The sequence below is a fragment of the Ranitomeya variabilis genome, chromosome 8 (assembly GCF_051348905.1).
Source record: "Ranitomeya variabilis isolate aRanVar5 chromosome 8, aRanVar5.hap1, whole genome shotgun sequence".
NCBI classification, from domain to species: Eukaryota; Metazoa; Chordata; class Amphibia; order Anura; family Dendrobatidae; genus Ranitomeya; species Ranitomeya variabilis.
Genome location: NC_135239.1, coordinates 119,334,257 through 119,910,972, shown reverse-complemented (window position 1 = coordinate 119,910,972; position 576,716 = coordinate 119,334,257). Strand labels below are relative to the sequence as shown.

The 576,716-nt window shown below is 46.2% G+C and overlaps 2 protein-coding genes across 4 annotated transcripts; one reads left to right on the top strand and one right to left on the bottom strand.

The window, feature by feature from the left end:
• Nucleotides 1-251,331: 251,331 nt before the first annotated feature.
• Nucleotides 251,332-496,018, top strand: TXN2 (thioredoxin 2). Of its 3 annotated transcripts, none has more exons than XM_077278013.1 (4): nt 251,332-251,565; nt 312,584-312,852; nt 425,453-425,576; nt 495,671-496,018. In XM_077278013.1, the coding sequence occupies exons 1-4, from the start codon at nt 251,347-251,349 to the stop codon at nt 495,785-495,787; spliced, it is 729 nt and encodes a 242-aa protein (XP_077134128.1). In that variant the 5' UTR covers nt 251,332-251,346; the 3' UTR covers nt 495,788-496,018. The 3 variants fall into 3 exon arrangements, with proteins under 3 accessions (XP_077134128.1, XP_077134130.1, XP_077134129.1); XM_077278015.1 differs by lacking the exon at nt 251,332-251,565 and adding an exon at nt 305,992-306,014; XM_077278014.1 differs by lacking the exon at nt 251,332-251,565 and adding an exon at nt 312,076-312,240.
• LOC143788366 (uncharacterized) lies at nt 341,880-450,524 on the bottom strand. The gene is made up of 2 exons (XM_077278012.1): nt 450,415-450,524; nt 341,880-343,914 (listed from the first exon to the last, which is right to left on the bottom strand). The coding sequence occupies exon 2, from the start codon at nt 343,904-343,906 to the stop codon at nt 342,968-342,970; it is 939 nt and encodes a 312-aa protein (XP_077134127.1). The 5' UTR covers nt 343,907-343,914; nt 450,415-450,524; the 3' UTR covers nt 341,880-342,967.
• Nucleotides 496,019-576,716: the final 80,698 nt, after the last annotated feature.

Sequence of the window (576,716 nt, the reverse complement as noted above, 5' to 3'; positions counted from 1 at the left end):
CAACACCTTGTGGCAGAGGGTGTTGTGGGGGAAGATACAGTAGGGTCTCTGTCAGGGGTGGGATCCTGACAGAGGCTTGGCAACAAGAGCGAACGTAACGGGACCGTGCCTGCTCCGGGTAGCGGCGGTGCCCAAGAAAGGACTAGAAGCGAGATAGATTGTGCTGAGTGATAAACGAGATCACGCAAAGGAGAAATACCAGTAGGAGTCATGCTGTAAGACCGGAGCAACATCCTACTGAGGCGCACTACCGGTGGCCGGAACGCCGAGGGAGTAGAATAACATTCAGCTTCAAGCAATACTCCAAACAGCGGCAGGACAGTCAGTTTAAGGCGGGCTGTCTAACACATATCACCTATGCAGTCTTGGGGGGCAACTTGTGGAGAGGGGCGACTCTAGGGTCCCGGAAGAGCTCCGAGCCTACCCGTCAAACGGGTGCCGTCCCAACCAGAACATCAGGGAGGGACGGAGGATTAGAAGAACATCATTTAATCGAGTTGTGAGGGAACTTAAGAAACAGACACAATGGTTGTGGGGACTTTCCGTAAGCACAGCAGGGAAGGACCACAACACATAGCGCTAGAAGGAAGGCACCGATTTCCACCTGTGAGGAGAACTCTGGAGGTGCCATCGGACCGGCCGGACTTGCGCAGCCTGGTGAACCGTATTCTGGACTGCGGACTCAGAGATCTTCAGTAAAGAGGTAAAGAGACTGCAACCTGGTGTCCTCGTTATTTACTGCACCGCACCACCATCATCCACACCTGTTATTCACTGTGCGCCCCACGGCAGGGTCACGGACCGGGGCCTAGCCGCCGTGACAACCCCAGAGCAGAGACTCAGAGGCCCGGTACCGGGTACCCCTCGGCCCTGCGGCGGTGGGGGCGCTACAACTGCAAGGCCTGCCCCAAATTTAGAAGCACCACAATATCCCTTTGAAGAGCCTTACAGGATGGCCACCTGAAAGCATTGTTCCCATTAGGAATTATTTGTACTCCCATACTGTTTGCCCATGAAGTGAATGCATCCCAATATCCCTTTGAAGAGGCGTACAGGATGGTCACCTGAAAGCAATGTTTCCATTAGGAAGCTGGTACTCCCATATTGTTTGCCTATGCAGTGAATGCAAGGCCTGCCCCAAATTTAGAAGCACCCCAATAACCCTTTCAACAGACGTCCAGGATGGCCACCTAAAAGTATTGTTCCCATTATTCAAAATTTGGTATTCCAAAACTGTTTGCTTATGCATTGCGTGCAAGGCCTGCCCTGCACGAAATTTAGATGCACCCCAATACTCCTTTGAAGCCGCATATAGGATGGTCACCTGAAAACAATGTTCCCATTATTAGTAATTTGGTACTCCCATACTGTTTGCCTATGCATTGAATGCAAGGCCTGCCCTGCCCCAAAGTTACATGCACCACAATAACCCTTTGAACCGATGTACTGGATGGTCACCTGAAAACATTGTTCCCATTATTAGTAATTTGGTACTCCCATACTGTTTAGCTATGCAGTGAAGTGTTGAGCCTGAAGAACCTGCATTGGAGAATGTCTGTGTTGAGGATAAAGACCCGGTATTGGAGCATTGCAGTGTTGAGGCTAAACACTCGGCAGTGGAGCATTTCAGTGTTGAGTCAGTAGAACCTGCATTGGAGAATTGCAGTGTTGATGATGAAGACCCGGTAGTGGAGAATGTCAGTGTTGAGGCTGGAAAACCTGCAGTGGAGAATTGCAGTGTTGAGGCTGAAGAACCTGCATTGGTGAATTGCTGTGGTGAGCCTGAAGAACCTGCAATGGACAATTGCTGTGTTGATGTTGGAAAACTGCACAGGAGAATTGCAGTGTTGAGGATGAAGAAACTGCAGTGGAGAATTGCAGTGTTGAGGATGAAGAAACTGCAGTGGAGAATTGCAGTGTTGAGGATGAAGAAACTGCAGTGGAGAATTGCAGTGTTGAGGCTGAAGAACCTGCATTGGTGAATTGCTGTGGTGAGCCTGAAGAACCTGCAGTGGACAATTGCTGTGTTGATGTTGGAAAACCTGCAGTGGAGAATTGCAGTGGTGAGGATGAAGAAACTGCAGTGGAGAATTGCAGTGTTGAGAATGAAGAAATTGCAGTGGAGAATTGCAATGTTGAGGCTGAAGAAACTGCAGTGGAGAATGGAGAATTGCAGTGTTGAGGATGAAGAAACTGCAGTGGAGAATTGCAGTGTTGAGGCTGAAGAACCTGCATTGGTGAATTGCTGTGGTGAGCCTGAAGAACCTGCAGTGGACAATTGCTGTGATGAGCCTGAAGAAACTGTAGTGGACAATTGCAGTGTTGAGGCTGAAGAAATTGCAGTGGACAATTGCAGTGTTGAGGATGAAGAAACTGCAGTGGAGAATTGCAGTGTTGAGGCTGAAGAACCTGCATTGGTGAATTGCTGTTGTGAGCCTGAAGAACCTGCAGTGGACAATTGCAGTGTTGAGGCTGAAGAAACTGCAGTGGAGAATTGCAGTATTGAGGCTGAAGAAACTGCAGTGGAGAATTGCAATGTTGAGGCTGAAGAAACTGCAGTGGAGAATGGAGAATTGCAGTGTTGAGGCTGAAGAAATTGCAGTGGACAATTGCTGTGTTGATGTTGGAAAACCTGCAGTGGAGAATTGCATTGTTGAGGCTGAAGAAACTGCAGTGGAGAATTGCAGTGTTGAGGCTGAAGAAACTGCAGTGGAGAATTGCAGTGTTGAGGCTGAAGAAACTGCAGTGGAGAATTGCAGTGTTGAGGCTGAAGAAACTGCAGTGGAGAATTGCCGTGTTAATGTTGGAAAACATGCAGTGGAGAATTGCAGTGTTGAGGATGCAGAAACTGCAGTGGAGAATTGCAGTGTTGAGGATGAAGAAACTGCAGTGGATAATTGCAGTGTTGAGGATGAAGAAACTGCAGTGGAGAATTGCAGTGTGGAGGCTGAAGAACCTGCATTGGTGAATTGCTGTAATGAGCCTGAAGAAACTGCAGTGGAGAATTGCAGTGTTGAGGCTGAAGAAACTGCAGTGGAGAATTGCAGTGTTGAGGCTGAAGAAACTGCAGTGGAGAATTGCGATGTTGATGTTGGAAAACCTGCAGTGGAGAATTTCAGTGTTGAGGATGAAGAAACTGCAGTGGAGAATTGCAGTATTGAGGATGAAGAAACTGCAGTGGAGAATTGCAGTGTTGAGGATGAAGAAACTGCAGTGGAGAATTGCAGTGTTGAGGATGAAGAAACTGCAGTGGAGAATTGCAGTGTGGAGGCTGAAGAACCTGCATTGGTGAATTGCTGTGGTGAGCCTGAAGAACCTGCAGTGGACAATTGCAGTGTTGAGGCTTAAGAAACCGCAGTGGAGTATTGTGGTGTTGAGGCTGAACTCCCAGCAGTGGAGAATTGCAGTGGTGAGCCTGAAGAATCAGCACTGGAGAATTGCAGTGTTGAGTATGGAGACCGGGCAATGGAGCATTACAGTGTTGAGGCTGAAGACCAGGCAGTGGAGCAGTGTTGAGCTCGAAGAACCTGCATGGTAGCATTGCAGTTTTGAGACTGAACACCCGGCAGTGTAGCATTTCAGTGTTGAGCCTGAAGAACCAGCAGTGGAAAATTGCAGTGTTGAGGATGAGGAACTGGCAGTGGAGAATTGCATTGTCTAATCTGACCAACCAACAAAGTTCACATTATTAGGAAGTGGGTCTCCCATGCTGTTTGCCTATGCAGTGACTGCAATTCCTGCCTCAAATTTGGATGCACCCCAATACCCCTTGGAAGAGATGTGAAGGAGGGCCTCCTAAAAATCTGTTCCATTACAAAGGAGCGAGTCTCCTAATACTTGTAATGCCCATGCAGTAAGTGTATGGGCTGACAAACATTTCCCCCTGGGGGGTATACAGCAACATACTGTCAAAAAATTTTGTTTAGGGGCATCATAAACACCCTTAAAAACAATAACGTGGGTGTTGCATCAAAGACCACGGCACCCTGGTGATCTAGTGGTGGTGGATGATAAGGAAAATTAGGAGGACAACAGCAAAAAGGCCAAATCAGGAAGCGTATGCCCATGTGTAGGTGTGAAGAGATGCATGGGAATAGACCTCCCCAAATAAAGACACTGGATTTGAGTTTGTTATGCTGCTATCATTCGGTGGTGTTGAGAAGTCTAGCCCAATCCAGTCCTTGTTCATTTTTATGAGTCAGCCTGTCAGCATTTTCAGTTGATAGACGGGTGTGCTTGTCAGTTTTAATACCACCAGCAGCACTAAATACTCGCTCTGACAAAACGCTAGCGGCAGGGCAGGTCAGGACCTCCAAGGCGAAGAGAGCCAGTTTATGCCACGTGTCCAGCTTGGATACCCAATAATTATAAGGCATAGAGGAATCACGGAGGATGTTGGTATGGTCAGCAAGGTACTCCCTCAGCCTCTTTCAAAACTTTGCACTCCTTGTGAGAGTACCCCACGCCTCAGGGACTGTGCGATGGGAGGGTCTGAGAAAAGTCTCCCAGAACTTTGCCAGTGTTCCCCTGCCTCTGCTGGATTGGAGTTGTCTCTCTCCCCTGTACTCCTTGGTAGTCCAATGAACTGTGACCTCTGCAGCCAGCATTTTCAGATGGGAACTTTAATAATTCTGCAACAAGGGCCCTCTAGTACACCTGTCTGCCTCTGGAATAAGAGATAGAAAGTTCTCCTTGCAGCATGGGTCTAGAAGTGTCACCAACCAGTAATGAGTGTCACCCAAAAGTTTGAGAAACCAAGGGTCACGGGAAAGGCAGCGTAACAAACTCAGCCATGCATGCCAGACAGCTAACAGGCAAGACTTCTTTGTCCTCACCAAGAGGACGACTGACCATGTTCTCCTCCTCCCTGTCCTCAGGCCATCCACGCTGAACAGATGTTATGACAGTTGTGCATGTAGTATCGTCTATAGCGCATGAAACTAGCTCCTTTTCTTCCTCCTCCTCCTCATTGTCAATCCATGTTGGGATGAGATGAGGCTGGGCTGTGTGTAATCAACCTAATTGGTTCCTTGGTCCATCTCATCATGCTCCGCCTGCAATGCATCCTCTTTGATTGTGAGCAGAGAGCGTTTCAAAACACAGAGAAGTGGGATGGTGACACTAATTATGGCGTCATCGCTGCTCACCATCTTGGTGAAGTCCTCAAGGTTTTGGAGGATGGTACATAAGTCTGACATCCATGTCCACGCCTGAGGTCTTATGTGTGGAGTCTGAACTGAAGACCGACAGCCTTGTTGATGCTTGTAGTCAACAACTGCCCTCTTCTTCTCACAAATCCTTTCCAACATCTGCAGTATGGAGTTCCAACGCGTGGGGATATCACACAACAGTCGGTGAGCTGGAAACTGCAAATGCTGCTGAAGCATGGCAAGGGCAGCTGAAGCTGTAGCTGACTTTCTAAAACTGGCACACAGGCGGCGTACTTTCACAAGCAGATCTGGCAGTTCTGGGTAGCTTTTGAGAAACCATTGAACAACGAGGTTAAGCACATTGGCCAGTCATGGTACATGTGTGAGCTCGCCTCGCCTCAGAGCTGCCACCAGGTTCCGGCCATTGTCACACACGACCATGCCTGGCTCTTTCAAAGCTGGGGGATAGATTCTGAACAAAATGATACTTGAAAAGGGTCCATAGTAAATAGAAAATTGTACAGCTTTATTGATTAAAATACAAATAACTTAGGAGTAAAGGGAATTGTGTCACAGATCTAACATGCATAGTAGTACACTGCAAAAGTGTGGGCTCACAAGGAAATAGAAGGCATGGAATTGAGGAACCAATCTCCCTCACTGAAGGCACACAGTGTTCAAACGTTCATATAACTAATACCAGTGGGGATTTTCTACTATCTCACCTCTCCTGCGCCCTATAAAGGTGCCATAGTTCACATGCATAAAATCATCTAATCAAATCGACCACAAGTGTAGTCAAAAAGGTATAACCATTTACCCGTTATAGCTCTCCTAGCCCGCAGTACGGCGGGTTAGATATAAAAGATGACAAAAAAACGACTGGCACATCCAAACTAGTATGAATAGGTGCATACCAGGATACAGTTAGGTCCATATATATTTGGACAGAGACAACATTTTTCTAATTTTGGTTATAGACATTACCACGATGAATTTTAAACAAAACAATTCAGATGCAGTTGAAGTTCAGACTTTCAGCTTTCATTTGAGGGAATCCACATTAAAATTGGATGAAGGGTTTAGGAGTTTCAGCTCCTTAACATGTGCCACCCTGTTTTTAAAGGGACCAAAAGTAATTGGACAGATTCAATAATTTTAAATAAAATGTTCATTTTCAGTACTTGGTTGAAAACCCTTTGTTGGCAATGACTGCCTGAAGTCTTGAACTCATGTACATCACCAGACGCTGTGTTTCCTCCTTTTTGATGCTCGGCCAGGTCTTCACTGCGGTGGTTTTCAGTTGCTGTTTGTTTGTGGGCCTTTCTGTCTGAAGTTTAGTCTTTAACAAGTGAAATGCATGCTCAATTGGGTTGAGATCAGGTGACTGACTTGGCCATTTGAGAATATTCCACATCATTGCTTTAATAAACTCCTGGGTTGCTTTGGCTTTTTGTTTTGGGTCATTGTCCATCTGTAGTATGAAACGACGACCAATCAGTTTGGCTGCATTTGGCTGGATCTGAGCACACAGTATGGCGGCTCTGAATACCTCAGAATTCATTCTTCTGTCCTGTGTCACGTCATCAATAAACACTAGTGACCCAGTGCCACTGGCAGCCATGCATGCCCAAGCCATCACACTGCCTCCGCCATGTTTTACAGATGATGTGGTATGCTTTGGATCATGAGCTGTACCACGCCTTCGCCATACTTTTCTCTTTCCATCATTCTGGTAGAGGTTGATCTTGGTTACATCTGTCCAAAGAATGTTCTTCCAGAACTGTGCTGGCTTGTTTAGATGTTTTGTAGCAAAGTCCAGTCTAGCCTTTTTATTATTGATGCTTATGAGTGGCTTGCACCATGGAGTGAACCCTCTGCATTTATTTTCATGTAGTCTTCTCTTTATGGTAGATTTGGATATTGATACGCCGACCTCCAGGAGAGTGTTGGTCACTTGGTTGGCTGTTGTGAAGGGGTTTCTCTTCACCATGGAGATTATTCTGCGATCATCCACCACTGTTGTCTTCCTTGTGCTCCCAGGTCTGTTTGCATTGATGAGTTCACCAGTGCTTTGTTTCTTTCTCCGGATGTACCAAACTGTATATTTTGCCGCTCCTAATATTGTAGCAATTTCTCTGATGTTTTTTTTCTGTTTTCGCAGCTTAACGATGGCTTGTTTCACCTGCATGGAGAGCTCCTTTGACCGCATGTTTACTTCACAGCAAAACCTTCCAAATGCAAGCACCACACTTCAAATCAACTCCAGGCCTTTTATCTGCTTAATTGAGAATGACATAACAAAGGGATTGCCCACACCTGTCCATGAAAGAGCCTTGGAGTCAATTGTCCAATTACTTTTGGTCCCTTTAAAAACAGGGTGGCACATGTAAAGGAGCTGAAACTCCTAAACCCTTCATCCAATTTTAATGTGGATACCCTCAAATGAAAGCTGAAAGTTTGAACTTCAACTGCATCTGAATTGTTTTGTTTAAAATTCATTGTGGTACAGTCTATAACCAAAATTAGAAAAAAGTTGTCTCTGTCCAAATATATATGGACCTAACTGTATGTTAGATCTGTGACACAATCCCCTTTACACATAAATTATTTATATTTTAATCAATAAATCTGTACAATTTTCTATTTACTATGGACCCTAGTATCATTTTGTTCTGAATCTATCCCTATGCAAGTATAAAGATAGGGTGTTATTAGTCCTAGTTTTTGCACACATGGCCCTGACTACTGATCAGGATTTATAAGCTTAACGTGGTGTTGTCATATAAAATTTCTTTATTCTTTCATAGCTGGCCACAACTCTTCAGCATTGTGCGGCTTGTTGATTGTAAGCTCTCACGAGCAGGGTCGTCTTATTGTGCTTTAATTATTGTATTGTTAACGTTGTTACTTATGACTGTTGAAACTATTAAGCTGTAAAGCGCTGCGGAATATGTTGGTGCTATATAAATAAAGATTATTATTATTATTGTCACCTGAGCATATTAGCTTCAGCACAACCTGCTGCCGCTTGGCTGAGGCAGTGCTGCAGTGCTTCCAGCTTGTGAGTGATGTGGTCATTTCGGAGATGGAAACTGAGGAAGAGGAGGAGGTGCAGGAGCTGTAGACTGTAGAGACAACCCTGATTTGACGTAAGGCCCACAATCCTCGGCGTCGGAGGGATGTGTTCCATCCCAAGATCCGACTGGGTCCTGGCTTTCACTACTGTGGGTACGGAAAGTATTCAGACCCCTTTAAATTTTTCACTCTTTGTTTCATTGCAGCCATTTGGTAAATTCAACAAAGTTCTTTTTTTCATTAATGTACACTCTGCACCCAATCTTGACTGAAAAAAACTGAAATGTAGTAATTTTTTGCAAATTTATTAAAATAGAAAAAACTGAAATATCACATGCTCATAAGTATTCAGACTCTTTGATCAGTATTGAGTAGAACCACCCTTTTGAGCTAGCACAGCCATGAGTCTTCTTGGGAATGATGCAACAAGTTTTTCACACCTGGATTTGGATTTTCACCATTCTTCCTCGCATAGCCTCTCCAGTTCCGTCAGGTTGGATGGTGAACGTTGGTGGACAGTCATTTTCAGGTCTCACCAGAGATGCTCAATTGGGTTTAGGTCAGGGCTCTGGCTGGGCCAGTCAAGAATGGTCACAGAGTTGTTCTGACGCCTCTCCTTTGTTATTTTAGCTGTGTGCTTAGGGTCATTGTCTTGTTGGAAGGTGAACTTTCGGCCGAGTCTGTTGTTCAAAGCACTCTGGAAGAGGTTTTCATGCAGGATATCTCTGTACTCGGCCGCATTCAGGTTTCCTTCAATGGCAACCAGTCTTCCTGTCCCTGCAGCTGAAAAACACCCCATAGCATGATGCTGCCACCACCATGTTTCACATTGGGATTGTATTAGGCAGGTGATAAGCAGTGCCTTGTTTGCTCTTTACATACCGCTTAGAATTATCACCAAAAACTTCTATCTTCGTCTCATCAGACCAGAGAATCTTATTTCTCAGTCTGGGAGTCCTTTATGTGTTTTTTAGCAAATTCTATGTGGGCTTTCATATGTCTTGCACTGAAGAGAGGCTTCCGTTGGGCCACTCTGCCATAAAGGCCCGACTGGTGGAGGGCTGCAGTGATAATTGACTTTGTGGAACTTTATCCCATCCCCCTACTGCATCTGTGGAGCTCAGACACAGTGATCTTGGGGTTCTTCTTTACCTCTCTCACCAAGACGGTTCTCACACGATTGCTCAGATTGGCTGGACGGCCAGGTCTAGGAAGACTTCTGGTGGTCCCAAACTTCTTCCATTTAAGGATTATGGAGGGCACTGTGCTCTTAGGAACCTTGAGTACTGCAGAAATTCTTTTGTAACCTTGACCAGATCTGTGCCTTGCCATAATTCTGTCTGAGCTCCTTGGCCAGTTCCTTTGACGTCATGATTCTCATTTGGTCTGACATGCACTGTGAGCTGTGAGGTTTTATATAGACAGGTGTGTGCCTTTCCAAATCAAGTTCTGTCACAAGGAAATGGACAGCATGTGACTTAAATATGAGTGTCTGAGCAAAGGGTCTGAATACTTATTACCATGTGATGTTTGTTATTCTTTTTTAATAAATTTGCAAAAATTTCTACATTTCGTTTTTTTTTTCAGATAAGATATGGTGCAGAGTGTATATTAATGAGAAAAAAATTTAACTTTTTTGAAATTCCCAAAAGGCTGCAATGAAACAAAGTGAAAAATGTAAAGAGGTCTGAATACTTTCCGTACCCACTGTATGTTAACCCATTGTGCTGTCAGTGAGATGTACCATCCCTGCCCAGAAGCACTTGTCCACGTGTCTGTGGTTAGGTGGACTTTCCCCGTAAGAACATTGAGGGCACAGCTAATGTTGTGGGACAGGTGCTTGTGTATTGTGGGGACGGCACACCAGGAGAAATAGTGGCGGCTGGGGACCGAGTACGTTTGGAAGGCTGCCACCATCAGGTTGCAGAAAGCTTCCATCTCCATGAGCCTAAAAGGAAACATGTGTGAATTTAGTAGTATGGCCTGAGGGGCGTTGGCAGCGTATTTCCGCTTGCATTCCAAGAACTGGGGTATGGACAACTGAACGCTGTGCTGGTACAAGGACGTGGACGATGATGGTGCTAGCTGAGTGTGTGCAACTACAGGTGCAGGGCAGTAGGCATCTTCGCATGCACCATGGACAAGGGATTGGCTTGCACGCACAACAGTGGAAGAAGCAGTGGTGTCACCTGCAGACACTATTCATGGACCCTGGGGTTTGGCCCACAAAGTCAGGTGCTTTGCTGCCATGTGCCTGATCATGCTGGTGGTGGTCAGGCTGGTAGTTTTGCTACCCCTTCTGATGCGGGCATGGCAGGTGGTGCAAGTGGCCTGTTTGGGGTTGTCGGCAGAGTCTTTAAAAAACACTGCCAACTTCTGTGGTGTTGGTGTTACGGGGAATGGTTGCCCATCTTCTGTTTGCGGTCACCACACTGCTTCTACCTGCCTGTTGGGCTGCTATGCCTCCCTCCCTCTATGTGCTGCTTACCTCACTCTGCATGTCCTCCTTGCAAGTTGGGTCAGTTGCTATATCATCCACCATCTCGTCTTCCACTTCCACACCCTGTCCTCCTGACTTTCTGGCAATTGTGTCTCATCATCATCCACCTCTTGTGACACGTTCCCACCGTCACCTTTGTGTAACCGTGGCTGCTCAAATATTTGGGCATCGCTGCATGCGATCTCCTCTTGCCATGCTTCAAGTGAACTAGGAGAGAGGCCCGAATCTCTAAATGGAAAAGTGAACAAGTCTCTAAGTGTGGATCAATTGTCTCCGGGGACTCGGTATGGTGGGAGGAAGGAGGATCAGAGTAAGGAATATGCATTCCAAACTAACAGCTTCTCAGACTTGACCTTGTGGAAGACAGGGTGGTGGTGGCAAAGTGACTGGAAGCATTATCCGCTATCCAACCAACAACCTTTTGACACTGCTCTGGTTTCAGTAGTGGTGTGCTGCTGCGGTCCCCTAGTAATTGGGACAGGAACGTTGAGCGAGAAGATGTGGGTGTTTGTTGTGGCCCAATTTCAGCTTGCCCATGGCCTCGGCCTCTGCATGCACAATTACGTCCACTTCCCCGTCCCTTGCCATGCACCTTGCCCATTTTAAATGGAGTTTGCACTCCACGTTTAGTACAAATGGCTGAATTTAGAGCAAACTTATATGTGATCCGTGCGCGGGAAAACCACTGTTTAAAATATCTGGCCTGTAGCTAACAACACAGCAAAAACAGATCAATGGAGGCCTCAAATGCCATAATTTTAAGCCCACTGCATGTGGGCGGAGATTCCCAACCTTAAAATATCTGGCCTGTATTTTTTCTTTACAGCAAAAGTGTCAATAACTAGGCTAATGCACAGCAAAAACAGTTCAATGAGGCCTTAATTGCCACAAGTTTTAGACCACTGTGTTAGGCTTGGCAGATTGCACTAAATTAAATTAAACTATATAGTGCAATCACAACCTGGGGTCCACCATGCAGAGATGAATAACTGCTGCTAGTGTGAATAATGATGGATAAAAAACTAGCAAACGTTCCTCCTTAGACACACTGAGTTAACTTCCCACAGTGTGAATGGAACACTGAAAACCAAGGGTGCACAGGGTGAAGAGTACCTACTCAGCTAGCCACCGAGAGGTACAGGGACAATAAGTATCAGCTCAGCTAACCACCGAGGGGTACATGAAAGTTAGTACCAGCTCAGCTAACCACCGAGGGGTACAGGGAAAGTTACTACCAGCTCTGCTAACCACCGAGGAGTGCAGGGAAGGTAAGCACCAGCTCAGCTAACCACCATGGGGTACAGAGACAATAGGAAGTGTGCAATACCCTGTTAGAATCACTGCAAAAGAACACGTGGGTTGAACTTGCTCTGTGTTGCAATACCCTGTTAACCCCACAGGGAAGTATAGCATACACGGGACAGAAACAGATAGCAAATACAGTTAGCCAGCACACGCAGCAAACCTCCTCTCCCGAGGAGCCAGAATTCTAAAGGCCCCGTCTCACATAGCGAGATCGCTAGCGAGATCGCTGCTGAGTCACAAGTTTTGTGACGCAACAGCGACCTCCATAGCGATCTCGCTATGTGTGACACGTACCAGCGATCAGGCCCCTGCTGCGAGATCGCTGGTCGTGTCGGAATGGCCTGGACCTTTTTTTGGTCGTTGAGGCCCCGCTGACATTGCTGAATCGGTGTGTGTGACACCGATCCAGCGATGTCTTCACTGGTAACCAGGGTAAACATCGGGTTACTAAGCGCAGGGCCGCGCTTAGTAACCCGATGTTTACCCTGGTTACCAGCGTAAATGTAAAAAAAAACAAACAGTACATACTCGCCTTCTGATGTCCGTCAGGTCCCTTGCCGTCTGCTTCCTGCTCTCACTGACTCCCGGCCGTACAGTGAGAAGTGAGAGCACAGCAGTGACGTCACCGCTGCGCTCTGCTCTCAGTGTACGGCGGCTCAGTCAGAGCAGGAAGCAGACGGCAAGGGACCTGGACACCGAAAGGCGAGTATGTAGTGTTTGTTTTTTTTGGTAACCAGGGTAAACATCGGGTTACTAAGCGCGGCCCTGCGCTTAGTAACCCGATGTTTACCCTGGTTACCCGGGTGCTGCAGGGGTACTTCGGCATCGTTGAAGACAGTTTCAACGATGCCGAAGTCGTTCCCCTGATCGTTGGTCGCTGGGGAGAGCTGTCTGTGTGACAGCTCCCCAGCGACCACACAGCGACTTACCAACGATCACGGCCAGGTCATATCGCTGGTCGTGATCGTTGGTAAATCGCTTAGTGAGACGGGGCCTTAATGGCTTAATGCCAGCCCTGAACTCACACAATCTCCTCTCCAGACGTGCCAGAATTCTAATGGCACAGGGACAGCCCTGAACACATGCTGACATCAATCACTGACATTCCTCTGGTAGCAGTTACAGTGCTATCCACACAAAATGCACAGACAGCACAATAGTATATCCACCCACACATACACGAAACACAAGTGACACTAGCACACCAACATGTTTTGTTGAAAGCCCTTTATGCTCCAGGCTCTACCCCAAACACTCATGCCCAGTCTGACGGAGTGTTGCCCGTGGGCCAATCCAGAGCTGCCACATCTCCAGAGCAGAAAGCATCCGAGCACCAATAACAAGGCGCCACATCACGGACATGCTCAGTAAGGTGATTTCTGGACTTAGACTCCAGGAGTGGGACTGCTTATGTATACCACTGGCTACCATAGACTTTAGCTGGAGAACCAGCAGTAACCACACGTATAACAGGAGCGTGAGCAAGATGCTGGGACCATTGTCTGCACTAAGTAGCAGACCCAGCAGCTGGACCTTGAATGGGAGACTGGAGCAACAAATAGTGCCTGTGATACATCCCACCAGGCAGGGAAGTCCTGGCCTCTAACACACTGATTTTTGAGGCGTGTGATGGAGATACTCAATATTAAAATATCTGGCCTGTATTTTTTTCCAGCAAACTTTTGTCAATAACTAGGCTAAGACACAGCAAAAAAAAAATTCAATGGAGCCCTCAAATGGCACAATTTTGAGCACACAGATATGTGAGGTGTGTGACGGAGATACCCCACTTTAAAATATCTGGCCTGTATTTGTTTTTGGTTTTTTTTGCAGCAAAATGGTGTCAAAAACTAAGCTAAGACACAGCAAAAATAATTCAATGGAAGACTGAAATGGCACAATTTTGAGCTCAATGATATGCTATCTGTGTGGTGGACAAAGCACAGTGTAAAATATCTGCCTTGTAGGTAAATATTTTTTTTTCAGCAAACTGGTGTCAAGAACTTGTATAAGACACTCCAACAAAAATTTACAGAACCACAAAAATGGCAGAAGTTTCTGCACACTCAGATGTGATCGCTGTGAAGGCCAAACCCGTTTAATATAGCTGGATCTTCACACTGTACTATGGAAAGAATCTGGATGTTTTCTGCAGTGCCATGCAAATGGAGAGAAAAAAACGTGGGCTCTGGATTGCTTTTGAATAAAATAATCAGGATTAAGATGCAAAAAAAATTATTCATGGCCACTGACACCTGGGGCTATGTATATACGGTAAATATCAACCCAAAACAACTGTTAAGCTTATTTAACTCTCTCCTCCGCCCACCACTGCCACCTCCTACTCCCCTCATCTCCGAGGATTTTGCCACCTACTTCAAAAACAAGATCGACCAAACAAGGCACACCTTTACTGTTCCACCACACCAACCACTCCATATACCAGACCTCTGCCCTTCCCTAATAACCTTCTTCTCTGACATCACTGAAGAAGAGCTTACTCACCTCCTTTCCAAATCACACCTCACCACCTGTGCACTTGACCCCATCTCTTCCCACCTGCTCCCCAACCTCACTAACATGCTCATTCCAGCCCTAAACCATCTCTTCAACCTATTGCTATCTTTTGGCACCTTCCACTCTGCCTTCAAACATGCCACCATCACACCCATCCTCAAAAAAACTAACCTTGACCCAACTGCTATGCCCAGCTATCGCCCCATAACACTGCTCCCGCTTGCTTCAAAACTCCTTGAGCAGTGTGTCCATGCTCAACTTTCCTCCCTCCTCTCATCTAACGCTCTCCTTGACAACCTCCAATCTGGCTTCTGCCCCCACCACTCCACCGAAACTGTCCTGACCAAAATTACTAATGATTTTCAGCCAAAGCTAACAGACAGCTCTCCATCCTCCTCCTTCTCAACCTGTCCTCTGCCTTCGACACAGTTGACCACTGCCTACTGCTACAGATTCTTTCTTCCCTTGGCATAAAAGACCTTGCCCTGTCCTAGATTGCCTCATACCTTTCGGACCACACATTTAGCGTTTCCCACTCCCACACTACCTCCTCATCCCGCCCTCTCTCTGTTGGAGTCCCTCAAGGCTCTGTCCTAGGGCCACTACTTTTTCCATCTATGCCCTTGGCCTAGGACAACTCAAAGTCCCATGGCTTCCAGTACCACCTGTATTCGGACGACACTCAGATCTGGCCCATATGTCACCTCTCTGCTGTCCAGAATCCCGGAGTGTCTGTCAGCCATACACTCCTTCACCTCTCGCTTCCTAAAACTCAATGTAGACAAAACCGAACTCATCATCTTTCCCCCATCTCCCCATCTCGCGTATCCCCCCTTCCTGATTCATCTATTATGTTAAACGGCTTCACTTTCTCTCCTGCACCTGAAATCCGCTGCCTTGGGGCAACTCTCAACTCTGCCCTGCCTTTCAAACCACATGTCCAAACTCTTGCCACGTCCTGCACGGTATCCGAGCTTCCCCACAGCACATGCCTAGCAGGTGAGCTGGTTTCATTTTTTTTTCTTTCTTTTGCTTGATCAGTTTTTGAAACCGTGCACACCAAAAGCTAGATTTAATATATATATATATATATATATATATATATATATATATATATATATATATATATATATATATATATATATATTTTTTTTTATTTTTTATTTTTTTTTTTTTTGAATCATCAAGCTTTGTGGCATTTGTGATTGTGGTTTTTTCATTGGAGTAAATTATTGAATATGAATGAAAGTCCAGAAAGAGCTCGGAAAGCCGCTCAATTATTTTCACTGGATCAATCTTCCACAGCTGATGGGTCTGAATTGGATCTTTTTCAGTTCGGATATGGTCAAAATGGAAAAACTTATGATCAGTGAAATGAAAATTTGGTGGGATTTTACAACATTAGACAACTACGTACGCAAAGATATGATCCCTAGGGGATTGCGTTTAAAGAAAATTCCCACTACCATATATTCACAAGATTTTGTAAAAGAATGGAATTTACTTTTAAGTAATTGCTCTATTCAACTTATGCAACTAATTATGAAATATTAATATTACAAACCACTGCGCTAAAACTAAGGCTGAAATATCAATATACTTACTTCTATTATGGCTGTTTGTGTGTTGTATGTGAATCCTTATGGGTAAAGGGTTGCACCTGGTTACAGCGATTTTATCCTCATATGAGGTTTTATAGGCTGCACCTGGAGTGTTCCTATATGGGGTTAAGTTTTTCTCGGTGTGATAAACCAAATGCTGAAAGGTAGAATATGCAAAAAATCAGTATAATATTTGGACCGTATAAATGTATTATCATAAGTATTGGTGAAATACACTTACTCTTTTTATAAGACTATTTAGGCTGCATCCAGAGTGTTCCTATATGTGATTGAGCATTTCTCTTTCCACGGTGTGACAAATTGAATGCTAATAAATAGAGTAAAAATGTCAGCAGTACCTTAAATCAATTGGGTTATTACTAACCACAACAATTGCGGCAGTATCAATAAGAATCAGCCGGCACTCACCACATCCTGCTTAGAAAAAACCACATGCGGTGAAGATGGCAAGGTAATCCTCTGAAAGCAGTGCTGTTTGTATTGCTTAAATTAGCTCAGCGGATTGTGGTGCGGTCTGTGCCTGAGGCCGAGGTTCCTGGACGGTAACGTCCCAGTGAGTGGCAAGAAGGTACGAGCGCCTAGCGTGCCCCGGCCGGAAGCAACGCTGAGGACGCGGTGCCGAGATGGGGGCGGAGGTAGTGTGACGTCACAGAAAGCAGGCTCTACCCCAAATACTCATGCCCAGTCGGACGGGGTGTTGCCCTTGGGCCAATCCAGAGCTGCCACATCCTCATAGCAGAAAGCATCCGAGCACCAATAACAAGGCGCCACATTACGGACATGCTCAGTAAGGTGATTTCTGGACTTAGACTCTAGGAGTGGGACTGCTTATGTATACCACTGGCTACCATAGACTTTAGCTGGAGAACCAGCAGTAACCACACGTATAACAGGAGCGTGAGCAAGATGCTGGGATCATTTTCTGCACTAAGTAGCAGACCCAGCAGCTGGACCTTGAATGGGAGACTGGAGCAACAATTTTAATTTTGACTCTTAATCTGCTAATCTTAGCTAGTAGGTTTATAGTGTATGCTCCTTTGAATATCTTATTAAAGATATACTACCATTGTAATTGAATCATTATCAGTAATTAGCTTATTTAGAGCGCACATCATCTTGAGCCAGCGGCAACACATATTAGCGCTACATTGTGGTCTGCATTCCAATTCACCTTATAGGGCAGGCGGCTGTAGACAATCACAACTTGGCAGCCTCAGCCCCATTCACTGATTGCTGATTAACAACTAATGGTTCCTGCATGTGACTAATCAGTGGAGTAATCATTAGACTATTTAAGGGATGGGCTTTCACACTTGAGACATAGCCCTGACGAAGAGGGGAGTTACCCCTCGAAACTAGTTGGCAGCTTGTCTCTCTCGGGCACCCGTCCCTGCTTTCTGTGATATCACACTAGCTCCGCCCCATCTCGGCACCGCGTCCTCAGCGTTGCTTCCGGCCGGGGCACGCTAGGCGCTGGTACCTTCTTGCCACTCACTGGGACGTTACCGTCCAGGAACCTCGGCCTCAGGCACAGACCGCACCACAATCCGCTGAGCTAATTTAAGCAATACAAACAGCACTGCTTTCAGAGGATTACCTCGCCATCTTCACCGCATGTGGTTTTTTCTAAGCAGAATGTGGTGAGTGCCGGCTGATTCTTATTGATACTGCCGCAATTGTTGTGGTTAGTAATAACCCAATTGATTTAAGGTACTGCTGACATTTTTACTCTATTTATTTATTAGCATTCAATTTGTCACACCGTGGAAAGAGAAATGCTCAATCACATATAGGAACACTCCGGATGCAGCCTATATAGTCTTATAAAAAGAGTAAGTGTATTTCACCAATACTTATGATAATACATTTATACGGTCCAAATATTATACTGATTTTTTGCATATTCTACCTTTCAGCATTTGGTTTATCACACTGAGAAAAACTTAACCCCATATAGGAACACTCCAGGTGCAGCCTATAAAACCTCATATGAGGATAAAATCGCTGTAACCAGGTGCAACCCTTTACCCATAAGGATTCTCATACAACACACAAACAGCCATAATAGAAGTAAGTATATTGATATTTCAGCCTTAGTTTTAGCGCAGTGGTTTGTAATATTATTATTTAGGTGTTAATTTTTCTAACAGAGTCCTGCACAGAACCTGTTTTAACCACGTGCAGCTTCCAAGGCCCCCACCTTATCTTTTCAGGTGATTAAGCGCCAGTGTATATACATTTTTTTTCTCCTTTTTAATTATGAAATATGAAGACATTAAGCTGAAAAATATTCAGTCAGAAATTAATGACATCAAAATCAGCTTGGAACAAAAAAATGTTGCTAAATATAACGAGGAATTAAAAAGTTTAAACAAACTCTCTCTAAATTAGAAGATGATATTATGGTTCGTAAGAAAAATAAATTCCAAAGAGATTTGGGAGATTATCAAACGCATCAGGTGTATGAATGGGGCAGGTGGCAGAAATTTAATAGAAATCCTCGCCCAATCCTCAAACGCACCAATTCCTCTGATACATCTGAGCGCCGAGTTTCTTTCAGCTCTTCTGACGTGGACTCTATGGACAATGGTGTGAATGAAGTCTGCGCTGATGTCAATACAAATCAGAGTATGGATTAGAGCAATACTTATTATTGCAGACCTAGAAGACATACTTCAAAAAACGCAAGAGGCGCGGGGGCCGCAAGCACCGCAGGAAATTCTCGAATGGCTACCCGCAACAGAAAATAACATCACTTTTTCAAGGTGATTATTCTAATGTTTTTAATATGTCTAGTTTTGACCTTACAGTAGAGCAATTGCAAGTTCTCTCTCTGGGACTTAAATATGCACCAGATCAACTTTTTGATTTATTTCACACATTATTGGACATAAACAGATTCATTCGTAATCTCACAGTTAACAGACATTTTTTGGAACGTGAATCTACTATTACTGAAGATGTTTCTGTTGTTCAGAATGAATATTATGATCTCAAATTTAATGAACAATGTGCATTGAAAAATGTAAATGATCTAAACACACCTAATGTGTCCATTGATAAAGATGTAAATCAGGCTAAACAATTTCATACAAAAAATTCTTTATTCTACCCAATTCAATCTAGAGTTGATTGTATAGATAAATTTCAAGCTGTTATGGAACGTGAATTGAAATCCTTGGATATATCTGTTCAAGAAAAAATCTATAATGGAAATCTGAATCTGAAGCAGCGAAAAGCTCTCCAAGAATTAAAAAATAAGAAGGAGATTACCATAAAAAAGCAGACAAGGGTGGCCTAATTGTTGTTATGGATACTTCTATGTATAAGGAACAAATGAATCGTTTATTGGATGATAGTACAACATACAAAAAATTGTCTTCGGATCCTACAGCTTTCTTCAAAAAATAACTATTTTGCTTAGTGGATGAAGGTGTAGCCTTAGGTATATTAAATAAATCGCAAATGCAGTATTTGAAAGTTGATTACCCTGTAATACCCACTATGTATGGGTTACCTAAAGTTCATAAGGGTATTACACCTCCTCCAATGCGCCCCATTATATCTGGGATGGGCTCCCTTGTTGAACATCTGAGTCAATGGGTAGATTCGCTGTTGCAGCCTTTGGTTGTAAGAGTCCCAGGATTTCTTAGAGACTCAAAAGATGTTTTGCAGCAATTATCCAATGTTACATGGAATGAAAATTTTTGTTGGATGGGCTGTGACGTCATTTCTCTTTATACATGCATTCCGCAAAGTGTCATTATCTCAGCATTGGAATTTCACTTGCATAAATATAGTGATTACACTGATGACTTATGCAATTATATCATGCATGCTGTATTTTTCTTGATGACTCACAACTATTTTTCCTTTGACCAACAGTTTTTTCTTCAATGTAAAGGAGTCTCTATGGGAGGTAAACATTCGCCGTCCGTAGCTAATTTGGTGATGTCATACTGGGAGGAGCTGTTTTTGTACTCCAATGATAATCCGTTTTTGTTGGACATTTTCTGGTATGGTAGATACATCAACGATTTACTCCTTATTTGGAGTGGTGATGTATCTGCCATGCCAGAATTTCTAAATTATCTCAATTCCAATGAATTTAATCTTCGCTTCACCTATAAGGCTGATTCTCATGTGATTTCGTTTCTGGACTTGAATTTACGTGGTATTGTGGGTAATGCTATTGTTACCTCTACATATTGTAAACCATTATTCTCATGGTCCTATATTTAACAATGGCTAAGGTCACTTCGACAAGAGATATGAACACATTTTCAAATGGTGGGTGCCACAAGAAAAAATGAAGTGAGAGATAGAGTACTAATAAAATCAATAAATTTATTCAGAACATGTTCTAAAAGTGTGTAACACAAGGTATAAAATTAGACAGAAAAACGGGGGAACGGAAACCTCCAAATACCAGGGGAGGCAACCACAGCACTATGGCACAACAAGAGAGAAAAAGCTAAATTATCATACCATAGGGCTGTATTATAACTCAAAAATCATAAAGCTTATGAGGTCTAGGCACCGAAAAAGGTGTGCAGCGCACGGAAATATATATCAAATGATAATATGTTTAGGAAAAAAGTGCATATGATAGTCGAACAGCTATACCCAACGTATTAGCAGCACTGTGCTATAAAATACTTGGGGAGTGAAAGATATCACTATGTGTGCTGGAAGGATATATCAATTAGGCAGATCTTGATTCCTAAGTGGGGTAAAATTACCTGTAAATATGGAAGTCAGGAGTCCGTGCGCCTGGGTCAGAGTGATGTGGAGGCCCCCCCTGCGCCCAACAAGCGCCGTTTCGCAATTAGCTTCTTTCAAATGGGGCGTGGATAGGTTAGGGGGATGTCAGTGGTGTTTTTATGGTATCTCCTTAAGGAGGGGGTGGTCCGTGTGATTCTTGTTAGCGCGCGTCAGCAGGGCCAGCCCCCCTTTTTGCCAAGGGGACTTCCGGACCGGCGCACCATGACACGCAGTGGAATGCACTGCGGTCATGTGAGTCGGCGCCTCCGGAAGTCAGAGGGGGCGTTCCGAACCTGCGCGCGCGCAGTAGATCAACGGACCAGGGACCGGGATACCAAGGTGCATGCGCAGTAAGAGACGGGTTGCTCATAGATGATAGGGGGCTGGGCAGGATTAACGCTGAGTGGGGAGTGTTTATGTGTAAAGCTGTAACCATGGAGATGGAATCTCTGGACCTAGGGTAAGACAAGGAATAGGATAAATACAGTGGCGATGGTCTTTGGCCAGGGGGATTGGGATGATGTGATCACAGGGAAGAGGTATGATTACCAGTGTGGGTGCTGGGGGAAAGATGTGTGAACACAGGGAAGCTGCATAAGGCAGCGGTATGATATCGCATGCAGGAGCAGGCGGAATAAATACTTGTCAGTGAACTTAAAACTGGGTACACCAGGTATAGGATTTAGGTGTGCGCAATGGGAATATGTGTATGGTGCCAAAGGGAATGTGTGGACATTGACTAAGGTCCATATAGGGTAGGTGGTGCGGTAACATGAGAGGGAGAAAAAGTATAGGTGTCCCATGTGGTGGACACATTATGAGAGTATAGGTGTCCCATGTGGTGGACACATATGTGTCAAGGGGAGGGGGTTTGATAAGAGCCCTGTAGGATCATGTTTAGGGCACTACGGGCCATTTTAAGGGGGGGGGAGAAGGAAGGAAGGGTGGTTTGTGCCGCATGGATGATATAGATGTGACAGTAAGTGTGATAACAGCATATAGTATCGTAATAAATGGCGGGAGCGGTTTTAATGCCGCTTAAAATATGTTATAAATATATAATGGGTAAAATAGACATAAATAACAGTAGTGATGTCACGCTTATGACATGATATAGGCTGTTATAGTGCCGCTTAAAAGCATGTAAAAAAAAGAAAATAAAAGAAGTTAAATATATGTGTAAATAAGAATATATATATAAGGAGATGATAAAAACACACTTGTTGAGTGATACCAAAGTTTGGGGATGTGAAAGAAAAACACATATACTGTTATACTTGGATGTAGCTATATATCCCACTGTAATCTCCCATGAGGCCATGCTCCCCCCATTACTGTTGAGTAGAGTCCTAAGAATATACATCGCAAAAAAGTCCATAGAAAAAGGAAGATGTTGTCTTCCATGCAGGAACCAGATGATAGGCGAGGTCCATTCTATGGAGAGGGGAGACCAGTGGAAGGAGAGGGCGTAAATATATCCAGCCTATGGAGGAACACACTGTCCGGGCCATCAGACATGGAGGCAATGCCATCATAGAGCACATGTCACCGGTATGGAACATCAATGGTATATGAATCTATAATGAATGAAAATGAGTTAATAAAAGCATGTGTAACAATAAAAACAGGAAATGGTACAAAGTTATTTAAAAAAAAAACCTTAAAAACAATCCATAGGAAAAAACAGTTACAAGAAAGAAATGAAACCAAAGTTCTCATTAAGGCCATGAGGGGTGACCGTATCCAGGCGATATATCCACTTGCTTTCTAATTGCGCCAGAGATTTAGCCAGGTCCCCCCCACGTGTGCCTATGTTAATTTGATCAATTGCTTTGAAGAGGAAGTTTTTGGGATTACAGTCGTGATGGGTTTTGAAGTGCCGGGGTATTTGTTGTGAATTCCGTTCTCGGGCTCCCTCCTGTGGTCATGAGTGGTATTGTGTGAGTTCTGTTCTTGGGCTCCCTCCGGTGGCCTTTAGCGCTTACTGTGGGTCTGTAGCTGGAATCCAGCTGCCTCGTTTTCTGCTAGTCTGGCCTCTATTTAACTCCACCTGGACCTTCACTTTTTGCCTGCTGTCGTTGTATTCAGTACTGGTTCTGATCTCTCTGGACTTTCCTTGTGACCTGTCTCCTCCTGAGAAGATAAGTCTTGCTAGTTCATGTTTGCTCATTATTTCCCTGAAAATGTTTCTCTGTATATGATGAGTTCTGTCCAGCTTGCTTATATGTAATTTTCTCGCTTGCTGGAAGTTCTGGGGTGCAGAGTTGCGCCCCTCACATCGTGAGTCGGTGTGGGGGTTCTTGTAATCTCTGCGTGGATTATTTTTGATAGCATTTTATACTGACCGCACAGATCCCTTGCTATCTTCTGACTATTTAGTGTTAGCGGGCCTCATTTGTTAAAAACCTGTTTTCATTTCTACGTTTGTGTTTTCCCCTTAACTCACCGTTATTATTTGTGGGGGGCTGTCTAAACTTTGGGGTGATTTCTCTGAGGCAAGTGAGGCTTTGCTTTCTCTCTAGGGATAGCTAGTTTCTCAGGCTGTGAAGAGGCATCTAGGATTTTAGGTAACGCTCCACGGCTGCCTATAGTGTGTATTGATAGGATCAGGTTTGCGGTCAGTATAGCTCCCACATCCCCAGAGCTTGTCCTAAGGATTTCTGTTACTTAGCAGGTCAGTTTGCGATCCTTGCCACCAGGATCATAACAGCACAGCAGGCCAGTAAAAGAGTTAATGCATCGCAAAAGAGGGATAAGAGAGATACTGAGTTCATTTTTTTTTCCTCTGCAGTGTGTCTAGCCTCTCTCCTCCCCTTAATCTCTGGGTGGTTCAGAATTCAGCTGCAGACATGGACATTCAGAGTCTGTCCTCTAGTCTGGATCATCTCACTGCAAGGGTACAAGGTATTCAGGATTATGTAGTTCACAGTCCTATGTCAGAGCCTAAAATACCAATTCCTGAGTTATTCTCTGGAGATAGATCTAGGTTTTTGAATTTCAAAAATAATTGCAAATTATTCCTTTCTCTGAGACCTCGTTCCTCTGGTGACCCTGTTCAGCAAGTTAAAATTATTATTTCTTTGTTACGTGGTGACCCTCAAGATTGGGCATTCTCTCTGCCGCCAGGAGATCCTGCATTACTAAATGTGGATGCGTTTTTTCTGGCGCTTGGATTGCTTTATGAGGAACCTAATCTAATAGACCAGGCAGAAAAGGTTTTGCTGGCTCTCTTCAGGGTCTGGATGAAGCAGAGGTTTACTGTCAGATGTTTAGGAAATGGTCTGTGCTCACTCAGTGGAATGAGTGTGCCCTGGCAGCAATTTTCAGAAAAGGTCTTTCTGAAGCCGTTAAGGATGTTATGGTGGGGTTCCCCACGCCTGCGGGTCTGAATGAGTCAATGTCGTTGGCCATTCAGATTGATCGGCGTTTGCGGGAGCGCAAACCTGTGCACCATCTGGCAGTATTTTCTGAGCAGAAGCCCGAGTCTATGCAATGTGACAGGATTCTGACCAGAATTGAACGGCAGAATCACAGACGTCAGAATGGGTTGTGCTTTTACTGTGGTGATTCTACTCATGTTATCTCTGATTGTTCTAAGCGCACAAATAAGTTCGCTAAATTTGTCACCATTGGTACTGTACAGCCCAAATTCATTTTGTCTGTTACTTTGATTTGCTCCCTGTCATCCTACCCAGTTATGGCTTTTGTGGATTCAGGTGCTGCCCTGAATTTGATGGATTTGTCATTTGCCAGGCGCTGTGGTTTTATCTTGGAGCCTTTGCAATTTCCTATTCCACTAAAGGGAATTGATGCTACGCCATTGGCCAAGAATAAGCCTCAGTACAGGACTCAAGTGACCATGTGCATGACTCCTGCACATCAGGAGGTGATTCGTTTTCTTGTGTTACATAATTTGCATGACGTTATCGTGTTGGGTCTGCCATGGCTGCAGGCTCATAATCCAGTCCTGGATTGGAAAGCAATGTCTGTGTCAAGTTGGGGTTGCCAGGGAATTCATGGCGATGCTCCTTTGGTGTCAATTGCTGCTTCTACTCCTTCTGAAGTCCCTGAATTTCTGTCGGACTACCAGGATGTATTTGATGAGCCCAAATCCAGTGCCCTACCTCCTCATACGGATTGTGATTGTGCTATAAATTTGATTCCTGGTAGTAAGTTCCCTAAGGGACGACTTTTCAATTTATCTGTACCAGAGCATACCGCTATGCGGAGTTATATAAAGGAGTCTCTGGAGAAGGGGCATATCCACCCGTCCTCGTCCCCTTTGGGTGCGGGGTTCTTTTTTGTGGCCAAGAAGGATGGTTCTCTGAGACCTTGTATAGATTATCGCCTTCTAAATAACATCACGGTCAAATTTCAGTATCCTTTGCCATTGCTGTCTGATCTGTTTGCTCGGATTAAGGGGGCTAGTTGGTTCACCAAGATAGATCTTCGAGGAGCTTATAATCTTGTGCGTATAAAACAGGGCGATGAATGGAAAACGGCATTTAATACGCCCGAAGGCCATTTTGAGTACTTGGTGATGCCTTTTGGGCTCTCTAATGCCCCTTCCGTGTTTCAGTCCTTCATGCACGACATCTTCCGAGAGTATCTGGATAGATTTATGATTGTGTACCTGGATGATATTTTGGTATTTTCTGACGATTGGGAATCCCATGTGAAGCAGGTCAGGATGGTATTTCAGGTCCTGCGTGCCAATGCCTTATTTGTGAAGGGCTCTAAATGTCTCTTCGGAGTCCAGAAAGTTTCCTTTTTGGGCTTTATTTTTTCTCCTTCCACTATTGAGATAGATCCAGTTAAGGTCCAGGCTATTTATGACTGGACTCAACCTACATCAGTGAAGAGTCTTCAGAAGTTCTTGGGCTTTGCTAATTTTTACCGTCGCTTCATCACTAATTTCTCTAGTGTGGTTAAGCCTTTGACGGATTTGACCAAGAAGGGTTCTGATGTGACAAATTGGTCTCCTGCGGCCGTGGAGGCCTTTCAGGAGCTGAAACGTCGGTTTTCTTCGGCTCCTGTCTTGCGTCAGCCGGATGTCTCTCTTCCCTTCCAGGTCGAGGTTGATGCCTCTGAGATAGGAGCAGGGGCTGTCTTGTCGCAGAAAAACTCTGATGGCTCTATGATGAGGCCATGTGCTTTCTTTTCAAGAAAGTTTTTGCCTGCCGAGCGGAATTATGATGTTGGTAATCGGGAGTTGTTGGCAATGAAGTGGGCATTTGAGGAGTGGCGACATTGGCTTGAGGGGGCCAAACATCGTGTGGTGGTCTTGACGGATCGCAAGAATTTGACTTATCTCGAGTCTGCCAAACGGTTAAATCCTAGACAGGCTCGATGGTCGCTGTTTTTCTCCCGTTTCAATTTCGTGGTTTCATACCTTCTGGGTTCGAAGAACGTGAAGGCTGATGCCCTTTCTAGGAGTTTTGTGCCTGACTCTCCGGGAGTTTCTGAACCGGCTGGTATCCTCAGGGGGTGATTCTGTCTGCCATCTCCTCTGATTTGCGGCGGGTGCTGCAGGAATTTCAGGCCAATAAACCTGACCGTTGTCCACCGGAGAGACTGTTTGTCCCGGATAGATGGACCAGTAGAGTTATTTCCGAGGTTCATTCTTCGGTGTTGGCGGGTCACCCTGGAATTTTTGGTACCAGGGATTTGATGGCTAGGTCCTTTTGGTGGCCGTCTGTTATGACCCCAATGGCGAGGGTCTCAGAGATATCAGCAAGTCTGCGAAGTACAAAAATCCAGCTCATAGGGCAGTGGTAACTGGGTTGACCATATATCTACTCCTAACGCCAACACTAGAAGTAGCCGGGGAACATGCCTACGTTGGTCGCTAGATGTCTCGCGCCAGCCGGAGAGCTAACTACCCCTAGAAGAGGGAAACAAAGACCTCTCTTGCCTCCAGAGAAAAGACCCCAAAGGTGGAAAGAAGCCCCCCACAAATAATAACGGTGAGGTAAGAGGAAATGACAAACACAGAGATGAACTAGGTATAGCAAAGAGAGGCCCACTTACTAATAGCAGAATGTAGTAAGATAACTTATATGGTCAACAAAAACCCTATCAAAAATCCACACTGGAGATTCAAGAACCCCCGAACCGTCTAACGGCCGGGGGGAGAACACCAGCCACCCTAGAGCTTCCAGCAAGGTCAGGATACAGATTATATACAAGCTGGACAAAAATGCAAACAAAAACAAATAGCAAAAAGCAAAAAAGCAGACTTAGCTTAATCACGCAGGAACCAGGATCAGAAGACAAGAACACTACAGATTAGCTCTGATATCAACGTTGCCAGGCATAGAACTGAAGGTCCAGGGAGCTTATATAGCAACGCCCCTGACCTAACGACCCAGGTGAGCATACAAGGAATGAAAGACATACCTAGAATAAAATCACTAGTAGCCACTAGAGGGAGCCAAAAGGTAAATTCACAACAGTACCCCCCCCTTAGTGAGGGGTCACCGAACCCTCACCAAGACCACCAGGGCGATCAGGATGAGCGGCGTGAAAGGCACGAACTAAATCGGCCGCATGCACATCAGAGGCGACCACCCAGGAATTATCCTCCTGACCATAGCCCTTCCACTTGACCAGGTACTGAAGCCTCCGCCTGGAGAGACGAGAATCTAAGATCTTCTCCACTACGTACTCCAACTCGCCTTCAACCAACACCGGAGCAGGAGGCTCAGCAGAAGGGACCACAGGCACAACGTACCGCCGCAACAAGGACCTATGAAATACGTTGTGAATGGCAAACGACACCGGAAGATCCAGGCGAAAGGATACAGGATTAAGGATCTCCAATATCCTGTAAGGACCAATGAATCGAGGCTTAAATTTGGGAGAGGAGACCTTCATAGGAACAAATCGAGAAGACAGCCATACCAAATCCCCAACGCGAAGTCGGGGACCCACACCGCGGCTGCGGTTGGCGAAACGCTGAGCCTTCTCCTGTGACAACTTCAAGTTGTCCACCACATGATTCCAGATCCGCTGCAACCTATCCACCACAGAATCCACCCCAGGACAGTCAGAAGGCTCCACATGCCCCGAGGAAAAACGAGGATGGAAACCAGAGTTGCAGAAAAATGGTGAAACCAAGGTGGCAGAACTAGCCCGATTATTAAGGGCAAATTCAGCCAACGGCAAGAAGGTCACCCAATCATCCTGATCAGAAGAGACAAAACACATCAAATACGCCTCCAGAGTCTGATTAGTTCGTTCTGTCTGTCCGTTAGTCTGTGGATGAAAAGCGGACGAAAACGACAAATCAATGCCCATCCTACCACAAAAGGATCGCCAGAACCTGGAAACAAACTGGGATCCTCTGTCCGACACAATATTCTCAGGAATGCCGTGCAAACGAACCACGTTCTGGAAGAACACAGGAACCAGATCAGAAGAGGAAGGCAGCTTAGGTAGAGGAACCAGATGGACCATCTTGGAGAAACGATCACATATCACCCAGATGACAGACATGCCCTGAGACACCGGAAGATCCGAAATGAAATCCATAGAGATGTGTGTCCAAGGTCTCTTCGGGACAGGCAAGGGCAAGAGCAACCCGCTGGCACGAGAACAGCAAGGCTTAGCTCGAGCACAAGTACCACAGGACTGCACAAATGACCGCACATCCCTTGACAAGGAAGGCCACCAAAAGGACCTGGCCACCAGATCTCTGGTGCCAAAAATTCCCGGGTGCCCTGCCAACACCGAGGAATGAACCTCGGAAATGACTCTGCTGGTCCATTTAGCAGGCACAAACAATCTGTCAGGTGGACAAGAGTCAGGCCTACCAGCCTGAAATCTCTGCAACACACGTCGCAGATCTGGAGAAATAGCTGACAAGATAACTCCTTCCTTAAGAATACCCACAGGTTCAGCGACTCCATGAGCATCAGGCACAAAGCTCCTAGACAGAGCATCTGCCTTCACATTCTTAGAACCTGGTAAATACGAGACCACAAAGTCAAAACGGGAGAAAAACAATGACCAGCGGGCCTGTCTAGGATTCAGGCGTTTAGCAGACTCGAGGTACATCAGATTTTTGTGATCAGTCAAGACCACCACACGATGCTTAGCACCCTCGAGCCAATGACGCCACTCCTCAAATGCCCACTTCATGGCCAACAACTCCCGATTGCCCACGTCATAATTTCGCTCTGCCGGCGAAAACTTCCTAGAGAAAAAGGCACAAGGTCTCATAGTAGAGCAACCAGGGCCTCTTTGCGACAAAACGGCCCCTGCCCCAATCTCCGAAGCATCCACCTCAACTTGAAAGGGAAGTGAGATGTCAGGCTGGCACAAAACAGGCGCCGAAGTAAACCGGCGTTTCAACTCCTGGAAAGCCTCCACGGCAGCAGGAGCCCAGTTAGCCACATCAGAGCCTTTCTTGGTCATATCCGTCAACGGTTTAACAACGCTAGAAAAATTAGCGATAAAACGACAGTAGAAGTTAGCAAAACCCAAGAACTTCTGAAGAATCTTAACTGACGAGGGTTGAGTCCAATCATGAATAGCTCGGACCTTGACTGGGTCCATCTCCACAGCAGAAGGGGAAAAAATGAACCCTAAAAAGGGATCCTTCTGTACACCAAAGAGACACTTTGAGCCTTTAACAAACAAAGAATTTTCACGCAAAATCTTGAAAACCATCCTGACCTGCTCCACATGCGAGTCCCAATCATCAGAAAAAAACAGAATATCATCCAGATAAACGATCAAAAATTTATCCAGATACTTCCGGAAAATGTCATGCATAAAGGACTGAAAAACTGAAGGTGCATTAGAGAGCCCAAATGGCATCACCAAGTACTCAAAATGACCTTCGGGCGTATTGAATGCGGTTTTCCATTCATCTCCTTGCCTAATGCGCACAAGGTTGTACGCACCACGAAGGTCTATCTTGGTGAACCACTTGGCACCTTTAATCCGGGCAAACAAGTCTGACAACAGCGGCAAAGGATACTGAAATTTGACAGTGATCTTATTTAAAAGCCGATAGTCAATACAAGGCCTCAAAGATCCGTCCTTTTTGGCCACAAAAAAGAATCCCGCACCAAGAGGGGAAGAAGAAGGACGGATATGCCCCTTCTCCAGAGACTCCTTGATATATGAACGCATTGCGGTATGTTCAGGTACCGACAGATTAAACAGTCTTCCCTTAGGAAACTTACTGCCTGGAATCAAATCTATTGCACAGTCACATTCCCGATGAGGAGGCAATGCACTTGACCTAGACTCGCTGAAGACATCCTGATAATCAGACAAATACGCCGGAACTTCCGAAGGCGTAGAAGTAGCAATAGACACGGGCAGGGAATCACCATGAATTCCATGACAGCCCCAACTTGACACTGACATTGCCTTCCAGTCCAAGACTGGATTATGGGTCTGTAACCATGGCAAACCCAAAACAACCAAATCATGCATCTTATGCAGAACAAGAAAACGTATCACCTCCCGATGTTCAGGAGTCATGCACATGGTAACCTGTGTCCAAAACTGCGGTTTATTTTCTGCCAATGGCGTAGCATCAATACCCCTAAGAGGGATAGGATTTTCTAATGGCTCAAGAACAAAACCGCAGCGCTTGGCAAATGACAGATCCATAAGACTCAGGGCAGCACCTGAATCTACAAACGCCATGACAGGATACGATGACAGTGAGCAAATCAAAGTTACAGATAGAATAAACTTAGGTTGCAAATTACCAATGGAGACAGGACTAACAACCTTAGTAAGACGCTTAGAGCATGCTGAGATAACATGTGTAGAATCACCACAGTAAAAACACAAGCCATTCTGGCGTCTATGAATTTTCGCTCATTTCTAGTCAGGATTCTATCACATTGCATTAAATCAGGTGCCTGTTCAGATAACACCATGAGGGAATTTGCGGTTTTGCGCTCCCGCAACCGCCGGTCAATTTGAATAGCCAGGGCCATGGAATCATTTAGACCTATGGGAATGGGAAAACCCACCATCACATTCTTAATGGCTTCAGAAAGGCCATTTCTAAAATTTGCAGCCAATGCACACTCGTTCCACTGGGTCAGCACGGACCATTTCCGAAATTTTTGGCAATACACTTCAGCCTCGTCCTGACCCTGAGACAAAGCCAGCAAGGCTTTTTCTGCCTGAATCTCAAGATTGGGTTCCTCATAAAGCAAACCGAGCGCCAGAAAAAACGCATCAATATCAGCCAATGCCGGATCTCCTGGTGCCAACGAGAAAGCCCAATCCTGAGGGTCGCCCCGTAAAAAAGAAATGACAATTTTCACTTGCTGAGCGGAGTCTCCAGAGGAACAGGGTCTCAGGGACAAAAATAATTTACAATTATTCCTGAAATTTCTAAACTTAAATCGATCCCCGGAAAACAGTTCAGGAATCGGTATCTTAGGTTCTGACATAGGATTTCTGGTAACATAATCTTGTATGCCCTGCACACGAGCAGCAAGCTGGTCCACACTTGTAATCAAGGTCTGGACATTCATGTCTGCAGCAATCACAAGCCACTCTGAGGTAAAGGGGAAAAGAAAGAAAAAAAAAAAAAAAAAAAATGAGAGAGAAAAAAAACAACTCAGAACTTTCTTTCTTATAATCCCGCTTCTGCAATGCATTTAACATTTAATACGGGCCTGGCAAACTGTTATGACCCCAATGGCGAGGGTCTCAGAGATATCAGCAAGTCTGCGAAGTACAAAAATCCAGCTCATAGGGCAGTGGTAACTGGGTTGACCATATATCTACTCCTAACGCCAACACTAGAAGTAGCCGGGGAACATGCCTACGTTGGTCGCTAGATGTCTCGCGCCAGCCGGAGAGCTAACTACCCCTAGAAGAGGGAAACAAAGACCTCTCTTGCCTCCAGAGAAAAGACCCCAAAGGTGGAAAGAAGCCCCCCACAAATAATAACGGTGAGGTAAGAGGAAATGACAAACACAGAGATGAACTAGGTATAGCAAAGAGAGGCCCACTTACTAATAGCAGAATGTAGTAAGATAACTTATATGGTCAACAAAAACCCTATCAAAAATCCACACTGGAGATTCAAGAACCCCCGAACCGTCTAACGGCCGGGGGGAGAACACCAGCCACCCTAGAGCTTCCAGCAAGGTCAGGATACAGATTATATACAAGCTGGACAAAAATGCAAACAAAAACAAATAGCAAAAAGCAAAAAAGCAGACTTAGCTTAATCACGCAGGAACCAGGATCAGAAGACAAGAGCACTACAGATTAGCTCTGATATCAACGTTGCCAGGCATAGAACTGAAGGTCCAGGGAGCTTATATAGCAACGCCCCTGACCTAACGACCCAGGTGAGCATACAAGGAATGAAAGACATACCTAGAATAAAATCACTAGTAGCCACTAGAGGGAGCCAAAAGGTAAATTCACAACAGCCGTCCTTGTCACGGGATGTGCGTTCCTTTGTGCAGTCCTGTGGGATTTGTGCTCGGGCCAAGCCTTGCTGTTCTCGTGCCAGTGGTTTGCTTTTGCCTTTGCCTGTCCCAAAGAGGCCTTGGATGCATATTTCCATGGATTTTATTTCGGATCTTCCAGTCTCTCAGAGGATGTCTGTCATCTGGGTGGTTTGTGATCGTTTTTCTAAAATGGTCCATTTGGTGCCCTTGCCTAAGCTGCCTTCCTCCTCCGATTTGGTGCCGCTGTTTTTTCAGAATGTGGTTCGTTTGCATGGGATTCCGGAGAACATTGTGTCTGACAGAGGATCCCAGTTTGTGTCCAGATTTTGGCGGTCCTTTTGTGCTAAGATGGGCATTGATTTGTCGTTTTCGTCGGCCTTCCATCCTCAGACGAATGGCCAAACTGAACGAACTAATCAGACCTTGGAAACTTATCTGAGATGTTTTGTTTCGGCTGATCAGGATGATTGGGTGACCTTTTTGCCATTGGCTGAGTTCGCCCTCAATAATCGGGCTAGTTCTGCTACTTTGGTTTCACCTTTTTTTTGCAATTCTGGTTTTCATCCTCGTTTTTCCTCAGGTCAGGTTGAGCCTTCGGACTGTCCTGGGGTGGATTCTGTGGTGGATAGGTTGCAACAGATTTGGAACCATGTACTGAACAATTTGACGTTGTCTGTTATGACCCCAATGGCGAGGGTCTCAGAGATATCAGCAAGTCTGCGAAGTACAAAAATCCAGCTCATAGGGCAGTGGTAACTGGGTTGACCATATATCTACTCCTAACGCCAACACTAGAAGTAGCCGGGGAACATGCCTACGTTGGTCGCTAGATGTCTCGCGCCAGCCGGAGAGCTAACTACCCCTAGAAGAGGAAAACAAAGACCTCTCTTGCCTCCAGAGAAAAGACCCCAAAAGTAGGATACAAGCCCCCCACAAATAATAACAGTGAGGTAAGAGGAAATGACAAACACAGAGATGAACTAGGTTTAGCAAAGAGAGGCCCACTTACTAATAGCAGAATGTAGTAAGATAACTTATATGGTCAACAAAAACCCTATCAAAAATCCACGCTGGAGATTCAAGAACCCCCGAACCGTCTAACGGCCCGGGGGGAGAACACCAGCCACCCTAGAGCTTCCAGCAAGGTCAGGAAACAGATTATATACAAGCTGGACAAAAATGCAAAACAAAAACAAATAGCAAAAAGCAAGAAAGTAGACTTAGCTTAATCAAGCAGGAACCAGGATCAGCAGACCAGAGCACTACAGATTAGCTCTGATATCAACGTTGCCAGGCATTGAACTGAAGGTCCAGGGAGCTTATATAGCGACACCCCTGACCTAACGACCCAAGTGAGCATACAAGGGATGAATGACATACCCAGAGTCAAATCACTAGTAGCCACTAGAGGGAGCCAAAAGGTAAATTCACAACAGTACCCCCCCTTAGTGAGGGGTCACCGAACCCTCACCAAGACCACCAGGGCGATCAGGATGAGCGGCGTGAAAGGCACGAACTAAATCGGCCGCATGCACATCAGAGGCGACCACCCAGGAATTATCCTCCTGACCATAGCCCTTCCACTTGACCAGGTACTGAAGCCTCCGCCTGGAGAGACGAGAATCTAAGATCTTCTCCACCACGTACTCCAACTCGCCCTCCACCAACACCGGAGCAGGAGGCTCAGCAGAAGGAACCACAGGCACAACGTACCGCCGTAACAAGGACCTATGAAATACGTTGTGAATGGCAAACGACACCGGAAGATCCAGGCGAAAGGATACAGGATTAATGATTTCCAATATCTTGTAAGGACCAATGAAGCGAGGCTTAAATTTGGGAGAGGAGACCTTCATAGGAACAAATCGAGAAGACAGCCATACCAAATCCCCAACGCGAAGTCGGGGACCCACACCGCGGCGGCGGTTGGCAAAACGCTGAGCCTTCTCCTGTGACAACTTCAAGTTGTCCACCACATGAGTCCAGATCTGCTGCAACCTATCCACCATGGAATCCACCCCAGGACAGTCAGAAGGCTCCACATGTCCCGAGGAAAAACGAGGATGGAAACCAGAGTTGCAGAAAAATGGCGAAACCAAGGTGGCGGAACTAGCCCGATTATTAAGGGCAAATTCAGCCAACGGCAAGAAGGTCACCCAATCATCCTGATCAGAAGAGACAAAACACCTCAAATAAGCCTCCAGAGTCTGATTAGTACGCTCCGTTTGTCCGTTAGTCTGGGGATGGAAAGCGGACGAAAACGACAAATCAATGCCCATCCTTCCACAAAAGGATCGCCAGAACCTGGAAACAAACTGGGATCCTCTGTCCGACACAATATTCTCAGGAATGCCGTGCAAACGAACCACGTTCTGGAAGAACACAGGAACCAGATCAGAAGAGGAAGGCAGCTTAGGCAAAGGAACCAAATGGACCATCTTGGAGAAACGATCACATATCACCCAGATGACAGACATGCCCTGAGACACCGGAAGATCAGAAATGAAATCCATAGAGATGTGTGTCCAAGGTCTCTTCGGGACAGGCAAGGGCAAGAGCAACCCGCTGGCACGAGAACAGCAAGGTTTAGCTCGAGCACAAGTTCCACAGGACTGCACAAATGACCGCACATCCCTTGACAAGGAAGGCCACCAAAAGGACCTGGCCACCAGATCTCTGGTGCCAAAAATTCCCGGGTGCCCTGCCAACACTGAGGAATGAACCTCGGAAATGACTCTGCTGGTCCATTTAGCAGGCACAAACAATCTGTCGGGTGGACAAGAGTCAGGCCTACCAGCTTGAAATCTCTGTAACACACGTCGCAGATCTGGAGAAATAGCTGACACGATAATTCCTTCCTTAAGAATACCCCCAGGTTCAGCGACTCCAGGAGCATCAGGCACAAAGCTCCTAGACAGAGCATCGGCCTTCACATTCTTAGAACCTGGTAAATACGAGACCACAAAGTCAAAACGGGAGAAAAACAATGACCAGCGGGCCTGTCTACGATTCAGGCGTTTAGCAGACTCGAGATACATCAGATTTTTGTGATCAGTCAAGACCACCACACGATGCTTAGCACCCTCGAGCCAATGACGCCACTCCTCAAATGCCCACTTCATGGCCAACAACTCCCGATTGCCCACATCATAATTTCGCTCTGCCGGCGAAAACTTCCTAGAGAAAAAGGCACAAGGTCTCATAGTGGAGCAACCAGGGCCTCTCTGCGACAAAACGGCCCCTGCCCCAATCTCTGAAGCATCCACCTCAACCTGAAAGGGAAGTGAGACGTCAGGCTGGCACAAAACAGGCGCCGAAGTAAACCGGCGTTTCAACTCCTGGAAAGCCTCCACGGCAGCAGGAGCCCAGTTAGTTACATCAGAGCCTTTCTTGGTCATATCCGTCAGCGGTTTAACAACGCTAGAAAAATTTGCGATAAAACGACGGTAGAAGTTAGCAAAACCCAAGAACTTCTGAAGACTCTTGACGAGGGTTGAGTCCAATCATGAATAGCTCGGACCTTGACTGGGTCCATCTCCACAGCAGAAGGGGAAAAAATGAACCCCAAAAAGGGGACCCTCTGTACACCAAAAAGACACTTTGAGCCTTTTACAAACAAAGAATTTTCACGCAAAATCTCAAAAACCATCCTGACCTGCTCCACATGCGAGTCCCAATCATCAGAAAAAACCAGAATATCATCCAGATAAACAATCAAAAATTTATCCAGATACTTCCGGAAAATGTCATGCATGAAGGACTGAAAAACTGAAGGTGCATTAGAGAGCCCAAATGGCATCACCAAGTACTCAAAATGACCTTCGGGCGTATTGAATGCGGTTTTCCATTCATCGCCTTGCCTAATGCGCACAAGGTTGTACGCACCACGAAGGTCTATCTTGGTAAACCACTTGGCACCTTTAATCCAGGCAAACAAATCTGACAACAGCGGCAAAGGATACTGAAATTTGACAGTGATCTTATTTAAAAGCCGATAGTCAATACAAGGCCTCAAAGATCCGTCCTTTTTGGCCACAAAAAAGAATCCCGCACCAAGAGGGGAAGAAGAAGGACGGATATGCCCCTTCTCAAGAGACTCCTTGATATATGAACGCATTGCGGTATGTTCAGGTACCGACAAATTAAACAGTCTCCCCTTAGGAAACTTACTGCCAGGAATCAAATCTATTGCACAGTCACATTCTCTATGAGGAGGCAGTGCACTGGACTTAGACTCGCTGAAGACATCCTGATAATCAGACAAATACGCCGGAACTTCCGAAGGCGTAGAAGAAGCAATAGACAAGGGCAGGGAATCTCCATGAATTCCATGGCAGCCCCAACTTGACACTGACATTGCCTTCCAGTCCAAGACTGGATTATGGGTCTGTAACCATGGCAAACCCAAAACAACCAAATCATGCATTTTATGCAGAACCAGAAAACGTATCACCTCCCGATGTTCGGGAGTCATGCACATGGTAACCTGTGTCCAAAACTGCGGTTTATTTTTTGCCAAAGGCGTAGCATCAATACCCCTAAGAGGGATAGGATTTTCTAATGGCTCCAGAACAAAACCGCAGCGCTTGGCAAATGACAGATCCATAAGACTCAGGGCAGCACCTGAGTCTACAAACGCCATGACAGGATACGATGACAGTGAGCAAATCAAAGTTACAGATAGAATAAATTTAGGCTGCAAATTACCAATGGCGACAGGACTAACAACCTTAGTAAGACGTTTAGAGCATGCTGAGATAACATGTGTAGAATCACCACAGTAGTAACACAAGCCATTCTGGCGTCTATGAATTGTCCGCTCATTTCTAGTCAGGATTCTATCACATTGCATTAAATCAGGCGTTTGTTCAGACAGCACCATAGGTGAATTTGCAGTTTTTCTATCACATTGCATTAAATCAGGCATTTGTTCAGACAGCACCATAGGTGAATTTGCGGTTTTACGCTCCCGCAACCGCCGGTCAATTTGAATTGCCAGGGCCATGGAATCATTCAGACCTGTGGGAATGGGAAAACCCACCATCACATTCTTAATGGCTTCAGAAAGGCCATTTCTAAAATTTGCAGCCAATGCACACTCGTTCCACTGAGTCAGCACGGACCATTTTCAAAATTTTTGGCAATACACTTCAGCCTCGTCCTGGCCCTGAGACATAGCCAGCAAGGCTTTTTCTGCCTGAATCTCAAGATTGGGTTCCTCATAAAGCAAACCGAGCGCCAGAAAAAACGCATCAATATCAGCCAATGCCGGATCTCCTGGCGCCAGCGAGAAAGCCCAATCCTGAGGGTCGCCCCGTAAAAAAGAAATAACAATTTTCACTTGCTGAGCGGAGTCTCCAGAGGAACAGGGTCTCAGGGACAAAAACAATTTACAATTATTCCTGAAATTTCTAAACTTAAATCGGTCTCCGGAAAACAATTCAGGAATCGGTATCTTAGGTTCTGACATAGGATTTCTGATAACATAATCTTGTATGCCCTGCACACGAGCAGCAAGCTGGTCCACACTTGTAATCAAGGTCTGGACATTCATGTCTGCAGCAATCACAAGCCACTCTGAGGTAAAGGGGAAAAGAAAAAAAAAAAAAAAAAAACTGAGAGAGAAAAAAAAAAAAACTCAGAACTTTCTTTCTTATAATCCCGCTTCTGCAATGCATTTAACATTTAATGGCCTGGCAAACTGTTATGACCCCAATGGCGAGGGTCTCAGAGATATCAGCAAGTCTGCGAAGTACAAAAATCCAGCTCATAGGGCAGTGGTAACTGGGTTGACCATATATCTACTCCTAACGCCAACACTAGAAGTAGCCGGGGAACATGCCTACGTTGGTCGCTAGATGTCTCGCGCCAGCCGGAGAGCTAACTACCCCTAGAAGAGGAAAACAAAGACCTCTCTTGCCTCCAGAGAAAAGACCCCAAAAGTAGGATACAAGCCCCCCACAAATAATAACAGTGAGGTAAGAGGAAATGACAAACACAGAGATGAACTAGGTTTAGCAAAGAGAGGCCCACTTACTAATAGCAGAATGTAGTAAGATAACTTATATGGTCAACAAAAACCCTATCAAAAATCCACGCTGGAGATTCAAGAACCCCCGAACCGTCTAACGGCCCGGGGGGAGAACACCAGCCACCCTAGAGCTTCCAGCAAGGTCAGGAAACAGATTATATACAAGCTGGACAAAAATGCAAAACAAAAACAAATAGCAAAAAGCAAGAAAGTAGACTTAGCTTAATCAAGCAGGAACCAGGATCAGCAGACCAGAGCACTACAGATTAGCTCTGATATCAACGTTGCCAGGCATTGAACTGAAGGTCCAGGGAGCTTATATAGCGACACCCCTGACCTAACGACCCAGGTGAGCATACAAGGGATGAATGACATACCCAGAGTCAAATCACTAGTAGCCACTAGAGGGAGCCAAAAGGTAAATTCACAACAGTTGTCACAGGAGAAGGCTCAGCGCTTTGCCAACCACCATCGCTGTGTGGGTCCCCGACTTCGTGTGGGGGATTTGGTATGGCTGTCTTCTCGTTTCGTTCCTATGAAGGTTTCCTCTCCTAAGTTCAAGCCTCGTTTCATCGGTCCTTATAAGATTTTAGAAATCATTAACCCTGTGTCATTTCGTTTGGACCTCCCAGCATCGTTTGCCATTCATAATGTGTTCCATAGGTCATTATTGCGGAGGTATGTGGTGCCTGTGGTTCCTTCTGTTGATCCTCCTGCTCCGGTGTTGGTCGAGGGAGAATTGGAGTATGTGGTGGAGAAGATCTTGGATTCTCGTATTTCGAGACGGAAGCTTCAGTACTTGGTTAAGTGGAAGGGCTATGGTCAGGAGGATAATTCCTGGGTTGTCGCCTCTGATGTCCATGCGGCCGATTTGGTTTGTGCCTTTCATCTGGCTCGTCCGGATCGGCCTGGGGGCTCTGGTGAGGGTTCGGTGACCCCTCCTCAAGGGGGGGGGTACTGTTGTGAATTCCGTTCTCGGGCTCCCTCCTGTGGTCATGAGTGGTATTGTGTGAGTTCTGTTCTTGGGCTCCCTCCGGTGGCCTTTAGCGCTTACTGCGGGTCTGTAGCTGGAATCCAGCTGCCTCGTTTTCTGCTAGTCTGGCCTCTATTTAACTCCACCTGGACCTTCACTTTTTGCCTGCTGTCGTTGTATTCAGTACTGGTTCTGATCTCTCTGGACTTTCCTTGTGACCTGTCTCCTCCTGAGAAGCTAAGTCTTGCTAGTTCATGTTTGCTCATTATTTCCTTGAAAATGTTTCTCTGTATATGATGAGTTCTGTCCAGCTTGCTTATATGTAATTTTCTCGCTTGCTGGAAGTTCTGGGGTGCAGAGTTGCGCCCCTCACATCGTGAGTCGGTGTGGGGGTTCTTGTAATCTCTGCGTGGATTATTTTTGATAGCATTTTATACTGACCGCACAGATCCCTTGCTATCTTCTGACTATTTAGTGTTAGCGGGCCTCATTTGCTAAAAACCTGTTTTCATTTCTACGTTTGTGTTTTCCCCTTAACTCACCGTTATTATTTGTGGGGGGCTGTCTAAACTTTGGGGTGATTTCTCTGAGGCAAGTGAGGCTTTGCTTTCTCTCTAGGGATAGCTAGTTTCTCAGGCTGTGAAGAGGCGTCTAGGATTTTAGGCAACGCTCCACGGCTGCCTATAGTGTGTATTGATAGGATCAGGTTTGCGGTCAGTATAGCTTCCACATCCCCAGAGCTTGTCCTAAGGATTTCTGTTACTTAGCAGGTCAGTTTGCGATCCTTGCCACCAGGATCATAACAGGTATTGTTTTTAAGAGAGACATATCTGTGATGGTTTTGGCTTTTTCGATATCACGGATGTGCTCCCGAACCCGGATTTTCATCTCTCGTGTGGTCAATCCGATATATATTAATTTACAAGAGCATGTGGCGTGATAGATTACCCCCTGAGAAAAGCAAGTGAGATGTTTTCTTATTTCGAAGTTTTTAGAGCCATCAAAATTGCTGAAGGAGGATGCCTTTCTCATATTGAGACATGCTTTGCATCCTCCACAGGGGAAAAAAACATTTTTAAAGGACTGGGTTTGGGATATGGTGGTTGACTCGTAGTGGCTATGTACTAGTAGGTCCCTTAAGTTGCGGCTCCTCTTGGCTACCATGGAAGGGGAAGGGGGAAGAATTTTCCGTAATATTGGATCCGTCAAAAGGATATTCCAATGTTTTTGGAGGGCTGATTTTATGTCTTTCCAATGGTTGTTGTATGTGGAAATGTACCTGACCTGATTGCTATTGTCTTTTGATGTTTTTTGGAGGAATACAGGAGTTGGTCCCTAGGGGTGTTTTTTGCTCTCCTATAGCCATTTTTAATGCTCCGTTTACTGTATCCACGATTTAAGAATCTTTCAGTGAGGTCAGCAGCCTGATCCTCAAAATTGGTGGTTTCAGAGCATATTCTTTTGGCTCTAAGGAATTGGCCAACTGGTATACTTTTTATGTTAGCCGGTGGGTGGGAAGAGGTGGCGTGTAGTAGGGAATTTGTGGCTGTTGGTTTTCTATATAGGTTGGTGTTAATTAAGCCCTCCATTGAGACTTTAATGTTAATGTCTAAAAAATCTAGTTCTTTTCCATATTTGTACGTTAACAAAATGTTGGATTTATTGTTATTGAGCTTAGCCATTAGTGTGTGGAGATCTTCTACAGTTCCCTCCCAAACAAACCATACATCGTCGATGTATCTGATCCAGTCTTGTACTCCCTGCATTTCGGGAATGGTATCACTCTGGAAGATTTCCCTTTCCCATGCACCGAGAAAAAGGTTAGCATATGAGGGGGCACATGAGGCCCCCATGGCTGTACCCTGTGTCTGTAAGTAAATATTTTTATTAAAAATGAAGATGTTATGCGTAAGGACAAATTCCAACAGGGTCAGGATTAGTTTAGTTAAGTGGGGGTCCAAATTACTAGTTTGCAAGTACCATGCTACTGCCTTAAGGCCGTCCTCGTGTCTGATGGAGGTGTACAAGGCCTCTACGTCAGCGGTGACCATGAGCATATGATTTTCCAAACAGAGGTTATTTAATTTTTGAAGGGCCGATGTTGTGTCCTGAATATAGGAAGGCAGGGTAATGACTAAAGGTTTTAAATAAAAATCGATAAAGTCCGAGATAATTTCGCATAGACTACCATTGCCCGAGATGATGGGTCTTCCAGGCGGGTCCAGTGGGTCTTTGTGTAGTTTAGGGATTAAGTACAGAGTGGCTAGTTTTGGCCGAAGTTTTTGGATAAATTCCACCATTTTCTTGGTCACAATGCCTTTTTCAAATGCTTTTTCTATTATGTCCAATAAATCCATCTGATATTTAGGAAGGGGATTAAAGCACAATTTTTTGTAGCAGTGGGGGGCATTTAGTAACTTGTGTGCTTGTTTTTCGTACATATTGGTTGGCCAAATTACTAAATTGCCCCCCTTATCTGCGGGTTTGAATACTACATCATTAAGGGATTGTAGGTGGATCAGAGCAAGTTTCTCCTCTTTTTTCAGGTTACAGGTCCAGAGGGGTTTTTGAGTGAGGGGTTCAATTTCCGTGGTGAGGATTTTAGTGAACACCTCTATGGCAGGGCATGTGTTTATGGGAGGGAATTTTTTTTTATAGCTGGACTCTCAGTCCCCTTGGGATTATTTGCTTATCCATGTAACTTTCTAAAGTCGCTCTGTTCCACCAAAGTTTTGTTTTTTTGTATAAAGCATTCCTGTATGATTTGATCAAATCTTTATTAGGTGTAACTGTTTCACCAGTGGTATTGGAGGCCCCCTGTCTAAATATATTGGATGCCTTATTTAGCCAGGTTTTTTCCCTGGCTTTAAAGTCCATTTTAAAGGGCGGACGGACAATCTGTTTGTAGAATACAGAAAAAGCGATTATTCTCATGGTCCTATATTTAACAATGGCTAAGGTCACTTTGACAAGAGATATGAACACATTTTCAAATGGTGGGTGCCACAAGAAAAAATGAAGTGAGAGATAGAGTACTAATAAAATCAATAAATTTATTCAGAACATGTTCTAAAAGTGTGTAACACAAGGTATAAAATTAGACAGAAAAACGGGGGAACGGAAACCTCCAAATACCAGGGGAGGCAACCACAGCACTATGGCACAACAAGAGAGAAAAAGCTAAATTAACATACCATAGGGCTGTATTATAACTCAAAAATCATAAAGCTTATGAGGTCTAGGCACCGAAAAAGGTGTGCAGCGCACGGAAATATATATCAAATGATAATATGTTTAGGAAAAAAGTGCATATGATAGTCGAACAGCTATACCCAACGTATTAGCAGCACTGGGCTATAAAATACTTGGGGAGTGAAAGATATCACTATGTATGCTGGAAGGATATATCAATTAGGCAGATCTTGATTCCTAAGTGGGGTAAAGTTACCTGTAAATATGGAAGTCAGGAGTCCGTGCGCCTGGGTCAGAGTGATGTGGAGGCCCCCCCTGCGCCCAACAAGCGCCGTTTCGCAATTAGCTTCTTCTAAATGGGGCGTGGATAGGTTAGGGGGATGTCAGTGGTGTTTTTATGGTATCTCCTTAAGGAGGGGGTGGTCCGTGTGATTCTTGTTAGCGCGCGTCAGCAGGGCCGGCCCCCCTTTTTGCCAAGGGGACTTCCGGACCGGCGCACCATGATACGCAGTGGAACGCACTGCGGTCATGTGAGTCGGCGCCTCCGGAAGTCAGAGGGGGCGTTCCGAACCTGCGTGCGCGCAGTAGATCAACGGACCAGGGACCGGGATACCAAGGTGCATGCGCAGTAAGAGACGGGTTGCTCATAGATGATAGGGGGCTGGGCGGGATTAACGCTGAGTGGGGAGTGTTTATGTGTAAAGCCGTAACCATGGAGATGGAATCTCTGGACCTAGGGTAGGACAAGGAATAGGATAAATACAGTGGCGATGGTCTTTGGCCAGGGGGACTGGGATGATGTGATCACAGGGAAGAGGTATGATTACCAGTGTGGGTGCTGGGGGAAAGATGTGTGAACACGGGGAAGCTGCATAAGGCAGCGGTATGATATCGCATGCAGGAGCAGGCGGAATAAATACTTGTCAGTGAACTTAAAACTGGGTACACCAGGTATAGGATTTAGGTGTGCGCAATGGGAATATGTGTATGGTGCCAAAAGGGAATGTGTGGACATTGACTAAGGTCCATATAGGGTAGGTGGTGCGGTAACATGTGAGGGAGAAAAAGTATAGGTGTCCCATGTGGTGGACACATTATGAGAGTATAGGTGTCCCATGTGGTGGACACATATGTGTCAAGGGGAGGGGAGGGGGTTTGATAAGAGCCCTGTAGGATCATGTTTAGGGCACTACGGGCCCTACTGGTCCGTTGATCTACTGCACGCGCGCAGGTTCGGAACGCCCCCTCTGACTTCCGGAGGCGCCGACTCACATGACCGCAGTGCGTTCCACTGCGTGTCATGGTGCGCCGGTCCGGAAGTCCCCTTGGCAAAAAGGGGGGCCGGCCCTGCTGACGCGCGCTAACAAGAATCACACGGACCACCCCCTCCTTAAGGAGATACCATAAAAACACCACTGACATCCCCCTAACCTATCCACGCCCCATTTGGAAGAAGCTAATTGCGAAACGGCGCTTGTTGGGCGCAGGGGGGCCTCCACATCACTCTGACCCAGGCGCACGGACTCCTGACTTCCATATTTACAGGTAACTTTACCCCACTTAGGAATCAAGATCTGCCTAATTGATATATCCTTCCAGCACACATAGTGATATCTTTCACTCCCCAAGTATTTTATAGCACAGTGCTGCTAATACGTTGGGTATAGCTGTTCGACTATCATATGCACTTTTTTCCTAAACATATTATCATTTGATATATATTTCCGTGCGCTGCACACCTTTTTCGGTGCCTAGACCTCATAAGCTTTATGATTTTTGAGTTATAATACAGCCCTATGGTATGTTAATTTAGCTTTTTCTCTCTTGTTGTGCCATAGTGCTGTGGTTGCCTCCCCTGGTATTTGGAGGTTTCCGTTCCCCCATTTTTCTGTCTAATTTTATACCTTGTGTTACACACTTTTAGAACATGTTCTGAATAAATTTATTGATTTTATTAGTACTCTATCTCGCACTTCATTTTTTCTTGTGGCACCCACCATTTGAAAATGTGTTCATATCTTTTGTCGAAGTGACCTTAGCCATTGTTAAATATAGGGCCATGAGAATAATCGCTTTTTCTGTATTCTACAAACAGATTGTCCGTCCGCCCTTTAAAATGGACTTTAAAGCCAGGGAAAAAACCTGGCTAAATAAGGCATCCAATATATTTAGACAGGGGGCCTCCAATACCACTGGTGAAACAGTTACACCTAATAAAGATTTGATCAAATCATACAGGAATGCTTTATACAAAAAAACAAGACTCTGGTGGAACAGAAGCGACTTTAGAAAATTACATGGATAAGCAAATAATCCCAAGGGGACTGAGAGTCCAGCTATATCCTTCTTTTGAACTTGAGGATGATGTCCTCATCAAGAGATGGACCTCAGCTGCCACCACCTGCTCTCTGGACTTCATCCAGATCATTATTGATAAGAACACCATGTCCCTACAGTCAATTGACTCCCAGATAGAAGATTACGAAAAACAACTCGTTAAAGACGTCCCAGTTGACAATCTGGATCAAATTATGACCGAAATTAACAAGGAGGTGGATAGATGGGAAAATGAGATCTGTCAGAGTAAAATCAAGAAGTTCCAGAGAGACACTAACGAATATGACACCAACAAAATTTACCGATGGCAAATCAAGAGATAAAAACCCCCTGGTAGGTGTAAAGGAAATGACCGGAGCAAAACAAAAACTGCCCATGAGAGGAGTCCTTCCGTGAGTTCAGCTATATCAAGCTCGGATAATACCTCCTTTAGTGAGGGAGAAAATACAGCTGGTGAAACCTCACAAAGATTACCGGACATCTTTACCAGGTCCAAAGCTCTCCGCACACAGGGGGACCAATTGAAGGTAATTAACCTGTCCAAACATATATTATCCAGGGCGGAAGTGAGCCTTCTGGAGAGAGGTCTAACGTTCTCACCCACCTGTCGGTTGGACACCTTCACTGCAGTGAAGGACCTACACCTCTTCTCCAGGAAGCTCATCCTCAAGAAATTACACTTCAAAAATGACACAAATGACACCTTTTCCACAGTGGAAGAAAGGGAAACGCTAAGGAATCTGGAGGAGCTTCTGGAGGAAAATACACCACCACATGTAAGTAACTTTCCACACAAATTGTTCAGTAAATAAAATAAATTCCCTCCCATAAACACATGCCCTGCCATAGAGGTGTTCACTAAAATCCTCACCACGGAAATTGAAGCCCTGGCTCAAAAACCCCTCTGGACCTCTAACCTGAAAAAAGAGGAGAAACTTGCTCTGATCCACCTACAATCCCTTAATGATGTAGTATTCAAACCCGCAGATAAGGGGGGCAATTTAGTCATTTGGCCAACCAATATGTACGAAAAACAAGTACACAAGTTACTAAATGCCCCCCCACAGCTACAAAAAATTGTGCTTTAATCCCCTTCCTAAATATCAGATGGATTTATTGGACATAATAGAAAAAGCATTTGAAAAAGGCATTGTGACCAAGAAAATGGTGGAATTTATCCAAAAACTTCGGCCAAAACTAGCCACTCTGTACTTAATCCCTAAACTACACAAAGACCCACTGGACCCGCCCGGAAGACCCATCATCTCGGGCAATGGTAGTCTATGCGAAATTATCTCGGACTTTTTATTTAAAACCTTTAGTCATTACCCTGCCTTCCTATATTCAGGACACAACATCGGCCCTTCAAAAATTAAACAACCTCTGTTTGGAAAATCATATGCTCATGGTCACCGCTGACGTAGAGGCCTTGTACACCTCCATCAGACATGAGGACGGCCTTAAGGCAGTAGCATGGTACTTGCAAACTAGTAATTTGGACCCCGACTTAACTAAACTAATCCTGACCCTGTTGGAATTTGTCCTTACGCATAACATCTTCATTTTTAATAAAAATATTTACTTACAGACACAGGGTACAGCCATGGGGGCCTCATGTGCCCCCTCATATGCTAACCTTTTTCTCGGTGCATGGGAAAGGGAAATCTTCCAGAGTGATACCATTCCCGAAATGCAGGGAGTACAAGACTGGATCAGATACATCGACGATGTATGGTTTGTTTGGGAGGGAACTGTAAAAGATCTCCACACACTAATGGCTAAGCTCAATAACAATAAATCCAACATTTTGTTAACATACAAATATGGAAAAGAACTAGATTTTTTAGACATTAACATTAAAGTCTCAATGGAGGGCTTAATTAACACCAACCTATATAGAAAACCAACAGCCACAAATTCCCTACTACACGCCACCTCTTCCCACCCACCGACTACCATAAAAAGTATACCAGTTGGCCAATTCCTTAGAGCCAAAAGAATATGCTCTGAAACCTCCAATTTTGAGGATCAGGCTGCTGACCTCACTAAAAGATTCTTAAATTGTGGATACAGTAAACGGAGCATTAAAAATGGCTATAGGAGAGCAAAAACACCCCTAGGGACCCACTCCTGTATTCCTCCAAAAAACATCAAGACAATAGCAATCAGGTCAGGTACATTTCCACATACAACAACCATTGGAAAGACATAAAATCAGCCCTCCAAAAACATTGGAATATCCTTTTGACGGATCCAATATTACGGAAAATTCTTCCCCCTTCCCCTTCCATGGTAGCCAAGAGGAGCCGCAACTTAAGGGACCTACTAGTACATAGCCACTATGAGTCAACCACCATATCCCAAACCCAGTCCTTTAAAATGGTTTTTTCCCTTGTGGAGGATGCAAAGCATGTCTCAATATGAGAAAGGCATCCTCCTTCAGCAATTTTGATGGCTCTAAAAACTTTGAAATAAGAAAACATCTCACTTGCTCTTCTCAGGGGGTAATCTATCACGCCACCACATGCTCTTGTAGACTAATATATATCGGATTGACCACACGAGAGATGAAAATCCGGGTTCGGGAGCACATCCGTGATATCGAAAAAGCCAAAACCATCACAGATATGTCTCTCTTAAAAACAATACCCTGGCACTTCAAAACCCATCACGACTGTAATCCCAAAAACTTCCTCTTGAAAGCAATTGATCAAATTAACCTAGGCACACGTGGGGGGGACCTGGCTAAATCTCTGGCGCAATTAGAAAGCAAGTGGATATATCGCCTGGATACAGTCACCCCTCATGGCCATAATGAGAACTTTGGTTTCATTTCTTTCTTGTAACTGTTTTTTCCTATGGATTGTTTTTAAGGTGTTTTTTTTTTAAATAACTTTGTACCATTTCCTGTTTTTATTGTTACACATGCTTTTATTAACTCATTTTCATTCATTATAGATTCATATACCATTGATGTTCCATACCGGTGACATGTGCTCTATGACGGCATTGCCTCCATGTCTGATGGCCCGGACAGTGTGTTCCTCCATAGGCTGGATATATTTACGCCCTCTCCTTCCACTGGTCTCCCCTCTCCATGGAATGGACCTCGCCTATCATCTGGTTCCTGCATGGAAGACAACATCTTCCTTTTTCTATGGACTTTTTCGCGATGTATATTCTTAGGACTCTACTCAACAGTAATGGGGGGAGCATGGCCTCATGGGAGATTACAGTGGGATATATAGCTACATCCAAGTATAACAGTATATGTGTTTTTCTTTCACATCCCCAAACTTTGGTATCACTCAACAAGTGTGTTTTTATCATCTCCTTATATATATATTCTTATTTACACATATATTTAACTTCTTTTATTTTCTTTTTTTTACATGCTTTTAAGCGGCACTATAACAGCCTATATCATGTCATAAGCATGACATCACTACTGTTATTTATGTCTATTTTACCCATTATATATTTATAACATATTTTAAGCGGCATTAAAACCGCTCCCGCCATTTATTACGATACTATATGCTGTTATCACACTTACTGTCACATCTATATCATCCATGCGGCACAAACCACCCTTCCTTCCTTCTCCCCCCCCCCCCTTAAAATGGCCCATAGTGCCCTAAACATGATCCTACAGGGCTCTTATCAAACCCCCTCCCCTCCCCTTGACACATATGTGTCCACCACATGGGACACCTATACTCTCATAATGTGTCCACCACATGGGACACCTATACTTTTTCTCCCCCACATGTTACCGCACCACCTACCCTATATGGACCTTAGTCAATGTCCACACATTCCCTTTGGCACCATACACATATTCCCATTGCGCACATCTAAATCCCATACCTGGTGTACCCAGTTTTAAGTTCACTGACAAGTATTTATTCCGCCTGCGCCTGCATGCGATATCATATTTATGAGATAAGAAAAAAGTACATGCAGAACAAAGGTTGGAACTCCACAAATTGATTCTTATCAAAATATATCAAATTTTATTTATACACAAAAAAATGCAACACACAATTAAAAACATCTAAAAAGTAACTCTGCAAGATAGAGAACTCCAATCTTCCATACTATAATATATATGTGAACTGGCCATGAATTATTATTTGCACCAAATACAAAAATACAAATGCTGCATATGCTGATAGCAAAAGGAAAATTCACAGATGAACTAAACCCAATTAGGGAGGCGCTGTTTTGGATTTAAAAGTGAAACACTCTATGTAAATACATATTGGGTAAAGAGAGCCTGAATGGATTGAAAGAAAGCCTTCTACTTGTGCTAAACCCTGTCAATAATGAATATGGTCAGGATACATGGTGATATGAATACATTGCTTAGATCAACCTGATAATTTACCCATAGAGATGCTCATACATGAATCAAGTCACCCGACAGGTACAGCACACAATTGGCACAGATAGACGATCAGCAATGGCTCAATACTTTACCCTAACCGGTCCACTACAGTCACCCCCTGGTCCTTATAGCAGCGGTGCAGCCAGTGTATGGAAGAGCGCAAGACCCACGCGTTCCGACACGCACACCGTGTCTTTCTCAAGGTGAGTGCATTTCATGTGTGCAGTGATGTCTATTTGAACTATCTTAATTTGTTTTACCTGAACGGCAGGTGTGAGAGCACTTTGTATTTTTGTGGCGTCCATGCTGGCGGCCGCAGCCCGGAAATGCGTCATTGGGGGTCATGCTGTGACATGGCGCCTGCGCAGTTGTCCCTTTCTTTATGCGCTTGCGCCTACTAATACCGACGACCCATATCCACATGCGGCTGCGCATTGCTGAGCTGTATTATGTCGCGCAGAAAGCAGCGCTTGCGCAATGAAGACACACATAATTGTGTTGTCTTACATAGACGTAAGGTACGCATATGACAATGATATTTATAGATTAATTTCTTTGTGCGCTTGCGTCCAGCACTGCGAATTCCCCTTATTTATATGTGCTTATATTCTAATAAGGATATACCAAGTGGTACTCACTTCAGTACCTACGTATCAGGGATGCGGTTTCATGATACCTTTTTGTACCTCTATAGAAAGCATGTTAAGTTGCATATATGGTCTAAATAGTAAAGTCTCAATCCCATGCCTATATACACCCTCAGAGTCACTGTATACTCTTACATTGGGGTACCTGGACCAAATCCAGTACAGTCAGGCTCTAAGTTTTAATTACAGGACCATAACCACATTTTGTCACCGAGAACCTTGGGACATATAAAGGAAAAGTAATTTCCATATATTAGGCTACCTATTGTCAGCAAAAATGGCCTCCATACGCCCATAATAAGAACCTTTTATCAAAATATTTGGTTTTCCTGCATACACAAAAGGCCCTGTGCATTTATATTGTATGATCATGGTAGTCCCCCATGTTGTATAAAGGAGAACACCTATATAAAAAAAAAAAAAAAAAAAAAAAAAGGTATCATGAAACCGCATCCCTGATACGTAGGTACTGAAGTGAGTACCACTTGGTATATCCTTATTAGAATATAAGCACATATAAATAAGGGGAATTCGCAGTGCTGGACGCAAGCGCACAAAGAAATTAATCTATAAATATCATTGTCATATGCGTACCTTACGTCTATGTAAGACAACACAATTATGTGTGTCTTCATTGCGCAAGCGCTGCTTTCTGCGCGACATAATACAGCTCAGCAATGCGCAGCCGCATGTGGATATGGGTCGTCGGTATTAGTAGGCGCAAGCGCATAAAGAAAGGGACAACTGCGCAGGCGCCATGTCACAGCATGACCCCCAATGACGCATTTCCGGGCTGCGGCCGCCAGCATGGACGCCACAAAAATACAAAGTGCTCTCACACCTGCCGTTCAGGTAAAACAAATTAAGATAGTTCAAATAGACATCACTGCACACATGAAATGCACTCACCTTGAGAAAGACACGGTGTGCGTGTCGGAACGCGTGGGTCTTGCGCTCTTCCATACACTGGCTGCACCGCTGCTATAAGGACCAGGGGGTGACTGTAGTGGACCGGTTAGGGTAAAGTATTGAGCCATTGCTGATCGTCTATCTGTGCCAATTGTGTGCTGTACCTGTCGGGTGACTTGATTCATGTATGAGCATCTCTATGGGTAAATTATCAGGTTGATCTAAGCAATGTATTCATATCACCATGTATCCTGACCATATTCATTATTGACAGGGTTTAGCACAAGTAGAAGGCTTTCTTTCAATCCATTCAGGCTCTCTTTACCCAATATGTATTTACATAGAGTGTTTCACTTTTAAATCCAAAACAGCGCCTCCCTAATTGGGTTTAGTTCATCTGTGAATTTTCCTTTTGCTATCAGCATATGCAGCATTTGTATTTTTGTATTTGGTGCAAATAATAATTCATGGCCAGTTCACATATATATTATAGTATGGAAGATTGGAGTTCTCTATCTTGCAGAGTTACTTTTTAGATGTTTTTAATTGTGTGTTGCATTTTTTTGTGTGTATAAATAAAATTTGATATATTTTGATAAGAATCAATTTGTGGAGTTCCAACCTTTGTTCTGCATGTACTTTTTTCTTATCTCATAAATAGTATATATACTACATGCATGGTAGTGAACCCGGAATATTCAATAGTATCTGGATGGTGCCCACTTAAAGCTTTTTCTTTAGTACATGCTGTTTTTTGATTCCTTGTTTAAGGGTCATTTCTCTTAGTGGAGGCACATTGGATAATTATACATAATGGATTTAAAAGCCAGAGAGGCAGCCTGGCAGGATCAAATGAGAGATATTTTTGGGACAGTGGATGGTGCGGCAGCTGCAAGCAGCAGCATGGGGGATGGGGAATTTCAAAATTTAACCTTGGAATTAACCAATTTGCATAAAAAATTAACCAAAACATGGTGGAATATGACAAGTCTGATTGAATATAAAAAACTAGAATTAGTACCACGGGGCCTTAGAGTTCAAATATTCCCGGCTTGGGAGGTAGATCAGGAGTTCAGGGCCACCTGGGAAGGAGGTCTACAGAGATGCTCATACATCATCATAGACATGCTGATAGATCAGGACAAATTGGTATTGACAAAAATAAAAGAAGATATAAAAAAGAGAGAACTAGAACTTGAGGCCTTTGACAGTAAAACTCAAATAGATCCCTTTAAGGTCCGACTAAAAGAAACAATTGACAAATATGAAAAGGACATCATTAGAGGGAAAAAAATTAAGTTCCAGCGAGACAAACTTGACAAAGAGAGACAGAGGATGTATAGATGGACACATCAAGGCAATGGGAGAACCTTTACCAAACCAATGGACAAAGGGGCGGGACCAAGCAAAATTGGAACAGGACCCAGCCTTAGTAGTGATTTTTTATCAACAGACACGAGCGATCGAGAAAGCAGCATAGAAGGGGGCGAAGAAAACCAAAACACTCGCATAAAAAGAAATCGAAATCTGAGACAGTGGTCCCCGAGTTCGAAACGCATCACGCGCTTCAACAACAGGAAACGATTCTAGATACATACCACTCTAGGGCCAACATGGGTAATGACGCAAATGAATTTCGTATCATTAATCTTTCAACATACCAGTTATCGCCAATAGAAACCAAATTACTCACAAAGGGTTTGTCCTTCTCACCCATGAGTGGGTTGGACAAATTCGAATTAACTAAGGACCTCTATTTATTTTGTCGCCAACTGACGTTCAAAATGTTATATCATCAACCATCATTAATAGATGATCTACCGGACCTAGATAGACAGACCTTTAGGGATTTGTTGGATCTACTAACTGAAAACGATGGTGATCAGGGGAGAAGACGGTTTGGTGGCAGATTACCATCCCAAGCAACTCCCAAATTTTCCATGTTTCCAGCTATACAGATCTTCTTTGAAACAACATGTAATGATATTAAAAAACTCCACACAGATAAACATGGCCAAAACAACCTCACGAGGGAAGAAAGAAGGGCTTTATCGGCTTTGAAAAAGAATGACTCAATAGAAATTAAAGAATCGGACAAGGGAGGCAATATCGTACTATGGCCCAAAGAAATGTATCAACAGGAAGCAAAACGTCAATTGGACAATGTCTCACACTATCAAAAATTGCCAACAGATCCAACATCAATTTTCAAAAATCAGTTAGACAAATTAGTTACTAGGGCCTTCACCCAGGGCATTATAAATAAAAAGGAACGAGACTATCTAACAACAGATCATCCAATTGTCCCGACGCTTTACCTGGTGCCAAAAGTTCACAAGTCCACTGTTAGGCCACCAGGTAGACCCATAATCTCGGGGATGGGGGGGCTTTACGAGAAACCTTGTTCATATGTGGATTATTTTTTACAGCCGTTGGTGAAATCCCTAGACTCCTATGTGCGAGATTCCTCACACCTCATAGAAATTTGTGAGACCCTGGAAATTCCGAAGGACGCAATTCTAGCAACTCTAGATGTGGAAGCCCTATATACGAATATTGGACACGACCTGGGTATGATAACAACATCTTATTTCCTAAATAAACAATCTACAGGGGATAGGGCCCATGACACATTTGTCCTGGAATTACTTAAATTCGTATTGGAAAAGAACTACTTCGTGTTCGATAGGAGTTTCTACAAACAAATCTCAGGCACAGCTATGGGGGCAAAATGTGCGCCCTCATACGCTAACCTATTTATGGGGTGGTGGGAGGAGACACATGTAAAAAAACTCGAGGATTTCTCCACGCATGTGGTCAAATGGTTAAGATACATTGACGACATTGTCATAGTGTGGTCAGGCACTCCTGAAAGATTACGAAACTTCATTGAGGGACTTAATAACAATGACTGGAATATTAGGTTAACATCTTATTTTTCTACCATCTCGGTTGAATTTCTAGATTTGAAATTGATGATCGACCACAACCGGATTACGACCACACTGTTCCGAAAGCGGACAGCCACCAATAACCTTCTACATTTTGAAAGTTTCCATCCAAAGCACCTGAAAAGAGGCATTCCCAGAGGACAATTCCTCAGACTCAGAAGGAACTGCACCCGTACAGAAGACTTCTATAAAGAGTCTCGTGACCTGACCAACAGGTTCCGCGAACGGGGATACCCTGGGAGAGTTATTTCAGGAGCGTTTGAGTTCTCTAGGGAGAAAACGAGAGAAGAAGCCCTACAACCCCGGGTAAGATCCGACTCCAACACTATTAACTTAATCACCAAGTTTAACAACCAGTGGGGTGATATATACCGTATTCTAAACGCCAATTGGGGTATTCTAAGGAGTGAGCCCAAAATAAGATCCTTAATTGGGGAACGACCCAAAGTGATAGCAAGAAGGGCTAAAAATTTAAAAGATCATTTGTCGAATAGCCACTATAGACGCCCCACCACAAAATTAAGGACGGGTCATGTAAACAAAGGATCTTATCCTTGTGGGGGATGTTCTATTTGTCCAAAAATGATTGCTGACAGGGGAATTATGGTAAAACATTTGTCAACGCAGATACAATCTAAAGCGTACTTTAATTGCCGTTCACGCAATGTGGTTTACGCGCTGATCTGTGGGTGTGACAAAATCTACGTCGGACAAACAACGCAGGAGATACGACGTAGAACTCAACAACATTTGTCCAATATAGCCACAGCCAAATCGGACAAATCAAAAGGGAAGCAGATCACTTCAGTAGCATCACACTTTTTAGAGACCCATGCAGGCCTGGGAGCCTCCCTTAGGGTTATGGGCCTAGAGGGAGTAAGTACAAACATAAAGGGGGGGTAGTGTTGTAGATGAACTCATGCGCCGAGAAGCAAGATGGATATATGAGTTGGGCAGTCTTGCCCCAGTGGGTCTTAACGAGGAGTTGTTATACTCAGGCTTCTACAAAAAGAAATAACCTGAGTGACACCTCCTAGTTAACTATGTCAAATAAACCTCATTCGTTGACCAATTTCTCCTTGCCCCCTTTCTCTGTGGGTACATACCAGTTGAGTGTATGTTATACATTGTTTTTTTTACCTAGTGCACATGTGCGTGGGTCTCTCTCTCTACCATTTTTTGTATGTGCTTTACCATTCTAGGGGTGATCAAGGAAATGATCTCTATGCAACGTGAAGTCAAGACCTCTGAAGGGCTGGAAGCCATCAACACAAGCTCTTAATATACCCCACAGTGGACGTCAAATCCCGGTTCTTTGTTCCTTTTTTTTTTTTTTTTTTTTTTTATATAGGTGTTCTCCTTTATACAACATGGGGGACTACCATGATCATACAATATAAATGCACAGGGCCTTTTGTGTATGCAGGAAAACCAAATATTTTGATAAAAGGTTCTTATTATGGGCGTATGGAGGCCATTTTTGCTGACAATAGGTAGCCTAATATATGGAAATTACTTTTCCTTTATATGTCCCAAGGTTCTCGGTGACAAAATGTGGTTATGGTCCTGTAATTAAAACTTAGAGCCTGACTGTACTGGATTTGGTCCAGGTACCCCAATGTAAGAGTATACAGTGACTCTGAGGGTGTATATAGGCATGGGATTGAGACTTTACTATTTAGACCATATATGCAACTTAACATGCTTTCTATAGAGGTACAAAAAGGTATCATGAAACCGCATCCCTGATACGTAGGTACTGAAGTGAGTACCACTTGGTATATCCTTATTAGAATATAAGCACATATAAATAAGGGGAATTCGCAGTGCTGGACGCAAGCGCACAAAGAAATTAATCTATAAATATCATTGTCATATGCGTACCTTACGTCTATGTAAGACAACACAATTATGTGTGTCTTCATTGCGCAAGCGCTGCTTTCTGCGCGACATAATACAGCTCAGCAATGCGCAGCCGCATGTGGATATGGGTCGTCGGTATTAGTAGGCGCAAGCGCATAAAGAAAGGGACAACTGCGCAGGCGCCATGTCACAGCATGACCCCCAATGACGCATTTCCGGGCTGCGGCCGCCAGCATGGACGCCACAAAAATACAAAGTGCTCTCACACCTGCCGTTCAGGTAAAACAAATTAAGATAGTTCAAATAGACATCACTGCACACATGAAATGCACTCACCTTGAGAAAGACACGGTGTGCGTGTCGGAACGCGTGGGTCTTGCGCTCTTCCATACACTGGCTGCACCGCTGCTATAAGGACCAGGGGGTGACTGTAGTGGACCGGTTAGGGTAAAGTATTGAGCCATTGCTGATCGTCTATCTGTGCCAATTGTGTGCTGTACCTGTCGGGTGACTTGATTCATGTATGAGCATCTCTATGGGTAAATTATCAGGTTGATCTAAGCAATGTATTCATATCACCATGTATCCTGACCATATTCATTATTGACAGGGTTTAGCACAAGTAGAAGGCTTTCTTTCAATCCATTCAGGCTCTCTTTACCCAATATGTATTTACATAGAGTGTTTCACTTTTAAATCCAAAACAGCGCCTCCCTAATTGGGTTTAGTTCATCTGTGAATTTTCCTTTTGCTATCAGCATATGCAGCATTTGTATTTTTGTATTTGGTGCAAATAATAATTCATGGCCAGTTCACATATATATTATAGTATGGAAGATTGGAGTTCTCTATCTTGCAGAGTTACTTTTTAGATGTTTTTAATTGTGTGTTGCATTTTTTTGTGTGTATAAATAAAATTTGATATATTTTGATAAGAATCAATTTGTGGAGTTCCAACCTTTGTTCTGCATGTACTTTTTTCTTATCTCATAAATAGTATATATACTACATGCATGGTAGTGAACCCGGAATATTCAATAGTATCTGGATGGTGCCCACTTAAAGCTTTTTCTTTAGTACATGCTGTTTTTTGATTCCTTGTTTAAGGGTCATTTCTCTTAGTGGAGGCACATTGGATAATTATACATAATGGATTTAAAAGCCAGAGAGGCAGCCTGGCAGGATCAAATGAGAGATATTTTTGGGACAGTGGATGGTGCGGCAGCTGCAAGCAGCAGCATGGGGGATGGGGAATTTCAAAATTTAACCTTGGAATTAACCAATTTGCATACAAAATTAACCAAAACATGGTGGAATATGACAAGTCTGATTGAATATAAAAAACTAGAATTAGTACCACGGGGCCTTAGAGTTCAAATATTCCCGGCTTGGGAGGTAGATCAGGAGTTCAGGGCCACCTGGGAAGGAGGTCTACAGAGATGCTCATACATCATCATAGACATGCTGATAGATCAGGACAAATTGGTATTGACAAAAATAAAAGAAGATATAAAAAAGAGAGAACTAGAACTTGAGGCCTTTGACAGTAAAACTCAAATAGATCCCTTTAAGGTCCGACTAAAAGAAACAATTGACAAATATGAAAAGGACATCATTAGAGGGAAAAAAATTAAGTTCCAGCGAGACAAACTTGACAAAGAGAGACAGAGGATGTATAGATGGACACATCAAGGCAATGGGAGAACCTTTACCAAACCAATGGACAAAGGGGCGGGACCAAGCAAAATTGGAACAGGACCCAGCCTTAGTAGTGATTTTTTATCAACAGACACGAGCGATCGAGAAAGCAGCATAGAAGGGGGCGAAGAAAACCAAAACACTCGCATAAAAAGAAATCGAAATCTGAGACAGTGGTCCCCGAGTTCGAAACGCATCACGCGCTTCAACAACAGGAAACGATTCTAGATACATACCACTCTAGGGCCAACATGGGTAATGACGCAAATGAATTTCGTATCATTAATCTTTCAACATACCAGTTATCGCCAATAGAAACCAAATTACTCACAAAGGGTTTGTCCTTCTCACCCATGAGTGGGTTGGACAAATTCGAATTAACTAAGGACCTCTATTTATTTTGTCGCCAACTGACATTCAAAATGTTATATCATCAACCATCATTAATAGATGATCTACCGGACCTAGATAGACAGACCTTTAGGGATTTGTTGGATCTACTAACTGAAAACGATGGTGATCAGGGGAGAAGACGGTTTGGTGGCAGATTACCATCCCAAGCAACTCCCAAATTTTCCATGTTTCCAGCTATACAGATCTTCTTTGAAACAACATGTAATGATATTAAAAAACTCCACACAGATAAACATGGCCAAAACAACCTCACGAGGGAAGAAAGAAGGGCTTTATCGGCTTTGAAAAAGAATGACTCAATAGAAATTAAAGAATCGGACAAGGGAGGCAATATCGTACTATGGCCCAAAGAAATGTATCAACAGGAAGCAAAACGTCAATTGGACAATGTCTCACACTATCAAAAATTGCCAACAGATCCAACATCAATTTTCAAAAATCAGTTAGACAAATTAGTTACTAGGGCCTTCACCCAGGGCATTATAAATAAAAAGGAACGAGACTATCTAACAACAGATCATCCAATTGTCCCGACGCTTTACCTGGTGCCAAAAGTTCACAAGTCCACTGTTAGGCCACCAGGTAGACCCATAATCTCGGGGATGGGGGGGCTTTACGAGAAACCTTGTTCATATGTGGATTATTTTTTACAGCCGTTGGTGAAATCCCTAGACTCCTATGTGCGAGATTCCTCACACCTCATAGAAATTTGTGAGACCCTGGAAATTCCGAAGGACGCAATTCTAGCAACTCTAGATGTGGAAGCCCTATATACGAATATTGGACACAACCTGGGTATGATAACAACATCTTATTTCCTAAATAAACAATCTACAGGGGATAGGGCCCATTACACATTTGTCCTGGAATTACTTAAATTCGTATTGGAAAAGAACTACTTCGTGTTCGATAGGAGTTTCTACAAACAAATCTCAGGCACAGCTATGGGGGCAAAATGTGCGCCCTCATACGCTAACCTATTTATGGGGTGGTGGGAGGAGACACATGTAAAAAAACTCGAGGATTTCTCCACGCATGTGGTCAAATGGTTAAGATACATTGACGACATTGTCATAGTGTGGTCAGGCACTCCTGAAAGATTACGAAACTTCATTGAGGGACTTAATAACAATGACTGGAATATTAGGTTAACATCTTATTTTTCTACCATCTCGGTTGAATTTCTAGATTTGAAATTGATGATCGACCACAACCGGATTACGACCACACTGTTCCGAAAGCGGACAGCCACCAATAACCTTCTACATTTTGAAAGTTTCCATCCAAAGCACCTGAAAAGAGGCATTCCCAGAGGACAATTCCTCAGACTCAGAAGGAACTGCACCCGTACAGAAGACTTCTATAAAGAGTCTCGTGACCTGACCAACAGGTTCCGCGAACGGGGATACCCTGGGAGAGTTATTTCAGGAGCGTTTGAGTTCTCTAGGGAGAAAACGAGAGAAGAAGCCCTACAACCCCGGGTAAGATCCGACTCCAACACTATTAACTTAATCACCAAGTTTAACAACCAGTGGGGTGATATATACCGTATTCTAAACGCCAATTGGGGTATTCTAAGGAGTGAGCCCAAAATAAGATCCTTAATTGGGGAACGACCCAAAGTGATAGCAAGAAGGGCTAAAAATTTAAAAGATCATTTGTCGAATAGCCACTATAGACGCCCCACCACAAAATTAAGGACGGGTCATGTAAACAAAGGATCTTATCCTTGTGGGGGATGTTCTATTTGTCCAAAAATGATTGCTGACAGGGGAATTATGGTAAAACATTTGTCAACGCAGATACAATCTAAAGCGTACTTTAATTGCCGTTCACGCAATGTGGTTTACGCGCTGATCTGTGGGTGTGACAAAATCTACGTCGGACAAACAACGCAGGAGATACGACGTAGAACTCAACAACATTTGTCCAATATAGCCACAGCCAAATCGGACAAATCAAAAGGGAAGCAGATCACTTCAGTAGCATCACACTTTTTAGAGACCCATGCAGGCCTGGGAGCCTCCCTTAGGGTTATGGGCCTAGAGGGAGTAAGTACAAACATAAAGGGGGGGTAGTGTTGTAGATGAACTCATGCGCCGAGAAGCAAGATGGATATATGAGTTGGGCAGTCTTGCCCCAGTGGGTCTTAACGAGGAGTTGTTATACTCAGGCTTCTACAAAAAGAAATAACCTGAGTGACACCTCCTAGTTAACTATGTCAAATAAACCTCATTCGTTGACCAATTTCTCCTTGCCCCCTTTCTCTGTGGGTACATACCAGTTGAGTGTATGTTATACATTGTTTTTTTTACCTAGTGCACATGTGCGTGGGTCTCTCTCTCTACCATTTTTTGTATGTGCTTTACCATTCTAGGGGTGATCAAGGAAATGATCTCTATGCAACGTGAAGTCAAGACCTCTGAAGGGCTGGAAGCCATCAACACAAGCTCTTAATATACCCCACAGTGGACGTCAAATCCCGGTTCTTTGTTCCTTTTTTTTTTTTTTTTTTTTTTTTTTTATATAGGTGTTCTCCTTTATACAACATGGGGGACTACCATGATCATACAATATAAATGCACAGGGCCTTTTGTGTATGCAGGAAAACCAAATATTTTGATAAAAGGTTCTTATTATGGGCGTATGGAGGCCATTTTTGCTGACAATAGGTAGCCTAATATATGGAAATTACTTTTCCTTTATATGTCCCAAGGTTCTCGGTGACAAAATGTGGTTATGGTCCTGTAATTAAAACTTAGAGCCTGACTGTACTGGATTTGGTCCAGGTACCCCAATGTAAGAGTATACAGTGACTCTGAGGGTGTATATAGGCATGGGATTGAGACTTTACTATTTAGACCATATATGCAACTTAACATGCTTTCTATAGAGGTACAAAAAGGTATCATGAAACCGCATCCCTGATACGTAGGTACTGAAGTGAGTACCACTTGGTATATCCTTATTAGAATATAAGCACATATAAATAAGGGGAATTCGCAGTGCTGGACGCAAGCGCACAAAGAAATTAATCTATAAATATCATTGTCATATGCGTACCTTACGTCTATGTAAGACAACACAATTATGTGTGTCTTCATTGCGCAAGCGCTGCTTTCTGCGCGACATAATACAGCTCAGCAATGCGCAGCCGCATGTGGATATGGGTCGTCGGTATTAGTAGGCGCAAGCGCATAAAGAAAGGGACAACTGCGCAGGCGCCATGTCACAGCATGACCCCCAATGACGCATTTCCGGGCTGCGGCCGCCAGCATGGACGCCACAAAAATACAAAGTGCTCTCACACCTGCCGTTCAGGTAAAACAAATTAAGATAGTTCAAATAGACATCACTGCACACATGAAATGCACTCACCTTGAGAAAGACACGGTGTGCGTGTCGGAACGCGTGGGTCTTGCGCTCTTCCATACACTGGCTGCACCGCTGCTATAAGGACCAGGGGGTGACTGTAGTGGACCGGTTAGGGTGAAGTATTGAGCCATTGCTGATCGTCTATCTGTGCCAATTGTGTGCTGTACCTGTCGGGTGACTTGATTCATGTATGAGCATCTCTATGGGTAAATTATCAGGTTGATCTAAGCAATGTATTCATATCACCATGTATCCTGACCATATTCATTATTGACAGGGTTTAGCACAAGTAGAAGGCTTTCTTTCAATCCATTCAGGCTCTCTTTACCCAATATGTATTTACATAGAGTGTTTCACTTTTAAATCCAAAACAGCGCCTCCCTAATTGGGTTTAGTTCATCTGTGAATTTTCCTTTTGCTATCAGCATATGCAGCATTTGTATTTTTGTATTTGGTGCAAATAATAATTCATGGCCAGTTCACATATATATTATAGTATGGAAGATTGGAGTTCTCTATCTTGCAGAGTTACTTTTTAGATGTTTTTAATTGTGTGTTGCATTTTTTTGTGTGTATAAATAAAATTTGATATATTTTGATAAGAATCAATTTGTGGAGTTCCAACCTTTGTTCTGCATGTACTTTTTTCTTATCTCATAAATAGTATATATACTACATGCATGGTAGTGAACCCGGAATATTCAATAGTATCTGGATGGTGCCCACTTAAAGCTTTTTCTTTAGTACATGCATGCGATATCATACCGCTGCCTTATGCAGCTTCCCCATGTTCACACATCTTTCCCCCAGCACCCACACTGGTAATCATACCTCTTCCCTGTGATCACATCATCCCAATCCCCCTGGCCAAAGACCATCGCCACTGTATTTATCCTATTCCTTGTCCTACCCTAGGTCCAGAGATTCCATCTCCATGGTTACGGCTTTACACATAAACACTCCCCACTCAGCGTTAATCCCGCCCAGCCCCCTATCATCTATGAGCAACCCGTCTCTTACTGCGCATGCACCTTGGTATCCCGGTCCCTGGTCCGTTGATCTACTGCGCGCGCGCAGGTTCGGAACGCTCCCTCTGACTTCCGGAGGCACCGACTCACATGACCGCAGTGCGTTCCACTGCGTGTCATGGTGCGCCGGTCCGGAAGTCCCCTTTGCAAAAAGGGGGGCCGGCCCTGCTGACGCGCGCTAACAAGAATCACACGGACCACCCCCTCCTTAAGGAGATACCATAAAAACACCACTGACATCCCCCTAACCTATCCACGCCCCATTTGGAAGAAGCTAATTGCGAAACGGCGCTTGTTGGGCGCAGGGGGGGCCTCCACATCACTCTGACCCAGGCGCACGGACTCCTGACTTCCATATTTACAGGTAACTTTACCCCACTTAGGAATCAAGATCTGCCTAATTGATATATCCTTCCAGCACACATAGTGATATCTTTCACTCCCCAAGTATTTTATAGCACAGTGCTGCTAATACGTTGGGTATAGCTGTTCGACTATCATATGCACTTTTTTCCTAAACATATTATCATTTGATATATATTTCCGTGCGCTGCACACCTTTTTCGGTGCGTAGACCTCATAAGCTTTATGATTTTTGAGTTATAATACAGCCCTATGGTATGTTAATTTAGCTTTTTCTCTCTTGTTGTGCCATAGTGCTGTGGTTGCCTCCCCTGGTATTTGGAGGTTTCCGTTCCCACGTTTTTCTGTCTAATTTTATACCTTGTGTTATACACTTTTAGAACATGTTCTGAATAAATGTATTGATTTTATTAGTACTCTATCTCTCACTTCATTTTTTCTTGTGGCACCCACCATTTGATATTGTAAACCATTGTCAGGCAATAGCATCTTAGTATGTCATCCGAGACATACTATTAAATCCATACCGGTTGGTGAACTAGCCAGGATTACCAGAAATTGTAACAACGCTGATATTCTTAACCCCTTAACGACCGCCGATACGCCTTTTAACGGCGGCCGCTAAGGGTACTTAAACCACAGCGCCGTTAATTAACGGCGCTGTGGAAAAAGTGAATAGCGCCCCCCAGAGTCGGATTTTCTCTGGGGTCTCGGTTGCCGAGGGTAGCCGAGACCCCAGAGAACGTGATTCGGGGGTTTTTTACCGACCCCCGAGTTGCGATCGCCGGTAATTAACCGTTTACCTGCGATCGCAAAAAAAAACAAAAAACGCGATCTCCCTTTTAATTTCTCTGTCCTCCAATGTGATCGCACATCAGAGGACAGAGAAATGGAGCCCCCGATTGGCCCCCCGATACTCACCTGTCTTCTCCGCTGCTCCTCGTGGCTCCCGATGGGCGCCGCCATCTTCTTCCGGCAAAAAAATGGCGGGCGCATGCGCAGTGCGCCCGCCGGCTGGCACCCGGGAGATCTTTGGGGTCTCGGCTGCCGGGGGTAGCCGAGACCCCAAAGAACATGATCAGGGTTGGTTTTTACCGACCCCTGTTTTGCGATCGTCGGTAATTAACTGTTTACCGGCGACAGCAAAAAAAAAAAAAAAAGCGATGTGTAATTCTCGGTCCTCTGATGTGATCGCACATCAGAGGACAGAGAAATAGGGGGATTCGGGGACCCTATCATACTTACCGGTGTCCCTGGGTCCTCCAGTGTCTTCTTCTGGCCGCCTGTTGTGAATTTGGATTCTGGGCTCCCCCGGTGGCTACTGGTGGAATTGAACTGGTGTCTTCATTTTCTCTGTTCACCTGTTCCCATCAAGATGTGGGAGTCGCTATATAACCTTGCTGCTCTGTTAGTTGCTTGCCGGTCAACAATGTTATCAGAAGCCTCTCTGTGCTTGTTCCTGCTCCTAGACAACTACTAGATAAGTTGGACTCTTGTCCATGTTTGTTTTTGCATTTTGTTCCAGTTCACAGCTGTAGTTTCGTTACTGTGTCTGGAAAGCTCTTGTGAACAGGAATTGCCACTCTGGTGTTATGAGTTAATGCCAGAGTTTTAAAGTAATTTCTGGATGGTGTTTTTGATAGGGTTTTCAGCTGACCATGAAAGTGTCCTTTCTGTCTTCTGCTATGTAGTAAGTGGACCTCAAATTTGCTAAACCTATTTTCATACTACGTTTGTTATTTCATCTCAACTCACCGCCAATACATGTGGGGGGCCTCTGTCTCCTTTCGGGGTATTTCTCTAGAGGTGAGCTAGGACTAATATTTTCCTCTGCTAGCTTTATTTAGTCCTCCGGCTGGTGCTGGGCATCTAGAATCAACGTAGGCATGCTACCCGGCCACTGCTAGTTGTGCGTTAGGTTTAGTTCATGGTCAGCTCAGTTCCCATCTTCCAAGAGCTAGTTCCTATATATGCTTATGCTATGTTCTCTTGCCATTGAGATCATGACAGTTTGACCGGCCCGCAAAGTGTTAATTGTTTGGGCTGAAGCAGGAGAAAAAGAAGTGTTGAAGGGAAATTTTTTTTTTTCCCCTCAGAGTTTTGCTGCCTAGCTTTTAATTGCTGTCTAGCTGCTTCTTACCTCCTCTTAACCCTTGAATGGCTCTGTGTCCACCTGTTTGTAATGGATCTTCAGAGTGTAACTGCAGGTTTGAATAATCTCGCCACGAAGGTACAAAATTTGCAAGATTTTGTTTGTCATGCACCTGTATCTGAGCCGAGAATTCCTTTGCCGGAATTTTTCTCGGGGAATAGATCCGGGTTTCAGAATTTTCGAAATAATTGCAAATTATTTTTGTCTCTGAAATCTCGCTCTGCCGGAGACCCTGCACAGCAGGTCAGGATTGTGATTTCCTTGCTCCGGGGCGACCCTCAAGACTGGGCTTTTTCATTGACACCAGGGGATCCTGCGTTGCTCAATGTGGATGCGTTTTTTCTGGCCTTGGGGTTGCTTTATGACGAACCTCATTTGGAGCTTCAGGCAGAAAAAACTTTGATGTCCCTATCTCAGGGGCAAGATGAAGCGGAAATTTACTGCCAAAGATTCCGTAAATGGTCTGTGCTTACTCAGTGGAATGAGTGCGCCCTGGCGGCGACTTTCAGAGAGGGTCTCTCTGATGCCATTAAGGATGTTATGGTGGGGTTCCCTGTGCCTGCGGGTCTGAATGAGTCCATGACAATGGCTATTCAGATCGATAGGCATTTGCGGGAGCGCAAACCAGTGCACCATCTGGCGGTGTCCACTGAGAAGTCGCCAGAGAGTATGCAGTGTGATAGAATTCTGTCCCGAAGCGAGCGGCAGAATTTTAGACGGAAAAATGGGTTGTGTTTCTATTGTGGTGATTCTACTCATGTTATATCAGCATGCTCTAAGCGCACTAAAAAGCTTGGTAAATCTGTTTCCATTTGCACCTTACCGTCTAAATTTATTCTATCTGTGACCCTGATTTGCTCTTTGTCATCTATTACCACGGACGCCTATGTCGACTCTGGCGCCGCTTTGAGTCTTATGGATTGGTCCTTTGCCAAACGCTGTGGGTATGATTTAGAGCCTTTGGAGACTCCTATTCCTCTGAAGGGGATTGACTCCACCCCATTGGCTAATAATAAACCACAATACTGGACACAAGTAACTATGCGTATTAATCCGGATCACCAGGAGATTATTCGCTTTCTGGTGCTGTATAATCTACATGATGATTTGGTGCTAGGATTGCCTTGGCGGCAATCTCACAACCCAGTCCTCGACTGGAGAGCTATGTCTGTGTTGAGCTGGGGATGTAAGGGGGCTCATGGGGATGTACCTGTGGTTTCCATTTCATCATCCATTCCCTCTGAAATTCCTGAGTTCCTGTCTGACTATCGTGACGTCTTTGAAGAATCCAAGCTTGGTTCGTTACCTCCGCACCGAGAGTGCGATTGTGCCATAGATTTAATCCCGGGTAGTAAATACCCAAAGGGTCGTTTATTTAATCTGTCTGTGCCTGAACATGCTGCTATGCGAGAATATATAAAGGAGTCCTTGGAAAAGGGACATATTCGTCCATCGTCATCTCCCTTAGGAGCCGGTTTTTTCTTTGTGTCAAAAAAAGACGGCTCTTTGAGACCATGTATTGATTATCGGCTTTTGAATAAAATCACTGTTAAATATCAATACCCATTGCCGTTGCTGACTGATTTGTTTGCTCGCATAAAGGGGGCCAAGTGGTTCTCTAAGATTGACCTTCGTGGGGCGTATAATTTGGTGCGAATCAGGCAGGGGGATGAGTGGAAAACCGCATTTAATACGCCCGAGGGCCACTTTGAGTATTTAGTGATGCCTTTTGGTCTTTCTAATGCTCCGTCAGTTTTCCAGTCCTTTATGCATGATATTTTTCGCGATTATTTGGATAAATTTATGATTGTGTATCTGGATGATATTCTGATTTTTTCGGATGACTGGGACTCTCATGTCCAGCAAGTCAGGAGGGTTTTTCAGGTTTTGCGGTCTAATTCTTTGTGTGTGAAGGGTTCTAAGTGTGTTTTTGGGGTACAGAGGATTTCCTTTTTGGGATATATTTTTTCCCCCTCTTCCATTGAAATGGATCCTGTCAAGGTTCAAGCTATTTGTGATTGGACGCAGCCCTCTTCTCTTAAGAGTCTTCAGAAATTTTTGGGCTTTGCTAACTTTTATCGTCGATTTATTGCTGGTTTTTCGGATATTGCTAAGCCATTGACCGATTTGACTAAGAAGGGTGCTGATGTTGCTGATTGGTCCCCTGATGCTGTGGAGGCCTTTCGGGAGCTTAAGCGCCGTTTTTCCTCTGCCCCTGTGTTGCGTCAGCCTGATGTTGCTCTACCTTTTCAGGTTGAGGTCGACGCTTCTGAGATCGGAGCTGGGGCAGTGTTGTCGCAGAAAAGTTCTGACTGCTCCGTGATGAGGCCTTGTGCCTTCTTTTCCCGTAAATTTTCGCCCGCTGAGCGGAATTATGATGTTGGGAATCGGGAGCTTTTGGCCATGAAGTGGGCTTTTGAGGAGTGGCGCCATTGGCTTGAGGGGGCCAGACATCAGGTGGTGGTATTGACTGACCACAAAAATTTGATTTATCTTGAGACCGCCAGGCGCCTGAATCCTAGACAGGCGCGCTGGTCATTATTTTTCTCTCGGTTTAATTTTGTGGTGTCATACCTACCGGGTTCTAAGAATGTTAAGGCGGATGCCCTTTCTAGGAGTTTTGAGCCTGACTCGCCTGGTAACTCTGAGCCCACAGGTATCCTTAAGGATGGAGTGGTATTGTCAGCCGTTTCTCCAGACCTGCGGCGGGCCTTGCAGGAGTTTCAGGCGGATAGACCTGATCGTTGCCCACCTGATAAACTGTTTGTTCCTGATGATTGGACCAGTAGAGTCATCTCTGAGGTTCATTCTTCTGCGTTGGCAGGTCATCCTGGCATTTTTGGTACCAGGGATTTGGTGGCAAGGTCCTTCTGGTGGCCTTCCCTGTCACGAGATGTGCGAGGCTTTGTGCAGTCTTGTGACGTTTGTGCTCGGGCCAAGCCTTGTTGTTCTCGGGCTAGTGGATTATTGTTGCCCTTGCCTATTCCTAAGAGGCCTTGGACGCACATCTCGATGGATTTTATTTCAGATCTGCCTGTTTCTCAGAAGATGTCTGTCATCTGGGTGGTGTGTGACCGTTTTTCTAAGATGGTCCATTTGGTTCCTCTGCCCAAGTTACCTTCTTCTTCCGAGTTGGTTCCTCTGTTTTTTCAAAATGTTGTTCGTTTGCATGGTATTCCTGAGAATATCGTTTCTGACAGAGGGACCCAATTCGTGTCTAGATTTTGGCGGGCATTCTGTGCTAGGATGGGCATAGATTTATCTTTTTCGTCCGCTTTCCATCCTCAGACGAATGGCCAGACCGAGCGGATTAATCAGACCCTGGAGACATATCTGAGGTGTTTTGTGTCTGCTGACCAGGATGATTGGGTTGCTTTTTTGCCATTGGCGGAGTTCGCTCTCAATAATCGGGCCAGCTCTGCCACTTTGGTGTCCCCGTTTTTCTGTAATTCGGGGTTTCATCCTCGATTTTCCTCTGGTCAGGTGGAATCTTCGGATTGTCCTGGAGTGGATGCTGTGGTGGAGAGATTGCATCAGATCTGGGGGCAGGTGGTGGACAATTTGAGGTTGTCCCAGGAGAAGACTCAGCTTTTTGCCAACCGCCACCGTCGTGTTGGTCCTCGGCTTTCTGTTGGGGATTTGGTGTGGTTGTCTTCTCGTTTTGTCCCTATGAGGGTCTCTTCTCCTAAGTTTAAGCCTCGGTTTATCGGCCCGTATAAGATATTGGAGATTCTTAACCCTGTTTCCTTCCGTTTGGACCTCCCTGCATCCTTTTCTATTCATAACGTTTTTCATCGGTCATTATTGCGCAGGTATGAGGTACCGGTTGTGCCTTCCGTTGAGCCTCCTGCTCCGGTGTTGGTTGAGGGTGAGTTGGAGTACGTTGTGGAGAAAATCTTGGACTCTCGTGTTTCCAGACGGAGACTCCAGTATCTGGTCAAGTGGAAGGGATACGGCCAGGAGGATAATTCTTGGGTGAATGCATCTGATGTTCATGCCTCCGATCTGGTTCGTGCCTTTCATAGGGCCCATCCTGATCGCCCTGGTGGTTCTGGTGAGGGTTCGGTGCCCCCTCCTTGAGGGGGGGGTACTGTTGTGAATTTGGATTCTGGGCTCCCCCGGTGGCTACTGGTGGAATTGAACTGGTGTCTTCATTTTCTCTGTTCACCTGTTCCCATCAAGATGTGGGAGTCGCTATATAACCTTGCTGCTCTGTTAGTTGCTTGCCGGTCAACAATGTTATCAGAAGCCTCTCTGTGCTTGTTCCTGCTCCTAGACAACTACTAGATAAGTTGGACTCTTGTCCATGTTTGTTTTTGCATTTTGTTCCAGTTCACAGCTGTAGTTTCGTTACTGTGTCTGGAAAGCTCTTGTGAACAGGAATTGCCACTCTGGTGTTATGAGTTAATGCCAGAGTTTTAAAGTAATTTCTGGATGGTGTTTTTGATAGGGTTTTCAGCTGACCATGAAAGTGTCCTTTCTGTCTTCTGCTATGTAGTAAGTGGACCTCAAATTTGCTAAACCTATTTTCATACTACGTTTGTTATTTCATCTCAACTCACCGCCAATACATGTGGGGGGCCTCTGTCTCCTTTCGGGGTATTTCTCTAGAGGTGAGCTAGGACTAATATTTTCCTCTGCTAGCTTTATTTAGTCCTCCGGCTGGTGCTGGGCATCTAGAATCAACGTAGGCATGCTACCCGGCCACTGCTAGTTGTGCGTTAGGTTTAGTTCATGGTCAGCTCAGTTCCCATCTTCCAAGAGCTAGTTCCTATATATGCTTATGCTATGTTCTCTTGCCATTGAGATCATGACAGCCGCCGGCTTCTTCCTTCGGTAAGAAAATGGCGGGTGCATGCGAAGGGGGGCCCGCCATGATCTGCCGGCTGGCAGCTAGAGGAGTTGGGGCTAAATTTAGGGTTAGGGTTAGGGCTAGGGTTAGGGTTGGGGCTAAATTTAGGGTTAGGGCTGGGGCTAAATTTAGGGTTAGGGCTGTGGCTAAATTTAGGGTTAGGGCTAGGGTTAGGGTTGGGGCTAAATTTAGGGCTAGGGTTAGGGTTGGGGCTAAAGTTAGGGCTAGAGTTAGAGTTGGGGCTAAATTTAGGGTTAGGGTTGGGGCTAAAGTTAGGACTAGGGTTGCAGCTAAAGTTAGGGTTAGAGTTGGGATTAGGGTTTGGATTAGGGTTGGCATTAGGGTTACGTTTGGGATTAGGGTTAGGTTTGGGATTAGGGTTAAGGTTAGGGTTGGGATTAGGGATGTATTGGGATTAGGGTTAGGTTTGAGGTTAGGGTTGAGATTAGGATTAGGGGTGTGTTGGATTTAGGGTTCTGATTAGGGTTATGGTTGTTTTGGGGTTAGGGTTGCGATTATCCTTAGGGTTGTGATTAGGATTATGGATCGGGTTGGCATTAGGGTTAGGCCTCTTTCACACTTCAGTCTTTTGGCATCAGTCTGAAACCGCCATTTTCATCAAATAGCGGTCCGCCTTTTTTTTGGGGCGGATCCGCTATTTTCCCATAGACATGCATTAGGCTGGTTTCACATTTGCGTTTTTTGCCGCTGCGTTTTAGCGCAAAAAAAGCATGCGTTTTTTTTCCTATATTTAACATTAAAAACGCATGCGTTTTTTTGTATGCGTTTTGTCGCGTTTTAACGATGCATGCGTCATTTCTATGCTTGCGTTTTGTTGCAGAAATGCAACATGTAGTAATTTCTAGAGGCTTTTTTTGCCGCAAAAAAGGCATGCTTTTTTTGCGGCAAAAAAACGTATTGCTGTCTATGTAAACGCATGCGTTTTTAAGCACATGCGTTTGGTTGCTTTTTAAATGCATGCGTTTCAATAGAAAAAAACAAGAATACACACTGATAAGCCACCCCCCACCATCAAGGTGATAAAGGGATCCAAACCCTAACCCTACCCCTAACCCTAACCCTAGGGATCCTAACCCTAACCCTAACGATCCTAACACTAACCCTAACCCTAGGGATCCTAACCCTAACCCCAACCCTAGCTATTTCTATTTATAGTGGGTTTTCTAGATGATTTTGATGATTGGCAGCTGTCACACACTTCTCAGCATGCGTTTCAAAAACACAAATGCAGGAAAAAACGCATGTAAACGCGTCAAAATGCCGAGTTTTTTTTACCGCATGAGAAAACCCATGCGTCTAAAAAACGCAGCGTTTGCACGCGTTTACATGCGTTTTTTTCACCATCTGCGTTTGCGTTTTAAACGCTGCATTTTTAAACGCAAATGTGAAACTAGCAGCGACGGATTGTGGCGGATGGCCGTCCGTTCCATCCGCCATGCGACGGATCCGTCGAGATTCGGCGGACGTCATCTAGACATTGATGGCCATTGTAAAGTTTTTTTGTCTGCGCAGAAATGGCGGTTCGCGACGGATCCGTCGCGTCCGTCATTCCATAGAATGGCCGCCTATGGGCGACGGATCCGTCGTTACCGTCATTTCGGCGGATCCATCGCCCCAATCCTCTTTTTCAATTGCGCATGCTCCAAAAAGTAGATACTTTTCCCAGACAACCCCCAAGTAACGGATCCGTCAAAAAAACGAATCTGTTAGAACCGTTTTCTCAACAATTGTGACGGATCCGTCGATCCGTCACTATGTCGGAGCTGACTGACGCCAAACAACTGAAGTGTGAAAGAAGCCTTAGGGGTGTGTTGGGGTTAGGGTTGGAGATAGATTTGGGGGGGTTCCACTGTTTAGGTACATCAGGGGGTCTCTAAATGCCACAGCCAATTTTGAGCTCAAAAAGTCAAATGGTGCTCCCTCCCTTCCGAGCTCTGCCGTGCAACCAAACAGTGGTTTACCCCCACATATGGGGCATCAGCGTACTCGGGATAAATTGGACAACAACTTTTGGGGTCCAATTTCTCCTGTTACCCTTGTGAAAATAAAAACTTGGGGGCTAAAAAATCTTTTTTGTGGAAAAAAAAAATATTTTTTATTTTCACAACTCTGCATTATAAGCGTCTGAGAAGCACTTGGACATTCAAAGTTCTCACCACACATCTAGATAAGTTCCTTGGGGGCTCTAGTTTCCAAAATAAGGTCACTTGGTGGGGGGTTTCTACTGTTTAGGTACATCAGGGTCTCTGCAAACGCAACATAACACCCGCAGACCATTCTATCAAAGTCTGCATTCCAAAACGGCATTCCTTCCCTTCCGAGCTCTGCCATGCGCTCAAACAGTGGTCCCCCCCACACATGGGGTATCAGTGTACTCAGGACAAATTGGACAACAACTTTTGGGGTCCAATTTCTCCTGTTACCCTTGTGAAAATAAAAATTTGGGGGCTTAAAAATCTTTTTTGTGGAAAAAAAATTTTATTTTTATTTTCACGACTCTGCTTTATAAACTTCTGTGAAGCACTTGGGCATTCAAAGTTCTCACCACACTTCTAGATAAGTTCCTTGGGGGGTCTAGTTTCCAAAATGGGGTCACTTGTGTGGGGTTTCTACTGTTTAGGTACATCAGGGGCTCTGCAAACGCAACATAACGCCCGCAGACCATTCTATCAAAGTCTGCATTCCAAAACGGCGCTCCTTCCCTTCCGAGCTCTGCCATGCGCCCAAACAGTGGTTTACCCCAACATATGGGGGTATCAGCCTACTCAGCATAAATTGCACTATAAATTTTGGGGTTCAATTTCTCCTGTTACCCTTGAGAAAATAAAAAATTGCAGGCTAAAAAATCATTTTTGAGGAAAAAAAAAGGATTTTTTATTTTCACGGCTCTACTTTATAAATTTCTGTGAAGCACTTGGGGGTTTAAAGTGCTCACCACACATCTAGATAAGTTTCATAAGTGGTCTAGTTTCCAAAATGGGGTCACTTGTGGGGGGTTTCTACTGTTTAGGCACATCAGGGGCTCTCCAAACGCGACATGGTGTCCGATCTCAATTCCAGCCAATTCTACATTGAAAAAGTAAAACGGCACTCCTTCTCTTCCAAGCTCTGCGGTGCGCCCAAACAGTGGTTTACCCTCACATATGGGGTATTGACGTACTCAGGAGAAATTGCGCAACAACTTTTGTGGTCTAATTTCTCCTGTTCCCTTTGTAAAAATAAAAATTTGGGGGCTAAAATATCATTTTTGTAGAAAAAATGTGATTCTTTATTTTCACGGCTCTACGCTATAAACTTCCGTGAAGCACCTGGGGGTTTAAAGTGCTCACCACACATCTAGATAAGTTCCTTAAGGGGTCTAGTTTCCAAAATGGGGTCACTTGTGGGGGGATTCCACTGTTTAGGCACATCAGGGGCTCTCCAAACGTGACATGGCATCCGATCTCAATTCCAGCCAATTCTACATCGAAAAAGTAAAACGGCACTCCTTCTCTTCCAAGCTCTGCAGTGCGCCCAAACAGTGGTTTACCCCCACATATGGGGTATCGATGTACTCAGGAGAAATTGCACAACAACATTTGTGGTCTAATTTCTCCTGTTACCTGTTACCGCTGCCACTGCCCGCCGCACTCTCACCGCTCCCGCTGCCCGCCGCACTCCTGTCTCTGACTCCGGGTGTCCCCGCTCTGCCTCCTCGGCTGGGGCTTCCGTTCCTGCTGCTGCGCGCTCCCGTCGCTCGGGCACTCGCTTCTCTCCTACAGCGGCGCACGCCCGGCATTCCACTTCCGGGTCCAGCCTTGCCAGCGGCCCCCCTGCACTTCCGGTATCTTCGGTCTCTGGGGGAGTGCAGGGGTTGCGCAGGCGCCCTAGTTTCTCTAACAAGTGCAGGCGCGTTGTGCGTAATCCACTTCCTGGTTTCTAAAGGTCAGTAATTTCTCCACCAATCCCGTCTCTGCCTCTGCTATAAGAGGCAGTCTCTCCTGATTGTCATAGCATTGTCTGTGCGTCTGGACCTTCCGTTCAGTGCTCTGTACTCCGTACCGCCCGTTCTGTGCTTAGCATTTCCCATCTCCGTTCTTTGTTATTCATATTCCTTTGGTTATACCTCTTGTGCTTGCTTGTGTTTGCTTACTTTGTCTTTTGTTATTTTTCCACAGTCCCTTTCCATTCCAGTCTCTTGCCTCCAGTTTGTCCCCGTTTTTCCGGTTTTCCTTCTGTTCTCCTCCTGTGAGCCGTCCCTCTCGGTACTTCACCGTGGGTAAGTGACCTCTGGGCCTGTCCCTGACGGTCCCTGTATAGGGGTCGGTTCCATCTAGGTCCGCTCGCCCAGGGGTAGGTCTTCCCACGTTCCAGAGGGTCCACTCTCTTCCAACCTTGACCGTTATAGTACAATCAGGCCATGGACCCCACTAGTATACCCTTTTCGGCTCAGAAGGAGCTGGCCCATTTGCGCGATAATCAGCAGCGCATAATGGCGTTCATGAAGACCATGGAGTCACGCTTAACTTCTTTGCAAGCAGCAGATCCTGTGAATGCTGCTCAGTTGGCGACTCTTCAGCAGGAGTTGTCCCAACAGCGTGATACTCAGACCCGCATGCTGAGTTACATGGCATCTATAGATGATCGCCTGTTTAGTCTTCAGTCGGTACCTGCCACCTCCGCCTCGGCATCTTCTCTAGATTCCACTCCTATTCCCTCCTCTCATCCTCCTCCTCGTTTGGGTAAACCCCCCCGGTATAGTGGAGATCCTAAACTCTACAGGGGGTTTCTAAACCAATGTCGGCTCCATTTTGAACTTCTGCCCCAGCAGTACCCTACTGATCGTGCTAGAGTTGCTTTTATTGTGTCTCATTTGGAGGGGGAGGCTCTGGCTTGGATCAATCCCTTGTGGGAGCGTGATGACCCCGTAGTGTCTCACTTAGAGGAATTCCTAGAGACCTTTCGCAAGGTCTTCGATGAGCCAGGACGTTTAGCTTCCACGACGGAGTCTCTTTTTTGTTTACGTCAAGGTTCCCTCTCTGTCGGACAGTATGCCATCCGCTTCTGTACTCTGGCTTCGGAACTGGGATGCAATAACGAGGCTCTTATAGGCGCTTTCTGGCGGGGCCTGTCTAGCCGAATTAAGGACGAGCTCGCCGGACGTGACACACCAACCACTCTAGAGGATCTTATCCCGCTCGCTACCCGCATAGATCTTCGCTTCCAAGAACATTCTCGTGAGTCGGCTAGAGAGAGGAGACCTAATTACTCTTCCCCTTCCTCCCGTCAGTCCAGCAGTCCTCGAGTTCCTGTCTCAACCTCTACTACCTTCGCTTCATCTGAACCTATGCAAATAGATCGAGTAAAGATGGCAGAACAACGCCGAAAGGAGAGACATACTCAGGGTCTCTGTTTCTATTGTGGTAGTGCCGCCCATTTGCTACGTAGCTGTCCAGAGAGACCGGAAAACTCCGCCTAGGACAGGTAAGAAAGGCCTTCCTAGGTGTTCCTACTCCCTCTCAACCTTTAACTCTTTCTGTTTTACTCATTTCTAACCAGGGTCGTGCCTCCGAGGTTGCGTATGTGGATTGGGGGGCGGCAGGTAATTTTACCAGCCTTGAAGCGACTCGGAGGCTTCGCATTCCAGTCTTCTCTTTGGACTCTCCTCGTTTAATTGCTTCTGTGGATGGGAGGCCCTTACAAGAAACAATTTCTTCGGTTACAGAAGAGGTGGAGTAACAAATCGGGGCTCTTCATCATGAAAAGATCGCTTTCTACGTTCTGCCTAACCTCTCTCACGCCATACTGCTCGGACTCCCTTGGCTTCGTGTTCATGAGCCTATCCTTAATTGGCGTACCGGAGATGTGCAGCGATGGGGTGCCACTTGTCATGCACAGTGTCTTCAGTCTGTTCGTCCAGTTACCTCTCCACAATCCATCTGTGTCCCTGAAGGATTACCTCTTCCTTACTGGTCTTATGCGGACGTTTTTAACAAGCAAGAGGCTGAGAGCCTTCCTCCACACCAGCCCTATGATTGCCCAATTGATCTCATGCCCGGTTGTTCTCCGCCTAGAGGAAGAATCTACCCTTTGTCGGCAGCAGAAACCCAGTCCATGACTGAATACATTAAGGAGAATCTGGCCAGAGGTTTAATCCGGAAATCTAACTCCCCCGCAGGAGCGGGATTTTTCTTCGTAAAGAAAAAGGACGGTTCTTTACGTCCTTGTATCGACTATCGAGGGTTGAACAACATCACTGTTAAAAACAGGTACCCTCTGCCTCTCATTCCAGAACTCTTCTACCGTCTTCATGGTGCTCGTATCTTTACGAAACTTGACTTGCGGGGAGCTTATAACTTGGTTCGTATCCGCTCGGGTGACGAATGGAAAACAGCATTTAACACTCGGGACGGCCACTACGAGTATTTGGTCATGCCTTTCGGCCTTTGTAATGCCCCCGCAGTTTTTCAAGAATTCGTCAACGATGTATTCCGAGATCTTCTCTACTCATGTGTAGTGGTATATTTGGATGACATCCTTGTTTTTTCCCCCGATCTTCCGTCTCATCGAAGAAGTGTTCGCCAAGTCCTGCAACGTCTGAGAGAGAACCACTTGTATGCCAAGTATGAGAAATGTCTATTCGAACAGACTTCCCTGCCGTTCCTCGGGTACGTCATCTCGGACTCCGGCCTGAAGATGGATCCTGAAAAGGTAACAGCTATTCTTAATTGGCCACGTCCTTGTGGAGTAAAAGCCATCCAACGATTTATTGGGTTTGCCAATTATTATAGGCAATTCATTCCGCATTTCTCATCTGTGATCCAGCCTCTTTCTGTTCTCACCCGTAAGAGTTCCTACCCAAAAGCCTGGACCTTGGATGCTGAGAATTCCTTTGAGTCTCTAAAGAAGTCCTTCTCCTCTGCACCAGTCTTGCATCACCCTGAATTTAATAAACCCTTCATTCTGGAAGTAGATGCTTCTTCTACGGGTGCCGGAGCGGTGCTCTCGCAGAAAACTTCTGAAGGTCGAGTGGTGCCCTGTGGCTTCTATTCTAAAGCCTTTTCGAACTCCGAACGAAATTATACTATTGGAGATCGTGAGTTGTTGGCCATTAAAATGGCTTTGGAGGAATGGAGGTATTTGTTGGAGGGTTCTGTGCATCCATTCGTAATCTACTCTGATCATAAGAATCTTGCGTATCTTCAAACTGCACAAAGACTTAATCCTCGACAAGCCAGATGGTCTCTCTTCTTTGCCCGCTTCGAGTTTGAGTTACGTTTTCGACCCGGCAACAAGAATGTCAAGGCAGATGCATTGTCCAGGTCTTTTCAGCCTTCCGATACTGTGGAACAACCGGCATACATCATTGATCCCTCTAAGGGTACCGTCACACAGTGCCATTTTCATAGCTACGACGGCACGATTCATGACGTTCTAGCGATATCGTTACGATATCGTTGTGTCTGACACGCTACTGCGATCCGGAACCCCGCTGAGAATCGTACGTCGTAGCAGATCGTTTGAAACTTTCTTTTGTCGTCTAGTGTCCCGCTGTGGCGGCATGATTGCATCGTGTGACACAGGTTGTATACGATGTGCGCACAGTAACCAACGACTTCTACATCGCAAATACGTCATGAAATTATCGCTCCAGCGCCGTGTATTGCAACGTGTGACCGCAGTCTACGACGCTGGAGCGATAATCATATGACGCTGCAACGTCACGAATCGTGCCGTCGTAGCGATGAAAATGGCACTGTGTGACGGTACCCTGAAGTCCTAACGGTGGCGCCACTGCAAGTGATTCTTCCTCCGCCTGGTAAAACCCTCGTCTCTGATAACGACAAAGTGAGAGTATTGTCCTGAGGTCATTCTTCAAAAGTGGCTGGACATGCAGGATCAAAGAAGACCTTCCTCCTCATCTCTCGCTATTATTGGTGGCCTACGTTACGTCAGGACGTCAACGAGTTTGTCACATCTTGCCCTTCCTGTGCTAGGAACAAGGTACCCAGACACTTACCGTTTAGCAATCTCCTTCCTCTTCCGGTTCCGTCGGCACCTTGGCAGCATATTGCCATGGATTTCGTTACTGATTTACCAAGTTCCTCCGGATGTACAGTTATCCTTGTCGTAGTAGATCGGTTCTCCAAAATGGCTCACTTTGTTTCGTTATCTGGGCTACCTTCTGCTCCTCAGCTAGCGAAGATATTCATCCAGAACATTTTCAGACTCCACGGTTTCCCTCTTCACATCGTGTCTGACAGGGGGACTCAGTTTACTTCCCGCTTCTGGAGAGCTTTGTGCAAACTTCTTGGGGTGTCTCTGGACTTTTCTTCCGCCTATCACCCACAAACTAACGGTCAAGCTGAGCGAACCAACCAGACTTTAGCTGCCTATCTGCGACACTTCACTAATGATCATCATGACGACTGGGTCGATTTGCTTCCGTGGGCCGAGTTTGCTTTCAATAACCACTCCAGTGAAGCATCAGCGAAGACTCCTTTCTTTGTGGTTTCCGGACAGCATCCTAGTCTTCCTCTTCCAGTCTCTTCTGTCTCTGGGGTTCCAGCCACAGACTCTTTAGCTCGCAACTTTTCCACGATCTGGAATGAGGTTAAGAACTCGCTTGTTAAAGCTTCCTTAAGGATGAAAAGACTGGCCGACAAGAGGCGTTTGGATTCCCCTCCTTTCATGCCTGGTGATAAAGTTTGGCTTTCTTCAAGATACATAAGGCTCAAGATTCCGTCCTACAAGCTTGGTCCACGCTACGTCGGTCCATTTGAGATTCTGCGTTGGGTCAACGACGTCGCTTACAAGCTGAGATTGCCTGCCTCGCTCCGTATTCCCAATACCTTCCATGTTTCTCTACTTAAACCAGTGGTCTTTAACCGCTTCCATCCTTCCTCTGGTTTCTCTTCACAACCTGTTTGCACCGACAATGTTTTCGAGGTGAAGGATATTTTAGCTGTTAAAAAGATTCGTAAAAGAGACTTTTTCTTGGTTGACTGGAAGGGTTTTGGTCCTGAGGAGAGATCTTGGGAGCCTAAGGAGAACATTGACACTCCTCGTATTCTTAACAAATTTTTTGCCAGTTTACGCAGGGGGAATTGTAAGGAAGGGGGTACTGTTACCGCTGTCACTGCCCGCCGCACTCTCACCGCTCCCGCTGCCCGCCGCACTCCTGTCTCTGACTCCGGGTGTCCCCTGTTATGATCCTAGTGGCAAGGATCGCAGGTCGGACTAGCTAAGTAACTGAACAGACTACTAGCTCTGGGGAAGTGGTAACTAGATTGACCGCAACCTGATCCTATCCGCAAACAACTATAGGCAGCCGTGGAACGTTACCTAAAAAATCCTAGACGTCTCGTCACGGCCTGAGAAACTGACTATTCCTGGAGGGAAAGTAAGTCCTCACTTGCCTCAGTGGAAGACCCCAAAGATATAGAATAGCCCCCCACAAATATTAACGGTGAGTTAAGGGGAAAGCACAAACGCAGAGATGAAATCAGATTTAGCAAATGAGGCCCGCTAATACTAGATAGCAGAAAATAGGAAGGAAACTGTGCGGTCAATAAAAAACCCTATTCAAAATATCCACGCAGAGATTGCTCGAGCCCCCGCACCAACTAACGGTGCAGGGGAAGCAACTCCGTACCCCAGAGCTTACCAGCAAAAAGAAATCACATGTTAGCAAGCTAGACTAGACTCATACACAGAAATCACATTGCAGGCAGATGAGCAAAAAATATTCAAACAGAACTTAGCTTATCCTGAAGAGGCAGAAAACGAGATAATCAGGAGTAATCAGAATAGCACTGAATACATTGACAGCCGGCAACAAGTGGAAGTGACGCAGAGCTAAATAGGAGCCTCCCTGGTGAATAACGAGGCAGCTGATCCAGCAGACCCGCAGGATAATAAACCAAACCACCAGGGGGAGCCAAACAACCAAAGTCACACAATACCATCTGTGACCACAAGAGGGAGCCTGAAAACGGAGTTCACAACAGTACCCCCCCCCCTTGAGGAGGGGTCACCGAACCCTCATCAAAACCCCCAGGGCGATCAGGGTGAGCCACATGGAAGGCACGAACCAAATCGGCCGCATGAACATCAGAGGCGACAACCCAGGAATTATCTGAAATACTGAAGCCTCCGTCTAGAAATACGAGAATCCAAGATCTTCTCCACCACGTATTCCAATTCTCCCTCAACCAGCACAGGGGCAGGAGGCTCAACCGAAGGAACCACAGGCACCACATACCTCCGCAACAACGACCGATGGAACACATTATGAATAGCAAACGATGCCGGGAGGTCCAAACAAAATGACACAGGGTTAAGGACTTCCAAAATCTTATAAGGACCGATAAACCGAGGCTTAAACTTAGGAGAAGAGACCTTCATAGGAACAAAGCGAGAAGACAACCACACCAAATCCCCAACGCGAAGTCGGGGACCCACACAGCGACGGCGGTTGGCAAAGCGCTGAGCCTTCTCTTGTGACAGCTTCAAATTGTCCACCACATGATTCCAAATCTGATGCAACCTATCCACCACAACATCCACTCCAGGACAGTCAGAAGACTCCACCTGACCCGTGGAAAAACGAGGATGAAACCCTGAATTACAAAAAAAAGGCGAAACCAAAGTAGCAGAACTAGCCCGATTATTAAGGGCAAACTCGGCCAATGGCAAAAAAGTCACCCAGTCGTCCTGATCAGCAGAAACAAAACATCTTAAATAGGTTTCCAAAGTCTGATTAGTGTGCTCGGTTTGGCCATTCGTCTGAGGATGGAAGGCCAACGAAAAAGACAAATTAATGCCCATCTTAGCACAAAAGGTCCGCCAAAATCTAGACACAAACTGGGATCCTCTGTCGGAAACAATATTTTCAGGGATCCCGTGCAAACGAACCACATTTTGAAAAAACAGAGGAACCAACTCGGAGGAGGAAGGCAACTTAGGCAAGGGCACCAAATGGACCATTTTAGAAAAACGATCACACACCACCCAAATGACCGACATTCTCTGAGAGACAGGGAGATCTGAAATAAAATCCATGGAAATGTGCGTCCAAGGCCTCTTCGGGACAGGCAAAGGCAACAACAAGCCACTGGCACGAGAACAGCAAGGCTTAGCCTGAGCACAAATTCCACTAGACTGCACAAAGGAACGCACATCCCGCGACAAGGAAGGCCACCAGAAGGACCTAGCCACCAAATCTCTGGTACCAAAAATCCCAGGATGGCCTGCCAACACCGAAGAATGAACCTCGGAAATAACTCTGCTGGTCCATCTATCTGGGACAAACAGTCTCTCCGGTGGACAACGGTCAGGTCTATCCGCCTGAAACTCCTGCAGCACTCGTCGCAAATCTGGGGAGATGGCAGACAAAATCACCCCTTCTCTGAGGATACCAGCTGGCTCTGAATCACCAGGGGGAGCCAAACAACCAAAGTCACACAATACCATCTGTGACCACAAGAGGGAGCCTGAAAACGGAGTTCACAACAGTACCCCCCCTTGAGGAGGGGTCACCGAACCCTCATCAAAACCCCCAGGGCGATCAGGGTGAGCCACATGGAAGGCACGAACCAAATCGGCCGCATGAACATCAGAGGCGACAACCCAGGAATTATCCTCCTGACCATAGCCTTTCCACTTAACCAAATACTGAAGCCTCCATCTAGAAATACGAGAATCCAAGATCTTCTCCACCACGTATTCCAATTCTCCCTCAACCAGCACAGGGGCAGGAGGCTCAACCGAAGGAACCACAGGCACCACATACCTCCGCAACAACGACCGATGGAACACATTATGAATAGCAAACGATGCCGGGAGGTCCAAACGAAATGACACAGGGTTAAGGACTTCCAAAATCTTATAAGGACCGATAAACCGAGGCTTAAACTTAGGAGAGGAGACCTTCATAGGAACAAAGCGAGAAGACAACCACACCAAATCCATCAGACTCAGGGCAGCACCTGAATCCACAAAAGCCATAACCGGGTAAGATGACAGAGAACAAATCAGGGTAACAGACAAAATAAACTTAGGCTGTAAAGTACCGATGGTGACAGATTTATCAATCTTTTTTGTGCGCTTAGAGCATGCTGAGATAACATGAGCTGAGTCACCACAGTAAAAGCACAACCCATTTTGCCGTCTATAATTTTGCCGTTCACTTCTGGTCAGAATTCTATCACATTGCATAGACTCAGGTGTCTGTTCAGAAGACACCGCCAAATGGTGCGCAGGTTTGCGCTCCCGCAAACGCCGATCAATCTGAATGGCCAGAGTCATTGACTTATTCAGACCTGCAGGCGTAGGGAACCCCACCATGACATTCTTAATGGCTTCAGAAAGACCTTTTCTGAAATTTGCAGCCAGGGCACACTCATTCCATTGAGTAAGCACCGACCATTTCCGAAATTTCTGGCAGTACACCTCTGCATCATCTTGCCCCTGAGAGAGGGCCAACAACGCTTTTTCAGCCTGGTTCTCAAGATTAGGTTCCTCATAGAGCAATCCAAGGGCCAGAAAAAATGCATCCACACTGAGCAACGCAGGATCCCCTGGAGCCAATGCGAAAGCCCAATCTTGAGGATCGCCACGCAAGAAAGAAATAATAATCTTAACTTGCTGAACAGAATCCCCAGAGGAACGAGGTTTCAAAGAAAGAAACAACTTGCAATTGTTCTTAAAATTCAGGAACCTAGATCTATCTCCAGAAAACAACTCCGGAATAGGTATTCTAGGCTCTGACATAGGACTGTGCACAACAAAATCCTGAATACTTTGTACCCTTGCAGCAAGATGATCTACACTGGAGGCTAAACTCTGGATATCCATATCAGCAGCTGAACTCAGAGCCACACCAAGATTAAGAGGAGGAGAGAAGCCAGACACACAGCAGCTAGACACACGGCAGCAAAAAAAAGAAAAAAAAATATCTCCAAGCTTCTTTTCTCCTGCTTCTGCCATGCAATTAACACTTTATAGGCCGGCTGTACTGTTATGATCCTAGTGGCAAGGATCGCAGGTCGGACTAGCTAAGTAACTGAACAGACTACTAGCTCTGGGGAAGTGGTAACTAGATTGACCGCAACCTGATCCTATCCGCAAACAACTATAGGCAGCCGTGGAACGTTACCTAAAAAATCCTAGACATCTCATCACGGCCTGAGAAACTGACTATTCCTGGAGGGAAAGTAAGACCTCACTTGCCTCAGTGGAAGACCCCAAAGATATAGAATAGCCCCCCACAAATATTAACGGTGAGTTAAGGGGAAAGCACAAACGCAGAGATGAAATCAGATTTAGCAAATGAGGCCCGCTAATACTAGATAGCAGAAAATAGGAAGGAAACTGTGCGGTCAATAAAAAACCCTATTCAAAATATCCACGCAGAGATTGCTCGAGCCCCCGCACCAACTAACGGTGCGGGGGAAGCCACTCCGTACCCCAGAGCTTACCAGCAAAAAGAAATCACATGTTAGCAAGCTGGACTAGACTCATCATACACAGAAATCACATTGCAGGCAGATGAGCAAAAAATATTCAAACAGAACTTAGCTTATCCTGAAGAGGCAGAAAACGAGATAATCAGGAGTAATCAGAATAGCACTGAATACATTGACAGCCGGCAACAAGTGGAAGTGACGCAGAGCTAAATAGGAGCCTCCCTGGTGAATAACGAGGCAGCTGATCCAGCAGACCCGCAGGATAATAAACCAAGCCACCAGGGGGAGCCAAACAACCAAAGTCACACAATACCATCTGTGACCACAAGAGGGAGCCTGAAAACGGAGTTCACAACAGTCCCCGCTCTGCCTCCTCGGCTGGGGCTTCCGTTCCTGCTGCTGCGCGATCCGGCCCCTCAGGCACTCGCTTCTCTCCTACAGCGGCGCACGCCCGGCATTCCACTTCCGGGTCCAGCCTTGCCAGCGGTCCCCCTGCACTTCCGGTATCTTCGGTCTCTGGGGGAGTGCAGGGGTTGCGCAGGCGCCCTAGTTTCTCTAACAAGTGCAGGCGCGTTGTGCGTAATCCACTTCCTGGTTTCTAAAGGTCAGTAATTTCTCCACCAATCCCGTCTCTGCCTCTGCTATAAGAGGCAGTCTCTCCTGCGTTTGGGTGCCTGATTGTCATAGCATTGTCTGTGCGTCTGGCCCTTCCGTCCAGTGCTCTGTACTCTGTACCGCCCGTTCTGTGCTTAGCATTTCCCATCTCCGTTCTTTGTTATTCATATTCCTTTGGTTATACCTCTTGTGCTTGCTTGTGTTTGCTTACTTTGTCTTTTGTTATTTTTCCACAGTCCCTTTCCGTTCCAGTCTCTTGCCTCCAGTTTGTCCCCGCTTTTCCGGTTTTCCTTCTGTTCTCCTCCTGTGAGCCGTCCCTCTCGGTACTTCACCGTGGGTAAGTGACCTCTGGGCCTGTCCCTGACGGTCCCTGTATAGGGGTCGGTTCCATCTAGGTCCGCTCGCCCAGGGGTAGGTCTTCCCACGGTCCAGAGGGTCCACTCTCTTCCAACCTTGACCGTTATATTACCCTTGTGAAAATAAACATTTTGGGGCTAAAATATCATTTTTGTAGAAAAAATGTGATTTTTTATTTTCACGGCTCAACGCTATAAACTTCCGTGAAGCACCTGGGGGTTTAAAGTGCTCACCACACATCTAGATAAGTTCCTTAAGGGGTCTAGTTTCCAAAATGGGGTCACTTGTGGGGGGATTCCACTGTTTAGGCACATCAGGGGCTCTCCAAACGCGACATGGCGTCCGATCTCAATTCCAGCCAATTCTACATTGAAAAAGTAAAACGGCCCCCCTTCTCTTCCAAGCTCTGCAGTGCGCCCAAACAGTGGTTTACCCCCACATATGGGGTATCGATGTACTCAGGAGAAATTGCACAACAACTTTTGTGGTCTAATTTCTCCTGTTACCCTTGTGAAAATAAAAATTTGGGGACAAAAAGATGATTTTTGTAGAAAAAATGCGATTTTTTTATTTTCACGGCTCTACATTATAAACTTATGAGAAGCACCTGGGGGTTTAAAGTGCTCACCATACATCTATTTAAGTTCCTTAAGGGGTCTAGTTTCCAAAATTGGGTCACTTGTGGGGGGATTCCACTGTTTAGGCACATCAGGGGCTCTCCAAACGCGACATGGCGTCCGATCTCAATTCCAGCCAATTCTGCTTTGAAAAAGTCAAACGGCGCTCCTTCTCTTCCAAGCTCTGCGGTGCGCCCAAACAGTGGTTTACCCCCACATATGGGGTATCGGCGTATTCAGGAGAAATTGCACAACAAAATTTATGGTTAAATTTCTGTTTTTACACTGTTGAAAATTTAAAAAAATGGTTCTGAAGTAAAATGTTTGCAAAAAAAAGTTAAATGTTCATTTTTGCCTTCCACATTTTTTCAGTTCCTGTGAAGCACGTAAAGGGTTAATAAACTTCTTGAATGTGGTTTTGAGTACCTTGAGGGGTGCAGTTTTTAGAATGCTGTCACACTTGGTTATTTCCTATCATATAGATCCCTCAAAACAGGGCCGGACTGGGACCAAAAAGCAGCCCTGGCACAAAAAAAATTCACCAGCCCACATACAATGAATTACATAAACTTCATATATGATGTACACCGCACACATGCTGGACAACACAACCTCATTATATACACATCAAATAGTCACACAGACACACACATACATGTACACAGCACACATGGTGGACAACACAGGCTCATTACATACACATCATATAGTCATACAGACACACACATCATACATGTACACAGCACACATGGTGGACAACACAGACTCATTACATACACATCATATAGTCACACACATCATACATGTACACAGCACACATGGTGGACAACACGGGCTCATTATGTACACATTACTCATTATTACACACACACGCATGTATTACACACAGACACACAAGTATTACACACACGCAAACACTACAGATACCATACACATTACACACACACTACAGATACCGCACACACATTACACACACTAGATACCGCACACACATTACACACACACTACAGATACCGCACACACATTGCACACACTAGTTACCGTACACACATTACACACACACTACAGAAACCGCACACACAAGTATTTCACTACAGATACCGCACATACATTACACACACTACAGATACCGCACACACTATAGATAACGCACACACATTACACACACTAGATACCGCACACACATTACACACACACACTACAGATACCGCACACACATTACACACACTAGTTACCGTACACACATTACACACACACTACAGAAACCGCACACACAAGTATTTCACTACAGATACCGCACATACATTACACACACTACAGATACCACACACACTACAGATAACGCACACACATTACACACACACACACACACACACTACAGATACCGCACACACAAGTATTACACTACAGATACTGCACACTTTACACACACACACTACAGATACTGCACACACAAGTATTACACTACAGATACCGCACACACATTACACTCACACACACACTACAGATACCACACACACTACAGATACCGCACACACATTACACACTAACACACTACAGATAACTCACACACATTACACACACACACACTAGATACTGCACACACACACTACAGATACCATACACACACTACAGATACCGCACACACATTACACACTAACACACTAACACACTACAGATAACTCACACACATTACACACACTATAGATACCGCACACATTACACACACACACTACAGATACTGCACACATTATACACACACACTACAGATACTGCACACACAAGTATTACACTACAGATACCGCACACACATTACACACTCTCACACACACTAGATACCGCACACACACTACAGATACCACACACTACAGATACCGCACACACATTACACACTAACACACTACAGATAACTCACACACATTACACACACTACAGATACCGCACACATTACACACACACACTACAGATACTGCACACACAAGCATTACACTACAGATACCGCACACACACTACAGATACCATACACTCATGTTTTACACACTCACAGACTACACACACACACACACTTCTGTGGTGCAGAGCAGGCTGATGTCCACGCGCAGCTCTTCAGGTTCTCCTGCTCACAGCAGCTCTGTCCCGGCACCTCCCCCGGTCTCTCCTCTGCCGGGAATGAAAGCAGAGAGATCAGAGCAGGAGATAATGTCACCGCGCTGACTGTGCATGCTTCCAGTGAGAGCTAGAGAAGCAGTTTCGCAGGCAGTTATTACCTTTCAGCTCGCATGCTGCTGTTCTCTGCCACTGTTCTCTGACGCTGGTACTTGCCACTCAGGCAGCATGCGCCGATCGAGCGGCCCACTACACGCATCGGCCCTTCTGGCATTTGCCCGAAGTGCCCGATGCTCAGTCCGGCCCTGCCTCAAAATGACTTCAAATGTGATGTGGTCCCTAAAAAAAAATAGTGTTGTAAAAATGAGAAATTGCTGGTCAAATTTAACTCTTATCACTCCCTAACAAAAAAATTTTGTTTCCAAAATTGTGCTGATGTAAAGTAGACATGTGGGAAATTTTATTTATTAACTATTTTTTGTGACATATCTCTCTGATTTAAGGGCATAAAAATACAAAGTTTGAAAATTGCAAAATTTTACATTTTTTTGCCATATTTCTGTTTTTTTTCATAAATAATCGCAAGTAATATCGAAGAAATGTTACCACTAACATGAAGTACAATATGTCACAAAAAAACAGTCTCAGAATCAGCAGGATCCGTTGAAGCGTTCCAGAGTTATAACCTCCTAAAGTGACAGTGGTCAGAATTGTAAAAATTGGCTCGGTCATTAAGTACCAAATTGGCTCTGTCACTAAGGGGTTAAACAAGAAATTGATTCATGTTGTGATAGACTTGAAAAGAGGGGTTACTCTAAGTGGTCTTTTGATAGAGCAAGAAGCACTGTAAAGTGTAAAAAGCGAAGCGATATGTTTCTGTCCAGGGACGCAATAAATGGTAATGAAAATCGAAAAATATTTTGTTCCATCAAATATAGTCCCCAATTTAGTAGTATCAAGTTTCTTATATTAAAAAACATCCCAATTCTATATGAAGATGAGACTTTATCTACTATATTGGCGTCAGGCTGTCAAGTGGTCGCAAAAAAAGCTACCACTTTATCTGACATTCTTTCTCCAAGCTTCTTTAATCCTGGCAATACTTCTCGTATCTGGTTGCATCATACTGGCTTCTATCATTGTGGAGCTGCCAAATGCCGAACATGTGCGCATTCTGTTATCGCACATTCCTTTTATGACAGTAGCAATAGACAAGAATTTAAAATACAAAAAAGTAAAAATATAGTATATATGATTACATGTATCAATGCAATCTGAGTTACATAGGATGCACTACTCATATGCTTAAAACTCGAATTTCAGAACATATCACTGATATTCTTCTTGCTACTAATAGCATTCGCTCCATGTAATACGCCTCTAAGCATTTTGTTACCTGTCATCAGGGGAAAACGGACTTTCTTCAGATCATTGGCATTGAAAGACTTGCGATGTCAGCCAGAGGAGGAGACTTCAAAAGACGTTTAATGACGCGTGAAGCTTATTGGATGTTCTGTCTGAACACTTGCCATCCTGCGGGCTTAAATGCTCGCAAAGAAATTATGTTTCACTATTAGTTTTTTGTTTGTTTTTTTTCTCGGGGGTTTTTTTTTTTTGTGTGTGTGTATTTTTATGGGAGTTTTTGTTTTATGTTATATGCTTTCAGCATTTTGCTATTTGTCATTAGTGGAACATGGACTGTCTTTGGATTACTAGCATTGAGAGATTTGTGATATTGGCTATAGGAGGAGACTTCAAAAAAATGATTAATAATGCATGAAGTTTACTGAATTTTCTGTCTTAATACCTGCTATCCTGCGGGCTTAAATGCTCGCAAAGAAATTATGTTTTACTATTTGGTTATCACTTTTGTATATTTTTATCTGTCTCTTGTGTATTTGTATTTTGTATATTATGTTTTTCTTATCTTTTTTTTTGTGGACTTATATATACAGTTATATGAAAAAGTTTGGGCACCCCTATTAATCTTAAGCTTAATGTTTTATAAAAATTGTTTTTTTTTGCGACAGCTATTTCAGTTTCATATCTATAATATAACGCTGGGAGCGTCACTCTGTCCGAAGCCTCTATAGACTGCGCAAGCGCCGGCGCAGTCTGGACCGCACAGAGCGACGCTCCCAGGAGATCGCGGTATGCGTAAGCGCTGAACGCACACCGCGATCTCCACCGGACAAGCAGGGACGAGCCAGGAGGCGGAGGGTGAGTATACTTACCTGACCCGTTCCACCGACGCGCTTCCGGGCCGTGACTGTCCCCCTGCTCCCGGAATCGGCGCCTGCGCAGTCCGCGCTTTCCGGCGCCATTTTCTTGAAGACACATTGCAGTGTCTTCAAGAAAATGGCGCCGGAAAGCGCGGACTGCGCAGGCGCCGACTCCGGGAGCAGGACCAAGAAAATGGCCGCACCCAGCACAGCCGCCGCGCCCAGCACAGCCACGCACAGCCGCCCACAGCAACGCACAGCCGACCATAGCCGCCCACAGCCACGCACAGGCGCCCACAGCCACGCACAGCCGCCCGCCGCACCCAGCACAGCCGCCGCACCCAGCACAGCTGCCCACAGCCATGCACAGCCACCCATAGCCACGCACAGCCGCCGCACCCAGCACAGCCGACCACAGCCACGCACAGCCGCCGCACCCAGCACAGCTGCCCACAGCCACGCACAGCCACCCATAGCCACGCACAGCCGCCGCACCCAGCACAGCCGACCACAGCCACGCACAGCCGCCCGCCGCACCCAGCACAGCCGCCGCACCCAGCACAGCTGCCCACAGCCACGCACAGCCACCCATAGCCACGCACAGCCGCCGCACCCAGCACAGCCGACCACAGCCACGCACAGCCGCCGCACCCAGCACAGCTGCCCACAGCCACGCACAGCCACCCATAGCCACGCACAGCCGCCGCACCCAGCACAGCCGACCACAGCCACGCACAGCCGCCGCACCCAGCACAGCCGCCCACAGCCACGCACAGCCGCCCACAGCCACGCACAGCCGCCGCACCCAGCACAGCCACCCACAGCCGCCGCACCCAGCACATCCGCCGCACCCAGCACATCCGCCGCACCCAGCACAGCCATGCACAGCCACGCACAGCCACGCACAGCCGCCTACAGCCACGCACAGCCGCCGCACCCAGCACAGCCTCCCACAGCTGTCCACAGCCACGCACAGCCGCCCACAGCCACGGACAGCCGCCGCACCCAGCACAGCCGCCGCACCCAGCACAGCCGCCCACAGCCACGCACAGCCGCCCACAGCCACGCACAGCCGCCGCACCCAGCACAGCCACGCACAGCCGCCCACAGCCGCCGCACCCAGCACAGCCGCCCACAGCCACGCACAACCGCTGCACCCAGCACAGCCACCCACAGCCACCGCACCCAGCACAGCCGCCGCACCCAGCACATCCGCCGCACCCAGCACAGCCGCCGCACCCAGCACAGCCACGCACAGCCGCCACAGCCACGCACAGCCGCCACAGCCACGCACAGCCTCCGCACCCAGCACAGCCGCCCACAGCCACGCATAGCCGCCTACAGCCACGGACAGCCGCCGCACCCAGCACAGCCACCGCACCCAGCACAGCCGCCGCACCCAGCACAGCCGCCCACAGCCACGCACAGCCGCCGCACCCAGCACAGCCACGCACAGCCTCCCACAGCCACGCACAGCCGCCTACAGCCACGCACAGCCGCTGCACCCAGCACAGCCGTCCACAGCTGCCGCACCCAGCACAGCCGCCCGCACCCAGCACAGCCACGTCACATACAGCCGCCCACACTCAGCACAGCCACATACAGCCGCCCGCACTCAGCACAGCCGCCCGCACTCAGCACAGCCGCCCGCACTCAGCACAGCCGCCTGCACTCAGCACAGCCGTCCGCACTGATGGGGGCGCAGGATGGAGCAGCACGTGATAGGATGGGGGCGCAGGATGGGAGCACATGACAGGATGGGGATGAGGATGGAGCAGCACATGACACGGTGGAGTGGCACATGACAGGATGGGGGCGCAGGATGGAGCAGCACATGACACGGTGGAGCAGCACATGACAGGATGGGGGCGCAGGATGGAGCAGCACATGACACGGTGGAGCAGCACATGACAGGATGGGGATGCAGGATGGAGCAGCACATGACACGGTGGAGCAGCACATGACAGGATTGGGGCGCAGGATGGAGCAGCACATGACACGGTGGAGCAGCACATGACAGGATGGGGGCGCAGGATGGAGCAGCATATGACAGGATGGGAGCAGCACATACCAGGATGGAGACCATATTCCAATATAAATGCTCGCCACCCGGGCGTAGAACGGGTTCAATAGCTAGTATCTAATAACTGTTAGACACAGTAATGTTTCTGCCTTGAAATGAGGTTTATTGTACTAACAGAAAATGTGCAATCTGCATTCAAACAAAATTTGACAGGTGCATAAGTATGGGCACCTCACTAGAAAAGTGACATTAATATTTAGTAGATCCTCCTTTTGCAAAAATAACAGCCTCTAGTCGCTTCCTGTAGCTTTTAATGAGTTCCTGGATCCTGGATGAAGGTATTTTTGACCATTCCTCTTTACAAAACAATTCCAGTTCAGTTAAGTTTGATGGTCGCCGAGCACGGACAGCCCTCTTCAAATAATCCCACAGATGTTCAATGATATTCAGGTCTGGGGACTGGGATGGCCATTCCAGAACAGTGTAATTGTTCCTCTGCATGAATGCCTGAGTAGATTTGGAGCGGTGTTTTGGATCATTGTCTTGCTGAAAGATCCATCCCCTGCGTAACTTCAACTTTGTCACTGATTCATGAACATTATTGTCAAGAATCTGCTGATACTGAGAGGAATCCATGCATCCCTCAACTTTAACAAGATTCCTGGTGCCGGCATTGGCCACACAGCCCCAAAGCATGATGGAACCTCCACCAAATTTTACTGTGGGTAGCAAGTGTTTTTCTTGGAATGCTGTGTTTTTTTGCCGCCATACATAACGCCTTTTTGTATGACCAAACAACTCAATCTTGGTTTCATCCATCCACAGGACCTTCTTCCAAAAAGAAATTGGCTTCTCCAAATGTGCTTTTGCATACCTCAGGCGACTCTGTTTGTGGCGTGCTTGCAGAAACGGCTTCTTTCGCATCACTCTCTGTTGTGAATTCTGTTCTCGAACTCCCTCCAGTGGTTATGAATGGTACTTCGGTGAGTTCTGTCCATGGACTCCCTCTGGTGGCTGTGAGTGGAGCTGCTGGCTCTGAGGTTCTTTCCTCAGCTGACCTCGTTTAGTTCTAGGCTGCTGCTCTATTTAACTCCACTTAGATCATTACTTGATGCCAGCTGTCAATGTTCTAGTACTGTGTTGTGAATTTGGATTCTGGGCTCCCCCGGTGGCTACTGGTGGAATTGAACTTGTGACATCATCTTCCCTGTTCACCTGTTCTGATTAGATCTGGGTGTCGCTATATAACCTGGCTTCTCTGTTAGATGCTTGCCGGTCAACAATGTTATCAGAAGCCTCTCTGTGCTTGTTCCTGCTCCCAGACATCTACTAGATAAGTTGGACATTCGTCCATGTTTTGTTTTTGTATTTTGGTTCCAGTTCACAGCTGCAGTTTCGTTACTGTGTCTGGAAAGCTCTTGTTGATCAGGAATTGCCACTCTGGTATTATGAGTTAATGCCAGAGTCCTAAAGTAATTTCTGGATGTGTTTTGTTAGGGTTTTCTACTGACCATGAAAGTATGCTTTCTGTCTTCTGCTATCTAGAAAGCGGACCTCAAATTTGCTAAAACTATTTTCCTGCTGCGTTTGTTGTTTCATCTCATATCACCGCCAATATATGTGGGGGGCTTCTGTCTCCTTTTTGGGCATTTCTCTAGAGGTGAGTCAGGTCTTATATTTCCCTCTGCTAGCATTATTTAGTTCTCCGGCCGGCGCTGGGCATATAGGGATAAAAAGTAGGACATGCTACCTGGCTACTTCTAGATGATGCGGTAGGTTTAGTTCATGGTCAGTACAGTTACATCTTCCAAGAGCTTGTTCCTATTGAGGCTTATGCTAGTTCTCTGGCCATGGAGATCATGATAGTTTGACCGGCCCACTAAAGGGTTAAAATCCTTGGCTGAGAAAGGAGAGAAATAAGAAGTCTGCTGAAATTTTTTTTTTTTTTTTTTTTTTTTTTTTTTTCTCTAGTAGTTAGTGTGCTCTTAATTGGATCACTTGCCAGTCTGTCTATGCTGCAGTCTTTCTTTTTTTTCTCTCTCCTTCTAATCTTTGAATGGCTCTATGTTCACCTGTCTATAATGGATCTACAGAGTGTAACTGCAGGTTTGAATAATCTCGCCACGAAAGTACAAAGTTTGCAAGATTTTGTTGTTCATGCTCCGGTATCAGAGCCGAGAATTCCTTTGCCGGAATTCTTCTCAGGGAATAGATCTAGCTTTCAGAATTTTAGAAATAATTGTAAGTTATTTTTGTCCCTGAAATCTCGTTCTGCTGGAGACCCTGCACAGCAGGTTGGGATTGTGATTTCCTTGCTCCGCGGCGACCCTCAAGATTGGGCTTTTGCATTGGCACCAGGGGATCCTGCGTTGCGCAATGTGGATGCGTTTTTTCTGGCCTTGGGCTTGCTTTATGAGGAACCTCATTTGGAACTTCAGGCAGAAAAAACTTTGATGTCCCTATCGCAGGGGCAAGATGAAGCTGAAATTTACTGCCAAAGATTCCGTAAATGGTCTGTGCTTACTCAGTGGAATGAGTGTGCCTTGGCGGCTACTTTCAGAGAGGGTCTTTCTGATGCCATTAAGGATGTTATGGTGGGGTTCCCTGTGCCTGCAAGTCTGAATGAGTCCATGACAATGGCCATTCAGATCGATAGGCGTCTGCGGGAGCGCAAACCAGTGCACCATCTGGCGGTGTCCACTGAGAAGACGCCAGAAAACATGCAGTGTGATAGAATTCTGTCCAGAAGCGAGCGGCAGAATTTTAGACGGAAAAATGGGTTGTGTTTCTATTGTGGGGATTCTACTCATGTTATATCAGCATGCTCTAAGCGTACTAAAAAGCTTGATAAATCCGTTCCCATTGGCACTTTACAGTCTAAATTTATTTTGTCTGTGACCCTGATTTGCTCTTTGTCATCTATTACTACGGACGCCTATATCGACTCTGGCGCCGCTTTGAGTCTTATGGATTGGTCCTTTGCCAATCGTTGTGGGTATGATTTAGAGCCTTTGGAGACTCTTATTCCTCTGAAGGGGATTGACTCCACCCCATTGGCTAATAATAAACCACAATACTGGACACAAGTGACTATGTGTATTAATCCGGATCACCAGGAGACTATTCGTTTTCTGGTGCTGTATAATCTACATGATGATTTGGTGCTAGGATTGCCATGGCTGCAGTCTCACAACCCAGTCCTTGACTGGAGAGCTATGTCTGTGTTGAGCTGGGGATGTAAGGGGACTCATGGGGACGTACCTTTGGTGTCCATTTCATCATCTATTCCCTCTGAAATCCCTGAGTTCCTGTCTGATTATCGTGACGTTTTTGAAGAACCCAAGCTGGGTTCGCTACCTCCGCACCGTGAGTGCGATTGTGCTATAGATTTAATTCCGGGTAGTAAATACCCAAAGGGTCGTTTATTTAATCTGTCTGTGCCTGAACATACTGCTATGCGAGAATATATAAAGGAGTCCTTGGAAAAGGGACATATTCGTCCATCGTCATCTCCCTTAGGAGCCGGTTTTTTCTTTGTGTCAAAAAAAAGACGGCTCTTTGAGACCATGTATTGATTATCGGCTTTTGAATAAAATCACGGTTAAATATCAATACCCATTGCCGTTGCTGACTGATTTGTTTGCTCGCATAAAGGGGGCCAAGTGGTTCTCTAAGATTGATCTCCGTGGGGCGTATAATTTGGTGCGGATCAGGCAGGGGGATGAGTGGAAAACCGCATTTAATACGCCCGAGGGCCACTTTGAGTATTTGGTGATGCCTTTTGGTCTTTCTAATGCCCCTTCAGTCTTCCAGTCCTTTATGCATGATATTTTCCGCGATTTTTTGGATAAATTTATGATAGTGTATCTGGATGATATTCTGATTTTTTCGGATGATTGGGACTCTCATGTCCAGCAAGTTAAGAGGGTTTTTCAGGTTTTGCGGTCTAATTCTCTGTGTGTCAAGGGTTCTAAGTGCGTTTTTGGGGTTCAGAGAATTTCCTTTTTGGGATATATTTTTTCTCCCTCTTCCATTGAGATGGATCCTGTCAAGGTTCAAGCTATTTGTGATTGGACGCAGCCCTCTTCTCTTAAAAGTCTTCAGAAATTTTTGGGCTTTGCCAACTTTTATCGTCGATTTATTTCTGGTTTTTCGGATGTCGTTAAGCCATTGACCGATTTGACTAGACAGGGTGCTGATGTTGCTAATTGGTCCCCTGATGCTGTGGAGGCCTTTCAGGAGCTTAAGCGCCGTTTTTCTTCTGCCCCTGTGTTGCGTCAGCCTGATGTGACTCTTCCTTTTCAGGTTGAGGTCGACGCTTCTGAGATCGGGGCTGGGGCAGTGTTGTCGCAGAAAAGTTCTGACTGCGCCGTGATGAGGCCTTGTGCCTTCTTTTCCCGTAAATTTTCGCCCGCTGAGCGGAATTATGATGTTGGGAATCGGGAGCTTTTGGCCATGAAGTGGGCGTTTGAGGAGTGGCGCCATTGGCTCGAGGGGGCCAGACATCAGGTGGTGGTATTGACTGACCACAAAAATTTGATCTATCTTGAGACCGCCAGGCGCCTGAATCCTAGACAGGCGCGCTGGTCATTATTTTTCTCTCGGTTTAATTTTGTGGTATCGTACCTACCGGGTTCTAAGAATGTTAAGGCGGATGCCCTTTCTAGGAGTTTTGAGCCTGATTCACCCGGCAACTCTGACCCCACAGGTATTCTTAAGGAGGGAGTTATCTTGTCAGCCGTTTCTCCAGACCTGCGGCGGGCCTTGCAGGAGTTTCAGGCGGATAGACCGGATCGTTGTCCGCCTGATAGGTTGTTTGTTCCTGATGATTGGACCAGTAGAGTCATCTCTGAGGTACATTCTTCTGCATTGGCAGGTCATCCTGGAATTTTTGGTACCAGGGATTTGGTGGCAAGATCCTTCTGGTGGCCTTCCCTGTCACGAGATGTGCGAGGCTTTGTGCAGTCTTGTGACGTTTGTGCTCGGGCCAAGCCTTGTTGTTCTCGGGCTAGTGGATTATTGTTGCCCTTGCCTATTCCTAAGAGGCCTTGGACACACATCTCGATGGATTTTATTTCAGATCTGCCTGTTTCTCAGAAGATGTCTGTCATCTGGGTGGTGTGTGACCGTTTTTCTAAGATGGTCCATTTGGTTCCCCTGCCCAAATTGCCTTCTTCTTCCGAGTTGGTGCCCCTGTTTTTTCAAAATGTTGTTCGTTTGCATGGTATTCCTGAGAATATCGTTTCTGACAGAGGAACCCAATTTGTGTCTAGATTTTGGCGGGCATTCTGTGCTAGGATGGGCATAGATTTGTCTTTTTCGTCTGCTTTTCACCCTCAGACTAATGGCCAGACCGAGCGGACTAATCAGACCCTGGAGACATATCTGAGGTGTTTTGTGTCTGCTGACCAGGATGATTGGGTTGCTTTTTTGCCATTGGCGGAGTTCGCCCTCAATAATCGGGCCAGCTCTGCCACTTTGGTGTCCCCGTTTTTCTGTAATTCGGGGTTCCACCCTCGATTTTCCTCCGGTCAGATGGAATCCTCGGATTGTCCTGGAGTGGATGCGGTGGTGGAGAGATTGCATCATATCTGGGGGCAGGTGATGGACAATTTAAAGTTGTCCCAGGAGAAGACTCAGCTTTTTGCCAACCGTCACCGTCGTGTTGGTCCTCGGCTTTGTGTTGGAGATTTGGTGTGGTTGTCTTCTCGTTTTGTCCCTATGAGGGTCTCATCTCCTAAGTTTAAGCCTCGGTTCATCGGTCCGTATAAAATATTGGAGATTCTTAACCCTGTTTCCTTCCGTTTGGACCTCCCTGCATCCTTTTCTATTCATAACGTTTTTCATCGGTCGTTATTGCGCAGGTATGAGGCACCGGTTGTGCCTTCCGTTGAGCCTCCTGCTCCGGTGTTGGTTGAGGGTGAGTTGGAGTACGTTGTGGAAAAAATCCTAGACTCCCGTGTTTCCAGACGGAGACTCCAGTATCTGGTCAAGTGGAAGGGATACGGCCAGGAGGATAATTCTTGGGTCACTGCATCTGATGTTCATGCCTCTGATCTGGTTCGTGCCTTTCATAGGGCCCATCCTGATCGCCCTGGTGGTTCTGGTGAGGGTTCGGTGCCCCCTCCTTGAGGGGGGGTACTGTTGTGAATTTGGATTCTGGGCTCCCCCGGTGGCTACTGGTGGAATTGAACTTGTGACATCATCTTCCCTGTTCACCTGTTCTGATTAGATCTGGGTGTCGCTATATAACCTGGCTTCTCTGTTAGATGCTTGCCGGTCAACAATGTTATCAGAAGCCTCTCTGTGCTTGTTCCTGCTCCCAGACATCTACTAGATAAGTTGGACATTCGTCCATGTTTTGTTTTTGTATTTTGGTTCCAGTTCACAGCTGCAGTTTCGTTACTGTGTCTGGAAAGCTCTTGTTGATCAGGAATTGCCACTCTGGTATTATGAGTTAATGCCAGAGTCCTAAAGTAATTTCTGGATGTGTTTTGTTAGGGTTTTCTACTGACCATGAAAGTATGCTTTCTGTCTTCTGCTATCTAGAAAGCGGACCTCAAATTTGCTAAAACTATTTTCCTGCTGCGTTTGTTGTTTCATCTCATATCACCGCCAATATATGTGGGGGGCTTCTGTCTCCTTTTTGGGCATTTCTCTAGAGGTGAGTCAGGTCTTATATTTCCCTCTGCTAGCATTATTTAGTTCTCCGGCCGGCGCTGGGCATATAGGGATAAAAAGTAGGACATGCTACCTGGCTACTTCTAGATGATGCGGTAGGTTTAGTTCATGGTCAGTACAGTTACATCTTCCAAGAGCTTGTTCCTATTGAGGCTTATGCTAGTTCTCTGGCCATGGAGATCATGATAGTACTGGTTCAGTTCTCTCTTGGATCTCTCAGATGACCTGTCTACTCCAGCAAAAGCTAAGTCCCTGCTAGCGTATTTGTTTACCACTGTTTTTCTTGTCCAGCTTGCTATCATGATTTGGCCCGGCTAGCTGGAAGCTCTGGGATGCAGAGTGGCACCTCCACGCCGTGAGTCGGTGTGGGGGTCTCTTTTGCACACTCTGCGTGGTTTTTTGGTAGTTTTTTATGCTGACCGCACAGATACCTTTTCTATCCTCAGTCTGTTTAGTTAAAGTCTGGCCTCCTTTGCTGAAACCTATTTCATTCCTGTGTTTGTAACTTCCATCTTAACTCACAGTCAATATTTGTGTGGGGCTGCTTATTTCTTTGGGGAATTTCTCTGAGGTAAGTTAGGCTTTATTTTCTATCTTTAGGGGTAGTTAGTTCTTAGGCTGTGAAGAGGCGTCTAGGCAGAGTCAGGTACGCTCCACGGCTATTTCTAGTTGTTTGTGATAGGATTAGGGGTTGCGGTCAGCAGAGCTCCCACTTCCCAGAGCTTGTCCTGTATTACTAGTTTGCTCATCAGGTCATTCCTAGTGCTCCTAACCACCAGGTCATCATAACAACTCTCCCATACAGCTTCTCCTTGTGCAAAGTGCATTGTATAGTTGACCAATGCACAGTGACACCATCTGCAGCAAGTTGATGCTGCAGCTCTCTGGAGGTGGTCTGAGGATTGTCCTTGACTGATCTCACCATTCTTCTTCTCTGCCTTTCTGATGTTTTTCTTGGCCTGCCACTTCTGGCCTTAACAAGGACTGTACCTGTGTTCTTCCATTTCCTTACTATGTTCCTCACAGTGGAAATTGACAGGTTAAATCTCTTAGACAGCTTTTTGTATCCCTCCCCTGAACAACTATGTTGAATAATCTTTGTTTTCAGATCATTTGACAGTTGTTTTGAGGAGCCCATGATGCCACTCTTCAGAGGAGATTCAAACAGGAGAACAACTTGCAAGTGGCCACTTTAAGTAGCTTTTCCCATGCATGAAGTGCTTTAGTAAGTCAGTAAAAAGTAGGTAGGAGTATTTAAAACAAGAAAATGATAAGGGTGCCAATACTTATGCACCTGTCAAATTTTGTTTGAATGCAGATTGCACATTTTCTGTTAGTACAATAAACCTCATTTCAAGGCAGAAACATTACTGTGTCCAACAGTTATTAGATATATGAAACTTAAATAGCTGTTGCAAAAAAAACAATTTTTATAAAACATTAAGCTTAAGATTAATAGGGGTGCCCAAACTTTTTCATATAACTGTATGTGTCAAATGTGAGTCCCAATCATTCTGATTGGTTACGGCTGGTATTTAATCCTGCTGTGATGCATATGGAGCAGCTTTGAAAAAGAACACACTGTTCGAAACGCGTAGCCTGCTGCTACTCACTCTCTTGTTCACCACGTTTTTTGGACTTAGCATTTTACTCTCAATAAATTGGATTATTTTTGGAAGCTGGATTTTTTTTTTGTTTTGCTCTTGCCACCTCCTGTCGCCTATTAATATAAATATTACCAGAATCTGTCCCTTCCTCAGCCCACAATCTACTAAAACTCTTGTGCATGCCCTCATCATCTCCCGCCTCGATTACTGCAACACCCTCCTATGTGGCCTCCCCGCTAACTCTCTTGCACCACTCCAGTCTGTCCCCAACTCTGCTGCCCGGCCAATCCACCTCTCTCCTCGCTACTCCCCTGCTTCTCCCCTCTGCAAATCCCTCCACTGGCTCCCAATAACCCAACGAATCCAGTTCAAACTACTAACACTGATCTACAAAGCCATCCACAACCTGTCCCCTCCCTATATCTCTGAACTAATCTCCCAATATCTTCCCTCAAGTAATCTTTGATCCTCCCAAGACCTCCTACTCTCCTCCACACTTATTCGTTCCTCACACAACCGCCTCCAAGATTTCTCCCGAATATTCCCCATTCTCTGGATTTCCATGCCTCAACACATCCGATTATCCACCACCCTCGGATCCTTCAAACGGAACCTGAAAACCCATCTCTTCAGGAAAGCCTGCAATAACCATTCTGCCACCTTACCACCACCCAAGCTGCTGCCTCACCAACACCTGAGCTGCCGCCTCCCCACCACCCGAGCTGCCGCCTCACCACCACCCAAGCTGCCGCCTCACCACCACCCGAGCTGCCGTGTCACCACCAGCAGAGCTGCCGCCTCACCACCAGCAGAGCTGCCGCACCCCCGACCTTCTCTCTGTTCCCCATTATCCCGTAGAATGTAAGTCCACAAGGATAGGGCCTTCTCCCCTCTGTACCAGTCTGTCATTGTAAATTTGTGTAGTGTAAACGATATCTATAACTCTGTACATAACCCCTTTCTCATGTACAGCACCATGGAATTAATGGTGCTATATAAATAAATAATAATAATAATAATAATAATAGTAATAAATATCTGTAATAGGCAACAACAGCAGACAGTAATGTAATGGACCCTCTTGCTGTATGCAATGAAGTATGCCTGCCTGCCTAACACTGATATCTACATACCCACATACACTGCCTGCATGCCTAGCACTTACATCTACATATACACATACACTGCCAGCCTGCCTAGCACTGTTATAAATATAGCCACATACACTGCCTGCCTACCTAGAACTGATATCTAGATACCCTGTAATTAGTCCTTAGAAGGACTGTTGGTTTAGCTGGATTTGTGTATTCAATAAAGGTATACCCACACTAACTTATACACCACTAATTCTGTCCCTATCTCTGCAGCACCTCTCCCTACACTGCCTAGGTCCAGAGCTGAGTGGGACGAGCAGGGCAGCGCCAGGTCTGACATAGACCTGATGACGCTGTGCGGCCAGCCAATCACTGTAATGCCACAACCAACATGGCTGCGGCATTACAATGCGTGGCAGACAATCCCTGCATGTTGATTGGTGCTCTAAAGAGTAGTAAACATGCAGGGCGGTGACCCTAACTCCCAACAACCCTGGAAATGCTCGCCGCATCATTACTGCACACTGAGCATTACCGAGCATGCTCGCTCATCACTAGTCAGGATGCTGCTGGGACCTTACTTCATTCTGCCCCTGATCCAAGCTTAAACATTTTTGGGCATTGGTGCAGATGATTTCCTCCTCTTGACTCTGTGAACAGCTCTTCAAACTCACCCATCTGTTTCCCTACAGTCAGTTGGGCGGTTGGAGCGTTGTGACGCGAGGGGAAACAAAAGTAATTGGGGTGCCACCTCTGTGGACTATACTGGGTGACATGTTGAGGTGGAGGAAGAGGAGAGGCCACTAAAAGCTGCTCTTGCCATCCACTCGAGAACATGCTCTTTCTGGGCCTTATCAACAAGGCATACCACTGTGTGTCTGCCAAAGAAAAGTAGTGGAGTAGCCTGTCCAGTAACAGAAGCTGTCAGTTGTTTATGTATAGGATGTGACATTGTTGGTTCACTAGTATTTTCACAAAATTTACCACCTACCCCATGTACACCTTGAACACCAAACCTAATCCTCCTTCCACCACGACCTCACTTTTTCCCAGTCATGTTGCTCAGATAGTGTGGTATGAACACAGTATTTGATTTTTTACTCTGCACCAGCTTTGCAAACAGCTGAATTTCAGTGGCACTAAATGACAAGGTGAAATATGGCATGCTGAATCGCGTTAGTCACAAAAGAAAGAAATGTTTGAGTGTGGATTAGGCCTGCATGACAAAGATATAAACCAACCAATTTCAAAATGAAATCTCTCCGACTGTATGATGTTGGTAACAGAAGAAAGAATTGTTTGAGTGTGGATAAGGCCTCTACGAAAATTAAGATATGCTCCAAACTATTTCAAGGTGAGATCTCCCCTACTGTATGACGTTAGTAACGGAAGAATTGTTTGAGTGAGGATGAAGCTTATATGACAAAGAAGATATGCTTCAAACAATTTTAAAATGAGATCTCCGGTTCTGTATGACCTTACTAACAGAAGAATTTTTTTTTGTGTTGATGAGGCATGAATGAGTATTACAATAATCAGCTTCAAGCAATACTCTAAACAGCGGCAGGACAGTCAGTTTAAGGCGGGCTGTCTAACACATATCACCTATGAAGTCTTGGGAGGCAATTGCGGGAGAGGGGCGTCTCTAGGGTCCCGGAAGAACTCCAGGCCTACCCGACAAACGGGTGCCATTCTAACTGTAACATCAGGAAGGGACGGAAGATTAGAAGAACATCATTTAATCGAGTTGTGAGGGAACTTAAGAAACAGACACAACGGTTGTGGGGTACTTTCCGTAAGCATAGCAGGGAAGGACTACAACACATAGCGCTAAGAAGGAAGGCACCGATTTCCACCTGTGAAGTGAACTCTGGAGGTGCCATTGGACCGGCCGGACTTGCGCAGCCTGGTGAACCATATTCTGGACTGAGGACTCAGAGATCTCCAGTAAAGAGGTAAAGAGACTGCAACCTGGTGTCCTCGTTATTGACCGCGACCTGCACCCCACAACTGCACCACCAACATCCACACCTAGTATTGACTGTGCGCCCCACGGCAGGGTCACGGACCGGGGCCTAGCCACCGTGACAACCCTAGGAGCAGAGACTCAGAGGCCCGGTACCGGGTACCCCTCGGCCCTGCGGCGGTGGGGGCGCAACAACTTGGCGTCACGAACAGGATCTACTTAAGCCTGAAGAATCAGGTCATGTGTGCCTTGGGACTGTGATTTGACGTGCTTGGACTGTACTTTATTGAGAGACTGTGTGCTGTGTCGTTTGCCGCCAAAAGTTTCCGCCAAAATCAGCCGCCATTGCAGCGCTGGAGAGAGAAGGGGCGTGAAGTAGGCGTAGACAAGCTGGAGAGCGCGAACGGCAATGGCCGCCCAGTCTAAGTACTTCTGTGTCCTGAGGACGTGCCCGTCAACAGCTGAGGTCCGCCTCCTGATCCTGGTTGGAGGGTGGAGACCATGGGGACGGGGCCGCCCACGAAAGAGACCGCGGGAAGAAGACATTGGAGAAAAGGCAAAAATGGCGACACCAGGAGCACCACGCGGGGCTGACCCGGTCCGGCCTGAGGCTGCGCAACATGACATAGCCCCCGAAACGCCACCGCTGCGGGATCTGACCCTCGCAGGGTCACCGATGAGCCGACCCCCTTTGCCGCTATCTGAGGAATGTGTGGCTGCAGCCGAGGCCCGACAGCTAGCCCGCAGGCTGGAGGCTGATGCCCGCGTGCTCACTCGGCTAGGCCAGCCCACGGAGATCCGTTTATCCCCAGTGTCCCCTGCTCCTTCCCACCTGGCCATGGCTGAAGGTATGCTACAGACGCCGGGCCTGAAGATCATGCCGGACGCCGAACATCTACGGCATCTGATGGCAGCATGGCGGAGCCGGCCCCAGCCTGCAGAGCAGGTTGATTTAATTAGCACCCCGGAGATCCCGCCATCACACTGGGGTGTAGTGGTGGCCTTTAACCCTCAGTATGGAAGAGGAGTGATCCAGGAGATCGGGGAGCCGCTGCAGGTCCGCGTAGACCGGGAGGAGGTGGAGCCCTGCAGCGGGAGGTTCGCTCGTGATCTGGAGCCCGGTGATGCCGTAACCTACACGAGGTGGAGGAGGGACGCTGGCGAGACGGGCTGGGTCGCCCGAGGCGTCCAGCGGTGCATCGCCCTCCAGGCTGCTGCCGAAACACCGGCAGAAGGTGATCCCATGGGGAAAGCAGCAGAGCCCGGCCCCGCGGAACCTCGAGAAGCCCGACCTCGCCGTGCCCCGGAGGAACGTGTACGCTTGCCAACGAGAAGGGCCTCCCGGCGAGGGATTTTATCGCTGCTGGGACCGGAACCGCTTCCTGGCTCACCAGTGCGATCCGTTGGCCTGGTGATGCCAGACCGGAGACCACCACAGTAAGATTCTACTGTACTTTCTTATTTGTAAAATAGTTACTGTTTTATTGCCTTTTATGATTGCTGCTAAAACCCGTTCAGGGTAAACTTTTAAGGGGATCCTTCCATGGACCTGGGATCCCTATTGTTTTTGGTTATTTTCTATTTTTTCTACGTTACTTCAAAAACTGTGAAATCATGAACAGTGCATGATCCGAACTTTTTGTATATAGTTTGCACCTTATTAAAGGCGCTCCCTACTGGTTTTACTTTAAAAAGGACTCTTTGTGAAGATACCGCACTGGAACCTTTGCTGAGTATGGACTGGTAGCTTGAGAAGATGTGCTACCTCATGGAGACTTGGTCCCCTCTTAAAGGGGATGTTCATTTGTTACGCTTAAACTGTCATATTGCTTTAAGATAAATAGCAATAATGTCAATGAGAGAAAAAGTGATGATAATGTTTATATGAGAAAAGTTATATGTGTTTAATTAGTTAAATGTGAAGGAATACTGATGATGTGCTCTGAGAAAAGAAAAAAGGTGAAAGATAGAAGAAGGATGCAGTGGGCCCGTAGAGATAGATGGGGTGTCCAGCATGCAAGAAAGGAAGAAAGATAATGAGAAGGCTTAATGTTCCATAGAAAATGTTTTGATAATGCTGATAGAAAGTTAGGATAGAAGGTAAACCCTGAGTCCTCATAGGAGTCATGTAGAGATGGCTCAGTGCTCTTAAACTGAAAGTAATGTTATGTTCTATACTGTGTATAGTAGTTGAAAAGGCAGTAGGCCCTGGCTGAACGGGGCGGTCCTGTAACAGAAAGGAGAGGCAGTAGGTCTGGTGCCGATAGGACAGGCGGTCCTGCAGATTTAAAGAAGGAGAATGAGAAAGTTAAAATGCCTTATAATGTGATTATAGGAAGGTCTTTAGTGGATTAAGAGTGTATGTCCTTAAAGGCAAAGTTAAATTATTGTTCAACAATTTTGCACTTAGTAGAATACCCGGTTGGGTAACAGGAGTTATTTATAACCTGTAATTTATAATGTTAACCATGTTTGTAACGTTCAAGTGTCCTCACCTCCCATAAAGGGAAGCTCTGTTCAAATATGCTTATTGTTATTGCACTCAACAAAATTGTATGTCTTTTTGCTAACTTGTATTGTTGTTTTCTTCCCAGTCCCGGAGTACTGTGTTTAACCAGGGGGGAGTGCAGCGCCCCAGAGTCCTGGTCGTTGCAGTACTGTGGCTCCGCCACTATGGGGAGCTACGGTGCGTCCGATGGCACTGAAGTACATTTCACAGCTGGGCCTCCGGGGGGAGCTAAGGGTGCTATTCATTAGGCCACTCCCCACCATAGTGGGTAAACTGGGGGTCTGGCAGGAAGTTAGATCAGAAAGCTGACTGGATTGGACGAAGCAACACCTAGTGGCAGAGGGTGTTGTGGAGGAAGAGACAGTAGGGTCTCTGTCAGGGGTGGGATCCTGACAGAGGCTTGGCATTGAAAAGAACGTAACAGGTCCGCGCCAGCTCCGGGAAGCGGCGGGACCCAAGAAAGGACTAGAAGCGAGATAGATTGTGCTGAGTGAGAAACGAGATCAAGCAATAGGAGAATACCAGTAGGGGTCGTGCTGTAAGACCGGAGCAACATCCTACTGAGGCGCACTACCGGTGGCCGGAACGCCGTGGGAGTATTACAATAATCAGCTACAAGCAATACTCTAAACAGCGGCAGGACAGTCAGTTTAAGGCGGGCTGTCTAACACATATCACCTATGAAGTCTTGGGAGGCAATTGCGGGAGAGGGGCGTCTCTAGGGTCCCGGAAGAACTCCAGGCCTACCCGACAAACGGGTGCCGTTCTAACTGTAACATCAGGAAGGGACGGAAGATTAGAAGAACATCATTTAATCGAGTTGTGAGGGAACTTAAGAAACAGACACAACGGTTGTGGGGTACTTTCCGTAAGCATAGCAGGGAAGGACTACAACACATAGCGCTAAGAAGGAAGGCACCGATTTCCACCTGTGAAGTGAACTCTGGAGGTGCCATTGGACCGGCCGGACTTGCGCAGCCTGGTGAACCATATTCTGGACTGAGGACTCAGAGATCTCCAGTAAAGAGGTAAAGAGACTGCAACCTGGTGTCCTCGTTATTGACCGCGACCTGCACCCCACAACTGCACCACCAACATCCACACCTAGCATTGACTGTGCGCCCCACGGCAGGGTCACGGACCGGGGCCTAGCCACCGTGACAACCCTAGGAGCAGAGACTCAGAGGCCCGGTACCGGGTACCCCTCGGCCCTGCGGCGGTGGGGGCGCTACATTAGTAACCGAAGAAAATTTTTTGGCCTGTTGATGAGGCCTGTATAATCTAGAAGATATTCTCCAAACAATTTCAAACTCGAATCTAGTCTGCTGATGTTATGATCCTAGTGGCAAGGATCGCAAGTAGGACTAGCTAAGTAACTAAACCGACTACACACTCTGGGGAAGTGGTAACTGAATTGACCGCAACCTGAACCTATCCGCAAACAACTATAGGCAGCCGTGGAACGTACCTGAAAATCCTAGACGTCTCTTCACGGCCTGAGAAACTGACTATTCCTAGAGGGAAACGAAAGTCCTCACTTGCCTCAGTGAAATGACCCCAAAGATATAGAATAGCCCCCCACAAATATTAACGGTGAGTCAAGGGGAAAGCACAAACGCAGAGATGAAATTAGATTTAGCAAATGAGGCCCGCTAACACTAGAAAGCAGAAAATAGGAAGGGAGCTGTGCGGTCAATTAAAAACCCTATTCAAAAAATATCCACGCAGAGATCGCTCGAGCCCCCGCACCAACTAACGGTGCAGGGAAAGCAACTCTGTACCCCAGAGCAAACCAGCAGAAGAAATCACATGTTAGCAAGCTGGACTAAACTCACCATACACAGAAATCATATTGCAGACTGATGAGCAAAAAATAATTAAACAGAACTTAGCTTCTCCTGAAGAGACAGAAACCGAAGATAATCAGGAGTAATCAGAATAGCACTGAGTACATTGACAGCATCATTTATCCGGGCCTCCTGATAATCCAGTTGGTGAAACGCGTTGAGGCGTGAGGCATGGGTCCTCAAGAACATCATCCATTTATGATGAGTATCATATGACTTTAACTGACACTGTTCTTTGGTATCATACTCTGGGTGTGCAGTTTTATCCATACTGCATTATAACCTTTAAACCATCCTACCTCCACTTATAATAAGTGATGTGCCCCCCCCCTTTTTCTGCATATATCAATTAAGCCTTGTGGCTAGATTATGGCGGTGTGGTATTGCTCCGTTTATTATATCTAAGTTATTATTTGGAATTTATATTTACCGGTATTTTATCATATGTATGGGCTCCACCACCACTAGTCACATCTAGAGGTTTTTAGGGCTATTGCTAGGGAGAGCCGTCGTCGAGTGGGGGCGCCACTTCCGCTGCACAGTAGGGCGCCAACCCCCACAGGTAGGTAGGTGGTCACAGAACAGGTGTCAGTATTAGTCTAGGTTGTTTTGTCTGCACTGTTTGTCAGCACTTTAAGGTACGGCATCACTTTTCCTCACATGGTTTTTAACACGTTCCATCAAGCAAATTACCATGCTCATTTAGTACTTTCCTGCCGCGTGAGACTGGGGTTTCAGCTGTATCACCTATTCCAGTGGTTTAAGTAGGAGCTCCAGGACCAGTCGTCGAGGAGCGGGGGCGCCTCTCTCGTTATCTGATTAGGGTGCCAACCTCCACTGTATAGGCAGGGTAAGTCAGTGATTACAGCGTGAGGGTCAGTTACAGTGTGCACGGTTGTGTGTATTATTTGTTGTATGGTTAAAGGTTTTAATATATGCTTAATAAAAATTTAAGATTTTATCCAGTATCATTCTAGTGCCATAAGGTTCTTGCTAGTTCTTTATTTATTTTTTTGACCTTTTTTGTTCATTTAAGTTTTTTGAGTTTACATTGACAGCCGGCAACAAGTGGAAGTGAAACAGAGCTAAATAGGAAACTCCCAAGTGAATAACGAGGCAGCTGATCAGCCACAGACCCGCAGGATAACAAACAAAGCTACCAGGGGGAGCCCAAAACAAAAGTCACACAATACCATCCGTGACCACAAGAGGGAGCCTGAAAACAGAGTTCACAACAGTACCCCCCCCTTGAGGAGGGGGTCACCGAACCCTCATCAAAACCCCCAGGGCGATCAGGGTGAGCCACATGGAAGGCACGAACCAAATCGGCCGCATGAACATCAGAGGCGACAACCCAGGAATTATCCTCCTGACCATAGCCCTTCCATTTAACCAAATACTGAAGCCTCCGTCTAGAAATACGAGAATCCAAGATCTTCTCCACCACGTATTCCAATTCTCCCTCAACCAGCACAGGGGCAGGAGGCTCAACCGGAGGACCCACAGGCACCACATTCCTCCGCAACAACGACCGATGAAACACATTATGAATAGCAAACGATGCTGGGAGGTCCAAACTAAATGACACAGGGTTAAGGACTTCCAAAATCTTATAAGGACCGATAAACCGAGGCTTGAACTTAGGAGAGGAGACCTTCATAGGAACAAAGCGAGAAGACAACCACACCAAGTCCCCAACGCGAAGTCGGGGACCCACACAGCGACGGCGGTTGGCAAAGAGCTGAGCCTTCTCTTGTGACAGCTTCAAATTGTCCACAACATGATTCCAAATCTGATGCAACCTATCCACCACAACATCCACTCCAGGACAGTCAGAAGACTCCACCTGACCCGAGGAAAAACGAGGATGAAACCCCGAATTACAAAAAAAAGGAGAAACCAAAGTAGCAGAACTAGCCCGATTATTAAGGGCAAACTTGGCCAATGGCAAAAAAGTCACCCAGTCGTCCTGATCAGCAGAAACAAAACATCTCAAATAGGTTTCCAAGGTCTGATTAGTTCGTTCTGTTTGGCCATTCGTCTGAGGATGGAAGGCCGACGAAAAAGACAAATCAATGCCCATCTTAGCGCAAAAGATCCGCCAAAATCTAGACACAAACTGGGATCCTCTGTCAGAAACAATATTTTCAGGGATCCCATGCAAACGAACCACATTTTGAAAAAACAGCGGAACCAACTCGGAGGAGGAAGGCAACTTAGGCAAGGGCACCAAATGGAACATCTTAGAAAAACGATCACACACCACCCAGATGACAGACATTCTCTGAGAGACAGGGAGATCCGAAATAAAATCCATGGAAATGTGCGTCCAAGGCCTCTTCGGGACAGGCAAAGGTAACAGCAGACCACTGGCACGAGAACAGCAAGGCTTAGCCCGAGCACAAATTCCACAAGACTGCACAAAGGAACGCACATCCCGCGACAAGGAAGGCCACCAAAAGGACCTGGCCACCAAATCTCTGGTACCAAATATTCTAGGATGGCCCGCCAACACCGAAGAATGAACCTCGGAAATAACTCTGCTGGTCCATCTATCAGGGACAAACAGTCTCTCCGGTGGACAACGGTCAGGTCTATCCGCCTGAAACTCCTGCAGCACTCGTCGCAAATCTGGGGAGATGGCAGACAAAATCACCCCTTCTCTGAGAATACCAGCCGGCTCTGAATCTCCAGGAGAGTCAGGCACAAAACTCCTAGAAAGAGCATCAGCCTTTACATTCTTTGAACCAGGCAGGTACGAGACCACGAAATCAAAACGAGAGAAAAACAACGACCAACGAGCCTGTTTAGGATTCAGCCGCTTGGCCGACTCGAGATAAATCAGATTCTTGTGATCAGTCAAGACCACCACACGATGCTTAGCTCCCTCGAGCCAATGTCGCCACTCCTCAAATGCCCACTTCATAGCCAACAACTCCCGATTACCGACATCATAATTCCGCTCGGCAGGCGAAAACTTTCTTGAAAAGAAGGCACATGGCTTCATCACAGAGCCATCGGCACTTCTCTGCGACAAAACAGCCCCCACTCCAATCTCGGAAGCATCAACCTCGACCTGGAAAGGAAGAGAGACATCTGGCTGACACAAGACCGGAGCCGAAGAAAACCGGCGCTTCAGCTCCCGAAAGGCCTCCACAGCCGCAGGAGACCAGTTAGTAACATCAGAACCTTTCTTGGTCAAATCCATCAAAGGCTTAACAACACCAGAAAAATTAGCGATGAAGCGACGGTAAAAATTAGCAAAACCCAAGAACTTCTAAAGACTCTTAACAGACGTAGGCTGCGTCCAGTCATGAATAGCCTGAACCTTGACTGGGTCCATCTCAATAGTAGAAGGAGAAAAAATGAAACCCAAAAAAGAAACCTTCTGGACTCCAAAAAGACATTTTGAGCCCTTCACAAATAAAGCATTGGCACGCAGGACCTGAAACACCATCCTGACCTGCTTAACATGGGACTCCCAATCATCAGAAAAAAACAGAATATCATCCAGATACATAATCATAAATTTATCCAGATATTCGCGGAAGATGTCGTGCATAAAAGACTGAAAGACAGAAGGAGCGTTAGAAAGTCCAAAAGGCAGCACCAAGTACTCAAAATGGCCTTCGGGCGTATTAAATGCAGTTTTCCATTCATCACCCTGCTTAATACGCACAAGGTTATACGCACCACGAAGATCTATCTTGGTGAACCAACTAGACCCCTTAATGCGAGCAAACAGATCAGATAACAATGGCAAAGGATACTGAAATTTGACCGTGATTTTATTTAGAAGGCGATAATCAATACAAGGTCTCAGAGAACCATCCTTCTTAGCCACAAAAAAGAACCCCGCACCAAGAGGGGAGGAGGAGGGGTGAATAAGTCCTTTCTCCAAAGACTCCTTTATATAACTCCGCATGGCAGCATGCTCCGGCACTGACAAATTGAAAAGTCGTCCCTTAGGAAACTACCAGGAATCAAATTTATAGCACAATCACAATCCCTATGAGGAGGTAGAGAACTGAGTTTAGGCTCATCAAATACATCCTGGTAGTCTGACAAAAACGCAGGGACTTCAGAAGGAGTGGATGAAGCAATTGACACCACAGGAGCGTCACCATGAATTCCCTGACAACCCCAACTTGACACAGACATTGCTTTCCAATCCAGGGCTGGATTATGAGTCTGCAACCATGGCAGACCCAACACGACGACATCATGCAAATTATGCAGCACAAGAAAGCGAATCACCTCCTGATGAACAGGAGTCATGCACATGGTCACTTGTGTCCAGTACTGAGGTTTATTCGTAGCCAATGGCGTAGCATCAATTCCCCTTAATGGAATAGGGAATTTTAAAGGCTCCAAAACAAAACCACAGCGCCTGGCAAATGACAAGTCCATCAGACTCAGGGCAGCACCTGAATCTACAAAAGCCATAACCGGGTAAGATTACAAGGAACAAATCAGGGTAACAGACAAAATGAACTTAGGCTGTAAAGTACCAATGGTGACAGATTTATCAACCTTTTTTTTTCGCTTAGAGCATGCTGAGATAACATGAGCTGAGTCACCACAGTAGAAGCACAACCCATTTTGCCGTCTATAATTTTGCCGTTCACTTCTGGTCAGAATTCTATCACATTGCATAGACTCAGGTGTCTGTTCAGAAGACACCGCCAAATAGTGCGCAGGTTTGCGCTCCCGCAAACGCCGATCAATCTGAATGGCCAGAGTCATTGACTCATTCAGACCTGCAGGCGTAGGGAACCCCACCATGACATTTTTAATGGCCTCAGAAAGACCTTTTCTGAAATTTGCAGCCAGGGCACACTCATTCCACTGAGTAAGCACTGACCATTTCCGAAATTTCTGGCAGTACACCTCTGCTTCATCTTGCCCCTGAGAGAGGGCCAACAACGCTTTTTCAGCCTGGTTCTCAAGATTAGGTTCCTTATAGAGCAATCCAAGGGCCAGAAAAAACGCATCAACACTGAGCAATGCCAGATCCCCTGGCGCCAATGCGAAGGCCCAATCTTAAGGGTCACCACGCAAGAAAGAAATTATAATTTTAACTTGTTGAACGGAATCACCAGAGGAATGAGGTTTCAAAGAAAGAAACAATTTACAATTGTTCTTAAAATTCAGGAACCTAGATCTATCTCCAGAAAACAACTAACTCCGGAATAGGTATTCTAGGCTCTGACATAGGACTGTGAACAACAAAATCCTGAATACTTTGTACCCTTGCAGCAAGATGATCTACACTGGAGGCCAAACTCTGAATATCCATATCAGCAGCTGAGTTCAGAGCCACACCAAAATTAAGAGGAGGAGAGAAGCTAGACACACAGCAGCTAGACACACGGCAAAAAAAAAAAAAAAAAAAAAAAATTCTCAAGGCTTCTTTTCTCCTGCTTCTGCCATGCAATTAACACTTTACTGGCCGACTGTACTGTTATGATCCTAGTGGCAAGGATCGCAAGTAGGACTAGCTAAGTAACTAAACCGACTACACACTCTGGGGAAGTGGTAACTGAATTGACCGCAACCTGAACCTATCCGCAAACAACTATAGGCAGCCGTGGAACGTACCTGAAAATCCTAGACGTCTCTTCACGGCCTGAGAAACTGACTATTCCTAGAGGGAAACGAAAGTCCTCACTTGCCTCAGTGAAATGACCCCAAAGATATAGAATAGCCCCCCACAAATATTAACGGTGAGTCAAGGGGAAAGCACAAACGCAGAGATGAAATTAGATTTAGCAAATGAGACCCACTAACACTAGAAAGCAGAAAATAGGAAGGGAGCTGTGCGGTCAATTAAAAACCCTATTCAAAAAATATCCACGCAGAGATCGCTCGAGCCCCCGCACCAACTAACGGTGCGGGGAAAGCAACTCTGTACCCCAGAGCAAACCAGCAGAAGAAATCACATGTTAGCAAGCTGGACTAAACTCATCATACACAGAAATCATATTGCAGACTGATGAGCAAAAAATAATTAAACAGAACTTAGCTTCTCCTGAAGAGACAGAAACCGAAGATAATCAGGACTAATCAGAATAGCACTGAGTACATTGACAGCCGGCAACAAGTGGAAGTGGAACAGAGCTAAATAGGAAACTCCCAAGTGAATAACGAGGCAGCTGATCAGCCACAAACCCGCAGGATAACAAACAAAGCCACCAGGGGGAGCCCAAAACAAAAGTCACACAATACCATCCGTGACCACAAGAGGGAGCCCGAAAACAGAGTTCACAACAGTTGTATCTTGTTAGTAAAAAAAAATTATTTTTTTTAATGTCCAACAGCTCTGCACACACAACAATTTCACCGCCACAAAACTACAACGTGGGATATGGTGGGCTGTATTACGTTTAGCAACAGAATTTTTTTCTGCTAATGTGCATGAGCTCTGCAGACAGCTTCATTTTACTGCCACAACATGGGATATGGCGGGTTGTATGACTTTTAGCAACCAAAAAAAATATTTTTTTAATCTGCAATTCTACATGTTCTATGCAGACAGTTCAATTTCACCACCACTAAATGACATGCTGAATGATGATAGCAACTGCCAAAATTTTTTTTTACTGTACAACAACTCTACCCATGGAACCATTTCACCGCCACAAAATTACAACATGGAATATGGTAGGCTGTATCATGTTTAGCAACAGATTTTTTTTTAAATCTGCATGAGCTATGCAGACAGTTGGATATATCACCGCCACTAAATATCATGTTGAAATATGGCATGCTGAATCACGGTAGCAACTGCCCAAAAAAAATTTTCATGACGAACAGCTCAAATCACAGAACAATATCACTATACCACTAAATGACAAGGTGACATATGCCTTGCTGTATCACATTTAGCAAGTGAAAAAATAAGATTTAGAATGGTCTACTCTGCTGGAAGGTCAATTTCACAACCACACAGGACACTAGCTATCTAAATTACCTGCCGTGGGTAAAATGCATGCAGAATTCGCATGCGTTTTCCTGCAAAACACAAGCGTTTTGCAAGTGTTTTTAGCTTGCAGAATGCTTGCGCTTTTCCAAGAGATTTGAAGCATTGCATGGAAAAGTGATTGACAGGTTGGTCACACTTGTCAAGTATAGTGCTTGACAAGTGTGACCAACTTTTTACTATTGATGCTGACTATGCAGGTCTCATCTCCTCCAGACCATGGGTACCATCCGCACATGAAGCGCTCACTTTACACATGGTGGGCATAGCCACATGCATAAAGTGAGCTTTTCAATGCAATCCTATGGCGGTGGAATTGCCGCGATTATGCAGAAATAATGAACATGCTGTGGATTTTACTGCTATGCGATTCCGCAGCGGGAAAATCCACAGCATGGGCACAGCAACTGCGGAATCCCATAGGATTGCATGGGAATGCGTTTTTTAAGCATTTTTTAAGTGTTTCCGCTGCGGCAAAAACGAGACGGAAATGCATTAAAAACGCAACTTGGGCACACAGCCTAAGAAACAACCGCCTAGCTAACTAGCTAAAATCTATTAGCAAACAGTCCCAGGTTCAGAAGCTTCCTCTCTGCACTGTTACAGTGTCAAAATGGCGCTAAAACAAGATGTCCGCTCTTTATATGGAGAGGGACATGTTATTTCAGCAGCCAATGACACAAGTCGTTGTGTCAAGAAATTGTGGATTTTTCCTATCCCCTGATTGGCTAGCTGCAATGTGCACATAAAAAGTTGGAAGAAAAAAAAAAGTTTACAAGCACAATGCTCCTCTGAGCTTTCCCCACCTCCTGTCCTCATCAAACACGTGCTCCACGCTCATCATACACCACCATTATCAAAGCCAAAGTGCTCAAAATACTTTAGTGGCAAGGAAAATATTTTCTCACACTTTTTACCAAATGTTTCTGATTTGATAAAATTTTGCTTGTGTTTCCGATCACAAATCCGAATGTGCCGATTTTATGTTTGGCGATCGTTTGTTGGACAAATTCACTCATCACTAATGATGTTCCCCCACAGCCCACCCTGGAGCATAAGCATATCATTAACTCCAATGTATCACTGTAATCAGTATAACGGCGCCGACCTGACACTGTCTGTAGGTTACTGTGCACAATCCTGCTGACAGGTTTCCTTTAATCTTCAGCTCCACTAGTGTGTAGCACTTACCACCAATGTTCTTTGCGCTACTGCATGCCGACAAGTAATGTTAGCAGCGTGATCACACAAACTGATCATGCTGCTGAAGTCGCTCTGACATGGCGGTAAGAGCTTTAATTGTACTTGCCCCATCCTCAGATAAAATTGTGATAGAAAAGATGATGGTGATGGACCTGGGTCCTTAAGAGGCAAAGATATTGTAAAAGCTGAGAATCTCATAATTTTTTAAGACGAAGACAAATCCTATAGTTCTTTGAAGTCCAGGCCTGTTATGAGTCATCTGACATATAGACACATAGCCAGCTAAAAGTGCATTCTAATACAACTGTGCACTGATATGAGATATCATTTTTTACTTATTATATGGTACACTGCTCAAAAAAATAGAGGGAACACCAAGGGTATGTGCACACGTTGCAGATTTGCCTGTTGTTTTGTTACGGTTCAAAGAATTGTGATGAAGAAATAAATGCTCACGCGAAACTAAACTAAATAAACTAAAATGAATTTACTTAATAAAAGATAATAAATATAAACAATGACTAAAGATAGCACATAATCAATAGTCATACATTACATTGAAATGGTAGGAGTCAATCAGCCATCTCTCTCAGTGTCCTCTCTCTTTCATCTGTGTCCATCGGTGTGCCTCTCTCTCTGTTGCATGTCTCTCTTTAATATCTTATACTGTCCAATGTATTTCAGTAAAAAAATTTGATGGTCATTCGAATACCAGGAAGAAACTGTCAGGGAGAGACTAGGTGAGCGAGAGCTAATAACCCGGGCTCCTGCAATTTCCCTAAGACTAGGGAAATCCTGACTGACCCTCTACCTGAAGTTTACACTGATGGTGTGCATGTTCAGGCCTCGAACCTCACCCTAACTCCTGAGCTCAGCCCTAGGCTGAAACCTCTACCCACCACCCAGTGAAGAGGTAATACTTAAATACCCACAGTTAGCACAGACAAGGATAAAGGAAAATATACACCACGCCGCAGACACTCAGGAATACACTATAAATGTGCAGGGCAAAATAAACAGAAATATAGGAAGGAGTAAATAAGACGAAGGAACATACACCACCAGCAACGAATCTCCAACCACCAGCTCTCCACTCCAGACCGAGATAACAACGCAAGACAGAAGCTATAATCGGCGATGCCCAATGATCAGGAGAACTATTTAAAGGCCATGGAAATGGCCCAGCTTCCAATCCGAGGACCAGGTAAATTAACCCCGGAACAGCTAGACAAAATCTAGCAGACGCCAATGAGTAAATAGTGGTCAAAAGTGGAATTACCGCTGTCTGTCGGACGACCTGGTCTGAACAGCATCCGACATGACAGTACCCCGCCTTCTACGAGGGACTCCAGGGCCCTCACGGCTTATAGGACCCGGCTTGTCCGGATGACGGCGGTGAAACAACCTGACCAGCCGGTCAGCATGAACGTCCGAGGCTGGTACCCAGGACCTCTCCTCAGTCCCATAACCACGCCAGTGTACCAAGTACTGTAAAGTGCGACGCACTACACGAGAGTCAACCACCTTGGAGACTTCAAACTCCAAATTACCATCCACCAAGACTGGAGGTGGCATAGGCGCCACATCCACAGAACCCACCACCTTCTTTAGAAGAGACCTGTGGAACACGTTGTGTATCTTATACACCGTAGGGAGCTCCAATCGGTACGCAACTGGGTTAATGACGGCGGTGACCCTAAATGGACCAATAAACCGTGGACCCAATTTAAGGGACGGTATCTTGAGTCTTATGTTTTTTGTGGATAACCACACCCAGTCATCCACACTCAGGTCCGGACCTGGCACACTCCTACTGTCAGCCACACGTTTGTACCTAGCACCCACACTCAACAGGCGCTGTTTAACTCTCCTCCAGACTGATGACAATTGTGTTCCTAACTGGTCCTCCTCCGGAACGCCGGAAGAGCCCCTCTGACTCAAGGTACAAAATTGAGGATGTAGCCCGTAAACACAAAAAAACGGAGACTCCCCAGAAGACTCCTGGCGGTGATTATTGATGGCAAACTCAGCCAAAGGAAGAAAGGTAGACCACTCCTCCTGGTTATCAGAGACAAAGCAGCGTAAGTACTGTTCCAAATTTTGGTTCATACGCTCAGTCTGACCATTTGACTGAGGATGAAACGCCGACGAATGAGACAACTTGATCCCCAGCCGTGAGCAAAACGCTCTCCAAAATTTTGCCACAAACTGAGACCTCCTATCAGACACGATGTCAGACGGAACCCCATGAAGTCTGACCACCTCCTGCACAAATACCTGAGCCAGAGTCTTAGCGTTAGGCAACGCAGGCAAAGACACAAAGTGCAACATTTTAGAAAAACGATCAACAATCACCAAGATGACCATGTTCCAGCTGATGAGGGCAAATCAGTGAAGAAATCCATGGAGATCTCCGTCCATGGCTTACTAGGTACCTCAAGAGGAAGTAGTGTGCCAACAGGACGGGAGCGGGGCGTCTTAGCCCTAGCGCACGTGGTACAAGCTGACACGTATGAGACCACGTCCTGTCGGATCTTGGGCCACCAAAACCGACTTGACACCAACTCCAAGGTACCTCTAACCCCTGGGTGACCAGCCAGGATGGCATCATGATGCTCCGCCAAAACCTTTAGGCGTAGATGAAGCGGAACAAAAGACTTGTTGACGGGAAGCTCAGATGGTACCTCCTCCTGAGCCTCGGTAATCTCAGCCTCAACCTCGGTAGTGAGAGCCGAAACCACAACACCCTTTTGGAGGATGGGTACTGGATCCTCCCGAGGTTCTCCCTGTTGTGAATTCTGCTCTTGGGCTCCCTCCGGTGGTTATAAGTGGTAGCGCTGCTGTCTTTGGATCGCTGCATTCATCAGGTGTGTCCACTTATTGCAATTCAGACTGGGCTATTTAGTCTTGCTTCACCCTTTAGTCAGTGCCAGTTGTCCATTGTTCCTGGAGGATTCACATCCCTGCCTGGTCTCTCATGCTTTGCTGTTCATTTCAACAAAGATAAGTTCTGGCCTTGTTTTTTGCAGTCCACATGCTGTGGGCCTTATTGTTCAGTTCTTTTCCATGTTTTGTCTTGTCCAGCTTGGTCTGTATAAGGATTTGTTCAGCCAAGATGGTATCTCTGGAGATGCAGATATACCCTCCATATCTTTAGTTAGATGTGGAGATTTTGTATTTTCTGTGGTGGATATTTTCTAGTGTTTTAAAACTGACCACATAGTACTCTATCTTATCCTTTCTATTTAGCTAGAGCGGACTCCTTTGCTAAATCCTGATTTCAGTCTGCGTATGTTATTTCCCTCTCCTCTCACAGTCAATATTTGTGGGGGGCTGTCTATCCTTTGGGGATTTTCTCTGAGGCAAGATAGTTTTCCCTTTTCTATCTCTAGGGGTATTTAGTCCTCCGGCTGTGTCGAGATGTCTAGGGAGTGTTAGGTACATTCCTCGGCTACTTCTAGTTGCGGTGTGAAGTTCAGGGTCTGCGGTCAGTACAGGTACCACCTTCTCCAGAGTACGTCTGATGGTGCTCCTAGGCCACCAGATCATAACATCTCCCCCCGGAAAACACCTGGACAGAGCATCCGCCTTAGTGTTTTTAGACCCCGGTCTGTAAGTGACCACAAAATTGAACCGCGTGAAAAACAATGCCCAGCGAGCCTGCCTGGGGGACAGACGCTTGGCTGACTCCAAATACAGCAGATTCTTATGATCGGTAATAACAGTTACCTGATGGACCGACCCCTCCAAGAAGTGTCGCCATTCCTCAAAGGCCAACTTAATTGCCAACAACTCCCTGTTGCCGATATCGTAGTTATGTTCGGCGGACGACAGTTTCTTGGAGAAATAGGCGCACGGACGTAAACCACTCAAAGATGAGCCTTGAGATAGTACCACCCCCACACCAACCTCAGACGCATCGACTTCCACAACAAATGGTTTAGATACGTCTGGCTGCACAAGAATGGGGGCTGAAACAAAACTGTTCTTAAGAAATTCAAATGCGCGCACAGCAGCCTCAGGCCAAACAGAGAAATTGGTACCCTTTTTAGTCATGTCAGTTAGCGGTTTAGCAATGATGGAAAAATCCTTGATAAATTTCCTATAGTAGTTAGAAAACCCAAGGAACCGCTGAAGTGCTTTCAGGTTATCAGGACGTTCCCAATGCAGCACCGCCTGCACCTTAGCGGCGTCCATTTTAAAACCAGAAGCAGACACAATATAACCCAAGAAAGGCAACTCTTGAACAGAAAATACACATTTCTCAAGTTTAGCATACAGCTTATTCTCTCTGAGAAGCTGTAACACCTGCCTGACATGATCTAAATGAGCCTCACGGTCGCAAGAATATATGAGAATGTCATCTAGGTACACGATAACGACTTTCCCCAAAACATGTGAGAACACATCATTGATGAAATGTTGGAACACTGCAGGTGCGTTAGTCAACCCAAACGGCATCACCAAATTTTCAAAATGACCCTCAGGGGTATTAAAAGCCGTCTTCCACTCATTACCTTGACGGACTCTTATGAGGTTGTACGCCCCCCTGAGGTCAATCTTGGTGAACCACTTAGCACCTGCCACCTGGTTGAACAAATCTGGTATGAGAGGCATAGGGTATGGATCACGAACCGTAATCTGGTTCAACTCCCTGAAATCCAAACACGGGCGTAATCCGCCATCTTTCTTCTTCACAAAGAAGAACCCTGCTGCCACCGGTGAGGATGACGGCCTGATGTGCCCTTTGCTCAAGCTTTATGCAATGTAATCTTTTAACGCTTGTCTCTCCGGACCGGAGATGTTAAACATCCTTGCTTTAGGTAACTTGGCCCCTGGTTTAAACCTGATAGAACAGTCATAAGGACGATGTGGCGGCAACTCTGAACAACCCTTCTCAGAGAACACATCTGTTGTGAACTCTGTTTTTGGGCTCCCTCTTGTGGTCACAAGTGGTACTGTGTGAGTGCTGTCTTTGGGCTCCCTCTGGTGGCTCTTTGTGTCATTCTGCAGGTCTGAGGCTGGTTCAGCTGTCTCGTTATCTGTTGCTGGTTTCCTATTTAGCTCACCTGGACGTTCAGTGGTTGCCTGCTGTCGATGTATTCAGTGCTATTTTGATCTCTCCTGAATCCCTTCGTTATCAGTCTCGCCAAGAGAAGCTAAGTTTCTGTTTTGTTATTTTTTGCTCATCAGTGTTCAATATGTTTCTTGGTTATTTATTTGTCCTTGTCCAGCTTGCTAATATGTGATTTCCTTGCTTGCTGGTAGCTCTAGGGGGCTGAGTTTCTCCCCTCACACCGTTAGTTGGTGTGGGGGTTCTTGTATTCTCAGCGTGGATATTTTGTATAGGGTTTTTTACTGACCGCATAGTTCCCTGCCTGTCTTCTGCTATCTAGTATTAGTGGGCCTCATTTGCTGAATCTGTTTTCATTTCTACGTTTTGTATTTTCCCCTTACCTCACCGTTATTATTTGTTGGGGGCTTCCTATATCTTTGGGGTCATTTCTCTGAGGCAAGTGAGGTCTTACTTTCTCTATAGGGGTAGCAAGTTTCTCAGGCTGCGTCGAGACGTCTAGGAATTTAGGCACGTTCACCGGCTACCTTTAGTGTGTTTGTTAGGATCAGGTTTTGCGGTCAGTCCAGTTACCACCTCCCTAGAGCTCGTTCTATGTTCAGTAACTTAGCTAGTTAATTCTGTGATCCTCAGCCACTAAGGATCATAACAGTACAGCAGGCCAGAAAAGTGTTTAATGCATCGCAGAAGTGGGATAAGAGAAGTCCTGAGTACATTTTTTTTTTTCCTCTCCCTTTGCTGCAGTCTGTCCAGCTTCTCTCATCCCCTTAATCTCTGGGTGGCTTTGAGTTCAGCTGCAGACATGGATATTCAGAGTCTGACTTCTAGTGTGGATCATCTTGCTGCAAGGGTGCAAAGCATTCAGGATTTTGTTGTTCACAGTCCTATGTCTGAGCCAAAAGTACCTATTCCTGAGTTGTTTTCTGGAGATAGATCCAGGTTTCTGAATTTTAAGAATAATTGTAAATTATTTCTTTCTTTGAGACCTCGTTCCTCTGGTGATTCCGCTCAGCAAGTTAGAATTGTTATCTCCCTGTTACGTGGCGACCCTCAAGATTGGGCTTTCTCCCTGGCGCCAGGAGATCCTGCATTGCTGAATGTGGATGCATTTTTTCTGGCGCTTGGATTGCTTTATGAGGAACCTAATCTTGAGAACCAGGCAGAAAAGGCCTTGCTGGCTCTCTCTCAGGGCCAGGATGAAGCTGAGGTGTATTGTCAAAAATTTCGGAAATGGTCAGTGCTTACTCAATGGAATGAGTGTGCTGTCATGATTCCCCAATGGCATGGGAACATCAGAAACACAAAAATAACAGACTAGCTCTCGGGTGATGGAAACTCAAGCTGACCGTGACCTAAATCTACCACACAACTAACAGTAGCCAGGAAGCATTCCTACGGCTGCCTAGATGCCATGCGCCAGCCGGAGAACTAACTATGCCTGGAAGAGGAAGGAACAGACCTGGCTTACCTCTAGAGAAATTCCCCAAAGATGATAGTGGCCCCCACGTATATTAACGGTGAGTTCTGAGGAAAAGACATACACAGTATGAAGGTAGATTTAGCAAAGCGAGGTCCACTTACTAGATAGAGGAAGGATACAAAAGAGGACTTCACGGTCAGCTGAAAAACCCTTTCAAAAAACCCATCCTGAAATTACTTTAAGACTCCTGTGTCAACTCATGACACAGGAGTGGCAATTTCAGTCCACAAGAGCTTCCAGTAACAGGAAATGACAAAACTGTAAACTGGACAAGAAAAACAAAATAATAAGGACAAGAGTCCACTTAGCTGATCAGCAGACTAGTAGCAGGAACATGCAACTGAAAGACTCAGGTTACAATGATGACCGGCAAGGAAGTGACTGGAGAGCAAGGCTAAATAGGGAACTCCCAAAACTGATGGAAGCAGGTGAGCTGAGGCAGAAAAGCACACAGAAGTCTCCAGTACCACCAGCCACCACCAGGGGAGACAAAAAGCGGATCACAACAGTACCCCCCCCCTTAAGGAGGGGGCACCGAACCCTCACAAGAACCGCCAGGGCGACCTGGATGAGCCCTATGAAAGGCACGAACCAAATCCGAGGCATGAACATCAGAGGCAGCTACCCAAGAATTATCTTCCTGACCATAGCCCTTCCATTTAACCAGGTACTGGAGTCTCCGCCTGGAAATACGGGAGTCCAAGATCTTCTCTATAACGTACTCCAATTCACCCTCAACCAGCACAGGAGCAGGAGGCCCAGCAGAAGGAACCACCGGCACCTCGTATCTCCGCAACAACGACCGATGGAACACATTATGGATAGCGAAAGATGCCGGAAGGTCCAAACGAAAGGAAACAGGGTTAATAATCTCCAAAATCCTATAGGGACCGATGAACTGAGGCTTAAATTTAGGAGAAGAAACCCTCATATGGACAAAACGGGAAGACAACCACACCAAGTCCCCAACACGAAGGCAAGGACCAACCCGACGCTGGCGGTTAGCAAACCGCTGAGTCCTCTCCTGGGACAAATTCAAATTGTCCACCACTTGTTCCCAAATCCGATACAACCGATCCACCACAACATCTACTCCAGGACAATCCGAAGACTCCACCTGACCAGAAGAAAAACGGGGATGAAACCCCGAATTGCAAAAGAAGGGGGAAACCAAAGTGGCAGAACTGGCCCGGTTATTAAGAGCAAACTCCGCCAACGGCAAAAAGGCAACCCAATCATCCTGATCCGCAGACACAAAACACCTCAAATACGTCTCCAAAGTTTGATTAGTTTGCTCCGTCTGGCCATTAGTCTGAGGATGGAAGGCAGACGAAAAAGACAAATCAATGCCCAACCTGGCACAGAATGCCTGCCAAAATCTAGAAACGAACTGGGTACCCCTATCAGAAACGATATTTTCAGGAATACCATGCAAGCGAACCACATTTTGAAAAAACAAAGGAACCAACTCAGACGAGGAAGGCAACTTCGGCAATGGCACCAAATGAACCATCTTAGAAAAACGGTCACACACCACCCAGATAACAGACATCCTCTGAGAGACAGGAAGATCAGAAATAAAGTCCATCGAGATGTGCGTCCAAGGCCTCTTCGGGATAGGCAAGGGCAACAACAACCCGCTAGCCCTAGAACAAGGCTTGGCCCGAGCACACACATCACAAGACTGCACAAAAACACGCACATCACGAGACAGAGATGGCCACCAGAAGGATCTAGCCACCAAATCCCTGGTACCAAAAATTCCAGGTTGACCAGCCAGCGTAGAAGAATGAACCTCCGAGATGACTCTACTGGTCCAATCATCAGGAACAAACAGTCTACCAGGTGGACAGCGATCAGGTCTATCCGCCTGAAACTCCTGCAAAGCACGTCGCAGATCTGGGGAAATAGCGGATAATATCACCCCATCTTTAAGGATACCTGTAGGTTCCGAATCACCAGGGGAATCAGGCTCAAAACTCCTAGAAAGGGCATCCGCCTTCACATTCTTAGAACCTGGTAGATATGAGACCACAAAATTAAACCGAGAGAAAAACAACGACCAGCGCGCCTGTCTAGGATTCAGGCGCCTGGCAGACTCAAGATAAATCAGATTCTTGTGATCAGTCAAAACCACCACCTGATGTCTAGCACCCTCAAGCCAATGACGCCACTCCTCAAATGCCCACTTCATGGCCAAAAGCTCCCGATTACCGACATCATAATTTCTTTCGGCGGCAGAAAATTTTCGAGAAAAGAACGCACAAGGTCTCATCACTGAGCAATCGGAACTTTTCTGCGACAAAACCGCCCCCGCTCCGATCTCGGAAGCATCGACCTCAACCTGAAAGGGGAGAGAGACATCGGGCTGGCGCAACACAGGGGCAGACGAAAAGCGGCGCTTAAGTTCCCGAAAGGCCTCCACAGCGGCAGAGGACCAATTGGCAACATCAGCACCCTTCTTAGTCAAATCCGTAAGAGGCTTAGCAACACCAGAAAAACCAGTTATAAATCGACGATAAAAATTAGCAAAGCCCAAGAACTTCTGAAGACCTTTTAGAGAAGTAGGCTGCGTCCAGTCACAAATAGCCCGAACCTTGACAGGGTCCATCTCAACAGAAGAAGGGGAAAAAATGTACCCCAAAAAGGAAATCTTTTGAACCCCAAAAACACACTTAGAACCCTTTACACACAGAGAATTCTCCCGCAAGACCTGAAAAACCCTCCTGACCTGCTGAACATGAGACTCCCAGTCCTCAGAAAAAATCTAAATATCGTCCAAATACACAATCATAAACTTATCCAGATATTCACGGAAAATATCATGCATAAAGGACTGAAAAACTGAAGGCGCATTAGAAAGGCCGAAAGGCATTACTAAATACTCAAAGTGGCCCTCAGGCGTATTAAATGCGGTTTTCCACTCATCCCCTTGCTTAATTCGCACCAAATTATACGCCCCACGGAGATCAATCTTGGAGAACCACTTAGCCCCCCTTATGCGAGCAAACAAATCAGTAAGCAGCGGCAACGGATACTGATATTTGACAGTAATTTTATTCAGGAGTCGATAATCAATACAAGGCCTCAGCGAGCCATCCTTTTTAGAGACAAAGAAAAACCCAGCTCCTAAAGGTGATGAAGAAGGATGAATATGTCCCTTTTCCAGGGACTCCTTAACATATTCTCGCATGGCAGCATGCTCAGGTACAGATAGGTTAAACAAACGACCCTTTGGAAATTTACTGCCTGGAATCAGATCTATGGCACAATCACACTCTCTGTGGGGAGGGAGAGAACCAATTTTAGGCTCTTCAAAAATATCCCCAAAATCCGACAAAAATGCAGGAATCTCAGAGGGAATAGATGACGAGATAGGAACCAAAGGTATGTCCCCATGAGCCCCCCGACATCCCCAGCTTAACACAGACATAGTTTTCCAGTCCAGTACTGGGTTATGAGATTGTAACCATGGTAATCCAAGCACTAAAACATCATGTAAATTATACAACACGAGGAAGCGAATCATCTCCTGATGGTCTGGAGTCATACGCATAGTCACTTGCGTCCAGAACTGTGGTCTATTACAAGCCAGAGGTGTAGAATCAATACCCTTCAGAGGTATAGGAACTTCCAGAGGCTCCAAATCAAACCCACAGCGCCTGGCGAAGGACCAATCCATGAGACTCAGAGCGGCGCCAGAGTCCACATAGGCATCCACGGTAATAACAGATAATGAACAAATCAGAGTTACAGACAGAAGAAATTTAGACTGTAAAGTGCCAATAGAAACAGATTTGTCAACCTTCCTAGTACGTTTAGAGCATGCTGATATAACATGCGCGGAATCACCACAGTAGAAGCACAAGCCATTTTTGCGCCTATAATTCTGCCGCTCGCTTCTTGACAGAATTCAGTCACATTGCATTTTCTCTGGCGTCCCTTCAGAAGATACCGCCAAATGGTGCACGGGTTTGCGCTCCCGCAAACGCCGATCAATCTGAATCGCCATTGTCATGGACTCATTCAGACCTGTGGGCGTAGGAAACCCCACCATGACATCCTTAATGGCATCAGAAAGGCCCTCTCTGAAATTTGCCGCCAGGGCACACTCATTCCACTGAGTAAGCACAGACCATTTACGAAATTTTTGGCAGTATATCTCAGCTTCATCTTGCCCTTGAGACAGGGCTATTAAAGCTTTTTCAGCTTGAATCTCCAAATTAGGTTCCTCATACAGCAACCCTAAAGCCAGAAAAAACGCATCCACATTGAGCAACGCAGGATCCCCTGGTGTCAATGAAAATGCCCAATTTTGAGGGTCACCTCGCAGTAACGAAATCACAATTTTAACCTGCTGAACAGGATCTCCAGAGGAGTGAGGTCTGAGAGAAAGGAATAATTTACAATTACATTTGAAATTCAGAAATCGAGATCTATCTCCGGAAAATACCTCGGGTGTAGGAATCTTAGGTTCAGAAATAGGAGTACGTATAACATAATCTTGTAAATTCTGAACCTTCGTAGCAAGATTATTTAAACCTGCAGCCAAACTCTGAGGGTCCATCCTTAAACCGGAGAGATCAGAGCCATTCAAGGATTAGAAGGAGAGAAAGGCAAGGCTGTAAATAGAGCAGAAATACAACTGAGCCAACTAAGTAGCAAACATGAGAGGAAAAAAAAAAAAAAAAAAAATCTACAGACTTCTTTTACTCTCCTTTCTTCTGCCAATTACTTAAACAGTGGCCGGTCATACTGTCATGATTCCCCAATGGCATGGGAACATCAGAAACACAAAAATAACAGACTAGCTCTCGGGTGATGGAAACTCAAGCTGACCGTGACCTAAATCTACCACACAACTAACAGTAGCCAGGAAGCATTCCTACGGCTGCCTAGATGCCATGCGCCAGCCGGAGAACTAACTACGCCTGGAAGAGGAAGGAACAGACCTGGCTTACCTCTAGAGAAATTCCCCAAAGATGATAGTGGCCCCCACGTATATTACCGGGGAGTTCTGAGGAAAAGACATACACAGTATGAAGGTAGATTTAGCAAAGCGAGGTCCACTTACTAGATAGAGGAAGGATACAAAAGAGGACTTCACGGTCAGCTGAAAAACCCTTTCAAAAAACCCATCCTGAAATTACTTTAAGACTCCTGTGTCAACTCATGACACAGGAGTGGCAATTTCAGTCCACAAGAGCTTCCAGTAACAGGAAATGACAAAACTGTAAACTGGACAAGAAAAACAAAATAATAAGGACAAGAGTCCACTTAGCTGATCAGCAGACTAGTAGCAGGAACATGCAACTGAAAGACTCAGGTTACAATGATGACCGGCAAGGAAGTGACTGGAGAGCAAGGCTAAATAGGGAACTCCCAAAACTGATGGAAGCAGGTGAGCTGAGGCAGAAAAGCACACAGAAGTCTCCAGTACCACCAGCCACCACCAGGGGAGACAAAAAGCGGATCACAACAGTGTGCCCTGGCTGCAAAGTTCAGAGAAGGTCTTTCTGAAGCCATTAAGAATGTTATGGTGGGGTTCCCCACACCTGCAAGTCTGAATGACTCAATGGCTTTGGCCATTCAGATTGATCGGCGTTTGCGGGAGCGCAAATCTGCGCACCATCTGGCGGTGTTTTCTGAACAGAGACCTGAGTCTATGCAATGTGACCGAATTCTGACCAGAATTAAGCGGCAAGATCATAGACGTCAAAATGGGTTGTGCTTTTACTGTGGTGATTCAACTCATGTTATCTCAGCATGCTCTAAGCGCGTAAAAAAAATTGCTAAATCTGTCACCATTGGTACTATACAGCCTAAATTCATTTTGTCTGTTACTTTAATTTGTTCTTTGTCTTCCTATTCGGTTATGGCTTTTGTGGATTCAGGTGCTGCCCTGAACCTGATGTATTTGTCGTTTGCCAGGCGCTGTGGTTTGGTCCTGGAGCCTTTGGAATTCCCTATTCCACTGAGGGGAATTGATGCTACACCATTGGCTGAGAATAAGCCTCAGTATTGGACTCAAGTGACCATGTGCATGACTCCTGTACATCAGGAGGTGATTCGCTTTCTTGTGCTGCATAATTTGCATGATGTTGTCATTTTGGGTCTGCCATGGCTGCAGGCTCATAATCCAGTTTTGGATTGGAAAGCTATGTCTGTTTCAAGTTGGGGTTGCCAGGGGATTCATGGCGATGCTCCTTTGGTGTCAATTGCTTCTTCCACTCCTTCTGAGGTCCCTGAGTTTTTGTCGGACTACCAGGATGTATTTGATGAGCCCAGATCCGGTGCCCTGCCTCCTCACAGGGATTGTGATTGTGCTATAAATTTGATTCCTGGTAGTAAGTTCCGTAAGGGACGACTTTTTAATTTGTCTGTGTGAAGAGCAGAACAAAAATGGTTACCTCAATGAACCATTTTAAAAAGAATTTGTGATAAATATTGACCTGTCCATTCAAAGACATTTTAGCTATAGTATGAAATCCTGTTTTTCTTGTCTATGGAATTGCCTTTGTACTGTTTGCTGTGAAACTGCCACTGTATTGTTTTGTTTGTGAAACTGCCGCCCACGAAACTGTTTTTTTCTTCTTTCTTTGTTTAAACAAGCAAAACTTGTATAACCACTGAAACTAACTTAACCATTGAAACTACCTGTACAAACTATATAAAGAGGGGATAGCAGCTTGAAGGAAAGCGTGCTTCAGAAGGCTTCCCAGTGATACACTATACGAGAGGTGTCTTGTGTATTATTTCTGGTGACTCCCCACTTCCAAAGGCTGCTCCGACTGAGTGATGATCTTGACATTTCCTGGCGCCTGAACAGGGACCCGAGGTCTGTGTATTCCTTCAAGAACACCGGCAGAATACGAACAAAAAGAGAATCTGGGATAATGGACGGCAGATGAACAAAAACCTGGCCAGGTAAGAGACACTGTTAGATCTCTTATCTGCCCTGCACTGTCCGTAAGATTTTCTGTGTTGTGTTCTTTAGCGGGTAGTTCTAGTAGAGGAGGATACCTATAGCTCGGGTTCTTGAACTATTTAGGAATTGATCACCTCACGGAGTACAGCATTGAATGAGAGTGAATGTGAATGGAAGGTGTGTGGAAGTTGGGAATAGCCCTATAAGCCGCCCAGGGTGTTGAAACAGAAGAAGTGACTGACCCACTGGGCCACGTGGTTGCGTCCTTTCGGGGAGACCTCTGAGCCTATGTTCAATCTCTGACCCTGTCTTTGACGAAAACCTGGTGACGGATAAGTGTATGATAGTATGAGCCCAGGAAAGATAAATTAGCCTGGGACAAGTTTGATCTTCTGTATGATAGTATGAGCCCAGGACAGATAAATTAGCCTGGGACAAGATACGTCTGTCTGGTTGCATTTATGTTGTTTGCTATAGGTGTAGGAATCAGGATTTTCTTATATTAGCACGGTACGCAGAAGCCGTTAAACATCCTAGCTCCTTAGGAAGAAGGTAACGAGGTATTCTCATACCCAAACGCCACCTAGGGCAAGAAAAAAAAAGACATCCTAGCTCCTTAGGAAGAAGGTAACGAGGTATTCTCATACCCAAACGCCACCTAGGGCAAAGAAGCTCAGGATAAGAAAATGGGGAATAAGCAAACAAAGTAGGAACCAGAAGAATTAGATATCTATACTATCATAAAGGAGAGAAGTGTTAAAGATGCCACTAAGGGGCTGAGAAAGATTTTTTTTTAGTAGATTCACTGGTTTTTGTGTTGTGTTTAGTTAATTTGTAATTTCTGTTTGGAAAGATTGATTTGTTTATTTTTGTTTACTTCTGTGAAAATAGTTGGAAATAATTAACATGGAAATAGTCAGCAAGTTTATTGAAAAGTATGCCTCTGCTCAGTTTAATACTTGTGCAGATGATGCATTGACACATCAGTTTAATGACCTAATGAAACAATGTGAAGGGCAGAGTGAGAACAAGAGTAAATTGTCGAAAAAGAAAGCAAAGAAAGAGAAGTTAGCAAATGTTTTGTGTATGTTGTTGAAAATGAAAGGAATTGCAGAGCAAAAGGAATTGCATTGGTATTCAGAGAAAGCTCAATTTAGAGGTGAGGTGGACAAAATTGAACAGTTAGTCAGTATGGCTATTGCTAGTGCTGAAGATCCTAGTTGTGAATGTGAAAATCTAAGGGATGAGGTAGACAATATGAATTACCGAAATTGTGAGTTAAAAGATAAGCTCGAGGATTATAAGGAAAGATGTAAACTTAGGGAACAGCAAATTGCTTTGCTAGAAGAAAAAGAAGCGAAGTATAATGATGTTATGACAATACTTAGAAATCAGTTGCATGATGCTAATGTAAAACTGGAACTAAAAGAACATGATACTATGTCTTTGAACTCACAGAAAAGTACTAAAGTGAATAGTCATTGCTGTAATCAAATGTGCAAATCTAATGACCAGGAAGAAAGAGACTGGAAAAGGGGGGAGGAGCAGCCTGTCTGCACTGCTGATAGCCCTGAAGGCAACCCAAATCAGAATTCCTCTCTCTTTACTCCTGAGTCAGGTAGATTAAGACAATTGAGGGAGAATTCGCTTATAAACAGCAGCAATCAAGTAAATTGCACAACACTCACCATACAAGAGAAAACAAACCTATGCCAGATATTAGGGAAATTTGACACAAGCGCATCAGCCATTAGTCTCTCCAATAGGTTAGAAGCTGTAGTGACACAATACAATCTAGGTAATAGGGCTGCATGTGCATTACTTCGGGTATGGCTCCCATCCCAACTCTGTAAAAAGTTGCAGCCTCCTGTAGGATATCACAAAGGATTGTCTGCAGATCTTGAATACAATTGGGGAAATGCTAGTGACAGAATAAAGGAATTAAAGAGAGTCATAGGAGGACGAGATACAAGAGGTACTAATGCCTTAGAAAATGCAAAACTAAACAGGAAAAACAGGTTTTTTACAGAAGGAGATGGTGCCTTACAAACGATAGAATCAGGTACGCAATTTGTAGATCACTTAATGGTTTTCATGAGGGAGAGACAGAGGCAGAGAGGAACAACGGGAGTGGTGGCTCAGAAATCTGGACAATCAGTAGACGAATATTATGTAAGTGTAGAAAATAATTTCAGAGATGAAGGCATGGATCTAACCGCTTCAGGAATGATGAGGTTAGTTACAAAAACCTTTATAGATGGATTGTCTCCAAAAGTGAAGGAAAAGCTTAAGGCTGCAACCCCTGATTGGAGAACCTTGGAAGACCCACACCTGGCTAGACAGAAAGCTGTAGGGATAGAAATGGACTTAAGAGAAAATTCTAAGCCAGTAAGAATTGCACAGGCTAATACTGGCTCTGCTAATCAAAAGTTTACTTGTCATTACTGTAAGAAGCCAGGACATTTCCAAAGGGAATGTAGGAAGAGAAAAGCAGATATAGATTCAGGAACCTTTGTACCCAAAAAGTAGGATAAATAAACCAGCGCCTGATCAAACAGACAGCTCAGAATGACTGAAGGTTATGCAGGTCTCTCTTCCTTCTAGAAGACCAATAATACAAATTGAGGTTGAGGGTAAAAATGTACCTTTTCTGATAGATACGGGAGCAACATCCTCCATTTTAAATCAGGATTTTTTACTATATCCTGACAATATATCCTCAAAGGTTACACATGCAGAAGGGTATGATGGTAAAAATTCAATTCAGGCGTTGCCTTTTTTTTTTTTTTACAAAACCTTTAAATGTGAGCTTTGGCCCTAAAACCTTTGTATCCAAATTTTTATTTGCTAAAGGTGCCCAACATTTCCTTTGCCAGGGTTCAGACTCTTAATCTTGCGTCTTTGCTCCCTTTTAGAGTCTGAGGGGGGTACCATACCTGAGGAAAGGAAACTGCACTTTCCAACTCCTTTGACCCATCAGAATCAATGCATGATTGTGTACAATTAATGGAACAAGAGACTCAGGGCTTATGTAATGTACGTGACAAGCCACTCTGTAATGCTACATTTGAACTTTTCATAGATGGCAGTAGATATGCAGATATGAATGGACAATTTCATACAGGTTATGCGGTAGTAACTCAGCATGAAGTGCTGAAAGCAGAACCTCTCCCTGCTAATCAGTCTGCACAAGAAGCAGAACTTACGGCATTAGTTGAAGCTCTAGAAATAGCCAAAGATCAGACAGCAAACATATACACTGATTCTAGATATGCACATGGCATTATTTTCTATTTTGGCGTAATATGGAGAGCCAGAGGTTATATGACTGCTTCAGGCCAACCTGTTAAACATGCCTCCCTCATTAGACAGATTCTAGAGGCAGCACAAGAAACTAAAGAAATAGCGGTGATAAAGGTAGCTGCACATGTGAGACTCGATACCGAGGAAGCCAGGGGTAACGATAAAGCCGACAAGGCAGCAAAACAGGCAGCACGTAAACCCTTACATCATGCCCACACACTAGATAGCTCTGAAGATGATGAGGAGAGATTGAAGGAAGCTCAGAAACAGGTAGACGACGAAGAACGAGGGCAGTGGCAGAAAAAAGGGGCAGAAGATCAGCAAGGATTATGGAAAAAAGGAACTCTGTTGTGTTTACCCAGAGCCTGGTACCCCGCAGTGGCAAGTGACCTCCACCTACCTACGCATGTGTCGGCAAATGGTATGACGCTCAAGGTAAAAGAAAGGTGGTTGGCTCCAGGCTTTGGTAATTTCGCTCGGAACATGTGTGCTGCATGCGCTATATGCCTGGCACACAATCCAGGTCAGACCATTAGAACCCCAACCAAGCATCATGTAAGACCACTGTATCCCTTTCAAAGACTCCAGATCGACTACATCCAACTTCCTAGGTACAATGGATACGAATATGTGCTTGTGTGTGTGGACATGTTCTCAGGGTGGCCAGAGGCTTATCCAGTTCGTAAAGCCTCAGCAAAAACTACTGCCATTAAAATAGCACATGAACTGATACCCCGTTACGGCATGCCTGAGGTGATCGAGTCAGATAGGGGTACCCATTTTACTAGAGAAATATTCCAGAATGTTATGAAAATGTTGCAAATTTGGGTTGTTATTTTCCACAACAACTGATGTTGAATACTGAGACTTTAACTGCTTATGTACAAGAATTACAAAAACGTTTAACTAAAGTGCATTCGCAAGTTTTTGCTTCCCTTCCAGATCCAGAAAATCTCGAAGGAGGCCACAAGTTGGAACCTGGTGATCAAATCTACGTGAAAAGACACACCAGAAAGACTCTGGAACCGAGATTTGACGGACCTTTCCAAGTCCTGTTAACAACTCCAACAGCAGTCAAGCTTGAAGGAAAGGCATCATGGATACATGCAAGCCATTGCAAAAAAGCAGTATAAGACTCATGATATTGATGTTAATAATGTTAACCTCAACGGAATGCCTGTATGTGGGAATCCCGCAGCCGGGTACTGTAGCCCCTTGGGACAAAAACCCTCTTGGTGTATGCTTCAGAATGTATCTAGTTTTGTGGATTTGGCTCACAGATTGGTATTGCAGCACTCAGCTTTGTGGGATCTGCCTGAGGGTACATTTTGGATATGCGGAGAAGGAGCATATAAATGGCTTCCCGTAGGTATAAAGGGTACTTGTACATTAGGACGTCTAACCCCGGCTACTTTCATAATTTCAAATAAACAAGTGAATATGCAAGCCGTGCCCAAGCACACACTGTATAAAAGAGCTGCAGATAACTCACCACGTCCCTCGGGGAGACCACATATAGTACAAATGGGAATTCCCAACAAAATTGCTAGTACCATTTTTATTTATCCTATGTTAACACAGATGTGGGATAAATTAGTTAGAGCCACGGATTATCTAGATGACCAGATTTGGGATATATTGGACATATTAAATACTAGTATAGCTGTACAGAATCAGCTTATAATAGTCACTAACCAACATACCCTGGTATTGGATTACCTAACTGCCTCACAAGGGGGTATGTGTCAAATCATCGGACCCACCTGCTGTCATTATATAGACCCGAATAGTACTATGAATATGAGATTTAAATTAGAAGATGTACAACGACTCAGGGATCAGTATGACAAAGACAATGACCAAAATAAGGATAGCTGGTGGTCAGATACCTTTTCTTTTCTTAACCCGGCCAATTGGTTCAGAGGGATCGGTGGGTGGGTTACCGGGATTATGCAAAGCCTAATACATACAGTTATGGTTATTGTAATTATATATGTATTATTCAAGGTTGTACTCAAGGGTATCTCGGTATGCACAAATAAATTTTGTGTAATGGATGCGAGAATATAAAGTTTTTTTGTTGTAATATCACAAAAAGAATGACTAAAATGATCGTCTATATGACAAGGTTTTGAATGGAATATGTCAAAGGGGGGATTGTGAAGAGCAGAACAAAAATGGTTACCTCAATGAACCATTTTAAAAAGAATTTGTGATAAATATTGACCTGTCCATTCAAAGACATTTTAGCTATAGTATGAAATCCTGTTTTTCTTGTCTATGGAATTGCCTTTGTACTGTTTGCTTGTGAAACTGCCACTGTATTGTTTTGTTTGCTGTGAAACTGCCACTGTATTGTTTTGTTTGTGAAACTGCCGCCCACGAAACTGTTTTTTTCTTCTTTCTTTGTTTAAACAAGCAAAACTTGTATAACCACTGAAACTAAGGGTACTGTCACACTGTGAAATTTCCATCGCTGCGACGGCACGATTCGTGACGTCGCAGCGTCGTATGAATATCGCTCCAGCGTCGTAGACTGCGGTCACACTTTGCAATCACGGCGCTGGAGCGATGCCGAGGTTCGCTGGTAACCAGGGTAAACATCGGGTAACTAAGCGCAGGGCCGCGCTTAGTAACCCGATGTTTACCGTGGTTACCAGCGTAAAAGTAAAAAAAAACAAACCGTACATGCTCACCATCTGATGTCCGTCCGGTCCCTTGCAGTCTGCTTCCTGCTCTGACAGTGCCGGCCATACACTGAGAGCAGAGCGCAGCGCTGACGTCACCGCTGTGATCTGCTCTCACTTTCCGGCCGGTGCTCACAGTCAGAGAGGGAAGCAGACTGCAAGGGACCTGACGGACATCAGATGGTGAGTATGTACGTTTTTTTTTTTTTTACTTTTACGCTGGTAACCACGGTAAACATCGGGTTACTAAGCGCGGCCCTGCGCTTAGTTACCCGATGTTTACCCTGGTTACCAGCGAACGCATCGCTGGATCGCTGTCACACACAACGATCCAGCGATGACAGCGGGAGATCCAGCGACGAAAGAAAGTTCCAAACGATCTGCTATGACGTACGATTCTCAGCAGGGTCCCTGATCGCTGCTGCATGTCAGACACCGATATCGTAACGATATCGCTAGAACGTCACGAATCGTACCGTCGTAGCGATCGAAATTTCACAGTGTGACAGTACCCTAACTTAACCATTGAAACTACCTGTACAAACTATATAAAGAGGGGATAGCAGCTTGAAGGAAGGCGTGCTTCAGAAGGCTTCCCAGTGATACACTATACGAGAGGTGTCTTGTGTATTATTTCTGGTGACTCCCCACTTCCAAAGGCTGCTCCGACTGAGTGATGATCTTGACATCTGTACCAGAACATGCCGCGATGCGGAGTTATATAAAGGAGTCTTTAGAGAAGGGACATATTCGCCCGTCCTCCTCCCCTCTTGGTGCAGGATTCTTTTTTGTGGCCAAGAAGGATGGTTCTCTGAAACCTTGTGCTTTCTTTTCAAGAAAGTTTTCGCCTGCCGAGCGGAATTATGATGTTGGTAATCGGGAGTTGTTGGCTATGAAGTGGGCATTTGAGGAGTGGCGACATTGGCTTGAGGGAGCTAAGCATCGTGTGGTGGTCTTGACTGATCACAAAAATCTGATTTATCTCGAGTCTGCGAAGCGGCTGAATCCTAGACAGGCTCGTTGGTCGTTGTTTTTCTCCCGTTTCGATTTCGTGGTCTCGTACCTGCCTGGTTCGAAGAACGTGAAGGCTGATGCTCTTTCTAGGAGTTTTGTGCCTGACTCTCCGGGAGTTTCAGAGCCGGCTGGTATCCTCAGAGAGGGAGTGATTTTGTCTGCCATTTCCCCAGATTTGCGACGAGTGCTGCAGAAATTTCAGGCGGATAGACCTGACCGTTGCCCACCAGAGAGACTGTTTGTCCCAGATAGATGGACCAGCAGAGTTTTTTCCGAGGTTCATTCTTCGGTGTTGGCAGGCCATCCTGGGATTTTTGGTACCAGAGATTTGGTGGCTAGGTCCTTCTGGTGGCCTTCCTTGTCGCGGGATGTGCGTTCCTTTGTGCAGTCCTGTGGGATTTGTGCTCGGGCTAAGCCTTGCTGTACTCGTGCCAGCGGTTTGCTTTTGCCTTTGCCTGTCCCGAAGAGGCCTTGGACGCACATTTCCATGGATTTTATTTCGGATCTTCCAGTCTCTCAGAGAATGTCTGTCATCTGGGTGGTGTGTGATCGTTTTTCCAAAATGGTCCATTTGGTGCCCTTGCCTAAGTTGCCTTCCTCCTCCGATTTGGTTCCTCTATTTTTTCAGAATGTGGTTCGCTTGCATGGCATCCCTGAAAATATTGTGTCTGACAGAGGATCCCAGTTTGTGTCCAGATTTTGGCGGATTTTTTGTGCTAAGATGGGCATTGATTTGTCTTTTTCATCGGCCTTCCATCCTCAGACGAATGGCCAAACCGAGCGAACTAATCAGACCTTGGAAACTTATTTAAGATGTTTTGTTTCTGCTGATCAGGATGATTGGGTGACTTTTTTCCCATTGGCCAAGTTTGCCCTTAATAATCGGGCTAGCTCTGCTACTTTGGTTTCGCCTTTTTTCTGCAATTCTGGTTTTCATCCTCGTTTCTCCTCGGGTCAGGTCGAGCCTACTGACTGTCCTGGGGTGGATTCTGTGGTGGATAGGTTGCAGCAGATTTGGAACCATGTGGTGGACAATTTGAAGTTGTCACAGGAGAAGGCTCAGCGCTTTGCCAACCGCTGTCGCGGTGTGGGTCCACGACTTCGTGTTGGGGATTTGGTATGGCTGTCTTCTCGGTATGTTCCTATGAAGGTCTCCTCTCCTAAAATCAAGCCTCGCTTCATTGGTCCTTATAAGATTTTGGAAATCCTTAACCCGGTGTCATTTTGTTTGGACCTCCCAGCGTCGTTTGCCATTCATAACGTGTTCCATAGGTCTTTGTTGCGGAGGTATGTGGTGCCTGTGGTTCCTTCTGTTGAGCCCCCTGCCCCGGTGCTGGTTGAGGGCGAATTGGAGTACGTGGTGGAGAAAATCTTGGATTCTCGTGTTTCTAGACGGAGGCTTCAGTATTTGGTTAAGTGGAAGGGCTATGGTCAGGAGGATAATTCCTGGGTTGTCGCCTCTGATGTTCATGCGGCCGATTTGGTTCGTGCCTTCCATGTGGCTCATCCTGATCGCCCTGGGGGTTTTGATGAGGGTTCGGTGACCCCTCCTCAAGGGGGGTACTGTTGTGAACTCTGTTTTTGGGCTCCCTCTTGTGGTCACAAGTGGTACTGTGTGAGTGCTGTCTTTGGGCTCCCTCTGGTGGCTCTTTGTGTCATTCTGCAGGTCTGAGGCTGGTTCAGCTGTCTCGTTATCTGTTGCTGGTTTCCTATTTAGCTCACCTGGACGTTCAGTGGTTGCCTGCTGTCGATGTATTCAGTGCTATTTTGATCTCTCCTGAATCCCTTCGTTATCAGTCTCGCCAAGAGAAGCTAAGTTTCTGTTTTGTTATTTTTTGCTCATCAGTGTTCAATATGTTTCTTGGTTATTTATTTGTCCTTGTCCAGCTTGCTAATATGTGATTTCCTTGCTTGCTGGTAGCTCTAGGGGGCTGAGTTTCTCCCCTCACACCGTTAGTTGGTGTGGGGGTTCTTGTATTCTCAGCGTGGATATTTTGTATAGGGTTTTTTACTGACCGCACAGTTCCCTGCCTGTCTTCTGCTATCTAGTATTAGTGGGCCTCATTTGCTGAATCTGTTTTCATTTCTACGTTTTGTATTTTCCCCTTACCTCACCGTTATTATTTGTTGGGGGCTTCCTATATCTTTGGGGTCATTTCTCTGAGGCAAGTGAGGTCTTACTTTCTCTATAGGGGTAGCAAGTTTCTCAGGCTGCATCGAGACGTCCAGGAATTTAGGCACGTTCACCGGCTACCTTTAGTGTGTTTGTTAGGATCAGGTTTTGCGGTCAGTCCAGTTACCACCTCCCTAGAGCTCGTTCTATGTTCAGTAACTTAGCTAGTTCATTCTTTGATCCTCAGCCACTAAGGATCATAACACACATCCACAAAATCCTGAAGTGACTCCGGAACGCTTGAAGTCACTGCACCCACACATGTGGCCAGGCAATTCTCCTGGCAGAACTCGCTCCACCGAATTATGTCCTGAGTTTTCCAGTCAATTACCGGGTTGTGCATAGACAACCAAGGAAAACCCAAAACCACCTGATCAGACTCCTGAGCACCTTACATGTAACCTGCTCAGAATGTAGAACTCCAATGTGGAGTTTCACCTCAGCCACAAATTCAGTGATCTCCCCCTGAGAGAGAGGAGCAGCATTGATGGTGACCATGCGGATAGGATGAGACAGTTTTTCAATCCTAAAACCTGCTGTGCGCGCAAACCCCTCATCAATGAGATTTGTGGCTGAACCACTATCCACAAAAACAGTAATTGGCAGCTCACTGCCAGCAACAAAAACCTTAGCAGGGAGCATGCAGTGAGAAACCACCATGGAGGATATACATAAGCTCAGACTGGTCTCCTCCACACCCTCTGAGCTCAGAAGTTTTCCGCCGTTGCCTTTTTCTTAGGCAGCAGAGGACAGATGTTAGTAAAATGACCAGTTTTACCACAGTAAAAACAGGCTCCCTGCTTACTGAGCTCAGGGGCTCGATGCTTGACATGTGACACCCCTGTGATTTGCATAGGCTCCGTGTGCTCACCTGCAGCAACCTCACGTGAACCTAAACCCTCTCCCATAGGCGGTGTCTCATGCTCCCCCTGATGCAAACGGCGATCAATGCGGACAACCAGACTCATAGCGGAATCTAGAGAAGTAGGAGTCTCGTACATCAGAAGGGCTTTTTTAACCCTTCCAGAAATCCCATGTATAAACTGACTCCGCAATGCTGCATCATTCCATTGGGTATCGATTGCCCAGCGACGAAATTCAGAACAGTAATCCTCTGCAACTCACTCCCCCTGGCGAATAGAGCGTATCTTAGATTCTGCCAGAGCCATTCTGTCAGGTTCATCGTAGATTTTCCCAAGAGAAGAGAAAAAACTCTCCACAGAGACAAATGCCGCAGAATCAGATGGCAAAGAAAACGCCCATGCTTGGGGATCCCCACTTAACAATGACAACACCAGGCCCACACGCTGAGCCTCATTACCCGAAGATATCGGGCGCATACGGAAATATAGTTTGCAAGTTTCACGAAAAGAAACAAATTTACTGCGTTCCCCAGCAAATTTTTCAGGCAACGGAAATTTAGGCTCAGTAACTCTTCCTGTCGCTCCAGCTTGCACATTGGACACTGCTAGTCCCTGTTGCTGCACTGCCCCCCTCAACTCAATGACCTGTAGGGACAGCGCCTCCAACTGGCGGGTTATGGAAGTCATGGTATCCATGACAAAACAAAAAAAAAAAAGAAACCCCTATTTTTTTTTTCTTTGTTGTTGTTGGGCCGATTATAATGTCAGGGAGAGACAAGGTGAGCGAAAGCTAATAACCCGAGCTCCTGCAATTTCCCTAAGACTAGGGAAATCCTGACTGACCCTCTACCTGAAGTTTACACTGATGGTGTGCATGTTCAGGCCTCGAACCTCACCCTAACTCCTGAGCTCAGCCCTAGGCTGAAACCTCCACCCACCACCCAGTGAAGAGGTAATACTTAAATACCCACAGTTAGCACAGACAAGGATAAAGGAAAATATACACCACGCTGCAGACACTCAGGAATATACTATAAATGTGCAGGGCAAAATAAACACAAATATAGGAAGGAGTAAATAAGACGAAGGAATATACACCACCAGCAACGAATCTCCAACGACCAGCTCTCCACTCCAGACCGAGATAACAACGCAAGACAGAAGCTATATTCGGCGACGCCCAATGATCAGGAGACCTATTTAAAGGCCATGGAAATGGCCCAGCTTCCAATCCGAGGACCAGGTAAATTAACCCCGGAACAGCTAGACAAAATCTAGCAGACGCCAATGAGTAAATAGTGGTCAAAAGCGGAATTACCGCTGTCTGTTGGACGACCTGGTCTGAACAGCGTCCGACATGACAGAAACCTCCTTAAACCAGTCAGTTACTGACAAGTAGCTGGTCAGTTACTAACAACAAATACTGGTCAGTTACTAACAACAAATACATTTACTAATAACAACTAACTGGTCAGTTACTAAACAACAAATGACCGTCTGGTAGATGGGTCATCAGGTTTGGCATTTAAACTTCAATTACCTTATGCAAACTCCATACATTAACCCCTTCATGACATTGGAATTTTCCGTTTTTCTGTGTTCGTTTTTCGCTCCCCTCCTTCCCAGAGCCATAACTTTTTTACTTTTCCGTCAATATGGCCATGTGCGGTTTTATTTTTTGCTAAACAAGTTGTACTTTTGAACAACATCATTGGTTATAGCATTTCGTGTACTAGAAAACAGGAAAGAAATTCCAAGTGAAGTGAAATTTAAAAAAAAGTGCAATCCCACACTTGTTTTTTGTTTGGCTTTTTTGCTAGGTTCACTAAATGCTAAAACGGACCAGCCATTATGATTCTCAGGTCATGTCTAGGTTATGTTTTATCTAACTGGTGAAAAAAAATTCCAAACTTTGCTAAAAAAAAAAAAACATTGTGCAATTTTCCGATACCCGTAGCGTCTCCATTTTTTGTGATCTGGGGTCAGGTGAGGGCTTATTTCTTGCTTGCCGAGCTGGAATTTTTAATGATACCATTTTGGTGCAGATACATTCTTTTGATCGCCCGTTATTGCATTTTAATGCAATGTCACGGCGACCAAAAACATGTAATGCTGGCTTTTCTAATTTTTTTCTCGCTACACCGTTTAGCAATCAGGTTAATGCATTTTTTTATTGATAGATCGGGTGATTCTGAACATGGCAATACCAAATATGTGTAGGTTTTTTTTTTTATTGATTTATTTTGAATGGGGCGAAACTTTTATTATAACTTTTATTATATATTTATTTATTTTAATAATTTATTTATTATATATTTATTTATTATATATTTATTATTTATTATAACTTTTATTATATATTTATTTATTTTAATAATTTATTTATTATATATTTATTATTTATTATTTTATTATATTTTATTATATTTTTTTCACATTTTTTTTAACTCCATAGGAGGCTAGAAGCTGGCACAACTCGATCGCCTCTGCTACATAGCAGCGATCATCAGATCGCTGCTATGTAGCTGAATTGCAGGTGTGCTATGAGCGCTGACCACAGGGTGGCACTCACAGCAGGCCGGCATCAGTAACCATAGAGGTCTCAAGGACCTCTATGGTTACCATTCTGATGCATTGCTGACCCCGGATCATGTGACGGGGGTTAGCGATGTGCTCATTTCCGGCCGGATGGCCGGAAGCGCCGGTTAAATGCCGCTGTCAGCGTTTGACAGCGGCATTTAACTAGTTAATAGCGGCGGGTGAATCGCGATTTCACCCGCCGCTATTGCGGGCACATGTCAGCTGTTCAAAACAGCTGACATGTCCCGGCTTTGATACGGGCTCAACGCCGGAGCCCTGCATCAAAGAGGGGGATCTGACCTCGGACGTACTATCCCGACCGAGGTCAGAAAGGGGTTAAGGATATACTGAATATTATAACTGATTGAAACCATATCAATATACACTGTGTTCCAAATTATTATGCACAAAGAGTTTAGGAGTGATAAGGTTAGAATTTTTTTGTTTGTCATTTAAACTCATTGATGGTGATGTGTCAGGGCTCTTTATATCACTGAAAGCAATTGCAGATTCCTATGCAACTTAGTTTGGCAGGTGTGTCCAAATAAAGGCAAGACTACTTAAGAAGGCTGTTCCACATTATTAAGCAACCAACATTTTTTGCCAAAATGGGAAAGAAAAAGGATGTGTCGGCTGCTGAGAAGCAACAAATTGTGGAGTATTTAGGTCAAGGCATGCCTACAATCAACATTGCAAAGACACTTCATCGTGATCATCGCACAATCAAGAAGTTTGTAGCTGATTCCCAGCACACACGTGTGCGTGCTGATAAGGAAAAATTGAGGACTCTTTCCAACAGGCAATTGCGTAAGGTTAAAGGAGCAGCTGCAAAAAGGCCTTGTCATTAGTGTTGAGCATTCCGATACCGCAAGTATCGGGTATCGGCCGATACTTAGCGGTATCGGAATTCCGATACCGAGATCCGATACTTGCCGCGTATCGGATACCGGAATCGGAAGTTCCCAGGATTCAAACTGCACAACTTTGTACGAAATCAGCCAATGAGACTGATTCCAAGTGTGGGCACATCCTGTTCAGCATGGAGGGCCTGAAACTACTGGCAAGGCTGTGATTGGCTGCTGAAATGATGTCATGATGCAGTTTAAAAGTCGCTGGCGCCATTTTGCGCTCACTCTGCTGTGAATTCAGTTAGTGACAGGACGCTGTTTGCTGACTGAGGGCCAGTTTAGAGATAGCGATTTGCTTCTTTGTGCTTTTCCAAGGCTAATTTAGCAACCACTGTGTTCACCTACTAATCACCTTGCTTTTGCCTTGTAGCGCTGTTTTCACAGCGATCTGCAAGGTCTGTGTGTGTGTGTGTGTGTGAGTGCAGCCCACTCTCTAGTCTGAGTGCAGCCACATAGGCCATCCATAGCTGGTTGTATTCAGTTCAGGGAGGGTGGTTCATTGCCTCATACTGTTCTTTTTTTTTTTTTTCCAAGTAGTGTAGTCTGCTGCTAATTTTTTCAAAAAATTCCTATTAGTGTCTTTCCACCCGTCTCCAGCTAACTTGTGGAAAAACACTACATAGGATAACGTATAGGAGGGTTTTTGGGCCTTGCAGCGCCGTTTACGGCTGTCTGCACGGTCTCCGTGTGACAGCAGCTCGCCCTGTAGTCTGTGAGCAGCCATAGCCTGGTTGTCTCCAGCTCAGGGTTCTTCACTGCGTCATACCGTAAAATCAATTTTCCTTTTGTTTTAAGTAGTGTAGTCTGCTGCTAATTTTTTCAAAAAATTCCCATTAGTGTCTTTCCACCCGTCTCCAGCTAACTTGTGGAAAAACACTACATAGGATAATGTAGAGGAGGGTTTTTGGGCCTTGCAGCGCCGTTTACGGCTGTCTGCACGGTCTCCGTGTGACTGCAGCTCGCCCTGTAGTCTGTGAGCAGCCATAGCCTGGTTGTCTCCAGCTCAGGGTTCTTCACTGCGTCATACCGTAAAATCAATTTTCCTTTTGTTTTAGGTAGTGTAGTCAGCTGCTAATTTTTTCAAAAAATTCCTATTAGTGTCTTTCCACCCGTCTCCAGCTAACTTGTGGAAAAACACTACATAGGATAACATAGAGGAGGGTTTTTGGGCCTTGCAGCGCCGTTTACGGCTGTCTGCACGGTCTCCGTGTGACTGCAGCTCTCTCTGTTGTCAGTTCAGTCCCCAAAAAATAAATAAATAATAAAGTTCACCAAACACACCAGTGACACCACTTAACATTTGTATAGGCCACATTAGCTCATATTAAAGTCTAGTCCACACTTTAGAAAATTAGTGTTTCTTATACCTGTTAGGAGTTGTTCAGGAATAAGCACACAAAGCCGTTAGTACTTTTCTGCTTATCTTTATCAGTCAAACAAGATGAAGAAGGCAGTGAGTAAGGCACGTGGGCGTGGGCGCGGAGCAGGGAGAGGACGTGGGGATTCTGTGCCTGCTGCGGGCACCGGTGAATCATCAGCACCCACTTTCACCAGGGAACAGTCATTCATGCGCAGCTTTGTCGCAGAGCGCCGTACACCGCTGCTGCGTGAAGACCAAATTGAAGCCGTTGTCGGATGGATGGCAGCTAATGCATCAACTTCAATTAGTGCCACATCCTCTCAGACACAGAGCACTGGAGAGCAGCCATCTGTCTCTTCACCACCTGCCAAATTGCCCAGGCAGACAGAGAGCCCAGGACAGGAGCCGTCTCTACTTCTGTTCTCTGAATCTGTTGGCTTGGAAACAGGGGGCCAGCCAAGCAGCATTGGAGAAATGGAAGAAGAGGCAGGGTGCAGTGATGCCCAACAGCTTTTTCTCTCTTCCTCTGAAGAGGTGGGTGGGCCAGTGCTTCCGGTCACCACATCGCAGGCCGCATCCGCTGATGATGACACTCAGGTGCCACTTTCTGGTGCGTGCTCTGCTGCTGAGACTACCCAGGAGGAGCAGTTGGGGGCAGAGGGTAGTGTAGATGATGAGGTCCTTGACCCATCTTGGCGTGAGGGACAGGAAAGTGGTGGGAGCAGCTCTGAGGAAGAGATTCCCCGTACGGCCCAAAGAGGGAGAGGGAGGGGGAAGACTGCGGATCCTGCAGCCTCCGCTTTGGCACCCGTTAGGAGCATGTCTCTTCCAAAAGCCAAAAAGGGCGCTCCCAAGACTTGCAGTGCCTGGTCCTTTTTTGACACAGTTGCAGATGACATTTGCTATGTCAAATGCAAGGTGTGTCATCACAAAGTAAAAAGAGGTCGAAATGTCAGCAACCTCAATACCTCCAACATGTGGAAACATGTGCACAACAGGCACGCGGCGGAGTTAGAAAAACACACTGAAGAGCTAGGCCAAACAACAGCGGCAGCTACCACCTCTTCAGCTCGTGTTGCCTCTTCCTCCAGCTCACACGCAGCTGGTTCGGCTTCCTCCCAGGATCGCCGTGGAAGAACCTCTGGCCCTGTTGTCCAGAGACCCGCTGTAATTCCACCCGCAGCACCACGTTCCCAGTCATCCACACACTCCCAGCCCAGTGTACAGCCATCGGTAGTACAGGCATGGGAGAAAAGGCGGCCTTTCTCGTCAAACCACCCACGAGCACAGGCTCTGACTGCAGGCATTGCCAAACTTCTTTCACTGGAAATGCTGTCATTCAGGCTGGTGGAGACTGACAGCTTCCGTGACTTGATGTCATTGGCAGTCCCACAGTACAATGTGCCCAGCTGCTTTTATTTCAGCAGGCAAGCCGTCCCTGCCCTGCACAAGCATGTGGAGGGACACATAAAACACGCGCTACTGAACGCCGTCAGTAGCAAGGTCCACCTCACCACCGATGCGTGGACCAGTCAACATGGACAGGGGCGATACCTTTCCCTCACTGCCCATTGGGTTAATGTCGTTGAGCCGGGTACAGATCGTGCGAGTGGCGCAGGACGTGTCCTGCCCACTCCAAGGATTGCAGGAATCCATTCTGTACGCATTGACTCCTCCTCTTACACCAGTTCCTCAGAATCATCGCTGCAGGAGCCGTCACAGTCCACCTCCACATGGACCCGTGATGAACGTTTACCTGTTACGACCGACATGAGCACAGCCGTGGCCAAACGTCAACAGGCCGTCTTGAAATTAATTTCTTTGGGGAATCGAAGCCACACAGCGCAGGAGCTCTGGAATGCCATCAAGCAGGAGAGCGATGTGTGGTTTGTGCCAGCGAATCTCCAGCCAGGCATGGTAGTGTGTGATAATGGCCGAAATCTGGTGGCAGCTCTGGGCCTCGGCAACCTCACTCACATCCCATGTCTGGCACATGTGCTCAATTTGGTCGTGCAGAGTTTTTTGAGGGACTATCCGGATCTTGATGCACTGCTGCACAAGGTCCGCCTAGAGTGTGCTCACTTGCGGCGTTCCAGCACGGCAAAAGCGCGCATTGCGACTCTGCAGCGCCGACACCGCCTGCCGGAACATCGCATCATATGTGACCTACCTACCAGGTGGAATTCCACGTTACATATGTTGGAGCGGTTGTGTGAGCAGCAGCAAGCTGTAATGGAGTACCAGCTGCTTCAGGCACAAAGAAGTCGCACTCAGCGCCCTTCAGACTTCACAACCACAGAGTGGGCCACTATGAATGACGTCTGCCAGGTTTTGCGTCCCTTCGATTATTCCACGCGGATGGCGAGTGCAGATGATGCACTAGTCAGCATGACTGTCCCCCTTATCTGCCTGCTTGAAAAATCACTGCAAGCGCTAAGGGATGATGTTGTGGAAGAGGTGGAGGATGAGGATTTACCATTTCCATCATCTTCTGGACAGTCAGCGCCACGTGGTTCCTCACAAACGCGTAGGCAGGGGACAGTTTGTGAGGAGGATGAGGAGGAGTCAATGGAGGAGGAAGACATCCGTCCAGAGAAGGGAGTTACACAATTGTCCAGTACTCAGTGTGTACAGCGAGGGTGGGGTGATGACGAGCGGGCAGAGATCACGCCTCCAGCAGGGGACAGCGTTTCTTGGGCAGTTGGCAGTCTGCAGCACATGGTGGATTACATGCTGCAGTGCCTGAGAAACGACCGCCGCATCGCCCACATTCTCAACATGTCTGAATATTGGGTGTTCACCCTCCTCGATCCTCGCTACCGGGACAACGTAGAAAGCCTCATCACACCGTTGAACCGGGAGCGAAAAATGCGGGAGTACCAAGACACACTGGTGAATTCCATCATCTTCTCCATTCCAAGTGAGAGAAGTGCTGCTAGTGCATTACAAAGCAGCTCAGTGCGTCCAGGCAGTGGTGGAGGCTCTGCACAAAGAGGGAGCAGAAGCAGTGCCTCTGCCCAAGGCAAGAGCAGTATGGCCCAACTGTGGCACAGTTTTCTGTGCCCGCCACAAAAGTCAACACCATCACAGACGGCTCCAGTCAGCAGGAGGCAACGGTTCCGTCAGATGGTGACAGACTACATGTCTTGCCCTCTTGCTGTACTCCCAGACGGCTCTTCCCCTTTCAAGTTTTGGGTCTCAAAGCTGGATACATGGCCAGAGCTAAGCCAGTATGCATTGGAGGTGCTGGCTTGCCCTGCGGCTAGTGTATTATCGGAACGCGTCTTTAGTGCTGCAGGTGGTGTACTAACTGACCGTCGCATGCGACTATCCTCCGATAACGTTGACTGGCTTACTTTCCTGAAAATGAACAAGGCATGGATCTCGCAGGAATTTGCCACTCCTCTTCCTGATTAAATAATTAGGTGACTGTCTACGTTATCCAGGTCTCCTGTTGTGTTCATCTTTCTACCACCTGAACTTAAATTCCTGGGCTACAACACCGCCAGTTGAGGCTCAGAAGTGCCGTCTGCACAGTCAAAACATACGACCCAGTGTTATTGGGTTTCAGTAACGTCAGCTGATCCCCAGCTGTGTAGCCGGCAATGTGTCCTGCGACCGCCACGCTGACACAACAACTGAAATGTAAGGGACCCTGTCCCCCCCCCCAAGGCGTTTGTTACTGAAAGAGCCACCTTGTGCAGCAGTAATGCTGCACAAGGAAAAGGTAGCTATTTTTGTTTAGCTCCTTGCACACGCAGAACTTAACACTTATAAAATGTGTCCACTGATACCGTAAAACCGTCCCGGAGGTGGGACTTTCCTTCGTAATATGACGCAGCACAGCAGTCATTCCTACCCCCTTGGCGCCGTGCCCTGGCTCCTCAGCGTTGTTTGAATCTGTCCCGGAGCCTGCGCTGTTATGTTATCCCTTGGCCAGGCACACTTAGCGCTGCCCATCTTCTGACATCAATTGGTGTCAGGCTGGCTGCGCCTGTGCGTCCGCGCTGGCCGAGAGCCCGCCTCGCATTGTCTTCTGATTTCATCCCACTGGGGGCCTGAGATCCATGGACATGCGCAGTGCATATCTGAACCTCCGCCTCTCACTCATCTCCCTACGCCTTCTTCAGACTGTGCGCCGTCAGCTGACTCCTAATAGCATGCCACGGCCGTGACGCCGCACATTCTGAAGAAGCCGTAGGGAGGGGAGTGAGAGGCGAGGATATGCACTGCGCATGGCCACGGATCCCAGGCCCGCGGTGGGATTACATTAGACGACACTGCGAGGCGGGATCTCGGCCAGCGCGGCCGCACAGGCGCAGCCAGCCTGACACCAAATGATGTCAGAAGATGGGCAGCGCTAAGTGTGCCTGGCCAAGGGATAACATAACAGCGCAGGCTCCGGGACAGATTCAAACAACGCTGAGGAGCCGGGGCACGGCGCCAAGGGGGTAGGAATGACGGCTGTGCTGCGTCATATTACGAAGGAAAGTCCCACCTCCGGGACGGTCTCACGGTTTCAGGGGACACATTTTATAAGTGTTTAGTTCTGTGTTTGCAAGGAGCATAATGAAAAGAGCCACCTTTTCCTTTTGCATCTTTTGTGCTGCACAAGCTGGCTCTTTCAGCTACAAACGCCTTGGGGGGGGGTTAAAGGTTCCCTTTCGACTTTCTCCAATCAGGCTTCGGCCTACATTGTGTTCCTCTGCTTCTCCTGCTGTCCCTGGGCTCCAACACCGCTAGTTGTTGCCTGGTAGTGCTGTACGCACAGTCCCAACAGTCCCTCCTCTGTTATTGGGGTTCAGTAACGTCAGCTGTTCCCCTGCTGTGTGTGTGGCAATCCCTCCTATCTCCTCCACCTCCTCCTCCTCCTGTCCCTTGGCTCCAACACCGCTAGTTGTTGCCTGGTAGTGCTGTACGCACAGTCCCAACAGTCCCTCCTCTGTTATTGGGGTTCAGTAAAGTCAGCTGTTCCCCAGCTGTGTGTGTGGCAATCCCTCCTATCTCCTCCACCACCTCCTCCTCCTCCTCCTGTCCCTGGGCTCCAACACCGCTAGTTGTTGCCTGGTAGTGCTATACGCACAGTCAACAGTCCCTCCTCTGTTATTGGGGTTCAGTAACGTCAGCTGTTCCCCTGCTGTGTGTGTGGCAATCCCTCCTATCTCCTCCACCTCCTCCTCCTCCTGTCCCTGGGCTCCAACACCGCTAGTTGTTGCCTGGTAGTGCTGTACGCACAGTCCCAACAGTCCCTCCTCTGTTATTGGGGTTCAGTAACGTCAGCTGTTCCCCTGCTGTGTGTGTGGCAATCCCTCCTATCTCCTCCACCTCCTCCTCCTCCTGTCCCTGGGCTCCAACACCGCTAGTTGTTGCCTGGTAGTGCTGTACGCACAGTCAACATTCCCTCCTCTGTTATTGGGGTTCAGTAAAGTCAGCTGTTCCCCAGCTGTGTGTGTGGCAATCCCTCCTATCTCCTCCACCACCTCCTCCTCCTCCTCCTGTCCCTGGGCTCCAACACCGCTAGTTGTTGCCTGGTAGTGCTATACGCAGAGTCAACAGTCCCTCCTCTGTTATTGGGGTTCAGTAACGTCAGCTGTTCCCCTGCTGTGTGTGTGGCAATCCCTCCTATCTCCTCCACCTCCTCCTCCTCCTGTCCCTGGGCTCCAACACCGCTAGTTGTTGCCTGGTAGTGCTGTACGCACAGTCCCAACAGTCCCTCCTCTGTTATTGGGGTTCAGTAACGTCAGCTGTTCCCCTGCTGTGTGTGTGGCAATCCCTCCTATCTCCTCCACCTCCTCCTCCTCCTGTCCCTGGGCTCCAACACCGCTAGTTGTTGCCTGGTAGTGCTGTACGCACAGTCCCAACAGTCCCTCCTCTGTTATTGGGGTTCAGTAACGTCAGCTGTTCCCCTGCTGTGTGTGTGGCAATCCCTCCTATCTCCTCCACCTCCTCCTCCTCCTGTCCCTGGGCTCCAACACCGCTAGTTGTTGCCTGGTAGTGCTGTACGCACAGTCCCAACAGTCCCTCCTCTGTTATTGGGGTTCAGTAAAGTCAGCTGTTCCCCAGCTGTGTGTGTGGCAATCCCTCCTATCTCCTCCACCACCTCCTCCTCCTCCTCCTGTCCCTGGGCTCCAACACCGCTAGTTGTTGCCTGGTAGTGCTATACGCACAGTCAACAGTCCCTCCTCTGTTATTGGGGTTCAGTAACGTCAGCTGTTCCCCTGCTGTGTGTGTGGCAATCCCTCCTATCTCCTCCACTTCCTCCTCCTCCTCCTGTCCCTGGGCTCCAACACCGCTAGTTGTTGCCTGGTAGTGCTGTACGCACAGTCCCAACAGTCCCTCCTCTGTTATTGGGGTTCAGTAACGTCAGCTGTTCCCCTGCTGTGTGTGTGGCAATCCCTCCTATCTCCTCCACCTCCTCCTCCTGTCCCTGGGCTCCAACACCGCTAGTTGTTGCCTGGTAGTGCTGTACGCACAGTCAACAGTCCCTCCTCTGTTATTGGGGTTCAGTAAAGTCAGCTGTTCCCCAGCTGTGTGTGTGGCAATCCCTCCTATCTCCTCCACCACCTCCTCCTCCTCCTCCTGTCCCTGGGCTCCAACACCGCTAGTTGTTGCCTGGTAGTGCTATACGCACAGTCAACAGTCCCTCCTCTGTTATTGGGGTTCAGTAACGTCAGCTGTTCCCCTGCTGTGTGTGTGGCAATCCCTCCTATCTCCTCCACCTCCTCCTCCTGTCCCTGGGCTCCAACACCACTAGTTGTTGCCTGGTAGTGCTGTACGCACAGTCCCAACAGTCCCTCCTCTGTTATTGGGGTTCAGTAACGTCAGCTGTTCCCCTGCTGTGTGTGTGGCAATCCCTCCTATCTCCTCCACCTCCTCCTCCTCCTGTCCCTGGGCTCCAACACCGCTAGTTGTTGCCTGGTAGTGCTGTACGCACAGTCCCAACAGTCCCTCCTCTGTTATTGGGGTTCAGTAACGTCAGCTGTTCCCCTGCTGTGTGTGTGGCAATCCCTCCTATCTCCTCCACCTCCTCCTCCTGTCCCTGGGCTCCAACACTGCTAGTTGTTGCCTGGTAGTGCTGTACGCACAGTCAACAGTCCCTCCTCTGTTATTGGGGTTCAGTAAAGTCAGCTGTTCCCCAGCTGTGTGTGTGGCAATCCTTCCTATCTCCTCCACCACCTCCTCCTCCTCCTGTCCCTGGGCTCCAACACCGCTAGTTGTTGCCTGGTAGTGCTATACGCACAGTCAACAGTCCCTCCTCTGTTATTGGGGTTCAGTAACGTCAGCTGTTCCCCTGCTGTGTGTGTGGCAATCCCTCCTATCTCCTCCACCTCCTCCTCCTGCTGTCCCTGGGCTCCAACACCGCTAGTTGTTGCCTGGTAGTGCTGTACGCACAGTCCCAACAGTCCCTCCTCTGTTATTGGGGTTCAGTAACGTCAGCTGTTCCCCAGCTGTGTGTGTGGCAATCCCTCCTATCTCCTCCACCTCCTCCTCCTCCTCCTGTCCCTGGGCTCCAACACCGCTAGTTGTTGCCTGGTAGTGCTGTACGCACAGTCAACAGTCCCTCCTCTGTTATTGGGGTTCAGTAAAGTCAGCTGTTCCCCAGCTGTGTGTGGCAATCCCTCCTATCTCCTCCACCACCTCCTCCTCCTCCTGTCCCTGGGCTCCAACACCGCTAGTTGTTGCCTGGTAGTGCTATACGCACAGTCAACAGTCCCTCCTCTGTTATTGGGGTTCAGTAACGTCAGCTGTTCCCCTGCTGTGTGTGTGGCAATCCCTCCTATCTCCTCCACTTCCTCCTCCTCCTCCTGTCCCTGGGCTCCAACACCTATTTGCTGTCCAGAAGTGCTGTCCGCACAGAGCCAAACACCTCGCCAATGTGTTAGTGGGGTTCAGCACCGCCAGCTGTTCCCCTGCTGTGTATACGGCAATGTGTACTGCGACCGCCACGCAGGCACAACAAGTTAAATTTAAGGGAACCTGTCCCCACCCCCCCCCCCAGGCGTTTGTTACTGAAGGAGCCACCTTGTGCAGCAGTAATGATGCAAAGGGAAAAAGTGCCTCTTTTCGTGGTGCTCCTTGCACATGCTGAACCTAACACTTATGAAATGTGTCCCCTCCTACCGTGATACCGTCCGGTTGGTGGAACTTTCCTTTGTGATGTGACGCAGCACAGCCGTCATTCCTACCCCCTTGGCGCCGTGCGCCGCCTCCTCAGCGTTGTTTGAATCAGTCCCGGAGCCTGCGCTGTTAGGTTAGCCCTTGGCCATGCACACATTTTGCGCTGCCCGTCTTCTGACATCATTTGGTGTCAGGCTGGCTGAGCCTGTGCGGCCGCGCTGGACGAGATCCCGCCTCGTAGTGTCTTCTGATTTAATCCCACTGGGGGCCTGAGATCCATGGACATGCGCAGTGCATATCTGAACCTCCACCTCTCACTCATCTCCCTACGGCTTCTTCAGACTGTGCGGTGTCAGCTGATCCCTAATAGCATGCCACGGCCGTGACACCGCACAGTCTGAAGAAGCCGTAGGGAGGGGAGTGAGAGGTGAGGATATGCACTGCGCATGGCCACGGATCCCAGGCCCGCGGTGGGATTACATTAGACGACACTGCGAGGCGGGATCTCGGCCAGCGCGGCCGCACAGGCGCAGCCAGTCTGACACCAAATGATGTCAGAAGACGGGCAGCGCAAAATGTGTGCATGGCCAAGGGCTAACCTAACAGCGCAGGCTCCGGGACTGATTCAAACAACGCTGAGGAGGCGGCGCACGGTGCCAAGGGGGTAAGAATGACGGCTGTGCTGGGTCACATCACAAAGGAAAGTTCCACCAACCGGACGGTATCACGGTAGGAGGGGACACTTTTCATAAGTGTTAGGTTCAGCATGTGCAAGGACCATAATTAAAAGAGCTAAGTTTACCTTTTCCAGCATTAGTGCTGTACACGATGGCTCTTTCAGCTACAAACGCCTGGGGGGGGGGGGGTTAAAGGTTCCCTTTCAACTTGCTCCAGTGCAGGCTTCGGCCTACACTCTGCTCCCTCTCCTCCTCCTGCTGACCCTGGGCTCTAACACCGCCAGTTGGGGCCCAGATGTGCTAGCTGCACAGAGAAAAACACCAGCCAAAGTGTCAGTGGGGTTCAGCACCGCCAGCTGTTCCCCTGCTGTGCAGCCAGCAACGTGTCCTGCAACAGCCACGCAGACACAAGAACTGAAATTGAAGGAAACCTGTCCCCCCTCCCCCAGGTGTTTCTACGTTTTCCAGCCACCTTGTACAACAGTAATGCTGCATGTGTGCAAGGTGGCTCAGAAACTTATTCTCCTTGCCCATGTTGAACTGAACACGTCTAAAATGAGTCCTCTGCGACCATTAAAAGGTCCCTCAGGTGTGATTTTCCTTTGTATTGACACGCAACAAGCTCCTTGGTAGCGCTGCCCGTCTTCTGGCATCATTGTTTGGCTGCCTGTGCCTCTGCGGCCGCCTTGCCCCACACAACGCCCCTCGGTGTCTTATTTATTTGGACTGCGAGGGTGTGATTGATGGGCATGAACGGTGCATTTCTTCGCCTGTCCCTCATCTCCTTCCGCCTTCTTCGGACTGTGCGTCTTCATGGCCGTGGCATGCGATAAGGGATCAGCTGACGCCGCATAGTCTGAAGCGGGTGTAAGAACCCAAGCGAGAGGCGAACATATGTACTGCGCCAGGCCATGAATCCCAGCCCCGCAGTGTTTTAACAATGTTAAGACACTGCGGGGCTGGGATTCATGGTCATCGCAAACCGCAACGGCCGACATTACATGATGTCAGAGGATGGGCAGCGCTAACAGCGCAAGGCCAAGGGATAACACGACAGCGCAGACTCCTGTGCAACAAATAACGATGCTCAGGAGGCCGCGCCAAGCACCAAGGTGGCATTTTTGCCAGCTGTACTGCGTCTCTTTACGAAGGGAACTCACACCTCAAAATCAGTTTGACTGTGTAAGGGCCTAAATGTTATACGTGTTCCTTTCAGCGTGTGCAAGGAGAAAAATTAAAAGAGCAACCTTTGACTTGTGCAGCACTACTGCTGCATAAGCTGTGGCTCTTCTAGTTTGGAACACCTGAGGGGGGGTTTAAGGTTACCTTTGAAATTGGTTCAATTAGGCTTCGGCCTACACTCCGCTCCCTCTCCTCCTCCTGCTGACCCTGGGCTCTAACACCGCCAGTTGGGGCCCAGATGTGCTAGCTGCACAGAGGAAAACACCAGCCAAAGTGTCAGTGGGGTTCAGCAACGCCAGCTGTTCCCCTGCTGTGCAGCCGGCAACGTGTCCTGCAACAGCCACGCAGGCACAACAGACCCAAAGCTGCCGCCAGTGCAAGCTTCGGCCTACACTCCGCTCCCTCTCCTCCTCCTGCTGACCCTGGGCTCTAACACCACCAGTTGGGGCCCAGATGTGCTAGCTGCACAGAGAAAAACACCAGCCAATGTGTCAGTGGGGTTCAGCACCGCCAGCTGTTCCCCTGCTGTGTAGCCGGCAACGTGTCCTGCAACAGCCACGCAGACACAAGAACTGAAATTGAAGGGAACCTGTCCCCCCTCCCCCAGGCGTTTGTATGTTTTCCAGCCACCTTGTACGGCAGTAATGCTGGATGTGTGCAAGGTGGCTCATAAACTTTTTCTCCTCGCACATGTGGAACTGAAAACACGTCTAAAATGTGTCCTCTGTGTGACCATTTAACCGTCCCAGAGGTGTGACTTTCCTTTGTAATGACACGCAACAAGCTCCTTGGTAGCGCTGCCCGTCTTCTGGCATCATTGTTTGGCTGCCTGCGCCTCTGCGGCCGCCTTGCCCCACACAACGCCCCTCGGTGTCTTATTTATTTGGACTGCGAGGGTGTGATTGATGGGCATGAACGGTGCATTTCTTCGCCTGTCCCTCATCTCCTTCTGCCTTCTTCGGACTGTGCGTCTTCATGGCCGTGGCATGCGATAAGGGATCAGCTGACGCCGCATAGTCTGAAGCGGGTGTAAGAACCCAAGCGAGAGGCGAACATATGTACTGCGCCAGGCCATGAATCCCAGCCCCGCAGTGTTTTAACAATGTTAAGACACTGCGGGGCTGGGATTCATGGTCATCGCAAACCGCAACGGCCGACATGAAATGATGTCAGAAGATGGGCAGCGCTAACAGCGCAAGGCCAAGGGATAACACGACAGCGCAGACTCCTGTACAGCAAATAACAACGCTCAGGAGGCTGCGCCCAGCACCAAGGTGGGATTCTTGAAATCTGTGCTGCGTCTCATTACCAAGGGAACTCTCGCCTCCAACACAGTTTGACTGTATAAAGGGCTAAATGTTATACGTGTTTCATTCAGCGTGTGCAAGGAGAAAAATTAAAAGAGCAACCTTTGACTTGTGCAGCACTACTGCTGCATAAGCTGTGGCTCTTCTAGTTTGGAACACCTGAAGGGGGGTTAAAGGTTACCTTTGAAATTGGTTCAATTAGGCTTCGGCCTACACTCCGCTCCCTCTCCTCCTCCTGCTGACCCTGGGCTCTAACACCGCCAGTTGGGGCCCAGATGTGCTGGCTGCACAGAGCCAAACACCTCGCCAATGTGTCAGTGGGGTTCAGCACCGCCAGCTGTTCCCCTGCTGTGTAGCCGGCAACGTGTCCTGCAACAGCCACGCAGACACAACAGACCCAAAGCTGCCGCCAGTGCAGGCTTCGGCCTACACTCGGCTCCCTCTCCTCCTCCTGCTGACCCTTTGCTCCAACACTGCTAGTTGGGGCTCTAGGAAGACAAGCTTGAATAGGTCCCCATCCTGGTTCCAGCACCGTCAGCTGGTTCCGGGCAGAGCCTTTGGCTTAGGTGCCTCCTTCTGGGTATCCGAGTTCCACCAACGTCAGGTGGTCCTTGGTAGTGCTTTCAGGCACGGGTACCTCCTGCTTAGTAACCGGGTTCTAGTACCGTCAGCTGGTCCTCGGTAGTTCCATTGGCTCTTGGACCTTCGGCTACCCATCCGGGTTCCAGCACCGTCAGCTGGTTCTCGGCAGTGTCTTTTGCTCTTGTACCTTCTGCTCCCCATCCTGGTTCCAGTACCATCAGCTGGTTCCGGGCAGAGCCTTTGGCTTAGGTGCCTCCCTCTGGGTATCCGAGTTCCACTAACGTCAGGTGGTACTTGGTAGTGCTTTCAGGCACGGGTACCTCCTGCTTAGTAACTGGGTTCCAGTAACGTCAGCTGGTCCTCGGTAGTTCCATTGGCTCTTGGACCTTCGGCTACCCATCCGGGTTCCAGCACCGTCAGCTGGTTCTCGGCAGTGTCTTTTGCTCTTGTACCTTCTGCTCCCCATCCTGGTTCCAGTACCGTCAGCTGGTTCCAGGCAGAGCCTTTGGCTTAGGTGCCTCCCTCTGGGTATCCGAGTTCCACCAACGTCAGGTGGTCCTTGGTAGTGCTTTCAGGCACGGGTACCTCCTGCTTAGTAACCGGGTTCCAGTAACGTCAGCTGGTCCTCGGTAGTTCCATTGGCTCTTGGACCTTCAGGTAGCCATCCGAGTTCCAGTTCCATCAGCTGTTTCTTGGCATTTTCTCAGCCTTCTTGTACCTTCTGCTACATTTCCAAGTTCAAGAGACTAAAGACAATGACCCGGAAGACCACCCCTAAGATGACGACGACACCAGAGACGACAACCACCGTGATGACGACGACCCTGGAGACGATGACCCTGAAGACCACCCCGATGACGACGACCCCAGAGACGACGACCCTGGAGACGAGGACGACCTGGAAGACCAAGAAGCAGAAGAACAAGAGGCTGCAGAACAAAGAGCAGAAGAACATTAAGCATAAGACTAAATATCAGAGCAAAAGATATTATCTAAATTATAAGCAGAAGAAGACCAAGCAGTGTATGGGGGTGAGTCCGTTCCTCCTCGTGGTGCCCCTGGATAAAGCCTGATGCTGCAGGCCAAACTGAACGCGGACAAATGTAACTCTTTTGTGACAGGCAGAACGGAAGGTGTAATCTTCAAACTTTTATAGATAACAACTACGGGAATGCCTGTCACAAATAAGAATATGATGAAGAAGTTGAATATGAAGAAGATAATAGTTAAATAAAAAGAATATGAACAATGTAACAAAAAAAATAATAGGTAGAAGATGAAGAAGAACATGAATAAGGTTAGTTGATGTCAAAGAAGCTGATGATGAGGATAATGAAGAAGAAAGTGTGGGAGAAGTAAAAAAGAAGGTGAAGGGCGTGGAAGTAGTGAAACATCAATATCTGACAAAATAAATTAAAAATTAACATAGTCAAAATCTTTCTAACGCCGAACGTCATAAAAAAAAATAAAAATCCTGCTATTCTATTTGATTGGGCTAAACCTCTGTGCCTTTAATGTCTCCGCCACCTCCCCCAATACATCCTACATTATTCTTAGTTGTTTTCCTTCATGTAGAATTAACCTACAAGGAAAGAAAGGGTTTATTTTAATTCCGATATTTTCGTCCCATTGACTTGCATTGGGATCGGGTATCGGTATCGGATTAGATCAGATACTTTGACGGTATCGGCCGATACTTTCCGAGGCCGATACTTTCCGATATCGGAAGGTATCGCTCAACACTACTTGTCATAGCAGCAGACAAGTTTTTGAAGCTGCTGGTGCCTCCAACGTCCCCAGACCAACAAGATGCAGAGTCCTTCAGAGGTTTGCAGCTGTGCGTAAGTTATCCTGTCGACCACCTCTATCCACTGCACACAAGCAGAAATGGCTCCAGTGGGCAAACGATACATGAAGACTGACTTCCAAACTGTTTTGTTCACCGATGAGTGTCATGCAACGCTCGATGGTCCAGATGGATGGAGTGGAGGATGGCTGGTCGATGGACACCCCATGAAAACACGGCTAAGGCGCCAACAAGGAGGAGGTGGAGTAATGTTTTGGGCTGGAATCATGGAGAGAGAGATTGTCGGCCCCTTTATGATCCCTGAAGGGGTAAAGATGAACTCCATAATCTATGTGGAGTTTCTAAAACAATACTTCCTGCCATGGTTCAAGAGGAAGAACCGTGCTTTCCGCAGCAAGATCATTTTCATGCATGATAATGCACCGTCTCATGCTGCAAAAAACACATCTGCATCTCTGGCTGCTATGGGCATAAAAGAGGACAAACTTATGGTGTGGCCACCATCTTCCCCTGATAACCCCATTGAGAACCTCTGGAGCATCATCAAAAGGAGTGTCTATGATGGCGGGAGGCAGTTCACATCTAAGCATCAGCTCTGGGAGGGTATTCTGTCCACATGCAAAACAATTGAAGCAGAAACCATCCAAAAACTGACAAATTCAATGGGCGAGAGAGTTCAGAAGCTTCTTTCGAACAAGGGGTCCTATGTGCAAATGTAGCATCACCTAGAATAAAGTTTTCACTTGAAAACTGTTTGCTTTCATTTTGTAATAAGCTGATAATGCTTATAACTTCACAACTGACCATTTTTTTGTTCAAAATAAAAAAAAAAGATTGAAAACTCTGCTGTGCATAATAATTTGGAACATGCATTTTGAGTGTTTATTTTTTTTTAAAAGATACTGTTTTCATAGGCAGTTTGTTCCAAAACATTGCAATTATACTAGAATAGTAGATGACTGGAAAATAACAATGACTGCAATTCAGATAGGTAATTTAGAGAAAATATGAGGAAATATTATTTGCATAATAATTTGGAACACAGTGTATATCAATAATTAGTATTAATTGGAGTGTTTGAAACCATTAAAGGTAACTTACTACACATTCCAACCCTGGTTTCAACCACTTTAATTAATACTACCATTAAACTATTCAAATTTTTAAAACCATTTTACATTGTTCCCTATATGTTTATTTGTTTGCTAACAATAGAAAACCACTTTGGTACAAAAAAACTATGGACATAAAAATCAAAAACAAAACAATGGACCAAAAAGTACTGGAATAATGAAATGTCTTTGCAGAAATCTTCTTTTCTTCTTTACACCACAAATCTAGATTGGTCTACGTTGCAAGGAAAGCATGGGAATTATTGTGCCCTCATCGTCTTGCCTAAAGGCCAAGATGACTTCACTGCTTTCCCCTGGTTGGCCAAAGGACAGACTCATAAACATAATCTGTCCCTGCCCTTATGACATTAACCCCTCGTTTCTTCAAAGCAACGGGTGAGGGGGTGCAGGTGTCCATGGCTGAGTCCAGGGCCGGCGTCAGCACCCGGCGTACCCGGGCAACTGCCGGGGCCCTGAACAAATGGGGGGCCCACTGGTGGCCAGGACACCAGGGAGCCCTGGCTGCTCCCCCAGCAGCTTCGGCACTACTTGAGCTCAGCCGTCACTTAAACAAACATGGTCGCGCACAGTGCACTCTGCAGCTGTAGTAATAACGCGGCCGGGCAGACACACAAGCAAAGTTAAAGGCACAGTGCCGGCCCTACCGCATCATTTAGTAGCAGACACAGCTGCAGAGTGCACTGTGTGCGGCTATGTCTGACTGCCATTAAACAGCGTGCCCTCCATAGCCATGCCAGAGGAGCCTGATGAGCGACAAGCCAGGGGAAGGTAAGTGAGGCTTGTGTCTGTCTGTGTATGTATGTATGATGTGCATATCTGTGTGTATATCAAAGTGTATGACTGTATATATTTATGTATTTTTTTCTTCAAATATATGTATGTACATATCTGTTATGATCCGGTGACCTAGGAGCCGCATGAGACTTTCTCAGGAGAAGGTGGAACCTGTACTGACCGCAAACCCTAAACTGACACCACAACTAGAAGTAGCCGTGGGGTGTACCTAACACATCCTAGACACCTCGACACAGCCGGAGGACTAAATACCCCTATAGATGGAAATGGGAATTCTATCTTGCCTCAGAGCAGACCCCCAAAGGATAGGCAGCCCCCCACAAATATTGACTGTGAGTATAAGAGGAAAGACAAACGCAGGCAGAAATCAGGATTTAGCAAAAGAGGCCACGCTAGCTAAATAGGAAAGGATAGGACAGAATACTAAGCGGTCAGTATTAAAACCCTAAAAATATCCACAGCAGATAATACAAAAATTCCACCATCTAACTAAAGACATGGAATGTATCTCTGCATCTCCTGAGAATCCAACTAGACTGAAAATATCCAAACACAGTCTAAGCTGGACAAGGAAAAACAATGAATAGCACTGAATTATAAAGCACACCGCATGTGTGCTGAAGAAACAAAACCAAACACTTATCTTGGCTGATTTGGCAGCAGGGCAGGAGGAACCAGACAGAGATGCATAACCTCCAAGAACAATGGACAACTGGCAAGGGCTAATGAATCTTGCAGACCTAAATAGCCCAGTCAGAGCTGCAATCAGCAGGAACACCTGCCCAGGATTGCAACCCAGGAACAACTGCATTACCATCAGCAACCACCGGGGGGAACCCAAGAGCAGAATTCACAACACATATCTGCGTATTGTGTGTGTGCATGTCTGCGTATTGTATGTGTATATATGCGTATTTTACTGTATGTGTGTGCTGTGCATGTCTCCGTATTGTGCGTGTGTGCATGTCTGCATACTGTGTGTGCATGTCTGCGTACTGTGTGTGTGCATGTCTGCGTACTGTGTGTGTGTATGTCTGCGTACTGTGTGTGTGCATGTCTGCGTACTGTGTGTGTGCATGTCTGCGTACTGTGTGCGTGCATGTCTGCGTACTGTGTGCGTGCGCATGTCTGCGTACTGTGTGTGCGCATGTCTGCTTATTGTATGTTTGTGCATGTCTGCGTACTGTATGTTTGTGCATGTCTGCGTACTGTATGTGTGTGCATGTCTGCGTACTGTATGTGTGTGCATGTCTGCTTATTGTATGTTTGTGCATGTCTGCGTACTGTATGCAGATCTGCCTATGTAAAGGATGAGGGGGAAGGCTAGGCCCTGTGCAGCATATCTATATTTCTCCTCCGTATCTGTGCATCATGTATCGTGGTATGTGGGCCCACTGAGACTCTTTTGCCCGGGGCCCACAAAAACCTGGAGCCGGCCCTGGCTGAGTCCTTTCATCTTCTATCGCTGCAGCTGGTCAGGGCCTCAATTTATACGCCATTTACATTCAGGCTTCTAAGGTAAGTTCTCCCCTCGCTTGTCATCAGCTGGCGGTTCTGAGGTTCACCCTAGTCACGGCTTAGCAGCATCTGGGCTCGGTCTCAGCACTCAATTGGACATTGGCACAGATACAGCCTGCACTATTGGAAAGAAATTCAACGTCACACTTGAAAAAATTCAGTCCAAAGCAACAATCCAAGATGTATTAACTTGGACCGTGATAAATCAATCCAAAAGTTCTGGTCCTGGTGGCTTGTTTCTCGACCCCTTCATCAAACAAAAATACCTGGTCCAATTAAATATGCCCAAAACAACCTTTGAAATTTTCTATGGTAGCAAACATATTTCCAATCTAAATCATAAATATATACTATATAAAACATAAGTATCATATATAAATCATATATGTCTGGACTTATACATTGAAATATATCGTACCATCAGTTATCAAACATAGTTATTAAATGCACCAAATTCATATCAAAGTTGCATAATAATGATCATAATTATTTCTAGTACAATAATGTCAATAAGAGTAACAAAACTATGTTAATAATCAAAATCAGTAATTAAATGTTTCCACATTTTTCAAGAAAAAACATAACCCAAACCAATATGCTTTTGACCCAATTTTAACAAATTAATTATTTACATCAATAACAAGCACATTGCATCCGCACACTGTCCCTGACTTCAGCAATGCATTCATTCAGTATACAGTGGTTTCTTATTTAAATATAAACAAAGAAAATCACACTTTGGGTGACCCACACATTTATATTGCATGCTAATTCTGTACTGACGTGTAGATGCAAATCAAAAAACAAAGATTGATAGTTCACTAAAATCATTTCTTTTTAATGTATACATTTTTTCAAAACCCAATATGCACAGTAATTCCCAAAATATAAAAACATTTTTAAAAGCACCATGGGATCAATACAAATACTAGCAATTCCTATGCCCTCATGACTGTTCAAGATTATCGTATCGGCTCCAAAATCCCATAACCTGAGAATCCATGCTAATAAATTCTCTCCTGCTTGCTGTCTGTATCTGGTGGCTAATTCTGTTAGTTCCCCTGCTGTATCATTTCTAGTTTCCTCTGTCATGGCAGATTCTGCGCCAACAGCTGGATCTCCTGCATCCGTATTATCTCCCTTACGCTGAGTGACTTCTCTCCTGGTCTTTGTTACTACAATAGGTGTGGCATGCAATTCTACCTCATTTTCTAAGTCATCACATTCTAACAAATTTGACCATTTCTCATGTGCAATAATGGTTCTAACATGTGCAGTATGGCTATCTGACACTGACTGCTGTCTCCTCCTGCGCTTATTCTTATTCATATTTTTTATCATATATTCTTCAAAACTCTTTTGCATTTTGTCATGCTGTTTCACTTGATTGCAAGCTGATCCTTTGCTCTATAGCTGTATGCAGCTCTAAACGCAAGTGATCAATCTCCTCCTGCAAACTTTTCAGTGCCTGGACACAGACCCATCCAGTGGCTGCTGCTGTTTTTTGCTCTTTTGCATCATACTTGAGAGATCAAATTTTGCAGCCACATCCTGGGGATTTGGTAAACGCTGTCCCGCCATATATTTATTGCATTCCTTTGCCATTGGGGTCCACGGTCATGACAACACCCATTCTGGCAAGGATCTAACAATCTCAATTGCTTTCCTATTCTTATCAAACTTATTCAATTTTGCAAACATTTTTATTCAAGACACAAATCCCACTTGCTGACACCACTTGTTTTGTTACGGTTCAAAGAATTGTGATGAATAAATAAATGCTCACACGAATATTGAATAAACTAAAATGAATTTTCTTAATAAAAGATAATAAATATAAACAATCACTAAAAATAGCACATAATCAATAGTCATACATTACATTGAAATGGTAGGAGTCAATCAGCCATCTCTCTCAGTGTCCTCTCTCTTCCATCTGTGTGCCTCTCTCCCTGTTGCATGTCTCTCTTTTATATCTTATACTGTCCAATGTATTTCAGTAAAAAACTTTGATGGTCATTGGAATGCCAGGAAGAAAGCTCCTTAAACCAGTCAGTTACTGACAACAAGTAGCTGGTCAGTTACTAACAACTAATACTGGTCAGTTACAACAAATACATTTACTAATAACAACTAACTGGTCAGTTACTAAACAACAAATGACCTTCTGCTAGACGGGTCATCTGGTTTGACATTTAAACTTCAATGACCTTATGCAAACTCCATACATTAAGGATGTACTGAATATTATAACGGATTGAAACCATATCAATATATATCAATAATTAATATTAATTAATTGGAGTGTTTGAAACCATTAAAGGTAACTTACTACACACCTGTGGAATTTTCTGTGCAGATTCTTCCCTTTCGCCAGAAAAACGCAGGTGCGGATTTGCTGCATTTTTGCTGCGTTTTTTGCTGCTTTTTTTGTGAGTTTTTATGCAGATTTGTCTGCGTTTTTGTAACCTAAATAAAGCTAACATACTTAAAAAAAAAAAAAAAATGTGATGTAATTTCTTCTCTAACCTCTTGATTTGCATACTCCATTATAATAATAATAATAATAATTCTTATTTATATAGCGCCAACATATTCCGCAGCGCTTTACAAATTATAGAGGGGACTTGTACAGACAATAGACATAACAGCATAACAGAAATCACAGTTCAAAACAGATGCCAGGAGGAATGAGGGCCCTGCTCGCAAGCTTACAAACTATGAGGTAAAGGGGAGACATGAGAGGTGGATGTAACAATTGCTTTAGTTATTTGGACCAGCCATAGTGTAAGGCTCGAGTGTTCAAGTAAAGCTGCATGAACCAGTTGACTGCCTAAGTATGTAGCAGTACAGACACAGAGTGCTATTAACTCAATAAAGTGTATGCGAACATGATGCGAGGAACTTGATTATGGTTTAAGTTTTTCTTTCATTTTTTTTTTATTTATAGGCCACACAGGGATAGTTAGGTTAATGCATTGAGGCGGTAGGCCAATCTGAATAAATTAGTTTTTAGGGCACGCTTAAAACTGTGGGGATTGGGGATTAATCATATTAACCTAGGTAGTGCATTCCAAAGAATCGGCGCAACACGTGTAAAGTCTTGGAGACGGGAGTGGAAGGTTCTGATTATTGAGGATGCTAACCTGAGGTCATTAGCGGAGCAGAGGGCATGGGTAGGGTGGTAGACTGAGACCAGAGAGGAGATGTAGGATGGTGCTGAGCCATGGAGTGCTTTGTGGATGAGGGTAGTAGTTTTGTACTGGATTCTGGAGTGGATGGATAGCCAGTGTAATGACTGGCACAAGGTAGAGGCATCGGTGTAACGGTTGGTGAGGAATATGATCCTGGCTGCAGCATTCAGGACAGATTGGAGCGGGGAGAGTTTGGTAAGAGGGAGGCCGAATAGTAGAGAGTTACAATAGTCCAGACGAGAATGAATAAGTGAAACAGTAAGAGTTTTTGCAGAGTCGAAAGTAAGAAAAGGGTGAATTCTAGAAATGTTTTTGAGATGCAGATAAGAAGAGCGAGCCAGTGATCGGATGTGGGGGGTGAATGAAAGCTCGGAATCAAGGATGACCCAAAGGCAGCGGGCATGTTGCTTTGGAGTAATGGTGAAACCGCACACGGAGATGGCAATGTCAGGCAAAGGTAGGTTAGTAGAGAGAGAGAGAACATGAGGAGTTCAGTTTTTGACAGGTTCAGTTTCAGATAGAGGGAGGACATGATGTTAGAGACAGCGGTAAGACAATCACTGGTGTTTTCTAAAAAGGTCAGCGTGATAACAGGAGAAGAGGTGTATAATTGGGTGTCGTCAGCATAGAGATGGTACTGGAAACCAACTTTACTGATTGTCCAATAGGGGCAGTATACAAAGAGAAGAGGAGGGGGCCTAGGACTGATCCTTCAGGAACCCCAACAGTAAGGGGAAGATGAGAGGAGGAGGAACCAGAAAAACATACAGTGAAGGATCGGTCAGAGAGATAGGAGGAGAACCAGGAGAGAACAGTGTCCTTGAGGCCGATGGAGCGGAGCATAGTGAGGAGGAGCTGATGATCCACAGTATCGAATGCTGCGGAGAGATCCAAGAGAATTAGCATGGAGTAGTGACCATTAGATTTATCTGTTAGTAGGTCATTAGAGACTTTAGTGAGGGCAGTTTCAGTAGAGTGTAAAGAGCGGAAGCCAGACTGAAGAGGGTCGAGAAGAGAGTTATCTGAGAGATAGCGGGTAAGACGGGAGTGGACCAGGCGTTTGAGGAGTTTAGAAATGAAGGGAAGATTAGAGACAGGTCTATAATTAGCGGCACAGTTTTGGTCGAGGGAGGGTTTTTTAAGTAATGGATGTATGATGGCATGCTTAAATGAGGAGGGAAAAATACCAGAAGTGAGAGAAAGGTTGAATATTTTTGTTAGGTGAGAGGTGACAGCCGGGGAGAGGGACTGGAGGAGATGTGACGGAATGGGGTCACTGGTGCAAGTGGTCGGGCGAGAAGATGCAAGGAGCCTGCTTACTTCTTCTGTAACTGGTTCAAAGTCAGAGAGTGAACTAGATGCAGTTGGGGAGGACAGTGCATGGTATGAAGAGATTGGGAGATGATTTACTGTCGAATGTGGTCAATTTTTTCTTTGAAGTAATTGGCCAGGTCGTCAGCGCGGAGATCAGTGGTTGGGGCCTGCTCTCTTGGGTTGAGTAGGGACTGGAAAGTGTCAAAGAGACGTTTAGGGTTATTTGACAGTGAGGTGATGGGGGTGTTGAAATAGGTTTGTTTGGAGAGGTGAAGGGTAGAGTTGTATGTTTTTAGCATGAACTTATAATGGATGAAATCTTCGGGTAGATTAGATTTTCTCCACAGACGTTCGGCGCACCTGGAGCACCTCTGCAGGAAACGTGTTTGCAGCGTGTGCCACGGTTGTCGCCGTCTGTGCTGAGTTGTTCTATGTATAGGAGGTGCAGCTTCATCCAGAGCACTTTGCAGGGTTTCATTGTAATGCTTCAGAGCAGAATCAGGACATAAGATGGAGAAGATTGCGGCCAATGAGGACTGCAAGTTCTTCATAGGTTTCTGGGTGTTAATGGCCTGTATGTTTCTATAAGTGTGGAAAGTGGGGGTGACCTGAGTGGGATGGTAGTTCTTGATAGAGAATGAAAGAAGGTTGTGGTCAGAGAGTGGGAGCGGGGAGTTTGTGAAATTGTCCACTGAGCAAATCCGGGAGAAGACCAAGTCAAGGGAGTTTCCATCTTCATGCGTTGGAGAGTTAGTATGCTGCGAGAGGCCAAAAGAGGAGGTTAGAGATAAAAGGTGAGAAGCAGATGGGGAGAGGGGAGAAGCAATGGGGATGTTGAAATCACCCATGATAAGGGCGAGGGTGTCACAGGAGAGAAAGTGTGGAAGGCAGGTGGCAAAGTGATCCAGGAACTGATGATAGGGGCCTGGAGGACGATACACCACCGCCACTCGCATGGAGAAGGGGACGTAGAGTCTGATAGCATGGACCTCAAAGGAAGGGAATACAAGTGAGGGTACTTGGGGGATAACTTGGCAGGTACATTTAGGTGAAAGGAGCAGACCGACGCCTCCACCTGCTCTGTTGTCTGATCTTGGGGTATGAGAAAAGTGTAGTCCACCATATGAAAGAGCAGCATTTCCATCGAAGAATACTGTTTACACAGATAGATACAGTGCCTTGAGAAAGCATTCGGCTCCCTGGAACTTTTCAACCTTTTCTCACATTTCATGCTTCAAACATAAAGATACCAAATGTAAATTTTTGGTGAAGAATCAACAACAAGTGGAACACAATTGTGAAGTTGAATGAAATTTATTGGTTATTTTAAATTGTAAATGTTTTTCTGTGCTTTCACATGAACTAGATTCACACACATGTGTTGCTGTGTTCTTTTTTGTCTATACACTGTGTGCAGAATTATTAGGAAAGTTGTATTTTGATCACATGATACTTTTTATACATGTTGTCCTACTCCAAGCTGTTCAGGCTTGAGCGCCAACTACCAATTAAGTAAAGCAGGTGATGTGCATCTCTGTAATGAGGAGGTGTGTTGTCTAATGACATCAAAACCCTATATAAGGTGTGCTTAATTATTAGGCAACTTCCTTTCCTTTGGCAAAATGGGTCAGAAGAGAGATTTGGCGGGCTCTGAAAAGTCCAAAATTGTGAGATGTCTTGCAGAGAAATGCAGAAGTGTTGAAATTGCCAAACTTTTGAAGTGTGATCACCAAACAATCAAGCGTTTCATGGCAAATAGCCAACAGGGTCGCAATAAGCGTGTTGGGCAAAAAAGGTGCAAAATAACTGCCCATGAATTGAGGAAAATCAAGCGTGAAGCTGCAAAGATGCCATTTGCCACCAGTTTTGCCGTATTTCAGAGCTGCAATGTTACTGGAGTAACAACAAGCACAAGGTGTGCGATACTCAGAGACATGGCCAAAGTAAGGAAGGCTCAAAAATGACCACCTTTGAACAGGAAACATAAGATAAAACGTCAAGACTGGGTCAAGAAATATCTTTAGACTGACTTTACAAAGGTTTTATAGACTGATGAAATGAGAGTGACTCTTGATGGGCCAGATGGATGGGCCAGAGGCTGGGTCAGTAAAGGGCAGAGAGCTCCACTCCGACTCAGACGCCAGCAAGGTGGAGGTGGGGTACTGTATGTGCTAGTATCATCAAAGATGAACTTGTGGGACCTTTTCGGGTTGAGTATGGAGTGAAGCTCACCTCCCAGAACTACTGCCAGTTTCTGGAAGACAACTTCTTCAAGCAGTGGTACAGGAAGAAGTTGGAATCGTTCAAGAAAAACATGATTTTCATGCAGGAGAATGCTCAATCACATGCCTCCAACTACTCCACAGCATGGCTGGCCAGTAAAGTTCTCAAAGAAGAAAAAATAATGACATGGCCCCTTTGTTCACCTGATCTGAACCCATATAGAACCTGTGGTCCCTCATAAAATGTGAGATCTACAGGGAGGGAAAACAGTACACCTCTCAGAACAGTGTCTGGAAGGCTGTGGTGGCTGCTGCATGTAATGTTGATCGTAAACAGATCAAGCAACTGACAGAATCTATGGATGGAAGGCTGTTGAGTGTCATCATAAAGAAAGGTGGCTATATTGGTCACTAATTTTTTGGGGTTTTGTTTTTGCATGTCAGAAATGTTTATTTCTAAATTGTGTGCAGTTATATTGGTTTACCTGGTGAAAATAAACAAGTAAGATGGGAATATATTTGGTTTTTAATAAGTTGCCTAATAATTCTGCACAGTAATAGTTACCTGCACAAACAGATATCCTCCTAATATAGCCAAATCTAAAAAAAAAACACTCCAACTTCCAAAAATAATAAGCTTTCATATTTATGAGTCTTTTGGGTTGATTGAGAACATAGTTGTTGATCAATAATAAAAACAATCCTCTAAAATACAACTTGCCTAATAATTCTGCACACAGTGTATAATGCAGTTTTGCAGCGTGCACGTGTTCACATTAGGAGTGCTGTTTTTTTTTTTTTGTCTAGATAGATGGAAAGATAGATGATTGATAATAGATAGATAGATAGATAGATAGATAGATAGATAGATAGATAGATACAGTGCTGTTGTGAATTTTGATTCTGGGCTCCCCCGGTGGCCGCTTGTGGAATTGGACTTGTCATCCTCTTTCCTGTTTCACCTGGTTCCATCAGTAGTGGGTGTCGCTATTTAAGCTCATTTCTCTGGTGGTTTCTTGCCGGTCAACAATGTTATCTGATGCCTCTCAGTGCTTGTTCCTGCTTCTAGACCACTACTAGATAAGTTGGACTTTTGTCCATGTTTTGTTTTGCCTATTTGTTCCAGTTCACAGCTGAAGTTTTGTTACTGTGTCTGGAAAGCTCTCGTTGATCAGGGATTGCTACTCTGGCGTTATGAGTTAATGCCAGAGTTTAAGGTAATCTCTGGATGGTGTTTTGTTAGTGTTTTTCTGCTGACCATGAAAGTATACTATCTGTCTTCTGCTATCTAGTAAGCGGACCTCAAATTTGCTAAGACTATTTTCCTGCTGCGTTTGTTGTTTCATCTGAACTCACCGTCATTATATGTGGGGGGCTACTGTCTTCTTTGGAATATTTCTCTAGAGGTGAGCCAGGTCTTATATTTCCCTCTGCTAGCTATTTAGGTCTTAGGCCAGAGCTGGGCATCTAGCGATAAATAGGAAATGCTACCTGGCTATTTCTAGTTGCGCGGCAGGCTTAGTTCATGGTCAGTTTAGTTCCATCTTCCGAGAGCTTGTCCCTCTATAGGCTTGCTATGATCTCTGCCTGCAGAGATCATGACAGTTTGACCGGCCAGTAAAGTGTTAAAGACCCAGGTTGAGAAAGGAGAGTTATAAGAAGTCTGCTGGAATTTTTTTTTTTTTTTTTTCCTCCAGTCTGCCTTGCTGCAGTCTTTTTTCTCTCTCTCCTCCTAATCTCTGTATGGCTCTGTGTGCACCTGACAATCATGGATCTCCAGAGTGTAACTGCGGGTTTGAATAATCTCATCACGAAAGTACAAAATTTACAAGATTTTGTGGTACATGCTCCGGTATCTGAGCCGAGAATTCCTTTGCCGGAGTTCTTCACAGGGAATAGAGCTAGCTTCCAGAATTTCCGAAATAATTGTAAGCTTTATTTGTCCCTGAAGTCTCGTTCAGCTGGAGACCCTGCTCAGCAGGTTAGGATTGTGATTTCCTTGCTCAGGGGTGACCCTCAAGATTGGGCCTTCTCATTGCCAGCAGGGGATCCTGCGTTACGCGATGTGGATGCGTTTTTTCTGGCCTTGGGCTTGCTTTATGAGGAACCTCATTTGGAACTTCAGGCAGAAAAAACTTTGATGGCACTATCTCAGGGGCAAGACGAAGCTGAAGTTTTCTGCCAAAAATTCCGTAAATGGTCTGTGCTTACTCAGTGGAATGAGTGCGCCTTGGCGGCAACTTTCAGAGAAGGTCTCTCTGATGCCGTTAAGGATGTTATGGTGGGGTTCCCTGTGCCTGCAGGTCTGAATGAGTCCATGACAATGGCTATTCAGATTGATAGGCGTCTGCGGGAGCGCAAACCGGTGCACCATCTGGCGGTGTCTATGGAAAAGACGCCAGAAAGTATGCAGTGTGATAGAATTCTGTCCAGGAGCGAGCGACAGAATTTTAGACGGAAGAATGGATTGTGTTTCTACTGTGGGGATTCTACTCATGTTATATCAGCATGCTCTAGGCGTACAAAGAAGCTTGATAAGTCTGTTTCCATTGGCACCATTCAGTCTAAGTTTATTTTGTCTGTAACCCTGATTTGCTCTTTGTCATCCATTGCCACGGACGCCTATGTTGACTCTGGCGCCGCTCTGAGTCTTATGGATTGGTCCTTTGCCAATCGTTGTGGTTTTGATTTAGAGCCTTTGGAGACTCTTATTCCTCTGAAGGGGATTGACTCCACCCCATTGGCTAATAATAAACCACAATACTGGACACACGTAACCATGCGTATCAATCCGGATCACCAGGAGATTATTCGTTTCCTGGTGCTGTATAATTTACATGACGATTTGGTACTGGGATTGCCATGGTTGCAGTCTCACAACCCAGTCTTGGACTGGAGAGCAATGTCTGTGTTGAGCTGGGGATGTAAGGGTATTCATGGGGACTTACCTTTGGTTTCTATTTCGTCGTCCATTCCCTCTGAAGTCCCTGAGTTCCTCTCTGATTATCAAGACGTCTTTGACGAACCCAAGCTTGGGTCGTTACCTCCGCACCGTGAGTGCGATTGTGCCATAGATTTGATACCGGGTTGTAAATATCCAAAGGGTCGTTTGTTTAATCTGTCTGTGCCGGAACATGCTGCTATGCGGGAATATATAAAGGAGTCTTTGGAAAAGGGACATATTCGTCCATCTTCTTCTCCCTTGGGAGCTGGGTTTTTCTTTGTCTCAAAAAAAGACGGCTCTTTGAGACCATGTATTGATTATCGGCTTCTGAATAAGATCACTGTTAAGTATCAATACCCATTGCCATTGCTTACTGATTTGTTTGCTCGTATAGAGGGTGCTAAGTGGTTCTCTAAAATTGATCTTCGTGGGGCGTATAATTTGGTGCGGATCAGGCAGGGGGATGAGTGGAAGACCGCATTTAATACGCCCGAGGGCCACTTTGAGTATTTGGTCATGCCTTTTGGTCTTTCTAATGCCCCTTCAGTTTTCCAGTCTTTTATGCATGATATTTTCCGCGATTTTCTGGATAAATTTATGATAATATATCTGGATGATATTCTGATTTTTTCTGATGACTGGGACTCTCATGTCCAGCAGGTCAGGAGAGTTTTTCAGGTTCTGCGGTCTAATTCTTTATGTGTGAAGGGGTCTAAGTGCGTTTTTGGGGTCCAGAAAATTTCCTTTTTGGGGTATATTTTTTCTCCCTCTTCCATTGAGATGGATCCCGTCAAGGTGCAAGCTATTTGTGACTGGACTCAGCCCTCCTCTCTTAAGGGTCTTCAGAGATTTTTGGGCTTTGCCAACTTTTACCGCCGATTTATTGCTGGTTTTTCGGATGTCGTTAAACCACTGACTGATTTGACCAGACAAGGCGCTGATGTTGCTAATTGGTCCCCTCATGCTGTAGAGGCCTTTCAGGAGCTTAAGCGCCGTTTTGCCTCTGCCCCTGTGTTGCGTCAGCCTGATGTGAATCTGCCTTTTCAGGTTGAGGTTGACGCTTCGGAGATCGGAGCTGGGGCAGTGTTGTCGCAGAAAGGTTCCGACTGCTCCGTCATTAGGCCTTGTGCCTTCTTTTCTCGCAAATTTTCGCCCGCAGAGCGGAATTATGATGTTGGGAATCGGGAGCTTTTGGCCATGAAGTGGGCGTTTGAGGAGTGGCGCCATTGGCTCGAGGGGGCTAGGCATCAGGTGGTGGTATTGACTGACCACAAAAATTTGATTTATCTTGAGACTGCCAGACGCCTGAATCCTAGACAGGCGCGCTGGTCTTTATTTTTTTCTCGCTTTAATTTTGTGGTGTCATACCTACCGGGTTCTAAGAATGTTAAGGCAGATGCCCTTTCTAGGAGTTTTGACCCGGACTCTCCTGGTAATTCTGAACCCACAGGTATCCTTAGGGAGGGAGTAATTTTGTCGGCCGTTTCTCCTGATCTGCGGCGGTCCTTGCAAGAGTTTCAGGCGGATAGACCGGATCGTTGTCCGCCTGATAGACTGTTTGTTCCGGATGATTGGACCAGCAGAGTCATCTCTGAGGTACATTCTTCTGCATTGACAGGTCATCCCGGAATTTTTGGTACCAGGGATTTGGTGGCAAGATCCTTCTGGTGGCCTTCCCTGTCACGAGATGTGCGAGTCTTTGTGCAGTCATGTGACGTTTGTGCTCGGGCCAAGTCTTGTAGTTCTCGGGCTAGCGGACTGCTGTTGCCCTTGCCTATTCCTAAGAGGCCTTGGACACACATCTCGATGGATTTTATTTCAGATCTGCCTGTTTCCCAGAAGATGTCTGTCATCTGGGTGGTCTGTGACCGTTTCTCTAAAATGGTCCATTTGGTTCCTCTGCCCAAGTTGCCTTCTTCTTCTGAGTTGGTTCCTCTGTTTTTTCAGAATGTTGTCCGATTGCACGGTATTCCTGAGAATATTGTTTCTGACAGAGGTACTCAATTTGTGTCTAGATTTTGGCGGGCATTCTGTGCTAGGATGGGCATAGATTTGTCTTTTTCATCTGCTTTTCACCCTCAGACTAATGGCCAGACCGAGCGGACTAATCAGACCCTTGAGACATATCTGAGGTGTTTTGTCTCTGCTGACCAGGATGATTGGGTTGCTTTTTTGCCATTGGCAGAGTTCGCCCTCAATAATCGGGCCAGCTCTTCCACCTTGGTGTCCCCGTTTTTCTGTAATTCGGGGTTTCACCCTCGATTTTCCTCCGGTCAGGTGGAATCCTCGGATTGTCCTGGAGTGGATGCGGTGGTGGAGAGATTGCATCACATCTGGGGGCAGGTTATGGACAATTTGAAGTTGTCCCAGGAGAAGACTCAGCGTTTTGCCAACCGTCATCGTCGTGTTGGTTCTCGGCTTTGTGTTGGAGATTTGGTGTGGTTGTCTTCTCGTTTTGTCCCTATGAGGGTCTCTTCTCCTAAGTTTAAACCTCGGTTCATCGGCCCTTATAGAATATTGGAGATTCTTAATCCTGTTTCTTTCCGTTTGGACCTCCCTGCGTCCTTTTCCATTCATAACGTTTTTCATCGGTCGTTATTGCGCAGGTATGAGGTACCTGTTGTACCTTCAGTTGAGCCTCCTGCTCCGGTGTTGGTTGAGGGTGAGTTGGAGTACGTTGTGGAGAAAATTTTGGACTCTCGTGTTTCCAGACGGAGACTCCAGTATCTGGTCAACTGGAAGGGTTACGGCCAGGAGGATAATTCTTGGGTCAATGCATCTGATGTTCATGCTTCTGATCTTGTTCGTGCCTTCCATAGGGCTCATCCTGGTCGCCCTGGTGGATCTGGTGAGGGTTCGGTGCCCCCTCCTTGAGGGGGGGTACTGTTGTGAATTTTGATTCTGGGCTCCCCCGGTGGCCGCTTGTGGAATTGGACTTGTCATCCTCTTTCCTGTTTCACCTGGTTCCATCAGTAGTGGGTGTCGCTATTTAAGCTCATTTCTCTGGTGGTTTCTTGCCGGTCAACAATGTTATCTGATGCCTCTCAGTGCTTGTTCCTGCTTCTAGACCACTACTAGATAAGTTGGACTTTTGTCCATGTTTTGTTTTGCCTATTTGTTCCAGTTCACAGCTGAAGTTTTGTTACTGTGTCTGGAAAGCTCTCGTTGATCAGGGATTGCTACTCTGGCGTTATGAGTTAATGCCAGAGTTTAAGGTAATCTCTGGATGGTGTTTTGTTAGTGTTTTTCTGCTGACCATGAAAGTATACTATCTGTCTTCTGCTATCTAGTAAGCGGACCTCAAATTTGCTAAGACTATTTTCCTGCTGCGTTTGTTGTTTCATCTGAACTCACCGTCATTATATGTGGGGGGCTACTGTCTTCTTTGGAATATTTCTCTAGAGGTGAGCCAGGTCTTATATTTCCCTCTGCTAGCTATTTAGGTCTTAGGCCAGAGCTGGGCATCTAGCGATAAATAGGAAATGCTACCTGGCTATTTCTAGTTGCGCGGCAGGCTTAGTTCATGGTCAGTTTAGTTCCATCTTCCGAGAGCTTGTCCCTCTATAGGCTTGCTATGATCTCTGCCTGCAGAGATCATGACACAGTGCCTTGCGAAAGTATTCGGCCCCCTGGAATTTTTCAACCTTTTCCCAAATATCATGCTTCAAACATAAAGATACCAAATGTAAATTTTTGGTGAAGAATCAATAACAAGTTAAACACAATTGTGAAGTTGAATGAAATTTATTGCTTATTTTAAATTTTTGTGGAAATTCAAAAACTGAAAAGTGGGGCGTGCAATATTATTTGGCCCCTTTACTTTCAGTGCAGCAAACTTACTGCAGAAGTTAATTGTGGATCTCTGAATGATCCAATGTTGTCCTAAATGCCTAATGAATGATAAATATAATCCACCTGTGTGTAATCAAGTCTTCGTACAAATGCACCTGCTCTGTGATAGTCTCAGGGTTCTGTTTGAAGCACAGCTAGCATCATGAAGACCAAGGAACACAACAGGCGGGTTCGTGATACTGTTGTGGAGAAGTTTAAAGCTGGATTTGGATACAAAATGATTTCCAAAACTTTAAACATCCCAAGGAGCACTGTGCAAGTGATCATATTGAAATGGAAGGAGTATCATACCACTGCAAATCTACCAAGACCCAACCGTCCCGCTAAACTTTCATCTCAAACAAGGAGAAGACTGATCAGAGATGCAGCCAAGAGGCCCATGATCACTCTGGATGAACTTCAGAGATCTACAGCTGAGGTGGGACAGTCTGTCCATAGGACAACAATCAGTCATACTCTGCACAAATCTGGCCTTTATGGAAGAGTGGCAAGAAGAAAACCATTTCACAAAGATATCCAGAAAAAGTGTAATTTAAAGTTTGCCACAAGCCACCTGGGAGTCACAACAAACATGTGGAAGAAGGTGCTCTGGTCAGATGAAACCAAAATCGAACTTTTTGTCAACAATGCCAAACAATATGTTTGGCGTAAAGGCAATACAGCTCATCACCCTGAACACACCACCCCCACTGTCAAACGTGGTGGCAGCATCATGGTTTGGGCCTGCTTTTCTTCAGCAGGGACAGGGAGGATGGTTAAAATTGATGGGAAGATGGCTGGAGCCAAATACAGGACCATTCTTGAAGAAAACCTGTTGGAGTCTGCAACAGACCTGAGACTGGGACGGAGATTTGTCTTCCAACAAGACATTGATCCCAAACATAAAGCAAAATCTACAATGGAATGGTTCCCAAATAAAAGTATCCAGGTGTTAGAATGGCCAAGTCAAAGTCCAGACCTCAATCCAATCGAGAATCTGTGGAAAAAGCTGAAAACTGCTGTTCACAAACGATCTCCATCAAACCTCACTGAGTTCGAGCTGTTTGCCAAGGAAGAATGGGCAAGAATTTCAGTCTCTTGATGTACAAAACTGATAGGGACATACCCCAAGCGACTTGCAGCTGTAATTCCAGCAAAAGGTGGCGCAACAAAGTATTAAGTTAAAGGGGTCGAATAATATTGCACGCCCCACTTTTCAGTTTTTGAATTTCCACAAAAAATTTTAAATAACCAATATATTTCGTTCAACTTCACAATTGTGTTCCACTTGTTGTTGATTCTTCACCAAAAATTTACATTTGGTATCTTTATGATTGAAGCATGATATGCGGGAAAAGGTTGAAAATGTCCAGGGGTCCGAATTCTTTCGCAAGGCACTGTAGATAATAGATAGATAACAGATAGATAGATAATAGCTAGTTAGATAGCTAGATAATAGATAGATAGATAATAGGTAAATACCAAGACCAAGCCCAATGTTTAAAAATTTACATTTGGTATCTTTATGATTGAAGCATGATATGCGGGAAAAGGTTGAAAATTTCCAGGGATCCGAATTCTTTCGCAAGGCACTGTAGATAATAGATAGATAACAGATAGATAGATAATAACTAGATAGATAGATAGATAGATAGATAATAGATAAATACCAAGCCCAATGTTTAGTAGTAAACATAATAAAATGGTACATAGAGAGTTAAATAAAGACACACACACACAAAATCAGCATTAGGCCAGGGTCATACTTGCGAGAAACTCGCACAAGTCTTGCACCTCAATACCCGGCACTGCATGGCATTCGTGACCGGAGCGTTCAGCTGCATAGAAATACATGCAGCCACACACTACGTTCCCAAGTGCCGGCGGCTTTGCCTGGTATTGAGGTGCGAGACTCGTGCAAGTTTATTGCAAGTGTGACCCCGGCCTTAAACGCAGTATCTGTTTAATTTTAAAAAAATGGAAAAAAATTGCATGGGCTCCCGCGCAATTTTCAAGTCCAGAGTGGGAAAGCCAGCGACTGGGGGCCGATATTTTTAGGTTAATGGGTTAATACCCATGGAACTTCCCAGGCTATGAATCTCAGCCCGCAGCTGTATATTTAGCCTTTACTGGCAATTAAAATAGGGGGATCCCCCCCAAAAATGACGTGGTGTCCCCCTATAATTTGTAGCCAGAAAGGCTATGCAGACAGCTGCTGACTGACATTCATAGCCTAGGAAGGGACCATGAATATTGCCCCCCCCTGCTACAAATACCAGCTCCGAGCTGCCCCAGAAATGGCGCATGTGTAAGATGCGCCAATTCCGGCACTTAGCCTCTCTCTTCCCACTGCCCTGTAGAGGTGGCATATGGGGTAATAAGGGGTTAATGTCACCTTTGTATTGTAAGGTGACATCAAGCCAGGTTAGTAATGGAGAGGCATCAATAAGACACCTATCCATTACTAATCCTATAGTAGTGAAAGAGTTAAAAAAAAAGACACAACCAGAAAAAAGTATTTTAATATTCTTAATTTCACCATACTTACAACCACGCCTAATTCCCCGAAGCCATCGATTGGCTGCAAAAAAGAAAAAATAATAAACCTTACAGTATACTTCCTGTCTGACATAGTCCAATTAATAACGAGTGTCCCACAACGATCCCCCCTATAGAACAGTGACATCAGGAGATGTGACCGCTCTATAGGCCTTCAGTGACACACTGACAGGAGATAATGGCTCCTGCAGTGTTATCACTCAGGGTTCAATGAGTTCATTGCTCTCACTTTACGGCACTGCTGCGTGAGAATTTTCCCACGAAATTGTGCTGCAAGTGACTGTATGAACTATACTGTACTCACAGCAGTGAAGGGATACAGTGTGGAAGGATACCTTCCATCATTGTATCGCCGGGCCCCTGGAGAGCGGTCGCAAATGCTGATGTGACAGCTCTCCACGGGAGATCATCGTGGGACACTTGTTATTACATGGATTACTGTGATCAGGGAGTATATTGTTGGTTTATTATTTTTATATTTTTTACAGGTGATCGATGGCTTCGGGGACTAGGTGATTGGTGAGTATGTACTCTATCTTGTATGTTGCATGTTGTATGTACTATATGTCTATATGTATGTACTGTATGTCTATATGTATGTACTGTATGTGTGCGTATGTGTTTCTTTTTTTTTACACTTGAACACAGTAGCTGGATGATGGGACTATACTGTCCCATCATCCGGCTACCTGTCACTGTAGAAGGCATAGCCGGATGGGACTAGTAGTCCCATCGGACGATGCCTGCCTACATACAGACACACACACAGCCCCACACACACACACACAGCCTGGCACACACTCACACAGACACACACAGCCCCGCAGACCCCCGCACAGCCCCGCAATCCCCACACAGCCCCCTCGATCCCTGCACAGCCTCGCGATCCCCCACACAGACACACACAGTCCCGCAGACACACACAAACACCCGCAAACAGACATGCACATCTTCTCCGCCCACACACATAGTCTCCGCCCACACACTCTTCCCCCTCCCAACGTGCAAAGTTTCTCACACCCAACTCCGCAGCAAAACCGCAGATCCTGCGGTTTTGCTGCAGATTTGACTGAATCAATGGAAGTCAATGGGTGCAGAAACGCTGCAGATCCACAAAAAGAATTGACATGGACCTTTTTTGAATCTGCTGCATTTTCAGTGCGGAATTTTCTGCACCATTAGCACAGCATTTTTTCCCCCATTGATTTACATTGTACTGTAAATCACTTGCGGATCTGCAGCATTTCTGAGCGGAAAAAACGCTGCGGATCCACAGGAAATCCTCAATGTGTGCACATAGCCTTACACAACAGAATATAACTCCAAGTAAATCAAACTTCTGTGAAATCAAACTGTCCACTTAGGAAGCAACACTGTTTGACAATCAATTTCACATGCTGTTGTGCAAATGGAATAGACAACAGATGGAAATTATTGGCAATTATCAAGACACACTCAATAACAGAGTGGTTCTGTAGGTGAGGACCACAGACCACATCTCAGTACCAATGCTTTCTGGCTGTTGTTTTGGTCACTTTTGAATGTTAGTTGTGCTTTCACACTTGTGGTAGCATGAGACGGACTCTACAACCCACACAAGTGACTCAGGTAGTGCAGCTCACCCAGGAAGGCACATCAATGCAAGCTGTGCAAGAAGCTTTGCTGTGTCTGTCTGCATAGTGTCCAGAGGCTGGAGGCGCTACCAGGAGATAGGCCAGTACACCAGGAGATGTGGAGGGGCCGTAGGAGGGCAACAACCCAGCAGCAGGACCGCTACCTCAGCCTTTGTGCAAGGAGGAACAGGAGGAGAACTGCCAGAGCCCTGCAAAATGACCTCCAGCAGGCCACAAATGTGCATGTGTCTGCACAAGCAGTTAGAAACCGACTCCATGAGGATGGTCTGAGAGCCCAATGTCCACAGATGGGAATTGTGCTCACAGCCCAACACCGTGCAGGACGCTTGGCAGAACACCAGAATTTGCAAATTCGCCACTGGCACCCTGTGTTCTTCACAGATGAAAGCAGGTTCACACTGAGCACATGTGACAGACGTGACAGAGTCTGGAGACGCTGTGGAGATTGATCTGCTGCCTGTAACATCCTTCAGCATGACCGGTTTGGCAGTGGGTCAGTAATGGTGTGGGGTGGCATTTCTCTGGAGGGCCGCACAGCCCTCCATGTGCTTGTCAGAGGTAGCCTGACTGCCATTAGTGTTGTGAATTCTGTTTTTGGGCTCCCTCTGGTGGTTACTGGTGGTACTGGTTGACTGGTGTCTTGTTTCTTCCTGTGCACCTGTTTCCATTAGGAAATTGGGAGTCTCCTATTTAGTCTGGCTTCCCAGTCATTGTAGTGCCGGCAATCAATGTTATCAGAGCACCTTGTTGCTTGCTTCCTGCTCCAAGTCTGCAAGTCAGCTAAGTTGAACCTTTGGCTTTTTTGTGTTTGTTTTGTCCAGCGTGCATTTACATATCTTGTGCGGCTGGAAGCTCTAGTGATCTGGAATTGCTACTCCGGTGTCATGAGTTGACAACGGAGTTAAGGTAATTCCAGGATGGCTGTTTAGGGTTTTGAGGTGACCGCGAAGTCCTCTTTTGTATATTCCGCTATCTAGTCAGAGGGCCTCACTTTGCTGAATCTATATTCATACTGCGTTTGTGTTTTCCTCTTACCTAACCATTATTATATGTGGGGGGCTACTATAACGTTTGGGGTTTCCCTGGAGGCAAGTCAGGTCTGTGTATTCCTCTATTAGGGGTAGTTAGTTCTCCGGCTGGCGCGAGGTGTCTAGAGACAACGTAGGCACACCCCCTGGCTACTTTTAGTTGCGTGTTAGGTTCAGAATCGCGGTTACCTAAGATACCATCCTTCCTAGAGCTTGTCCGTTTTTTGCCTAAGTCCCTGCCATTGGGAATCATGACAGTATTGCCGGCCTAATGTATTAAGAGTATTGGCTGAAGAAAGAGAGAAAAAAAAAGAAGTTTCTGACACTTTTTTTTTTTTTACTCAGAAGTTCTGTCTAGCCATAATTGCAGTCTGCTGTTTTTTTTTTTTTTTCTCTCCTCTTAACCCCTGAATGGCTCAGATCTCTGCTGTTGAAAAATGGATATCCAGAGTTTAGCTTCAAACCTAAATGCTCTCGCTTCTAAGGTTCAAAATATCCAAGACTATGTTATGCATGCTCCTGTGTCTGAACCCAAGATCCCTATACCCGAGTTCTTTTCTGGAGATAGATCTCGTTTTTTGAATTTTAAGCACAATTGTAAATTGTACCTTTCTCTGAGATCTCGCTCCGCTGGAGATTCCGCTCAGCAGGTTAAAATTGTTATTTCCTTGTTGCTGGGTGACCCCCAGAATTGGGCATTTGCATTGGCACCAGGGGATCCTGCGCTGCTCAGTGTGGATGCGTTTTTTCTGGCACTGGGGTTGCTCTATGAGGAACCTAATTTGGAGATTCAGGCTGAAAAGGCCTTGATAGCCCTCTCTCAAGGGCATGATGAAGCTGAAATATATTGTCAAAAATTTCGAAAATGGTCTGTGCTTACTCAGTGGAATGAGTGCGCCCTGGCGGCGAATTTCAGAGAAGGTCTCTCTGACGCCGTTAAAGATGTCATGGTGGGGTTTCCTATGCCCACAGGTCTGAATGAATCCATGACTATGGCTATTCAGATTGATCGGCGTTTACGGGAGCGCAAACCTGTGCACCATTTGGCGGTGTCTTCTGAGCAGGCACCAGAGATTATGCAATGTGATAGAATTCTGTCCAGAGGTGAACGGCAGAATTATAGGTGCAAAAATGGGTTGTGCTTCTACTGTGGTGATTCTGCTCATGTTATATCAGCATGCTCTAAACGCACAAAAAAGGTTGATAAGTCTTTTCCAATTGGCACCTTACAATCTAAGTTTATTTTGTCTGTAACCTTGATTTGTTCATTGTCATCTATCACTGTGGATGCCTATGTGGATTCTGGTGCTTCCTTGAGTCTTATGGATTGGTCCTTTGCCAGACGCTGTGGGTTTAGCCTAGAGCCTTTGGAAGTTCCTATCCCTCTGAAGGGTATAGACTCCACACCTTTGGCTAGGAATAAACCACAATTCTGGACACAAGTGACTATGTGTATGACTCCTGACCATCGGGAGGTGATTCGCTTCCTTGTGTTGCATAACTTGCATGATGTCTTAGTGCTTGGATTGCCATGGTTGCAAACTCATAATCCAGTCCTCGACTGGAAAACAATGTCTGTGTTAAGCTGGGGATGTCGGGGGGTTCATGGGGAAGTACCTTTGGTTTCCATTGCTTCATCTACTCCCTCTGAAATTCCGGCATTTTTGTCTGATTTTTGTGATGTTTTTGAGGAGCCTAAACTTGGTTCTCTTCCCCCTCACCGAGATTGTGATTGCGCTATAGAATTGGTTCCTGGCAGCAAGTTTCCCAAGGGTCGTTTGTTCAATCTGTCTGTGCCTGAGCATGCTGCTATGCGAGAGTATATTAAGGAGTCCTTGGAAAAGGGACATATCCGTCCATCCTCATCCCCTTTAGGAGCAGGTTTTTTTTTCGTGGGTAAAAAAGATGGCTCCCTGAGGCCCTGTATTGATTATCGCTTGTTGAATAAGATTACAGTCAAATATCAGTATCCTTTGCCACTATTGACTGATTTATTTGCTCGTATTAAAGGGGCAAAGTGGTTCTCTAAAGTTGATCTTCGGGGTGCGTATAATTTGGTGCGGATTAAGCAGGGAGATGAGTGGAAAACTGCATTTAATACGCCCGAGGGCCATTTTGAGTATTTGGTAATGCCTTTTGGTCTTTCTAATGCTCCTTCTGTCTTTCAGTCCTTTATGCACATATTTTCCGTAAATACCTGGATACATTTATGATTGTGTATCTGGATGATATTTTGATTTTTTCGGATGACTGGGAGTCGCATGTTCAACAGGTTAGGAAGGTTTTTCAGGTTTTGCGGTCCAATTCTTTGTTTGTAAAGGGTTCAAAGTGCATTTTTGGGGTTCAGAAGATCTCCTTTTTGGGGTATATTTTTTCCCCTTCTTCTGTTGAGATGGATCCTGTCAAGGTTCGGGCTATTTGTGATTGGACGCAGCCTACTTCCCTGAAGAGTCTTCAGAAGTTCTTGGGCTTTGCTAATTTCTATCGTCGATTTATAACTGGGTTTTCAAGTGTGGCTAGACCTCTGACTGATTTGACTAAGAAGGGTGCTGATGTTGCCAATTGGTCCTCTGCGGCTGTGGAGGCCTTTCGGGAGCTTAAGCGCCGCTTTTCTTCTGCCCCTGTGTTGCGTCAGCCTGATGTTTCGCTCCCTTTTCAGGTTGAGGTTGATGCTTCCGAGATTGGAGCAGGGGCGGTTTTGTCGCAGAAAGGTCCCGATTGCTCAGTGATGAGACCATGTGCATTCTTCTCTCGAAAGTTTTCGCCCGCCGAGCGAAATTATGATGTCGGTAATCGGGAGCTTTTGGCTATGAAGTGGGCATTTGAGGAGTGGCGTCATTGGCTTGAGGGTGCTAGACATCAGGTGGTGGTCTTGACTGATCACAAGAATCTGATTTACCTTGAGTCTGCCAGGCGTCTGAATCCTAGACAGGCGCGCTGGTCTTTGTTTTTCTCCCGGTTTAATTTTGTGGTTTCATATTTGCCGGGCTCGAAAAATGTGAAGGCAGATGCGCTTTCTAGGAGTTTTGAGCCTGACTCCTCTGGTGATTCTGAGCCTACGGGTATCCTTAAGGATGGAGTGATTTTGTCTGCTGTCTCCCCAGACTTGCGGCGTGCTTTGCAGGAGTTTCAGACTGATAGGCCTGATCGTTGTCCGCCTGGGAGATTGTTCGTTCCAGATGAATGGACCAGTAGAGTCATCTCAGAGGTTCATTCTTCTGTGTTGGCAGGCCACCCTGGAATTTTTGGTACCAGAGATTTGGTGGCCAGATCCTTCTGGTGGCCTTCCTTGTCTCGGGATGTGCGTACCTTTGTGCAGTCTTGTGATGTTTGTGCTCGGGCCAAGCCTTGCTGTTCTCGGGCTAGTGGATTATTGTTGTCCTTGCCTATTCCGAAGAGGCCGTGGACGCACATCTCTATGGACTTTATCTCGGATCTCCCGGTTTCTCAGAAAATGTCTGTCATTTGGGTGGTGTGTGACCGTTTTTCTAAGATGGTTCATTTGGTACCCTTGCCCAAATTGCCTTCTTCATCGGAGTTGGTTCCTTTGTTTTTTCAGAATGTGGTTCGTTTACATGGTATCCCGGAGAAAATCGTTTCTGACAGGGGATCTCAATTTGTGTCCAGGTTCTGGCGAGCGTTCTGTGCCAGGATGGGCATTGATTTGTCTTTTTCGTCTGCGTTCCATCCCCAGACTAATGGCCAGACGGAGCGAACTAATCAGACCTTGGAGACTTATTTGAGGTGTTTTGTGTCTGCTGATCAGGATGATTGGGTCGCCTTTTTGCCGTTGGCAGAGTTTGCCCTCAATAATCGGACCAGTTCTAACACTCTGGTTTCTCCTTTCTTTTGCAATTCAGGGTTTCACCCTCGTTTTTCATCTGGCCAGGTGGAATCTTCGGATTGTCCTGGAGTGGACACTGTGGTGGATAGACTGCACCAGATTTGGAGTCATGTGGTGGACAATTTGAAGCTGTCTCAGGAGAAGACTCAGCAGTTTGCTAATCGTCATCGTCGTGTGGGTCATCATCTCCGTGTTGGGGACTTGGTGTGGTTGTCTTCTCGTTTTGTCCCTATGAAGGTCTCCTCTCCTAAGTTTAAGCCTCGGTTTATAGGTCCTTATAAGATTTTGGAGATTCTTAATCCTGTATCTTTTCGTTTGGATCTACCAGCATCTTTCACCATTCATAATGTCTTCCATCGGTCGTTGTTGCGGAGGTACGAGGTACCGGTTGTTCCTTCTGTTGAGCCTCCTGCTCCTGTGCTGGTGGAGGGTGAATTGGAGTATGTTGTGGAGAAGATTTTGGACTCTCGCATTTCCAGACGGAGACTTCAGTATTTGGTTAAATGGAAGGGATACGGTCAGGAGGATAATTCTTGGGTGACTGCCTCTGATGTTCATGCTTCTGATTTGGTTCGCGCCTTTCATAGGGCGCATCCAGATCGCCCTGGTGGTTCTCATGAGGGTTCGGTGCCCCCTCCTTAAGGGGGGGGGTACTGTTGTGAATTCTGTTTTTGGGCTCCCTCTGGTGGTTACTGGTGGTACTGGTTGACTGGTGTCTTGTTTCTTCCTGTGCACCTGTTTCCATTAGGAAATTGGGAGTCTCCTATTTAGTCTGGCTTCCCAGTCATTGTAGTGCCGGCAATCAATGTTATCAGAGCACCTTGTTGCTTGCTTCCTGCTCCAAGTCTGCAAGTCAGCTAAGTTGAACCTTTGGCTTTTTTGTGTTTGTTTTGTCCAGCGTGCATTTACATATCTTGTGCGGCTGGAAGCTCTAGTGATCTGGAATTGCTACTCCGGTGTCATGAGTTGACAACGGAGTTAAGGTAATTCCAGGATGGCTGTTTAGGGTTTTGAGGTGACCGCGAAGTCCTCTTTTGTATATTCCGCTATCTAGTCAGAGGGCCTCGCTTTGCTGAATCTATATTCATACTGCGTTTGTGTTTTCCTCTTACCTAACCGTTATTATATGTGGGGGGCTACTATAACCTTTGGGGTTTCCCTGGAGGCAAGTCAGGTCTGTGTATTCCTCTATTAGGGGTAGTTAGTTCTCCGGCTGGCGCGAGGTGTCTAGAGACAACGTAGGCACACCCCCTGGCTACTTTTAGTTGCGTGTTAGGTTCAGTATCGCGGTTACCTAAGATACCATCCTTCCTAGAGCTTGTCCGTTTTTTGCCTAAGTCCCTGCAATTGGGAATCATGACACATTAGGTACCGAGATGAGATCGTCAGACCCCTTGTGAGACCATATGCTGGCGCGGTTGGCGCTGTGTTCCTCCTAATGCAGGACAATGCCAGACCTCATGTGGCTGGAGTGTGTCAGCAGTTCCTGCAAGATGAAGGCATTGAAGCTATGGACTGGTGTGCCTGTTCCCCAGATCTGAATCCAATTGAACACATCTGGGGCATCATGTTTCGCACCATCCACCAACGTCACGCTGCACCACAGACTGTCCAGGAGTTGGTGGATGCTTTAGTCCAGGTCTGTGAGGAGATCCCTCAGGAGACCATCCGCCGCCTCATCAGGACCATGCCCAGGCATTGTAGGGAGGTCATACAGGCACGTAAAGGCCACACACTACTGAGCATCATTTCCTTGTCTTGAGGCATTTCCACTGAAGTTGGATCAGCCTGTAACTTCATTTTCCACTTTGATTTTGAGCATCATTCCAACTCCAGAACTCCGTGGGATATTAGTTGTGATTTAGGTTGATAATTTTTAGGTTTTATTGTTCTCAACACATTTCAATATGTAATGAATGAAGATTTACAACTGGAATATTTAATTCAGTGATATCTAGGATGTGGGATTTTAGTGTTCCCTTTATTTTTTTGAGCAGTGTATATGTCATTCTATCATGTTATATTGAATTGCTGTTTGTTAGGGGTCGAGTTCCCGCCGCTGCACAGGGGGAATTTCGAGCCATGTCTGCTGCCGTCTCCCATTCTGCATCAGCCACAGTGGAGCCTGCTCAGCGGAGACGTCGGTCCCAGCGTCTCGCTCAGCCTGATACTGTGCAAAGACTCACGGTGTGGAGGTGCAACTCTGCACCCCCAGAGCTTCCAGCTAGCAAGGAAATATCATGAAAGCAAGCTGGACTAGAATTTAGCAGTACTAAGAAACATATTCAGGAAACAGCAACAACAAATGAACTAGTAGGAACTTAGCTTCTGCTGAAGTAGACAGGTCATCAGAGAAGTCCAAGAGAGATCTGAACCAATACTGAGACATTGACAGCTGGCATGAAGTAACGATCTGAGTGGAGTTAAATAGGGAAGCCAGCATAGCAATAAACGAGGGCAGCTGAGGAAGCCAACCTCAAGGACCAGCAATTCCCCTCAAAGCCACAGTACCATTCATGACCACAGGAGGGAGTCCGAGAACGGAATTCACAACAGTACCCCCCCTTGAGGAGGGCTCACCGAACCCTCACCAGGGCCCCCAGGCCGATCAGGATGGGCCAAATGAAAGGCACGAACCAAATCGGCAGCATGGACATCGGAGGCAACAACCCAGGAATTATCCTCCTGACCATAGCCCTTCCACTTAACCAGGTACTGAAGCTTCCATCTTGAAATACGAGAATCTAAAATCTTCTCCACCACATACTCCAACTCCCCCTCGACCAACACCGGAGCAGGCGGATCAACGGAGGGAACCATAGGCGCCACATATCTCCGCAACAACGACCTATGGAACACATTATGGATGGCAAAAGAAGCTGGAAGGACCAAACGAAATGACACAGGATTGAGAATTTCAGAAATCTTATAAGGACCATAGGAACAAAACGAGAAGATAACCAAACCAAATCCCCAACACGAAGTCGGGAACAAACACAGCGACGGCGGTTAGCGAAATGTTGAGCCTTCTCTTGGGACAACGTCAAATTGTCCACTACGTGAGTCCAAATTTGCAGCAACCTGTCCACCACAGAATCCACCCCAGGACAGTCAGAAGGCTCAACCTGCCCCGAAGAAAAACGAGGATGAAAACCAGAATTGCAAAAAAAAGGCGAAACCAAAGTAGCCGAGCTAGCCCGATTATTAAGGGCGAACTCAGCCAATGGCAAGAAGGTCACCCAATCATCCTGATCAGCAGAAACAAAGCATCTCAGATAGGTTTCCAAAGTCTGATTGGTTCGTTCGGTTTGGCCATTTGTCTGAGGATGGAAAGCCGAAGAAAAAGACAAATCAATGTCCATCTTAGCACAAAAGGACCGCCAAAACCTAGAGACAAACTGGGAACCTCTGTCAGACACAATGTTCTCCGGAATGCCATGCAAATGAACCACATGCTGAAAAAATAGTGGAACCAAATCCGAAGAGGAAGGCAATTTAGGCAAGGGTACCAAACGGACCATCTTAGAAAAGCGATCACAAACCACCCAGATGACAGACATCCTTTGAGAGACAGGAAGATCTGAAATAAAATCCATGGAAACATGCGTCCAGGGCCTTTTCAGGACCGGCAAGGGCAAAAGTAACCCACTGGCACGAGAACAGCAGGGCTTGGTCCGAGCACAAGTCCCACAGGACTGCACAAAAGAACGCACATCCCCTGACAAGGAAGGCCACCAAAAGGACCTAGCCACCAAATCTCTGGTACCAAAAATCCCAGGATGACCAGCCAACACCGAACAGTGAACCTCAGAAATAACTCTGCTGGTTTATCTATCAGGGACAAACAGTCTCTCCGCAGGACAACGGTCAGGTCTATCAGCCTGAAACTCCTGCAGCACCCGCCGCAAATCAGGGGAGATGGCAGACAGAATTACCCCCTCTTTGAGAATACCAGCCGGCTCAGGGACTCCCGGAGAATCAGGCACAAAACTCCTAGAAAGGGCATCAGCCTTCACATTCTTAGAACCAGGAAGGTATGAGACCACAAAATCGAACCGGTAGAAAAACAGCGACCATCGAGCCTGTCTAGGATTCAACCGCTTGGCAGACTCGAGATAAGTCAGATTCTTGTGATCCGTCAAGACCACCACGCGGTGCTTGGCTCCCTCGAGCCAATGTCGCCACTCCTCGAATGCCCACTTCATAGCCAGCAACTCCCGATTGCCAACATCATAATTACGCTCAGCAGGCGAAAACTTTCTTGAAAAGAAAGCACATGGCTTCATCACAGAGCCATCAGAACTTCTTTGAGACAGAACAGCCCCTGCTCCAATCTCAGAAGCAACCACCTCGACCTGAAAAGGGAGCGAAACATCTGGCTGACGCAGCACAGGGGCCGAAGAAAAACGACGTTTCAGCTCCTGAAAAGCCTCTACGGCCGCAGAGGACCAATTCACCACATCAGCACCTTTCTTTGTCAAATCAGTCAAAGGTTTAACCACACTAGAAAAATTAGCGATGAAGCGATGGTAAAAATTAGCAAAGCCCAGGAATTTCTGAAGGCTCTTCACAGATGTAGGCTGAGTCCAATCATGGATGGCCTGGACTTTAACAGGGTCCATCTCGATAGTAGAAGGGGAAAAAATGAAGCCCAAAAAGGAAACCTTCTGAACTCCGAAGAGACATTTAGACCCCTTCACAAACAAGGAATTAGCACGAAGGACCTGGAACACCGTTCTGACCTGCTTCACATGAGACTCCCAATCATCCGAAAAGACCAAAATATCATCCAAATATACAATCATGAATCTATCCAGATATTTTCGGAAGATGTCAGGCATAAAGGATTGAAACACAGATGGAGCATTAGAAAGCCCGAATGGCATCACCAGATACTCGAAATGACCCTCGGGCGTATTAAATGCTGTTTTCCATTCATCGCCCTGTTTAATACGCACAAGATTATACGCCCCTCGAAGATCAATCTTGGTGAACCAACTAGCCCCCCTAATCCGAGCAAACAAATCAGACAGCAGAGGCAAAGGGTACTGAAATTTGACCATGATTTTATTAAGAAGGCAGTAATCTATACAGGGTCTCAGAGAACCGTCCTTCTTGGCCACAAAAAAGAACCCTGCTCCCAACAGCGACGAAGACGGGCGAATATGCCCTTTCTCCAAGCACTCCTTTATATAACTCCGCATAGCGACGTGTTCTGGCACAGATAAATTGAAAAGCCGGCCCTTAGGAAACTTACTACCAGGAATCAAATTAATAGCACAATCACAATCCCGATGAGGAGGTAGCGCACTGGATTTGGGCTCATCAAAAATCATCTCGGTAATCCGACAAAAACTCAGGGACTTCAGGAGAAGTGGAAGAAGAAATTGACATCAACGGAACATCGCCATGTACCCCTTGACAATCCCAACTAGACACAGACATTGATTCATTCAGACCAGCAGGCCTAGGGAACCCCACCATGACATCCTTAAGGGCTTCAGAAAGACCCTTTCTAAAAATCGCTGCCCGGGCACACTCATTCCACTGAGTAAGCACAGACCATTTTCTGAACTTCTGGCAATATACCTCCGCTTCATCCTGACCCTGACACAAAGCCAGCAAGATTTTCTCTGCCTGATCCACCGAATTCGGTTCGTCATAAAGCAATCCTAGCGCCAGAAAAAACGCATCTACATTAAGCAATGCAGGATCTCCTGGCACAAGGGAGAATGCCCAGTCTTGAGGGTCGCCACGTAATAAAGAAATAATAATTTTTACTTGCTGAATGGGGTCACCAGAGGAGCGGAGTTTCAAAGCAAGAAACAGTCTACAATTATTTTTGAAATTCAGAAACTTAGATCTATCCCCAGAAAACAAATCAGGAATTGGGATTCTAGGTTCTAACATCGGATTCTGAACTACATAATCTTGAATGCTTTGCACCCTTGCAGCGAGTTGATCCACACAAGAGGACAGACCTTGAATGTCCATATCTACACCTGAGTCCTGAACCACCCAGAGGTTAAAGGGAAAAGAGAAACAAAACACACTGCAAAGAAAAAAAAATGGGTTCAGAACTTCTCTTATCCCTCTTTTGAGATGCATTAACACTTTGCGGGCCAGCTGTACTGTTATGGACCTGGTGGTTAGGAGCACCCGGAATGACCTGATGGTTAAACTGGAAATATGGACAAGCTCTGGGAAGTGGGAACTCTGCTGACCGCAAACCCTACTCCTATCACACACACTAGAAATAGCCGTGGAGCGTACCTAACTCTCCCTAGACGCCTCTTCACAGCCTAAGAGCTAACTACCCCTAAAGATAGAAATATAAGCCTTACCTTGCCTCAGAGAAATTCCCCAAAGGAAAAGGCAGCCCCCACATATATTAACTGTGAGTTAAGAGGAAGGTCACAAACACAGGAATGAAACAGGTTTTAGCAAAGGAGGCCAGTCTTCATTAAATAGTCAGAGGATAGAAAAGGGAACTATGCGGTCAGCACAAAAAACTACAAAAACCACGCAGAGTGTGCAAAAAGACCTCCGCACCGACTCACGGTGTGGAGGTGCAACTCTGCACCCCCAGAGCTTCCAGCTAGCAAGGAAATATCATGAAAGCAAGCTGGACTAGAATTTAGCAGTACTAAGAAACATATTCAGGAAACAGCAACAACAAATGAACTAGTAGGAACTTAGCTTCTGCTGAAGTAGACAGGTCATCAGAGAAGTCCAAGAGAGATCTGAACCAATACTGAGACATTGACAGCTGGCATGAAGTAACGATCTGAGTGGAGTTAAATAGGGAAGCCAGAATAGCAATAAACGAGGGCAGCTGAGGAAGCCAACCTCAAGGACCAGCAATTCCCCTCAAAGCCACAGTACCATTCATGACCACAGGAGGGAGTCCGAGAACGGAATTCACAACAGTAGCCCATAAACACAAAAAATCGGAGACTCCCCAGACGACTCCTGGCGGTGATTATTGATGGCAAACTCAGCCAAAGGAAGGAACGTTGACCACTCCTCCTGGTTATCAGAGACAAAGCAGTGTAAGTACTGTTCCAAATTTTGGTTCATACGCTCAGTCTGACCATTTGACTGAAGATGAAACGCCGAAGAATGAGACAACTTGATCCCCAGCCATGAGCAAAATCCTTTCCAAAATTTTGCCACAAACTGAGTACCCCTATCAGACACGATGTCAGACGGAACCCCATGAAGTCTGACCACCTCCTGCACAAATACCTGAGCCAAAGTCTTAGCGTTAGGCAATGAAGGCAAAGACACAAAGTGCAACATTTTTGAAAACCGATCAACAATCACCAAGATGACCGTGTTCCCAGCTGAGGAGGGCAAATCAGTGATGAAATCCATGGAGATTTCCGTCCATGGCTTACTAAGTACCTCAAGAGGAAGTAGTGTGCCAACAGGACGGGAGCGGGGCGTCTTAGCCCTAGCACACATGGTACAAGCTGACACGTATGATACCACGTCCTGTCAGATCTTGGGCCACCAAAACCGACGTGACACCAACTCCAAGGTACCTCTAATCCCTGGGTGGCCAGCCAGGACAGCATCATGATGCTCTGCCAAAAAATTTAAGCAGAGATGAAGCGGTACAAAAGATTTGTTGATGGGAAGCTCAGATGGTACCTCCTCCTGAGCCTCGGCAATCTCAGCCTCAACCTCGGTAGTGAGAGCCAAAACCACAACACCCTTTTGGAGGATAGGTACTGGATCCTCCCGAGGTTCTCCCCCCGAAAAACACCTGGACAGAGCATCCGCCTTAGTGTTTTTAGACCCCGGTCTGTAAGTGACAACAAAGTTGAACCGCGTGAAAAACAATGCCCAGCGAGCCTGCCTGGGAGACAGACGCTTGGCAGACTCCAAATAAAGCAAATTCTTATGGTCTGAAATAACAGTAACCTGATGAACCGACCCCTCCAAGAATTCCTCAAAGGCCAACTTGATTGCCAACAACTCCCTGTTGCCGATATCGTAGTTACGTTCGGCGGGTGACAATTTCTTGGAAAAATAGGCGCATGGACGCAAATCACTCAAAGATGAGCCTTGTGATAGTACCGCCCCCACACCAACCTCAGACGCATCGACTTCCACAACAAAAGGTTTTGATACGTCTGGCTGCACAAGAATGGGGGCTGAAACAAAACTGTTCTTAAGAAATTCAAATGCGCGCACTGCAGCCTCAGGCCAAACGGAGAAATTGGTACCCTTTTTAGTCATGTCAGTTAGCGGTTTAGCAATGATGGAAAAATCCTTGATAAATTTCCTATAGTAGTTAGAAAACCCAAGGAACCGCTGAAGTGCTTTCAGGTTATCAGGCCGTTCCCAATGCTGCACCGCTTGCACCTTAGCGCCGTCCATTTTAAAACCAGAAGCAGACACAATATAACCCAAGAAAGGCAACTCTTGAACAGAAAATACACATTTCTCAAGTTTAGCATACAGCTAATTCTCTCTGAGAAGCTGTAACACCTGCCTGACATGATCTAAATGAGTATCACGGTCGCAAGAATATATGAGAATGTCATCTAGGTACACGATAACGAATTTCCCCAAAACATGCGAGAACACATCATTAATGAAATGTTGGTACACTGCAGGTGCGTTAGTCAACCCAAATGGCATCACCAAATTTTCAAAATGACCCTCAGGGGTATTAAAAGCTGTCTTCCACTCATCACCTTGACGGACTCTTATGAGGTTGTACGCCCTCCTGAGGTCAAGCTTAGTAAACCATTTAGCACCTGCCACCTGATTGAACAAATCCGGTATCAATGGCATAGGGTATGGATCACGAACCGTAATCTGGTTCAACTCCCTGAAATCCAGACACGGACGTAATCCGCCATCTTTCTTCTTCACGAAGAAGAACCCTGCTGCCACAGGCGAGGATGAAGGCCTGATGTGCCCTTTGCTCAAACTTTCAGCAATGTAATCCTTTAACGCTTGTCTCTCCGGACCGGAGATGTTAAACATCCTTGCTTTAGGCAATTTGGCCCCTGGTTTAAACCTGATAGTACAGTCATAGGGACGATGTGGTAGCAACTCTGAGCAACCCTTCTCAGAGAACACATCCACAAAATCCAGAAGTGACTCCGGAACGCTTGAAGTCACAGCAGACACACATGTGGCCAGGCAATTCTCCTGGCAGAACTCGCTCCACTGAATTATGTCCTGAGTTTCCCAGTCAATAACCGGGTTGTGCTGTTGTGAAATTGGATTTTGGGCTCCCCCGGTGGCCACTGGTGGAATTGAACTTGTGTGCATCATCCCCTCTGTTCACCTGTTCCCATCAGGATGTGGGAGTCGCTATTTAACCTTGCTCCTCTGTCACTTCCATGCCGGTCAACATTGTAATCAGAAGCCTTTCTGTGCATGTTCCTGCTTCTAGACAACTCCCAGCTAAGTCGGACTTTGTCCTTGTTTGTTTTTTGCATTTTGTTCCAGTTCACAGCTGCAGTTTCGTTTCTGTGTCTGGAAAGCTCTTGTGATCTGAAATTGCCACTCTGATGTTATGAGTTAATACTAGAGTCTTAAAGTAATTTCAGGATGGTGTTTTGATAGGGTTTTCAGCTGACCATGAAAGTACCCTTTCTGTCTTCCTGCTATCTAGTAAGCGGACCTCGATTTTGCTAAACCTATTTTCATACTACGTTTGTCATTTTCATCTACAATCACCGCCAATATATGTGGGGGCCTCTGTCTGCCTTTCGGGGAAATTTCTCTAGAGGTGAGCCAGGACTGTATTTTCCTCTGCCAGGATTAGTTAGTCCTCCGGCTGGCGCTGAGCGTCTAGGGATAAAACGTAGGCACGCTACCCGGCTACTGTTAGTTGTGCGGCAGGTTTAGTTCATGGTCAGTTTAAGTTTCCATCCTTCCAAGAGCTAGTTCTTATGTATGCTGGGCTATGTTCTCTTGCCATTGAGAACCATAACAGTTTGACCGGCCCACAAAGGGTTAAATTAATTGGCAGAGAAAGGAGAGAAAAGAGAAGTCTGCTGAAAAATTTTTTTTTTTTTCCTTCAGTTCTGAGTGTGCTTTCAATTGAATCACTTGCAAGTCTGCCTATATTGCAGCCTTTCTCTCTCTCTCTCTCCTTCTAATCCTGGAATGGCTCTGTGTTCACCTGTTTAAAATGGATATTCAGAGTTTAGCTGCAGGTTTGAATAATCTCACCACGAAAGTTCAAAATTTACAAGATTTTGTTGTTCATGTTCCTATATCTGAACCTAGAATTCCTTTGCCTGAATTTTTCTCGGGGAATAGATCTTGCTTTCAAAATTTCAAAAATAATTGCAAGTTGTTTTTGTCCCTGAAATCTCGCTCTGCTGGAGATCCTGCACAGCAGGTCAGGATTGTGATTTCCTTGCTCCGGGGCGACCCTCAAGATTGGGCTTTTGCATTGGCTCCAGGGGATCCTGCGTTGCTCAATGTGGATGCGTTTTTTCTGGCCTTGGGGTTGCTTTATGAGGAACCTCATTTAGAGCTTCAGGCGGAAAAAGCCTTGATGTCCCTATCTCAGGGGCAAGATGAAGTTGAAATATACTGCCAAAAATTCCGTAAATGGTCTGTGCTTACTCAGTGGAATGAGTGCGCCCTGGCGGCGAATTTCAGAGAGGGTCTCTCTGATGCCATTAAGGATGCTATGGTGGGGTTCCCTGTGCCTACGGGTCTGAATGAGTCCATGACAATGGCTATCCAGATCGATAGACGTCTGCGGGAGCGCAAACCTGTGCACCATTTGGCGGTGTCTACTGAGAAGACGCCAGAGAATATGCAATGTGATAGAATTCTGTCCAGAAGCGAGCGGCAGAATTTTAGACGAAAAAATGGGTTGTGCTTTTATTGTGGTGATTCAACTCATGTTATATCAGCATGCTCTAAGCGTACTAAGAAGCTTGATAAGTCAGTTTCAATTGGCACTTTTCAGTCTAAGTTTATTCTATCTGTGACCCTGATTTGTTCTTTATCATCTATTACCGCGGACGCCTATGTCGACTCTGGCGCCGCTTTGAGTCTTATGGATTGGTCCTTTGCCAAACGCTGTGGGTATGAGTTAGAGCCTCTTGAAACTCCTATACCTCTGAAGGGGATTGACTCCACCCCATTGGCTAGTAATAAACCACAATACTGGACACAAGTAACTATGCGAATTAATCCGGATCATCAGGAGATTATTCGCTTTCTTGTGCTGTATAATCTACATGATGTGTTGGTGCTTGGATTGCCATGGCTGCAATCTCATAACCCAGTCCTCGACTGGAAAGCTATGTCTGTGTTAAGCTGGGGATGTAAGGGGATGCATGGGGACGTACCTTTGGTTTCCATTTCATCATCTATTCCCTCTGAGATTCCTGAATTCTTGTCTGACTATCGTGACGTTTTTGAAGAACCTAAGCTTGGTTCATTACCTCCGCACCGGGAGTGCGATTGTGCCATAGATTTGATTCCGGGTAGTAAATACCCTAAGGGTCGTTTATTTAATCTGTCTGTGCCTGAACATGCTGCTATGCGAGAATATATAAAGGAGTCCTTGGAAAAGGGACATATTCGTCCTTCGTCATCTCCCTTAGGAGCCGGTTTTTTCTTTGTGTCTAAGAAAGATGGCTCTTTGAGGCCGTGTATTGATTATCGGCTTTTGAATAAAATCACGGTTAAAGATCAATATCCGTTGCCACTGCTGACTGATTTGTTTGCTCGCATAAAGGGGGCCAAGTGGTTCTCTAAGATAGATCTCCGTGGGGCGTATAATTTGGTGCGAATTAAGCAGGGGGATGAGTGGAAAACCGCATTTAATACGCCCCAGGCCACTTTGAGTATTTGGTGATGCCTTTTGGCCTTTCAAATGCCCCTTCAGTCTTTCAGTCCTTTATGCATGACATTTTTCGTGATTATTTGGATAAATTTATGATTGTGTATCTGGATGATATTCTGATTTTTTCGGATGACTGGGACTCTCATGTCCAGCAGGTCAGGAGGGTTTTTCAGGTTTTGCGGTCTAATTCCTTGTGTGTGAAGGGTTCTAAGTGCGTTTTCGGGGTTCAAAAGATTTCCTTCTTGGGATACATTTTTTCCCCCTCTTCCATCGAGATGGATCCTGTCAAGGTTCAGGCTATTTGTGATTGGACGCAACCCTCTTCTCTTAAGAGTCTTCAGAAATTTTTGGGCTTTGCTAACTTTTATCGTCGATTTATTGCTGGTTTTTCTGATGTTGTTAAACCATTGACTGATTTGACTAAGAAGGGTGCTGATGTTGCTGATTGGTCCCCTGCTGCTGTGGAGGCCTTTCGGGAGCTTAAGCGCCGCTTTTCTTCCGCCCCTGTGTTGCGTCAGCCTGATGTTGCTCTTCCTTTTCAGGTTGAGGTCGACGCTTCTGAAATCGGAGCTGGGGCGGTTTTGTCGCAGAGAAGTTCCGACTGCTCCGTGATGAAGCCTTGTGCTTTTTTTTCTCGTAAATTTTCGCCCGCCGAGCGGAATTATGATATTGGGAATCGGGAGCTTTTGGCCATGAAGTGGGCTTTTGAGGAGTGGCGTCATTGGCTTGAGGGGGCTAGACATCAGGTGGTGGTATTGACCGACCACAAAAATTTAATTTATCTTGAGTCCGCCAGACGCCTGAATCCTAGACAGGCGCGCTGGTCGTTGTTTTTCTCTCGGTTTAATTTTGTGGTGTCATACCTACCGGGTTCTAAGAATGTTAAGGCGGATGCCCTTTCTAGGAGTTTTGAGCCTGACTCCCCTGGTAATTCTGAACCTACAGGTATCCTTAAGGATGGAGTGATATTGTCTGCCGTTTCTCCAGACCTGCGGCGGGCCTTGCAGGAGTTTCAGGCGGATAGACCTGATCGTTGCCCACCTGGTAGACTGTTTGTTCCTGATGATTGGACCAGTAAAGTCATTTCTGAGGTTCATTCTTCTGTGTTGGCAGGTCATCCTGGAATCTTTGGTACCAGGGATTTGGTGGCAAGGTCCTTCTGGTGGCCTTCCCTGTCACGAGATGTACGAGGCTTTGTGCAGTCTTGTGACGTTTGTGCTCGGGCCTAGCCTTGTTGTTCTCGGGCTAGTGGATTGTTGTTGCCCTTGCCTATCCCGAAGAGGCCTTGGACGCACATCTCGATGGATTTTATTTCGGATCTTCCTGTTTCTCAGAAGATGTCTGTCATCTGGGTGGTGTGTGACCGTTTCTCTAAGATGGTCCATTTGGTTCCCCTGCCTAAGTTGCCTTCTTCTTCCGAGTTGGTTCCTCTGTTTTTTCAAAATGTGGTTCGTTTGCATGGTATTCCGGAGAATATCGTTTCTGACAGAGGAACCCAATTCGTGTCTAGATTTTGGCGGGCATTCTGTGCTAGGATGGGCATAGATTTGTCTTTCTCGTCTGCTTTCCATCCTCAGACTAATGGCCAGACCGAGCGGACGAATCAGACTTTGGAGACATATTTGAGGTGTTTTGTGTCTGCAGATCAGGATGATTGGGTTGCTTTTTTGCCTTTAGCGGAGTTTGCCCTCAATAATCGGGCCAGCTCTGCCACCTTGGTGTCTCCTTTTTTCTGTAATTCGGGGTTTCATCCTCGATTTTCCTCCGGTCAGGTGGAATCTTCGGATTGTCCTGGAGTGGATGCTGTGGTGGAGAGGTTGCATCAGATTTGGGGGCAGGTAGTGGACAATTTGAAGTTGTCCCAGGAGAAGACTCAGCTTTTTGCCAACCGCCGGCGTCGGGTTGGTCCTCGGCTTTGTGTCGGGGACTTGGTGTGGTTGTCTTCTCGTTTTGTCCCTATGAGGGTTTCTTCTCCTAAGTTTAAGCCTCGGTTCATCGGCCCGTACAAGATATTGGAGATTCTTAACCCTGTGTCCTTCCGTTTGGACCTCCCTGCATCTTTTTCTATTCATAATGTTTTTCATCGGTCATTATTGCGCAGGTATGAGGTACCGGTTGTGCCTTCCGTTGAGCCTCCTGCTCCGGTGTTGGTTGAGGGCGAGTTGGAGTACGTTGTGGAAAAAATCTTGGACTCCCGTGTTTCCAGACGGAAACTTCAGTATCTGGTCAAGTGGAAGGGATACGGTCAGGAGGATAATTCTTGGGTGACTGCCTCTGATGTTCATGCCTCCGATCTGGTCCGTGCCTTTCATAGGGCTCATCCTGATCGCCCTGGTGGTTCTGGTGAGGGTTCGGTGCCCCCTCCTTGAGGGGGGGGTACTGTTGTGAAATTGGATTTTGGGCTCCCCCGGTGGCCACTGGTGGAATTGAACTTGTGTGCATCATCCCCTCTGTTCACCTGTTCCCATCAGGATGTGGGAGTCGCTATTTAACCTTGCTCCTCTGTCACTTCCATGCCGGTCAACATTGTAATCAGAAGCCTTTCTGTGCATGTTCCTGCTTCTAGACAACTCCCAGCTAAGTCGGACTTTGTCCTTGTTTGTTTTTTGCATTTTGTTCCAGTTCACAGCTGCAGTTTCGTTTCTGTGTCTGGAAAGCTCTTGTGATCTGAAATTGCCACTCTGATGTTATGAGTTAATACTAGAGTCTTAAAGTAATTTCAGGATGGTGTTTTGATAGGGTTTTCAGCTGACCATGAAAGTACCCTTTCTGTCTTCCTGCTATCTAGTAAGCGGACCTCGATTTTGCTAAACCTATTTTCATACTACGTTTGTCATTTTCATCTACAATCACCGCCAATATATGTGGGGGCCTCTGTCTGCCTTTCGGGGAAATTTCTCTGGAGGTGAGCCAGGACTGTATTTTCCTCTGCCAGGATTAGTTAGTCCTCCGGCTGGCGCTGAGCGTCTAGGGATAAAACGTAGGCACGCTACCCGGCTACTGTTAGTTGTGCGGCAGGTTTAGTTCATGGTCAGTTTAAGTTTCCATCCTTCCAAGAGCTAGTTCTTATGTATGCTGGGCTATGTTCTCTTGCCATTGAGAACCATAACATTGTGCATAGACAACCATGGAAAACCCAAAACCACCTGAGCAGGAAGATTCCTGAGCACCTTACATGTAACCTGCTCAGAATGTAGAACCCCAATGTGGAGTTTCACCTCAGCCACAAACTCAGTAATCTCCCCCTGTGAGAGAGGAGCAGCATTGATGGTGACCACGCGGATAGGATGAGGCAGTTTTTCAATCCTAAAACCTGCTGTGTGCGCAAACTCCTCATCAATGAGATTTGTGGCAGAACCACTATCCACAAAAACAGTAATTGGCAGCTCACTGCCAGTGATAATATCCTTAGCAGGGAGCATGCATTGAGAAACCACCATGGAGGATATACATAAGCTCAGATTGGCCTCCTCCACACCCTTTGAGCTTAGAAGCTTTCCGCCATTGCGTTTTTCTTAGACAGCAGAGGACAGATGTTAACAAAATGACCAGTTTTACCGCAGTAAAAACAGGCTCCCTCCTTCCTGAGCTCAAGGGCTCGATGCTTCACATGTGACACCCCTGCGATTTGCATAGGCTCCGTGGGCTCACCTGCAGCAACCTCACGTGAACCTAAACCCTCTCCCATAGGCGGTGTCTCATGCTCCCCCTGACGCAAACGGCGATCAATGCGGACAACCAGACTCATAGCGGAATCTAGAGAAGCAGGAGTCTCGTACATCAGAAGGCCTTTTTTAACCCTTCCAGAAACCCCATGAATAAACTGACTCCGCAGCGCTGGATCATTCCACTGTGTATCGACCGCCCAGTGGCGAAATTCAGAACAGTAATCCTCTGCAACTCGCTCCCCCTGTCGAATAGTGCGTATCTTAGATTCTGCTAGAGCCATTCTGTCAGGCTCATCGTAAATGTTTCCAAGAAAGGAAAAAAAACTCTCCACAGAGTCAAATGCCGCAGAATCAGATGGCAAAGAAAACGCCCATGCTTGGGGATCTCCGCTTAACAATGACAACACCAGGCCCACACGCTGAGCCTCATTACCCGAGGAGATCGGGCGCATACGGAAATATAGTTTGCAAGCTTCACGAAAAGAAACAAATTTAATGCGTTCCCCAGCAAATTTTTCAGGCAAAGGAAACTTAGGCTCAGCAACTCTACCTGTCGCTCCAGCTTGCACATTACATACTGCTAGTCCCTGTTGCTGCACTGCCCCCCTCAACTCAGTGACCTGTAGGGACAGCGCCTCCAACTGGCGGGTTATGGAAGTCATGGGATCCATGACAAAACAAAAAAAAAGGAAACCCCCCCTTTTTTTTTTTTTTTTAAGGCCGATAATGTCACGGGAAGCCTAGGTGGGCAAGAGCTAATAACCCGGGCCCCTGAAATTTCCCTCAGACTAGGGAAATCCTGACTGACCCTCTACCTAGAGTTTACACTGATGGTATGCATGTCTAGGCCTCCACCCTCTCCCTGTCTCCTGTTTCAACCCTAGGCTGAAACCAACACCCAGTGAAGAGATCATACACCAATACCCACAGTTAGCACAGACAAGGATAACGGAAAATATACACCATGCCGCAGTCACTCAGGAATACACTATAAATGCACAGGGCAAAATAAATACAAATATAGGAAGGAGTAAATAAGACAAAGGGAAATACACCACCAGATACGATACTCCAACTCCTAGCTCACCACTCCAGACCAAGATAACCAAGCACTAGACAGAAGCTATAATCGGCGACGCCCAATGTTCAGAAGAACTATTTAAAGGCAGTGGGCATGGCCCAGCTTCCAATCCGAGCACCAGCTTAATTAACCCCGGACAGCTAGATAAAATCTAGCCGACGCCACTGAGCACCTAGTGGACAAAAGCGGAATTACCGCTGTCTGTCGAACGCCCTGGTATCAACAGCGTCCGACATGACAGATGCAGCCTGTGGGCTGATGCATTAGGGACATATATCTCACATGAAACCTATTATATATACAAATAACTGCATAAAATATTCTGGGTGCTGGGGGGTTCTGTAACAACAAGTCTATGGGCAAAAAACGCATCCTGCGTGCACATTTGCAGGATCTGTTTTTTGCTCATAACGACGGACTGCGACGGGTTCAAAAAAACGATAGTGTGAAAGTAGCCTAACAGGGCACAGCGTTTTCATATCTTTGCGATTCTGTAAAGTTCGCTTATACAGCCATATAGTGCCGCCAATTACTTTGCAGCAGATATCTCTGCACGGTGGACCCCGGGCTGTGAATGCACCTTGTTGTTTCCGTCCTATACTCGGTGTGTTCCGCTAGCCCTAACAGTATACTAGCGCCAGGGTCTGGCTAAGTAATGGCGGACAAACAGTGATTGCAGGGGTGCATCCAGCAGCTGGAGGGCAGGTTGGCGACTCTCGAGCGTGCAATCTTAGTTGTGGATGTAGCCGCAATAGATGTTCAGGCTGCTAGCACGGCTGCAGCAACTTTGTCCACTGCCACCTCTGTTCCGACTTTATCCCATCTCCCGCTGCCAGAGAAATTCTCTGGTGACAGTAAAACCTGTAGGGGTTTCGTGAGCCAGAGCGGTATTTACCTCAAGATTCTGGCTGCACGTTTTAATACAGAGCGGGCAAGGGTGGGATTTATAATCTCCCTTCTATCGGACAGGGCGTTGGAGTGGGCTACGCCGCTGTGGGAGCGCGACGATCATGGGATGCAGAGTGCTTCTCGGTTCTTGAGCACTTTGAAGTAGGTCTTTTTAGGACCTCGAGTCACCCATTATACGGCGCTCCAACTGCTGGCATTGACTCAGGGGTCGTCCATGGTCAGCCATTTTGCTGTCCGTTTCCGGACTCTAGCCTCTGAGCTGGAGTGGCCGGATAAAGCTCTCATCCCGGTGTCTTGGAGGGGGCTGGCTGACCATGTGAAGGACGCTTTGGCCACTATGGAGATTCCCACCACACTGGAGGAGCTCATAGCTATATCAACTCGCATTGACCTTCGTTTTCACGAGCGAAGGTTGGAGCAAGCCCAGTGTAGGCAATAGTTTCAGCTGGCTCCCACCTTCGCCAAACTTCTGGAATCTCAGGTCCAGGTGCCCAAGTCACATGAAGCCATAGACGTGTCACGAGCATGATCCAAGTCCGGGTCCACTCGTGCACTTAAAGGGACTCTGTCACCCCCTCCAGCCATTATAAACTAAAAGAGCCACCTTGTGCAGCAGTAATGCTGCATTCTGACAAGGTGGCTCTTTTAGTTATTGGTGCAGTCAAAGCAGAAATAAAACGTTTTATAATTTCGCAAAAAATACCTGTCTTTAGCCCTGGAGGCAGGCCTTAACCCCCCTGCTGCACACGCCACACTGCCGTCACTCAAGGCTTCTTCGGCGCTGGGAGCCGCCCCCTCCGCGCTGTTTTCAAATCAAATCCGGTGCCTGCGCTGTTTTGTACTGCCTGGGGCAGGCGCTGTGAACGCTGCCCGTCTGACCTCAGATGCAGTCTCGCAGACTGCGCCTGTGCGGCCACCCAGCTTGTGAATCCCAGCCCCTCACTGTGTATAATGCATAACACACTGCGGGGCTGGGATTCACAAGCTGGGTGGCCGCACAGGCGCAGTCTGCGAGACTGCATCTGAGGTCAGACGGGCAGTGTTCACTGCGCATGCCCCAGGCAGAACAAAACAGCGCAGGCGCCGGATTTGATTTGAAAACAGCGCGGAGGGGGCGGCGCCCGGCGCCGAGGAAGCCTTGAGTGATGGCAGTGTGGCGTGTGCAGCAGGGGGGTTAAGACCTGCCTCCAGGGCTAAAAACAGATATTTTTGCCAAATTATAAAACGCTTTATTTCTGCTTTGACTGCACCAATAACTAAAAGAGCCACCTTGTCAGAATGCAGCATTACTGCTGCACAAGGTGGCTCTTTTAGTTTATAACGGCTGGAGGGGGTGACCGAGTCCCTTTAAGGTCTGCTATATTTGCCGGCATTAAGGACATCTTGCCTCCAGGTGTTTTCAGTGGTCCAGGGAACGTCGGCGTCTAGTGGTAGTTGGAGGAGGTACACTAGACACGGAGACCTTTTCCTCTAAATTGTCCTTCAAGGGTACAATTACCATAGGCCCATCCACTCTTATGGTAGAGCTTTGCGTGGACTCCGGGGCGGAAGGCATCTTCATGTCTTCTGCTTTCGCCCAGCGAAACGCAATACTCCTGGTGATGCTCGCCAAACCTGTGACCGTTCGAGTGGTAAATAGGTCGACATTACCCTCACAGATTACACACCAAACCATTCCATTCACTCTCTCCATGTCTCCATTTCATCAGGAGATTATTTCCCTACTTTTCATTCCCCAGGGAATTGATGAGGTCCTGTTGGGGATACCATGGTTACGCTACCAATCTCCTCATATATAGTAGTCCTCAGGGAGAATTCTGGGATGGACTAAATCCTGTGAGGGTAGATGTCAGAGGGAGTGCGTTCAGGTTGCTGCAACTGAGGTACCCGCAGATCTTTCCTCTCTTCCCAAGCACTATTGGTCCTATGCGGACGTGTTCTCCTAAAGGGCTGCAGAGACCCTTCCGCCTATGATTGTCCTATTGACCTCTTGCCTGGTGCAGAGCCTCCCCAGGGTCGAGTCTATCCGTAATCTCTTCCGGAGACGGAGGCAATGTCCCAGTATATCCGAGGGAATCTGGCAAGAGGATTCATTAGGAAGTCAGTGTCACCTGCAGGAGCTGGGTTCTTCTTCGTACAGAAGAAGAGTGGAGAACTGCGTCCATGCATAGACTACAGGGGTCTTAAAACCATCACCGTTAAGAATAAGTACACTCTACCCCTGATATCTGAGCTTTTTGATAGGCTACGGGTAGCAAGGGTATTTGCTAAATTAGATCTGCGGGGTGCTTACAACCTGATTCGCATCCGTGAGGGGGACGAATGGAAGACAACTTTTAACACCAGGGATGGGCACTATGAATATCTGGTGATGCCCTTCGGGCTCTGTAATGCCCTAGCCATTTTCCAAGACTTTGTGTCACACTCGCGCCCCGACTGGTTGGCGCGGGCGTGTGGGGGTGTGGCCCCACTGGACCACAGACCAAACTTCCCTGAAAGGGGCGTAACTAAGTAGCTTCCTAGGTGTTCGCTGGAGCCTCTGATGGTGAGGTCAGACTTGTGCAATAGGAAGCTACCAGGTACCACTCCAGGGTGGTGTCTGGCTGTGGCTGATGATCCCACCGGGGTACGGAACATAAACAGGCAAGCGGGCACGGCTGGCACTCTGGCAGACAGGCAGGCACGGCTGGGACACAGGCAGGCAGATGGGTACAACAGATACACTGGCAAACAGGCGGTCATGGCTGGCTCTCTGGTAGGCAGGCAGGTACACTGGAAGTAGCGGTAGGGACCGGTCTGCAGGCAGGTATGTAGAACAGGTAAGAACCTGTTCAGACACGAGGACTTAAGAATAGGTAAAGACAGCAAGAGCGGATGCAGAGCGAAAGCACAGGAGCTAGAGCCAAGAACAGAAACGCAGGAGGCGGAGCCAAGAGCAGGAGGCAGAGCCAAGAACAAAAACGGAGGAGGTGGAGCCAAGAGCTGGAGGCGGAGCCAAGAGCAGAAACGCAGGAGGCGGAGCCAAGAGCTGGAGACGGAGCCAAGCGCAGAACCACAGGAGGCGGAGCCAAGAGCTGGAGGCGGAGCCAAGTGCAGAAATGCAGGAGGTGGAGCCAAGAGCTGGAGGCGGAGCCAAGTGCAGAAATGCAGGAGGCAGAGCCAAGAGCTGGAGGCGGAGCCAAGTGCAGAAATGCAGGAGGCGGAGCCAAGAGTGGGAGAAGTAGAACCGCAAGGAGCGGAGCCAGGTAGAACCGCAAGGAGTGGAGCCAGGTACAACCGCAAGGGGCGGAGCCACAGAGCGAGAGCTGAGCGGAGCCGCAGGGCAGGGCCAAAGAGTGCTGAGCAAAGTCAGAGTACAGAGCAAAGTGCAGAGCAAAGCTACAGAGAGCAGAGCTGAGAGCAAAGACACAGAGTGTGGAGCTGAGAGCAGAGCAAAGTCAGAGTGCAGAGCAAGACACAGAGTGCAGAGCCGAGAGCAAAACCACAGAGTGCAGAGCAAGGTCACAGAATGCAGAGCAAGGAGCAAAGCAAGGTTGCAGAGAGCGGAGCCGAAAGCAGAGCAAAGCAAGACACAGAGGGCAGAGCAGGGCAAAGCAAGACACAGAGTATGCACAGCAGAAAAAGCAAACCAAGGCAGGGATATAAACGGACACAGGAACGGGACTAGACTAAGACAGAGTCAGGAATGAGACAAGACACAAAGACATGGACACAAGCCAGGGTACGATGCCCATCTGGGTGGCAGACATAGGCCAGGGTACAAAGCCCTGCTGGGTGGCTACACAAGGACATAGACCAGGGTACTAAGCCCCTCTGGGTGGCTACACAGGACACAGAGTAAGCGAGACAGGGCCTGGCACCTCAGCAGCTAAGAACTGACTGAGGGAGTAAGTTGTACAGGCCCCCACCAATGGATGGGGATGTCTTAAATACAGGAAGCCTCATGGCGATTGGCCAGGGACACCTTAGCAAGGTGCACACAGTCTCTATAAGAAACAGGAGTTGCCGGCGCCGCCCCCCTATGCACACAGACAGAGCATGCACAGAGCAAACAGCAGACATGAGGCACAAAGCATGGAGCTGGCAGCAGAGAGAAGTCACAACAAGGCCCAGAGAAGTAAGTGAGTTTGAGTGTAATGCAGGTGGGGGATGGGAGGCCATGCAGTGATGCCAGCAGAGTTGTTACACTTTGTGAATGATATCTTCCGGGATATGCTATCCACCTCAGTCGTAGTCGATCTGGGTGATATTCTCATCTACTCTCCAGATGTAGACTGCCACCGGAGAGATGTTTGCAAAGTCTTCGACCTCCTATGGGCTAACTCCCTCTATGCCAAGTTGGAGAAGTGTGTGTTTGAGCAGGAGTCCTTGCCTTTCCTTGGCTATATCATCTCCACCCAGGAATTGGCTATGGATCTTGCCAAGCTACAGGCTGTGATGGACTGGCAAGAACACCATTGTCTCAAAGCGGTGCAGCGCTTTATGGGGTTCATTAATTACTATCGCCAGTTCATTCCCCACTTCTCAACTTTGGTAGCTCCTTTGGTTGCCCTCACCAATAAGGGAGCAAATCCCAAGTTGTGGTTGGAGGAGGTCTCCAAGGCCTTTCTCTCGATTAAGTCACACTTCGCTAGCGCTCCCATCCTACATTGCCCCGATGTAGATAAGCCATTTATTATGGAGGTGGATGCCTCATCCGTTGGTGCTGGAGCAGCTCTCTTCCAAAAGGATGCTCAGGGTCGGAAGCATCCTTGCTTCTTCTTCTCCAAGACATTTTCATCAGCGGAGAAGAATTATTCCATCAGGGACAGGGAGTTGCTAACCATGAAGTTGGCTTTCTCGGAGTGGAGACACATCCTGGAAGGAACTCGTTTTTCCTTCCAAGTGTTCACAGACCAGAAGAACTTGGTGTATTTACAGACAGCCGAGTGGCTAAATTCTCGCCAGGCTAGATGGTCCCTATTCTTCTCCCGGTTTCATTTCACCCTCCATTTTCTTTCCGGGGAGAACATTCGTGCCGACACTCTCTCTTGCTCTGTAGTGTCATCAGAGGAGGAGGAGCCTCGGCTTATTGTCCCTTCAGAGAGCCTAAGAACTGTAGCTCCGGTTTCGCTAGAGTCTGTGCCCCCCGGCAAGACTTTCGTTCCATCTAATTTGTGACCGGAGGTTTTCTCTTGGGCTCATTCGTCCAGGGTGGGTGGACATTTTGGGACCAAGAGGACATCTGAGCTCTTGGCGAGGATGTACTGGTGGCCGCATATGGCCCGTGATGTCGGGGACTATATTCGGGCGTGTGTCGCCTGCGCCAAGAACCGGTCTCCTCGGCAACGGCCTGCTGGGCTACTTTACCCCCTGCCGGTGGCAGACAGGCCCTGGGAGATGGTCGGGATGGACTTTGTGGTAGCCTTACCCAAGTCTCCTAGCTGTCCAGTTATCTGGGTAGTCACCGACCATTTTGCTAAGATGGTGCACTTGGTTCCGCTTCCGCGGTTACCTCCTGCACGGGCTTTAGCGGCGTTGTTCGTCAAACATGTTTTCCATCTACATGGCATGCCTGACAAAATTGTCAGTGACCGGGGTCCCCAGTTTGCGTCTCGGTTCTGGAGAGATCTCTGTTGTTTACTCAGCATTGAGCTGAATCTCTCTTCTGCTTATCATCCCGAGACGAATGGGTTGGTAGAGAGGGCCAACCAGACTCTGGTCACATACTTGTGACATTTTGTCTCCGCCAGGCATGATGACTGGGCATCTGGGCGGAATTTGCCTTGAACAATGCCGTAGCCGACTCTACCAGGCAGACTCCATTTCTCCTTTATTACGGCCAGCATCTGCGTGTTCCTGTGCCCATGCCCGTGTCATCCACCGATTCTAGGGTGGCAGACTGGACGGTGGAGGCACGTGACATTTGGGACCGCACACAGGATGCTATCCGGGCCTCCAAGGAGGGAATGAGGGTTTCTGCTGATGCCCTCCGGCGCCCCGCTCCAACCTTTGCTCCTGGCGACTTAATGTGGTTCTCCGCCCGTAACATCAGGCTGCGAGTTGAGTCCACTAAGTTTGCGCCTCGCTACATAGGCCTTTTCAAGGTTCTGGAACAGGTCAACCCTGTGGTCTACCGTTTGGCTATTCCTCCACGCCTTGGTATCATCGACACCTTTCACGTTTCCCTCTTAAAGCCTATTTGTCTCGGTTTTCCGAGTCATCTGCTGGGACATCGGGTTTGTCCACAGATGAGTTTGAGGTGAACTCTATCGTGAGGTGCAAGTTGGTACGTGGCAAGAAATATTATCTGGTGGATGCCCACGGGAGGACCTCTCTTTGGAGGTCGGGGGGTCACACGCTCAGGTCCTGTAGCAGCTCCAGTTGGACCACTAGGAAGGTCCTTGTCTGCTGCAGCTATATAAGGTTCTGTATTAATAAACTAGAAAGAGCATAATGCCCCAAGAACACAAGAACAACAAATATACAACATGATCAATGTAATATATAAACTAGAAATTTTATTAACATGATACAAAAAGACTAAAAACAACACGGTTATGTGAGGATATGGTGTATGACTACTGAGAACACCAGCAAAGGGATACACACATATACAAAAGTACAGGGGTACAATCATGGAGCCATATGGCATGAAAAATGCAAGTAGAACGAGCAGTATTGTGCAAAAACAGGAAATGTAGCATAAGGTAAGGGGGGGATACTAATCTATGGTCAATGACCAAAGTCCTCAATGCAGAGGAAGTACCACAGCAGCCTATACTCATCCCTATTGCAACTGCCCGATAAAAAAGTGACAATGTAACTAAGCCATAAGCCCCAGACTGAGCTTACCCATATGTGCGATGTCCTATATGCGGTGTCCACAGGAAAAGCCCCGACGCACGTTTCGCGATATGTCGCTTCCTCGGGAGGCTATGTAAGTGTGGCGAACTGAAAAGTGTTTTATATCATTACGACAGCTGCTGCTGGTTATCGTTAGTGAAGGTGGCGCATGCGGGTAGACAACCTCGGCAACACCGCGCTCCTTCCGGCTATCCCAGCGACGCCCAGAGAGGGGAAATATCCCCATGACGTCAAAAGATCTGGCCGTTGCTGTTAAAGGATGCCGTCCGGAGGTGCGGCTTAGCCAAGGGTCTATCACGCATGCGCACCACTAGCGGCCATTTTAGAAAAATCAAATACAACCTCCTTACAAGAGGTGGAAAAGGAGATTGGTTCCTTACAAGAATCTTTATGTAGCACTTTGTCAATGACTGCTCAGAACAAACTTAATGATGAACTGGAGGGGGACTTTCAAAGGTGGGAGAAAGACATTGTTGCATCAAAGACTAAGAAATATCAGAGGGATGTAACGGACTATAAAAATAATTATGTGTATAGGTGGAGGAAAAAGCAGCCCACCCAAGTGAAGCCTCCAATTCATCATAATTCATTCTCGTCTGCATCCTCCATGGATGAGGAACAAGCTTGTAGCAGTCAAACTAACAATATGTTTACCGAAAGGTTGGGATTGGGGAAGGTTGGGAACCGCAAAGGAAAAAGTAAACGCAGAGTTACCCCACCCCAGTCTGTGGAGAAAAAAATCGAAATCCACTAACCACCTAGAGGTAATCAATTTGTCAAATCACGTGCTATCTAAGGATCAGCTTAATGTTCTGGGTTTAGGATTGACTTTTGTTCCCACTAATAAATTTAACTACTTCACAGCTATGAAAGACACACAGCTGTTCCTGAGGAAGGTTCTCCTGCGCAAATTACACTCTAAACCCCTGGATGCCTTCAGACCTGATACTACATTGGAGCATGAGGCATTGGCCGCTTTGGAGGAACTTGCAGGAGAGTCGGATCCACCAGCTACAGATACCTTTCCTGCCTCTGTCGTGCGTAGATGTACCACGTTCCCTCCCTTCTCACTTTGTCCCCAGATTGACATTTTTAATAAATTGGTGCTGGAGGATTTAAAAAAAATTCCAAGTGATAAGAGGGGTAACAATTTAACCTCTGCACAATGTAGGGCCTTGAAAGAACTGAGGTCTATGCAGGATATTGTTATAAAACCAGCAAATAAGGGGGGGAACGTGGTCATCTGGCCGACGGTGAAGTATGAAAGGGAAGCCTTTTGTCAGCTGAGGGATCGCGAATCATATATATCCCTGACATGCAACCCATTACCTGGATTTTCGAGTATTTTATTTGAGATTTTGGATCGGGCCCTGACGCGAGGCATTATATCAAAAAAGGTGTTTGAGGGCCTCCTTGTGGAACATCCGGTGGTCCCTACCTTCTACCTGTTGCCTAAGGTCCACAAGGATCTGGTGGAACCCCCGGGGTGTCCGATTGTCTCTGGCATAGGAGGGTTATGTGACCCTGTGTGCAAGTTCATTGAATTTTATCTGCATCCCTTAGTTGAGTCGCTCCCCTCCTATGTCAGGGATACTACGGACGTCCTGAGGAGACTAGATGGCCTCACCTTGGAGCCGGACATGATTTTCGCAACAGTTGACATAGAGTCCCTCTACTCCAGCATTAAACATGATGATGGGTTGGAGGCGGTTGAGTTCTTTTTGAGTATGAGTAACCTTGACCCCCTGATGCGGGCCCTGGTCCTGGAGCTTTTACATTTCATTCTAACACACAATTTTTTCTTATTCAAAGATCGTTATTTTCTACAAAACCGCATGCGCCGCCTCCCATGTGCAGTGCTGGTACCGTTTTATTGATGATGTGTTATTGATCTGGCAGGGTCCCGAGCCGGCTCTCCTTGATTTCATCCATGAGCTGAATCAAAATAGCCGTAACATCCGGCTTACCCATCGAATAGCCACCAATAACATAGATTTTTTGGATATTAAAATAATGAGGTGTGAAGATGGGGTTATACAGACTGATGTATTCCGCAAGGAAACATCGGTCAATGCTCTTTTGCATTCTAGCTCAGCTCACACTAGGTCAACAATACGAGCTATACCAGTGGGCCAGTTTCTTCGAATGAAGAGGGTCTGCTCTGCGGATGGGATCTTTGAGCGTCAGGCTCGGGACCTTGCCGATCCGTTCCGGGACCGGGGCTACAGCAGGAGGGTCATTAAAAAGGGTTACTTACGTGCCAGGAGCTCTCCCAGAGACCAGTTGCTCTGCAGACCTCCCAGATCTACCCCTGCTGGGAGAGATCAGCCGTTGAGGTTTATCTCCACTTTCAACAACAGATGGGATGACATTCGGGAGGTCTTGCAGAGACACTGGTCCATATTGAAAACTGAGCCCACCCTAAATAACATCCTACCTGACCGCCCCCTTCTCACAGCAAGAAGGGGGAAGAGTCTTAAAGATCAGCTGGTGAGGAGCCACTATGTCCCTGCACCCACTAGAATTTTTGGCCAGGACCACAGAGACGGGGGTGCTTTCCATGCGGCTCCTGTAAGGCCTGTAGGAATATCATTAGAACCACTTCTTTTTCTGCGGCGGGGGGAGGTAGGGACTACCAGATCACAAGTTATATATCATGTAGCACCACTCATGTGGTGTATTACGCCACTTGTGCGTGCAATTTAATCTATGTAGGCCTCACATCTCGTAAGCTTCGTGTCAGGGTCCGAGAATATGTCAGGGACATTTTGGCAGCTAGGGACGTAGAAGATGTCTCGGAACTTAGAACTATTCCGAGACATTTTAACATTTATAATGATTGCAACCCTGATACATTTAAGGTACGGGGTATTGATCGGGTTCACTCGGGTAACAGGGGTGGTGACCTCAAACGTACGCTAGCACAAGTCGAGTGCCGCTGGATAGTGCTACTGGGGACTATGACCCCAAACGGCCTAAATGAGAAATTATCTTTTGTCCCTTTCTTATAGACGCGTAGTGGGTAGAAAATCATTGTTCCTCTGTTTCAATTATTTTAATTTGTGTTTTTAATCATTATTCTTCTTTTTCCTTGTTTGGTTCTAGTGTTTATACTTTTTCCACATTTATCTGCTGGTGATGCCACTCATAACCATCTCCATTTGGAAGAGGCTGCTTGCCTGCTGGGAGACTTCATGGACTATACATCAGAGGGAAAATGGCAGTATCCGTCGCTTCTCCAGCATTTGCAAAATAGGATGTATATATTTACGATGCATACATTGGGTCTTTATGACAAATATATCATGATGAGTTGTATGTTAACTGTTCATGATTCACCATGTTTAATGGTAGTGATTGATTTCAGCTAAATTCTATATTGTAGCCCCTTTTATGTCCATTTGTAGTCATACTTACCTGCATTCCCTGCTTGCCAGCACCTCTTCCCTTTTCTAAAATGGCCGCTAGTGGTGCACATGCGTGATAGACCCTTGGCTAAGCCGCACCTCCGGACGGCATCCTTTAACAGCGACGCCCAGATCTTTTGATGTCATGGGGATATTTCTCCTCTCTGGGCGTCGCTGGGATAGCCGGAAGGAGTGCGGTGTTGCCGAGGTTGTCTACCCGCATGCGCCGCCTTCACTAATGATAACCAGCAGCAGCTGTCGTAATGATATAAAACACTTTTCAGTTCGCCACACTTACATAGCCTCCCGAGGAAGTGACATATCGCGAAACGTGCGTCGGGGCTTTTCCTGTGGACACCGCATATAGGACATCGCACATATGGGTAAGCTCAGTCTGGGACTTATGGCTTAGTTACATTGTCACTTTTTTATCGGGCAGTTGCAATAGGGACGAGTATAGGCTGCTGTGGTACTTCCTCTGCATTGAGGACTTTGGTCATTGACCATAGATTAGTATCCCCCCCTTACCTTATACTACATTTCCTGTTTTTGCACAATACTGCTCGTTCTACTTGCATTTTTCATGCCATATGGCTCCATGATTGTACCCCTGTACTTTTGTATATGTGTGTATCCCTTTGCTGGTGTTCTCAGTAGTCATACACCATATCCTCACATAACCGTGTTGTTTTTAGTCTTTTTGTATCATGTTAATAACATTTCTAGTTTATATATTACATTGATCATGTTGTATATTTGTTGTTCTTGGGGCATTATGCTCTTTCTAGTTTATTAATACATATCCATTTGGGAGTTCTGCCCCTCCCCCTTTCCCTAGTGGAGTGCAATGGGCACGTCCTGTACGAGGGATCTTACTATAAAAGAGTACATCCGCAAGATTGGTATTTATTTTGGTATAGCTATATAAGGTTCGCATGGCCGCACGGCCATGCGCTAGTATCAACCTATGTTATGAGCTTTGCTACTTGGTGGTCATGTCTGCATGTGGTCAGGGTTGGCTGAAATAAGCCCTTAGAATACCGGCACCTCTGGTGAGGAGTTTTGTATGCTTGGATTCAGGGCCCAGCTGAAATAAGCCCCTAGAATACCGGCACCTCCAGTGAGTTGTTTGTGTGTTATGCTGTCTGCATGACCACTCTTTGCTTTGCTCAGTTGGGTAGCTGTGATCCTCTGTGAGGTTAACAGGGCACAGCGTTTTCATATCTTTGCGATATTGTGAAGTTAACAGAGTTCGCTTATACCGCCATATAGCGTCGCCAATTACTTTACAGCAGATATCTCTGCACGGTGGACCCCGGGCTGCGAACGCACCTTGTTGTTTCCTTCCTATATTCGGTGCGTTCCGCTAGCCATAACACTGTTAATATCTCTATCATGTATACATGTGCATGCACATCCCTTCCCCCCTTTTTCTTTCAACCTTTTCTTCCATTTTTCCTGATCCTGCCTTTTTATTCATCATGTTCTCTATTGTTTGTGTATAAATAAAGCAATTATCTTATATGCATTTGATTGATTTTTGCCTAATTTTTACAAACAATTCTTATGGATTTATTGCTCAAACCTGGCCTGGATAGCTGTCCACAATGCTTGAGCTGTGTGATTGCGATCTCCAAGGCATATTAATCGAATCGTTTGAAAGTGATTGTTCTGGAGAAGGAGCGAGAGAGACAGCATTGCATCATGCGTCAGCGGCGACTGTGTTTTTGGATTCACCCAATAATAGCACAGAGAATGACGCGTGGGTTTTTTCTGCTTTATACATGGAGTTAAGAGGAAACCCCGAGAAGTTTTTCAGATACATGCGGATGAAAGCGGATAACTTCGACTTGTTGGTGAAGTGGATTGGACACCTCATCGCAAGAAGCAACACATATTGCCGCTTCTCCATTTCACCGGCGGAGTGTCTGGTGGTGACTCTTAGGCTGCTTTCACACTAGCGTCGGTACGGGGCCGTCGCGCTGCGTCGGCCCAACGTACCGATGCATACTGTGCAAAAAATGCCTGACGTGGGCGGCGGAAGCAGTCTTACGACGCTTCCGCTGTCCCACTGCAAGGTCCGGGGAGGAGGGGGTGGAGTTTCGGCCGCGCATGCGCGGTCGAAAATGGCGGTCTCGACGCACAAAAAAAGTTACATGTAACTTTTTTTGTGGCGGCGGTGCGCCAAAACACGACGCAACCGTCGCACGACGTGTGGCACTGCGTCGCAATGCGTCGCTAATAAAAGTCTATGGAGAAAAAACGCATCCTGCAGACAACTTTGCAGGATGTGTTTTTTATCCACAACGACGCATTGCGACGTGCAGTGCACGACGCTAGTGTGAAAGTAGCCTTAGGTAAGTCATTTTTATTTTATCTCCTACTGGTAAAGCACACTTATAACTGTAATGTTGTTGCTGGTAGTGTTTAATAATTATTTTTATTGTATCTCCAACTGTTAAAGCTGACTTATAACTGTAATGTTATTGCGTCATCTCTATGGAAACATATTCCAATTTCCACCACAAGACCGCTGCCTGAAACCTCGGGGCCGCCAATGCCTTTTGTATGTGTTGGCGATGAAGCCTTTCAACTCTCAGAACACCTGCTGAAGCCTTACTCAAGTAGTGGATTGATGTCAACTAAAAGAATTTTTAACTACCAACTTACACAACACGGAGAATGGTGGAGTGCACTTTTGTGATTCTAACAGCAAAATGGCGAGTTCTGTTAACCGCAATCACCCTGAAGACTGACACTGTTGACAAGGTGGTTAAAGCTTATGTGGTCCTTCACAATTTTGTTTTATGCAAGTAACAGATTTCCATTAATGACAACTTAGAAGAAACCACCTTGACTGATTATCACAACATTACTTATAGAAGTTCTGTGTCTGTTTCCAGAATGAGGGACAAATTTGCTGAATACTTCATTTCACCTCAAAGAAGAGTAGACTGGCAGGGTGAGAGAGTGTGAAAAATTTGTCTTGGACCTTATTACCCAACGTATTTGACCTTTTTTAACCTAAGTATTGTACCTGGTTGGGATTTACCCAAGGTTTTGTTTTTTTTACAACCAAACAGGTACAATACATTGGGTAAAACATGGAAAAAAACTTTGGCTGTATTGTACCTGGTTGGGATTTACCCAAAGTTTTTTCCATGTTTTACCCAATGTATTGTACCTGTTTGGTTGTATTGTACCTGGCTTGGATTTACCCAAAGTTTTTTCCATGTTTTACCCAATGTTTTGTACCTGTTTGGTTCTATTGTACCTGGTTGGGATTTACCCCAAGTTTTTTTTTCCATGTTTTACCCAATGTATTGTACCTGTTTGGGTAAATCCCAACCAGGTACAATACAACCAAACAGGTACAATACATTGGGTAAAACATGGAAAAAACTTTGGGTAAATCCCAACCAGGTACAATACAACCAAAGTTTTTTTTCCATGTTTTACCCAATGTATTGTACCTGTTTGGTTGTATTGTACCTGGTTGGGATTTACCCAAAAGTTTTTTCCATGTTTTACCCAATGTATTGTACCTGTTTAGTTGTATTGTACCTGGTTGGGATTTACCCCCCAATTTTTTTTTACATGTTTTACCCAATGTATTGTACCTGTTTGGTTGTATTGTACCTTTTTAACACAATGTATTGTTCCTGGTTGGGTTTTACCCAAAGTATTGTACCTTCTTTTACCCAAAGTATTTAACCTTATAATGTAATAAATGAAAGACAAAAATTTTAAACCAAAAAAACTGTTTTATTTACAAATTAACAAAAGTTTCATAAATTAAAAAAGTGTGGGGTGGAGATAATACTGGAGGGGCTGTCAGATTTGGACACTTCGACAGTGGGAGTCTGGAGAGAGGAATGTGTTGGTGGTGGTGACGGATCAGTAGGTAAAGGTGAAGGGGTGGAGAAAGAAAGAGAACGTGTGGACATAAAACCGGGAGTAGAGATGGGAATTTGGAAGTTTTGAGGGGTGGAGTAGAGGGATTGGGAGGCAGAAGAGGTGGTGGGTGGAGAAGAGGGTTGTGTTAGGGGCATGATGGGTGTAGAAGGAGACTGGTGGTAGTGGCCAGGGAGTACTTGTTGAGCAGGGAGTGGAGGCGCAGGTGATGTGGTTGTGAACTGGAACGGGGCAGAATGCTGGTACGGGGAAGGATGCTGGTACAGGGAAGGATGCTGGTATTGTATAGGAGGGGGAGGAGGGACAGTGGCTGGAGGGGGGCAGGTGCGGGAGGAACTACCGGGGCGGGTGGAGGGGCTTGGGAGATAACATGTGCTAGAGGAAACTGGCACGATTGCATTACATGCATCTGCTGATCAGGAGATAGCTTGTCCATGCACTTGAGTACTGACTGTAAAAAGGTGTGGTTTGGAGATTTACTTGCATCTGAATGCATCCTATCCAGTCGTGTGTGCAACTCAAGAAAACTGTTGCTGAGCAAATTAAATCCTGCAGTCATTTGCTCAGACAACAGTTTCAGACAGTTCTGGAAGGCTGCATTCAGATGCAAGAACTGAAGCGCATAGCTGTTTTCCTGACCCCTCTAGCGCTGCCACCCAGAACCCACAGGTGTTGTAGAGGTGGCAGCAGTGTCAGGGGTGGGGTAAAGGAAAAGCTATATGCTCACCAGCAGCTTCATGTAACGCAGTCGGCCACAATGCTCCAGCGCTGGTGGATGGGACCGAGGGATTAGATGTTAGGGAAGTCTGGGAAGGTGCAGAGGGGTCAGATCTGTCGATGTGTCCCTCGGTGGCGGACTCCTGAGGGATCACTTCAGAAGGGTTCAAGTCTGCAGGCTCCCGAGTACTGCAAACGGTGCTGTGGAAAAAAGAAAAAAAAAGGAATTAATATATTGATATTGCTTGGCCCTGGCTGAAACCCAAAAAAAGTGTTAGACATGTAAACATTTTTTATTAAATGGGGTTGGTAATATTTACCTTCTGCTCACCATCGTCGACCGGAGGAACGACAGGGCCCTTGCATACTTGTACTTGCTCCTGTGTCCTCCCGATCCACTCGGGGCCTGCATCTCTTTGTTGAATTCCTTCTTGAAGCGATCCCTGATTGACCGCCACCGCTTGACAACTCTTTCGCCTGTAAAGTGAAAGCACAAATTGGTTACTATACAATACATTACATAATATAAGCAATGTAATCACCCAGAAGATCTACTCTGAATGTCTCTGACTAAATATCAAACAATTAACAGCAAAGTCAGCCCTTTAAATCCTAGTAAAACTTAGCATTTATTAATACACCTAAAAATAAAAACATAATTCAAAATTGTATACATAAAGTGCTCATAATTAACAGTGCACTAGATAAAAAATGGCACAATCTCACCCAAACTGTTAGCTGGCCCTCAGATACTGCTCCATATACCAAGCGACCAGATGATGGGGAGAAAGGACATCAAGACCAAATAAACAACATAGGGGGGGGGGGAAGTGGGGAACACGGGGGCCTCTTTTACCCTGTCGTGCCCTCTGCAGTCAACTCCCGCCCTTACAAGGGCAGTACCCAAGTGTGAGCCTATTTTTCAGTGCCCCTGGTCAGATATAGCCTCCCTGAACAAAAGTGTGTATCTTCCCTACGCGTTTCCCCACCTGTTTGGGGGGTTCATCAGGGGAAGTTTAACCGGGCTAAAGAAAACCGAACGAAGTCACCTGCAGTGGCAGGGTATGACCTCTCTGTATGCCGAGATACTGTGTATAAGAAAAAATGGTCATTTTGGTCATTGACCATTTTTTCTTATACACAGTATCTCGGCATACAGAGAGGTCATACCCTGCCACTGCAGGTGACTTCATTCGGTTTTCTTTAGCCCGGTTAAACTTTCCCTGATGAACCCCCCAAACAGGTGGGGAAACGCGTAGGGAAGATACACACTTTTGTTCAGGGAGGCTATATCTGACCAGGGGCACTGAAAAATAGGCTCACACTTGGGTACTGCCCTTGTAAGGGCGGGAGTTGACTGCAGAGGGCACGACAGGGTAAAAGAGGCCCCCGTGTTCCCCACTTCCCCCCCCTATGTTGTTTATTTGGTCTTGATGTCCTTTCTCCCCATCATCTGGTCGCTTGGTATATGGAGCAGTATCTGAGGGCCAGCTAACAGTTTGGGTGAGATTGTGCCATTTTTTATCTAGTGCACTGTTAATTATGAGCACTTTATGTATACAATTTTGAATTATGTTTTTATTTTTAGGTGTATTAATAAATGCTAAGTTTTACTAGGATTTAAAGGGCTGACTTTGCTGTTAATTGTACAATACATTACATCCAGCAACATAACTGAACTGTGAATACTTACGCGCTTGATTCTGGGCCCGAACATCGAGGTCCTACCAGTTGTCCACAAGTTGTTGGCATACTTGCTCCCAGAGGCAACGGGTAACACCCAGATCTGCTTGATGGTGGTCCCCCATATTCCACAGCGGCTCCCGTTCTCGGATTAGATCAATGAGGAGGTTGATATCTAGCCCGGCCTTCTCACTGTCCGAGCTAGAAGCACGCTGTGAAGCCTGTTAAAAAAGACAAAAAACAAAGACATTAGACTCAAAAAAACAGAAAGTGGAAATAAAAAAAAAAAAGATACTTACTCGATGGCAACCACCCTGACGCTCACGCCGATGACCCTGGGAGGCGCTTTGAGGACCTCTAGATTGAGCCGCAGAATCAGAAGACTAAAAGTAAAAAAAAAAATAATAATGTGCTTGGATGTAGGCTATGTGTTGTGCATACGGTGATGTCTGTAATAATCTGCTTTTGTGTTGTGTATACTGTAATGCGTGTGATGTGGTTTTGCGATGCATGTAAACTTACCACACCCCTTACGTCTCCTTCTGGAATCACCTCTTCTGCAGCTTCCTGTTATACAAAAATGATATATTAATTATATATATATATATATATATATATATATATATATATATATACCGTATATACTCAAGTATAAGCCGAGATTTTCAGCCCATTTTTTGGGGATGAAAGTCCCCCTCTCGGCTTATACTCGAGTCATACCCAGGGGTCGGCAGGGGAGGGGGAGCGGGGGCTGTCTAATTATACTCTGGCACGGTCCCTGCATCCCGGCGCCCCAGCTTCTTCCTGCACTGAGCGGTCAAATGGTACCGCTCATTACAGTAATGAATATGTGGCTCCACCTCCCATGGGGTGGAGCCGCATATTCATTACTGTAATGAGCAGTAACGGTGACCGCTCAGTATAGTTAGAAGCTGCAGCGCCGGGGAAGCAGGGAGTGCACAGTGCCAGGAGCAGGTGAGTATAATGGGGAGCGCTGCGCGATATTCACCTGCTCCCCGTTCCAGCCGCCACTCCGTCTTCAGCGTCTTCTGCAGTGACGCTCAGGTCAGAGGGCGCAATGACGTGGTTAGTGCGCACCCCCTGCCTGAACGTCAGTGCAGAAGATGCTGAAGATGGAGCGGCGCCGGAACCAAGTCAGGTGAATATTGAAAGTGCCGGGGGCCTGAGCGACGGAGAGGTATGTGATTTATTTTTTTTATCGCAGCAACAGCAAATGGGGCAAGTGTCTGTATGGAGTATCTTATGGGGCCATAACTTTTGTGCAGCATTATATGGGGCAAGTGTCTATATGGGGCCATAATCAACGTTTGTGCAGCACTATATGGGGCAAGTGCCTGTATGGGGCCATAATCAACATTTGTGCAGCACTATATGGGGCAAGTGTCTGTATGGGGCCATAATCAACATTTGTGCAGCGATACAGGTCCTTCTCAAAAAATTAGCATATAGTGTTAAATTTCATTATTTACCATAATGTAATGATTACAATTAAACTTTCATATATTATAGATTCATTATCCACCAACTGAAATTTGTCAGGTCTTTTATTGTTTTAATACTGATGATTTTGGCCTACAACTCCTGATAACCCAAAAAACCTGTCTCAATAAATTAGCATATCAAGAAAAGGTTCTCTAAACGACCTATTACCCTAATCTTCTGAATCAACTAATTAACTCTAAACACATGCAAAAGATACCTGAGGCTTTTAAAAACTCCCTGCCTGGTTCATTACTCAAAACCCCCATCATGGGTAAGACTAGCGACCTGACAGATGTCAAGAAGGCCATCATTGACACCCTCAAGCAAGAGGGTAAGACCCAGAAAGAAATTTCTCAACAAATAGGCTGTTCCCAGAGTGCTGTATCAAGGCACCTCAATGGTATGTCTGTTGGAAGGCAAAAATGTGGCAGAAAACGCTGTACAACGAGAAGAGGTGACCGGACCCTGAGGAAGATTGTGGAGAAGGACCGATTCCAGACCTTGGGGAACCTGAGGAAGCAGTGGACTGAGTCTGGTGTGGAAACATCCAGAGCCACCGTGCACAGGCGTGTGCAGGAAATGGGCTACAGGTGCCGCATTCCCCAGGTAAAGCCACTTTTGAACCATAAACAGCGGCAGAAGCGCCTGACCTGGGCTACAGAGAAGCAGCACTGGACTGTTGCTAAGTGGTCCCAAGTACTTTTTTCTGATGAAAGCAAATTTTGCATGTCATTCGGAAATCAAGGTACCAGAGTCTGGAGGAAGACTGGGGAGAAGGAAATGCCAAAATGCCTGAAGTCCAGTGTCAAGTACCCACAGTCAGTGATGGTGTGGGGTGCTGTCATGGTTCCCAATGGCAAGGGAAAGTCAGAGAACATAAATAACAAAACAGCTCTTGGGTGATGGAATCTCGAGCTGACCATGAGCTAAACCTATCACACAACTAACAGTGGCCGGGTGACGTACCTACGTTTTATCCCTAGACGCCCAGCGCCAGCCGGAGGACTAACTAACCCTAATAGAGGAAAAGACAGACCTGGCTTACCTCTAGGGAAATTCCCCCAAAAAGGAGACAGAAGCCCCCCACATATATTGACGGTGAGTTCAGAGGAAAAGACATACGTAGTATGAAGGTAGGTTCAGCAAAGCGAGGTCCGCTTACTAGATAGCAAGAAGATACAATAGGGAACTTCACGGTCAGCTGAAAACCCTATTAAAATACCATCCCGAAATTACTTTAAGACTCATGTGTCAACTCATGACACCGGAGTGGCAATTTCGGCCCACAAGAGCTTCCAGCTACAGAAAAATAACATAACTGTGAACTGGAACAAAAATGCAAAACAAACTTAGGACTAAGAGTCCAACTTAGCTGATAGTAGTCTAGAAGCAGGAACATGCAACAGAAAGGCTCTGGTTACATTGATGGCCGGCACTAGAATAACTGAGCAGCAAGGCTAAATAGGACACTCCCATATCCTGATGGAAACAGGTGAACAGAGAAAGTGAAGCCCTGTATCTCCTCCCAAAAATACACAAGAACATCTCCTCACCGCCTGGCAGACCAATTATTTCTGGCAGGGGCAACTTCCTAGAACATGTCAACAAATGGATTGATTTTCACCTCCAACCCTTGGTCTCGGGTCTCCCGTCCTTCCTGAGGGACACTGGTGATTTGTTGCGCAGGGTCGATGGGTTGTGTTTGGAGGGTGATTCTCTCCTAGTTTCAGCAGATGTTGAGTCCCTCTATACAAATATTAAACATCACGATGGTATTGCGGCCGTACGGTTTTTCTTGGGTACTTCGTCCTTACCCTTGGATATGAGGGACCTTCTGCTGGAACTACTGGAGTTCACCCTCACACACAATTTTTTTGTGTTTAAGGGGTCCTTCTACCTTCAGCTTCGGGGGACCGCCATGGGCGCGGCCTTTGCGCCGGCCTATGCCGGTCTCTTCCTGGGGTTGTGGGAGAGGGACCTCTTCCTGGCGGATGAACAGGGGTTGATGGACCGTGTCCCTTTCTGGACACGGTACATCGACGATATCTTCTTCATCTGGCAGGGCACACCCATCGACCTTGGGCAACTTATTACAAGTTTGAATCGCAATGACCTGAACATACACCTTACGTTCTGTCATAGTAGTGTGTCCTTGGATTTCTTGGACGTCACTATTAGGAGAGACCAATATGGTGTCCTTCAAACTGACATCTTTAGAAAAGAGACATCCACTAATACGTTGTTGTATGCCTCGTCTGGACATCCCAGACATATGATCCGTTCGGTGCCGGTGGGTCAGTTCCTCCGACTACGTCGGATCTGCTCCACCGATGCGGATTTTGAATTGAGGGCGGAGGAATTGAGACAACGGTTTTTAATGCGCGGATATAGTCGTAGGGTAGTTAAGACTGCCTACCATCGAGCTAAACATTCTTTGAGGAACGATTTGCTATACAGAACGAATCAGGGCAGGAAGTCTAAGACGGATGACCAAGTGAGGTTTGTTACGACATTTAACTCGCAGTCCAATAGGGTTCGCAATATTTTGGAACGGGCGTGGCCGATTCTCAAGGTGGACCCTACTTTAAAGAAAATTTTACCATCTAGACCCTCTATGTCATTTAGGCGAGCTAAAAACTTGAGGGACCACCTTGTCTCCAGCCATTACCCTGAGCGCCCACTTCCCACCTTTTTGGATAGATTTGAGATGAGGGGTGGATGTGTTCCGTGTGGCAGGTGTGTCGCCTGTCCCAACATTGATCGTTGCGATAATTTTTCCAACTCCGACGGTACTAGGCGTTTTGAGATCCGCCGGCGTATTACATGTACCACGAGGTATGTGATTTATTACGCCACGTGCCCCTGCGGCCTTATATATGTTGGATTAACAACACGCCAACTTAAGGTACGCACGAGGGAGCACGTGTTGGGTATTCAGGCGGCAGCTGGCCACACGAACACCTCCACCCTCAAGACGATACCACGACACTTCAAAAATCTACACAATTGTGATAGTACCTTGTTGAGGGTACGTGGTATCGATTCTCTGAAGATCAACATCAGAGGTGGAGGTTTGTCTGGGAGACTCGCTAGGCTGGAGACAAGGTGGATTTGGACATTGAATACGGTCCACCCGTTCGGTCTTAATGAATGCCTGTCTTTTGCCCCATTTTTGGGGTCCCCCGGGTGATGTGCACCGCTAAGTGCGGATTCCACTATGAGCTTGGTTTGTATTGTTTTTAACTGTGTTTTTTCTTCTATTTATATTTCAGTGACAATGTTTCATCTTTTGTATATGCTACATAACCTGTGGGAAAAGGAGCGGCCCAAGTGATGTCCCTGTCGGTGTCCTATGCGTTTAGGAATCTGCCGTTGTGGCTTTGGACTTTCTTTCTATATGTTGCCCAATTCTCCAATAAATATTTATATTGGCATTTTGTCATGTTTGTGTATCTGTTTTTTATTTTTTATTTTTTATTCATTATTGTTTATTTTCTATGTAGTTTTTTTTTTTTTATTTTTTTTATTTTTTATTTTTTATTATTTTTCATTTGTTTCATTATATCATTGATTCCTGGCATTGTAATCACCTTACATTATTATTATTATGTTACGTTATTTGTGTGGTTGCATGTCATTAGGATTTACATATGTGTATGTTATAAGTTTCTTTAATTGTGTCTTTATTATTTTTCTTGTTTTTCTTCTGTTTATATTGTTTTATCATTAATGCCAATATTGTGTCTGATACACACTGACTGCGGGGCACTGTTGTCCGTAATTTCTGGCCTTATGACATACTGTTTGTATATTTTTCTATGTGCTCCGGTGTCCGTGGCCACGGCGGCGCTTCTGTACAGGTGATTACATCATAACTGTATATGTACACAATTCTTCATCTTCACCTACTGTGTAATAATGCTGGACATAGTCAGGGCTCCTTGCCCAATACTAATATGGCTGCCGGTGTGTGCTGCTCGGTACGGTGCTGCCCCGCCTCTCCCTGGCTCCGCCTGCTGTCTGACGTCCTGGTCACGTGGGGCCCCATGTGATCCGGCGTCGGCTGCGGATCACGGCGCCCGTGGAGGGGCGGTGCTCCCCCTGTCAGCTGGCATACACTTCCGGTTTGGCGCTGTATTTATCTGCGCCCGCGGCCCCTCTCCTACACCCCCTGAGGAAGGAAGTTCCCACTTCCGAAACGCGCGTTGGGGCGAGCGGGGGAGTGAGCGTGTACGTCCCTGTGCCACTAGGTATGTGATTATGGACGCTGCTATTTTGCATCTATGCTTTGCTTATTAATGGTCTTAACCTGATGTTGTCTCCTGGGGCGGTCACATGCTCTCTCACCGCTGCTTCTGGTGTAGTTTGTCACTTTTTAGCCATGTCTCAGCCATTTATCTTTTGTATTTATCAATAAATATGTTCTTTTTGCAATATATCTTAGTCTCTGGACTCATTACACTGATTTGTGTTGTGGTGCTTCTCTAGTTAGACGTCAGTGTGTCCTTATACGTCCTGTTATTTGCTATGGGGTGTATACATATATACATCTATAGTACTACATGTTAATACGATGTATTCCCCTGGCTATATGTGTTTTTCTATTTATTATTCCGCTTACTAGATAGCAAGAAGATACAATAGGGAACTTCACGGTCAGCTGAAAACCCTATTAAAATACCATCCCGAAATTACTTTAAGACTCATGTGTCAACTCATGACACCGGAGTGGCAATTTCGGCCCACAAGAGCTTCCAGCTACAGAAAAATAACATAACTGTGAACTGGAACAAAAATGCAAAACAAACTTAGGACTAAGAGTCCAACTTAGCTGATAGTAGTCTAGAAGCAGGAACATGCAACAGAAAGGCTCTGGTTACATTGATGGCCGGCACTAGAATAACTGAGCAGCAAGGCTAAATAGGACACTCCCATATCCTGATGGAAACAGGTGAACAGAGAAAGTGAAGCACACAAGTCCAGTACCACCAGTGACCACCGGGGGAGCCCAAAAACCAAATTCACAACAGGGTGCCATGTCAGCTGCTGGTGTTGGTCCACTGTGTTTCATCAAGGGCAGGGTCAATGCAGCTAGCTATCAGGAGATTTTGGAGCACTTCATGCTTCCATCGGCTGAAATGCTTTATGGAGATGAAGATTTCATTTTTCAGCACGACCTGGCATCTGCTCACAGTGCCAAAACCACTGGTAAATGGTTTACTGACCATGGTATTACTGTGCTCAATTGGCCTGCCAACTCTCCTGACCTGAACCCCATAGAGAATCTGTGGGATATTGTGAAGAGAAAGTTGAGAGACGCAAGACCCAACACTCTGGATGAGCTTAAGGCCGCTATTGAAGCATCCTGGGCCTCCATAACATCTCAGCAGTGTCACAGGCTGATTGCCTCCATGCCACGCCGCATTGAAGCAGTCATTTCTGCCAAAGGATTCCCGACCAAGTATTGAGTGCATAACTGAACATTATTATTTGATGGTTTTTTTGTTTGTTATTAAAAAACACTTTTATTTGATTGGACGGGTGAAATATGCTAATTTATTGAGACAGGTTTTTTGGGTTATCAGGAGTTGTATGCCAAAATCATCAGTATTAAAACAATAAAAGACCTGACAAATTTCAGTTGGTGGATAATGAATCTATAATATATGAAAGTTTAATTGTAATCATTACATTATGGTAAATAATGAAATTTAACACTATATGCTAATTTTTTGAGAAGGACCTGTATATGGGGCAAGTGTCTGTATGGGGCCATAACCAACATTTGTGCAGTACTATATGGGGCAGATATCTTTATGGAGCATCTTATGGGGCCATAATTAACGTTTGTGGAGCATTATATGGGACAAGTGTCTGTATGAAGCATCTTATGGGGCCATAATCAATGTTTGGGCAGCATTATATGGGGCAAATATCTTTATGGAGCATCTTATGGGGCCATAATTAACGTTTGTGGAGCATTAGATGGGCAAGTGTCTGTATGGAGTATCTTATGGGGCCATAATGTTTGTGCAGCACTATATGGGGAAAATATCTTTATGGAGCATCTTATGGGGCCATAATTAACGCTTGTGGAGCATTAGATGGGGCAAGTGTCTGTATGGAGTATCTTATGGGGCCATAATGTTTGTGCAGCACTATATGGGGAAAATATCTTTATGGAGCATCTTATGGGGCCATAATTAACGTTTGTGGAGCATTATATGGGGCAAGTGTCTGTATGGAGCATGTTATGGGGCCATAATCAAGGTTTGTGCAGCACTATATGGGGCAAATATCTTTATGGAGCATCTTATGGGGCCATAATTAACGTTTGTGGAGCATTAGATGGGGCAAGTGTCTGTATGGAGTATCTTATGGGGCCATAACGTTTGTGCAGCACTATATGGGGCAAATATCTTTATGGAGCATCTTATGGGGCCATAATTAACGTTTGTGGAGCATTATGTGGGGCAAGTGTCTGTATGGAGTATCTTATGGGGCCATAACGTTTGGGCAGCACTATATGGGGCAAATATCTTTATGGAGCATCTTATGGGGCCATAATTAACGTTTGTGGAGCATTATGTGGGGCAAGTGTCTGTATGGAGTATCTTATGGGGCCATAACGTTTGTGCAGCACTATATGGGGCAAATATCTTTATGGAGCATCTTATGGGGCCATAATTAACGCTTGTGGAGCATTATATGGGGCAAGTGTCTGTATGGAGCATGTTATGGGGCCATAATCAAGGTTTGTGCAGCACTATATGGGGCAAATATCTTTATGGAGCATCTTATGGGGCCATAATCAACATTTGTGCAGCATTATACTGGGCAAATGTGTCTATGGAGCATCTTATGGGGCCATTATTAACCTTTATGCAGGATTATATGGGGCACATTTTAATATGGAGCATCTTATGGGGCCATCATGAACTGTGTGGAGCATTATATGGGACTCCTGATTCAATTTGGATATTCAAAAACACTTAACCTACTGATGTCTCAATTAATTTTACTTTTATTGGTATCTATTTTTACTTTTGACATTTACCGGTAGCTGCTGCATTTCCCACCCTAGGCTTATACTCGAGTCATTAAGTTTTCCCAGTTTTTTGTGGCAAAATTAGGGGGGTCGGCTTATACTCAGGTCGGCTTATACTCGAGTATATACGGTATATATATATATATATATATATATTTATATATATATATATATATATATATATATATATTTATATATTACGTGAACATCGCCCCCACAAAAAAAAAAGTTAACAAATACAAAGAATAAGAAAATACATTTATTTACCTCACAGCGCTGACGACGCGGGGGAGGGCTCCTAGATGAAGACATGGCTTCATACGGCTGGCTGTGGCTTGAGCTGGCTGCGGCTGTAGCTGTCTGCTGTCTGGCTGCTGGCTGTGGCTGGCTGTGGCTCTAGCTGGCTGTGGCTGGCTGCTGGCTGGAACTGTGGCTGTAGCTGGCTGGCTGTGGCTGGAGCTGGCTGTGGCTGGAGCTGGCTGCTGGTTGTCTTGGAGCAGGTTCAGCTCTGGCTCTGGTGGCAGGTTCAGCTCTGGCTCTGGTGGCAGGTTCAGCTCTTCAGGCAGGTGTTCTCTATCGTCTTGCTGGCTGGTAAATGGATGAGTGAAGGCCTACTTGGCTGGCTTTATATGTTTTTCCTAATTGGGGGCTGGCCAATTGTATCGAAGCGTGCTCAGATAAAAAAATGAAATCTGGCATCGGATCCGTCTTTTGCCAGATGTGGCGCCCATAGGCTGCCATTGTAGCAAAAATCCGGAAGCGCCGGATCCGGCGCTGACTGGTTTTTCGCCGCAGACAAAAAATGTAACTTTGTACATTTTTTCCAGATGCGGGAAAACCTCTTTTCGCCGGATCCGGTGAAAGACAGACGAAACGTGAGGCCATCCGGCGCAATCTGGCACTAATACAAGTCTATGAGAAAAAACGGATCTGGCGACAGCTTTCGCCGGATCCGTTTTTTTCAAAAATAGCCGGATTTAGCCTGACGGCTAAAACCTGATGTGTGAAAGGGGCCTAAGAGAGATTACAAACAAATTGTCTGGACAGTTTAAATCTCACATGATTACTAAGTAATTTCTAAGTTATTTCTTTTATAACTTAGCCATCTAATGCATAAACAGTTCATCCATATCTTCAGCTTGCCCAGGTGGCCTATAGTAAACTCCTACAATGGTGTCATTTCCGTTGTTCTCTCCTTGCATTCTTAGAACTCCCAGTCTCTGGAGCTTCAATCTCTGTGAAGATATATGCTTTTCTAACACAATGCAAAACCTCCTCCCGGTTTATTAAGTCTGCTTCTTGCAAATAAGTTATATCCTTCCAGTCTTGTATTCGAATCATGTGTATTGTCTCACCAAGTTTCAGTGATGCCAATGACATCATATTTCTTTTCCTGCATTAGTAGCTCCAATTCTCTTTGTATGTTGCCCATACTATGTGCAATTGTATACAAACATCTTAGGTTTTTAGCGGTTTCTCTGTCATGACTCTGTTGCCGGGTGTCCTGGGACCAGAGGCTCCAACCGTGTTCCTAATACTAGGTGGCGCCCTAGCTCCCGGATTACTTCTGATGGTGAAGATGTCGGAGCAACGTACCTTGCCTTAGCTCCTGAATCCGCACTCAGTCTGTACCCTTCCCCAACCCTGGGATCAGATGTGTAGTAGTATACCATAGTACACCAACTATACTAACAAGGTAGTACGACAGCCCCCAGCTGTCTTCTTAACCTTGGCTGGTTATAAAAAAAAGGGAGATCCCATGTGTTTTTTTTTTTAATTCTTTATTTTTTTTTATAAATAATTAATGAAAAAAAGGATTGCAGACTTGAATTTCAGTGCTATAAAATGGTGGTAGTAAAGGGTAGGGGGCTGCAAAAAGGAAGAAAATAGGGGTAAGAGCAGGACATTTGCCCTGCAAACAAATGTGGATAGGGAAATTACTTAATATAACAGGGACTAAAGACTAAAGATAAAAAAACAGGACCATGAGGCAGAGATCCAAGTGGAGGAGGAGATGGACGTGGTGGTCTAGATGGAAGAGTTGAAGGGGAAGTCAGCCAACACTATATTTTTTTTAAGGCATATGTCTTAAAATAACAGACAATAAAAAAATAAACAAAAATTAAAAAATAGAAACAGTCAGAGGTCCACATGAAGGAGGAAGTGGTGTAGGTGGAAGAGGGGAAGGGGGCCAACACTATTTTTTTTAGGCAAATGACTTAAAATAACAGTGAGTAAAACAAATAAAAAAAAATAGAACTAGGAGGCAGAGGTCCAAGTGGAGGAGGAGGTTGATATAGCAGTGTAGGTGGAAGAGATGAAGGAGGAGGCATGCAACACTGTTTTATTGTTTTTTTGTTTTGTTTTGTTTAAATTAAAACTAAAGTGAAACAAATGTCAAATAGAGTGTAACTATGGTTGTGTGCGGCTGGTATAGCTGTCTAGTCAGCCAAAGGTGTGGACAAGTCCAAGGTGAACCCTGCCTGATTCATTTTAATGAATGTTAGCTTCCCTACATTGGCTGTGGACAGGCGGATGCAGAGATGTCACCAAGAAATTCAGGGCCTCATACTGGCAAAACTTTCAGGCCCCCTTGAGACTCCTCCCATGCTCAATCCCAGCTCCGTCTCCACCCCTCGAATATTCCACAGTTCCACCACCCACTCTTGGAAAAACTCCACTTCTGCACCAGGTCCTCATCAATCACACATGATCAGTTTTCATCAAACACCATATTACACACCTAGCCATCAGCTTTTGTTTTGGCTAAAAGATATTTTTTAAGCCGCCACCACGACAAGGTAGACTCTTTTGGCTGGGCCCTACTCTGCTCTAACCTACTAAACATTTGTTAAAATATCCTGTACTCTTTTTAGGTATAATTGTATTTATGTTTCTTTAATGTGTCACATACATACATACATACATACCATGTCACATACATTTTTTAAAATGAACAATAATACCACAAACAAGGGACAAATACCATCACACCATGGCCAGACCACATATTACCATCACAGAGTGACAGAATACTACCACATACAAGGAACAAACACTGCCACACCATGGCCGGACCACATTTTACCACCACATACAGTTGTGCTGAAAAGTTTATATACCCCGGCAGAATTTTTGATTTCTTGGCATTTTTTCAGAGCGCATGAATGATAACACCAAAACTTTTTCTCCACTCATAGTTAGTGGTTGGGTAAAGCCATTTATTGTCAAACTACTGTGTTTTCTCTTTTTAAATCATAATGACAACCCAAAACATCCAAATGTTCCTGATCAAAGGTTCACATACCCTGGTGATTTTGACGAGTTGACACAAATGGGTTTGAATGTCTACTAAAGGTAACATCCTCACCTGTGACCTGTTTGCTTGTAATCAGTGTGTGTTCATAAAAGCTGAGTGAGGTTCTGGGATCCAGACAGACTCTTGCATCTTTCATCCAGCCACTGATGTTTCTGGATTGTGAGTCATGGGGAAAGCAAAAGAATTGTCACTGGATCTAAGGGAAAAGGTAGTTGAACTGTGTAAACCAGGAAAAGGATACAAAAAGATACCCAAGGAATTGATAATGCAAGTCAGCGTTGTTCAAACTGTGATTAACAGCATTATATTATTCTTTAGATATGCCCCCCTCTTTCCTTTTGATATACATTTCTTTTTACCTTTTTAGCAAATGTTTAAGTTCTGTGTACATCCATCCTGGTCTCTTTAAGTGCTTCCAATTCTTCCTTCTTTTTGGGATTGTTATTAGTGATGAGCGAGCATTCTCAGATATTGTGTTATCCGAGTGCTTGAGTAATATGTTCAAGTCCCGGCAGCTGCATGTTTTGCAGCTGGTAGACAGCCACAATACATGTGGGGACTACATAACAGATAATCCCCACATGTGTTGCAGCTGCGAAACATGCAGCCGTGGGGACTTCACTATATTACTCGAGCACACCCAAGATACTCGGATAATAACACCAGAGCTTGCTTGGATAACACGATATCCGAGCACACTCATTAATAATTGTTACTGATTGAGCAGTGAGAATTTTATTTAGCAAAATCTCTCATCCTTCTTGGACATTTCTGTCCTTTAGAACATCTAGCCATTGGACCTTTCTTACCCTCTTTCTAAGTCCACAAAAATTTGCCTTATCACAAAAAATGTATAGGGTGCACCTACATTCATAGACAAATAAATATTTGTAGAGTAAAGATGGGGTGCAATACCTTGTATGGGAGGGAAACCATTATTCAAGGAGAAAACAGACCAAACAAATAATGGTATGCACACCCAAACAACATGAAAACAAATTATTTTTATTAGAAAACTAGGACATACAAAATGTGTATTAAAACCAATAAAAAAACATGAACAACTCATGAACAATGAATCACACCCCCGAGCCAAAGACATGTAAGGCAATAGAGGACAAAATTCCACTGCTGAGTTAACAAGTCAGACAAAGCAGGTATATAAACACATGCGATTGGAACTGTAAGATTACCACATGCTAAAGTACCAAAATACAGTAGATACACAAGCAAAAGGCTGCAAAAAAGCATGCTGATGAGCTTGATGAAGGGGTAAGTGGCCCGTATTGAGCAGTGCAGTTGAAATAATAAACGGACCACATCCACACCTATTACCCATAGAGGTAAAAAAAATGACATTGTCAAGATTGAAAAATGAATAGAATTGTCCTTAAATATAGCTATCTGACCAGCTCTGGAGAAATCATGTGGCAGCCAAAATGAGCAATAATGTCCACATGGAGCAGGGGCGTGGGGAAAGAGTGGGGTGTGGAATATCCTGAAGAAGGGGTCACTGAGGTCCTGAAACGTGTTGAATAAACCACCATTACTACCTCATCAAGTTTTGAAAATGTATTGCTGCGGCAGCGCAGAAAATATCCACACACCTCCTATACATTGCATTATATGGCCGGTTACCGTCCCGTGGATCTGCAGCAGCCGACATTTTGACCGTGTGTCTCTCATCATCGGGTGAGCAGTTTTTTTAAGTACAGTATATCGTCCTTAATCTGTGAGATAAGATCCTATTGCACTTTTTCTCCTTCTTGAAATACTAAACCCTCTTAGACAGATGTTTGAGTTTAGATTTTTCTAGAATGGTTTGAGGGTGCCTTGTCATATTGACAGAGCTCCTGAGGTGACAGAACACTCCCATAAGTTACCGCAGTTTACAAACTACACCTCTCAATGAATTCATCTAGGGGTGCAGTGATCATATTGACACTACGGGTGTGCCACGGAACTTTATACCATTGGGCAGTAAAGAAAGAATATTATATTCCATACTATATTTTTGTTAACAGATGACGTACCCGAGTGCAAACTTGTTTTGATGGATTGAGTTGAAGTTTTTATTGAGTACATTTACATAACATTTTGTATCACATTTATCCTGTGCTGTACGCTGACCATATACATCGGGGTTTCCATCTAAATTTCCCAATGATGTGATGTGATTCAGATGATAAGCCAGATGGGTCCATTCACTCAGTCTGGCCTCTGTTCAGCGGTGTACTTCTTTTCGGATGTGCACAAAACTGTGGCCGCACTTTTTGTGTGCACATAGGAAATTGGACACCACCAGATCACAGGTCAGATGGCATCCACAGTGCCTCCACCTGCCTCATTATAGGAAATCTTCCGCCGGGGATTCTGTCTGAATCAAGTATTCCAGATATTTACATGGAACCCCGATGTAAGCGTTCATTAAAGAGCATGAGCCAAGCTTACTGACTCTGTGTGCTGATCATGGGCGGCTACCAGGCACTGATTCTGTGTGCTGCCCATGAGAGGCTGCCAGGCACTGATTCTGTGTGCTGCCCAAGGGCAGCTGCCAGGCACTGATTCTGTGTGCTAGCCATGAAAGGCTGCCAGGCACTAACTCTGTGTGCTGCCTGTGGGAGGCTACCAGGCACTAATTCTGTGTGCTGCCCATGAGAGGCTGCCAGGCACTGATTCTGTGTGCTGCCCGTGGCAGGCTGTCAGGAACTGATTCTGTGTGCTGCCCATGAGAGGCTGCCAGACACTGATTCTGTGTGCTGCCCGTGGGAGGCTGTCAGGCACTGATTCTGTGTGCTGCCCGTGGTAGGCTGCCAGGCACTGATTCTGTGTGCTGTCCATGAGAAGCTGCCAGGTACTGATTCTGTGTGCTGCCCATAGGCAGCTGCCAGGCACCGATTCTGTGTGCTAGTCATGAAAGGCTGCCAGGCACTAATTTTGTGTGCTGCCCGTGGGAGGCTACCAGGCTCTAATTCTGTGTGCTGCCCATGAGAGGCTGCCAGGCACTGATTCTGTGTGCTGCCCATTGGAGGCTGCCAGGCACTGATTCTGTGTGCTAGCCATGAGAGGCTGCCAGGCACTAATTCTGTTTGCTGCCCATGGGAGGCTGCCAGGCACTGATCCTGTGTGCTGCCCTTGGGAGGTTGCCAGACAGATTGTGTGCTGCCCATTGGAGGCTGCTAGGCACTGATTCTGTGTGCTGCCCGTGGGCGGCTGCCAGGTACCAAAGCTCAGCTGCTATTCTCTTCAGTAAGACCTGGAAGTAGAGGCCAGGTGAGTATCTAAACATAAAACCAGAAAGGGAGAGTATAACTTTATTTTTCAAACCACTTTCTACACTTTGCAAAACACATCTTCCTGAAAGACAACCTGTAAAGAAACCGCAGCAGGTAACGCACACTGCCCTTATCTAAGTTACCGGGCCCCCCAGGGAGGAGTCTGTCCCTTATTCAAGTACTGGGCCCCCAGGGAGAAGTCTGTCCCTTATCCAAGTACTGGGGCCCCCAGGGAGGAATCCGTCCCTTATCCAAGTACTGGGCCCCCCTGTCATGTCGGACGCTGTTCAGACCAGGTCGTCCGACAGACAGCGGTAATTCCGCTTTTGACTACTATTTACTCATTGGAGTTTGCTAGATTTTGTCTAGCTGTTCCGGGTTTAATTTACCTGATCCTCGGATTGGAAGCTGGGCCATTTGCATGGCCTTTAAATAGTTCTCCTGATCATTGGCCGTCGCCGATTATAGCTTCTGTCTTGCGTTGTTATCTCGGTCTGGTGTGGAGAGCTGGTGGTTGGAGATTCGTTGCTGGTGGTGTATATTCCTTCGTCTTATTTACTCCTTCCTATATTTGTGTTTATTTTGCCCTGCACATTTATAGTGTATTCCTGAGTGCCTGCGGCGTGGTGTATATTTTCCTCTATCCTTGTCGGTGCTAACTGTGGGTATTTAGGTATTACCTCTTCACTGGGTGGTGGGTGGAGGTTTCAGCCTAGGGCTGAGCTCAGGAGACAGGGTGAGCTTCGAGGCCTGGACATGCACACCTTCAGTGTAAACTTCAGGTAGAGGGTCAGTCAGGATTCCCCTAGTCTTAGGGAAATTGCAGGAGCCCGGGTTATTAGCTCTCGCTCACCTAGTCTCTCCCTGACACCCCCAGGGAAGAGTCTGTCACTTATCCAAGAACTGGGCCCTCCCAGGGAGGAGTCTGTCCTTTATCCAAGTACTGGGCCCCCCAGGAGGAGTCTGTCCCTTATCCAAATACTGGGCCCCCCAGGGAGGAGTCTGTTCCTTAGGGTACCGTCACACAGTGCAATTTTGATCGCTACAACGGCACGATTCGTGACGTTCCAGCGATGCATTTACGATATCGCTGTGTCTGACACGCTACTGCGATCCGGATCCCCGCTGAGAATCGTACGTCGTAGCAGATCGTTTGAAACTTTCTTTCGTCGTCTAGTGTCCCGCTGTGGCGGCATGTTTGCATTGTGTGACACAGGTTGTATACGATGTGCGCACAGTAACCAACGGCTTCTACATCGCAAATACGTCATGAAATTATCGCTCCAGCGCTGTGTATTGCAACGTGTGACCGCAGTATACGACGCTGGAGCGATACTTATACGACGCTGCAACGTCACGAATCGTGCCGTCGTAGCGATGAAAATGGCACTGTGTGACGGTACCCTTATCCAAGTACAGGGCCCGCAAGGAGAAGTCTGTCCCTTATCAAAGTACTGGGCCCCTAGGAAGGAGTCCGTCCCTTATCCAAAGTACTGGGCCCCCCAGGGAGGAGTCTGTCCCTTATCCAAGTATGGAGGCCCCCAGGGAGGAATCCGACCCTTATCCAAGTACTGGGCCCCCCCAGGGAGGAGTCTGTCCCTTATCCAAGTACTGGGCCCCCCAGTGAGGAGTCTATCCCTTATCCAAGTACTGGGCCCCCCCAGGGAGGAGTCTGTCCCTTATCCAAATATTGGGCCCCCCAGGGAGGAGTCTATCCCTTATACAAGTACTGGGCCCCCCAGGGAGGAGTCTGTACCTTATCCAAATACTGGGCACCCCAGGGAGGAGTTTGTCCCTTATCCAAGCACTGGGTCAACCAGGGAGGAGTCTGTTCTTTATCGTAGCACTGGTCCCCCCAGGGAGGAGTCTGTCTCTTATCCAAGTACTGGGCCCCCCAGGGAGGAGTCTGCCCCTTATCCAAGTACTGGGCCCCCCAGGGAGGATCTGTCCCTTATCCAAGCACTGGGTCAACCAGGGAGGAATCCTTCCCTTATCCAAGTACTGGCCCCCCCAGGGAGAAGTCTGTATCTTATCCAAGTACTGGTCCCCCCCAGGGAGGAGTCTGTCCCTTATCCAAGTACTGGGCCCCCAGGGAGGAGTCTGTCCCTTATCCAAGTACTGGGCCCCCCCAGGGAGGATCTGTCTCTTTTTCAAGCACTGGGCCCCATAGGGAGGATCTGTCCCTTATCCAAGCACTGGGCCCCCCAGGGAGGATCTGTCCATTATCCAAGCACTGGGCCCCCCAGGGAGGAGTCTGTCCCTTATCAAAGTACTGAGCCCCCGAGGGAGGAGTCTGTCCCTTATCAAAGTACTGAGCCCCCGAGGGAGGAGTCTGTCTCTTATCCAAGTACTGGGCCCCCCAGGGAGAAGTCTGTCCCTTATCCAAGTACTGGCCCCCCCCAGGGAGGATCTGTCTCTTATCCAAGCAATGGGCCCCACAGGGAGGATCTGTCCCTTATCCAAATACTGGGGCCCCCAGGGAGGAGTCTGTCCCTTATCCAAGCACTGGGCCTCCCAGGGAGGGGTCTGTCCCTTATCCAAGCACTGAGCCCCCAGGGAGGAGTCTGTCCCTTATCCAAGCACAGGGCCCCCCAGGGAAGAGTCTGTCCCTCATCCAAGTACTGTCTAGGCCCCCCAGGGAGGAGTCTGTCCCTTATCCAAGTATTGAGCCCCCCAGGGAGGATCTGTCCCTTATCCAAGAACTGAGCCCCCCCAGGGAGGATCTGTCCCTTATCCAAGCACTGGGCCCCCCACGGAGGAGTCTGTCCCTTATCCAAGTAATGGGCCCCCCAGGGAGGAGTCTGTCCCTTATCCAAGTACTGAGCCCCCCAGGGAGGATCTGTCCCTTAGCCATGCACTGGGCCCCCCAGGGAGAGTCTGTCACTTATCCAAGCACTGCCCCAACCCAGCCACCCCCCATGGAGAAGTCTGTCCAGCCTCGGTCTTGCAGAAAGTCACTGCTATAAGCTCCTTGTTACATAGTATCGCTACATCCACCACTGTCCCTTATCTAAGCCCTTGGCTCCCCAGGGAGAAGTCTGTCCCTTATCCAAAAACTGGGCTCCCCAGGGAGTTGTCTGTCCCTTATCCAAGTACTGGCTCCCCCAGGGAGGAATCCTTCCCTTATCCAAGTACTGGGCTCCCCAGGGAGGAGTCTGTGCCTTATTCAAGTACTGGGGCCCCCAGGGAGCAGTCTGTCCCTTATCCAAGTACTGGGCCCCCCAGGGAGGAGTTGCAGCGCCCCAGAGTTCTGGTCGTTGCAGTAATGTCATTCTTCCACCAGGGGGAGTGATATTACGTCTGAAGGCAATAAAGGAGATCTCTTTACCAGGTATCACACACCACACAACACACTTCACAGTCCAGGCCGCCAGGGGGAGCTACGCTCCTATCTATTAGGGCACTCCTCACAAATAGGTAAAACTGGTGGTCTGGACAGAAAGTTAGGGAGAAGTGAGTTGGGCTTCACCCAGTGAGATGCTATCTGGGCTCCGCTCAGGTAGTGGGTCCCTGACAGGGGTGGGATCCTGTCAGAGGCCTAGACAGAAGGACACGGAGCTGCGCCTGCTCCACGTGCGGCAGCATCCTAAGAAAGGACACGAAAGAGAATTGTATTGCGGAGGGTGAGAAACGAACTCATAGCACAAGGAGAGGAAACAAAAGGAGTTCTGCCCTGCAAAAGGCTGCCTCCTTTCTGAGGCGCAGTAATCCGGTAGCCGGAACACCGAGGAAGTAATGATCTCTACGCTTTACTTCAGAGACCGGCAGGACAGTTAATTCCACATTAGCTGCCCAACCTATTACCCAGGAGGCACGGTGGTAACTTGTCGGGGCTGGGGCATGCTAGAGTCCCTGTAAAAAGCCTCAGGCCATCAGTCATACAGGTTTGTCCTATCCTATCCATCAAGGGGACAGAGAGAAAGAGACATTACATCTACAATAGTTGTGAGGACCTTACCGAGAAGCTCAGCAGGGAGGTACTACAACACCTACTGATTTCCACCTGGATAAGAGGACTCTGGATTTGCCTTCAGACCGGCTGGACTCTGCCTGCCCTGTGGTCTGTACCCTGGACTGTGGATGCTGAAGCCTTCAGTAAAAGGTAAAGAGACTGCAACCTTGTGTCCTCGTTCTTCACTGCACCTCACACCATCCATCGTCTACACTCTGGGAAGCCCTGGGGATACACTTCCCCTGTGGGAAGGTACACCATCTAGCTGCCATAACATCACCCCAGCGGACCCCTCACAGCAGCGTCAGTCACCCTGACCGAATACCACAGGTGGCATCACGAACCACCCCTTTAAAGACCTTTCCCCAAACCATAAAAACTCTTCCTTTTATGGACGCCCCTCAAAGGGCCACGGACCGGGTCAGGCCACCGTGACATCCCCCAAACCGAAGGACCCGGTACTGAGTACCCCACTGCCCTTACGTGGGGGCGATCCAGAGTCTGTCCCTTATTCAAGCACTGGGCCCCCCAAGGGAAGAGTCTGTCCCTTATCCAAGCACTGGGCCCCCCAGGGAGGAGTCCGTCCTGTCATGATCTCAATGGCAAGAGAACATAGCATCAGCATATATAGGAACTAGCTCTTGGAAGATGGGAACTGAGCTGACCATGAACTAAACCTAACACACAACTAGCAGTGGCCGGGTAGCATGCCTACGTTGATTCTAGATGCCCAGCACCAGCCGGAGGACTAAATAATGCTAGCAGAGGAAAATAAGTCCTAGCTCACCTCTAGAGAAATACCCTGAAAGGAGACAGAGGCCCCCCACATGTATTGGCGGTGAATTAAGATGAAATAACAAAACGTAGTATGAAAATAGGTTTAGCAAATTTGAGGTCCACTTACTACATAGCAGAAGACAGAAAGAACACTTTCATGGTCAGCTAAAAACCCTATCAAAACACCATCCAGAAATTACTTTAAAACTCTGGCATTAACTCATAACACCAGAGTGGCAATTCCTGTTCACAAGAGCTTTCCAGACACAGTAACGAAACTACAGCTGTGAACTGGAACAAAAATGCAAAAACAAACATGGACAAAAGTCCAACTTATCTAGTAGTTGTCTAGGAGCAGGAACAAGCACAGAGAGGCTTCTGATAACATTGTTGACCGGCAAGCAACTAACAAAGCAGCAAGGTTATATAGCGACTCCCACATCTTGATGGGAACAGGTGAACAGAGAAGATGAAGACACCAGTTCAATTCCACCAGTAGCCACCGGGGGAGCCCAGAATCCAAATTCACAACACCGTCCCTTATCCAAGCACTGGGCCAACCAGGGAGGATTCCTTCCCTTATCCAAGCACTGGGCCAACCAGGCAGGATCTGTCCCTTATCCAAGTACTGGGCCTCTCAGGGAGAAGTCTGTCCCTTATCCAAGCACTGATCCCCCGAGGGAGGAGTCTGTCCCTTATCCAAGCACTGGGCCCCCCAGGGAGGAGTCTGTCCCTTATCCAAGCACTGGGCCCCCCAGGGAGGAATCTGTCCCTTATCCAAGCACTGGGCCTCCCAGGGAGGATCTGTCCCTTATCCAAGTACTGAGCCCCCCAGGGAGGATCTGTCCCTTAGCCAAGCACTGGGCCCCCCAGGGAGGATCTGTCCCTTATCCAAGCACTGGGCCCCCCCATGGAGAAGTCTGTCCCTTATCCAAGTACTGGGCCCCCCAGGGAGGATCTGTCCTTTATCCAAGTACTAGCCCCTCCAGGGAGGGGTCTGTCCCTTATCCAAGTGAGCCCCCGAGGGAGGATCTTTCCCTTATCCAATTACTGGGCACCTCAGGGAGTAGTCTGTCCCTTATCCAAGAACTGGGCCCCCCTGGGAGGATTCCTTCCCTTATCCAAGTACTGGGTCCCCCAGGGAGGAGTCTGTCCCTTATCCAAGTACTGGGCCCCCCACGGAGGATCTGTCCCTTATCCAAGCACTGGGCCTCCCTGGGAGGATATGTCCCTTATCCAAGTACTGGGCCAACCGGGCAGGATCTGTCCCTTATCCAAGTACTGGGCCCCCCAGGGAGGAGTCTGTCCCTTATCCAAGCACTGAGCCACCAAGGGAGGAGTCTGTCCCTTATCCAAGCACTGGGCCCCCCAGGGAGGAGTCTGTCCCTTATCCAAGCACTGGGCCCCCCAGGGAGGAATCTGTCCCTTATCCAAGCACTGGGCCTCCCAGGGAGGATCTGTCCCTTATCCAAGTACTGAGCACCCCAGGGAGGATCTGTCCCTTAGCTGTTGTGAATTCTGCTCTTGGGCTCCCTCCGGTGGTTATAAGTGGTAGCGCTGCTGTCCGTCCTTCACAGCAGTCATCAGGTGTATCCACTTTGGACTGGGCTATTTAGTCTGGCTTCGCCCTTTAGTCAGTGCCAGTTGTTCATTGTTTCTGGAGGATTCACATCCCTTCCTGGTCTCTCCTGCTTGCTGTTCATTTCAACCAAGATAAGTTCTGCTTGTTTTTGCTGCCCACATGTTGTGGGCCTTATTGTTCAGTGCATTTCATGTTTTTTCTTGTCCAGCTTAATCTGTGTAAGGATTTATGCAGCCAAGCTGGAATCTCTGGAGAGGCAGATATACCCTCCATGTCTTTAGTTAGATGTGGAGTTTTGTATTTTCTGTGGTGGATATTTTCTAGTATTTTAATACTGACCGCATAGTTCTCTGTCCTATCCTTCCTATTTAGCTAGATTGGCCTCCTTTGCTAAATCCTGTTTTCAGTCTGCGTATGTTTTTTCCTCTCCTCTCACAGTCAATATTTGTGGGGGGCTGTCTATCCTTTGGGGATTTTCTCTGAGGCAAGATAGTTTTCCCTTTTCTATCTATAGGGTTAATTAGTCCTCCGGCTGTGTCGAGGTGTCTAGGACTGGTAGGTACATCCCACGGCTACTTCTAGTTGCGGTGTTAAGTTCAGGGTCTGCGGTCAGTACAGATACCACCTTCCCAGAGTACGTCTCATGCTGCTCCTAGGCCACCAGATCATAACACTTAGCCAAGCACTGGGCCCCCCAGGGAGGATCTGTCCCTTATCCAAGCACTGGGCCCCCTCATGGGGAAGTCTGTCCCTTATCCAAGTACTGGGCCCCCCAGGGAGGATCTGTCCTTTATCCAAGTACTAGCCCCTCCAGGGATGGGTCTGTCCCTTATCCAAGTAATGAGCCCCCGAGGGAGGATCTTTCCCTTATCCAAGTACTGGGCCCCTCAGGGAGTAGTCTGTCCCTTATCCAAGAACTGGGCCCCCCCTTTGAGGAGTGTGTCCCTTATCCAAGCACTGGGCCCCCCCAGGGAGGCGTCTGTTCCTTATCCAAGTACTCGGCCCCCCAGGGAGGATCTGTCCCTTATCCAAGTACTGGGCCCCTAGGGAGGAGTCCGTTCCTTATCTAATTTCTGGGCCCCCCAGGGAGGAGTCTGCCCCTTATCAAAGTACTGGGCCTCAAGGGAGGTATCTGTCCCTTATCCAAGTACTGGGCCCCCCAGGGAGGAGTCTGTCCCTTATCCAAGTACTGAGCCCCCCCAGGGAGGGGTCTGTCCCTTATCCAAGCACTGGGACCCTCAGGGAGGAGTCTGTCCCTTATCCAAGTAGTGGGCCCCCCAGGGAGGAGTCTGTCCCTTATCCAAACACTGGGCCCCCCAGGGAGGAGTCTGTCCCTTATGGAAGCACTGGGCCTCCCAGGGAGGGGTCTGTCCCTTATCCAAGTACTGAGCCCCCAGGGAGGAGTCTGTCCCTTATCAAGTACTGGGCCCCACCAGGGAGGAGTCTGTCCCTTATCCAAGCACTGGGCCCCCCAGGGAAGAGTCTGTCCCTTATCCAAGTACTGTCTGGGCCCCCCAGGGAGGAGTCTGTCCCTTATCCAAGTACTGAGCCCCCCAGGGAGGATCTGTCCCTTACCCAAGCACTGGGCCCCCCACGTAGGAGTCTGTCCCTTATCCAAGTAATGGGCCCCCCAGGGAGGAGTCTGTCCCTTATCCAAGTACTGAGCCCCCCAGGGAGGATCTGTCCCTTTTCCAAGTACTGAGCCCCCCAGGGAGAATCTGTCCCTTATCCAAGCACTGCCCCAACCCAGCCACCCCCCATGGAGAGGTCTGTCCAGCCCCGGTCCTGCAGAAAGTCACTGCTATAAGCTCCTTGTTACATAGTATCGCTACATCCACCATTGCTGCTTGTTCTGGGTCGCATCCTAAGTTCCTGCAGGGCACACGCGGGCTAATGCACCTTTTATACAGTCACGCTAAAATGACGTCACGTGAGTCTAGTGTCACGTGGCTGGACGTCATCAAGGTCCTTGTCTTCTAGAAAGCGACGGCTCTCAAGGTGAGTGGGACTGAGTGTTTGGTCCGCAGTGCTGGCTGATACAGCTGTGTGCAGGACTAGAGGCTGTGGTGCGGTCGGGCGGCAGCGCTCCGACATTGCTCCCGCTTTGTGCACCGAGGGTCCCTCATTACAGTGTGCTCATGTCAGACTCCTGCAACTCGAGCTGTTGGCCAGTGGCTGCATGTGTGGTGGCGCCCGGCACAGTAAAGAGCCCCTCTCTCTGTGCAGGAGTTAGGAGACGGCCCCCCTCCGTGCGGGAATAAGGGTATGTGTCCACGGTCAGTAAACGCTGCTTGTCTGACGCTGCGCAGAGCTGCAGCGTCAAACACGCAGCGTCCAGATGTTCCAGCATAGTGGAGGGGATTATTTGAAATCCTGTGTCCACTATGCGTGGAAACACGCACGCGTCGGCCCTGCGACTCCGGACATGCTGCGCGTCTTTTCAGATCGCAGCATGTCCGTGTTACCTGCGGCGACGCAAGTAATATCACAGGGCGCTATGCAAGGGTGCGATGATCCCGGATGTGTACAGTTAACACATCCGGCATCATCGCGTCCCACAAAGGGGGCGGGGCTTAGCGCCGAGCGGCTTCACCGCTCCGGCGATACCGCCGGCCATCCTGAACGTGGACACATACCCTAAGGGTATGTGTCCACGATCAGGAAATGCTGCGTGTTTGACGCTGCGTGGGGCCGCAGCGTCAAACACGCAGCGTCCAGATGTTCCAGCATAGTGGAGGGGATTTTATGAAATCCCGTCTCCACTATGCGTGGTAACACGCATCCGTCAGCCCTGTGACTCCGGACATGCTGCGCGTCTTTTAAGATCGCAGCATGCCCGTCTCTCCAGACCGCAGCATGTCTTATCTTGCAGAGGCGCAATAAATATCACCTGTACAATGTATTGGGTGTGGTGATTCCGCACAGTTCAGTGATCACATGCGGAATCACTTGCGTTCAATAGCCGGCAGTGTCCCCTGTCCAACGCACTGCCGATTACTGACCGTGTGGACATACTCGTATGGGTGAAATTTATCTTGCAGAGACTGAGCGTCTCCGCAAGATAAATAGTCATGCTACGGTCTGTAAAGAAGCGCCGCATGTCCGTCTCCACGGGTGAGCCGCGGGCGTTTCTGGATGCATTTTGGACATGGGATTTTTTGATATCCCATCAACTCTGATGTAACATCTGACCACTGCGAAAGTAAGGGTACGTGTCCACGATCAGGATGGCCGGCGGTATCGTCGGAGCGGCAAACCCGCTCGGCGCTAAGCCCCGCCCCCTTCTGGGACGCGATGATGCCGGATGTGTTCATTGCACACATCCGGGATCATCGCACCCCACACATAGGGCCCTGTGTTATTCCTTGCGGCGGCGCAGCGTCGCCGCAAGGAACACGGACATGCTGCGATCTTAAAAGACGCGCAGCATGTCCGGAGTCGCAGGGCCGACGGATGCGTGTTTCCACGCATAGTGGACACGGGATTTCAAAAAATCCCCTCCACTATGCTGGAACATCTGGACGCTGCGTGTTTGATGCTGCGGCCCCACGCAGCGTCAAACACGCAGCGTTTCCTGAACGTGGACACGTACCCTAATAATCTTTATTTTTATGTAGCGCTAACATATTCCACAGCGCTTTACAGTTTGCCACATTATCATCGCTGTCCTCTATGGGGCTTAATCTAAATTCCCTATCAGTATGTCTTTGGAATGTGGGAGGAAACCGGAGGAAACCCACGCAAACACGGGGAGAACATACAAACTCTTTGCAGATGTTGTCCTTGGTAAGATTTGAACCCAGGACTCCAGCACTGCAAGGCTGCACTGCTAACCACTGAGCCACCGTGCTACCCTACAGTGTCCAACCTGCAGCGTTTACTGACCGTGTATACATACCCTTAGTAGACGGCCCCCTGTCTGCGGTGCTTGTTACTTTTCCATACAACCGTTATAAGAGCTATAACTTGTCTGCTCTTTTCCCTTTGGCCGTTCTATGAGGCTGATTGCAGGGAGCCTGACCGCAAGCTCCCCCATAGGTTCTGTGCACACAGATATTTCTGCAGCAAAAACCAGTGTCGGCAGGAAAAACATTGTGAACTGTGTATGTTTTGTCTTTTGAAGATGTATTTTTTTGCGTTTTTCCTATATTTAAATGGTTGAAAAATTCTGAGAGAAGTGATGTGCTGCATATTTGAAGAAACAGTTTCTAATCTGCAGGGAAACAATGTGTAGCATGTGCAGGAGATTGCAGAAATCTGGTTCACTGTGCTGTGACTGTAATGCTATTTTTTCTGTGTCAAAAACCAGGGCTGTGGAATCAGTAAGGCCGGCGTCACACTAGCGAGTTTTACGGACGTAAGAGCGCAGAAAATACGTCCGTAAAACTCGCCAAACAAACGGCACAATTATTCTCAATGGGGCTGCTCCTATCAGCCGTATATTACGGTTCAGTATTATACAGCTTTCTACGGCCGTACAAAATCGCAGCATGCTGCGTTTGTCAGCGTATTGCGCAAATAATACGCCAATGAAAGTCTATGGGGGCGAGAAAAATACAGATTCCACACGGACCTGCAGTGTGACTTGCGAGAAATACGCAGCGGTGTTAGTGAAAAGTCGGTAATTCAATTGTCGGCTTTTCATTTCTCCTGCCTAAACCCGATATGATATGAGACATGGTTTACATACAGTAAACCATCTCATATCCCCTTTTTTTTTGCATATTCCACACTACTAATGTTAGTAGTGTGTATGTGCAAAATGTGGGCGCTGTAGCTGCTAAAATGAAGGGTTAAATGGCGGAAAAAATTGGCGTGGGCTCCTGCGCAATTTTCTCCGCCAGAATGGTAAAGCCAGTGACTGACGGCAGATATTAATAGCCAGGAGAGGGTCCATGGTTATTGCCCCCCCCCCCCCCCACGGCTAAAAACATCTGCCCCCAGCCACCCCAGAAAAGGCACATCTGGAAGATGCGCCTATTCTGGCACTTGGCCACTCTCGGTGGGTAGCGGTGGGATATGGGGTAATGAAGGGTTAATGCCACCTTGCTATTGTAAGGTGACATTAAGCCAGATTAATAATGGAGAGGCGTCAATTATGACACCTATCCATTATTAATCCAATTGTCTGAAAGGGTTAAAAAGCACACACACACACGTTATTAAAAAGTATTTTAATGAAATAAACAAACAGGTTGTTTTAGTATTTTATTGCTCTCTCAATCCATCCGGAACACCCTCGCTTGGCAAAATAATAAACCAACAATATACATACTTTCAGATGGTCTGTCACGTCCCACGAGGTAATCCATCTGAAGGGGTTAACTCAATTTACAGGCAGGAGCTGCGCTAAAACACTCGCTGGTGTCTGTAATCCCCGTGTGATGAAAGGAAAACTGGGAGATCTGTACTTACATTGAGTTGCGGTGAGGCGCCCTCTGGTGGATGTTCTCATGAACTGGAGCCTTGGAAAAGTTCCCATGCTCGAGTTCATATGAGTTCATCCACCAGAGGGCGCCTCACCGCAACTCAATGTAAGTACAGATCTCCCAGTTTTCCTTTCATCACCCGGGGATTACAGACACGAGCGAGTGCTTTAGCGCAGCTCCTGCATGTAGATTGAGTTAACCCCTTCAGATGGATTACCTCGTGGGACGTGACAGACCATCTGAAGGTATGTATATTGTTGGTTTATTATTTTGCCAAGCGAGGGTGTTCCGGATGGATTGAGAGAGCAATAAAATACTAAAACAACCTGTTTGTTTATTTCATTAAAATACTTTTTAATAACGTGTGTGTGTGTTTTAACCCTTTCAGACAATTGGATTAATAATGGATAGGTGTCATAATTGACGCCTCTCCATTATTAATCTGGCTTAATGTCACCTTGCAATAGCAAGGTGGCATTAACCCTTCATTACCCCATATCCCACCACTACACGGGAGTGGGAAGAGAGTGGCCAAGTGCCAGAATAGGCGCATCTTCCAGATGTGCCTTTTCTGGGGTGGCTGGGGGCAGATGTTTTTAGCCATGGGGGGGCCAATAACCATGGACCCTCTCCTGGCTATTAATATCTGCCGTCAGTCACTGGCTTTACCATTCTGGCGGAGAAAATTGCGCGGGAGCCCACGCCAATTTTTTCCGCCATTTAACCCTTTATTTTAGCAGCTACAGCGCCCAAATTTTGCACATACACACTACTAACATTAGTAGTGTGGAATATGCAAAAAAAGGGGGATATGAGATGGTTTACTGTATGTAAACCATGTCTCATATCCTGTCGGGTTTGTGAAGGAGAAATGAAAAGCCGGCAATTGAATTACCGGCTTTTCACAGATATCGCGCTGAATTAAATCTAAATGCAGAATATATATATATATATGTGTCTCAATGACACACATATATATATATATATATATATATATATATATATATATATATATATATATATATATATATATATATACACTCTATATATGTTTTACCGAACAGTTGAGCACATAAATCCATTAGATGTCGGTTTTGCAAGCCTGCGAGAAAATATCGCAGTACGGATGCCATACGGATTACATACGGAGGATGCCATGCGCAAAATACGCTGACACACCCTGCCTACGGATGACATACGGACCACTATTTTGAGAACATTTCTCCGTATTACGGCCGTAAAAAACGGACCGTATTGTCTTACGCTGAGTGTGACGCCGGCCTAAGCCAAACCTCCGACTCCAGACTCAGACTTCCTCATACATGGTCATGTTTAACCCCTTCACGCCGCAGTCCATTTTCGTTTTTGCCTTGTTTTTTGCTCCCCTGCTTCCCAGAGCTATAACTTTTCTATTTTTCCGCCAATATGGCCATGTGAGGACTTTTTTTTTACCATGTTCATCAAATTCTAAAACTAGGCCCCTTTCACACTTCAGGTTTTTGCCATCAGGCACAATCCTGCGAATTTTGAAAAAAACGGATCCAGCAAAACATGCCGCCGGATCCATTTTTTTCTCATAGACTTGTATTAACGCCAGATTACGACGGATGGCCTCACGTTTCATCCGTTTTTTGCCGGATCCGTCAAAGTATTTTTCCGGCGGCCAGAAAAAACTTACATAGGAACGTTTTATCTCGCCGGCGAAAAAAAACACAGCGACGGATCAGGCAAAAAACGGATGAAACGTGAGGTGAAATGATGGAATCCGGCAACCGATTCCGTTTTTTTTTTAAAGAAATAATGCATTTTCCATTTTGGTCTCTCTCTTCCTTCCCCTCCCCTTCTCTCTCTCCTCATCCCCCCTCTCTCCCTCCCCCCTCCCCTTTCTCTCTCCCCCCTTTCTCTCTCCCACCTTTCTCTCTCCCCCCTCCCCTTCTCCCTCCTCCCTCTCCCTCTCCCCTCAACAGGAAGTCCAAACTCTATCCCAGTCGGATCCAGCGAAAAAAAAACCGGATCTGTTGCATCAGTTTTTCACAATTTGCAACGGATCCGTTTTTTAAAAAAATCGTCGGATTGTGCCTGACTGCTAAAAACTGATGTGTGAAAGGGGCCTAACCTGCCATTGTGATTCTCCACGTCATTACATGTTCGTAGATACTAAAAATGTATAGGTTGTTTTTTAATTAAACGGAACCAGTCAGCAGGATTGTGCACAGTAACCTACAGACAGTGTCAGGTCGGTGCAGTTATACTGATTAAAATGATACCTTGGTTGATGAAATCCGTCTTGTGGTTGTGCTTATTAGCAGTTTTGTGTTAGGTTAGCTTCACACTAGCATTTGGCGGGGCTGCGGACGAAAGCCTTCTTCCTCCGTGAAGCCCCGTCCACTGCCGTGCCTCTTCCTTCAGCTCCGCCTGTGTCTGCATGCGTCCTGCGTACCCTATCTTTAACATTGGGTACGCAGGCCATGCGGATGCCTCCACATGCGTCGTTTTGAAGCTGCGCCGACTGCAACAAAATCCAACATGTTGCTTTTGACGCAGGTCAGTGCAGCGTCAGGGTATGCGCACACGTTGCGGATTTTACCGCGGATCCGCAGTTTTTGACGCTGCGGATCTGCAGCAGTTTCCCATGCGGTTTACAGTACCATGTAAACCTATGTAAAACCCAATCCGCTGTGCCCATGCTGCGGAAAAAAACGCGCTGAAACGCAGCATTGTTTTTTCCGCAGCATGCCAATTCTTTGTGCGGATCTGCAGCGTTTCTGCACCCATTGACTTGCATTGAGTCGGGCACATCCACAGCAAAACCGCAGGTGTAAAAAAGATCTGCAGTTTAGCTGCGGATGAAACGCTGCAGATCGGAAGGAGGGAGTGTGTGGGCGGTGACTGTGTGCATGTCTGTGTGTGCTGGCGGAGTCTGAGCTCTCAGTGGGTCTGCGGGGGTCTGTGCGGGGCTGCCGGGGATCTGTGCGGGGCTGTGCAGGGGGGGGTCTTTGGGGGGGTGTGTGTGTGTGTGTGCATGCAGGCAGCGTCCGATGGGACCACAAGTCCCATCGGGCTATGCCTGCTACAGTGACAGTGATTGACACATTAGCCAATGATGGGACAGTAGTAGTCCCATCATCCGGCTAATGTGTTGAATGTAAAAAAACAACCAAAAAAACCCACAGTACATACAACATATAACAAGTACATGCAACATATGACGTACTGTACATACAACATACAATAGTACATACAACATATGACCTACAGTAAATATAACATACTATATACAACATATGACATACAGAACATGCAACAGTACATACATAACATACAACAGTACATCTAACATATGACATACAACAGTACATACAGAACATACAACATATGACATACAGTACATACAATATATGACATACAGTACATACAACAGTACATGCAACAGTACATACAGAACATACAACAGTACATACATAACATACAACAGTACATAAAACAGTACATACAACATGACATACAGTACATACAACATATGACACAGTACATACAATAGAACATACAACATATAACATACAGTACATACAACAGTACAACTACATACAACATACAACAGTACATACAACATGACATACACTACATATAACTACATACAACAGTATATACAACAGTACATACGACATACAGTACATACATATAGTAGATTAGGGAGACAAAGCGCATATAGGGTCTTATCCTCAGATTAACCCCTTCATGACCAAGCCTATTTTGACCTTAATGACCTGGCCGTTTTTTGCAATTCTGACCAGTGTCCCTTTATGAGGTAATAACTCAGGAAAGATTCAACGGATCCTAGCGGTTCTGAGATTGTTTTTTCGTGACATATTGGGCTTCATGTTAGTGGTAAATTTAGGTCGATAATTTCTGAGTTTATTTGTGAAAAAAACGGAAATTTGGCGAAAATTTTGAAAATGTTGCAATTTTCACATTTTGAGTTTTTATTCTGTTAAACCAGAGAGTTATGTGACACAATATAGTTATTAAATAACATTTCCCACATGTCTACTTTACATCAGCACAATTTTGGAAACAACATTTTTTTTTGCTAGGAAGTTATAAGGGTTAAAATTTGACCAGTGATTTCTCATTTTTACAACAAAAGTTACAAAACCATTTTTTTTAGGGACCACCTCACATTTGAAGTCAGTTTGAGGGTTCTATATGGCTGAAAATACCCAAAAGTGACACCATTCTAAAAACTGCACCCCTCAAGGTGCTCAAAACCACATTCAAGAAGTTTATTAACCTTTCAGGTGTTTCACAGCAGCAGAAGCAACATGGAAGGAAAAAATGAACATTTAACTTTTTAGTCACAAAAATGATCTTTTAGCAACATTTTTTTTATTTTCCCAAGGGTAAAAGGAGAAACTGGACCACGAACGCTGTTGTACAATTTGTCCTGAGTACGCTGATACCTCATATGTGGGGGTAAACCACTGTTTGGGCGCACGGCAGGGCTCGGAAGGGAAGGAGCGCCATTTGACTTTTTGAATGAAAAATTGGCTCCAATCTTTAGCAGACACCATGTCACGTTTGGAGAAGCCCCCGTGTGCCTAAACATTGGAGCTCCCCCACAAGTGACCCCATTTTGGAAACTAGACCCCCCATGGAACTTATCTAGAAGCATAGTGAGCACTTTAAACCCCCAGGTGCTTCACAAATTGATCCATAAAGATGAAAGTACTTTTTTTTCACAAAAAAATTATTTTAGCCTCAATTTTTTCATTTTCACATGGGCAACAGGAAAAAATGGATCCTAAAATTTGTTGGGCAATTTCTCCTGAGTACGCCGATACCTCATATGTGGGGGTAAACCACTGTTTGGGTGCACGGCAAGGCTCGGAAGGGAAGGCGCGCCATTTGACTTTTTGAATGGAAAATTAGCTCCAATCGTTAGCGGACACCATGTCGCATTTGGAGAGCCCCCGTGTGCCTAAACATTGGAGCTCCCCCACAAGTGACCCCATTTTGGAAACTAGACCTCCCAAGGAACTAATCTAGATGTGTGGTGAGCAGTTTGAACCCCCAAATGCTTCACTGAAGTTTATAACGCAGAGCCATGAAAATAAAAAATAATTTTTCTTTTCTCAAAAATGATATTTTAGCCCACAATTTTTTATTTTCCCAAGGGTAACAGGAGAAATTGGACCCCAAAAGTTGTTGTCCAGTTTCTCCTGAGTACGCTGATACCCCATATGTGGGGGTAAACCACTGTTTGGGCACATGCCGGGGCTCGGAAGGGAAGTAGTGACGTTTTGGAATGCAGACTTTGATGGAATGGTCTGCGGGCATCATGTTACGTTTGCAAAGCCCCTGATGTGCCTAAACAGTAGAAACCCCCCACAAGTGACCCCATTCTGGAAACTAGACCCCCCCAAGGAACTTATCTAAATGTGTGGTGAGCACTTTGAACCCCCAAGTGCTTCACAGAAGTTTATAACGCAGAGCCGTGAAAATAAAAAATCATTTTTCTTTCCTCAAAAATGATGTTTTAGCAAGCAATTTTTTATTTTCACAAGGGTAACAGGAGAAATAGGACCCCAATAGTTGTTGCCCAGTTTGTCCTGAGTACACTGATACCCCATATGTGGGGGTAAACCACTGTTTGGGCACAAGTCGGGGCTCAGAAGGGAAGTAGTGACGTTTTGAAATGCAGACTTTGATGGAGTGGTCTGCGGGCGTCACATTCCATTTGCAGAGCCCGTGATGTGCCTAAACAGTAGAAACCCCCCACAAGTGACCCCATTCTGGAAACTAGACCCCCCCAAGGAACTTATCTAAATGTGTGGTGAGCACTTTGAACCCCCAAGTGCTTCACAGAAGTTTATAACGCAGAGCCGTGAAAATAAAAAATTTTTCATTCCTCTAAAATTATGTTTTAGCAAGCAATTTTTTTTTTTCGCAAGGGTAAAAGGAGAAATTAGACCCCAATAATTGTTGCCCAGTTTGTCCTGAGAATGCTGGTACCCCATATGTGGGGGTAAACCACTGTTTGGGCGCACGTCGGGGCACGGAAGGGAGGGAGCACCATTTGACTTTTTGAACGCAAGATTGGCTGGAATCAATGGTGGCGCCATGTTGCGTTTGGAGACTCCTGATGTGCCTAAACAGTGGAAACCCCTCAATTCTAACCCCAACACTAACCCCAACACTAACCCCAACACACCCCAATCCCAACTCTAGATATAACCCTAACCTCAACACACCCCTAACCACAACCCTAACCCAACACACCCCTAACCCTAATCCCAACCCTAACCCTAATCCCAACCCTAACCACAACCCTAACCCCAACACACCCCTAACCCTAACCACAAGCCTAATCTTAACCCTATTTCCAACCCTAGCCCTAATTCCAACCCTAACTCTAATTCCAACCCTAACCCTAAGGCTATGTGCCCACATTGCGGATTCGTGTGAGATTTTTCCGCACCATTTTTGAAAAATCCGCAGGTAAAAGGCACTGCGTTTTACCTGCGCATTTACCGCGGATTTCCAGTGTTTTTTGTGCGGATTTCACCTGCGGATTCCTATTGAGGAGCAGGTGTAAAACGGAATCCGCACAAAGAATTGACATGCTGCGGAAAATACAACACAGCGTTTCCACACGGTATTTTCCGCACCATGGGCATAGCAGATTTGGTTTTCAGTAGGTTTATATGGTACTGTAAACCTGATGGAAAACTGCTACGAATCAGCAGGGGCCAATCCGCTGCGGATCCACAGCCAAATCCGCATCATGTGTGCACATAGTCTAATCTAACCCTAACTCTAGTTCTAACCCTAATTCTAACCCTAGCCCTAACCCTAACCCTAGCCCTAGTGGGGGGGAAGAAAAAAAAAATATATTTTCTTTATTTTTATTATTGTCCCTACCTATGGGGGTGATAAAGGGGGGGTTAATTTACTATTTTTTTATTTTGATCACTGTGATAAAACCTATCACAGTGATCAAAATGTACCTGGAACGAATCTGCCAGCCGGCAGATTCGGCGGGCGCACTGCGCATGCGCCCGCCATTTTGGAAGATGGCGGCGCCCATGATGCAGACGGACGGACACCGCGAGGCTCGGTAAGTATGAGGGGGGGGAGATTGGAGCACGGGGGGGGGGATCGGAGCAAGGGGGGAGCGGACAGGAGGACGGGGGAGTGAACAGGAGGACGGAGGGGAGCGGACCAAAGTACGGGGCAGAAAGGAGGACTGGGGAGGCGATCGGGGGGGGGGGGGGGGGAGCAGATTAGGTTTTCCAGCCATGGCCGATGATATTGCAGCATCGGCCATGGCTGGATTGTAATATTTCACCATTTTCATAGGTTAATACAGCAATGTGTAGTCTTTATCAGGTAGGTCATCTATTTGGTCAGGCAGGGCATCCACAACATCATTCTGGCTTGGGTGTCATCTTCTGGTAGGGGAGCTTTCTTGCAATGCGATGAGTGGATCCAAGTGGGTCTTCCCTCCAGTTTCACAGAGTTTGGTGTCATCAGCAGCACTTGAACAGGACCATCAAATCTGGGATCGAGTGGTGTTCTCCTTACAAACTTTTTCACCAACACCCAGTCTCCTGGCTTCAAGGAGTGCGTACCGGACACTGAATCTGGATCTGGCAATGAAGAAAAAAACTCGAGAATGGATGTTAGCAAGTTTCTTGGTGAGTTCAATTTACATAAGCAGACAAAGTATCATATTGCATAATCAGCTGCTGAGGGAAAGGATACCCCTAACCTGGGACTAGACCCAAACAAAATTTCATATGGTGACAGCTTTTCTGGGCCTCTGGAAGTATGCCTTACACTAAGTAGCGTGATTGGGAGTGTGTAGGCCTAAGTCTGACCCTACTGCTGACTAGATCTCTCGTGTGAGATTTGCTATGAATGCGGGTCCCCTGGTCACTCTCTATCACTTCTGGGACCCCATAGCTGCATATCTCGTCTCTAAGAGTAGCTTCTTTGCAGTAGTCTTTGCTGACTGGTTCCTCACTGGGAAAGCTTCTGGCCATCCTGAGAACACGTCCACGACCACAAGGGCATATTCGAATCCTCCACTTGGCGGCATTTGGATGTGGTCTTATCTGGATCCTCTGGAAGGGGTACAGTGGTCTGGCAAGATGATGTGTGGGAACTTTCTCCATTCTTCCAGGGTTGCATTTGCCACAGGTCAGACAGCTGTTTATGAACTTGGCTGTTAGGGTGGAGATTTCTGTAGCGAACCAGTAAGCACCAATCGGATCATTCATCGGTGTCTTTAATCTGTGTGTGGGGCCATGTGCCCACTGGACCACCATAGGGTAAATGCTTCGGGGTAAACAGGGTTTGTAGTCCATTGAGTATACCCTTCCTTCTTCATGTGTTGCTCACTTCTGCATCCAGCATTCCTTCTTGTCCTTTGGGGCTTGCTCTTGCAGCTTTTTTGAGCAGATCCCAGGATGTCATCTTGTCAGGTTTCCTGTCTTCAGCCGCCCTGTAGTAGCCGTCCGGCTCTACGACCTCTTCCACTTTTCCATATTGTCTTCCTTTGACTGCTTCTTTGGCTGCCATGTACGCCATGTTGTTGCCTCGTGCTTCTACTGTGTTTAGTTTTCCATGCACTTTGACTTTTAGTACTGCCACCACTTTTGGAAGTTGAAGTGTGTTCAGCAGGTCCTTATTGGCTCCATGATGCTTCACGGTTGTTCCGCTTGCTGTGATGAAGTCCCTTGCAGCCCAGATGGGTCCGAAGTCGTGTGCTATGCCATGCGAGTACCTTGAATCGGTATACATTTTCTGTCTTGTCTCCCGCCATCTGGTAGGCCTTCATCAGCGCTATCAGTTCTGCTTCCTGGGCTGACAGACTGGGCGGCAGACTTCTGGACCACAGGATCTCTTGATTGCTGGTCACTGCACATCCCGTGTGGAATCTTCCTTCATCATCTGCAAATCGGGTGCCATCCACATAGAGGATCAACTCTGGGTTGGTCAGTGGCTCTTCTGCCACCTTGGGTAGTCCTTCTGTTTCCTGTTGCATGATGCTGAAGCAATCATGGTCATCCGTCCGGAGCAAATTCAGATCCCTGCAGAAGGTATCATGCAGATTTTGATCAGACTTTTTATCTGACGGTCCATATCTGTATCCCCCCTTGGGAGTGGGAGTAGAGTGGACGGGTTGAGGACTGTGTATCTGGAGATGGTGACATTGTCGGGCAGGAGTAGAGAGCACTGGAGGCCAAGATGCCTGGCGGTGGAGAGATGTTTTAGCTGGGTTTGGTTGAGGATTGCTGAGATGTCATGCAGAGCCAGGATTTCCAATGGTTTTTCCACTGATGTCAGTAGTCCTGTCCAGGAGGGCGTGTGCTGCAACTGCTGCTCTCAAGCGGGAGGAAGAGGCTCCCCTTGCAACTGGATCCAGGCGAGCTGAAAAGTAGTCCAAAAGTCTCTGCTTTCCCCCCTGCAGCTGCGTCAGGACTCCAGTAGCAAGGCCTTCTTTTCTCATCAAGTAGAGACGGAATGGCTTCTCGTAGTCAGATAGGCCTAGTGCTGGCGCTGAGACTACAGAGCCTTTTAACTTCTTGAACGAACTGAAGGCCACATCTGTCTGGAGGAACAAGGTCACGCTGACATTCACACAGAGGCTGCATTAGGACGGAAGCATCAGGGATCCAGGCTCTGCAATACGAAACTAGACCAAGGAAGGCCTGTAGCACCTTTTGAGTTGTTGGAGGAACCATCTTCACTTCTCCGCTGTGGTCTTCCGGTCATCTGTCAGGTGTTTCGTCTGGTGAGCAATACAGTGTCTCTGGAACGTAACTCGCTTCAGACACCAATGGACTTTGTTCTTTGAGATCTTGCAGTGCTGCTCGGCCAGGTAGAGTAGGAGATACAAGGAATGAACTTTACACGTGTCAAAGTCAATTGCACGAAGGAGTAGATTTTCCACGTATTGTAGCAGGGTTACTTCTGCATGTTCTGCGACCCAGTTGGTGAGGACTGTGGACATTGCTTTGGTGAACTGTGAAGGGCTGTTCTGGGCCCACTGTGGCATCACTGTCCATGTGTGGTGTCCCCCCTGGTGCATTAAGGCAAACAGGAACTGGTCATCCGGGTGAAGGGGAACACTGAAGAAAACATTAGCCAGGTCAGTCACTGTGAACACTTTTGCTGTGGCAGGCACATTTGAGAGCAGAGTGTGCGGATTCGGCACAATTGGAGTTTCAAACACCATGACGTCATTCACAGCTCTCAGGTCATGTAATATTCTGGACTTTGCTGGCTCTCCTTTTACAGTATTTTTCTTGACCGGGAAAAGTGGGGTATTGCAAGGCGATGTGCAAGGAACAATGATTCCTATTTCCAGGTAGACCTTCAGTTGGTAAGAGGCAGCTTGACTCTAGGCCTGGCATGGGCCTTAGGAGGGTACGGGGTACATGGCTTGAGTGACACCCGTACTGGGGCAACTTGAGGTTCTCACACGTCCTGGGGTCCCTTAGACCATAGACTTTCTGGTACTACGTCCAGTACCTCCTTGAGTAGGCCTCATCAGTTGCTTAATGTTCTTGTAGGGCCGCCAGCATGACTCTTCTTGGGTCAGGGATGAAGAAAGTGTCACGGACCCATTTTCCTGGAACACTGTGGTTGCCTTCAGCTTCAGCAGTAGATTCGCTCCCAGCAGGTTGAGTGGAAGGTCCTTGACACCACAAACTGGGACAGGATAGAGTGTCCTGGCTGAGTGCACACGCTCAGTGACTTTGCAAGCTGAGAATGTCTGACTTGACCATCAATGCCCATGTGAGGCACAGAGGATTCTGATAGGCAGGTGGGATCAGTGAGTTCCACAGGTCTCATCACACTTGCACCGGTGTGCAGAAGTAAAGATCTGACAACGCCATCCACTTTAAGGGTAATTTGAGGTATTGGTCTTGCAGATGAAGTTTTACATGTCAGGAGCGTAGTGTCTTGCGGACCTGGCTTGCTTGCCTCTGTCCTATGGATGGGGTACTTCACTGCTTTCTGCACTTCTTCCTTGACCTGTTTCTCTGGACCAACTCTTGGGTTGCATGGCTCCAGTCTCTTCGGGGGCGTGGGTGCTTTGCACTGGTTCTGGTAATGGCCAAACTTGCCACAGATGTAACACTTGACACTTCTTCTGTCTTTGTAGGGTGGTTGTGCTTCCAGGTCAGTGGTCATCATGAGAGGGGCTGTCTTCTGCACACCTGGTTGGGACTCAATCCCTTTGGCTACTGTGGACAACGGTATGATGGGTACTGTAGCGGGAGCGGGGTCCGGCCTGCTGATTGAAGCTGCGGTGGTAAGATGGGGCCTGCAGGTGCATTCGTGGCGAGGCCGGGGGGTGCCATGAAACCGGCGGCTGCATCCAACCCAAGGTCTTGGGGCATTACAGGGGCTGCGGCTGTATCTGCCATCACTTCTTACCCCTGGTCTGACATAGCTTCTCCCCTTTGCTAACCTTATTGAGGTTGGTGTCTCCTCTCTGGAGTCTGCAGCGGTTCTTCCGGTGTGTTGATCGGCACTTTGCAGTGTCTTCACCTCTGGCTCCCCTTCTGGCGTTCTCAGCAGGACGGCACCCATTTCCTTCTTCGCGCTCTTTGTGGTGCTATAATGGCGGCAGTTTTGGTGACAATCGGCAATAAACAGTCTCCTAGGCGCACATAAACCATTTTGCTGGGTCAGTCCACTGCTATTGACCTGTTTTCAGGCCTAGCCCCTATCAGTGGTTTCCTGATTGGCTGTCTCAGTCCATGCACAAAGGCCTGTACCAACATTTGCCTGTGTATCTGGTCATGAATGGTGAAGCCCAAGTCTTGGAATACTTGCATTACTCTGCCATGAAACTTCTTTACAGACGCTGTCTTTTCTTGGCTCATGTCCCGTAAGCCGAGGGCTTATCCCGCCAATCTGCCTTCGGCCCACTCTCTGAGCTGTTCAATTAGCTGTGGCACTGACTCCCAAGCGTGTGCATCTAATTCTGCTGGAAGTTGGAATTGTTCCTTCATGATTGGCCAGAGTGCATCGCCTGCTTCTATTTCCATTTATGGCCCAGAGATCATTCCAGGTGGCTGCATATGTTCGCTGGTTCTGCTACATTTTTCGGTAAAATGGCATGGGATGCATCCCTGGGTCTGGAAAATTGTCACCTGACTTGGGGTGGAGTGCACATAGTGTAATGGTGGTGCCTCTATCTGCCCCTGCATTCTTGGTGCCTGTGGGTTTCTTTTCCTAGTACTGGACAGCATGTATGATGTTCCCTCTTCATCTTCATCAGAGGAATAGTTGTGATAGCATGTACTGGGGTCTTACACTGGCTGATATTGGACTTAGAAGTTGCCTTTCTTTTTCTTTGTGTGTGGATGTCTCCCCCCTTGCTGAAGCTGTGATGGATTAGGCTTATAGTTTCATGTTGGTGTGAATGTAGGCAGCTCTGACCGGTGCTGAAGTTGTACATTATCAGCAGATTGTAGATGATCAGTACTCCCCCCTCTGCACCCAGGGCTGAGCTGTCTGCTGCCTGATATGTCTGGGGTTTGCTTACTGCATTGTGTGTAGTGAGATTTTCACCTTCTTTCCCCGATATCACAACTGGCAATGGCTGGACTGTGCCAGGGACATGGAAGGGGAACCTTGTGCTGTAAGCACCACATTGTTTGAATTGGGCGTTGGCCCAGCCGGCAACGAAGAGGAAGAAAGAGGAAGAAGAAGGAGGAGGGGTTGATGAGTGAGAAAAAAAGGAATAGAAGGAGGGGAGAGAGAAATGTGGAGATGAGTGAAGAAGGAGGAAAGAGGTGTGAAGAAGGAGAATGAGGAGATAGAGGGAGACAGAAAGGTGTGGTGAAGAGAAACGGGGAGAATCAGGGTGTGCGAAGGAGGTAGAGAGGGAGAGAGAGAGTGAGGAAAAGAGGGAGGAGAGATGGGTGTGGAGAAGGAAGAGAAGGAGGAGATAGGTGTGGTGGGGGAAGAGAGAGAGAGAGAGAGAGAGAGAGAGAGGGTGAGGAGAAGAGGGAGGAGAAGATGGAAGGTGTGGAGGAGAGAGGGAGAGAGAAGAGAAAAGTGTGGAGAGAGAGGAGAGGAAAGGAGAGTGAGAGAGAAGAATGAGGAGAGAAAGAGTGACAGAGAAAAAGGAGGATAGAGAAGAACGAGAACAATAGAGTGGAGCAATTATGCCTTCTCCCTGTAGGGAGGGACGGGGTGCACCACATACTGTGCAAAAATAACTACCTATACCATGGATTCTGCTAAAAGCAGACTGCGCAGATCCAATATTTCCCGTCTTATACACTAAAAAAAAAACACTTCCTGGTTTGCTCACATAACTCTCTGTACCACCTAAACGATGTAAGCTCTGCTGCTACTTCATACCATGTATTAGCATTCAGCAATCTAACATCAGCTAACTTCCCTTAATTTCCTTTCTACGTCATGCCACTCCGCAGCTTGAAGTCTGCCATTCTTATGAATTTCACATACTTAACACCTTCGTATTCTGCCACTATCTGGGGGGCTGTTTTCTCATCAGGAAATAAAAAGACTTTCCTGTTGCTTGGCCACCTTATTCCCCATGGCAAAAGCAAAAAATGGAAAACACACAAAAAGGAAAAAATAAAAGAAAACACTGAAAAAAAAACAAAAAACAAATCTTCTAAAAATGAGTTATATAAAACTCCAAAAAAAAACCCCCAAAATGATCAAACACTCAAAATTTTGATACAAAAGAAAAAACTTTGGAAAACTTAAAAAAAACTTTAAAAAATATATAAAAAAAACAAAGACTTTCAAGAGAGTAAAAAAAAACTATATATATACAGGTCCTTCTCAAAAAATTAGCATATAGTGTTAAATTTCATTATTTACCATAATGTAATGATTACAATTAAACTTTCATATATTATAGATTCATTATCCACCAACTGAAATTTGTCAGGTCTTTTATTGTTTTAATACTGATGATTTTGGCATACAACTCCTGATAACCCCAAAAACCTGTCTCAATAAATTAGCATATCAAGAAAAGGTTCTCTAAATGACCTATTACCCTAATCTTCTGAATCAACTAATTAACTCTAAACACATGCAAAAGATACCTGAGGCTTTTAAAAACTCCCTGCCTGGTTCATTACTCAAAACCCCCATCATGGGTAAGACTAGCGACCTGACAGATGTCAAGAAGGCCATCATTGACACCCTCAAGCAAGAGGGTAAGACCCAGAAAGAAATTTCTCAACAAATAGGCTGTTCCCAGAGTGCTGTATCAAGGCACCTCAATGGTAAGTCTGTTGGAAGGAAACAATGTGGCAGAAAACGCTGTACAACGAGAAGAGGTGACCGGACCCTGAGGAAGATTGTGGAGAAGGACCGATTCCAGACCTTGGGGAACCTGAGGAAGCAGTGGACTGAGTCTGGTGTGGAAACATCCAGAGCCACCGTGCACAGGCGTGTGCAGGAAATGGGCTACAGGTGCCGCATTCCCCAGGTAAAGCCACTTTTGAACCATAAACAGCGGCAGAAGCGCCTGACCTGGGCTACAGAGAAGCAGCACTGGACTGTTGCTAAGTGGTCCCAAGTACTTTTTTCTGATGAAAGCAAATTTTGCATGTCATTCGGAAATCAAGGTGCCAGAGTCTGGAGGAAGACTGGGGAGAAGGAAATGCCAAAATGCCTGAAGTCCAGTGTCAAGTACCCACAGTCAGTGATGGTGTGGGGTGCCATGTCAGCTGCTGGTGTTGGTCCACTGTGTTTCATCAAGGGCAGGGTCAATGCAGCTAGCTATCAGGAGATTTTGGAGCACTTCATGCTTCCATCGGCTGAAATGCTTTATGGAGATGAAGATTTCATTTTTCAGCACGACCTGGCACCTGCTCACAGTGCCAAAACCACTGGTAAATGGTTTACTGACCATGGTATTACTGTGCTCAATTGGCCTGCCAACTCTCCTGACCTGAACCCCATAGAGAATCTGTGGGATATTGTGAAGAGAAAGTTGAGAGACGCAAGACCCAACACTCTGGATGAGCTTAAGGCCGCTATTGAAGCATCCTGGGCCTCCATAACATCTCAGCAGTGTCACAGGCTGATTGCCTCCATGCCACGCCGCATTGAAGCAGTCATTTCTGCCAAAGGATTCCCGACCAAGTATTGAGTGCATAACTGAACATTATTATTTGATGGTTTTTTTGTTTGTTATTAAAAAACACTTTTATTTGATTGGACGGGTGAAATATGCTAATTTATTGAGACAGGTTTTTTGGGTTATCAGGAGTTGTATGCCAAAATCATCAGTATTAAAACAATAAAAGACCTGACAAATTTCAGTTGGTGGATAATGAATCTATAATATATGAAAGTTTAATTGTAATCATTACATTATGGTAAATAATGAAATTTAACACTATATGCTAATTTTTTGAGAAGGACCTGTATATATATTTCTTCTCCCCTCTCTCTGCGCTCAACGCAGTTAGAGACACACACACTTCCCCTTTTCTTATGCTATTGTATCCAATGTCACTAAAGTCACGTATCTGAAAACACGTATGTCGCATCAAAAATGATAGATACAATTTGTTTCACTTCTTCACAAATAGCTACACATAGCTAGCATTGCAGAAACAGCCAGAAAAAAAAAACAGATGTGACAGTGTGATTTACAATGCATCTCTGCTACAGCAGCTGGAAGAGAGGAAGTTCATAAGAGAGAGAGAGAAAATAAAAAAAAACTTTCTTTACAATTGTATGCGCTTAAAGCAGCAATACATGAATTGAACCAAACAAAAACAGATACAGATAGACAATCCGGGAGATGCCCCTTTAAATTCTGTGACACGTGCAGGTTGCGCTGGGAACAGACTACTGCCAATCGCACTGGGCACACCTGTGCCCGGGCCGCCTGAGTGAGAAGCACAACAAGCGGGAAATCTACTACCCCGGTCCGGTCGTCCTGACTGGATCGCCGGCACTACGGGAATCTGCAGTAGCCCTCTAAGTTATCACTACCCGTGCCTGGAACATGGGACTACCTGCCCCAGGACTACCTGTCCTTCCTATGCACGGGAATCCTGCAATAACTTATCGAGCGATTTGACCTCCTGCGGTCTGTTACCCAACTGTTATGAACTGGTGGCCTAGGAGCAGCATCAGACATACTCTGGAGAAGGTGGTACCTGTACTGAGCGCAGACCCTGAACTTAACACCGCAACTAGAAGTAGCCGTGGAATGTACCTAACACTCAATAGACATCTCGACACAGCGGGAGGACTAAATACCCCTAGAGATAAAAAAGGGAAAACTATCTTGCCTCAGAGAAAATCCCCAAAGGATAGACAGCCCCCCACAAATATTGACTGTGAGAGGAGAGGGAAATAACATACGCAGACTGAAATCAGGATTTAGCAAAGGAGGCCGCTCTAGCTAAATAGGAAGGACAGGACAGAGTACTATGCGGTCAGTATTAAAACACTAGAAAATATCCACCACAGAAAATACAAAATCTCCACATCTAACTAAAGATATGGAGGGTATATCTGCATCTCCAGAGATACCAGCTTGGCTGAACAAATCCTTATACAGACCAAGCTGGACAAGACAAACCTGGAAAAGAACTGAATAAGGCCCACAGCATGTGGACTGCAAAAACAAGGCCAGAACTTATCTTTGTTGAAATGAACAGCAAAGCAGGAGAGACCAGGAAGGGATGTGAATCCTCCAGGAACCATGGACAACTGGCACTGACTAAAGGGTCAAGCAAGACTAAATAGCCCAGTCAGGATTGCAATAAGTGCACACACCTGATGACTGCAGCGATCCAAAGACAGCAGTGCTACCACTTATAACCACCGGAGGGAGCCCAAGAGCAGAATTCACAACACCCAGCCACCACAAACAAAAGTCACTTTTCCTTCCTTCTCCCGGATCTTACACAAACACAGAACACATACACGGCACACAGCAGACACCTTGACTAAAATCCCAGGGTTTTGGATTCAGGCTTCGGACTTTTTACACTACCTGGGAAATGCGGTGGTGACCACACCTGACCGGCAAGAGGCATAGACCCGGACTGGGCACAGGGGACTTTCAGGTAAGATGATAACATTTTCTTACCTTACTTATGGAGCTGCGCAGTCTCCATCCCGTGAACCAAGGCCGTGGCCAACACCACAGTCTCTCCGGTCAGCAGGATCCCGTGCGTTTCGTCCCTTGCCCCACTTTGGGCGCCATTTGTTATGGAAATTTGGGTTGGATAAATTTATCCCTGTGTGTGCTGCGGCCGCTCCCAATTAGACTGAGTATTTCGAGCGCTCATCAAAAATGAGACTGCACAACATTATTGTGTCAATAACATTCCATCAATACTGATACTTTATTGTACATACATAGTTTTTATGATAGCATATAGAAAGGAGTGGTTAGGGGTTGTTAGGGGTGGTTGTTAGTTAATTACCATATTGTCTAGCTCCTCTGTCATTGATGCATAATTAAGTTACCTATTTGAGGTATGAAGTGACACGTTAAGAAGCAATAATAAAAAAGAAAACTTTATTGACATATAGTTTTAAAAGATTTACAATTTTTTAATAAAAAGACAGGATGATCCTCTGTCATTGGTTATCTAAACATATATGGAATATTGTGCTTAATGCTCATATGACTGCTGATTAAGCAACTAAAATGTAGCTCTGCAACAAGGACAAAGTTGAAACATCTGATCAGCACTTAATACATCTGGCGTTGTTCCGCTTTTGGGATGGAAAACCCCATACAATCTGTCTGGCTTATATCAGTTCATGTCAGCCATTTTAAACCATTGATTATAATGTATATATTAGCTGTGAGTATATGAGTATATATGATTATAGAGGAGTATACATGCAAGTGAGATGTACATGATGTATATATTTCTATCACACAGGGACGCGATTAGCGTTACATTAGCAAGGTGACATTAACCCCTTATTACCCCATATCCCACTGCTACAGGGGAGTGGGAAGAGAGGAGCTAAGTGCTGGAATTGGTGCATCTTACAGATACGCCATTTCTGGGGCGGCTGGGGGCTGGTATTTGTAGTCGGGGGGGTGGCAAATATCCATGGCCCCTCTCTAGGCTATGAATATCAGTCTGCAGCTGTCTGCATAGCCTCTCTGGCTATAAAATATAGGGGGACCTCACGTCATTATTTTGGGGGGGTCCCCCTATTTTAATTGCCAGTAAAGGCTACGCAGACAGCTGCGGTCTGATATTCATAGCCTGGGAAGGGGCCATGGGTATTACCCCCTTCCCAGGCTACAAATATCGGCCATCGGCTTTCCCCCTCTGGCGCAGAAAATTGCGCGGGAGCCCACAACATTTTTTTTTCGTTTTTTTTTTTTTTTTAAATTAAACATGTTACATAGTTACATAGTTATTGAGGTTGAAGGAAGACTTTAAGTCCATCTAGTTCAACCCATAGCCTAACCTAACATGCCCTAACATGTTGATCCAGAGGAAGGCAAAAAAAACCCATGTGGCAAAGAGTAACTCCACCATGGGGAAAAAAATTCCTTCCCGACTCCACATACGGCAATCAGACTAGTTCCCTGGATCAACGCCTTATCAAGGAATCTAGTGTATATACCCTGTAATATTATACTTTTCCAGAAAGGTATCCAGTCCCCTCTTAAATTTAATTAATGAATCACTCATTACAACATCATACGGCAGAGAGTTCCATAGTCTCACTGCTCTTACAGTAAAGAATCCGCGTCTGTTATTATGCCTAAACCTTCTTTCCTCCAGACGTAGAGGATGCCCCCTTGTCCCTGTCTCAGGTCTATGATTAAAAAGATCATCAGAAAGGTCTTTGTACTGTCCCCTCATATATTTATACATTAACATAAGATCACCCCTTAGTCTTCGTTTTTCCAAACTAAATAGCCCCAAGTGTAATAACCTATCTTGGTATTGCAGACCCCCAAGTCCTCTAATAACCTTGGTCGCTCTTCTCTGCACCCGCTCTAGTTCAGCTATGTCTTTCTTATACACCGGAGACCAGAACTGTGCACAGTATTCTAAGTGTGGTCAAACTAGTGACTTGTATAGAGGTAAAATTATGTTCTCCTCATGAGCATCAATGCCTCTTTTAATACATCCCATTATTTTATTTGCCTTTGTAGCAGCTGCCTGACACTGGCCACTGAATATGAATCTGTCATCCACCCATACACCCAGGTCTTTTTCATTGATGGTTTTGCCCAGAGTTTTAGAATTAAGCACATAGTTATACATCTTATTACTTCTACCCAAGTGCATGACCTTACATTTATCCCCATTAAAGCTCATTTGCCATTTATCAGCCCAAGCTTCTAGTTTACATAAATCATCCTGTAATATAAAATTGTCCTCCCCTGTATTGATTACCCTACAGAGTTTAGTGTCATCTGCAAATATTGAAATTCTACTCTGAATGCCCCCTACAAGGTCATTAATAAATATGTTAAAAAGAAGAGGGCCCAATACTGACCCCTGTGGTACCCCACTGCTAACCGCGACCCAGTCCGAGTGTGCTCCATTAATAACCACCCTTTGTTTCCTATCCCTGAGCCAGCTCTCAACCCACTTACACATATTTTCCCCTATCCCCATTACTCTCATTTTATGTAACAACCTTTTGTGTGGCACCGTATCAAAAGCTTTGGAAAAGTCCATATACACTACGTCCACTGGGTTCCCTTGGTCCAGTCCGGAACTTACCTCTTCATAGAAGCTGATCAAATTAGTCTGACATGAGCGGTCCCTAGTAAACCCGTGCTGATACTGGGTCATGAGGTTATTCCTCTTCAGATACTCCAGTATAGCATCCCTTAGAATGCCCTCCAGGATTTTACCCACAGTAGAGGTTAAACTTACTGGCCTATAATTACCGAGTTCAGTTTTTGCCCCTTTTTTGAATATTGGCACCACATTTGCTATACGCCAGTCCTGTGGTACAGACCCTGTTATTATGGACTCTTTAAAGATTAAAAATAATGGTCTATCAATGACTGTACTTAGTTCCTGCAGTACTCGGGGGTGTATCCCATCCGGGCCCGGAGATTTGTCAATTTTAGTGATTTTTAGACGCCGCTGTACTTCCTGCTGGGTTAAGCAGGTGACATTTAATGGGGAATTTTTATCACTAGTCATATTGGCTGCCATGGGATTTTCTTTTGTAAATACTGATGAAAAAAAGTCATTTAGCAGATTGGCTTTTTCCTCATCCTCATCCACCATTTCACCCAGACTATTTTTAAGGGGGCCAACACTGTCATTTTTTAGTTTCTTACTATTTATGTAGTTAAAGAATATTTTGGGGTTATTTTTGCTCTCTCTAGCAATGAGTCTCTCTGTCTCAATCTTTGCTGCCTTGATTTGCTTTTTACAGAATTTATTTAATTTTCTGTATTTATTTAATGCCTCATCACTACCTACTTCCTTTAATTCTCTAAATGCTTTCTTTTTGTTCCTTATTGCGCCCCTAACAGCTCTATTTAGCCATATTGGTTTCCTCCTATTTCTAGTATGTTTATTCCCATACGGTATATACTGTGCACAGGTCCTATCCAGGATGCTAATAAACGTCTCCCATTTTCTTTGTGTATTTTTGTGTCTCAGGATATCGTCCCAGTTAATTGCACCAAGATCCTCTCTCATCCGTTGGAAATTTGCCCTCCTGAAGTTTAGTGTCCTTGTCACCCCCCTACTACCCATCTTATTAAAGGTTACATGAAAACTTATTATTTTATGATCACTATTCCCCAAGTGACCCCCAACCCTTATATTTGATATGCGGTCTGGCCTGTTGGTTAATATTAGATCTAGCAGTGCCCCCCTCCTTGTTGGGTCCTGAACCAGCTGTGAAAGGTAATTGTCTCTCATAGTTGTCAAAAACCGATTACCTTTGCTGGAACTGCAGGTTTCTGTTCCCCAATCTATTTCAGGGTAGTTGAAGTCCCCCATAATAATGACTTCTCCTTGAGTCGCAGCTTCATCTATTTGCTTTACGAGGATATTCTCCATTGCTTCCATTATTTTTGGAGATTTATAACAAACCCCTATCAGTAATTTATTATTTTTTCCCCCTCCCCTTATCTCCACCCACAGGGACTCCACATTTTCATTAAATTCACCTATATTATCACGCAGGATGGGTTTTAAGGAAGATTTTACATATAGACACACCCCTCCCCCTCGCTTATCTGTACGGTCATTTCTGAACAGGCTATAGCCCTGCAAGTTAACAGCCCAGTCATGGCTCTCATCCAGCCACGTCTCAGATATCCCCACCATGTCATAATTATGCTCCAACAACATTAGTTCTAATTCGTCCATTTTGTTGGCGAGGCTTCTGGCATTAGTATACATGCACTTGATGTTACTCTCTGTACCTCTATTCTTTCTTAAATTAATAACTGTTCTAACCCCACCCCCCATGCCACCGCCACCCCCAACTTCCTTATTTGTGCCCAGCACTCTATCTGCACTATCTTCCCCTCCTATAAAATGAATACCCTCCCCCCCAATCCCTAGTTTAAACACTCCTCCAACCTTCTAACCATTTTCTCCCCCAGCACAGCTGCCCCTTCCCCATTGAGGTGCAGCCCGTCCCTAGCGTAGAGCCTGTAGCCCACTGAGAAGTCGGCCCAGTTCTGCAGGAACCCAAACCCATCCTTCCTACACCAATTCTTGAGCCACTTATTAACCTCCCTAATCTCCCGTTGCCTCTCTGGCGTGGCACGTGGTACAGGCAGTATTTCGGAAAATACCACGTTGGAGGTCCTTGCTTTCAGCTTGCAGCCTAATTCCCTGAAATCATCTTTAAGGACCTTCCACCTACCTCTAACTTTGTCATTTGTGCCAATGTGCACCATGACTGCTGGGTCCTCACCAGCCCCTCCCAGTAATCTGTCCACCCGATCAGCGATGTGTCGGACTCGAGCGCCAGGTAGGCAGCACACCGTCCGACGATCCCTGTCTTTGTGACAGATTGCCCTATCTGTTCCCCTAATTATTGAGTCCCCCACTACCAGCACCTGTCTGGCCTGCCCTGCTCTCCTATTTCCCTCCTTACTGGAGCAGTCACTCCTCCGGCTTTCAGAGGAAAGCTCTTCATTAATCAACATCGGCCTTGCTATTATCCCCCTGACGAAAAATAGGCAAAAATTTAAATACCGTGAAGGGGCAGTGGGCTTCATACAGTCTGATCAGAATGTTAAACTGAAAACCTCATGTTCAGTATTTAAATTTTTGCCTAGCGGCTTTAGATCAACGTATGATTTTGGGATGTGCCGTTCATGCTCTTTTTTTTCTTTTTGCACAAAGCATGTACTTGTCTTTTTTTTGGACCAGCACTCCTCCCATTTGGCTCAGGTGATTTTAATTAGCAGGAGACTGCAAAGTTAGGGGTCTAGCCCATTTTGGCTCTCACTGAAGAGCTGGAGGAAGGTGAGTTTAAATGCTCCTTTTCATTTTAGTGCTGGTGCTGTGTGGCGGCCATTGTTGCTGTGGCTTTGTGCTGGTGGGGCGGCGCGGTCTGGAGTCATGGGGGCTCAGTCTCGCAGCATGGGTGCTGTGGGGCAACAGGCCGTCCGCCCTGCTGGTGCCGCACGGCTCCGCTCCGTTAGGGCGTTAGGACCCACTACGAGGTTTGCCGTGAAGGGGCAGTGGGCTTCATACAGTCTGATCAGAATGTTAAACTGAAAAATTCATGTTCAGTATTTAAATTTTTGCCTAGCGGCTTTAGATCAACGTATGATTTTGGGATGTGCGGTTCATGCTCTTTTTTTTTTTTTTTTTGCACAAAGCTATCTATCTATCTATCTATCTATCCATCCCATTCCTTCCATCTATCTATCAATTATATAGAAGGAATGAGATGGATAGATAGATGATAGATATAATAGAAGGAATGAGATAGATGATAGATAGAAGGAATGAGCTAGATCGATGACAGATCTATAGATAGATAGATCCATACATAGATCGGTAGATATTATCTATCTATAGATCTATCTCTCATCTATCTATCTAAGGAATGAGATAGATAGATGATAGATATAATAGATAGAAGGAATGAGCTAGATAGATAGATAATATCTATCACTCTGTCATCTATCTATAGATCTATGTATAGGTCTATCCTTGGATCTATCTGTAATCTATCTTTCTGTCTATCTATCTCATTCCTTGTATCTATAGATCTATCTATATTTCTATCTATCTGTGTGTAATGGAGTGTGGGTTGGACAAATGTAAAAGAGGAGGTTGGACAAGAAATGACATCACAATTTTTTTTTTTTTTTGCTCAAGAATACATCTTTATTTAGCTTTCAAAAATGCATCAGAAAACACACCGCAAAAGTGCAAAAAACGCATCAAAAACGCACCTGCTTTTTCTGCTAAGAGCTGCGGATTTAGTGCAGAAAAATCCGCAGGCAAATCTGCAACATGTGCACATACTCTTAAGACGACGTATGCGGAGGCATCCGCATACATCCGTATGGCCTGCGTACCCAGTGTTAAAGATAGGGTACGCAGGACGAATGCAGGCGTAGGCGGAGCTGAAGGAAGTGGCGTGGCAGTGGGTGGGCTTAACAGAGGAAGAAGGCTTTCGTCCGCAGCCCCGCCGAACACTAGTGTGAAACTTTCCTTAGAGATTCTCGAGCCCAGGGCAGGGTTGGGGTATGTGATTCTCTGATTATATATTCACTAGCTATTGAACCCGTTCTATGCCCGGGTGGCGAGCATTTATATTGGTATATAGTCTCCATCCTGGTATGTGCTGCTTCCATCCTGTGTCCTAACTTTATCATGTGCTGCTACCATCTTGCACCTCCATCCTGTCATATGCTGCTCTTATCCTGCGCTCATTTTCTGTCATGTGCAGCCCCTATCCTGTGCTCTTATCCTGTTTTGTGCGTCTGCATGTTGTCATTCTGTTATGTGATGCTCACATTGTCATGTGCTGCTTTGATTCCTGTCATGTGCCGCTCCCATCCTGCACCCCCGTTTTGTGAAGTAGTGCTGTCATCCTGCTCCCATATTTTGTAATGTGCTGCTGCCATCCTACGTCCCCATCCTGCCATGTGCTGCTCCCACCCTGCGCCCCCGTTTTAATCAGTGATGGCAACAGACACTGTGGTGGTATTGAGTCGAAAGTGGCTGCCTTGCTCCACAGACCTGTGTTATATATTCTTTAGAAAGTTACTTGGTAGCTTTGCTGACGTATTGTATAGGGTAGATATTCGTACACATGCTCCTGATATCTAATGAAATCATTAAAGGGACTCTGTGACGTGAATTTGGCGGGCTTTGTAAATGCCCTGTGTCCGGTCCGATGGGCGGTGTTTCCTCCTCTTTCATTCACCCCTTCCTTTCATGCTGGCCGCAATATTTTCTTGAATTTCAGTAGGTTTCCTCCGTAGTTCACGCGTGCGCAATGCAATCTTGCCTTGTGCACGCGCAGTATGCTTTGCCCAACTGCGGGCAAAGCCGAAAAGCATTAGTGCGCATGCGCTGCCGCACTATGTCCCGGAACACAGCAAAATACTTCCGGGACATAGTGCGGTGGCGCATGCGCACTAATGCTTTTCGGCTTTGCCCGCAGTTGGGCAAAGCATACTGCGCGTGTGCAAGGCAAGATTGCCTTGCACACGCGTGAACTACGGAGGAAACCTACTGAAATTCAAGAAAATATTGCAGCCAGCGGGAAAGGAAAGGGTGAATGAAAGAATAGGAAACACCGCCCATCGGACCGGACACAGGGCATTTCCAAAGCCTGCCAAATTCAGGTGACCGAGTCCCTTTAATGTGGGCGGAAATGCCACGACATCATGAGAGGGCGGGCTTGTGACGCAGTAATCGGCGCCTGCGCAGTCCGCGCTGCAGTGTCTCTTCAGATGTTTGTAAGTAACGTCATGAGGACGGGATCGTGTCCACCGTGTCCCCACGGCCCCTGATTCCAGCCCATAAATGTCTCCCTGCTCCCTGAATCGGCGCCTGCGCAGTCCACGCTTTCCGGCGCCATTTTCTTGAAGACACACTGCAGTATCCAAGAAAATGGCGCCAGAAAGCGCGGACTGCCCAGGCGCCAATTCTGGGAGCAGGGGGACATTCATGCTCTGGAATCAAGGGGCCTAAGTAAGTAATTGCTGTGGCATGAACTGCACAATGTCATGAGGGAGGGATTGTGTCCACCGTGTCCCCACGCCCCCTGATTCCGGCTCATAAATGTCCCCCTGCTCCCGGAATCGGCGCATGCGCAGTTCGCGCTTTCCGGCGCTATTTTCTTGAAGACACACTGTAGTATGTATTCAAGAAAATGGCGCCGGAAAGCGCGGACTGCGCAGGCGCCGATTCCGGAAGCAGGGGGACATTTATGCGCCGGAATCAGGGGGCATAAGTAATTGCTGTGGCATGACCTGCTGCAACGTCATGAAGGCGGGATCGTGTCCACCGTGTCCCCACGCCCCCTGATTCCGGGAGCAGGGGGACATTTATGGGCCGGAATCAGGGGGCGTGGGTACACTATAGTGGTGGAAACTAAGTGATATGGCCGGGATTGTGACACAGATTTCGGCGCCAGCACAGTCTGCGCTTTCCGGCGCCATTTTTTCTTGAATATGGACTCTGTCTATAATCTAACGCTAGGAGCGTCGCGCTTGCGCAGTCTATAAAGGCTTCGGACAGAGTGACGCTCCTACCGTTATATTATAGATAATGCAGACTGCTGACAGCTCACTGCTCCATCACTGACCTGCCCCCTAGCTTGCATAATGAATACCAGCACATACTGGGGGAAAAAAAAAAAACGCTTCTGCAGGCAGGTGCTGGCTATGACACCTGCGCTGCAGCATAATCGCATGTTTACTGTGCACTTTATCCCTTTTGCTTATTTAATTGAGTGAGGGAAAAAAATCAATTTGAAAATGGCGCCCACCACGCCTGCGCATTAGCATCTATCTGTGTGTATAGATCCGATAGCTGCTAGCGCAGGCGCCGGCCGCGACATCTTGGAGGAGGACATTTTTTTTCTTCTATAGACACCGATCCTTCTACTGAGCAGGTGCCATTTTCAAATTGATTGTTTTCTTTTTTTCTCAGTTTACTCTCAAAATAATTTTGTCCTATTAAAAAATGTGTAATGTAATTCCTGCAAGAATAGGGAATCATGTATTATTTTGGATAGAAATAAATCAAACTTTGCATAAGTCAATGGTACAGATGATGACAAATAAAAAGTTTTTAATATTTTATTAGATAGCTTTACTCAAAACTTTTAATCTCGATTGTTTCTCAGGGTACAGCTCAGTAAATGTTTCACATCATGATGCTTCACAGTCTATGAAGAGGGGAGGAGGGAGGGAGCAAGTTTGTGCTCAATCGTACCCCAGAAAGAAGCTGACTGCTAGCAGAGCTAATGATGAGCATCAATTAACCTTCCAAACATAAGCTCAGAGGAAAAGCAAACTAAAACATGAAGCATATAGAGAAAACACACAATGGACTATTGATTTATGCACAGTTTATTGAAAGTTTAGGTATGTGTCATAGCAAATATAAAAAATCATTGATGTCCCTTGTATCCTCCCCTCCCATATTTTCTTTCCTATACCATTTGTCATAAGGAAACAGGAGCTAACACTCCAAGCTCCCTTTATGTAAAATGGCAGGGCACAAGGAGATGTAAAGCAGCTTAATTAACATGCAAGGAGTCCTTTTATGCCAAAGTTGACTGAGGAGGATGTATATTGTCCCTTGACAGAGAGACAGGAAAAGTCTTATTAGGTTTTGAGTGTATTAAGGCTTCTTTTAGGCTGTGTGCACACGTTCCGGATTTTTCACATTTTTTTCGCGTTTTTTCGCTATAAAAACGCGTTAAAAACACTTACATTAAGCATCCTATTAAAAGAATGCAATCCGCATTTTGTATGCACATGCTGCATTTTTTTCCTGAGCGGAAACACATTCCGGAAAAAAACGCAGCATGTTCATTAATTTGCGGAATTGTGGAGATTCCACACACATAGGAATGCATTGATCCGCTTACTTCCCTCATGGGGCTATGCCCACCATGCATGAAGTAATCAGATAATGTGCAGATGGTACCCAGGGTGGAGGAGAGGAGACTCTCCTCCACGGACTGGGCACCATATAATTGTTTAAAAAAAAAAAAGAAATAAAATAAAAAATAGTGATATACTCACCTTCTGATGGCCCCCGGAGTCCTCCCGCCTCTCAGCTTTGCACGCGGCGCCTTCCGTTCCCTGGGATGCTGTGTGCGAAGGACCTGCGATGACGTCACGTGACCGTGACGTCATCCCAGGTCCTTCGCACACAGCATCCATGGGAACAGAAGCCGCCGCATGCACCGCTGAGGAGATCGGGACGCCGGAAGGTGAGAATAACCATTTGTTTTTGTTTTTTTATTATTTTTAACATTAGATCTTTTTACCATTGATGCTGCATAGGCAGCATCAATAGTAAAAAGTTGGTCACACTTGTCAAACACTATGCTTGGCAAGTGTGACCAACCTGTCAATCAGTTTTCCAAACGATGCTACAGATCGCTTGGAAAATGCTAACATTCTGCAAGCTAATTACGCTTGCAAAACGCTAGTGTTTAGCGGGAATACGCATGCCAATTCCGCATGCGATATACCCGCGACAGGAGTTGCGGAATTGCCACGGAAATTTCCGTGGCAATTCTGCAACGTGTGCACTTAGCCTTACACTAGCCGTGTTTTCTGCGGGCCATATTGCCGTAATTTTCACGGTCTGCTGCAAAAACGGGCAGCAAAAATCTTGTGGATTGACGGTTTTCTGGTTTTGAATAGTAGGAAAAAAGTAGGGGGAAAAAAAATCGGCGTTCCCAAATACGATCTATACGGTGCACAAAATCAAGCTTCTGTTTTTGCGGCCCCATTGATTTTCAATGGGGGCCGTGTCCGTTAGCTGTGAGAAATATCGAGCAGGCTCGACATTTTTTCACAGCCGTATGGCGCTCCGACGAATTTTTGTGGCCCGTTTTTGCGGCCCCATAGAAATCTATTGGGGCTGCAAAAATGGGCCGCAAAAACACAGCAAGTGTCAAAGAAGCCTAAGGCCGGGATCACACATACGTCAGATACGGCCGAGTCTCGCAGGTGAAATCCCTCCTCTGGCGCCGGCACTCCGGAGCGGAGCGTGCGCCACACACCAATACATGGAGCTGCACGCTCTGCTCCCAAGTGCCGGCGCCAGAGGAGGGATTTCACCTGCGAGACTCAGTCGTATCACGCGTATGTGTGATCCCGGCCTTAGGCTTCTTTTACACTTGCTGTGTTTTTGCGGCCTAAATAGGGATCTCACACCCTTTACAGATAGCCATGGTCACTGCAGTTACAATAAGTCGGTTAAGACAGAATGTTTCCGTAAGAAAACGTAGAATATTGGAATTTCAATATACATCCGATATTAATGAGACATACATTGTCAGCATCGGGGTTAGAGAAGCGAACAGATATATTTTCTCATGATTATAACCCCCACCAAAGGGCCCAAAGCCATAGGGCCATATAACCGCCAGCAGCTAGGCCATGTTTGGTCTCTAAGCGTAGAAAAAAAATCCCATTACAAAAGATGACATAAGTCTCAAACTTCTGCTATCGCACTATGAGGAGTTATTGCATATGTTGGGATTTCCTAAAATCATGAAGAACTGAGACCAGCCCACAACCTTGCCCAGGGTCTAATAAAAGCTCAAGCTCAATTATGATCTGCGATCGTGCAGAGAGATACATATCGTGTGTGCAGGGATTAGAGATGAGCGAATTTGCTCGGGTTCCCACTTATTCGGCAAACTACATCGCTTACCGAATAAGCTGCAGAGGGAACCCGGCTTCCTGGATCGCTCCGGCTGATCAGCTGTTTGGCTCTGCAGCTGCATGTGTCTCAGCTGTATGACAGTCACAACACATGCATGGAAAGCCCAACAAACAGGATCTTCATGCATGTGTTGTGACTGTCACACAGCCGTGACACATGCAGCTGCGGAGCCGAACAGCTGATCAGCCTGAGCGATCCAGGAAGCCGTGTTCACTCTGCAGCTTATTCGGTAAGCTCTATAGCTTGCCGAATAAGCAGGGACCCGATCAAATTCGCTCAACTCTAGCAGGGACCCTGTTTATTGACGGTCAAGTTGAAGTCGTCTCTGCGATCAGTGTAGTAAGTGTTCCTGTTAATAACTTATTTTCTGTAACTGTATACGCTGTATTGTTTTGCCCCCCTTGTAAAACCTTTTGTATATTTTTTCATAAACACTGCCCCCCTTTTGATTAAATATAAAATTTAATACTTCTGTTCTGTAACTGCACTTCAAAGCCATAAGCTACTGTAACTGTGTCCAGTCGACCGAGACGGATTGGTGGTGGCAGCGAGTAGTCTGGGACTGTTGTGGAGTTAGCAATGACTGTACCAGGGAGTATATACTTATTCCATGTGCTGGAATCCAGAGGTGTATAGACCATATACTCACTGTTAGTTTTCCGATAACCGGCCTAGTTGTGCGAACAGGCTGCGGCCTTCTCCGTTGATCGTCAGCCAATAGTGTATTTGTCCAGACGATAGGGGGCAGCAGAGAGCTGTTCGCACCAAGGGACACAGTGGATGGTACTCGTGACCTTCCCGGCCTGTGATATTACATTTTGTGGTATTAAAGTCCTGTCAAATTAAATCCCTGACAATATGTTTTGAGAAGTACTTGCCTTAATCCTGTTCTCCTGTTAACACTAGCTTATCAGTGCCGTTTTGCTCTGCTCTGTAGAGGAAGAGCTTTACTACTGAGCACGTACATAAAGTGCAGCACAGATTCATCTCAACTGAAAGCCGACAATCTAAGATCAGTAATAGAATAGACATTTATAGGGCATTTCATAACTTTCCCAAATTCTTATGAAAAAAATCTTCAGCACATCCTGCATTTAAGTACTGTACCCAATTTATTATATATTTTAGGAGTTGGTCCATTTTATACCGACTCTGATTCCGCTTCCACCAAGATGGACTGCGACTCCACAGCCCTGGTAAAATCGCAGTATGTGAACAAGCCCATAATGTGCTAGGAGTGTAATCAGTTGTAATCAGGTTTAATCTCTGCACGGCCGCACCTGGGCTAATCAGGGAGCACTGTCGCTCCTCCCTGCACTTCACTCCTATCTCGCCAACAACGCCATGAGTGAGAAGCCGCTCAGTGCAGGAAGGAGGAGGAGAAGAGGGACAGCTTTAGCTTGTCACTTGTGGCACTGTGGGCGACATACCCATGATGTGCAGGGAGGAGCGATGACAATGCAGCTCTCTCAACACATTATGGGGTCAATTCTGCAGTCAGGTCCCTTTTTTCTAAAATAAACAAACAAAAAAAAAAACATACCAATTTTTGTTCCTGGATTCTGAGACCAGTGATTTTTTTTTATTATTTCTATAAATGGGAGTTGTATCAGGACTTCTTTTGTGTGGCGAGCTGATGTTTTTATTGGTACACTTTTGGGGCTCATGCAATTCTTTGACCATCGCTTATTTAATTTTTTAGGGAGATAAGGTGACTAAGTAAACAGGGCTCTGGAGTCGGTAAGCCAAAACTCCTACTCCACGACTCCGACTCCACAGCGCTGATCACTACTGAGCATGTATGTAAAGTGCAGCACAGATTCATATCAACTAAAAGCCGAGATCCTTAGATCAGGAACAGAATAGACATAGGACATTTCATAAGTTTCCCAAATTCTTTTGGAAACATTTACAGCTCATCCTGCACTGAACTCATTTTATTATATATTTTAAGAGTCGGTTTCACCAGAGTGGACACTGACTTGGATTGCATAGCCTTGCTGTGGTATACATCCTTTCTAGCATTATGTATCTGTTTTTATGGCATTCCCCATTAGACAGTTCTGGGCTTTTTTTTCCCAAAACAAAGGGGAAGAAACCTGAAATATTAGTCATTTTTTATTTAAAAAATATAAGATGCATATATTTTTTGTGATGCAACTAGCAGACCAGAACCGGCAAAGGCTTGCTCCATTTGTCTCATTGTGAGCTAAGCAGCACTGCTGACTGGTGCCTGCCTGGACGGATGCACACATCCTACGTTAATGAATAAGGCAGCTGTACAATACCTTCCGGTTATACATGCGACTTGGCAGACACCAGTTAATGGGATGTCATCAGCGCCAATCACCTTTATGATGTTAAAGTGAGCGCCACTTTAAGGGGTTAACATGAGGGAGAAAAAGAAATACACTACTGATGCACACCTAAAATAAAAAGAACTTTTTTGGTGTTCAAGCATAGAAATATATAAAATATCAATGAAACAACCTGAGCCGCACATAATCAGGTGCTAACATGGGACAAGGTGACATACCAAAAGGTAGACATAGCAGCATAATAATACACCATCTTTTATAAATATCCTTACATCTTTCTAACATTAGTGGTCTACCAAGCTGCCAAGCTGATATTTGTGCCCCCTGAGTGTGGCTGAGCATAAAAGCAGTGCATGCGGTATCAGGGCTCCCAGCAAAAAGGCTTAGGGTATGTTTCCACAGTCAGTAAATGCGGCAGGTTTGATGCTGCGTACATCCGCAGCATGAAACCCGCAGCGTCCAGATGATACAGCATAGTGAATGGGATTTCAAGAAATCCCATGTCCACTTTGCGTTTAAAGACGTAGGCGGCTCCCTGCGTAACCGGACATGCGGCGTGTTTTTCCAGACCGCATCATGTCTATTTACGATGTGAAGACACTCCATCCCCGCACCGTAAATTTCCCGTAGACTATTATTAGATGCGGTAAAACTGCATCTAATTATTAGTCGCATGCGTACTAACTGCGGGAACGCCGCTTACTACGCATTTGTTCTAATTTAAATAATGTCTTACCTTGTGACACCGCCGGAAGTACACGTCCACTGCAGTTCTCGCGATGACTGAGCTAACCGCAAGAACTGCCGTGCACATGACCGGGGTTATCTCCGGTCACTAGGCAAGTTCTCACGGTCAGCTAATTGTCAGAACTGCAGTGCAGGTGACCGCTGGAGACTGAGTTATCTCCGGTGGTCATTTACAAGCTCTGCTGTGTCTGGATGTCAGGCTGAGCCAGGCATCCAGATGTAGCAGAATTGGACTCGTTATGGGACACTCTTTATTTAGGACTACGTCGGACAGGATGTATTTGTGTTGGTTTATTATTTTATTTTTATTACAGGAGATCGAGGGCACCGCAAGAATTAGGTGTATAAAAAAAAATGGGAAAACTGTGTTGTGTTTTATTTCAATAAAAGACTTTATTCTGGCTGTGTCTTTATTTAAAGGGAAATTGTCACCCCAAAAATCACCGGCATCAGGGGCTTATCTACAGCATTCTTTAATGCTGTAGATAAGCCCCGATGTAACCTGAAAGGTAAGAATAACAGGTATATTATACTCACCCAGGGGCAGTCCCGCTGCGGTCCGGTCCGATGGGCGTCGCGATCCGGGTCCAGCTCCTCCTATCTTCATGCGATGACATCCTCTTCTTGTCTTCCTGCTGCGGCTGCTGCGCAGGCGTACTTTGACTGCCCTGTTGAGGGCAGAGCAAAGTACTGCAGTGCGCTGGCGCCAGAAAAGGTTAGAGAGGCCCGGCACCTGCCCACTGCAGTACTTTGCTCTGCCCTCAACAGGGCAGTCAAAGTGCGCCTGCGCCAGAGCCGCGGCAGGAAGACAAGAAGAGGACGTCATCGTATGAAGATAGGAGGCCACGGACCGGATCGCGACGCCAATCAGACCGGACCGCAGCGGGACCGCCCCTGGGTGAGTATAATATAACCTGTTTTTCTTAACTTTCAGGTTACATCGGGGGCTTATCTACAGCATTACAGAATGCTGTAGATAAGCCCCTGATGTCGGTGGCCTTAGCTCATATACGATTTTTGGGGTGACAGATTCCCTTTAATCTGTAACAACTATAGGATTAGTAATGGATAGGCGTCTTATTGACGCCTTTCCATTACTAAGCCGTGGGCTTGATGTCATTGGACAATACACAGGTGACATTAACTCCACAACTATTATTCCGCTTGCCACCGCTACAGGGCAAATGGGAAGAGCCGGGTAAAGTGCCACAATTGGCGCATCTTTGGATTCGTCAATTGTGGGGGGGGGGCTGTGGGCTGTTATTTTTAGGCTGGTGAAGGCCAAAATCCATGGGCCTCACCAGTCTGAGTATACCAGGCCGCAGCAGTCTGCTTTTTGCTTGGCTGGTTAACAAAAATAGGGGTACCCCACGCTATTTTTTTTTTTGGAGGGGATCCCCCTATTTTTGCTAACCATCCAAGGTAAGCAGACTGCTGCGACCTGGTATTATCAGGCTGGTTAGGTTCATGGATATTGGATCCTTACCAGCCTGAAATACCAGGCCACAGCAGTCTGCTATTTACTTGGCTGGTTAACAAATATAGGAGGACCCCACGCTATTTTTTTTGGAGGAGATCCACCTATTTTTGCTAACCATCCAAAGTAAGCAGACTGCTGCGGCCTGGTGTTATCCGGCTGGTAAGGTTCATGGATATTGGATCCCTAACAGCCTGAAATACCAGTCCCAGTAGTCTGCTTTACACTGGATGGTTAACAAATAAATGGGGACCCCATGCTATATATATATTTTTTTAAAATTTTGTTAAAAAAGGAAAGGACATCACATATTACTGCCCTCTCTCTGCTTTCAGGAACTTCCTGTGTGACCGGTGTCACTTGCGAGTGTGTTGCGTGAAACTCACGTGAGTCTCTCGCATCAACACCTGGCACTGCCACAGGCGCTTGAGACCAGAGTGTGCGTTTGCATTTATTTCTATGCAGCCGCACACACCTGTCCGATTTCAGGCAGCAGTGCCGGGTGGTGATGAGAGAGACTCGCGTGACTTTCTTGCATCACACACGCAAGTGTGGCCCTGGCCTATCATGTACTTCTGGATGTGACACAAGATTCAACATATGTAAATTAGTACACATGCGTAGTAATCTGCATTTCCACAGTTAATATGCATGTGACTAATAATTAGATGCGGTTTTACCGCATCTATGTCTCCACGGTCCGGAACGGCAGCACTTTGAACGCAGCAGATACCTGCTCCGTTCAAATCGCTGCCTTTGTACATGTGTGATTCCACATGTGTTCATTGAACACATGCGGAATCGCAGCATCCTCTACATAGGACGATGCTATTTATCTTGTTTAGCTTGTGGAGACTGAGCGTCTCTGCAAGATAAATAGACACACTGTGGTCTTTAACCCCTTAAGCCCCAAGGGTGGTTTGCACGTTACTGACCGGGCCAATTTTTACAATTCTGACCACTGTCCCTTTATGAGGTTATAACTCTGGAACGCTTGAATGGATCTTGGCGATTCTGACATTGTTTTCTCGTGACATATTGTACTTCATGATAGTGGTAAAATTTCTTCGATATAACGTACGTTTATTTGTGAAAAAAGCAGAAGTTTGGCGAAACTTTTGAACATTTTGCAATTTTCGAACTTTGAATTTTTATGCCCTTAAATCACAGAGATATGTCAAACAAAATAATTACGGTAATAAGTAACATTTCCCACATGTCTACTTTACATCAGCACAATTTTGGAACCCAAACTTTTTTTTGTTAGGGAGTTATAAGGGTTAAAATTTGACCAGCAATTTCTCATTTTTACACCACCAATATTTTTTAGGGACCACATCACATTTGAAGTCATTTTGAGGGGTCTATATGATAGAAAATAACCAAGTGTGACACCATTCTAAAAACTGCACTCCTCAAGGTGCTCAAAACCACATTCAAGAAGTTTATTAACCCTTCAGGTGTTTTACAGGAATTTTTGGAATGTTTTTAAAAAAAATGAACATTTAACTTTTTTTCACAAAAAATTTACTTCAGCTCCAATTTGTTTTATTTTACCAAGGGTAACAGGAGAAAATGGACCCCAAACATTGTTGTACAATTTGTTCTGAGTATGCTGATACCCCATATGTGGGGGTAAACCACTGTTTGGGTGCATGGCAGAGCTCGGAAGGGAAGGAGCGCCGTTTGACTTTTCAATGCAAAATTGACTGGAATTGAGATGGGATGCCATGTTGCGTTTGGAGAGCCCCTGATGGGCCTAAACATTGAAAACCCCACAAGTGACACCATGTTGTGAGAACTTTGAACCCCCAAGTGTTTCACTACAGTTTATAACGCAGAGTCGTGAAAATAAAAATTAATTTTTTTCCCACAAAAATGTTTTTTTTTAGCCCCCTCTTATGATCCTTAGTGGCTGAGGATCACAGAATGAACTAGCTAAGTTACTGAACATAGAACGAGCTCTAGGGAGGTGGTAACTGGACTGACCGCAAAACCTGATCCTAACAAACACACTAAAGGTAGCCGGTGAACGTGCCTAAATTCCTGGACGTCTCGACGCAGCCTGAGAAACTTGCTACCCCTATAGAGAAAGTAAGACCTCACTTGCCTCAGAGAAATGACCCCAAAGATATAGGAAGCCCCCAACAAATAATAACGGTGAGGTAAAGGGAAAATACAAAACGTAGAAATGAAAACAGATTCAGCAAATGAGGCCCACTAATACTAGATAGCAGAAGACAGGCAGGGAACTGTGCGGTCAGTAAAAAACCCTATACAAAATATCCACGCTGAGAATACAAGAACCCCCACACCAACTAACGGTGTGAGGGGAGAAACTCAGCCCCCTAGAGCTACCAGCAAGCAAGGAAATCACATATTAGCAAGCTGGACAAGGACAAATAAATAACCAAGAAACATATTGAACACTGATGAGCAAAAAATAACCAAACAGAAACTTAGCTTCTCTTGGCGAGACTGATAACGAAGGGATTCAGGAGAGATCAAAATAGCACTGAATACATCGACAGCAGGCAACCACTGAAAGTCCAGGTGAGCTAAATAGGAAACCAGCTAACAGATAACGAGACAGCTGAACCAGCCTCAGACCTGCAGAATGACACAAAGAGCCACCAGAGGGAGCCCAAAGACAGCACTCACACAGTACCACTTGTGAACACAAGAGGGAGCCCAAAAACAGAGTTCACAACAGTACCCCCCCTTAAGGAGGGGTCACTGAACCCTCATCAAAACCCCCAGGGCGATCAGGATGAGCCACATGGAAGGCACGAACCAAATCGGCCGCATGAACATCAGAGGCGACAACCCAGGAATTATCCTCCTGACCATAGCCCTTCCACTTCACCAAATACTGAAGCCTCCGTCTAGAAACACGAGAATCCAAGATCTTCTCCACCACGTACTCCAATTCGCCCTCAACCAGCACCGGGGCAGGGGGCTCAACAGAAGGAACCACAGGCACCACATACCTCTGCAACAAAGACCTATGGAACACGTTATGAATGGCAAATGACGCTGGGAGGTCCAAACGAAATGACACCGGGTTAAGGATTTCTAAAATCTTATAAGGACCGATGAAGCGAGGCTTGAATTTAGGAGAGGAGACCTTCATAGGAACATACCGAGAAGACAGCCATACCAAATCCCCAACACGAAGTCGGGGACCCACACCGCGACGGCGGTTGGCAAAGCGCTGAGCTTTCTCCTGTGACAACTTCAAATTGTCCACCACATGGTTCCAAATCTGCTGCAACCTATCCACCACAGTATCCACCCCAGGACAGTCAGAAGGCTCGACCTGACCCGAGGAGAAACGAGGATGAAAACCAGAATTGCAGAAAAAAGGCGAATCCAAAGTAGCAGAACTAGCCTGATTATTAAGGGCAAACTCGGCCAATGGCAAAAAAGTCACCCAATCATCCTGATCAGCAGAAACAAAACATCTTAAATAAGTTTCCAAGGTCTGATTAGTTCGCTCGGTTTGGCCATTCGTCTGAGGATGGAAGGCCGACGAAAAAGACAAATCAATGCCCATCTTAGCACAAAAAATCCGCCAAAATCTGGACACAAACTGGGATCCTCTGTCAGACACAATATTTACAGGGATGCCATGCAAGCGAACCACATTCTGAAAAAATAGAGGAACCAAATCGGAGGAGGAAGGCAACTTAGGCAAGGGCACCAAATGGACCATTTTGGAAAAACGATCACACACCACCCAGATGACAGACATTCTCTGAGAGACTGGAAGATCCGAAATAAAATCCATGGAAATGTGCGTCCAAGGCCTCTTCGGGACAGGCAAAGGCAAAAGCAAACCGCTGGCAGGAGAACAGCAAGGCTTAGCCCGAGCACAAATCCCACAGGACTGCACAAAGGAACGCACATCCCGCGACAAGGAAGGCCACCAGAAGGACCTAGCCACCAAATCTCTGGTACCAAAAGTCCCAGGATGGCCTGCCAACACCGAAGAATGAACCTCGGAAATAACTGCTGGTCCATCTATCTGGGACAAACAGTCTCTCTGGTGGGCAACAGTTAGGTCTATCCACCTGAAATTTCTGCAGCACTCGTCGCAAATCTGGGGAAATGGCAGACAAAATCACTCCCTCTCTGAGGATACCAGCCGGCTCCCAAGGGTAACAAGAGAAATTGGACCCCAATAGTTGTTGTCAAATTTGTCCTGAGTATGCTGATACCCCATATGTTGGGATAAACCCCTGTTTTGGTGCACGGGAGAGCTCGGAAGGGAAGGAGCACTATTTTACTTTTTCAACGCAGAATTGGCTGGAATTGAGATCGGATGCCATGTCGCGTTTGGAGAGCCCTGATGTGCCTAAACAGTGGAAAACCCCAATTCTAACTGAAACCCTATCCCAAAAACACCCCTAACCCTAATCCCAACCATAAACCTAACCACACCCCTAACCCTGACACACCCCTAACCCTAATCCCAACTGTAAATGTTATCCAAACCCTAACTTTAGCCCCAACCCTAACCCTAACTTTAGCCCTAATGAGAAAATGGAAATAAATACATTTTTTAAATTTTTTTATGTTTCCCTAACTAAGGGGGTGATGAAGGGGGGATTGATTTACTTTTATAGCAGGTTTTTTAGCGGATTTTTATGATTGACAGCTGTCACTCACTAAGGGCTGTCCCACACGTCCAGATAATTCCGGTACCGGAAAAAATCGGTACCGGAGTTATCCGTGTCCGTGTGCCCGTGAGCTCACGTAGGCCATACGTGCGGCACACGTGTACCGCCCGTGTGCCGAGTGGGTACCACACGGAGCGTGTGGTACCCACGCGTGTGGTACACTGCATCGTGCTGAAGCCGCGATTCATATCTTCTGTGCAGCAGCGTTTGCTGCATAGAAGATATGAATAATAGTTTTTAAAAGAAAGATCTATCTGTCCGCCGCCCTCCCACCCCCTATGCGCCCCCCCCCCCCCGCTGTTCTGAAAATACTCACCCGCTCCCTCGTTGGCTGTCGCTGCTTCCTAGTCTGGCCCCATCTTCTCCTGTATGCGGTCACGTGGGGCCGCTCATTTACAGTCATGAATAGGCGGCTCCACCCCTATGGGAGGTGGAGCCACATATTCATGACTCTAATCTGTGGCCCCACGTGACCGCATACAGTAGAAGGGGCGGCCAGACCAGGAAGCATCGACAGCCAATGAGGGAAGCGGGTGAGTATTTTCAGAACAGCGGGGGGGCGCACAGGGGGTGGGAGGGCGGCGGACAGATAGATCTTTCTTTTAAACACTATTATTCATATCTTCTATGCAGCAAACGCTGCTGCAGGGAAGATATGAATCGTGGCTTCAGCACCATGTGGGGAGGACAGCGCTTACTGTAGCGTTGTCTCCTGCACGCCACACGGACTGCACACGGAGAAGGTCCGTGTGTGGTCCGTGTTTTACACGGACCCATTGACTTTAATGGGTCCGTGTAATACGTGCGCTCCCACGAACACTGACATGTCTCCGTGTTTGGCACACGGAGACACGGTCCGCAAAAAAATCAATGACATCTGCACAGATGCATTGATTTTTATGGGTCTACGTGTGTCAGTGGCTCCGGTACGTGAGGAAACTGTCACCTCACGTACTGGAGACACTGACGTGTGAAACCGGCCTAAAAGACGCTTTTTATTGCAAAAAATTTTTTGCGTTACCATATTTTGAGACCTATAATTTTTCCATACTTTGGTCCACAGAGTCACGTGAGGTCTTGTTTTTTGTGGGACGAGTTGACGTTGTCATTGGTACCATTTTTGGGCATGTGACATTTTTTTATCGCTTTTTATTCTGATTTTTGTGAGTCAGAATGACCAAAAACCAGCTATTCATGAATTTCTTTTGGGGGGGGGGGGCATTTATACCGTTCCATGTTTGGTAAAATGGATAAAGCAGTTTTATTCTTCTGGTTAGTACGATTACAGCGATACCTCATTTACATAATTTTGTTATGTTTTGGCGCTTTTATACGATAAAAACTATTTTATAGAAAATTATTTTTGCATCGCTTTATTCTGAGGACTATTACTTTTTTATTTTTTCGCTGATGATGCTGTATGGCGGCTCGTTTTTTGCGGGACAAGATGACGTTTTCAGCGGTACCATGGTTATTTATATCCATCTTTTTGATTGCGTGTTATTCCACTTTTTGTTCGGCGGTATGATAATAAAGCGTTGTTTTTTGCCTCGTTTTTTTTTTTTTTTAACGGTGTTCACTGAAGGGGTTAACTAGTGGGCCAGTTTTATAGGTTGGGTTGTTACGGACGCTGCGATACTAAATATGTGTACTTTTATTGTTTTTTTTTATTATTATTTAAATAAAGAAATTTATTTATGGGAACAATATTTTTTTTTCTCTTTATTTAGGCTAGGTTCACATTGCGTTAGGGCAATCCGTTTAGCGCTAGCGGATTGCGCTAACGCAATGTTTATTTAGGGGCCGTGTTTGGGGTCGCATTAACGTCCCCACTCTCGCAGATCCCCGATCTGCGAGAGCGGGGAACGGACCTCGGGCGCGCCGCGGACACTGCAAGCAGCGTCCGAGGCGCGTCACAGAAGAACGGCACATCACTAGCGCGAGCCGAAAAAGGCACGCGCTAGTGATGCGCTGCAGGAGAAATTTACATTGCTGTCAATGGGCGCGCTAACGGACCCGTTGCACGGCGTTAATTGCGACATTTTCGCCGTGCAACGCTGTCCGTTAGCGTGCACACATTAACGCAATGTGAACCCAGCCTTAGGATTTTTTTTTACACATTTAAAAATTTTCTTTTTTACTTTGTCCCAGGGGGGACATCACTGTATAGTGACAGATCGCTGATCTGACACTTTGAGAACATATACACAATAAGACGTATATAGAACAAAATATAAATTTTATTGTACAGAAAAAAGACAATACACCAAGATAAAAATAGCCACTAGTGTCTGGAAAAAATCAGACTAGATCTGAGTGGCACCACATTGGGTAGGGGGCAAAAATCCAAAATTACAAAAACGAGTAAATGACATAAAGTAACAATGTTATACTAGGTAAAAACACCCATATATCCAAAAAAAGACAGTCTGAAATAATACATTTAATAAAGAAAATTTTTTTCACCATAGCTGCATCTATATATTAGAAAAAGGGTCACAGTATAAAGAGACTAATGATGACAAGACCGCCACATACTGCCAATAAATATCAAGGATACTACATAATAATAACAAAGATGCCTTACCAATACCCAGATAATGGTGCCACTTCCCCTACGCTCATTTCGGCGGCATGCCTTCGTCGGGGAGTGGCATCACATCAATCAGATGTCCCTTATAAACCCCAATCGACCAATGATACAAAAGAAAAAACAACATGTGACCGCAAACAAGGAAAAAGGAAGTGCATGCAAAGGATGCTGGTAATTGTAGTTCTAAATGGTCATGTGCCCGATATATACGTCATCTGACTCTAATGGATGTAGCCCAAATAACTATAAGGTTACCAGTCTCATCAAGGCAGGGCTAAAATAACAAGTCGACAGCGCATATACATCTAAATCAACAAATGATAGTAAAGGCAAAACATCATGTGACCGCAAATGAAGAAACAGGAAGTGCATGCAAAGGATGCTGGTCATTGTAGTTCTAAATAGTCATGTGACCGGCAAAAAAAAAAAAAACATCATAAGACTCAAATACATGTAATCCAAATAGCCAAGAAGTCAAACATCTCATGGAGATAAGGGTACAATGGCAGATGAACGGCGCATGTGGCACTGATGGTACCGGTTTGATGTGGCGGATGAGGGCGCCGCAGCGGAGAGAGCCGCCCAGGACCTCCCACACGAACACACAAAAGTGTGGGTGGGGAGAGACTCCGGAGCGCCACCCAGCGCCGCCGATTGGCACCATCGTCCGCGACACGCCCCGGAATACAGTGCACATGCGCACCAGCCAAAATATGGGGAAAGGTAAAAAATGAAACAAAAAGCAAACAGTGAAGGTGGGCCTGTGAAAAGGACCTGATCACTAAAAAAATATATATAAATAAATGTGATAAATACCCTACTACTGAGGTTAAAGTGAATATGCTACCAAGTATTGCATGGATGTGAGTAGGTAAACAAATGTATACCACGATAATGTGAAGATGAATTCTATGGCTAAAGAAAAAGTGCACAATATGGCTAAGGGCAACATTTACGCCTGAGTACGATACGTAGAATAAAGTGCAATAGTGCATAGAAGTGATATAATAGTGAATCTAACACAAAACACTAAAAGACAACATTTATAAAAACAACATCGTGAAACTTCGGCCACAAAGATAAGACATATATAAATATGTTAAAATACTGACATAACACTATACATAGAACAAATTACAACCCAACAATATAAATAGATATGAGCCATTAGATGCGATGTAAAATGGGATACACATAGACAGTCAATCCTAGAATGAGGGAATGCTTATTGCACATACTCCATTTCTATAGGAACAAGGTTTTGCTGTATCGAATAGAATTTATCAGGGAGAAATGGGCCGCACATCCAGATGTAGAGAGACGTACAGCCGAAACTCCGTCAAAGAATTTTCAAGAATGAGGTCAAAGGTCACAACAATGGTCAGTCAGAGTGATCATGCTAAGAGACATAAAGAAGAACATTATTAATATAAAGCAATAAAACCATATATACAACAAGGATAAAACCAAGTTAAAACAAAACAGAAAAAAGAAAAAAACACAGAAAAGAAAGATGCTGTAAGAACAAGACCTAGGGCACGGGGTCAGAACATCAGATAAAGGGAGCAAAAGAAAACGAGTCATTAAGGCCTTCTGGATGCATAGTACGGAGAGTCCAAATCCATCTGGCCTCTTTTTGGGCCATTCACTGCTATAAAAGATCTCCATATTTTTGCGAGATCCCTTGTGGTCAGAAAGTGGTTCCATAATGAAGAGACAAGATCCAATTTCCCTATGCCAGAGGAACAAGAAGTGCTACAGATCCTGGAGGAACTTAGTCGTGAACATGACCTCCTATCAGTGGGTATAGTACCACCATCTATTATATTAAAATCTAAAAAGTTCCCCCCATTGTCAATCTGTCCCAATGTTGAGATCTTTGTTCAGTTGGTCACTAAAGAGTTTGGGGAAATGTCTAATCGTATTTTGAATGACAACATGACTAGGCTAGAATGTCTGAGTTTGAAACGTCTGAAGGGACTAGATGATGTCCTATTTAAACCTGCGGACAAAGGAGGAAATATTGTAGTTTGGCCCCGTAAGATGTATGCAACTGAAGCCTATCGCCAGTTAAGGGATCCATTGTGCTATAAAAAACTCACCTTCAATCCTACATCCTCTTATAGTGAACAACTGGGCAGGATCCTCAACTCATTATTGGATAAAGGGATCATCACTCAAGACATCTGCACTCTCCTCTGGACTAAAGATCCACCTGCTGCAACCCTATATTTGTTACCAAAAATCCACAAGGACCGGATAAATCCTCCAGGTAGGCCCATTGTGTCCGGGGTTGGCAGCCTGACTGAAAATGTGGGGAAATACTTGGACTCTTTTTTTGAAACCATTGGTGGAGACCATCCCATCCTTCTTGCATGACACCTCGGATTTTCAACAGAGAGTGGACTCCATACACAGCAATGAGGATATGCTCCTCGTGACATGTGATGTGGAGTCCCTCTACACGAGTATCCGGCACCATGATGGTCTCAAATCCGTCAAACACTATCTTATGATGACCAGCTTTTCGCAGGATGAAATTGAATTTCTCCTACAGTTACTGGAATTTTTGTTATCTCACAACTTTTTTACTTTCAACGGCTCCTTCTTCCTACAGCTCCAGGGAGCAGCCTTGGGAATGGCCTGTGCGCCTCCCTATGCTAACCTGTTCCTGCGGCTGTGGGAGAGGGAGCTGTTTGCAACAGATCGTTGTCTGTCGATGGACCGGGTCATTTTATGGACCCGGTACATCGACGACATATTTTTGATTTGGCGGGGCACTTCGGAAGAACTGGATGACTTTTTTAGAGTGTTAAATGTTAATGACCTTAATTTGAAATTGACATACAAGCATCACGAGAATTAAATAGATTTTCTTGATGTCCTTGTTAAGAAAGATGCCTCAGGTCTTCTACAGACAGACATCTTTCGGAAGGAAACAGCTGTCAATGCTATCCTACATGCGAGTTCGTCCCACCCTACACATACTATCAGGTCTATTCCCACCAGTCAGTTTCTCTGCATTAGACGCCTCTGTTCATCTGATTCGGATTTGGAGACTCCAGCTACTGAAATGAAGACAAGATTCTTGGATCGTGGGTACAGTAAGGCTACTTTCACACTAGCGTTGGGCTTGGCCCGTCGCAGTGCATCGGGCCGAGGTTACCGACGCTAGCGTTCTCTGCGCCGCACAACGGGGGCAGCGGATGCATTTTTCCAGCGCATCCGCTGCCCCATTGTGAGGTGCGGGGAGGTGGGGACGGAGTTCCGGCCACGCATGCGCGGTCGGAAAAAGCGGACCGTCGGCAGCAAAAAACGTTACATGTAACGTTTTTTGCTCCCGGCGGACCGCCACAACACGGCGCAACAGTCTCACGACAGTTGCGACGTGTGTCAATGCGTCGCAAATGCGTCGCAAATGCGTCGCTAATGTTAGTCAATGGGAAAAAAACGCATCCTGCAAGCACTTTTGCAGGATGCGTTTTTTTGCCAAAACGATGCATTGCGACGTATTGAAAAAAACGCTAGTGTGAAAGTAGCCTTAGCGGTCTGTCAAATATGCGTACAACAGAGCCAGAAACACCAATCGCCATGAGTCAATGTACTCACAAAAAATAAAACCGGCAATGGGTTTATCAAGGATGGTAACAAAATACCATTCACAGTGGCATAAGATGCAAGAAATTCTACAAAAACATTGGCCAATTCTTCTTGCAGACAAAACGTTAAAACAATATTTACCCTCTAAACCTGTTGTAACTGCCCGCCGAAGCAGCAACCTCCGTGACCATCTGGTACGGAGCTACTATGTACCTACCAATCAACCACAGGCTTTTCAAACCACAGGTAGTAAGAAGATGAACGTATGGGGCTGTAGCCCCTGCGGAAGATGTGTGGCATGCCCTAACATAGACAAGTCAAATAATTTCCTTTCATCTAGTGGTAAGAGCTTCACCATTACTCACACGATTAATTGTTCCACACAAGCGGTGGTATACCACGCAACTTGTCCCTGTTGCTTAATATATATAGGACTTATGACACGTCCTCTAAAAGTTAGGGTTCGTGAACATGTCCGAGAGATCCTGGCAGCGGCCAAAGAAACTGATATTGATCAGTTAAAAACAATACCCAGACATTTTAAAAAATACCATTCATGCGATCCATCTGGCCTTCGTGTCAAAGGCATTGATTGCATTAGAAGTAACCTTAGAGGTGGAAATGTTAGCCGTCTCTTGGCCCAAAAAGAGGCCAGATGGATTTGGACTCTCCGTACTATGCATCCAGAAGGCCTTAATGAGTCGTTTTCTTTTGCTCCCTTTATCTGATGTTCTGACCCCGTGCCCTAGGTCTTGTTCTTTCGGCATCTTTCTTTTCTGTGTTTTTTTCTTTTTTGTGTATTGTTTTAACTTGGTTTTATCCTTGTTGTATATATGGTTTTATTGCTTTATATTAATAATGTTCTTCTTTATGTCTCTTAGCATGATCACTCTAACTGACCATTGTTGTGACCTTTGACCTCATTCTTGAAAATTCTTTGACGGAGTTTCGGCTGTACGTCTCTCTACATCTGGATGTGCGTCCCGTTTCCCTGATAAATTCTATTCGATACAGCAAAACCTTGTTCCTATAGAAATGGAGTATGTGCAATAAGGATTCCCTCATTCTAGGATTGACTGTCTATGTGTATCCCATTTTACATCGCATCTAATGGCTCATATCTATTTATATTGTTGGGTTGTAATTTGTTCTATATATAGTGTTATTTCAGTTTTTTAACATTTATATATGTCTTATCTTTGTGGCCGAAGTTTCACGATGTTGTTTTTATAAATATTGTCTTTTTGTGTTAGTTTCACTATTATATCACTTCTATGCACTATTGCACTTTATTCTATGTATCGTACTCAGGCGTAAATGTTGCCCTTAGGCTACTTTCACACTAGCGTTTTTCTGTAGACGTCGAAATGCGTTGTTTTGTGTAAAAAACGGATGCATCAAAAATAGTGAAAAACGTATGCAACGCATACAGCATTTCGACGGATCCGTCGCAAATCCGCTAAACGATTCCGTCGAAATACTGTATGCGTTGCATCCGTTGCATCCGTTTTTACCATCCGTTGCATCCGTTTTTACGACGGATCCGTTTTTAAAATGGGAGGCTCCCAAATTTGATTGGCTACTGGAAAATATGGAAAACTATATAGTGACTGGTTTTACAGCCCATCTTTGAGGGTTTTAGTAGTGGCAGAGATGGAAGGAGTACTTGGTAGGATTGCGAGTGTGGTAACTGATGTCATATTTGAGAAGAATCGCCTAGATATTATAGTGCGGGAGAAGGAGGCGGCAGCAGAAAGACGGAGGATGCTTCTGCAGCAACGTCGACGGAGACGACTATGGATACATCCGATAAATGAACTGCGGATGACCCGGGGTGTCCAGTCCACTCTCTACCTGGAGTTGCGGCACAACCCAGACAAATTTTTCAATTACGTACGGATGAGGATGGAACATTTTGATTATTTGCTGGAAAAACTTGAGGATGTCATCCAAAGGCAGGACACACGGATGAGGCTTGCCATCACACCGGCGGAGCGGCTGATGGTTACACTGCAGTAAGCCTCTTTTTTTATGTCATTGCTCATATTTAATGTCATGTAACATGCTGCAGAAAATACTGCGCTGAAACATTGCGTCGCATTTTCTGCAGCATGTTATTTTTTTATTGTTTGTAGCCATTCCACTGCCTTTTTTATTATGTCATTGCTCATATTTAATGTCATGTAACATGCTGCAGAAAATACTGCGCTGAAACATTGCGTCGCATTTTCTGCAGCATGTTATTTTTTTATTGTTTGTGGCCATTCCACTGCCTTTTTTTATGTCATTGCTCATATTTAATGTCATGTAACAGAACCAAAATTTCCACAGTGCCATTTATTGAAACTGTACCATGAAACAAAAAAATTAAAATGTTGTTGGTCTGTGAAATTTTTTCTAACATATTTATTTTTTTTCAACAGCTTCCTTGCTACGGGTGAATCTCTGACTTCACTCCATTATCAATTCCGGCTTGGCATTTCCACTATTTCCGGAATAGTGAAACAGACCTGTCGAGCTATCTGGGATACTTTACAGCAGGAGTATATCCCCCAACCAACAATGAACATCTGGCTGACAAGTGCAGAACAGTTTGAGCAAATTTGCCATTTCCCAAATTGTGTTGGTGCCGTCGACGGGAAACACATCAGGATTGCTAAACCGGCAGGAACAGGCTCTGAGTACTACAACTACAAGAAATACTTCTCCATTGTACTCATGGCTATAGCAGACGCCAACTGCAAATTCCTTGCTGTGGACATAGGAGCCTATGGCCGGTCCAACGACTTTCAAGTTTTTAAAAACTCTCCAATGGGCCGTTGCTTGTATGGAGAGACCTGCGATTTCCCGCCAGCCAGACCACTCCCGGGAACAAGTGGACCACCCATGCAATATGTATGTGTAGGTGATGAGGCTTTTCAGCTATCGCCGCACCTACTTAAACCATATGGTAGCCGTGACTTAAACCGTACAAAACGGGTATTTAATTACCGCCTTACTCGAGCCAGAAGAGTAGTCGAGTGTGCTTTCGGCATATTGAAGGCAAAGTGGAGAGTTCTGCTGACTGCAATAAAACTGCAAACCCAAACTGTAGACGAGGTTGTTAAGGCCTGTGTGGTGCTCCATAACTTTATACTGTCCAAGGAGCCTGTTTCCATCAATGAAGAAGAATTGGAGACAACCTTGTGGGATTACCGCAGCTGCTGTGTTCGCTCCACAGGTTCTGTTACCAGGATGAGGGACCAGTTTGCGGATTATTTTGTGTCACCTGTTGGGCGGGTTCCATGGCAAGACACCATTGTGTGACATGTTTTTATGTTTCATGTATTTATGTTTATGTAAAAATTGTGCTTACACCACCCCCCAAAAAAAGTGTTTCCAAAAGTGTGGTTTTCTTGGGAATAAACCCAATTTGTTATACCTTTCAAACGTGTGGTGTTTATTTTTATTGTACCTTTTTAAAGTTACCATATTACCTCAATGAACGCACAGACACAAAGAGTAGATTTTAAATCAAACTGGATTTTATTTATTTATTTATTTATTTTTTAATTATTTTTTTTTGTTGGTAAAAAACAGTAACTTTTTTGTTATTTTCAACTTTTTTTCTTAAACTTTTCAAAAATAAAAAGTAACATTTATTACAAACACTTTGAAAATTTATAAGTGTGGGGTGGAGATACGAGCGGAGGAGGGGCTGGAAGGTTGGACCACGTCGATAGGTGGGGAAAGCCTACTTGTTTGGGGTGCAGTGGAAGGGGGGGTAAAAGCAGGAGGCTGACCAGAGGGGGGTGGTGTTGGGGTAGGTGGAATACTTAATGGGGAGGGAAAGCTGGGCAAGGAAGAAAACAGTGGGGAAGACATTTGGTTTGTGGTCCGGGATGGGAATTGGGACTGGGATGGGTATTGGGACTGGGATGGGTATTGGGATTGCCTTGGGTATTGGGAATGGGTTTGGTAATGGGGGGCCTGGTGTGGAAATGGGGCCTGGTGTTGAAATGGGGCCTGGTGTGGGGCATAATGTGTAGATGGGGCCTGGGGTGGGGCATGGTGTGAAAATGGGGCCTGGGGTGGGGCATAATGTGTAGATGGGGCCTGGGGTGGGGCATGGTGTGAAAATGGGGCCTGGGGTGGAAATGAAGTGGCTGTGTGGGGGTAGTTTGGGGTTCGGAGAGGACCTTGAGTAGAGCATCATGGCAGCTATTCATTACCCGCATCTGTTGCTCAAAAGAAAGCTTTTCCATGCTCCTGAGCATGGATTGAAAAAAAAAGGTTGGCTGGAGATTGACTTACATCTGAATGCAGCCTATCCAAGCGACTGCTGGTTTCATGGCTTGTTTCACTGATGCGTGATTGCACCATGTTGAAACCAGCAGTCACTTGCTCTCCCAAAATTTTGAAAGAGCTTTGGAAGGCTGCATTCAAATGTAAGAATTCAGGAGCATAGCTCCTTTCCTGACCCCTCTGTCGCTGCCGCCACGAACCTAATGGTGGTCTAGAGGTGGCAGGATCAGAGGGGTGGGGTAAAGGGAACGCTAACTGTTGAGCATCAGATTCGAGTAAGGAAGGCTGCAATGATGCTCCAGTACTTGGGGCGGATGAAGTGGAGGGGACAGAGGGGCCAGATGAGGGGACAGAGGTGTGGGGCCTAACGACGTGGCCCTTGGTGGCGGACTCCTGAGAGATCGCTCCAGAGGCCGCAGAGGTAGATGCAGGCGCCCGATGGCTGGAGAAGGTGCTGTGAAAGAAAAAAAAAAAAATTAATATATTGAAAGGAAAAAGCCCGGACTGAAAAAAAAACAAAGTTAGACAGGTTAAAATGGTTATTAGTGGGCTGTAGAATACTTACACTCTACTCAGCATGGTTTGCCTGAGGAAGGAGAGGGCAGGGCCGTGTTTATACCGAGTCCTCCTTCCTGCTGAGCCACTCGGGGCCTCCATCTCCTGGTTAAACTCCCTCTTGAAGCGATCCCTCAGTGACCGCCACCGCTTCCTAACCTTTCCACCTGTGAAGACAAGAATGAAAAGGAAAAAAAAAAATTGTTAAATTCAATACATTACATTCAGCTCAAAACATCACTGAAAAGTGAATACTTACATTCTCTGCTCTGCTGCTGTGGATGAAGGTCCTCCCACCTTGGCAACACATTCTGGCATACTTCCTCCCAGAGCCGACGGGTGACATTGGTGTCAGCATGCCTGCGGTCAGCCATGTTCCACAGCGGCTCCCACTCGCGAACTTCCTCAACGAGGCGGTCCACATCTATCGTGTCATCCAGTTTTTCGGCGGGAGCACGCTGTGAAAGGAAAGAAGAATAAAAACAAAAAAATTAGTACACTGAAACACTAAAGTACCAATACAATCTCAAAAAAATAACAACTCACTGATGGCTGACCGCGGCGACGATTACGCCGACTCTGGGAGCAGCTGGGAGAACCTTCACGGTGTTGTGGATGTGCAGCAGCAGGAGACTGAAAAAAAGGAAAATAATTATCTTTAATGTAGGCATATGTTTTGTGTGTTTAGTTACATATGAAAATCTGTTTTGTGTTTGGTGCAGTGTGATGTGTGAAGTAACTGTTTGGCCACTACTTACACTTGGTTCCTCCACAACTTGCATCTCTCCACCCGTCTCGTCCCCTTCTGATAGCGCCTCATCTGATTCAGCTTCCTGTTTAAACATAATTAATGCATGTAGTGATTAAAAAAAATGTACATTTTAAAAATAAAAAATACATTTACAATTTTTTGGTAAACTTACCGATACACGCTGTTGCTGTGGAGGAGGGCTCTCAGAAGAGGACATTGTGGCTGTGGGATGGCCGGTGGCTGTGGTCCTGGTGGGATGGCCGGTGGATGTGGTCCTGGTGGCTCTGTAAGTTAAAACTTGCAATCTGCTATTCACATTGAATTGGCAGATTTAGGCCGGCGTCACACTTGGCGTAAGACAATACGGAACGTATTATACGTCCGTACTACGGCCGTAATACGGAGAAATGTTCCCAAAATATTGATCCGTAGGCAGGGTGTGTCAGCGTATTTTGCGCATGGCATCCTCCGTATGTAATCCGTATGGCATCCGTACTGCGAGATTTTCTCGCAGGCTTGCAAAACCGACATCTAGTGGATTTATGTGCTCAAATGTTCGGGAAAACATATATACAGTATATATATATATAATGTAATTGAGACACATATATATATATATTCTGTATTTATATTTACTTCAGCACGATATCTGTGAAAAGCCGGTAATTCAATTGCCGGCTTTTAATTTCTCCTTCCCAAACCCGACATGATATGAGACATGGTTTACAAACAGTAAACCATCTCATATCCCCTTTTTTTTTGCATATTCCACACTACTAATGTTAGTAGTGTGTATGCAAAATTTGGGTGCTGTAGCTGCTAAAATAAAGGGTTAAATGGCGGAAAAAATTGGCGTGGGCTCCCGCGCAATTTTCTCCTCCAGAGTGGTAAAGCCAGTGACTGAGGGCAGATATTAATAGCCTAGAGAGGGTCCATGGTTATTGGCCCCCCCTGGCTACAAACATCTGCCCCCAGCCACCCCAGAAAAGACACATCTGGAAGATGCACCTATTCTGGCACTTGGCCACTCTCTTCCCACTCCCTGTAGCGGTGGGATATGGGGTAATGAAGGGTTAATGCCACCTTGCTATTGTAAGGTGACATTAACCCCTTCCCGACCTGTGACACAGCGTATGCGTCATGAAAGTCGGTGCCAATCCGACCTGTGACGCATATGCTGTGTCACAGAATGATCGCGTCCCTGCAGATCGGGTGAAGGGGTTAACTCCCATTTTACCCGATCTGCAGAGACAGGCGGAGTGGTACTTCAGCCCAGGGGGGGTGGCTTCACCCCCCCGTGGCTACGATCGCTCTGATTGGCTGTTGAAAGTGAAACTGCCAATCAGAGCGATTTGTAATATTTCACCTATGAAAATGGTGAAATATTACAATCCAGCCATGGCCGATGCTGCAATAGCATCTGCCATGGCTGGAGACCCCGATCTGCCCCCACCCCACCGATCACCTCCCCAGTCGTCCTTTTTGCCCCGATCTCCGTTCCGCTGCCCTCCTCCCTCCTGTCGGCTCCCCCGGTCCTCCTGTCCGCTCCCCAGGTCCTCCGATTCCCCCCCCCCCCGTGTTCCAATCCCACCCCCCCATACTTACCTAGCTCCGATGTCCCTCCCGGTGTCCGGCCGTCTTCTTCATGGGCGCCGCCATCTTGGAAAATGGCGGGCGCAGTGCGCCCGCCGAATCTGCCAGCCGGCAGATTCGTTCCTGCACATTTTGGTCGCTGTGATAAGTTCTATCACAGCAATCAAAATAAAAAAAATAGTAAATAAATCCCCCCCTTTATCACCCCCATAATAAAATATAGAAAATATAATTATTTTTGTTTTTCCATTAGGGTTAGGGTTAGGGGTAGGGTTAGGGGTACGGTTAGGGGTAGGGTTGCACTTAGGGTTGCACTTAGGGCTAGGGTTGCACTTAGGGTTGCACTTAGGGCTAGGGTTGCACTTAGGGTTGCACTTAGGGCTAGGGTTGCACTTAGGGTTGCACTTAGGGTTGCACTTAGGGTTAGGGTTGCACTTAGGGTTAGGCTTGCACTTAGGGTTGCACTTAGGGCTAGGGTTGCACTTAGGGCTAGGGTTGCACTTATGGTTGCACTTATGGTTGCACTTAGGGCTAGGGTTGCACTTAGGGTTGCACTTAGGGTTGCACTTAGGGCTAGGGTTGCACTTAGGGTTGCACTTAGGGTTAGGGTTGCACTTAAGGTTGCACTTAGGGCTAGGGTTGCACTTAGGGCTAGGGTTGCACTTAGGGTTGCACTTAGGGTTGCACTTAGGGTTAGGGTTGCACTTAGGGCTAGGGTTGCACTGAGGGCTAGGGTTGCACTTAGGGCTAGGGTTGCACTTAGGGCTAGGGTTGCACTTAGGGCTAGGGATGCACTTAGGGCTAGGGATGCACTTAGGGCTAGGGTTGCACTTAGGGCTAGGGTTGCACTTAGGGCTAGGGTTAGAATTAGGGTTAGAATTAGGGTTAGAATTAGGGTTAGGGTTGGAATTAGGGTTAGAATTAGGCTATGTGCACACGGTGCGGATTTGGCTGCGGATCCGCAGCGGATTGGTCGCTGCGGATTCGTATCAGTTTTCCATCACGTTTACAGTACCACGTAAACCTATGGAAAACCAAAACCGCTGTGCCCATGGTGCGGAAAATACAGCGCGGAAACGCTGCGTTGTATTTTCCGCAGCATGTCAATTCTTTGTGCAATTCCACAGCGTTTTACACCTGCTCCATAATAGGAATCCGCAACTGAATTCCACACAAAAAACACTGGAAATCCGCGGTAAATCCGCAGGTAAAGCGCAGTGCGTTTTACCTGCAGATTTTTCAAAAACTGCGGAAAAATCCACACAAATCCGCAAAGTGAGCACATAGCCTTAGGGTTAGGGTTGGAATTAGGGGTAAGACTAGGGTTAGGGGTGTGTTGGGGTTAGGGTTGTGGTTAGGGTTGGGATTAGAGTTAGGGGTGTGTTGGGGTTAGTGTTGGAGTTAGAATTGAGGGGTTTCCACTTTTTAGGCACATCAGGGGGTCTCCAAACGCGACACGGCGCCACCATTGATTCCAGCCAATCTTGCGTTGAAAAAGTAAAATGGTGCTCTCTCCCTTCCGAGCCCCGACGTGTGCCCTAACAGTGGTTTACCCCCACATATGGGGTACCAGCGTACTCAGGAGAAACTGATCAACAACTTTTGGGGTCCAATTTCTCCTGTAACCCTTGGGAAAATAAAAAATTGCGGGCTAAAAAATTATTTTTGAGGAAAGAAAAATGATTTTTTATTTTCACGGCTCTGCGTTATAAACTTCTGTGAAGCACTTGGGGGTTCAAAGTGCTCACCACACATCTAGATAAGTTCCCTTGGGGGTTTAGTTTCCAAAATGGGGTCACTTGTGGGGGGTTTCTACTGTTTAGGCACATCAGGGGCTCTGCAAACGCAACGTGACGCCCGCAGAGCATTCCATCAAAGTCTGCATTTCAAAACATCACTACTTCACTTCCAAGCCCCGGCATGTGCCCAAACAGTGGTTTACCCCCACATATGGGGTATCAGCATACTCAGGAGAAACTGGACAACAACTCTTGGGGTCAAATTTCTCCTGTTACCCTTGGGAAAATAAAAAAATCAGGGCTAAAAAATTTTTTTTGGAGGAAAGAAAACGTATTTATTATTTTCACGGCTCTGCGTTATAAACTTCTGTGAAGCACTTAGGGGTTCAAAGTGTTCACCACACATCTAGATAAGTTCCTTTGGGGGTCTAGTTTCCAAAATGGGGTCACTTGTGGGGGGTTTCTACTGTTTAGGCACATCAGGGGCTCTGCAAAAGCAACGTGATGCCCGCAGAGCATTCCATCAAAGTCTGCATTTCAAAACGTCACTACTTCCCTTCCAAACCCCGACGTGTGCCCAAACAGTGGTTTACCCCCACATATGGGGTATCAGCGTACTCAGGAGAAACTGGACAACAACTATTGGGGTCAAATTTCCCCTGTTACCCTTTGGAAAATAAAAAATTCAGGGCTAAAAAAAATTTTTTCAGAAAAGAAAAATTATTTTTTATTTTCATGGCTCTGCATTATAAACTTCTGTGAAGCATTTGGGGGTTCAAAGTGCTCACCACACATCTAGATTAGTTCCTTGGGAGGTCTAGTTTCCAAAATGGGGTCACTTATGGGGAAGCTCCAATGTTTAGGCACACAGGGGCTCTCCAAACGCGACATGGTGTCCGCTAATGATTGGAGCTAATTTTCCATTCAAAAAGCCAAATGGCGTGCCTTCCCTTCCAAGCCCTGCCGTGCACCCAAACAGTGGTTTACCCCCACATATGGGGTATCATCGTACTCAGGACAAACTGGACAACAACATTTGGGGTCCAATTTCTCCTGTTACCCTTGGGAAAATAAAAAATTCTGGGCTAAAAATCATTTTTGAGGAAAGAAAAATTATTTTTTATTTTCACGGCTCTGCGTTATAAACTTCTGTGAAGCACTTGTTGGTTTAAAGTGCTCACTATGCATCTAGATAAGTTCCTTGGGGGGTCTAGTTTCCAAAATGGGGTCACTTGTGGGGGAGCTCCAATGTTTAGGCACACAGGGGCTCTCCAAACGCGACATGGTGTCCGCTAACGATTGGAGCTCATTTTCCTTCCCTTCCGAGCCTTGCCATGCGCCCAAACAGTGGTTTACCCCCACATATGAGGTATCGGCGTACTCAGGAGAAATTGCCCAACAAATTTTAGGATCCATTTTAAACAGTCGCCCATGTGAAAATTAAAAAATTGAGGCTAAAAGAATTTTTTTGTGAAAAAAAAGTACTTTTTCATTTTTACGGATCAATTTGTGAAGCACCTGAGGGTTTAAAGTGCTCACTATGCATCTAGATAAGTTCCTTGGGGGGTCTCCTTTCCAAAATGGGGTCACTTGTGGGGAAGCTCCAATGTTTAGGCACACAGGGGCTCTCCAAACGTGACATGGTGTCCGCTAACGATGGAGATAATTTTTCATTCAAAAAGTCAAATGGCGCTCCTTCCCTTCCGAGCCTTACCATGTGCCCAAACAGTGGTTTAACCCCACATGTGAGGTATCAGTGTACTCAGGAGAAATTGCCCAACAAATTTTAGGATCCATTTTATCCTGTTGCCCATGTGAAAATTAAAAAATTGAGGCTAAAATAATTTTTTTGTGAAAAAAAAAGTACTTTTTCATTTTTACGGATCAATTTGTGAAGCACCTGGGGGTTTAAAGTGCTCACTATTAGTGTTGAGCATTCCGATACTGCAAGTATCGGGTATCGGCCGATACTTGCTGTATCGGAATTTCCGATACCGAGATCCGATACTTTTGTGGTATCGGGTATCGGGTATCGCAACAACATTAATGTAATAATGTGTAAAAAAGAGAATTAAAATAAAAAATATCGCTATACTCACCTGTCCGACGCAGCCGGGACCTCAGCGAGGGAACCGGCAGCGTTGTTTGTTTAAATTTCGCGCTTTTACTTGGTTACGTGAAGTCCCGGCTTGTGATTGGTCAGGGCGGCCATGTTGCCGGGACGCGGACCAATCACAGCAAGCCGTGACGAAATTACGTCACGGCTTGCTGTGATTGGTCCGCGTCCCGGCAACATGGCCGCCATTAACCAATCACAAGCCGTGACGTCACGGGAGGCTGGACATGCGCGTATTTTGAAAAGCGCGCGTGTCCAGCCTCCAGTGACGTCCCGGCAACATGGCCGCCATTAACCAATCACAAGCCGTGATGTCACGGGAGGCTGGACATGCGCGTATTTTGAAAAGCGCGCGTGTCCAGCCTCCAGTGACGTCCCGGCAACATGGCCGCCATTAACCAATCACAAGCCGTGACGTCACGGGAGGCTGGACATGCGCGTATTTTGAAAAGCGCGCGTGTCCAGCCTCCAGTGACGTCCCGGCAACATGGCCGCCATTAACCAATCACAAGCCGTGACGTCACGGGAGGCTGGACATGCGCGTATTTTGAAAAGCGCGCGTGTCCAGCCTCCAGTGACGTCCCGGCAACATGGCCGCCATTAACCAATCACAAGCCGGGACGTCACGGGAGGCTGGACATGCGCGTATTTTGAAAAGCGCGCGTGTCCAGCCTCCCGTGACGTCACGGCTTGTGATTGGTTAATGGCGGCCATGTTGCCGGGACGCGGACCAATCACAGCAAGCCGTGACGTAATTTCGTCACGGCTTGCTGTGATTGGTCCGCGTCCCGGCAACATGGCGCCGTGACCAATCATAAGCCGGGACGTCACTGGAGGCTGGACACGCGCGCTTTTCAAAATACGCGCATGTCCAGCCTCCCGTGACGTCACGGCTTGTGATTGGTTAATGGCGGCCATGTTGCCGGGACGCGGACCAATCACAGCAAGCCGTGACGTAATTTCGTCACGGCTTGCTGTGATTGGTCCGCGTCCCGGCAACCCTGACCAATCACAAGCCGGGACCTCACGTAACCAAGTAAAAGCGCGAATTTTAAACAAACAACGCTGCCGGTTCCCTCGCTGAGGTCCCGGCTGCGTCGGACAGGTGAGTATAGCAATATTTTTTATTTTAATTCTTTTTTTTACACATTAATATGGTTCCCAGGGCCTGAAGGAGAGTTTCCTCTCCTTCAGACCCTGGGAACCATCAGGAATACCGTCCGATACCTGAGTCCCATTGACTTGTATTGGTATCGGGTATCGGTATCGGATTGGATCCGATACTTTGCCGGTATCGGCCGATACTTTCCGATACCGATACTTTCAAGTATCGGACGGTATCGCTCAACACTACTCACTATGCATCTAGATAAGTTCCTTAGGGCGTCTAGTTTCCAAATGGGGTCACTTGTGGGGGAGCTCCAATGTTTAGGCACACGGGGGCTCTCCAAACGCGACATGGTGTCCGCTAAAGATTGGAGCCAATTTTTCATTCAAAAAGTCAAATGGCGCTCCTTCCCTTCCGAGCCCTGCTGTGCGCCCAAACAGTGGTTTACCCCCACATATGAGGTATCAGCGTACTCAGAACAAATTGGACAACAACGTTCGTGGTCCAGTTTCTCCTTTTACCCTTGGGAAAATAAAAAAATTGTTGCTAAAAGATCATTTTTGTGACTAAAAAGTTAAATGTTAATTTTTTCCTTCCATGTTGCTTCTGCTGCTGTGAAACACCTGAAGGGTTAATAAACTTCTTGAATGTGGTTTTGAGCACCTTGAGGGGTGCAGTTTTTAGAATGGTGTCACTTTTGGGTATTTTCAGCCATATAGAACCCTCAAATTGACTTCAAATGTGAGTTGGTCCCTAAAAAAAATGGTTTTGTAAATTTTGTTGTAAAAATGAGAGATCACTGGTCAAATTTTAACCCTTATAACTTCCTAGCAAAAAAAAAATGTTGTTTCCAAAATTGTGCTGATGTAAAGTAGACATGTGGGAAATGTTATTTATTAACTATTTTGTGTCACATAACTCTCTGGTTTAACAGAATAAAAATTCAAAATGTGAAAACTGCAAAATTTTCAAAATTTTCGCCAAATTTCCATTTTTTTCACAAATAAACGCAGAAATTATCGACCTAAATTTACCACTAACATGAAGCCCAATATGTCACGAAAAAACATTCTCAGAATCGCTAGGATCCGTTGAAGCGTTCCCGAGTTATTACATCATAAAGGGACACTGTTCAGAATTGCAAAAAATGGCAAGGTCATTAAGGCCAAAATAGGCTGGGTCATGAAGGGGTTAAGCCAGATTAATAATGGAGAGGCGTCAATGATGACACCTATCCATTATTAATCCAATAGTATGAAATGGTTAATAAACACACACACACATGATTTAAAAGTATTTTAATGAAATAAACACAGCGGTTGTTTTAATATTTTATTGCTCTCTCAATCCATTTGCAGACCCTCGCTTGGCAAAACAATAAATGCACAAGATACATACCCTCTGTTGAACCGTCACGTCCCACGAGGTAATCCATCTGAAGGGGTTAAAATAATTTACAAGCAGGAGCCCTGCAAATGCAGCTGTGCTCGTGCTTGTAATTCCCCGGCGAATGAAGGAAATGTAGGTCATTGACCTACATTTCCTTCAGTCGCGGTGATGCGCCCCCTGGTGGATGTCCTCATATGACCTGGAGCGTGGGAAAAAGTTCCCAGGCTGCAGTTCATGAGAACATCCAGCAGGGGCGCATCACCGCGACTGAATGTAAGTATAGATCACTCTGCTTTCCTTTCAGCAGCCGGGGATTACAGGCACGAGCGAGTGGTTTATCGCAGCTCATGCCTGTAATATTAGTTAACCCCTTCAGATGGATTACCTCGTGGGACGTGATAGGACATCAGAAGGTATGTATATTGTGTGTTTATTATTTTGCCAAGCGAGGGTGTTCCTGATGGATTGAGAGAACAATAAAATACTAAAACAACCTGTTTGTTTCTTTCATTAAAATACTTTTAAATCATGTGTGTGTGTGTTTTTTAACCCTTTCAGACAAATGGATTAATAATGGATAGGTGTCATAATTGACGCCTCTCCATTATTAATCTGGCTTAATGTCACCTTACAATAGCAAGGTGGCATTAACCCTTCATTACCCCATATCCCACCGCTACAGGGAGTGGGAAGAGTGGCCAAGTGCCAGAATAGGCGCATCTTCCAGATGTGCCTTTTCTGGGGTGGCTGGGGGCAGATGTTTGTAGCCAGGGGGGGCCAATAACCATGGACCCTCTCCTGGCTATTAATATCTGCCCTCAGTCACTGGCTTTACCACTCTGGCGGAGAAAATTGCGCGGGAGCCCACGCCATTTTTTTTCCGCCATTTAACCCTTTATTTTAGCAGCTACAGCGCTGAAATTTTGCACATACACACTACTAACAGTAGTGTGGAATATGCAAAAAAAAAAAAGGGGATATGAGATGGTTTACTGTATGTAAACCATGTCTCATATCCTGTCGGGTTTAGGCAGGAGAAATGAAAAGCCGGCAATTGAATTACCGACTTTTCACTAACACCGCTGCGTATTTCTCGCAAGTCACACTGCTGGTCCGTGTGGAATCCGTATTTTTCTCGCCCCATAGACTTTCATTGGTGATTTTTTTGCGCAATACGCTGACAAACGCAGCATGCTGCGATTTTGTATGGCCGTAGAACGCCGTGTATTACGGATCCGTAATATACGGCTGATAGGACTAGACCCATTGAGAATCATTGTGCCGTATGTTATGCGAGTTTTACGGACGTAGTTTCTGCGCTCTTACGTCCGTAAAACTCGCATGTGTGACGGCGGCCTTAGGGTTTTCAAAACTTACATTTGGAAATTGCCTTGCTGTGTGCACGTCAGTGGTCCCTGCTAAAGGTGGCCTGTGGTTCCTGGTGGTCAGAGGTGGCTGTGGTGCCTGGTGGATGTGTAGGTATAAAGAATTTATAGTTAGAGGAAACCCCCAAACTAGGTTATGTTTAACAATATCCACCCTGCTAATGATGTGAGCAATGTTAATGCAGGGAAAAAAAAACCCAAAAAGAAATACACCCGAAGCACATAACCATTTCCACCCACCCAACAAAAAAAAAACAAAAAAATTTAAATGTAAACCCACCATGTTAAAAGATATTTACCACATATTTGATTTTCAAATATCCCTTGAAAAATTCCCCCTCCCCCCCCCAAAAAAAAAAAACTTTAAAAAATTACCTTGATTAAAAATAAACCCTCAACCAACTCTGTATTGCATGTGTAACCATTTGTACATACACCAGTTTTAAATTTACCTTTCTGAAAAAATACTACGGACATTTTTTTAAAAACATTTTATTAATTTCTTTTTTTCTTTTATCACAATTAGGAGCTAAAATGCTCTTTATTTTAAATACAAGTACATCAACTGGGAATGGTTTCAACAGTAATAAAAAAAAATCAACAATTTAAAATAGAAAAAAAAAAAAAAAACACAAGACACACGCTCACACATTGAAACTACATGCTGCACAGACCACTAGAGCTGGCAAAAATACATCCGATTTAAAAAAAAAAAAAAAACATTTTCAAGAGAAACAAAAAAAAAAAAAGCAAGACACACGCTCACACATTTAAACCACATGCTGCACAGACCACTATACTTGGTAAATACATCAGAAAAAGGAAATTAACCAAAAGGCATGGGCGAATGCACATGCAATCACCAAGACGCACACAAACATGCCTGAAAGCACACAGGCGCAGGCATAACACAAGCATAACACATGAACAGGCATAAGATTGGCGAAGGCATAAGGTGCAGGCAGGTGAAGGCATATACACAAAAGCACACAGGTGGACCCAAACACAAGACGCATACACACGCACACGTAAAAAAGGCTGGCAGTCCTCTGGATGTCTTCACAGTGGCAGGCCTCAGGGTGGATCTGGACTCTAGCAGGGCACTGGCTGTTGCAGGACGATGGCAGGCCTCAGGTTATATTCAGGTTTTAAGCTCTTGCTCTAGTCAGTACCACATACAGACACAAATGCACACGCACACAGACGCACACAAAAATGGCAATACTCACACTGGCTCTATGGTGGCTGGAGTCTTGTGGCAGGCTGGCTGGAGTCTTGTGGCAGGCTGGCTGGAGTCTTGTGGCAGGCTGGCTGGAGTCTTGTGGCAGGCTGGCTGGAATCTTGTGGCAGGCTGGCTGGAGTCTTGTGGCAGGCTGGCTGGCTGGAGTCTTGTGGCAGGCTGGCTGGCTGGAGTCTTGTGGCAGGCTGGCTGGCTGGAGTCCTGTGGCAGGCTGGCTGGAGTCTTGTTTGCAGGCTTCTTCTCTTCTCTGGGTCTTGCTGGCATATGTGGGGTTCAAGGCCCAGGCCAGGTTTATATAGATTTGGGGGGTGTCTGGCCAATTGGCTAGAAAATCCTGCTTCTGAGCATGCTCAGTGTAAAAAAAGTATTGCAGCGCTGCATTGTGTCGTACGACGTGTCCCGATGCATCCTGCGCCCATAGGCTTCCATTGTAGCCAACGACGCATGCCGCAGGATGCGCCGCGACACGATATTTAGGCGGAGACAAAAAACATTACAATTAACGTTTTTTCGCGACGACGTGTCGCCAATTTTCGACGCGCATACGTCGTACGACGTACACGACGTATGACAATCCATCGCAATGCGTCGCCAATACAAGTCTATGGGAAAAAAACGCATCCTGCGGGACATTTTGCAGGATGCGTTTTTTTCACAATTCGACGCTTTTCAACGTCTACAGAAAAACGCTAGTGTGAAAGTAGCCTTAGCCATATTGTGCACTTTTTCTTTAGCCATAGAATTCATCTTCACATTATAGTGGTATACATTTGTTTACCTACTCACATCCATGCAATACTTGGTAGCATATTCACTTTATCCTCAGTAGTAGGGTATTTATCACATTTATTTATATATATTTTTTTAGTGATCAGGTCCTTTTCACAGGCCCACCTTCACTGTTTGCTTTTTGTTTCATTTTTTACCTTTCCCCATATTTTGGCTGGTGCGCATGTGCACTGTATTCCGGGGCGTGTCGCGGACGATGGTGCCAATCGGCGGCCCTGGGTGGCGCTCCGGAGTCTCTCCCCACCCACACTTTTGTGTGTTCGTGTGGGAGGTCCTGGGCAGTTCTCTTCGCTGCGGCGCATTCGTCCGCCACATCAGACCGGTACCATCAGTGCCACATGCGCCGTTCATCTGCCATTGTACCCTTATCTCCATGAGATGTTTGACTTCTTGGCCATTTGGACTACATGTATTTGAGTCTTATGATGGTTTTTTTTGTTTTTTTTTGCCGGTCACATGACTATTTAGAACTACAATGACCGGCATCCTTTGCATGCACTTCCTGTTTCTTCATTTGCGGTCACATGATGTTTTGCCTTTACCATCATTTGTTGATTTAGATGTATATGCGCTGTCGACTTGTTATTTTATCCCTGCCTTGATGAGACTGGTAACCTTATAGTTATTTGGGCTATATCCATTAGAGTCAGATGACGTATATATCGGGCACATGACCATTTAGAACTACAATTACCAGCATCCTTTGCATGCACTTCCTTTTTCCTTGTATGCGGTCACATGTTGTTTTTTCTTTTGTATCACTGGTCGATTGGGGTTTATAAGGGACATCTGATTGATGTGATGCCACTCCCCCTGATGAAGGCACGCTGCTGAAATGCGCGTAGGGGAAGTGGCACCATTATCTGGGTATTGGTAAGGCATCTTTGTTATTATTATGTAGTATCCTTGATATTTATTGGCAGTATGTGGCGGTCTTGTCATCATATTAGTCTCTTTATACTGTGACCCTTTTTCTAATATATAGATGCAGCTATGGTGAAAAAAATTTTCTTTGTTAAATGTATTATTTCAGACTGTCTTTTTTGGATATATGGGTGTTTTTACCTAGTATAACATTGTTACCTTCTGCCATTTACTCGTTTTTGGATTTTTGCCCCCTACCCAATGTGGTGCCACTCAGATCTAGTCTGAATTTTTTCCAGACACTAGTGGCTATTTTTATCTTGGTGTATTGTCTTTTTTCTGTACAATAAAATTTATATTTTGTTCTTTATACGTCTTATTGTGTATATGTTCTCATGCTTATTGACGTAGAATGGCTAATTTTGTCCTATTTTTGAACGCCTTTATCTCCGTCTATTTTTTTTTATAGATTATTGATTTTTTTTTTTGTGCGTTTAGTGAGGTTTCTTTTTTTGTTATTATGATCTGACACTTTGCAGAGGACTGTGTCAGATCAGCGATCTGGCGTGCCCTGCTCCTGGCTTACCAGCGCCTGCTCTGAGCAGGCACTTGGTAAGCCACCTCCCTGCAGGACCCGGAAGTAGCCCCGCGGCCATTTTGGATCCGGGGCCTGCAGGGAGGAGACGCTCGGTACAAGGTGAGCACATCGCCTTGTACCGATCGTCTCAGGGAAGTACGCAGGGAGCCCCCTCCCTGCGCGATGCTTCCCTGTACCTCCGGAACACTGCGATCATGTTTGATCGCAGTGTGCCAGGGGTTAATGTGCCGGGAGCGGTCCGTGACCGCTCCTGGCACATAGTGCGGATGTCAGCTGCGATAGTCAGCTGACACCCCGCCGTGATCGTCCGCGCTCCCCCCGTGAGCGTGGCCGATCGCATATGACGTACTATCCCGTCACTGGGAAATAAGTCCCAGGTCACCTTGACGGGATAGTACGTCATATGGGATTAAGGGGTTAAAGACGCGCCACATGTGCGTATATGCAGGGACCCTGCACACATAGTGGAGATGGGATTTCATAAAATCCCCTCCGCTATGCTGTAACATCTGGCCGCTGCGGATTGGACTCTGCGGATGTACACAGCGTCCAATCCGCAGCAAATACTGAACGTGGAAACATACCCTAATGATAGTCTATGTGAAATTTACGCTGCGAGGAATGAGCGTCTCCGCATCGTAAATAGGCATGCTGCGGTCTGGAAAGACGTGCCGCATGTCTAGTTACGCCTGCGTCTTTGAACGCATAGTGGACATGGGATTTCTTGAAATCCCATCCACTATGCTGTAACATCTGGACGCTGCAGGTTGGATGCTGCGGATGTACACAGCGTCAAACACGCAGCGTTTACTGACAGTGGGAACATACCCCAATATATCTGCAAACAGGAAATCACGTTTTGTTTTCCTTCCCAGTAGCCAACTTTCAATTAGCTTTATTTCAAGTGACAAAATAAACGCATGCAATGAAAAAATGCATGTGGAAAAAACGTATAAAAAAGCATGTAAAAACGCAGGTGACTTGCCAGTGACCTCAGGTGCAGATTTTACCTGCATCAAATCCTGAGCAAATACGGAGGCATTCCTGACAGTGGAAACAGGATTGGCTCAGAATTTGCTCATGATTTGACGCAGGTGAAATCTGCATCTGAGGTCACTGGCAGGTCACCTGCGTTTTTGATGCGTTTTTGATGCGTTTTTCCTCATGCTTTTTTGATGCATTTTTTTCATTACATGCGTTTTTTTTTTGTCGCTTGAAATAAAGCTTATTGAAAGTTGGAGTGACGGGGTTTGCGGCAGAGCAGCAAGAGACACCAGGCCGATAAACAATCCAACAAGATTTATTGGAACAGGGAACTGCGATAACACAAATGAAAGTAATTCTGCAGCGTCCGTAATGAGTCCACACTGAGTCCACACAAAGGGAGCAGATCCGGGGGTGCCACCCGGCAATCCGACGCCAGGGAAATAGCAATACTCCTTGAGTGAATCCAATAGATCCAGCAGATGAGGGCACAACACAGTCCCACGTGGCAACTTTTAACCCTCCACACTCTGGCACCAGGATCTCACCTCAGCATAAAATCCCAGCCCTTCCCAAGTCACCACACAACTGAATCAGCCAACACATGAGTCTATTGTTCTGTGTCCTGGGATCCACCCTTCCATGGTGGGGGGGCTCCCCCCACTGGTTGTTCAAGAAATCCCATCTCCACTATGCGTTCAAAGATGCAGGCGTCAGAACTGCGTAAATGGACATGCTGCGCGTCTTTCCAGACTGCAGCATGTCTATTTACAATATGAAGATGCTTAATCCCTGCAGCGTAAATTTCCCATAGACTATTATTAAATGCGGTAAACTTGCACTCAACTTGCATCAACACCTGGCGCTGCAGCTAGCATTCGGACCAACGTGTGCGGCTGCATAGAAATACATGCAGCCGCACACTCCTGTCCCCAGTGTCGGGTGTTGATGCGAGAGACTCGCATCACACTCGCAATTGTGACACTGGACACACAGGAATATGTAATGTCCTTTCCCTTTTTTTTTTTTTTTTACTAAATAAATATATATTTTTTAAAAATGGCATGGGCTCCTGTGCAATTTTCTAAACCAGCAGAGGGAAAGCCAGCGACTGGAGGCCGATGTTTATAGCCTGGGAAGGGGGTAATACCCATGGAGCTTCCCAGGCTATTAATATTAGCTCACGGCTGTTTACTTAGCCTTTACTGGCTATTAAAATAGGGGGACCCCAAAAAAATGACTTGGGATGGGGGGGGGCTATGATTAATAACCAGCAAAGGCTAGGCAAACATCTATGGACTAATATGAATAGCCTAGGAAGGGACCATGGATATTCCTCCCCTCTCGGCTACAAACACCAGCTCATAGCCGCCCCAGGAATGGCACATCTCTAAGATCCGCCAATTCCGGCACTTAGCCTCTCTCTTCCCACTTGCCCTGTAGTGGTGGCAAGTAGGGTAATAGTTTGGGGGTTAATGTCACCTTTGTATTGTAAAAGGTGACATCCAGCCTGGCTTAGTAATGGAAAGGCATCTATAAGACACCTATCAATTTCTAATCCTATGGTTGTTACAGGTTAAATAAAAACACGGACAGAATAAAGTATTTTAATGAAATAATACACCACACAGTTTTCCCATCTTTATTTTTCTGCTAATTCCCTGAATTTCTCGATCTCCTGCAAAAAAAATAAAATAATAAACCAACACAAATACTCCCTGTTCCGACGTAGTCCTTAATAACGAGTGTCCCATGACTAACCCAGCTCTGCTATATCTGGATGCCTGACATCCAGATGTAGCAGAGCTTGTAGATGAGAGTTATCTCCGGCAGTCACCTGCACTGCAGTTCTCACAATCAGCTGACCGTGAGAACTTGCCTAGTGACCGGAGATAATCCTGGTGGTCACGTGCACGGCAGTTCTCGCTGTGCGCTCAGTCATCGGGAGCACTGCAGTGGACGCGGACTTCCGGAGGTCACAAGGTAAGAGATTATTTAAATTAGTTCGCATGCGTAGTAAGCTGCGTTTCTGAAGTTATGACACATGTGACTAATAATTAGATGCGGTTTTATTGCATCTAATGACGGTCAATGGCAAATTTACTCTGCGGGGACGGAGCGTCTCCGCATCGTAAATAGAAATGCTGTGGTCTATAAAGACGCGCCGCATGTCCGGTTACTCCGGTCTGCCACCTGAATCTCCGAGCGCATAGCGGAGATGGGATTTTATGAAATCCCCTCCACTACGCTTTAACATCTGGACGCTGCGGGTTTGACTCTGCAGCGTTTCCTGATCATGGAAACATACCCTTACACTGGTCCCTCACCCACCTCGTCTTGATTGAAACTTACGGTAAATTCAAAGCTGTAAATGGGGACCCAGACCCTGATACCTCATGTATGGCCCACGGCTGACTGCTACTGTGACACTATCAAATTTCTACTGTGGGTTAATTGATACCACTTTTCATATTGTCTGCCCTAATTTTGGCAAACGTTTGGACTCCAAGTTTGGTCTCCTTCATGTGTGTTGCCTGAATTTGGCAGAGAGCCCCAGGCCTACACCTATCACTTATCCACTTGTTATTGATCAATGTTTAAGCTAGAAATGCTGGTCCAAGCCCTGTACCACACATCCATGCTGCACAATTGTACTGTTTCTACTCTGGGTCAATTAATGTTTGAGCTGTCTGTGAAGCTTTTTGTCCCCACCTTAAGATGTATCTATATGTTTGATTTTGCCTCCCATTGAATTCAGTGAGGTTTGGGTATGTTTGGCAAACATCGGGACGTTCGCTGAACAGAACCAAAACTTGAAAGGGTCGCTCATCTCTATCCAGCAGCAGCCACAAAACGGTGTAAGGAACTGTAATGTTCATATGTACATCCGGCTGCTACCAGAGGTGATAACAGCTGATTGATGGGTGGCGTACTGGTTGTCAGACCCCCACAGCTCTTACATTGATAGCCTATCCCAAGGATAAGTTATCAGTATAAAAGGAGAAACGTTACCCCTTAGTCCCCAGTCCAGAGCCTCTCACCCAGCCAAATTGGGTCATACTTTGCACTGACAAGGGACAATAGCCCTAAACACAGTGTCTGCAAATGGAGATTCCGGTTTGGCTTTTATCCTATGTCATATTGTAAGACTCGTTAAAGGGTCAGTAGTGACTTGTAAGATTGCTGCTTCCAATAGATGGCGCTATAGCATTCAAGTCCTGTTTCTCTCTAAAGAAGCAATTTGCATATTAAATTTCCCAGAGGAGCATTGCCCCACGAATCAGCCTCCTTACCTTGACAAGCCAGAGCTGATATGTCACTCTCCACCAGGAGAAAAGTTACCCCTTACACCCCAGTCCAGAGCCTCTCTCATAGCCAAATCGGTTCTCATACGTTGCACTGACGAAGGGCAATAGCCCAAAACACCCTGTCTGCAAATTGAGATACTGATTTGGCTTTTATCCTAAGTCATATTTCAAGATTCGTTAAAGGGTTGATTGTGACTTGTAAGATGGCTGCTTCCAACAGGTGGCGCTATAGAGTTCAAATCCTCTTTGTCTCTGAAGAGGCAATTTGCATAGTGTAAAAGAAGTGGTCAACTCCTTTACGATGAGCTCCCTTCTCTGTATAGTAAATACAAATTAGGTCACAATATATACTAGTGCTGGCATTGACTGTTGGCCAGCCACCTAACGTATATGCTTTTTGAGTCTCCTGTGAGAGATGATTTTAGGGAAGAGTAGGATTGGGCATTTTAAAATCAAATGGTCGATCTTTTTTTTGCAATTTTGGTAGATAAACCACACCCATAGGTGTCTGGCAGTGGTTTACTCTCCTCCACACTTGTATGTTAAAGGGAATCTGTCACCCCCAAAATCGACGGTGAGCTAAGCCTACCGGCGTAATGTAATTTTTAAGCATTTTGGTGACTTCCTTGTATATTTACATTTAGTTGTCATTTGCCTTTTCTTTTTTTGTTCCTCTTAGATCTGTCTCCCTACTGTGGAAAGTTAAAACAACAAAAATAAAACTCTGAAAAATAAAACTTTTACCCTTACACTCTGGATTTCGGAGTGGGCGTTTGCCTTATTTGGGTCGGTCCTTCGCGGTGGAGCGCATGCGCTGCACACCCTGTCCTGCCATCCGTTTCAGCGGTGTCTTTAGTGTTTTGCGCGTGCGCTCTGGGTTTTTCACCCCAGGCGCTCCCGCAAGCCTGACACCTGCTGTGACGTCTGGCCCGGCTCGTGGTGCGCGCATGCGCTCGTGTATCCCGCGAACACTCACCGACATCCACCAGGTATGCGGTAGCGCGCCTGCGCTGCGCCCCTCTCACTGTCCGCCGTCTCGGCGGCGTCCTTGTATCTCGCGCGTGCGCTCTGGGTTTTTCTCCCAGGCGCGCCCGCGATATGTGGCGCGGCTTGTGGCGCCGGGCTCGGTGTGGGGTGCGCGCATGCGCCGAATGAGCCGCTACCGTTGGCTGACACTCATCAGATGATTAACCACATGTGCACCTACTGGATGTATATAAGGGGCATCTTATACACTCGGCTCTATCTCCTCTTGATAAAGCCATCTTTCTGCGGGCGAAACGCACGTCGGGGGTTGCGGTTTGTGGACCCCATCCGGTGTGCCCTGTCTTGGTGCCTCTTACTGGTAAGCGCTGCTATTTAAATTTGTCATCTTAAGCCACATGGCGTTTCTCTGCTATCACAGTTAGACTTGTATCTATAGCAGCAGACCTTATAAATTGCATATATACATGGTGGTTTCTCTTGACAGCGCACACCGGGGGTTTTCTCCACTCTCTTTTAAAACATCCTTGAGCACTGTATTTATCTATGTATGTCATTTTGTATTTTGCTACTAAGCATGTAATCTATATGTAATTCAATAAAGTATCTTTTATTGTTCAAATACCTATTTGCTCCCAGTTTTCTCCTTTTCTCTATAAAAATAAAACTCTGTTGTAAATGTATTTATTTATTTCTCTTTCCAGATGGCACAAAGGTTGATGTTAAAACAGTTTATTTCTTCATTTGGAAGAAGTTTCACTGGTCCAGTGCAACCCCTTCCTGGCTACCGTATCCTGTGCACGCAAACACGTGGTCTGCTATTTAAAGCCTCGGCAAAACCTGTCCTTACCTCTGCTCGTACCATCCATGTATCACAGACTTGTAGAGTGACGTTCAATGTTCAGAACAAAGATGACTTTCTGGATCGAGTTGTTGGGAGTGAATCACCAGTTATAGTAGATTTCCATGCACAGTAAGTTAAAATATATTTTATAGAATTGCAAAACATGCAAAAGTTTTTCATAAACAATGTAGGTCTTGACTGCATGCAACCACTTAACCCCTTAGGCTACTTTCACACTAGCGTCGTGCACTGCACGTCGCTATGCGTCGTTTTGCAGAAAAAACGCATCCTGCAAAAGTGCTTGCAGGATGCATTTTTTCTCCATAGACTTTTATTAGCGAGGCATTGCCACACGTCGCAACCGTCGTGCGACAGTTGCGTCGGACCGTCGCCACCAAAAAACGTTGCTTGTAACATTTTTTGGTGCGTCGTCTGCAGCATTTTCGACCGCGCATGCGCGCCAGAACTCCGCCCTCGCCTCCCCACACCTCACAATAGGGCAGTGGATGCGTTGGAAACTGCATCCGCTGCCCCGTTGTGCGGCGCATTCACAGCTCTTGTCGGTGCGCTGCAACGTCGCATAGCGACGTGCAGTGCACGACGCTAGTGTGAAAGTAGCCTTAGTGACTGAGCCAATTTTGACCTTAATGACCAGGCCAAATTTTAAAATTCTGACCAGTGTCACATTATGAGGTAACTCTGGAACGCTTCAGTGGATCCCACTGATTCTGAGATTTTTTTTTTTCGCGACATATTGTAACTTAGTGGTAAAATTTCTTTGATATGACTTGCGCTTATTTGTGAAAAAAAACCCAGAAACTTTGCGAAAATTGTGCCCTTAAATCTGCAAGATATATCACACAAAATAGTTAATAAATAACATTTCACACATGTCTACTTTACATCAGCACATTTTTTGTAAGCCACATTTTTTTTTCCTTAGGAAGTTATAAGGGTTAAAAGTTGACCAGTGATTTCTAATTTTTCCAACAAAATTTACAAAACCTTTTTTTTAAGGGGACCATGTCACATTTGAAGTCACTTTGAGTGGTCTGTTTGACAGAAAACACCCAAAAGTGACACCATTGTAAAAGCTGCACCCCTCAAGGTGCTCAAAACCACATTAATGCCATGTTCACACTTTGCGGGTTTTACCGTGGATCCGTGGCGATTTTGATGCTGCGGGTCCGCAGCAGTTTCCATAGCGTTTACATGTAAACCCTATGGAAACCGCAATCCGCTGTGCACATGCTGCGGGAAAAAACGCGCAGAAACGCAGCGGTTTACATTCCGCAGCATGTCACTTCTTTGTGCAGAATCGCTGCGATTCTGCACACATAGGAATGCATTAATCCGCTAACTTCCCGCATGGGGCTGTGCCCACGATGCGGGAAGTAAGCGGATAATGTGCAGATGGTACCAGGGGTGGAGGAGAGGAGACCCTCCTCCAGGCCCTGGGAACCATATTGGTGTAAAAAAAAAAAAAGAATAAAAATAAAAAATAATGATATACTCACCTCTCAGCGCTGCACGCGGCCGTCCGGTATCAGGGTTGCTGTGCGAGCAGGACCTGCGGTGATGTCGCGGTCACATGACCGTGACGTCACAAAGGTCCTTCTCGCACAGCATCTTTGGAACCGGACCGCCGCGTGGAGCGCCGAGGAGATCGGGACGTCAGAGGGTGAGTATACAGGTCCTTCTCAAAAAATTAGCATATAGTGTTAAATTTCATTATTTACCATAATGTAATGATTACAATTAAACTTTCATATATTATAGATTCATTATCCACCAACTGAAATTTGTCAGGTCTTTTATTGTTTTAATACTGATGATTTTGGCATACAACTCCTGATAACCCAAAAAACCTGTCTCAATAAATTAGCATATTTCACCCGACCAATCAAATAAAAGTGTTTTTTAATAACAAACAAAAAAACAATCAAATAATAATGTTCAGTTATGCACTCAATACGTGGTCGGGAATCCTTTGGCAGAAATGACTGCTTCAATGCGGCGTGGCATGGAGGCAATCAGCCTGTGACACTGCTGAGATGTTATGGAGGCCCAGGATGCTTCAATAGCGGCCTTAAGCTCATCCATAGTGTTGGGTCTGGCGTCTCTCAACTTTCTCTTCACAATATCCCACAGATTCTCTATGGGGTTCAGGTCAGGAGAGTTGGCAGGCCAATTGAGCACAGTAATACCATGGTCAGTAAACCATTTACCAGTGGTTTTGGCACTGTGAGCAGGTGCCAGGTCGTGCTGAAAAATGAAATCTTCATCTCCATAAAGCATTTCAGCCGATGGAAGCATGAAGTGCTCCAAAATCTCCTGATAGCTAGCTGCATTGACCCTGCCCTTGATGAAACACAGTGGACCAACACCAGCAGCTGACATGGCACCCCACACCATCACTGACTGTGGGTACTTGACACTGGACTTCAGGCATTTTGGCATTTCCTTCTCCCCAGTCTTCCTCCAGACTCTGGCACCTTGATTTCCGAATGACATGCAAAATTTGCTTTCATCAGAAAAAAGTACTTGGGACCACTTAGCAACAGTCCAGTGCTGCTTCTCTGTAGCCCAGGTCAGGCGCTTCTGCCGCTGTTTATGGTTCAAAAGTGGCTTTACCTGGGGAATGCACGGTGGCTCTGGATGTTTCCACACCAGACTCAGTCCACTGCTTCCTCAGGTTCCCCAAGGTCTGGAATCGGTCCTTCTCCACAATCTTCCTCAGGGTCCGGTCACCTCTTCTCGTTGTACAGCGTTTTCTGCCACATTGTTTCCTTCCAACAGACTTACCATTGAGGTGTCTTTATACAGCACTCTGGGAACAGCCTATTTGTTGAGAAATTTCTTTTTGGGTCTTACCCTCTTGCTTGAGGGTGTCAATGATGGCCTTCTTGACATCTGTCAGGTCGCTAGTCTTACCCATGATGGGGGTTTTGAGTAATGAACCAGGCAGGGAGTTTTTAAAAGCCTCAGGTATCTTTTGCATGTGTTTAGAGTTAATTAGTTGATTCAGAAGATTAGGGTAATAGGTCGTTTAGAGGACCTTTTCTTGATATGCTAATTTATTGAGACAGGTTTTTTGTGTTATCAGGAGTTGTATGCCAAAATCATCAGTATTAAAACAATAAAAGACCTGACAAATTTCAGTTGGTGGATAATGAATCTATAATATATGAAAGTTTAATTGTAATCATTACATTATGGTAAATAATGAAATTTAACACTATAATACTATGCTAATTTTTTGAGAAGGACCTGTATAACCATTTTTTATTAATTTTAACATTACTATTGATGCTGCATATTGCTGCATATGCAGCATCAATAGTATAGGAGTAAACCTGCAGCGGAAACCACAAAACAAACAGCGATAAATCTGCAGGGATAACCGCAGCGGTTTTGCCCTGCAGATTTATCAAATCTGCTGCGGGAGAACCCGCAGAGGACCCCGCAAAGTGTGCACATAGCCTCAAGAAGTTTTTTTTTTTTTTTTAACCCTTCACATGCTTCACAGGAACTGAAGCAGCGGCGTAGAAGGAAAAAATGGACATTTAACTTTTTTTTCACAAAAATTTAACTTCAGACCCAATTTTTATTTTTTATTTTCCCAAGGGTAACAAGAGAAAATGGACCACAAAATTTGTTGAGAAATTACTCCTGAGCATGCTGATACCCCATATGTGGGAAAAAAACACTGTTTTGGGCACACAGCGGGGCTCAGAAAGGAAGGCGCACCGTTTGATTTTTTGTGTGCAAAATTGGCTAGTATCGAGAGCGGACCCCATGTCGGATTTGGAGAGCAACTGATGTGCCTAAACAGTAGAAACCCACAAGAGTGATGCCATTTTGAACACCACATATCTCAAGGATTTTACACAGGGGTATATTGAGCAATTTCAACCCACAGATACAACACAGAATTTAATAAAATTAGGTCGTCATATTGAAAAAGTTCATTTTTTCACAAAAATATTTATTTAGCTCCAAATTTCTCACTTTTGCCAGAGGCAACACCAAAAAGTGGACCCCACAATTTGTTACCCACTTTCTTACAAGCACAGCGATACCCCACATATAGTCAAAAAGTTCTGTTTGGTCAAATGGCAGGGCTCAAAATGGAAGGGTCACCATGTGAATTTTGGAATATTTGCAGAGCCTGTGTGGTTCAAGTGCAACAGAAATCCCACATAAATGTCTGTTTTGTAAATTGTACCCTGTAATGTATTTATCTATGGAGGTAGGGAGTAGTTTGATATCACTTTTTTAATGTGTTAGTTGATGCAACACAAGTTTAAAAATTTACAATTTGCATTTTTTTCACTGTCTCTTTTTTATGAATATTTTTTGGACGTTCTGAGGAGCACACCCCAAATGTTATTGCACTAGTTTTTTAGTGTTCACAAATGCATCCATTACGGAACCAATGTGACTACTGGACACACGACTGTGCCTATAATAACAGATGGCACACCATTTGGTCTTTAGGGTAAAATTGAAGAATTCCAATACCCAATCAAACCTTACAGAGACATTGAGATACTGAACAAGAAAATCCTTCTAGGAATTGCTACTCGCAGAGGGAGGCATGCTCCTAAAAAACACATTTGCTGATTTGGTGTTGCTAACAAAACAGTTGTCTTATAATTGTGTATAATGTTGCAGGAAGAATAAACTGTACTGGAATGAAGGGCAAAATGTGGAGGAAAACGCAGCCAACTATTTAGCAAACATGAATTTGTTCCAAAGATGAAAGAACAGCAGCAGGTCTAGAATTTCAGTCACTTTCCGAGACTCAGAGACTTGTCGTACAACGTCCTTTTAGCTCCATCAATCCCTATATGACAAATGTGTCAATAGACTTGGTTCCCCATAACAGGCTCCCACCCACCTAGGTAGGTATCGCTATTTGCATAAAACAACCAATCCCCTACAGAATCCTGAAAGTCTGAAAGTATTTTATGGTACAGGAGGTTCGGCAACAACCATGCAGTAAGGCCTAGAGTGTTTAGAGTGTATAAGTACGGAACAGCCTCATTAGAGATCCTCCAATAAAATGATCATGCCGGTATCACCAATATAAATAATATATAAGTAATATAAATGAAAACAAAATTTTGTGTAGCAACATAGTCGTAAAAACAGTCATACTAAGATGAACAAAAATGTTTGTGAGTAATCAAGTCCTGGAATTGTCAGATCACTTGACTTTTTTCAAGAACATTTGTGTGGTCCACATTCTGGAGCATACAGGCATGTATAGTAGTGAATAATAGTTTGGTTTGTTGTTGATCAAGTCCTGGAATTAATTGTAAAATGGGATTGTCTAATGAAAATATTCTCTTCATTACTTATACCATAAAAATTACTTCTCTGTGGCCCACTAATATAACACACAGCATTGAAGCAAATAACCACAGAGATAGATATACAAAAATATATATTTTATTAACAATACATTACATTATAAAATAGTGCCAACCTAAACAATATATTATATATTAGTACATGCAACCAGAGAGAATTTGTATGAGGTGCAGAAGTGCACTCACTAAAATATGTGGCACAGTGGAGACCGCATGGAACTTAAGTTGGGGGGTACAGGGCAAATAACAACTATTATCTAATATATAATTGCCTAGAATACTACTTCCTGCAATTTGTGCCAACTTCCGTGGCTTTGTCCGGAGCTAATGTCCGGAGCTAATGTCCGGAGCAAATCGAAGGCTGAGCGGCCCCGCCCACCAAAGCGGAGGCCGAGGGGCCCGGCCCCGCCCACCAAAGCGGAGGCCGAGGGGCCCCGACCACCACATCGGAGGCCGAGGGGCCCCGCCCACCACATCGGAGGCCGAGGGGCCCCGCCCACCACATCGGAGGCCGAGGGGCCCCGCCCACCACATCGGAGGTCGAGGGTCCCCGCCCACCAAATCGGAGGCCGAGGGTCCCCGCCCACCAAATCAGAGGCCGAGGGTCCCCACCCACCAAATTGGAGGACGAGGGGCCCCACCAACCAAATCGGAGGCCGAGGAGCCCCACCCACCAAAAGTAAGTGCGCCCCCGGGTGCAAAAGTAAGCGCGCCCCCGGCCCCGGGTGCAAAAGTAAGCGCGCCCCCCAGTCCCGTGTGTGAAAAGTGCTGCTGTAAAGCTGGTAGCGCTGTTCAAGCACCATGTATTTCCTTCAGGAAATGCCCATCTAATATATAATTGCCTAGAATACTACTTCCTGCAATTTGTGCCAACTTCCGTGGCTTTGTCCGGAGCTAATGTCCGGAGCTAATGTCCGGAGCTAATGTCCGGAGATAAGTGACGTCACCAGTGTCCTACACCCAGGCAGAGCACAGGGGCCCCAGGCAGCATATGGGGCCCCAGGCAGAGCACAGTGGCCCCAGGCAGAGCACAGGGGCCCCAGGCAGCATATGGGGCCCCAGGCAGAGCACAGTGGTCCCAGGCAGAGCACAGGGGCCCCAGGCAGCCTATGGGGCCCCAGGCAGAGCACAGTGGCCCCAGGCAGAGCACAGGGGCCCCAGGCAGCATATGGGGCCCCAGGCAGAACACAGGGGCCCCAGGCAGCATATGGGGCCCCAGGCAGAGCACAGTGGCCCCAGGCAGAGCACAGTGGCCCCAGGCAGAACATGGGGCCCCAGGCAGAGCACAGGGGCCCCAGGCAGAGCACAGGGGCCCCAGGCAGCATATGGGGCCCCAGGCAGAGCACAGGGGCCCCAGGCAGAGCACAGGGGCCCCAGGCAGCATATGGGGCCCCAGGCAGAGCACAGGGGCCCCAGGCAGCATATGGGGCCCCAGGCAGCATATGGGGCCCCAGGCAGAGCACAGTGGCCCCAGGCAGAGCACAGGGGCCCCAGGCAGAACATGGGGCCCCAGGCAGAGCACAGGGGCCCCAGGCAGAGCACAGGGGCCCCAGGCAGCATATGGGGCCCCAGGCAGAGCACAGGGGCCCCAGGCAGCATATGGGGCCCCAGGCAGAGCACAGCGATATTTTGGACCACTGTGCGCTGTTTCAGACCCCCTGTGTGATGTCTGGGGCCCTGTTCTTAAGTATATTAAAGATTAAAGTAACGTATATTAAAGTATATTATAGATCAAATTTGACACGTTTATGAGCACCATTGAGCGATATACTCAAGAATGACATCATTTTTCAACATTTTATGGTTTCAAACTGTAAACACTCAGAGTTTTTTTTACTTCAACCAGAAAACCTTAACGGTTCATAAAAAACTTGACTGTTCAGGATATGATAAAAGTCATAGTATTCTGAATCTTTAACTTATAAAGATACCTTTACATGGGGTGATTATTGGTTCCAGAGAGGCTTTCGGCCGATAATCGTACACATGGCTGGTGACAGGACAATACAATATAAACGTTCAAAGGTAAACACTGATAACATTAAAATCTAATATATAATTGCCTAGAATACTACTTCCGGCAATTTGTGCCAACTTCCGTGGCTTTGTCCGGAGATAATGTCCGGAGATAAGTGACGTCACCAGCGTCCTACACCCGCTCAGGGTGGACAAAGATATATGCCTTCGTGGTGCGCGGCACTTTTCTGATTGGTTGCCGCCTGCCGCGAGCGACCAATCAGAAATGTGCCGTACTGTCAAGAATTGTCAAGAGCTGATGAGTGCAGCCATTTTTTGTTCTTTCTTACTATTATTTATTAATTGTATTATTCTTACATTTGAATAAATAAAGTATATATGGATTCTAGACTCCCGATTCTTTAGAATCGGGCTGCCATCTAGTAGATAATAATAAAGTGCTAATGCATGTCACAAATAGTTGCCTGTTATTCAGTGTCTATTGCATGAACGCAATGATAGTAACAGCCCATCAGGCTCACAGAAACAAGGAGAGCGACTATATCCCACAAGAACGGTGTTCCCAATTGATTGTCTTACCCATGCTGAAAACCACGTGCGCTCACCCGCGCCCCAACGCGCGTTTCGCCCTCGGCTTCCTCGGGGGGCTACTAGCATTTTTTCTGTGGCCCACTAAGCAGAAAATGTTAACTATTTAAAAAAAACCCTAATAATTATATAAGATGGGTTTGAGTTCTCAAAACGGGGGGAGATACAAAGGCCTGGTTGGGATGGGCACATGGGGCAATAGTACCGGAAATCACTCTTTCTACCGTGCTTCCTATAAACCCGGCATTTTTTGGGGGGGATATTGTTGGGTGGGAAGGGGCAAAGAAAATGGCGCTCTGCAAGTCTCAGATTTGATGGATTCCTCCTGTGCCATCGAGTCAAACATGAGATGCTCAATAATTTTCTCCTGGAACTAGAGGAAAGTGAGCGCTGCTTGGGATTTTTTGTACAGGACACATCTGTTGTAGGTAGCAATTTTGGATAGGTAGATTGCTATATTTTTGTACCAGGCCCAGGTCTTACACTTCACCAAGTATGGTTGAAGCACCTGTTCTGATGGGTCAACACCACCCATGAATTTATTGTAATCTGTGACTCAGATTGGTATCTGTTTGTCCGTGGTGGCGCCCCTGCCTCTGACCATCACAGTGGTGTTTGCATGCAGCATGGTCAGCATGTACACATCCTTCCTGTCATTCAACTTTACTGCAAGAAGTTGGTAATTGCAAGTGAGAATGATGCGCCCTTATCCAAACCTCTGGACACCACTGTGACTGAAACCCACTCTGTTTTTCCTGACTGTCCCACAGGCCCCTGTATTTGCAGAATGGAGGGATTGGTGTAGGGGACTATTAGTATGATAATTGTTTGTGTACACGTGAAGAAAGGGTGTTATTAGCTCTCAGACAATTTTATCTAGGATTCCAATTGTCTAGGGGCAGTTTGGGGTGCTAATTTGGCAGTCCATACCTTCATCCATTAGGAAAGTGGATGTGTTGTACTCTTGCACATTTTGTACAATTTGACGCACTTAGAGGGGATGAACTGGCGGAATGACAAGACGGCCCTTGTCACTCATCAAGCACTCGTCAACTGCCACATTTTGCTCTGAGGTACATAGAAATTATGGTTCAATATATTTTTATTGAAGTTCTAATTTACAATTGATGTTTCAACATGCATCAAAATCAAATTTAGGTTGCACAACAGGTACAATCAACAAAATGTACGTATATTAACCAGCATATACTTATTTGGAAAGGGAGAGTATAGTATAATGTTATGTGAATAAATTGTTGTATTCAAATGACGAGACACGATAGAGAAGAATCAGGGGGAACGCAGAGACCAACACAGAAGGAAGGTATAGGGAGGGGAATTTTGTATATTCTCAGTGTCATATCAATGGCTCAAAATCACTAGAATGGCAATGTTAGCCAAGTGCTAAATTCAGATTTTTTTTGAATGACGTCCAGGGTAACCAAGCTCTCATATACTGTATTCATAAGGTCCAAGTTCAGCCAACTGTCAGAGACTATGAGCTCTTCCATGTGAATAAAGTTATCTACCTCCTCAACCCTTTCCAATTTAGAAGAAAGGGTGATTGATCTCCAATGTCTGGGGATAATCTGTCTCATTGCAGATAAAAATACTCTAAATAGTCGCTTTTTAATGGTAGAATTGGATATAGGGAATATTGATAGTAAAGCTGTTTCTGGAGAGTTCAGGAAGTTAGTGCAGAATAATTTATTGAAGAGATCAAACAGTCCTGTTTACAAATTGGGAATTCGGGGGCAAGACCACAAAATATGGGTCATGTTACCTACAGTGGAGTCACATCTCCAACACTTATTTGTTATATTAGGATACATGTTATGAATGCGGTCTGGTGTCCTGTACCATCTGGAGACGATCTTGTAATAAGTTTCCTGGATGTGACATGATATAGATAATTGGTATATAGAATTTAGAAATGTATGTTGCATGAGGGAAATTAGGGGTTTCAATTTGTTTAGGCGATCGTAGTTGGGGGTCAGCTTTTGGGGGGACTTTAGGAATTATCACTTAAATGGAGGAATCTTATTAGGGCTTCATAATGGGCTTGGGACATGACAGCTGCAAATACAGGGGTACTGTGGACAGATTTTGTTGTCCAGTAGAAGTGGACCGTGTTTTTGTAAAAAAAAAAAAAAAAAAAAATTCTTACTAAGGTTATTGAAATAAGGCCCCCAAATTTTTGTGGAGATCCAGCAACAGGAATGAAAGACAGTGGAATTTTGGGAAATGTATTTTCGGGCATATAGATTGGTTTGGTGGGCAATCAATTGTAGGACTTCTGTGGTAACGAAAATTTGGAAAAATCAAAGGGGTGAAAATGGTGGCATCTAATTTTATTCCAGACGCTGGTAATAATATTGAAATTTGAAGAGAAAATGAACTGTTGTAATAACACAGCGATGGGGGAACTGCCTATGAAGCTTCAGTAGTGACGACTCCACTACCATCGGGTTGTGGGATCCCGTGGAGGAAGAGTCGTCAGGAGTCGTCACTTGCTGAAAACTGCTCTGCTTCAGAGACAGATTCAGTTTCGCTGCTGGAGCAAAGCCGGCTTTACGCCATCTCCGCACTGTGATCTGCAGGCCATTTCTTTATTTTATATCCCTGCCTAACAAATAAACTATACCTAATCTAATGCCACTAGTCCTAAACCTAAACTAACACTACTAGCCCTAAACCCATAACACTAGCCCTAAACCCAATCTAACACTACTAGCCCTAAACCTAATCTAACATTACTAGCCCTAAACCTAATCTAACGCTACTAGCCCTAAACCTAATCTAACACTACTAGCCCTCAACCTAATCTAACACTACTAGCCCTCAACCTAATCTAACACTACTAGCCCTCAACCTAATCTAACACTACTAGCCCTCAACCTAATCTAACACTACTAGCCCTCAACCTAATCTAACACTACTAGCCCTAAACCTAATCTAACACTACTAGCCCCAAACCTAATCTAACACTACTAGCCCCAAACCTAATCTAACACTACTAGCCCCAAACGTAATCTAACACTAGTCTATATATATGAGGCATCGTGATTACTCGCTAATCCCGCCCCCTGCACAGTAGTTCCGCCCATCACCACACAATCCCGCCCTCCACCACATTACCACAATCCGCACCACATCACCACACACAATCCCGCCCCCTCACCACATCACCACACATAATCCGCCCCTTCAACACATCACCACACATAATCCCGCCCCCAGCACATCACCACACAATCCCGCCCCCCAACACATCACCACACATAATCCCGCCTCCCACATTACTACACATAATCCCGCCCCCCACCACATTACCACACAATCCCGCCCCCCTACCACATTACTACAGATAATCCCGCCCCCCACCACACCACACACAATCCCGCCCCCACCATATTACCACACATAATCCCGCTCCCCACCACATTACCACACATAATCCCGCCCCCCCACCACGTTACCACACAATCCCGCCCCCCCACCACATCGCCACACATAATCCCGCCCCCCCACCCCGTCAACACACACACAATCCCGCCCCCCCACCCCGTCACCACACACAATCCCGCCCCCCCACCCCGTCACCACACACAATCCCGCCCCCCCACCCCGTCAACACACACAATCCCACCCCTTCAACACATCACCACATATAATCCCACCCCCAAAAGATCACCACACATATTCCCGCCCCATCCCCATTACCACACATAATCCCACCCCCCAACACATCACCACGCAATCCCGCCCCCCAACACATCACCACACATAATCCCGCCCCCCCACCCCATTACCACACATAATGCCGCCCCCCACCACATCACCACACATAATCCCGCCCCCCACCACATTACTACAGATAATTCCGCCCCCCACCACATTACTACAGATAATTCCGCCCCCCACCACATTACCACACATAATCCCGCCCTCCCACCACATTACCACACAAAATCCCGCCCACCACCACATTACCATACATAATCCCGCCCCCCACCACATTACCACACACAATCCCGCCCCCCACCACATCACCACACATAATACAGGCCCCCCACCACATTACCACACACAATCACGCCCCCCACCACATCACCACACACAATTACGCCCCCACAAATCCCACCCACCACATCACCACACACAATCCCGCCCCCCAACACATCACCACACATAATCCCGCCCCCTCACTACATCACCACGCAATCCCGCCCCCAAAAGATCACCACACATATTCCCGCCCCATCCCCATTACCACACATAATCCCACCCCCATTACCACACATAATCCCACCCCCACCACATTACCACACAATCCCGCTCCCCACCACATTACCACACATAATCCAGCCCCCCCACATTACTACATATAATCCCACCCCCCACCACATTACCACACATAATCCCGCCCCCACCACATCAGCACACGCAATCCCGCCCCCCACCACATCACCACACACTATCCCACCCCCACCACATCACCACACATAATCCCGCCCCCCACCACATCACCACACACAATCCCGCGCCCCCAACACATCACCACACATAATCCCGCCCCCCAACACATCACCACACACAATCCCGCCCCCACATTACCACAGATAATCCCGCCCCCACCACAATACCACACACAATCCCGCCCCCACCACATAACCACACATAATCCCGCCCCCCACCACATCACCACACATAATAATAATAATCTTTATTTTTATATAGCGCTAACATATTCCGCAGCGCTTTACAGACATTATCATCGCTGTCCCCAATGGGGCTCACAATCTAAATTCCCTATCAGTATGTCTTTGGAATGTGGGAGGAAACCGGAGTGCTCGGAGGAAACCCAGAGAGAACATACAAACTCTTTGCAGATGTTGTCCTTGGTGGGATTTGAACCCAGGACTCCAGCGCTGCAAGGTTGCAGTGCTAACCACTAAGCCACCGTGCTGCCCATATCATATGTGGCACACGCAATCCCGCCCCCCACCACATCACCACACACTATCCCGCCCCCCACCACATCACCACACACAATCCCGCGCCCCCAACACATCAACACACATAATCCCGCCCCCACATTACCACAGATAATGCCGCCCCCACCACAATACCACACACAATCCCGCCCCCACCACATTACCACACATAATCCAGGCCCCCCACCACATTACCACACATAATCCCGCCCCCCTCTACATCACCACACATAATCCCGCCCCCACCCTATTACCACACATAATCCCGCCCCCCCACCACATTACCACAGATAATCCCGCCCCCCCACCACATTACCACACATAATCCCGCCCCCCCACCACATTACCACACATAATCCCGCCCCCCACCACATTACCACACATAATCCCGCCCCCCCACCACATTACCACACATAATCCCGCTCCCCCACCACATTACCACACATAATCCCGCTCCCCCACCACATCACCACACATAATCCCGCCCCCCCATTACCACACATAATCCCGCCCCACCACATCACCACACATAATCCCGCCCCCCATTCCATTACCACACATAATCCCGCCCCCAACACATCACCACACTATTGTTATTAACTTCATTTTAACCCCTTAACGACCGCCGATACGCCTTTTAACGGCGGCCGCTAAGGGTACTTAATCCACAGCGCCGTTAATTAACGGCGCTGTGGAAAAAGTGAATAGCGCCCCCCAGAGTCGGATTTTCTCTGGGGTCTCGGTTGCCGAGGGTAGCCGAGACCCCAGAAAACATGATTCGGGGGGTTTTTACCGACCCCCGAGTTGCGATCGCCGGTAATTAACCGTTTACCGGCGGTCGCAACAAAAAAAACAAAACGCGATTTGCCGTTTAATTTCTCTGTCCTCCGATGTGATCGCACATCGGAGGACAGAGAAATGTGGTCCCCGATGGCCCCCAATAGCCCCCCAATACTTACCTACCTCCCCCGGTGCTCCTCGTGTCTCCCCCTGGGCGCCGCCATCTTTTTTCCGGGAAAAAATGGCGGGCGCACGCGCAGTGCGCCCGCCGCCCGGCACCCGGAAGATCTTTGGGGTCTCGGCTGCCGGGGGTAGCCGAGACCCCAAAGAACATAATCGGGGTCGGTTTGCACCGACCCCTGCTTTGCGATCGGCGGTAATTAACAGTTTACCGGCGACCGCAAAAAAAAAAAAAAAAAAAAGCGATCAGTTATTTCTCTGTCCTCTGATGTGATCGCACATCAGAGGACAGAGAAATAGGGGGATTCGGGGACCCTATCATACTCACCCGGGGTCCCTGGGTCCTCTTCTGTCTTCTCCTGCCAGCCGGCTTTTTCATCATGGCGGGCGCATGCGCAGTGAACATATCACTGATATTGTTGTGTCCACTAATAATAATCGTTCTGTGTCTCATGCGTCTAAGCATTTTATCACCAGTCATCAAAGAAATACTGCATTCCTTCGGGTTGTCGGCATTGAGAGGCTTGGAGTGACAGCCAGAGGAGGAGACTTGAAGAGACGTCTTATGATGCGTGAAGCTTATTGGATGTTTTACCTTAACACTTGCCATCCCATGGGCTTAAATGCTCGCAAGGAAATCATGTTTCATTACTGAGAGATTCACATTGTCTAGTTGTACTATATATTTCACATATGTATATTATATATTTCTTTGTTTTTTTGTGATGTTTTTTGTGATATTTTTGCGTTTTTATTGTATATAATCACTGCTGCATCAGGTGGTGGAGTGATTTTCTGTGATTTTCACAGCTGCTATTTAAACCTCACTCTGGTGCATGGTGAGCAGCTTTGAAAAAGAACTTATTGTTCGAAACATGTAGCTTGCTGCTATTTCATCTCCTGTGAACCATGTTTTTGGACTTTGGATTTTATCTTTAATAAATTTTGATATTTTTGGAAGCTGGATTTTCTCCTCTATTTGTTCTATTGCCTCACGTGAAGACTGCACGTCATCCGGGCTTCCCCACAACAAATGCCTAGTAGGTGAGCTGGTTTTGTCTCATTTTTTTTTTTTTTTCTTCCGCATGCGCAGTGCGCCCGCCATCTGCTGCCATCTGCCGGCCGGCAGGAGAAGACAAGTTGGGGCTAAAATTAGGGTTAGGGTTAGGGTTAGAGTTAGGGTTAGAGTTAGGGTTAGAGTTAGGGTTAGAGTTAGGGTTAGAGTTAGGGTTAGAGTTAGAGTTAGGGTTAGGGTTAGGGTTAGAGTTAGGGTTAGAGTTAGGGTTGGGGCTAAATTTAGGGTTAGGGTTAGGGCTAGGGTTAGGGTTAGGCTACTTTCACAGTAGCGTTTTTTGGCTTCCGTCGCAATGCGTCGTTGGAGAAAAAACGCATCCTGCAAAAGTGCTTGCAGGATGCGTTTTTTCTCCATTGGCTTGCATTAGCGACGCATTGCGACGGATTGCCACATGTCGCATCCGTCATGCGACGGATGCGTCGTGTTTCGGCGGACCGTCGACACAAAAAAAACTACATGTAACTTTTTTGTGCGACGTGTCCGCCATTTCCGACCGCGCATGCGTGGCCGGAACTCCGCCCCCGCCTCCCCGCACCTCACAATGGGGCAGCGGATGCGTTGAAAAAACAGCATCCGCTGCACCCGTTGTGCGGCGCTTACAACGCTAGCGTCGGTACGTCGGCCCGACACACTGCGATGGGCCGAGTACGACGCTAGTGTGAAAGTAGCCTTAGGCTTCTTTCACACTTGCGTCGGTACGGGGCGGTCGCAATGCGTCGGCCCGATGTACCGACGCACGTTGTGAAAATTGTGCATAACGTGGGCAGCGGATGCAGTTTTTCAACGCATCCGCTGCCCAGTCTATGTCCTGGGGAGGAGGGGGCAGAGTTACGGCCACGCATGCGCGGAAATGGCGGACGCGACGTACAAAAAAAAGGTTACATTGAACTTTTTTTGTGACGACGGGGGCTAAAGTTATGGTTAGGGTTGGGGCTAAAGTTAGGGTTGGGGCTAAAGTGAGGGTTAGAGTTGGGATTAGGGTTAGGGTTTGGATTAGGGTTGGGATTAGTGTTACGTTTGGGATTAGGGTTGGGATTAGGGTTAGGGTTGGGATTAGGGTTAGGGGTGTGTTGGATTTAGGGTTTTGATTAGGGTTATGGTTAGGGTTGAGATTAGGGCTGTTTTGGGGTTAGGGTTGTGATTATCGTTAGGGTTGTGATTAGGATTATGGATCGGGTTGAGATTAGGGTTAGGGGTGTGTTGGGGTTAGGGTTGGAGTTAGAATTGGAGGGTTTCCACTGTTTAGGTACATCAGGGGGTCTCCAAACACGACAGCCAATTTTGCGCTAAAAAAGTCAAATGGTACTCCCTCCCTTCTGAGCTCTGCCGTGCGCCCAAACAGTGGTTTACCCCCACATATGGGGCATCAGCGTACTCGGGATAAATTGGACAACAACTTTTGGGGTCCAATTTCTCCTGTTACCCTTGTGAAAATAAAAACTTGGGGGCTAAAAATCTTTTTTGTTGGAAAAAAATATATTTTTTTATTTTCACTACTCTGCATTATAAATTTCTGTGAAGCACTTGAGCTTTCAAAGTTCTCACCACATATCTAGATAAGTTCCTTAGGGGGTCTAGTTTCCAAAATTTGGTCACTTGTGGGGGTTTCTACTGTTTAGGTACATTAAGGGTCTGCAAACGCAACATAACGCCCGCAGACAATTCTATCAAAGTCTGCATTCCAAAATTGCGCTCCTTCCCTTCCGAGCTCTGCCGTGCGCCCAAATAGTGGTTTACCCCCACATATGGGGTACCAGCATACTCAGGACAAATTGGACAACAACTTTTGGGGTCCAATTTCTCTTGTTACCCTTGTGAAAATAAAAATTTGGGGGCTAAAAAAATCTTTTTTGTGGGAAAAAAAATATTTTTTATTTTCACTACTCTGCATTATAAACTTCTGTGATGCACTTGGGCATTCAAAGTTCTCACTACACATCTAGATAAGTTCCATGGGGGGTCTAGTTTCCAAAATGGGGTCACTTTTGGGGGGTTTCTACTGTTTAGGCACATCAGGGGCTCTCCAAACGCGACATGGCGTCCGATATCAATTCCAGTCAATTTTGCATTGAAAAGTCAAATGGCGCTCCTTTGCTTCCGAGCTCAGCCATGCGCCCAAACAGTGGTTTACCCCCACATATGGGGTGTCGGCGTACTCAAGACAAATTGTACAACAACTTCTGGGGTCCATTTTCTCCTGTTGCCCTTGGTAAAATAAAAATTTGGAGGCAAAAAGATCATTTTTGTAGAAAAAAATGCAATTTTTTATTTTCACGGCTGTACGTTATAAACTTCTGTGAAGCACCTGGGGGTTTAAAGTGCTCACCACACATCTAGATAAGTTCCTTAAGGGGTCTAGTTTCCAAAATGGTGTCACATGTGGGGGGTCTCTACTGTTTAGGCACATCAGCGGCTCTCCAAACGTGATATGGCGTCCGATCTCAATTCCAGCCAATTCTACATTGAAAAAGTAAAACGACACTCCTTCTCTTCCAAGCTCTGCGGTGCGCCCAAACAGTGGTTTACCCCCATATATGGGGTATCGACGTACTCAGGAGAAATTGCACAACAACTTTTGTGGTCTAATTTCTCCTGTTACCCTTGTGAAAATAAGAATTTGTGGGCGAAAAAATCATTTTTGTGAAAACAAATGCGATTTTTTATTTTCACGGCTCTACGTTATAAACTTCTGTGAAGCACTTGGGGGTTCAAAGTGCTCACCACACATCTAGATAAGTTCCTTGGGGGGTCTAGTTTCCAAAATGGTGTCACTTGTGGGGGGTTTCCACTGTTTAGGCACATTAGGGGCTCTCCAAACGCGACATGGCGTCCGATCTCAATTCCAGCCAATTCTGCATTGAAACAGTCAAACGGTGCTCCTTCACTTCCAAGCTCTGCGGTGCGCCCAAACAGTGGTTTACCTCCACATATGGGGTATCGGCGTACACAGGAAAAATTGCACAACAAAATTTGTGGTTAAATTTCTGTTTTTACACTTGTGAAAATTAAAAAAAATGGTTCTGAAGTAAAATGTTTGCAAAAAAAAGTTAAATGTTCATTTTTTTCTTCCACATTGTTTTAGTTCCTGTGAAGTACGTAAAGGGTTAATAAACTTCTTGAATGTGGTTTTGAGCAGCTTGAGGGGTGCAGTTTTTAGAATGGTGTCACACTTGGTTATTTTCTATCATATAGACCCCTCAAAATCACTTCAAAGGTGATGTGGTCCCTAAAAAAAACATGGTGTTGTAAAAATGAGAAATTGCTGGTCAACTTTTAACCCTTATAACTCCCTAACAAAAAAAAAAATTGTTTCCAAAATTGTGCTGATGTAAAGTAGACATGTGAGAAATGTTATTTATTAACTATTTTTGTGACATATCTCTCTGATTTAAGGGCATAAAAATACAAAGTTTGAAAATTGCAAAATTTTAAAAATTTTCGCCATATTTCCATTTTTTTCATAAATAATCGCAAGTAATATCGAAGAAATGTTACCACTAACTTGAAGTACAACATGTCACGAAAAAACAATCTCAGAATCAGCGGGATCCGATAAAGCGCTCCAGAGTTATAACCTCATAAAGTGACACTGGTCAGAATTGTAAAAATTGGCTCGCTCATTAAGTACCAAATTGGCTCTGTCACTAAGGGGTTAAGTTAATTTACCACCTGTGTAAGCGCTATTGAATGTTGTCATTATTTACTTTAGTTTAATCACCAGCAGAGTTAATTAGATAGCAATGAGCGTGCCGAGCGTTAGCTGGCTGGAAACATCTAGTGTGTGTATATATATATATATATATATATATATATATATATATATATATATATATATATATATTTTAACTTTTGAAAAAACTAAGCCTTACTCTATTTAGTGTAACTCTAATCCCAACTGAAAAAAATAAAAATTATTTAAAAAAAATTTAATCTGACAAGGGGATGACATGGGGGGGGGGGGGGGTAAATCAATTCGGTTTAGGGGATGTACACACGATGAGTTAGAAGGTAGAATTATTTTCTTTCATCACTTGCAGGACAGCACTCAGATGTAGTGTATCTCTCTTCTGTCCCAGAACAACTACAAGGAGAGAAGAGGGAGGCTAATATTGGCGGCTTTTGATCAACTACTGTGATAGCTTTTGACTACTTCGATAGACCCTATCAGCCAATGGGAAAGTTCCAGTGACTTCCAGTTGCATGCAAGCAGATCTTGGCAGGCACACTGCACATTGCACATGTACCCGCCATTTTCTGTCTGCTGAGGAAGGAGGGAGACCGGGAGATCGCTGATTTGGTACTTAAGGTACTGTGGTGGGCTTGGTTGACCACATTTCTCTCTTCTCTGATATGTTAGATCATATCAGAGGAGAGAGAAGTTAAGTTTATATCAGAATTTTTTTTTTTATGTGATCGCTGCTATTCGGTGAATAACGGCAGTTATGTTACAGGGGAACGAAAAAACGGCCCTGATCATGTTCTCCAGAGCTGAGACCCCAGAGATTTTCCAACGCTGGGGGTTGCAATACCCTTATTTCTCAGCACCGTTAAAAAGTGACGGTGAGGAATAAGTACCCTTAACTGCCACCGTTAAAAGGCGTATTGGTGGTTGTTAAGGGGTTAAGCAAGATTGTCTTTCATCTTAAGATTAATTTCTGCAATCTGTGGCATAGTGTAAGGATTATGGTTATAAAATATTTTAAAACGTTGTACAAATATAATAAAAACTATAATTTTATCCTATGTCAAGTTTCTTTTAAATTGAACCACAATAAATATTTCTGATACCACTAAAAGTGTCTGGCATGCCAACAAAGCTATGGCTGTAACAAATTGACGTACCGGTACGTCATGACGATCATGCTGGGACAGGTCCTGATCACTGCCAGGAGCTCAGCGTAAATGATATCTGAGCTCTGGCTGTCATAGCCTGGGGCGTTCTGGCACGGCTGTTTAACCCTCTAAATGCCACGATCAATAGTGATCACAGCATTTAGAAAGCTAGAAGAGTGAGGGGGCTCCCTCTCCTGTCCGATCGGCACTCCCACAACATCATTGTATGGGCACAATGGTTGCCATGATAGCAAGACATTAAATGACCACCTCCTGATCTGTCGGGTACTGTGGCCTGTTAGACCATACCAGGAGCATGGTATAAAAGGCGTTCTGTCAGTGTAACACTGATAGGTATAATGCATTACAATGCATCATTCCAGCAATGAGTGAAAAAAATTAACGTCCCATAGAGTGACTAAGTTAAAAAGTTAAAAAAAATATCACAAAGTACAAAACAAAAAATGGCAACAAAAAAAAACTTCTACGAGTAAATACGTATATTTTTATATAAAAACAAAGTATTCATTTGGTATTACCATGGAATGATCTGATCTATAAACCTGTCACACTGGTTAACCCCTTCAGTAATTACCTTGAAAATAAATAAAAAATGAAGTAAAAAACGATACTTTTTCATCATACAAACTAAAAAAAAGTGAACTAAAACTTGATCAAAACATGTGTAAATAAAAATGGTATAGCTGAAAACATCATCTTCCTGTGCCACAAAAAATAAGCCCCCATTCAGCTCCTTTCCAGGTCCATTTTCTGCTATTTCCCCTTTTGAAAATGTAAAAACTTGAGGCTATACAACATTTTAGTGGTAGAAAGGTAATTATTTTTTCTTCACAACTCAATAAATAGTATAACGTTTTGCGATATGCCTTGTGAAGAAACCGGATTATACTATTTTTAGCGAACCAAGAATATGCTGTTAGCTATACTTTTGCTTGTGTAAGTCTGTAATAGTGACTTGTAAGCTGATATTTCATATAACATAGTGTGTGCTTATCTTTGATGACTAGTGATGTTTGCTGATATGCTAATTATGTATTGTATTATGGAGCCAGTTTTTTGACTTCGAAAGCAGAGAGGGAAAAATTATGCAAATAGAGTAAATAATCAAGTAATACTACTTGTTCTCAAGTGATGCTGGACTGAAGAGCACTGGGTAAATCTAAAAATAGGTTACGTGCCTCTGTATAAAGAGAGTCTGAGACAGAGAGATGGGGGGAGAGAGACATCCAGAGATTCTGCCAAGACACATACATCCAAAGGACCAGAGACAGGACAGCTGTCGATATCATGGCACCATCTTGAGGGACACGGATCTATCATTCTACAGGAAATAATCTAGGGGTTTTCTGCTCTGGTTGGAAAAATACAGATCTGCTCCATTGGTCTTTGCTGGACCATGGATACGTTTGGAGAAAGCCAGGCTGGGACCTGCTTGTCACCTGGCTCCATGGAGATGTTCGGAAACACCAGGTTGTGACTCTCGTGTCAACTGGCCTTGTACCTCGTATGGACTCAATGGACTGTCATTTTCCTACGCTTGTCGTTACCTCCTCTCTGTGTGTCTACCACAGGTGGGGTAGCCAGCCCTGGGAGATCTTGACGTAACATTATCCTGGCGGGTCAGCAGAAGGGTGAGACTGTAATGTACACCATCTTGGGGAATTTTGCTGGGACTGTTTTGTGTTATCTGCCTGCATTGCCACACTATTTTACCCTCACCCTGTGTTGTCTGAGTAGTGTTATGCTCACTTTATAAGGAGAGCGGGCGTTCGGCTAGCGGACCTGGGACACCCGCTGATTCCCCCGTGTATTGACATGCCTGTGGTGTAAATATAGTCACTGAACACCTAGATGAATTCAATGAAGGGTGTAGTTTGTAAAGTAGGGTACCTTATGGGGAGTTCTGCTGTTGTGCACTTCAGGGGCTTTGCCAATGTGACATGGTACCCCGTAAATCATTCTAGCAAAATCTTAACTCAAATATGACCCTTCTGAGCTTTTCCACTGTACCTGAAAAGTAGTTTCTGACCACATTTGGGGTATCAGGTAACTGCATAACAAATGATGTCCTACCAATAACCCTTTTTGAAACCCGTAGCGTCTCCATTTTTCGTGGTGCCGAGCTGATGTTTTTAACTCCTTTCTGACCGGATAGTACGTCCGAGGTCAGAACCCCTGCTTTGATGCGGGCTACGGTGGTGAGCCCGCATCAAAGCCGGGACATGTCAGCTGTTTTGAACAGCTAACATGTGCCCGCAATAGCGGCGGGTGAAATCGCGATTCACCCGCCGCTATTAACTAGTTAAATGCCGCTGTCAAACGCTGACAGCGGCATTTAACCGGCGCTTCCGGCCGGGCGGCCGGAAATGAGCGCATCGCTGACCCCGTCACATGATCGGGGGTCAGCGATGCTTCTGCATAGTAACCATAGAGGTCCTTGAGACCTCTATGGTTACTGATCCCGGCTAGCTGTGAGCGCCACCCTGTGGTCGGCGCTCCATAGCACACCTGCATTTCTACTGCATAGCAGCGATCTGATGATCGCTGCTATGTAGCAGAGGCGATCGAGTTGTGCCAGCTTCTAGCCTCCTATGGAGGCTATTGAAGCATGGCAAAAGTAAAAAAAAAAAAGTAAAAAAAGTGAAAAAAATATAAAAAATATAAATGTTTAAATCACCCCCTTTTCGCCCCATTCAAAATAAATCAATTAAAATAAAATCAAACCTACACATATTTGGTATCGCCGCATTCAGAATCGCCCGATCTATCAATAAAAAAAGCATTAATCTGATCGCTAAACAGCGTAGCAAGAAAAAAATTTGAAACGCCAGAATTACGTTTTTTTGGTCGCCGCGACATTGCATTAAAATGCAATAACGGGCGATCAAAAGAACGTATCTGCACCAAAATGGTATCATTACAAACGCCAGCTCGGCACGCAAAAAATAAGCCCTCAACCGACCCCAGATCATGAAAAATTGAGACGCTACGGGTGTCCGAAAATGGAGCAATTGTTTTTTAGCAAAGTTTGGAATTTTTTTTCACCACTTAGATAAAAAATAACCTAGTCATGTTAGGTGTCTATGAACTCATAATGACCTGGAGAATCATAATGGCAGGTCAGTTTTAGCATTTAGTGAACCTAGCAAAAAGCCAATAAAAAAACAAGTGTGGGATTGCACTTGTTTTGCAATTTCACCGCACTTGGAATTTTTTCCCCGTTTTCTAGTACACGACATGCTAAAACCAATGATGTCGTTCAAAAGTACAACTTGTTTCACAAAAAATTAAAAAAAGTTATGGCTCTGGGAAGGAGGGGAGCGAAAAACGAACACGGAAAAACGGAAAATCCCAAGGTCATGAAGGGGTTAATGATACCATTTTGGTGCAGATACGATCTTTGAATCCCCCATTATTGTATTTTAAAGCAATAAAAACGTAATTCTGGTGTTTTGACTTTCTTTCTCGTTTATCGATAGGGTCAATTCTTTTTTTATATTGATAGATTAGGTGATTCTGAACGGGGTTAGTTCTGGGGGGTGGTAGATGACAGCCAGTTGGAGGGGAAATAGATGCAGACGGAGTGCACATCAAACGAGGGAAGAGTAGTGGAGGGTGGTAGCGGGATTGGCGTAAAGGAGCAGGTGTCCGGCAGGAGCAAGCCAACTCCTCCACCACGTTTAGTGCTGGGGCGAGGGGTGTGAGAGAGGTGAAATCTGCCATAGGAAAGTGCAGCCACTTTTTAGTTTTTGAATTTCCACAAAAATTTAAAATAACCAATACATTTCATAGTAACATAGTTATTAAGGTTGAAGGAAGACTATAAATCCATCTAATTCAACCCATAGCCTAACCTAACATGCCCTAACATGTTGATCCAGAGGAAGGCAAAAAGAAACCATGTGGCAAAGAGTAAGCTCCACATTGGGGAAAAAAAATTCCTTCCCGACTCCACATATGGCAATCAGACTAGTTCCCTAACAAGGAATCTAGTATATATACCCTGTAACATTATACTTTTCAAGAAAGGTATCCAGTCCCCTCTTAAATTTAAGTAATGAATCACTCATTACAACATCATACGGCAGAGAGTTCCATAGTCTCACTGCTCTTACAGTAAAGAATCCGCGTCTGTTATTATGCTTAAACCTTCTTTCCTCCAGACGTAGAGGATGCCCCCTTGTCCCTGTCTCAGGTCTATGACTAAAAAGATCATCAGAAAGGTCTCTGTACTGTCCCCTCATATATTTATACATTAAAATAAGATCACCCCTTAGCCTTCGTTTTTCCAAACTAAATAGCCCCAAGTGTAATAACCTATCTTGGTATTGCAGACCCCCCAGTCCTCTAATAACCTTGGTCGCTCTTCTCTGCACCCAACTTCAACTTCACATTTGTGTTCCACTTGTTGTTGATTCTTCACCAAAAATGTACATTTGGTATCTTTGTTTGAAGTATGATATGTGGGAAAAGGTTGAAAAGTTCCAGGGGGCCGAATACTTTCGCAAGGCACTGTATGTGTATATTTGATTTTTTTTTTAATTGTTTTATTTTGAATGGGGCAAAAGGGGGTGATTTGAACTTTTTATAATTTTTTTTAAAAAAATATTTTTAAAAACATTTTTTTTTTTACTGTTTGCATGCCTTTAATAGTCTCCATGGGAGACTAGAAGCTGCAGTTGTCTGATCGGCTCTGCTACATACAGGCGATGATCAGATCGCCTGTATGCAGCAGAAATGCTCACTTACTATGATCTCCGACCACCAGGCAGCGCTCATAGCAAACTGGCTATGACAACAATAGAGGCCTGCTGGAGAACTCTGGTTGTCATGCCAACCCATCGGTGACCCGCGATCATGTGACACTTCCAGTAAGCGTCAGTTAAATGCCTCCTTGTCAGATTGACAGCAGCATTTCATTAGCTAACAGCCGCAGGGGGATCGCAATTCCACCCACGGTGTTGCGGGCACATGTCAGCTGTATCGATAAGCTGTCATGTGCTCGGAAACAGGGAGTCCGACATCGGGGTACTACTACGCCTGATGTCGGAAAGGGGTTAAAATGCTCACTACATCTGTGGACGAATTCCACAAGAGATGTACTTTCCAAAATTGGTTTTGTAAATTTTGTTGGAGAAATAAGAAATTGCCGACAAGCGTTTTTCCACCCTAACTTCTTAAAGGGAACCTTTGAGCAGGTTTTACACAATAACCTACACACAGTGTCAGGTTGGCGCCATTATACTGATTAAAATGATACCTTGGTTGATTGCGTTTGCTGTTTAATCTTTTTGTTTTAAGTTTTGAGGTGATGATATGCTCATGCTCCGGGGGGGTCTTCATGTGGTGCTTTGCTTACATATTCACCAGTATGGCTTCTGACATTGATCTCTTACTGACCTGCCCACTATTTTACATAATTAATATTATGTATATTTCTTGAAAAAAAAATCTCCCTCTGCAGGCAGGTGTCAATGGTAGAGCCTGCGCTGCAGCTTGATCGCATTTGTAATGTGTATGCAACTAATTTCTTCCATATTATCCTTAAATTCATTTAAACAAAAATCAGTTTGAAAATGGCGCTGCCTGCACAGTAGTAGCTATCACTGACCATCTTGCTACAGAAAAAAAAAATGTCCTCCTCCAAGATGGCGCCACTGACGCAGGAGCAGCTATCGTATCTTCAAACTGATTTTTTTTTTTTTTTTTGAATGAATTTAAGGATAACATGAAAGAAATTAATTACATACATATTACATATGCAACCATGCTGCAGTGCAGGCACCACCGCTGGCACCTGCTTGCAGAAGCTTTTTTTCCAAGATACATATAAAATATTCATTATGTAAAATAGGGGGCAGGTCACTGAGGGATCAGTGACCTGTCAGAAGCCATACTGATGAATAGCTAATCAAAGCACCACATGAAGACCCCCCCCACAGGCCGCCCTGGAGCACGAGAATCTCATTAACTCAAAACTGAAAAGAAAGATTAAACAACAACCACAAGAACGATGTCATCGACCGAAGTATCATTTTAATTGGTATAACTGCGCCGACCTGACACTGTCTGTAGGTTTCTGTGCACAATCCTGCTGACAGGTTCCCTGATAATGATATGCTTGTGCTGCGGGGCGGCCTGTGGGGGGGTCTTCATGTGGTGCTCTGATTAGGTATTCATAATGCAGACTGCTGACAGGTCACTGATCCCTGAGTGACATCCCCCTAGTTTACATAATTAACCCCTTCGTGCCATGCGGCAACTGCAATTGTGCCAGCCGCAGTACTAGTACGGCGCACCGATCACCACGATCTCGCGCTTAGCGCCGCATGATCGGGTGCGGGTGTCAGCTGTATGTGACAGCTGATACCCCGCCGCAATGCTAGCACCGATTGCGGGCATTTGACCCCTCTGATGCCGCTGTCAGTAGTGACAGCGGCATAGAGGGGATCACGCAGGGACGGGGGCTCCCTGCACGCTCCCATGAGAATACCGCAATATGATCGCATTATTCTCATGGTCTCCATGGAGACCCTCCAATCCAAAATGGCTGCGGGGGTCCTTCAGTGAGGTGGCTTGCGAGCGCCTGCATAGAGCAGGCGTCGGCAAGCTTCCTGCACTGTCAGATCGCTGATCCGACACAGTGCTATGCAAAGTGTCAGATCTGCGATCTGATATGATACAGTGATGTCCCACCCTGGGACAATATTCTAAAGTAAAATAAATAAAATGTCTAAAAATATTTTTAACAAAAATTCCCAAATAATAAAAAAATATATAAATATATTTTTCCAATAAATCTATTTATTTATGTAAATAAAAAAAAACCTATAAAAGTACACATATTTGGTATCGCCGAGTCCGTAACGACTCGCTCTATAAAACCCCACTAGTTAACTCCTTCAGTGAACACCGTAAAAAAAAAACGAGGCAAAAAACAATGCTTTATCATACCACCGAACAAAAAGTGCAATAAAACGCGATCAAAAACACGGATGTAAATAAAATGGTACTGCTGAAAACTGCATCTTGTCCCGCAAAAAACAAGCCACAATACAGCTCCATCAGCAGAAAAATAAAAAAGTTATAGCTCTCAGAATAAAGTGAAAGCAAAAATAATTATTTTTTCTATAAAATAGTTTTTATTGTGTAAAAGCGCCACAACATGAAAAAAAAGATATAAGTGAGGTATCGCTGTAATCGTACTGACCCGAATAATAAAGCTGCCTTATCAATTTTACCACACGCGGAACGGTATATAGAAAAAAGCAATTCCTGATTTGCTGGTTTTTGTTCATTCTGCCTCCCAAAAATCAGAATAAAAAGCAATCAAAAAATGTCATGTGCCCGAAAATGGTGCCAATAAAAACGTCAATTCGTCCCGCAAAAAATAAGACCTCACATAACTGTGGGTCAAAATCTGGAAAAATTATAGCTCTCAAAATGTGGTGATGCAAAAACTATTTTTTGCAATAAAAAGCGTCTTTTAGGCTAGTTTCACATTTGCGTCTGTGCGCAGCGTAGCAACCGCAAACACATGCAAAAATGCATGCAAACGCATGCTAATACAGCGTTTTTTATCCGCGCATGACAGCAAAAAAACGCAGCGTTTGCATGCTTTTTTGCATAAGTTTGCGCTTTTTATGCCCATGCGTTAGATATTTCCAGCTGGGCGTGTCTCAATGGGCGTGTCTCAAAACAGTTCCTGGACATGTGCAGTCCGAAGTACGCAAGTGCATTGAACGCTTGCGTACGCAAGCGTTCCCATAGACAGTAATGCATTTTTTTGACGCACTCATCCACATGCACATGTCTGCACATATTTGACAGATTTTTGACGCCTCCAAAAATGCAACATGGTGCGTTTGCCGCGCCCAGCTGCACACTGAAAAAATGCATTCGAACGCATATCCATGTGTACACCATGTTAAAGATAGGTACGCATGACGCATGCGGATCTATGTGGATCGTACGCTGTGCACACAGATGCAAATGTGAAACCAGCCTTAGTGTGTGACAGCAGCCAAACATAAAAACCCGCTATAAATAGTAAATCAAACCCCCCTTTATCACCCCCTTAGGGGAAAATAATAAAATTAAAAAAATGTATTTATTTCCATTTTCCCATTAGGGTTAGGGCTAAAGTTAGGGTTAGGGTGGGGGCTAAAGTTAGGGTTAGGGTTGGGGCTAGAGTTGGGGATAGGGTTTGGATTACGTTTACGGTTGGGATTAGGGGTGTGTCAGGGTTAGGGGTGTGGTTAAGGTTGGGATAAGGTTTAGGGGCATGTTCGGGTTAGGGGTGTGGTTAGGGGTGTGCTGGGGTTAGGATTGGAGTTAGAATTGGGAGGCACATCAGGGGCTCTCCAAAAGCGAGATGGCATCCGATCTCAATTCCAGCCAATTCTGCGTTGAAAAAGTAAAACGGTGCTCCTTCCCTTCTGAGCTCTGCCGTGCGCCCAAACAGTGGTTTACCCCCATATATGGGGTATCCGAGTACTCAGGACAAATTGCACAACAACTTTTGGGGTCCAATTTTTCCTGTTCCCTTGTGAAAATGAAAATTGGGCTAAAAAATCATTTTTGTGGGGAAAAAATGATTTTTTATTTTCACAGCTCTGCGTTATAAACTTCAGTGAAACACTTGGGGTTTCAAACTTCTCACAACACATCTAGATAAGTTCCATGGGGGGTCTAATTTCCAATATGGGGTCACTTTTGGGGGGTTTCTGCTGTTTAGGTACATCAGGGGCTCTGCAAACGCAACGTGACCCACGCAGAGAATTCCATCAAAGTCTGCATTCAAAAATGGCGCTCCTTCCCTTCCAAGCTCTGCCATGTGCCCAAACAGTGGTTGCTACCCACATACGGGCTATCAGCATACTCAGGACAAATTGCAAAACAACGTTTGGGGTCCGATTTTCTCCTGTTACCCTTGGGAAAATAAAAAATTTGGGGCAAAAAGATAATTTTTGTGAAAATATGATTTTTTATTTTTACGGCTCTACATTATAAACTTCTGTGAAGCACTTGGCGGTTCAAAGTGCTCACCACACATCTAGATAAGTTCCTTAGGGGGTCTACTTTCCAAAATGGTGTCACTTGTGGGGGGTTTCCACTGTTTAGGCACATCAGGAGCTCTCCAAACACGACATGGTGTCCAATCTCAATTCCAGCCAATTTTGTATTGAAAAGTAAAACGGCTCTCCTTCCCTTCCGAGCTCTGCCATGCACCCAAACAGTGGTTCCCCCCCACATATGGGGTATCGGCGTATTCAGGACCAGGGTGGATTTGATTTAAATCACGATTTAAATCACGATTTAAATCACTAGTCAGTAAGGCTTGATTTAAATCAGTGATTTAAATCAAAGTTTCTACCTAAACTAGTTCTTGCTACTTTAGCATGCAAGTAGATCAAGATTTTTAGAATCACTTTTTATATTACTTTTTTCTCCCCAGTTTAATGGGTTAATCATTCATATTTGGACACCACTGTTCTGTTGTACTTAGGAAGGAGAAAAATAATCCTGACCTTAATAACAATTTAAATAGATTTATTCAACTGAAACAATAACATTACAGCATAAGTTATTTGCTTAAACAAACATCCATTTTTGTTAACTAATTTGGCTAAACAAAATATATATATATATTTTAAGAAACTTAGACTGTCAGCCCAGCCGACACATGAAAAACTTAAATACTACTGTCCCTGCTGTCCTCTGTAGCTCACTTGTCGTCATCTTCATCATCATCTTCTTCTTTGTTCCTATTCATAATCTGGAAAAGAAAAACAAGCTTTCCTGCTTTATTGGGTCCCAACCGATTTCTCAATTTAGAATGAATGAGTCCAAAGGAAGAGAATATTCTTTCAACGCCTGCAGAAGAAGCTACTGCTGTTAAAAGTGAAATCATTACTTGAACAGTCTCTAAATCCAAGCGCTTAAGTGACTTCCACCAGTTTACTGGTGTGACCTTCCTTAAAATATCTTCAGCAAACATATATTTCTTGAATGGTTCCCCCTTAGCTCTGAAGTTTATTATAGTTGGCATTAAAGATGGATGATTGCTGGATACCCATGTCATAGCTAACTCCTCTTCCTCGGCACTTAGGTTTTGACCCTGATATTGGATATTGACAATATTTGCCAAAAAATGAGCTGGAGTCAGTGCTTGTCCCATTCGTTTGTTTACTGCTTGTAATTTAATTCTGTCCATGTGTAGTTCTGTTTTTAAGTGTTCACTCAGTTCCTTCCAAATTTCAACAGCATCCGCAATAAAACAGCTATTTTTCTGTATTTTGTTTAAAGCTTGAGAGATGGGTTTCAGGAAGCTCAGCATATATTCAACATTTCTCTTAAGCCCAATGTTGAGGATTTTGGCCGTGACAGTGCAATCTATTTTATCTCGATTTTCTTCACAAAGTGTCATCAGAATAGGCCAGTTTTTTTATATACTGCTCAAAACAGTCCACCACAGAGTTCCATCTAACATCTTGTGGGAGTGTTAGCTTGGTTCCACCCATCCTTTTCAGAGCTGCTGCAGCAAAATGATTATTACGGAAGTATTTAGCAATTTCAACAACATTAGCCTTTATTTCTGGAACACTTAAGTCTTTGGCTAAGAGGTGCAGCAAATGAGCACTGCAACCATATGTTATTAGCAGCTTTGTATTCCCTCCCTTCTCTTCTAAATCTCTTCTCATCTTGGATACGTTTGCAGCATTGTCAGTGACCAAACTGCGTACTAGACATTTGAATTTTTGTTCACATGTCGTTATAGCTTTTATTGCCACTTCTTGTAAGTATTCTGCTGTGTGTGCATTTCCTGACGTATCAGTTGTTTGTGCAAGGAAGACTTTACCTTCTTCTGTTGTTATACAAGCACATACAATAGGATCATTGTGGACATTACTCCACCCATCAATACTTAGGTTAACAATTTTACCCTCCAGAGCTGTTGCACATTGCTCCATTTCTCTGTCATACACTTGATCCAGCAGTTTCCCTGCAACATCAGCTCTGCTGGGTGGACTGTATCCTGGTCTCAGTGACTGAACCATATTAATGAAATGTGGGTTCTCAGTCAGACGGAAAGAAGAGTTCGTTGCATAAATAAACTGGGCAATTTTTTCATCAATCAACTCTTTTTCTAATCTGCTAGTTCTTATCACAAACCTATCTATGGTGGTTCCAGGAGGTAAAGGTTTTTTCTTCCTTTTGGGTGATGGTGATATGTGGCTGTGGGTGTCTGATGATGATGCTGCTGCTAATGAAGCACTATCCTGGATGGATAACTCTGAAACTGTAGAACAGGATGATGGTGATCTTGGAGGTGGATAGTTTCCAGAATCCATGAATTCCCCTAAACAAAAAAAGTCAATGCTGTTATTTTATTGTTTATACAATTTCTGCTTATTGTACACAACACATCACTGCCCCTGCCCCAAAAGGAATATTTGTTTTTCTTCATAACTGTACCAAATGACAGTAACATGCAGTAATAATAAGAAATATAATTTTTCTCACACGTGACATGACAGTTCAGTCTTTAGAAATAGGATTCAATAAAAATGTTTACCAACCTGAAGATCCTGCCTGTTCAGAAGTGTTTCTTTGGTCATCTTCATCACCGCACTTCTCATGATGTTGCCTCATTCGCGCCACCAGGCCTTGCATCTCTTTGTTGCATAGTTTGCATTTTGCACGCATGCCTGCCTTACCGATAGGCGAAGGAGCTTCATTAAAATATTCCCAAACTGGGTCTCTTTTACGGCCTGCTGCCATTATAAGGAAAGAATGTAATAAACCTCAGATCGTACACACAAACAGATCCAGACTTGTCTGTCTGTGGCTATGCTGCAGTATTGTGCTCAAAGTTTCACTTTTATTTTCTTGTCTGCTTGCCCTTCCTCCTCCTTACACTTAGATTCACATTCTTCTTGTGTTGTGCAGATCTATTCCACTCCAAACAATCAGAAACATATTGTCTAACTTCTTGGACTTGGCACTGAAGGGGTTGATTCTGTATTCATAGGTTTGTAGAACAATAGGATTAAGGTCTTTTTCTCAACTCTGTTCATGTTGTAACATTTTTGCAGTGAAGAAGAGGCTGGGACCTCTGCGGAGTCAAATTCAGTTTTGAGAACTGCGTAAGTAAAGCGAGCGTCTGTGATAATATAGGAGAGAAACTGCCCACTAATCCTACAGAAACCTCTGGAAGAGCATGGTATTGTGAATGTTACACATATACAGCCTTTATTCTACTGAGTTAAACAACTCAGCTTTATCTCATGATGGAAGAACCTTTGGATGGTAAAATATTATCCTCAAAAAGCAGTTTATTGAAAAAAATCTGATTTAAATAAAAAAAATCAGATTTTTTTTATTTTTTTTTTTAAAAACATTGATTTTTATCCACCCTGTTCAGGACACATTGCAGAACAACTTTTTGGGTCCAATTTCACCTGATACCCTTGGTAAAATAAAACAAATTAGATCTGAACTAAATTTTTTGTGAAAAAAAGTTAAATGTTCATTTTTTTTTTTAACATTCCAACTATTCCTGTGAAGCACCTGAAGGGCTAATAATCTTCTTGAATGTGGTTTTGAGCACCTTGAGGGGTGCAGTTTTTATAATGGTGTCACTTTTGGGCATTTCCTGTCATATAGGCTCCTCAAATTCACTTCAAATGTGAGGTGGTCCCTAAAAAAAATGGTTTTGCAAATTTTGTTGTTACAATGAGAAATCGCTGGTCAACTTTTAACCCTTATAACTCCCTAACAAAAAAAATTATGTTTCCAAAATTGTGCTGATGTAAAGCAGACATGTGGGAAATGTTGTTTATTAACTATATTATGCGATATAACTCTCTAATTTAAGGGCATAAAAACTAAAAGTTTGAAAATTGCAAAATTTTCACAATTTTCGCCAAATTTCCGTTTTTTTCACAAATAAATGCAAGTCATATCGAAGAATTTTTACCACTATCATAAAGTACAATATGTCACGAGAAAACAGTCTCAGAATCACCAGGATCTGTTGAAGCGTGTCAGAGTTATGACCTCATAAAGTGACAGTGGTCAGCATTGTAAAAATTGGCCCTGTCACTTAGGTGAAAACAGGCTTCTGGGTGAAGGTGTACATTCTGAAGAAAAAAACAAATGCTTTTGCAGGCAGGTATCAGCCGTGTCACCTGCGCTGCAGCATAATCACATGTTTAGTGTCCAGTTAATAACTATTTTTGATGTTATTGAGCAAGTGTAAAAAAACCTCAATTTGAAAATGGCACCCACCGCACCTGCGCAGTAGCAGCTATCAGTGTGTTTATAGAGATCCTATAGCTACTATTGCGCAAACGCCAGCGGTGCCATCTTGCTGGAGAAGAAAAAAAAATCCTCCAAGATGGCGCTGCCTGTGCAGTAGCAGCTCCCGGAGATCGCCAATAGCTGTTACTGCGCAGGCATAGGCAGCCCCATCTTGGAGGAGGACATTTTTTTTTCTTCTCCAGAAAGATGGCGCCTGCGCAATAATAGCTATAGAATCGCTATACACACCGATAGCTGCTACTGTGCAGGAGCAGCAAGCACCATCTTTCCCTTCACCCATGACAAGACACCTGAAAGAGGGATCCGCCCAGCCAGGACAGGACCCTATTGAAGTAAAAGGGCGATACCTCTCCCCCGCTTCAGTTGGGTTCCAGTTGAATGGGATTCCCGTAATGAAACTGGACAGTAACCTGTAATAAGTGAAAGGAAAGGTCCCTGGCCCGTCCCGGTGTCAGAAGAATAGGTCTCTTACCAGTGGCGCCAGCCTTTGGGTGGCTGGAAGCGCCATCCATGGGTCCCCCGGGAGCTTGGTGCACAGGCGGCTCTATCCTGGCTCGGTCCGCCGCACTGCCATCTCCCTGCTGCGCTCCCCAGGGCCGGCTCCCAGCTGATCTCAGTGTGATAGAGCGGCTGGGGCATCTTCCGGCGAGTACCACTGATGTCACAAGCGTAGGGCACAGGGCACACTGGCTAAGCGTGCCTGAGTGATGTCAGGAAGGTGCACCGGAAACAAGATTGCGGCACCCTACGCAGCGCCGGCCGGTATATTGGAACAGAAGCACTCCCTGACGGCTTTTAAGGGGTAAGACAACCATCGGAACCGGAAGTGAGGCCCCACAAGATGGCGCTGGCTACCCCTTCTTAAGGGCAAGCAGCGGAGCAGGTAGCTGCTGAGGCCAGATCATCGCACCAGATGAAGATGGATCAAAGCAATTTGCAGCAGCAACAGCCAACTGCTCACCATCAGCTTGGTCACAAGGCAGGCAGCCGTTTAAGTGGCAGGAGCAGCAGCCGTCCGAGCCAGAGGAGCAGGGCATCCCAGGGCTCCTCATTGTCCAGAGAGGATACGTTATGTGTCCCACTGCAGCCTCCGAATCCGGTACCCTTGTGTCAGGGACATGAGGTATTTCATGGTCTATGATCACGCACACTGAGCTCTGCTATGTCCCTTAAAGCTGAGCACAGACACACTGTGGGCTCTTCCATCACCTCTCTTCGTTCTGCAGAAAGCGCTCCTTCCCTGTCTTGGCTTGCAGGTAACTCCCTCCCCCCTGAATACAGCTGTAACTGGAAACTCCAGTGTGGGACTCTGTCCCCCTCCTCCCTTTCGAAGGCAGAAGGGTGTACAAATCTTTTTGTCTGAAAACCATGTGCTGTCTTGTTCATGTACTACCTTAATATTAAGGTACAATTGGACCCCACTTAGTGACAGAGATATGGAAGTTACATTTTCGGCCCCTGCGTTGTCTGGGCCATCAACCAGTGCTTCCCAATTTCCTGTACCCTTGGTATCTGAGAAACGAACTACTGTTTACTCGCTGTGCCTAGCAAGGGCATGTTTGGTCTCAGTAGAATGCTAGTCGCAAAACAAGATCAATAATAATTCCGTCGTCGCTATACGAGGTTGCATCCTGGAGCTACGGTGGGTATAAATGTTCCATAACTCTGAGTCCCTCTGAGAAAGGAGTGCATTTCATAGCTCTGCCCATTCAGTGATGTCACGACCTAATGGTATAAGACCCGGAGAGCTCAGTTTTCACTAGCTTTTGACCAGGAAGCTAGCTGAGAGTTTGTTATGCACTGGGATATATGTTTGCCCTTCCCCCGAGCCACATGGTTTGCCATGATCTGAAATGATATGAGAGAAATGTAAGTGTTCTTTTCAATTTTAATCCCATTTTATTTGTAATCGTATTGTACATATGATATTTGTCTCCTTTATAATATCTTTTTATTCCTCTGTAAACACTGCCTACCTTTTGCTGGAGTAAAATATAAACCTACTAGCTTGTCTCTCCATGCTCTATAACGAACTGTCACGTCCTCTGAAGTGAATTACGCTACTGATTTGGGTTGGCTCTGGACCCGTTAATAATTACGAAATCGGAGCTGGTTGCAACAGATTTGTCCTGTGCGTTGGGAGGCTTTGTAGCGACGGCGGCATTGATAATTATTGTTCCCGCTTGAGTGGGAGTACTTATTTCGCCCTTGCTGCAGTGTGCCCAATAGCCAGTACGTAGCAGGCAGCCTTTCTGGCGACTAATTACCCTAGGTGCAGTACACTCACTGACTTGAGTGTAAGGGGGGTGCCAGAGAGCTGCAAATTCCAAACTGGATGTGGGATATAGATAAATCCCCTTCAGAAAGAACCAGGTGCAACCAAACCACCCCAGTTCATGACAAATTGGTGTGAGTGGTGGGGATGATAAAGATATCTTCCCCATGAACTGTGACATATTAGTGGGATCCCTGACATACCCAGTGGAATTTGTGACACCTTGAATGACAACGGGTGGTGATTGATCTCCGTGAATGTCATCATTTTGTTTATAGGCCCATATTGTTTGTTTAAATCATTAGGACACGCCTAGAAAAGTTATGGTAATAAAGAGGGAACAGGGAGTGCGCGCTATGCAAAGGCCCCCTATCAGTAGATTGACAGAAGGCCATATTCTCCGACTGCATCCACAGGACAATAAGTGAGGAGACCCCTGATTTGGCAGCAAGCCTTCGATCCGTTATTAGGTCCAAAGTGGAGGGCTCCATTAAAACCTGTCTCGAATTACAACAACCTAATGGGGGGGGGGGTCGGTCAGCGGACAGTACAACAAACACACAACAGCATGGTATAGGGGAGAGGAAGGCCCTACCAATAGGGAAAGAGGGATGGACACCTCCTGCTCAAACCTGAGCCTGTCCCTGCACTCCCCTAATGCCATAAGTGGGTCCTTCCCCCCCCACCTTCGATAGGAACCTCGTCCCTCGCCGTCACCTAGCACTGCCCTGGCTAGTGCTCAGGCCGATAAGGGGCTTGCCTCACCACTGCAGATGGAACAACACAGGGGACAGTGACAAACACGAGACAGACAAGGAAAAAACACCACACTTAGGTTCTCCGCTGCCAAGCTCCACACCACAGATGACACAGAAACAGGAATCCAAACTCCAGAAGTAGCTGGCACCAGAGAGCTGCAACTGCACGGCTGGTCTCCAGAGAATAACTCTATCGCTAAGTCAGCTGATGCATTAGGTGACCATTTAAAGGATGGTAGGAGTGGTCATCACCCACATCAGCTGACCTAGCAACTCTACAGTTGCAGCAGGATGTCACAGCAAGGGAAACTAACATTAACCCTCGCTGGCCTGAAAGGAAAAAAGCTACATTTAAAACCTAGTGGAACCAGAGCTGCCAGGAATCCAAAAATAGATGGTGACAAAACCCTGTTGGAAAAAGGGAAGAAAATGCGTAGATAGAAAAATTTCCTTTAGCTCTGACTCCTCTCCAGACTCATCAAAACTATGCTGAATCCTTGTCCTCCTTCTCCTTGGACAGTGACACGGGGCAGACTGTGTTTTCCCATGGAGGACATAGTCTACTTAAAGGGCCACTGTCACCCCCTCCAGCCATTATAAACTAAAAGAGACACCTTGTGCAGCAGTAATGCTGCAGTCTAACAAGGTGGCTCTTTTAGTTTTTGATTCTGTTATTCCCTCAATAAAGCGTTTTAAAATTTGCCCTAACTACCTGTCTGTAGACCTGGAGGCGGTCCGAAGCCTCCTCTGTGAATCTCCCAACGGCCGTCACTCTTCTCTTCTGGGGATGTGGTCGCTGCCCCCTTCGCGCTGTTTCTTCTTAAATCCGGCGCCTGCGCTGTGCGTGCCTGCCTGTGACAGGCGCAGTCTTCATTGTCCGTCATAGGTCAGATGCAGGGTGCCTGACTGCGCCTGTGCGGGCAGTGCGGCCACCCTGTTGCTGAATCTCCGCCCCGCACTGTGTTATTCATTATGCACAGTGCGGGGCTGGGGTTCCTGGGCATGCGCACTGCGCTGTTCAGACGCTCCCCCGGTCCCCCGCCTTCCAGCGTTGCTGTAATATACAGGTTTCCTTGCCAGCGTTTGGAATGAAGCAGCCGCAAATAACAACGCTGGAAGGCGGGGGAGCTGGGGGAGCGTCTGAGCTGGAGGTGTCAAGAGATAGAATCCTGCCAGACATGTCTCTATTACACAAAGCTGCAGCATTCCTGGCGGATACATCTGCTGACTCTGAGACCGGCAGCCAGATCTGCTGGTCTATCAAACGTGGCAAGATGGGCCTTATGGCTCAAAGGCTGTCCAGGAAATCTGCAGTCAGAGAACAAGCTATGTTCCTTACCGTGTGATGGCCAGTTTTTATTCGGGAAAAAGCTGGATGACATCCTGGAGAAAGTGGGTGACAGGAAGAAGGGCTTTACCAGGTTCTCAATGGAGAAGAGAAAATCTTCTTTTCGGAGGAAAAAATTCAATAGAGGACGTCCTCTGGGAGAAAGAATGTAGTGGGAAGATAGAGGGAAAAAGGGAATCTGGATTCATGTTCGGCGGTCCTTTCTCCACTTCCAAGAAGTCCTTACAATGCTGCCAGAACAGCAGTAGGGGGGATGCTTTCACTCTTTGTTCAGGCCTTTGATAACATCTCCTCCTGAACCTGGGTCCTGAATATAGTGAGGAAAGACCTGAGGATAGAGTTCTACCATCTACCACCTCAGACATTTGTAGTAACCCCTTGTCAGAATATCGACAAGAGAACAACTTGCCTTAGGGACAGAGATTCTGCGCCTAGTGCACAAACAGGTTTTACGCGAGGTTCCGGGCGAACAAAAAAGAAGGGGATTTTATTCCCCCCTCTTTTTGATAAAGAAGCCGGATAGCTCATTCAGAACCATCATAAATCTCAGAGGTCTCAATCGCTGGGTGAAAAATCATACCTTCAAGATGGAGTCAGTGAGTACAGCCATAAAACTTCTCCATCAGTTATTGTTCCTTATCTGGACTACTTTCTGTTAGTAGGAAGATCAGAGGAGTACTGTGCCTGGCAATTGTATGAGGTGTCAGTGACCTTAAAAGAACTGGGCTGGATGATGAATACTCAAAAATCAAGGCTACAACCCCTAAGGGTGCAGACCTTCTTGGGCCGTGTCCTGAACTCTGAGCTGCAGGCTTGTTTCTTGCCCGAAGACTAGGTAGAGAAGGTGGTGAACCTAACCTTGGCAGCCATAGAACTTCCACAGATGACCCTGAGGAAAACCATATCCTTGTTGGGAACCTTAACGTCCTGTATGCTAGCAGTCAAATGGGCCCAATTCCATACCAGGCAGCTGCAGTGGGAGATACTGTCCACACAAAGATCGCTAAGAGGGCGTTTAGAAGGGAGGGTAGATCTTTCTTCAAAGGTCAGAAACTCCCTCAGATGGTGGACAGAGAGGGTGAGATTGACATCAGAAGTTCAATGGGAAAGACCAGTAAGCAACATAATCATGACAGAATCAAGCATCTCAGGGTGGGAGGCACACCTGAGACGTCAGGCGATTCAGAGGTCTTGGGCGCCTCCGGAGCTGGAGACATCATCAAATCTAAAAGAACTGTGGGCGGTATAAAGGGCTCTAGAAAGCTTTCTCCCTCTCCTCCTGGGTTGCCATGTCCGCATTATGTCAGACAACCGAGCCACAGTGGCATACATCAATCACCAGGGGGGGAACAATGGTAGCAGCAAACAACATTCTCCTGGTGTCTGAACATCTTTTGTCCCTTATGGCACTGCACATAAGGGGGGCAGAGAACGTCGAGGCAGACTTCCTAAGCCACAACAGACTGAAGCAGGGGGAATGGGCCCTAAACCCTAGAGTGTTCCAGCAGATAGTCCATCTGTGGGGAGTGCCTAAAATAGATCTGTTTGCCGACAAAAACAGGAAGGTACAAAGGTTCTGTTCTCTGAACCCCAGAGAAAATCCATTTGGAGTACACTCCCTCCAGATTCCCTGGAACTTCAGGATTGATTAAGGCTTTCTTCCAGAAGTCATGAACCAACCGGTCATGAGGAAAATCAGGAGGGATCGAGAGTGATTAGGATTGCCCCCCTTCTGGCCAAAAAAGAACTTGGTTTCCCCTGTTAACGACAATGTCTCTATTAGACCCATGGATCCTGCTGGAGATTCCGGACATTCTCAGTCAGGGGCCAATATTCTACACCCAAGTGAAGGGCTTCCATCTAGCAGCGTAGAATTTGAAAGGGCACTACTGAGTAGTAGGGAGTTTTCACTAGGGCTAATTTCCACCTAGCTGAAAAGTAGGGAAACCCATAACAACAAAAATCTTTGGCATGACATGGAGAAAATTAATGGAATTTTTAGGAAAGCCAATAGGCAAAAAGCCTCCAATCGGTCACATCCTAGAGTTCCTGCAGTCGGGGTTTGAACTGGGGTTGGCTGCTAGTACCCTAAAGGTCCTGGTGTCTGCCTTGGTTGCATTATATAGTTGTAACTTTTCAGCTAATTCATGGGTGGCAAGGTTAATAAAATCCTGTGATAGATCCAGACTAGTCCCAGTCCCGAAGGTTCCTCCATGGGATCTGAATTTGGTATTAGAGGCTCTGCCCAAGGAGCCGTTTGAACCCGTACAGGAGTTTTCAGTGAAATGTCTTACCCTAAAAACAATCATATTAGTTGCTCTATCATCAGCCCATAGGGTGACTTACAGGCCCCTTCTATAAATCTTCCTTATAATTAAATATATGAGGATAGTATTGTGTTAAGATCTCATCCAGCTTATCTTCCCAAGGTGGCATCAAAATTTCATTGAAGTCAAGAGATTGTCCTACCCTTCTGTAATAACCCTAAGAATCCGGGGGATAGGTAGTTTCATAATCTTGATGTTAGAAGGGCCATGTTAGAGTATATATCAGTGACTAGCCAGTCCCTATTAGAAAGCTTCCAGGGTAGTAGGGTTATGGGGTGTCGAAGGGTGCCATTGCCAGGAGGATTAGGGAGGCCATTAATATAGCTTACTCTGCTAGTGGTACGCCAATCCCTGATGGCATCAAGCCTCACTCCACCAGAGCCATGGCGACCTCCTGGGCACAGAAAACTGAGGTATCGATTGACCAAATCTGTAAGGCCACTACCTGATCCTCGCCATCCACCTTCCTTAAGCACTATAGATTGGACCTATCCTCCTCTGCTGCTAACTTAACCTTTGGTAGAAAGGTGCTGCAAGCGGTGGTTTCTCACTAAGGTGTTTCAGTGTCTCCAAAAGTCTCTCAGGTGTGCTGTCATAGGTGAAGGGAAAACACCAAGGTTACTTACCGGTAGCCGGTTTTTCCAGAACCCATGACAGCACCCATATATAACCCGCCACCCCCCCTTTTTTCACCACATGTGTCACCATATGGGTGTGCACTATAGTTTGGGTGTTTTGATGATGTGGTGTTGGTTATATGTGTAAATTAACCGGGAGGTCCTCTCATACTCTGTAACCAACTGAACGGGGGAGAGGTACCGCCCTTTTTATTTCAGTAGGTTCCTGTCCTGGCTGGGCGGATCCCTCTCTCAGGTGTGCTGTCATGGGTTCTGGAAAAAACTGCTATCTTTGAGTAACCTTGGTGCTTCAAATTGATTTTTTTTTTTTTTTTACTCTTGCTCAATAACATCAAGAACACTAAACATGCGATTATGCTGCAGCGCAGGTGACACTACTGACACCTGCTTGCAGAAGCTTTTGTTTTTTCTACAGTACAGTGGGTACGGAAAGTATTCAGACCCCTTTAAATTTTTCACTCTTTGTTTCATGGCAGCCATTTGGTAAAATCAAAAAAGTTCATTTTTTTTTCTCATTAATGTACACTCTGCAAACCATCTTGACTGAAAAAAAAAACCTAAATATAGAAATTTTTGCAAATTTATTAAAAAAGAAAAACTGAAATATCACATGGTCATAAGTATTCAGACCCTTTGCTCAGACACCCATATTTAAGTTACATGCTGTCAAATTCCTTGTGATCCTCCTTGAGATGGTTCTACTCCTTCATTGGAGTCCAGCTGTGTTTAATTAAAGTGATAGTACTTGATTTGTAAAGGCACACACCTGTCTATATAAGACCTCACAGCTCACAGTGCATGTCAGACCAAATGAGAATCAGGAGTTCTAAGGAACTGGCCAAGGAGGTCAGAGACAGAATTGTAGCAAGGCACAGATCTGGCCAAGGTTACAAAAGAATTTCTGCAGTACTCAAGGTTCCTAAGAACACAGTGGCCTCCATAATCATTAAAAGGAAGAAGTTTGGGACCACCAGAAGTCTTCCTAGACTTGGCCGTCTAGCCAAACTGAGCAATCATGGGAGAAGAGCCTTGGTGAGAGAGGTAAAGAAGAACCCAAGATCACTGTGGCTGAGTTCCAGAGATGCAGTAGGGAGATGGGAGAAAGTTACACAAAGTCAACTATCACTGCAGCCCTCCACCAGTCGGGCCTTTATGGCAGAGTGGCCCGACGGAAGCCTCTCCTCAGTGCAAGACATATGAAAGCATAGAGTTTGCTAAAAAACACATGAAGGACTCCCAGACTATGAGAAATAAGATTCTCTGGTCTGATGAGACGAAGATAGACCTTTTTGGTGATAATTCTAAGCAGTATGTGTGGAGAAAACCAGGCACTGCTCATCACCTGCCCAATACAATCCCAACAGTGAAACTGTCATGTCGGACGCTGTTCATACCAGGGCGTTCGACAGACAGCGGTAATTCCGCTTTTGTCCACTATGTGCTCAGTGGCGTCGGCTAGATTTTATCTAGCTGGTCCGGGGTTAATTTAGCTGGTGCTCGGATTGGAAGCTGGGCCACGCCCACTGCCTTTAAATAGTTCTTCTGAACATTGGGCGTCGCCGATTATAGCTTCTGTCTAGTGCTTGTTTATCTCGGTCTGGAGTGGTGAGCTAGGAGTTGGAGTATCGTATCTGGTGGTGTATTTCCCTTTGTCTTATTTACTCCTTCCTATATTTGTATTTATTTTGCCCTGCGCATTTATAGTGTATTCCTGAGTGACTGCGGCGTGGTGTATATTTTCCGTTATCCTTGTCTGTGCTAACTGTGGGTATTGGTGTATGATCTTTTCACTGGGTGGTGGGCGATGGTTTCAGCCTAGGGTTGAAACAGGAGACAGGGCGAGGGTCGAGGCCTAGACATGCACACCATCAGTGTAAACTCTAGGTAGAGGGTCAGTCAGGATTTCCCTAGTCTGAGGGAAATTGCAGGGGCCCAGGTTATTAGCTCTTGCCCACCTAATCTTCCCGTGACAGAAACATGGTGGTGGTGGCAGCATCATGCTATGGGGGTGTTTTTCAGCTGCAGAGATAGGACGACTGGTTGCCTTTGAAGGAAACATGAATGCGGCCAAGTACAGAGATATCCTGGCTAAAAACCTCTTCCAGAGTTCTTTGGACCTCAGACTTGGCCAAAGGTTCACCTTCCAACAAGACAATGACCCTAAGCACACAAATAAAATAACAAAGGAGTGGCTTCAGAATAAATCTGTGACCATTCTTGACTGGCCCAGTCAGAGCCCTGACCTAAACCCAATTGAGCATCTCTGGAGAGACCTGAAAATGGCTGTCCACCAACGTTCACCATCCAGCCTGACGGAACTGGAGAGGATCTGCAACAAAGAATGGCAGAGGATCCCCAAATCCAGGTGTGAAAACTTATTGCATCATTCCCAAGATGACTCATGGTTGTACTAGCTCAAAAGGGTATTTCTACTTACCGTATATACTCGAGTATAAGCCGAGATTTTCAGCCCACTTTTTTGGGCTGAAAGTGACCCTCTCGGCTTATACTCGAGTCAGTGTCGGTGTGGGGTCGGCGGGTGAGGGGGAGCGGCGGCTGTGATATACTTACCTGCTCCTGGCGCTGTCCCTGCATTTCCCATGGTCTCCGGGCAGCACTTCCTGTGTTCAGTGGTCACGTGGTACCGCTCATTAAAGTAATGAATATGCACGCATATTCATTACTCTAATGAGCGGTACGTGACCGCTGAACACAGGAAGATGCCGCCGGCTCCCGGAGACCATCTGACAGTGAGACGCTGCCAGGGACCGCGCCGGGAGCAGGTGAGTATATCAGGGGAGGGGGGGGGAGCATTGCGAGATAGTCACCTTCCTCGTTCCACCGCTGCGGGCCGCTTTGTCTTTCGTCCTCTGGCTGTGACTGTACAGGTCAGAGGGTGCGATGACGTGATTATTATGCGCTCTGCCCTCTGCCTGAACAGTCAGTGCCGAGGATGGAAGACAGAGCAGCGCGCAGCGATGGAACGTGGAAGGTGACTATCGCAAGTGCCGGGGGCCTGAGCGAATTGAGGTGAGTATGTGATTTTTTTTATTTTAATGGCAGCAACAGCAAATGGGGCAAATGTATGGAGCATCTTATGGGGCATATATGAGGAGCATCTTATGGGGCATATATGAGGAGCATCTTATGGGGCATAATGTGTGGAGCATCTCATGGGGCCACAATGTATGGAGCATCGTATGGGGCCATAATGTGTGGAGCATCTCATGGGGCCATAATGTGTGGAGCATCTTATGGGGCCATAATGTGTGGAGCATCTCATGGGGCCACAATGTATGGAGCATCTCATGGGGCCATAATGTGTGGAGCATCTTATGGGGCCATCAACCTTTATGCAGCATTGTATGGGGCAAATGTTTCTATGGAGCATTTTATGGGGCCATTATTAACCTTTGTGCAGCATTATATGGGGTATATTTTAATATGGAGCATCTTATGGGGCCCATCATGAACTGTATGGAGCATTATATGGGGCTCCTGATTCAATATGGATATTCAAAACACTTAACCTACTGATGTCTCAATTCATTTTACTTTTATTGGTATCTATTTTTATTTTTGACGTTAACCGGTAGCTGCTGCATTTCCCACCCTAGGCTTATGCTCGAGTCAATACATTTTCCCAGTTTTTTTGTGGCAAAATTAGGGGGGTCGGCTTATACTCGGGTTGGCTTATACTCGAGTATATACGGTAATACTGGTCAAAGGGTCTGAATACTTATGACCATGTGATATTTCAGTTTTTCTTTTTTAATAAATTTGCAGAACAATTTCTATACTTCTGTTTTGTTTTCATTCAAGATGAGGTGCTGAGTGTACATTAATGAAAAAAAATGAACTTTTTTGAATTTACCAAATGGCTGCAATGAAATAGAGTGAAAAATAAATTTAAAGGGATCTGAATACTTTACGTACCCACTCTGTGCAGGTATAATAATAATTTTATTTATATAGCGCCAACATATTCCGCAGCACTTTACAAATTTTAGAGGGGACTTGTACAGACAATAGACATTACAGCATAACAGAAATCACAGTTCAAAACAGATGCCAGGAGGAATGAGGGCCCAGCTCTTAAGCTTACAAACTATGAGGAAAAGGGGAGACATGAGAGGTGGATGTAACCATTGCTTTAGTTATTCGGACCAGCCATAGTGTAAGGCTCGGGTGTTCATGTAAAGCTGCATGAACCAGTTCACTGCCTAAGTATGTAGCAGTACAGACACAAAAGGCTATTAACTGTATACAGTGTATGAGAACATGATGGGAGGAACCTGATTATGGTTTAAGTTTTTTTTTTTTTGAATGGGCCACACAGGGATAGTTAGGTTAATGCGTTGAGGCGGTAGGCCAATCTGAACAAATGAGTTTTTAGGGCACGCTTAAAACTGGGGGGATTGGGGATTAATTGTATTAACCTGGGTAGTGCATTCCAAAGAATCGGCGCAGCACGTGTAAAGTCTTGGATACGGGAGTGGGAGGTTCTGATTATTGAGGATGCTAACCTGAGGTCATTAGCGGAGCGGAGGGCACGGGTAGGGTGGTAGACTGAGACCAGAGAGGAGATGTAGGGTGGTGCTGAGCCATGGAGAGCTTTGTGGATGAGGGTATTAGTTTTGTACTGGATTCTGGAGTGGATGGGTAGCCAGTGTAATGACTGGCACAAGGTAGAGGCATCGGTGTAACGGTTGGTGAGGAATATGATCCTGGCAGCAGCATTCAAGACAGATTGGAGCGGGGAGAGTTTGGTAAGAGGGAGGCCGTTTAGGAGAGAGTTACAATAGTCCAGACAAGAATGAATGAGTGAAACAGTGAGAGTTTTTGCAGAGTCGAAAGTAAGAAAAGGGCGAATCCTAGAAATGTTTTTGAGATGCAGATAAGAAGAGAGAGCCAATGATCGGATGTGGGGGGTGAATGAAAGCTCGGAATCAAGTATGAGCCCAAGGCAGCAGGCATGTTGCTTTGGAGTAATGGTGGAACGGCACACGGAGATGGCAATGTCAGGCAAAGGTAGGTTAGTAGAGGGAGAAAACACGAGGAGTTCAGTTTTTGACAGGTTCAGTTTCAGATAGAGGGAGGACATGATGTTAGAGACAGCGGTAAGACAATCACTGGTGTTTTCTAAAAAGGTCGGCGTGATATCAGGAGAAGTGTATAATTGGGTGTCATCAGCATAGAGATGGTACTGGAGACCAAATCTACTGATTGTTTGTCCAATAGCGGCAGTATACAAAGAGAAGAGGAGGGGGCCTAGGACTGATCCTTGAGGAACCGCTACAGTAAGGGGAAGGTGAGAGGAGGAGGAACCAGCAAAAGATACAGTGAAGGATCGGTCAGAGAGATAGGAGGAGAACCAGGAGAGAACGGTGTCCTTGAGGCCGATGGAGCGGAGCATAGTGAGGAGGAGCTGATGATCCACAGTGTCGAATGCTGCGGAGAGATCCAAGAGAATTAGCATAGTGACTTACATTTAGCAGTTAGTAGGTCATTAGAGACCTTAGTGAGGGCAGTTTCAGTAGAGTGTAAAGAGCGGAAACCAGATTGAAGAGGGTCGAGAAGAGAGTTATCTGAGAGATAGCGGGTAAGACTGGAGTGGACCAGGTGTTCAAGGAGTTTAGAGATGAAGGGAAGATTAGAGACAGGTCTATAATTAGCGGCACAGTTTTGATCAAGGGATGGTTTTTTAAGTAATGGATGTGTGATGGCATGCTTAAATGAGGAGGGAAAAATACCAGAAGTGAGAGAAAGGTTGAATATTTTTGTTAGGTGAGAGGTGACAGCCGGGGAAAGGGACTGGAGGAGATGTGACGGACTGGGGTCACTGGTGCAAGTGGTTGGACGAGAAGATGCAAGAAGCCTGATTACCGTATTTTCCGGCGTATAAGACGACTTTTTAACCCCTAAAAATTGTCCCAAAAGTCGGGGGTCGTCTTATACGCCGGGTACGGTGTGTGCAGGGAGCGATCCTGGATGTTCCCAGGGTCTGAAGGAGAGGAGACTCTCCTTCAGGCCCTGGGATCCATATTCATGTTAAAAATAAAGAATAAAAATAAAAAATATGGATATACTCACCCTTCCGAGAAGCCTGGCTCTCACCGGTGTAAGCGTCTGCCTCCGTTCCTAAGAATTGCAGCATGAAGGACCTTCGATGACGTCACGGTCAGGTGACTGGTCACATGAGCGGTCACGGACCAATCACAGGCCAGTCACCTGACCGTGACATCATCGAGGGTCCTTCATGCTGCAATTCTTAGGAACGGAGGCAGACGCTTACACCGGTGAGAGCCAGGCTTCTCGGAAGGGTGAGTATATACATATATTTTATTTTTATTCTTTATTTTTAACATGAATATGGATCCCAGGGCCTGAAGGAGAGTCTCCTCTCCTTCAGACCCTGGGAACCACACGCTGTATAAGATGACTGGGCGTATAAGATGACCCCAGTCTTATACAGCGGGCATATCCCAAATTCCATATTTTATATGGAAAAGTTGGGGGTCGTCTTATACGCCCAGTCGTCTTATACACCAGAAAATACGGTACTTCTTCTTCTGTAACTGGTTTAAAGTCAGAGAGTGAACTAGATGCAGTGGGGGAGGGAGGACAGTGCATGGTATGAAGGGATTGGGAGATAATTTCCTGTCGAATGTGGTCAATTTTTTCTTTGAAGTAATTGGCCAGATCGTCAGCGCGGAGATCCGCGGTTGGGGCCTGCACTCTTGGGTTGAGTAGTGACTGGAAAGTGTCAGAGACGTTTAGGGTTATTGGTACGTCTGAACTATCTCCTACCCTGGAATAACCACTGCACCCCTGAATCCCATGTACTTCTCTCCCTCTTTCCTAACTGCTGGTACGTCTGAACTATCTCCTACCCTGGAATAGCCATTGCACCCCTAAATCCCATGTACTTCTCTCCCTGTGTTCTAAGTGGTACTTTGCTTCTTTTTCCCTGACTTTTAATTCCTGTATCATTGTGAAAATTTTCTGACTGCATATTGACATCTCTGTGCTCCTCACACCTAGCCCCATCTTTTGATCTTATCCTGCCTCTGTCTCCATCTTTGGTAGTCAAATGTTGTATTAACTGCAATCTGCTAATTGTCCCCTGCTGTGGACTTTCCTCCACCTCCTTCCTCCCCTCCCTGTCTCACCTGGCTTCATTTCTTGGTCATTAGAATGGTATAAGTTGCATGGAGCGGGTCAGATCTGACTTTAGTCAGATCTGACATAATTTGAAGTGACATATTTTAAGTGTATCATCTGAAATATACCAGAAATCGGCCAGACGGTAAGACTAATCACTGTATTCCAACTTTACTTACCTTTCTTTTCTCCCCTGCTCTTTAACCATGCTCACATTTCCCCCACCGTTTTTGCTCCACTAATCCTCACTCTCCTCCACTAACCCCATACCCCTGCACCCTCAAACCACATTAACTATCTCCCCCTCTCTTACCCCCGCACCTCGCTCCATCTGCAGTTCTGCTCTCTAACCTCAGACCTCTACCACCAAAATATAATATAAGCCAATCACTCTCCTTCACCCACCTGCTTCTCTTTCTCTGCTTATTCTCACTGCTGGCACCACATCCCCCCCAATCCTGCCCCCCGCCTCATTCATCACTAATCCTCACCGCTATCCTCCTCACTCTATGAGAAACTATCGCAACCCCTCACACTTAAAATCTGTGCCACTGACCCCCAACCCCCTGCTTCCTCTCTGGGGCACTTTGGAATGCCCGCTCTGTCTGCAACAAGCTCCACATGGTCCATGATCTCTTCACTTCCCGCAACCTTTCCTTTCTGGCCCTCACTGAGACCTGGCTGATGCCCCCTGACACAGCCTCCCCTGCTGCACTGAGTTACGGTGGCCTCCAATTTACCCACACTGTTCCTTCAACCCTATCCAACCTCCACCCTCCCTTATCCTCCCTTCTTTCGAGGTTCACTCTGTCCGTATCTACACTCCATCCAATCTCCAAATGGCTGTCATATACCGACCAACGGGCTCAGCCACTGCCTTCATCGATCAATTCTCCACCTGGCTCCTTCACTTTCTCTCTGTTGACATCCCCACCATCATCATGGGTGACTTTAATATCCCTACTGACACCCGCCAGCCAGCAGCCTCCAAGCTACTGGCCCTTACTTCATCCTTTGGACTCACTCAGTGGTCCTCCACAGCCACCCACACAGACGGACATACACTAGACCTCATCTTCACACGCCTCTGTTCCTTATCTAACCTCACAACCTCTCCCTTCCCCCTATCTGACCACCATCTACTCACCTTCTCATCCTTGTCCTCCTCACCCGCCCCCATGTCCAGCCATTACCACATCCTCGCAGAAACCTCGCACATCTAGACATTCACAGACTCTCAGACTCTCTTCTACCTCTGTCCTCCATATCTTCACTCCACGACACGGACAGCGCCACCACTTTTTATAACTCCACCCTCACATCAGCCATAGACTCAGTCGCCCCTCTCATGCATGGCACAGTGCGACGAACCAATAGGCAACCTTGGGATAACAATCTCACAAAAAAACTTCGACAAGCATCCAGGGTTGCGGAGCGGCGTTGGAAGAAAACATGCCTGCCAGACGACTTCACTGCTTTCAATCAAGCTACATTTGACTTCAAATTAGCCCTCACCTCCGCTAAACAGACCTATTTCACTAACCTTGTATCTTCACTATCCTACAACCCAAAACAACTATTCAGCACATTTACCTCCCTCCTCTGCCCATCACTGCCACCTCCATCTCCCCTCATCTCTTCCGAGGACTTTGCCACCTACTTCAAAAACAAGATCGACCAAACAAGGCAAACCCTAACTGTTCCACCACCCCACCCACTCCATATACCAGACCTCTGCCCTTCCCTAATAACCTCCCTCTCCAACATCACAGAAGGAGAGCTTACTCGCCTCTTTTCCAAATCGCACCTCACCACCTGTGCACTTGACCCCATCCCCTCCCACCTGCTCCCCAACCTCACTAACATGCTCATTCCAGCCCTAACCCATCTCTTCAACCTATCGCTATCTTATGGTACCTTCCCCTCTGCCTTCAAACATGCCACCATCACACCCATCCTCAAAAAAACTAACCTTGACCCAACTGCTATGCCTAGCTACCACCCCATATCACTGCTCCCGTTTGCTTCGAAACTCCTTGAGCAGCATGTCCATGCTCAAATTTTCTCCCACCTCTCATCTAACTCTCTCCTTGACAACCTCCAATCTGGCTTCCGCCCCACCACTCCTCCGAAACTGCTCTGACCAAAATTACTAATGACTTAGTCACAGCCAAAGCTAACAGTTCTCCATCCTCCTCCTTCTTGACCTGTCCTCTGCTTTCGACACAGTCGATCACTGCCTACTGCTACAGATTCTTTCTTCCCTTGGCATCAAGGACCTTGCCTTGTCCTGGATTGCCTCATACCTTTCCGACCGCACATTTAGTGTTTCCCACTCCCACACTACCTCCTCATCCCGCCCTCTCTCTGTTGGAGTCCCTCAAGACTCTGTCCTAGGGCCCCTACTTTTTTCCATCTATACCCTTGGCCTAGGACAACTCATAAAGTCCCATGGCTTCTAGTACCACCTGTATGCGGACGACACTCAGATCTACCTCTCTGGCCCAGATGTCACCTCTCTGCTGTCCAGTATCCCGAAGTGTCTGTCAGCCATATCCTCCTTCTTCACCTCTCGCTTCCTAAAACTCAATGTAGACAAAACCGAACTCATCATCTTTCCCCCATCTCACGTATCCCCCCTACCTGACCTATCTATTATGGTAAACGGCATCACGCTCTCTCCCGCACCTGAAATCCGTTGCCTCGGGGTAACTCTCGACTCTGCCCTGTTTTTCAAACCGCACGTCCAAACTCTTGCCACCTCCTGTCGCCTCCAACTCAAAAATATTGCCAGAATCCGTCCCTTCCTCAGCCCACAATCTACCAAAACTCTTGTGCATGCCCTCATCATCTCCCGCCTTGACTACTGCAACACCCTCCTCTGTGGCCCCCTCACTAACTCTCTTCCACCACTCCAGTCTGTCCTCAACTCTGCTGCCCGGCTAATCCACCGCTCTCCTTGCTACTCCCCTGCTTCTCCCCTCTGCAAATTTCTCCACTGGCTCCCAATTCCCCAAAGAATCCAGTTCAAACTACTAACACTGATCTACAAAGCCATCCACAACCTGTCCCCTCCCTATATCTCTGAACTAATCTCCCAATACCTTCCCTCACGTAATCTCCGATCCTCCCAAGACCTCCTACTCTCCTCCACACTCATTCGTTCCTCACACAACCGCCTCCAAGATTTCTCCTGAATATCCCCCATCCTCTGGAATTCCATGCCTCAACACGGCCAACTATCCACCACCCTCGGATCCTTCAGACGCAACCTGAAAACCCATCTCTTCAAGAAAGCCTACAGCCTGCAATAACCATTCTGCCACCTCGCCATCGCAAGAGCAGCCGCCTCACCACCGCCAGAGCTGCTGCACCTCTGACCTTCTGTCTCTTCCCCACTATCCCATAGAATGTAAGTCCGCAAGGACAGGGTCCTCTCTCCCCTCTGTACCAGTCTGTCACTGTAAACCTGCTTACTGTAAATGATATCTGTAACTCTGTATGTAACCCCTTTCTCATGTACAGCACCATGGAATTAATGGTGCTATATAAATTAATAATAATAATAATAATAATTGGACAGCGAGGTGATGAGGGTGTTGAAATAGGTTTGTTTGGAGAGGTGAAGGGCAGAGTTGTATGTTTTTAGCATGAACTGATAATAGATGAAATCTTCGGGTAGATTAGATTTTCTCCACAGACGTTCGGCGCACCTGGAGCACTGCTGTAGGAAACGTGTTTGCAGCGTGTGCCATGGTTGTCGCCGAGTTGTTCTATGTATAGGAGGTGCAGCTTCATCCAGGGCACTTTGCAGGGTTTCATTGTAATGCTTCAGAGCAGAATCAGGACATGAGATGGAGGAGATTGGGTCCAATGAGGACTGCAAATTCTTCATAAGTTTCTGGGTGTTAATGGCCTGTATGTTTCTATAAGTGTGGAAAGTGGGGGTGACCTGGGGGGGATGGCAGTTCTTGATAGAGAATGAAAGAAGGTTGTGGTCAGAGAGCGGGGGAGGGGAGTTTGTGAAATCATCCACTGAGCAAAGCCAGGAGAAGACCAAGTGCCAGGTGGCAAAGTAATCCAGGAACTGATGAGAGGGGCCGGGAGGACGATACACCACCGCAACTCGCATGGAGAAGGGGATGTAGAGTCTGACAGCATGGACCTCAAAGGAAGGGAATGCAAGTGAGGGTACTTGGGGGATAACTTGTAAGGTACATTTAGGTGAAAGGAGCAGACCAACGCCTCCACCTGCTCTGTTGTCCGATCTTGGGGTATGAGAAAAGTGTAGTCCACCATATGAAAGAGCAGCAGCAGCAGTGGTGTCTGACTGCTGGATCCAGGTTTCAGTAAGAGCCAGGAGATTAAGAAAATTAGAAAGGAAGAAGTCATAGATGAAGGAGAGTTTATTACACACAGAGTGCGAATTCCAAAGGGCACAATTGAAGGAGGCAGAAGGCATGCAGGGAATATTAATAAGGTTAGAGGGGTTTCTGAGTGTAGCAGTTGGGAGGTTTGACTGGCTATAACATGGGGGGCTGGGGTTGGGAGAGATGTGTCCAGCGACTAGGAGGAGGATAGAAAGAGTGAGCAGATGGTTAAGTGATTTGTGAGAGCGTCTCTTGTGTTGGATGGTGGGACTGAATGGATCTGCGCTGTTAAGCAGTGTGAACAGAGCGTGAGTGCTATACATAGGAGAGGCAAGGACAGAGGGGCCGATATGGATGGAGTGTAAAGAGTTTATGCAAGGGCGGTGAATGAGTAAATGCAGCAGCCAGGATATAGATTATACAAATACATATGGTGAGTATTTATTCTGTTCCAAATGAATAGGGAATAGATTTAGATTGTCTCACCTGTCTCCCGCCCCATCTAAGTGCTATGTTATAACTGTTAGTACTTAGAAAAAGTACTTTGAATAAATGTACACAAATAATAGTGCACGAATGCACCCCTGCACGAATGCGTCCCCAAAGTATGTCTACATTTATAGAAGGTATTCATTATGTAAACTAGGGGGCAGGTCAGTGAGGGATAAGTGACCTGTCAGAATCCATGCACATGAATACATAAGCAGAGCACCACATGATGACCCCCCCATCCCCCACAGCACAGGCATATCATTAACACAACACTAAAACTAAAGATTAAATAACCACCACAAGACGGCTTTCATCAACCAATGTATAATTTTAATCAGTATAACGGCGCCGACCTGACACTGTAGGTTACTGTGCACAATCCTGCTGACAGGTTCCCTTTAAGTTGTAATAGTTGTTTTTTTCCCCCTGTAAGACTATTCCTACTGAGTGTGTTGGGGGACACTCGCTTGGCCGCGATATTCAGCACACGGGCACGGGTTTTTAAAACAAAACAGTCCATGTGGTTTATTATGCCTCATAAACCGGGTTATGCATAGTTCATTGTGTACATCTCATGAAACACAACCGGCACCAACTGGTGATATAACTTGCAGCTTTAACATACACTTCATTTACGGCATTGACTCACGGACACTAAACACGCTGGTCCTCACTGACCAGTTGCCGTGGGTCTACCTCACCGTTCATGTTACAAGCACCAACAGTTTATGGAGGTACCTTATGGGAGCTCCTGCTCCATCTGCTGACTCCTTGTCAGTCCTCTCTCCTGGGGAAACTGCCTTACGGGGTTCACCAACTTGCCTGGCCGGCACACAACAGTCAGTCCAGAGCCACCGAAGGACGGTAGCTTCCCGAATACACCGATCATCCAGGTCCACAGTCTCTCAGGTGCTCCAAGAAGACTCCACTCACCGGAGCTTCTCACACAGACTGTCCAGGACCAGGATCAGACTGTGGTCTTCAGAACGTCCATCCCACCTGGGACCGTTCAACACAGAGGCATGTGGCCTGTCTGGGTGCTATTCAGGACTTAGTCCAACACCACAGGCCACCAGGTCCAAACCATGTGCATACACAGGAAGCCTCCTTCCAGGTCTTCCAACACGGGAGCACACAGCTCATGCACAGGCTTCCAGGACCTTGCACTTGGACCATTCAGATCCAAACACAGGAACCACACAGAAGACCACGTGACCCACACCCTGGTCAGGTTATGTACCTGTAACCACACCCACAGTAATGGATCACCTGGGCTGGTCACGTGATCCTGACATTACTGCAGGTCAATTCTCACGGCCTCAATACGACTCCGTGCACATACCGGGGAGACCATGCAGCGCCCCCTACCTGTTACAGGGGTCACTATATCACACCCCCCACAAATCAATGGTACACATAAAAATAGAAATAAAGTCTTGAATGTATCTACTTAGGCTAGTTTTACACAGGGATGCGGACTTCCTCCGTGAAGCCCCGCCCACTGCCGTGCCTCTTCATTCAGCTCCGCCTACGGCTGCATGCGGCGTGCGCACCCTATCTTTAACTTTGGGTACGCAGGCCATGCCGCTGTATCCGGATGCCGCCGCATGCATCGTTTTGACGGTGCAGAATCTGCACGAAAATGCAACATGTTGCGTTCGGCGCAGGTCGTTGCACCGTCTAAACGACGCATGCTGCGGCATGGCCTGCGTACCCAATGTTAAAGATAGGGTGCGCACACCGCATGCAGCCGTAGGCGGAGCTGAACGAAGAGGCGCGGCAGTGGGTGGGGCTTCACAGAGGAAGTCCGCATCCTTCCGCAGCCCGGATAAACGCTAGTCTGAAACTAGTTTTAGAGAAGTCTGTTCCTTTCTTCTTCAGGACTGATTCTGATTCTCAATGTTCTCAATTAACCGGCAAAATCTGTCTTCAGTGACGTTCCCGTGACCGAGAAAAAGATAGACAGTTGGTGCTCATAAAGTTTTATCAATAGTGAAGGAGGAGGAGGGAACTAGAAGCACACACAGACTTTCTGTGTGTGTCTGAAATGTGTTTTTCAAGTATTCAGACTTGGGGCTCATGCAGACGATCGTGGATAACTTGTTATTATAGTGCTTTGGAACAAAGCACTATATTGTAATCCGAACGTGGTTAACTTCTTATTATAGTGCTTTGGAACAAAGCACTATACTGTTATTCCATCGTGGTAAACTTCTTCTTCTTATTATTCAGTCCGCGGTTAATGCGGCCCGAACCGCTTCACTCACAGACTCCAGTGAGGTGTCATTTCGAAGCCAGCGTCCCCAATAGGTGTGCTAAGTATTTTTCGTGTTGATCGGATTTGTAGTTTTGGCGCAATTTGCGTTTGAAAAAAGTGTTTCAATGCATTTCAATAGGGAAATTTCCCCATACGTTTATAATGGGCCTGATTTCTGAGGCAATTTCTAAAAATAACTGCCAAATGCCACCTGGCTGATTAGCTCATTGATATGCGCAGTCAGACACAGTTACTATGCCAACGCCTACGAACTGTACCAAGACACAGTTTTGTCAGATAATATCAGCTCTTAAAGTGACAGCACAATTCCAAAGCACTCTCTGTAGTCTTGCATTCTAATGCATCGGGTATTCTAGAATATGCATGTCCCTGCAGTATATGGACAATGATGATTCCAGAATTCGCGGCAGACTGTGCCCGTCGCTGATTGGTCGAGGCAACCTTTATGACATCATCGTCGCCATGGCAACCATTATGACATCTAAGTCGATACTGTGCCCGTCGCTGATTGGTCGAGGCCTGGCGGCCTCGACCAATCAGACGCGGGATTTCCATTATGACATCATCGTCGCCATGCTGTGCCAGTCGCTGATTGGTCGAGGCCTGGCGGGATTTCCAGGACAGACAGACAGACAGAAAGACAGACAGACAGACGGAAAAACCCTTAGACAATTATATATATAGATTACCCCGCCCACCAAATCGGACCCGGAGGTGCCCAGCCCACCAAATCGGTCCCTGAGGTGCCCAGCCCACCAAATCGGTCCCTGAGGTGCCCCGCCCACCGAATCGGACCCAGAGTGACCCCGCCCACAAAATCAGACCCAGATTGACCCAACCCACCAAATCAGACCACCTGAGGGGCACCCAAGTGTGAAAGTCTTGCTGGGGCAACCCGGGCACCATTCCAAAGCACTATCTGTAGTTCCTTCAGGAAATACCCATCTATTTCTCTCTGTTATCAGCCATTCCCCTGTCCTGCTGTCAGTCTATTCTCTCTGTTATCAGCCATTCCCCATCCTGCTGTCAGTCTATTCTCTCTGTTATCAGCCATTCCCCTGTCCTGCTGTCAGTCTATTCTCTCTGTTATCAGCCATTCCCCGTCCTGCTGTCAGTCTATTTCTCTCTGTTATCAGCCATTCCCCGTACTGCTGTCAGTCTATTTCTCTCTGTTATCAGCCATTCCACTGTCCTGCTGTCAGTCTATTCTCTCTGTTATCAGCCATTCCCCGTCCTGCTGTCAGTCTATTCTCTCTGTTATCAGCCATTCCCCTGTCCTGCTGTCAGTCTATTCTCTCTGTTATCAGCCATTCCCCGTACTGCTGTCAGTCTATTTCTCTCTGTTATCAGCCATTCCCCTGTTCTGCTGTCAGTCTATTCTCTCTGTTATCAGCCATTCCCCGTCCTGCTGTCAGTCTATTTCTCTCTGTTATCAGCAATTCCCCTGTCCTGCTGTCAGTCTATTCTCTCTGTTATCAGCCCACCAAATCGGACCCAGAGTGACCCGGCCCACCAAATCGGACCCAGAGTGACCCGGCCCACCAAATCGGACCCAGAGTGACCCGGCCCACCAAATCGGACCCAGAGTGACCCGGCCCACCAAATCGGACCCAGAGTGGCGCCGCCCGCCAAATCGGACCCAGAGTGACCCGGGCCACCAAATCGGACCCAGAGTGACCCGGGCCACCAAATCGGACCCAGAGTGACCCGGCCCACCAAATCGGACCCAGAGTGACCCGGGCCACCAAATCGGACCCAGAGTGACCCGGGCCACCAAATCGGACCCAGAGTGACCCGGGCCACCAAATCGGACCCAGAGTGACCCGGGCCACCAAATCGGACCCAGAGTGACCCGGGCCACCAAATCGGACCCAGAGTGACCCGGGCCACCAAATCGGACCCAGAGTGACCCGGGCCACCAAATCGGACCCAGAGTGATCCGGGCCACCAAATCGGACCCAGAGTGACCCGGCCCACCAAATCGGACCCAGAGTGACCCGGCCCACCAAATCGGACCCAGAGTGGCCTCAACCCTGAGGGGCTACAACTACCAAACCAGCGCCTGAGGGGCACCCAAGTGTGAAAGTCTTGCAGGGGCAGCCCGGGCACCATTCCAAAGCACTATCTGTAGTTCCTTCAGGAAATACCCATCAAGTTCTTATTATTATTCAGTCCGCACGTAATGCGGCCCGAACCGCTTCACTCACAGACTCCAGTGAGGTGTCATTTCGAAGCCAGCGTCCCCAAGAGGTGTGCTAAGTATTTTTCGTGTGGATCGGATTTGTAGTTTTGGCGCAATTTGCGTTTGAAAATGTTTTTTCCCCTCATTGTAATGCATTTCAATAGGGAAATTTTCCCATAGGTTATAATGGCCGGGTTTCTGAGGCAATTTGAAATGTACCTGCCACTTGCCACCTGGCTGATAAGCTCATTGATATGCGCAGTCAGGCCCAGTTACTATGCCAACGCCTGCGAACTGTACATGACCACACCAGCACAGTTTTGCCAGATAATATCAGCTCTTAAAGTGACAGCACAGCACAATTTCAAAGCACTATCTGCAGTCTTATTATTATTACAGTACACAGCGCAGAGCCGCGCATTATACAGCGCAGAGCCACGCAGCATACAGCGCAGAGCCCCACAGTATACAGCGCAGAGCCGCGCAGCATACAGCGCGGAGCCGCGCAGCATACAGCGCAGAGCCCCACAGTATACAGCGCCGAGCTGCGCAGCATACAGCGCAGAGCCGCGCAGTATACAGCGCAGAGCCGCGCATTATACAGCGCAGAGCCACGCAGCATACAGCGCGGAGCCGCGCAGCATACAGCGCAGAGCCCCGCAGCATACAGCGCAGAGCCCCGCAGCATACAGCGCAGAGCCCCACAGTATACAGCGCAGAGCCGCGCAGCATACAGCGCAGAGCCGCGCAGTATACAGCGCAGAGCCGCGCAGCATACAGCGCAGTGCCCCGCAGCATACAGCGCAGTGCCCCGCAGCATACAGCGCAGAGCCCCGCAGCATACAGCGCAGAGCCCCGCAGCATACAGCGCAGAGCCCCGCAGCATACAGCGCAGAGCCCCGCAGCATACAGCGCAGAGCCGCGCAGTATACAGCGCAGAGCCCCGCAGTATACAGCGCAGAGCCCCGCAGTATACAGCGCCCACCAAATCGGCCCCTGAGGGGCCCCACCCACCAAATCGGACCCAGAGTGGCTACAACTACCAAACCAGCGCCTGAGGGGCACCCAAGTGTGAAAGTCTTGCTGGGGCAACCCGGGCACCATTCCAAAGCACTATCTGTAGTTCCTTCAGGAAATACCCATCTATTTCTCTCTGTTATCAGCCATTCCCCGTACTGCTGTCAGTCTATTTCTCTCTGTTATCAGCCATTCCCCTGTCCTGCTGTCAGTCTATTCTCTCTGTTATCAGCCATTCCCCGTCCTGCTGTCAGTCTATTCTCTCTGTTATCAGCCATTCCCCTGTCCTGCTGTCAGTCTATTCTCTCTGTTATCAGCCATTCCCCGTCCTGCTGTCAGTCTATTTCTCTCTGTTATCAGCCATTCCCCGTACTGCTGTCAGTCTATTCTCTCTGTTATCAGCCATTCCCCGTCCTGCTGTCAGTCTATTCTCTCTGTTATCAGCCATTCCCCTGTCCTGCTGTCAGTCTATTCTCTCTGTTATCAGCCATTCCCCGTCCTGCTGTCAGTCTATTTCTCTCTGTTATCAGCCATTCCCTGTACTGCTGTCAGTCTATTTCTCTCTGTTATCAGCAATTCCCCTGTCCTGCTGTCAGTCTATTCTCTCTGTTATCAGCCATTCCCTTGTCCTGCTGTCAGTCTATTCTCTGTTATCAGCCATTCCCTTATCCTGCTGTCAGTCAGAGTGACCCGGCCCACCAAATCGGACCCAGAGTGACCCGGCCCACCAAATCGGACCCAGAGTGACCCGGCCCACCAAATCGGACCCAGAGTGACCCGGCCCACCAAATCGGACCCAGAGTGACCCGGCCCACCAAATCGGACCCAGAGTGACCCGGCCCACCAAATCGGACCCAGAGTGACCCGGCCCACCAAATCGGACCCAGAGTGACCCGGCCCACCAAATCGGACCCAGAGTGACCCGGCCCACCAAATCGGACCCAGAGTGACCCGGCCCACCAAATTGGACCCAGAATGGCCTCACCCCTTTAGGGGCTACAACTACCAAGCCAGCGCCTGAGGGGCACCCAAGTGTGAAAGTCTTGCAGGGGCAGCCCGGGCACCATTCCAAAGCACTATCTGTAGTTCCTTCAGGAAATACCCATCTAGTTATTATTATTAGGCTTTTTTTCGCAGTTAATGTGGCCCGAACCGCTGAACGCACAGACTCCAGTGAGTTGTCATTTCGAAGCCAGCGTCCACGAGAGGTGTGCTAAGTTATTTTCATGTCGATCGGATTTGTAGTTTTGGTGCAATTTGCATTTGAAAATTGTTTCCCCCTCATTGGAAAGCATTGTTTCAATGCATTTCAATAGGGAAATTTTCCTATACTTTTAAAATGGGCTGGTTTCTGAGGCAATTTCTAAAAATAACTTAACTGCCAAATGCCACCTGGCTGATTAGCTCATTGATATGCGCAGTCAGACACAGTTACTATGCCAACGCCTACCAACTCCACCAGGTCACAGTTTTGTCAGATAATATTGTTATGGAAATATTAGGGTTGGATAAATTTATCCCTCTGTGTGTGCTGCGGCCGCTCCCAACTAGACTGAGTATTTTGAGCGCTCATCAAGAATGGACTGTACACAACTGTGACAGAACAACATTCCATCAATACTGATACTTTATTGTACATACATAGTTTTATATTTTCACATAGAAAGGAGTGGTTAGGGGTTGTCAGGGGTGGTTAGTTAATTACCATATTGTCTAGCTCTTCTGTCATTGGTTATCTAAACATATATGGAATATTGTGATTAATGCTCATATGACAGCGGATTAAGCAACTAAACTTGAGTTCTGAATCTAGGACAAAGTGGAGACATTTGATCAGCAGTCACCAAACATCTGACACTATTCCGCTTTTTGGGATGGAAAACCCCATATGATCTGTCTGGGTTATAACAGTTCATTGTCAGCCATTTTAAACCATTTATTATAATGTATATATTAGCTGTGAGCATATAAGTATATATTTGATTATAGAGGAGTATACATGCAAGTGAGATCTACATGATATATATATTTCTATCACAAGCCCCCCTTAGATATCACTTGCCCTAATCCTAGCCTCCTGTCCCAAAGCTCTGCAACTCTTTTGTGCTGTCGGCGAACTGACACAAGCCTAACGCCTGTGCCCCACTCCGTACAGACTTTTCGCAAATGGGCGGTCAGGAGATCTGTCCCTAAAGGGGGTTCGTTGCAATCAGTCTCTTAGTCAATAGCAGGTGTAGTGCGCGATGTGTAGTCTTTATCAGGTAGGTCATCTATTCGGTCAGGCCGCAACATCATTCTGGCTTGGGTGTCATCTTCTGGTAGGGGAGCTTTCTTGCGATGCGATGAGAGGATCCAAGCAGGTCTTCCCTCCAGTTTCGCAGAGTTTGGTGTCATCAGCAGCACTTGAACAGGACCATCAAATCTGGGATCGAGTGGTGTTCTCCTTACAAACTTTTTCCACCAACTCCCAGTCTCCTGGCTTCTAGGAGTGCATACCGGACACTGAATCTGGATCTGGCAATGAAGAAAAAAACTCGAGAATGGATGTTAGCAAGTTTCTTGGTGAGTTCAATTACATAAGCAGACAAAGTATCATATTGCATAGTCAGCTGCTGAGGGAAAGGATACCCCTAACCTGGGACTAGACACAAACAAAATTTCATATAGTAACAGCTTTGCTGGGCCTCTGGAAGTATGCCTTACATTAAGTAGTGTGATTGGGAGTGTGTAGGCCTAAGTCTGACCCTACTGCTGACTAGATTTCTCGTGTGAGATTTGCTGTGAATGCGGGTCCCTGGTCACTCTCTATCACTTCTGGGACCCCATGGCTGCATATCTCGTCTTTGAGAGTAGCTTCTTTGCAGTAGTCTCTGCTGACTGGTTCCTCACTCACTGGAAAGCTTCTGGCCATCCTGAGAACACGTCCACGACCACAAGGGCATATTCGAATCCTTCACTTGGCGGAATTTGGATGTGGTCTATCTGGATCCTCTGGGAGGGGTACGGTGGTCAGGCAAGATGATGTATGGGAACTTTCTCCATTCTTCCAGGGTTGCATTGGCCACAGGTCAGACAGCTGTTTATGAACTTGGCTGTTAGGGTGGAGATTTCTGGAGCGAACCAGTAAGCACCAATCGGATCATTCATCTGTGTCTTTAATCTGTGTGTGGGCCCATGTGCCCACTAGACCACGATAAGGTACATGCTTCGGGGTAAACAGGGTTTGTAGTCCATTGAGTATACCCTTCCTTCTTCATGTGCTGCTCTCTTCTGCATCCAGCATTCCTTCTTGTCCTTTGGGGCTTGCTCTTACAGCTTTTTGAGCAGATCACAGGACGTCATTTGGTCAGGTTTCTTGTCTTCAGTCGTCATGTAGCCGTCCGGCTCTACGACCTCTTCCAGTTTTCCATATTGTCTTCCCTTGACTGCTTCTTTGGCTGCCATATTCGCCATGTTGTTGCCTCGTGCCTCTACTGTGCTTAGTTTTCCACGCGCTTTGACTTTTAGTACTGTCACCACTTTTGGAAGTTGAAGTGCGTTTAGCAGGTCCTTAATGGCTCCATGATGCTTCACGGTTGTTCTACTTGCTGTGATGAAGTCCCTTGCAGCCCAGATGGGTCCGAAGTCATGTGCTATGCCATGCAAGTACCTTGAATCGGTATACATTTTCTCAGTCTTGTCTTCTGCCATCTGGTAGGCCTTCATCAGCGCTATCAGTTCTGCTTCCTGGGCTGACAGACTGGGCGGCAGACTTCTGGACCACAGGATCTCTTGATTGCTGGTCACTGCACATCCCGTGTGGAATCTTCCTTCATCATCTGCAAATCTGGAGCCATCCACATAGAGGATGAACTCTGAGTTGGTCAGTGGCTCTTCTGCCACCTTGGGTAGTCCTGCTGTTTCCTGTTGCATGATGCTGAAGCAATCATGGTCATCCGTCCGGAGCAAATTCAGATCCCTCAGAAGGTATCATGCAGATTTTGATCAGACTTTTTATCTGAGGGTCCATATCTGTATCCCCCCTCGGGAGTGGGAGTAGAGTGGACGGGTTGAGGACTGTGCATCTGGAGATGGTGACATTGTCGGGCAGGAGTAGAGAGCACTGGAGGCGAAGATGCCTGGCGGTGGAGAGATGTTTTAGCTGGGTTTGGTTGAGGATTGCTGAGATGTCATGCAGAGCCAGGATTTCCAATGGTTTTTTCCACTGATGTCAGTAGTCCTGTCCAGGAGGGCGTGTGCTGCAACTGCTGCTCTCATGCGGGAGGAAGAGGCTCCCCTTGCAACTGGATCCAGGCAAGCTGAAAAGTAGTCCGAAAGTCTCCGCTTTCCCCCCTGAAGCTGCGTCAGGACTCCAGTAGCAAGGCCTTCTTTTCTCATCAAGTAGAGACGGAATGGCTTCTCGTAGTCGGATAGGCCTAGTGCTGGCAGAGACTACAGAGCCTTTTAACTTCTTGAACGAACTGAAGGCCACATCTGTCTGGAGGAACAGGGTCACACTGACGTATTCACACAGAGGATGCATTAGGACGGAAGCATCAGGGATCCAGGCTCTGCAATTACGAAACTAGACCAAGGAAGGCCTGTAGCACCTTTTGAGTTGTTGGAGGAACCATCTTCTCTACTGTGGTCTTCCGGTCATCTGTCAGGTATTTCACCTGGTGAGCAATACAGTGTCTCTGGAACGTAACTCGCTTCAGACACCACTGGACTGTTCTTTGAGATCTTGCAGTGCTGCTCCGCCAGGTAGAGTAGGAGATACACGGAAATGGGCTTTATACGTGTCAAAGTCAATTGCACAAAGGAGTAGATCGTCCATGTATTGTAGCAGGGTTACTTCTGCATGTTCTGCGACCCAGTTGGTGAGGACTGTGGACATTGCTTTGGTGAACCGTGAAGGGCTGTTCTGGGCCCACTGTGGCATCACTGTCCATGTGTGGTGTCCCCCCTGGTGCATTAAGGCAAACAGGAACTGGTCTTCCGGATGAAGGGGAACACTGGAGAAAACATTAGCCAGGTTGTTCACTGTGAACACTTTTGCTGTGGCATGCACATTTGAGAGCAGAGTGTGCGGATTCGGCATAATTGCAGTTTCAAACACCGTGGTGTCTTTCACAGCTCTCAGGTCATATACCATTCTGAACTTGGCTGGCTCTCCTTTTATAGTCTTTTTCTTGACGGGGAAAAGCGGGGTATTGCAAGGCGATGTGCGAGGAACAATGATTCCTATTTCCAGGTAGACCTTCAGTTGGTCAGAGGCAGCTTGACTCTGGGCCTGGCCTGGGCCTTACGAGGGTACAGGGTACATGGCTTGAGTGACACCCGTACTGGGGCAACTTGAGGTTTTCTCATGTGCTGAGGACTCTTAGACCATAGACTTTCTGGTACTACATCCAGTACCTCCTTGGGTAGGCCTCATCGATTGTTTAATGTTCTTGTAGGGCCGCCAGCATGACTCTTCTCAGGTCAGGGATGAAGAAAGTGTCACTGTCCCATCTTCCTGGAACACTGTGGTTGCCTTCAGCTTCTGCAGTAGGTTCGCTCCCAGTAGGTTGAGTGGCAGGTCCTTTACACCACAAACTGGGACAGGATAGAGTGTCCTGGCTGAGTGCACACGCTCAGTGGCTTTGTAAGCTGAGAATGTCTGACTTGACCATCAATGCCCATGCGAGACACAGAGGATTCTAATAGGCAGGTGGGATCAGTGAGTTCCACAGGTGTCATCACACTTCTGGCTACACCACGTTGGATCTGACAATGCCATCCATTTTAAGGGTAATTTGAGGTAGTGGTCTTGCAGATGAAGTTTTACATGTCAGGAGCATAGTGTCTTGCGGGCCTGGCTTGCTTGCCTCTGTCCTATGGACGGGGTACTTCACTGCTTTCTGCACTTCCTCCTTGACCTGTTTCTCTGGACCAACTCTTGGATTGCATGGGTCCAGTCTCTTCGGGGGCGTGGGTGCTTTGCACTGGTTCTGGAAATGGCCAAACTTGCCACAGATGTAACACTTGGCACTTCTTCTGTCTTTGTAGGGTGGTTGGGCTTCCAGGTCAGTGGTCACCATGAGAGGGGCTGTCTTCTGCACCCCTGGTTGGGACTCAATCCCTTTGGCTACTGTGGACAACAGCATGATGGGTACTGCAGCGGCAGCGGGGTCCGGCCTGCTGATTGAAGCTGCGGTGGTAAGACGGGGCCTGCAGGTGCATTCGTGGCGAGGCCCGGGGGTGCCATGAGATCGGCGGCTGCATCCAACCCAAGGTCTTGGGGCATTACAGGGGCTGTGGCTGCATCTGCCATCACTTCTTCCCCCTGCTCCAACATAGCTTCTCCCCTTTGCTAACCTTATTGAGGTCGGTGTCTCCTCTATGGAGTCTGCAGTGGTTCTTCCGGTGTGTCGATCGGCACTTTGTAGCATCTTCACCTCTGGCTTCCCTTCTGGCGTTCTCAGCAGCATGGCACCCTTTTCCTTCTTTGCGCTCTTTGTGGTGCTATAATGGCGGCAGTTTTGGCAACAATTAGCAATAAACAGTCTCCTAGGCGCACATAAAACATTTTGCTGGGTCAGTCCACTGCTATTGACCTGTTCTCAGGCCTAGCCACTATCAGTGGTTTCCTGATTGGCTGTCTCAGTCCATGCACAAAGGCCTGTGCCAACATTTGCCTGTGTATCTGGTCATGAATGGTGAAGCCCAAGTCTCGGAATACTTGCATTACTCTGCCATGAAACTTCTTTACAGACTCTGTCTTTTCTTGGCTCATGTCATGGCTCACTCTCTGAGCTGTTCAATTAGCTGTGGCCCTGACTCCCAAGCGTGTATGTCTGATTCTGCTGGAAGTTTGAATTGTTCCTTCATGATTGGCCAGAGTGCATCACCTGCTTCTATTTTCATTCATGGCCCAGAGATCATTCCAGCTGGCTGCATATGTTTGCTGCTTCTGCTACTCTCTTCGGTAAAATGGCATGGGATGCATCCCTGGGTCTGGAAAATTGTCACCTGACTTGAAGTGCAGTGCACATAGTGTAATGGTGGTGCCTCTATCTGCCCTTGCATTCTTGGTTCCTGTGGGTTTCTTTTCCTAGTAATGGACAGCATGTATGATGTTCCCTCTTCATCTTCATCAGAGGAATAATTGTGATAGCTTGTACTGGGGTCGTACACTGACTGATATTGGACTTAGAAGTTGCTTTTTTTTTTTTGTGAGGATGTCTCCCCCCTTGCTGAAGCTATGATGGATTAGGATTATAGTTTCATGTTGGTGTGAATGTGGATGTAGGCAGCTCTGACCGGTGCTGAAGCTGTACATTATCAATACACGGTGATATCAGTCCTCCCCCCTCTGCACCCAGGGCTGAGCTGTCTGCTACCTGATGTGTCTGGGGCTGCCCACTGTAGGGGGGGGGGCTTTCACCTTCTTTCCCCAATATCACAACTGGCAATGGCTGGTTTGTGCCAGGGGCATAGAGGGAAACCTTGTGCTGTAAGCACCATATTGTTTGAACTGGGCGTTGGCCCAGCCGGCAACAAGGAGGAAAAAAGAGGAAGAAGAAGAGGGAGGGGTTTAGGAGTGAGACAAAGGAATAGTAGGAGGGGAGGGAGAATGTGGAGAGAGAGGGAGGAGAAGAGAGGAGAGAGAAGGAGGGGAGAAAGAAGGTGAGGAGAAGAGGGAGGAGAGATGGGTGTGGAGAAGGAAAAGAAGGAGAAAGGTGTGGTGGGGGAGTGGAGAAAGAGGAGAGAGAGAGAGAGGGGTGTGGAGAAAGAGGGAGAAGAGATGGGTGTGGAGAAAGAAAAGAAGGAGGAGAAAGGTGTGGTGGGGGAGTGGAGAAGGAGGGAGGAGAAGATGGAGGGTATGGAGGAGAGAGAGAGGGGAAGAGAGAGAAGAGAAAAAAATGTGGAGGGAGAGGAAAGGAGAGAGAGAATGCGGAGAGAAAAGACTGACAGAGAAAAAAAAAAGAGGATAGATGAGAACAACAAGAATAATAGAGAGGAGCAATTATGCCTTCTCCCTGTAGGGAGAGACGGGGCGCGCCACATACTGTGCAAAAATAACTACCTATACCATGGATTCTGCTAAAAGCAGACTGCGCAGATTCTCCCGTCTCATACCCACAAAAATCACTTCCTGGTTTGCTCACATAACTTTCTGTACCACCTAAACGATGTAAGCTCTGCTGCTACTTCATACCATGTATTAGTATTCAGCAATCTAACATCAGCTAACTTCCCTTATTTTCCTTTCTACGTCATGCCACTCCGCAGCTTGAAATCTGCCATTCTAATGAATTTCACGTACTTTATACCTTCCAAAATCTTCACATACTTAACACCTTCGTGTTCTGCCACTACCTAGGGGCTGTTTGCTCATCAGGAAATAAAAGACTTTCCTGTTGCTCGGCCACTTTATTCCCCATGGCAAAAGCAAAAAAATGAAAAACACACAAAAATGAAAAAAAACAGTACTAAAAAAAAACCTTCTAAAAATGAGTATATAAAACTCTAAGAAAAACCCAAAACGATAAGAAAAACCGTCAAAAACTTAGCTCACAACCAAAAACTCAAAATTTCGATACAAAAGGAAAGAAAAAAAACTTTTTCCAAAAATAAATAAATAAATAAAAAATAAAAAGGTAAAGAGATTGAAGATTGAGGAAAACTTAATTAAAAATTTTAAAATGCCGCAAAAAGAAAAAGACCCTTTAAGAGAGTAAAAAAAATTAAAAATGAAAACGGCTTTTCTCTTCTCCTTTTTTTTTTCTTTTAGAATCTCTGCGCTCAAATGCAGTCAGAGACACACTTCCTCTTTTTATTCCGTATGCTATTGCAATAATATCAAATGTCACTAAAATCACATATCTGAAAACATGTATGTCACATCAAAAATGATAGATACAATTTAACTTAACTTCTTCACAAAAAGCTACACATAGCCAGCATTGCAGCTGAAAACAGTCAGTAAAAAAAAACAACCATGTGACAGTGTGATTTACAATGCATATCTCTCTGCTAAACAGCACGGAGAAAGAGGAAGTTCGGAGAAGAGAGAGAAAAGAAAGAAAAAAAACCTTTCTTTTACAGTTATATGCCCTTAAAGCGGCAATAGTACATGACACAAACAGAAACAGATAGACAATCCGAGAGATGCCCTTTTAAAGTCTGTGACACGTGCAGGTTGCGCTGGGAACAGACAACTATCAATCGCACTGTCACGCATATGCCGGACTTTACCACCCTCCGCTCCGGTCGTCCTGACTGGCCGCCGGCTACGGGAATCTGTGGCAGCCCTTTTAACTATCACCATCCGAGCCTGGAACATGGAACTGCCTGTCCCGAGACCTCCTGTCTCTCCTATTGCACGGGAATCTGTGATAGCTTATTCAGCGATTTGACCTCCTGCTGTCTGTTACCCAGCCACCATAAACAAAATTCACTTTTTCCTTCTTCTCTCGGATTTTACACAAACACATAACATATACACGGCACACAGCAGACACCTCCCAGGGTGGATTCGTGGCTACGGATTTTTTACACTACCTGGGAATTTGTGACCAGACCACACCTGACCGGCAAGAGGTATAGACAAGGACTGGGCACAGGGGATTTTCAGGTAAGATGATAACATTTTCTTACCTTACTTATGGAGCTGCGCAGTCTCCTGCCCCTGTGCCAAGGCCACGGCTACAACCTCCGTATTTCCGGTCAGTAGGATCCCGTGCGTTTCATCCATGCCGTTGGGCGCCATTCTGTTATGGAAATATTAGGGTTGGATAAATTTATCCCTCTGTGTGTGCTGCGGCCGCTCCCAACTAGACTGAGTATTTTGAGCGCTCATCAAGAATGGACTGTACACAACTGTGACAGAACAACATTCCATCAATACTGATACTTTATTGTACATACATAGTTTTATATTTTCACATAGAAAGGAGTGGTTAGGGGTTGTCAGGGGTGGTTAGTTAATTACCATATTGTCTAGCTCTTCTGTCATTGGTTATCTAAACATATATGGAATATTGTGATTAATGCTCATATGACAGCGGATTAAGCAACTAAACTTGAGTTCTGAATCTAGGACAAAGTGGAGACATTTGATCAGCAGTCACCAAACATCTGACACTATTCCGCTTTTTGGGATGGAAAACCCCATATGATCTGTCTGGGTTATATCAGCTCATTGTCAGCCATTTTAAACCATTTATTATAATGTATATATTAGCTGTGAGCATATAAGTATATATTTGATTATAGAGGAGTATACATGCAAGTGAGATCTACATGATATATATATTTCTATCACAATATCAGCTCTTAAAGTGACAGCACAGCACAATTCCAAAGCACTATCTGTAGTCTTATTATTATTACAGTATACAGCGCAGAGCCCCGCAGCATACAGCGCAGAGCCCCGCAGCATACAGCGCAGAGCCCCGCAGCATACAGCGCAGAGCCCCGCAGCATACAGCGCAGAGCCGCGCAGTATACAGCGCAGAGCCCCGCAGTATACAGCGCAGAGCCCCGCAGTATACAGCGCAGAGCCGCGCAGTATACAGCGCAGAGCCGCGCATCATACAGCGCAGAGCCGCGCATCATACAGCGCGGAGCCACGCAGCATACAGCGCGGAGCCGCGCGGCATACAGCGCAGAGCCCCGCGGCATACAGCGCAGAGCCCCGCGGCATACAGCGCAGAGCACCGCAGTATACAGCGCAGAGCCGCGCAGTATACAGCGCAGAGCCGCGCAGCATACAGCGCATAGCCGCGCAGCATACAGCGCATAGCCGCGCAGCATACAGCGCAGAGCCGCGCATCATACAGCGCAGAGCCGCGCATCATACAGCGCAGAGCCCCGCGGCATACAGCGCAGAGCACCGCAGTATACAGCGCAGAGCCGCGCAGTATACAGCGCAGAGCCGCGCAGCATACAGCGCATAGCCGCGCAGCATACAGCGCATAGCCGCGCAGCATACAGCGCATAGCCGCGCAGCATACAGCACAGAGCCGCGCAGCATACAGCGCAGAGCCGCGCAGCATACAGCGCAGAGCCCCGCAGCATACAGCGCAGAGTCCCGCAGTATACAGCGCAGAGTCCCGCAGTATACAGCGCAGAGCCCCGCAGTATACAGCGCAGAGCCCCGCAGTATACAGCGCAGAGCCCCGCAGTATACAGCGCAGAGCCCCGCAGTATACAGCGCAGAGCCGCGCAGTATACAGCGCAGAGCCGCGCAGTATACAGCGCAGTCAGACCCAGTTACTATGCCTACGCCTATGAACTCTACATGAGTCCAGCACACAAGTTTTGTCAGATAATATCAGCTCTTAAAGTGATAGCACAGCACAAATCCAAAACACTATCTGTAGTCATATTATAATTATTGCCACGCTCACCAATTCGGACCCCGAGTGACCCCCTCCCACCAAATCGGACCCAGAGTTACATAGTTACATAGTTACATAGTTATTAAGGTTGAAAGAAGACTGTAAGTCCATCTAGTTCAACCCATAGCCTAACCTAACATGCCCTAACATGTTGATCCAGGGGAAGGCAAAAAAAACCCATGTGGCAAAGAGTAACTCCACCATGGGGAAAAAAATTCCTTCCCGACTCCACATACGGCAATCAGACTAGTTCCCTGGATCAACGCCTTATCAAGGAATCTAGTGTATATACCCTGTAACATTATACTTTTCCAGAAAGGTATCCAGTCCCTTCTTAAATTTAATTAATGAATCACTCATTACAACATCATACGGCAGAGAGTTCCATAGTCTCACTGCTCTTACAGTAAAGAATCCGCGTCTGTTATTATGCTTAAACCTTCTTTCCTCCAGACGTAGAGGATGCCCCCTTGTCCCTGTCTCAGGTCTATGATTAAAAAGATCATCAGAAAGGTGATCCCGGCCCACCAAATCGGACCCAGAGTGACCCGGCCCACCAAATCGGACCCAGAGTGACCCGGCCCACCAAATCGGACCCAGAGTGACCCGGCCCACCAAATCGGACCCAGAGTGACCCGGCCCACCAAATCGGACCCAGAGTGACCCGGCCCACCAAATCGGACCCAGAGTGACCCGGCCCACCAAATCGGACCCAGAGTGACCGGCCCACCAAATCGGACCCAGAGTGACCCGGCCCACCAAATCGGACCCAGAGTGACCCGGCCCACCAATCCGGACCCAGAGTGACCCGGCCCACCAAACCAGCGCCTGAGGGGCACCCAAGTGTGAAAGTCTTGCAGGGGCAGCCCGGGCACCATTCCAAAGCACTATCTGTAGTTCCTTCAGGAAATACCCATCTAGTTATAGTGCTTTGGAACAAAGCACTATACTGTTATTCCATCGTGGTAAACTTCTTCTTATTATTATTATAGTGCTTTGGAACAAACAATTAACAGCAAAGTCAGCCATTTAAATCCTAGTAAAACTTAGCATTTATTAATACACCTAAAAATAAAAACATAATTCAAAATTGTATACATAAAGTGCTCATAATTAACAGTGCACTAGATAAAAAATGGCACAATCTCACCCAAATTGTTAGCTGGCCCTCAGATACTGCTCCATATACCAAGAGACCAGATGATGGGGAGAAAGGACATCAAGACCAAATAAACGACATAGGGGGGGAGTGGGGAACACGGGGGCCTCTTTTACCCTGTCGTGCCCTCTGCAGTCAACTCCCGCCCTTACAAGGGCAGTACCCAAGTGTGAGCCTATTTTTCAGTGCCCCTGGTCAGATATAGCCTCCCTGAACAAAAATGTGTATCTTCTCAAGGGAAGATACACATTTTTGTGCGCCCCCGGCCCCGTGTGCAAAAGTAAGTGCGCCCCCGGCCCCGTGTGCAAAAGTAAGTGGGCCCCCGGCCCCGTGTGCAAAAGTAAGTGCGCCCCCGGCCCCGTGTGCAAAAGTAAGTGCGCCCCCGGCCCCGTGTGCAAAAGTAAGTGCGCCCCCGGCCCCGTGTGCAGAAGTGAGTGCGCCCCCGGCCCCGTGTGCAAAAGTAAGTGCGCCCCCGGCCCCGTGTGCAAAAGTAAGTGCGCCCCCGGCCCCGTGTGCAAAAGTAAGTGCGCCCCCGGCCCCGTGTGTAAAAAGTAAGTGCCCCCCGGCCCCGTGTGTGAAAAGTAAGTGCCCCCCGGTCCCGTGTGTGAAAAGTAAGTGCCCCACGGCCCGTGTGTGAAAAGTAAGTGCCCCCCTGCCCCGTGTGTGAAAAGTAAGTGACCCACAACTCTGACCTGTATATAGGAGTGGTGTCTGTATTTAGAGGGATGTCTGTATATAGTAGTGGTGTCTGTATATAGAGGGATGTCTGTATATAGGAGTGGTGTCTGTACACAGAGGGATGTCTGTATATAGGGGATGTCTGTATATAGGAGTGGTGTCTGTATACAGAGGGATGTCTGTATATAGGAGTGGTGTCTGTATATAGAGGGATGTCTGTATATAGGAGTGGTGTCTGTATATAGGGGGATGTCTGTATATAGGAGTGGTGTCTGTATATAGAGGGATGTCTGTATATAGGAGTGGTGTCTGTATATAGAGGGATGTCTGTATATAGGAGTGTTGTCTGTATATAGGGGGCTGTCTGTATATAGGAGTGGTGTCTGTATATAGAGGGATGTCTGTATATAGGAGTGGTGTCTGTATATAGAGGGATGTCTGTATATAGGAGTGGTGTCTGTATATAGAGGGATGTCTGTATATAGGAGTGGTGTCTGTATATAGAGGGATGTCTGTATATAGGAGTGGTGTCTGTATACAGAGGGATGTCTGTATATAGGAGTGGTGTCTGTATATAGAGGGATGTCTGTATATAGGAGTGGTGTCTGTATATAGAGGGGTGTCTGTATATAGGAGTGGTGTCTGTATATAGAGGGATGTCTGTATATAGGGGGATGTCTGTATATAGAAGTGGTGTCTGTATATAGAGGAATGTCTATATAGGAGTGGTGTCTGTATAAAGGAGAGATGTCTGTATATAGAGGGATGTCTGTATATAGGAGTGGTGTCTGTATATAGAGGGATGTCTGTATATAGGAGAGATGTCTGTATATAGAGGGATGTCTGTATATAGGAGTGGTGTCTGTACATAGAGGGATGTCTGTATATAGGAGTGGTGTCTGTATATAGGGGGATATCTGTATATAGGAGTGGTGTCTGTATATAGAAGGATGTCTGTATATAGGAGTGGTGTCTGTATATAGAGGGATGTCTGTATATAGGAGTGATGTCTGTATATAGGGGGATGTCTGTATTTAGGAGTGGTGTCTGTATATAGAGGGATGTCTGTATATAGGAGAGATGTCTGTATATAAAGGGATGTCTGTATATAGGAGTGGTGTCTGTATATAGGGGGATGTCTGTATATAGTAGTGGTGTCTGTATATAGAGGGATGTCTGTATATAGGAGAGATGTCTGTATATAGAGGGATGTCTGTATATAGGAGTGGTGTCTGTATATAGAGGGATGTCTGTATATAGGAGATATGTCTGTATATAGAGGGATGTCTGTATATAGGAGTGGTGTCTGTATATAGAGGGATGTCTGTATATAGGAGTGGTGTCTGTATATAGGGGGATGTCTGTATATAGGAGAGATGTCTGTATATAGAGGGATGTCTGTTTATAGGAGTAGTGTCTGTATATAGAGGGATGTCTGTATATAGGAGTGGTGTCTGTATATAGGGGGATGTCTGTATATAGGAGAGGTGTCTGTATATAGAGGGATGTCTATATATAGGAGTGGTGTCTGTATATAGGAGGATGTCTGTATATAGGAGTGGTGTCTGTATATAGAGAGATGTCTGTATATAGGAGAGATGTCTGTATATAGAGGGATGTCTGTATATAGGAGTGGTGTCTGTATATAGAGGGATGTCTGTATATAGGAGAGATGTCTGTATATAGAGGGATGTCTGTATATAGGAGTGGTGTCTGTATATAGAGGGATGTCTGTATATAAGGGGGATGTCTGTATATAGGAGTGGTGTCTGTATATAGAGGGATGTCTGTATATAGGAGTGGTGTCTATATATAGAGGGATGTCTGTATATAGGAGTGGTGTCTGTATATAGAGGGATGTCTGTATATAGGAGTGGTGTCTGTATATAGAGGGATGTCTGTATATAGGAGTGATGTCTGTATATAGGAGTGGTGTCTGTATATAGGGGGATGTCTGTATTTAGGAGTGGTGTCTGTATATAGAGGGATGCCTGTATATAGGAGAGATTTCTGTATATAGAGGGATGTCTGTATATAGGAGTGGTGTCTGTATATAGAGGGATGTCTGTATATAGGAGAGATGTCTGTATATAGAGGGATGTCTGTATATAGGAGTGGTGTCTGTATATAGAGGGATGTCTGTATATAGGAGTGGTGTCTGTATATAGAGGGATGTCTGTATATAGGAGTTGTGGCTGTATACAGAGGGATGTCTGTATATAGGAGTGGTGTCTCTATATAGGGGGATGTCTGAATATAAAAGATATGTCTGTATATAGAGGGATGTCTGTATATAGGAGTGGTGTCTGTATATAGAGGGATGTCTGTATATAGGAATGGTGTCTGTATATAGAGGGATGTCTGTATATAGTAGTGGTGTCTGTATACAGAGGTATGTCTGTATATAGGAGTCGTGTCTGTATATATGGGGATGTCTGTATATAGGAGTGGTGTCTGTATATAGGGGGATGTCTGTATATAGGAGTGGTGTCTGTATATAGAGGGATGTCTGTATATAGGAGTGGTGTCTGTATGTAGAGGGATGTCTGTATATAGGAGTGGTGTCTGTATATAGGGGGATGTCTGTATATAGGAGTGGTGTCTGTATATAGAGGGATGTCTGTATATAGAAGAGATGTCTGTATATAGAGGGATGTCTGTATATAGGAGTGGTGTCTGTATATAGAGGGATGTCTGTATATAGGAGTGGTGTCTGTATATTGGGGGATGTCTGTATATAGGGGGATGTCTGTATATAGGAGTGGTGTCTGTATATAGAGGGATGTCTGTATATAGGAGAGATGTCTGTATATAGAGGGATGTCTGTATATAGGAGAGATGTCTGTATATACAGGGATGTCTGTATATAGGAGTGGTGTCTGTATATAGAGGGATGTCTGTATATAGGAGTGGTGTCTGTATATAGAGGGATGTCTGTATATAGGAGTGGTGTCTGTATATAGAGGGATGTCTGTATATACGAGTGGTGTCTGTATACAGAGGGATGTCAGTATATAGGAGTGGTGTCTGTATATAGAGGGATGTCTGTATATAGGAGTGGTGTCTGTATATAGAGGGATGTTTGTATATAGGATTGGTGTCTGTATATAGAGGGATGTCTGTATATAGGAGTGGTGTCTGTATACAGAGGTATGTCTGTATATAGGAGTGGTGTCTGTATATAGGGGGATGTCTGTATATAGGAGTGGTGTCTGTATATAGGGGGATATCTGTATATAGGAGTGGTGTCTGTATATAGAGTGATGTCTGTATATAGGAGTGGTGTCTGTATATAGAGGGATGTCTGTATATAGGAGTGGTGTCTGTATATAGAGGGATGTCTGTATATAGGAGTGGTGTCTGTATATAGCGGGATGTCTGTATATAGGAGTGGTGTCTGTATATAGAGGGATGTCTGTATATAGGAGTGGTGTCTGTATATAGGGGGATGTCTGTATTTAGGAGTGGTGTCTGTATATAGAGGGATGTCTGTATATAGGAGAGATGTCTGTATATAGATGGATGTCTGTATATAGGAGTGGTGTTTGTATATAGAGGGATGTCTGTATATAGGAGAGATGTCTGTATATAGAGGGATGTCTGTATATAGGAGTGGTGTCTGTATATAGAGGGATGTCTGTATATAGGAGTGGTGTCTTTATATAGAGGGATGTCTGTATATAGAAGTTGTGGCTGTATACAGAGGGATGTCTGTATATAGGAGTGGTGTCTCTATATAGGGGGATGTCTGAATATAGAAGATATGTCTGTATATAGAGGGATGTCTGTATATAGGAGTGGTGTCTGTATATAGAGGGGTGTCTGTATATAGGAATGGTGTCTGTATATAGAGGGATGTCTGTATATAGGAGTGGTGTCTGTATACAGAGGTATGTCTGTATATAGGAGTCGTGTCTGTATATAGGGGGATGTCTGTATATAGGAGTGGTGTCTGTATATAGGGGGATGTCTGTATATAGGAGTGGTGTCTGTATATAGAGGGATGTCTGTATATAGGAGTGGTGTCTGTATATAGAGGGATGTCTGTATATAGTGGGATGTCTGTATATAGAGGGATGTCTGTATATAGGAGTGGTGTCTGTATATAGAGGGATGTCTGTATATAGGAGAGATGTCTGTATATAGAGGGATGTCTGTATATAGGAGTGGTGTCTGTATATAGAGGGATGTCTGTATATAGGAGTGGTGTATGTATATAGAGGGATGTCTGTATATAGGAGAGATGTCTGTATATAGAGGGATGTCTGTATATAGGAGTGGTGTCTGTATATAGGGGGATGTCTGTATATAGGAGATATGTCTGTATATAGAGGGATGTCTGTATATAGGAGTGGTGTCTGTATATAAGGGGGATGTCTGTATATAGGAGTGGTGTCTGTATATAGAGGGATGTCTGTATATAGGAGTGTTGTCTGTATATAGGGGGCTGTCTGTGTATAGGAGTGGTGTCTGTATATAGAGGGATGTCTGTATATAGGAGTGGTGTCTGTATATAGAGGGATGTCTGTATATAGGAGTGGTGTCTGTATATAGAGGGATGTCTGTATATAGGAGTGGTGTCTGTATATAGAGGGATGTCTGTATATAGGAGTGGTGTCTGTATACAGAGGGATGTCTGTATATAGGAGTGGTGTCTGTATATAGATGGATGTCTGTATATAGGAGTGGTGTCTGTATATAGAGGGGTGTCTGTATATAGGAGTGGTGTCTGTATATAGAGGGATGTCTGTATATAGGGGGATGTCTGTATATAGAAGTGGTGTCTGTATATAGAGGAATGTCTGTATATAGGAGTGGTGTCTGTATAAAGGAGAGATGTCTGTATATAGAGGGATGTCTGTATATAGGAGTGGTGTCTGTATATAGAGGGATGTCTGTATATAGGAGAGATGTCTGTATATAGAGGGATGTCTGTATATAGGAGTGGTGTCTGTACATAGAGGGATGTCTGTATATAGGAGTGGTGTCTGTATATAGGGGGATATCTGTATATAGGAGTGGTGTCTGTATATAGAAGGATGTCTGTATATAGGAGTGGTGTCTGTATATAGAGGGATGTCTGTATATAGGAGTGGTGTCTGTATATAGGGGTATGTCTGTATTTAGGAGTGGTGTCTGTATATAGAGGGATGTCTGTATATAGGAGAGATGTCTGTATATAAAGGGATGTCTGTATATAGGAGTGGTGTCTGTATATAGGGGGATGTCTGTATATAGTAGTGGTGTCTGTATATAGAGGGATGTCTGTATATAGGAGAGATGTCTGTATATAGAGGGATGTCTGTATATAGGAGTGGTGTCTGTATATAGAGGGATGTCTGTATATAGGAGATATGTCTGTATATAGAGGGATGTCTGTATATAGGAGTGGTGTCTGTATATAGAGGGATGTCTGTATATAGGAGTGGTGTCTGTATATAGGGGGATGTCTGTATATAGGAGAGATGTCTGTATATAGAGGGATGTCTGTATATAGGAGTAGTGTCTGTATATAGAGGGATGTCTGTATATAGGAGTGGTGTCTGTATATAGGGGGATGTCTGTATATAGGAGAGGTGTCTGTATATAGAGGGATGTCTATATATAGGATCGGTGTCTGTATATAGGAGGATGTCTGTATATAGGAGTGGTGTCTGTATATAGAGAGATGTCTGTATATAGGAGAGATGTCTGTATATAGAGGGATGTCTGTATATAGGAGTGGTGTCTGTATATAGAGGGATGTCTGTATATAGGAGAGATGTCTGTATATAGAGGGATGTCTGTATATAGGAGTGGTGTCTGTATATAGAGGGATGTCTGTATATAAGGGGGATGTCTGTATATAGGAGTGGTGTCTGTATATAGAGGGATGTCTGTATATAGGAATGGTGTCTATATATAGAGGGATGTCTGTATATAGGAGTGGTGTCTGTATATAGAGGGATGTCTGTATATAGGAGTGGTGTCTGTATATAGAGGGATGTCTGTATATAGGAGTGATGTCTGTATATAGAGGGATGTCTGTATATAGGAGTGGTGTCTGTATATAGGGGGATGTCTGTATTTAGGAGTGGTGTCTGTATATAGAGGGATGCCTGTATATAGGAGAGATGTCTGTATATAGAGGGATGTCTGTATATAGGAGTGGTGTCTGTATATAGAGGGATGTCTGTATATAGGAGAGATGTCTGTATATAGAGGGATGTCTGTATATAGGAGTGGTGTCTGTATATAGAGGGATGTCTGTATATAGGAGTGGTGTCTGTATATAGAGGGATGTCTGTATATAGGAGTTGTGGCTGTATACAGAGGGATGTCTGTATATAGGAGTGGTGTCTCTATATAGGGGGATGTCTGAATATAAAAGATATGTCTGTATATAGAGGGATGTCTGTATATAGGAGTGGTGTCTGTATATAGAGGGATGTCTGTATATAGGAATGGTGTCTGTATATAGAGGGATGTCTGTATATAGGAGTGGTGTCTGTATACAGAGGTATGTCTGTATATAGGAGTCGTGTCTGTATATATGGGGATGTCTGTTTATAGGAGTGGTGTCTGTATATAGGGGGATGTCTGTATATAGGAGTGGTGTCTGTATATAGAGGGATGTCTGTATATAGGAGTGGTGTCTGTATATAGAGGGATGTCTGTATATAGGAGTGGTGTCTGTATATAGGGGGATGTCTGTATATAGGAGTGGTGTCTGTATATAGAGGGATGTCTGTATATAGAAGAGATGTCTGTATATAGAGGGATGTCTGTATATAGGAGTGGTGTCTGTATATAGAGGGATGTCTGTATATAGGAGTGGTGTCTGTATATTGGGGGATGTCTGTATATAGGGGGATGTCTGTATATAGGAGTGGTGTCTGTATATAGAGGGATGTCTGTATATAGGAGAGATGTCTGTATATAGAGGGATGTCTGTATATAGGAGAGATGTCTGTATATACAGGGATGTCTGTATATAGGAGTGGTGTCTGTATATAGAGGGATGTCTGTATATAGGAGTGGTGTCTGTATATAGAGGGATGTCTGTATATAGGAGTGGTGTCTGTATATAGAGGGATGTCTGTATATACGAGTGGTGTCTGTATACAGAGGGATGTCAGTATATAGGAGTGGTGTCTGTATATAGAGGGATGTCTGTATATAGGAGTGGTGTCTGTATATAGAGGGATGTCTGTATATAGGAGTGGTGTCTGTATATAGAGGGATGTTTGTATATAGGATTGGTGTCTGTATATAGAGGGAAGTCTGTATATAGGAGTGGTGTCTGTATACAGAGGTATGTCTGTATATAGGAGTGGTGTCTGTATATAGGGGGATGTCTGTATATAGGAGTGGTGTCTGTATATAGGGGGATATCTGTATATAGGAGTGGTGTCTGTATATAGAGTGATGTCTGTATATAGGAGTGGTGTCTGTATATAGAGGGATGTCTGTATATAGGAGTGGTGTCTGTATATAGAGGGATGTCTGTATATAGGAGTGGTGTCTGTATATAGCGGGATGTCTGTATATAGGAGTGGTGTCTGTATATAGAGGGATGTCTGTATATAGGAGTGGTGTCTGTATATAGGGGGATGTCTATTTAGGAGTGGTGTCTGTATATAGAGGGATGTCTGTATATAGGAGAGATGTCTGTATATAGATGGATGTCTGTATATAGGAGTGGTGTTTGTATATAGAGGGATGTCTGTATATAGGAGAGATGTCTGTATATAGAGGGATGTCTGTATATAGGAGTGGTGTCTGTATATAGAGGGATGTCTGTATATAGGAGTGGTGTCTTTATATAGAGGGATGTCTGTATATAGAAGTTGTGGCTGTATACAGAGGGATGTCTGTATATAGGAGTGGTGTCTCTATATAGGGGGATGTCTGAATATAGAAGATATGTCTGTATATAGAGGGATGTCTGTATATAGGAGTGGTGTCTGTATATAGAGGGGTGTCTGTATATAGGAATGGTGTCTGTATATAGAGGGATGTCTGTATATAGGAGTGGTGTCTGTATACAGAGGTATGTCTGTATATAGGAGTCGTGTCTGTATATAGGGGGATGTCTGTATATAGGAGTGGTGTCTGTATATAGAGGGATGTCTGTATATAGGAGTGGTGTCTGTATATAGAGGGATGTCTGTATATAGTGGGATGTCTGTATATAGAGGGATGTCTGTATATAGGAGTGGTGTCTGTATATAGAGGGATGTCTGTATATAGGAGAGATGTCTGTATATAGAGGGATGTCTGTATATAGGAGTGGTGTCTGTATATAGAGGGATGTCTGTATATAGGAGTGGTGTCTGTATATAGAGGGATGTCTGTATATAGGAGAGATGTCTGTATATAGAGGGATGTCTGTATATAGGAGTGGTGTCTGTATATAGGGGGATGTCTGTATATAGGAGAGATGTCTGTATATAGAGGGATGTCTGTATATAGGAGTGGTGTCTGTATATAGAGGGATGTCTGTATATACGAGTGGTGTCTGTATACAGAGGGATGTCAGTATATAGGAGTGGTGTCTGTATATAGAGGGATGTCTGTATATAGGAGTGGTGTCTGTATATAGAGGGATGTTTGTATATAGGATTGGTGTCTGTATATAGAGGGATGTCTGTATATAGGAGTGGTGTCTGTATACAGAGGTATGTCTGTATATAGGAGTGGTGTCTGTATATAGGGGGATGTCTGTATATAGGAGTGGTGTCTGTATATAGGGGGATATCTGTATATAGGAGTGGTGTCTGTATATAGAGTGATGTCTGTATATAGGAGTGGTGTCTGTATATAGAGGGATGTCTGTATATAGGAGTGGTGTCTGTATATAGAGGGATGTCTGTATATAGGAGTGGTGTCTGTATATAGCGGGATGTCTGTATATAGGAGTGGTGTCTGTATATAGAGGGATGTCTGTATATAGGAGTGGTGTCTGTATATAGGGGGATGTCTGTATTTAGGAGTGGTGTCTGTATATAGAGGGATGTCTGTATATAGGAGAGATGTCTGTATATAGATGGATGTCTGTATATAGGAGTGGTGTTTGTATATAGAGGGATGTCTGTATATAGGAGAGATGTCTGTATATAGAGGGATGTCTGTATATAGGAGTGGTGTCTGTATATAGAGGGATGTCTGTATATAGGAGTGGTGTCTTTATATAGAGGGATGTCTGTATATAGAAGTTGTGGCTGTATACAGAGGGATGTCTGTATATAGGAGTGGTGTCTCTATATAGGGGGATGTCTGAATATAGAAGATATGTCTGTATATAGAGGGATGTCTGTATATAGGAGTGGTGTCTGTATATAGAGGGGTGTCTGTATATAGGAATGGTGTCTGTATATAGAGGGATGTCTGTATATAGGAGTGGTGTCTGTATACAGAGGTATGTCTGTATATAGGAGTCGTGTCTTTATATAGGGGGATGTCTGTATATAGGAGTGGTGTCTGTATATAGGGGGATGTCTGTATATAGGAGTGGTGTCTGTATATAGAGCGATGTCTGTATATAGGAGTGGTGTCTGTATATAGAGGGATGTCTGTATATAGTGGGATGTCTGTATATAGAGGGATGTCTGTATATAGGAGTGGTGTCTGTATATAGAGGGATGTCTGTATATAGGAGAGATGTCTGTATATAGAGGGATGTCTGTATATAGGAGTGGTGTCTGTATATAGAGGGATGTCTGTATATAGGAGTGGTGTCTGTATATAGAGGGATGTCTGTATATAGGAGAGATGTCTGTATATAGAGGGATGTCTGTATATAGGAGTGGTGTCTGTATATAGGGGGATGTCTGTATATAGGAGAGATGTCTGTATATAGAGGGATGTCTGTATATAGGAGTGGTGTCTGTATATAAGGGGGATGTCTGTATATAGGAGTGGTGTCTGTATATAGAGGGATGTCTGTATATAGGAGTGGTGTCTGTATGTAGAGGGATGTCTGTATATAGGAGTGGTGTCTGTATATAGAGGGATGTCTGTATATAAGAGTGGTGTCTGTATATAGAGGGATGTCTGTATATAGGAGTGGTGTCTGTATATAGAGGGATGTCTGTATATAGGAGTGGTGTCTGTATATAGGGGGATGTCTGTATATAGGAGTAGTGTCTGTATATAGGGGGATGTCTGTATATAGGAGTGATGTCTGTATATAGGGGGATGTCTGTATATAGGAGTGGTGTCTGTATATAGAGGGATGTCTGTATATAGGAGAGGTGCCTGCATATAGGAGTGGTGTCTGTATATAGGGGGATGTCTGTATATAGGAGTGGTGTCTGTACATAGGGGGATGTCTGTATATAGGAGAGATGTCTGTGTATAGAGGGATGTCTGTATATAGGAGTGGTGTCTCTATATAGGGGGATGTCTGTATATAGTAGAGATGTCTGTATATAGGGGGATGTCTGTATATAGGGGGATGTCTAAATATAGGAGTGGTGTCTGTATATAGGGGGATGTCTGTATATAGGAGTGGTGTCTGTATATAGAGGGATGTCTGTATATAGGAGAGGTGCCTGTATGTAGGAGTGGTGTCTGTATGTAGAGGGATGTCTTTATATAGAAGTGGTGTCTGTATATAGGGGGATTTCTGTATATTGTAGTGCTGTCTGTATATAGGGGTATGTCTGTATATAGGAGTGGTATCTGTATATAGAGGGATCTCTGTATATGGTAGTGGTGTCTGTATATAGAGGGATGTATGTATATAGGAGTGGTGTCTGTATATAGGAGTGATGTTTGTATATAAGAGGATGTGGCCAAAGTGGCTACCAAGGATTCCTGCATGGCAAAATGGCTACCAAGGGGCCAAAGTTGCTAACAAGGGGCCCCGCACATAAAAGTGGCTACCAAGGGGCCAAATTGGATACCCAGGGGCAGGGCCCTGCATGCCAGACTTGCTCCTGAGGTTCACTGGCAGCTGGCAGCGCTGTTCAAGCACCATGTATTTCCTTCAGGAAATGCCCATCTAGTTATTATTATTAGGCTTTTTTTCGCAGTTAATGCGGCCCGAACCGCTGAACGCACAGACTCCAGTGAGGTGTCATTTCGAAGCCAGGGTCCACGAGAGGTGTGCTAAGTTATTTTCATGTTGATCGGATTTGTAGTTTTGGTGCAATTTGCATTTGAAAATTGTTTCCCCCTCATTGGAAAGCATTGTTTCAATGCATTTCAATAGGGAAATTTTCCTATACGTTTAAAATGGGCTGGTTTCTGAGGCAATTTCTAAAAATAACTTAACTGCCAAATGCCACCTGGCTGATTAGCTCATTGATATGCGCAGTCAGACACAGTTACTATGCCAACGCCTGCCAACTCCACCAGGTCACAGTTTTGTCAGATAATATCAGCTCTTAAAGTGACAGCACAGCACAATTTCAAAGCACTATCTGTAGTCTTATTATTATTACAGTATACAGCGCAGAGCCCCGCAGCATACAGCGCAGAGCCCCGCAGTATACAGCGCAGAGCCCCGCAGTATACAGCGCAGAGCCGCGCAGCATACAGCGCAGAGCCGCGCAGCATACAGCGCAGAGCCGCGCAGCATACAGCGCAGAGCCGCGCAGCATACAGCGCAGAGCCGCGCAGCATACAGCGCAGAGCCGCGCAGCATACAGCGCAGAGCCCCGCAGCATACAGCGCAGAGCCCCGCAGCATACAGCGCAGAGCCGCGCATTATACAGCGCAGAGCTTTGCAGCATACAGCGCAGAGCCCCGCAGTATACAGCGCGGAGCCGCGCAGTATACAGCGCGGAGCCGCGCATTATACAGCGCAGTGCCCCGCAGCATACAGCGCGGAGCCGCGCAGCATACAGCGCAGAGCCGCGCAGCATACAGCGCAGAGCCCCTCAGCATACAGCGCAGAGCCCCGCAGTATACAGCGCAGAGCCGCGCATTATACAGCGCAGAGCCACGCAGCATACAGCGCAGAACCGCGCAGTATACAGCGCAGAGCCGCGCAGTATACAGCGCAGTCAGACCCAGTTACTATGCCAATGCCTATGAACTCTACATGAGTCCAGCACACAAGTTTTGTCAGATAATATCAGCTCTTAAAGTGACAGCACAACACAATTCCAAAGCACTATCTGTAGTCATATTATAATTATTGCCCCGCTCACCAATTCGGACCCCGAGTGGCGCCGCCCGCCAAATCGGACCCAGAGTGGCGCCGCCCGCCAAATCGGACCCAGAGTGGCGCCGCCCGCCAAATCGGACCCAGAGTGGCGCCGCCCGCCAAATCGGACCCAGAGTGGCGCCGCCCGCCAAATCGGACCCAGAGTGGCGCCGCCCGCCAAATCGGACCCAGAGTGGCGCCGCCCGCCAAATCGGACCCAGAGTGGCGCCGCCCGCCAAATCGGACCCAGAGTGACCCGGGCCACCAAATCGGACCCAGAGTGACCCGGGCCACCAAATCGGACCCAGAGTGACCCGGCCCACCAAATCGGACCCAGAGTGACCCGGCCCACCAAATCGGACCCAGAGTGACCCGGCCCACCAAATCGGACCCAGAGTGACCCGGGCCACCAAATCGGACCCAGAGTGACCCGGGCCACCAAATCGGACCCAGAGTGACCCGGGCCACCAAATCGGACCCAGAGTGACCCGGGCCACCAAATCGGACCCAGAGTGACCCGGGCCACCAAATCGGACCCAGAGTGACCCGGGCCACCAAATCGGACCCAGAGTGGCCTCAACCCTGAGGGGCTACAACTACCAAACCAGCGCCTGAGGGGCACCCAAGTGTGAAAGTCTTGCAGGGGCAAGCCCGGGCACCATTCCAAAGCACTATCTGTAGTTCCTTCAGGAAATACCCATCTAGTTCTTATTATAGTGCTTTGGAACAAAGCACTATACTGTTATTCCATCGTGGTAAACTTATTATAGTGCTTTGGAACAAAGCACTATACTGTTATTCCACCGTGGATAACTTCTTCTTCTTATTATTCTTATTCTTATTATTATTCAGTCCGCACGTAATGCGGCCCGAACCGCTTCACTCACAGACTCCAGTGAGGTGTCATTTCGAAGCCAGCGTCCCCAAGAGGTGTGCTAAGTATTTTTCGTGTCGATCGGATTTGTAGTTTTGGCGCAATTTGCGTTTGAAAATGTTTTTTCCCCTCATTGTAATGCTTTTCAATAGGGAAATTTTCACATAGGTTATAATGGCCGGGTTTCTGAGGCAATTTGAAATGTACCTGCCACCTGGCTGATTAGCTCATTGATATGCTCAGTCAGGCCCAGTTACTATGCCAACGCCTGCGAACTGTACATGACCCTAGCAGGACAGTTTTGGCAGATAATATCAGCTCTTAAAGTGATAGCACAGCACAATTTCAAAGCACTATCTATAGTCTTATTATAATTATTGCCCCGCTCAGCAAATCGGACCCAGCCCGCCAAATCGGACCCAGAGTGGCGCCGCCCGCCAAATCGGACCCAGAGTGGCGCCGCCCGCCAAATCGGACCCAGGGTGGCGCCGCCCGCCAACTCGGACCCAGGGTGGCGCCGCCCGCCAACTCGGACCCAGGGTGGCGCCGCCCGCCAACTCGGACCCAGGGTGGCGCCGCCCGCCAACTCGGACCCAGGGTGGCGCCTCCCGCCAAATCAGACCCAGGGTGGCGCCGCCCGCCAAATCGGACCCAGGGTGGCGCCGCCCGCCAAATCGGACCCAGAGTGGCGCCGCCCGCCAAATCGGACCCAGAGTGGCGCCGCCCGCCAAATCGGACCCAGAGTGGCGCCGCCCGCCAAATCGGACCCAGAGTGGCGCCGCCCGCCAAATCGGACCCGGAGTGGCGCCGCCCGCCAAATCGGACCCAGAGTGGCGCCGCCCGCCAAATCGGACCCGGAGTGGCGCCGCCCGCCAAATCGGACCCGGAGTGGCGCCGCCCGCCAAATCGGACCCGGAGTGGCGCGGCCCGCCAAATCGGACCCGGAGTGGCGCGGCCCGCCAAATCGGACCCGGAGTGGCGCGGCCCGCCAAATCGGACCCGGAGTGGCGCGGCCCGCCAAATCGGACCCGGAGTGGCGCGGCCCGCCAAATCGGACCCGGAGTGGCGCGGCCCGCCAAATCGGACCCGGAGTGGCGCGGCCCGCCAAATCGGACCCGGAGTGGCGCGGCCCGCCAAATCGGACCCGGAGTGGCGCGGCCCGCCAAATCGGACCCGGAGTGGCGCGGCCCGCCAAATCGGACCCGGAGTGACCCGGCCCCCCAAATCGGACCCGGAGTGGCGCGGCCCGCCAGATCGGAGCCGGAGTGGCGCGGCCCGCCAAATCGGACCCCGAGTGGCGCGGCCCGCCAAATCGGACCCCGAGTGGCGCGGCCCGCCAAATCGGACCCCGAGTGGCGCGGCCCCCCAAATCGGACCCCGAGTGACCCGGCCCCCCAAATCGGACCCCGAGTGACCCGGGCCACCAAATCGGACCCAGAGTGGCCTCAACCCTGAGGGGCTACAACTACCAAACCAGCAACTGAGGGGCACCCAAGTGTGAAAGTCTTGCAGGGGCAGCCCGGGCACCATTCCAAAGCACTATCTGTAGTTCCTTCAGGAAATACCCATCTAGTTCTTATTATTATAGTGCTTTGGAACAAAGCACTATACTGTTATTCCACCGTGGTAAACTTCTTCTTATTCTTATTATTCAGTCCGCACGTAATGCGGCCCGAACCGCTAAACTCACAGACTCCAGTGAGGTGTCATTTCGAAGCCAGCGTTCCTGAGAGGTGTGCTAAGTATTTTTCGTGCCGATCGGATTTGTAGTTTTTGCGCAATTTGTGTTTGAAAAAAGTCTTTCAATGCGTTTCAATAGGGAAATTGTCCCATACGTTTATAATGGGCTGGTTTCTGAGGCAATTTCTAAAAATAACTGCCACCTGGCTGATTAGCTCATTGATATGCGCAGTCAGACACAGTTACTATGCCAACGCCTATGAAGTCTACATCAGCTCACCAGATCACAAGTTTTGTCAGATAATATCAGCTCTTAAAGTGACAGTACAGCACAATTCCAAACCACTATCTGTAGTCTTATGATTATTAGACTGTGGCCCGATTCTAACTCATCGGGTATTCTAGAATATGTATGTCCACGAAGTATATTGCACAGCCACGCAGTATACAGTGCAGAGCCGCGCAGTACACAGCGCAGAGCCGCGCAGTACACAGCGCAGATCCGCGCAGTACACAGCGCAGAGCCGCGCAGTACACAGCGCAGAGCCGCGCAGTACAAAGCGCAGAGTCGCGCAGTATAAAGCGCAGAGCCGCGCAGTACACAGCGCAGAGCCGCGCAGTACACAGCGCAGAGCCGCGCAGTACACAGCGCAGAGCCGCGCAGTACAAAGCGCAGAGTCGCGCAGTATAAAGCGCAGAGCCGCGCAGTACACAGCGCAGAGCCGCGCAGTACACAGAGCAGAGCCGCGCAGTACACAGAGCAGAGCCGCGCAGTATACAGCGCAGAGCCGCGCAGTACACAGCGCAGAGCCGCGCAGTACACAGCGCAGAGCCGCGCAGTACACAGCGCAGAGCCGCGCAGTACACAGCGCAGAGCCGCGCAGTACAAAGCGCAGAGTCGCGCAGTAAAAAGCGCAGAGCCGCGCAGTACACAGCGCAGAGCCGCGCAGTACACAGCGCAGAGCCGCGCAGTACACAGCGCAGAGCCGCGCAGTATACAGCGCAGAGCCGCGCAGTACACAGCGCAGAGCCGCGCAGTACACAGCGCAGAGCCGCGCAGTACACAGCACAGAGCCGCGCAGTACAAAGCGCAGAGTCGCGCAGTATAAAGCGCAGAGCCGCGCAGTACACAGCGCAGAGCCGCGCAGTACACAGCGCAGAGCCGCGCAGTACACAGCGCAGAGCCGCGCAGTATACAGCGCAGAGCCGCGCAGTACACAGCGCAGAGCCGCGCAGTACACAGCGCAGAGCCGCGCAGTACACAGCGCAGAGCCGCGCAGTACACAGCGCAGAGCCGCGCAGTACAAAGCGCAGAGCCGCGCAGTACAAAGCGCAGAGCCGCGCAGTATAAAGCGCAGAGCCGCGCAGTACACAGCGCAGAGCCGCGCAGTACACAGCGCAGAGCCGCGCAGTATAAAGCGGAGAGCCGCGCAGTACACAGCGCAGAGCCGCGCAGTACACAGCGCAGAGCCGCGCAGTACACAGCGCAGAGCCGCGCAGTACACAGCGCAGAGCCGCGCAGTACACAGCGCAGAGCCGCGCAGTACACAGCGCAGAGCCGCGCAGTACACAGCGCAGAGCCGTGCAGTATACAGCGCAGAGCCGCGCAGTATACAGCGCAGAGCCGCGCAGTACACAGCGCAGAGCCGCCCAGTATACAGCGCAGAGCCGCGCAGTATACAGCGCAGAGCCGCGCAGTACACAGCGCAGAGCCGCCCAGTATACAGCGCAGAGCCGCGCAGTATACAGCGCAGAGCCGCGCAGTACACAGCGTAGAGCCGCGCAGTATACAGCGCAGAGCCGCGCAGTATACAGCGCAGAGCCGCGTAGTATACAGCGCAGAGCCCCGCAGTATACAGCGCAGAGCCCCGCAGTATACAGCGCAGAGCCGTGCAGTACACAGTGCAGAGCCGCGCAGTACACAGCGCAGAGCCGCGCAGTATACAGCGCAGACACACGCAGTACACAGCGCGGACACGCGCAGTACACAGTGCAGAGCCGCGCAGTACACAGCGCAGAGCCGCGCAGTATACAGCGCAGACACACGCAGTACACAGCGCGGACACGCGCAGTACACAGCGCAGAGCCGCGCAGTATACAGCGCAGAGCCGCGTAGTATACAGCGCAGAGCCGCGTAGTATACAGCGCAGAGCCACGCAGTATACAGCGCAGAGCCACGCAGTATACAGCGCAGAGCCACGTAGTTATACTGCCCAGTCACGTAGTATATTGTCCAGTCACATAGTATACTGCATATCCCTGTTAAAAAAAAAAAAAAAGAATTAAAATAAAAAAGTTACATACTCACCTGGAGCGGCCGGTATCTGATGGTTGTTGCACCTCCTAGAGCGGCCGGTACACGATGCTTGTTGCACCTGGAGTGGCCGGTAACCGATGCTTGTTGCGTGCTCCGGTCCCAAGAGTGCATTGCGGTCTCATGAGATGATGACGTAGCGGTGTTGTGAGACAGAAAGACGGAAGTGCCCTTAGACAATTATATAGTAGATTACCCCGCTCACCAAATCGGACCCCGAGGGGCCCGGCTCACCAAATCGGACCCAGAGTGACCCCGCCCACCAAATCGGACCCAGAGTGACCCCGCCCACCAAATCGGACCCAGAGTGGCTCCGCCCACCAAATCGAACCCAGAGTGACCCCTTCCACCAAATCAGACCCAGAGTGACCCCTTCCACCAAATCGGACCCAGAGTGACCCCACCCACCAAATCGGACCCTGAGGTGCCCAGCCCACCAAATGAGACCCTGAGGTGCCCAGCCCACCAAATCGGACCGAGTGACCCCACCCACCAAATTGGTCCCTAAGGTGCCCCGCCCACCAAATCGGACCCAGAGTGGCTCCGCCCACCGAATCGGACCCAGAGTGGCCGCGCCCACAGAATCGGACCAAAAGTGACCCCGCCCACCGAATCGGACCTAGATTTACCCCGCCCACAAAATCAGACCCAGATTGACCCAACCCACCAAATCGGACCGCCTGAGGGGCACCCAAGTGTGAAAGTCTTGCAGGGGCAGCCCGGGCACCATTCCAAAGCACTATCTGTAGTTCCTTCAGGAAATACCCATCTAGTTATTATTCAGTCCGCACGTAATGCGGCCCGAACCGCTAAACTCACAGACTCCAGTGAGGTGTCATTTCGAAGCCAGCGTTCCTGAGAGGTGTGCTAAGTATTTTTCGTGACGATCGGATTTGTAGTTTTGGCGCAATTTGCATTTGAAAAAAGTGTCTCAATGCATTTCAATAGGGAAATTTTCCAATACGTTTATAATGGGCCTGATTTCTGAGGCAATTTCTAAAAATAACTGCCACCTGGCTGATTACCTCATTGATATGCGCAGTGAGACCCAGTTACTATGCCAACGCCTATAAACTCTACCAGCCCACCAGGTCACAAGTTTTGTCAGATAATATCAGCTCTTAAAGTGACAGTACAGCACAATTACAAAGCACTATCTGTAGTCTTATCATTATTGCCCCGCTCACCAAATCGGACCCAGCCCACCAAATCGGACCAGAGTGCCCCCGCTTGCCAAATCGGACCCAGAGTGGCGCCGCCCGCCAAATCGGACCCAGAGTGGCGCCGCCCGCCAAATCGGACCCAGAGTGGCGCCGCCCGCCAAATCGGACCCAGAGTGGCGCCGCCCGCCAAATCGGACCCAGAGTGGCGCCGCCCGCCAAATCGGACCCAGAGTGGCGCCGCCCGCCAAATCGGACCCAGAGTGGCGCCGCCCGCCAAATCGGACCCAGAGTGGCGCCGCCCGCCAAATCGGACCCAGAGTGGCGCCGCCCGCCAAATCGGACCCAGAGTGGCGCCGCCCGCCAAATCGGACCCAGAGTGGCGCCGCCCGCCAAATCGGACCCAGAGTGGCGCCGCCCGCCAAATCGGACCCAGAGTGGCGCCGCCCGCCAAATCGGACCCAGAGTGGCGCCGCCCGCCAAATCGGACCCAGAGTGACCCGGCCCGCCAAATCGGACCACGAGTGGCGCCGCCCGCCAAGTCGGACCCAGAGTGGCGCCGCCCGCCAAGTCGGACCCAGAATGGCGCCGCCCGCCAAGTCGGACCCAGAGTGGCGCCGCCCGTCAAGTCTGACCCAGAGTGGTGCCGCCCGCCAAGTCGGACCCAGAGTGACCCGGCCCACCAAATGGGACCCAGAGTGACCCGGCCCACCAAATGGGACCCAGAGTGACCCGGCCCACCAAATGGGACCCAGAGTGACCCGGCCCACCAAATGGGACCCAGAGTGACCCGGCCCACCAAATGGGACCCAGAGTGACCCGGCCCACCAAATGGGACCCAGAGTGACCCGGCCCACCAAATGGGACCCAGAGTGACCCGGCCCACCAAATGGGACCCAGAGTGACCCGGCCCACCAAATGGGACCCAGAGTGACCCGGGTTGACCAAATCGGGCCCAGAGTGACCCGGGCCACCAAATGGGACCCAGAGTGACCCGGGCCACCAAATGGGACCCAGAGTGACCCGGCCCACCAAATGGGACCCAGAGTGACCCGGCCCACCAAATGGGACCCAGAGTGACCCGGCCCACCAAATGGGACCCAGAGTGACCCGGCCCACCAAATGGGACCCAGAGTGACCCGGCCCACCAAATGGGACCCAGAGTGACCCGGCCCACCAAATGGGACCCAGAGTGACCCGGCCCACCAAATGGGACCCAGAGTGACCCGGCCCACCAAATGGGACCCAGAGTGACCCGGCCCACCAAATGGGACCCAGAGTGACCCGGCCCACCAAATGGGACCCAGAGTGACCCGGCCCACCAAATGGGACCCAGAGTGACCCGGCCCACCAAATGGGACCCAGAGTGACCCGGCCCACCAAATGGGACCCAGAGTGACCCGGCCCACCAAATGGGACCCAGAGTGACCCGGCCCACCAAATGGGACCCAGAGTGACCCGGCCCACCAAATGGGACCCAGAGTGACCCGGCCCACCAAATGGGACCCAGAGTGACCCGGCCCACCAAATGGGACCCAGAGTGACCCGGCCCACCAAATGGGACCCAGAGTGACCCGGCCCACCAAATGGGACCCAGAGTGACCCGGCCCACCAAATGGGACCCAGAGTGACCCGGCCCACCAAATCGGACCCAGAGTGACACGGCCCACCAAATCGGACCCAGAGTGACCCGGCCCACCAAGCCTCAACCCTGAGGGGCTACAACTACCAAACCAGCGCCTGAGTGGCACCCAAGTGTGAAAGTCTTGCAGGGGCAGCCCGGGCACCATTCCAAAGCACTATCTGTAGTTCCTTCAGGAAATACCCATCTAGTTATAGTGCTTTGGAACAAAGCACTATACTGTTATTCCACCGTGGTAAACTTCTTCTTATTCTTATTATTCAGTCCGCACGTAATGCGGCCCGAACCGCTAAACTCACAGACTCCAGTGAGGTGTCATTTCGAAGCCAGCATTCCTGAGAGGTGTGCTAAGTATTTTTCGTGCCGATCGGATTTGTAGTTTTTGCGCAATTTGTGTTTGAAAAAAGTCTTTCAATGCGTTTCAATAGGGAAATTGTCCCATACGTTTATAATGGGCTGGTTTCTGAGGCAATTTCTAAAAATAACTGCCACCTGGCTGATTAGCTCATTGATATGCACAGTCAGACACAGTTACTATGCCAACGCCTATGAAGTCTACATCAGCTCACCAGGTCACAAGTTTTGTCAGATAATATCAGCTCTTAAAGTGACAGTACAGCACAATTCCAAACCACTATCTGTAGTCTTATGATTATTAGACTGTGGCCCGATTCTAACTCATCGGGTATTCTAGAATATGTATGTCCACGAAGTATATTGCACAGCCACGCAGTATACAGTGCAGAGCCGCGCAGTACACAGCGCAGAGCCGCGCAGTACACAGCGCAGAGCCGCGCAGTACACAGCGCAGAGCCGCGCAGTACACAGCGCAGAGCCGCGCAGTACACAGCGCAGAGCCGCGCAGTACACAGCGCAGAGCCGCGCAGTACAAAGCGCAGAGTCGCGCAGTATAAAGCGCAGAGCCGCGCAGTACACAGCGCAGAGCCGCGCAGTACACAGCGCAGAGCCGCGCAGTACACAGCGCAGAGCCGCGCAGTACAAAGCGCAGAGTCGCGCAGTAGAAAGCGCAGAGCCGCGCAGTACACAGCGCAGAGCCGCGCAGTACACAGCGCAGAGCCACGTAGTACACAGCGCAGAGCCGCGCAGTACACAGCGCAGAGCCGCGCAGTACACAGCGCAGAGCCGCGCAGTACACAGCGCAGAGCCGCGCAGTACAAAGCGCAGAGCCGCGCAGTACAAAGCGCAGAGCCGCGCAGTACACAGCGCAGAGCCGCGCAGTACACAGCGCAGAGCCGCGCAGTACACAGCGCAGAGCCGCGCAGTACAAAGCGCAGAGTCGCGCAGTATAAAGCGCAGAGCCGCGCAGTACACAGCGCAGAGCCGCGCAGTACACAGCGCAGAGCCGCGCAGTACACAGCGCAGAGCCGCGCAGTACACAGCGCAGAGCCGCGCAGTACACAGCGCAGAGCCGCGCAGTACACAGCGCAGAGCCGCGCAGTACAAAGCGCAGAGCCGCGCAGTATAAAGCGCAGAGCCGCGCAGTACACAGCGCAGAGCCGCGCAGTACACAGCGCAGAGCCGCGCAGTACACAGCGCAGAGCCGCGAAGTATACAGCGCAGAGCCGCGCAGTACACAGCGCAGAGCCGCGCAGTACACAGCGCAGAGCCGCGCAGTACACAGCGCAGAGCCGCGCAGTACACAGCGCAGAGCCGCGCAGTACAAAGCGCAGAGTCGCGCAGTATAAAGCGCAGAGCCGCGCAGTACACAGCGCAGAGCCGCGCAGTACACAGCGCAGAGCCGCGCAGTATACAGCGCCGAGCCGCGCAGTATACAGCGCAGAGCCGCGCAGTACACAGCGCAGAGCCGCGCAGTACACAGCGCAGAGCCGCGCAGTACACAGCGCAGAGCCGCGCAGTACACAGCGCAGAGCCGCGCAGTACAAAGCGCAGAGCCGCGCAGTATAAAGCGCAGAGCCGCGCAGTACACAGCGCAGAGCCGCGCAGTACACAGCGCAGAGCCGCGCAGTATAAAGCGGAGAGCCGCGCAGTACACAGCGCAGAGCCGCGCAGTACACAGCGCAGAGCCGCGCAGTACACAGCGCAGAGCCGCGCAGTACACAGCGCAGAGCCGCGCAGTATACAGCGCAGAGCCGCGCAGTATAAAGAGCAGAGCCGCGCAGTATACCGCACAGAGCCGCGCAGTACACAGTGCAGAGCCGTGCAGTACACAGCACAGAGCCGCGCAGTACACAGCACGGACACGCGCATTACACAGCGCAGAGCCGCGCAGTACACAGCGCAGAGCCGCGTAGTATACAGCGAAGAGCCACGCAGTATATAGCGCAGAGCCGCACAGTACAAAGCGCAGAGCCGCGCAGTATACAGCGCAGAGCCGCGCAGTATACAGCGCAGAGCCGCGTAGTATACAGCGCAGAGCCGCATAGTATACAGCGCAGAGCCACGCAGTATACAGCGCAGAGCCACGCAGTATACAGCGCAGAGCCACGTAGTTATACAGCCCAGTCACGTAGTAAATTGTCCAGTCACATAGTATACTGCATATCCCTGTTAAAAAAAAAAAAAAGAATTAAAATAAAAAAGTTACTTACTCACCTCCTGGAGCGGCCGGTATCTGATGGTTGTTGCACCTCCTAGAGCGGCCGGTACACGATGCTTGTTGCACCTGGAGTGGCCGGTACCCGATGCTTGTTGCGCGCTCCGGTCCCAAGAGTGCATTGCGGTCTCACGAGATGATGACGTAGCGGTGTTGTGAGACAGAAAGACGGAAGTGCCCTTAGACAATTATATAGTAGATTACCCCGCTCACCAATTCGGAACCCGAGGGGCCCGGCCCACCAAATCGGACCCCGAGGGGCCCGGCCCACCAAATCGGACCCAGAGTGACCCCGCCCACCAAATCGGACCCAGAGTGACCCCGCCCACCAAATCGGACCCAGAGTGGCTCCGCCCACCAAATCGGACCCAGAGTGACCCCTTCCACCAAATCAGACCCAGAGTGACCCCTTCCACCAAATCAGACCCAGAGTGACCCCGTCCACCAAATCGGACCCAGAGTGACCCCGCCCACCAAATCGGACCCAGAGTGACCCCACCCACCAAATCGGACCCTGAGGTGCCCAGCCCACCAAATCAGACCCTGAGGTGCCCAGCCCACCAAATCGGACCGAGTGACCCCACCCACCAAATTGGTCCCTAAGGTGCCCCGCCCACCAAATCGGACCCAGAGTGGCTCCGCCCACCGAATCGGACCCAGAGTGGCCGCGCCCACAGAATCGGACCAAAAGTGACCCCGCCCACCGAATCGGACCTAGATTTACCCCGCCCACAAAATCAGACCCAGATTGACCCAACCCACCAAATCGGACCGCCTGAGGGGCACCCAAGTGTGAAAGTCTTGCAGGGGCAGCCCGGGCACCATTCCAAAGCACTATCTGTAGTTCCTTCAGGAAATACCCATCTAGTTATAGTGCTTTGGAACAAAGCACTATACTGTTATTCCACCGTGGTAAACTTCTTCTTATTCTTATTATTCAGTCCGCACGTAATGCGGCCCGAACCGCTAAACTCACAGACTCCAGTGAGGTGTCATTTCGAAGCCAGCGTTCCTGAGAGGTGTGCTAAGTATTTTTCGTGTCGATCGGATTTGTAGTTTTTGCGCAATTTGTGTTTGAAAAAAGTCTTTCAATGCGTTTCAATGGAGAAATTTTCCTATACGTTTATAATGGGCTGGTTTCTGAGGCAATTTCTAAAAATAACTGCCACCTGGCTGTTTAGCTCATTGATATGCGCAGTCAGACACAGTTACTATGCCAACGCCTATGAAATCTACATCAGCTCACCAGGTCACAAGTTTTGTCAGATAATATCAGCTCTTAAAGTGACAGTACAGCACAATTCCAAACCACTATCCGTAGTCTTATGATTATTAGACTGTGGCCCGATTCTAACTCATCGGGTATTCTAGAATATGCATGTCCACGTAGTATATTGCACAGCCACGCAGTATACAGTGCAGAGCCGTGCAGTACACAGCGCAGAGCCGCGCAGTACACAGCGCAGAGCCGCGCAGTACACAGCGCAGAGCCGCGCAGTATAAAGCGCAGAGCCGCGCAGTACACAGCGCAGAGCCGCGCAGTACACAGCGCAGAGCCGTGCAGTACACAGCGCAGAGCCGCGCAGTATAAAGCGCAGAGCCGTGCAGTACACAGCGCAGAGCCGCGCAGTACACAGCGCAGAGCCGTGCAGTACACAGCGCAGAGCCGCGCAGTATAAAGCGCAGAGCCGTGCAGTACACAGCGCAGAGCCGCGCAGTACACAGCGCAGAGGCGCGCAGTACACAGCACAGAGCCGCGCAGTATAAAGCGCAGAGCCGCGCAGTACACAGCGCAGAGCCGCGCAGTACACAGCGCAGAGCCGTGCAGTACACAGCGCAGAGCCGCGCAGTACACAGCGCAGAGCCGTGCAGTACACAGCGCAGAGCCGCGCAGTATAAAGCGCAGAGCCGTGCAGTACACAGCGCAGAGCCGCGCAGTACACAGCGCAGAGCCGCGCAGTATAAAGCGCAGAGCCGCGCAGTACACAGCGCAGAGCCGCGCAGTACACAGCGCAGAGCCGCGCAGTACACAGCGCAGAGCCGTGCAGTACACAGCGCGGAGCCGCGCAGTATAAAGCGCAGAGCCGTGCAGTACACAGCGCAGAGCCGCACAGTACACAGCGCAGAGCCGTGCAGTACACAGCGCAGAGCCGCGCAGTATAAAGCGCAGAGCCGTGCAGTACACAGCGCAGAGCCGTGCAGTACACAGCGCAGAGCCGCGCAGTACACAGCGCAGAGCCATGCAGTACACAGCGCAGAGCCGCGCAGTATAAAGCGCAGAGCCGCGCAGTATAAAGCGGAGAGCCGCACAGTACACAGCGCAGAGCCGAGCAGTACACAGCGCAGAGCCGCGCAGTAGACAGCGCAGAGCCGTGCAGTACAGAGCGCAGAGCCGCACAGTATAAAGCGCAGAGCCGCGCAGTATACCGCGCAGAGCCGTGCAGTACACAGCGCAGAGCCGCGCAGTACACAGCGCAGAGCCGTGCAGTACACAGCGCAGAGCCGCGCAGTACACAGCGCAGAGCCACGCAGTACACAGCACAGAGCCGAGCAGTACACAGCGCAGAGCCGCGCAGTACACAGCGCAGAGCCGCGCAGTACACAGCGCAGAGCCGCGCAGTATACAGCGCAGAGCTGCGCAGTACACAGCGCAGAGCCGCGCAGTACAGAGCGCAGAGCCGCACAGTATAAAGCACAGAGCCGCGCAGTACACAGCGCAGAGCCGCGCAGTACACAGCGCAGAGCCGCGCAGTACACAGTGCAGAGCCGCACAGTACACAGCACAGAGCCGCGCAGTACACAGCGCAGAGCCACCCAGTATACAGCGCAGAGCCGCGCAGTACGCAGCGTAGAGCCACGCAGTATGCAGCGCAGAGCCGCGCAGTATACAGCGCAGAGCCGCGCAGTACAAAGCGCAGAGCTGCGCAGAGCTGCGCAGTATACAGCGCAGAGCCGCGCAGTATACAGCGCAGAACGCGCAGTACACAGTGCAGAGCCGCGCAGTACACAGCGCAGAGCCGTGCAGTACACAGCGCAGAGCCGCGCAGTACACAGCGCAGAGCCACGTAGTATACAGCGCAGAGCCGCGTAGTATACAGCGCAGAGCCGCGTAGTATACAGCGCAGAGCCACGCAGTATACAGCACAGAGCCACGCAGTATACAGCGCAGAGCCACGTAGTTATACTGCCCAGTCACGTAGTATATTGTCCAGTCACATAGTATACTGCATATCCCTGTTAAAAAAAAAAAGAATTAAAATAAAAAAGTTACATACTCACCTCCTGGAGCGGCCGGTATCTGATGGTTGTTGCACCTCCTAGAGCGGCCGGTACACGATGCTTGTTGCACCTGGAGTGGCCGGTACCCGATGCTTGTTGCGCGCTCCGGTCCCAAGAGTGCATTGCGGTCTCACGAGATGATGACGTAGCGGTGTTGTGAGACAGAAAGACGGAAGTGCCCTTAGATAATTAGATAGTAGATTACCCCGCTCACCAATTCGGAACCCGAGAGGCCCGGCCCACCAAATCGGACCCCGAGGGGCCCGGCCCACCAAATCGGACCCAGAGTGACCCCGCCCCCTAAATCAGACCCAGAGTGACCCCGCCCACCAAATCGGACCCAGAGTGGCTCCGCCCACCAAATCGGACCCAGAGTGACCCCTTCCACCAAATCAGACCCAGAGTGACCCCGCCCACCAAATCGGACCCAGAGTGACCCCACCCACCAAATCGGACCCTGAGGTGCCCAGCCCACCAAATCAGACCCTGAGGTGCCCAGCCCACCAAATCGGACCGAGTGACCCCACCCACCAAATTGGTCCCTAAGGTGCCCCGCCCACCAAATCGGACCCAGAGTGGCTCCGCCCACCGAATCGGACCCAGAGTGGCCGCGCCCACAGAATCGGACCAAAAGTGACCCCGCCCACCGAATCGGACCTAGATTTACCCCGCCCACAAAATCAGACCCAGATTGACCCAACCCACCAAATCGGACCGCCTGAGGGGCACCCAAGTGTGAAAGTCTTGCAGGGGCAGCCCGGGCACCATTCCAAAGCACTATCTGTAGTTCCTTCAGGAAATACCCATCTAGTTATTATTATTATTATTATTAGGCTTTTTTTCGCAGTTAATGCGGCCCGAACCGCTGAACGCACAGACTCCAGTGAGGTGTCATTTCGAAGCCAGCGTCCACGAGAGGTGTGCTAAGTATTTTTCATGTCGATAGGATTTGTAGTTTTGGCGCAATTTGCATTTGAAAATTGTTTCCCCCTCATTGGAAAGCATTGTTTCAATGCATTTCAATAGGGAAATTTTCCTATACCTTTTATAATGGGCTGGTTTCTGAGGCAATTTCTAAAAATAACTGCAAACTGCCACCTGGCTGATTAGCTCATTGATATGCGCAGTCAGACACAGTTACTATGCCAACGCCTACCAGGCCACAGTTTTGTCAGATAATATCAGCTCTTAAAGTGACAGCACAGCACAATTCGAAAGCACTATTTGTAGTCATATTATAATTATTGCCCCGCTCACCAATTCGGACCCCGAGTGGCGCCGCCCGCCAAATCGGACCCAGAGTGGCGCCGCCCACCAAATCGGACCCAGAGTGACCCGGGCCACCAAATCGGACCCAGAGTGACCCGGGCCACCAAATCGGACCCAGAGTGACCCGGGCCACCAAATCGGACCCAGAGTGACCCGGCCCACCAAATCGGACCCAGAGTGACCCGGGCCACCAAATCGGACCCAGAGTGACCCGGGCCACCAAATCGGACCCAGAGTGACCCGGGCCACCAAATCGGACCCAGAGTGACCCGGGCCACCAAATCGGACCCAGAGTGACCCGGGCCACCAAATCGGACCCAGAGTGACCCGGGCCACCAAATCGGACCCAGAGTGACCCGGGCCACCAAATCGGACCCAGAGTGACCCGGGCCACCAAATCGGACCCAGAGTGACCCGGGCCACCAAATCGGACCCAGAGTGACCCGGGCCACCAAATCGGACCCAGAGTGACCCGGGCCACCAAATCGGACCCAGAGTGACCCGGGCCACCAAATCGGACCCAGAGTGACCCGGGCCACCAAATCGGACCCAGAGTGACCCGGGCCACCAAATCGGACCCAGAGTGACCCGGGCCACCAAATCGGACCCAGAGTGACCCGGGCCACCAAATCGGACCCAGAGTGACCCGGGCCACCAAATCGGACCCAGAGTGACCCGGGCCACCAAATCGGACCCAGAGTGACCCGGGCCACCAAATCGGACCCAGAGTGACCCGGGCCACCAAATCGGACCCAGAGTGACCCGGGCCACCAAATCGGACCCAGAGTGACCCGGGCCACCAAATCGGACCCAGAGTGACCCGGGCCACCAAATCGGACCCAGAGTGACCCGGGCCACCAAATCGGACCCAGAGTGACCCGGGCCACCAAATCGGACCCAGAGTGACCCGGGCCACCAAATCGGACCCAGAGTGACCCGGGCCACCAAATCGAACCCAGAGTGACCCGGGCCACCAAATCGGACCCAGAGTGACCCGGCCCACCAAATCGGACCCAGAGTGGCCTCAACCCTGAGGGGCTACAACTACCAAACCAGCGCCTGAGGGGCACCCAAGTGTGAAAGTCTTGCAGGGGCAGCCCGGGCACCATTCCAAAGCACTATCTGTAGTTCCTTCAGGAAATACCCATCTAGTTCTTATTATTATTATTCAGTCCGCACGTAATGCGGCCCGAACCGCTAAACTCACAGACTCCAGTGAGGTGTCATTTCGAAGCCAGCGTTCCTGAGAGGTGTGCTAAGTATTTTTCGTGTCGATCGGATTTGTAGTTTTGGCGCAATTTGCGTTTGAAAAAAGTGTCTCAATGCATTTCAATAGGGAAATTTTCCAATACGTTTATAATGGGCCTGATTTCTGAGGCAATTTCTAAAAATAACTGCCACCTGGCTGATTACCTCATTGATATGCGCAGTGAGACCCAGTTACTATGCCAACGCCTATAAACTCTACCAGCCCACCAGGTCACAAGTTTTGTCAGATAATATCAGCTCTTAAAGTGACAGTACAGCACAATTACAAAGCACTATCTGTAGTCTTATCATTATTGCCCCGCTCACCAAATCGGACCCAGCCCACCAAATCGGACCAGAGTGCCCCCGCTTGCCAAATCGGACCCAGAGTGCCCCCGCCCGCCAAATCGGACCCAGAGTGGCGCCGCCCGTCAAGTCGGACCCAGAGTGGCGCCGCCCGCCAAATCGGACCCAGAGTGGCGCCGCCCGCCAAATCGGACCCAGAGTGGCGCCGCCCGCCAAATCGGACCCAGAGTGGCGCCGCCCGCCAAATCGGACCCAGAGTGGCGCCGCCCGCCAAATCGGACCCAGTGTGGCGCCGCCCGCCAAATCGGACCCAGAGTGGCGCCGCCCACCAAATCGGACCCAGAGTGGCGCCGCCCGCCAAATCGGACCCAGAGTGGCGCCGCCCGCCAAATCGGACCCAGAGTGGCGCCGCCCGCCAAATCGGACCCAGAGTGGCGCCGCCCGCCAAATCGGACCCAGAGTGGCGCCGCCCGCCAAATCAAACCCAGAGTGGCGCCGCCCGCCAAATCGGACCCAGAGTGGCGCCGCCCGCCAAATCGGACCCAGAGTGGCGCCGCCCCCCAAAACGGACCCAGAGTGGCGCCGCCCGCCAAATCGGTCGGACCCAGAGTGGCGCCGCCCGCCAAATCGGACCCAGAGTGGCGCCGCCCGCCAAATCGGGCCCAGAGTGGCGCCGCCCGCCAAATCGGACCCAGAGTGGCGCCGCCCGCCAAATCGGGCCCAGAGTGGCGCCGCCCGCCAAATCGGACCCAGAGTGGCGCCGCCCGCCAAATCGGACCCAGAGTGGCGCCGCCCGCCAAATCGGACCCAGAGTGGCGCCGCCCGCCAAATCGGACCCAGAGTGGCGCCGCCCGCCAAATCGGGCCCAGAGTGGCGCCGCCCGCCAAATCGGACCCAGAGTGGCGCCGCCCGCCAAATCGGACCCAGAGTGGCGCCGCCCGCCAAATCGGACCCAGAGTGGCGCCGCCCGCCGAATCGGACCCAGAGTGGCGCCGCCCACCAAATCGGGCCCAGAGTGGCGCCGCCCGCCAAATCGGACCCAGAGTGGCGCCGCCCACCAAATCGGACCCAGAGTGGCGCCGCCCGCCAAATCGGACCCAGAGTGGCGCCGCCCGCCAAATCGGGCCCAGAGTGGCGCCGCCCGCCAAATCGGACCCAGAGTGGCGCCGCCCGCCAAATCGGACCCAGAGTGGCGCCGCCCGCCAAATCGGACCCAGAGTGGCGCCGCCCGCCAAATCGGGCCCAGAGTGGCGCCGCCCGCCAAATCGGACCCAGAGTGGCGCCGCCCGCCAAATCGGACCCAGAGTGGCGCCGCCCGCCAAATCGGACCCAGAGTGGCGCCGCCCGCCGAATCGGACCCAGAGTGGCGCCGCCCGCCAAATCGGACCCAGAGTGGCGCCGCCCGCCAAATCGAACCCAGAGTGGCGCCGCCCGCCAAATCGGACCCAGAGTGGCGCCGCCCGCCAAATCGGACCCAGAGTGACCCGGCCCACCAAATCGGACCCAGAGTGACCCGGGCCACCAAATCGGACCCAGAGTGACCCGGGCCACCAAATCGGACCCAGAGTGACCCGGGCCACAAAATCGGACCCAGAGTGACCCGGCCCACCAAATCGGACCCAGAGTGACCCGGGCCACCAAATCGGACCCAGAGTGACCCGGGCCACCAAATCGGACCCAGAGTGACCCGGCCCACCAAATCGGACCCAGAGTGACCCGGCCCACCAAATCGGACCCAGAGTGACCCGGCCCACCAAATCGGACCCAGAGTGGCCTCAACCCTGAGGGGCTACATCTACCAAACCAGCGCCTGAGAGGCACCCAAGTGTGAAAGTCTTGCAGGGGCAGCCCGGGCACCATTCCAAAGCACTATCTGTAGTTCCTTCAGGAAATACCCATCTAGTATTATTATTGTATTCCGAACTTGGTAAACATTATTCAGTTTTTTCCGCAATTAATGCGGCCCAAACCGCTGCATGCACAGACTCCAGTGAGGCGTCATTTCGAAACCAGCGTCCACGAGAGGTGTGCTAAGTATTTTTCGTGTCAATCCGATTTGTAGTTTTTTAAAAAATTGCATTTAAAAAAAAAAATTTCCCATAGGAAATAATGGCGAACTTTCCATAACCCCCAACTTGACCTTCCAAAGATGGCAGCTATGCAAATGTACGGTGTCTATTATAGGACATGATCATTTATCAAAGTCAAACATCATAATAAAGTGACTCTCGTCCCGTGTGTGAAAAGTAAGTGCACCCCCGGTCCCGTGGGTGAAAAGTAAGTGCACCGAGTGGCCCCGCCCCCCAAATAGGACCCTGAGTGACCCCGCCCACCAAATAGGACCCCGAGTGGCCCCGCCCACCAAATCGGACCCAGAGTGGCCCCGCCCACCAAATCGGACCCAGAGTGGCCCCGCCCACCAAATCGGACCCAGAGTGGCCCCGCCCACCAAATCGGACCCAGAGTGGCCCCGCCCACCAAATCGGACCCAGAGGGGCCCCGCCCACCAAATCGGACCCAGAGGGGCCCCGCCCACCAAATCGGACCCAGAGGGGCCCCGCCCACCAAATCGGAGCCAGAGTGGCTCCGCCCACCAAATCAGACCCAGAGTGACCCCGCCCACCAAATCGGACCCAGAGTGACCCCGCCCACAAAATCGGACCCTGAGGTGCCCCGCCCACCAGATCGGACCCTGAGGTGCCCCGCCCACTAAATCGGACCCAGAGTGACCCCACCCACCAAATCGGACCCAGAGTGGCGCCGCCCGCCAAATCGTACCCAGAGTGGCACCGCCCGCCAAATCGGAGCCAGAGTGGCACCGCCCGCCAAATCGGAGCCAGAGTGGCGCCGCCCGCCAAATCGGAGCCAGAGTGGCGCCGCCCGCCAAATCGGAGCCAGAGTGGTGCCGCCCGCCAAATCAAAGCCAGAGTGGCGCCGCCCGCCAAATCGGACCCAGAGTGGCGCCGCCCGCCAAATCGGACCCAGAGTGGCGCCGCCCGCCAAATCGGACCCAGAGTGGCGCCGCCCGCCAAATCGGAGCCAGAGTGGCGCCGCCCGCCAAATCGGAGCCAGAGTGGCGCCGCCCGCCAAATCGGAGCCAGAGTGGCGCCGCCCGCCAAATCGGAGCCAGAGTGGCGCCGCCCGCCAAATCGGAGCCAGAGTGGCCCCGCCCGCCAAATCGGAGCCAGAGTGTCCCCGCCCGCCAAATCGGAGCCAGAGTGGCCTCGCCCGCCAAATCGGAGCCAGAGTGGCCCCGCCCGCCAAATCGGAGCCAGAGTAACCCCGCCCACCAAATCGGAGCCAGAGTGGCCCCGCCCGCCAAATCGGAGTGGTGCCGCCCGCCAAATCGGACCCAGAGTGTCGCCGCCCGCCAAATCGGACCCAGAGGTGCCCAGCCCACCAACCGGACCCCGAGGTGCCCAGCCCACCAAATCCTCAACCCTGAGGGGCTACAACTACCAAACCAGCGCCTGAGGGGCACCCAAGTGTGAAAGTCTTGCAGGGGCAGCCCGGGCACCATTCCAAAGCACTATCTGTAGTTCCTTCAGGAAATACCCATCTAGTTATAGTGCTTTGGAACAAAGCACTATACTGTTATTCCACCGTGGTAAACTTCTTATTCTTATTATTCAGTCCGCACGTAATGCGGCCCGAACCGCTAAACTCACAGACTCCAGTGAGGTGTCATTTCGAAGCCAGCATTCCTGAGAGGTGTGCTAAGTATTTTTCGTGCCGATCGGATTTGTAGTTTTTGCGCAATTTGTGTTTGAAAAAAGTCTTTCAATGCGTTTCAATAGGGAAATTGTCCCATATGTTTATAATGGGCTGGTTTCTGAGGCAATTTCTAAAAATAACTGCCACCTGGCTGATTAGCTCATTGATATGCGCAGTCAGACACAGTTACTATGCCAACGCCTATGAACTCTACATCAGCTCACAAGTTTTGTCAGATAATATCAGCTCTTAAAGTGACAGTACAGCACAATTCCAAACCACTATCTGTAGTCTTATGATTATTAGATGGAGGCCCGATTCTAACTCATCGGGTATTCTAGAATATGCATGTCCACGTAGTATATTGCACAGCCACGCAGTATACAGTGCAGAGCCGCGCAGTACAGAGCGCAGAGCCGCACACTACACAGCGCAGAGCCGCGCAGTATAAAGCGCAGAGCCGCGCAGTACACAGCGCAGAGCCGCGCAGTACACAGCGCAGAGCCGTGCAGTACACAGCGCAGAGCCGCGCAGTATAAAGCGCAGAGCCGTGCAGTACACAGCGCAGAGCCGCGCAGTACACAGCGCAGAGCCGCGCAGTACACAGCGCAGAGCCGCGCAGTATAAAGCGGAGAGCCGCGCAGTACACAGCGCAGAGCCGCGCAGTACACAGCGCAGAGCCGTGCAGTACACAGCGCAGAGCCGCGCAGTATAAAGCGCAGAGCCGTGCAGTACACAGCGCAGAGCCGCGCAGTACACAGCGCAGAGCCGTGCAGTACACAGCGCAGAGCCGCGCAGTATAAAGCGCAGAGCCGTGCAGTACACAGTGCAGAGCCGCGCAGTACACAGCGCAGAGCCGCGCAGTACACAGCGCAGAGCCGCGCAGTATAAAGCGCAGAGCCGCGCAGTACACAGCGCAGAGCCGCGCAGTACACAGCGCAGAGCCGTGCAGTACACAGCGCAGAGCCGCGCAGTATAAAGCTCAGAGCCGTGCAGTACACAGCGCAGAGCCGCGCAGTACACAGCGCAGAGCCGTGCAGTACACAGCGCAGAGCCGCGCAGTATAAAGCGCAGAGCCGTGCAGTACACAGCGCAGAGCCGCGCAGTACACAGCGCAGAGCCATGCAGTACACAGCGCAAAGCCGCGCAGTATAAAGCGCAGAGCCGCGCAGTACACAGCGCAGAGCCGCGCAGTACACAGCGCAGAGCCGCGCAGTATAAAGCGGAGAGCCGCACAGTACACAGCGCAGAGCCGAGCAGTACACAGCGCAGAGCCGCGCAGTAGACAGCGCAGAGCCGTGCAGTACAGAGCGCAGAGCCGCACAGTATAAAGCGCAGAGCCGCGCAGTATACCGCGCAGAGCCGCGCAGTACACAGCACAGAGCCGTGCAGTACACAGCGCAGAGCCGCGCAGTATAAAGCGCAGAGCCGTGCAGTACACAGCGCAGAGCCGCGCAGTACACAGCGCAGAGCCGCGCAGTACACAGCGCAAAGCCGCGCAGTATAAAGCGCAGAGCCGCGCAGTACACAGCGCAGAGCCGCGCAGTACACAGCGCAGAGCCGCGCAGTACACAGCGCAGAGCCGCGCAGTATAAAGCGCAGAGCCGCGCAGTACACAGCGCAGAGCTGCGCAGTACACAGCGCAGAGCCGTGCAGTACACAGCGCAGAGCCGCGCAGTATAAAGCGCAGAGCCGTGCAGTACACAGCGCAGAGCCGCGCAGTACACAGCGCAGAGCCGTGCAGTACACAGCGCAGAGCCGCGCAGTATACAGTGCAGAGCCCCGCAGTATACAGCGCAGAGCCGTGCAGTACACAGTGCAGAGCCGCGCAGTACACAGCGCAGAGCCGCGCAGTATACAGCGCAGACACGCGCAGTACACAGCACGGACACGCGCAGTACACAGCGCAGAGCCGCGCAGTACACAGTGCAGAGCCGCGTAGTATACAGCGAAGAGCCACGTAGTATATAGCGCAGAGCCACGCAGTATATAGCGCAGAGCCGCGCAGTACAAAGCGCAGAGCCGTGCAGTATACAGCGCAGAGCCGCGCAGTATACAGCGCAGAACGCGCAGTACACAGCGCAGAGCCGCGCAGTACACAGCGCAGAGCCGTGCAGTACACAGCGCAGAGCCGCGCAGTACACAGCGCAGAGCCGCGCAGTACACAGCGCAGAGCCACGCAGTACACAGCGCAGAGCCGCGCAGTATACAGCGCAGAGCCGCGTAGTATACAGCGCAGAGCCGCGTAGTATACAGCGCAGAGCCACGCAGTATACAGCGCAGAGCCACGCAGTATACAGCGCAGAGCCACGTAGTTATACTGCCCAGTCACGTAGTATATTGTCCAGTCACATAGTATTCTGCATATCCCTGTTAAAAAAAAAAAAAAAGAATTAAAATAAAAAAGTTACATACTCACCTCCTGGAGCGGCCGGTATCTGATGGTTGTTGCACCTCCTAGATCGGCCGGTACACGATGCTTGTTGCACCTGGAGTGGCCGGTACCCGATGCTTGTTGCGCGCTCCGGTCCCAAGAGTGCATTGCGGTCTCACGAGATGATGACGTTGCGGTGTTGTGAGACAGAAAGACGGAAGTGCCCTTAGACAATTAGATAGTAGATTACCCCGCTCACCAATTCGGAACCCGAGAGGCCCGGCCCACCAAATCGGACCCCGAGGGGCCCGGCCCACCAAATCGGACCCAGAGTGACCCCGCCCCCTAAATCAGACCCAGAGTGACCCCGCCCACCAAATCGGACCCAGAGTGGCTCCGCCCACCAAATCGGACCCAGAGTGACCCCTTCCACCAAATCAGACCCAGAGTGACCCCTTCCACCAAATCGGACCCAGAGTGACCCCTTCCACCAAATCGGGCCCAGAGTGACCCCGCCCACCAAATCGGACCCAGAGTGACCCCACCCACCAAATCGGACCCTGAGGTGCCCAGCCCACCAAATCAGACCCTGAGGTGCCCAGCCCACCAAATCGGACCGAGTGACCCCACCCACCAAATTGGTCCCTAAGGTGCCCCGCCCACCAAATCGGACCCAGAGTGGCTCCGCCCACCGAATCGGACCCAGAGTGGCCGCGCCCACAGAATCGGACCAAAAGTGACCCCGCCCACCGAATCGGATTTAGATTTACCCCGCCCACAAAATCAGACCCAGATTGACCCAACCCACCAAATCGGACCGCCTGAGGGGCACCCAAGTGTCAAAGTCTTGCAGGGGCAGCCCGGGCACAATTCCAAAGCACTATCTGTAGTTCCTTCAGGAAATACCCATCTAGTATTATTATTGTAATCCGAACTTGGTAAACTTATTCAGTTTTTTTTCCGCAATTAATGCGGCCCAAACCGCTGCATGCACAGACTCCAGTGAGGCGTCATTTCGAAGCCAGCATCCACGAGAGGTGTGCTAAGTATTTTTCGTGTCAATCTGATTTGTAGTTTTTTTTTTTAAATTGCATTTAAAAAAAAAAAATTCCCATAGGAAATAATGGCGAACTTTCCATTACCCCCAACTTGACCTTCCAAAGATGGCAGCTATGCAAATGTACGATGTCAATTTTAGGACATGATAATTTATCAAAGTCAAACATCAGAATAAAGTGACTATGACACCCTCTCGTCCCGTGTGTGAAAAGTAAGTGCACCCCAATCCCGTGGGTGAAAAGTGCACCGAGTGGCCCCGCCCCCCAAATCGGACCCAGAGTGATCCCGCCCACCAAATCGGACCCAGAGGGGCCCTGCCCACCAAATGGGACCCCGAGTTGCCCCGCCCACCAAATGGGACCCAGTGACCCCGCCCACCAAATCGGACCCTGAGGTGCCCCGCCCACCAAATCGGACCCCGAGGTGCCCCGCCCACCAAATCGGACCCCGAGGTGCCCCGCCCACCAAATCGGACCCCGAGTGACCCCTCCCACCAAATCAGACCCCGAGGGGCCCCGCCCCCCCAATCAGACCCCAAGCGGCCCCACCCACCAAATCCTCAACCCTGAGGGGCTACAACTACCAAGCCAGCGCCTGAGGGGCACCCAAGTGTGAATGTCTTGCAGTGGCAGCCCGGGCACCATTCCAAAGCACTATCTGTAGTTCCTTCAGGAAATATCCATCTAGTATTATTATTGTAATCCGAACTTGGTAAACTTATTATTATTATTGAGTTTTTTTCCGCAATTAATGTGGCCCAAACCGCTGCACGCACAGACTCCAGTGAGGCGACATTGCGAAGCCAGCGTCCACGAGAGGTGTGCTAAGTATTTTTCATGTCGATCCGATTTGTAGTTTTTTTAAAAATTGCATTTTAAAAAAACAATTTCCCATAGGAAATAATGGCGAACTTTCCATTACCCCCAACTTGACCTTCCAAAGATGGCAGCTATGTAAATGCACGGTGTCCATTTTAGGACATGATCATTTATCAAAGTCAAACATCAGAATAAAGTGACTATGACACCCTCTCGTCCCAGGTGTGAAAAGTAAGTGCACCCCCGGTCCCTTGGGTGAAAATTAAGTGCACCCCAATCCCGTGGGTTAAAAGTAAGTGCACCGAGTGGCCCCGCCCGCCAAATCGGACCCCGAGTGGCCCCGCCCACCAAATCGGTCCCAGAGTGGCCCCGCCCACCAAATCGGACCCAGAGGGGCCCCGCCCACCAAATCGGACCCAGAGGGGCCCCGCCCACCAAATCGGAGCCAGAGTGGCTCCGCCCACCAAATCAGACCCAGAGTGACCCCGCCCACCAAATCGGACCCAGAGTGACTCCGCCCACAAAATCGGACCCTGAGGTGCCCCGCCCACCAGATCGGACCCTGAGGTGCCCCGCCCACTAAATCGGACCCAGAGTGACCCCACCCACCAAATCGGACCCAGAGTGGCGCCGCCCGCCAAATCGTACCCAGAGTGGCGCCGCCCGCCAAATCGGAGCCAGAGTGGCACCGCCCGCCAAATCGGAGCCAGAGTGGCGCCGCCCGCCAAATCGGAGCCAGAGTGGCGCCGCCCGCCAAATCGGAGCCAGAGTGGCGCCGCCCGCCAAATCAAAGCCAGAGTGGCGCCGCCCGCCAAATCGGACCCAGAGTGGCGCCGCCCGCCAAATCGGACCCAGAGTGGCGCCGCCCGCCAAATCGGACCCAGAGTGGCGCCGCCCGCCAAATCGGCGCCAGAGTGGCGCCGCCCGCCAAATCGGAGCCAGAGTGGCGCCGCCCGCCAAATCGGCGCCAGAGTGGCGCCGCCCGCCACATCGGAGCCAGAGTGGCGCCGCCCGCCAAATCGGAGCCAGAGTGGCGCCGCCCGCCAAATCGGAGCCAGAGTGGCGCCGCCTGCCAAATCGGAGCCAGAGTGGCCCCGCCCGCCAAATCAGAGCCAGAGTGGCCCCGCCCACCAAATCGGAGCCAGAGTGTCCCCGCCCACCAAATCGGAGCCAGAGTGGCCTCGCCCGCCAAATCGGAGCCAGAGTGGCCCCGCCCACCAAATCGGAGCCAGAGTGGCCCCGCCCGCCAAATCGGAGCCAGAGTGGCCCCGCCCGCCAAATCGGACCCAGAGTGGCGCCGCCCGCCAAATCGGACCCAGAGTGGCGCCGCCCGCTAAATCGGACCCAGAGGTGCCCAGCCCACCAACCGGACCCCGAGGTGCCTAGCCCACCAAATCCTCAACCCTGAGGGGCTACAACTACCAAACCAGCGCCTGAGGGGCACCCAAGTGTGAAAGTCTTGCAGGGGCAGCCCGGGCACCATTCCAAAGCACTATCTGTAGTTCCTTCAGGAAATACCCATCTAGTATTATTATTGTAATCCGAACTTGGTAAACTTATTATTATTGAGTTTTTTTCCGCAATTAATGTGGCCCAAACCGCTGCACGCACAGACTCCAGTGAGGCGACATTGCGAAGCCAGCGTCCACGAGAGGTGTGCTAAGTATTTTTCATGTCGATCCGATTTGTAGTTTTTTTAAAAATTGCATTTTAAAAAAACAATTTCCCATAGGAAATAATGGCGAACTTTCCATTACCCCCAACTTGACCTTCCAAAGATGGCAGCTATGTAAATGCACGGTGTCCATTTTAGGACATGATCATTTATCAAAGTCAAACATCAGAATAAAGTGACTATGACACCCTCTCGTCCCAGGTGTGAAAAGTAAGTGCACCCCCGGTCCCTTGGGTGAAAATTAAGTGCACCCCAATCCCGTGGGTTAAAAGTAAGTGCACCGAGTGGCCCCGCCCGCCAAATCGGACCCCGAGTGGCCCCGCCTGCCAAATCGGACCCCGAGTGGCCCCGCCCGCCAAATCGGTCCCAGAGTGACCCCGCCCACCAAATCGGTCCCAGAGTGACCCCCCCCACCAAATCGGTCCCAGAGTGACCCCGCCCACCAAATCGGTCCCAGAGTGACCCCGCCCACCAAATCGGTCCCAGAGTGACCCCGCCCACCAAATCGGTCCCAGAGTGACCCCGCCCACCAAATCGGTCCCAGAGTGACCCCGCCCACCAAATCGGTCCCAGAGTGACCCCGCCCACCAAATTGGTCCCAGAGTGACCCGGCCCACCAAATCGGGCCCAGAGTGACCCGGCCCACCAAATCGGACCCAGAGTGACCCGGCCCACCAAATCGGACCCAGAGTGACCCGGCCCACCAAATCGGACCCAGAGTGACCCGGCCCACCAAATCGGACCCAGAGTGACCCGGCCCACCAAATCGGACCCAGAGTGACCCGGCCCACCAAATCGGACCCAGAGTGGCCTCAACCCTGAGGGGCTACAACTACCGAACCAGCGCCTGAGGGGCACCCAAGTGTGAAAGTCTTGCAGGGGCAGCCCGGGCACCATTCCAAAGCACTATATGTAGTTCCTTCAGGAAATACCCATCTAGTTAGAGGTTTGCAATTTGATTTTTAATCAGATAGAACACAGACAGCACACTGGCCCATGTTATTCAGTAGGTCTGTTCATATTAACAATTTTTTGTCCAACTGTATGTGAGAAAAAGATTACAGCATGCACTACTTTCACCCAAATCCTTGAGACTCACATACAAGTCTATCAGTATGTGAAATAAAAAATCTTCGGAAACTGTATTTGTTCTTGTACATGTTTTAATATAATTGAAGGAAAATGTATTTCACACTGACATAAAAAACACACATGAATGAAGATTAGAAAAAATCTTCAGAGTTTTCTGGATGGAACTCTGTGATTTTTCTTACGCAGCCAGCCTATAGGTATAACCCTGGACAGGCAGCCAAACCTAGTTAGTGTGAATGCTGCTTTACACACAAGTGTTTGTCACTATTGTTTACTATAAGTTTGAAATCATGTTTCGCACTCTATAAAGGGAATCTGTCACCTCGTTTTGCCGTTATGGCTACTTTCACACATCAGTTTTTTGCCTTCAGGCATAATCCGGTGAATTTGTAAAAAAAACGTATCTGGTGCAAATTGTGAAAAACTGATGCACTGGATCCGTTTTTTTTGTTTTTTTTTGCTGGATCTGTTTTTGTTTACCGCGCATAGTGTTTGGACTTCTTGTTCTGGGGGTGGGGTGGGGGGAAGAGTGGGTAGGAGAGAGAGACACTCTATGGGGCATGCTCACCTGGAACCGTCACTGTGCGTTTTTTCGCTGGACAGAAAAAAACGTTCCTCTATACGTTTTCTCCATCCGCCGGAAAAATAATTTTTGACAGATTCGGCAAAAAACGGATGAAACGTGTGGCCATCAGGTTCAATCCGGCACTAATACAACTCTATGAGAAAAAACGGATCCGGCGGAAAGAAAAAAGAAAAAACGGATCCGTTGTTTTCAAAATTCGCCGGATTGTGCCTGACGGCAAAAACCTTATAGGCTGAGTCACACATAACAATATCGTTAACGATATCGTTGCAACGTCACGCTTTTGGTGACGTAGCAACGATCCCGCTAACGATCTCGTTATGTGTGACAGCGACCAACGATCAGGCCCCTGCTGGGAGATCGTTGGTCGTTGGGGAATGATCAGGACCATTTTTTGGTCGCTGATCACCCGCTGTCATCGCTGGATCGGCGTGTGTGACGCCGATCCAGCGATGTGTTCACTTGTAACCAGGGTAAATATCGGGTTACTAAGCGCAGGGCCGCGCTTAGTAACCCGATATTTACCCTGGTTACCATTGTAAAAGTAAAAAAAAAAACAGTACATACTCACATTCTGATGTCTGTCACGTCCCCCGGCGTCCACAGGGTTAAAACTGCTTTCGGCAGGAGCTCTGCTAATGCACGCACTGCTGCCGAGAGCTTCCCTGCACTGACTGTGTCAGCGCCGGCAGTAAAGCAGAGCACAGCGGTGACGTCACCGCTGTTACTGCCGGCGCTGACACATTCCGTGCAGGGAAGCTCTCGGCAGCAGCTCGTGCATTAGCAGCGCTCTTGCCGAAAGCAGTTTTAACCCTGTGGACGCCGGCGGGGGACGTGACAGACATCAGAATGTGAGTATGTAGTGTTTTGGGTTTTTTTTACTTTTACAATGGTAACCAGGGTAAATATCGGGTTACTAAGCGCAGCCCTGCACTTAGTAACCCGATGTTTACCCTGGTTACCCGGGTGCTGCAGGGGGACTTCGGCATCTTTGAAGACCGTTTCAACGATGCCGAAGTCGTTCCCCTGATCGTTGGTCGCTGGAGAGAGCTGTCTGTGACAGCTCCCCAGCGACCACACAACGACTTACCAACGATCACGGCCAGGTCGTATCGCTGGTCGTGATCGTTGGTAAGTCGTTTAGTGTGACTTAGGCTTATGTGTGAAAGTAGCCTATAAAATGCGGCCACTGCCTTTCGGGGCTTATCTACAGCATTCTGTAATGCTGTAGATAAGCCCCCGATCTAACCTAAAAGATAAGAAAAATACGTTTTATTATACTCACCCAGGGGGCGGTCCAGTCCGATGAGTGTTGCAGGTCTTGGTCCGGCGCCTCCCATCTTCATGCGATGTCGTCATCCTGCTTGCTTCGTGTCGCCCTCCGGCGCAGGCGTACTTCTCTGTCCTGTTGGGGGCAGAGCAAAGTACTGCAGTGTGCAGGTGACGGGAAAGGTCAGAGAGGGCCAGCGCCTTGGGGGCTTATCTACAGCATTATAAAATGCTGTAGATAAGCCCCGAAAGGGAGTGGCCGCATCTTATAGTGGCAAAATGAGGTCAACGGGTTCCCTTTAATATGCACAAATATATAGTTATGCTTTTTCTTTGAATTAAATGTATATCCTGTTTTAGAAAGCTATCAGAATAATAGGTATCAGGTGATATTGTCAGCATCTATCTGTAAAATCTTGTTAAAGTGAAAACAATGTGTAATTTCTTAGGTGGTGTGGTCCATGCAAGATTTTGGGAACGCGCTTGGAAAAGGTGGTTGCTAAACAACAAGGAAAAGTTTTGATGGCCAAAGTTGACATTGATGACCATACTGACCTTGCTCTTGAATATAAAGTAAGTTTGCACATTTAGTTCAATCACGTAAAAGTTTTCACTCCTAGAGCACATTTGTCTTTAAGCCCTATAGGAAAACATGAATTTATAAGATAATTTAATTTCAGTAAGCAGAAGCGTTTTTAGTCTCTTTCTTCAGTATGTTAGGTATTCATTATGTAAACTAGGGGGCGGGTCAGTGAGGGATCAGTGACCTGTCAGCAGTCTGCATTATGAATGTATAAACAGAGCACCACATATCCCAGCCACCCCTTAGGGCATGAGAATCTCATTAACTACAATCTGAAAATAAAGATTAAAGAACAACCATAAGATGGATTTCATCAACCCAGGTATCATGTTAATCAGTATAACGGCGCTGACCTGACACTGTGTGTAGGTTACTGTGCACAATCCGGCTGACAGGTTCCCTTTAAAGGGAATCTGTCACCCCCAAAATCGTATATCAGCTGCAGCCACCGGCATCAGGGGATTATCTACAGCATTCTGTAATCCCAGGAGCCGCTGCAGGAAGACAGGAAGAGGACGTCATCGTATGAAGATGGGAGGTGCAGGACCGGACCACGACGCCCATCGGACCCGGACCGCATCGGGACCGCCCCTGGGTGAGTATAATATAACCTTTATTTCTCATCTTTCAGGTTAGAATGCTGTAGATAAGCCCCTGATGCCGGTGGCCGCAGCTCATATACGAATTTCGGGGTGACAGATTCCCTTTAATATACAGGGTGCATGGCTCCAGAAGCACAAGCTATGGGCACTAAGCTGGCTTAGGCTAGTTTCACACTAGCGTTTACCTGATCTGCGGCAGGCTGCGGACTTCCTCCGTGAAGCCCTTCCCTCAGCCGCTAGCTCCGCCTACTTCTGCATGCGGCCCGCATGCGACCTCCGTACCTATCTTTAACATTAGGTACGCAGGTCGTGCGGCTGTATGCGGATGCTGCCGCATGCGTCGTTTTGACGATGCGGCGACCAGCGTAGGACGCAGCCTGTAGCATTTTTTTTTTCCGCATCGTCAAAACGACGCATGCGGCAGCATCCGCATACAGCCGCACGACTTGCGTACCTAATGAGGTCGCATGCAGAAGTAGGCGGAGCTAGCGGCGGAGGTGCGGCCGAGGGTGGGGCTTCACGGAGGAAGTCCGCAGCCTGCCGCAGATCAGGTAAACGCTAGTGTGAAACTAGCCTTATTTGCAATTTTTACTATGCAACATCCAATCCATGCTTGGTTCTGGAAAATACCAGTGAGACCAAAATACACTTCATCCATAGATCCATTAATTGAAAGGTGTCATTTCCAAAATGGGGACACTTAAGAGGTGATGCTAATGTTTTTGGCATGTCGGGGAATCAACAAATGGAACTTGCATTGTTCTCCAGCAATATCTGTGCTTTTAGGCTAAGTTCACACGTTGCAGAATTGCCGCGGAAATTTCCACGGCAATTCTGCGCCTCCTGCCACGGGTATATCGCATGCAGAATTAGCATGCATATACCCGCAGAAAACTAGCGTTTTGCAAGCATAATTAGCTTGCAGAATGCTAGAGTTTTCCAAGCGATCTGTAGCATCGCTTGGAAAACTGACTGACAGGTTGGTCACACTTGTCAAACATAGTGTTTGACAAGTGTGACCAACTTTTTACTATAGATGCTGCCTATGCCGCATCTATAGTAAAAGATAGAATGTTAAAAAATAATAAAAAAAATAAAAAACATGGTTATACTCACCTGCAGACCTCAGCGGCGTCCGTTCCTATAGCTGCTGGGCGGTGAAGGACCTGCGATGACGTCACGGTCTTGTGATTGGTCACGTGACCGGTCACATGCGGTCTCGAGACCAATCACAAGAACGTGACGTCATCGCAGGTCCTTCACCGCCCAGCAGCTATAGGAACCGAGGCGGCAGCGTGCAGCGGAGAGGCCGTAAGACTGCGGGGGACATCGAGGGTGAGTATATCGCTATTTTTTATTTTAATTCTTTTATTTTTTACCAATTATATGGTGCCCAGTCCGTGGAGGAGAGTCTCCTCTCCTCCACCCTGGGTACCAACCGCACATGATCTGCTTAGTTCCCGCATGGTGTGCACAGCCCCGTGCGGGAAGTAAGCAGATCAATGCACTCCTATGGGTGCAGAATTGCCGCGATTCCGCAATTTTAATGAACTTGCTGCGTTTTTTTCTGGAATGCGATTCCGCTCAGGAAAAAAATGCAGCATGTGCACAAAAAATGCGGATTGCATTCTATTACATAGGATGCTTAATGGTAGAGTTTTTTTCGCGGTTTTATAGCGTTTTTATAGCGAAAAAACCGCGAAAAATATGCTACGTGTGCACACAGCCTTAAGGGTATGTGCACACGTCCGGATTTCTTGCAGAAATTTCCTGAAGAAAACCGGAAATTTTCTGCAAGAAATCCGCATTTTTTTTTTTGCGTTTTTTTCCCGTTTTTTTTTTTGGCGGTTTTTTTTAGCATTCTGCAAGCGTAATTAGCTTGCAGAATGCTAAAGTTTTCCAAGCGATCTGTAGCATCGCTTGGAAAACTGACTGACAGGTTGGTCACACTTGTCAAACATACTGTTTGACAAGTGTGACCAACTTTTTACTATAGATGCAGCCTATGCAGCATCTATAGTAAAAGATAGAATGTTTAAAAATAATAAAAAAAATAAAAAAAAATGCTTATACTCACCCAGACGATCTCCTCAGCGGCGTCCGTTCCTCTTCCTATAGCTGGTGTGTGCGCGCAGGACCTTCCATGACGTCGCGGTCACGTGAGCGGTCACGTGAGCGGTCACGTGAGCGGTCACATGACCGCTCACGACCAATCACAAGACCGTGACGTCATCACAGGTCCTTCACCGCACACCAGCTATAGGAACCGAAGCGGCAGCATGCAGCGGTGAGGCGGGAACACTGCGGGGGACATCGAAGGTGAGTATATCACTATTTTTTATTTTAATTCTTTTATTTTTGACCAATTATATGGTGCCCAGTCCGTGGAGGAGAGTCTCCTCTCCTCCACCCTGGGTACCAACCGCATATAATCTGCTTACTTCCCGCATGGTGTGCACAGCTCCGTGCGGGAAGTAAGCAGATCAATGGACTCCTAGGTGTGCGGAAAAAATCGCAACATTTGCACAAAAAATGCGGAATACACTGTAAATAATAGGAGGCATATGTTTTTATCACGTTTTTATAGCGAAAAAAACGCTAAAAATCCTGAACGTGTGCACATGGCCTAAAGTCTGATAGCGCTCCTTTCCTGGTGAGCCTGCTGTGTGGCCAATTAGTAGCTTCTGACCTCTTTTGGGGTATTGTTGAATTCTGGAGAAACTGCCATTAATTGTTTTGCTATTCCTCCTTGTGAAAATTGTATTATATATTTTATATGCTGCAAAAATAGAATTGCATAATCAGTTTCTCCTATTTCTTGTGAAAATGAAAAATTAGGGCAAAAGCAATATTGTGGTGGAAAAATATTTTCATTTTTTTACTCCACTTTGTGTTAATTCCAATGAAGCACTCGAAGGGTTAACCAACTTTCTGACAGCAGTTTTGACTATATTGAGAAGTGCAGTTTTTAAAATGGTATCACTTTTGGGGATTTTCCAATAGCCGCTTAAAGTCACTTCAAACATGATTAAATCTGTAAAAAAAAAAAAAAGATTTGTACGGTAACTTTTTTAAAAAATATTTTAAATTTTCTGCTAAACTTTTAACCCTTTTGACATCCTAACAAAATAAAGAATCGCTGGAAAAATGCTGCTGACGTAAAGTAGAGAAATATGAGAAATGTGATCTATTGACCATTTTGTCCAGTATGACTATTTGCTATAAAGGCATAAAAATACAACATTTTAAAATAGTAAAAAAAAAATCATTGAATATTTTTTTAATCAAATTTCCAATAATTACATAAACAACAGCAAATTTTATTGACCTAAATTTACCACTAACATAAAGTACAATGTGTCCTGAGAAAAAGACATCTCATAATCACTGGGATATGTAGAAGCATTCCCAGAGTTATTACCACATTAAGGCTTCTTTCACACTTTTGTCTTTTGGCCTCTGTCGCAATGCGTTGTTCTGTGCAAAAAACGCATCCTGAAAAGTTGCCCACAGGATGCGTTTTTTGCCCATAGACTTGTATTGCCGACGGATCGCGACGAATGGCGAGAGGGACGCCGAGGTTTATCCCTATGTGGCTGACAATAAGGTATACCTTTTGATACATATATATATATATATATATATATATATATATATATATATATATATATGTGTAATATGCTTTTTCATGCAGGGGGACTGCTTACCATGATATCAAGAGGATTAGCGTTAAGCTACCCAGTTATTGCAATGTGAATATAGTTTGGTAGGCATATACACCCCTGACTGTTATTTATTTGTATGGATTTATTAAGCTATATATTTATGGCAGCTGATATGTAATATTTAATTAAGTCAGTCCATTATTTTGGGCTAACCCATGGCAGAGTTGTCCCTTTTTGTGGTTCCAGTACCCTTTCTTGTCATAGTAGTTACATGTTTTTATGAAAATTTATTCTAATAAAATATTGTTTTTATAATAGTACCACGGTCGAGGTCAGTGTATTCTTTGATCACGCCTTATGTGAGATATTTAACTGTTAATGGTACAGTGTCCCCCATAAGGGAGGGACGTTGAGAGATAGTATTGAGCACATTATTGTGTATATATTATATGTAACTTAGGCTTCTTTCACACTAGCGTCGTACTCGGCCCGTCGCAGTGCGTCGGGCCGACGTACCGACACTAGCAGTGAATGCGCCGCACAACGGGGGCAGCGGATGCACTTTTCCAGGGCATCCGCCGCCCCATTGTGAGGTGCGGGGAGGTGGGGGCGGAGTTCCGGCCGCGCATGCGCGGTCGGAAATGGCGGTCCGTCGGCAGCAAAAAACGTTACATGTAACGTTTTTTGCAGCCGACGGTTCGCCACAACACTGCTCAACCGTCGCACGACGGTTGCGACGTGTGGCAAAGCGTCGCAATGCGACGCTAATGCAAATCAATGGTGAAAAAACGCATCCTGCAAGCACTTTTGCAGGATGCGTTTTTTCAACCAAAGGCCCATTGCGACGTGCAGTGCACGACGCTAGTGTGAAATTAGCCTAACACAGTACCCTGTGGTCGGCACTCATAGCAATGCAGTGATTCTGCTACATATGGGTGATCTGTGCATCACCTCTATGTAGCAAAGGCGATCGAGTGGTGCCAGCTTCTAGCCTCCTACAGAGGCTATTGAAGCATGGCAAAAATAAAGAAACAATGTTTTAAAAAATATGAAAAAAAAATATAAAAGTTTAGATCACCCCCCTTTCGCCCCATTCAAAATAAAGAAAAAAACAAACAATGTCACCCCAGTGAAACCTAAAATGGTACTAGATGATGTAACCTATTTGATACAACACCATCATAGGTAGTACCACAATAGAGTATTGATGAGGACAGCCGTTAATACGAATAAAGTGAGCTGTCCCACACTCACAAGATACCTCTAGTGTATAACAGCAGCGCACAATCGTGCCAAGATGTCTAACTAGATGACCTTATTTATATAGGTATTAGCAGGTATCATAAACAATAATGAAAGGGAGGGAGAGGGGTAAGAGAAACAGGTGGAAGTCATGAACAACAAATATGTCAAAAAGGAACAATCTCACCAATTCCCGGAGGTCAATGACATAAAAGGCCCACAATTCGCTGGAGTGGAGAAATCCATACGAGCAGCGTTGTCGGGAGACAATACCCTGTCAATCCCTAAGGGGCTATCAATAGACCTCAAAACCCCAGCTCCCGCCCTTACAAGGGCAGTCCACAGCTACCCCTAAACAAAATCATGCCCTGCACTCTCCCTACTGGTGTGTCCTGCTAATACCTATATAAATAAGGCATCTAGTTAGACATCTTGGCACGATTGTGCGCTGCTGTTATACACTAGGTATCTTTTGAGTGTGGGACAGCTCACTTTATTCGTATTAACGGCTGTCCTCATCAATACTCTATTGTGGTACTACCTATGATGGTGTTGTATCAAATAGGTTACATCATCTAGTACCATTTTAGGTTTCACTGGGGTGACATTGTTTGTTTTTTTGTTTTTTACATTTTACTTCGTAATATATTAAAGGTTACGTTTTAATTCCTACTTTAGCTATGTTCCTATAAATTTGGTGGCATCTGTTAGTTTATACTAACGTTATTAGAATTATACATTTGCTGTTTTTGCGTCCATTCAAAATAAACCAATAAAAAAAATATCAAATATACACATATTTGGTATCGCCGAGTTCAGAATCGCGTGATCTATCAATAAAAAAAGGATTAACCTGATCGCTAAACGTCGTAGTGAGAAAAAAATTTGAAACGCCAGAATAACGTTTTTTTTGGTCGCCGCGACATTGCATTAAAATGCAATGGCAGGTGATCAAAAGAACGTATCTGCACCAAAATGGTATCATTTAAAGCGTCAGCGAGGCACGCAAAAAATAAGCCCTCACCCAATTGGAGATCACGAAAAATGGAGACACTGCGGGTTTAGGAAAATTGCGCAATTATTATTATATATTTTTTAGCAAAGTTTGGAATTTTTTTTACCATTTAGATAAAAAATACCCTAGACATGTTTGGTGTCTATGATCTCGTAATGACCTGGAGAATCATAATGGCAGGTCAGTTTTAGCATTTAGTGGACTTTCTTTCTGATGACTGTTTGAGAATCCCAGTGCATGTTGGGATACTGCAAACAAAGTGTTCATAAGGCACAGAGACTGCAGTCACTGCCTCAGCTTCTGTCCCCTCCCTGAAACGAGGCTTCGTCGGTGACGCTCATGTCAGATTGGGCTAGTTCCTGCTGTCACTGTGCACTCCACAATGACATTGTGCGCTCTGTTGTTGGCTCGGATAAGCAGAAACAAGCCGGCAACAGAGTGGTGTCACAATACCCAGCATACAGAGACCAGCACTGCCCCCACAAGTGACGTCACTGTTCTCTGCCTGCCAGGTATTCTGAAACCGCTCTTTTTTCGGCTCGTTACTGTGGTTCTTAGCCGATAGCAGAGCAGATGCTGTCACTAGCACATCCCCCTGAAACAAATGTCACTGATTACACCATTTCAGGGAGGGAGCAGTGACTGCAGCCTCTGCCCTCCTGATAGCACTTCATTTGAGTATCCCAGCATGCACTGGGATTCTCAAACAAAGCATCATCAGAAAGGAAGTAGGGGACAAAATAGAATAAGTTAGTGTAGGTAGTGAAACATTTATGAATTTTTAATACACGTATATACAAAAATAGTTTCGATTATAACATCAAATAGATAGGGATTTAAAATCAAATTTACTTTGTGTTCAATCCACTCCTTTAATGCTGTCCTGTGTCAGGTATAATCGCACACATCTCTGCAGTGACAGCAGAGAGCGGCCATTACATCTCACACTGGTAACTCCGCCAATTAAAGGTAACCTGTCAACCAGGTTTTCCCAATGTAAAATGCTGCCATCACCTTTACCGCCTCTTTTACAGTATTCTAGTAAGATGTATATGAGTCCTAAACCCTCTCTGTATAGCCCCCAAAATACTTTGTATAATACCCCCATATGGCACTGTCCAGTCCAATGGGCATCTCTGGTCTTCATCCAACGCCATCCTCCTGCCAGCTTCATGTGGATGATGCTTTCTATGTCATCCACACAGTGCCCCCAATCGCGCTCTTGTGCAGGCGTACTTCGCTCTGCCCTGCTGTAACCCCGCCCCCACCACAGAGTATGAGATTGCTGACAATTCTCAGATCACACAGGAAGCTGCCAGTCGGGGGTGTGAGTGGGGTTATATGTTGATCAGAAGAATTAGCTCTGCTCTGGGCAAAACCATCAATCAAAAAGACCTGGGAGTATGGGTGGATGACAAACTCATATTTAGTGGCCAGTGTCAGGCAGCTTCTACAAAGGCAAATAAAATAATGGGATGTATTAAAAGAGGCATAAATGCTCATGAGGAGAACATAATTTTACCTCTATACAAGTCACTAGTGCGACCACACTTAGAATACTGTGCACAGTTCTGGTGTATAAGAAAGACATAGCTGAACTGGAGCGGGTGCAGAGAAGAGCGACCAAGGTTATCAGAGGACTGGGGGGTCTGCAATACCAAGATAGGTTATTACACTTGGGGTTATTTAGTTTGGAAAAACGAAGACTAAGGGGTGATCTTATTTTAATGTATAAATATATGAGGGGACAGTACAAAGACCTGTCTGATGATCTTTTTAATCATAGACCGGTGACAGGGACAAGGGGGCATCCTCTACGTCTGGAGGAAAGAAGGTTTAAGCATAATAACAGACGCGGATTCTTTACTTGTAAGAGCAGTGAGACTATGGAACTCTCTGCCGTATGATGTTGTAATGAGTGATTCATTACTTAAATTTAAGAGGGGACTGGATGCCTTTCTTGAAAAGTATAATGTTACAGGGTATATACACTAGATTCCTTGATAGGGCGTTGATCCAGGGAACTAGTCTGATTGCCGTATGTGGAGTCTGGAAGGAATTTTTTTCCCCAGTGTGGAGCTTACTCTTTGCCACATGGGTTTTTTGCCTTCCTCTGGATCAACATGTTAGGGCATGTTAGGTTAGGCTATGGGTTGAACTAGATGGACTTAAAGTCTTCCTTCAACCTTATTAACTATGTTACTATGTTACATCTACATCAGACAAAATGGGCATTCTATCAAATCTGCACTAAGCAGCCCAGTAAGGTTGGGCTGATGCGGTATGCTAATGGCTCCTGCTCTGCTGCGAATGTGAGCCGAGTGTAAGTGCTCCGTGCTCTGATCCCCTCGCATGACGACAGTATCGGAGCACAGCTGCTGAGGAGACTGAGAAATGAATTTCTCCATATCCTCCAGTGCTGGCGTCCATGGGAATCGCACTACACTTGGGTGATATCCGAGTGCAGTGCTATTCACTGAAGCGTGCGGATTCAACGCGTCCAACACACCACATCGCAAGAGAAATTGACATGCTGTGGTCTGGAGAGACGCGCCACATGTCCATCTCCACGGGTGAGCGTCGGGCGTCTGTGGACATGGGAGTTCTTGAAATCCCATCCACTATGCTGTAACAAGTACGCAGCGTCCAACCCGCAACATTTACTGATTGTGGGCACTTACCCTGACAGTGTTGCATTCACCCTGCTAGAAAAGATATAGCAGATGGCATGTTTGCAGCTGCTCAGTTAACTCTTAAACTTTCCTACTGCATGTAAAGTGTGTGATAGGTGATTGCGCTGTCTGTCACTGTCTTCTCCCCCAGTGCGATAATAGGGATAGGGTGCCGATGGTTACTATTACATATGGAGGCCATATCATGGCCTAATCATGGCTTTCAAGTCTGCCGTACATCAAAGCATAACTAATCAGGCTAGATGCAGAATTTTATCTGTCGACAAATAAGTATTGTAAAGAAATATATAAATAAAAAGCTGTGACTTTCAGAATATAATGCAAAAAAATCAAAAATGTTTTGTTAATTGATTTTCTTGTGCAAAACTAGTAAAACATAAGGTGTAAATTGGGTATGATTATTTATCCTATACTGAGAACAGGATTTTGTCGGGCAAAAAATAAGCCCTCACATAACTTCCAGAGAAAAATAATAAGTTCAGAGTTTACGAAAATCGTCATCAAATGTTTTGTTTGTTTTTTAAAGTGGGATACTTTTTTTTGCAAAGTAGAAAGGAAACTAAATACATATTGCATTCTCATTGTCGTATCAAGAAAAAGTTAGTGACATGTTAATCTTACTAAATAGTGAGTAGTGTTTAAAAAATATAAATCCAAAATTACTACTTCCTAGTTTTCTCCACTTCCCAAAATGTGTAATAAAAAGTGATTACGTCATTATATGTACATGAAAATGAGATCTATGAAAAATATACCTTGTCACACGTAAAATTATACCTCGTAGAGCACTCCATTGCCAGACGAAAATCGCTTTCAGAATATGGGGACACACAAACAAATGATTTTTTTTCACACAGTATTTATTATCTAATATATAAAGCTGAATGTGTGTGTGTGTGTGTGTGTGTGTGTGTGTATGTGTATGTCCGGGATTGGCATCTGCACCGTCGCAGCTACAGGCACAAAATTTTGCACAGTCACACGTCTGGACCCCGAGAGCGTCAAAGCTATGTTGTGAGGTGAAATTTTAACCCCGCGCTTTCCAATTCACCAAACAATTTTGCCCCTATCTACATAATGGGGAAAAAGTGAAAGGAAAAGTGTTGGAGGCGTCGCAGCTACAGGCACAAAATTTTGCACAGTCACACGTCTGGACCCCGAGAGCGTCAAAGCTATGTTGTGAGGTGAAATTTTAACCCCGTGCTTTCCAATTCACCAAACAATTTTGCCCCTATCTACATAATGGGGAAAAAATGAAAGGAAAAGTGTTGGAGGCAAATTAACAGCTGCCAGATGTGAAGAAGGGGCCACTTAAAGAATGAGAGCGATGGCGCCAAAGAGGATATACTGTACAGTTGCTAAGGTGGGGCCCCGACATGGGATAATCACCACACCACCCCGGGGATATGAACACACACACAAAATGCGCCACACACTACCACGTGCTCGAACACATATACCACCCTCAGCGCACATTTCACCACACATACACCAACCTCGCCACATAAAAGTCGAAACACAAAAGTCGCCGCTCAAAACTCGCCACGCGCAAAACTCTCCACATGCAAAACTCGCCACACGTGCAAAACTCACCTCATGGAAAACTCGCCACACGCAAAACTTGCACACGCGGAAAAATTGCCACATGCACAAAAGTTGCAACACATGCAAAAGTTGCCTCACACAAAACTTGCACATACTCAAAAGGCACCACACATAAAACTCGCCACGCGCAAAACTCGCCATGTGCAAAACTTGCTGCACACAACTTGCTACACTAACCTGTCACATGCAACTCGACACACAAAAAGTTGCTACACGCATGTCGCCACACAAAACTCATCTCACAAAAGTTGCTACATGCATGTCGCCACACGCAACTCAACACACACAACTTGACACACGAAACTCGCCCTAAAACACACACAAGTCTGGTATTATCCTTCAAAAATAAAAATCTGATTAATAAGCAGACAAACTACAAGAGCAACAAATGTACCATATAGGAATCCGGCAGCTGTCAGTCACATTACCAGTCTATTATGTGTATGAGTGAGCTAATATATACTGCTGATTTATCAGGCTGCCAATTTAGCTTACAAATACTGAGGTAAAAATACTGACCAAATAACGTGTGAACGAGGTCTAATTTACAGGAGGAGATGACACACAGGTATATACTATTTACAGGGGAGATGACACACAGGTATATACTATATACAGGAGGAGATGACACACAGATATATACTATATACAGGAGAGATGATACACAGATATATACTATATACAGGAGAGATGACACACAGGTATATACTATATAGAGGAGGAGATGACATACAGGTACATACTACATACAGGAGGAGATGACATACAGGTATATACTATATACAGGAGGAGATGACACACAGGTATATACTATATACAGGAGCAGATTACCTACAGGTATATAGTATATACAGGAGGAGATGACATACAGGTATATGCTATGTATAGGAGGAGATGACATACAGGTATATACTATATACATGAGGAGATGACACACAGATATATACTATATATAGGTGAGATGACACACAGGTATATACTATATACAGGGGAGATGACATACAGGTATATACTATATACAGGAGATGACATACAGGTGTATACTATATATAAGGGAGATGACAAACATGTATATACTGAGGTGAAAATGTGAGGTGAAAATGAAAAGGTGTGAGTGCAAAATGAGAGGAGTGAGGGAAAATAGTGGAGTGATCGGAAAATGACAGATGTGAGGTCGAAATGACAAGTGTCAGGGGGGAATGAGAGGAGTGAGGGGGAAAATGAGAGGTGTGAGGGAGAAAATGAGAGATGTGATGGGGAAAATGAGAGGCGTGATGGGAAAATAAGAGAAGTGAGGTGCTATAACTAACCACAGATATTTACTATGCCCAGGCAACGCCGGGCTCTTCAGCTAGTATAAACATAAAGCAGAAAAAAAACAATATAAATCTGGTATGATGATAATTATTTTCACCCACAAAATAAAGTTTGCACTTTGTGTTAAGATGGTGGCTGGAGAGTAAAATACAGGGGTAATGGAAATTACAATAGTGGCAAAACTCCAGCTCTGAAATTAACCAAAAAACGCTGGAGTGTTTCCTCAACAACTACAATATATTTGGGAAAAATATGGATTTCTCCTGGAATAAGACATCAGATCACAGATAGCAAGGTGTCATTTTATTCAGCTTCCTATGAGCTGTGGACCCATATAGACGGCTCAGGAGGTATTATCTCTCTGACAGACTTCCCTTAAAGGGCCACTGTCACCCCCTCCAGCCGTTCTAAACTAAAAGAGCCACCTTGTGCAGCAGTAATGCTGCAGTCTAACAAGGTGGCTCTTTTAGTTTTTGATTCAGTTATTACCTCAATAAAGCGTTTTAAAAATTGGCCACAAATACCAGATTTTGTACCTGGAGGCGGTCCGAATCGTCCTCTATGAATCTCCCAACTGCCGTCACTCTTCTCTTCAGGGGCGATGGTCGCCACCCCCTGAGCGCTGTTTCTTCTTAAATCCGGCGCCTGCGCTGTGCGTGCCTGCCTGGGGTCTGCGCAGTCTTCATTGTCAGTCACAGCTCAGATGCAGGGTGCCTGACTGCACCTGTGCGGGCAGTGCGGCCACCCTCTTGCTGAATCCCCGCCCCGCACTGTGTTATTCATTATGCACAGTGCGGGGCTGGGGTTCCTGGGCATGCGCACTACGCTGTTTAGACGCTCCCCCAGCTCAGACGCTCCCCCAGCTCAGATGCTCCCCAGCTCAGACGCTCCCCCAGCTCCCCCGCCTTCCCAGGAACCCCAGCCCCGCACTGTGCATAATGAATAACACAGTGCGGGGCGGGGATTCAGCAAGAGGGTGGCCGCACTGCCCGCACAGGCGCAGTCAGGCACCCTGCATCTGAGCTGTGACTGACAATGAAGACTGCGCAGGCCCCAGGCAGGCACGCACAGCGCAGGCGCCGGATTTAAGAAGAAACAGCGCTCGGGGCGGCGACCATCGCCCCTGAAGAGAAGAGTGACCGCAGTTGGGAGATTCATAGAGGACGATTCGGACCGCCTCCAGGTACAAAATCTGGTATTTGTGGCCAATTTTTAAAACGCTTTATTGAGGTAATAACTGAATCAAAAACTAAAAGAGCCACCTTGTTAGACTGCAGCATTACTGCTGCACAAGGTGGCTCTTTTAGTTTAGAACGGCTGGAGGGGGTGACAGTGGCCCTTTAAAAAGGTATGCACATCTCCAAGATCCTATCCCAAAATATAGTAGGTGTAATAATAATATTAGCAAACACTGTACCTCCAATAAGAAATGTAGTATAGTTTTTTTGATTTGCAATGTCTTTCCTCATGTGCCATCATTGCTGGACCTTGGGTATCTATGGTTACCACAACTAGCAACTAGTTAAGTAACTGTCAGGCTAATTGCTCACGTTGCGGATTTTGATGCATTTCCTCAGCGTTTTTGGATGCCCGGAATTATATCAAATCCGCAGTGTAGTGCACCACCAATGTTAGTCAATGGGAAATTAAGAATTGTTGTGCACATGCTGCAGAAAAATTAGCGTGGAATCGCAGCGGGTTTTTTTTTTCCGCAGCATGTCAATTTTTTTTGCGGATCTGCAGCGTTTCTGCACTCATTAACTTCCGTTGATTCAGTCAAAACCGCAGATTTAAAAAGATCTGCGTTTTTGGGTGTGAGAAACGCTGCAGATTGGGAGGAGGAAGAGTGTGGGCGGAGACTGTGTGGGCAGAGACTGTATGTGTGCGGAGATGATGTGCGGGGCTGTATGCGGGTGTTTGTGTGTATCTGTGTGTGTGTGCTGGGCTGTATGCAGGCAGGCATCGTCTGATGGGACTACTAGTCCCATCCGGCTATGCCTGCTACAGTGACAGCTAGCCAATGATGGGGCAGCAGTGGTCCCATCATTGGCTACTGTGTTCAAGTGTAAAAAAAACCACATACACACATATACAGTATATACATATAGACATTCAGTATATACATATACATACAGTACATACACACATATACAGTACACACCATACAAGCTAATCCCCGACGCCCTCGATCACCTGTAAAAAAATAAAAATAAATAAACCAACAGTATACTCCCTGTTCCGATGTAATCCATTTAATAACGAGTGTCCCACGATGATCTCCCATGGAGAGCTGTCACATAGTCAGATGTGACCACTCTCCAGGGGCTCCGGTGATACAATGACGACAGGTGTCCTCCCACACTGTATCACTCCGCCATCAGAGGTCGCTGTCACTTGCGGCACCGCTGCATGGGAAAATTCTCACGCACTGTTGCCATAAAGTGAGAGCCTGAACTCAGGTAACCTCTTCAGTGATGCACTGCAGGAGCCATTACCTCCTGTCAGTGCATCGCGGAAGGCCTATAGAGCAGTCACATCTTCTGATGTGACTGCTCTATAGTGGAGATCATCATGGGACACTCGTTATTAAATGGACTACATCGGACCAGGGAGTATTTGTGTTGGTTTATTATTTTAATTTTTTTGCAGGAGATCGAGGGCATTGCTTGCATTAGCAGTACAATAAAGATGGGAAAAACGTGTTTAGTGTTTTATTTCATTAAAATACTTTATTCTGGCTGTGTGTTTATTTAACCCTTTAACATCTATAGGATTAGTAATGAATAGGTATCTTATTGACGCCTCTTCATTACTAAGCCGGCTTGATGTCACCTTACAATTCAAAGGTGACATCAACCCCACAAATATTACCCCATATGCCACCGCTTCAGGGCAGTGGGAAGAGAGAGGCTAAGTGCCGGAATTGGCGCATCTTAGAGAGGCACCATTTCTGGGGAAGCTGTTAGCTGGTGTTTGTAGCCGGGATGGGAGCAATATCCATGGCCCTTTCCTTGGCTATGAATATCAACCCGCAGCTGTCTGCATAGCCTTTTCTAGCTATTAATTATAGGGGGACCCCACGTTGTTTCTTTTTTGGGTGGGTCCCCCTATTTTAATAGCCAGTAAAGGCTAAATATACAGCTGCTGGTTGATATTCATAGCCTGGGAAGATCCATGGGTTTTAACCCCTTCCTAGGATATAAACATCGGCCCCCAGTCGCTGGCTCTCCCTCTCTGGCCCAGAAAACTGCGCTGGAGCCCACGCCATTTTTTTTTCAGTTTTTTTTTTTAAATTAAACAGATATTGCATTTAAGCCCAGGGTCACACTTGCGAGGAACTCGCACGAGTCTCGCACCTCAATACCTGGCACTGACGCCGGCATTCGGGACCGGAGTGTGCGGCTGCATGTATTTCTATGAAGCTGAATGCTCCAGTCCTGAGTGCCGGTGGCAGTGCCGGGTACTGAGGTGCGAGACTCGTGCGAGTTTCTCACAAGTGTGACCCCGGCCTAACTCAGATTTTGTGTGTGTGTGTCTTTATTTAACTTTTTATGTACCATTTTATTATGTTTATTTCTAAACACTGGGCTTGGTATTATCTATCCATCTATCAATATATCTATCTGTCTATAGATATATCTATCCATCTATCTATAGATGGATCTACAGATAGATATATCTATGTAGATAGATAGATGTAAATGAAGAGGTTGGACAAGAAATGACATCACAATTCTTTTTTTTTTGTTAAATAATAGATCTTTATTTAGCTTACAAAAACGCACACAAATCCACATAAAAAAAACCGCATGAAAATCCACATCAAAAACGCATCAAATCCACGCAGATTTTTACCTGTGTTTTCTGCCAAGAAATGCAGAATCTACGCAGAAGATTCCACAGGCAAATCTGTAACTTGTGCACATACCCTCACTGTATCACTGGACAGAATCATGGAGACCTAAGGTCCTGCAATGCCTGCACATGAGGAAAGAGACATAGCGAATCAGAAGAACTTTAATACATAATCGGAGGTATTTGCTAATATTCATATTATTATTATTATTATTATACCTACTACATATTGGGATAGGATTTTGGCAATGGGAATACCCTTTTAAATGGGTGTTCTGAGGTTGTATCTTTAGTAGGACTACAAAGCCCAGCTGCTATAACACATTTGGCTATCAGTGGTTATGTTCTGGGGTGTGTTAACCCTGTGTTTACACATACAGATAACAAGGCATCTAAACAAGCTCAGTGTACTGGGGAGCAGAGAGCTATGATTAGCAGACCTGCTCTGGAAGCTGTTGTTCTGGTGATTTACATCTGTATCCCCTCAGAAAATGAGAGGGTGGGGGGGAGTGAGCAGCAACTGCTGTGTAGAAATTACATGTCTGGACAGAGCTGACTGGGATATTAAGATTTAATTTCTCTCCTGGAATGTAACTACCGTACTGCTTGGTTTGGGCCAGTCACTGAAACCAGCTGTACGCTATAAGGCAAGGTTCATACCTGCAGTGCTTGGTCAGTATTTCACATTAATATTTGTAAGTCAAAAGTGAGTGAAAAATGCAGATGTGTGACGTGTTTCTATTATTCTTTTCCACTCCTGGTTTTGGCTCACAGATACTGATAAGTCAAAAGTGAGTGAAAAATGCAGATGTGTGACGTGTTTCTATTATTCTTTTCCACTCCTGGTTTTGGCTCACAGATACTGATATAAAATACTGAACGTGTGAATGTAGCCTAAGGCCAGGGTCACACATGCAAGAAATACGTTCGAGTCTTGCATGTTAATATCCGGCATTGCCGCCGTCACTCAGGAGCGGAGCGTGCGGCTGCATAACAATACATGGAGCCGCACGCTCCGCTCCTGAGTGACAGCGGCAATGCCGGATTTTAACATGCGATACTCGTACGTATTTCTCGCATGTGTGATTCCGGCCTAAGGCTATGTGCGCACATTGCGTATTTGCTTGCAGAAATTTCTGCAGTGTTTCTGCATCTCGTGGCAGAAAAACCCAGCTGAAAATACGTGCTTTTTTTATGCGATTTTTATGTGTTTTTGCATGCTTTTTTTTCATGCTTTTTTTTTGTAAATACATAGAGCTAAATAAAGGTATATTATAAAAAAAAAATGTCATTTCCACGAACATGGGTTCAACCTCTTCAGCCAGATACCCTCATTAATATTAAATAAAGACACACACCAGCCTATGTAGGAGCATTAACATAATTTAACCTACATACGCTGTAACAAAATAGCAACTGTCAGAAATCTGTGTGAAATGCAATATCTGTTTATTTTTCAAAAAATGTAAACAAAAATTGCGTGGGCTCCCGCATAATTTTAATAACCAGCAGATGGAAAGCTGATGGCTGTGGGCAGATGTCAACCCCTTATCGACATCTGGCGTAATAGTACGCCAATGTCGGTATCCCCTCCTTTGATGTGGGCTCCGGGGGTGAGCCCACATCTTTTCCGGGACATGTCAGCTGTTTTGAACAGCTGACATGTGCCCGCAATAGCCGCGAGTGAAATCGTGATCCACCCGCAGCTATTAACTAGTTAAATGCCACTGTGAAACTCTGAAAGCGGCATTTAAATGGCTCTTCCGGCAATCGTGCCGGAAATACCCCCACCATTGACCACTGTCACGTAATCGGTGGTCATTGGTTCATCAGCATGACAACCGGAGGTCTCCTGGAGACCTCTATGGTTGTCAGTGCTGGATTGCTATGAGCGCCACCCAGTGGTCGGAACTCATAGCAAGTCATGTAGAGGCAGTAGAATGAACGCGGCAGCACTCACCAATCCTGCAGTTCAAGTGTCCTTTATTGAAACACACGAAAACACATCCTTCCAAATATTATTCTAAATCTGCACCCTACTATTCATCTGTCTCCACACCCTCCATGCATATGATAACTGTACTTGATACTTGACTATTGCACTTAAACACACGGGCTGATGACCGGATCATGCAGCTTTATATGAAAATCCCTATTTATTATAATTGCCAGACCTGAAATAACAAGCAGTTTTCACCTACTGTGTCCCACCCATTTCCTTGTAGATTGTAAGCTTGCGAGCAGGGACCTCACTCCTAATGTCACTGTTTAAATTGTCTTAACTTGTATTGAATTTGTCTGTATATGTCCCCGCTTAATTGTAAAGTGCTGCTTAATATGTTGGCGCTATATAAATAAAGATTATTATTATTATTATTATCTTCACGGCTCGGGGGAGTGAATGGATACAGGAGTGCGACGGACGAGACGACGGCCGTTTCGCGCTACAAGAGAGCGCTTACACGGGTCTATGTCAGAGAGGAAGTGACGCCAGGATAAGTAGGTTAGTTACCATGAACTCCTCTTGCGCCAACCTCCAATCAGACAAGAAAAGTGCACTGTGCTCTTAAAAACAATTTAAAAACAAATACAAAAGCACATTACAACAATAAACAAACAGATAATAAATACAGTCCCACATTACTGTGATCAATATACTGTCACAATACAATATATCATGGCAGGGGCATCTAACACAACAGGTGCCAGATCCTGCCTATCATCTAATATGGAAAGAAATGTCCATCAACAAAACCTACAGAGAGAAAAGATATATATTCAAACGAAAAAGACGCAACATCATGAATATACAGATAAGATTGAGAGAAGGTGTAAGGTTAGAAACAATAACTAGGAAATATCATTACAAAGCTACCTTATAGAAACACGGACATATCTATTCTATCATTCAGGCCAGCTGGGCCAGTTGCTTGTGTCTGCATAATCCACCTAGCCTCTTGTCTCAACAACATTTTATGGAGATCGCCACCCTGTACCGGCAGGATCACTTTTTCAATACCTGCAAATGTTAACACTTCAGGGTTCCCTCCATGGCTCTCTCTGATGTGGTTGATCAGTCTCGGAACACCTAAGACTAAGACTAAGGGGTGATCTTATGTTAATGTATAAATATATGAGGGGACAGTACAAAGACCTTTCTGCTGATCTTTTTAATCATAGACCGGTGACAGGGACAAGGGGGCATCCTCTACGTCTGGAGGAAAAAAGGTTTAAGCATAATAACAGACGCGGATTCTTTACTGTAAGAGCAGTGAGACTATGGAACTCTCTGCCGTATGATGTTGTAATGAGTGACTCATTGCTTCAATTTAAGAGGGGACTGGATACCTTTCTGGAAAAGTATAATATCACAGGGTATATATATTAGATTCCTTGATAAGGCGTTGATCCAGGGAACTAGTCTGATTGCCGTATGTGGGGTCGGGAAGGAATTTTTTTCCCCATGATGGAGCTTACTCTTACCACATGGGTTTTTTTTGCCTTCCCCTGGATCAACGTGTTAGGGCATGCTAGGCTATGGGTTGAACTAGATGGACTTAAAGTCTTCCTTCAACCTTAATAACTATGTAACTATGTAACTATGTAACCATGTAACCTTTATCTGAAAGGACTGATTTGAAGTGCTCTCTAAACCGCATATATAACTTGCGGATAGTTTTACCAATGTAGAACCTCTTTCAGGGGCAAAACACTACATAGACCACATACTCTGTCTTACAAGAAATAAATTGCCGAACATTGTGTGTTACAGGGCCAATATTCAGCATCTGGCCCAAGATATGAAACTGACAATATTGGCAATGGCCGCAACGATAGTTACCTTTGGGGGCAGTTCTTTCTAACCAAGTGGTTCTATCTTTGACCACACGATTATGAACCAGCGTGTCTCTAATGCGTGTCCCCCGTCTGTTAGATACCAATGGTCCTCCTGCAGTCCTCCCTACTAGCTCCCTATCTCTCTCTAATATATACCAATGCTTACGGATAGTAGATCTTATCTCTATCCAATGGGCCGTATTGAAAACAGAAGGTAAACTGTTGTTTAGAAGTATCAGACGGCCTCTCTCTCAAACCCCGTGGTGTGGCTTCTACCCATTCCAATGCGGATTCCAACAACCCGTCCGGATACCCTCTTTCACGGAGCCTGCAGAAGAGCTCCTCAGATTGCCGTTCGAAACCTCTTTGCGTATCGTTCACACGCCGTGTCTTTAAAAGCTGGCTATAAGGTAATGACCTCTTAGTGTGATTAGGATGAAAACTATTAAAATGTAGAATAGAATTGACCGCAGTAGGTTTACGGAATATAGAAGTGCAGATACTACCTTCTACAACCTCCACAAATACATCCAAAAATTCTAAGCTCATATCCCCAAATTTTTGGGTGAAAGACATTCTCATAGTATTACAACTGTTGAGGTAATTAACAAATGAATCGAACTCAGCCTCAGTACCGTCCCACACCAAGAATAAATCGTCGACATACCTCAGAAAAAATTTGATATGTTTCAAAAAAATGTTGTCAATCGAATAGATATAATTTTCTTCAAAAACGGCCATGTACAGATTCGCAAAAGTGCATGCAGCCGGGGTCCCCATGGCAGTCCCAGTGGTCTGTCTGTACCAGGTATCAAGAAAGGTGAAGGCACTGTGCGTTAGTATAAAATCTAAACCGCCACACACAAAATCAATATACCCCTGACTTTTATCAGTAGTCCTTAGAATATGTCTGATGGTATCTACACCTAATCCCTGCGGGATATTAGTGTACAGACTCACCACATCAATGGACACCAGGGAGAACCCCGGCTGCTATTCAAAACCCTGAACATGACTTAAGAACGAATTTGTGTCTTTGATGTAAGATGCAACGTCAACGAGTAAGGGACGTAATAACCAATCAATGTACTGGGATAGGGGCTCAGTGAGCGAACCTACCCCAGACACAATAGGTCTCCCAGGGGGAGCAGTCATAGATTTGTGGATTTTGGGGAGGTAATACCAATGAGGTTTCGTAGGGAAACTGGGGAGCATCCTTTCTGCCTTCCTCTGTGAGAACCCCATTTTCTACTGCCTTCCTAAGAAATGTACATAACTCACCTTTAAATTTATGAGTGGGATCACCCTGTAACTTGATGTAAGTTGACGTGTCTGACAATTGTCGGTCGGCTTCTACCAAATAAGATTCCCTAGGCAATAAGACCGTTTTTCCCCCTTTGTCAGCGGGGCGTACGATCACATCCGTCCAACTAGCTATTTCCCTCAACGCCTTTGTTTCACTGGTGGTCAGATTGGGGGTAGCTTTTTTGTATAACAAAGCTTCCATGTCTTTTAGGACTAAAGTTTCAAATAAATCAATCATATTGCCACGGGAAACTGGGGGTATATAAGTGGAAGGAACTCCACCCAGAAACGGGGCACTATCGCTCAAACCAGGGGTTTTGACATCTAATGCCGTATTGGTAAGACTGAGCAGGCATCTTGCGTCTTCATGTAAATCTGCGAGAACATCTTCCTGAGCATTAGCCATAAAACCTAGAGGTCCCACATTACAAGGGCGTTCTCCTTCTAGAGTTATAGACTCTGTGGAACGAGAAAGAAAGAATTTGTACAAATGCATTTTCCTCATAGCTTTAAATAAATATATTTGAAAAGAGACAAAATCAAACCCATCAGGTATGCAGTAATTCAAGCCTTTAGATAGCAATGATAGTTGAGCTGAGTCCAGACTACGATGCGTTAAATTAACTACAAAATCATCAGGAGAAGTCTTTAATACCGTTCCTGTCTCCACGAGACATACTTCCTTTTGCGCCGCCATTCGGGGCCGGTATTTACGTTTGCCCCTCCGTGTTTTCCTCCTAAAGGGATCGGAGCAATGGTTTGAGTTTCCAAGGACATATCCTCTGAAGATCCTGCGTTAGTAGTCCGACCCTCACTGAGACTGAAATCTGATTCGGTCGTTAAATAGTCTTTACCACTCTGCTGATTATGTCTTTTCTTATTATAACTGCGTTTTCGTTGTCTGAATTTGCCCCCTTGGGCATATACAGACCGATTATCTTTTTGCAGCTTATTCCAAGTAAAGATATTACCAGAATCATAATCATTCTTATCCTGCAGAAATGTATCCCTCTTCCTTTGTTTTGTTTCAGCCTGTATGAGAATTAGCCTAGAGTCCAATTTCTTATTAAAGGCCGCCCATTGGCTATCCGTCAATCTATTCTGTAGCTCTGATTGCGTTTTCAATATCTCTGTATTAAGCAATTCGTAATTCTGTATATTAGACTTTAAAACCAATTCCAGCAGGTCTTGAGAACATTTAAGCGTGATCTTCTCCCATTCAGTCTTAAAAGACATATCACTACTGTAATGAGAGATCTCTTTCCATACCCGTAAACCTCTCGGGACTCGATTATTATCGACATATGATTGCAACGAGTTGTTTTTCCAGAATAGTCTAATCTCTCTCTCTGAGAGATTGATCAATTTATGCTCCAAAGACCTCGTGCTTAGCATATGCACTTCGTCCGTCTGTTCACACTCCTTAAAGTAATTAACAGCGTCCTCTCAGCCGGCTTGCAAACTGCCCCTTACAGGTGCCAAATCGGACTCCATGATGTGGTGAAACAAATTAGGATAATCTCACCATAACATCAATCCACAAAAAATCTCATTAAAGGCGTGCGTGCTCGAAACAACAAATGTCCAATAAAAAAAGAGCAAAGAGAGCAGCACAACCTAAATGTCCAGAGATTAACAATAGCGTGAAATGCACAAGGCAAATGGCCGTCCGAGAATGAATGGAGGTGCTCGCGTGATATAAAGTATAAATCATATAGAGGCAGTAGAATGAACGCGGCAGCACTCACCAATCCTGCAGTTCAAGTGTCCTTTATTGAAACACACGAAAGCACATCTTCACGGCTCAGGGGAGTGAATGGATACAGGAGTGCGACGGACGAGACGACGGCCGTTTTGCGCTACAAGAGAGCGCTTCCACGGGTCTATGTCAGAGAGGAAGTGACGCCAGGATAAGTAGGTGAGTTACCACGAACTCCTCCTGCGCCAACCTCCAATCGAACAAGAAAATTGCACTGTGCTCTTAACCCCTTAGTGACGGAGCCAATTTTTTTAAATCTGACCAGTGTCACTTTATGTGGTAATAACTTTGCAACGCTTCAACAAATCCCAGTGATTTTGAGACTGTTTTTTCGTGACACATTATACTTTATGATAATGGTAAATTTAGGTCAATATGTTTTGTGTTTATTTAATTAAAAAAAAAAAAAAAATTTTGAAAAATGTTAAAAAATTAGCAATTTTCAAAATTTGAATAATTATCCCTTTAATCCAGATGGCCATACCACAGCAAACAATTAATAAATAACATTTCCCACATGTCTGCTTTACATCAGCATCATTTGTAAAATGTTATTTTATTTTGTTAGCATTTTAGGAGGTTTAAAAATGTAGCAGCAATTTTTCATTTTTTCAAGGAAATTTACTAAATTTATTTTTTTAGGGACTAATCCATGTTTGAAGTGACTTTAGGGGTCTCCTATATTGGGAAAACCCCAAACGTGATACCATTTTAAAAACCGCACCCCCTGACATATCGAAAACTGCTGTCAGGTAGTTTTTTAACCCTTCTGGTGCTTTACAGAAATTAATGCAAATTGGTATGACAGAAATGAAAAAGTGTATTTTTACCACCTAAATGCCTCTAACTTCTGAACAGATTACTACAGCCGTCAGACTCTAAGGCTGCTATTTGGTCATGAATTGCCATGGCAAACATCAGGACGACACAATCATGATCTGAGGGCACCAATTGGGATAAAGAGGAAGCCCCCACACTCTGTTAACCATATATAATGATGTAGTCACTATTTACAGCAGCATCTAAGGGGTTAAACAGATTTGGACGGTGCAAACACTGATGTGGCTGATGCAGAAAGTTGTCAGCTATAGTGCACAACTGACAGATGCTGGATTGTTATCTGTATGGGGAGGCTATTCTCTTATATGTCAGGTCAGTTAAAAGACTTATTGGCTGCATTAAAGGGTTAAAAACAATTTAAAAACAAATACAAAAGCACATTACAACAATAAACAAACAGATAATAAATACAGTCCCACATTACTGTGATCAATATACTGTCACAATAAAATATATCACGGCAGGGGCATCTAACACAACAGGTGCCAGATCCTGCCTATCATCTAATATGGAAAGAAATGTCCATCAACAAAACCTACTGAGAGAAAAGATATATATTCAAACGAAAAAGACGCAACATCATGAATATACAGATAAGATTGAGAGAAGGTGTAAGGATAGAAACAATAACTAGGAAATATCATTACAAAGCTACCTTATAGAAACACGGACATATCTATTCTATCATTCAGGCCAGCTGGGCCAGTTGCTCGTGTCTGCATAATCCACCTAGCCTCTTGTCTCAACAACATTTTATGGAGATCGCCACCCTGTACCGGCAGGATCACTTTTTCAATACCTGCAAATGTTAACACTTCAGGGTTCCCTCCATGGCTCTCTCTGATGTGGTTGATCAGTCTCGGAACACCTTTACCTGAAAGGACTGATTTGAAGTGCTCTCTAAACCGCATATATAACTTGCGGATAGTTTTACCAATGTAGAACCTCTTTCAGGGGCAAAACACTACATAGACCACATACTCTGTCTTACAAGAAATAAATTGCCGAACATTGTGTGTTACAGGGCCAATATTCAGCATCTGGCCCAAGATATGAAACTGACAATATTGGCAATGGCCACAACGATAGTTACCTTTGGGGGCAGTTCTTCTTACTCATAGCAAGTCAGTAATTCAGCTACATAGAGGCAAACTGATCATCGCCTCTTTGTAGCAGAGCCGATCGGGTTATGGCAGCTTCTAGTCTCCTATGGATACCAAAAGATAAAAAAAAATGTTTTGAACTTTTCTTTTTTTTATATTTTTAAAATCACCCCCCTTTTGCCCCATTCAAAATAAAACAATAAAAAATCAAGCATCCACATATTTGGTATCGCCGCGTTCAGAATCGCCTGATCTATCAATAAAAAGAAAGGATTAACCTGATCGCTAAACGACTTAGTGAGAAAAAAGTAAAAATGTCAAAATTACGTTTTTTTGGTGGCCACGACATTGCATTAAAGTGTATTAATGACTAATGGGTGATCAATGGAATGTATCTGCACCAAAATGGTATCATTAAATACGTCAGCTCGGCATGCAAAAAATAAGCCCTCACCCAACCCGAGATCACGAAAAATGGAGATGCTATGGGTATCGGAAAATGGCGCAATTTTTGTTTTTTTTAGCAAAAGTTTTGAATTTTTTTTCACCCTTAGATAAAAAATAACCTGGACATGTTAGGTGTCTATAAACTTGTAATGACCTGGAGAATCATAATATCAGGTCAGTTTTAGCAGTTAGTGAACCTAGCAAAAAAGCCAAACAAAAATGCAGGCTTGCACAGGGTGGCGCTCACAGTAGGCCGGCATCAGTAACCATAGAGGTCCCAAGGACCTCTATGGTTACCATCCTGCCGCATCGGCGACCCCCGATCATGTGACGGGGGTCGGCGATGCTCTCATTTCCGGCCACGCGGCCGGAAGCTGTAGTTAAATGCCGCTGTCAGCGTTTGATAGCAGCATTTAACAAGTTAATAGCGGCGGGTGAATCGCGATTTCACCCGCCGCTATTGCGCGCACATGTCAGCTGTACAAAACAGCTGACATGTTGCGACTTTGATGAGGGCTCACCGCCGGAGCCCACATCAAAGGGGGAGACACAACATGCGCAATACTAGTGTGGCACATGTCGTGAAGGGGTGAATAAATATGTTAAAAAGAAGAGGGGCCAATACTGACCCCTGTGGTACCCCACTGCTAACCGGGACCCAGTCGGAGTGTGCTCCATTAATAACCACCCTTTGTTTCGTATCCCTGAGCCAGCTCTTAACCCACTTACACATATTTTCCCCTATCTCCATTATTCTCACTTTATGTATCAACCTTTTGTGTGGCACCGTATCAAAATCTTTTGAAAAGTCCATATACACTACATCTACTGGGTTCCCTTGGTCCAGTCCGGAACTTACCTCTTCATTGAAGCTGATCAAATTAGTCTGACATGAACAGGCCCCTAGTAAACCCGTGCTGATACTGGGTCATGAGGTTATTCCTCTTCAGATACTCCAGTATAGCATCCCTTAGAATGCCCTCCAGGATTTTACCCATAGTAGAGGTTAAGCTTACTGGCCTATAATTTCCGAGTTCAGTTTTTGTCCCCTTTTTGAATATTGGCACCACATTTGCTATACGCCAGTCCTGTGGTACAGACCCTTTTATTATGGAGTCTTTAAAGATTAAAAATAATGGTCAATCAATGACTGTACTTAATTCCTGCAGTACTCTGGGGTGTATCCCATCCGGGCCCGGAGATTTGTCAATTTTAGTGATTTTTAGACGCCGCCTTACTTCCTGCTGGGTTAAGCAGCTGACACTTAATGGGGAATTTTTGTTATCACTGATCATATTGTCTGCCATGGAATTTTCTTGTGTAAATACTGATGAAAAAAAGTCATTTAGCATATTGGCTTTTTCCTCATCCTCATCCACCATTTCATCCAGACTATTTTTAAGGGGGTCAACACTTTCATTTTTTAGTTTCTTACTATTTATTAAATACCACAGAACACCCAAGGACATCCACACATCATATACAATATCTCACTATATCAGTATATAAATCATTAAATAGGGTGCGCTGTGAAGGTGGACAGTGAAACCACTGCCAAGGAAGAGACTAAAACCAGAGCAACGAACCAGGAAAAACACCAGAAAGTATACCAGTTCAAGGGTAATTAAAAATTATGCCTTTATTTTTAAGCAAGTGGCAAATGGTTACATAAATAATGTACAAAAGATAGTATATAAATGAATATATATAAAATTACATAAAAAATAAAACAATATATACAAAAACACAGAAATTGCGCAGGAACAGGATAAGATCATAATGCTCAACACTTTCATTTTTTAGTTTCTTACTATTTACGTAGTTAAAGAATGTTTTGGGATTATTTTTACTCTCTCTGGCAATGAGTCTCTCGGTCTCAATTTTTGCTGCCTTGATTTGCTTTTTACAGAATTTATTTAATTTTCTGTATTTATTTAATGCCTGCTCACTACCTACTTCCTTTAATTCTCTAAATGCTTTCTTTTTGTCACTTATTGGTCCCCTTACAGCTCTATTTAGCCATATTGGTTTCCTCCTATTTCTAGTATGTTTATTCCCATACGGTATATACTGTGCACAGGTCCTATCCAGGATGCTAATAAACGTCTCCCATTTTCTTTGTGTATTTTTATGTCTCAGGATATCGTCCCAGTTAATTGCACCAAGATCATCTCTCATCCGTTGGGAATTTGCGCTCCTGAAGTTTAGTGTCCTTGTAACCCCTCTACTACACATCTTATTAAAGGAGACATGAAAACTTATTGTTTTGTGATCACTATTCCCCAAGTGACCCCCAACCCTTATATTTGCTCTGCGGTCTGGCCTGTTGGTTAATATTAGGTCTAGCAGTGCCCTCCTTCTTGTTGGGTCCTGAACCAGTTGTGAAAGGTAATTCTCTCATAGTTGTCAAAAAAAACAATTACCATTACTGGAACTGCAGGTTTCTGTTCCTGAATCTATTTCAGGGTAGTTGAAGTCCCCCGTAATAATGACTTCTCCTTGAGTCGCAGCTTCATCTATTTGCTTTATGAGGATATTCTCCATTGCTTCCATTATTTTTGGAGACTTATAACAAACCCCTATCAGTAATTTATTATTTTTTTCCCCTCCCCTTATCTCCACCCACTGGGACTCTACATTTTCATTAGATTAACCTATATTATCACGCAGGATGGGTTTTAAGGATGATTTTACATATAGACACACCCCTCCCCCTCGCTTATCCTTTCGGTCATTTCTGAACAGACTATTACCCTGCAAGTTAACAGCCCAGTCATGGCTCTCTTCCAGCCATGTTTCATCAACATTAATTCTAATTCGTCCATTTTGTTGGCGAGGCTTCTGGCATTAGTATACATGCACTTGATGTTCCTCTCTGTACCTCTATTCTTTCTTAAATTATTAACTGTTCTAACCCCACCCCCCATGCCACCGCCACCCCCAACTTCCTTATTTGTGCCCAGGTCTCTATCTGCCCTATCTTCCCCTCCTATAAATTGAATACCCTCCACCCAATCCCTAGTTTAAACACTCCTCCAACCTTCTAGCCATTTTCTCCCCCAGCACAGCTGCACATTCCCCATTGAGGTGCAGCCCGTCCCTAGCGTAGAGCCTGTAGCCCACTGAGAAGTCAGCCCAGTTCTGCAGGAACCCAAACCCCTCCATCCTACACCAATTCTTGAGCCACTTATTAACCTCCCTAATCTCCCGTTGCCTCTCTGGCGTGGCACGTGGTACAGGCAGTATTTCAAAAAATACCTCCTTGGAGGTCCTTGCTTTCAGCTTGCAGCCTAATTCCCTGAAATCAATTTTAAGGACCTTCCACCTACCTCTAACTTTGTCATTTGTGCCAATGTGCACCATGACCGCTGGGTCCCCCCCAGCCTCTCCCAGTAATCTGTCAACCCGATCAGCGATGTGTCGGACTCGAGCGCCAGGTAGGCAGCACACCGTTCGACAATCCCTGTCTTTGTGACAGATTGCCCTATCTGTTTCCCTAATAATTGAATCCCCCACTACCAGCACCAGTCTGGCCTGCCCTTCTCTCCGATTTCCCTCCTTACTGTAGTAGTCACTCCTCCGGCTTTCAGAGAACATGCCTGGCTGCAGCAGTGCTACCCCTGTACTGGCACCCCCCTCATCTGCCAACTTAGCAAACTTATTGGGGTGTGCCAGATCAGGACTAGCCTCCCTGGCCCTCTTCCCTCTACACCGCTTCCTAACTGTCACTCAGCTTGCTGCTGCACTGTCCTGCAGCTCCATCCTACCATTCCCCCCATCTATCCCATAGAGCGTCTGCTCAGTGAGCAGAAGACTCCTTTCCATATTGTCAATGGATCTCAGTGTTGCCAGCTGCACATTTAGATTCAGAATCTGGGCTTCCAATTGCACCACATGCTTACATCTCTCACAGCAGTATGCACCCTCGACCGGCTGCTAAAGGATTGCATACATGTGGCAAGATGTGCACTGGATGGCATTAATAATAGTGGAGCACATTTCCTAATGGGGATTGCACCAGACAGAAAAGTTAAATAAAAAAATAAAATGCAGGTCAGTTTTAGCATTTAGTAAATCTAGTTTTTCTGCTAAACAAAAAACAAGTGTGGGAGTGCACTTTTTTGCAATGTCACCGCACTTGGAAATTTTTTCACATTTTCTAGTACACAACATGGTAAAACCAATGGTGTCATTCAAAAGTACAACTGTCCTGCAAAAAATAAGTCCTCACATGGCCATATTGATGGAAAAATAAAAAATGTATAGCTCTGGGAAGGAGGGGAGCGAAAAATGAAAACGCAAAGCCAAAAAAAGCTCCATTCATGAAGGGTTTAATATTCTGGGAAGGAACCAATAGCCAAAGGTTCCCAGGCTATTATTATCATCCACAGCTGTTTGCTTAGCATTTACATGGAACCCCAGAAAAAAATCGAATCAGCAAAGGCTAGGCAGTCAACTGCAGGCTGATATTAATAGCCTGGGAGGGGGCCATGGATATTGGCATCCCAAAAGGCTAAAAACATCAGCTCTAAGCTACCCCAGAAATGGCTCATCTTATAAATGTGCCAATTCTAGCACTTAGATTCACTCTTCCCACTTGCCCTGTAGCGGTGGCAAGTGCCATTCATATTTGTGGGGTTGATGTCTCCTTTGTATTGTCAGGTGACATCAAGCCCACAGTTTAGTAATGGAGAGGCATCTATAAGACACCTATCCATTACTAATCCTATAGTAAAATATTTAGAATTGAGAGTCCTCAGTGGTTGATACCTTTTTAACTAATCCTATAGTTACATGGTAAATAAAGACAAGGCGAGAATAAAGTCCTTTATTTGAAATAATCACACAGACTCCTTTATTGAATCTAAATTTACCCTATTTACTGAACGCCTAATCCCCAATTCCCTCGTCTCCTGCAAACAATCAAAAAATAGAAACAAACATATGATATTATATCCTGTGCAACATAGTCAATTTAATACCGAGTGTCCCACGGCCATCTCGCGTGTAGAACAGTCATATTGGGAGATGTGACTGCTCTACCCGGACTCCGGAGATACACTGACAGGAGGTAATAGCTCTCGCAGTGTTTATCCCCACTTTCAGAGCTCACCGGAGTTCATCAGCTCCAGTGCTCTCACTTAGGGCACTACCGCTGTGGAGAACTTTCCCACACAGCTGTGCCGTGAGAGTACCGGAGCTGATCAGCCGATGAACTCTGGTGCACTCTCACAGCGGCTCAGTGATGCACTTCAGGAGCGAATACCGTATTTTTCGGACTATAAGACGCACTGGACTATAAGACTCACCCAGGTTTAACCCCTTAATCCCGTATGACGTACTATCCCGTCAAGGTGACCTGGGACTTAATTCCCGGTGACGGGATAGTACGTCATACGCGATCGGCCGCGCTCACGGGGGGAGCGCGGCCGATCGCGGCCGGGTGTCAGCTGCCTATCGCAGCTGACATCCGGCACTATGTGCCAGGAGCGGTCACGGACCGCCCCCGGCACATTAACCCCCGGCACACCGCGATCAAACATGATCGCAGTGTACCGGCGGTATAGGGAAGCATCGCGCAGGGAGGGGGCTCCATGCGGGCTTCCCTGAGCCCCCCGGAGCAACGCGATGTGATCGCGTTGCTCCGAGGGTCTCCTACCTCCTTCCTCCCTGCAGGTCCCGGATCCAAGATGGCCACGGCATCCGGGTCCTGCAGGGAAGGAGGTGGCTTACCGAGTGTCTGCTCAGAGCAGACGCTGGTAAGCCTGCACCGATGTAAGTGAGATCGGTGATCTGACAGAGTGCTGTGCACACTATCAGATCATCGATCTGTGATGTCCCCCCCTGGGACAAAGTAAAAAAGTTAAAAAAAAAATTTTCCACATGTGTAAAAAAAAAAAAACCTAAATAAATAATAAAAAAAAAATATATATTATTCCCATAAATACATTTCTTTATCTAAATAAAAAAAACAAAACAATAAAAGTACACATATTTAGTATCGCCGCGTCCGTAACGACCCAACCTATAAAACTGCCCCACTAGTTAACCCCTTCAGTAAACACCGTAAGAAAAAAAAAAAAAAAAACGAGGCAAAAAACAACGCTATATTACCATACCGCCGAACAAAAAGTGGAATAACACGCGATCAAAAAGACTGATATAAATAACCATGGTACCGCTGAAAACGTCATCTTGTCCCGCAAAAAACAAGCCGCCATACAGCATCATCAACAAAAAAATAAAAAAGTTATAGTCCTGAGAATAAAGCGATACCAAAATAATTATTTTTTCTATAAAATAGTTTTTATCGTATAAAAGCGCCAAAACATTAAAAAAATGATATAAATGAGGTATCACTGTAATCGTACTGACCCGACGAATAAAACTGCTTTATCCATTTTACCAAACGTGGAATGGTATAAACGCCTCCCCCAAAAGAAATTCATGAATAGCAGGTTTTTGGTCATTCTGCCTCACAAAAATCGGAATAAAAAGTGATCAAAAATGGTCACGTGTCCGAAAATGTTACCAATAAAAACGTCAGCTCGTCCCGCAAAAAACAAGACCTCACATGACTCTGTGGAGCAAAATGTGGAAAAATTATAGGTCTCAAAATGTGGAGACGCAAAAACTTTTTTGCTATAAAAAGCGTCGCTGGTTTCACACTTGCGTTTTTGTCTGCAGCGTTTTTTCCCTATATTTAACATTGAAACCGCATGCGTTCATTTTCAGAAATACAACCTGCAGTATTTTCTTGCGTTTTTAAGCACATGCGTTTGCGTTAAAAACGCATGCGTTTTTATCGAAAAAAAAACAGAAAACACACTGAAAAGCCACCCACCACCATCAAGGTGATAAAGGGATCCAAACCCTAACCCTAACTCTACCCCTAACCGTTTAATGAACATTTTCTGACAGTCATAGTGCCACGTATTTCAGTGCCACGTATTTCAGTGCCACGTATTTCAGTGCCACGTATCACGTATTTCAGTGCCACGTGTTTCAGTGCCACGTATTTAAGTGCCACGTATCACGTATTTCAGTGCCACGTATGACGTATTTCAGTGCCACGTATTTAAGTGCCACGTATTTAAGTGCCACGTATTTAAGTGCCACGTATTTCAGTGCCACGTATTTCAGTGCCACGTATTTAAGTGCCACGTATTTAAGTGCCACGTATTTCAGTCACGTTTAGGGTTAGGGCTAGGGTTGGAGGTAAAGTTAGGGTTGGGGCTAAAGTTAGGGTTGGGGCTAAAGTTAGGGTTAGGGTTTGGATTACATTTACGGTTTGGATTAGGGTTGGGATTAGAATTATGGGTGTGTCAGGGCTAGGGGTGTGATTAGGGTTACCATTGGGATTAGGGTTAGGGGTGTGTTTGGGTTAGGGTTTCAGGTAGAATTGGGGAGTTTCCACTGTCCAGGCACATCAGGGGCTCTCCAAACGCGACATGGCGTCCAATCTCAATTCCAGCCAATTCTGCGTTGAAAAAGTAAAACATTGCTCCTTCCCTTCTGAGCTCTCCCGTGCGCCCAAAAAGGGGTTTACCCCAACATATGGGTTATCAGCGTACTCGGGACAAATTGAACAACAACTTCTGGGGTCCAAGTTCTCTTGTTATCCTTGGGAAAATAAAAATTTGGGGGGCTAAAAATCATTTTTGTGGGAAAAAAAAGATGTTTTATTTTCACGGCTCTGCGTTATAAACTGTAGTGAAACACTTGGGGGTTCAAAGTTCTCACAACACATCTAGATAAGTTCCCTGGGAGGTCTAGTTTCCAATATGGGGTCACTTGTGCGGGGTTTGTACTGTTTGGGTACATCAGGGGCTCTGCAAATGCAACGTGACGCCTGCAGACCAATCAATTTAAGTCTGCATTCCAAATGGCGCTCCTTCCCTTCCGAGCTCTGTCATGCGCCCAAACAGTGGTTCCCCCCCACATATGGGGTATCAGCGTACTCAGGACAAATTGGACAACAACTTTTGGGGTCTACTTTATCCTGTTACCCTTGTGAAAATACAAAACTGGGGGCTAAAATATCATTTTTGTGAAAAAAAAAAGAATTTTTATTTTCACGGCTTTGCGCTATAAACTTTAGTGAAACACTTGGGGGTTCAAAGTTCTCACAACACATCTAGATAAGTTCCTTGGGAGGTCTAGTTTCCAATATGGGGTCATTTGTGGGGGGTTTGTACTGTTTGGGTACATCAGGGGCTCTGCAAATGCAACGTGACGCCTGCAGACCAATCCATTTAAGGCTGCATTCCAAATGGCGCTCCTTCCCTTCCGAGCTCTGTCATGCGCCCAAACAGTGGTTCCCCCCCACATATGGGGTATCAGCGAACGCAGGACAAATTGGAAAACAAATTTTGGGGTCCAATTTATTCTGTTACCCTTGTAAAAATACAAAGCTGGGGGCTAAAAAAATCATTTTTGAGAAAAAAAAATTATTTTCACGGCTCTGCGTTATAATCTGTAGTGAAACACTTGGGGGTTCAAAGCTCTCAAAACACATCTAGATAAGTTCCTTAGGGGGTCTACTTTCCAAAATGGTGTCACTTGTGGGGGGTTTCAATGTTTAGGCACATCAGGGGCTCTCCAAACGCAACATGGCGTCCCATCTCAATTCCAGTCAATTTTGCATTGAAAAGTCAAATGGCGCTCCTTCCCTTCCAAGCTCTGCCATGCACCCAAACAATGGTTTACACCCACATATGGGGTATCAGCGTACCCAGGACAAATTGCACAACATTTTTTGGGGTCCAATTTCTTCTCTTACCCTTGGGAAAATAAAAAATTGGGGGCAAAAAGATCATTTTTGTGAAAAAATATGATTTTTTATTTGTACGGCTCTGCATTATAAACTTCTGTGAAGCACTTGGTGGGTCAAAGTGCTCACCACACATCTAGATAAGTTCCTTAGGGGTCTACTTTCCAAAATGGTGTCACTTGTAGGGGGTTTCAATGTTTAGGCACATCAGGGGCTCTACAAACGCAACATGGCGTCCCATCTCAATTCCAGTCAATTTTGCATTGAAAAGTCAAATGGCGCTCCTTCCCTTCCAAGCTCTGCCATGCGCCCAAACAATGGTTTACACCCACATATGGGGTATCAGCGTACTCAGGACAAATTGTACAACAACTTTTGGGGTCCATTTTCTCCTGTTACCCTTGGTAAAATAAAACAAATTGGAGCTGAAATAAATTTTGTGTGAAAAAAAGTTAAATGTTCATTTTTATTTAAACATTCCAAAAATTCATGTGAAACACCTGAAGGGTTAATAAACTTCTTGAATGTGGTTTTGAGCACCTTGAGGGGTGCAGTTTTTAGAATGGTGTCACACTTGGGTATTTTCTATCATATAGACCCCTCAAAATGACTTCAAATGAGATGTGGTCCCTAAAAAAATGGTGTTGTAAAAATGAGAAATTTCTGGTCAAATTTTAACCCTTATAACTCCCTAACAAAAAAAATTTTGGTTCCAAAATTGTGCTGATGTAAAGTAGACATGTGGGAAATGTTACTTATTAAGTATTTTGCGTGACATATGTCTGTGATTTAACCCCTTCCCGACCTGTGACACAGCGTATGCGTCATGAAAGTCGGTGCCTTCCCGACCTGTGACGCATATGCTGTGTCACAGAATGATCGCGTCCCTGCAGATCGGGTGAAGGGGTTAACTCCTATTTTACCCGATCTGCAGGGAGAGGGGGAGTGGTACTTCAGCCCAGGGGGGGTGGCTTAACCCCCCCGTGGCTACGATCGCTCTGATTGGCTGTTGAAAGTGAAACTGCCAATCAGAGCGATTTGTAATATTTCACCTATGAAAATGGTGAAATATTACAATCCAGCCATGGCCGATGCTGCAATAGCATCTGCCATGGCTGGAGACCCCGATCTGCCCCCACCCCAGCCCACCGATCGCCCCCCCAGTCGTCCTTTTTGCCCCGATGTCCGTTCCGCTCCCCTCCTCCCTCCTGTCGGCTCCCCCGGTCCTCCTGTCCGCTCCCCAGGTCCTCCGATCCCCCCCCCGTGTTCCGGTCCCACCCCCCCATACTTACCTAGCTCCGATGTCCCTCCCGGTGTCCAGCCGTCTGCTTCATGGGCGCCGCCATCTTGGAAAATGGCGGGCGCATGAGCAGTACGCCCGCCGAATCTGACAGCCGGCAGATTCGCTCCTGCACATTTTGGTCGCTGTGATAAGTTCTATCACAGCGATCAAAATAAAAAAAATAGTAAATAAATCACCCCCTTTATCACCCCCATAGGTAGGGATAATAATAAAATACAGAAAATATAATTATTTTAGTTTTTCCATTAGGGTTAGGGTTAGGGGTAGGGTTAGGGGTAGGGTTAGGGGTAGGGTTGCACTTAGGGTTGCACTTAGGGTTGCACTTAGGGTTGCACTTAGGGCTAGGGTTGCGCTTAGGGCTAGGGTTGCACTTAGGGTTGCACTTAGGGTTGCACTTAGGGTTGCACTTAGGGTTGCACTTAGGGCTAGGGTTGCACTTAGGGTTGCACTTAGGGTTGCACTTAGGGCTAGGGTTGCACTTAGGGTTGCACTTAGGGTTGCACTTAGGGCTAGGGTTGCACTTAGGGTTGCACTTAGGGTTGCACTTAGGGCTAGGGTTGCACTTAGGATTGCACTTAGGGTTGCACTTAGGGCTAGGGTTGCACTTAGGGTTGCACTTAGGGTTGCACTTAGGGCTAGGGTTGCACTTAGGGCTAGGGTTGCACTTAGGGTTGCACTTAGGGTTGCACTTAGGGTTGCACTTAGGGCTAGGGTTGCACTTAGGGTTGCACTTAGGGTTGCACTTAGGGTTGCACTTAGGGCTAGGGTTGCACTTAGGGTTGCACTTAGGGTTGCACTTAGGGCTAGCGTTGCACTTAGGGTTGCACTTAGGGCTAGGGTTGCACTTAGGGTTGCACTTAGGGCTAGGGTTGCACTTAGGGCTAGGGTTGCACTTAGGGTTAGAATTAGGGTTAGAATTAGGCTATGTGCACACGGTGCGGATTTGGCTGCGGATCCGCAGCGGATTGGTCGCTGCGGATTCGTATCAGTTTTCCATCACGTTTACAGTACCACGTAAACCTATGGAAAACCAAATCCACTGTGCCCATGGTGCGGAAAATACAGCACAAAAACGCTGCGTTGTATTTTCCGCAGCATGTCAATTCTTTGTGCAATTCCGCAGCGTTTTACACCTGCTCCATAATAGGAATCCGCAAGTGAAATCCACACAAAAAACACTGGAAATCCGCGGTAAATCCGCAGGTAAAGCGCAGTGCGTTTTACCTGCAGATTTTTCAAAAACTGCAGAAAAATCCACACAAATCCGCAACGTGAGCACATAGCCTTAGGGTTGGAATTAGGGGTAAGACTAGGGTTAGGGGTGTGTTGGGGTTAGGGTTGTGGTTAGGGTTGGGATTAGAGTTAGGGGTGTGTTGGGGTTAGTGTTGGAGGTAGAATTGAGGGGTTTCCACTTTTTAGGCACATCAGGGGGTCTCCAAACGCGACACGGCGCCACCATTGATTCCAGCCAATCTTGCGTTGAAAAAGTAAAATGGTGCTCTCTCCCTTCCGAGCCCCGACGTGTGCCCAAACAGTGCTTTACCCCCACATATGGGGTACCAGCGTACTCAGGAGAAACTGATCAACAACTTTTGGGGTCCAATTTCTCCTGTAACCCTTGGGAAAATAAAAAATTGCGGGCTAAAAAATTATTTTTGAGGAAAGAAAAATGATTTTTTATTTTCACGGCTCTGCGTTATAAACTTCTGTGAAGCACTTAGAGGTTCAAAGTGCTCACCACACATCTAGATAAGTTCCCTTGGGGGTTTAGTTTCCAAAATGGGGTCACTTGTGGGGGGTTTCTACTGTTTAGGCACATCAGGGGCTCTGCAAACGCAACGTGATGCCCGCAGAGCATTCCATCAAAGTCTGCATTTCAAAACATCACTACTTCACTTCCAAGCCCCGGCATGTGCCCAAACAGTGGTTTACCCCCACATATGGGGTATCAGCATACTCAGGAGAAACTGGACAACAAATCTTGGGGTCAAATTTCTCCTGTTACCCTTGGGAAAATAAAAAAATCAGGGCTAAAAAATTTTTTTTTGAGGAAAGAAAACGTATTTATTATTTTCACGGCTCTGCGTTATAAACTTCTGTGAAGCACTTAGGGGTTCAAAGTGCTCACCACACATCTAGATAAGTTCATTTGGGGGTCTAGTTTCCAAAATGGGGTCACTTGTTGGGGGTTTCTACTGTTTAGGCACATCAGGGGCTCTGCAAACGCAACGTGACGCCCGCAGAGCATTCCATCAAAGTCTGCATTTCAAAACGTCACTACTTCCCTTCTGAACCCCGACGTGTGCCCAAGCAGTGGTTTACCCCCACATATGGGGTATCAGCGTACTCAGGAGAAACTGGACAACAACTATTGGGGTCAAATTTCCCCTGTTACCCTTGGAAAAATAAAAAATTCAGGGCTAAAAAAATTTTTTTGAGAAAAGAAAAAATATTTTTTATTTTCATGGCTCTGCGTTATAAACTTCTGTGAAGCACTTGGGGGTTCAAAGTGCTCACCACACATCTAGATTAGTTCCTTGGGAGGTCTAGTTTCCAAAATGGGGTCACTTATGGGGAAGCTCCAATGTTTAGGCACACAGGGGCTCTCCAAACGCGACATGGTGTCCGCTAATGATTGGAGCTAATTTTCCATTCAAAAAGCCAAATGGCGTGCCTTCCCTTCCAAGCCCTGCCGTGCACCCAAACAGTGGTTTACCCCCACATATGGGGTATCATCGTACTCAGGACAAACTGGACAACAACATTTGGGGTCCAATTTCTCCTGTTACCCTTGGGAAAATAAAAAATTCTGGGCTAAAAATCATTTTTGAGGAAAGAAAAATTATTTTTTATTTTCACGGCTCTGCGTTATAAACTTCTGTGAAGCACTTGTTTGTTTAAAGTGCTCACTATGCATCTAGATAAGTTCCTTGGGGGGTCTAGTTTCCAAAATGGGGTCACTTGTGGGGGAGCTCCAATGTTTAGGCACACAGGGGCTCTCCAAACGCGACATGGTGTCCGCTAACGATTGGAGCTACTTTTCCATTCAAAAAGTCAAATGGCGCGCCTTCCCTTCCGAGCCTTGCCATGCGCCCAAACAGTGGTTTACCCCCACATATGAGGTATCGGCGTACTCAGGAGAAATTGCCCAACAAATTTTAGGATCCATTTTATCCTGTTGCCCATGTGAAAATTAAAAAATTGAGGCTAAAAGAATTTTTTTGTGAAAAAAAAGTACTTTTTCATTTTTACGGATCAATTTGTGAAGCACCTGAGGGTTTAAAGTGCTCACTATGCATCTAGATAAGTTCCTTGGGGGGTCTCCTTTCCAAAATGGGGTCACTTGTGGGGAAGCTCCAATGTTTAGTCACACAGGGGCTCTCCAAACGCGACATGGTGTCCGTTAACGATGGAGATAATTTTTCATTCAAAAAGTCAAATTGCGCTCCTTCCCTTCCGAGACTTACCATGTGCCCAAACAGTGGTTTACCCCCACATGTGAGGTATCAGTGTACTCAGGAGAAATTGCCCAACAAATTTTAGGATCCATTTTATCCTGTTGCCCATGTGAAAATTAAAAAATTGAGGCTAAAATATTTTTTTTGTGAAAAAAAAGTACTTTTTCATTTTTACGGATCAATTTGTGAAGCACCTGGGGGTTTAAAGTGCTCACTATGCTTCTAGATAAGTTCCTTGGGGGGTCTAGTTTCCAAAATGGGGTCACTTGTGGGGGAGCTCCAATGTTTAGGCACACGGGGGCTCTCCAAACGCGACATGGTGTCCGCTAAAGATTGGAGCCAATTTTTCATTCAAAAAGTCAAATGGCGCTCCTTCCCTTCCGAGTTCTGCCGTGCGCCCAAACAGTGGTTTACCCCCACATATGAGGTATCAGCGTACTCAGAACAAATTGGACAACAACGTTCGTGGTCCAGTTTCTCCTTTTACCCTTGGGAAAATAAAAAAATTGTTGCTAAAAGATCATTTTTGTGACTAAAAAGTTAAATGTTCATTTTTTCCTTCCATGTTGCTTCTGCTGCTGTGAAACACCTGAAGGGTTAATAAACTTCTTGAATGTGGTTTTGAGCACCTTGAGGGGTGCAGTTTTTAGAATGGTGTCACTTTTGGGTATTTTCAGCCATATAGAACCCTCAAATTGACTTCAAATGTGAGGTGGTCCCTAAAAAAAATGGTTTTGTAAATTTTGTTGTAAAAATGAGAAATTACTGGTCAAATTTTAACCCTTATAACTTCCTAGCAAAAAAAAATGTTGTTTCCAAAATTGTGCTGATGTAAAGTAAACATGTGGTAAATGTTATTTATTAACTATTTTGTGTCACATAACTCTCTGGTTTAACAGAATGAAAATTCAAAATGTGAAAATTACAAAATTTTCAAAATTTTCGCCAAATTTCCATTTTTTTCACAAATAAACGCAGAAATTATCGACCTAAATTTACCACTAACATGAAGCCCAATATGTCACGAAAAAACAATCTCAGAATCGCTACAATCCGTTGAAGCGTTCCCGAGTTATTACCTCATAAAGGGACACTGGTCAGAATTGCAAAAAACGGCAAGGTCATTAAGGCCAAAATAGGCTGGGTCATGAAGGGGTTAAGGGCATAAAAATTCAAAGTTGGAAAATTGTGAAATTTTCAAAATTTTCGCCAAATTTCCATTTTTTTCACAAATAAACGCAAGTTATATAGAATAAATTTTACCACTAACATGAAGTATGTCACGAGAAAACAATGTCAGAATCGCCAAGATCCGTCAAAGCGTTCCAGAGTTATAGCCTCATAAAGGGACAGTGGTCAGAATTGTAAAAATTGGCCCGGTCATTAACGTGCAAACCACCCTCGGGGCTTAAGGGGTTAAGAGGTGGAAAATTGGGAAAAAAGTGGTAAAATATTTAATAACATAAATAACATACTATTATATGTGGTGTGATGATATATAATGGTATATTATTATATTGGAAGCTATGGGTAGAAGATGGTGCTGCGGGACCAGTGTGGTGGCTGTAAAGGACTATGTGAAGAAGCTGGAGGGTGAGTATAAGAATGGGGACACAGGGCTTATATTTAAAGCACCACTCCAGCACTGAAAAATAACACGGGAGTGCTGCTTTATGATCTCATGGGAGGACTATAACTCCCAGCATGTCCTGCAGATCATATGGCATGCTGGGAGATAGTTCACCACAGGAGTGGCAGAGTGCTTTATTGTGTTAACCTTTTAATTGTGTCAGCCTGCCAGCCACACTGTGGTGAGGTGAAAAGCTGGAGCATTCCATGACTGCACAGCCCTCTCTCTTTTTGCCTCTCCGCAGCACAGGTCATAAGAGAAATGATCAGTAGAAAGAAAAAAGCAGGACACCGGCACCAGGTGTATATCCACCCCTCCAAACTCGCCCAAATTGTCGGGGGATGTGTAGCGGATTTTCTGGAGTGCCTTAAAAGTCAGCTATGGGTGGTGCACAACTTGAGAAAACTGCAAAACTTGTCAGGAGTCAAATACAAAAGAAAGTGGCACTCACCCAGACCCATGGACCCGTAGAAGCGCACAAGCGTGAAACGGCCGTAGTCCTCTCTTCACTCCCCGCACCCTCATTGTCGACCAGCCGCCTCTCCATGTAAAGTTCAATAAAGAACGATATGCACCTTTCAGCAAAATTCTGGGTGAGTGCCACTTTCTTTTGTATTTGACTCCTGACAAGTTTTGCGGTCATAAGAGAAAGCTTGCAGATTCTAGTGTGGTGTCTGAAGGACCTGTGATATATAATAAAACCTGGCACTCAACTTTTATGCAAGCGGTTTATTTTTCCAGCAACAAAAAAACGTTTTGGTCATAAATTTGACCTTCATGAGTTACTGTGAACAAAATGTGATAACACTAAATATAAAGAAAAGTGTACATAAAACAATGAACAAAAGCCAAACTAAATAAAGTATATACCTAATTTGATTACTAACAGACACTTGGTATGGCATAAAGATAAAAGTATTGCAAAAAATACCAGTACAAACAGTACCGAACCGACCAATCTTGGCACAATATTGGTAATAGAGAAAGGGAGAGTGATTAAGTAGTGGAGGAGGGGTCACATACCGTTTTATGGATGGTGGTGAGGGAAGCGTGTCATAATAGACAGGTAGTGTTAAGCTTCTGCAACATAGGATTAAATGTATATAAATAAAGAGCCTGGTGACGTGGTGTCATATAGAGGCAGAGACATACCCTTAGTATATGCAGAGAGGAGGCACGTATGTGTGTAATGACAGCCTGTTAAAATAGAGAGCATTGGTGGTAAGGTACAGGCACCGACCTGTGAGTGTGAGTGAAGGTGTGGGGATACTTTACCGCATATGTGGCGCTGTAAACGCGGTGTCCACCGCTTGTCCGGCGTCCTGCATGCAGCCGCGTGTGTTAAATGCACTGAGGAAGCGGCAGGAAGAGAGCGGGTATCGCCGGCCGGAAGTGGGCGGGTCCGGCACAGAGTGATGTTGTATGGGAATGACATCACCACTATGGTGGTGCGTTTCAAGGGGCAGCGCTTGCGTTCCACCTCTAACAAGTGCCATGTTATAGAGTATGTGACGTATGTCAGTATTAATACCTACGTAGAGAGCGCTGTATGGGGCTGTGATGAGTACAATAAATAAACTATGGCAGGACCCCAAAAGAAAAGGAAAAGAGAGGAGAAAGGTTAGAACTGATATTACTTTATTAGATGCATGCAGGTGGATTAGGGTGAGCCGTCAGAGGATAGTGAGTGCTCATAGAAGGTTTGGATCCGGGGATCAGTAAAGATGACTCTAAAGGAATAGAGAAAACATAGTTAGAAACCAAGCATAATATATTGCAAAATAACCATGTCATTTTAAATAAAGACAAGTAGATCACATTCCCTGTTTAACCCCTTAGGGGTTAAGGTTTCCAGGGTATGGATCCAAAATGCTTCCCGTTTTTTTAGAAGTGAGATCCTGTCACCCCCCCCGTCGTTGTGGGGGGACTGAGTCAATCACCTGGTATTTTAATTGTGAGATGGTATGTCCATGTGTCACAAAATGATGGGGAATGGGTAGAAGCAGATTTCTACAACGAATGGTAGATTTATGTTTGGATACTCTGTCTCGTATAGTCTGCGTGGTCTCCCCAATGTATAATAAGCCGCATGGACATTTGATTAGGTAAATGACAAAGGATGACTCACACGTGTAATATTCCTTAATCTGGAAACTTCTGCCTGTATGGGGATGTTGGAAAGTGTTACCCTTTTGCATATTGCCACATTGTGCACAATGTAGGCAGGGAAATGTACCCAGTCTGGGTTGTGATAGGAATCGGGATGTTTTTGATGGGTAGAACCAATGTCCGCCTTTACCAAATTATCCCTAAGGTTTTGTGGTCTCTTGAAACATGGGAGAAACGGGAGTTTGAACTCCGGGACATTGGGGTACGCCGTGGTAAGTAAGGGCCAATGTTTCCTAATGCTCTTGTGGAGGATGGAAGTAAAGGGATGGTAGACATGCATAAATGGAATACGTCCACCATGGTTCCTATCCCGAATACGAGAAGGAGGATTTAATTGTTCATTCAGAACTCTTGTGGGGTAGCCGCTACGGCGAAACTTAGTTGTCATGTCCTGTAGGCGTAGATCCCATGTTTCTTTGTCCGAGACAATGCGATTAACGCGTTGATATTGGGATCTAGGTATGGCGCGTTTGACCGCTGGGGGGTGAAAGCTCTGTTAGTGTAGGATGCTGTTGTGGTCAGTGGGTTTTATGTGAAGGTCAGTGATAAGATGACTGTCTGTATCTTTCATAGTTATTAAGGTTGAAGGAAGACTTTAAGTCCATCTAGTTCAACCCATAGCCTAACCTAACATGCCCTAACATGTTGATCCAGAAGAAGGCAAAAAAAAAACCCATGTGGCAAAGAGTAAACTCCACATTGGGGAAAAAAATTCCTTCCTGACTCCACATACGGCAGTCAGACTAGTTCCCTGGATCAACACCCTATCAAGGAATCTAGTATATATACCCTGTAACATTATACTTTTCAAGAAAGGCATACAGTCCCCTCTTAAATTTAAGTAATGAATCACTCATTACAACATCATACGGCAGAGAGTAGTATAAAGGAGAATTGAGAGTCAAAACTAGCCAATGTAAATTTACAATCAATTGAATTTTATTTCAAAGAATCAAATACATAAAAATACCATCAATTAATGAATAATAAATAACAACTAGCAACTACATCCTAAGTACATCAAAGAAGGGGTTTTGCGATCCAGGATCTACGCGGGACGCTTGCACACACATGGGTAAATCCATTTAACTATGTTTGTTCTTTATATTTATAATGACGGTTTCATGATGTGTGGTCATTTCCCTCGGATAATGCACTTTATAGCAGACTACTGGGTTTAAACCACCGCTTGCCACTGCTAGCAGGTCCCATATGTGAAATAGCATTCATTGATATGTATATGACTGGGGAGTAGTATTTATTGCGATCTATTTGTGTCCCGTCATGTCCTGGAAAGCTTCTTTGATGTACTTAGGATGTAGTTGCTAGTTGTTATTTATTATTCATTAATTGATGGTATTTTTATGTATTTGATTCTTTGAAATAAAATTCAATTGATTGTAAATTTACATTGGCTAGTTTTGACTCTCAATTCTCCTTTATACTACTATTTGTATGAAGAGTCGCCATTTGTGTGTTACCTATAACTGACGTCTTATTCTTTCTATCATACGGCAGAGAGTTCCATAGTCTCACTGCTCTTACAGTAAAGAATCTGCGTCTGTTATTATGCTTAAACCTTCTTTCCTCCAGACGTAGAGGATGCCTCCTTGTCCCTGTCTCAGGTCTATGATTAAAAAGATCATCAGACAGGTCTTTGTACTGACCCCTCATATATTTATACATTAAAATAAGATCACCCCTTAGTCTTCGTTTTTCCAAACTAAACAGCCCCAAGTGTAATAACCTATCTTGGTATTGCAGACCCCCCCAGTCCTCTAATAACCTTGGTCGCTCTTCTCTGCACCCGCTCTAGTTCAGCTATGTCTTTCTTATACACCGAAGACCAGAAATGTGCACAGTATTCTAAGTGTGGTCGAACTAGTGACTTGTATAGAGGTAAAATTATGTTCTCCTCATGAGCATCTATGCCTCTTTTAATGCATCCCATTATTTTATTTGCCTTTGTAGCAGCTGCCTGACACTGGCCACTGAATATGAGTTTGTCATCCACCCATACACCCAGGTCTTTTTCATTGACTGTTTTCCCAGAGTTTTAGAATTAAGCACATAGTTATACATCTTATGTACTTCTACCCAAGTGCATGACCTTACATTTACCCCCATTAAAGCTCATTTGCCATTTATCAGCCCAAGCTTCTAGTTTACATAAATCATCCTGTAATATAAAATTGTCCTCCTCTGTATTGATTACCCTGCAGAGTTTAGTGTCATCTGCAAATATTGAAATTCTACTCTGAATGCCCCCTACAAGGTCATTAATAAATGTTAAAAAGAAGAGGGCCCACTACTGACCCCTGTGGTACCCCACTGCTAACCGCGACCCAGTCTGAGTGTGCTCCATTAATAACCACCCTTTGTTTTCTATCCCAGTGCCAGCTCTCAACCCACTTACACATATTTTCCCCTATCCCCATTATTCTCATTTTATGTATCAACCTTTTGTGTGGCACCGTATCAAAATCTTTTGAAAAGTCCATATACACTACATCTACTGGGTTCCATTGGTCCAGTCCGGAACTTACCTCTTCATAGAAGCTGATCAAATTAGTCTGACATGAACAGTCCCTAGTAAACCCGTGCTGATACTGGGTCATGAGGTTATTCCTCTTCAGATACTCCAGTATAGCATCCCTTAGAATGCCCTCCAGGATTTTACCCACAGTAGAGGTTAAGCTTACTGGCCTATAATTTCCGAGTTCAGTTTTTGTCCCCTTTTTGAATATTGGCACCACATTTGCTATACGTCAGTCCTGTGGTACAGACCCTGTTATTATGGACTCCTTAAAGATTAAAAATAATGGTCAATCAAATGTACTTAATTCCTGCAGTACAGGGTTGTATCCCATTCGGGCCCGGAGATTTGTCAATTTTAGTGATTTTTAGACGCCGCCGTACTTCCTGCTGGGTTAAGCAGGTGACACTTAATGGGGAATTTTTGTTATCACTGATCATATTGTCTGCCATGGGATTTTCTTGTGTAAATACTGATGAAAAAAAGTCATTTAGCATATTGGCTTTTTCCTCATCCTCATCCACCATTTCCCCCAGACTATTTTTAAGGGGGTCAACACTTTCATTTTTTAGTTTCTTACTATTTATTAAATACCACAGAACACCCAAGGACATCCACACATCATATACAATATCTCACTATATCAGTATATAAATCATTAAATAGGGTGCGCTGTGAAGGTGGACAGTGAAACCACTGCCAAGGAAGAGACTAAAACCAGAGCAACGAACCAGGAAAAACACCAGAAAGTATACCAGTTCAAGGGTAATTAAAAATTATGCCTTTATTTTTAAGCAAGTGGCAAATGGTTACATAAATAATGTACAAAAGATAGTATATAAATGAATATATATAAAATTACATAAAAAATAAAAAAATATATACAAAAACACAGAAATTGCGCAGGAACAGGATAAGATCATAATGATTCCCAGCAAGGAAATAACCCCAGATACCACATTATAAGGATTTTTACTTCAGCTGTGCCAATATATAAAAGTGCTAATAGGTGAAAAAAAGGGGGAAATTATTTAAACTTGCAAAAATTCAATATATAACCAGAAAAAATAAGGTGCCAAAGTGCTATGACCAAAATTTAAGGACAGGAACTGTGCATTCCACACCAATTTTGCAATAAAATGTGCATAAAAAATCTGAAACAGCACAGCAATAAATCTTTCTCATATACCTGTGGGGGGGCTGGGTCCTGTATCCGCGCACACCCGACGCGCGTTTCGGAGCACTGTCCTTCGTCAGGAATGCACAGTTCCTGACCTTAAATTTTGGTCATAGCACTTTGGCACCTTATTTTTTCTGGTTATATATTGAATTTTTGCAAGTTTTGCACTGCTGCACCTTGTAATTGTTGTAAATTTTGATTCTTTTTTCACAATTAATATTTTAAATAATTTCCCCCTTTTGTACATTTTTTATGTAACCATTTGCCACTTGCTTAAAAATAAAGGCATAATTTTTAATTACCCTTGAACTGGTATACTTTCTGGTGTTTTTCCTGGTTCGTTGCTCTGGTTTTAGTCTCTTACTATTTATGTAGTTAAAGAATATTTTGGGATTATTTTTACTCTCTCTGGCAATGAGTCTCTCTGTCTCAATTTTTGCTGCCTTGATTTGCTTTTTACAGAATTAATTTAATTTTCTGTATTTATTTAATGCCTCATCACTACCTACTTCCTTTAATTCTCTAAATGCTTTCTTTTTGTCACTTATTACGCCCCTTACAGCTCTATTTAGCCATATTGGTTTCCTCCTATTTCTAGTATGTTTATTCCCATACGGTATATACTGTGCACAGGTCCTATCCAGGATGCTAATAAACGTCTCCCATTTTCTTTGTGTATTTTTATGTTTCAGGATATCGGCCCAGTTAATTGCACCAAGATCATCTCTCATCCGTTGGAAATTTGCCCTCCTGAAGTTTAGTGTCCTTGTCACCCCTCTACTACACATCTTATTAAAGGATACACGAAAACTTATTATTTTGTGATCACTATTCCCCAAGTGACCCCCAACCCTTAAATTTGATATGCGGTCTGGCCTGTTGGTTAAAATTAGGTCTAGCAGTGCCCCCTTTCTTGTTGGGTCCTGAACCAGTTGTGAAAGGTAATTGTCTCTCATAGTTGTCAAAAACCGATTACCTTTGCTGGAACTGCAGGTTTCTGTTCCCCAATCTATTTCAGGGTAGTTGAAGTCCCCCATAATAATGACTTCTCCTTGAGTCACAGCTTCATCTATTTGCTTTACGAGGATATTCTCCATTGCTTCCATTATTTTTGGAGATTTATAACAAACCCCTATCAGTAATTTATTATTTTTTCCCCCTCCTCTTATCTCCACCCACAGGGACTCTAAATTTTCCTTAAATTCACCTATATTATCACGCCGGATGGGTTTTAAGGATGATTTTACATACAGACACACCCCTCCCCCTCGCTTATCTGTACGGTCATTTCTGAAAAGGCTATAGCCCTGCAAGTTAACAGCCCAGTCATGGCTCTCATCGAGCCATGTTTCAGATATCCCCACCATGTCATAATTATGCTCCAACAACATTAATTCTAATTCGTCCATTTCCTTGGCGTGGCTTCTGGCATTAGTATACATGCACATGATGTTCCTCTCTGTACCTCTATTCTTTCTTAAATTATTAACTGTTCTAACCCCACCCCCCATGCCACCGCCACCCCCATCTTCCTTATTTGTGCCCAGGTCTCTATCTGCCCTATCTTCCCCTCCTATAAATTGAATACCCTCCATCCAATCCCTAGTTTAAACACTCCTCCAACCTTCTAGCCATTTTCTCCCCCAGCACAGCTGCACCTTCCCCACTGAGGTGCAGCCCGTCCCTAGCATAGAGCCTGTAGCCCACTGAGAAGTCAGCCCAGTTCTGCAGGAACCCAAACCCCTCATTCCTACACCAATTCTTAAGCCACTTATTAACCTCCCTAATCTCCCGTTGCCTCTCTGGCGTGGCACGTGGTACATGCAGTATTTCGGAAAATACCACGTTGGAGGTCCTTGCTTTCAGCTTGCAGCCTAATTCCCTGAAATCATCTTTAAGGACCTTCCGCCTACCTCTAACTTTGTCATTTGTGCCAATGTGCACCATGACCGCTGGGTCCTCACCAGCCCCTCCCAGTAATCTGTCCACCCGATCAGCGATGTGTCGGACTCGAGCGCCAGGTAGGCAGCACACCGTCCGACGATCCCTGTATTTGTGACAGATTGCCCTGTGTCAAGGAAACTGACAGATCTAGTATCATGGGTCATTGTGAACTTTATACCTGGCCATGCCCCATTTAGAAATACAAAAAATGTATCAAGGGATTCCAACGTGCCCCCCCATAAGCAAAAAACGTCATCTATATAGCGTGTCCAATATAGAACGTTAGCAATGAATAAGGAGTGTTTATAGATGGAACATTCCTCAAAGTAAGCCATATAGGCGTTAGCGTAGGGGGGCGCTACGTTGGAACCCATCGCGGTCCCACGGGTCTGGAGGGAGAACTGGTCCTGAAAAAGAAAGTAGTTATTAAACAGGACCAAAGAGAGAAGGTCCACACATAGGTTCATTCGATTAGTATCCATGCCGGCTGATGTTAGGAGGTGATGGACCGAGTTGATACCCTCAATGTGGGGGATTGAGGTATAGAGGTCTTTAACATCCATTGTCACCAAGATGGTATGAGATGGTATGAGATGGTATAGTGCCTATTGTCCAAACCCTATTCAGGAACGCCCCTGTATCTAGAAGAAATGATGGGGTGGATTGGATAATGGGTGTAAGGATTTTTTCTAAAAACATGGAAATTGGGGACAGGATGGATTCCGTAGAGGCCACTATGGGCCTCCCTGGGGGATTCTGTAGATTCTTATGTATCTTTGGTAGAGTATAAAAAACCGGTATGACTGGATTTCTTTTAGACAAGAACTCCACAGTTTTGGAGTCCAGAACCCTAAGATCGGAGTTTTTTTGTAGGATGGCCTCCATCTTGACGCGAATATCGTTAGTGGGTTCCCTAGCAAGTTTGGTATAGACAGATTCATCTTGTAGTTGTCGTGTAATTTCTGAAAGATAACTAGATTTGTCCATAACTACCAGGGCTCCCCCTTATCCGCTGGTTTGATTATTAGGTTCCCATCCTCCCGAAGAGTCCCGAGGGCCTGGTTTTCAATGGTGGATAGATTAGGGGGAAAAAAAAGTCTCCCTTTCTCAATATCATCACGTATATCGGAAAATGATTTCTGTATAAAATTTATAAAGGTCTCCACAGCGTGTGACCCTTGGGGTGGACGAAATTGCTCTTATTGCGTAACCCCAGTTGGGCGATGGACAGGGGATTAGGGGGTGCCTTAGTGCAGGGGAGTGGAGGTGATACTAAAGAAAAGTGGACTTTCAGTCTGAGGAGGCGAAAGAAACGTTGTAGGTCCATCTCCAATTGGAATGTCTGACACTTATAGGATGGACAAAAGGAGAGACCTTTTTGCAACACACTTAATTCAGCAATCCCCAAAGACCTGGAAGAAATGTTTACCACCAGTGATTCCGTACCATGGAGCGCGTAACTCTCATCCTGTCCGAGTTGTTGTCTCTTTTTCCGCCCCCGTCTCGTTTTCTTCGTGGGAAGCGGCGTGTTGGTCCTAAAAAAGGGGCCTGACTGGAAGAAGGTGCGTCCCGTTCCACATCGGATCCTGAGGTGGCGAAGTCCGTTGAGGATCTTTGATTGCGGGAGGGTGGACGTCTGGTAATAGAGTTGCCCTGCCATCGATAGACTTGATTATACCATTTTTAGGACCAACACGCCGCTTACCACGAAGAAAACAAGACGGGGGCGGAAAAAGAGACAACCACTCGGACAGGATGAGAGTTACGCGCTCCATTTCTAAATGGAGCATGGCCAGGTATAAAGTTCACAATGACCCATGATAATAGATCTGTCAGTTTCCTTGACACAGTTGTCCTGAAAGATACAGACGGTCATCTTATCACTGACCTTCACATAAAACCCACTGACCTCAACAGCATCCTACACTACCAGAGCTTTCACCCCCCAGCGGTCAAACGCGCCATACCTAGATCCCAATATCAACGCGATAATCGCATTGTCTCGGACAAAGAAACACGGGATCTACGCCTACAGGACATGACAACTAAGTTTTACCGTCGCATCTACCCCACAAGAGTTCTGAATGAACAATTAAATCCTCCTCGTATTCGGGATAGGAACCATGGTGGACGTATTCCATTTATACATGTCTACCATCCCTTTACTTCCATCCTCCACAAGAGCATTAAGAAACATTGGGCGTACCCCAATGTCCTGGAGTTCAAACTCCATTGGTTCTACCCATCTAAAAAAATCCCTATTCCTATCACAACCCAGAATGGGTACGTTTCCCTGCCTACATTGTGCACAATGTGGCATTGTGCAAAAGGGTAACACTTTCCAACATCCCCATACAGGCAGAAGTTTCCAGATTAAGGAATATTACATGTGTGAGTCATCCTTTGTCATTTACCTAATCAAATGTCCATGCGGCTTATTATACATTGGGGAGACCACGCAGACTATACGAGACAGAGTATCCAAACATAAATCTACCATTCGTTGTAGAAATCTGCTTCTACCCATTCCCCATCATTTTGTGACACATGGACATACCATCTCACAATTAAAATACCAGGTGATTGACTCAGTCCCCCCACAACGACGGGGGGGTGACAGGATCTCACCTAAAAAAACGGGAAGCATTTTGGATCCATACCCTGGAAACCTTAACCCCTAAGGGGTTAAACAGGGAATGTGATCTACTTGCCTTTATTTAAAATGACATGGTTATTTTGCAATATATTATGCTTGGTTTCTAACTATGTTTTCTCTATTCCTTTAGAGTCGTCTTTACTGATCCCCGGATCCAAACCTTCTATGAGCACTCACTATCCTCTGACGGCTCACCCTAATCCACCTGCATGCATCTAATAAAGTAATATCAGTTCTAACCTTTCTCCTCTCTTTTCCTTTTCTTTTGGGGTCCTGCCATAGTTTATTTATTGTACTCATCACAGCCCCATACAGCGCTCTCTATGTAGGTATTAATACTGACATACGTCACATACTCTATAACATGGCACTTGTTAGAGGTGGAACGCAAGCGCTGCTCCTTGAAAAGCACCACCATAGTGGTGATGTCATTCCCATACAACATCACTCTGTGCCGGACCCGCCCACTTCCGGCCGGCGATACCCGCTCTCTTCCTGCCGCTTCCTCAGTGCATTTAACACACGCGGCTGCATGCAGGACGCCGGACAAGCGGTGGACACCGCGTCTACAGCGCCACATATGCGGTAAAGTATCCCCACACCTTCACTCACACTCACAGGTCGGTGCCTGTACCTTACCACCAATGCTCTCTATTTTAACAGGCTGTCATTACACACATACGTGCCTCCTCTCTGCATATACTAAGGGTATGTCTCTGCCTCTATATGACACCACGTCATCAGGCTCTTTATTTATATACATTTAATCCTATGTTGCAGAAGCTTAATACTACCTGTCTATTATGACACGCTTCCCTCACCACCATCCATAAAACGGTATGTGACCCCTCCTCCACTACTTAATCACGCTCCCTTTCTCTATTACCAATATTGTGCCAAGATTGGTCGGTTCGGTACTGTTTGTACTGGTATTTTTTGCAATACTTTTATCTTTATGCCATACCATGTGTCTGTTAGTAATCCAATTATATATATACTTTATTTAGTTTGGCTTTTGTTCATTGTTTTATGTACACTTTTCTTTATATTTAGTGTTATCACATTTTGTTCACAGTAACTGATGAAGGTCAAATTTATGACTGAAACTTTTTTGTTGCTGGAAAAATAAACCGCTTGCATAAAAGTTGAGTGCCAGGTTTTATTATATATGACTAAGGTGTTGGAACCTACCTGGGCACGACACTCTGAAGCTGTGCACACGTTTATTTGCTAAATTGAAGGACCTGTGATGACATCAAGAAGAGGGAGGGCTCTGTGTTGTCATGTGATGCTCCAGCCCGCCCACTTCATGACATCACACAGGTCCTTATGCCTCAGCATCCAGCACAGCCCAGGCAGGTATACAGCGATCTTGTCCCTTCTGGCCCCCTTGCTCCTGCCCCCTCCTCCACCAGATGCACAGATCTCCCCAGCTGCTGCAGGAATCCAGCGCTGGGGAAACCATGTGTGTCCCTGTTTAAGTGAAGGAGTATTCAATGGCTGCTCCCCGCTCACTACTCTGACAGGTGGGCGGGAAGCAGCTAATGAATATTCACTGCACTTTAATCATCGGACCATGTGGTTTGCTGCAGCCAGGCAGTGGGGACATTTTTCTGCCTCCTGTGGGTGGGATCACAATGGATCCCACTCGCCGCTGCCACCCCCTCCCCACATGTTACATCCGGACCATATGAAGCACCCACACTTTCCTCCCAAATTTGGAGGAAAAAAATGCGTCTTATGGATACGGTACCTCCTGTCAGTGTATCGCTGGTGGCCAAGTGACATCAACGTGGGACACTTGGTATTAAATGGAATACGGCGGACAAGTAGTATATGTTGGTTTATTATTTGTGATTGTTTGTGGGAGACACGAGCATCGGGGATTAGGTGTTCGGTGAGTATTATTATTATTATTATTAGTTATTATTTATTATTATGATGAGTATGTATTTTGTATGTGAATATGTAGATGTTTTGATTTTGTTTTACAATTAAACATAGGCTCCGCATGATGAGACTATTCTCCCATCATCGGCTCATGCTGTCTGTTATATGTGACAAAACACATAGCCGGATGGGAGTAGTAGTCCCATCAGACAACGCCTGGGTACACACGTCGCATGGGTACACACACACAGACACACGCACATATTTTCTGCCCACACACAGAGACACACACACATATCTCCGCCCACACACTCTTCCTACTTCTGATATCATTTCCCTTTGACAAATCGCAGCGTTTTTGGCAGCAAATCTGCAGCAAATACGCAAACCTTTTTACGCCTGCGTTTTTGCTGCAGACTTAATGAACTCAGTTGAAGTCAATGAGTCAAAAATGCTGCAGAAGCGCAAAAAGAATTGCCATGCTGCAGAAAATTAACCCCTAATCCCATATGACGTACTATCCCGTCAAGGTGACCTGGGACTTAATTCCCAGTGACGGGATAGTACGTCATATGCGATCAGCCGCGCTCACGGGGGGAGTGCGGCCGATCGCGGCCAGGTGTCAGCTGACTATCGCAGCTGACATCTGGCACTATGTGCCAGGAGCGGTCACGGACCGCCCCCGGCACACTGCGATCAAACACGATCGCAGTGTTCCGGCGGTATAGGGAAGCATCGCACAGGGAGGGGGCTCCCTGCGTGCTTCCCTGAGATCCCCAGAGTAACGCGATGTGATAGCGTTGCTCCGAGGGTCTCTTACCTCCACCTCCCTGCAGCAGGCCCGGATCCAAAATGGCCGCAGCATCTGGGTCCTGCAGGGAGGTGGCTTCACAGCGCCTGCTCACAGCAGGCGACGGGAAGCCTGGAGGAGCTGTGCACCTCAGATCGCCGATCTGACAGAGTGCTGTGCAAACTGTCAGATCAGCGATCTTACACTATAACATGATGCGCCCCCCCCCCTGGGGCAATGTTATAGTGTAAAAAAAAAAAAATATTCACTTGTGTAAAAAAAATGAAAAAAAATTCCCCCCCCCCAAAAAAAATATTGTTCCTATAAATACATTTCTTTATCTAAATAATAATAATAAAAACAATAAAAGTACACATATTTAGTATCGCCGCATCCGTAACGACCCGACCTATAAAACTGTCCCACTAGTTAATCCCTTCAGTGAACACCGTAAAAAAAAACGAGGCAAAAAACAACGCTTTATTATCATACCGCCAAACAAAAAGTGGAATAAGACGCGATCAAAAAGACGGATCTAAATAACCATGGTACCGCTGAAAACGTCATCTTGTCCTGCAAAAAACGAGCCGCCATACAGCGTCAAAGAAAAAAAAAAGTTATAGTCCTCAGAATAAAGCGATGCAAAAATAATTATTTTTTCTATAAAATAGTTTTTATCGTATAAAAGCGCCAAAACATTAAAAAATGATATAAATGAGGTATCGCTGTAATCGCACTGACCGAAAGAATAAAACTGCTTTATCCATTTTACCAAACGCGGAACGGTATAAACGCCTCCCCCAAAAGAAATTCATGAATAGCTGGTTTTTGGTCATTCTGCCTCACAAAAATCGGAATAAGAAGCGATCAAAAAATGTCACGTGCCCGAAAATGTTACCAATAAAAACCTCAACTCGTCCCGCAAAAAACAAGACCTCACATGACTCTGTGGACCAAAATATGGAAAAATTATAGCTCTCAAAATGTGGTAACGCAAAAAATATTTTTTGCAATAAAAAGCGTCTTTCAGTGTGTGACGGCTGCCAATCATAAAAATCCGCTATAAAAGTAAATCAAACCCCCCTTCTTCACCCTCTTAGCGGGAAAAAAAAAATATTATTTCCATTTTCCCTTTAGGGTTAGGGCTAGGGTTAGGGTTAGGGTTAGGGCTAGGGTTAAGGCTACAGTTTAGGGTTGGGGCTAAAGTTAGGGTTAGGGTTTGGATTACATTTACGGTTGTGAATAAGATTGGGATTAGGGTTAGGGGTGTGTCAGGGTTAGGGGTGTGGTTAGGGTTACCGTTGGGATTAGGGTTAGGGATGTGTTTGGATTAGGCTTTCAGTTATAATTGGGGGGTTTCCACTGTTTAGGCTCATCAGGGGCTCTCCAAACACGACATGGCGTCCGATCTCAATTCCAGCCAATTCTGTGTTGAAAAAGTAAAACAGTGCTCCTTCCCTTCCGAGCTCTCCCGCGCACCCAAACAGGGGTTTACCCCAACATATGGGGTATCAGCGTACTCAGGACAAATTGGTCAACAACTTTTGGGGTCTAATTTCAACTGTTACCCTTGGAAAAATACAAAACTGGGGGCTAAAATATAATTTTTGTGGAAAAAAAAAGATTTTTTTATTTTCACGGCTCTGCGTTATAAACTGTAGTGAAATGCTTGGGGGTTCAAAGCTCTCACAACACATCTAGATGAGTTTATTAGGGGGTCTACTTTTCAAAATGGTGTCACTTGTGGGGGGTTTAGGTACATCAAGGGCTCTCCAAACGCAACATGGCGTCCCATCTCCATTCCAGTCAATTTTGCATTGAAAAGTCAAATGGCGCTCCTTCGCTTCCGAGCTCTGCCATGCGCCCAAACAGTGGTTTACCCCCACATATGGGGTATCGGCGTACTCAGGACAAATTGTGCAACAACATTTGGGGACCATTTTCTCCTGTTACCCTTGGTAAATTAAAACAAATTGGAGCTGAAGTAAATTTTGTGTGAAAAAAAGTTGCCGTAAATGTTCATTTTTATTTAAACATTCCAAAAATTCCTGTGAAACACCTGAAGGGTTAATAAACTTCTTGAATGTGGTTTTGAGCACCTTGAGGGGTGCAGTTTTTAGAATGGTGTCACACTTGGGTATTTTCTATCATATAGACCCTTCAAAATGACTTCAAATGAGATGTGGTCCCTAAAAAAAATGGTGTTGTAAAAATGAGAAATTGCTGGTCAACTTTTAACCCTTAACTCCCTAACAAAAAAAAATTTTGGTTCCAAAATTGTGCTGATGCAAAGTAGACATGTGGGAAATGTTACTTATAAAGTATTTTGTGTGACATATCTCTGTGATTTAATTGCATAAAAATTCAAAGTTGGAAAATTGCGAAATTTTCAAAATTTTCGCCAAATTTCCGTTTTTTTCACAAATAAATGCAGGTAATATAACAGAAATTTTACAACTATCATAAAGTACAATATGTCACGAGAAAATATTGTCAGAATCGTGCAAACCAGCCTCGGGGCTTAAGGGGTTAAACCCTGCGAATACTGATGGAAATTCATGGATCATGTGCACAACATTTCAGAGTTGTCATTGCATTACCTTGCTTTAGTATTCCATTGCGTTTTTGGAGCATTTCCATGCATAAAAAAATGCTGCGAATACGCATCAAAAATGTATCGTGTGCACATAGCCTTAAAGTTAAAATCTCTCATAACAGGAGATTGACAACCGATAAAAAACGCAAGTTCATTGCAAACATGATTATTTTCATGTTGTCTAATTAAAGCATTTTGAGAACACCCTGTAGCCTTTGTGACTAAACCCCATTTTTCGTTTCTAACGTGTTATTTTATTCAGCAATAACTTTGGAAAATTGCTACATTTTCCAGTGTAAGTTTGTTTTGTTTTTTGTCATGGCACATTGTACTTTCATTTTTTTTAAATAAAATATTGCTTTTGCCCCCAAATTTTGTATTTTCACACAGAGTAAAAGGCCAAAATGCTATTTCTTATCTAATGCCTCATGAATGCAGCAATACTACAAATGTACAGTACAAAGCAAAAGTTTTGGACACACCGTCTCATTTAAAGATTTTTCTGTATTTTCATGACTATGAAAATTCTAAATTCACACTGAAGACATCACAGCTATGAATTAACACGTGGAATTATATACTTAACAAAAAAGTGTGAAACAACTGAAAATATGTCTTATATTCTAGGTTATTTAAAGTAGCCACCTTTTGCTTTGATGACTGCTTTCCACACTCTTGGCATTCTCTTGATGAGCTTCAAGAGGTAATCGCCAGAAATGGTTTTCACTTCACAGGTGTGCCCTGTCAGGTTTAATAAGTGGGATTTCTTGCCTTATAAATGGGGTTGAGACCATCAGTTGTGTTGTGCAGAATTCTGGTGGATACACAGCTGATAGTCCTACTGAATAGACTGTTAGCTGCTTTTTTCTTGCCATGATACAAATTCTAAGTAAAGAAAAATGAGTGGCCATCATTACTTTAAAAAATGAAAGTCAGTCAGTCCGAAAAATTGGGAAAACTTTGAAAGTGTCCCCAAGTGCAGTTGCAAAAACCATCAAGCGCTACAAAGAAACTGGCTCACATGAGGACCGCCCCAGGAAAGGAAGACCAAGAGTCACCTCTGCTTCTGAGGATAAGTTTATCCGAGTCAACAGCCTCAGAAATCGCAGGTTAACAGAAGCTCAGATTAGAGACCAGGTCAATGCCACACAGAGTTCTAGCAGCAGACACATCTCTACAACAACTGTTAAGAGGAGACTTTGTGCAGCAGGCCTTCATGGTAAAATAGCTGCTAGGAAACCACTGCTAAGGAAAGGCAACAAGCAGAAGAGACTTGTTTGGGCTAAAGAACACAAGTAATGGACATTAGACCAGTGGAAATCTGTGCTTTGGTTTGATGAGTCCAAATTTGAGATCTTTGGTTCCAACCACCGTGTCTTTGTGTGACGCAGAAAAGGTGAACGGATGGACTCTACATGCCTGGTTCCCACCGTGAAGCATGGAGGAGGAGGTGTGATGGTGTGGGGGTGCTTTGCTGGTAACACTGTTGGGGATTTTTTCAAAATTGAAGGCATACTGAACCAGCATGGCTACCACAGCATCTTGCAGCGGCATGCTGTTCCATCCGGTTTGCGTTTAGTTGGACCATCATTTATTTTTCAACAGGACAATGACCCCAAACACAGCTCCTCGCTGTGTAAGGGCTATTTGACCAAGAAGTAGAGTGATGGGGTGCTACTCCAGATGACCTGGCCTCCACAGTCACCAGACCTGAACCCAATCGAGATGGTTTGGGGTGAGCTGGACCACAGAGTGAAGGCAAAAGGGCCAACAAGTACTAAGTATCTCTGGGAACTCATTCAAGATTGTTGGAAGACGATCTCCGGTGACTACGTCTTGAAGCTCCTCAAGAGAATGCCAAGAGTGTGCAAAGCAGTCATCAAAGCAAAAGATGGCTACTTTGAAGAACCTAGAATATAAGACATATTTTCAGTTGTTTCACACTGTTTTGTTAAGTATATAATTCCACATGTGTTAATTCATAGTTTTGATGCCTTCAGTGTGAATTTAGAATTTTCATAGTCCTGAAAATACAGAAAAATCTTTAAATAAGAAGGTGTGTACAAACTTTTGCTCTGTACTGTAGGTGGTAACTACTGTGTATGCACATAGCAGAGCTTGGAAGGGAAGGAGCACTACTTGCCTTTTGGAGTACAAATTTGGCTTAGAATAGAGCAGGGAAGCCATGTTGCCTATGCTGAACTCCAAGGTGCAAAAACAGCAGAAACCCCAATTTTGTAAACTGAACACCTCAATAAATTAATTTAGTCAGAACTCAAGGCAGAACTCGATAAAGAGAAGGAGTGCTATTTGACTTTTGGAGCTCAATTTTGGCTGTGAATGTCTTGTCACGTTTGCAGAGCCCCTGAGGTGACAATAGTTAAAGGGAATCTGTCAGCTGGTTTTTACTATGTAATCTAAAAGCAGCATGCTGTAAGAGTTAAAACACAGATTTTAGGGATGCCTCCTAGGTTTTGTTTACTTGCAATGATTGTTTTAGCACCAGGAGGGTATGTGTCCACAGGGCATATTGGTAGCTCTTTAGTCGCAGCGGATACCACGCTCCGCCCAAAGCGCTGCCCCCTTTTGTACGCGTGGTGATTCCACATGTGTTCATTGAACTGTGCGGAATCACCATTCCCAATACATAGACTGTGTTATTTATCTTGCAGAGACGGAGCATCTCCGCAAGATAAATAGACATGCTGCGGTCTAGAAAGACGTGCCGCATGTCCGGTTACGTAGGTCTGCCGTATGCATGTTTGTACGCATAGTGGAGATGGGATTTCTCCTTCGCCTCATTGGGGGACACAGGACTGTGGGTGTATGCTACTGCCGCCAGGAGGCTGACACTAAGTAAACATAAAAAAAGTTTAGCTCCTCCTCCGTCGTATACACCCTGGCACGGGCCGAAGGCAAACCCAGTTTATGCTTAGTGTCTGAAGGAGGCACACGTCTGATTTTCAGACTCTCCATATTCCTTTTCTTCACATGGAAATGAGACAGGGCCGACGGACCCTTTTGAAGGGGTCCGATCTCCCCAAACCAACAACGGGCGAGCACGTGGAGTGTCGTCTCCACGTATCCTCTCCCGCGGTGTGGGACTTGCCGGAGTCAGCCCTGACCACCCTAAGGTAACAAAACCCTAGGCTGTACAGGTGCATATGTACTGTCCATGCGGCCTCCACTGCATCACCAATGTTTAGACAGCAGTGATACAGAGGAGGCGTACGGTCCCTCTCCTCATCCCCTGAAGGCAAGATGGAGTTAGGCTGCCTGCACCATCCGTTTTAACAGCCCCCCTCTGACCTTAAGCTCCATCGCGTAGTGAGGGACTGGAAGGGTTCCTGCAGCAAACATCCAGGGGACAGCGGGCGCTGCGTTTTTTTTTTTCCTGACGTTGGCAGAGCCACTCCGCAGGGATCCCAGCCTCTTCATTCTCGTGCAGGTCCAGGTAAATTTTTACGCCCGGCGTTTGCCGACAGTCAGGCCGCAGTCAGGAAGTCCCGCCCCTTCCGGTCGCGTCATGCCCCGCCTCCCTCCCCCTGTGCTGGGGGAGAGAAAAATCTAGGCCCCCGGCTTCTGCCGTGTTAGGCCGCGGGCGGAAGTCCCAACCCTTCTGGTCGCGTCATCAGCTGCGTTATCCTCCCGCCTCCCTCTCCCTGGGCTGGGGGAAAGAAAAATCTAGGCCCCGGCTTCTGCCGTGTTAGGCCATGGGCGGAAGTCCCGCCCCTTCTGGCCGCATCATCGGCCGTAGGCCCTGCCCCCCACAACACCAAGGAACATGGGGGAAAAAATTTAGGACGGCTTTAGATCCCCATAGGCCAGTGGACTGCAAACGCCGCCATTTCCGGCGGGACCACCCTTCAAGGAAGCGCTCCTTTTAAAGGGAACAGCGTGGTTGGGTCACCCTGTGACAGGTTCCACAGTTCCACAGGACAGACGGGGACACAGGACTGGGGTAAGTGCTACTCCCCCGAGCCTGACGGCTGCCATATCTGTTTTTTTGCAGCCTATCTAAAATGCTGTCATAGCATCCGCAGGACCATGTCTAGAAAGACCAAGTCTCACACGGTTTTATACACCGCATGTGTAGCCTGTCCTGCTTTTCCGCATGCCCAGAGTAAGCGTCTCTGTGAGGCCTGCGATTCCGAATGCGCTCAGGAACCCTCCCCTGCGACTCAGGCAGAAACTGTAGTTTCTCCCCCGGAATGGGTCATGTCCGTGTCGCAATCTATGGCATTTCTAACCAAGGCAATCGAATCCCTCCAAACCCCGGCTGTGGCAAGGGACAGTGGTTCTTCTATCTTGGAGAGGTCTTCCGACTCACTGGAACCTCCGGCCTGCAGGGGCCACACTCTCACTAGGCAGACGCGGGGGAAGCGAACCCATACAGCGTCTCCCGATCCATCAGGTGCATCTGCATCCTTTAGTTCTGCTTCTCTTTAACCCTCATCAGCTCAGCGGAGGTTAGTGAACAGGGTTCGGACTGCGATTCTGAATGGTCCCTCGATTTTGAGGCACCTGGTTATCAGGAGTCAATAGACAGCCTAATTGAGGCCGTCAACCAAACCTTGGGTATAGAGGACGAATCTACCTTGGCCTCGGGTCATAAGGTGTCGTTCAAAAGGATCAAGCAGCCTCATAGGGTGTTTTCCACTCACCCTGAGTTTGAGGACTTAGTCCAACGGCATAGAGAGCATCCGGACAGATGGTTCTCAGGACAAAAGGCTCTAAAACAAGATACCCTTTTGCCCCTGAGCTGCATAAGAAGTGGGCAGAATCCCCGTCGGTAGATCCACCGGTTTCTCGTTTGGCCTCCAACACACTGTTATCCCTTCCCAACGGTTCCTCTATTAGGGATCCAACTGATTGGCTCATAGAAAGATTGGCCCTCTTTTGCAGCGAGTTGGGTAGCTAAGGCCATGATATCTTGGTCAGAATCTTTAACTAAGGCTCTACAGGAGAGGGACCTACCGTCGGAGTTAACGGAGATGTCAAATCAGATATCCCTAGCTGGGAGCTACCTGATCAATGCATCTTTGGATGCAGCGAATGGTGCTGCATTAGCTGCCGCAAACATAATTGCCATTAGACGGGCCCTTTGGTTGAGAACATGGTGGGCGGATTCTACCTCGTAAAAATCCCTTACAACTCTGCCATATAAATGTGGTCGATTATTTGGGGAAAAACTGGATCAGCTCATTTCTGATTCCACAGGGGGGAAAAGCAATTTTCTCCCACAGCAAAAGATTAAACAACCCTTTCATCGCCAGTTTCAGGCTCGATTCAAATCCTTTTGTAACCCCAGGTGGACACCAGCGTTAAACCCCGCTGGCCCAGGTCGACCTAATCTGGACAGAGATCATCAGATCTCCTACAAGGCCAACCCGTTGGGAAGAATGCGGTGCCAGCTACCAAGGTCAAGGGGATCTAGGTCCCATAGGTTTTCAGCCAAATGACTGGAGGCGGTATCCGATCGCCTCCGACAGAGTTGGCGGCCGTCTACTCTTGTTTCATCAGTCCTGGCTCTCGGTGGTTCACGACAGGTGGGTAAGAGATCTAGTGTCCTCAGGGTACAAAATAGAGTTTCTCAGTCTCCCCCCATGCCGGTTCTTTCCCTCCCGTCTTCCCACTTCAGGACCCCAGGTACAAGCCTTGTTCAGAACTGTAGAATCCCTTCGGCTCTGTGGGGTCACCATTCCAGTCCCGAAGGAAGAGAGATTTCAGGGGTTTTATTCCAACCTGTTCATGGTTCCCAAAAAAGACGGATCCGTAAGGCCCATTCTGGACCTAAAAAGTTTAAACAGGTTTGTCAACATTCGTCACTTTCGAATGGAATCTCTCCGGTCAGTCATTGCGGCAATGGAAAAGGGAGAATTCTTAGCCTCAATAGATATTCAAGATGCTTATCTTCACATTCCCATATTCCCTTCGCATCAAAGATTTCTACGTTTTGCCGTAGGCAGCCTACATTTTCAGTTCACTGCCTTACCTTTCAGGCTGGCCACCGCACCCAGGATATTTACAAAGGTCATTGCAGCAGTGGTGTCTATCCTGCATTCCCGGGGCATACTCGTTTTGCCATATCTAGACGATTTCCTTATCAAGGGGCCGTCTTTTCGAGCCTGCGAGGAAAATGTCAGCATTACTCTGGATACACTTTCTCGCTTAGGGTGGCTGGTGAATCTAAAAAAATCATCCCTTGTGCCATCTCAGAAAATCTCTTTTCTAGGGATAATCTTCAACACCTCACAAGGGTTGACAATCCTACCCCGGGACAAGGTCCTGACCCTCTGCAAAGAGGTGAGGATCCTTCGCCGACCTACCATACAATCCGGTTCTGCATGAGGGTTTTAGGAAGGATGGTGGCGGCAATAGAGGCAGTACCTTTTGCGCAATTCCATCTCCATCCTCTCCAACATGCACTGTTGGCAGCATGGGACAAAAATCTGTATTCTGTCAACCTCAGGTGCCGTCTGTCTCTCCAGGTCAGACAGGCTCTTGCATGGTGGTCAACGAGCCCTTCTCTACGACAAGGGAAAGCCTTTCCCCCAGCCCATTGGCTGGTAGTCACGACAGACGACAGTCTTCTCGGTTGGGGAGCAGTGTTTTGCCACCACACAGCCCAGGGACGCTGGTCCTCACAGGAGTCAACCCTCCCGATCAATCTATTGGAGATTCGGGCGATTCGGCTGGCGCTACAACATTTTCATCTTCTTCTAGCAGGCCACCCTGTCTGGATTCAATCGGACAACGCCACAGCGGTGGCCTACATAAATCATCAAGGGGGTACCCGCAGCAGGGCAGCCATGCACGAGGTGAAACTGGTCCTCGACTGGGCCGAAAAGAACCACTCTATGATTTCGGCAGTAGATACCGGGTGAGGAAAACTGGGCTGCGGATTTTCTCAGTCGTCAGGGCCTTGCATCCGGGGAGTGGTCTCTCCATCCCAAGGTGTTTCAGCAAATATGTCATCGCTGGGGAACCCCGGACTTGGACCTGATGGCTTCCGGAATGAATGCCAAAGTACCCAAGTTTGTCGCCCGGTATCGAGACCCACAGGCAATCGCCATGGACGCGTTAGTTCTACCTTAGAACCAGTTTTGTCTCCCATACCTGTTTCCCCCTCTTGCGCTGCTCCCAAAGGTAGTCAGGAAGATCAAGACAGAGGGAGTTCCAACAATCCTGGTTGCTCCAGATTGTCCTCGTCGGTCATGGTACGCACACCTAGTGCAGCTGCTCACCGAGGTTCCTTGGCGACTTCCAGAACGCCCAGACCTACTATCTCAGGGCTTGATCTACCACCAGAACTCAGGGGTCCTGTGTTTAACGGCCTGACCATTGAATCTTGGATTCTGACGCAGGCCGGGTTCTCACAAAAGGTTGCCGCTACCATGATTAGCGCCCGCAAATCCATCTCAGCAAGTATTTATCATCACACCTGGAAGGTTTTCTTTTCATGGTGCAGAAAGTGTGGGCTTCCCCCACTACGTTACTCCATTCCTAACATCCTTGCTTTTCTCCAAGCCGGCCTGGATTCGGGGCTTGCACCAAGTACTCTCAGAAGACAGATATCATCCTTATCGGTTCTTTTTCAGCGCAGGATCGCCGTCAATTTACAGGTGAAAGCTTTTCTACAGGGAGTCGTTCACATGGTACCACCTTACAGGCCCCCCTGGATTCTTGGGACCTTAACTTGGTCTTAAGTGCCTTGCAGGAATCTCCTTTTGAGCCTCTTCAGGACGTCTCTTTGACCTATCTTTCCTGGAAAGTCGTGTTCTTGGTGGCCATAACTTCCATTAGGCGGGTATCAGAGCTGGCGGCTCTATCCTGCCGGGCTCCGTTTCTACAGTTCCATCAGGATAAAGTGGTGCTCAGGCCAGCACCCTCATTTTTTCCAAAGGTGGTTTCCTCGTTCCACATTAACAAGGACATTGTCTTACCTTCTTTTTGCCCGGCGCCAACGCACCATGTTGAAAAAGCTCTCCATACGCTAGACCTAGTGAGAGCACTTCGGAGGTACATTTCTCGGACGGCACCTTTTCGGCAGACGGATGCGCTGTTTGTCCTTCCTGAGGGTCACAGGAAGGGGCTCACTGCTTCAATATCCACCTTAGCAAGGTGGATACGATCAGCTATTCAGGAGGCCTACCGCGTCAAGGGCATGATCGTTCCGGCTGGAATCAGAGCTCACTCCACTCGAGCAGTGGGGGCTTCCTGGGCACTTCGGCACCAGGCTTCAGCAGAGCAGATTTGCAAGGCAGCAACCTGGTCCAGTTTGCATACCTTTTCCAAGCACTATAATGTCCATACTCAGACTTCTGCTGATGCGAGCCTGGGTAGAAGGATTCTTCAGGCAGCGGTAGCGCACATATAGGCGGCAGATGCCTGGATATTACTCTGGTGAGTCAATTTCCCACCCAGGGACTGCTTTAGGACATCCCACAGGCTTGTGTACCCCAATGAGGCAAAGGAGAAATAGGGATTTTTGTGTTACTCACCGTAAAATCCTTTTCTCCGAGACGCTCATTGGGGGTCACAGCCCCCTCCCTATTAGCCAGATGGCTTTTTTTTTTATGCTTCAGTTGGTAGGGTCGTTTTCTAGACATGTTGTTTCTGTATTAATGCTGACTGTTATATTGGTTCTCCTACTGCTTTTTGCACCAAACTGGGTTTGCCTTCGGCCCGTGTCAGGGTATATACGATATATACGACGGAGGAGGAGCTAAACCTTTTTTTATGTTTACTTAGTGTCAGCCTCCTGGCAGCAGTAGCATACACCCACAGTCCTGTGTCCCCCAATGAGCGTCTCGGAGAAAAGGATTTTACGGTGAGTAACATAAAAATCCCTATTTCATAAAATCCCCTCCACTATGCTGTAACATCTGGGTGCTGCGGATTGGATGCTGCAGCTGTACGCAGGGTCCAATCTGCAGCAAAAACTCAAGCAATGTGCCCTGTGGAAATATACCTGGAGTTTATCATTGCACAGCTGTTGTGCCTCCCGGTTCGACTCCGCCCCTTTTATGATAGGCATTGCAGGGTCTACAGCCATTGTATATACAGGGCCTGGTGTTGGCGGGGTTAGCTTTTTACGCCCCACTGGAAGCTAAATCTGAGTGATACATTGTTTCATTCAGGGTCTCTTTACCTACATCATGCTGCTCTCAGATGAGGTAGCAAAAATCTGCTGACACATTCTCTTTTGAAAGCCCCTATGTGATGACACCAACGGTGTCACTGGCGCTGTCTAGGGGGCGCTATCAGGGGGCACGAGAACAAGCCCAGGGAGTGCAGGAACAAGGCACGCTGTGCGCAAGGACCTGAGGCTAAGCAGTGAGCACAGGACCTGGCACTGATCAGTCATGTGACCAGGGGGCGGAGTCACCGTGCATGAGTGCAGGGAAGGCAACTGAATGCATGGAGTGCAAGGCACAGACAGTAAACGTGGTCAAGGAAAGCCTAGGATCAAAAGCCAGACGAGAGCTTAGTACCTAGGGATAAGACAAAGTCAGATAACCGAAAAGGACAGGGCAGTACAAAGCAGGATACAGAGGCAAGAGTCAGGGGACAAAGAGGGTCATACATAGCAAAGCACACAAGCACAGAGGCACAATGTTTATAGACGAGTAACCTGTATCATCAACCACAAACCGATTATATCGAAGTATCACCGACACCAAATCCAGGAACTGCCAACATCAAATATCAAATATCCGCCACAGAACCAAAGAGAGGCAAACTAATATTAACCCTTGCCTGACCAGGATGGAGGCGGAACCATCCTGTCCAGAGTCATGACACCCTACAAGTGACCTCATTGTTGAAAATACGTCGCAAGGAATTGAGGGGTGTACTTTTTTAAAATTACCAGTGCTTTAATCCCTTTCCGACATTGGGCATAATAGTACGCCCACGTCGGAATCCCTCCCTTTGATGTGGGCTCCTGCACTGAGCCCACATCTTTCCCAGCACATGTCAGCTGTTTTGAATAGCTGACATGTGCCTCTAACAGCCGCAGATAGAATCGTCCATCTCTGACAGCGGCATTGATCTTGCGCTTCCCGTAAGTGCGCCGGAAATCCTGCCCATTGGTGACCCCATTACGTGATTGCGTGTCACCGATGGGTTGGCATGACAACCAGAGGTCTCCAGCAAACCTCTATGGTTGGCATTGCCAGATTGCTGTGAGCATTTCTACTACATACAGGTGATCTGATCATCGCCTGTATGTAGAAGAGCCAATCAGACACCTGCAGCTTCTAGTCTCTCATGGAGACTATTAAAGCATGCAAAAAGTAAAAAGAAATGTTAAAAAAAAATAAACATTCAAATCACCGCCTTTCGCCCCAATAAAAATAAAACAAAAGAACAAACATACATACACATATTTGTTATTGCCGCATTCAGAATCACCCGATCTATCAATTTAAAAAAACAATTAACCCGATCAGTAAGCGGTGTGACGATAAAAAAATTCAAAACTCCAGAATTACTTTTTTGGTCACCGTTACATTGCAATAAAATGCCATAAAGGGTGATCAAAAGATCGTATCTGCACCAAAATAATTAAAAACGTCAGCTTGGCATGCAAAAAATAAGCCCTCACCCAGTCCGAGATCATGAAAAATGGAGACGCTACGGTGATTGGAAAATGGCGCAATTTGTTACAAAAAAAAAGTTTGGATTTTTTTTTCACCACCTAGATAAAAAAGAACCTAGACATGTTTGGTGTCTATGAACTCGTAATGACCTGGAGAATCATAATGGCAGTGTCACGATCCATGTTTGGATCTTTGGCAGATCTGGCCTCTCAGATTAAAACTTTTTTCCTTTCTGGCTATCGGGTTAATGCAGTTTTTCCCCTGTGGCCGCTGGTGTAATTACATTGCTGCCTAGTCTGCTGATGTTGGTGGTGACCACTCCCACCTTCCTTCAAAAGGTCACGTGATGCATCAGCTGATTGTTGGATTATACAGGTCCTTTTGGAGACCAACCTAGCTGGAGTCAGGAGCTTGCTGAGTGCTGTGTTTCTTTAGCTGAATACTGATATCTGTTGCCATACTCAGCTTTCTCTGATGTAATGCACCGAACAGCAAAGTGTGGAGTTTATTGTTGCTTTGTCCCTTTGTTATCTGTAACTTCCCCTGTGTTTTATTAGTGCAGCGGTGGGACCAGTGCTCTCGCTTGCCAGTTCCCTACTTAAGGATAAGAGCAGTGCAAGTGAGGGACTAGGTATCCTTCTCGGCGATGGGGTGAAAGAACCCGTATAGGGATGCTAGTGAGAGCAGGGCACATCCTCAGGTGAATGCAGGAGGTGTCCATTCCCTGTTCCCACCGACAGGGCCCACCGTTGTTAAAGTGTCCCCGGTGTACCCTTTTGTGTTTTGCCATTTTGTGACCGTCCACTCGGCGGGTCGTTTCACGCTAGGACAGTCACTTCGTGACAGGCAGGTCAGTTTTAGCATTTAGTGAACCTAGCAAAAAAGCCAAACAAAAAACAAGTGTGGGATTGTACTTTTTTTTGCAATTTCAATGCACTTGGAATTTTTTTTCCTACTTTCTAGTACACGACATGGTAAAACCAATGGTGTTGTTCAAAAGTTCAACTCGTCCTGCAAAAAACAAGCCCTCACACGGCCATATTGACGGAAAAATAAAAACGCTATGGCTCTGGGAAGAAAGGGAGCGAAAAAGGAAAATACCCTCGGGGGTTAAGGGGTTAAATTAATCAAATATGGCATAGATCGTACTCTATTTCTTTTATTTAATCAATCTTGACCATCACCTCCATATCTTAACACCTTGTTCAGATTAATCTGAGATTTCTCCAACGTGAATAACTCATTGCTCACAAAAATCATCCAATAAGATAATTATTTCTTGGTTTGGTTTTCTTCTGAGGGGGGTGGATTTTACTATTGTACAGTATATAGTTTTCATCTACATAGTCAGACTGTGTTTCATTGTGATCAACCCTTTTGTGACACATGACTTACACTTACGTCATATGTGTTCTGTTGCTTACTTTGATGCATCTTTCCCGTCAGATGATTTTACCTGTTTAAATGTCAATCTCTGAGCATGGCATTTAACAAGCGCCGGAAAGGGGTTGTCATTCTACACACCCACTGACACGCCCGTGATGTAATCGCAGGGTGCTGATGGTTTGCTATGACAACCGGAGGTCTGCTGAAGATCTCCATGTTTCTCATGCCGATTTGCCTTGAAAGCCTGATGCAGTGCTGATGCACTGCTTTGTTATAGCAGAGTGATCAGATGATTGCGGCTTCAATTCCGCCAAAGTGGAATATTTAAAAAGTTTTTAAAAAGATGAAATGGAAAAAAAACACAACTTCAAATTACCCTTCTTTTGCCCCATCAAAAATAAAATAATAAAAAATAGCCATTTGGTGGTACCGTTGCATTCGTAAAAATTCCCATCTATGAAAATATAAAGTAAACCAATCCGATCAGTACATGGCAAAACAAGAAAAAAATAAAACCGACAGAATTACTTTTTTTGGCCATAGCAATGCTGGAATAAAATGCAAGAGTCCATCAAAATATCCTATCTACCTCAAGATGGTATTAGTAAAAATGTCAGCTCAGGGTGCAAAAATAACAGCAAAAATATCCTATGGGTCTCAGAAAATGCAACACGAATTTTACATATTATTATTTTTTTTTTTTAAATGTTACCACTTAAATGAAAAAAAAAAAATATATGCATGAATTGTACTGACCTGGAGAATCATATTGCCGGGTCAGTTTTAGGGAACATGGTAAATCAAAAAATTAAAAAATTGCCATTTCAATACACTTGGAATTTTTTTCTTGCTTTTCAGTGCATCACATCACAGAATTATGTCATTTAAAAGTATAACTTGTCACCAAAAGCCAAGCGCTTATACGGCAATGTGGAAGGAAAAATAAAAAAGTTATGGCTCTTAGAAGAACGCGAGGAGCAAATGGAAAAAAAATAAAAATTGCCCTGGGATAAAGGGGTTAAGAATAGAGTTGAACGAACTTGTTCGGGTTCCCTCTTATTCGGCAAGTTATAGCGCTTACTGAATAAGCTGCAGAGGGAACCCGGCTTCCTGGATCGCTCCGGCTGAACAGCTGATCGGCGCCGCGGCTGCATGTGTTGCGGCTGTGTGACAGTCACAACACATGCATGGAGAGCCCAACAAACAGGCTATCCATGCATGTGCTGTGGCTGTGACACTGCCGCGACACATGCAGCAGCGGCGCTGATCAGCCTGAGCGATCCAGGAAGCCGGGTTCCCTCTGCAGCTTATTCAGTAAGCGCTATAGCTTGCCGAATAAGAAGGAACCTGAACAAATTTGCTCAACTCTAGTTAAGAATGCATATAGCATTTGAAATGTGTTGATGATCAGTATCCATCCATCCTCTTTTATGGATTTTAGATGTTTGAAATCAAGTGCCAATTTTAACCCATTTGCATTGAGTTGGACAACCCCTCCCCTTTTTTAAATGTTTATTTCCCCCTAAAAATGATTCCAGTTTGTTTCTCAATTATTGGTGATATTAAAAGTGGAAAAAGTTCTGAAATTCTTCTTCTTGGTATGATTTTTTTACATGACTAAAACTTGGCATTTTAACAAGTGTATAAACTTTTTATATGCACTGTATATGTGTTTGACTTGCAGCTGTAGTTCAGTAGTTAAAATCAATTGGTACTACAATTTTGTTTTAGTTTAGCCCCAGCCTTAATCTGACAGGTTGCATATGGAAGAATGGATAACTTATCTCTACTAGTTAAAGGTCTTACCATCTTTGCAAAATGTGATGTGAGTATAATTCTTATAAGACATTCATAATTTTGTATTCTTTATTCATTCTACAGGTATCTGCTGTGCCCACGGTACTTGCTATGAAGAATGGTATAATTATTGATCAGTTTGTGGGTATCAAAGAGGAAGATCAGTTGGAGGCTTTTCTTAAGAAACTCGTTGGACCATAACTTCATTACAAATCCAAAATGTACCTCTAACTGATAAAAAAGACATTCAATTATTTTCTAGTGTCCTCTTCTACCTTGGTCCTGCCTTTTGTCATGATTTCCAGATGTAATATAAGTTAATATAAAACTGATATTTCCCCTCATGCAATTTGAGAATTTATTACACAATCCTGTTTTTTTACATTATTAATAGAAAATTATAATAAAACACCTGCATTGTTTCTCATCTTCCATGGTATTAAGTTGTACTTGTGTTAGGTAATTTACATTTTCAAAGTAACTGAGTGACAACTCAGCCACCCTATTGATTTCAGGGGCATACTGGGCTATAAGTTTTGTGAATGGGCTGGAGCTTGCCAGGCTATCACCATGCAAATTATGGATTGTTGAGCAGCCCAGTCAATATGGGCCTACTGAGTTTCCTCCAGGTGTCACCTTTTCTGGGTGATTGCCTGACAATTTATTGGTCAGTCCATTGCAAGTTGTAGCTTTGCTTGGTGGTGTGTGTTCTGCTGTTCTGATCTTTGCTGCCTGATCTCCGTGAGAAGTCACTAGCCGGCATCACATTAGGAGTCTAAGGTCAGAAGCCAGGAGGATATGTCATAAACAGAAGGAAGAGAAAAAAGCGTGGTCAGGTAAGGTTCCTATATAAGAGTACTGGTAGGATAGCGCATCAGAGCTAAAGGGGTTAAAGAGACGGATGGTGAGAACGAAGTCCAAGGTTAGGCAACAACAGATCAACATACAGAACTCAAGAGACACAACTCAGTTAAGTAGCATGGCAATCATCTGGAATAATGAACACTAGGAGACAGCGGACGCCTCACAGTCTCAGATTGGATATTCGAGCTGTCAATCAACACACTGACAGCTTCAGCCCACCCCTATACCAGATTGGACGGCCAAGATGTCGGTAATTACATCCCAGACACTCTGAAGGGCGGAACCGTGACATGTAGGAAACGCAGCATGCCCCGGCTCTGATTGGTCAACTGGACTTTGACAATACTGACAGCTCACCACGCAGAGTGGAGGAATCATAACCTTACCGCCCTTTTTGGGTGGCCAACAGACCCCCGGTTTCCCTAGAAACTTACAGTAGAAGGCCCTGACAAAACAGTTGGCCTTCGTAGAATGAGCTGGGACCCAGGGACTCTGCTCTGTTCCGTATCCACTCCAATGAATGAGATACTGAAGGGAATTATGAACCCTCCAAGAATCCACAATCTTCTGCACCTCCATCGAACTAAATTGGAGGGGGCAGGGACGTGACAGACAACACTGAAAAGATAATCTATTTTAGCAGGGATTTGTGGAAAATATTCAGGATGTTAAGAGATTGAGGTAGCTTTAATCTTAAGGCCAACAGATTAACTACCTTCAGAATCTCATACAGACCAATAAATTTAGTACCCAAATTCACTAATGGTTTTTCAGTTTAACCCCTTAAGCCCCGAGGGTGGTTTGCACGTTAATGACCGGGCCAATTTTTACAATTCTGACCACTGTGTCTTTATGAGGTTATAACTCTGGAATGCTTCAACGGATCTTGGCGATTCTGACATTGTTTTCTCGTGACATATTGTACTTCATGGTAGTGGTAAAATTTATTCGATATAACTTGCGTTTATTTGTGAAAAAAATGGAAATTTGGCGAACATTTTGAAAATTTCGCAATTTTCCAACTTTGAATTTTTATGCCCTTAAATCACAGATATATGTCACCCAAAATACTTAATAAGTAACATTTCCCACATGTCTACTCTACATTAGCACAATTTTGGAACCAAATTTTTTTTTTATTAAGGAGTTATAAGGGTTAAAAGTTGACCAGCAATTTCTCATTTTTACAACACCATTTTTTTTTAGGGGCCACATCTCATTTGAAGTCATTTTGAGGGGTCTATATGATAGAAAATACCCAAGTGTGACCAGGGGTGGATTAAGGGTAGCCAGGGCCCCGGGCTGTTCAGACACTGTGGCCCCCCGGTCATGTGATGGGGGTCATGTGATACCCGAACCAGATTATTCCAGCCGAGCCCTACTCTACTGTAACCTATTAAATATTTGTTAAAATCTGCAATACAATTTAGGTATATTTTGACCAATAATATCACATACAAGGAACAAATACCACCGCGCCATGTCAAGACCACATATTACCACCACTTGGTGACCAAATAGCACATTCAAGGGACAAATACCACAAAACCATTTCCAGACCACATATTACCACCACATAGTGACTAAATACTGCAATACTGATCAGTAATTAAAAAAAAAACAAAACACAATACTATCACCATAAGTGCCAGTATTCACGGGAGATCTGTACTTAGTATGCAGTGTCTGTGTAGAGGTAATACAGAGATCACTGGTGACATTATACACAGGACCTCTGTATATAGTGTATAGGTAATACAGTGATCACTGGTGACATTGTACATAGGACCTTTGTATATAGTATACAGTGTATAGTGTCAGTGTATAGGTCACACTGACTCACCAGTGACATCTCTAGGTGCAGTCCTTCATCTTTCATCCAGCACCGACCGCCATCATTTCTTCCAGCCAGGACTCGTTTCTGCAGGAAATAACACAGTTATCTCGAGCTCTGCTTGCAGAACACATTACTTAATTTTTCACAACTTCTACATTACACCACATGGAGAAAAAAAGGCGATATATTGTCACTCTGCACAGTAACAGGACCCCCCCCCCCATTTAAAACAGTATACTCAAAAAATAAAATAAATACATCACTGCAGTAATAATATCTGTTATGAACTGGTCGTTTAGGAGCAACATGGGACGTGCTCTGGAGGAGGTGGTACCTGTACTGACCGCAGTTCCTGAGCATAACACAACACTAGAAGTAGCCGTGGGATGTTCCTGTCACTCCCTAGACACCTCGTCACAGCCGGAGAACTAACTACCCCTAAAGATAGAAACAGGAAAGCTATCTTGCCTCAGAGAAAATTCCCAAAGGACAGACAGCCCCCCCACAAATATTGACTGTGAGTGTAGAGGGAAATGACATACACAGAATGAAACTAGGATGTAGCAAAGGAGGCCAATCTAGCTAGATAGATAGAACAGGACAGAATACTGTGCGGTCAGTATTAAAAACTAGAAAAATCCACCACAGAGTTTACAAAAATCTCCACACCTGACTAAAGGTGCGGAGGGTAAATCTGCTTCCCAGAGCTTCCAGCTTAACTGAATAAATCCATACTGACAAGCTGGACTAGAAAAAACATAGAATATGCTGAACGATTAAGTCCACAAAAAGTGGAAAGCAAAAGAACAAAGCAAGGACTTATCTTTGCTGAACTGGTCAGAATATCAGGGAAATCCAAGAGAGATGTGAATCCAAGCAGGAACCATTGACAACTGGCACTGGCTGAAGGATAGAGCCAGGATAAATAGCCGAGCCAGAATAGACGATCAGTGGAAGCAGCTGCTGACTGCTAAATCCAAGGAGCAGCAGTTCCACTTAAATCCACCGGAGGGAGCCCAAGAGCAGAACTCACAAAAGTGCCACTTACAACCACCGGAGGAAGCCCAAGAGCGGAATTCACAACAGTACACCCCCTTGAGGAGGGGTCACCGAACCCTCACCAGAGCCCCCAGGCCGATCAGGACGAACCAAGTGAAAGGCATGAACCAAATCGGCGGCATGGACATCGGAGGCAACAACCCAAGAATTATCCTCCTGGCCATAACCCATCCACTTGACAAGACACTGAAGCCTCCGCCTCGAAAAATGAGAATCCAAAATTTTCTCCACCACATATTCCAACTCCCCTTCAACCAACACCGGGGCAGGAGGATCAACAGAGGGAACAATGGGCACCACATATCTCCGCAACAAAGATCTATGGAAAACATTATGGATGGCAAAAGAGGCTGGAAGGGCCAAACGAAAAGATACCGGATTGATAATCTCAGAAATCTTATAAGGACCAATAAACCGAGGTTTGAACTTAGGGGAAGAAACCTTCATAGGAACATGACGAGAAGATAACCAGACTAAATCCCCCACCCGAAGCCGAGGACCAACACACCGACGGCGGTTAGCAAAACGTTGAGCCTTTTCCTGAGACAATGTCAAATTGTCTACCACGTGAGTCCAAATCTGCTGTAACCTGTCCACCACAGAATCCACACCAGGACAATCAGAAGGCTCAACCTGAAAAACGAGGATGAAAACCAAAATTACAAAAGAAAGGCAAAACCAAAGTAGCCAAACTAGCCCGATTATTAAGGGCAAACTCGGCCAACGGCAAGAAAGCCACCCAATCATCCTGATCAGCAGACACAAAGCATCTCAAATAGGTTTCCAGAGTCTGATTAGTTCGCTCAGTTTGGCCATTTGTCTGAGGATGGAACGCCGAAGAAAAAGACAAATCAATGCCCATCCTAGCACAAAAGGCCCGCCAAAACCTAGAAACAAACTGGGAACCTCTGTCAGACAGAATATTCTCCGGAATGCCATGCAAACGAACCACATGCTGAAAAAACAATGGAACCAAATCAGAGGAGGAAGGCAATTTAAGCAAAGGTACCAAATGGACCATTTTAGAGAACCGGTCACAAACCACCCAGATAACAGACATCTTCTGGGAAACAGGAAGATCCAAAATAAAATCCATGGAAATATGCGTCCAGGGCCTCTCAGGGACCGGCAAAGGCAAAAGCAACCCACTAGCGCGGGAACAGCAAGGCTTGGCCCGGGCACAAGTCCCACAGGACTGCACAAAAGAACGCACATCCCGTGACAAGGAAGGCCACCAAAAGGACCTAGCAACCAAATCTCTGGTACCAAAAATCCCAGGATGACCAGCCAACACTGAACAATGAACCTCAGAAATTACCCTACTAGTCCATCAGGAACAAACAGCTTCCCCACTGGACAGCGGTCAGGTTTATCAGCCTGAAATTCCTGAAGCACCCGCCGCAAATCAGGGGAGATGGCAGAAAGAATCACCCCTTCTTTAAGAATTCCAACCGGCTCAAGGACTCCAGGAGAATCAGGCAAAAAACTCCTAGAGAGGGCATCAGCCTTAACATTCTTAGATCCCGGAAGATACGAGACCACAAAATCAAAACGAGATTAAAACAGGGACCATCGAGCCTGTCTAGGGTTCAGCCGCTTGGCCGACTAGAGGTAAATCAGATTCTTATGATCGGTCAAGACCACAATGCAGTGCTTGGCTCCCTCAAGCCAATGTCGCCACTCCTCAAATGCCCACTTCATAGCCAACAACTCCCGATTGCCAACGTCATAATTGCGCTCCGCAGGCGAAAACTTTCTGGGAAAAAAAGCACACGGTTTCATCAAAGAACCATCAGAATTCCTCTGAGACAAAACGGCCCCTGCCCCAATCTCAGAAGCGTCAACCTCAACCTGAAAAGGAAGAGAAACATCTGGCTGACGCAACACAGGGGCAGAAGTAAAGCGGCGTTTAAGCTCCTGAAAGGCCTCAACAGCCGCAGAGGACCAATTCATCACATCAGCGCCTTTCTTCGTCAAATCGGTCAGGGGCTTAACCACACTGGAAAAGTTGGCAATGAAACAGCGATAAAAATTAGCAAAGCCCAAAAATTTCTGAAGGCTCTTCACCGATGTGGGTTGAATCCAGTCATGAATGGCTTGGACCTTAACAGGATCTATTTCTATAGACGAGAGAGAAAAAATAAAACCCAAAAAAGAGACCTTCTGAACTCCAAATAGGCACTTAGACCCCTTCACAAATAAAGCATTATCACAAAGGATCTGGAATACCATCCTGACCTGCTTCACATGAGACTCCCAATCATCGGAAAAAATCGAAATATCATCCAAATACACAATCATGAATTTATCAAGATAATTGCGGAAAATATCATGCATGAAGGACTGAAATACAGAAGGAGCATTAGAAAGCCCGAATGGCATCACAAGGTATTCAAAATGGCCTTCGGGCGTATTAAATGCAGTTTTCCATTCGTCACCCTGTTTAATATGAACAAGATTATATGCCCCTCGAAGGTGAATCTTAGTAAACCAACTAGCCCCCTTAATCCGAGCAAACAAATCAGAAAGCAAAGGTAAAGGGTATTGGAATTTGACCGTGATCTTATTAAGAAGGCGATAATCAATACAGGGTCTCAAGGAGCCATCCTTCTTGGCAACAAAAAAGAATCCCGCTCCCAATGGTGACGAAGACGGCCGAATATGCCACTTCTCCAAAGAATCCTTTACATAACTCCGCATGGCGGCATGCTCTGGCACAGACAGATTGAAAAGTCGGCCCTTAGGGAACTTACAGCCAAGAATCAAGTTAATAGCACAATCACAGTCCCTATGTGGAGGAAGGGAACTGGACTTGGGCTCATCAAATACATCCTGGAAATCCGACAAAAACTCAGGGACTTCAGAAGAGGGGGAAGAGGAAATTGACATCAAAGGAACGTCACAATGTACCCCTTGACAACCCCAACTAGTCACAGACATAGATTTCCAATCCAGCATTGGATTATGTTCCTGTAACCATGGAAAACCCAGTACAACAACATCATGCAAGTTATGCAACACCAGAAAACGGCAATCTTCCTGATGTGCTGGAGCCATGCACATGGTCAGCTGAGTCCAATACTGAGGTTTATTCTTGGCCAACGGTGTAGCATCAATCCCCCTCAAAGGAATAGGGCTCTGCAAAGGCTGCAAGGAAAAACCACAGCGCCTGGCGAATTCCAAGTCCATTAAGTTCAGGGCAGCGCCTGAATCCACAAATGCCATGACAGAAAAGTACGATAATGAGCAAATCAGGGTCACAGATAAGAGAAATTTAGGCTGTACAGTACTGATGGTAACAGACCTAGCGACCCTCTTAGTACGCTTAGGGCAATCAGAAATAACATGAGCAGAATCACCACAGTAAAAACACAGCCCATTCTGACGTCTGAATCCCTGCCGTTCTGCTCTAGTCAAAATCCTATCACATTGCATAGGCTCAGGACTCCGCTCAGAGGACACTGCCATATGGTGCACAACTTTGCGCTCGCGCAGGCGCCGATCAATCTGAATGGCTAGAGACATAGATTCGCTCAAACCAGCAGGCGTGGGGAACCCCACCATAACATCTTTAAGGGCTTCAGAAAGACCCTTTCTGAAAATTGCTGCCAGAGCATCCTCATTCCATTTAGTGAGCACAGACCATTTTCTAAATTTCTGGCAGTATAATTCTGCCGCTTCCTGACCCTGACATAGGGCCAACAAGGTTTTTTCTGCATGATCCACAGAATTAGGTTCGTCATACAATAATCCGAGCGCTTGAAAAAATGCGTCTACATTAAGCAATGCCGGATCCCCTGATTCAAGGGAGAATGCCCAGTCCTGAGGGTCACCACGCAGCAGAGAGATGACGATTTTAACCTGCTGAATGGGATCACCAGAGGAACGGGGTTTCAAAGCAAAAAACAATTTGCAGTTATTTTTAAAGTTCAAAAACTTGGATCTGTCCCCAAAAAACAAATCAGGAGTAGGAATTTTAGGCTCTAAAGCCGGAGTCTGGACAACATAATTTTGGATACTCTGTACTCTTGCAGCAAGTTGATCCACACGAGAAAACAAACCCTGAACATCCATGCCAGTGCCAAAATCCTGAACCACCCAGAGATTAAGAGGAAAAAAAGACAAAACAGCCTGCAGAAAAAAAAATGGCTCAGAATTTTTCTTTTTTCCTTCTTTTGAGATGCATTTAATTCATTTTTGGCCAGTTGTACTGTTATGAACTGGTGGTTTAGGAGCAACATGGGACGTGCTCTGGAGGAGGTGGTACCTGTACTGACCGCAGTTCCTGAGCTTAACACAACACTAGAAGTAGCCGTGAGATGTTCCTGTCACTCCCTAGACACCTCGTCACAGCCGGAGAACTAACTACCCCTAAAGATAGAAACAGGAAAGCTATCTTGCCTCAGAGAAAATTCCCAAAGGACAGACAGCCCCCCACAAATATTGACTGTGAGTGGAGAGGGAAATTACATACACAGAATTAAACTAGGATGTAGCAAAGGAGGCCAATCTAGCTAGATAGATAGAACAGGACAGAATACTGTGCGGTCAGTATTAAAAACTAGAAAAATCAACCACAGAGTTTACAAAAATCTCCACACCTGACTAAAGGTGCGGAGGGTAAATCTGCTTCCCAGAGCTTCCAGCTTAACTGAATAAATCCATACTGACAACCTGGACTAGAAAAAACATAGAATGTGCTGAACGATTAAGTCCACAAAAAGTGGAAAGCAAAAGAACAAAGCAAGGACTTATCTTTGCTGAACTGGTCAGAATATCAGGGAAATCCAAGAGAGATGTGAATCCAAGCAGGAACCATTGACAACTGGCACTGACTGAAGGATAGAGCCAGGATAAATAGCCGAGCCAGAATAGACGATCAGTGGAAGCAGCTGCTGACTGCTAAATCCAAGGAGCAGCAGTTCCACTTAAATCCACCGGAGGGAGCCCAAGAGCAGAACTCACAAAAGTGCCACTTACAACCACCGGAGGGAGCCCAAGAGCGGAATGCACAACAAATATCCCTTAATTAGCCCCTATGGTAATAATATTCCCCACCCTGGCCCCGTGTGTCTCATTCCTGGCTCCAGCCATATGTTCTCCCATCCTGCACTCATGAGTATTCATTCTACACCATATGATCTCCCCATCCTGCCCCATCTGTCTCCATCGTATCCATCCTGCCCCATGATCCAATCCTGCCCCATGTCTTTCATCATGCCCCGTGTCTACATTCTGCCCATGCCTCCAGTCCTGCCCCCAGTGTGTCCAGCAATCTGCCCCAGTGTCTGACTCCAGCATATTGCCCCCAGTGTGTCCAGCATTGCCCCCAGTGTGTCCAGCAATCTGCCCCAGTATGTCCAGCATTGCCCCAGTGTGTCCAGCATATTACCACCAGTGTGTCCAGCAATCTGCCCCAGTATGTCCAATTGTCCAGCATTGCCCACAGTGTGTCCAGCATTGCCCCAGTGTCTCCAGCATTGCCCCAGTGTCTCCAGCATTGCCCCAGTGTATCCAGCATTGCCCCCAGACAGTGTGTTCAACAATCTGCCCCAGTATGTCCAGCATATTGCCCCAGAGTATCCAGCATTGCCCCCAGTGTGTCCAGCAATCTGCCCCAGTGTCTCCAGCATATTACCCCCAGTGTGTCCAGCAATCTGCCCCAGTATGTCCAGCGTTGCCGTCAATGTGTCCAGCAATCTGCCCCAGTGTCTCCAGCATTGCTCCAGTGTCTCCAGCATTGCCCCAGTGTCTCCAGCATTGCCCCAGTGTCTCCAGCAATCATCTGCCCCAGTGTGTCCAGCAATCATCTGCCCCAGTGTGTCCTCCAGCATTGCCCCAGTGTGTCCAGCAGTCTGCCCCAGTGTCTCCAGCATTGCCCCAGTGTCTCCAGCAATCTGCCCCAGTGTGTCCTCCAGCATTGCCCCCGTGTGTCCAGCATTGCCCCAGTGTCCAGCATTGCCCCAGTGTCTCCAGCATTGCCCCAGTGTCTCCAGCAATCTGCCCCAGTGTGTCCTCCAGCATTGCCCCAGTGTGTCCAGCAATCTGCCCCAGTGTCTCCAGCATTGCACCAGTGTCTCCAGCATTGCCCCAGTGTCTCCAGCAATCATCTGCCCCAGTGTGTCCTCCAGCATTGCCCCCAGTGTGTCCAGAATTGTCCCAGTGTCTCCAGCATTGCCCCAGTGTCTCCAGCAATCAGCCCCAGTGTGTCCTCCAGCATTGCCCCAGTGTGTCCAGCAATCTGCCCCAGTGTCTCCAGCATTGCACCAGTGTCTCCAGCATTGCCCCAGTGTCTCCAGCAATCATCTGCCCCAGTGTGTCCTCCAGCATTGCCCCCAGTGTGTCCAGAATTGCCCCAGTGTCTCCAGCATTGCCCCAGTGTCTCCAGCAATCAGCCCCAGTGTGTCCTCCAGCATTGCCCCAGTGTGTCCAGCAATCTGCCCCAGTGTCTCCAGCATTGCCCCCAGTGTGTCCAGCAATCTGCCCATGTCTCCAGCATTGCCCCAGTGTCTCCAGCATTGCCCCCAGTGTGTCCAGCAATCTGCTCCAGTGTCTCCAGCATTGCCCCAGTGTCTCCATCAATCTGCCCCAGTGTGTCCTCCAGCATTGCCCCAGTGTGTCCAGCAATCTGCCCCAGTGTCTCCAGCATTGCCCCAGTGTCTCCAGCAATCTGCCCCAGTGTCTCCAGCATTGCCCCCAGTGTCTCCAGCATTGCCCCCAGTGTCTCCAGCATTGCCCCAGTGTGTCCTCCAGCATTGCCCCAGTGTGTCCAGCAATCTGCCCCAGTGTCTCCAGCATTGCCCCAGTGTCTCCAGCAATCTGCCCCAGTGTGTCCTCCAGCATTGCCCCAGTGTGTCCAGCAATCTGCCCCAGTGTCTTCAGCAATCTGCCCCAGTGTCTCCAGCAATCTGCCCCAGTGTCTCCAGCAATCTGCTCCAGTGTCTCCAGCATTGCCCCCAGTGTCTCCAGCATTGCCCCAGTGTGTCCACCGTTAGCTTATCAAAAAACAAAACAAAAAAAAACAGAGTCTCCTCACCTGACCAGCACTCCAGGCGGCGAGCTCCCTCGCCGGCGACGTGTGCGCTGCGGCCGACTTCAGCTGCCAGCCTCCAATTGGCTGGCGGCTGTTGTTAACTATTGACGTGCGGGCACGCGCCCGCACGTCAATAGGAAACCGCCGCAGCGCCGGAAGGGACCCGGTGAGCAGATGAGAAGGGGCCGATGCGGGCCCCCTCTCTCTGCCCACCGGGTCCGGGGGCACATAAATGCCGGCGGGCATTCACAGTCACACTCGCGCGGATTATCAGAGGGTCAATCTGTGCGGTAGCCCAGGGCCCCCCCCACACCACTGGGCCCTGGGCTACCGCCTACATTGACCCTCTGATAATCTGCCCCTGAGTGTGACACCATTCTAAAAACTGCACCCCTCAAGGTGCTCAAAACCACATTCAAGAAGTTTATTAACCCTTCAGGTGTTTCACAGGAATTTTTGGAATGTTTAAATAAAAATGAACATTTAACTTTTTTTCACACAAAAGTTATTTCAGCTCCAATTTGTTTTATTTTACCAAGGGTAAAGGAGAAAATGGATGCCAAAAGTTGTTGTACAATTTGTCCTGAGTACGCTGATACCCCATATGTGTGGGGTAAACCTCTGTTTGGATGCATGGCGGAGCTCGGAAGGAAAGGAGAGCCATTTTACTTTTCAATGCAAAATTGACGGTGACCAGAAAAACGCACACAGGAAAATTACACACAGGAAAATTGCCCACATGAAAAATGCACACAGGAAAAATGCACACAGGAAAATTCCCCACACGGAAAATTCCCCACATGGAAAATTCCCCACACGGAAAATTCCCCACACGGAAAATTCCCCACACGGAAAATTCCCCACATGGAAAATTGTCAATTACAGCATCACAAAAGTTTCAGATCTATGATATTTCAGGTGCAAGGTGAGGATGTTCACATAATATGTGATCAACTTGTGATTTACAGTTGACCTAGTGCAAAACTGCAAAAATGATGATCTGTGGTTTGCAGCAGTCATTATTAACAATAGATAGATTTGGTCTGCTCTCTTCTCTCACTGATTCTGCCTTACTCCTCCCACCAGCCCAAAACAGCAGCACATGCAGAACCAGCAGCAGTGTGATCCAGAGGAGCCATCACTGCTATCAGTACCCACAAAAGAATCACTGCTGCTGGCAGAGATATTTGGTCCTGGAAGCCCAGAAGGCACAGCAGAAAGGTGAGATTCTGTCACTTGTACCACTTTGTGGTCTTGCTGAGAATGTATGATATGCTTTTGCAGTGGAGTCCGATGGGCCCCAGTGCGAAATTTGACCCTTCGCCCCCCCCCCCCCCCACACACACACACACACACACACACACATTGGTCAGATGTATGGGCCCCTGTGGTTGGCGCAGGAGGCGGCTGATACCTGCACGTCCTGTCCTCCCCCGGCCCGGTGCACCATCCCCCGCACGGACTGTGCGCTCCGGAGCAGCAAGCAGCGGCCAGCTTCATCTACTCCACCCCGCATGGACCCGCCGCCAGAGCCGGCCTACTGCAGTCTGCACTGGGGCGCCCTCCGGCGAAGCGACGATTAGAACTTGGAGATGGAAGTCAACAGTATCTTTCTGAAGGATTAAAAACACCAAAAGGCAAAGGAAGAGCCACTGTAACAGTGTAGCAGTGATTCTTTTGTGGGTACTGATAGCAGTGATGGCTCCTCTGGATCACACTGCTGCTGGTTCTGCATGTGCTGCTGTTTTGGGCTGGTGGGAGGAGTAAGGCAGAATCAGTGAGAGAAGAGAGCAGACTAGATCTATCTATTGTTAATAATGACTGCTGCAAACCACAGATCATCATTTTTGCAGTTTTGCACTAGGTCAACTGTAAATCACAAGTTGATCACATATTATGTGAACATCCTCACCTTGCACCTGAAATATCATAGATCTGAAACTTTTGTGATGCTGTAATTGACAATTTTCCATGTGGGGAATTTTCCGTGTGGGGAATTTTCCATGTGGGGAATTTTCCATGTGGGGAATTTTCCGTGTGGGGAATTTTCCGTGTGGGGAATTTTCCGTGTGGGGAATTTTCCTGTGGGCATTTTTCCTGTGTGCATTTTTCATGTGGGCAATTTTCCTGTGTGCAATTTTCCTGTGTGCATTTTTCAGGGAACCAAAATTGACTGGAATTGAGATGGGACGCCATGTTGCGTTTGGAGAGCCCCTGATGTGCCTAAACATTGAAACCCCCCACAAGTGACACCATTTTGGAAAGTAGACCCCCTAAGGAACTTATCTAGATGTGTGGTGAGCACTTTGACCCACCAAGTGCTTCACAGAAGTTTATAATGCAGAACCGTAAAAATAAAAAATATTTTTTCACAAAAATGATCTTTTCGCCCCAATTTTTTATTTTCCCAAGGGTAAGAGAAGAAATTAGACCACAAAAGTTGTTGTGCAATTTGTCCTGAGTACGACGATACCCCATATGTGGGGGTAAACCACTGTTTGGGCGCATAGCAGAGCTCGGAAGGGAAGGAGCGCCATTTTACTTTTCAATGCAAAATTGACTGGAATTGAGATGGGACGCCATGTTGCGTTTGGAGAGCCCCTGATGTGCCTAAACATTGAAACCCCCCACAAGTGACACCATTTTGGAAAGTAGACCCCTTAAGGAACTTATCTAGATGTGTGGTGAGCACTCTGACCCAACAAGTGCTTCACAGAAGTTTATAATGCAGAGCCGTAAAAATAAAAAATTATATTTTTTCACAAAAATGATCTTTTCGCCCCCAATTTTTTATTTTCCCAAGGGTAAGAGAAGAAATTGGATGCCAAAAGTTGTTGTACAATTTGTCCTGAGTACGCTGATACCCCATATGTGGAGGTAAACGACTGTTTGAGCGCATGGCAGAGCTCGGAAGGGAAGGAGTGCCGTTTGACTTTTCAATGCAAAATTGACTGGAATTGAGATGGGACACCATGTCGCGTTTGGAGAGCCTAAACATTGAAACCCCCCACAAGTGACACCATTTTGGAAAGTAGACCCCCTAAGGAACTTATCTAGATGTGTTTTGAGAGCTTTGAACCCCCAAGTGTTTCACTACAGTTTATAACGCAGAGCCATGAAAATAAAAATTCTTTTTTTTTTCCACAAAAATGATTTATTAGCCCCCAGTTTTGTATTTTCCCAAGGGTAACAGGAGAAATTGGACCCCAAAAGTTGTTGTCCAATTTGTCCTGAGTACGCTGATACCCCATATGTGGGGGGAACCACTGTTTCTGCGCATGGCAGAGCTCGGAAGGGAAGGAGCGCCATTTGGAATGCAGACTTAGATGGATTGGTCTGCAGGCGTCACGTTGCATTTGTAGAGCCCCTGATGTACCCAAACAGTACAAACCCCCCACAAGTGACCCCATATTGGAAACTAGATCTCCCAAGGAACTTATCTAGATGTGTTGTGAGAACTTTTAACCCCCAAGTGTTTCACTACAGTTTACATCGCAGAGCCGTGAAAATAAAAAATCCTTTTTTTCCCACAAAAATGATTTTTAGCCCCCCAAATTTTTATTTTCCCAAGGATAACAAGAGAACTTGGATTACAAAAGTTGTTGACCAATTTGTCCCGAGTACGCTGATACCCCATATGTTGGGGTAAACCCCTGTTGGGGCGCACGGGAGAGCTCGGAAGGGAAGGAGCACTGTTTTACTTTTTCAACACATAATTGGCTGGAACTGAGATCGGACGCCATGTCGCGTTTGGAGAGCTGTTGTGAATTCTGCTCTTGGGTTCCCCCCGGTGGTTGCTGGTGGTAATGCAGTTGTCCCTGGGTTGCAATCCTGGGCAGGTGTTCCTGCTGATTGCAGCTCTGACTGGGGTATTTAGGTGTGCAGGATTCATTAGCCCTTGCCAGTTGTCCATTGTTCTTGGAGGTTATACATCTCTGTCTGGTTCCTCCTGCCCTGCTGCCAAATCAGCCAAGATAAGTGTCTGGTTTTGTTTTTGCTGGACACATGCAGTGTGCTTTACAATTCAGTGCTATTCATTGTTTTTTCTTGTCCAGCTTAGACTGTGTTTGGATATTTTCAGTCCAGTTGGATTCTCAGGAGATGCAGAGATACATTCCATGACTTTAGTTAGTTGGTGGAATTTTTGTATTATCTGCTGTGGATATTTTTAGGGTTTTAATACTGACCGCTTAGTATTCTGTCCTATCCTTTCCTATTTAGCTAGCATGGCCTCTTTTGCTAAATCCTGATTTCTGCCTGCGTTTGTCTTTCCTCTTATACTCACAGTCAATATTTGTGGGGGGCTGCCTATCCTTTGGGTTCTGCTCTGAGGCAAGATAGAATTCCCATTTCCATCTATAGGGGTATTTAGTCCTCCGGCTGTGTCGAGGTGTCTAGGATGTGTTAGGTACACCCCACGGCTACTTCTAGTTGAGGTGTCAGTTTAGGGTTTGCGGTCAGTACAAGTTCCACCTTCTCCTGAGAAAGTCTCATGCGGCTCCACGTCACCGGATCATAACAGAGAGCCCCTGATGTGCCTAAACAGTGGAAACTCCCCAATTCTACCTGAAACCCTAATCCAAACACACCCCTAACCCTAATCCCAACAGTAACCCTAACCACACCCCTAACCCTGACACACCCCTAATCCCAACCGTAAATGTAATCCAAACCCTAACTGTTGTGAATTCTGTTTGTGGGCTCCCCCGGTGGTGTTTTATGGTATTGCCACTTATTTGCCTTCTTCTATCCTTGATCACCTGTTGACACCCATTAGGGGAGTTTCCTATTTAAGGCTGCTTGGCTGCTGGTCCGATGCCGGCCAACAATGTATCAGTAGCATTCTGTTGCATTCTCCTGCCTCAAGTTCCAGTTCAGCTAAGTTGAATTTTGTTCCTAGTTAATGCTATTTTTTGTCCAGCTATCTGCAATGTGACTCTCTGTAGCTGGAAGCTCTCGTGGACTGAAATTGCCACTCCAGTGGCATGAGTTGTCACTGGAGTTTTAAAGTAATTTCAGGATGGTGTTTTTGAGTAGTGTTTTGAAGTTGACCGTGAAGTAACTCTTTCCTGTACTTCTGCTATCTAGTAAGCGGACCTCACTGTGCTGAATCTGCTGTTCATCCTACGTATGTCTTTTCCTCTTGACTCACCGTCAATATTTGTGGGGGCCTGCTATCTCCTTTTGGGGTTCATCTCTGGAGGTAAGGCAGGCCTGTATATTCCTCTGATAGGGGTAGTTAGATCTCCGGCTGGAGCATATGCAATGCGATAGTGTATTGTCTAGGGCATCGTAGGAAACACTCCCCGGCTACTTCCAGTGTTGTGTCAGGTTCAGGTCACGGTCACTTTAGTTTCCATCACCCGAGAGCTAGTCCGTTTGTTATTTTTGATTTCCCTGCCATTGGGAAAATCATAATAGTTTGGCCGGCCCGCATGTGTTAAAACTATGCACTAAAGCAGGAAAGGATATGAAAAGGTTTTTTTTTCCTTCTGTGTTTGGAAAGTGCACCTTAGTGCTTATTTGTACTCCTTGCTTAAACTGCAGTCTTCAGCCTTTTTTTTTTTCCTCTCCTCTTAATCTCTGAATGGCTTTGGTTACACCTGTTTGAATCATGGATCCACAGAGTTTTGTTGCAGGTCTGAATAACCTGGCTTCAAGGGTCCAGAACTTACAAGATTTTGTTATTCGTGCTCCAATGTCTGAACCTAAGATCCCTATGCCTGAATTTTTTACCGGAGACAGATCCCGTTTTTTGAATTTCAGAGAGAATTGTAAATTGTTTTTGTCTCTGAAATCTCACTCTACTGGTGATCCTGCGCAACAGGTTAAAATTGTTATTTCTCTATTGCGGGGTGACCCACAAAGTTGGGCATTTGCATTGTCGCCAGGGGATCCTGCGTTATTGAAGTAGATGCTTCCAAGATCGGAGCAGGTGCAGTTTTGTCGCAGAAAGGTCCTGACTGCTCAGTGATGAGACCATGTGCGTTTTTCTCTCGAAAGTTTTCGCCCGCTGAGCGAAATTATGTTGGAAATCGGGAGCTCTTGGCCATGAAGTGGGCATTTGAGGAGTGGCGTCATTGGCTTGAGGGTGCTAGACACCAGGTGGTGGTCTTGACTGACCACAAAAATCTAATTTATCTTGAGTCAGCCAGGCGTCTGAATCCTAGAGAGGCGCGCTGGTCGTTGTTTTTCTCTCGATTTAACTTTGTGGTCTCATATCTGCCTGGGTCTAAGAATGTGAGGGCAGATGCCCTCTCTAGGAGTTTTGAGCCTGACTCGCCTGGTGATTCCGAACCTACTGGCATCCTGAAGGATGGGGTGATATTGTCAGCTGTCTCCCCAGACCTGCGGCGCTCTTTGCAGGAGTTTCAGGTGGATAGGCCTGATCGCTGTCCGCCTGGTAGACTGTTTGTCCCTGATGACTGGACCAGTAGAGTTATTTCGGAGGTTCACTCTTCCGCGTTGGCAGGTCATCCTGGAATTTTTGGCACCAGGGATCTGGTGTCTAGGTCCTTCTGGTGGCCTTCCTTGTCTCGAGATGTACGTATTTTTGTGCAGTCTTGTGATGTTTGTGCTCGGGCTAAGCCCTGCTGTTCCCGGGCCAGCGGGTTGTTGTTGCCCTTGCCTATTCCTAAGAGGCCTTGGACGCACATCTCTATGGACTTTATTTCTGACCTTCCTGTTTCTCGTAGGATGTCCGTCATCTGGGTGGTGTGTGACCGTTTTTCCAAGATGGTTCACTTGGTACCTTTGCCCAAATTGCCCTCCTCCTCTGAGCTGGTTCCTCTATTTTTTCAGAATGTTGTGCGTTTGCATGGTATTCCTGAGAATATAGTGTCTGACAGGGGTACTCAGTTTGTGTCTGGATTTTGGCGGGCGTTCTGTGCCAGGATGGGCATCGACTTGTCGTTTTCGTCTGCATTCCATCCTCAGACTAATGGCCAGACTGAGCGTACTAATCAGACCTTGGAGACTTACTTGAGGTGTTTTGTGTCCGCTGATCAGGACGATTGGCTTGATTTTTTGCCATTGGCAGAGTTTGCCCTTAACAATCGGGCCAGTTCTGCCACTTTGGTTTCTCCATTTTTTTGTAATTCAGGGTTTCACCCTCGCTTTTCGTCCGGTCAATTGGAGTCTTCGGATTGTCCTGGAGTAGATGCTGTGGTTGATAGAATGCATCAGATTTGGGGACAGGTTGTGGACAATCTGAAGTTGTCCCAGGAGAAGACTCAACAGTTCACTAATCGTCATCGGCGTGTCGGTCCTCGTCTTTGTGTTGGGGACCTGGTTTGGTTGTCTTCTCGATTTGTTCCTATGAAGGTCTCGTCTCCTAAGTTTAAGCCTCGGTTTATCGGCCCTTATAGGATTCTGGAGGTTCTCAATCCTGTGTCCTTTCGTTTGGACCTCCCAGCATCTTTTACTATTCATAATGTTTTTCATCGGTCATTATTGCGGAGGTATGAGGTGCCGGTTGTTCCGTCTGCTGATCCTCCTGCTCCTGTGCTGGTTGAGGGTGAGTTGGAGTATGTGGTGGAAAAGATCTTGGACTCCCGTGTTTCCAGACGGAAACTTCAGTATCTGGTTAAGTGGAAAGGCTATGGTCAGGAGGACAATTCTTGGGTGACAGCATCTGATGTTCATGCTCCTGATTTGGTTCGTGCATTCCATAGTGCTCATCCAGATCGCCCTGGTGGTTCTGGTGAGGGTTCGGTGCCCCCTCCTTAAGGGGGGGGTACTGTTGTGAATTCTGTTTGTGGGCTCCCCCGGTGGTGTTTTATGGTATTGCCACTTATTTGCCTTCTTCTATCCTTGATCACCTGTTGACACCCATTAGGGGAGTTTCCTATTTAAGGCTGCTTGGCTGCTGGTCCGATGCCGGCCAACAATGTATCAGTAGCATTCTGTTGCATTCTCCTGCCTCAAGTTCCAGTTCAGCTAAGTTGAATTTTGTTCCTAGTTAATGCTATTTTTTGTCCAGCTATCTGCAATGTGACTCTCTGTAGCTGGAAGCTCTCGTGGACTGAAATTGCCACTCCAGTGGCATGAGTTGTCACTGGAGTTTTAAAGTAATTTCAGGATGGTGTTTTTGAGTAGTGTTTTGAAGTTGACCGTGAAGTAACTCTTTCCTGTACTTCTGCTATCTAGTAAGCGGACCTCACTGTGCTGAATCTGCTGTTCATCCTACGTATGTCTTTTCCTCTTGACTCACCGTCAATATTTGTGGGGGCCTGCTATCTCCTTTTGGGGTTCATCTCTGGAGGTAAGGCAGGCCTGTATATTCCTCTGATAGGGGTAGTTAGATCTCCGGCTGGAGCATATGCAATGCGATAGTGTATTGTCTAGGGCATCGTAGGAAACACTCCCCGGCTACTTCCAGTGTTGTGTCAGGTTCAGGTCACGGTCACTTTAGTTTCCATCACCCGAGAGCTAGTCCGTTTGTTATTTTTGATTTCCCTGCCATTGGGAAAATCATAACACCTAACCCTAACTTTAGCCCCAACCCTAACCCTAACTTTAGCTCCAACCCTAGCCCCAACCCTAACCTTAGCCCTAACCCTAGCCCTAACCCTAACCCTAATCCTAATAGGAAAATGGAAATAAGTACATTTTTTTAATTTTATTATTTTTCCCTAATTAAGGGGGTGATGAAGGGGGTTTGATTTACTTTTATAGCGTTTTTTTATATCGGATTTTTATGATTGTCAGCTGTCACACACTAAAAGACGCTTTTTATAGCAAAAAAGGTTTTGCGTCTCCACATTGTGAGACCTATAATTTTTCCATATTTTGGTCCACAGAGTCATGTGAGGTCTTGTTTTTTGCAGGACGAGTTGACATTTTTATTGGTCACATTTTCGGGCACATAACATTTTTTGATTGCTTTTTATTCCTATTTTTGTGAGGCAGAATGACCAAAAACCAGCTATTCATGAATTTCTTTTGGGGGAGGCGTTTATACCTTTCCACGTTTGGTAAAATTGATAAAGCAGTTTTATTCGTCGGGCCAGTACGATTACAGCGATATCTCATTTATATAATTTTTTTTTGTTTTGGCGCTTTTATACGATAAAAGCTATTTTATAGAAAAAATAATTATTTTGGCATCGCTTTATTCTGAGGACTATAACATTTTTATTTTTTGCTTATGATGCTGTATGGTGGCTTGTTTTTTGCGGGACAAGATGACGTTTTAAGCGGTACCATGGTTATTTATATCCATCTTTTTTATCGCGTTTTATTCCACTTTTTATTCAGCGGTATGATAATAAAGCGTTGTTTTTTGGCTCGTTTTTTTTTCTTACGGTGTTTACTGAAGGGGTTAACTAGTGGGACAGTTTTATGGAACAAAATGAACCTGTTAACTGAATCTGTCAAATATCACCCAAATTACAGTGTTCCCTACAGACAAAGACAAATCTGTGATTAAATCCATGGACAAATGAGTCCACGGTCTTGCTGGAATTGCCAATGGAGTAAATTCCTCAACTGTCTGGTTATGACAGGCTTTAGCGCATGTGCTAAGTTCACAAGTGGATATAAAATCTTTAATATGATTAAAGTGAACCTGTCACCCCCAAAATCGATGGTGAGGTAAGCCCCCCATCATCGATGTTACCTAAAAGAGGAGAAAAAGTGGTTAGATTATACTCACCCAGGGGCGGTCCCGCTGCGGTCCGGTTCCGATGGGTGTCTCAGATCCGGTCCGGACCGCCCCTGGGTGAGTATAACACTGGTCAACAGCATTTTTGGTGCCAAAGATATTTCATCGAATTTAGGGTATTTTTGGGGTGCTGATTCTGAATATGTCATCAGTTTTGCCAGATTGGCTCAAGTTTTTGAGATTTTTGGTATCTTATTTATAGCACTTGTTGGTAAATGCGACGCATCATCTCATTAATTTCTTTGGATTAGTACTTGAACTGAGCAGTTCTCAATATAGTTTTGTGTTAATTAGTGTTCTAAAAGTTTGTTCATAGCTTGATTTTTGCACTAACTTTATGTTGTTGTCTGTTTTCCAGTGAAAAGCATGAACTCATCAAGAAGAAGTTGTCTTAACGATCCAGACTCATTCTGTTACATTTGTGGTGAATACACACTGCCAAAACATAGAAGAAACATAACAGACTTCGTAAAAAAAGTGTATTTTGCCTATTTTGGGGTTATGCTTGGGGACCAAGACAAGTTTTGGGCACCACACATAGTGTGCAAAGCATGTATCGAATTATTACGAAAATGGAGCAAAGGACAAAGAAAAAGCTTCAAATTTGGTGTTCCAATGGTGTGGAGAGAGCCAAAAAATCATCATGATGACTGTTATTTATGGTAAACACAGGTACAGGCACATCTTCACAATGAGGGACAGGCCTTCTTGCAGATTCCATGTTACTCCCATTTTCGTTTCTTATGCTTATTGAATCCTTGCACTGCACAGAAATAACAGTCATCATGATGATTTTTTGGCTCTCTCCACACCATTGGAACACCAAATTTGAAGCTTTTTCTTTGTCCTTTGCTCCAGTTTCGTAATAATTCGATACATGCTTTGCACACTATGTGTGGTGCCCAAAACTTGTCTTGGTCCCCAAGCATAACCCCAAAATAGGCAAAATACACTTTTTTTACGAAGTCTGTTATGTTTCTTCTATGTTTTGGCAGTGTGTATTCACCACAAATGTAACAGAATGAGTCTGGATCGTTAAGACAACTTCTTCTTGATGAGTTCATGCTTTTCACTGGAAAACAGACAACAACATAAAGTTAGTGCAAAAATCAAGCTATGAACAAACTTTTAGAACACTAATTAACACAAAACTATATTGAGAACTGCTCAGTTCAAGTACTAATCCAAAGAAATTAATGAGATGATGCGTCGCATTTACCAACAAGTGCTATAAATAAGATACCAAAAATGTCAAAAACTTGAGCCAATCTGGCAAAACTGATAGCATATTCAGAATCAGCACCCCAAAAATACCCCAAATTCATTAAAATATTTTGGACACCAGAAAAAAAAAATTTTTTCGTTGACCTGTGTAATCTAACCTCTTTTTCTCTTCTTTTAGGTAACATCGGGGGCTTATCTACAGCATTACAGAATGCTGTAGATAAGCCCCTGATGATGGTGAGCTTACCTCACCATCGATTTTGGGGGTGTCAAGTTCCCTTTAAACAAGGATGGCCACCAGAAGAGTCTAGCTATAGCTTTATGTGTATCTGTGATGCCAGGATGACCACTCAAGACGAAATCATGAAACTGCTGCAACAGATGGAATCTTAAGTACACAGGCACAAATAATTTGGACTCTCAAGTAGCGGATGGAACCAATGACTGGACTTGACTGGTTTCTCCTACCAACTCAGCTTATACCATAAAAGCCACAATACCCTGAGGAAGGATGGAGGTTCTGGAGAAGAAACTGAATCAAGGCTGAGTAATAAAGCATCAGCCCTCACATTCTTGGACCCCGACCTGAACATGATAGAAAAATTGAATCTAGAAAAATATAAAGACCATCTGGCCTGTCTTGATGTTAATGGTTTAGCTGATGCAATTTAACCCCTTAATGGCCGCCGATACGTCTTTTCATGGCGGCAATTAAGGGTACTTAAACCACAGTGCCTCTTTTTAATGGTGCTGAGGTTTAACGTTATAGCGCCCCCCAGAGCCAGATTTTCTCCGGGGTCTCAGCTGTGTCAGGACTCTGAACATTTTGATTACCTTTTGTGCATTCTGCCCTTTTCCAAGATGGCGTCTTTGGTCTGATGTGCACTGTGTCTTCCTGCTATATAACTCCACCCCAACCTTTAGTCTGTGCTAGAGTATTCTGCCTTGCATCCAGCTCGAGGACTCCCTGGCTTTGCACCTGCTCCTGTGAACCTGTGTGGAGATCCTGCTACTCAGCTCTGAGTTTCTGCTGCATACATCGGTTTCCAGTAATCCTCCATCTGGCTGCTTGTGTTTGTTTCCATCTGCATTTGCTGGACATGTAAGCTGTTGCTGCTCTGCTTAAACCTGAGACTTTTACCCAGGCCTCCCTGGTTGTGCTAAGATATTATTTGAACTGCCTTATAGCATATCTATACGTGTTTTGGACTAAGCAAGGACATATTCGTGTCAAGTATCCTCAAGAATAATTGTGCTTCATAGATTTTCTGCGTGATTGCATTTTCCTCTGAAGTTTTCTATAGACTGTTAGGCTACTTTCAGACATAGCGCATTTTTGAGCGCTGTTTTGCGGGCGCTTTTCAAAAATGCGCAATGTCATTTTCGTCTGCCGGCAAAGTGAATGAGAAATTCACTTTGCCGTTCAGACACACCGCAAAAAAACGCGGTGCTTTTGTCTGCAAACACGCCGGCGTAAAAAGAATTGACATGTCAATTCTTTACGCAGCGGCGTGTCTGCGTATCCCCATAGGGCCCCATCTTACCGTCCACACACAGCGCCTTTGTCCTGGGTGTCGGCGTCTTTGTACGGAGGGGTTGACACCCAGGACCGGACGTGACGTCGGACAGGAAGAGGGAAGCCCCCACCCCCCAGTGAAGCAGCATGGAGTCATTCAACAGAATGACCATAAACGTGGGGCTGCTGATCGAGACGGTATGTGTGTGTGTGTGTGTGTGTGTGTATGTGTGTGTATGTGTGTGTGTGTGTGTGTGTGTATGTGTGTGTGTGTGTGTGTCCCCATGCGACGCTAGTGCCACCATTGTGCTAAGTCGCCGTATGGGACTACTACTCCCATCCGGTATTAGGATGGGAGAGTTGTCCCTGTGTCCGGCGACTTAGCACAATTGTAAAGTTACACAAAACACCTACACACAATACACATACATGACACACAGTACAGTACATACAACATATAACACAGAGTATATACTCACCAACAGCACACTTGTAGGCGAAGCCCTCGATCCTCCAGGAAAAAATCCCAAAATAATAAACCAAATTCATACTCCCTGTCCGCAGAATCCATAAAACGAGTGTCCCACGCCGATCCCCTGCTCTCCGGCGATACACTGCCAGGAGCGAAGCTCCTAGCAGTGTATCGCGTACTGTTCCGGAGTTCAATGGCTCCGGCGTCTCGGTTAACAGCAGTACAGCTGCGTTGAACTTTCCCACGCAGCACTGCCGTTAAGCGAGAGTGCCGGGGTCAATGACCGCCGGTAAACTCGCTCGCGCATGCGCAGTGACACACCGACAGGAACTATGGCTCCTGTCAGTGTGTTGCTGCAGCCGTGGAGAGCAGACATATCTCTGGATGTGTCTGTTCTCCATAGAAAATCTTGATACGTGGCACTTAAATACGTGGCAATTAAATACGTGGCACTTATACGTGATACGTGTCACTTAAATACGTGGCACTGAAATACGTGATACGTGGCACTTTGATACGTGGCACGTGTCACTTAAATACGTGGCACGTGGCACTGAAATATGTGGCACGTGGCACTTTGATACGTGGCACGTGGCACTGAAATACGTGGCACGTGGCCCTGAAATACGTGGCACGTGGCACTTTGATACGTGGCACGTGGCACTTTGATACGTGGCACTGAAATACGTGGCACGTGGCCCTGAAATGCGTGGCACGTGGCACTGAAATATGATACGTGGCACTGAAATACGTGATACGTGGCACTTTGATACGTGGCACGTGTCACTTAAATACGTGGCACGTGGCACTGAAATATGTGATACGTGGCACTGAAATATGTGATACGTGGCACTTAAATACGTGGCACCGAAATACGTGATACGTGGCACTTAAATACGTGGCACGTGGCATTAAATACGTGGCACCGAAATACGTGGCACTTAAATACGTGGCACGTGGCACTTAAATACGCAACTTGCTGCGTTCTCTGCGCCTATATGAGGACCAGTAGGCATAATGTTGCTTTTCATGTTTAAAACGCCATGATGTCCAAGTCCACTCCTCAGTTTCCGCCAAGAGGGCATGTTTCCAGCTCTGATTAGTGTTGCGCAAGTGCCGAATGACTCACCGTCAGTGGTGACGAGGAAAGGGCCTTGCGCAATACTAATGAAAGCTGGAAGCATGCCCTCCTGGCGGCAATTAATGAGTGGACTTGGACATCCACAGGTTTATAATCCCATTTTGGGGATGTTTACAGTGTTTACGTGTGGAATTTTGTTAATAACAAAAAAAAACAACAAATCATTCTATTCTCAATTTTATTAGAAAAGTTTTTCAATTTTGACAGTTACTACAAATAAATATTTGAACTTTTAACTATGATGTAGTCTGCTTCTTTGATTGTCGACCATGGCAAAAAATACACATTACATAACACCCACTTGCCATGAATAGAGGACACCCCCTAGAAATCAGATATACTACGAGGGGAACTGCTGAATAGAAGGCACTCTATATCTATGGTAGAAGAACTCACAGGAGTGTCAGGAATAACATACAGCAAACAATGTGGAGTACCGGAAAACTCCAGTGTTAACTCCAGTGTGTATTGTATTCTGAGTCATGAAGACAGGAAATGACCTCAATGACTTTTTTTTTTCCCCTTTTTTTTTTTTCAAACAAACTTTAATTTCAGTACACAATGCTGAAAAAAACGCAGCTGCAAAAAACGCAGCAAAAAACGCAGCAAAAAACGCAATGTGTGAAAGCAGCTGCGTTTTTTGCCTGCGTAAAAAAACGCAGGTAAAGCAGCAGCAAAATACGCGCGCGTAAAAATACGCAGCAAATATGCTGTGTGTGAAAGTAGCCTTAAGCTGCGTTTAATATTTACACCAAGTGTTGTGGACTTGAGTTTCTCTCTGCACCTGTTTGAATCACCGTTTGATAATATAGACTATACCACTTATAAGACTGTGCCCTGTAGTTGTCTTGTTCCATGCAAAGAGTCTCCTGAGTTATCCTTTTATGATCCTTAGTGGTTGAGGATCACAAAATACTCCAGCTAAGTAACAAAACATAGGACAAGCTCTAGGGAGGTGGTAAACTGGACTGACCGCAAATCTGAACCTATCCAACACACTAGAGGTAGCCGGTGAACGTGACTAAAATGCTAGACGTCTCGAGCCAGCCTGAGGAACTAACTACCCCTAGAGAGAAAGAAAGACCTCACTTGCCTCCAGAGAAATAATCCCCAAAGATATAGAAGCCCCCAACAAATAACGGTGAGGTAAGAGGAAGGCACATACACAGGGGTGAAAGCAGATTCAGCAAATGAGGCCCACTAATACTAGATAGCAGAAAATAGAAAAGGGGTCTGTGCGGTCAGTAAAAAACCCTTACAAAATATCCACACTGAGATTTCAAGAACCCCCGCACCAACTAACGGTGTGGGGGGAGAAACTTAGTCCCCTAGAGCAACCAGCAAGCGAGGAAATCACATTTTAGCAAGCTGGACAAGAAACATGATGAATGCTGATAATCAAAAAATAAACAAACAAAAACTTAGCTTGTCTTGGAGAGACTGGGAGCAAGGTAGTCACAAGGAATCTGAAGAGCACTGAATACATTGAGAGCAGGCAAGGAACTGAGTATCCAGGTGAGCTAAATAGGAAACCAACCAAGGATAACGAACCAGCTGATGCTGCCAACCTGCAGAAAGACAACACTACACAGTACCGCTTGTGACCACTAGAGGGAGCCCAAAAATAGAGTTCACAACATTATCCCTTATAATCTTTACAGGCTGCCAGGGTGTTGCGATCACCGTTATTAACGGTACAATGGCGACCGCAAAAAAAAAGTATGATTCTCTATTTAATTTCTCTCTCCTCTGATGTGATTGCACATCTGCTTCTGGGAGAAAATGGTGGGCGCATACTCAGTGCACTCGCCGAGATCTGCCGGCCAGCAACAATAGGAAATTTTTCCTATTGGTTCATTTTGATCACTGTGATAGACCCTATCACAGTGATCAAAATATAAAAAATAGTAAATAGAACTCCCGTTTATCACCCCCTTAGTTTGGTAAAAATAATTTAAAAAATATATATTTTTTTCCATTAGGGTTGGAGTTGGGTTAAAGTGAGTTGGGCTAAAGTGAGTTGAGCTAGGATTAGTGCTAGCGTTAGGGTTATCGTTAGGGTAAGGGTTAGGTTTGTGGTTAGGATTGTGGTTAGAGTTGGGCTTAGGGTTAACGGTTTGTTGGAGTTAGGGTTGGGATTAGGGTTAGGGGTTTGTTGGGGTTAGGTTTGTGGTTAGGGTTGGGATTAGCGTTAGGGGTGTGTTAGGGTTAGGTTTCTGGTTAGGGTTATGGGTAGGATTTGGATTAGGGTTAGCGGTGTGTTGGGGTTAGGGTTATGCTTAGGGTTGGGATTAGGGTTAGGGGTGTGATAGGGTTTGGTTTGTGGTTAGGGTTATAGTTAGGGTTGGGATTAGGGTTAGGGATGTGTTGGGGTTAGTTTTGGAGTTAGAATTGGGGGGTTTCCATCAGGGGTCTCCAAACACGACATGGCACTACCATTGATTACAGCCAATTTTGCATTGAAATGGTGCTACCTCCCTTCTGAGTACTGCCATGCAGTGGTTTACCCCCACATGTGGGGCATCGGCATACTCAGGAAAAATTGCACAACAACTTTGGGGGTCTAATTTCTCCTGTTACACTTGAGAAAATAAAAATTTGCGGGCAAAAAGATATTTTTTGTGGAAAAAGTATGATTTTTTATTTTCACGGCTCTATGTTTGGGGGTTCAAAGTAAGAAATTTGAGAAAAAGATACATGCACATAACAGGCATCACCCAAAACAATCAATATTTCAAAAAGCTTTATTGCAGAACCAGAAAAACACATAAAAACAATTAAAAATCCTTAAAGGATACTTCACGTAGATACAGATCCATAAATAAGGGGTAAAATACCCAAAAGGAGGTTATCCCTAGGCTGGAAATAACAACATGTACAAAAATTCACAGCAGCACAACACACATATGGGACAGGAGATCCCGCTGTAAACCTGATCACAGCATAGACTCAGCGGTTTGGACTAGAGATATATGCATAAATGAATAAATAATGTCCCTCATAAACCTATGTAGGTGGACAGTAGGTCCTGCCCAGTGATCCCAATAAGGACCGTGTATTGTCAATCAATACGATAGGGTCCCCAAACATGCCCTGGCTGTGGACCCACAAAGATAGATTCGAATAACGCGATGGTCAATACTTAACCCCGGCCCTGATACAGTCAGAAGGTTGCCCCAGAATTAAGTACAGCCTCCGGGTAACCCGGACCCACGCGTTCCGACACTCGTGGTGTCTTTCTCAAGGTGGATGTACTCTGGTCCCCACTATAGCGCTTTAAATAAAGATCAAATCAAAATAAGGCATACCAGCTGTGTCCTGGCGAGACATATGGCGGCATTATGATGAGTCGGCGGCGGTGCACGAGGTGCGCAGTGAGCAGTGACTTGGAAGTGAATAAAAGTTCACATAAGAATTGCGCATGCTCCAGCCTTGTGAGAGACGGAAGTCACAAGTTTGACTCAATAAGGGAGCGTACTTGGTCTCAGTTGCCTGCGTGTGTTTGCCAGGCAATGACTGAGCATGCGGCTAGTCGTAATCATCAATTTAGTGACCAAAGCCCGGTGGAACAGGGCTCAAAGAACATATAGTAGGCTGTTGGCGCTGCTGGAGTGCAGAGCATTGTTTTTTTTAACAAGTCAGCATGTGTAGCAATAAACAAGACCCAAAATTACCAAATAATTAAACAGAAAAAAATAATAGCAAAACCTAAACAAGATTATACAAAGTTATATAAGAAAAATATACAATAGCTGTACAAAATATATGCTGTATATGCACAAAATTACATGCATACACATATGCACACAAAAAAAAAATAATTATGGAATAGAGTAAAAGCTTTGGACAAAAATACATAGAAATATATATGCAAACATGTGCACACGGATAAATGTCTCTATACTGTGACCCCAAGTCCACAGTTTGGGAAAACAAGTGAGATAGCAACATGGCTCTTTTGTTCCACTTCTTCAATATTTCTTTCACTTCAGTAAACTTTAGGCATCTAGAAAAAAGGAAGCTGAATGGTAATCGTTGGAACATTAAGTTGACGTCTTCTTCTTCCACCAGCTCGGTCGACTTCCTAGATTTGAAATTATTGCTTTATGGGAACCAAATTACCACCACCTCATACCGTAACAGGACTGCCACCAACAACCTACTGCACTATGAGAGTTTCCACCCGGCCCATCTTCGCAAAGGTATACCCAAGGGGCAATTTCTGCGACTCAGGAGAAACTGCAGCCGTTTGGAGGACTTCAGCATGGAATCACGGGCCCTCACTGACAGATTTTTGGAGCAGGGCTACCCACGGAAAGTTGTATCCAGAGCCTTTGAACACTCCCGTAACAGTCCAAGAGAGGAGGTCCTACAACCCAGAGTAAGAGAAACTTCTAATACTATCCGCATGGTAACCCAGTTCAATAATCAATGGGGCATGTAAATAACATCTTGAACAAAAACTAGGGCATCTTGCTGAGCGAAACCAAACTTAAACCCTTCATTGGTGATCACCCACAATTGGTAGCAAGATGAGCTAGAAACCTTAAGGACTATCTAACTAACTGTCACTACAAACGATCAACGACCAAACTGAGGGTTGGGAACCCTAACAAGGGCTCCTTCCCCTGTGGAGACTGTTCAATCTGTCCCTTAATGATTTCCAGTACTGGCATCTCACTGAATCATTTATCCACACAGGTCCAGTCGAAAGCATATTTCAACTGCTGCTCACGCAATCTTGTCTACGCTCTGATCTGTGGGTGTGATAAATTATATGTAGGCCAGACTACCCAGGAGTTGCACCGGAGGACCCAACAACACCTCTCCAACATAGCCACTGCAAGCAAAGATAGATCAAAAGGTAACCCATCACCTCAGTGGCTGCACATTTCCTTGATGTCCATCATGGTTCACCAAAAACTTTGCGGGTCATGGGATTGGAGTGTGTTCGTACTAATACTAGGGGAGGTAGGATCACAGATGAACTTCTTAGGCGAGAAGCGAGGTGGATTTTTGACCTGGGTAGCCTCTCGCCAGGAGGTTTGAATGAGGAGCTACTCTATACAGGGTTTTATGGGAAAATATTTTCCAGACAGTGGCTCACCCTGTCTCCCTTACCCTTGTCTAAATTCCCCCATTTCCCTTTGCCCCCGTTCGTGTTGTGTGTGTTTTCTTATCCCTTTTCCTCCTTTTTTCTAGATGCCTAAAGTTTACTGAAGTGAAAGAAATATTGAAGAAGTGGAACAAAAGAGCCATGTTGCTATCTCACTTGTTTTCCCAAAATGTGGACTTGGGGTCACAGTATAGAGACATTTATCCGTGTGCACATGTTTGCATGTATATTTATATGTATTTTTGTCCAAAGCTTTTACTCTATTCCAGAATTTTTTTTGTTTTGTTAGTGCATATGTGTATGCATGTAATTTTGTGCATACACAGCATATATTTTGTACAGCTATTGTATATTTTTCTTATATAACTTTGTATAATCTTGTTTAAGTTTTGCTATTATTTTTTTCTGTTAATTATTTGGTAATTTTGGGTCTTGTTTATTGCCACACATGCTGACTTGTTATACAAACCAATGCTCTGTACTCCAGTTGCGCCAACAGCCTACTATATGTTCTTTGAGCCCTGTTCCACCGGGCTTTGGTCACTAAATTGATGATTACGACTAGCCGCATGCGCAGTCATTGCCTGGCAAACACACGCAGGCAACTGAGCGCAAGTATGCTCCCTTATTGAGTCACACTTGTGACCTCCGTCCCTCACAAGGCTGGCGCATGCGCAATTCTTATGTGAACTTTTATTCACTTCCGGGTCACTGCACACCTCGTGCACCACCGCCGACTCACCATAATGCCGCCGTATGTCTCGCCAGGACATAACTGGTATGCCTTATTGTGATTTGATCTTTATTTAAAGCGCTATAGTGGGGACCAGAGTACATCCACCTTGAGAAAGACACCACGAGTGTCGGAACGCGTGGGTCCTGGTTTCCCGGAGGCTGGACTTAATGCTGGGGCGACCTTCTGACTGTATCAGGGCCGGGGTTAAGTATTGACCATCGCGTTATTCGAATCTATCTTTGTGGGTCCACAGCCAGGGCATGTTTGGGGACCCCATCGTATTGACTGACAATACACGGTCCTTATTGGGACCACTGGGCAGAACCTACTGTCCACCTACATAGGTTTATGAAGGACATTATTTATTCATTTATGCATATATCTCTAGTCCAAACTGCTGAGTCTATGCTGTGATCAGGTTTACAGCGGGGTCTCCTGTCCCATATGTGTGTTGTGCTGCTGTGAATTTTTGTACATGTTGTTATTTCCAGCCTAGGGATAACCTCCTTTTGGGTATTTTACCCCTTTTTTATGGATCTGTATCTACGTGAAGTATCCTTTAAGGATTTTTAATTGTCTTTATGTGTGTTTTTCTGGTTCCTGAATAAAGCTTTTTGAAATCTTGATTGTTTTGGGTGATCCCTGTTATGTGCATGTATCTTTTTCTCAAATTTCTTAGTTTACATTGGTGACATGCACTAGGTGATCCCCACCATAAGCATTGAACCCATATTATATATTATTTTCAGTGGATTGTGCCCGCCCATTTGTCTGTTTGATTTGGGGGTTCAAAGTGCTCACCACATATCTAGATAAGTTCCTTTGGGGGTTTAGTTTCCAAAATGGTGTCACTTTTGGGGGTTTCCACCGTTTAGGCACATCAGGGTCTCTCCAAACACGACATGGTGTCTGATCTCAATTCCAGCCAATTCTGTGTTGAAAAAGTCAAACGGCACTCCTTCTCTTCCAAGCTCTGCCGTGTGCCCAAACAGAGGTTTACCCCCACATATGGGGTATCAGCATATTCAGGAAAAGTTGCACAACAACTTTTGTGGTTCATTTTCTCTTTTTACACTTGTGAAAAAAAAAAATTGTTTTGAATTAAAATGTTTGTGAAAAAAAGTTAAATGTTCATTTTTTCCTTCCACATTGCTTCAGTTCCTGTGGAGCACGTAAAGGGTAAATAGTTTTGAGCACATTGAGGGGTGCAGTTTTCAGAATGGTGTCACTTTTGGGTATTTTCTGTCATGTACACCCCTCTAAGTGACTTAAAGTGTGATGTGGTCCCTAAATAAATGGTTTTGCAAATTTTGTTGTAAATATGAGAAATCCTTGGTTAAATTTTAACCCTTATAACTTCCTAACAACAAAAAAATTGTTTCCAAAATTGTGCTGATGTAAAGTAGACATGTGGGGAGTGTTATTTATTAAGTATTTTTTGTGACATGTCTCTCTGATTTAAGGGCATAAAAATTAAATGTTTGAAAATTACTACATTTAAACATTTTTTTGTCATATTTCTGTTTTTTCATGAATAAACGCAAGTCGTATCGAAGAAATTTTACCACTAACATGAAGTACATTATGTCACGAAAAAACATTCTCAGAATCACCGGGATCTGTAAGGCTATGTGCACACGTTGTGGATTCTGCAAAATCCGCTGGTAAAACACCCTGCGTTTTTATACCTGCGAATTCCTATTAAGGAACAGGTGTAAAACGCTGCAGAATCCGCACAAAGAATTAAAATGCTGCGGAAAATAAACTGCAGCGTTTACGTGTGGAATTTTCCGCAGCATGTGCACTGCGGATTTTGTTTTCCATAGGTTTACATGGTACTGTACACCGCATGGAAAGCTGGGGCCAAATCCGCAATGTGTGCACATACCCTTAACCCCTTCACCACGAAGCCTATTTTCAACTTCCTGACCAGGCCATTTTTTTCAATTCTGACCACTGTCATTTTATGAGGTCATAACTCTGAAACGCTTCAACGGATCCTGGTGATTCTGAGATCGTTTTCTCGTGACATATTGTACTTTATGATAGTGTTAAAATTTCTTTGATTTTTGACTTGCGTTTATTTGTGAAAAAAAATGGAAATTTGGCGAAAATGTTGAAAATTTTGCCATTTTTAAACTTTTAGTTTTTACGCCCTTAAATTAGAGAGTCATATCATACAAAATAGTTCATAAATAACATTACCCACATGTCTGCTTTGCATTACCACAATTTTGGAAACATAATTTTTTTTGTTAGGAAGTTATAAGGGTTAAAAATTGACCAGCGATTTCTCATTTTTACAACAAAATTTGCAAAACCATTTTGCAAATTTTCTATTGTCCATATGACAGAAGATGCCCAGAAGTGACACCATTCTAAAAACTGCACCCCTCAAGGTACTCAAAACCACATTGAAATAGATTATTAACCCTTCAGGTGCTTCACAGGAATTTTTGGAATGTTTAAAAAAAATTGAACATTTATCTTTTTTTCACAAAATTTTTACTTCAGATCCAATTTGTTTATTTTACCAAGGGTAACAGGAGAAATTGGACCACAAAAGTCGTTGAACAATTTCTCCTGAGTACGCTGATACCTCATACGTTGGGGTAAACCATTGTTTGGGCACATGGTAGAGCTTGGAAGGGAAGGAGCGCCATTTGACTTTTCAATGCAAAATTTGCTGGAATTGAGATCGGACACCATGTCGTGTTTGGAGAGCCCCTGATGTGCCTAATCAGTGGAAACCCCCCACAAGTGACACCATTTTGGAAAGTAGACCCCCTAGGGAACTAATCTAGATGTGTGGTGAGCACTTTGAACCCCCAAGTACTTCACAGAAGTTTATAATGTAGAGCCGTAAAAAAAATAATTTTTTTCCCAACAAATCATCTTTTCGCCCCAAATTTTTTATTTTCCCAAGGGTAACAGGACAAATTGGACCCCAAAAGTTGTTGTTGTGCAATTTGTCCTGAGTAAGCTGATACCCCGTGTGTGGGGGTAAACCACTGTTTGGGCACATGGCAGAGCTCGGAAGGGAAGGAGCTCCGTTTGACTTTTCAATGCAAAATTAGCTGGAATTGAGATCGGACAGCATGTCGCGTTTGGAGAGCCCCTGATGTGCCTAAACAGTGTAAACCCCCCCAAAGTGACACCATTTTGGAAAGTAGACCCCCTATGGAACTTATCTAGATGTGTGGTGAGCACTTTTAACCCCTATTTGTTTCACTAAAGCTTAGAATGTAGAGCTGTGAAAATTAAGAAATCATTTTTTCTTTCCACAAAATGATCTTTTAGCCAGCAATTTTTTTTTCCCAAGGGTAACAGGACAAATTGGACCCCAAAAGTTGTTGTCCAATTTGTCCTGAGTACCATGATACCCCATATGTAAGGGGGAACCACTGTTTGGGTGCACGACAGAGCTCGGAAGGGAAGGAGCGCCGTTTGGAATGTAGACTTAGATGGATTGGTCTGCAGGCATCACGTTGCATTTGCAGAGCCCCTGATGTACCTAAACAGTAGAAACCCCCCACAAGTGACCCCATATTGGAAACTAGACCCCCAAGGAACTTATCTAGATGTGTTGGGAGAACTTTGAACCCCCAAGTGCTAAAGTTTATAACGCAGAGCCGAGAAAATAAAAAATCCTTTTTTTTGCCACAAAAATTATTTTTTAGCCCCCGGTTTTGTATTTTCCCAAGGGTAACAGGAGAAACTGGACCCCAAAATTTGTTGTCCAATTTGTCCTGAGAACGCTGATACTCCATATGTGGGGGTAAACTCCTGTTTGGGCGCACGGGAGAGCTCAGAAGGGAAGGTAGTTTTTTAACGCAGAATTGGCTGGAATTGAGATCGGACGCCATGTCGCGTTTGGAGAGCCCCTGATGTACCTAAACAGTGGAAAACCCGCAATTCTAACTGAAACCCTAACATACACCCCTAGCCCTAATCCCAACCATAACCCTAACCACACCCCTAACCCTAATCCCAACCATAAATGTAATCCAAACCCTAACTTTAGCCCCAACCCTAACCCTTACTTTAGCCCCAACCCTAACTTTAACAACTTTAACCCTAACCCTAACCCTAGCCCTAACCCTAATGGGAAAATGGAAATAAATACATTTTTATTTTATTTTATTATTTTTCCCTAACTAAGGGGGTGATGAAGGGGGGTTTGATTTACTTTTATAGCTTTTTTTGGCGGATTTTTATGATTGGCAGCCGTCACACACTAAAAGACGCTTTTTATTGCAAAAAATAGTTTTTGCATCACCACATTTTGAGAGCTATAATTTATCCATATTTTGGCCCACAGTCATGTGAGGTCTTGTTTTTTGCGGGACGAGTTGACATTTTTATTGGTACCATTTTCGGGCACATGACATTTTTGATCGCTTTTTATTCCGATTTTTGGGAGGCAGAATAAACAAAAACCAGCAATTCCTGAATTTCTTTTAGGGGGGGCGTTTATACCGTTCCACGTGTGGCAAATTTGATAAAGCAACTTTATTCTACAGGTCAGTACGATTACAGCGATACCTCATTTATATAATTTTTTTAATGTTTTGGCGCTTTTACACAATAAAAACTATTTTATATAAAAAATAATTGTTTTTGCATCGCTTTATTCTGAGAGCTATAACTTTTTTATTTTTCTGTTGATGGTGTTGTATGGCAGCTTTTTTTTTGCGGGACAAGATGACTTTTTCAGCGGTACCATGTTTATTTATATCCGTCTTTTTGATTGCGTGTTATTCCACTTTTTGTTCGCCGGTATGATAATAAAGCGTTGTTTTTTTGCCTTGTTTATTTATTATTATTTTTTGCGGTGTTCACTGAAGGGGTTAACTAGTGGGATAGTTTTATAAAGCATGTCGTTGCGGACGCGGCGATACCAAATATGTGTACTTTTTTTTGTTTTTTTAAATTTATTTACATAAATGGATTTATTGTGAAATTTTTTTTTTTTTTTCTTTATTTGGGGATTTTTTTTTTTTTTTGGACATTCTATTTTTTTGTGTGACTTTCTAACATTGTCCCAGGGTGGGGCTTCTCTATATTAGATCAGACCACTGATCTGACACTGTGCATAGCACTGTGTCAGATCAGCAATATGACAGACAGTGCAGGATGCTTTCCGGCGCCTGCTTTGAGCATGCGCTGGCTAGCCACCTCACTTCATGACCCGGAAGGAGTCCCACGGCCATCTTGGATCCAGGGACTCCTTACGGAGAGCGCAGGGAGCCCCTCGTCCCTGCGCGATGCCCCTCTATGTCGCTGTCACTACTGACAGCGGCATCAGAGGGGTTAAATGCCCACGATCGGCGCTAGCGCTGATGGTGGGCATTGCTGCAGGGTGTCAGCTGTCATATAGAGCTGACACCCGCATGCGATCGCCACGCCGCTCACTGTGAGGCCGCGCGATCGTGCCGCCGTACTAGTACTGCAGTTTGTGGGAACTGAGCAGTAGCACGGCGCATGTCGGGAAGGGGTTAAAGCGTTCCAGGGTTATGACCTCATAAAGTGACAGTGGTCAGAATTATAAAAATTGGCTCTGTCATTAAGTACAAAATTGGCTCCGTCACTAAGGGGTTAAGATAAATTTTATGATCTGTCACCACAGTGACCTGAAGAATTTCTCCTTCCATAAAATGTCTCCATTTTTCAAAAGATAATTTGACAGTGAGCAGTTCGCGATTCCAACATCGTAATTTCTCTCAGCAGAAGAAAATTTCCTAGAGAAAAATACACATGGCTACAAGTTGGTCAGAGTTTTGGAACCTTGGGATATCCTACCCCAGCCTGTGAAGGATCCACCATCACAATGAAGATCAGGTTGGATTAAAACTGGAGCGGACATGAAACACATTTATTAAAGGCCCCAATATTACCTGACAACCAAACCTTAAGATCCACCCTCTTACGTGTGAAATCAGTAACAGGTTTAAAGATATGCAAAAAAATCCTAATACATTTTCTATAGTAACTGGCGAATCCTAGAAAATGTTGCATTGATTTAGGGTATGTGCACACGCTGCGGATTTTGCTGCAGATCCGCAGCATTTCCGCAGCTGCAGATCCGCAATGGTTTCCCATGAGTTTACAGTACAATGTAAACCTATGGGAAACCAAATCCGCAGTGCACATGCTGCGGAAAAAAAAGTGCGGAAACGCAGCGGTTTATTTTCCGCAGCATGTCAATTCTTTGTGCGGATTCCGCTGCGGGTTTGCACCTGCTCCAATAGAAATCTGCAGGTGAAAACCCGCAGAGGAAACCGCAAAAGAAACCGCGATAAATCAGCAGTAAAAACCGCAGCGGTTTTTCACTGTGGATTTTGCAAATCCGCTGCGGAAAATTCCGCAATGGAATCCGCAGCATGTGCACATGGCCTTAAACTCTTAACGCCCAAACCTGTTTTCACCTTCATGACGAGGCCAAATTTACAGTTCTGACCAGTGACTAACTATGGAATGCTTCAATGGTTCTCACTGGTTCTGAAATAGTTTTTTCATGAAGCATTGTATTTCATGATAGTGGTAAAATTTGTTTGATATGACTTGCATTTATTTGTGAAAAAATAGCGAATTTGGCAAAAATGTTGCAATTTTCAAACTTTTAAGTTTTGTGCCCTTAAACCACAGAAAATAGTTAATAAATATCATTTACCGTACCACATGTTTAATTTTACATCAGTATACTTTTTGAACCTTTTTTTTTTGTTAGGAAATTAGAAGGAATAAAAGTTGACCAGCGATTTCAAATTTCAACAACAAAACAAAATTATTTTTTTTTAGGTATCACTTCACATTTTAAGCGACTTTGAGGGGCCTACATGACAGAAAATACCCAAAAGTGACACCATTCTAAAAACTGCACCCCTCAAGGTGCTCAAAACCACATTCAAGAAGTTTATTAACCCCTTCCCTACATGCGCTGTACATATACTGCTCTGTGAGAGCTGCGATCCCGCAAACAACAGTATATGTATGGTGCGGCCTTACGCTGAGCGCCACGGCAATCGTGTGCGAATGTCAGCCATGTGTGAGAGCCTGTGCTGACACACTGCAGCAGTCGCTGGCATTTAACCCCTCTGATGCTGCTGTCAGTAGTGACATTGGCATAGAGGAGCATCGCTCAGGGAATCTGTTCCCTGCGCGCTTCCATCAGGACAACGCAATGCGATTGCATTGTCCTGATGGTCTCCATTGAGACCCCCGGCCCCAAGATGGGTCCTTCCGGGTCCTGGACGTAAAGTGGCTTGTGAGCGCCTGTTAAGAACAGGCTCTGACATACCTCCTTCCCTGCCTGTCAGATCCTGATGTGATACTCTGGAGTGCAGAGTATTAGATCAACGATCTGACACCATACAGTAGTGATATACAATCCTGGGACAATGTAAAAAAATATATATATATTAAAAAGTGTAAAAATATATTTTTTTAAATCCTTAAATAAAAAAAGTACGGTATTTTTCCAATAAATATATTTATTTTATGTAAATAAAAAAATAAACAATAAAAGTACACATACTTGGTATCACCGCATCTGTAACGACCAGCTGTATCAAACTGTCCCACTAGTTAACCCCTTCAGTAAAAAACAAAAGGCATAAAACAATGCTTTATCATCATACCTCCGAATAAAAAGTGCAATAAAACGCGATAAAAAAGACGGATGTAGATAAAAATGGTACAGCTGAAAACATCATCTTTTCCCGCAAAAAAACAAGCCGGCATACAGCTCCATCAGCAGGAAAATAAAAAAGTTATAGCTCACAGAATAAAGTGATGCAAAAATAGTTACCATATTTTTCGGTTTACAAGATGCACTTATAATTCGAATATACCTTACCGACCACAGTGGAGCAGTGTCGCTGCTGGAGGAGGCAAGAGTTGCGCGTTGCTTCAGGCCGCAGGCTGAGGATGAGGGGGTATTTGGAGGTGGGACACTGCAGGTGTTCAGTGGTGCCGGAGCCCCACCCACAGTTTGTGAAAGCCCGGGACCCCCGCACTTCCATGGTTTACATTGCAGTAGACTTTGGGAAAATGGCTGCAGGGGACAGAGCATGCACAAATGGAGATCACTGCACCAAGATCTCAGGAGATGAGATCCCCTGCAGTCATTTTCCCGGAGTCCACTGCAAAGTAAACCATGGAAGTATGGAGGCTCCGAGCTTTCACAAAATGTGGACGGAGCCCCCGCACCACCAAACACCCGCAGCATCGCACATCCGAACACCTCTTTCTCCCAGTCTGAGGTACACAGCATTGCCCCACTCCTGCCTCTGCCAGTAGTGACCCTGGGACCCGGCTTCACTGCTGCGGCGACCCACGGTGAGCAATAAGATGCATGGATTGTAAGAAGCACCAGCATTTTATTTAAAAAAAAGTTGTTTTTTTCCTATTTTTCACCTCAACATTTGGGGTGCGTCTTATAATCCAATCCGTCTTTTAAACTGCAAAATATGGAATTTTTTTTTCTATAAAATAGTTTTTATTATGTAAAAGCACTAAAACATTAAAAAAATATAAATGAGGTATCGCTGTAATCGTACTGACCCGAACAATAGAGCTGCCTTACCAATTTTACCACACGCGGAACAGTATAAAAAAACCCTAAAAAGCAATTCCTGAATTGCTGTTTATTGCTCATTCTGTCTCCCAAAAATCGGAATAGAAAGCGATCAAAAAATGTCAAGTGGGGGGCGTGGCCAGCTGTAGAAGGAGCAGGACGCATATCCCTTGAGCTCCTCTGATAGCAACTACAATCTGCCTAATCTGCCCATCCAGGGACGCAATTTTCCAGATAAGAAGACCTAATCCATCAGCCCATAAGCCCTAAACACTCATTTTAATCATATGGGCCATTTCTGCGAGCTGCAGACACAAGAAACCCAAGAGGCCTACTCACAGGCCTGAAGCCCGCGGACGGCGTGCATCCTCCCGCTTCCCACGGGCCTCCAAATAGAAGAACCCATACTGTGGGGCATCGGCGAGGCTTTCCTCGGCTCATTTGGGCCACGGCTGGCAGTCCGGTACCGGCGTGAGGTGGAGGAGACCGCTGGAGAATACCCGGCGCTCAGGCACGTGAGCGACATCTTTCCCGCCTTCCCCCTCTTCCATCCCGGCGACGGCCTCCCGCTGGACCCACACTGCGTACCTAGTGGGACGGAGCATCAGGCGGAAGAGACCAACCACAGCATCGGAGCCGCCTGGCTTGGCGCGGGGATTCCTGTTTCGGCGCCACGCCGCACCACCGAGTGCCGTCGCGGCGTGGACCGGGGATCGGCGGTGATTGCCTCGGGGCCTCCCCTGCTCTGCGGCGGAGGTCGCCGCTACAGCAGACGATAGTGACGCCCGGACCGGCTGTGAAGAGGAACACATGTCTGGGCGCAGTGGAACCAGGGCCCATCCTGTGTACGGCCCCATCGGCTGGAAGCGCTTACCGGTGCCTGCAGCGTCTGAGAGAGGAGTCGCTGCTGCGGCCCTGCCGCGGGTCTCTGGAGGTGGACAGTTCGTAGAGGAGGTCGGGCCCGCATTGCAGGTACCGGGTCACGAGGCGGGAGGGGAGGCCGCAGCACAGAACGGCGGACTTGGGGACCTGTGGGAGAAGTGGAGGCACAGGAGGTAGTCGCTGACCTGCCCATCCTGCCGTCTTATTATTAGCTGCCAGCTTTGGACGCAGTCCATCCCCTGATTGCTCCTGGGGCCTGTCCACACTGTCCCCTTACATCCCCATTGTCTCACTGGTCCCGAGTGGGGGATAGGGCGCGGAGCCAGCTCGGGGCCCGGGTGGCTTCCCTCTCCCCCCCATCATTGGCACCTACCAAGGGGCTCCCACAAAGGATTAGCTCCCTATTTATAATTCAGACTGTTTTACTGCCCCGCTCACAGGCCATAAAACCTTGGGCCTAACCCCCCCACTAAACCCAGGATTCCTATAGGGGAGAGGAACCTGCTGCTGAAAGGACTGCTTGCCTAATGTAGACACAAATGCCCTCCAGATCTCCCCCGCAACCACCCATTAGCGACTAAAGTCTCACAGGTGCGCATGGGCAAGAACAAAAAGCACCCTAGACAGCCTTCAGATCCTGGCCTTTTTCCTGACAACATGGATCGCTTTCTTAATACAAATGGCCAACACAGGAACACAAGATCCAAATCATCCACTAAGTCCTCAGGTGATAGCTCTAACACATATGATCCACCAACCCGCCAGGGCTCCCCTGACAGAATGACCAATGAAGGTGATGATGGTGGCGAGCTCCCAGATGATGTGTCTGTTTCCGAACTCAGTAAATTCATCAGATCTCTCCCTACTAAATCAGACTTGGAGGCTTTCGCTTGCCGTATCGAAAACTCCTACAAAAAAGAGCTACAAGCTCTCAAATCAGAATTCACAACTCGAGTGGAAGAGGTAGAAAAGTCCCAGGACCTAATTTTACAAGAATTACAAACCCACAGGGAGGTTATAGCTAGCCACGCTCAGAGACTGGAGGAGTTTGCGACAGGATTAGAGGACCTAGAAAATCGCAACAGACGCAACAACATCAGAATTCGCGGCCTCCCTGAGTCTGTAGGTCCCTCAGACTTGGACTCTACTGTTCAGAAAATATTCCTTGACCTCCTTGATGGTGATGAAAGCGGCTCAATCGAGTTCGACTGTATTCATAGATCCCTGGGACCCAAACCGACATCAGAATCGAGACCTAGGGACATCATCTGCAGAGTTCATTATTATAAAACTAAGGAGGCCATCATGTTGGCTGCCAGGCAGAGGGGCACCATTGACTACTGTGGAACTCAGATTTTACTACTGTCCGACCTATCTAGGCGCCCATTACAGCTCAGGAGAGCATTACGCCCCTTATTGTCTCTTCTCAAGGACAGAGACATTACTTATAGATGGGGATTCCCATTCCAGTTGATTGCCTCTAAAGGCGGGAAGACGGCCATCTTCCGCAACCTGGGTGACCTGGCCAAATTTCTAGGAACCTTTGAACTACCAATGACTGATCTCCCGGAATGGCCGCGCTCGCCCCAACTCCCAGACATCCCTCCAAGATGGCTAAAAGCTCAGCATTCCAAGCAGCACAAGAAGACTGGCCCCCTTCCAGACCCAACTTGAGAGATGCCTTCGTCAAGCGTTCTCCTCTCCTGTGATGTTCTCTTTCACACTTTTATAGATTGTTATAAGTTCCACTGATCTACATACCGATTTAGTTTCGTACTGTACGCGTCGTGTCGTGCATTACTTCTTAATAGTTTATAGCCCTGTCTACTAGACTCTGAGATTGTGTTAGTTAATTGTTGGTTTTCCTATTAATTTCCCCCCCCTTTCCCACCACCCCTCCTCTCCCCCCCCTTTTTCCTCCCCTCCCCCCTTTTCTCCCCCTCCCCCTTTTCTCCTCTTATTCCCCCCCTTTTTTTCCCCTTTCCCCTTCCCCCTCTCCCCCCTTCCCCTCCCCCCCCTTCCCCTCCCCTTCCCCCCCTTCCCTTCCCCCCCTTCCCCCCCTTCCCCTCCCCCCCTTCTCCCCCTTCCCCCCCTCTCCCCCCTTCTCCCCCTTCCCCTCCCCCCCTTCCCCTCCCCCCCCTTCCCCCCTTCTCCCCCCTTCCCCTCCCCCCCCTTCCCCCCCTCTCCCCCCTTCCCCTCCCCCCCTTCCCCCCCTCTCCCCCCTTCTCCCCCCTCTCCCCTTCTCCCCCCCCTTCCCCCCTTCCCCTCCCCCCCTTCTCCCCCCTCTCCCCCCCCCTTCCCCCCTTCTCCCCCCTCTCCCCCCTTCCCCTCCCCCCCCTTCCCCCCTCTCCCCCCTTCCCCCCCCTTCCCCTCCCCCCCCCTTCCCCCCCTTCCCCCCCCTTCCCCCCTTCCCCCCCCTTCCCCCCTTCCCCCCCTTCCCCCCTTCCCCCCCCTTCCCCCCTTCCCCCCCTTCCCCCCTTCTCCCCCCTCTCCCCCCTTCCCCCCCCTCTCCCCCCTTCCCCTCCCCCCCTTCCCCCCCTTCCCCCCTTCCCCTCCCCCCCTCTCCCCCCTTCCCCTCCCCCCCCTTCCCCCCTCTCCCCCCTTCCCCTCCCCCCCCTCCCCCCCTCTCCCCCCTTCCCCTCCCCCCCCTTCCCCTCCCCCCCCTTCCCCCCCCTTCCCCCCTTCCCCCCTTCCCCTCCCCCCCCCTTCCCCCCTTCTCCTCCCCCCCCTTCCCCCCTTCTCCCCCCTCTCCCCCCTTCCCTTCCCCCCCCCCTTCCCCCCTTCTCCCCCCTCTCCCCCCTTCCCCCCCCCTTCCCCCCTTCTCCCCCCTCTCCCCCCTTCCCCCCCTTCTCCCCCCTCTCCCCCCTTCCCCTTAGAGAACGAATTAGAAGCAGATTCTACCTCCTGGGGAACAAGAGCGGCAAATACCTAGCTAGAGCCCTACATCCACGAGGCCCACAGACATTCATTCCACACATTAAAAATGCCAAGGGTAAAATAGTACACAGCCCCAAAGAAATTTTATCTAGCTTCTCTGACTACTATAGCTCCCTATACAACATTAAGGGCCGTTTCAAAGATCTCCCCACCCTTGCATTTCAAGAGAAAATTAACGCATACATCAAACTCATCAAACTCAACAAACTACCCTCAATCTCTGCAGAGTACTTGGAGGATCTAGAGAGGGATTTTACCCTGGACGAGGTCACTTCCGTGGTTCAAGACATGAGACTGGGCAAGAGTCCTGGCCCAGATGGCTACACAGCTGGCTTCTACAAGCTATTTTCAGATCTACTGTGCCCCTCTCTTCTAACAACATGTAATCATATTCTCTCAGGCGGCTCTTTCCCCCCCCAGGCCCTTATGGCTCATATTACGGTTATCCCAAAACAGGGTAAGGATCCTTCGCTCTGTAGCAACTACCGCCCCATCTCACTCATAAACATCGATGTCAAAATCTATGCCAAAATGATTTCAAAGAGACTTAATAGCCTCCTACCCCTCCTAATTAACCAAGACAAGGTGGGCTTTGTGCCCGGAAGGGAGGCTAGGGACAACACCATCAGATCTATCTCCCTGATTGACAGAGCCAACAAAAAAGGTGACCCTCTGTGCTTACTGTCGATAGATGCTGAAAAAGCATTCGATAGAGTGGACTGGGAATTCATGTGCCAAACACTCAAAGGCATCGGACTACAAAAAAAAGCTTTGTGGAGTATAAAAGCCTTATACGAGTCCCCTTCAGCCCAGGTCAGGGTAAACGGCTCATTGTCCAACCCTTTCTGCATACGGAACGGTACGAGACAGGGGTGCCCGTCGTCCCCCCTACTCTATGTGCTAACTATGGAGCATTTGGCAGTCGCAATTCGCAACAACCCCTCTATAGCAGGAATGAAGTTTCAATCAGAAGATCATAAATTAGCATTATTCGCTGACGACTTACTCATGTACGTCACCTCCCCCATCACTAGCCTTCCTAATATTTTATCAGAATTAAATAACTATGGTGCCCTAAGTAATTTTAAAATTAACATACATAAATCTGAAATGCTAAATATTTCGCTACCACCCCCCTTAGTATCACAATTATGCTCCTAGTTCCCATTTAAATGGCGATCAGACTCCCTGGCCTATTTGGGTATACACCTAACCGCTAAGTCCTCACTTTTATATGATGCTAATCATAAAATTGCACTACACAACGCAGAGATTGACCTGGAGAAGTGGAACAAACTTCATTTATCCTGGCTTGGAAGAATTAATGCAATCAAAATGGATCTTTTACCCCGCCTCCTTTATTTCTTCCAGACCATCCCTTTGTATCTTCCAGCCTCCTTCTTCTCCAGGCTCAAATCAGCGATAATTAGATTTGTGTGGTCCGGTAAACGCCCACGGCTGGCATATCATCTTCTGTGCAGGAATAAACAGTCCGGAGGGCTGAGCCTCCCGGATTTCTTACTCTATAGCTATGCTTCTCTTGGTACCTGTATCCTTGACCTGTTCCACCACAAATCAAGTAAGAGATGGGTGGGCCTTGAGATGACGCTCTCGGGACACGACTCGGCGACGCACTTCTGGAGGGAGGGCACTGGGGGAAACCGGGATGACCAGCCCTTCATTACTAGACACTTAACTCCGTTTGTTAAACATGGCATCCAAAAATTAAACTTTTCCTCTATACCAGGCCCCCTGACGCCAATCTTTGAAAATCCAGACTTTCCAGCAGGTCAGGACAGGATCATGTTCCTTCACAAACATAGAGACAGTTGTCCGGTGGTTCATGACTATGTAGACCAAACCTCAATTAAGACCTTGGGGGCTATCTTTGCTGGAGGGGGACCGCCGAAGGGCTCATGGTTTTTCTATGAGCAAATCAAAAGCTATCTCACTGTATTATCTAGGCGGGCTGACATCTTTAGACAGCTAACTTCTTTTGAGTCCATGTGCCTGGGTGGGGGCCCCCTGTCACACACAGTTTCATTGTTATATGGAATGTTCCAGGGCTGTCAACCAACTTCACTTGACCCCCCACATTCTTTGTGAAATGGGACAATGAATTAAACACGCAACTGACTCCGGAGGAACGCCTCAAGAGTCTGCTATTTACCTTTAGATCCTCACTTTGCTCAGATTACCAGGAAAGAAGCTACAAACTTCTTGCCAGATGGTACAGATGTCCATCTAGTGTTCACCTCATGTTTCCCACCACCCCCGACACTTGCTGGAGGTGTTGGAGTGACAAGGGTACCTATTCCCACACCTGGTGGTCCTGCCCACCTATTCACGACTTCTGGGTGGGCATCTTTGCACTTTATAACAAATTATCTCTCCATAGAGTCCAACCCACCATAGAACTGGCCCTGCTGTCTGTATGTGACCTTTACATCGCCAAATTCAAGAAAAGTTTACTGCGACATTTCCTAACAGCCACACGCAACGTGATCCCTCGTTTCTGGAAACAGTCGATGTCCCCCTCACGTGCTGACTTTGTGGTCGAATTAAACCGCATTTACCGGATGGAGCAATTGGTTGGCCAGGATACTAGAACTACAGATAAAGTGTAGTCTTCCTTGGTCTTCCTGGATTGCCTTTAGAGAATCTGAACACTTGGCTACTGATTGACCCCATTGGTCCCCCCGTGACCCATATTCATATCTCTTCTAGGCAGTAAACAATTCATTAACAACCATACCTTAACATAAAAGTACAATAGTCTCAACTTGGTCGGGACTGAAGACCAGATCCTTCCTACCCTACCTCACCCACCCCTTCTCCTCACCTCTCTTCTTTCCCCCTCTTTTTTCTTTCTTCTCTTTTCCCCTTCTTATTCCTCTCTCTCCCCCTCTATCCTCTTCCTTTCCTTTCTTTCTTCTTTCTCTGCTTTCTTCTCGCTTGCCCGGGCCTCGTGCGGAGTCCATAGCTGGCGCTGAGCGCCCGGACGAGCCTAAATACTCTTGCCTCCGCTCGGCGGCTTGGCCCCACCTGGGGCTGGTTGTTGGCCGAACAGCGAGAGCTTGCGATATATACATCATAAGCAATCTTTTCAAACTACCAGACCTCTGATAGAGGTAATTTGTTCACGAAGTTATCATTTTAATGTTTTGTTGATTATTGTTTGATTGTTGAAACCTTCAGTACACAACTGCTCATTTCTGTATCAATCTCACAACCCTGTTTGTGCCTATCTCTGCATTTAAACATCTGATTTTAACTGTGTTATTTACATGCAACTCAATAAACTTGATTTACACAAAAAATGTCAAGTGCCCGAAAATGGTACCAATAAAAACGTCAGCTTGTCCCACAAAAAACAATTCCTCACATGACTGTCGGCCGAAATATGGAAAAATGATAGCTCTCAAAATATGGTGATGCAAAAAGTGATTTTTTTTTCGCAATAAAAAGCCTCTTTTAGTGTGTGACAGCAGCCAAACATAAAAAACACGATATAAATCTGGTAATCGCACCGACCTGAAGAATAAAGTTCCCTAACCACTTATACCGCACGAAGAACGGCATATAAAATAAATAAACCCAATTCTTCACATGCTGTTGATTTTTTCATTGTGCCTCCCAAAGATCACAGTAAGGCTTGGTGAACATTTATCCTGCGCTCTACACTGAGCACTTACACTGGGGTTTCCTTGTATATTTCTGAAATATTCAGACAGAACCCCCGGCGGAAATTTCCATATAATGAAGCAGACTGTGGACGCCATAGGACCTGTGATACAAACAATAGACAGGAACAGCATCCAGCCCAGGAGATGAAAAAGAAAAAAAGCCTTTATTCCGCCATGATACGACGTTTCGACCACAATTGGTCTTTATCAAGTATACACAAAGCATAAAATGGCAGCCTTTCTGAAAGCCGGAGGAGTGACTGCTCCAGTAAGGAGGGAAGTAGGAGAGCAGGTCAAGGAAGACAGGTGCTGGTAGTGGGGGGACTCAATTATTAGGGGAACAGATAGGGCAATCTGTCACAAAGACAGGGATCGTCGAATGGTGTGCTGCCTACCTGGCGCTCGAGTCCGACACATCGCTGATCGGGTGGACAGATTACCAGGAGGGGCTGGTGAGGACCCAGTGGTCATGGTGCACATTGGCACAAATGACAAAGTTAGAGGTAGGTGGAAGGTCCTTAAAAACGATTTCAGGGAATTAGGCTGCAAGCTGAAAGCAAGGACCTCCAACGTGGTATTTTCCGAAATACTCCCTGTACCACGTGCCACGCCAGAGAGGCAACGGGAGATTAGAGAGGTTAATAAGTGGCTCAAGAATTGGTGTAGGAAGGAGGGGTTTGGATTCCTGCAGAACTGGGCCGACTTCTCAGTTGGCTACAGGTTCTATGCTAGGGACTGGCTGCTCCTCAATGGGGAAGGTGCAGCTGTGGCAGGGGAGAAAATGGCTAGAAGGTTGGAGGAGTGTTTAAACTAGGGAATGGGGGGGAGGGTATTCATTTTATAGGAGGGGAAGATAGTGCAGATGGAGACCTGGGCACAAATAAGGAAGTTGGGGGTGGCGGTGGCATGGGGGGGTGGGGTTAGATCAATTAATAATTTAAGAAAGAATAGAGGTGCAGAGAGATACATAAAATGTATGTATACTAATGCCAGAAGCCTCGCCAACAAAATGGATGAATTAGAATTAATGGTGTTGGGGCATAATTATGACATGGTGGGGATATCTGAAACGTGGCTGGATGAGAGCCATGACTGGGCTGTTAACTTGCAGGGTTATAGTCTGTTCAGAAATGACCGAACGGATAAGCGAGGGGGAGTGGTGTGTCTATATGTAAAATCATCCTTAAAACCCATCCTGCGTGATAACATAGGTGAATCTAATGAAAATGTAGAGTCCCTGTGGGTGGAGATAAGGGGAGGGGGAAAAATAATAAATTACTGATAGGGGTTTGTTATAAATCTCCAAAAATAATGGAAGCAATGGAGAATATCCTCATAAAGCAAATAGATGAAGCTGCGACTCAAGGAGAAGTAATTATTATGGGGGACTTCAACTACCCTGAAATAGATTGGGGAACAGAGATCTGCAGTTCCAGCAAAGCTAATCGGTTTTTGACAACTATGAGAGACAATTACCTTTCACAATTGGTTCAGGACTATTGTTGAGCGATACCATCCGATACTTGAAAGTATCGGTATCGGAAAGTATCGGCCGATACCGGCAAAGTATCGGATCTAATCCGATACCGATACCAATACAAGTCAATGGGACTCAAGTATCGGACGGTATCCCTGATGGTTCCCAGGGTCTGAAGGAGAGGAAACTCTCCTTCAGGCCCTGGGATCCATATTAATGTGTAAAAGAAAGAATTAAAATAAAAAATATTGCTATACTCACCTCTCCGACGCAGCCTGGACCTTAGCAAGGGAACAGGCAGCGTTCTTTGCTTAAAATGCGCGCGTTTACTGCCTTCTGTGACGTCACGGCTTGTGATTGGTCACGTGCCGCCCATGTGGCCGCGACGCGACCAATCACAGCAAGCCGTGATGTAATTTTCAGGTCCTGAATGCCTAATTCTAGGCATTCAGGATTTGAAAATTACGTTACGGCTTGTGATTGGTCGCGTCGCGGTCACATGGGCGACGCGACCAATCACAAGCCGTGACATCACGGGAGGCAGGAAACGCGCGCATTTTAAAATTACGTCACGGCTTGTGATTGGTTGCGTGCCGCCCATGTGACCGCGACGCGACCAATCACAGCAAGCCGTGACGTAATTTCAGGTCCTGAATGCCTAATTCTGCATTCAGGACCTGAAAATTACGTCACGGCTTGCTGTGATTGGTCGCGTCGCGGTCACATGGGCGGCACGCAACCAATCACAAGCCGTGACATCACGGAAGGCAGTAAACGCGCGCATTTTAAGCAAAGAACGCTGCCGGTTCCCTCGGTAAGGTCCAGGCTGCGTCGGAGAGGTGAGTATAGCAATATTTTTTATTTTAATTCTTTCTTTTACACATTAATGTTGTTTCGATACCGATACCCGATACCACAAAAGTATCGGATCTCGGTATCGGAATTCCGATACCCGCAAGTATCGGCCGAGACCCGATACTTGCGGTATCGGAATGCTTAACACTATTCAGGACCCAACAAGAAGGGGGGCACTGCTAGACCTAATATTAACCAACAGGCCAGACCGCATATCAAATATAAGGGTTGGGGGTCACTTGGGGAACAGTGATCACAAAATAAGTTTTCATGTATCCTTTAATAAGATGTGTAGTAGAGGGGTTACAAGGACACTAAACTTCAGGAGGGCAAATTTCCAACGGATGAGAGATGATCTTAGTGCAATTAACTGGGACGATATCCTGAGACATAAAAATACACAAAGAAAATGGGAGACGTTTATTAGCATCCTGGATAGGACCTGTGCACAGAATATACTGTATGGGAATAAACATACTAGAAATAGGAGGAAACCAATATGGCTAAATAGAGCTGTAAGGGGCGCAATAAGTGACAAAAAGAAAGCATTTAGAGAATTAAAGGAAGTAGGTAGTGATGAGGCATTAAATAAATACAGAAAATTAAATAAATTCTGTAAAAAGCAAATCAAGGCAGCAAAGATTGAGACAGAGAGACTCATTGCCAGAGAGAGTAAAAATAATCCCAAAACATTCTTTAACTACGTAAATAGTAAGAAACTAAAAAATGAAAGTGTTGGCCCCCTTAAAAATAGTCTGGATGAAATGGTGGATGAGGATGAGGAAAACGCCAATATGCTAAATGACTTTTTTTCATCAGTATTTACACAAGAAAATTCCATGGCAGACAATATGATCAGTGATAACAAAAATTCCCCATTAAGCGTCACCTGCTTAACCCAGCAGGAAGTAAGGCGGCGTCTAAAAATCACTAAAATTGACAAGTCTCCGGGCCCGGATGGGATACTGTTATGATCCCAATGGCAAGGATCTCAGAGATTACAGCAAAGTCTGCAAACATAAATACCAGCTCATAGGGACGTGGTAACTAGGCTGACCATATACCTGATCCTAACATAAACACTAACAGTAGCCGGGGAACGTGCCTACGTTGATCCTAGACGTCTCGCGCCAGCAGGAGAACTAACTAACCCTATCAGGGAAAATAAGACCTCTCTTGCCTCCAGAGAAAAGACCCCAAAGTAATACAAGCCCCCAACAAATAATAACGGTGAGGTAAGAAGAAAAGACAAACGTAAGAATGAACTAGATTTTAGCAAAGAGAAGCCCACTGACTAATAGCAGAAAATAGTAAGATGACTTATATGGTCAGCAAAAAACCCTGCAAAATATCCACGCTGAATATCCAAGAACCCCCAAACCGACTAACGGTGAGGGGGGAGAATATCAGCCCCCTAGAGCTTCCAGCAATATCAGGAATCACATTTTGTACAAGCTGGATAAAAATATGAACAAGCAAAATAACAAAAAATAAGAAAGCAGGACTTAGCTTATCTTGCAAAGAACCAGGACTTGAAGACAGGAGCAAACAGAAATGAACTGATTACAACGATGCCAGGCACTGGACTGAGAATCCAGGAAGTTTAAATAGCAACACCCCAGGCCTAACGAAGCAGGTGAGTACCAACCTGGTAAAAGACAATCCAAGTGCCAAATCACTAGTGACCACAAGAGGGAGCCAAGAAGTATAGTTCACAACAGTACCCCCCCTTTAAGGAGGGGTCACCAAACCCTCACCAAGACCACCAGGGCGACCAGGATGAGCAGCGTGGAAGGCACGAACCAAATCGGCCGCATGAACATCAGAGGCGGCCGCCCAGGAATTATCCTCCTGACCATAGCCCTTCCATTTGACCAAATACTGAAGCCTCCATCTAGAGAGACGAGAATCCAAGATCTTCTCTACCACGTACTCCAACTCGCCCTCAACCAACACCGGAGCAGGAGGCTCAGCAGCAGGAACCACAGGCACAACGTACCGCCGCAACAAAGACCTATGGAACACGTTGTGAATGGCAAACGACACCGGAAGATCCAAACGAAAAGAAACCGGGTTAAGAACTTCCAAAATTTTATAAGGACCAATAAAGCGAGGCTTAAACTTAGGAGAGGAAACCTTCAGAGGGACATACTGAGAAGACAACCAAACCAAATCCCCAACACGAAGTCGGGGGCCCACACCGCGGCGGCGGTTGGCAAAACGCTGAGCCTTCTCCTGTGACAACTTCAAGTTGTCCACCACATGATTCCAAATCCGCTGCAACCTATCCACCACGGAATCCACCCCAGGACAGTCAGAAGACTCAACATGACCCGAGGAGAAACGAGGATGAAAACCAGAGTTGCAGAAGAATGGCGAAACCAAAGTAGCGGAACTAGCCCGATTATTAAGGGCAAACTCCGCCAATGGCAAGAAGGTCACCCAATCATCCTGGTCCGCAGAAACAAAACATCTCAAATAAGCCTCCAGTGTCTGATTAGTTCGCTCCGTTTGACCATTAGTCTGAGGATGGAAGGCAGATGAAAACGACAAATCAATGCCCATTTTAACACAAAAAGATCGCCAGAATCTGGACACAAACTGGGATCCTCTGTCGGACACGATATTCTCCGGAATGCCGTGTAAACGAACCACATTCTGAAAAAACAAAGGAACCAGATCGGAAGAGGAAGGCAACTTAGGCAAGGGTACCAAATGGACCATCTTGGAAAAACGATCACACACCACCCAGATGACAGACATTCCTTGAGACACCGGAAGATCAGAAATGAAATCCATGGAAATGTTTGTCCAAGGCCTCTTCGGGACGGGCAAGGGCAGAAGCAACCCGCTAGCACGAGAACAACAAGGCTTAGCCCGAGCACAAGTCCCACAGGACTGCACAAATGACCGCACATCCCGTGACAAGGAAGGCCACCAAAAGGACCTAGCCCCCAAAGTAATACAAGCCCCCAACAAATAATAACGGTGAGGTAAGAAGAAAAGACAAACGTAAGAATGAACTAGATTTTAGCAAAGAGAGGCCCACTGACTAATAGCAGAAAATAGTAAGATGACTTATATGGTCAGCAAAAAACCCTGCAAAATATCCACGCTGAATATCCAAGAACCCCCAAACCGACTAACCGTGAGGGGGGCGAATATCAGCCCCCTAGAGCTTCCAGCAATATCAGGAATCACATTTTGTACAAGCTGGACAAAAATATGAACAAGCAAAATAACAAAAAATAAGAAAGCAGGACTTAGCTTATCTTGCAAAGAACCAGGACCTGAAGACAGGAGCAAACAGAAATGAACTGATTACAACGATGCCAGGCACTGGACTGAGAATCCAGGAAGTTTAAATAGCAACACCCCAGGCCTAACGAAGCAGGTGAGTACCAACCTGGTAAAAGAAAATCCAAGTGCCAAATCACTAGTGACCACAAGAGGGAGCCAAGAAGTATAGTTCACAACAGGATACACCCCCGAGTACTGCATGAATTAAGTACAGTCATTGATTGACCATTATTTTTAATCTTTAAAGACTCCATAATAACAGGGTCTGTACCACAGGACTGGTGTATAGCAAATGTGGTGCCAATATTCAAAAAGGGGACAAAAACTGAACTCGGAAATTATAGGCCAGTAAGCTTAACCTCTACTGTGGGTAAAATCCTGGAGTGCATTCTAAGGGATGCTATGCTGAAGTATCTGAAGAGGAATAACCTCATGACCCAATACCAACATGGGTTTACTAGGGGCCGTTCCTGTCAGACTAATCTGATCAATTTCTATTAAGAGGTAATTTCCGGACTGGACCAAGGGAACCCAGTAGATGTAGTGTATATGGACTTTTCAAAAACTTTTGATATGGTGCCACACAAAAGGTTGACACATAAAATGAGAATAATGGGGATAGGGGAAAATATGTGTAAGTGGGTTAAGAGCTGGCTCAGGGATAGGAAACAAAGGGTGGTTATTATTGGAGCACACTCGGACTGGGTCGCGGTTTGCAGTGGGGTACCACAGGGGTCAGTATTGGGCCCTCTTCTTTTTAACATATTTATTAATGATCTTGTAGGGGGCATACAGAGTGGAATTTCAATATTTGCAGATGACACTAAACTGCAGGGTAATCAATACAGAGGAGGACAATTTTATATTACAGGATTTATGTAAACTAGAAGCTTGGGCTGATAAATGGCAAATGAGCTTTAATGGGGATAAATGTAAGGTCATGCACTTAGGTAGAAGTAATAAGATGTATAACTAATTCTAAAACTCTGGGCAAAACCGTCAATGAAAAAGACCTGGGAGTATAGGTGGATGACAAACTCACATTTAGTGACCAGTGTCGGGCAGCTGCTACAAAGGCAAATAAAATAATGGGATGTATTAAAAAAGGCATAGATGATCATGAGGAGAACATAATTTTACCTCTATACAAGTCACTAGTTCGACCACACTTAGAATACTGTGTACAGTTCTGGTCTCCGGTGTATAAGAAAGACATAGCTGAACTGGAGCGGGTGCAGAGAAGAGCGACCAAGGTTATTAGAGCACTGGGGGGTCTGCAATACCGAGATAGGTTATTACACTTGGGGCTATTTAGTTTGGAAAAACGAAGGCTAAGGGGTGATCTTATGTTAATGTATAAATATATGAGGGGACTATACAAAGACCTTTCTGATGATCTTTTTAATCACAGACCTGAGACAAGGACAAGGGGGCATCCTCTACATCTGGAGGAAAGAAGGTTTAAGCATAATAACAGACGCGGATTCTTTACTGTAAGAGCAGCGAGACTATGGAACTCTCTGCCGTATGATGTTGTAATGAGTGATTCATTACTTATATTTAAGAGGGGACTGGATGCCTTTCTTGAAAAGTATAATGTTACAGGGTATATACCCTAGATTCCTTGATAGGGTGTTGATCAAGGGAACTAGTCTGATTGCCGTATATAGAGTCGGGAAGGAATTTTTTTTCCCAGTGTGGAGCTTACTCTTTGCCACATGGGTTTTTTTGCCCTCCTCTTGATCAACATGATAGGCCATGTTAGGTTAGGCTTTGTGTTGAACTAGATGGACTTAAAGTCTTCCTTCAACCTTAATAACTATGTTACTATGGTGGCACATGCACATCAATCACAAACAAGGTACTTTCCAATTTACATACAAAATACACAATAATATATACTTTAACAAATGCAATATAAATATATCAATTTAAGAAAAAATGCAAATAACCTAGAAATATGTTTGTACAGAATCCGCCACATAATTGCAAACCAATCATATTATGGCATCGCGGTTGTTATAGCAACTGCACTCCAATCTTCCGAACCATGACGGATGCATACACAGATGCCCCAGACCAATAGGTGCATATATAAACATTGGCGTTCCATAAATCAGCTTCATTAACTAATCGCAAGTGCTTACACTACCGCAGTGAACCTGGAACACGCTATCATTAGCTGCTTCACCACCAGCTTGCATCAGCGTACCAGATCAGTGACCCGGGAGTACGATCATGTGACCAAATCACATGACCACATCCACAGGTCCTCAGCACAGTGCACATACTCACAAAGCTGACAGCTGAATGCAGGGGAGTGATGGTTCCTAGCCATATCCATGGCAACAGGGATACACTCAGAGTGGAGAAAAATTAACTGTTTAGTGTCCAAACTAGCCAAGTTAGTAAGTTAAGAGCTGTAGTGTCATTATTCATATGACCACATTTTGAGATCTTAATCCCTTGCTTTACAAATCAATTATTTTGTTAATACTAGCACCTAATTAGACCACGGACAAAACTATAAATGCAAAACATATCACATGACACTGAGGGAGGGAACAGAGGTTATGGGGAATAATCCAACAACCATACAAAAAAACATGTACCGTATATACTCGAGTATAAGCCGACCCGAGTATAAGCCGACCCCCCTAATTTTGCCACAAAAAACTGGGAAAACTTATTGACTCGAGTATAAGCCTAGGGTGGAAAATGCAACAGCTACCGGTGAATTTCAAAAATAAAAATAGATGCTCCATACTGTTCATTATGGCCCCATAGCTGTGCCATATAGTGCTCTGCACCATTATTGCCCCATAGCTGTGCCATATAGTGCTCTGCACCATCATTGCCCCATAGCTGTGCCATACAGTGCTCTGCACCATTACTGCCCCATAGCTGTGCCATATAGTGCTCTGCACCATTATTGCCCCATAGCTGTGCCATACAGTGCTCTGCACCATTACTGCCCCATAGCTGTGCCATATAGTGCTCTGCACCATTATTGCCCCATAGCTGTGCCATACAGTGCTCTGCACCATTACTGCCCCATAGCTGTGCCATATAGTGCTCTGCACCATTACTGCCCCATAGCTGTGCCATATAGTGCTCTGCACCATTATTGCCCCATAGCTGTGCCATACAGTGCTCTGCACCATTACTGCCCCATAGCTGTGCCATACAGTGCTCTGCACCATTATTGCCCCATAGCTGTGCCATACAGTGCTCTGCACCATTATTGCCCCATAGCTGTGCCATATAGTGCTCTGCACCATTATTGCCCCATAGCTGTGCCATATAGTGCTCTGCACCATTATTGCCCCATAGCTGTGCCATACAGTGCTCTGCACCATTACTGCCCCATAGCTGTGCCATATAGTGCTCTGCACCATTATTGCCCCATAGCTGTGCCATACAGTGCTCTGCACCATTACTGCCCCATAGCTGTGCCATATAGTGCTCTGCACCATTACTGCCCCATAGCTGTGCCATACAGTGCTCTGCACCATTACTGCCCCATAGCTGTGCCATATAGTGCTCTGCACCATTACTGCCCCATAGCTGTGCCATACAGTGCTCTGCACCATTACTGCCCCATAGCTCTGCCATATAGTGCTCTGCACCATTACTGCCCCATAGCTGTGCCATATAGTGCTCTGCACCATTACTGCCCCATAGCTGTGCCATACAGTGCTCTGCACCATTACTGCCCCATAGCTGTGCCATATAGTGCTCTGCACCATTACTGCCCCATAGCTGTGCCATACAGTGCTCTGCACCATTACTGCCCCATAGCTCTGCCATATAGTGCTCTGCACCGTCCATTATTGCCCCATAGCTGTGCTGCTGCTGCTGCAATAAAAATAATAAAACACATACTCACCTGTCTTGCTTGCAGCTTCTCGGCGCCATCTTCCCGGCGTCTCCCTGCACTGACTGATCAGGTAGAGGGCAGCGCGCACACTATATGCGTCATCGCGCCCTCTGCCTGCAGTCAGAGCGGAGAGAGAGACGCCGGGAAGATGGAGCCAGCGCCCGGCGTGTGGAACCAGGACAGGTGAATATGACATACTTACCTGCTCCCGGCGTCCCGCTCCTTCCCCCTGCCTGTGTTCGGTGCCGCAGCCTCTTCCTCTGTCAGCGGTCACCGGCACCGCTTCATTAGAGAAATGAATTATGCGGCTCCGCCCCTATGGGAGGTGGAGCAGCCTATTCATTTCTCTAATGAGCGGTCCCACGTGACCGCTCAGGGGAAGAGGCTGCTGCACCCGGAGACCGTGGGACGGGCAGGGGGAGTGACAGGATCGCCGGGACTAGGTAAGTATGCCTCAGCGCCCTCTCCCCCTCACCCGCCGACCCTGCCACAGACCGTGACTCGAGTATAAGCCGAGGGGGCACTTTCAGCCCAAAAATTTGGGCTGAAAATCTCGGCTTATACTCGAGTATATACGGTATATAATATCAACGATCTTCCAGATTCTAGATCCCCATATCCTCAGGTCGTTCCCCAATTTCCTAGACCTGAAAAAAAACAAAATTAAACATTTAAAACAATCCACCAATCAGGTGCCACTATTTAACAACAGGGGGATCAAGTCACACAAATTTGTAAATTATAATCAATATTAAGTCCCTTGGGTTGCAATTTGCCCAGCATAGAGATCCAGCTCATCTCCTTCCTTCAAAGTCTTCAATCTGTCCCCTCCCCTCCTCTGTAAAGGAACACTATCTGTAACCCTAAACCTAAGTTGGTTAACCGATTGTCTACACTCACAAAAGTGTCTAGGTACCGGTAAGTCAAGTAATTTAGTCCTCATGGTGCTGTTATGTTTGCTGATGCATGCTTTGACCTCCATGGAGGTCTCGCCTACATACATCATCCCACAGGAGCACACATCATCCCAGGGGGAGCTGGTGAGCGAAGAGAGGTTAAACACTAAGCGTAGCAACACAGAGCAACAGCACAGGTGTCACAGGTAATGAGAGAGTGGTCAGACGAACTGAGTCAGAAACTATCAGGAACAGAAGTACAAGAAGGAGCAGCAATACTCACAGTAAAAATACTAAGCTGAGGGTCAAAGAACCAAACATGAGCGCTGGGTCCAAAAACGAGAGATGGAAGACATGGTCGGGGTACAAGCCAGAGAATCAAAAAGCCATACAGAGAAAGTAGAAGATACGGATACCAAGAGTCGGGGTCATACACGTGAATACAAGTCAAAGGCAGGAGGATTACCAAGGTACAAGGGTCAGAGGCTCTAAACTAGAAGCTTGAGCTATCACTCTAACCAGCAGGCTGTGACAGACTGAAATAGCCCAGCAAGCTCCAGAACGAGGCCGAGGAGATAAACCCTTGCATGACCAGTCCTGAGAGAGGACAGCAGAAAATAAACTCCGGACTGGACCATGACACACACAAGCACATAGATAACAAAGCTTGAAGTGCAGGTGTATCTCTCCTTTATTGAGAATTTCTTCCCAGTATGCAGGTGATGAAAATAATCACCTTTTCGGCTCATACTCACCTGCGAGAAACTCGGATAAGTCTCGCATGTTAATACCCGGCGCTGCTGCCAACACTCAGGAGCAGAGCGTGCGGCTGCATGTATTCCTGTGCAGCCGCTCGCTCCGATCTGAGTGCCGGGTGCAGTGCCGGGTATTAACATGCGAGACTCATCCAAGTTTTTCGCAGGTGAGTATGAGCCCTTTAACATATTCCCACAACATGCACAACCCTGACAGGGAAAATTCCCCTGTCTGGAAGGTCATAATGTCCTTTGTATAGATTTATATAGACAGCTCCTCACTAGGGTTGAGCGACTTTCATTTTTTTAAGATCGAGTAGGGTTTTGGGAAACCCGATTTTGTCCAGAGTCGAGTCGAGTGCAGTCGGCCGATTATCGCTAAAAGTCGGGGATCGACCGAAACACGAAACCCAATGCAAGTCAATGGGGAAGCATAGTCGGCAGTGAGTGGAGGCCAGGAAAACACCTACAGTGCCCATTTTAATGCCAAAAACATCCATTCTTGTTTCTGAAGCTTGCCAATCTTAATTAACTGTATAATAATAGTTGGGCATAGGGAATTGGGGGAAAGTTGTGGGGGGAGTAGGGCTGGCTCAAGTTTTTCGTGGGCCCAGGAAATGCGGACTACGTCACGGCGGTGTTGCAGGGAAAGGTAAGTATTTAAACGTTGCAAGTGCTGTGATCCTGAGCAAGCAGGGGGGGGCCCACTCGTTCGCATTGGCACTGGCACAGGGCCCCTCAAAGTACGGCGGTGTGTTTGCATGGCGGGGGCGCCTCCCACCAGCAGCGACACTTTTGCGTACTCTGAGGGGCCCTGTGCCAGTGACGTCGCCAACGAGTATGCCCCCCCACCTGATGAAGGAACCTGCACTTTCATCTGCACCTTCCTCTTTGTCCTTGTGTAAGGTGGTATAACATGCGGGAAGGGGAACCTTACTTTCAGCAGGGTCAGATTCTGGCTGTGTAGAGTACAAGGGGAATGTAGTGGTCTAGGTCAATGTACCAGCAGACTCATTTAGCAGTGGCTGGGCAATGGGCAGGATGAGGAGGAAACAGATATAGGGCCAAAGAATAAAGTAGGCTAAATGCAGTTCAAAATTGGTAACAGGACTAAACAGGCGGCATTGCTTTGTTCAGTGGAGTAGCAAACCCAAGAGCAGCAGACACTGTTTCAAGGGCCTAACCACACTAGTAGGCCAAATGCAGTTTAATATCTGATAGTATAGGGCGAAAGCCAGAATGTGGAAGCTCAGCTTTGTTCAGTTGAGGACAACACCAGGGAGGGGCAGACACCTTTAGTAGGCCGGAAAAGCCTATTGCATTTTTTAAAATGGTAATTTGGAGCAGAAGGTTGAAGCTCAGCTTTATTTAGTTGAGGACAACACCAGGCAGGGGCACACAGACAGACACCTTTAGTAGGCCGGAAAAGCCTATTGCATTTTTTAAAATGGTAATTTGGAGCAGAAGGTTGAAGCTCAGCTTTATTTAGTTGAGGACAACACCAGGCAGGGGCACACAGACAGACACCTTTAGTAGGCCGGAAAAGCCTATTGCATTTTTTAAAATGGTAATTTGGAGCAGAAGGTTGAAGCTCAGCTTTATTTAGTTGAGGACAACACCAGGCAGGGGCACACAGACAGACACCTTTAGTAGGCCGGAAAAGCCTATTGCATTTTTTAAAATGGTAATTTGGAGCAGAAGGTTGAAGCTCAGCTTTATTTAGTTGAGGGCAACACCAGGGAGGGGCAGAAGCCGTTAGTAGGCCCTAACCACCATTTTTTTTTTAAAAAACCACTTAATGAGAGCCGGAAGGTTGAAGCTCAGCTTTATTTAGTTGAGGACAACACCAGGCAGGGGCACACAGACAGACACCTTTAGTAGGCCGGAAAAGCCTATTGCATTTTTTAAAATGGTAATTTGGAGCAGAAGGTTGAAGCTCAGCTTTATTTAGTTGAGGGCAACACCAGGGAGGGGCAGAAGCCGTTAGTAGGCCCTAACCACCATTTTTTTTTTTAAAAACCACTTAATGAGAGCCGGAAGGTTGAAGCTCAGCTTTATTTAGTTGAGGACAACACCAGGCAGGGGCACACAGACAGACACCTTTAGTAGGCCGGAAAAGCCTATTGCATTTTTTAAAATGGTAATTTGGAGCAGAAGGTTGAAGCTCAGCTTTATTTAGTTGAGGGCAACACCAGGGAGGGGCAGAAGCCGTTAGTAGGCCCTAACCACCATTTTTTTTTTAAAAAACCACTTAATGAGAGCCGGAAGGTTGAAGCTCAGCTTTATTTAGTTGAGGACAACACCAGGCAGGGGCACACAGACAGACACCTTTAGTAGGCCGGAAAAGCCTATTGCATTTTTTAAAATGGTAATTTGGAGCAGAAGGTTGAAGCTCAGCTTTATTTAGTTGAGGGCAACACCAGGGAGGGGCAGAAGCCGTTAGTAGGCCCTAACCACCATTTTTTTTTAAAAAAACCACTTAATGAGAGCCGGAAGGTTGAAGCTCAGCTTTATTTAGTTGAGGACAACACCAGGCAGGGGCACACAGACAGACACCTTTAGTAGGCCGGAAAAGCCTATTGCATTTTTTAAAATGGTAATTTGGAGCAGAAGGTTGAAGCTCAGCTTTATTTAGTTGAGGGCAACACCAGGCAGGGGCACACAGACAGACACCTTTAGTAGGCCGGAAAAGCCTATTGCATTTTTTAAAATGGTAATTTGGAGCAGAAGGTTGAAGCTCAGCTTTATTTAGTTGAGGGCAACACCAGGGAGGGGCAGAAGCCGTTAGTAGGCCCTAACCACCATTTTTTTTTTTAAAAACCACTTAATGAGAGCCGGAAGGTTGAAGCTCAGCTTTATTTAGTTGAGGACAACACCAGGCAGGGGCACACAGACAGACACCTTTAGTAGGCCGGAAAAGCCTATTGCATTTTTTAAAATGGTAATTTGGAGCAGAAGGTTGAAGCTCAGCTTTATTTAGTTGAGGGCAACACCAGGGAGGGGCAGAAGCCGTTAGTAGGCCCTAACCAAAGTTGAAGGCCAAATGCAGTTTAATTTCTGATACTATAGGCCGAAAGCCAGAAGGTGGAAGCTCCGATTTAGACAGTGGAGGACAATTTGAATTAGGGACTGCAGACAGACTTAGTAGGCTGTCCCCTGTGGACCATGCATCCACCACATTAACCCATTGCGCCGTAATGGACACGTAATCTTCCGTGGCCATGCCTACAGGTCCATGCGTCTGTTGTCAGGTGCACCTTTGTACTCACAGATTGCCAGAGTGCATGGACAATGCGGTCTTCTACATGCTGGTGGAGGGTTGGGATGGCTTTTCTCGCAAAAGAAGTGTCGACTGGTTAGCTTGTAGCGTGGTACAGCGTAGTCCATCATGGCCTTATTAATAGTAAATAAAATATATAACTAGGCTCTATGAACTTTTAAATAGGTTCCAGGGGTACACGGGCAGCATTGGTGTGGTCAGTGGAGGAGTATTGCAAGTAGGGGCCGCAGACAGGCTATCAAAGGCCTAAAATAACAAACAGTAGGCAGTCATGGCAGTTTTACATCGGTTACATGGATACACAGGCAGGCACTCCAGGCAGCATTGTGGTCAGTGGAGGAGTATTGCAAGTAGGGGCCGCAGACAGGCTATCAAAGGCCTAAAATAACAAACAGTAGGCAGTCATGGCAGTTTTACATCGGTTACATGGATACACAGGCAGCCACTCCAGGCAGCATTGTGGTCAGTGGAGGAGTATTGCAAGTAGGGGCCGCAGACAGGCTATCAAAGGCCTAAAATAACAAACAGTAGGCAGTCATGGCAGTTTTACATCGGTTACATGGATACACAGGCAGGCACTCCAGGCAGCATTGTGGTCAGTGGAGGAGTATTGCAAGTAGGGGCCGCAGACAGGCTATCAAAGGCCTAAAATAACAAACAGTAGGCAGTCATGGCAGTTTTACATCGGTTACATGGATACACAGGCAGGCACTCCAGGCAGCATTGTGGTCAGTGGAGGAGTATTGCAAGTAGGGGCCGCAGACAGGCTATCAAAGGCCTAAAATAACAAACAATAGGCTCATTGCAGTTTTACAGCGGTTACATGGATAGACGGGCAGGCAGCTTGGTGGTGAGTGGAGGAGTATTTAAAGTAGGGACCGCAGACAGGCTATCAAAGGCCTAACATAACAAACAATAGGCTCATGGCAGTTTTACAGCGGTTACATGGATACACGGGCAGGCAGCTTGGTGGTCAGTGGAGGAGTATTTAAAGTAGGGACCGCAGACAGGCTTCAAAGGCCTAACATAAGAAAATGGGCTGGCTGTAGGCACTTTATAATTGGTTCCAGGGGTACACGGGCAGCAGTGGTCTGGCCAGTGGAGGACTAGTGGAAGGAGGGACCGCAGACAGGCTTCAAAGGCCTAACATAAAAAAATGGGCTGGCTGTAGGCACTTTATAATTGGTTCCAGGGGTACACGGGCAGCAGTGGTCTGGCCAGTGGAGGACTAGTGGAAGGAGGGACCGCAGACAGGCTTCAAAGGCCTAACATAAAAAAATGGGCTGGCTGTAGGCACTTTATAATTGGTTCCAGGGGTACACGGGCAGCAGTGGTCTGGTCAGTGGAGGACTAGTGGAAGGAGGGACCGCAGACAGGCTTCAAAGGCCTAACATAAAAAAATGGGCTGGCTGTAGGCACTTTATAATTGGTTCCAGGGGTACACGGGCAGCAGTGGTCTGGCCAGTGGAGGACTAGTGGAAGGAGGGACCGCAGACAGGCTTCAAAGGCCTAACATAAAAAAATGGGCTGGCTGTAGGCACTTTATAATTGGTTCCAGGGGTACACGGGCAGCAGTGGTCTGGTCAGTGGAGGACTAGTGGAAGGAGGGACCGCAGACAGGCTTCAAAGGCCTAACATAAAAAAATGGGCTGGCTGTAGGCACTTTATAATTGGTTCCAGGGGTACACGGGCAGCAGTGGTCTGGTCAGTGGAGGACTAGTGGAAGGAGGGACCGCAGACAGGCTTCAAAGGCCTAACATAAAAAAATGGGCTGGCTGTAGGCACTTTATAATTGGTTCCAGGGGTACACGGGCAGCAGTGGTCTGGCCAGTGGAGGACTAGTGGAAGGAGGGACCGCAGACAGGCTTCAAAGGCCTAACATAAAAAAATGGGCTGGCTGTAGGCACTTTATAATTGGTTCCAGGGGTACACGGGCAGCAGTGGTCTGGTCAGTGGAGGACTAGTGGAAGGAGGGACCGCAGACAGGCTTCAAAGGCCTAACATAAAAAAATGGGCTGGCTGTAGGCACTTTATAATTGGTTCCAGGGGTACACGGGCAGCAGTGGTCTGGCCAGTGGAGGACTAGTGGAAGGAGGGACCGCAGACAGGCTTCAAAGGCCTAACATAAAAAAATGGGCTGGCTGTAGGCACTTTATAATTGGTTCCAGGGGTACACGGGCAGCAGTGGTCTGGTCAGTGGAGGACTAGTGGAAGGAGGGACCGCAGACAGGCTTCAAAGGCCTAACATAAAAAAATGGGCTGGCTGTAGGCACTTTATAATTGGTTCCAGGGGTACACGGGCAGCAGTGGTCTGGTCAGTGGAGGACTAGTGGAAGGAGGGACCGCAGACAGGCTTCAAAGGCCTAACATAAAAAAATGGGCTGGCTGTAGGCACTTTATAATTGGTTCCAGGGGTACACGGGCAGCAGTGGTCTGGTCAGTGGAGGACTAGTGGAAGGAGGGACCGCAGACAGGCTTCAAAGGCCTAACATAAAAAAATGGGCTGGCTGTAGGCACTTTATAATTGGTTCCAGGGGTACACGGGCAGCAGTGGTCTGGTCAGTGGAGGACTAGTGGAAGGAGGGACCGCAGACAGGCTTCAAAGGCCTAACATAAAAAAATGGGCTGGCTGTAGGCACTTTATAATTGGTTCCAGGGGTACACGGGCAGCAGTGGTCTGGTCAGTGGAGGACTAGTGGAAGGAGGGACCGCAGACAGGCTTCAAAGGCCTAAAATAACAAACAATAGGCTCATGGCAGTTTTACAGCGGTTACATGGATACACGGGCAGCTTGGTGGAGAGTGGAGGAGTAGTGCAAGGAGTGTCTGTCCCAGTACTCCCAAAATATAAATAGATGTTAATGTCTCGCAAAACAACCAAAACAAAAAAAAAGGTGGCATACTTAGGTACAGGGGTGGGCTCATCTGCTGAGTTTCTGACATAGTAATTTGGCAGTAACTATTTAATGGTGCCAATATAGGACACAGACACAGACTACTTTAAGTTGCATCATAGATGTCTACAAATTTGTATTGTCAGTGCCAGACATTGAATGATGTCAGCGAATAGACTAAAGATTGGTGGAGCTGTGCGACATAATTTTGCACGTGGTAGAGCACATTTTGAGCTGGGGTAGGGGGGAACTCTCTTGAGGCCGGCGGGACCGCCCCAGGGCCCCTCATGTTACAACGGTGTGTCTGACGTTGGGTGCGCACCACCACCGCCAGAGACACTACATTGTACTATGAGGGACCCAGTAGCAATGCCGTCAACCAAAAGCGAGCACACCCACCTCTTCAGACAAACAGCAGTCTCACGGGTGCTTGCGCCAAGTCGCGATACCACGGCCCCGTGTGGGGAGTTTTGCCATTTAGGGAGGTGTAAACATGTCGTATGCTGTACAATCAGCTGCAGCAAATTAGACATTAGAAAAGTAATTCACAGGCAAGAGCTTTTCATAGGAAAGCTAGGTGTCGGCCGGGCAAGGTGGGGCAAAAGATTTCGAAATCCAGTTGTGGTTCATTTTAATGAATGTTAGATCGTCAACATTTTGGGTAGCCAGACGAGTCCTTTTTTCGGTTAATATTGAACCTGCAGCACTGAATACTCTTTCTGATAGGACACTTGCTGCCGGGCAAGCAAGCTCCTGCAATGCATATTCTGCCAATTCTGGCCAGGTGTCTAATTTGGAGGCCCAGTAATCAAATGGGAATGACGGTTGAGGGAGAACATCGATAAGGGATGAAAAATAGTTAGTAACCATACTGGACAAATGTTGTCTCCTGTCACTTTCAATTGATGCAGCAGTACCTGTCCTGTCTGCGGTCATAGCAAAATCACTCCACAACCTGGTCAGAAAACCCCTCTGTCCAACGCCACTTCTGATGTGTGCACCCCTAACACTCCTAGTCTGCTGCCCCCTGGAGCTCGTGTGAGAACGATCACGTGCGCTGTGTGCTGGGAATGCCTGAAGCAAACGGTCAACAAGAGTTGATTGTTTGGTTGCTAATATTAGTTCCAAGTTCTCATGTGGCATAATATTTTGCAATTTGCCTTTATAGCGTGGATCAAGGAGGCAGGCCAACCAGTAATCGTCATCGTTCATCATTTTCGTAATGCGTGTGTCCCTTTTTAGGATACGTAAGGCATAATCCGCCATGTGGGCCAAAGTTCCAGTTGTCAAATCTCCGGTTGTGATTGGTTGAGGGGCAGTTGCAGGCAAATCTACGTCACTTGTGTCCCTCAAAAAACCAGAACCCGGCCGTGACACGCAACCAATTTCCTGTGCCCCCGGGAAAGGTTCGGCATTAAAAATATACTCATCCCCATCATCCTCCTCGTCCTCCACCTCCTCTTCGCCCGCTACCTCGTCCTGTACACTGCCCTGACCAGACAATGGCTGACTGTCATCAAGGCTTTCCTCTTCCTCTGGTGCAGACGCCTGCTCCTTTATGTGCGTCAAACTTTGCATCAGCAGACGCATTAGGGGGATGCTCATGCTTATTACGGCGTTGTCTGCACTAACCAGCCGTGTGCATTCCTCAAAACACTGAAGGACTTGACACATGTCTTGTATCTTAGACCACTGCACACCTGACAACTCCATGTCTGCCATCCTACTGCCTGCCCGTGTATCCTCCCACAAATAAATAACAGCACGCCTCTGTTCGCACAGTCTCTGAAGCATGTGCAGTGTTGAGTTCCACCTTGTTGCAACGTCTATGATTAGGCGATGCTGGGGAAGGTTCAAAGACCGCTGATAGGTCTGCATACGGCTGGCGTGTACAGGCGAACGTCGGATATGTGAGCAAAGTGCACGCACTTTGAGGAGCAGGTCGGAGAACCCAGGATAAGTTTTCAATAAGCACTGCACCACCAGGTTTAAGGTGTGAGCCAGGCAAGGAATGTGTTTCAGTTGGGAAAGGGAGATGGCAGCCATGAAATTCCTTCCGTTATCACTCACTACCTTGCCTGCCTCAAGATCTACTGTGCCCAGCCACGACTGCGTTTCTTGTTGCAAGAACTCAGATAAAACTTCCGCGGTGTGTCTGTTGTCGCCCAAACACTTCATAGCCAATACAGCCTGCTGACGCTTGGCAGTAGCTGGCCCATAATGGGACAACTGGTGTGCAACAGTGTCATCTGCCGATGGAGTGGTTGGCAGACTGCGTTCTGTGGAAGAGCTGTAGCTTCTGCAGGAGGACGAGGAGGAGGAGGAGGAGGGGGTGCGAACGCCTACAGCCAACTGTTTCCTAGACCGTGGGCTAGGCACAACTGTCCCTAAATTGATGTCGCCTGTGGACCCTGCATCCACCACATTCACCCAGTGTGCCGTGATGGACACATAACGTCCCTGGCCATGCCTACTGGTCCATGCATCTGTAGTCAGGTGCACCTTTGTACTCACAGATTGCCTGAGTGCATGGACGATGCGCTGTTTAACATGCTGGTGCAGGGCTGGGATGGCTTTTCTGGAAAAAAAGTGTCGACTGGGTAGCTCGTATCGTGGTTCAGCGTACTCCATCAGGGCTTTGAAAGCTTCGCTTTCAACTAACCGGTAGGGCATCATCTCTAACGAGATTAGTCTAGCTATGTGGGCGTTAAAACCCTGTGTACGCGGATGCGAGGATAAGTACTTCCTTTTTCTAACCAGAGTCTCATGTAGGGTGAGCTGGACTGGAGAGCTGGAGATCGTGGAACTTTCGGGTGTGCCGGTGTACATGGCAGACTGAGAGACGGTTGGAGACGGTATTGTTTCCGCCGGTGCCCTAGATGCAATATTTCCTCCTACAAAACTGGTGGTTCCCTGACCCTGACTGCTTTTGGCTGGCAAAGAAACCTGCACAGATACTGCCGGTGGTGCGGAAAATGGTGGCCTTACAGTGACGGAAGGGATGTTGCGTTGCTGACTAGCTTCATTGGCCGAGGGTGCTACAACCTTAAGGGACGTTTGGTAGTTAGTCCAGGCTTGAAAATGCATGGTGGTTAAGTGTCTATGCATGCAACTAGTATTTAGACTTTTCAGATTCTGACCTCTGCTTAAGCTAGTTGAACATTTTTGACAGATGACTTTGCGCTGATCAGTTGGATGTTGTTTAAAAAAATGCCAGACTGCACTCTTCCTAGACTCGGATCCCTTTTCAGGGATTGCAGACTGAGCTTTAACCGGATGGCCACGCTGTCCTCCAACAGGTTTTGGCTTTGACACGCGTTTTGGGCCAGATACGGGCCCGGCAGATGGAACCTGTTGCGATGTTGATGCCTGCTGCGGCCCCTCCTCCACCTCCGCTTCTGAACTACTGCCGCCTGCACCCTGTTCCCCCAATGGCTGCCAATCGGGGTCAATAACTGGGTCATCTATTAACTCCTCTTCGAGCTCGTGTGCAACTTCGTCTGTGTCACTGTGTCGGTCGGTGGTATAGCGTTCGTGGCGGGGCAACATAGTCTCATCAGGGTCTGATTGTGGATCTGTACCCTGAGAGGGCAATGTGGTGGTCTGAGTCAAAGGAGCAGCATAGTACTCTGGCTGTGGCTGTGCATCAGTGCACTCCATGTCAGAATATACTTGTAATGGGCATGGCCTGTTAAATGTTTCACTTTCTAAGCCAGGGACGGTATGTGTAAAGAGCTCCATGGAGTGACCCGTTGTGTCGCCTGCTGCATCCTTCTCTCTTGTTGTAGTTTTTGCTGAGGAGGACAAGGAAGCGACTTGTCCCTGACCGTGAACATCCACAAGCGACGCGCTGCTTTTACATTTACCAGTTTCGGAAGAGGAGGCAAAAGAGCTAGAGGCTGAGTCTGCAATGTAAGCCAAAACTTGCTGTTGCTGCTCCGCCTTTAAAAGCGGTTTTCCTACTCCCAGAAAAGAGAGCGTTCGAGGCCTTGTGTAGCCTGACGACGAAACTGGCTCCACAGCTCCAGACTTAGGTGGAATATTTTTATCCCCACGACCACCTGATGCTCCACTACCACTACCATCATTACCAGCTGACAATGAACGCCCACGACGACCTCTTGCACCAGACTTCCTCATTGTTTTAAAATCTTAACCAAAGTAACTTTATTTGTTGCTGTCAAACAACTTACACGGTGAGCTATAACTTCAGTATGATTTCAATATCCCTTAACAGGTTGGTGAGACCACAAGGAAAATCAGGCACAATGTTACACACTCTGTTTTCTGTGGCACAAAATCACAGAGATGACACACACGCAGGACTGTCACTCAAGCACTAATGTCAATATTAATCTCCCACCTAATTTATTTATTTATTTTTCTCAGGGAGACTTTAGAAACCAAATAATATTAAAAAAAAAAAAAAAAAAAAGGCTTTCTATGGCCCACAATTAGAGAGAGAGAGGTGGCACACCCAGGAGTCAAGACTGGCGCACAAGCTGAAAGGGCAATATTACTCTCCCACTGTTTTTTTAAGTTTTTTTTTTATTTCAGGGAGACTTTAGAAACCAAATAATATTAAAAAAAACCCCAAAAAAAATAGCCTTTCTATGGCCCACTGAATGAGAGAGAGAGGTGGCACACCCAGGAGTCAAGACTGGCACACAAGCTGAAAGGGCAATATTACTCTCCCACTGTTTTTTTTTTTTTTTTTTTTTTTTTTCAGGGAGACTTTAGAAACCAAATAATAAGAAAAAAAATAAATAAATAAATAGGCTTTCTATAGCCCACTGAATGAGAGATAGCACACACAGCAGTGGCACACAAGCCCTGACTGAGGCCAATATTTTTCTCCCACTGATTGATGTAGTGTTTTTGTGTTGAGGTAGATTTTAGAACACAAATCAAGGAAAAAAAAAAAAAATGCTTTCTATGGCCCACTGAATGAGAGAGAGGTGGCACACCCAGGAGTCAAGACTGGCACACAAGCTGAAAGGGCAATATTACTCTCCCACTGTTTTTTTATGTATTTTTTGTTTTTTAAGGGAGACTTTAGAAACCCAATAATATTTAAAAAAAAAAAAAATAGGCTTTCTATGGCCCACTGAATGAGAGGGAGAGAGGTGGCACACCCAGGAGTCAAGACTGGCACACAAGCTGAAAGGGCAATATTACTCTCCCACTGTTTTTTTATGTTTTTTTTTTTTTTCAGGGAGACTTTAGAAACCAAATAATATTAAAAAAACCAAAAAAAAAAATAGCCTTTCTATGGCCCACTGAATGAGAGAGAGAGGTGGCACACCCAGGAGTCAAGACTGGCACACAAGCTGAAAGGGCAATATTACTCTCCCACTGTTTTTTTATGTATTTTTTGTTTTTTAAGGGAGACTTTAGAAACCCAATAATATTTTAAAAAAAAAATAAATAGGCTTTCTATGGCCCACTGAATGAGAGGGAGAGAGGTGGCACACCCAGGAGTCAAGACTGGCACACAAGCTGAAAGGGCAATATTACTCTCCCACTGTTTTTTTATGTATTTTTTGTTTTTTAAGGGAGACTTTAGAAACCCAATAATATTTTTTAAAAAAAATAAATAGGCTTTCTATGGCCCACTGAATGAGAGGGAGAGAGGTGGCACACCCAGGAGTCAAGACAGGCACACAAGCTGAAAGGGCAATATTACTCTCCCACTGTTTTTTTATGTATTTTTTGTTTTTTAAGGGAGACTTTAGAAACCAAATAATATTAAAAAAACCAAAAAAAAAAAATAGCCTTTCTATGGCCCACTGAATGAGAGATAGAGGTGGCACACCCAGGAGTCAAGACTGGCACACAAGCTGAAAGGGCAATATTACTCTCCCACTGTTTTTTTAGGTTTTTTTTTTTTTTTCAGGGAGACTTTAGAAACCAAATAATATTAAAAAAAAATAAAAAAAAAATAGGCTTTCTATAGCCCACTGAATGAGAGATAGCACACACAGCAGTGGCACACAAGCCCTGACTGAGGCCAATATTTTTCTCCCACTGATTGATGTAGTGTTTTTGTGTTGAGGTAGAATTTAGAACACAAATCACGGAAAAAATAAATAGGCTTTCTATGGCCCACTCAGTGAGAGATGGCACACACAGGGATGGCACTGTAGCAGAAATGCCAATTTTAATCTCCCACAAAAAAAACAAAAAAAAAACAGGGACTGTCCTACAATTACTATCTCCCTGCAGTAATCTAAGCCAGGTATGGCAGGCAGCAATAGGAGTGGACTGATGCACAAATTAAATAAAAAGTGTGGACAAACAAAAAAGATAGCTGTGCAGAAAGGAAGGAACAAGAGGATATGTGCTTTGAAAAAAGCAGTTGGTTTCCACAGTGGCGTACACACAGCAATACAGCTATCACGGAGCCTTCTAGGGCAGCCCAATGAGCTACAGCGCTGAGGGGAAAAAAAAAAAAAAAATAGCTTCCACAGTCCCTGCACACCGAAGGTGGTGTTGGACAGTGGAAATCGCTGCAGCACAAGCGGTTTGGTGGTTAGTGGACCCTGCCTAACGCTCTCCCTGCTTCTGACGAAGCGGCAGCAACCTCTCCCTAAGCTCAGATCAGCAGCAGTAAGATGGCGGTCGGCGGGAACGCCCCTTTATAGCCCCTGTGACGCCGCAGACAGCAAGCCAATCACTGCAATGCCCTTCTCTAAGATGGTGGGGACCAGGATCTATGTCATCACGCTGCCCACACTCTGCGTTCACCTTCATTGGCTGAGAAATGGCGCTTTTCGCGTCATTGAAACGCGACTTTGGCGCGAAAGTCGCGTACCGCATGGCCGACAAGCACAGGGGTCGGATCGGGTTTCATGAGACGCCGACTTAGCCAAAAGTCGGCGACTTTTGAAAATGATCGACCCGTTTCGCTCAACCCTACTCCTCACATCTGACTTCAGATGTCCGTAAAATTGTACCCACGTCTGTATGATAGAATAGGCTGAGAGGCAAATTCAGATACCTGTGGTAAGCCTTCATGAAGTAATTTCCAATGTTTCCTTAATATGTTTCCAATCTGTCCACTTGCCGGGCCATAAGTAGAAACAAATGGTGCACGTATAGAGACAGAATTGTCCCTTTTTCTACGTATCTCCTCCCATTTTAGGCCCACCACTTTATCCTTATAATGTATAAGGATAGGACCTGGGATCTGGATGTGTCCGTCTTTTTAGGATTGCATAAAAGTGCCATCGGCCACAGTTTTGTGCACTTCTGAAAAGGACACCGCTAGTAATGAGCGAATATACTCGTTACTCAAGATTTCCCGAGCACGCTCGGATGTCCTCCGAGTATTTGTAAGTGCTCAGAGATTTAGTTTTCATCGCCACAGCTGAATGATTTACAGCTACGAGCCAGCATAAGTACATGTGGGGGTTGCCTGGATGCTAGGGAATGCCCACATGTAATCAAGCTGGCTAACAGATGTAAATCATTCAGCTTCTGCAAGGAAAACTAAATCTCCGGGCACTTACAAATACTTGGAGACCACCCGAGCACGCTCGGGAAATCTCGAGTAACGAGTATATTAGCTCATCACTAGAAGCCACTGAATAGAGTCCAGAGTAACTCTGCTGCCTCATTATAGTAAATAGATCTATCAGGGGTTTCATCTGAATCACATTACTCAGAGATTTAGATGGAAACCCCAAAGAGCATGCTCAGCGTAGAGTGCTGGATAAATTTGATCCCAAACGTTATGTAAAGTTCCCAATAGAAATTTCAATTCAATCCGCAAAAAAAGCAAGACCCCACTCAGATCTGTCATCATTTAAGAAAAACACTGGTAGCACAAAGGCTCTGGAAAAGCTAAATGGCTCCTCCCTCCCCAAAAGCAATTCATCAAATTCTCCTCTCCCAAATCCAAATGCTTCCTGTGCTTTCTGAGCCCCAATGTGCCTAAACCGCTTTTACTACCCACATGTTTGGCATTTCTATAGTGATGAGAGCTCGCCTAATTTACAAGTGCGTATTTCCAGAAGCATGAGCTGGGCATAGTGTATTGGCCACTACAACGGCAGTTTGCAATTTTCACTCAGCAACATCCACTGCTACCTGTTTCTGGAAAACACCCATGGAGTCAAAATCGTCACTATATCTGTAGATAAATTCCCAAAGGGTTATAATTTCCAAAATGTGGTTACTTGAGGGGGGATTCTGCTTTTCTAGCACTTAGGGGCTCTTTATATGGAATCTGCAGACTAGTCTAGGAAAATCTGCGCTCCAGTAGGCAAATAGCACTCCATCCCTCCCGAGTCTCTCCGTATTGCAAAATAGTACTGTACACCCACATATGCGGTATTTCTACATTCAGGAGAAATTGTGGGACAAATTTTGGTGCCATTTTTACCCATTTCCCAGTATGAAAATGTAAAACTTGGGGCTAACACACAATTTTGGTGGTAAAAATGTAAATTATTTTTTCTTCACTGCCCAATGGTATAAAAGTCTGTGACGCACCTGTGGTGTCAATACAATCACTGCACCCTTAGATTAATTGAGAAGTTTAACCCGTTCACCCCGAAGCCTGTTTTCACCTAAGTGACAGGGCCAATTTTTACAATTCTGACCACTGTCACTTTATGAGGTCATAACTCTGAAACGCTTCAACGGATCCTGGTGATTCTGACATTGTTTTCTCGTGACATATTGTACTTCATGATAGTGGTAAAACTTCTTCGATATGACTTGCATTTATTTGTGAAAAAAACAAAAATTTGTCGAAAATTATGAAAATTTAGCAATTTTCAAAAATTTTGGTTTTTATGCCCTTAAATTAGAGAGTTATATCACATAATATAGTTAATAAACAACATTTCCCACATGTCTGCTTTACATCAGTACAATTTTGGAAACATAATTTTTTTTTGTTAGGGAGTTATAAGAGTTAAAAGTTGACCAGCAATTTCTCATTTTTGCAACAAAATTTGCAAAACCATTTTTTTTACGGACCACCTCACACTTGAAGTGACTTTGAGGGGTCTATATGACAGAAAATGCCCAAAAGTGACACCATTCTAAAAACTGCACCCCTCAAGGTACTCAAAACCACATTCAAAAAGTTTATTAACCCCTCAGGTGCTTCACAGGAATTTTTGGAATGTTTAAAAAAAATTGAACATTTAACTTTTTTTTCACACAATTTTCACTTCAGATCCAATTTGGTAAAATAATACCAAGGGTAACAGGAGAAATTGGACCACAAAAGTCGTACAATTTGTCCTGAGTACGCCGATACCCCACATGTTGGGGTAAACCATTGATTGGGCACATGGCAGGGGGGCGTGGCCAGCAGCTAAGGGAGAAGGACGTGAGCTTCATGTGCTCCGAGGATTGATGCCTTAATCTAATTAATCCCAAGCAATACAAAGCCCATCCACCTCATTACAGAGGGATATCCACATCCCTAAGGATCTGAGAATCTGCTTGTGGCAGAATTGGCTATTAATCAGGACGGAACTAGCTGTGGTAAACTGAGGCCTGCGGGAAGGCCTGAAGCCCGTCCGAGTTACTACCCCTCGCATCCTAACTGCTGCGTTGATCCGGACGCTTTAACCACATAGAGGGAAGAAATTACAAGCGAGAGGAAAGGTATCCACCCGTGAAGCACCCGGTGTCCCTCCCTGACACCTCTAGACAGAGACGCAGGTGACTGGTGACTGGGTCGCGGTCACTTTAAGGAGCCGCCCGCCCGCCATGTTTGGCGCGATCCCTGCCGCTGATCTACTTATCCTGCGGTGAGGGAGCGTCATACAGAGAGCCGCAGCTACTTACCCGCCTGGTGCGGTCCCACTGAGGGGTGCCTATCCTTCTTGACCTGCCTCCAGCTGTGTGGTCCCCCGCTGCGGCTGTCGGCGGTGAGCGGTGTTGCGGATCCTGTGTGGCTGACCGAGACGACGAGGAGGAGACGCCCATACCCGCCGCTTCCCTGGACTGGAGCTGCCTGGCGGTGAGTGACTCGCTCCGAGCCCCTGGGGCGCTCCCCGCCATCTAGCCGCTCCGCGAGGCTGGCGTGTGGCTTCTATGTCTCCCTCCCCCCATCCTCTGCGCAGGGAGGAATAAGAAGCACGGGCTGTGGGTCTGTGAATTGGAGGGAGTGAGACCCGGATTCTTGGCTCAACCAGAACTAAGCAAGGGAGAAGGAGTCTAAAACATAACTCAGTCAGGGGGGAGCTGTGTGGGGAGGAGGTAGGGATAGAAGATTATAACAAGAAAAGGGCCATCTTGGACAGATCTGGCGCTAAAGGGTCATACTGGCCCATCTGTCTCCTGCCCCCCTCTTCGTACTCCCTATATGCAAAACCTTGGTCTGACTGACCCCTTGGCATTGTAAACTGATCGCCCTGAAACTATGACCACAGTGCCGCACTGTGACTGCTGTTGACAACCTAGTCAAACCTGAACACCAATACACCTCTGAGGTTAATCTTATATCCTTGGCTCCAACATAAACTAGAGGTCCTCATCATAGTTTACCATAGGAGAATCCTGCATTAACTGTTGGTAATAAAGTGGTCCTCTCCTGACATCTTGTGGCCACACTGAGAATTGGTCCTCTGGCTTAATAATAGTAGTGACTGTAACATTCAGACAAGGTGCCTGGCCTGCACTGTGATCCCTCAAGTGGAATGACGAGATAGTAACCTCAACACGCGTTAGAAGAGGATTTTATAGCTCTGTCCATATCACTGCACGCCGCACAATAGTTTGATCTAACATTCAAACAACTAGACCAACTAGAACTAATATTCTAGCCACATAATATCACTGAGGAGGGCATTAGATCTTCAACAGTAATAAAGCAACAGACATACCCCCCCCCACATACAGACTTATTAATAAAAGAACCAGCATGCTGTGCTAAACCTGCTGCCTTGCCAGAAGGGGGAGAGTAGTACTGATTCTTTAATTCTTTAAACCTCACAAAAGACATGGGGAGAACTGGAACTAAGACCCCCAAGACTTCGTCTAAGACCTCAAAATCAGTCACCCAGGCTGATGTGGACAATTTCCTCAAAAAGCAAACAACTTATTCAGATCACAATAAATCTACAAAGCTTTTCAACTCTCAATTGGAGGAAGATACGGACTCAGATCTCGAAAGTGACTCAGACAGAGGTAGCACTACAAAAGAGAAACTGGTGACCCGTTCTTTCATCAAAAGAATTCTTGCACAAGCTATGGAGCCAATAGGCAGAGAGTTGGCGGAGATAAAACAAGATCTAACACAACAGGGCCACAGAATTGAATCAGTCGAAACCTTTCAAACAACCCTGACACAACAGACCAACAGTCTGCTCAACTGCCTTAACGAGCATGAAAATCAAATACACACCATCCATGCCACCCTGGAAGACCATGAAAACCGCGAGAGACGGAACAATATCCGTATCAAAGGTCTTCCAGAATCAGTGGCATTTGAAGCGTTAACCAAAGCCTCAACTGAAATCTTTAATAAATTATTGCTAGAAGATGACCCACATGACATGGAGATCATCAGAGTCCACAGGTCTCTCCGCCCCAGACCCAAACAGGGCGATCCTCCGCGGGATGTAATATGCCGCTTTCTTGACTATAGAACAAAAGATTTGATACTTCGCAGAGCCCGGGACACACAGGAGGTTAAATATGAAGATTCCCAAATAAGACTCTTTCAGGATTTATCTGCCATAACCCTCAAAAAACGCAGACTCCTAAAACCATTTACAGAGGCTCTTCTCCAAAAAGGATACCGATTTCGATGGCTTTTTCCTTTCGGGATCTTTATTACTGCGGGAGACAAGAAGTTTCAAGCTAGAACATCTCAGGACATCAGGGAGGCATGCAGGGCTCTAGACGTCTCCATAGAGACTTATCCTGACTTGGAACCCTTCCATGTGGCATCTCAGCAACTCCCCTTGACAAATCCAACTCCGTGGCAACTCGCTGGAACTCCAAAATCACAAAGGCAAAAGAGGAAGTCCACTAAATCTCCGACCCCAAGGAGTGTTGGGGAGGAGGTGGGATGAGGGGACCGCTCCCCCTCTGGTCTCGACACTCTGAGATGATCCTTTAGAGGGAATTATTTCCCCCCCTCACTCCCCCCCATGTCTCGTACCAACCTGGAAAGCATTTCAGAACTGTTTATTATTTTAGTGTAATTTTTCGGGTTGGTCAGAGGGGATGAAAAACCTCAAAATATTCTCTCCCGAGCTGGCATAAATGCTATACAAGCTACAAGTTCAACTGTTCGTTTTGGATTTAATATGTTTTACAAAAAAACTAACCTAATTATCTTTTTCTTTTACCTTCTATCTCACCTCTACCTCCCTCCCCTTTCCTCCCCCCCTCATCGTTCTCCCATCTGCATCGTGAATCTTCTGGAGTATCTACGGACATTCGGACGACGACCTCAAACCAACCACCAAATCCTCTCCAATGGCTATTCATGATAAGGTAATTTCATTTGCCTCTCTAAATGTAAATGGACTTAATTCACCAGTCCCTAGACGACACACATTAGATTATCTTAAAAAACAGAAGGCCGACATTTTAATGATCCAAGAAACCCACTTTAAACCCGAAAAGTTACCCAATTTTGAAAACAACTACTATGATACATGGTTCCATGCCACTACAACACAAGTAGGCTCAAGAGGAGTATCGATAGCGATAGCTAGGGGAATACCCTTTCAGGTCCATAACACTTTGGAAGACCCTGGTGGTCGCTATATACTAATTAAAGGCCTCCTCGCAGGGAACCTAATAACCATTTGTAGTCTTTATGCACCCAACAAAAAACATCTGAAATGGATACTAAGAACACTTAGAACTATAGAAAACTTTAGAGAAGGAACTCTTATCATAGGGGGCGATCTGAATATCGCACTAGAACCCTTGTTGGACACCACAGCGAGGAGAAGCGCAATCTCACTAAAAGATCTTACTAGAATTAAAATGCAATTTAGTTCTATGCAGATGCTTGACGCTTGGAGATACTTGCACCCGACGGATCGTGACTACTCCTATTATTCCCACCCTCATAGAACATATCACCGTTTGGACTATATATTTATTCCCAGACAGCTTTTCTCCAATACCCACAACTCTAACATACTTCCGAACATACATTCGGATCATTCAATAATTACATTACAGATATCGTTAGTGAAGCCCTTCAAAATAAATAGAACATGGCAACTAAACGAATCACTATTAGATTGTCCAGAAACGCGCGCCCGCATAACTAAAATCATTACACAATATTTCGAACAAAATGATACCGGAGAACTACCGACCTCGGTGGTTTGGGAGGCACATAAATCTGTTATCAGAGGGGAACTTATTTCAATTTCCTCATACTTAAACAAAATGAGGCAACAGGAAATAGCAGAACTTTATAATGAAATATATCTTCTGGAAAAACAACACAAGAAACAAACAAATGCACAGACGATGTCTGCACTGACGATAAAACGACAAAAATTGAAGGATATACTAAACAAAAAATCGGCAAAATGGTATGCTTCATGGCGTACCAGGATGTTTGTGCACGGAGATAAGGCGTCCAGACTTATGCTATCTAGAATAAGACACCGCCAGGCTCGCACTTACATCCATGCCATTAAAAAACCCAATGGACAATGTACCCACAATTATTCACAAATAGAAACAGAGTTCCTAGCATATTACGAGCAGCTATACAATCTACGCCCAGATGAGTCATGTTCAAAAAACTTGAAAAGAAGACATGATATCAGAACCTTTTTGACATCCCTGAACCTACCCCACCTATCAGAATCTCAGCAGCATCAGTTGACTAGGCCTTTTAGCTTAGAGGAACTTCGGTCCACTCTGTCGAGGAGCCGATCTGGTAAAGCCCCTGGTCCAGATGGACTTCCAGTGACTTATTATAAATTTTTCTCATCTTCCCTCCTCCCGCGATTACTGAAAACATATAATGATATACAAGGTGGTGATTGTTTTCCCACCCAGACGCTGGAAGCGCGGATTTCCCTAATTTACAAAGAAGGTAAAGAACGGGAGCTTTGTAGTAGCTACAGACCGATTTCACTATTGAATGTTGATCTGAAGCTATTTGCTAGCTTATTGGCTCACAGAATAGCTGAGTTCTTACCGACGTTAATTTCTCTAAACCAAACAGGCTTCGTGGGAGGAAGGGAAGGGAAGGATAATACGCACAAAATTCTGTATCTTATGCATTATGCGAAAATAAATAAACTTCCTCTGGTTCTTCTGGGGACGGACGCGGAGAAGGCCTTCGACAGGGTGGACTGGACATATCTTGAGGAGACAATGAGGAGTTTTGGCTTTCCAAGCCAATTGATCTCCACTATAATGAAGATGTACAGAGACCCAACAGCTCGCATAAAAATTAATAGCTCTTTGACTGATAGGTTCTCCATTAAAAATGGGACACGTCAGGGGTGCCCATTGTCCCCCCTGCTATTTATTCTAACAATGGAACCATTGTTGACTGCTATTCAACAGTGCCACGAAATAGAAGGCATCAAAATAGGGAATACACATCATAAAACGGCGGCCTTCGCCGATGACCTCCTGGTCCTGATGACTAAGCCTCTTGGGAGTCTAGCTGCCCTTCTGAAGATTCTGAATATTTTTGGAGACCTGTCAAATTTTAAAGTGAACATGTCCAAGTCTGAGGCTTTAGGCTTAAATATTCCTCAACACATTCTTAATAAAGCGAAAAATTTATATCCATTTGCATGGCCCAAACGATACATTAAATATCTAGGGATTAAAATAGGCAGAACAGATAAAGAACTATTGGAGGATAATTACTACCCGTTACTTAAACATACAGTTACGACCATCCAATCATGGAGAGACCCATATCTCTCTTGGATGGGTAGAAAGAACCTAATAAAAAGTCTGATTTTGCCCAAATTTACATATTTGTTTCAGGTACTACCCATACATATTCCTTCTACTTACCTAACCAAAATAAATTCCATATTCTCTCACTATATCTGGAAAAGTACGAAACCTCGCATAACCTTTCGCACATTGACTTTACCTAGACACTTGGGGGGAATGGGAGCCCCAGACATAAAGAAATACTACTATGCGGCAGTATTATCTCGGTCAGTAAACTTAATTAGAAACTCCCAAGGAAGTCTGGCAATTGATGTAGAGAAAGAAATATCTTCTATTCCTCTTAGACCACTACTATTGACCTATGTAGGGAAACATTCTTTACCCCCTCATCCCAACCCACTTACACGCACACTCATAAAAATATGGTCGAAAACGCATAACATCCTTGCTCCTCCTTCCTCACCGTTGCTAACCCTCTCAGATATTATAACCCAACCAATTGGGAATAGAGTTAAAAACTATCCAATAGACCAAATGCTAAATGAAGGAACACTTCTTTCACTGGCAGAACTTCGTAAAAAACCTGATCTGACAAACCTGAATTTTTTACATTACTCGACACTTAAAGAAACGCTGAAAAGGTTACAATACTTTTCAAATATTACACGTAAGCTTACCTCATTTGAAACCATGTGTGCTAAGGCGTCCAGACCCACTAAGGTACTCTCCACAATCTACCAAATGCTTATAACAGATGAATTAAGCCTTAAGAGAGCATACATCTTAGGGTGGGAAAACGATTTGGGATACACTTTTACGCAAACACAAGTGTCCCACATCTATAAATACTCTCATGGACCCACAAGCTGCGTTAAAACCCAGGAAAACTCTTATAAGATAGTATCTAGATGGTATATTTCTCAAACACAACTTCGGACCTGGAGATTATGTCCTCACGCTGACTGTTGGAGATGCAAATTAGAGGAGGGTGGGTACCTCCATCTTTGGTGGTCATGTCCGAGGGTTCGTGGTTTCTGGATAATGATAGAACAATTGATAAAAGAGGTGACTGGGAAAAAGGTGCAGCTGACACCAGAGATGGCGCTTCTAAATTTCCCTGTGTGGTCTGGATGCACATGGCTCACCATTTTAGCTCAAAACATATTGGCCGCAGCCAAGTTATTAATCCCCACTTTCTGGAAAACCACGAACGTCCCGACATATCAACAAGTGATGAAAAAGATAGATCAATTATATCTCACGGCTGAACTTGTGGCCTTGGTAAATCATTCCATTCCTAAGTTTAAAGGAATCTGGCTCCCTTGGATTTTATTCAGGTCGTCCTCCAGAACTGATGTAATCCAGAATTGATGTAACCAAGAATGGATCGAAACAGAGAACTGAATTCATGATGCGGACCACCCCCTCCCCCCCCCGTGCTCTTACCTCCCCCCCTTCTCTTTCTTTACTGTCCTATAATTATTATATTACAAAGACTCTTGTTATATGTGTTATTCTTGATGAAGATGATTGCTCCAATTTATTACTGCTCTTGTTCAAGCTGAATACGCTGTAAAAAGGAGACTCTTTGTCATTGTTAAAAAACCAAAAGTTAATTGTTATACTTTTCAACTGTTATTCAACTATTGTCATTATTCGTGTATATGTGCATTACTCTTCAATAAAAAGAACATTGAAAAGAAAAAAGATTGGGCACATGGCAGAGCTCGGAAGGGAAGGAGCGCCATTTGACTTTTCAATGCAAGATTTGCTGGAATTGAGATCGGAACCCATGGCTCGATTGGAGAGCCCCTGACTTGCCTAAACAGTGGAAACCCCACAAGTAACACCATTTTTGAAAGTAGACCCTCTAAGGAACTAATCTAGATGTGTGGTGAGCACTTTGAACCTCCAAGTGCTTCACAGAAGTTTATAATGTAGAGCCGTAAAAAAAAATTCATATTAATTTTCACAAAAAATGATCTTTTTGCCCCAATTTTTTTATTTTCCCAAGGGTAACAGGATAAATTGGACACCAAAAGTTGTTGTGCAATTTGTTCTGAGTACGTTGATACTTCATATATGGGGATAAACCACTGAGCACATGGCAGAGCTCAGAAGGGAAGGAGCGCCGTTTGACTTTTCAATGCAAAATTGCCTGGAATTGAGATCAGA

Excerpts from the sequence above, each read along its gene's own strand:
- TXN2 (XM_077278013.1), top strand. The coding sequence starts at position 251,347 with ATGAGTGGATCCAAGTGGGTCTTCCCTCCAGTTTCACAGAGTTTGGTG. Across the intron at positions 312,853-425,452 it reads ATAGTAGATTTCCATGCACA|GTGGTGTGGTCCATGCAAGA; the intron begins GTAAGTTAAAAT and ends GTAATTTCTTAG. Across the intron at positions 425,577-495,670 it reads ACCTTGCTCTTGAATATAAA|GTATCTGCTGTGCCCACGGT; the intron begins GTAAGTTTGCAC and ends TTCATTCTACAG.
- LOC143788366 (XM_077278012.1), bottom strand. The coding sequence starts at position 343,906 with ATGGATTCTGGAAACTATCCACCTCCAAGATCACCATCATCCTGTTCT.